Source organism: Rhinolophus sinicus, chromosome 2 (genome assembly GCF_057876585.1).
Source record: "Rhinolophus sinicus isolate RSI-liver-muscle chromosome 2, RSI-T2T, whole genome shotgun sequence".
In the NCBI taxonomy this organism is placed as follows: Eukaryota; Metazoa; Chordata; class Mammalia; order Chiroptera; family Rhinolophidae; genus Rhinolophus; species Rhinolophus sinicus.
This window is the reverse complement of record NC_142502.1, coordinates 103,644,356-104,111,669: the sequence shown is the minus strand read 5'-3', so window position 1 is coordinate 104,111,669 and position 467,314 is coordinate 103,644,356. Positions and strand designations below refer to the sequence as shown.

Below are 467,314 nucleotides of genomic sequence, written 5' to 3'. Positions count from 1 at the left end.
TGGACTCAGGAGTAGGAATGGGGACTGAGTCCTGAGGGTGCGGGGTGAGGGATGTGGTGGAGTTGGAAGGGCGTTATTCGGCCGGTTGTCGAACCGCTCTGTTTTTCGAGGTCCTCTGTGGCTGTGCCCCGTGTGTCGGGCCGGGTTGGCCGGCACGCCTGAGTGCCGGTGCGATCCTGTCCGCCCCAGCCTCCCCGACACCCCGCGCTCTTTGTCTCCCGGTGGAGGTGTGCGTGCAAACCTGCGTCGCAGGGCCCTCATCGCGTGCGAGCGCGGGGGCGCACCCTAAACCCCCACTCTTTCGGCGGCGAGAGAGGAGTAGCCGGAGCTCCGCGCTGTTTGGTCTGGAGCGGAGCGGGGCTTGCATTGATCCATTGATTGTGCGCGGTCTGCGCCTGACCTCCCTGCTCCCGGGGAAGCCGTCTCCATGGAGACCGAGCCCGCTCCCCCAGCGCCGGATTGTAAATTCCTGCAGGCAGCGGCCCGGCAGCCTGGGGAGGGGGCCGCCGCGCCCGGGCGCGCAGGGGGAGCGGCTGCTGCGCCGAGGCCCCATTTGAAAGAAAAAAAGGGCACGAAAAAGGAGGAGGGGGGGAGGAGGAAGAAAACGAAAAGGAGCAAGGAGAGGAGGAGAAAGAGGAGGAGGAGGAGGAGAAAGGCGAAGAAAAAGAGACGGAGCCTGAGAGACGGAGAAAGCGAGAGAGGAAGAAAGAGGCAGAAAGGGCGTGTTTCTGGCTCTGCGTTTCCCCTCCCCTTTCTCAGGTCCCTCGCCCGGGCTCTGCGCGCTCTTCGGCTGCAGCTCTCTCCGGGCGAAGCTGGGAATTGGGTGGGATTATACGGAGCAGCCCCGCCGTCGCCGCTAGCACAGCCCGGCTTGGAGAGGGCGGGGGTTCCCCTCCGTCAGCAGCGCCCGGCGCCCCCAGCCTCGTCGCGCTCTCCGCCTCGCTCTCCCCGGCGTGGGGCCGGGAGAAGCCGGTAGCATCGGGAGCCTCCCGCCCAGGGCGCCGTGGTCCGCGCCCCGCGCCCGCAGCCCCCAGCCCGGCCCCGGAGGGGCGTCCCCTCCCTTCCCCCCTTCGACGCGCGGGGGCCCGGCCAGTTTCCGCCCTCCGGGGGCTGCGAGACCGGCCCCGGCCGCGGGTAGCTCCAGCCATGGGCTCGGGGCGCGTGCCTGGGCTCTGCCTGCTCGTCCTGCTGGTCCACGCCCGTGCCGCCCAGCACAGCAAAGCCGCGCAAGGTAAGGAAAGAGGGACGCGCGGACGCGGGGCTGCCGGGGCTGCGGGGCCCGAGGGCGGGAGGGCGTTTTCCGAGGGGCTGGGCAGGTGCTGGGAAGCGTGCTGCTGTCACAACCGGGCACTGTGCACCCGCTCTCCTGGGCTGAGGACCTCACCGTTGGGCGCTGCGTCCCGGGGGAAAGGCTGGAGGAGCCAGGGGTGGCACAGATGAGTGAGAAGTTTGGGGGGCCCTGGACAGAAGTGACCAGCACCTCAGAATTCTGCCTACTTCACTGCCACCCCAGCATCTTCGAAAGACTTCTTGTCCTCCAAAAGTATGAGAGAGAAGCTTCTCTTCTCTCAAACATTGCCAGAAACATAAGTTGTGGCCTGGAGAGGCTGAGAATGAAAAGTTTAAAGTCACGCTATAGATTTCTTCCCCTCACCCCAAACCCTCATGCGAAGTTAGACAGAAATTTCCAAGTTGTTGTCTTATCAGTAGAAAAATGTTAAAGAAAAATAGGATCTTTTATGGAAAAACCGGCTCGCTTCTCATATCCTGGTTGTCGGCTGAAGAAGAGAAGAAAATTTCTGCGACTCTGGCTTCCTGCAAGAATGTTGCATTTCTGCCTCTTTGGGGGGAAATCTTTCCTCTTGCATGGCTTTCATTTCTTATCATAATATTTATTTATTAAGGCCTCGGGTTTCCAATTCCATTTAAATCCAGGTCAGAATTGCATTAAAATAACAAAGTAAAATTCCTGGCTGGGGAGCTCTGACAGATCCCTCTAGGAATTAAAGAGAGAGACAGGGAGGCCCTCCCGCCCCCATCCCTGACCCCGGCTCATTGCTTGGCTAGTCCCAAGGCTGTGCTGGCAGAAACCAGGCTGGTGGACTATAGTTCTCTTGGGGACAGTATCCCCTCCCCCTTGACCTCTTGCTGCACCCTTCCCCCATCGGGTCCTCACCCAGGAAGAGATTTATATGGACAAAAAGAAAATTTCTCCTGGCAAAGCTTTGCCCAGGAGGATATGATTCTCTCTATTACCCTAGGGGCTCCTGAAGCCAAGCTGGGGTGTGGAGGTGACTGGCCCAGAAGGGAAAGTTGAACTTGGGAGTTGGGAAAGCCTGAGTCTCTGACAGTCAGGTTGCTGTGTCCTGAGGCCGGAGCACTTGGCTCCTAAGCTGCTCTTTGTACTGGATGGGCTCCCACTCTGTTAAAAGGACGGTGCTATATCAATGCCATCCTCTTCTCCCAAAACACTGCCTCTTCAAATACCTGCTTCCTCCTCCCACCTGTCCTTTAACAGAACAAAACATTAGAGACCCTCAGCTGTCAAATACCAGACCTCACCCCCACCCCGTTCCAACCCCAAACTCCTTCCTCGCCAGTCCTGGTTCCAGACAGCCCACTACCACGGCCACCCCCAGCCTGGGAGCAGCCCCTCTCCCACTGTGGATTTGCTTGTGTTTTCATAAACAAAGCTGGCTTTTGTAGTGCATGCTGACTTACTCATAACATGGAATTAGCTAGGGAGTTTAGTCTGAAGGAAGGAACAGATTTCATGCAGGAATCTAGAGACAAGATAAGGACCTCTTTTAAGTTGGAGCCAGTGTCTGTAGTGGCCTAGTGAGACTGGGGAGCTGGGGGCAAATGAGGGAGCAAGCAGTATATTCCAGGGGGTTCCCGGGACAGATGGAGACTCTTAGAAAGGACAGGTACCATCAAACCAAGGCTTTCAAGCCTGGGAGATCAGCCCATCATTTAGGGACAGAAGGCCTCAGAATCCCTCCAAGGTACTCCAGGGCTCCCTCTTTCATCAGACACTGCTGGGTACTGTGGGAAAGGAAGCCAGAGTGAAGGCCCCTGCCCACAAGGAACTTACAGACTAATACGAGTAGTTTTGTTCACTGCTTAGCTCATATTCGGGCCACACTTCCTCTGACTGGGCTGCCATTAGCTTTGCATCTTCCTTCCTACTGATCTCTGAGTTCACCGGACATGGAATTGAAGCCTGTCATTTCAGCTACTTTTGACTCTGCTATTCAGGAAATTTATTAACCTGGTCTGCTAGAGATTGGCAAACAACAGTTTTACTGGGACGTCCCTGGATGCCGTCTGCAGGCCAGTGAACAGCAAGGACATGTACTGACCAGGCAGGGCAGCCTTACCCACAGACTCAGTGCTGTGGACCTCCTTCGCTCCCAAACATGCCTCCCAGGTATCCCCAGTACCATGAGGGGTGCCTGGAATGTCACATGCATTTAAACGAAGCTCTAGCAGTTCTTTACCCTTGGCAAGTATCTTGCACAGTTACTATATCTCTGAGGTATCTGGATCTCTGTCCCTTTTCTCCAGATGTTAGAGGCGGGGGACCAAGTTAGTGTGGAATGGGGAGGAGAGGAGGGACAAGGAAGGGAGCCCTGAGTGTGCAGGTGAGTGTGTGTGTGTGTGTGTGTGTGTGTGTGTGTGTGTGTTTCACTGGGATCACCACAGATGACACAGCTGGGTATCTGTGTCTATTGTGACTTAGTTGTTAAGCGTGAATATGGATGTTTTTCGTGTCTTTGAGAACTGTGTGTGGATGAGTGGGTGGGTAAGCGTGTGTGACTAGGAGTAAGCAAGCATGAGAGTACATGGTTTTGAGTGTTTTTTTAAGTGCCTGTCTGTGTATTTTAAAGTAGACAGACTGGATAACCAAGATAATAGTTAACTTAAAAGCATTAATTTGCTTTTTTTTTTTTTTGGGGGGGGGGGGGTGCAGCAGTGGTTAAAAAGGCCTAATCCTGGTGTAGAGCTCAGGTTACAGCTGAATGAAAAGGTCTCCTGGCCTCCGGGGAAAACTTGTCCCTAGGAGGGGCTCCGGGAGAGCCAGCCTAGCCGTTTAGTTTACCTGGTTGTTTTCTCTCCTCATTAGGGATAAACTTTTGATAAAGTCGTGTATTTAGAGTTTCCAAGTAACACCATCCCTGGGACTGAGAGCGTTCATCTGACTGCAAACAGTGTCTCTCTGTCTCCGTGCGTCTCTCCGGGTCTCTGTCTGGGTGTATGTGTGTCTCTCTCTTTCTTTCCCCCACCCCTCTTTTCCTCTTTAATGTGGCTGTTTCCTCTCCTCCCCGCTTCCCTGGGCTCCTGTGGCCAGCTCTTACAGTGAGGGGACTGTTCCTTTTAGCCCCTCCCTCCAAAATATGAAATGAAAACCATGACCGTGTCAGTGGGTGAGGGTGGCCCCTGGGCAGCTGGGTAGTGCCCGAGCCCCATTCAGGCCACACTGGGGAGAGACTCAGTCCCCACTCTTACAGCCTGATCTTCAGTCAGTTTCCTCTAGGCCCCCCCCCCCCCTTTTCCAGAGGGTAGAGAAGGGGGTGGACTACTCAGAAATTCCTCAGGAATCCCTTTGACCTCTCTTCTCTCAGTGACATGTCCCCTGGGGGAGGGAACCTGGGGGGCGGGGGGACTTTTCACTTCTTACCCCTCATCTTCTTGAGTCTCTACAGGGTGAAATGAGAGAGAAGGGACTAGAAGACACGAAAGCCAGAATTATTACAGGCAGAGAAAGAAGAAAGTTCTCAGCAACCCCCAAATGAGATTGTTTTCTGAAACCTTCAGGAATCTGAGAGCATGAGAACCGGTTTGAGATGTGAGCGGCTGGGACCTGTTGTAAAAGGAGCCGGCCCTGGATGTGAGTTTGGGAATGTGAGGTGTGCATTCACTGGGGTGTGTGAGCGTGCGTGTGCATGACTCAGGGTGTGTGTGTGTGTGTGTGTGTGTACGCACGCGCACAGGGCTCCTGTGAGAGGAAAAAGGAAGCGGGGCAATGTGCATTTTATTTTCATTGGAGAAGTAAAGACGTGGAATGGCTTGGTCCAGTGCCTTGTACTGATGTGGGGGAAGGGAATGGATGGCTTCAGACCCTCTTGAGAAGATGGAGGTGGAGGAGCTTGCTGCCTGAACTCACCTCAGCCCCTGATCCCTGAGTGTCAGGGCGTGGACCTCCTTTGATGTCCTGTACCCCTAGCGCATGACTGCTTATAAGAAAGAGTCCCTGTCAGGGCTGGCAACTGTGGAGCTGCTCTGAGGCTGGCAGTGCCGGCAAGAGGCCCCGACCTGGGGACAGCCTCTTCAGGCTCAGCTATAAGACAGGATCTGGAAACAGAGAGACTGCTCGTCTTTGGGGGGGGAAAGTGATACAACTGACAACCCAGGGATGTTTGAGGGGTAGAGGAGCTAGTCACCTGGGCTAGGAGGGGACCTGGACCCTCCACGTCTCCCCCAATGGTTCCTCTGTCACCAGACTGGCTGCTGTCCTCCTACGCCCACATATCACTAGCCCCAAATGACATGGGGTGGGGAGTATGGTGACAGTGGGTTTAGGTAAATGCAGACAGAGGCTAAGGATTGGCGCTTCTGAGGAAGTCATTGAAATTCTCTCCCTCTCTTGTAAATTGGACTAGAGTATCAGTAGGGTCTCTTTCAGCTCTGAGATTCTGCACATCTCCTGAAATCCTTCCTGCTGAAGGCAGAAGACACTATAGCAAGCCTCGGTCCTGGAGCGGCCTCCCCAGGCTCCTCGCCTGGATCCCAGGCCCTCTTTTCCCTGGGCCCTGCCCCACTGCTCCCTGCCCAAGTCTGTGTCGCTCAGCTGCTTCCCTTCTTCCCCCAGCCCAGTTTCCTGGGGCCCCCAAAACCTGACAGTTCTTGCTCTGTCCTTAAGTGGGGTATTTCCCCTTGGAAATAGCCTCTGCAGAACAAGTGTTTCTGTGTGTGTGAACGTGTGAGCTTCCAACAGCGTTGGGAAGTGGAGCTTAAGTGTTTGTGTTCTGGGCACTGAATGCTATCTGGGTGAGGCCCCAGGGCCTTGCTCCCACACTATGTATTCTCAGCTCAAAGACTAGCTCTCTGCTTTCTGCGCCAACCTAGACATCTCCCTTTACAGACCCAGGCGCTGTTTTCTAGTTGCCACTGGATGCTTCGATTTGGCCCCACAGGTGGATAATGGCTCTCACTCTTACCTATGGTTTCCCTGTGGCTGTACCCAGAGCCCCAGAGAGCTGGGGGTTGGATTTCAGAGCCCCAGGCCAGGGGCTGTCGAATCTGGTCACTGGTGACAAGCTGAGGAAAGACCTGGGCAGGAGCTGCTGGGCTGGAGGAAGATCCAGAATAAGGAACCAGGTCTTAGGAATCCCTGGGTGAGGGTGGAGTGTCAGGATCTGTGGGTCTGGGGGTGGGGTGGGAGAAGGGGGCGCTTAAAGGGTAGACCCTGGGAAGCAGGTTTACAGAGAGGACGTTTTTACAAGTTTCTAATTATATTTATTTGGAGTTTTCCTCTGGCGGTTTGAAGCTGTTAACAGCAGGAACCTGTATCCCTGGTGTTTGTTTTTGTTTCTAACCAGCTGCTTGGCCCAGCACAGTGAATCCAAGGGCTGGAGACACCTGCCCACTGCCGCACTGCCCACCCCTTCCTCCCTGCAGCGCTGCCTGTGCCCACCGAGCTGCACCACTCAGCCCTGCCCTCCTCCCTGCTGCCCCATGCCCAGGCCTCCTGCTGTTCGTTTCCCACCGTGCGGGCCATGGTTATGCAGGGCTGTTTGCTTCCTGCTGAGTCGGGTGGGAGGAGGCACCACACCCGTGCAGGCATGGGGTCCTCTGTCCAGTGTTTAAGACCCAGCATCTGTGGGAGGGGGCACTGGACTGGGAGCACCAGTCTTGACTGCATGGCTCTGCTCTTTCCCGACATGCACTCTGGGCTTGTTCCTCATCTGTACCATGAGAGGCAGGACCGGTTAAAAACCAAATGAACTCATATGTGAAAGAAGTTTGCACCCATAATGGAATCACACATCGTCATCTGCCATCATCGTTCTTTATGTTGTTATTCTTCCCATCAGTTTAGAGAGTAAGACTGATACTTAGGAAGCTGGAACCTGCCTCTGCCCACTGCCTGACTCCCTGCCCCTCCCTCCCAGTGCTCTGTTCTTTCCTCCCCGCCTCCTCTACCCCCTACCCTACCCATCCTCTAAAGGCCTCTGACTCAGGGTTGTTGGTTTAGTCCACACTGAGAGGGAGAAAGTTCTTACCTGTTTAAAGGTACATTCAAATGAGCAAAGAGCAGGATTAGGGAAAAGGCAGGACTTCAGAGAGAAACTCATCAGGGCCCCCTGACGGGTGATGGCTCTCAGGCTCTCAGGTTCAGCCCCACTCGCTTCCAGTCACCAAGCACCAGCTGCTTTTCCTGGCTCTTCAGTTGAACAGGCCAAGCTTGTGTAAGTGGGAAGGGTACTGTTTTCAAAAGAAGAAAGTGCTCTCCCTCCTCTCTTTGGGGTCATCTGTGTGGTTTCCTGGACTCTCTCCAGGCCTCCCTCACCCCTGTCTGGGCTTTGTCGAGGCTGAGGATGGGCCCAGCCTCCATCTGAGGTGACAGAGTCTCAGCCCAGTTCCAAACCCGACGACACATTGAGAAGCCAGAGCTGGGAAGCCGGGCTCCCCCTATTGCCCTTTGGTCTGCAGGGAGAGCAGGTGTGCGGGTTCACAGGCACACGCCGCCCAACTCTATTGCAGCCGCTGTACAGCTTTCAAGGACTCAGAAGCCATGGCCTTGGGGAGCGTACCGCTTTAGTAGGGAGATAATACACATGAACTACAAGTTAAGTGATGGCACAAGGTAGTGTAGAAGAGGCGTCACAAGATAGAGATTGGTCAGGCGCTCAGAGAGCCTGGCAGGAAGGGGTTAAGAGAAAGAATAGATCAGAGAAGGCTGGAACAGCCACCATACCTTCCCTTCCCCGCAGTGGCACCTGAACTGGGTCCTCAGTGATGGGTGAGATTTGGGCTGAAGGGGAGGAAAGTGGAGTGAGGTGGCACACGAGACATCCTGGGCTAACCTGGGGCCAGAAGGATGTCACAGCCGTGTGGGCACATGAGGACACCAGGCAGGCTGCTTTGGACCTTATCACTGGGCCCAGCAAATTTGCCCATAACTTCCCCAGCCCCTGTGAGTGGTTAGGTAAGGACTGTGGCAACGTAAAGGTGGGAGACTCTACCGAGGGGTTTCTGCTTATCCTGCTCGGCCTGCATTCCTGCTCATTTCCTTTTGTTGTTATTCCTGAGCTTGTCCTGGGCAAAATTTTGAAGTAGATGAAGTGTTTCCTCGGGGTCCCTGTGCTTCCCTTTTGGGGTCCACTTCCCCATCCTCAGAAGGGAACCTTAGGACTGCCTGTGTTATCAAAATCTGCCCTTTCTGGTGAGCCCTCTAACCCTCACACCCCACGCACGTCCTACCCCTCCTCCCTACATGTAGCTGAGTTTCTGGAGAGCTCCGCTAGGCACTGAAGCAGATCCACAGCACATGTAGGATGGCGCTGGGAAAAGCTGCTGCAGTGCCAGGCCTGTGCGTTCATGCCAGGAGAGGGTGAGGCAGGGAGGTCATGGCTCATCTGTAGTGTCTGCAGCCGCCAGTCTCCCCAGCCGCCAGTCTCCCCCAGTTCAGCTTTTGATCCAGCCCAGTGCCTGGGGTGGGGGTACGGGCATGAAAGGATAGCCTCCACAAAGAATTCTGGATGGCAGCCTTTCGGTTCCCAGCTGGCCTCTCACCCACTTCCCCTTCCTCCTTTGGGCAGTTCCCAGCGAGAGGTGAGGGAGGCAGTAGAGCAGGTATCTTCAGGGTTATGTCTCCCCCAGAGTCCCTGTTCATGCTTCCCCTGGTGCTGCATTTCCCCACACCAGGCCTAAAATGGGGCTCTGATAAGGGGAAGCAGGAGGAGACAGGGGTTCAGAAAGGATACTGGGGAGAGTGTTGGAGAGAAGGGCTAAAGATGGTGAACCTTTGTTGAGCATTTACTATCTGCCTGCATTGCCTTGCTAAGTACCTGATAAGTGGTAACTCATTTGATGCTCATGGCAGCCCCAGAGGAGGTGCTATTATTACGATTCCCATTTGCAGAGGAGGGAGCTGGAGAGCGCAGAGGCTGGCCCAGGACCACGCTGCCACGGGTGGAGATGGCATTTGAACTGACACAGTATCACTCCAGAACCCCTTTTCTCAAACACTCTGTCACGTTGTTGCCCTGCTCTCTTCCCAGCCTCAGTAAAGAGTCTATTCACATTTCCTGAATTGGGAAAAGGAAGACAGACAGGAGCCCAGCGTCCCCCTAGCGGTCCTCGTGCAGCCCGGGGAGGAGAGGGCACTTCTTCAAGGCCCCCAGGAAATGCCAGCGTGCAGCCAGTGCTGAGAACCCCTGGTCTAACCAACCCATGCCCAGCACCATCCACTGGTTTGTCAAGCCAGCTGCTAAACACCTGCACCCTGAGAGAACAGGCTGAGATGAGGCTGTGCCCATGGGTGTTGGTGGGATCCCTGTACGGACAAATTGTGGGTGGGCCGCTGTGCGGGGAAGGAGGTCTGAAAGAACGACTGACAAAAGGAGGAGATGCTGGATATAATTTGGGGCCCTATTTCAGAGCTCTGTTTTAGGCCTGTTCTGCTTTAAAAGGTTCCAGCCAAACAATCGAAGGGTCCCTTCCTCAGCAGTGACCAGCCCAGGGAGGAAGGTGGGACATGCCCCACGAGATGGCTTTAAAGCCTTGGCAGAGCAACTCAGCAGTAGCTGTACGTGAGCCGAGGCAAACTGAGTCCCCTGGGACCAGGCACTCCCCAAGAATAGGGCTGGCCAGGAAGAGCTTTGGGGAAGACAATTCTGAGCCAGATTTGGGAAGCTGGGCACAGAAGAGAAAAGAGGGCTGCATTTCAGATGTGGAGAATATGATGTGTGTGAATGTGTTGAAAGAGGTAGAATGGTCAGTTGTTGTGGAGGTTGTAGACATAATAGGAAGGAGAAAAAGTCTCCCAGAGCAGGAAGACTCTGCTGGAAAGGGGGAAGCATTGTGACCAGGGAGATGAGGGAGGGGGGTAGGATGGCAGGGAAAGCCCAGCTGCAGGAAACCTCCGAAGGCTCTGCCGGGGAACCTGGGCTGGCCGCAGTCAGCATCAGGGCCCCTCACGTACTGGTGAACATTGAATTGGGAGCAAAGGAAAGAGCCACGAGCCTAGACAACCTGCTGCAGACCCTCATGAAGCACCAGCTGATTCCGGGGCTGTACCTCTAGGATGGCCCTAGAGGGGGAGCTTCCAAATGAGTTCCACGTCGCCCTTCGGGCTGCGGGGGGAGGGATGGAGAGACACAGAAGAGGGTTCCAAGCAGGATGAACGGGGTGATTATTAGTCACTGGGATGGTCCGATGCCCCAGGCCTGCCCCTAAGGCTCCCGAGGGACAGGGTGACCATCCAGCCCTCCTCCTCCAGGGACCCAACAAGGACATATAAAACTAAGCCTAAAGCCATTCAAAGTTTGGAATTTGTTGTTACAAAATGTTTCTCCCCACCATGGAGAGTGTGTGTAAATGTGGGGACACAGAATAAGGACCAGCTCTAAGTGCCTTGTCTTTCTTTGCACATTTAACCACACTTGACATTTCCTCTTCTGTCTCACATTTATCCAACCTCCAAAACGTGACTTGAATCCCACGTCTCAGGAAGATGTTTTGGTCCTCCCAGGCCCAGGGCACCCCTTTTGCAGAACTGCTGGAGCAGTGCCGTCCAATCGGACTTCCCGTGATGTGGGAAACGTCCCCATCTGCTGTCCACCGTGGTAGGCGTTAGCCACATGTGGCTATTGAGAACTTGGCCTGTGGCTAGTACGACTGAGGAGCTGAATTTGAATTTAACAGCCACATGCGCCTAGAGGCTGCCGTCTTACACAGCACAGTGCCAAGCGTCCGCTGTCTGAATCAGTGATTTCATACTTACCATCTCAAGCTCCCATACATAGGGGATCTACCAGACACTTGGTTAGGTTATTTTACACAGATTGTCTCATCACCTGTTCACAGCCTCTCATGAGGAGGTATCATCGTCCCCATTTTAAGGAGAAAGAAGTGAAAGAATCAGAAAAACCTCCCTAGAGAGCCGTAGAGCTGGGCTTGAATCTGGGACTGGCTGGTTCCAGAGCGGAGGCTCTTTCTACGATAGTACATTTCTCAGTACCATGTTCTCTCTTCATCAGTTGGACAAACTGATTCGCCACGCAACCTCTCACTCTCTACAGAGGTCCCTCATGCCTCTCTTATGAACTAGTCTGACCTGCTCCCTCTTCTCCGTTCTCTCACTTTGGGATGACTTCCCGGGGGGGCCAGCAGGTAGACACCTTGACAGCAGGGCCTGAGTGAGCTGGAGAAGTGTGAATTCCGGCCATGGTGGACTGCTGGACGGCAGCACAGGAGGCCAGGAGAGCTGGAGAGGAGAGTGCAGCGCTGAGAAGAAGCCTGCAGGTTGCAGGCAGGATGTTTGGGGGCACGCTTCCAAATTTCATGTCTGTTCTTAGCCCTAGGACACCTCCTCAGTCCTGTCTCCCAAAGTACTTCTTGAAATATGAAAGCAGAGGACAGTTAACTGTTTCAAGCTGGGACGCATGTGTCTATACATTTGGAATGATTACTGGTCCACTCATTCATTCAGTAAAAAACATGAACTACCTAAGGATTTGGATTCAATAAGTCAGCAGTAAGGCCTGAGAATCTGCATTTTTTTAAAATTTATTGGGGTGACAATTGTTAGTAAAATTACATAGATTTCAGGTGTACAATTCTGTATTACATCATCTATAAATCCCATTGTGTGTTCATCACCCAGAGTCAGTTCTCCTTCCATCACCATATATTTGATCCCCCGTAGAGAATCTGTATTTTAACAAAAGCCAGGCAATTCCACGGTCCACAGATCGCACCTGGACGTTAGTCTTGGTTTCAAATCTCCTTTCTTTTACTTGCAGTTTGCTACTTGTACGCTATCTTGGGTTTGCCAGTTCACAGCTAGAATAGTGTCTTCTCCTGTGATCTTCCCTTTAGCAGAGATTGTCAATCTGGCTGCATACTAGATTCACCTGGGAGCTTTAGGAAACTACTGCTGGCCAGGCCCCAGCCGGACTAGCTGACCAGAGCCCCTGGGGTGGTGCTCGGGTGTCTCCTGGGGGAGTTGACTCATGTGCAGCCAGGGTCGGGGCCCCCTGACCTCATCTCTAATGTCTTCGTGACACAGCCACGTCCCGTTTCGTGTTACTTACTTGTGTCCCTTTTGGGTGGGCCGAGTCACCTCGGAGCCTCCCCGGCCTTTCACAAACACCTTACACATCATTTTCAACCAAATGAAACATTTCCCTCTATTTCAGTTCAGTTTTAGGGGCACCACAACCTTGCCCCAGAAGTGGGAGTCTTTTGCCCAAAGGCGATAAATGATTCTTGTTCCTCTGTCCGTTCTGAACTGTGCTCTGTTGGCTCGATCTTGGCTGGCCTCTTCCTTTGGCACAGCTGTGAGAGGCATCTCATGTCAGAGTGAGGACCCGGAGAGAGTGGAGCACCTGCCATTAGATGGAAGCGCTCAGGGTGTGGGCAGGATGGGCCTGCCTGAGTCAGCGGGAGAGCCAAGGGCTGCACTTAGCAGACTCGCGGCGGCTGGTACCAGCCCCTGCCAGTTCCTGGTCCCCGGTGCTGACAGTTGAGGGGCCGAGGGAAATTTTCCAGGATGGAACTTCTTTCCTGTAAAGATTTTGGCACCATGTGGGCAAGTAGAAGGAGGCCTGGTCTCAAGCAAAATCATGAAGCAGAGGAGGATTCCTCAGATGTCCCATCTCCCTTCCTTCCTCCTTTAATTACCAGTGGCTGCGCGGACCCTGCCTGTTTCCCAGGGGCCGCTGTCCCCGTGCTTTTTCTCCCCCTCCCTCTAAGTTTGGTCCTAAGAAAGGTCAACTAATTCACATTAAGTTGAATATTTCTAATCAAGTTAAGTGTGCTACCCAGTCTCAGGGTTTTTGTTTGTTTTTAAATCAAAGAGGAGTGTTTCAAATGATGGAATTTTAATTGTCATTGTGGATTAGTATTTTTGAGGGAAGTGGGGGTTCTTTCTGAATTCCTGAAATTACGGAGTTGGGCCCCTGCTCTACTTTAGAGGAGAGGGGATTTTGCTGTTGGGGAACTACCTTCAAGACACTGTTTGGGACGCGCCAACAGAGGGTCTCATGTACTCGCTCTGCCCCTGCCAGATGTGGATGAGTGTGTGGAGGGGACTGACCACTGCCACATTGATGCCATCTGCCAGAACACCCCACGGGCCTACAAGTGCATCTGCAAGTCCGGCTACACGGGGGATGGTAAACACTGCAAAGGTGAGGCGGGGACGCGCGTCTGGAGAAGAGGGGGCGCGGAGAGGAGAAAACGCGCCAGTGCCGCACGTGGCCACACTGCATTACACTAAGGCCTGCAGTCCCCACTGGCATGGGGAGGGAGGTTGGGGGGCACTCTTTCTTCCCAGAGAGGACGCCATTTTCTCATTTGCACGAAGGCACCATGTAGGCCAGCTGAGGGAGGCCCTGGTGGGAAGAGTTCACCACCAGACAAACCGGACTGGGTGGGCGGACGAAGGTCTGAGGTTCCCTGACATTGGAACCTCCATCAGTAGACCCTTACACCATGCCCACTAAGGATGATAACAGACAGTTTATCCCAGGGGAGATTTATACTGTAAACAAACACATCTTCCCCTCATAATTAAAGCAATGCAACAAATTAAAGCATCGTTGAGATGTTATTTTAAATTTACAACCTTCAGTGTTGATAAGATTTCAGTGGACAAGGTACACTCGTTAATTCCAGGTGAAATTATAAATTGGAAAGTGATTTTCCATTTATATACCTAGCAGGAATCCTAAAAGGCATATATATATATATATATATATATATCTCCTTTGACCCAGGAATTTTACTTTTAGGAACTTACTCAAAGGAAATTCAAAGAAACAAAGTAATATATGGGAGAAGTTCTCTGATGCATTATTTATGACAAGGAAATAAATGGCAGAAATCTAACAATAGAGAAAAGGATTAACAAATTATGATATAGCAACGCAGTGGGATATTCTGCAAGCACGTACAGTGGTAATTAGACGGGATGCAAACGTGAAAATGTTTATGCCATAAGTTTAGATGAAATGCAAAATGGTTTGTAGGGTATGGAAGTAACTACACACACACACACACACACACACACACACACACACACACACACGGTGGTGTATTTCTTAAAACCACCGCAAGGCTGCGCCCTGGGAGGACAGCGGGGATCCAGGTGGGTGCAGCTGCCTCAGCCCCTCTTCGCCCACAGATGTAGACGAGTGTGAACGAGAGGATAATGCAGGCTGTGTGCACGACTGTGTCAACATCCCTGGCAATTACCGATGTACCTGCTATGACGGATTCCACCTGGCACACGATGGACACAACTGTCTGGGTGAGTGAGGGAGAGGGGGTGTGGGTGGGGTGCTTTGTGGCGATGGAGGCGTTTTCAGCATTTCCCATTTCCCAGGCAAGGAGAGGAAAGTGACCAAAGAGCTGCATTCCCACAAAACAGAGAACAAGGTCAGCCTCCCCTTTAAGACTGGGCACTGAGGATGAGATAATCCTGCTGCTGGATGAAAAACATCAGCGGAGATGCTGCCAGAAAGTGCTTCCAGGGCAAGGGCCAGGAGATGACAGCAGTGGGTTTAGCCCGGGGGTGGTGCGTGGTGGCAAGGTGATTTGGCTGCAGACAGACTCTGGCTCTGCTGCTCACCAGCTGTGGGGCCTTGGGCAAATTCGCTATCTCTGGGAATCCCAGCTTTTTCATCTCTAAAGTGGGGATGGTAATATCCCACTCAAAGGGCTGCTGGGCAAATGCCCATGAGAACATGTACAAAGAGCCCTGTACCATCCCTAGCACATCGTAGGTGCTCAATAAACAGGAGGAATGTTATCCATGCCGCTGCTGCTGCCCTGTGCCCTGGGGGCCTTTGACCCTTAAAGGCTGGTTTTCTCCCAGCTCTTTCTGCAGTCTCCACGCTCACCCTCTCCTTACTTCTGAGACCTCAATCTGACCTGATCTCGTTTGACCTGGGAGCTGGATCAGAGAGAGGAGAACTGGATCAGAGAGGGAACTAAACTCAACTTTGGTTGAATGTACTGGGACCATGTTAGATTTTTCCCCCAAGTAGAAAAGGCCCATAGTAGAAAAGGATTTGTGATGTGTACCCAGGGGTCCTTCCCCAAATTCTTTCTCTCTGGTGCCAAAACAGACATAGGAGACTGGAAGAACAGAAGACCAGGAAAGGAAGAGAAGCAAGAGGAATGATGCCCAGAAAAGCAGTCTAGGCTGCTCTCCCACCCTCCACCTGACCAAACAGATCAATTATCTGAGGTCCAATTGGCCTAGGAGAGCCTTCTTACTACAGAGCTGCCTCTAAACGCCGTCACATTCCATCCTTGGGCCAGCCTATAGGTTTCCACTCCCGCCCCTGGCCTCTCAACCCCGATTCCTGCTGGGCCCTTACCCACAGCCCTGGCCACCTCTCTTACCACTGCAGCTACCAGGGAAGGACCTCACTTCTCATCTGCCCAGTCCCCTGTGAGGGCCTCTTTGGGAACTGCTTTGGAAAGAGAAGCTATGACTCTTGGACCAAGACAGTGAGCTGCCTACAGGACCTCAAACATCAGCCTTTGAGTTCTTTGGTTGTTTTTGACCTCTCTAGGCCCCCAATTCTCATCAAGTCTTGTTTCCTTGTAAAACCAGCCAGAAGGATAAGAGCATGAGTAGGTATGGAAGGTGTCCGGGGCAGCAAGGCCTATCTAACGGTTGGGGTTCAAAGTCTCAACTCTACTTTTGGCTTTTAGGGGAACTTGGAGTAAGTCATCCATGCCCCAGGCGGGCCTCAGTTTCCCCACTGAGAATTGGAAGAACTTTTTGCTACTAGAATAGCAAAGTCACAAGGTTGCAATAGAAGGGAACAAAGAAGGATAGAAGGTAGGATGGGGCGAGAGAGGGAAGACAGGGACGGGGAGAAGTGGGGAGTGTAGCAACAGAGAGGCAGGGACAGGAACGAGGCGAAGGCGGACCTCCTCAGCTTTCCTCACAGGTGCGTTTCTCGGGCAGGGGCCTGCTGGATCCGGGCCCCTTGGCCCTTGGCCAGAAGGGGAAAGGTCAGGGTTTCGGGACTCAGCAAAGCGGATGGGAAGAGAAGGGCAGATGGAGCCCTCAGGAACTAGCCGTTCCATTTGGTGACCACTCTCCCTCATGCCTCCCGAGGCGAGGAAACCTGAGAAGGGCTGCGGACGTGAGAGGGCAGTAGGTAGCACAGAGACAGTCAAGGCACTGACTGGGAGCTCCAGGAAGAGCTTGGCTCTGGGAGGGACCTGGGGGTGGTGATTAGGGTGTGACATGGCAGCCCCCCCATCCCTCCCTCCCAAGCTGCCAGACTTTGTTTTGTTAAACCAAAATAGGAGAGAGGCTAGGGAACACGGCAGCAAGCCCAGACATGGAGGGAGGGAAAGGAGGGCAGGGCCGTGGCCTGTCCACTGACATGGTCTCTGCCCCGCAAGGAGTTGAGGCTCGCTGCCTTTCTCCACCTGCCCCTCCGACCTCAACACCATGGCCACAGTGGTGCCTGCACACGGAGCCCTGGCTCAGGTTCCCTGATTCCCTGGCTGCTCATCACAACCGGCTGCCCCAGTTCCTCTCACCATGCAGTCTCCATCCTCATCTCCTTCTGTGTCCCCCTGGCTCTCTTCTTTGCTGATGCCCTCTGCCCTCAGACCCAATTTCAATAGGTTAGGGAAAGGGGGGACATGTCTTCACCTAAGGGAGCCATGTTAATGTCCTTCCCCACTGGTTAGCTCCCCAGCTCTGCCCTCCTAGGGCGGCCTCTTCAGACGCAGTGGAATATGAGGTGATCAGTGGGTGAGAACTGCCTGGTCTCAGGCTGGGCGTGGGGTTGGGGACGCGGGGGAGGTGTGTGTGCTGGATCCTTCAGACTGCCCCCAGCTCTCGGTGCTAGAGTCTCAGGACACTGCCTAGACCCTGGTCGGCATCCCACGGCCTCACCACCCACTGTCCTGCACAGATGTGGACGAGTGTGCCGAGGGCAATGGTGGCTGCCAGCAGAGCTGTGTCAACATGATGGGCAGCTATGAGTGCCACTGCCGGGAAGGCTTCTTCCTCAGCGACAATCAGCACACCTGCATCCAGCGGCCAGAAGGTCAGCCCATGCGCTCCTAGGCTTTTCTCCCCATCTGCTCCGGAGCTTTCCCTCAGTACCCCCCCAGGTCTCAGCCTCCGCTCTCAACTCCACCACCTCCTTCTTCTCTTGTCCCTCAACCCAGTCACATCCTAAGGGCTCCATGGACAGACGCTTTGTCTCAGAGCAAAGTCTGGGAGAATTCATTTGGGGTTGGAGTCAGTGTGGGATCAGGGCCACTACAGGGCGTCCTCTGTGTCCCGGTCATTCCTAATTGATTGTACCCTGCTGAGCTCTAAGCTGCTGTGATCTGGGAGGGCCCCCCCCGCCATGCCTTATCCTTGGATGGACTGGGAATCTCAGGCAGGAATAGTGGGGGGGGGGTTGTCTGTTTCTGTGGCTCCTCCCCCAGATGGTGACATTTCTGAGGGCAGGGACTATGTTTCATTCATCTTTGTATCTGCAGCACCTAATATACTGCCCTGCATGTAGTGGGAGCTTATTAAATATTTGTTAAATAAGATCATATGATAATTATGTGTACCAATTCCTCCCCACTCACATCACGTTATCTTCTTCCGGGTTTGACTGTAAACTCTTTGAAGAAAGAGATTGTGTCTTGTATTTTATCTTACGTATGGGTCCTTCCTCAGTCCAGCCAGTACCTACCTAGCACAGCGCTGGGCAATTATTAGACACTAGCTTTTGGTTGTTGGAAGGAGAGGGGACATGCAGGTATTTGGGGCTGAGTAGCTCTGAACTCTGCTCTTTAGCGCCCAGCTCTGTGGGCGGGACAGGGAGCCTGTGAGGGGAGAGTCAGTCTCCAGTCCGTATGGCAGCCTCAGTGGAGTTCTCCCAGTTTCCTAGGCCCTAGCTCTCCCTTCTAGTCCCTCCTCTAGGCGTCCAGAAGAACAGAGTTTCACCCCGCTCCTCTTCCCTTTTAGAAGGAATGAACTGCATGAACAAGAACCACGGCTGTGCTCACATTTGCCGGGAGACTCCCAAAGGCGGCATCGCCTGTGAATGCCGCCCTGGCTTCGAGCTCACCAAGAACCAGCGGGACTGTAAATGTGAGCTACCCGGGGTGGCTGTGGGGAGAAAGGGAGACACAGAGGAGGGGTGTGGGGCCTGGGAAGCAGGAGGTGGGAGAACAGGGGGCTGGGAACCGTGCTGCGGAGACTGTGGTACCCAGGCAGAAGCAAGCTGACAGGACTCCTCCCTCTTTGCACAGTGACGTGCAACTATGGTAACGGTGGCTGCCAGCACACGTGCGATGACACAGAGCAGGGTCCCCGGTGCGGCTGCCATGTCAAGTTTGTGCTCCACACGGACGGGAAGACGTGCATCGGTGGGTGAGGCCAGTGGAGAACTCAGTCCACCTCTGGGGGGGGGGGCCCTTGGGAACCAGGGGAGTGGGAGCACGTGGAGCCCAGGTGCTGGGCACAGGATGGCTAGTGAGCGAACTGAAGACCCACAATGCCAGGTCTAGTGAGGGGCAGCTCTGAGGCCTGAAGGGCTCACCAGACCCTCTTCTCCCGCCCCACCCATTGGTTCCACTGCCCCCTGCAGGCAGCCTCCCCACCCTCTTTATCCAGGATAAAGTGTTGCCAAAGTGAGAATAATTAGCAGAGGTGCTTGTTGACCAGGCTGTGGTTGACACGGGGGAGGAGAGCTGGGGCAATTCAGGAATAAGCCTGACCAGAGGCCCTGGTTGACTAGTGTGGTGAGATGGGAACTGTCACAGCCCCTGTCCGCACTCTGGAACTAAGGGTGGGACAGGGTGCTCGTTCCTGGAACAGCCAGCCCTGAACTGACAAATGGGGTTTCCTGACTCCAGGTATCTTTTTTCCTTTTTATCCTTTCTCTCCTCACTCTCCTATAAATCCCCCTTCCACTCCCTCACCCTAGCCCCCCCATTTCCTTCTCTCTCCTCTCCTCCTGATTTCCTAAGCCTTACCTCACATATCTTCAGGTACCATAGATGAGTTTAATTCCTAATTCCCTAAGTCTTTAGGTCTTTCATGAAGGCCCATTACTGTGTGCTCACAGAGTGCTGAGAAAGATGATGGGACAGGCGTCCCCTTGGAGGAGTGGGACATGAAAGGGAAGAGTTTGGGCAGGGGGGACACTGTGCCTTGAGCCAGGCAGGGGGCGAGCTTGTTCTGTGGGCACAGTATTTATGGATGGCCATTCATCTCGTGGGCTACTCCGTCATGCCGGGGAGAGGGAGGTCTGAATGCACGCCCTCTGTGTCTATCAGAGACATGACATTCAGCTTAAGAACCAGACTCTCCCCTGTCTCACTCCAGAGACCCCCCCCCCCCCCCCCCCCCCCGTGCAGACAGCAGTCTTGCCCCCAGACACAAGAACAGGGCAGCCGATGAGGCTGTTAAAGGTGTCCCTTGGGTACCTGTTCCAGAGACTTGCATACTCAGTTCTAAAGTTCTTTAATTAAAATCTCACCTGCTACATGTTTCCCTCTGAACTAACTCTTCAGAGATCTTGGAACATTTTTAGATCTTCCTGTTGCCTTCTCTAGGCTGGTTGTTCCAGCTCCTTTCATTTTCCCCTCATAAATCTAATTCTGCTTCCCAAACCTCCCACCATTCCCTGGATACACTCACACGTCCCCAGGGTCTCCCCAAAGACTGCATGCAGTCCCCGAGGAAAAGCCCGTGGATGTGGGGAGGGTCCCTCTCAGGTTTCTTTCTGTTCAGATGATCCTGGCCATGGCTGCTTTGGAAAATACCCCTATTCAGCTTGAGCTCTTCCCTAAAGCAAGACCCATTCTGCCTTCGAGGCCACTGCCAAGGGAGGTAGACGAGAGCAAAGAGGCTGTTGGAAGGTTCACAGCTGTATTCTTTCCGGGTTCCTCTCCCTCTTCTCCCATAGAACTGATTTTACCTTGCCCTGCATCTCATTTTCCTCCCCAGCCCTGGTAGGAGGAAACGCCATGGCTCGGGGCCATCAGGATATTCAGATTTAGCGGGGAGACGGAGTGCAATGTAGTTTAGCGGACAGGATGGGCACCCTTTGGGATTTGGCAGCTTCTAAGACTTGAGGTTGGATCACAGCTCTGCCTCTGGCATGCTGAGTGGTACTGGGCCTATGATTGCCCCTTTCTGAGACTCAGTTTCCCATCAGTCATTTGGTAGGACCCCAGCTTCTTTGAGGACACCAGGCAGGAGAAGGCTGGGGAGTGCAGTTTTGGAGTCTCAGGGCTCTTCCTGTGGGGCTAGTGGTTTGGGCCTGCAGGGTGGGGGAGGGCCGGGGGAAGGGCCGGGCACGGTGGGCCTCAGTGGCTCCTGCCCACATCTAAACAGCTTTTTTACAATGTCAAACAGGGGAAAGGCGGCTAGAGCAGCACATCCCCCCTCAGGCCGTTTCTAATGGTAAATATGTCTGCTCTCTCCACTTGCTCTCACTGGCTTGCTAGGGGAAGGGCTAACACATGGGGCCTCCCACTAACCGCATGCCCACTGGACCCTGACTGGGCTCTAGCCTGCCAGCAGGGCTCCCCTGGCAGCCTGGGTACTGGGCCCACTGAGTGTCTCCTGAGTCCCAAAGAGCGGGCCCAGGAACCTTCATGTTGATTTTGTCTCTGATCCTGTCATCTCCTCTGCTGCTCGCTCCTTCCACCGTCTCCCTCACCCACCCTCTAACACCTCACCCCTTCCCAACCATCTGCCTCCCTCCCTCTCTCTGCCTCTGCACAGCTCAAGACCCAGCCAGCTCCACCTTACCCATCGTGTCCACTGGGCCACCTGAGATAGTGGTGGGGTAGGGTTAGATGCCATCCCCTCGTTGGGCTTCTTACCCATATTAGCTCACATTCCCAGCGTCACTCACTCCTCTCTCCCACCATCATGGTGTAGAGCATGACATTTGAGTTCAGACAGAGCTGAGTTTGACTTCTGGCTCTGCCACGTTCTAACTGTATGACCTCAAGCAAGCTACTGTCCTCTCTGATCCTCAGTTTCCTCTTCTGTAAAATGGGCAGGACGATCCTCCCTTAGGGTTGCTGTGATTGAGATAGTGGGTACAGAGCATCTAGGAAGCTCCTGGCACAAAGTAAGCAGAGTAACTTATAGTTTTAATACTGTGACCTGAAGAAGAAAGTTGAGGCCATGCCATCCTGCTGCCCCAACTCTGCCCTGGAGAGCGTTGTGCTATATGGGCGGGCAGCTATGCCCAGCCTTCTGTCCAAGCTGGGATGGACACTGTGCCAGCTCTGCTGCCCCCATCCTGGATCCCTCAGAATCTACCTAAACTTGGCACAGGATCTCGGTTCCCTTCTCCCTGCTCCAGGGCTTGGCGGACCTCTTCTTATGCTAAGAACGGCTGGGCTGGAGCCTGAACTCAAAGTTCCCTCCCAGCCCAGATTCCTTCCCAGGTCTGAGGGAACCTCAGGAGACTGAGGTGGGAGTGGCACATAGGAGATCCCACGGTGGCTGCTCCCAAACCTGGGCATTTCAGGACCCGGATGTGAGCAGGGACCCAGAGGCAGAGCTGGCCTTTCTTCTGTTGCCCTTGCCTTGCTGGTCTCCTCAGTGACAAGCGTTGGGCTGGAGTTTTCGGAATCAGACATTCCAGATGATAGTACTGGCTGGTGCCTTTCTCAGTCCGTTGCCCTAACTGTTAGAACATCTCTCCTCTCTTCCCTAGTGGCGGCCTTGGGATTTTGTCTCTAGTGGGAGAACTCTAGATGCTTGGAGGATGTCCCTTGCCTCCTCCTCTTGAGCTGATGGTTTTTCCCTGGGTTCACCTGACACTCCTCAGCTGCAGTTTAAACATGGTTTTCTCCTGCTCTGAATTCAGAAAATAGGGAGTGACCCATCCACACCCTACTTCTCTGATCTCTAGGCAAAGGGAACATTTACCGGCAAAGGGAAGGAACATTACTGGTCAGGAGAGGGAGCAACAGAAGAGACTTAGTTCTGAGGTTCTGTTTCACCTACCTTCTTACACCCTTCCTTCTCTGATCCTTCTTCTTTTGCCCCCCGTCCTCCCCCCTCCCAGGACCAATCTCCCCGTTAGGAAAGTAAAGCAACAGAACAGCCAGCTTATTTATCTCCATCTGGTACTGAAAGGAAGGCTCAGGAGGAGCTGGAGGTGGCCTGGAAGGGGCCGGGAAATGACTGAGTATGTGCTGTGTCCTCTGAGGACGAGCAGTCCATCCTGGATCGGGGATCTTTCTTAAGACAGCTGGGCAGGGAGGAAGAGGAATTGATGGCCATCCCTCGCCGTCTTAGGAATCGCCACGCTCACTCCTCCCGAGATTGTCCCACCAGGATCCCCCCACCCACCAGAGATGGGGGGCTGGAAAGAGGCGGGAACTGCTGTCTGTCCCTCCTTGCTCCCTGGCAGCCGTGACTCCCATCCTCCCCGCGCCCTCCCCTCTCCACCGCCTCCACCCCCTCAGCACATTCCTGCCTGACAGCTCTGGCTTGTACCTGCCTCACTGCTGTCCACCTTGTTTCAATCAAGTAGGGGGCAGGGAAGTGGACTGCTTGGCTGCACTGTGAGGGGATGGGGGCTGGGAGCCCGGCCTGACGCTCCTTCTGAAGTGCCGGGAGGCAGCTGAGGCCTTCCCTCAGCCTCTGTGCTGTGCGCCCAGCTACCCTACAGGTCGGGACTCCTCCAGGCCCATAACCTGGTTACCGTCCCCCGCCTCCCTCCTACACAGAGACCTGTGCTGTCAACAACGGGGGCTGTGACAGCAAGTGCCACGACGCAGCCACGGGCGTCCACTGCAGCTGCCCCGTGGGCTTCATGCTGCAGCCAGACAGGAAGACCTGTAAAGGTAAGGGCGGGAGGGGAAGGGGTTGGCGGGGGAGACGGGGTACCTGGCCCGGGACCACACCTCCTCCACCCCCGGGAAGCTGTCCCGATTAGACAGAACTGAGGACAGAACTCGGGCTTGTCTTCTGTCCACCTTTCCCATCTCAGTTCAAGGGGCACAAAAGTCTGGCCAGTTCCTTAGAGTCCCCTGTCTTACACTGTCTTATTTTCCCTACTTTCATTCCTATCCCATACAGGTCCCTAACCCTCTTGGTTAATGAACATGCCATTTACATTTGTCTCTGGGTCTAGAAGGATATTTGAGCCCTGTGTGTACACAAGGTCACAAGTGTATTCCATAGCCTTCTTAACCCACATTCCCAAGACCTTCCCTTTGAAAAGACAGTACCAGTCAGAGAGGCAGAATAGGGTAGCAGTTGGGAGTGCTGATGCTGGAGCCTGGCTACCAGGGTTCAGATCCCAGCTCCACCTCTTACTAGCTCTGTGATTCTGGGCAAGTTACTTAGTATCTCTGTGCCTCAGTTTCACCACAGTAGTGGTGCTTGCCAAATGTGAGGATTAAATGAGTTATATATAAATTATAAAGTACTTAGAACAGTGCCTGACAAATGATAAACACTTGGTGTTAGCCATTAATATGGTATAATTTCCCACACAGTCCATTGTATTGCCCCTCTTTTAATTAGCCAGGTCTAGGGGGAAAGTGAGGGAGGGGAGGGAAAGGAGGGGAGGGCAAGGGAGGGTAACCAAACTGAAAATGATTCCCTGGTCATAAGGAGTAGGGACTGGAAGGTATGGGCTCATTCTTTGTGTCTTTTGGCCCAACAGCTGGCAGAGAGGACGGGGAGGGCTGGGGCAGCAGGTCAGACAGCAGAGTTGAGAGGTTCCCTGCTGGGAAGGGCTGTTGACAGGTATGCTAAGAGCGAAGTGGAAGGCTGCCCTCCCTGCCCCTCCCCCAAGTAGGGGTGCGTAGCCTGCGTCCTGTCTGCCACCAGCTTGGGGAACTTGACCTCAGGAAGGAAGCCGCTCACCCCCGCCCCCCCTTCCCTTCCTAGTGCTGAAAGCTGCCTCAGGCCTGAGTCTCTCCAGACCTCTCCCAGTCCAGCCCCCTGCCTGGCCCACACCCCTCCCCCATCAGCTACCCAGCCTCACTGGCTCTTCTGGAGGTCCTCCCTGCCTGGCCTATCTCCCAGCTTCTCCTCTCTGAAGGGCTGCTCCCTTGAATCTCCAGGTCTCTGTGCCACCTCCTCACCCGCCCTCCTGGGCTCCTGTGACAGGCAGGAATGGGGAGCAGGAAAGGGATAAACCCTCTCCACCAGCCTTTTGGGGGAAGGGCCAGCAGCAGCAGAGTAAAGGACAGGACTAGCCCTGTAGGTCAAATGCCCACTTACTTCCTGCTTTAGGCAACCCCCCCCCCCCGGGGGGGCCTGACTGGTTCCCACATGTCCCCTTCTGAGAAGACTGTCTGAGGAAAGGTGTTACTAATGGCACAGATCCCTGAAGAGGGAAGAAACAGAGCTGGGAGAGAGTCAGAAGGGACAGGCTCAGGGGTCTCCTTGATTTTCCGTCTGTGATGGAGTGAGTTTGTATCTTTCTTTGTCCTCAGCCTTCAGCCTTACCTTTGATTTCCTCTACTTTGTCCTGCTTCCTCAGACATAGACGAGTGCCGCTTGAACAACGGGGGCTGTGACCACATTTGCCGCAACACAGTGGGCAGCTTTGAGTGCAGCTGCAAGAAGGGCTATAAGCTGCTCATCAATGAGAGGAACTGCCAGGGTGAGCAGACGGGGGCGATGAGACAGCCGTGGAGAGGTCCTTGGGGCAGGAGAGCTTCACACAGGCCAGACTCTGAGAAACTCAAGACACTGGAAGTTTCCATAAGCAGCGTGGTCTGCAAATGAGCGAACGTCTGCCTTCTTGGTGGCCCTGCTCTGCACTGGGGCACATGGCGGCGTGGCAAGGAGGGCGGGATGGATTTCGCCCCGATGCGTATCCTTGGCAGGGTCTGCCTAACCACACATATGCGCAGTCGGCCTGATCCACAGGCATCAGATCTCCCAGTGCCTGACGCAAAGGACTCCGAGTGGAGGGGCACAGGGGTGGGTGGGCATTGCTGAATTGCTGATCCTAGGGCTGGGCCGTGAGTAGGGGCTTTCAGTTTAAGGGGGAGAGCCAAGGCCCCTCACTTGTGCCCTTCACCTGAGCAAGGGGGTCCCAGGGTCAAGTTCCCCAAGACAGATTCAGTGACTTAGCATTCTTGCTCTTCCAGATATAGACGAGTGTTCCTTTGATCGAACCTGTGATCACATATGTGTCAACACGCCGGGAAGCTTCCAGTGCCTCTGCCATCATGGCTATCTGCTCTATGGTGTCACCCACTGTGGGGGTAAGCCAGCAGATCTGCACCCTCAGCCACCCAGCCCCTCTCACCTCCTCACCCTTCGATTGAACCAACCCCTGCGTTGGCCTGTGGCTTTGGGCAGTCTTTAGATACACTTGCCACGTCTGCATCCATTGTGATGAAATGGGAGGAAGACAACTGGGAATCGGGTATCAGGGAACAACGCCCTGCCACCAAACTTTTATCTGCCACCACCATCACTGCCGCTTGACTCCCATCCTTAGCTCCCAAACTACAGCCCCGCTGGGAGGTAGGAGTGGCAGGCTTGAGAAGGCTCATCAGCTTGGCCCCTTCTCAGTCGTCCTTTTGACTGTGGCCAGAGATAAGGGAAGGTCTTCGGTTTGGGCTTTTCTCAGGCCGGTAGTCATCTTGGACCCAAGGGCTTCACTCACTGCCCACTCCCTGGCTCCTTCTGCTCCCCCACCATTGTTTGTCTGTGTCTCCCCGCTCCTTCCCCCAGACGTGGATGAGTGCAGCATCAATCGGGGAGGTTGCCGCTTCGGCTGCATCAACACACCTGGCAGCTACCAGTGTACCTGCCCAGCAGGCCAGGGCCGGCTCCACTGGAATGGCAAGGATTGCACAGGTGGGCAGCGCCCTCTGCTGGCCACCGCCGGCACTGGAGTTTTGGGGGGTCCTGGAAAGTAAGGAGTTCTATACTGACCAAGCGTTAGGTAATACAGGGGGAAGAATATAGCCATTTGAGTTAGAGACATGAAGTTTCCAGTAAATAATCTCTTCATACTTTCACTAGTCTCTGTGTACAATTACAATTCTTCATGTAGCTAATTCTCTTTGTCCCAATTACCCGACTGAGGGAGAGGGTGGGAGAGGAAGGCCCTCTCCTCCTCAGGCTTCTCTCCCCTTCTCAGAGCCGGCAAAGTGTCAGGGCGGTCCTGGTGCCTCGAAAGCCATGCTCAGCTGCAACCGGTCTGGCAAGAAGGACACCTGTGCCCTGACCTGCCCCTCCCGCGCCCGGTTTTTGCCCGGTACGTAGAAGAGGTTGCTGGAGGGCTGGTGGGGAGGAAAGGCTGGCTGTTGGGGCAGCTCCTCGGCTCCCCTCAGAGTCATGAACCGGTGGTGGGGGCTGTGGGGGGCAGGTCAGAGCTGTGACAGCCCCCTTGTCTCAGAGTCTGAAAACGGCTTCACGGTCAGCTGTGGCACCCCCAGCCCCAGAGCCACTCCAGCCCGAGCTGGCCACACCGGGAACAGCACAAACTCCAACCACTGCCATGGTGAGTGCCCGCCCGGAGGCCCGTTCCCACCTACTCTTTTGCTTATTGGCTCCTGTCTCTCTTCTTCCTTAACCCCCTGGCCTTACTCCTTTCTGGATCTCCTCCTTTTCTCTAGCGCTGCCGCCTTGCTCCCTCTGCCACTAACATCTGCTTCCCTTGACTTTCGTAATCCCTCTCCTCCAGCCAAGCGCTGGCTTATTGCCCAGCTTCTCAACACCCTCCACAGCAGCCCTCACCCCCAGGGGGCCCCCAGGCTGTGCTGAGCTTCTACCATCCCTCTAGAGGCTGCAGTGCTGTCCGTTAAACAGCGGGCCTCCTTCAAGATCAAGGACGCCAAGTGCCGTTTGCACCTGCGAAACAAAGGCAAAGTGGAGGAGGCCGGCAGAATGCTGGGGCCAGGTCTGGACTGGGGACCCCCCTCCATCGGGATGTCTGGCCATCTAACCTTTCCCACCTCTCAGCTCCTCTGCTTAGCGAGATCTCCAAAACCCCACTGGCACCCTGAACTCTGGGAAGAGCAGGGGCAAAAGCAGTGGCAGGCACAGAGCCCAAGAAGTCCTAGGGTACCCCCCACACCCACTCATTCATATCCTAGACTAAAAGAGAACTGAGATAGTTACAATCAGAGACCTGCTGAGGTCTGTCTGGGTTGGGGTGGAAAAGTGACAGCTAGGAGTAAGAACTTTCCCTGTCCCCAGGAGGTGTCCCTGGGGTTGACAAGGCCTCTCCCCCAGGTGGTGCCCCCTGCTCTGACTGCCAGGTGACCTTCATCCACCTCAAGTGTGACTCCTCTCGGAAGGGCAAGGGCCGGCGGGCCCGGACCCCTCCAGGCAAGGAGGTCACTCGGCTCACCCTGGAACTGGAGGCAGAGGTCAGAGCCGAAGAAACCACAGGTGGGACTAGGGGCGCTGTTGGAAGGAGGGTGGAAAGGGAAGGCACAGGTAGGGGAACCACAAGTCTCAACGGCAAGGGAAGGGGCGGAGTCTGTACTAAGGGCAGACCTGCCTAATGCCAAGCCCAGAGCCAGTCCCTCTTACCTCCTATCTTTGCTCACTTTCCCCCCTGCTCATAGTCACTTTTCCTTTCTCTTCCTTCCATGACTCATACCACCATCCACTACCAGCTGGCTGTGCGCTACCCTGCCTCCGACAGCGGATGGAACGGAGGCTGAAAGGATCCCTGAAGATGCTTAGAAAGTCCATTAACCAGGACCGCTTCCTCCTGCGCCTGGCAGGCCTTGATTATGAGCTGGCCCACAAGCCGGGCCCGGTAGCTGGGGAGCGAGCCGAGCTGGTGGAGGCCTGTAGACCTGGGCAGCAGCGCACTGGGGCCAAGTGTGGTAAGGCAGCTTGCTGGGACACAGGGGAGCACGGGAGAGGGAAGGCCCGCTTGGGCCTAGCTCAGAGCAGTATGCTTTGCGGCCTCAGTGGCATCTCTCAAATTGTGAGGCAGCCAAGACCCTCCTGCCCATCATCCGCCCCTCCCTGGTCCCAGACTAAAATCTAGAAGGACAACAGGTGGGGCCACCAATCGTCCTGAACATGGCGTTGGCCTCTGATTCTCCCAAGTAGGCTTCTGTCTGTTTCCAGATACAGAGATTCTCCATGAATCTGGGGGAGCGGGAAAGGGAGTCCCAGGCCTGGGTGGTGGGAAATAGGGGGGGTGGGTGGCTAGCGCGGCCGACTCTCCCTCAGTCAGCTGCCCGCAGGGAACGTATTACCACGGCCAGACGGAGCAGTGTGTGCCATGCCCAGCGGGCACCTTCCAGGAGAGAGAAGGGCAGCTCTCCTGCGACCTTTGCCCTGGGAGTGATGCACACGGGCCTCTTGGAGCCACCAACGTCACCACGTGTGCAGGTGCCAGGGGAACAAACAATGCAGAGTGGGGTAGGGTGGGCACTGGGATGCCCGTGGGCATGGGATTTCCCAAGGGCAGGCCCAGGCTCCAGGCCACTCTCCTAGTCAACGTCCTGTTTGTGTGCCTCTGTCCCTGAGACTGGGTGACCCCAAAGGGACAACCAGGACCACCCCCATCAGAGTTCGGCCCTTGGTTCATTGCAGGTCAGTGCTCGCCTGGCCAACACTCTGTAGATGGGTTCAAGCCCTGCCAGCCATGCCCACGTGGCACCTACCAACCTGAAGCGGGACGGACTCTGTGCTTCCCTTGTGGTGGGGGCCTTACCACCAAGCACGAGGGGGCCATCTCCTTCCAAGACTGTGACACCAAAGGTGAGTGGTCTACTCACCCCATCAGGTGACATTCCGACCCCAACTACATCCCAAAAAAACTCTCCAAACCCCCAGAGCAGACCCAAGTTTGTTGTCCTACCATCTTCCCCAAACCAGGAAAGGCCCAGCTGCCTGACCAACCACACCACCCTGCTCCCAGGACCCACGCTGACCCTCCATAAGCCACGGCCTGGGAACTGGGGAATAAAGAGCAGCCCCAATTACCTTCTGCTTCAGAGAGCTGGGGGAACATTCCCCTCAATACTACTACTGAGTTTTTGTACAGGTTTGCACTGTACTCAGTTCCTGAAAGAAAAGGACTGCCAACCACTCTGTCAAGTTTGTTTTTCCCTGGGCTTAAATTGTGGCCTGGCTAGGAAAGGCTGGCACCCTGGAAGGAACTTCCAGCCGCCGGAGTGTCCAGGGTGCATGTGTGCCGCCCACCCTGTGCCCAGAGCTCCCTGTGCCGCCATCTTAACTCCCGCCTCCCCTTGTCTGCAGTCCAGTGTTCCCCTGGGCACTACTACAACACCAGTACCCATCGCTGCATCCGCTGTGCCATGGGGTCCTATCAGCCCGACTTCCGCCAGAACTTCTGTACCCGCTGTCCAGGAAACACAAGCACTGACTTCGATGGCTCCACCAGTGTGGCCCAGTGCAAGAGTACGTGGCAGGCCAGGCTGGGGAAAAGGGGCTAGAGCCTGGGAGCAAGGGGCACAGGAAGAAGCGTGTGGGGGGGTTAAGCCATCAGGGAGCGGGCTGGGACGTGGATGGGCAGGGAAGTCCCACCCTCTGTCGCTCCCCAGCCCACTCAGTCTCAGGACCGGTTTCTGGGCTGGGCCCTGTAGCTCCCTCTCCCTGGAGACAGGGTAACGGGGAGGCAGAGACAGGTGAGTTGAGATGAAAAGGTACTAAAAGAGCAGGAAGGAAGGTGGACCCGGAACTTGGAGAAGAGATGACGGGCTAGGAAGGGGACTCCCTCCGTGAGTCTGATTTCCACTTCAAACTCTTCAGTTTGCCGCCCGTTTCCCCACTGACTTGCTTTCTCTTTCTTGCTTTGTCCATGGCGCTTGGCTGCAGATCGGCAGTGCGGTGGGGAGCTGGGTGAGTTCACGGGCTACATCGAGTCCCCCAACTACCCAGGCAACTACCCCGCCGGCGTGGAGTGCGTCTGGAACATCAACCCCCCCCCCAAGCGCAAGATCCTCATCGTGGTGCCCGAGATCTTCCTGCCGTCCGAGGACGAGTGTGGGGACGTCCTGGTCATGAGAAAGAACTGTGGGTGGCTGCAGGGCTGGGCCCGGGAAGGGCAGTCCAAGTGTGGCTGGGAGCGAGGGAGGGAGGGAGGGAGAGCGGGACGGGAAGAGGTGGGGCGTGAGGAGGGAGGCCTTGGGTGGGGGGTAGCCAGTGGGGGAAACGGCAGTGCCGGCCCGTGGACGTGGACAGCAGTTAGGAACGCCGGCTCGGGGACTAGAACTCCAGCCGCGCTGCAGGTGTCGCTTTCCGATTCTAGCATTATTGCCGCTCCATTCATGTCCATGTCAGATTTCTTACACTGCGGGTGCCTGGATGTCCGAGAGGAGTTGTGCACCGAGCGAGGGCAGGGGAAGACAGTGTTGTGTGGTGTGGGTGGGGGCGAGCCTCCTTCGGCGCCATCACCCCCACAGCCCTCATGCAGGAGGGCTTGGGTCACCTGCCCGCCTGTCCTGACCTGCTGCTTGCCTTCGCAGCCTCTCCATCCTCCATCACCACCTACGAGACCTGCCAGACCTACGAGCGCCCCATTGCCTTCACAGCCCGCTCCCGGAAGCTCTGGATCAACTTCAAGACGAGCGAGGCCAACAGCGCCCGTGGCTTCCAGATCCCCTATGTTACCTATGACGGTGAGCAGGGGCAGGAGAGCCGGGGAGGCGGGCGAGCAGGGGCTGGCTCACTCAGGGCCTTAGGAGGCCGGGAGAGGAGCAGAAGCGTCCCCACTCCAAGCCCTCCCCTTGCTTGACCTTGCAGAGGACTATGAGCAGCTGGTGGAAGACATTGTGCGAGATGGCCGACTCTATGCATCTGAAAACCACCAGGAGATTTTAAAGGCAAGTGAATATGCACAACGCCGGCCAACATTTAATGACTGGGTAACATCATGCATGCTACCTGCTTACATACACATTCTCATTGACACACACATAATAGCTCCGTGAAGTAGCTCCTTCATCATCCCCAGTATAAAGATGAGAAACCCGGGGCACAGAGGATTACAGAACCGCCTGGTGGTGAAGCTGGGGTTTGAGCCTAAGCCCATCTGACTGTAGTGTCACCCGCAGCTTAGGGGAAGAGAAAGGGAAGACGAGGAGATGAAATGTCCCCTACCTCTTCCATCAACCATACAGGGAAATGAGGTACATGGAAAGGTACTTTTGCGTAAGTCCCTTCCTTCCCTTACTCCTGCCTCAGCTCCCTCAGAAAAGCAGATGAACGTGGCGTTTCTCAGAGTTAATTCAGCACAGACTCTTTTAAAGGAAAAGAAATATTTTTAATATCGAAGACGAAGAGACACCTGGGTCTGTGGATCCCAGTTTGAGAAAATCTTACTGAAGAAGCTATAATCCTTGTCACCGTATTATCCTTCATAAATTATTGTTGCAAAAAAAGTTTTATCTCTATGAGTAATAATTTTTGTCCCGTCATCAAGCTAAGAGACATGATGACAAAAATCTAGAACTTGCAGGCTGCAAAGAATATACTGTATTTTGCCACGTATAATGTGCTCCTGTGTATAATGCACAGCCACGTTTTTGGCTCAAACTTTCAGGGGGGAAAAATCTTTCGTTTTAATTCAAATTTTCATTTGCTTACATTCAGGTACTTGTTTTTTGTATTATAAAGGAATTTTAGCATTTGTTTTTTAACATATTATGGTATAAGAAATTTTATGTAACAAATAATTACAAAACACAGGAACAGATATAAGGTACAAGAAATTCTATGTACCGGTAACACATTTAACGATATTTACGCATCATGAAGGCCAAGAACGCTTCGTTGTTCAACAAAACTGATTACCATATTCCAGGGCATTATTTTGTATACAGATGTTGTTACTGATTTCTAGAGCAACACTTTTAACTCATAAGCATAAATAAAACAATTATAAACATCTATATAGATACAGAATTAGTACTACCCATGTATAAAGAACGCGCATCCTTTTTCCCTCACAAATTTGGGCAAAAAAAGTGCACGTTATACACAGCAAAATATGGTAATTTCAGCAGTGCTTGTCACACATTTTTTAAAGCATCTGAACTCTTATTTCAAATATGCTGAAACTCCAATGCAAAGCTGTTTTGATCAAAGTGGGGATGAGAGGCTGGAAGACCCAGCTCTTACTTTAAAAATCTGCCGATGCAATGTGAAGAACACTGGCCTAGAAGCCAGACGGTCTGAACCCCAAAGCGCAGTGCCTGGTCTTTAGAACGCTCCCTACACATCATGCTGCTACGTCAGACAGGGTGGGCAGGAAAGGCCTCTGAGGAGAGGAGACCTGAATAAGGTAAAGGACGACCCATTAGACCATCAAGACAGGAGGAGCGTTCCCAGCTAAGGAGCACGGAGCTGTGGCGTGTTTACCTTGAGAAAGCCAGTGCGGCTCAGCAGGGTGAGGAAGAGGCGAGGGGGATGGAAGAGAGAGAGCAGGGCATTCCACCCATGGCCGTGCACGGCACTTGGCTTTACTGAGTGAAAAGAACCACAGAGGTGCTGTGAATGGCCAAAGGACATGATCTAATGAAAACCTGAAAAGGTCACTGGCTACTGTGGGAGAAGCGTGTATAGAAGTGCAGGGTAGGTAGGCAGAAGCATGGAGACCACTCAGGAGGCTGCTGCAATGGTCCCCGTGAGAGACGATGGTGGCCTGGGCAGGGCAGCAGCTGTGGAGACAGGGAGAGGTGGTCAGACCCTGGATATAGATTGAAGGTAGAATCACAGGATTTGCTGTGGTTGGAGCAGACGAGAGGGACCCAGGACGGTGCTGAGGACGGGCCCTGAGCCCTGGAAGGAGGGAGTGCCCCTGACCGAGCCGTAAGGTTCTAGAGGAGCAGGCGGTGGGGATGGGATCCAGGGCTCCCCTCTGGGTGTGCCTATTCCACACCACGAGGGGCTGCCGCTGACCGGAAGCCGGGCTCCTCTGCCAGCCCTGCCGCTGAGGCTGACACTGCCGCCCGCCACCCTGTAGGACAAGAAGCTCATCAAGGCCTTCTTTGAGGTGCTGGCCCACCCTCAGAACTACTTCAAGTACACAGAGAAGCACAAGGAGATGCTGCCCAAATCCTTCATCAAGCTGCTCCGCTCCAAAGTCTCCAGCTTCCTGAGGCCCTACAAATAGTGCCCGTAGGCCCAAGAGCCAGGTGTTGAAGACCCCAGACTCCTTAGCCCTCAGAGCCGGCGGCCCCCATCCGCGGATGAGGAACTCGCTCCTCTCTCTTTGGATAAAAAGAATATCACTATACAGACCAAGAACTCTCCCTTTCTTCCTCTCTCGCTTCCTTTCCTTGTCCCTCTCTGCCTCTCTCTGTCCCTCTCTTTCCCTCTCTCCTGTTTTCCCTTTTCCTACAAGCTCCCTGGAAAAGCCATTCAGTGCTGGCTCTATTCCCCCTGAGGGGTGAAGGAACAGCACCCCCTCCTCTGCTCCCCAGCCACACTGCCCATTTCACCAGCTCACATCCCTGACCCCATCAGCTTGGAAGGATGCCAGAGGCCCACCCAAAGAAGTGGGTCTAGTGGGGGGCGGGGAGGGGGAAGAGGGGCTTCTGCCATTCTAGGGTTGTGCCTTGCTAGTCAGGAGCCAGAATGTCCCTGGCTGTGCCCCCCAGGTGATTCTAACAGCCCTGGGTTCTGCCAAAGCAGCCTTTGACTTACAAGCTTAATGCCAGCACTGGTCGTCTGGGGCACATGGTCCGAGCCCTGGTCTGCCCCCACACACGGCTTCGTGGTCTCTGCAGTTCCTCTCCTTCTCCCCCCACAGTCTGCCTGGGGTTCAATCCCAGGGCTTACAAAAGGCCCACACCACTGGGCTCGTGGACACCGCTGAATGCGGAAGAGCAGCAGGCGTTACCATGTTGAATGCACTGCTGTCACTCCCGGAGAGAAAGACTAGAGCTCTGCAGGACAGAAACCAGGTTTTCAAGTGTCGCCAAGAGAAAGAAAAGGAAAAAAAAAAAGGAAGGAACACATATCATCTAAAAGACTAGACTACAGAACAATTGGAAGCCAGCCTCAAACACTAATCCCTTTTCACGCCTTCCCTGGCCCAGCCACACACCCACACACACCCCCAGTGCTCCCTGGGGGAGCCCTACTCCCCAAGCTAAGTGTTGTGCTTCAAGAAACATGGCTGCCCAGCGGAAGCCGGCCTGGGCCTTACCCCAGAGCTGTCTTTCCCTTGTAGCCACAGATGGCTTGTGGGCTCCACCAAAGAGGACCCTGCTCGGTACCAGCCCAAAGCCACCTACCTCTGGCCCCAGGCTGTGGGCAGCGAGAGGAATGTGTGTGCACTTGGCAAGCCTTCTGCCCACATCTAATAAGTGCAATCATTTTGAGTCTTTCTATGTTGTCTAGAGGGAGGGGTTTTTGTTTTCTGGTTTTGTTCTTTTTTGTTGTTGTTTGTTTGTTTCTTTCTCCTCTATTAGAACAACCCTATTTATAGCTGCCCAAAAGAGAAGAGTATATGTTTGGAGTGGAAGAAAAAAGGTCTTGAATCTCATGAACTTTGAGAGCTGGAGCATCTGATCTGTCTACTCCCCACCCAGTGGCCCTCAGACCTAGAGCCCTGGCTTGTGTCACCCAGGGCCGTGGCTCAGAGGCATGAGATGTATAGGATGTTGTGGCACAGGAAGGAGAGGCCTGTGTTTGCTATCCTGCTATCCCCTGCCTCTCCATGGATTCAGCATGGACCTCGTGATTGTAGAGGCCGATGGAACTGGTCAGTGATTCTCCACCCCACGAAGGGAAAACCTCCGTCTTTCCCCTGCTTTTCATCCTGTTTTCCCCTGGTGTGCAGATGGAAGAGGACCCGGACAAACCCCTTGGGGATGGGCTGACGCGGGTCCTAAGGGCAGAGACGAGGCTGGAGGAGCCAAGACTAGGACCGTTATCCAGGCGTGAAGTGTTCTGCCTGACCTTGGCCATTCTGCCTGCCCCTACCTGTTCACCATTCCCTCTGGGAGTTGACATCAAGCCTAGCGTCCCCAAGTACTGTTTTCCAAAAGGATGAAGAATCAAGTCCATGCCCAAGCCCAGGTCCTGCACACACTCCACCCTCATTCTGCTGCTGCCTGTAAAATGATTTTCCATTTGCTCCTTCTAGTTCCCCCAAAGCTGTAGTCCTATTCAATCAAAGGCTACCAATTAACTCGTAGTGTTTATTTCTAAGTGACTGTTCCGGGCTACTGCTCCCCCAGGAAACTCAACACTAGATAAAGGAGCCTGACCTCCCTCCTTTCCCGTTAGTGGCAGCCAGCAGTGAAAACAGCCTTGGGTAGTAGTAGATAGCCCATGTCACAGCTGGCTCCTGACATTCATGAGCCAACACTGTGGCCCTTACGGGCAGAGTGTCTGGCTGCCTTTGTCTCTCTGGGTCAAAGGGGGTGCTGCTATAAAGACCCAAAATGTCTCCTTCCGAGCAGGGAAATGGTCATTTAATGGAAGTATCCACACTTCCCAGGAAATTACCTGAAAACTGCTTTAATCGTCTTTGACCATCCCATTTGTCCACCAGAAACTAGGATAACTTTCTGATTCCTCTCTTCTTAACCATTTTGCATCTCTCCCAGAAAGCCAGTCCTTCCCGATTTATGCTTTCAGGGTCTGGCTTCTCCTTGCTCTCTCCCTCTCCTGTCACCCCATACGTACACACACACAAACACGTTTCCTCCATTCCTTTAGTCCATGGTTCCTGGGACCTGCAGTGACTTCCACAACATGGAAAGTACAGACCACTAGGCCGCTTCAGTGATGTCAGGCAGAGGGTGGTGAGCAGGTGGAGACCTGCTGACATCCACCAAAGCCAGTCAGGTTGTCCAAGTTGGGGGTTAAGAACCCAGGCAAAGCTGCTGCTGAAACGATGGAGGAAGCCGCCCTGGGGCATCAAACTAGGGATTAAATGGACTGCATGAGGAGTCAACACTCAGGGACTCTCTAGGCCTTTACAGGTCAGACGGAAAAATAGGATTTTACCAGTGTGGGGAAGTGGAAAGACAGTATAAATGGGACCCCTTCATGAAATCAGCCCAGAGGCCTCTCTGCAGGATGGGTGTTTACAGGGCCACGGGGCTGGACGGTTTCATTTATTTTAGTACAAAACCGGTCCTGATCTGAGTCTGGGAATGGGAAGCCATTTCTGCAAGAGCTCTGAGCGCCCAGTGATGTATATCAGAAAGGCACTTATACCCTCAGCAACACACAATCTCTTCTCCGCCTCCCGCTTTCTGTACGATAAGCCAGGCCCGTTCCCTAAACCTGAGGGAATCTGAGTCAGGAGAAAACTGACCAGAGCTGGGCTGCCCGGGGCCTACACATCCTCAGAGGCTGACAGTGAGCTGTGACCGCTCTGACTTCCTCAGGATTAGGTTACTTGGAGGTGATGGAGGCTCAGAGTTATTGCTGAAAGTTCAGTAATACAGTTCTGGTCTTTGGCCCTAAGGAAACTTTTTATACCCAAGAAGTGTTCTCCAGGTGCATGTTTGAGGTGACTCTGGAGTGCATTAGGAGGTCATATCTCAAAATGTCAGAAAACGTCGAGCATTCAGACTTTTGTATTTGCTGCTTAACCTCAAGTAAGAGGCTCAAACGAGGGGGAGGAAGACAGTATGATGACTGTAGGCAGAAAATAATGTTAACCTGCCTGGTTCTTTCTTAAGAACAGTAAGAAAAAAGTGAAGCAAACAACACAAGGACGTCTTTAAATCCGACCTGTCTCAATGGCGGCACACACCCTGTCCTTGGGCCATTGTTTGGACTAGGAACCCTTTAAGAAAATACATGATTGGAGGGAATCCCCAGTTCTGTTACCAGCTCATCTAGACAACACACAGACTAGCAGTATGGACAAGCTGAAAACTTTATTCTGTGTGAGTTGGACTGAAGTTTCAGAGAATAATCGTTATCATGTGGGAGGCCTTTTCTTTTCATGCAGAAGAAATCTCAAAATAATTGTATTTATATCTGCCTTCCACTGCTGCCAATATAGTAATCATCTCCTACACAATCAATAATAAACAGTAAATGATGCAGTTCATAGAATATTTTGCACTTGGGGGAAAAATGTATCTGAACTTGTAAAAAGAAATGTTTGGATTTTGTATTGTCTTTTTTATTATTATTATTAAAATACTAATGAAACTCCTCAGCGTCGATTGCTTAACCTAGAGCTGCAAAAGAGCTGTGAGGAGACAAAGTGTCTTCCGGCTTCCACATAGGACTTACCCAAATTTTCCATTTGTCCATCTTCTTCCTAATGGTTTTAGAATTTGAAAAGGCTTGTCTCTTTTGTCTACCGTGTTTCCCCCAAAATAAGACCTAGCCGGACCATCAGCTCTAATGCAGGCACTGACCAGGAGCAAAAGCTAATGTAAGACCCGGTATTATATTATATTATATATTATGTTATATTATATTATATTATATTATATTATACCCAGTCTTATAGTAAAATGAGACCAGGTCTTATATTAATTTTTGCTCCAAAAGACGCATTAGAGCTGATGGTCCGGCTAGGTCTTATTTTGGGGGAAACATGGTATTTTTAAAAGCAGTATCAAGAATGACCCCTGAGAGGGACCTAGGGAGTAAGGGCAATTTAGGATATTATTGCTCCTCACTACAGTACAGCTCGCATAATCTGGCCAGGCCACGAGTGGCTCAGACACCTCCCTAGTGAAGATGTCCCACCTCTAGCAAAGTACCAGCACCGAGACTCACCCAAGGTTGCTCTTTTTATGCAGGACATTCTTAGCCATCAAGCAGAATTCAGAAACACAGATCACTCAGCCACGACCACCATTAATACTACAGGGCACGGGAACACAATCTCCAATCTCCAGTAAATGAACAGCCCCAATTTCTAGGCTCTGAAATGATAGATACATCTTAATTGTTGCACTTATATAATTCCCTGACAAAATTGTGTTGGATTTAACATCTACACGATGTAGCCGTTTAAGAGGAACAAGGAAAAACTGACCTGATCAAAAATATGGGGGGTTGGCCTATCAGAATAAATTTCCAGATCCTCAAAGTCCACAAGAAATCTTCCCTAAAACTAATCTGTTTGAGAGCCAGCCGTCATATTCATGCACATCCTACCTTCTCTTTCACCAGAGGCCTTGCCCTACTTTACAAAAGAAAGGCATATCCATCCTCTATACTGTATCTTAATGCATGGCCAGGGTGTGAAAACCTGGGCAATAGGAGGAATTGTTTTTCCCTTCATATCAAAATATTCCCATTATAATCAATCCTCTTTTGTATTTCATCTTATAAAATGTTTCCTATTTTCCACCTCCTACTAGCAAAAATGAAATTGTTGTGAGCTGCTCAACCCACTATCTCCTAGTAAATATACCTTTATTTTTTATTAAATACATAAGAAAAAGTTCAATCATGAAGTCTAACAATTATCGGAGTTATTTCTGATTTTTATACATGACTGTTATTTAATTGCTCCCAAAAGCCAAACATCAGAGTTCCACACAAGCACATACCTACGTTTGCCAAGGGGTTGACATGCCTTCTATCCCACTTATCACTTAATAAATTAACTAATGAACATAGCTATACATTACATGGCATTATTCCAAAGAATATGAGAAACAGTACTATCTTGTTTTTATAATTTTTATAATATTAGATCTATATAATTTTAAACATGACTGATTTTTAGTAATTTATTTTATAAGCTACAGTTAATTTATTTCCCAGAGATTTTTTATCATATTCTTTAAAATGAATATTAACATACTTATTTGAATTGAAGAATAAAGTCAAACTTTTTCCTGGCAGAAAGTCTGATTTGGTTAATTACCATATAGGCTAGTGATTTGAAATGAAAACTGGCTTTGCTAATTCCACAAACGTCAGGTATTTTCCATATGGAAGTAAATATGCACTTCAATATTTTAACAAAAAGATCCTGAAAGCATATAATGATACGACAAAAGAATTTTATAAAAAAATAGTGTTGGCAAAGGAGTATGAAAATCAATATCTGATTAACAAGGTGCCTCTAAGTGAAAAGGTAGCAGATAATTAATCATTTTCATAAAACTATAACTGAGACTCCAATGAAGAGATAAATCCTTTTGCAAAGATTTCAGTGGTTCCCAGTTCTTTGCTTTTAAAAAAAGTAAAGAAGGACTCTATTTGATAGTACTTGACAATGGTATTTGGTAATAGGACTCTTTGTGATTGTTGGCATGTAATTTAAAAGTAGTTCAAAGACTCAAGGAATATCATTGTAACAAATCTCTTCCTTTCCCAATTAGTATGTGAACAAGGTTTCTCACCACTTATGTCTATAAAAATAAAAATCCGGTAGAGAACTGTATTGCACCTTATCTCCTTTTACCATTAGGTAATATTCATCCAGGAATACCTGAACTAATTGAGGAGAAACACCATATTTCTCATTAAGAGATACATAGTCAATAAAAATTGTACTTTTTAGGTTTCACGAATTACAAAAATATGTAATATATTTATGTTTAATAAATTGTATACTAGCAACTGTAATGACCATTCATTTCATAAGAAATTTTAACAAAGCCTATGGTCACAGGCAATAAATTTAAATTTACATTCATTTTTGTTGTAAAGTGTGACAGTGATCATTAAAAGACTTTAAAGCATACAAAAATACTAATTAGGATAAAGTACTATAGGGGAAGTGAATGGAATCTGGAGTTCAAGAAGGGAACCTTATAAAATTTCTGTTAAAGAAGAGCTTGTTTATACATTTTTACAGGAATAATGGTGGGCATCAAATATTTAGAATATATGGAGTCTACTGAATACATTTAAGAATGATGTAATGGTTTTAGTTTAAAATGGCAAAATTTACAATAAGTCAGAAATGATATCCTCTACCAAAATTTAAAGTTATGATGGAAAATTTAGATACCAACTTAAAAATGAACAAGGAAGTACATAGTTCTTTAGTAAAATTCTTTTATGGAGTCCATTAAAAAAAAATGTCTGGGGGCCGGCCCAGTGGCTCAGGCGGTTGGAGCTCCATGCTTCTAACTCCGAAGGCTGCCAGTTCTATTCCCACATGGGCCAGTGGGCTCTCAACCACAAGGTTGCCAGTTCAACTCCTCGAGTCCCGCAGGGGATGGTGCACAGCGCCCCCTGCAACTAAGATTGAACACGGCACCTTGAGCTGAGCTGCCGCTGAGCTCCTGGATGGCTCAGTTGGTTAGAGCGCGTCCTCTCAACCACAAGGTTGCCGGTTCTACTGCTGCAAGGGATGGTGGGCTGTGCCCCCTGCAACTAGCAACGGCAACTGGACCTGGAGCTGAGCTGCGCCCTCCACAACTAAGACTGAAAGGACAACAACTTGAAGCTGAATGGCACCCTCCACAACTAAGATTGAAGGACAACTTGGCTTGGAAAAAAGACCTGGAAGTACACACTGTTCCCCAATAAATTTCTGTTTCCCTTCCCCAATAAAATCTTTTTTTTAAAAAAAATGTCTGAAGACCACTAGCCTAAATGGTATATCACAGGGGTGGGGCTCAAAGCCAGAACAGAAGCTGCTGGACATGATTTTCAATCTCCACTCCAAAGTATTTTCCTCACCAGTTCTCCAGAGTACCTGAAATTACCCACCATCAGAATCTTACTACTTCAAATTCAGACACTGCTTTCCCAGAGTCTTCCCACAATTTTTGTTAATTGTGTAACAGAAGAGATGATTTGCCAATCAGATCAGGATCTGCAAGGAATGTGAGAAAGGACAGATGTATTTGTTATTATGGAAATAGGTGGTGGGGGGACAACTAGGATAATTCCCTTGCTCTATTTCTTTTCTTTTTCTTTTTTGTTTTTTGTTTTTAAGGAGGGCGCAGCTCACAGTGGCCCGAGTGGGGATCGAACCAGCAACACTTGGTGGTATTAGCACCATGCTCTAACCAACTGAGCTAACCGGCCACCCAACTCTTGCTCTATTTCTAACCAGGAGTTTATGCTACAGGACAAGATACTTATTCTCTCTGTGGGTCTTTGAAATATAACTTGTCAAATCTCCACCAAAAAGGAACAGAAAGAGTGCACCATAGTGGTCCGGCTTTTTATTTCTGTAACAGGAAATATATAAAGGATCAATTATTAACCATAAGAATGGACCATCCATTGTCACTCACTGCCCACCAAACTGAGAACCTGATGAGAACTCTGGCCCCAATCTCCCCTTTGGAAATGTTGTGCCAAAACAAAGATCAGGAAGAGGGAATGTCTAAAACTGAAGGGGGAAGAGGGAGTCTTTCTGGTTAATTCTTCAGACAGGGGAGGAGAGGAACAGGATGTCAGTGGCATGTTTAGCTACCATAGCTCCAAACCCAGTATTTTGTAAATGTTTCTAGTTTGGGGGAATACTTCCTTTCTAAATTTTTTTTTAAGTTAAATAGTTTTTTGGGAGGAGAGGCTAGGGATACAAAAATGAATCAAAGTCTAAATGGGTAAAGAGGGAAAAGTTTCTCATTTCATTCCTCCAGGCACCAATTCCTCTCCTAAGAGGCAACCTTTACCAGTTCCTTATCTAACACCTCTCCTTATTTACTTTTTAATTTTTTACCAAAAGCTCGCTCCCTTTTAACTTTTCCTTAGGTTTCTGAGAATACCCCAAGCTAGGCCCTCCCTAAAGGGATGGGGGAAATAGTAAAAGGGCTTGGTTTTGTTCTCCCCAAGCTATCCTACAAGGTGGGGTGTTGCTGGTTTTGAGGCTGGGGGTGGGGCTGACGGGAATGAGAGTGACAGAACCCAAGACCGTCGGGCGCCTTCCCCAAAGGGACAAGTCCCTCGCGGCTCCTCAATGTCGTCCTTTTCAATAAGGAGCTAATAATACCTGCAGTTGCTTCCTTCGGGGAATTGGCTCGAAGGTCGGAGGCTGTGCTGCGGACTGCGCACAGTAAAGCGCTTCGGGCTGGTAAGGCGCAGGAGGAAAGCTGGAGCGCTGAGCCGGGAGGAGAGGCTCCGGAATCCCCGCGCAAGCAGTGGGACACACGGCAACGACTGACTGCTCTCACAGCCCGCCCCGGATGGCCTCCCTGGCTCCTGAAGCCCGTAGCCCGTCGACGAGACGGCGCGGAGCCCTCGGGACCTCGGGCTCCTGCCGGCTCCCGCCTCAGGCCTCAGGCGGACAGTCCCTTGACAGGACAGGTGGCGTCTCCTCGTTGCTATAGCGACGACCCAGCCTGCGTGCCGGCCCAGGTCCTGCCCGGGGCGTGGTGACGTCATCACGCCCTCCCCGGGCGCGCGGCCTCGCGGGCCGTGCGTCACCCCGGCCAGGGGGCGGGGCTGCGAGGGGCACGGTGCAGAGTCCGGCATCCCGGGCTCCAGGAGCCCGGGAACCAGGATAGCTAGCACCGCGGCCGAGGCGACGGGGGTGCGGGGTGGAGCGTGCCCTTTATTTTCTATACGGGTTCCGGGGCCCGGTAGAGGCGCGCCGAGAGGAAAGGAAAGTTGCGGAGGCCCTGGAACCTGGATATCGCGCGAGGCAAGCTGCGCGCGGGCGGGCGGGCTATGGCGCAGGCGGGTTGCGGGGCCGGCGCTGGTGGCGGGGCCCGGTGCATGGCGGTCTGTCGGCGGAGTCGCCCTCGGGGGCTGTCAGGTTGGTGGCTGCGGGACGAGTGGGTCCCCCGTGCCCAGGTGGGAGGCCGGGCGGGCGCAGGACCCCGGGAAGGTCCCGAGCCCGGCGTGCCCAACCTCCTCCGATCCGAGCCCGGCTGCCGGGCGGCTCGACGGCGGCCTAACCTCCCCCCCCCACCCCGGTCCTGGCCCCCATCTCTCCCCTCCATTCCGCTCTGCGACTCCTCCCCCATGACTTCCAAGCCCAACCCCGTCTCCACTTCTGTGACCCCACACCACACCAGCTGACCCGAAGACCTCACCAGGTAACCCTCAATTCTTAGTCATTGACCCTGACAACCCAGGCATTTCCCCAGCACTGCCCAGGGACCCACCAATCTAGTGACTCCCTCGGTTCTAATTCAGTGACTCGTGACCCAAGATCCTCACACCCCTCTTTGGTGACCCGGCTGATCCGCTGACGCCTCCAGTTCTATCCTGCGTTCCCCCACAAACTTGGTTACTCCCCTCAAATCTTTTCTGGTAACTCCAAGTTTCCCACCCAGACATCTACATAACCTTCAATATCTGATAATCCCTCCTTTGCCCTGTAAGCTTATGATCCTTAGTCCACGTACCCTCTTCGTCCTAAAATCCCCCCCTCTGACATCCCACTGCACTACCAGTCCCCCAGTGTCAGTCAGCACATGACTTAAAAGTGCCCCAGCACCAAGCTGGGGCCCAGGAAGACACGGAGATGAAGTAAGAGTCGGAGGCATCAGAGAATTCTGGATTCTGTCTAGTCCCAGGTTCAAGTCCCCAGCTTTGCCATGGTTGTGCTTTGGGAACCTGGGAGAAATCCCTTGCCTCACTCTTGGTCCTCCGTTTCTCATCTGTATTGTGATAAGGTTGGTTTAAACAATCTCAGAGCTGACTTCCAGCTGTGAAAATATGCAGTTCTCAGACAAGATAATATTTATTTGCAGTTATTTTTGTGCCCCTCCCTAGAAGTTGACTCTTGTAACCTCAACCCAGCGTCCGTCCGCTTGCTTCATGAACCGTAGTCCCTCACTCCCATGACCCTCTGCACTCTTCCTAGTCCATACCCATTTGCCTTGAGCAGGCCCTGTCAGTTAACACGTTTGCCAAGCAGGATAGCAGAGTGCTTCAGCTCTGGGAGTTGATGTGATAAGAGATCTGAGTTCTAGTGTGACTCTGGCCCTTCAGCTGTGGCACCTCAGGCCTACCCTTTAGCCTGTCAGAACCCTCCATCTCCATCTCTGCTAAGGGAGGATAATAGTAGTGCCTGAGATAATGCATGCAAAGCACTTGGCACCTTGCCTAGCCCATGGGAGCCCTGAAGTATAAGCTGAGATGCTCCTGTGGGTCTTACTCTGTCTTGAGTGCTAGGAATTCAACAACTGAACACTGGGCCCATACCTTGCATTATCTTTCTACCACTCAGCTCTTCGAATTCCCATCCTCTTGTCTCTGTATTGTATGGTCTCCTCCCTTCTCTGCTTCTTTACCGATATCTTTCTCAATAATGATTGGGACATAACTGCCCACGACCTACTGTGGGCCAAGCTTTGCATTTATAAATTAACTTTACCTTTCCACCACCCCAAGAGGTGGTTATTATATCCACGACCATTTCCCATTTTTGTTTGTTTTGGTTTGATTTTAAATGAAGAACCTAAAACACAGATACGTAGCATAGCTGGGATTTGAACCCACAGTCTTCAAAACCCACTTGCCCCATTCCTTCTCTTGCCCCCAAACCTAACTAGTTTTCCAGGCAACTGTCAACCCCTGGTTTCTTATTTTCAAATAATTCCTAAGCCTAACATCAACTCAGTCAGTAACCCCCAAGGTTTCTACAACCCTTTGCCCCATGCCTTGGTGACTTCCTCAATCCATTGTTCTTTTGACCCCACGTGCCCGAACCCCTGCACCTTAATACCTCTCTCTCCTGATCCTTTGTCCTGATACCGTCTCATCTTGAGTCTCTGGAGCTCCCAGTGCCCAGATTGTCTCACTACCCTAAGGTATCTCCCACCTCACTGGCACTTTCCCCCTAATCCTCTCATCCTGTTAAGTTCCTTACCCCAGGAATTCATAAACTCTAAAACCCTCTAACTCAGTGGTTGTTCCTCATACGATCTCTTCCTATTTTTCAATCTCTTCTCAGTGTTCTATCTGCCTCCCTTGTACAATTCTCAGCCACACCTTGTAACCCAAACCCTTCCTCTAATTAGCCTATCATCTAGTGACCTCCTTCGCCCATCTTCAGTAAAATGAGCCCCTTCCATCCCAGCGTGAACCCATCCAGCATGACCTTTACACCTCGCTTTCTAAGATCCTCCTCTTTCTTCCCTCTCCAATATCGTGCCTCTCAGATCTCATGGCGTTTTCCTCCTTTTCATCAGTGACGTCCTTTTCGAACTAGAATCATCTTTCACCTTTTCCCTCTCCCTATATCCCTGTCTCTACTCACAATGCCTTCTTCCTTCCTCTTATTTTTCTCCCAGCCATCCTCACCTCACCAGTCTTGATAGCGTTGATTATAATGTAAACCTCCCTCCCATCCCTCCTCTGCCCTTCTTCCACTGTCAGGTACATCTGACTCCAGGGCCACCTTGCCCCTGTGAGTGACCCTGCCCCTCCTTCCGCTCTCCTTCCTCACACACGGTGCCGTCCAGTACAACCTCCTTGGTCTCTGACCCACAGAACTGCGTTCTTCTCTGGGAACTTCTGATGCTAGATCACCAAATTCACACTCCTTTAGGCAGCAAGGAGAGAGACCTTGGAAATTCCTCTGAATCAATCTGGCCTTGTCTCCTTGACCAACTCCCACGATCCTGTCCTGTTTATGAAACTGCCTGCTGTATATGCCCTCAGGGTAGAATGCTTAGAGTGTCAGCTTGTGCCTGCATTGAATTAGCCCCATTGTTTTCCAAGCCCTGGGAGGACTTTCCTATCCCCTCCCACCGGAAGACTGGATGGTGAGTAGCAAAATGTGACATTAAAGATCCACATCCAAAGGTCTGTTCTGTGGGTCACCAAATTCCCAGGTCTCCTATAAATGTACTGATTGACTCGACAGCAATAAATATACTAGAGGGCAAAACTAGAGATAAGGCAGGGGTCAATCCTGGGGTCTACAAATTCTGTGGGTTGATTTTTTTTTTTTTTTTTTTTTAAGAATTTTTGCCTTAGGCTTGTTTAATCTTTCTTAGGGCACAAAATATATTCTGCCTTGTATCTTGTATTCTTTATTTTTGTATTCTTTTCCCCCACTCCCACTGTAATTTCCTTGAATACAGAGACTGGGTTTTCTTTACCTTCTGCCATCTGAATCCTGTCCTTCGTATTTAGCAGGTAGTCAGTAAATACTTAGTGGATTGAATGCACTCGTTCAGAAATGTTGCATCAGTACAAACAAGTGAAAACAGCCCGCGTCTGCATTCATTTCGTAGCCACAACAGCCTCCTCCCCAAATCCCTCCGAACGTGACAGTGGGCAAGTCCCTTGATTTTAACAGTCTGGACTTTAGACACTTCTTTTTTTAGTCATTGCTCCAGTGGGGGAATGGTATACGTGCTTATTTTTACTGTATTTCTGGTTAAGACTAGAGAGATTGGTTGACATAGTTGCTAGTGTACTGTGGTTACAAGGCCAGAGTGTGTCATCTAGACCGGTTCTCAAGAAAACAGCTGGATGAAATATTTAGTGGGGGTTGCAGAGATAGAGAATAGAGGAAACCAAATTGGAGAAATGAAGTTGGGTAATAGGTTCATGGGGTTCCTTCTACTATTCTTTTTACTTTTATGTGTGCTTGAAATCCATAATGAAAGTTTATTTTACAAAAAGGACAGCTAGATGAACAAGTGCTAGTTTAGCACCGTTCCTCAGAAAACACCTCAAAGTTACTGAGTCAGTACTATGATCTAGGTTAGTATATTTAGCCCTATCCTGTCTTTGACCTCTTCTGTTTGTGAGGTATCAGGATGCTAGCCTGCAGAATTCTGTGCTTGGTGGCCTAGGAATTGGAATGCCCTGGCAACAGGCACCCATGGCTCTGGTCCTGCCCTGCTTCTGAGCCAAGGTGTGGTTTCTGGTGATAAATGGCTGGACCTGAGAGGAAGGGAGGCAGTGGGGGAGGTAAGAGAGAAACCAGAATTCAACTAGCGTCTCCTTCTGACCTAAAGCCTTTAGATTCCTGGGAGAGCTTAGAAGTATGGGTGTTCATTCCATCCATTCCACGAATGTCTGGTGAATATCTGCGAAAGGCCAGGTACTTTTCTAGTACCTGGGGGTAGAACAGTGAATAAAACAAAGTTCCAGGATTTGAGTGAGGAGGGAAAGGCATACAATAAGCTAATAAGCAAGAAAAGTATATATTAAGAAAATTAAGCAGAAAAGGGAAATAGTATCAGAAGTCAGGGTATTAAATTTTAAATTGGGTGGTCAAGGAAGTTCTCACTGAAAAGGTAACATCTGAGCAAAGACCTGAATAAAATTAAGGGGTGAGCTGAGCGAATACGTGGTGGAAGTGTGTTCCAGTCCGTGGGAACAGCAGGCGCACAGCTCCTGAGGCAGGAGCGCACCGCACGTATTTGAGAAACATGAGATGTCGACCAGTATGGCTGCAGTGGGGTGAGTGGGGAACAGCAAGAGATGTGGGAATGGGTTAGTGGCAGATTGTGTTGGGCCTTATAGGCCACTGGATTTACTGTGAATTGTGAGATGGGTGCCTTTGGAGGGTTCTAGGCAGAGAAGTGACATGAAGTGACATAAAGGATCATTCTGGCTGCTATGTTGAGAATGTAGGGGCCAAGAGTGGAAGAAGGGAAACTGGTTAGGAGGCTACTGCAATGGTCCAGGCAAAAAACGTTGGTGGCTTGTACCCCAAGTAAAGCAGTGGGAAAGTGAGAAGTGGTTGGATTCTGGATATATTTTGAAAGAAGACCCAACAGGATTTTCTGATGGATTGGATGTGGCATTTGAGAGACATAGACAAGTTGAGGATGGCTCCCTCATTTTTGGTCTGAACAACTCAAGGATGGAGTTCCCATTTACTAAAATCATGGAGCCTGGAGGAGGGGCGCGTTGTGAGAAGCGGCGATAGGGAATTCACTTTGGAATATGTCAAGTTTGAGATGTTTTTTAGTTATGGCGATATTGAGTAAGTAGCTGGATTTACAACTCCGTTAGACATGACTGAATTTCTGGTGTCCAGGGAACCTAAAGAACGCTGTTACTATTACTGGGCAAGAGACAAAGGAATATGGTGGGAAAAACGCTGGCGGCTCAGGTGTGAGGCCTAGCTCTTCCACCATGTAGCTGTGTGATGCTTTGAGACCCCTCTGTCAACTCTGCCTCTATATCTTTATCTGCGAAATGATTGCTTTGGACTAAAAATGAGCTGTCAGCCCCTCCCATTGTGACAGCTGATGAAAAGGTGCTTAGAGTAAAGAAGATAATACGTGTATATCTGTATATCTGAGAGCCTTTTGGAAACGGCTGAGCTCTACACAAGGTAGCAGCATTGGTGGTCAGATCCCTCCCTCCCTCCCTCCCTCCCTCCCTCCCTCCCTCCCTCCCTCCCTCTCTCTTTCTCGGTCGCTAAAATAATACTCAGTAAATGCCTGCCACGTGCTGGGCACTAGGCTAGACAGGATTCTGTGCATCCAGAAGACGTGTCCATGCCTTCGCGGACCCCTACAGACAAGCCACCTGGGGTAGGTCTGGTGTGACAGTAACCAGGGAAACCGCCTTCCTGCCCTGGGTCTAGGAGGAAACAGCGAACGTGCATGCGGGCGATGAGGCCAGGCGGGATTCCAAGTGAGGAAAAGGTGCTCACCTGGCTGGGGCTGGGGAAGAGCTGGGTGGGGGGCCACCTTCCCTCCTTCGTTCTTTCCTTCAGCATTTACCCCTCTGCTGGGAACTGATCTAAGGACTCATTGTTCTTAGTAAGCGAAAGGTTTCAAATCGAGTCTCAGGAGTTTCAGTAGGTTTAGTTCACAATAAATGGAGCTGGTTTAGGATTCAAATTTGAGCTAAAGAACTCAGCTAGCTATGTGACCTAATAGTGTTATTCATTTAGTATCTGTGGGCACATTCTTTGTTGGGCGGGCGCTGGTTAAGCTGAAATGCATGCTCTCCAGGAACTTAAATTATGAACAGTATGAACAGAAAATAGGAGTGTGTTATTTCCCCCCAAGAGTTAAGTTTAAGGTGAGCACTTAGCAGAGTCATCTTCTCACTGTATCTGGAAGCACCATCACCCTGCAGCGTTTACCCTTGTGTCATTTAGATGTCCGTGTTTATATTGTAAGGAGAGTAACTGAGATACAAATCCAAGTGCAGCTGAACCCATTAACCAGTCATTAACCAGTGGCCTTAAGCTCCTGACAAAACCTCAGATTCCTCTTGCCCTGGCTGCTGTCAATAAAGGTATTGAAATGGGACAGTGCACTCGAGGAGGGCCTCACAAACGCTGTGAGCTTTCGTTTTGCTGGTAGGAGTGCAGGCACCCCACTCTCAGCTCACAGTCAGACAGATCTGTGATGCTGGACGCGACATTCCAATCCTTACAGCATGGTAGACGGCACAGCTGGGAGTTAGGGTGCTTCTGCTGCTTCCGGGCTAACACCCCAAGCTTGCCCTCAGTGAAAGATTGTCTCCGAGAAGCCCAGAGATAACTTCTTAGCTAGCTGGTGTTTCTCACTGCAGAGCTCTTCGTTTGTTAACCCTGCTGCTTTAGGATGTTGATAAAGTATGAGAACCAAGCAGTGAAGATAAGAACCGAGGAACTGGGGGCTCCTTGAGATTATAGAACTTGCCTGAGGCTTAGGTGTGGGGCGCGTGGCAGTGGTACCTAAAACCAGAGCTGTCCTCTCTGTCTGGGGGCCTCCGAAGCTAGGAAGTAGTAGCCCGAGGCCCTAGAAACAGTGAAAGAAAAGGGCAGCCCCTGCTTAGCCGACACTGCAGCCGGACCCACCCCCCTGACCAGGCTGGGGACACACGAGTTACAGCCAGCATGTCGTCGGGTCCTGTGTAGATTTGCTGTTGCTTCATGCTCAGTTTGATCAGCTTTCCATATGATACTCCAGAATGGCATTCATGAATTGGAAAGCTAAGTTTTCCGATGTGGTTTTGCTGCAGACATCATGGAATCTGTTCCGTCAGCACTGGAGTAGCCATGTCTCACGGCCACAGCTTCGTAGATATTCCTGTAGCCAACGAATGGAGTGCAGAGCAGGCTTCTTTTATTCATTCATTTTTATTTATTTTACACAGGTAATACATTCACAAGGCCTACATTTTTTTAAGTATAAAGATACAAGTGAAAAGTCACCCTTCCATCTCTTTGCCCTAGTCATTCAGTAACCTTCCCCAGGCAGCGCTGGTTAGTAATTTCTTAATTGTCTTTACACAGATTTTTTTTTTTTAATGCCATGGCAGCATACAAAAGGCACTGTTTTATGCCTTGCCATTGTTATTTAATATATTTTGGAGAGTTTTCCACGTCAGTATGTAAGGAGCTTCCTTATTTATTTATGTCTACATAGTATGCAAGTTCTATATTGATAGACATTTATGCTAGTTCTAATTTTTTGCTATTATTACATACAGGGGTGCCATGAATAACCTTGGATATGTGCCATGTTTCACACATGTACGTCTACCTGTACACTAGACATGAAATTGCTGGGTCGGATGGTACGTACATTGGTAATTTTGATAGATTCTTTCAAAATTACTCCACATAGAACTTGTACCAGTGTATACTCCCGTGAACAGTGTGAAACTGTGCCTGTCTCCCCACAGCATCATGGACATTGCTTTGAGTTAAGAATATACAGATTACCTAGAGATCAAGGTAGAATACTGAATCATGGGGCGCCACATGACATTCTGTCCCACAGGACACACAATGCGGCACAGCCCAGTTTGAAGAATATTGCATTTAAAATATATCCAAAAGAGGTAGCTTGACCTCTGGTGATTATAAGAGAGGAAGATAAATCCTAGAGGAAGAAATTCCCTACCTCAGTACTTAAGAGTGGCGTGAATTAGAGGAGGAATAGATCTCTTTCTTTGTAGGACATAGGAGGATAGGAAAGCTGTGGGGAGAAGAAAGGAAAACCCTAGAGGGTGGGTGCTGGCCACCAGGCTTCGTGCCCACTGGAGAACTACCTCTCAGCTTAATGCTAATATCTCTTCATTTCAGCGACTTTATTTTTTAAAAGATTATATCTCTTCCTTTCAGCACAACTGTTCATTTCTTTTTGGCCTCTTCTGCCCTCGTCCCAATTGGTTAACCTTCCTCCAGTAACCCGGATGGTCTTCATTCATGGTTCTTGTCTAAAACATTTAAACAAGTATCCCTGTGCAAGTAGCTCTTGTTTTCTGTGCCTTCTTTTTGTGGGATGAATTATGAAGATGAGGTTCTTCGATCTTACGTCCTGAGCCTTTCCCAGTGGGGTAAGCACTGACTGACTGTTCTCTTGAGAGCCTGGAGCAGTCTCTCGTGCTGTCAGCCATGCACTCTCGGGCCTGCTTCCTGGCCTTGCCAACATCGATAGCTGAATTTTATTATTATTATTATTAATAGACTTTATATCTTAGAGCAGTTTTAGGTTTACAGAAAATTGGACAAAGTACAGAGTATTCCCATAGACTTCCCCCTACCCGCTGTTCCCAGTTTCCCCCTATTACAGGCACACCTCAGAGATATTTCAGGTTCGGTTCCAGACCACCGACCACCGCAATAAAGCAAATATCACAATAAAGTGAGTCACAAATGTTTTGGTTTCCCAGTGCACATGAAAGTTATGTTTACACTACACTAGTCTATTAAGTGGGCAATAGCATTATGTCTTAAAAAACAGTTCTATAACCTTTACTGCTGAAAAATGCTAACCATTATCTGAGCCTTCGCAAGTCGTCCTGTTTGCTGGGGAAGGTCTTGCCTCGATGTTGATGGCTGCTGACTGAGCAGGGTGGTGGGTGCTTGAAGGTGGGTGGGGTAACTGGCAACTTCTTAAAATAAGACAACAGGGAAGTTTGCAGCATCGATGGACTCCTCCTTTCATGAATAATTTGTAGCATGCGATGCTGTTTGATACTAGGTTGGTGCAAAAGTAATTGTGGTTTCTGCAATTTGTTTTTTCCCTTTCCACACCCCCTCCCCCCCACGACTCTGGTTCCAGCCGTTGTTTCTCAGTCTAGTTGTGTAGGACGCAGCTCCCTGGCCCATGCTGGTGTTAAGAGCCTTGTGCTCCCGGTCATCGGTCGGCCGCCCACGGCAGCTCCTGCTGCTGGCAGCTCACGCTGACCTCTGGCTTCTCACAGCAGCCCAGCTCCAGGGAGAGCTGTTGTTCACAATCTTAGCTGTAGAGGGCGCAGCTCACGGGCCCATGTGGGAATCCAGCCGGTGACCTTGTTAAGAGCTCGCGCTCTAACAAACTGAGCCATCTGGCCGCCCCCAGGCTCTACTTCTAATTATAGTTCTCTTCCCATTTCCACCACATCTTCAGTATATCCACCAAAGTCTTGAACCCCTCAAAGTCATCCATGATATTAGAATCAACTTCTTCCAAACTCATGTTAGTGTTCACTCAGTAAGTTGCCACAAACCTTCAATTTGTAAAAAAATGTAATATCTGCAAAGCACAATATTATAAAATGCGGTATACCTATGTTAACATTTTGCATTGGTGTGTATTTGCTACAATTGTGAACCAGTATTGATGCATTATTAACTAAACTCCGTAGTTTACATTACGGGTCACTGTGTTATACATTTGATAAGTGCGTTGTGTCAGGTATCCACTATCACCGTATCATACAGAATAGTTTCACTGCCCTAAAAATGCCCTGTGCTCCACCTATTCATCCCTCCTCCCCTCTCCCTGTACCCCTGGCAACCACTAATCTTTGTACTTTCTCTCTAGTTTTTTGCCTTTTCCAGAATGTCACATGGTTGAACTCATACTATACGTAGCCTTTTCAGATTGGCTTCTTAGCAAAATGCATCTAAGTTTCCTCCATGTCTTTTCATGACTTAATAGCTCATTTTTTTATTGCTGAATAATATTCCATTGTATAGATATACCAGAGTTTGTTTATTGAAGATCATCTTGGTTGCTTCCCATTTTGGGCAGTTATGAATTAAAGCTTCTGCAAACATAAGTTTTCAACTCGTTTGGGTAAATACGTAGGCATAGGATTTTTGGATCATTTAGTAACTAGAGTATGTTTAACTTTGTAAGAAACTGCCAAACTGTCTTCCAAAGTACCATTTTGCTGTATCGTTTTGCATTCCCAGCAGCAATGAATGAAAGTTCCTGTTCCTCCACATACTTGCCGGCATTTGGTGGTGTCAGTGTTTTTGAGTTTGGTTATTCTGATAGGTGTTTAGTTGTATCTCATTGTCTATTGGATGTTAATATTTTTACTTTGATTTTTGGTGATTTGATAAGTATAATATTATGATTATTCTTTCTTGTTCTTTAATTACTAATGATAATGAACCTTTTCTTATATTGTTTATTTACTGTTAGTGTTTTTTTTGCTTTTGAATTCATATTGTAGCCTTATTTGTCCAGTGGAAATTTGCTATTCTTAGAGGTTTGTATGTTTCTGCATGTATTTTTTCACCCAATTTTTTTAAATTGTGGCAAAATACACATAATATAAAATTTACCATCTTAACCATTTCTAAGTGTACAGTTCAGTTACATGTGTTTTTAATATAGCTTATTTTCTTTAATATTTTTCCCTAATGTTTTTTTCTAAAACCAACTCTTCTTTTGACTTTATTTATTTATTTATTTATTTATTTATTTATTTATTTTTTGCTTCAAAAGCCTCCTCTTCCTGGTTGAGATCTGGATGTTGATTCACTTTGATGACGTTAAATTAGCCCTTTTGTCCCAGGGTGATGTTTCTAAATGTGATGTCCAGTCCCTCCTGGTGCTGATGGAACTGTTCATTTTCTAATAGCCCTTCGTAAGCCAGTGGGACCCAAGCTGAAATCCAGAAACAGTTCAGCTGTAACTTCATCATATCAGTACTAATTTGCTTGTTGGTGTGAAGCAAATCCTTAGGATAACCCTCCCAAAATGTGTTTATTCTGGACTTTTTTTTCATGGACAAAAGGTGGGTTTGAAATTCAGCCATGATTGGGTGTTTACAAACTAAGGTGTTAAAATTCACTTAAACATATGGCTAAAAATTAGATTTTTAAGTTATTGTTTCAGTTTAAATGAATTCTTCTGCAGTAAAGGGGTCTGTATTTTCACTGCCCTTTTGAAATTGAAAATAATTCACGTTGCTTAATTGCTCCTTTTTCTGTGACTAATTTAAATCTAAAAAATTGTAGTAGCAAAATCAGAACCGTACAAAAAGTAATTTGCTTTTAACATCAGTGTGCCTTTTGGAAAGAGATGTTTAGCTGATGTTTTAAATGCGAGTATGTTAGTGCAAGTTTCTGCTATTAATTTCCTGTTTTCTCTTTAGTGTTTGGAAACCCACAGAATCAAGCCTGTTTCACTGTTTTTGTGTGTACATTGAAGTATTTTTCTGTAATAACAAATACTGAATCATTTTTACTACAGCTCTGCCAAATCTGGTTCTGATTTGCCACTTGACGCTCTTAGCTTTCATCCCTCCCATCCTGATGCCACTTTGTCCTCTGAGTAGTTTTCTGTATTTCCCAATGAGTGAAAATTAAGTCATATTTTCTTCCAAAGTTGAACATTCTTCTCTTTCCAAGCAAATGTTTTATTTTCTTTCTTCCTTCCTTCCTTCCTTCCTTCCTTCCTTCCTTCCTTCCTTCCTTCCTTCCTTTTTTTTTTCTTTCTTTCTTTTTCTTTTTTTTTCCCCCCGACTTCCAAATACAGCCTTCCAGGCTGGCTGAGACAGAGAACAGAAAGCCTTCTTCCAAATGTCCAGGGAGTTTGGTTGGCAGAAAATGATGGAATAGTGAACAGGTGCCTGTAGTCAAGGAGAACCCCAGCTTGGGTGTGGATCAGATTAGATCTGGACCGTGACAAAGTGGAGAAACACAACTACATGGCTACTCTTTCGTTTCCCGTCTTTCATGTTTCCCTGATTTTTCTGCTTTGAGGAGGCAGTTTAAGCACATTTTGTGTCACAGAGAGACCTAAATATCCAAAGCATCTAAAAAGTTTTTCTAAATGTTACCTCTCCCCAATAATTATAAGTTATGTTTTTACATTAGGAAACACAGTTGTGTATTATGAAGCCTTAGAGCTATTTCCAGCATCAGAGCTAACAATAGGTTAAGTTCATTTAAACGTGCAACAAACGGAAAGTGGACTAGTTGCTAGTTCTGGGAGAGTCAGGAGCGCTCCCTTTTCATCCCCCCCCTTTTGTCATGACTCTTATCCACCCACCCCCAGTCTGTCTCTCCCCTATACGCAGCTCAGGTCATTGGGGAGCTGCTAAACCTTATACCCTCCATGGAGAAAACAGAGCAGCTGCCCCTGCTCCCCCTCTGCCTTTCTCAGAGGGCCCCTGGAGTTAGGAATCTAAAATGTCAAGTGCAGGCAGGAACTGCTCAAACACAGCCATCCTGAGGCAGGGACAAGCCTCTCCCTGCCTCTGCCAGTTTCACTGTTGTTAGTTTAGTACTGGCTCAGGAAGATTCAGAGAAAACCATCGTTTGATGAAAGAAAGGGAGAAAAGTGGCAATCGGACACTTGTTCAGGCCTGGCAGCCACGAAGCACCACCCACAGTCAGGCTCTGTTGGAAGGCAGCTGAAGAGATCAGGAGAGGTTAGAGAGCGACAGTGGACTGTTTTAAAGGCTTATACTATGAGACTTAAGGAGGGAAATTGAATATTTGGCCTGGACATGAGACCGTGTAAAGGAGTAGAGATTTGTTTTCTTTGAGTCTAAGAAGCATTTTATTTTAGGAAATGTGGCTACCAGCTATTCCCTCTTTCCATTGTGGTCAGCTCAGAAAGGACTGGGTTTAAGTTGCAGTGGTTGAGATGAATGTTAAACAACCAATATTTGAGTGGTTTGAGTGCTGACATTGTGTCACAGTGGATTAGCAGAAGGAGGAAATACACTAGATATTGAGAGGTACAGGGCCAGCCCGCCTGGCTTTGAATCCTGGCTTCAATGCTTACTAGCTATGGGAACTTGGACAAACTACTCCACCTCTAAACCTCAGTCACCTCATCTGTAAAATGGGGATAATGTACCTACGTCCTCATAGGATTATTTTTAAGATTAAAAGAGTTAAGGTAGGTAAAGTGCTTTTAACAGTGGCTGGCACATATTAAGGGCTATAAATGTGATAAACATAATTAGCATGAGCAATGGAAAGGATTTTAGGGTCCTCTGAGCCAGTGTGTCAATTATAGGTTAGGTGGCTGTCACAGGATGTAGAATCAAGATTAGAAGCCACTTCTGCAGACGTCTAGTCCAGGACTGTTGCCACTACTCGTGGCTATGTTTTAGAAACATCCATTGCTTCAAAGGCATTTCCCTTCCATCACTCCTCCTCAGAGCCAGTGTTTCTAGAGTACTTCCCATATATATGCCAACAGCACTGTGCTAAATACTGACATACATGACTTCACTTAATCTTTACAGCAACCTGAGGAAGGTGTCACTGTTATCCCCATTTTTTAGAAGTGGCACCTGAGGCCCAGAGAGGTTCAGTTACTTGCCCAAGAGTACACAGCTTCAAAGAGGTAGAGGCTGGATTAGAACCCAGGATTGGGAGCCTGGATTGTGACTCCTGAGCCTATGTTCTTAACTACACGACGGATTTTCCTCAGAAAGTCCCAGTAGAGTACAGATGAATTAAATTAAACCAGCCATTGCTGCAGCTGCCATAGGGCTCAGACATAAAGATTTGAGGCCATTGTGTAATCCTTTTCAACCTACAGTTGGCTTTGTTTTCAGATCTAGGTCTCATGTGTTTCTTTATTTCTGACACAATGCTGTTACACAAAAACAGGTTACCAAAAGAATTTCTCTCTGTGATAAAAGAGATGAAAGTTGAGAGTCACAGAGCAGACTGAGAGACGCCGGGACCAGAGCTATTATGAGATTGGACCGTGTGGGCCTTATCAGGGCTCTGGGCCAGGTTCGGGTCACTGCCCCGGTCCTAGTAGACCAGAGAAGATGGGTCAGATGTCAGAATTCCTACCTAGACCTTGCTTTTAATCCCTGGAAGACTCTGATGACTGTCTTGGACTCCCCCCTCTTCAGAAAAATGCTCAAGCTCACACTCTTTTCAGGTGGCTGCAGGGTTCATAAACCCCCGGCGAAACACCTCTGTACTACTGTGTTTCCCCGAAAATAAGACCTAGCCGGAGCATCAGCTCTAATGCGTCTTTTGGAGCAAAAATTAATATAAGACCCAGTATTGTATTATATTATACCCAGTATTATACCCAGTCTTATATCAAAATAAGACCAGGTCTTATATTAATTTTTGCTCCAAAAGACGCATTAGAGCTGATGGTCTGGGTAGGTCTTATTTTCGGGGAAACAGGGTAGGCAGCATAGTAGAGCATACTCTGGAGCCAGATGGCCTGGGCTCAAATCCTCCTCTTCCGCTTATTAGCTGTACACACTTAATATGCAGCTAAGCAAGTTAATAATGTCTTGGGCTTCGATTTCCTCAACTGTGAAGTTAAGATAATAATAGTATTTAATTATAGGACCGTTGTGAGGATTAAATGAGTCACTATGTGTAAAATGCCTAGTACACAGCTCTGTAGCAGAGTTTACTCCTAGTGTTAGTGGTATCGCTGTCCCAGAGCTTAGTCTATTCAGTGAACATTTACGGACAGAATGAATGAATGATTCTAGTGGAGATGCCAAGTCTAGGGTAGAGCATCCCAGCCAGTGTGTCACACGTGGGCTAGAGTTACCATAAGCTACTGATCCGCTCAGCCCTTGGGGCTGCCAAAGCCCCAGATGGTGTTGCTTCTGGCATCAAGCGGTAACATCCACAGTGTGGCATACAGATACCCTTTTCTCTGGGTGCCGTGACATGAAAACAGTTTGGGCAGCACCGATCAAACAGATCAGCGGGCAGGTAGTGAGCATCACGTGGCCAGTCCAGAGTCCAAGTCCAGGAGAGTTATTTGGGTGGGTGGCAGAGAGAATCTTAACTGCTGAGCCTAGAGCAGAGGCTTCACAAGTGTAGGCTCCACGCCAGCCACGACAGACGCAGAGGAAGTCCTGCCAGCAGGACACTCCACTGTTTCCCTGCATGTACGTGGGAACCCTGCAAGGGTTTGTGGAGAGCCCCCAGTGAAACAAATCAGACTGCAGCCCAGTGCCCTTGTAGGCAACAGATGGTACAGAGGTGGTGGTAAGTTCTGAAGTAGGTGATCCAGGGGTGTGAGCGCTAGGAAGAGGGAGTGCCGGGGCGACGGACTTACGAGGGGCCCCAGCCTTGCCTGCAAGGTGGATTCTAAGGGCATAGGAAGCCACGGAAGAGTTTTAACCAAGAAAGTGGGAGATTCAGGTTCATACTTTTTTTTAAAGTCACAATATTGCAAAGTGAATAGGAAACAGGCGAGAGTGTATTTGAGGACAAAAGGTTAGGAGACTCTGACTCTTCAGTAGTCAAGAGGTGAGTGGTTGCTGATACTCACCTGAAATAGGTACCTAGACTTTTTTTGTTTTTTTTTTTAAGATTTTGTTGGGGAAGGGGAACAGGACTTTATTAGGGAACAGTGTGTACTTCCAGGATTTTTTCCAAGTCAAGTTGTTGTCCTTTCAGTCTTAGTTGTGGAGGGCGCAGCTCAGCTTCCGGTCCAGTTGCCTGTTGTTAGTTGCAGGGGGCACAGCCCACCATCCCTTGCAGGAGTTGAGGAATTGAACTGGCAGTCTTGTGGTTGAGAGGACGCGCTCCAACCAACTGAGCCATCCGGGAGGCAGCTCAGCTCAAGGTGCCGTGTTCAATCTTAGTTGCAGGGGGCGCTGCCCACCATCCCTTGCGGGACTCGAGGAGTCGAACAGGCAGCCTTGTGGTTGAGAGCCCACTGGCCCATGTGGGAATCGAACCGGCAGCCTTCAGCATTAGGATCACAGAGCTCCAACCTCCTGAGCCACCCGGCGGGCCCTAGACTTTTTTTTAATTGAGGTATAATTAACATACAGTGTTACATTACTTTCAGGTGTACAATAATGATTTGATACTCGTATATATTGCAAAATGATCACCATGATAAGTCTAGTTAACATCCGTCACCACACAGTTACAGAATCTTTTTTCTGGTGACGGGAACTTTTAAGATTTACTCTCAGTGACTTTCAGATATGAAATATAGTATTATTAACTTGTCACCATGCCGTACACGACATCCCCAAAGCGCTTATTTTATAACGGATGGTGCCTTGTGGCCCCCTTCACCCATTTTGCCCACACCCGGCCCCCATTCTCTAGCACTCGTCAGTCTGTTCTCTGTGTCTATGAGCTTGGCGTTTTGTTTTTGTTTTGTTTTCAGATTCCACATATAAATGAGATCATATGATATTTATCTTGCTCTGTCTTAATTCACTTAGAATAATGCCCTCAAGGTCCATCTATGTTGTCACAATGCCTTCAGGGCCATCCAGGTTGTCACAAGTGGCAAGATTTCATTCTTTACTGTGGCTGAATAATATTCCATTGTAATATATATAACATACTTTCTTTATTCTTCTGTTGATAGACACTTAAGTTGTTTCCATATCTTGGCTATTGTAAATAGTGCTGCAAGGAACGTGGGGATGCATATACCTTTTCAAGTTAGTGTTTTCATTTTTGGGGGGATAAAAACCCAGAAGTGGAATTGCTGGATCATACGGTAATTCTATTTTTAATTTTTGTGGAGCCTCCAAACTGTTTTCCATTGTGGCTGCACCGATTTACAATCCCACCAACAGTGCACAAGGGTTCCCTTTTCTCCACGTTGTTGCTAACAGTTGTTATTTCTTGTCTTTTTGATGATGGCCATCTAACAGATACGAGGTGGCATCTCATTGTGGTTTTGATTTGCATTTCCCTGATGACTCGTGATGTTGAGCATCTTTTCATGTTCCTGTTGGCCATCTGTATGTCCTCTTTGGAAAAATGTCTGTTCAGATCCTCTGTCCATTTTTAATCATACTGTTTGTTTCTTTGCTTGAGTTGTATGAGTTCTTTATATATTTTGGACATTACCCTTTATCAGACATATGATTTGCAGTTTTCTTCTCCCATTTGGTAGGTTGCCTTTTCATTTCATTGATAGATTCCTTTGCTGTCAGAAACTTTTTAGTATACTATAGACTCACTTGTTGGTTTTTGCTTTTTGTATCAAATTCAAATAATCATTGCCAAGACACGTCAAGGAGTTTACTGCCTGTGTTTTCTTCTAGGAGTTTAATGGTTTCAGGTCTCACAGTCAAGTTTTTAATCCATTTTGAGTTAATTTCTGTGTATGGTGTAAAATGGTGGTGTGCTTAGACTTGTGAGGGAAAAGGAAGAGTCAGGGATGACCCCACCGATGCTAGGTGGCTGGGGATGCCGTCCCTGGGACAGGGGATAGTGGAAGTGGAACAGTGGGGGTCAGGGGTTCTCAGTTCTGTTGGGGACTCGTTCCGTGTGTGATTCCTGTGGGGTGTTCACAGGAGGCTCAGCAAGGCCGTGGATGAATGGATCTAAGCAGGAGAGATGTCGGGATGCACAGAGAACCAGCATTGGCTGCCTGCCTTCAATGGGGCTCCCTTCTAAGGGGGGGCGAGTTTAACAGTGGGTTTTGATCAATAAAATCTTAATTTACAGCCAATTTGGCCTGGCAGGCTTCTCTTTTGTACCCAAATTTTAGAACTCTTAAATGTGTATATTTTGAACCCTCTTCATAAAAACCAACATAGTTCTCTACGTTGAAGAATTGTTATTTTTCTTCTTGTCTGCCCTCATTCACTGTTTCCCTGTGTGTCCTTAGAGCAGGAGGAAGCTGTGTGACTCATAATGTGAGACTCCATTTTTTCAGACTTGTGACCCAGAAGGAAATCTCAGCTGTGGCTCTCAGTGCTGGCCAGAAGCCAACTTCATGTCTGAAAGCACGAGCAGCAGTTTGTCATGGAGAGCTTGGGGCTACAGACGGTGACCCTCAGTGATGGGACGACGGCCTACGTCCAGCAAGCTGTCAAAGGTGAGTATTTGCGGGGACCTCAGAATCCTGCCTGTCCCCAGACTCTGGAGAAGAGAGTCCCCTTCCAAGAGTCTCACCCTGACCCTGCCCTCCCACCTGCTCGCCACAACTTGCTCTGCAAGAGAATCTCTCATTGATGAAAATGGGACTCTTTAAAATAAAATGACATCTGGGCAGGCTAGAAAATCAGATTAGCCCTGCTGTAGGAGTGAAGACCTCTGAAAGGCAGAATTCCTTAATGTAACGAGTGGTCTGTAACTATTTCTGGGATAGATGAACTCAGTGCTGGTTATGACTTCCTGCTTTTCAAATACTCCCTGTCCGGTTTCTCCGTACTTTCTGGAACAGTTCATCTTCATTCAAGCAAGTTTAAGCACTCAAACTACCTACTGAGCACCTGCCATGTACAAGATACTCTGCTTGGTTCAGAGAGGATCACCCAAGATTGTCCCTGAGTCCCACTAGTGTTACCAGAAATAAAAACACATGGCACACAATTCAATTGAAACTGCAAATAAACAATGAATAGTTTTATAGTATAACTGTCCCAAATACTGCGTGGGATAGACATATATAAACATGGGATGAAATGCTAAAAATACTAAAGCAATAACACCAAGTACTAAAAAAGAAATTCACTGTGCATCTGAAATTCAGATTTACCTGAAATTTGGATTCTCGAGGAACTTAAAATCAAGGGTGTGGCATTAGAACAGAGTGCTGGCTGCAGGGCAGGGCCAGGAGTCCAGGGACACTTTCCTTTACCAAGGCTGCTCCCCTCTCGCAGCGTTCTCAGGCTTGCCAGATGGCATGTGTGTCTTCCTGGGCAGCACTGGTCACACCCGCCCTCGTACCTGTTCTTTATTTTGCCGTTTCTGGACTCCGTGAGGGTTGTCATCGTCATGACTGCATTGTCATTGCAGCATGGCCCCCTCTCATTTCAACACATCGTCAAGATACATTTCAGTTCCCAAGTTTACTGATAGTTTGTTTGTTGATTTCATTTTAAATTGTCTGCTTCCTGATGGTGACAAAGAGGCCCCTTAATCGCATCAATAAGCTCTTTTCATTGGGGGCGGGGGTGCTTCTGAAAAGGTTTCTTGTCAGAAGTTTCTTGCTAAAATGTGTGCGTCTGGCTGACTTAGTTTCCTTGAGAATGAAACTTACAGAATACTTTTGAAGCCCGAAAACCCTCTGTTTGCAAACTTCCCGTCACATGTCTTCCTCCTCTGCTGCAATCTCAGTGGGATGGAAGGACGTAGGAACTATGTAGATAGGGCCATGTTACTCCATGGACCCAGTTATTTCCCATGCTGCAGTCTTCTGCTACAAATCAGTGGTTGAATGAATAAAAAAAAAGCAAGTGGCCACACCTGGCCTGAGAAAGCCACACTTTTTTTTTTTTTTTTTTTTTTTGAGATTTTTATTAGGGAAGGGTGAACAGTGTGTTTTTCTAGGACTTTATTGGGGGCCAGTGTGTGTTTCCCAGGACCCATCAGCTCCAAGTCAAGTCGTTGTCCTTCGATCTAGTTGTGGAGGGCGCAGCTCAGCTCCAAGTCCAGTTGCCGTTTTCAATCTAGTTGGGGGGTGCGGGGGTGCCATCCACCATCCCATGAGGGAATTGAACCGGCAACCTTGTTGAGAGTTTGCGCTCTAACCACCTGAGCCATCCGGCCGCCCCCACACTCTTTTCTTATATCTTTCCTTCTTCTATCTGGGTCTCTGCCTCTCTCACCTCCCCCTTTGTATCTTTCTCTCAGCACTCTTCCTGGCTCTGTTCTCTGCCTCTTCTACAGTGCTACAGTGTTCACTGACACACAAACACACACACACACCAGGTACCACACTGCTGAGGGTAGAGCCAGCCTTCACGATGCTGAACTGCACTGTCCCGAAAGGCATCTCTCTCTCTCTCTCTCTCTCTCTCTCTCTCTCTCTCTCTCTCTCTCTCTCTCTCTCTCTCTCGCTCCTCTGAAGCTCTTCACCAAGGCGCTTTCATCTGTCAGCAGGCAGCTTTGTCTGGGCCCCACTGAGCCAGCAGGAAGCCCTAAAATTTTATGAGAGTTATCTATAATAGGTAAGTATAAAACATGTCATTCAAACCTGACAATTTTCTTTTTTACAGATTTTTTATTGGGGAAGGGGAACAGGACTTTATTGGGGAACAGTGTGTACTTCCAGGACTTTTTTCCAAGTCAAGTTGTTGTCCTTTCAATCTTAGTTGTGGAGGGTGCCGTTCAGCTTCAAGTTGTTGTACTTTCAGTCTTAGTTGTGGAGGGCACAGCTCAGCTCCAGGTCCAGTTGCCGTTACCAGCTGCAGGGGGCGGAGCCCACCATCCCTTGCGGGACTCGAGGAATTGAACTGACAACCTAGGGGTTGAGAGCCCACTGGCCCATGTGGGAATCGAACCAGCAGCCTTCGGAGTTAGGAGCATGTAGCTCTAACCCCCTGAGCCACTGGGCCGGCCAGCCCCCAAACCTGACACTTTTGAGAGTGGAAGAGTGTGCTATAAATAAATGCCCTGGGACTGTTCAAACGAACAGGAGCGTATGGTCCCCTCTCTATAATGAGGCATAAGGGCCATGTCAGTGAGCGGGTCTCCCCCCTCACCATTGTGTCCCTGGTTGTTAGAGGAAATTCTAGGTTAAAATTTTTTCTTAACCGTATTACACATTTCAAAATATATTTTAAATTAAAATGTAAATTACATAGGTTAAATGTGTATTTGTGAAATACCGGGGTGCCAAAAAAATGTATACAAGTGGACACCTTGGTCAACGTTGCTCAAGCAGCAATTCACCATAATCAGAAGTGTCTGGACGCTGATGGTAACCACTTTGAGCACCTCTTGTAATTGCAGAAGTCAGTTGTGACTTATGTTCATCTTGTTATCAGAATATATTGAGTATTACAATTTTAATAGTTTTTTCCTTCCTTAAAATGTGTATACATTTTTTTGGCACTCTGTATATGTAGTGTGTTCAATAGAGATTTACTTCAAAATCAAGGATTGTATTGGAAATACAGAAGTTTAAATAAAAGTACATGATGGCTCTACATTTAAAAAAATTGTTTTTTCTCGAATACTTCCTGTCAACATTTTATTTTCTGCCTTGAATCAGTGTCCACTCTGCTAGCAGAAGTTCTGCCGATGCTTTCAGAAACCCCAAGTATGGGTGCCCCTGCCAGGACAGATAAAGTGTGAACATGCAGAGTAGCCTACAGCTCACTGGGTGGAGGGAAGAGAACGGGTCCCACTCCCCTCATTTCAACTGCTGTTTTCTCCCACTTCTTATCTCTGTCTCTACCTTACCTGCCTTCGGCTGGGTTGTAGAACTGTTAATTACTGACCCAAGAAGACTCCGTCAGCTTGGGGACAAGTTTGGGAATTCCTCTGAGGGAGAGACGTCAGCAGACCTGGGCCACAAGTAACTGCCAGGTGCTTTCCCCACAATGAGAGCCCAGGTTCCTAAACCTGAAAGTTGTAAGGAAAGAATGAATAAACTGCTTGTCGTCAACTTTTCTTCTTTTCTCACTTCCTTTCCCGTTCTCTCCTCTCAAACTCAGTGGACACAGGGAGGGGCCTATCTAATTCTAATTCTAAATTTAAGAGCCTTTTGCTCTTAGAAGGGCTTTCTAGTAAGGACCTAAGATGAAGGATAATCTCTTAGGAACTCTGGAGTCTTGTTAATTTTTATGGAGCTTATTTTGTTGCCTTAGGTGAGTCAATTTTTTTATTAGAAAACTGAAATGAAAATGTCAGTGATCGATGAAGGAAACATTACCCACCAGTGACAGTGGACCAAGACCATAGTAGTCACGTGCACATTGCTCCCTGTTGCTTTACTTTCTGTTTCTTCTAATACGCAGATGGGGCTTATTATGAGAAACGCTGATTTCCTGAGGGCTGACCACATACTGGGCATTGTTCTGAGTGTTTTATATTCATTAATTCATTTAACCCTTATAGCAACCCAATAAAGAAGATACAATTTGGGGGCAGCCGGATGGCTCAGTTGGTTAGAGTGTGAGCTCTCAACAACAAGGTTGCTGGTTCAATTCCTGCATGGGATGGTGGGCTGCGCCCCCTGCAACTAAAGATTGAAAACAGTGACTGGACTTGGAGCTGAGCTGCGCCCTCCACAACTAGATTGAAGGACGACTTGGAGCTGATGGGCCCTGGAGAGACACACTGTCCTCCAATATTCCCCAATAAAATTTATTTAAAAAAGAAGATGCGATTTTTAATCCTCATTTTAAGAAAAGGAAACTGAGGCACAGCTAATAAGAGGCAGAGCTGAAATACAAAGCCAGGTTGCCTGGACTGGTTCCAGAGTCCATTGTTTCTAACCACTAAGCTATACTGCCTTATCAGAGGGTCTAGGTCTTGGTTTCTGTCACAGTGGAAGACAAGGGAATGTATTTGATTTCGTTTCAGCCATATCTGAATTTTGACCCATTGAGGCCTTCCCTGGTTTCAAGGCGTCCTTTGTTCTCCCTTTAGTTCAGTCTCAGCAACTTACTGTTAGGCTGAAGGTCCCTGCTTTGCTGGACATGGGTAGAATAATAAATGAATTTCTCCTCCTGGGAGCTGTAGGGTTCCTCATGGCAGGAGGCCTTCACCCCCTGTATCTCTGAGGCCCAGGCCTAGCGGGGGCAGGGAGCGAGGGAAGATGGAGAATCTTGCCTGTGCTTAGGCACGCAGACATGAGCCCTGTGCCTCAGCAGGCCTCCACTTTTCTGGGCCTGGCCCACTTTTCCCCATTTCCACCTCCACAGGAGAGAAGCTGCTTGAAGGGCAAGTGATCCAGCTTGAGGACGGAACCACCGCATACATTCACCAAGTGACGGTGCAGAAAGGTGAGGACACCGGGACACCTCTGCTTCATGGGGAGAGGCCAGGCCATCCCCAGTGAGGGACCCCTCCCTGACACCAAGCTCCACACAAAGGCCGGTATTGCTCTCGTTACAGAACCTCTTTCCTTTGAGGATGGACAGCCTGTGCAGCTGGAGGACGGCAGCATGGCCTACATACACCACGCACCCAAAGGTGGGGTCAGTCATCGTGACTGGCGGGAAGGAAGGGGGACAGGCGGGCAGAGGTTGGGGCATGGTGTGGCCTACCCTGGGAGTTGGGGCATCGGCACAGGAGCTGTGGTCCCCAAGCTCTCCTGCGTTAGCAGTATGTGCCATCCCTGGTACGTACCACCGGAGCAGCTATTTCTACCCCAGGAGGCTGGGCCTTCGGGGTCAGTACCACGGGGCTTGATGGCGGGTTGGCTTCAGCACAACCAGAAAGTCTTAGGGCTTGAAATAGGCCCTGAGGATATCATCCAAGACCAGGAGTAGAAGCTTACTAGCATTTAAGAATAAAGCTCCCAAGGTACTGAAGAATAACAGTTTATTCCTTCTACAAGCAGTTTCTTAAGCAACTACATGTGTGTGCCAGGCATTGTGCTAGGCGTTGAGTACACAAGAGAGAACACAGTCAGACAGCCCCTGCTCTCCCAGAGTCTAGTGAAGGAAACAGAAGTGAAGCAGATCGTCACTGATGAGTTGATCGTCGCAAACGGGTCAGGCTCCAGGCTCAGGGAGGGCGTCTCAGGGAGCGACTGAACTGAGAGCTAAAGAATGCTGTGGACTCAGCTAGGGGAACAGGGAGGGCAGAAAAATGTCAGCACTCCAGACAGAAGGAACGGCATGTGTGGGCCCAGAGACGGGGGAAGAAAGAATGGCACGTCCCAGAAACTGCTAGGAGCTAGGTTGCTGGGGGCGAGGGCAGAACGGGGTAAGATGAAGCCTGATAGAAGCGGGGGGGGGCCAGAGCATTTGGGGCATGAGTGTCAGGAGAAGGGGTTTTTTTGGTCTTTATCCTGAGACCCGGCAACATGATCACATTTGTGTCCTCAAAGATCCCTCCAGATGCTGTGCTGCCTGGAGGGCACTAGAGGGGATAAGGCTCCACCATTTAGGAGGCCATCTAGGCCAAAATAATGCGGGGCCCCTTAGGTCCTCAGGGGGCTTGTGAGTTCCTAATCAGTGCCTCAAAGAAGGCCACCTCCTTAGGAGAGGCAGCCCCAGGGGGGCCAGCCAGGGTGATGACCAAGGTGAGGGGCCAGGAGAAACCTGACCCTGAAACCCTCCTTGGCATATGAACCTCTGGTTACCACCCCGCCAGGGCGCCCACCCTGCGTCTTGCCCTCGTGCAACTTTGGGCTCCCCATGTGTTCCCCGCAGAGGGCTATAACCCCAGCGCCCTGGAGGCCGTCCAGCTGGAAGACGGTTCCACTGCCTACATTCAGCACCCCGTGTCCGTGCCGTCGGACAGCACCATTCTGGCCGTGCACACAGAGGTGGGCTTGGAGGACCTGGCCGCAGAGGACGATGAGGGCTTCAGCGCAGACACCGTGGTGGCCCTGGAGCAGTATGCCAGCAAGGTGAGCTCGCAGAGCCTGGCACTGCCCGCCAGCTCTCTGGGCCCTGCCAAAACCGCCGTTTCTTTAAAGGACAAGACTGCCCCGCACTCAGGCATGGCCCGGGCTGCTCCCTCTGCCCCTGTACCGGGCTCCCCAGCTCATCTTTCACATGTCATCGTCCCAGGCATGCATCGCAGCCTAGCCGGGGCCCCCGACAGCTGCTTACACTCACCCTTGTTTATGCTGCCTGCAGAGGGAAGGCGGCTGTAAGAAACAGTGACGTCCGTGAGGTGGGAATTTGGGGATTTAGGCCTGGCTTCACTTTGGCTGTTGTAATTATCCTGTGTTCTGTCTGAGAAAGTCCTTGCCAGTGACTTTTATTAGTTTTCCAGTCCACTGAGGTCAGGTGCTCTTGTATTTATTTCTTCTCTGCGACTCATGTAGTCATTTGGGGAAATGACCTCAGTAGGCAGTGACGAGGGCGTATGCAGCAGAGCAGCTGGGATCCATGGAACACGGCCGCACAGTAGCTCAGCCGCAAGGGAAAAGGATCCCAGCTCTTGAAACGTCGGTCAGTCCAAGTTCTCTCTGCCAGAGCCATGGCCCTGCCCATAGGGGAGACAGGTCCAGAGACCTGTGAGCTTTCCAAACCGGTGTGCTCCTGCCGGGATGAACTGCAGAGCCTCAGGGAGGGTGTTCCTGGAGCACTAGTTTTACCCAAAGGTTGGGGGGAGTTGTTTTTATAACAAAATGAGTGTGGCTGCATCAGAGAGGAAAAGAGGAAATCATTATGTCTTTTCAAAATAAAACAGAACTTTACAGCAGGCTGCTTTGGGCAGTGCCCCCTCCCACCCCTGGGGCTTCTAGCCAAGTTTGAGACTTGATACACTTAGAAAGACAACTGGGCTTTACATCATGAGCCCTGAGGTCTGTGCTGGCTCTGCCTCTTCCCGGTCTGCCCTTGGGTAGTCTCTCCCCTCCCAGGACTCAGCACGTCCCTCTAACACAGTGACATGGGACTAGACGGTCTCACAGGTTACTTCCAGCCTGGAAGTTCCTTGATTCCCTCGATTACCGTCAAGAGCTAGTGAGACATGCGAATGGAAGCCGAACTCCTCAGTGGGTTAGTTCGTTGACCAGGCCTGGCCAGCGTGACCCTCCCCCACCAACCACCAGCTATTTAAACATCCATGAAACTTTGTCAGCTGCTTGACCCTTGACCTGGAACTGACTAGACAGACCTTGCCATGAATTTGGCCTCACGCCTTGGTCCCACCATGACTTCCAGAGTTCTGTTGCAGGAGCCCCCTGGAAGGCCAGAGTGTCCCAGAAACAGAGAAGGGACAGTCTGAGCAGGATCCTCCCCAGGAAAGCAGCAAAGCAGTAAGAGCTCCCTGAAGCCAGAGGCTGGTGTGTGTCCCAGGAGAGATGAGAGGGCAGGGCTCGCCCGTTTGCTGGGCGCTGTGGTTAGAGCTGAGACTGGCAGGGACCCACAGGCCCTCCCTTCGGCCCTTCTGCAGTTTGCTGTGCTCACCTCCCGCGGGTGAGCCTGCGTGAGCCCATCCCCACAGCAAGCCCGCTTATTAATGCCCCTCAGGGCACAGCTTTCCCATCAGAGGAGACAGCTGCCCAGAGCTGCAGCCCTAGGTGTGCGGTCACGAGTGCGGTTGCTGGCGCCAGTGTGGCCATGCAGACCACCCCCTCCCCACCTTACCCGCTGTCTAGGAGATGCCCTTTCTTCCATAGCTGTGACAGCCCCATGACATTTAGTCCTTCCTGTACCCATCAGCGATGGGTAATAAGTCCACATGCCAGCCCTGTTGCTTCTGCAGTGTGCCCCAGTGTCTGTTCCCTGTCTGTCTGGATCTGTCACTCCAGGTTGCCCTTCTCCCCCTGGCAGTTTAACCCTGCTTATTGGGTCTGGAGCTGCCAAAGGTGGACCCTATGTCCCACCTCTTTCCTCTCTTCATTGAGGAGAATACAGGTAGGGACCCCAAGATTTTTTCTTCAGGTTCTGCACGACAGCCAGGCATCTCAAAATGGCAAAGGGCAGCAGGTTGGGGACAGAGCATTCCGCTGTGGGTACAAGGGCTGCGGACGTCTCTACACCACTGCTCATCACTTAAAGGTAATTTGTCACAGATAGCTTTCAGCCTTTCCATCTTCCCCACCAGCCTATAATTCCACCCATCTGCTTTGACTGGGGGTCCCTGCCCTCACGTTGCTCATTGCCTACTGGAGGAAGAGATGAATGTGCAGGAATGTCAGCACAGGGCGCTGTGACACTCATGAAGAGGGCAGGAAGGAAGAGACCAGGGAAGGCTCCCTGGAGGAGGTGGCCTCTCAGCTGAAAAGGAGGCAAAATAAAGGAGGTGGCCAATACTGATACTCCGAGCCCTAAAGAGAATTGAAGAGCCAATTTGTATCCTTGTCCCTCTGAATTAGGCGGTTGCTTGTCTTCACAGGTGCACGAAAGAGCTCATACAGGTGACCGTCCATACCGGTGTGACTTCCCCAGCTGTGGAAAGGCGTTTGCCACAGGTAATCTGCCTGCATGGAGATTGAGGGCGGAACGCTTCCCGTTGAGGGCAAAGCATTCTAGATTAGCTTCAGCAGCTCCCGCTAGGGACTCTAACACCAGGCTGCCTTCCTGGAGAAACTACTGTCAGAGTGCTCTGACTCGTCTCCGGAGGAAGCCCTGTGACAGCAGCGAGTGGAGCGTGGTCCAGGCTGGCAGGAGGAGCCTGGGGGGCCGGCAGAGAGACCCTGCCTTTTGTGTCAGCTCTGACACCAGACGGCTGTGGGTGCTGTGTGGCCAGTGCACCTCTGGGCCTCACTCTCCCTCTGAATTGAGGCCCTTCAGCCATGGTTCTCTAGGTTCCATCTCACACTCACATTCTGGATGGGCAGCAGCTGACCCTAGTGGGGGAAGGAGGGCAGAGGGGGCTTTTCCAGCCCCCCTCACCTGCCCGGGCAGGGATGGGGTGGCAGCACACAGGCTCCTGGAGCTGCACAGAGCACACCGTGAGGTGGAGAGCCTCTGCAGTAGGAAGGGGAAATGGTAGAAGATGCGGCCCCACTGAGTGCTCTTCTCACCCACCCTCCCACATGCGGACAGGATATGGGCTAAAGAGTCATGTGCGCACCCACACTGGAGAGAAGCCGTACAAGTGCCCAGAGGAGCTGTGCAGCAAGGCCTTCAAGACCTCGGGAGACCTGCAGAAGCACGTCCGGACCCACACCGGTAGGCTGGGCCCTGCCTTCCTTGCCGCGTTCAGACTTGGATCTGGGGCCTGGTGCTATCCCTGCTTCTTGCTCCGGCATGCCTCCCCTGCTTAGCCACACCCCGCCCGTCCTCACACGCCCGTCTCCACAGGTGAACGCCCGTTCCGGTGCCCCTTTGAGGGCTGTGGCCGCTCCTTCACCACGTCTAATATCCGCAAGGTACATGTGCGCACCCACACGGGCGAGCGGCCCTACACCTGCCCCGAGCCCCACTGTGGCCGCGGCTTCACCAGCGCCACCAACTACAAGAATCACGTGCGCATCCACACAGGTGGGCCAGCTGGCATGCGAGGACCACCCCCCTGAGGCCCCAGCCCCCTCTACCATAGGCTTCCGACCTGAGACACGTCCTCGACTCCCAGCCCAGAGCCATTCTCTGCTGGTCATTCCAGGCTGGGCCAGGGGCGGGGCCAGGGGTCCTGTGGCTCCAGCCGTGTAGCCTCAGAACCACTGTTTCACTCCAATGCACAGTTCCTCCGTTTCCAGTTAGGTTCAGTCTGACAGATATTGCCAGCCTTCTCGGCTCCTTGCCACCTCTCTACACTTACTCTGAATTCTCCCTCTTCAGCTGAGCTCCCAGTGAAAGGCCAGGGTCAGGCATGACGAGGGAAAAAGCTGAGTGAAATGTCAGCTGCAGCTGCTCACCTCATCCACTGTCCATATGACCCCTGTGTAGCACCCCACCGCCCCCCGCCCTGCTTCCTAGTGTTACGTTCCCAGTCCAGCCTTCTGTGTCCTCTCAGCTATATGTGACCTCTCACTCTCCCATCGCACCTGACACGTCGTCATCCTTCTCTGTCTCCTGCCTCTTTTGTTCAAGACCCTCAACCTTACAAGCCCCAGTGCTCCCCACCGGTCCCTTCACTAGCCCAGCTTTGCCCCATCCCCCCGTTTGTTCTCCACCTGTTTCTGGGCTCAGTGTCCCCACACTCACATCCCCTCTGTGTTCCACTGGCCGTCTTTCCCAACTCTGTCCATTCAGAGTTCCAGGTCTCAGTCCATCTCCCTCCTCCTGTCCCTTTAGTTTCCCCCTTGCCAGCCCCAGTCCCCCCCTCACAGCCCAGTGTCCCCAGGGGAGAAGCCATACGTTTGCACGGTGCCAGGCTGTGGGAAGCGCTTCACCGAGTACTCGAGCCTGTACAAGCACCACGTGGTGCACACGCACTGCAAGCCCTACACCTGCAGCTCCTGCGGCAAGACCTACCGGCAGACGTCCACCCTGGCTATGCACAAGCGCAGCGCCCACGGCGAGCTGGAGGCCACCGAGGAGAGCGAGCAGGCCCTTTACGAGCAACAGCAGCTCGAGGGTGAGGGCTTGGGCAGGAGGTGAGAGTGGGGGCCAGCCAGCCTCCCCGTGGCCAGCCGGTGGCGGGTGTCAGCTGGGCTCTCCTCTCCAGCCGCCTCTGCAGCCAAGGACAGCCCGCCACCCAAACAGCCCCACATTGCATACCTTTCGGAGGTGAAAGAAGAGGGTGATGACATCCCAGCCCAAGTGGCCATGGTGACTGAGGAGGACGGGGCGCCCCAGGTGGCTCTGATCACTCAGGATGGTGCCCAGCAGGTACGGGTTCTGGCGGTAGGGCTGGGGTGGGCCACTCCAGCTGGTACTGTCTCCCACCCTCTCTGGGGGACCCAAAAGTTCTGACAGCCCCACCTCCGCCCAGGTTCTCTTTTTAGCCTTACGGATCTCAGAGAGCTAAGGCTGAGGGTACCAAATCTTGTGACACAGCCCTTCCTCCTCCTCTTGCTTCCAGCTCAGTCTTGGGGGCTTCTGGAGCAGTTAGTAGTTTCCCTATTTACTGGAGGGTGACAATTTTCTGATCATTGGAATGACTCCCTTGGATGTCCTCAAGAGAGACGTGCTGGTATAGGGGCCAGAGCATGGTGTGAGGTCTGGAGGCCTGGGCTTTCCAGCCAGCAGTATAACCTCACTGCTCACTTGTTAGCACCCTCACTGCCAGAGGCATCTATGCCGTTTGGAGTTGACATGAGGATGAAATCAGGTGGAGATCCTGAATTGCATGGAGCAGCCCTGAGGCAAAGCGGTGGTAAATAGGAGTGGTCAGGAGAATTCTAGCGTAGCCTCTGCAACCTAAGACCTATTTTACTTGCTTGTCCCTGGCCCCCTCCACCTGTGTGACATGAAGCTAATCTTCTAGCTTAGCAATAAGCTAACCTAGTCTGAAAGCAGATACACCCACCTCAGGGCTTTCAGACAACCTTCCACTGCACTCCCAGCTCATCCTCTTCCTTCCTGTCGGCAGGTCAGCCTGTCCCCGGAAGACCTGCAAGCCCTGGGCAGTGCCATTAGTATGGTGACTCAGCACGGCAGCACCACCCTCACCATCCCCAGTCATGACGATGACCTTGCCACATCTGGCACCCATACGGTCACCATGGTCAGCGCCGATGGCACCCAGACGCAGCCAGTATGACCAGGCCGTTTGCTTGGGGTTTCTTGTTCTCTTGTCCTTCCTTTCCGTGGGGGTGGACATTAAAGTGCAGGCTGAAATAGTCAGGCTTTCTTAAAAGGACCAAGATTGTCCTATAAAAAAGGGTCGTCCCCCAGCCCCTCTAGGCCCCTCTGTTGAAAGGCATTGCACTGGGGGTCAAGAGACAGTTTCTAAATCTCAGTCTACCCATATTTGTGTTGCTGCACAGGCAAGTCACTTTTCATGGACTTCAGTCCATTTTCAAGTGAGGAGATTAAATTATCTCTGGGGCCTTTTACAGCTCTGTCCTGAGTGAAAAATCCCTAAATTAAGTTGGCTGTAAGTTAGAGAAAGACACAACCTCACTAACCTCAGAGCCCCAAGCTACTTAATCTGACCCATAACGGTTTTATCCATTCCTTTCTGGGTTGTTTCCAGCCACCTTGCTTGGAGAGATTTTTATTTGGATTGGGGGAGGGAGAATAATGTACGTGAGCAGGAAAACCTCATTCGTGTACATTTCAGGTCACAATCATTACCTCTGGGGCTGTGGTGGCCGACAACGCGAGTGTAGCATCTGTTCACCATCAGCAGGTGGCGCTGTTGGCCACGGCCAACGGAACACACATCGCTGTGCAGGTGAGTAGGGACTGCACCGAGCCAGGGCCGGGGGCGGGAAAGGAACCAGCAAGGCAGGGAAATTAGACGGAAGAGAAGGGCACTTGGCTCAAAAAGAGCTCATTTAGGAGGACAAATCCCTTTCTCCCTAAATGCACATACCCGTCTCAGGCTCTTTCTTGACTGAGACAGAGTGGTAAAGCCCCTTCCAGCCTTCACAATGACTTCGATGGCAGTCTACCCGACTGGCCGAGCCCTTCATGTCTTCACACCTCCGTTTCTTCCTCGGAAAATAAGGAGGCTGAAGTAGATAACTACTAAGCTCCTCTCCAACAGGCATTCCCTTCTGTGAGCAAGCCCGACTCTCGGACCCTGGACCATTCTGTGGCTCCCTGGCCATACTTGGCCTGATTGGACTCAGGGACCTTCCTGTTGATTGGCGCCCTACTAACTACTCAGTGTGTGGCACTGGGTGGATGGAGGGGCTTCAGAAAAGCAGGCCACATACTACTTCCCCTAGAATCTAGGGGCGGTGTCTCATTCTCTCCTTTCTCCACCCGCTTCTCCACAGCTGGAGGAGCAGCAGACTTTAGAGGAGGCCATCAATGTGGCCACCGCTGCGATGCACTAAGGAGCCGTGACCTTGGAGACCACAGAGTCCGAGAGCCGCTGCTGAGCCCACGAGGGCCGGGTCCCATTCGTGTTGGAGGAGGTGCCGAGCCACATAGCCATCCTCATCCCCAAGGGCCCGGGCTGTGGCTGACATGGGAAGGTGGCCACATAGGTCTCCAGGGCGATAAGGTTGCAGGAAGACGGCCTAACGGAAGGATATCATGGCCCAGCCCAAGAGGAGGGCTGGATAGCTGGAGTCGGGAGCGTGTGGTCCTCAGGAGCTGAGGAGGACGAGCTTGATCTCCAGGCTGCACTGAGGTGTCTCCCCTCAGAATCAGCAGGGCACCCACGCCCTTCCCTCCAGGGAAGACCTTCCTGCCCTCAGTCCACTCCCCTTCTCAGGGGGCAATTGGGGCTGCTGTGGGGACTGGGCGTCACTCTGACTGGTCACTGCCCGCCAGGGGAGAGGGCACACAGGTCTTCAGCCCAGTAGGGGCAGAGCAGGCCCGGTTGTGCCCCTCCCAGCAATAACCACCTCCCCGAAGGCCAGCCGAGATGCCTGTCCACTTGGCAGCAGGGACTTCCTGCCACCGCAGCCAGAAGTGCTCAGGGGCCAGTGGCTGGAGGAAAGGTGCCCCGCCTCACCCCCCACCCCGAGCTGCCCCCCAGCCTCTCTGTGGCAGAGAGGCAGGGAGCAACCTTGTTTGTACATACTGGGGATTGAGTTTAATTTTTTTTAATTGCATTTTGATAATTTTTTTCCTGCTCTGGGCAGTGATGACAAACGGGTGAATGAGTATTTAATAAAAGTTCCAAGTTTCCATCTGGGTTCCTCCCTCTCTCCCTTCTTGGGCCCTGGTGCAGGACTGGTCAAATGAAGCTCTTAGCTCTGTATCCCTGGAACATACTCCACTAGCCTCAGTGCTGAACTGGTGACTGCCCTCCCAGGGGGACAGGTGGGAGGAAGCCCAGGTATAAGATAAGCCCTGAGGAGCTGCTAGTGGCTTCCCACCCACGGCTATACAGGGTGGCCAGACAGGACCGCTGTGGCCACTGCTTCCAGGCTCTGCTTGCATCTCAGGCCTTAGGATGGTGAGGCTGGAGGAACTCTGGTTCTTACTACCTTACCTTGTGTTACACAGAGCCTTTCGAGACCCCAGACATACATACATACAAGTACACACTCCAGACAGCTACTCCAAGTGGGCAAAGCCCCACGTTGGAGTGGGGCTGAGAGTGCCCCTACTGAGGGTCTCTGATGCCTCCCTTGCTCCGGTCTGTGGTACCCAGCTCTGGGGGGGCCCACCTGTGAGTCTGGGCCCATGCTATGGGATTCCAACGCCACAGTAGGACACCACTGAAAAGTGCATGGTAGGACCAGCCCAGCCCCAGAGGACAGGAAAGGATGCAGGGGGAGGGACTTGATGGAAAGAATCTTTGGGTTTGACCCCTCCTGCCTGGCAACAGTGCAGGGACTGGAGCTGCCTCTTCCTCTCTACCCAGTGGAGGGTGTGCCCTAATCCCCTTCTTGCCACCCGTGAATGGACCCCTCTGCCAGCCCACGCAGCCTCCGGGGATTCCTAGCGAGCTCCTGCTTCTTCTTGCCACCAGGTCCTTGGCAGCAGAGGGGCCTGGGGCATGCCCTGGGGAGGGGGTGTCTCAGTTGCCTACCGTAAACATCCATGACTCCTGTTCCTGGCAGGGGTGTATCCTAGCCCTGAAGGGGATTGGATCTAAAAAAAAAATGGAAGCACTGATGTAGGGGGCCCTGAATCCCAACCCTCCTGCTGCCGCACCATGAGGCTCACCCCTGCGTGCTTCGGAAACAGTCTTCAGGGCCATTGGGACCCAGAGTGAACAATGCTTGGGATGAGCATTGTAGAACCAAAGCCCAGAGGATGGGAGGCGGCAGATCACATGCCAAGTCCGACTGACCTGGAGAGGTGCCCTGGCCCAGTTCCTCCTGCAGCTCTGGTGTTGCCTTTGTTTCCTGCTGCTTGGGAGGAGCCCCCCCACCCACCACAACCATGTTAGATGGCGCTGAAAGAAATGCTTTGTCCAGTGCCTACTCTGCGCTTCACGTCCATTCTCAGTCTTTACAGCTCTGTGAGGTGGGTACTTTTCCTGCTTTACCGATGAGAAAACTGGTCAAGGAGGAGAAGTAACTTATCTAAGGCTCCCGCCTGGTGAGTGTGGAATTGAGAGAGGACACCCCCACCCACACACCCATCTGACTCCAAAGTCAGGATGGACTGGCTGGCCTTTTCGCACAGCATGCTGCCTCTGGCAGCCCAGGAGGCCAGGCTGAACACAACTGGGGCTCTAGCTCTCGGGCTTGGTCCCACCTGCCTCGCTGGCAGTGGGGCCGCTGAGCACTGCAAGCGCAACGGGCCGGTTTCTGCCAGCAAGCAGGCAGGTGGAGCTCTTGCTCCGCGTCCTGGCTCCTCTGCGGTCTGTGCAGCCGTTTGGTTTGCATTTCCTGAAACCGGATCTCTGTGTCAGAGCCGCCCCTGGGCCGGGCGGGCGCCTCAGCCATGGCCCTGCGCAAGGAGCTGCTTAAATCCATCTGGTACGCTTTCACCGCGCTGGACGTGGAGAAGAGCGGCAAGGTCTCCAAGTCCCAGCTCAAGGTGAGGGGCACCCGGGACCCAGGGGGGGCTGGCAGACACCTCATCAGTCCCTGCTGCCTGGGAGCCAGGCGTGAACACTGCTGCTCCTGGGGCACCCAGCCATCCAGAGGCCCAGGCCTAGGGTGGGGGCCGTACTGGGTAACGGGGCAACGTGGGCCGGTGGAGGCTGCTGCCCACTGTCCAGAGACCAGGGAGGCACACGCAGAGCCGTTGCCCTGAGCTCTGCCCCTCAGCTGTCGGCAGGGTGGCGGTGGCATCATGTGGTTCTGAGGGCGATGGGCCAGCACCATCCGTCTCCATGTGATGAGCACACAGCTCCCCAGAGTCAAGCTTGGGCAGGCACCCTGCTCCCTCCTGCCGCTTCCTCCTGACTTTGAAGACAGACAGTTACCTAGTACTTGTCAGTCACTTCCTCCCAGAGCTGACAGAGGCTTAACGAGCCTCTCTCGGCCCAAACCAGGCTGGCTTGGTCACCCTGCAGAGCAGCTCCTCTGAACACCGCCTCTCAGGTGGGACAGAGCGGGGAAGGGGCAAGGACGGAGACCCCATTAGACTGTTGCCAAGCTTCCCCTTCCCTTCCCCCCACATCAGGTCGGGAAATTGTTGCCTCTGGCCTTGAGACCTCAGAGAGGGAGGGAGTAGAATCAGCCCAGGGAGAGCCGCATCAATGATTGCCCTCAAGTTCATTGCTTGGCCATAGACAATTCCTGGCAGGCCAGAAATTTTCTCTCCTTCCTTTCTCCGGCCCTGGGTTAGTGCTGCCTTCTCCATCCCGATTAGTGGGGAAGAATCAAGGCCCTTGGCCATTGGAACCAGGGAACACTGGGAGACAGGGTAGGTCTCAGCTCTCTGGGACCTGCCGTAGGGGTTCATTCGTTTACTCCACAAATATTTATGGAACACCAGCTATGTACCTAGCATGAAGCTAAGGCCCTAGATTCCTGGTGTCTCCCCTGTGCATCCCCAAAGGAGGGGTTCAGTCTCAAGGACACCTCCATTCTTAATGACCAGAGTAGGAGGTGCTTGGAAACCTGAGAGACATGAATGGAACAGGATAGGTGTAATCCTCCACCCCCACTCCAACCCCATACTTTGCTGAACTTGGAGGCAATGAAATTGAATGTCCCAAACTGGTCCTATCCCATAATCGATCCCTTAGCCAGACTTGTGAGCTATGGTTCTTGACTACCCCAGGAAGGGGAGAATCCACTACCACCTTTGATCATCTGGGAGAATGTCCCACCAGGCAGAATCTTCCTTATATTCTTCTTAAATCCTCTTACTGCAGATCATGTCATCTAGTGGGGTCTTCAGTCATCCAAAATCCGTCGCTGCAGAAGCTCCGTGCTCTACATCCCCCTCCCACGCTGCTCCTTTCCTATCTTACAGGAACAATCCGAACCCCCATAGTTTGTTGTCTTCAAGGAACTAGTTTCTACCTCTTCATTACCTGTGGCTCCTGTGACCTCGCCAGGCTAGGTATGCCCCTCACATATGGAGGATACATCCTTCAGGGGGTTCCCCCTTTCCTGGTGCCATCAGCCAGTAAAGCTTTCTAGCCTGAGCCTCTGACTGGGCAGATGCCTGCTTCCCACCCCCACAGGATGAGTATTTGCAGGGAAAATTCCGTGGAGAGCTCGCATAGTTGAACTGTTTGCTGTCTGTAGCACATCACAGCTCAGATTGAGCCCACTGCCAGCAGTGTCTTTGGTCACACGGATCATTGATAGATTCCTCCCCACTCTCGACAGAACACTGGTTCACTGGGAATCTGAGGTAGCACTGAGAATGTCAGATGGGTCCTGGGTGGGGCAGAAATGGTGGGACCCATGTCATTGGAGGGAAGTGTACTGAAGGCAATTCAAGCCCAAGCCCATAAGTGGTAGACGCTGGAATGGGAGGAAGTAATGATAATGTGGGGGGTGGGGGTGCCGGAAAGGCAAAGGAGCAATAGAGAAGTGGTCAGAAGGCAGAGGAAGAGACAGATGAAAGCGATATACCAGCAGGGCCCACCTTCTCCCCCGAAAGGACTTGGGGAGAAGGGAAAAGATGGGGTGAGCCTGTCTTTGGCTGGGACCAGGCCGGAGACCTGTGCCAGCCGTGGCAAGCTATGTCTGTGACAGTCACCACGTATCCCCGGATGTGTCCATAGAAGGGCTGCCACTGGCTGTCCTGGGCGAAGCCACGATGAGGCCACAGGGAGGAGGAAGAACAGCCAGCCCTCTGAGTAGCAGCCCAAGGAGTCAGGATTGTTTTCTCTGGAGAAAAGAAGACTTGGGGGAGAGATCAGATGAGTTCTCCTTTGGACTCTTGTAGAAAGTACAATGGCCTTTGTCCAGTTGGGTTGAGAACACCAAAAATAGACCAGTAGCAATGAAATTTCTGCCCAGGATGTATTTAGGTTGAACACAAAATTTCTTAGGAGTTGAGGACTGAGTTTTTGCAGGGTCCCCAGAATCTCCTTCTCTGAAGAACTTGAGTGATTTGTCCTGACAGAGCTGCAGGAAAGGCAGCTTCGGGAATGCTGGGTTTCCTAATGGACACACCCTCTTCCCTCGGGGAACGGCTTGGGTTTTAGGTCTCGAGGGGGCTCAGCTGAGAATTTGGTCTCCTCTCTCCGCTACGGTGAGGCCTGGGGTGAGGGGCCATGACGGGATGTGGGCAGAGCAGTGGGTCTGGCTGCATGAGGATTTCAGGAGGCAGTAGGCCTCCTACTTCCCCCTGACTGACAGGAGCAGGGGAAGGCAGGGAGGGCAAACTGGGAGCGTCCCTTCTGGCTCTGTCAGGTCCCCCGGCTCCTGAGCCTCCAGTAGGCACTCGCAGTCCTAGGGCCCAGGGAGGGTGGCTTGCCCCCTGAGAAGCTCTGAGAGCTTCAGGCCCCACCTCCTCTGGAGAGGGACAACGAGGACCTTGCTGGTGGAGGGGAAGTTAAGAACAACTACAGCCCAAGAGCCTGCTGGCTGGAGTCACCAGCTTTGTCCGGGTCCCTACCTGCGGCTGGTCTCCTGGGGGCGGCGGGGGGGGGCGGGGGGGGCGGGTTGGGGCAGGATGTGCAGAGCGCTGGAGTCAAAGCCACAGAGGTTTAGGCCTCCTGCTCCCCAGCTGGGTGACCTTGGCAAGTCACCACCCATCTCTGCACTTCTAGTTTCTCCTCTATAAAGCCTGAGGGTGGAACTGGGGGTCACTAAGCTGTCCAGTTAACCTACAAACATAAACGTGAACGAAGTACATCAAGTAGGTGAAATTGAGCCTCGGTACAGGACCCCCTTTCCCTTTTCTGAGCCTGTCTCCTTTGATGGCCATACCCATCCCCTCCTGCCCCTTCTTGTTCTCAGCAGAGATCCCCACCTTTTAAACATGGTGTTCCTCCCTCGTGATAGTAGTTAAGCTGTAGTTACCTGCTGGTTGAGAAAAATACATTCAGTAACTCTTAAAAGGATCTGTATATTTTTAAAGACTCACTTGGCCCTTAGATACAGTTAAAGACTACACAGGCCACGTAGCAGAGAGAGAACGACGTTATTCATTCTCTCTGCAGTCACTGCCTGGTGCTTTTATGGATTCTCAGACCCTTGTATCTGCATCTTCTCCTTAAGGCTAAAAACTACAGAACGGTGGGCCTGGCACCAGCCCCTATCCCTGCACTTGAGCTTTTAGGGAAATCCAGGCCCGCAGATGAATACCACTCCCCCACATGCCTCCAGAGGAAACAGTGAATAAGTGGAGCCTCTTAAAGGTCAAAGGCTGCTAGCCCAGAGGTCAGGGGCTCCCCGGGTGCTTGGGGAGCCTGTGGGAGCTCTCGCTGAGGGAGGCCCAGTGGCAGCTTGTGAAAACTAGACACCTGGACCCCACCCCTGGAAACTCTGAGTCAGTGGAGCTGGGCGGGCCCCAGCATATTTCAGTTTCACCAGCTCCCCAGGTGATTCTGATGCTCAGCCAGAGCCAACGTAGCATAGAGCTTGGGAGTCTTGTGTGGCTAGACGTTTAGCCTCTCCGAGCCTTGATTTCTCCATCTGTTAACCGAGGATAATGAGAGTCCTTGCCTCGGGGCTGAGGATTGATTAGAATCAGCAGGTGAGCTCCTGCACACGGGCCTCCACCCCTACCATTTCCTTTCCAGTGGGACCCTCCTCTGGTCACACCCACTCCCCACCCGGCCCCCACCCAAACCCAAGCACCGGAAGCCTGGCTGGCTGAGGTCTGCTAAGCTTTCTGGGGAGAAACCCTGAGCCCTGAGTGTCTAGAGCCTTTAATTCCTCCTTGTCCTGACACCTGACGGCTCACCGGGGTCGGAGCCTCTACCCTGGGCGCCCCAGATTCCGTGGCAAAAGGTACAGGTGAGGAAGGTAGGTCTTAGAGGACAGTGTAGGCAAATGAACCAAGGAGAGAAATAGCTCAAATGACTGCTGTGTGGCAGGTTCTATCCCAGGGTAGGAAGCGGTTTGTACATTGTTTGGTTGAACCCCCTTTTTTAGAGAGATGAAAACAGGCCCTGTGAGGTTCATTGGCTCAGAGAGGTTCAATCCATGTCTGTCTGACTTTTGTATTTTTCCTGCTTCTGTCCATGAAGCATTTAAGTTCATTCAACAGATTTATTAAGTGTCTCTTCTCCAGGCCCAGGGGTACAGCAGGGAATAAGAGACAAAAATCCTCACCCCTGTGGGGCTGACATTGCAGTCAGAGAACACAAATGATCAATGAAATAAGTAAAAATATATCATGTGATGGAAGATGATACATGACATGGAGGAAAATAAAGCAGAAATGGGAGTTAGAGAGGATGGGGTTATAGAGGTACACGAGGTGAGCAGAGAAGCCCTCCCTGAAAAGGGCCTCTAAGTAAAGACTGGAAGGACGGGAGGGTGTGAGCCATGCCATAACCTGGGAGAAGAATGTTCCAGGCCGAAGGCATAGCAAGTGCAAAGGCCCTGAGGCTAGAGTGTGCCTGGCCTGTCTGAGGAATGTCAAGGGAGCCCGAGTGGCTGGAGAGAAGCGAGGGAGAGGGACGAGGTCAGAGAAGGTGCCGCAGGCCGCTCACATGGCCTGAGGCCTCGGATTTTACTCAGAGAACAGCGAGAAACCACTGGAGCACAGAAGTTAGACTTGACGAGTCAGTCAAAAGCTTTCAGCCTGTGGGGGACATTGTCCCGAGCCTGGAGTGAGAGTCCTTGTGGCGCTCAAGGAATGTAGCGCATGCAGCAGTGCTCACACAGACGGAACAGCCAAATAATTCTGACAGCAACTTAATAACAGCGTACATTAATAACAGAGGTTAATGACACCCTTTGTTTTTAATCTATAGTTTCACATTTTTTATCATAAAAACAATATATGCTCCTGGTTTTTTTAAAAAATAATCAGAGTGCAGAAGAATATAATTTTTAAAAAGATGAAATTTGTTATAAAAGTCAAATATGTTACTGGTTAATAAACTTCAAAGACAAGTGTAATGTTAAAGATGACAGTCCCTCCCCTCCCTAGGGAGGGGAGGTGAAGTGATAGCTGACAGTTTGCTGAGTCTCCTAGATCTTTTCTACATACAAATAAACGTATTAAGGTGAACAATGTGAAATTGCTGACGTTTGGTTGTTTTGATGTGCTGAAATAGCGGTTTGACATAGTTCCACCTTAATCTTTGCACACCTGTGTTTACATACATTTCACGCTACAGCTTGCTTTTTTCACCTGCCAGTAATATTATGCATATCTTTCCATATCTGTTTATAAAAATATAATCATAAAATAGCTCACAACTTTTGGTAAGCGATGCGCTGGGCAGCAGGGTCTATGCTAAGCTCTTCATTCTAAAAATCCCTGTGGAGCAGGCCCCCTTCTTGTCTTTACAAAGGAGACTAAAGTCTGGGAGCCTCAGGCTGTCTCCAACTCTTCATATTACAAACAATGCTTCAGTGAACATTCTTGGACATTTGCTCTGTTCCCGTGAGCATCTGTAGGTGTCTAGAAATGCTGGGCTCATGCCCAGTTTTAAGTTTGATAGATTCTTGCCATCCAGAGAGAGACTATCAATTCACACCTCACCAGTAAGGCATTTGAGTCCCCGTTGCTCCACAGCCTCCTCAGAGCTTCATATTACCAGTCTTTTGCATCTATGTTAATTTGTTAGGTAAAAAAAATCACATTTTCTATACAGGAAGGGAACTAACCTTTGCTCTGTGCAGACCTAAGTCTGGCACCACATGTGTCATCTCACTCCATCCTCACACCCCCTCTGTTATCCTCTGTTTTACTGACAACAAAACAGATTCAGAAGATGAAGTTTATCCAAGGCTTCACAACTGAAAAGTAAAGGTCCCTGCTCTTCCAGGTGCCCCCATCCACCCCCCCTGAAGTGTAGGCTTTTGGCTGGACTATGCAGGAAGCTTCCTCAAAGAGGTACTTTAAGAGGCTTGAAGGAAGATAAGGACTTGGGTAGTTTGAAAAGAGGCCAGAAGGCAACAGGTGCAAATATGTAAAACTCTTGGAACAACACCTGTCACTGCAGAAGTGGCTGTTTCTCTAGTGTTAGTCGCCCTGGATTATAAGTGCTAAGCACTGAGCCAGGGGATTGGGACCCTATGATCACAGATGTATTAGTCAATTCTCTTCTGGAGTAAGTGATAGAAACCAAACTCAAAATAACTTAAGGGAGATGTTTTTTATTGGCTCCCATAACCAAAACTCCAAGCATAGCATTGGCTTACGGGCATGGCTGGATCCATGTTTTCTGGATCTTCATCCCTTGACTCTGCTTTTTCCATTGATGGCTTTATTCTTTTTTTTTTAAAGATTTTATTGGGGAAGGGGAACAGGACTTTATTGGGGAACAGTGTGTACTTCCAGAACTTTTTTCCAAGTCAAGTTGTTGTCCTTTCAATCTTAGTTGTGGAGGGTGCCGTTCAGCTTCAAGTTGTTGTCCTTTCAGTCTTAGTTGTGGAGGGCGCAGCTCAGCTCCAGGTCCAGTTGCCATTGCTAGTTGCAGGGGGCACAGCCCACCATCCCTTATGGGAGTCGAACCGGCAACCTTGTGTTTGAGAGGACGCACTCCAACCAACTGAGCCATCCCGGAGCTCAGTGGCAGCTCAGCTCAAGGTGCCGTGTTCAATCTTAGTTGCAGGGGGCGCTGCCCACCATCCCTTGTGGGACTCGAGGAATTGAACTGGCAACCTTGTGGTTGAGAGCTCATGCTCCAGCCAACTGAGACATGTGGGAGGCAGCTCAGCTCAAGGTGCTGTGTTCAACCTTAGTTGCCGGGGGCGGAGCCCACCATCCCTTGCAGGATTCTAGTAGTTGAACCGGCAACCTTGTGGTTGAGAGCCCACTGGCTCATGTGGGAATCGAACCGGCAGCCTTCGGAGTTTGGAGCATGGTGCTCTAACCGCCTGAGCCACCGGGCCGGCCCCGATGGCTTTATTCTTAAGCAGGCACTTCCCACATAGGGACAAAGATGTCAGATGCATCTATCTTCTAACAACTTAATAATCCCATGGAAAGAGTATATATACCTCTTTTTCACTAGAGGAGGTAAAATTCCTAGGGCTGATTCTCATTGGCCCAGATTTGGTCATATGCCCACCCTTGAACCAATCACTGTGTTTCTGATGTGCCCACCCTTGCATACAGGTGGGGCAGGGCTGAAAATGGTCAATACCACAGATATTGAGAATGGAGGAGAGGTACTTCCTAAAGGAAAATCAAGTCTCCATCACCAAAATAAGGGAGGGGGGCAGAGTTCATCAGGAAGGAACTTCAGATGTCCTCTATAACAAGAGAAGGCAAAGGCAAAGATGGCATATGAGATGATTTGAAGAGTGTGCAAAAGAGGGTTGGGGTGGGGATCAGGGTTGGCTGCCCAGAGGCAAGTTAGGGAAAATAAAAACCCTGATGCTCTTGATGAACCCCCAACATCTCCCTTTGCCCAGTTGAACCCGAGGCTCAGGAGAACACTGGGGAGAAGTCTCAGTCCTTTCTCCCCCTCCTCTCACAAAAGAGAATGAAGAAATAAAGATCTGACGCACATGCCATCTCTGAGATGGTGCCAGCTCCTGCCTCGGACGAACTGGTTCCAAGGTTAACTGCTGGTGATGGAATCAGCCCTCATGTGCAGCATTTGCTGGCTGCCTTTGGTGAGCTGAAGAGGACATGGGCTCTGGGACATGAAGATGGACTGAGACCTTGTGTCCGGAGTTCAGAGTCTAGTTGGGAAAGAGGCTCAGGGTCAGTATTCTAATAGAGAGGCAGCTTTCAGCGCTGGCACACCTAGTCCCAACCTCAGCTATGCCATTTAGTCTTCACCTCTCTGAGTCTCAGTATCGTCCTCTGAGAAACAGGGATACTAATGTCTGTGTATCATGGTTGTGGGGATTAAACACGGGGTATAGAATGCACCTCAGACAGTGGCTGGCACACAGTAGTTGTGCAATAGCGACTAATCATTCATGCTTTCTGTGATGTGTGCTGTAACAGAATCACCCCAAGGCAATTTTATTTTTTTCCTGATTTCCTTGTTCAGACTTCGACCTCTTTGTTCTAATATTATGAGTTTGTTAACTAACTCGTGTTCCCCCCTCCACACCGTCATGGCCGCCTTTCCTTCTAAGCCTTGCCTTCCACATCCCATGAACCATTTTTCATGACCTTTCCTTGGAGCCCTCTCCAGCTCCCTCCCACCTTTAAAGGGCAGTGACTGGAACTGCACTCGGCCTTCCCAGAGCAGATACCCCTGGGTGGCGGGCACTCTGCAGCCTGAACACTGAGTCTTTGGTGGAAACAATGGTAAATGTGGGGCTTCCGCCCTGGGACGACAGGCCGTCTCCCTGTAGACAGCCCAGCATCGTAGCAAGTACTTGGGCTTTGGGACCTGTGGAGTTGTGTTTGAATCCCAGGCTCTTGCTCACTCTGGGTCCTTGGGCAAGTTCCTGATCCCTTAAGCCTCAATGTCCTTGTCTGCAGAAAGAGGACACCTAATGAAGTGTCTGAGAGCATGGCTGCCTGCGTTTGAATCCCAGTTCTGCCAGTTCTCTGACCTTGGAGAGTTACTTAATGTCTTAGGGCCTTGGGGATTTTTTTCATCTCTAAAATGGGGATATTATCAGTTGTTATGGGGGTTCAATGAATTATATATAAAGTGCTTAGCTCAGTTCTTGGTGCATAGCGAGTATGTAAGTTTCAGTTTTGGGGGCTTTTTTATTGAGGTATAATTGACATATAACACATTAGTTTCAGGTGTACAACGTCATGATTCACTATTTATATATACAGTAGACCCCTGAACAACATGGGCTTGAACTGTGCGGCTCCACTTACCCACCAATTTTTTTCAATAAATATACAGTCAGCCCTCCCTATCTGCAGGTTTTACATCCACAGATTCAACCAACCTCAGATCCAAACAGTATTTTCAAACCATGGCTGGGGATCCACAGATGTAGAGGGCTGACTGCATGCATTTTTCTACGCCACTTCATATAAGGGACTTGAACATCTGCAGATTTGGGTATCTGAGGGGGTCCCGGAACCAATCCCCCACAGATACTGAAGGACTACTAAGTTTTGGGGGAGTCAAACATTATACATGGGTTTTCGACTGCATGGGGGTCAGCGTCCCAAACCCCCTCATTGTTCAAGAGTCAACTAACTGTATTGCAAAATGATCACAGTAAGTCTAGTTAAAATCTGTCACCATACACAGGTACAAAAAAAATTTGTTTCTTATGATGAGAACTTTTAAGATCTGTTCTCTTAGCAACTTTCAAATATTCAATACAGTATTATTAACTACAGTCACCATGTTGTACATTATATCCCCATGACTTATTTTATAACTGGAGTGTGTACCTTTTGACTCCCTTCATCCATTTCCCCCTCCCCCACCCCTGCCTCTGGCAACCACCAATCTGTTCTCTGAATCTATGAGGGTTTTTCGGTTTGGTTTAGTCTTTTAACTTTTTTTTTTTTTTTTAAAGATTTTATTGGGGAAGGGGAACAGGACTTTATTGGGGAACAGTGTGTACTTCCAGGCCTTTTTTTTTTTTCCAAGTCAAGTTGTTGTCCTTTCAACCTTAGTGGTGGAGGGTGCCGTTCAGCTTCAAGTTGTCCTTTCAGTCTTAGTTGTGGAGGGTGCATCTCAGCTCCAGGTCCAGTTGCCGTTGCTAGTTGCAGGGGGCGCAGCCCACCATCCCTTGCGGGAGTCGAACCGGCAACCTTGTGGTTGAGAGGACGCGCTCCAACCAACTGAGCCATCCGGGAGCTCAGCGGCAGCTCAGCTCAAGGTGCCGTGTTCAATCTTAGTTGCAGGGGGCGGAGCCCACCATCCCTTGTGGGACTCGAGGAGTTGAACCAGCAACCTTGTGGTTGAGAGCCCACTGGGCCATGTGGGAATCGAACCGGCAGCCTTCGGAGTTAGGAGCATGTAGCTCTAACCGCCTGAGCCACCGGGCCAGCCCTAACTTTTTTTTTTTACTGGGGAACAGTGTGTTTCTCCAGGGCCCATCAGCTCCAAGTCGTTGTCCTTCAATCTAGTTGTGGAGGGCACAGCTCAACTCCAAGTCCAGTCGCTGTTTTCCATCTTTAGTTTCAGGGGGCGCAGCCCACCATCCCATGCGGGAATGGAACTAGCAACCTTGTTGAGAGCTCGCGCTCTAACCAACTGAGCCATCCGGACGCCCTGGTTTTGGTTTTTTAGATTCCACATACAAGCGAGATTATTTATCTTTGACTTATTTCACTTAGCGTAATGCCCTCAAGATCTATCCATGTTGCTGCAAATGGCATATCATTCTTTTTTATGGCTGAATAATATTCCACTGTGTGTATACATGTTTTCGTTCTAACTGAATGGAATAACGTGTGCAGAGGACTTAGCCAGCATGGGGCTGGAGACAGACAGGGACGTGGGGCAGTCTTTGGGCCCAGTTGCGGTTGGCGTGCGGGAAGGCTAACTGCCACTCTGTCTCAGGTGCTGTCCCATAACCTGTACACGGTCCTGCACATCCCCCATGACCCCGTGGCTCTGGAGGAACACTTCCGAGATGATGATGATGGCCCCGTGTCCAGCCAGGGATACATGCCCTACCTCAACAAGTACATCCTGGACAAGGTGGGGCAGCATGGGGAAGGCACCTCTAATCTCTCCCCACTTCCCAGCCCTGCCAGCACCCCAATACATGGCCTCTCCAACTCCTCCTCCCTAGAAATGCCCACATTTGTCCTCACTGTACATCCCTGCTCTTCCATCTCCATCCTTCACAGCCCAGATGCTTGCCCCTCGTGCCCCACTTAACTCTCCTTCCACCTCCCTCATCTGTGTCTTAGCCTCCACGCTTCTATCCCTGCCTAGCTCACCTCCAGCTTCCAGCTGTCACCTTTACAGAGGCTCTCCAGCTTCCCCCACGTGTTGTCCCCACTGCTCCTTCCAGCTATCACTGTCTTCTCAGGTTCTTCTTCCCTGTCCCACTCCCCCCTTCTTTCTTGACTGGGCTGAGGGACTAGAGTTTCTCTGTTGGCAGGGGACTTGGGCGGGTGTGGCTGTGTGTGCGGGGCAGGGGGCGGGGGGCAGGTTGCAGCTAGCTAGTTACCTAGTAATCAGCTCAGGGATGCCTCAAGTTAGAGCCCAGACTTGGCAGGATGGGGAACAGGGGAATAGACCCCAAGAAACCAGCTAGTGCCTAGTTTGGGGGTAGAACAGAGATGGGGCAGCCTTCTTGGCTGATGTGCTGGCCTGGTGGCAGGTGGAGGAGGGGGCTTTTGTTAAGGAGCACTTTGATGAGCTGTGCTGGACCCTGACGGCCAAGAAGAACTACCGGGTGGATAGCAACGGAAACAACATGCTCTCCAATCAGGATGCCTTCCGCCTCTGGTGCCTCTTCAACTTCCTGTCTGAGGACAAGTACCCTCTGATCATGGTTCCCGATGAGGTGAGGGTGATGGCAGCCCCAGGGACTGACTCACTTGGGACCAAATTGCCCTTGTACTTTCCCACATGCCCTTTCTTCTTTGTCTTCCCTGTCCACACCCAGCTGTTTCCAGATACCTAAATAGCCCATATCAGAGCAATTGTGCCTTCTCCCAGGAGAACCAAAACTACACTTCCTTCAGGGCTCTGCTGGCCCTCACAGTAGGAAAATTGTCTGCAATTTCTGTTTGCACAGAGGTGTAAATGCCTGGTACATTACTGAGCATTTAAAAACAAAACCTTTAAGATCAAATGGCAGAATTTTAGGCACTGTGACAATCTGAGAAGGGTGCTATGTGAAGGAAAGGGAGACCTTTCTGGGACGTCACTCCAGTTACTGTAGGTGGGCAACCAAGTCCAGGCCTGGTTCCAAATTGCCCGTTCCTGTCTTCTACAATATAGGGGAGAGCCAGGCAGACTCCGCTCAGGCCCCCCAAGTGGGCAGCCTGGGTAGAGAGGCCTGGAATCCCACCCCTCCCTCCTCAATCATTGGTGAAGCCCCGGACAGGGGCCCCCCTTTCCCAATCAACTGCACCGCCCCCCACTCTTCTCCACCTCTCTCCCCATCCCTTCAGCCGTCTCCTGACCCTTTAGCCTCTTTCTGTGAAGATGCCGGGGTAGTTTTAGGTCTTTAGAATAGGGTACGCGGGGGAGGGGTCCTCTGCGTTCACAAGAAGTACTGGCATGTCTAACCACTCCGATTTGAATCCTTGCTTCTGTTTGTGGGAAGGGCGAGGGGAGCCATCTGAGCCCTGAACTGTTGGACCCCACTCCCAGCTGAGACCCAGTAGCCCCCAGAGTGAAAGTCCTGGAGAGAGTTTCCCAAGAAGCTGCTGGGGCAAGAGAGGGACACATCCATCTCCACAGACACCTGGGTGGGCACCCTTGTCAGATCCCTGCCAGTCTGGGCAAGGTGGCCTCTCAGAAGGCCGCTTGCTGCTGTGATCAACATGCAGTGTGAACCAAATGCAGCAGGATGTACCCCAACCACTACTTCCTGTTCCTTTCTAACAAGTTTCCTGTCCCTGCCCTGCTTACCCCCACCCCCAATCCCCTTGCCCTCCCATAGGGGAGGACCCTCCAGGGTTGGGGCTGGAAAGAAGGACTCAAATGGGACTTAGGAGGGCTGAATCAAGTCCTGGTTGCCACCAACTTGCTGTGTGCTTTAGAGCAAGTTCCCCCTTTGAGCCTCAGTTGTTTTTTTCTCCCCCCTTCTTCCGCCTCCCCCCACCACCACCCCCACTCAGGTTCCAGCCATTGTTTCTCAGTCTAGTTGTGTAGGACACAGCTCCCTGGCCCATGCTGGTGTTATGAGCCTTGCGCTCCCCCCAGCTGAGGCAGTTGGTCTCCAGTCGTCGGTTGGCCGCTCACAACAGCTCACGGCAGCTCTCGCCGGCTGCCGGCCACTCACGCTGGCCACTGGTCATTCATGCTGGCCACTGGCCACTGATGGCAGTCCGCGGCAGCCCACAGCAGCAGGCGGCAGCCCACAGCAACCCGCAGCAGCCCGCAGCAGCATTCGGCAGTCCAGCTCCAGGGAGAGCTGTTGTTCACAATCTTAGCTGTAGAGGGCGCAGCTCACTGGTCCATGTGGGAATGGAACCCGCAACCTCAGCGTTAGGAGCAGGGCACTCCAAACGCCTGAGCCCCGGGGCCTCCCTGAGCCTCAGTTTTGCCATCTGCAAAGTGAGGGTATTAGATGAGAGGGCACTCGCACCCCCTGTGATATTTTCTATGATTTGCTGCCTCTGCCTGGCCCTCGGCCCTCAGCTCCCACCTTCACCCTGCCCTTAATTTAAGGCAGGAAGGAGTGGGACTCGAGGTTGGGAAAGGGGAGAGGATGCCTGAATTGGGGTTGGGGCTCCAGGATCCCCTCCTAAATCTCTACCCTGGCGTCCACCAGCATTTAGTCAGTCCTCTGCTCTGGCCCCCAACCCATCTCTAGTCCCCACTTCGCAGACTCTGGGAGCCCAGTAAGAGTGCCCCCTGGTGTTGGTGTCCGCAACACAGCCTGCTGTAGTCATCAGGCCTTCCATCTCCCCCTCCAGGTGGAGTACCTGCTGAAGAAGGTGCTCAGCAGCATGAGCCTGGAGGTGGGCTTGGGCGAGCTGGAGGAGCTGCTGGCCCAGGAGGCCCAGGCGGCCCAGACGAGCGGGGGACTCAGTGTTTGGCAGTTCCTGGAGCTCTTCAACTCTGGACGCTGTCTGCGTGGCGTGGGGCGGGACACCCTCAGCATGGCCATCCACGAGGTCTACCAGGAGCTCATCCAAGATGTCCTGAAGCAGGTCAGGCCAAGCTGGGAACTGGGGAGGACCTCAAGGAGGGGTGGGGGAGGGGCAGGGAAGCCTCTGACTTTGCTCTGGCTGGCAGGGCTACCTGTGGAAGCGAGGGCAACTGAGGAGGAACTGGGCAGAACGCTGGTTCCAGCTGCAGCCCAGCTGCCTCTGCTACTTTGGGAGTGAAGAGTGCAAGGAGAAGAGGGGTACTATCCCGCTGGATGCGCAATGCTGTGTGGAGGTGAGGGGGACAGGTGAAGGGGTGGAGCACGTCTCAGGGCTCAAAAGGTCTCCAGTGTGGTGTGAGGACAAAGGGGTCAGGGGGAGAGCGAATGGAGAAATGCCACAGAGACAAATTTCTGCTTAGATGAGTGTAACCCAAATATACCTCAAGGCCGTTTTTATCCATGTCGGGACTTTAAAAAAAACAAAACAGCAAATCAGATACTAAGGTCATTGGCAAGTAAGGTGGATTTTGCTAAAGATATCAGAGGAGATGGCCTATTTCTCATGCTACACAGCAAAACTTTCTCAATATTTTCTTTAAAGATCTTTCTCCGTTCCCCAAATTTCATTCCCTTTGGCAACTCTGTACCTGCCTATTCTTTCTCCACACCTCTCTCCTCACCTTCTTCCCTTCCCTTTTCCTTCCTTGGTTCTGTCCATTATTATTTTAGAGGCTTAAAACAGCAAATTTTAAAATTATAGTAAAAATATATGTCTAACATGAAATTTGCCGTTTTAACCATTTTAAGTGTACAATTCAGTAGCATAAAGAACAGTCACAATGTTGTGTAAACTCACCATTATCTATTTCCAAAACTTTTTCATCACCCCAAACAGAAACTATACACCCATTAAGCAACAACTCATCCCCTGCCCCTTTTATCTCCGTGCTTTTGGCTATTCTAGGTACCGCCTATAAGAGGAATCGTACAATATTTGTTCTTTTGGGTCTGGCTTTTTTCACTGAACATCATGTTTTCAAGGCCCACCCATGTTGTGGCATGAATCAGGACCTCATGTCTTTTTATGGCTGACTAATTGTCATTGTGTAGATATACACCACATTTTGTTTGTCCATTCATTCATTGATGGACATTGGGTTATTTCCATCTTTTTGCTATTGTGAATAATGCTGTTATGAATATCCATGTACGAATTTCTGGGTGGACATATGTTTTCATTTCTCTGGGTACCTATCTAGGAATAGAATTGCTGGACCATATGGTTACTCTGTTCAACTTTTTAAGGAACAGCCAAACTGTTTTCCGTGGTGGCTGCACCATCTTATGTTCTTACCAGCATGTCTGAGGGTTCCAATTTCTCCACATCCTCACCAACACTTGTCATTTTACACTTTAGAAAAATTACTACAGCCACCCCAGTTTCTGTCCATTTTTGTCAAATGTGGAAAGAGCACAGATCTAGGTAGAAATCCCAGCTCCACCACTAATAGGCAGTGCAAACTGGGCAAGTCCCTGGCCCTCTTAGAGCCTCAGTTTCTTTCTTTGTAAAGAGGTTTACAGGTAATACTGCCTGCCTGGCAAGGTTGCCTGGGAGGAGTGAATGAAATGATGCATATAGAACAGTAGTACAGACCCTAGAACACAAGAAACTCAACGTGGTAGTTAACTATTTTCCAGTAGAATGTAGCTTAGGGAAGGCAGGGATTTGGTCTGTTAGGCACACCTCAGTATCCCAAATGTCTAGAACAATGAATGGCACTCAGTGGACACTCCAAAATATCTGTGAAATGAATGAATGGAGAACGTTCTCAACAGGCATAGCCAGTGAAAATGAATGGTCTGGATAGTGAGGACCCTGTCACTGGAGGTGTTCAAGAATGATCTGCATAAATACTGAGTGGCAACTTAGATGCTAGGCCCGGTGGACAGATGCCAAGATGAAAATGGCCCCACCCCACCTTCAAAGAGCTAAGACTACAAGAACCGTGGCGACACAACTACCCCCATAACTAACCTCTATGCCGGGCCACGCAGGCTCCTGGCAGAATGGGAGGGGTGTCCAGGGAAGATGGTCAGCCAGGAGGGGTAGGGGCTAGAGCTGGAGCACCCCTGGGGCGGGCGGGACACGTGTGGCCCTGACTTTAGTGAAGCCAGCTTTGCCTGGGGCCACCTGCCCTCTCCAAGGTGCTGCCTGACCGAGAGGGGAAGCGCTGCATGTTCTGTGTGAAGACGGCCTCCCGTACCTACGAGATGAGCGCCTCAGACACGCGCCAGCGCCAGGAGTGGACCGCTGGTGAGTGCTCACTGGGTGGCCTGCTTCTGGCTGGGCCTCAGTCGCCTCATCTGTGAAAAGGGGGTGATGACACTTTGCCCAAGGGGACGCTGGAGACTGGCCTCGAGCGACTCCTAAGACCCCTTTCCTGCCCCAGGCTAGCCCCCTACTGACCCCCTCCCTCTCCCTCCGCAGCCATCCAGACGGCGATCCGGCTGCAGGCCGAGGGGAAGACGTCGCTGCACAAGGACCTGAAGCAGAAGCGGCGCGAGCAGCGGGAGCAGCGGGAGCGGCGCCGGACAGCCAAAGAGGAGGAGCTGCTGCGGCTGCAGCAGTTACAGGAGGAGAAGGAGCGGAAGCTGCAGGAGCTGGAGCTGCTGCAGGAGGCGCAGCGGCAGGCCGAGCGCCTGCTGCAGGAGGAGGAGGAGCGGCGCCGAAGCCAGCACCGAGAGCTGCAGCAAGCGCTGGAGGTCCAATTGCGCGAGGCGGAGCAGGTGGGGCCGGCCCCGGGAGCGCAGGCTAGGGCTGGGGGTGCGGCGAGGAGAGGCACCTGAGCTGAGGACCGAGGGGCGGGGCCTGGGGCGGAGCCTGTGCCGAGGGCGGAGCCGGTGGGCTGAAGGGTGTTGGTTTGAGACAGAGCCCTTGGGCTTGAAATATGGGTATGAGGCAGGGCCGGTGCCAGGGGCGAGGCCTGTAGGATAAATAAGGGTGCTGGGTGCAGGAACCTGACTGAGTTAGGGCGTGAGGGGAGAGTTGGTGTGGGGCGGGGCCTGAGCCAATGGATGGGTGGGGCTGGAGCTGAGTGCTAGGTGTACATTGGAGCGCGTTCCGAGACCTTGGCTGTGGGCGGGGCTTGTACTGAGGACCGGCTAAAGACCACGTGATTAGGGATGAGTTTGGATCAAGGATGGAATAGGTTGGACTAGACTTAAGTTCTGAGTTTACAATGAAACCAGTTTGGGGGATGCAGGATGGGAGGAAGGCAGGACGAATGTGGAGGAGGACTAGGTGTGTAGAAGCAATTAGATTTAGGACTTAAGAGATCTAGAAGTGGAGTCAGAGACTCTGGATTCTGGATTCGTTCCCAGCTCTGCCTCTTAAGAGCCCGTCACCTCGGGCAAGTTGCTTAGCCTCTCTCTGTGCCTCAATTACCTATCAGTGACATGTTGATGCTAATAGAACTTTGTAGAGGTATGATGAAGATCAAATGAGGAAACACTTAGTTGTTATAACAATTATAATTATGGTCATTCCCTTCCTAGCACTAGCCTTAATTATAACTCATATATAATAATTACTAAAACTGGTGCTAGGAAAGGGGTGACCTGAGCCCCTTTCTCCCATGTAGCATCTGTTCACTGATAATTATCTGTCCTAGTCAGGCTCTCAGAAAGGATCAGATCAGGAAACCCTGACATGAAGGAACTCCCCAGACTCTCACCTGGACATAGCTGGTTGGGCCAGCCTAGCAGAACCCTGGGGCAAGGACAGCATGCCTGCTGCCTCCCTCCCTTGTGCCCCCATTGACCTTGCTCTTCGTCCCTGCGCAGGCCCGGGCCTCCATGCAGGCTGAGATGGAACTGAAGAAAGAGGAGGCTGCTCGGCAGCGGCTGCGCATCCAGGAGCTAGAGGAGATGCAGCAGAGGCTTCAGGAGGCTCTGCAACTAGAGGTGAAAGCTCGGCAGGACGAGGAGGCCGTGCGCCTAGCCCAGACCAGGTAGGACTGAGGGACCCCTTCTGGTTTTCCTCCCTGACTCCCTCATCGTCCCACTTGCTGAGCACCTGCCAGGTGCCTTGGCTCTGGAGACAACACAGTGCACATCCGGCAGACTGCTGGAGGAGGAAGAGGAGAAGTTGAAGCAGCTACTGCAGCTGAAGGAGGAACAGGAACGCTACATCGAGCAGGCGCAGCAGGAGAAGCAGGAGCTGCAGCAGGAGATGGCGCTGCAGAGCCGCTCCCTGCAGCAGGCCCAGCAGCAGCTGGAGGAGGTGCGGCAGAACCGGCAGAGGGCCGATGAGGACGTGGAGGTGAGACCCGGGGTGGGACAGGATGGAGGCCGGCAGAGCGAGCATGGGAATACTCAGGTGCCAGGGCCTTTCCTCAAACCCTGGCTCTGTCTTGTCTGGCTGTGTGACCTCCAGCGAATTGCCTAACCTATCTGAGTTTCACTGGCCGAAGAAACATTAGCTGCTATTTTTATCATTATTATTAATCCGGGCAAAATTTTTCCTCCTACTCTTCCAAGCCTGTATTTTGCTATCCCTGTATTTTCCATCCACTCCTTGGAGCCCAAATCTCCATAGAAGCGGGTTTTGGGTTTGTTTTTTGTTTGTTTGTTTGTTTTTTGGCTTTTTGGTTGTTTTTTAATATTGCTTATTTTGTTTCGTTGGCTTACATGGTCATTGTAAAAAAATTCAAACACAGAAATATGTAGCAAAGAAAGGGGAAGTTCCTCTATAGTCCCCCCACCCCACTGCTAACAGCTGGGTGACATTGGAGCAGAGGTTTTTGCATTAGTTCCTGGAGAGGTGTGTGATACAATGGTTTAGAGGTCAACATGTGTCCCTGGGCAAGTCATTTAACCTCTTTGCACTTGTTATTAACTTCTCTTCTGAGGGTTAAATAAGACAATAAATATACTTAGCACATCTTAGCTGCTTAATAAATGGAAACTATAATTATGATGTTTTTAAATAATTTTTTTGTTTGTTTTTAAAGATTTTATTGGAGGACGGGGAACAGGACTTTATTGGGGAACAGTGTGTACTTCCAGGACTTTTTTCCAAGTCAAGTTGTTGTCCTTTCAGTCTTAGTTGTGAAGGGTGCAGCTCAGCTCCAGGTCCAGTTGTTGTTGCTAGTTGCAGGGGGCGCAGCCCACCATCCCTTGAGGGAGTCGAACTGGCAACCTTGTGGTTGAGAAGACGCGCTCCAACCAACTGAGCTATCTGGGAGCTCAGCGGCAGCTCAGCTCAAGGTGCCGTGTTCAATCTTAGTTGCAGGGGGCAGAGCCCACCATCCTTTGCAGGACTCGAGGAGTTGAACCGGTAACCTTGTGGTTGAGAGCCCACTGGCCCAGGTGGGAATCGAACCGGCAGCCTTTGGAGTTAGGAGCACAGAGCTCTAACTACCTGAGCCACCAGGCCGGCCCTATTATGATTATTTTTTACCCTTGGGGGAGTGCCTATGGGTCCCCTGAAATTGCACACCAACTCTGTGCATATACATAACTATTTGTGAACATACATGAGTTTTTCTGAAATGATCATAGCCTTTGTCAGATGCTAAGGGGTCTGTGAACCTGAAAAAGTAAAGACACCCTGTCTTGGAGAGTGTCTCTGACCCACTCCTACTGGCTCTGCCCTCCACAGGCTGCCCAGCGGAAGTTGCGCCAGGCCAGTACCAACGTGAAACACTGGAATGTCCAGATGAACCGGCTCATGCATCCAATTGAGCCTGGAGGTGAGAAGGGGTGACCCTGGAACTTTCCTGGAGTGAGGCGGGAGAAGGGAAGGCGAAAGGGATAGATCTGGGTCTCAAGAGCCAGCACAGGACTGAGAGTCAGGAGGGTCTCCTCTTTCCCAAGGGCGAGGTAAGACCCCCCGACCTTTCCCCTTTGCATGCACCTTTTCCCTAACTCATGCCTGCCTTTTCTCTGCCAGACAAGCGTCCCACCACCAGCAGCTCCTTCACAGGCTTCCAGCCCCCTCTACTTGCCCGCCGTGACTCCTCCCTAAAGCGCCTAACCCGTTGGGGATCCCAGGGCAACAGGACCCCCTCACCCAGCACCAGTGAGCAGGAGAAGTCCCTCAATGGTGGCGATGAGGCTCCCATTTCGGCTTCCACCCCTCCGGAAGATAAATTGGACCCAGAACCAGAAAATTAGCCTCTGCTAGCCTCTTTTCCCTGCATCTTCATCCCCATCAGGACCTGGCCACAGCTGGCCTGTGGGTGACACTGACCCCTGCAATAGAGGGAGCTGAGGTCCTGGTTGCAGGGGCCGAGCCCTCCAACCATGAAACAGTCCACAATGGAACCTAGTTTATTTTTTGCACCAGCCCCAGGCCACAGACTACTAGGCTGTCTGGGATGTTGATTCTTGAGAACTTGACCCTGTGCCTTAACCCCAAGGACCCTATACCCTGGGCTGGGAAAGAGTGAACAAGCAAGCCACGGGCCATCTGCCCCCAGACTGCCACCAAGTTGTGGAGGTACATCTCTAAATAAAAACTGCTCTTGGAGTGAATCATTGATCAGGTCTGCTGTCCGTCTCTCCTGCCATTTCTTCTCTTCCTTCCTCAAGTCCAGTTATCGGGCCTAGAAGGAATAAGGTGTATAGTGTAGTGGCTGGGAAAGTACACTCTGCCACTTACTAATTGGGTGACTTTGGTCAAGTTTCTGTACCTCTCTGAGCTTCAGTTCCCGTGTTAGTAAAATAGAGGTAATAATAGTACCTAACTTACTGGGTTGTTGTGAGGATTAAGTGCTTGGCACATAAGCAAGCACTGTTATTGTTATCACCCAAAAGTTTTTATTGAGCATCCATTCTATACCCTGCAATTTCCCAAATTATTTAATTCTCATGGCAGCCCTGAGAGGTAGGTATTATTATGCTCATTTTACATGTGGAGAAATTGAGGCTCAGGTAACTTGTCCAAAGGCTTCCAATCTTGCTTCTCTTCCCATATTATCTGATTCACTGACCTTGTTACCTAAGACGGAGATTTGGGAATCTGGGATGACTTGTTCCCTCCCTCTCATCCCCCTCATGCAAAACCCATCATCACATCCAGTAGAGTCTCTCTTTTTCACACTCTCGTATCTATCCCTCCTTCTCTATCCCCACGGTGAACTGCGGTGGCTAAGGCCTTTGTGTCTTCCACCTGCGTGCTTACCTTTGATTCCTTCTCCATCTTGCCCCATAGCTAATCATTCTCCAAGTCCAACTGATCGGATTTTTTTGGTCACTCTCAAACCTACCCCACTGGGTCCGTGTCTCATGGCCACTGTCTTACTATGGCTCCCGTCACCTCCCAACTGGATAAGAGCGTAACTGGGTCTGCTTGCTAACCCTTCTCCCCATGGCTGCCTGAATGGGCTTTCTGAAGTGCAGAGCTGTCCTTGACTCTCCCTCTTTCCAGTCTCTCCATGGTAACCTGGACAGTCAAGTTCACATTCCCATGTATTCCACAGGCATTCAAGGCCTGCGAAGATCTGGAAGACATCCCATGCCTTTGCTTTATAGCTCTACTAGCAGCTCCCTCCTTTTTCTTACCTCTGGGCCTGCTCATGGGCGTTCTTTCCACCTTCCTTCACCAGCTTGAGTTCCTTGAGGGCAGGGCTTGGATCTTAGTAAGCATGCAACAGATGTTTCTTGAATGAATTCGTGAATAAATACATTCTAAAATGAATGGCTGGGTGTCACACAGCTTAAAAGCAATAAAGTAAGATTCAAACTCAAGTGCATTCATTTATTCAACAAATTATTAAGCTCTTATGATATGCCAGGTATTGTGCTAGGTGCTGGCTATGTGGCACAGAACAAAACAGAGAGAGCCCCTGCCTTCCTAGAACTCATGTACTGCTATCTGATATGAAATTCATGTCTTTTGCAAGTACATCATACTCCACTGCAAGGAACTTCACTATAATCTATTTAAAGTGTCAGGGAACAAAGCTGCCAGTAAAACATGATGCATATTTCAGGAATGGGAAGTAGTGCTCAAACTCTTAAGTGTGGTAAGAATGCAGAAAAAAATAAAAAAAGTAAAGGAAGCATTAGCTAGGAGCTGGGATTCAAGATGGCCCTTAAAATTTTTAATAAATAAGAACGGAGAGTAGAAGACCATGGGAACAATACAAGTAGAAAGAAGCGTATCACATTTATGGGCACAAGAACTCTGGATTCTGGATATCGGATGGGAGCATCAATCATCCTCTCTTGCTGTGGGGTGTCTCTAGGGCACCCAGTTTTAAGAAAATCAGTTTGCAGAGCCTCAACTTCCAAGTGTTCGCTTTACCAACATTGCTTTCATCTTTCCCAGTTTCACCTTCCATACTTTCAGTAGCAAGGTTCACTATCTTTCAATAATGGACTACCCAAAAGGGTAAATTTCCTGGAACACTAAACAAAGCAACAATGTGAAATGCTAGTGTAGGACTGTGGGTGCTGAGAAAGTGAAAGGCTCAGAAACTGGACAACAAATTCTTTTTGTTTTCAAGTCAGGAGATTTCCCAGTCTTTGTTTTCAAAGGACATAACCACATTGTCAGCTGAAAAAAAATCATTAATGGTATTTTTTTCTTATAATAGATCTCTGTGGTTTTTTGGGCAAACAACTCAGAGTTAGATGCCATTGGTATATCAAAACCCTCAATTCCCACCTACTTATTATGTGAACAAGTTTTCTCAGCTTAAAAATGAAAAAAATAGGACTAGAATTGATGTTGAATGAAGTCTCATTCTAACAACAAGTAATATTCAACTATGAACATATGAACTACCTGGGGGGAAAAAGTAGCCCATGCATTTCATTTCCAATGTATTTTGTGTTTATGTTTGATATTTATAAAAATCATAATATTTATGATGTTTTGCTCAACTGGGTGTTACTAATATTTGTAACAGCCACTCAAACCAGAAGAAAATTTCTCACAGCTTTATAGTTGCATGAAATTTTTAAAAATTTAGTTTCAACTTATATACATATTTTGGATGCAGAGCTGTGTGATATGGTGATCAATAAAATACTTTTAAGCATAAAAACATGTGACATTAAGATTAGATTATTGAGAGGTAAGTGGAGTGGAAATAGCAAGTACAAGGAGAAAAAGAGACAATGTAAAATTTTTAATTGCAAAAGAAGGGCTTGTTCATGTATTAAAATGGATAACGGTGAACATCAAATCACTATGGGATTTGAGTATTATTCAATATATTTAAAAAGGTAATATGGCAGTTTTATATTAAAATGTCAATATTTATTAAATAGTAGAAGTTACATATATCCTCTGCAACTATTGTTTTAAACTTATGATAAAAAAATATTAGATGTCACTTTAAAAATGTGAAGGAGCTGCATAGTTCTTATAAATTCTTTTAGGAGTAGAGGGGCAAACAATTTTGAAGGTACTACCATGAAGGACCTGTAACTAGAAAGGTAGAATGAGGCCTGACTATAGACATTCTTGGAAGCTAGGTAGAGTTTAGACTGGAGGTGGCAAGCCAACCTCTAAGCCTCAGTTTCCTCACCTGTAAATGAGTCCATTCTAGGTTTTTGAATGTTCTATTGATGGGACACAGGGAGGCATAGCTGAAGTTTGAGACAGTGAAAGAAACATCACCCTGAGGCCTGAAAGCAATCCACATTGGGACTGGCAGGAAAAGCTGTCAGTTCATCTTGGGGGACATTCTTTGGGCGCAGGAGAAGATATTTCCCAGTCTTTTAATTCCAGGGTTAGCAAATTACTCCTGTCTTTTTCAACATCATGGGTAAAGCAGAGTGTATACAATCTCTGATGTCTTCAGAAATACCCGTAAACTGGGGGCCATGAAAAGTACAGCCATTGTGGTCTCAGGTCATCCCTCTGTGGCTTGTGTATCGTGTTTCCCTGAAAATAAGACCTAGCTGGACCATCAGCTCTAATGTGTCTTTTGGAGCAAAAATTAATATAAGACCCGGTCTTATTTTAATATAAGACCAGGTATAATATAATATAATATAATATAATATAATATAATATAATACTGGGTCTTATATTAATTTTTGCTCCAAAAGACGCATTAGAGCTGATGGTCCGGCTGGGTCTTATTTTCAGACGAACACAGATGAGTAGGAATGACTGGCTAGAGAGCAAGAGGCTTGTGGCAAACTGTTGCCAGGACATGCAAGGTGCCTCCTCCTCAAACGCAGTGTCTGCCCAGATGAAAGTTGCCTCTCTGGCCCCTGCTGTAGGTGAGAGGAGGAGGAGGAGGAATGCCAAGGAGGCCCCCACCTGCGCCAGCTGTGGCGCCTGAAATGGCTGTGGAGGAGGTCAGACTCTATTTCAAAACCGATCTGGCCTTCTTACTGCACATTTTAAATTATTGTTCAGTTATATTGTAATTGGGCATCAGAGCAGGTTTTTGTAGCTGAAATCTCGGGTGGGTCTGGAAAATGTTGCAGAGACTTGGTAGGGACCAACTTTTCCCACTCTGAGCTGTGCCTGTGGGCATATCTAGTCAAAATGAAGATTCAGGGAAGCTGTATTAGTCTGGGCTTGTGATTCAAAGAACAGAAACTGACAGATTTAAGTAAAAACGGAATTTATTAATAGAGTATAGAGAAGCTCCTTAAATAATTGGGAGGATGAAAGAGCCTGCTTGGAGGCTGTGTAGTGAGGAACAATATCCCAAATCATGGCACACAACAGTTCTTACAGATACTTTGTTTCCATGGCTAATATCATCAATGCTGGATGATGCTCTCACAACTGCTGCTTCTTACAACTGGAAGTCGGGTGGAGCTGCTGCTCTGCCACTTACCTGAATGGATTATGTGCGCTACCCAGTTCTTCATCTTCCCAGCTCCCAGTGCATCTGATTGGTGGAACCTTGGTTATGTGGCTAAGTCTTAGCTACAAAGGATGCTCGTAGCAAATGCCTGACATTTTTAGCTTCTACAGTGTAAGAAGAGTCTAAGGTGGGAGATTCCCCAAATATGGGAAATAGGTGGAAAACTAAGGAAAGCCTTGAAGAGGATGGATATACACAAAACGGCACATTCTGAGGCCAGCAATCTGGGTGGCAAAAGGCACCGTGATCATTTTATATGAAGAACAAGGGATGCTGTAGCTTGAAGAAGAAAAACTATAGAATGGTGTCAAACATCAGAAGGGCTTTTATATGAAAAACAATTTGACTTAGTTTATCTCCAAAGGCTAGAACTAAGACTACTGGGTAGGAACACCGCAGGATATATTATAAATTTTTGCTCAATATAAGGAAGATTTTTATTTTTGTTCTTAAAAAACAAGCCATGTTTCCATGATGAAGAAAAGCCATGCTCAGAATAAAAATATAGAAAGATAAAAACTCACAGAACCACAACCCAGGCACAATTGCTGATAACATTTTAGTGTTTACTTCCACCAGTTTTTTCAAGGCTAATTTTTTGTTTTCCAAACAGTATACATATCTACATATGCTATACATACTATGGGATTCTGCTTTTTCCACTGAATATCAGATCATAACAGTTTCCACTTTTTCACCAAATCTTTGTAGGCATCATTTTTAATAGCTGCCTAATATTCCATCAGGAGCATAGAGCATAACTTGCGTGAATATTTCTGCTGTTGGACAATTATGCTATCTCTAGTTTTTTGTTGCTGTTTTAAACAATGTTGCAACGAGCAATGGAATTATAGAGATAATTCCTAAATCATCTTTGTTTAGATAATCTAAACGTTAAATTTATATTTATTAAATAGAGTATATTAAATGTTACATGCTTTTAAATATAAAAATGAAATGAGGTGGAAATTGTAGTATCTTAATAGTGCTCCCGGAGTTTCTTTTAGGGAGAAAGCTGTCTTTATTAAGGAAATAAGCCTGTTAGGGATAGAAACTGAGATCTAAAGGGCTTGAGTGTTGACAGGAAACCTAGCAATGAAGAGATACAGCTAAGATGTCTCTTTCTGCCTGGGAAGACTGAGGGATTTGTTTTTTCTCCAGAGGGAAGGATAAAGGAGAGAATAGTGGAGCTGGGAGGAGAGGTCGTGATCTGGGAGAAAGCCAGGCTCTAAGGGGTAAAGGGCCAGTTAGAAAAACTCAATTCGGGATGTGAAAATGGCTTTAAAGAACGTCTGTTGTGTGGGTTTAAGCTGTCAGCAATGCATCATTTGACCCTGCCCCAGGGCCCAGAGCATCGTAATGACGTCTATGCCCCTGAATGCTTCATGTGGGAAGAGGTGTGGGCAGTCCTCAGGAAGGGTGGGGTTTCATCTCTAGATTTCTGAACTGTGGGACTACAACAGCCCTGCAGAAGCAGGAGTCTAGAAGCAGAGAGATTTAGGAGGATATGAATTCCCAGAAATTTGCAGAAATCTTAGGGAAGGCTTTGATCTCCACAATCCATCCTTACTTCAATCTCAAAGGGAAAAGAGTTTGACTTCTGAATTACAAAAGTAATGCATATTCATTTTAAAAAGTAGAAGAAAAAAAAAGCAGAAAGAAAAAAAAATCACTCATACCAACCAGATATCTGAGGGTGTGGCCTGAGGAGTGTATGCAAGAGGGAGGGGTAATCTTTGCTTTAAAGATGATGGAGAGAGGAAGTTACCCATTGGTCCTGTGAGTCAAGTTTTGTTCATCGCCAGATGACAAACTCTGCTTCTTCCACCAGACTGCCTCCCTGATATACCTTTTTATGGTATATCTGAAAGGATCTGTTGGGATAACAGGTCCTTTCCAGGTCGTGAAGACCTGGGTTAAGAAGGCAAGAACGGAATTTCCTACAACAGTAGGGAGGATGCTCCCCATTCAGGTGGGCAAGCGTATTAGATAAGTACATAGGAAAATAGGTAAGAAGTCCAGAACCATAAATTTCTAGTTGCAGAAGGCTCTCGAGGCAGGAAAGTTCTTTTATTAAAATTATAGGCAGCACAGTCTCCAGGCAGTGGAGTCTGGTCTGAAGACTCGGGTTCTATTGCTTCTTACAGCAAGGCACGCTCACTGGAGGATGAGGGGGCTGTACAAATGATTTCTAGTCCCTTCCAGCTTTAAATTCCCTTTTGTGATACGTGCCCGACCTGTTTTACTGGTGGCTCGCGCTCCCTTTCGGCTCCTCTCTCAGCTGTCGCGCCCAGATTCCGCACCAGAGGGCGCTGCAGGCAGGTCCCGGGCTGCTTGCAGTGGGCGGTGTGGCAGAATTAGAGGAGCCTCCAGGAGGCGCGGTGATTGGCTGCGGCAGAGGCGGAAGAAGGGGGCGTGGAGAGAGGAGGGGGGAAACCGAGCTGCGCGGTGACGTCACGCTGGTGGGGGCGGGGCCGGGCCGCGCAGCGTGTGACGCCGCGGCCGCCGCCGAGCCAGGGATTAATGGGAAAAGTTTTGGCAGGAGCCGGAGGATCCTGCGGAGCCTGCGGGACGGCGGCGGTGCCTCGGGAGGCTGCCGGGACAGGTCTGTTCGGGTCGGGGGAGGCGGGTAGCCAAGCGTCGGAGGGAAGCGGCGGGCCCGGGCTCAGGCGGCCAACGGAACCTGGGCGCAAGGCCCCGAGGGGAGTGGGGCGGGGGTGTCAGCAGGAGTCCGCGCGCTGAGCGGCTGCGCTTCCCGGCGCTCCGACCCGCGGGTCCGCGGTGGTCTGTTGCTCTCCTGGCGCTCTGCCCCGCTGCCCCGCTGCCCCCAGCCCTTTAGACCTGCATCGCTGTTTGAGCCCGAACCTCAGGCCTCCCCATCCGATTCTGTGACCCCACCTGGGCCTCGTGGCTCCGTCTCCTCCCACTTCTGTGTCCGGAGAGCCAGGTCGCAGGCTCGGGGTTCTCCCCCACTCCCCAACTTTGCCTCCGACCTCTGCCTTCATCTCTCCTCTGGTGTCCCCAAATCCATTGACCTCTACCCAGGGTCTCCTTGGGGATCTTCTCTGTTCACCTGGTAATCCTTGCCTCCTTCCTTCGTCATTCCATCCTTGCCCTCAGTTTTTGCTCTTTTCCCACCCTTGTCCCCTCCTGTCCCCGTTGCCTGGCCCCTCTCAGTATTAGGGCTCCCCATCATCTTCCTCGTGGTATTACTAAGCTTTTCTAGCCCCGTGCCTGCCGTCCCTGTTTACCTAAACCCGTCCTCTGCGGACTCCCACCAGAGGCCCCGATTTTTTACCCTTCTCTCTGATTTCCTTTTTATCACCTTCTGCCCTGCATTCCTGTCACCCACCTCCCCTTCTCTCTCAGTTCCTTGCCTCTGCTTCAGGGAGAAGCATTAGCTCCACACGCTACTGTGCTTTCCCTTGACCTGCAGTTGAAATACCTGTGGGGTGAGGGTGTCCAACCCCTGATTGAAGTAAGGAGCTGAGTGTCTGAGGTAAATAGGTATAGCTCTGTGGCAGAATTTACTAGCGAGTTGCATCAGGGATGATGTCCAATTTGTAGACCATTCTTCTAATCTCCGCTTTAATAATACTTTCCGTTTATGGGTCTGTTGACTTCCAGGAACCCTTGGGAAGAGACTGGCTGCTGAGTTGGGTGTGCGCCAGGCATAGCTGGAGGCCTCATGCAACTCTTTTCCCCTTCCAGGAAGCAGGGCTCTGTGTCTTTCCACTCTGGATGTATCGAACACATTTAAACCATGATGCCCTAGCCTGTCTCTGCCCTCACTCCCACTCTCTACCCTATGCCTAATCCCGAAGAACTAAGAGAAGTCTCCAGACGATATGCCCCAGAGAATGCCTGTGGTCCTCAACCTTTTTCCTCTGTACTGACTCTACTGACTCCAGAACACTTTTTTCCTGTTTGAGTTTTAAGTAGATTGCGGTCCCCATAGCCCTAGGGCTGGTGGGCATCTGTCCCTTTTATTATTGGTGGCTTGAACCAGCTGCTGATTTTCCCTGGTGCATCTTTAACCCCCTGAATGTGTCAGGGCCTCTGATGTTGCTCACTGGACCATTTTCCTTGGGAGCTTAATTTCCTGTGGATCCGAAAGGGAGGCTGACACTGACGTTCTGTTCCCTTTGGCCAGGCAACAACAACATGCTGTGTTAGGTTGGTACCTGCCTCGGCAGCCTGTGGGGCTGCATTAGTTAGGCTAAGTCAGGAACTTGAGTTGCTTCCCGTCACAGAGATCATTCTCTGGGGGCGAGAGAGCCCACCGCCTTCGTGGTGTATTTTGGTATTTAACCTTGTCAGGCAGAAACTTCTTTTCAGATGCCTTCAATTTGAGCTCCTTTATTTGGTGTTGTTCTCTTAGCGAGATCGTCAGGAAGTAGCATGTCCTCTGTTTCTGCTGAATCTGGTCTTGGAGGATTCAGAAAGCATGACCCACTCTCACCTTTAGAAATGAAGGCCTGTTGTTTCACCTGGCTTTGGGTTTCTAGGTCTTGTCTTTAGAGGTTCGTGCTCTCTCTGTCTTTGAGCCAGAATTGGACACAGAACTGGCATCTTTCGGGAGCATTGGTGGAGAGCCAACAGAACCAGCTAGACCAGGCTTTAAAGTTTTGGAATCCTCTTGTGCACTGAGCCTTTCTATGAAAGGAATAGGATCGCGGATGGCTGAGCCAGTCCCCCCTCCACTGACCCCTGAGTCCCCTCCTAAGCAGCCCTGGGAGGGGAATTTGGGCAGAATGGACCAAAAGGGGTCCCTTGTTCCTATAAAAAACATACCTCCCGGGTTAGAATGGGTCATTCTAATGAAGTTGAGGTTGTGTGTTTGGTGGTAATTTAGTCCATTCTTTGACCCACGGACTTTACCTGACTCTTGAGCAGTTTGCTGCTCCTCTGTCTTTCCTCACCTGTCCTCTCCACTGAGGCAGTAGGTGAGAAGGGCTTGAGAAGAGGTCAGGCCCAGTCCTCTTGGAATAGCTTGGGCACCAGCAGCCCTGGCCACACAGCTTGTTGCAGTTTGTCCACTGTCGTTTCCTGTGCGGGTAGTCACGATTGTCAATCACCAAGCTGTCCTTCAGTGATTTTTTACAGAGCCTGGGTCAGCCTGCCTCTCTTTTTCAAAGGTGTGAGCAGACAGGTCTCCAACATTTTCCTACAGATGGTGTAGGCCATCACTTCCTTAGTTTAATGAGCTAAGTTTACTAAACCTCTTGTCTGGCTGCCTTTCTCCCTGCTTCTTCTCCACCACAACTTTCTTCGTTCTTTGGTGTACGCCCCAGACCACTGAGGAAGAATTGCCCTCACTCGGCCTGCCAGCTCCATCTGTGGTCCCTCAGACGCCTTTCCCTAGGACCTGGTGAGAGGACAGCCAGTGTTGGGTGCTGGCCTGGCAGCTCGTAGGACCTGCTTTGGGTAGTAGGGCCTGCAGATGCTGGCATGTCCTGGGACTCTGCAGCTCCTCTCTCTCAGGAGGAGTTGGACCTGTTGTTTCTAAAGGCTTCAGCTGCCAGCTGGGAAGCTAAGTTGGCCCTCCTGGAAGTGCCAGGAGCTGCCCCACTGCCCAGCATTGTCTACGCTGGGAACACTCTTCCGCCGTACACAGCATCTCACAGGATTTTGTCTGTCTTGCCAGGCTCTTGTTTGTGTTGTGTCAGAAGTTCTGTGCATGATGCCTTTTCTGTGCCATGTTGTCCTCGATTGCCCAGTGGCTGCTTCTTGTAGATAGTTTGATGTCCCTGAGCGTTTCTCTGTACCTTTGGACCAAGTGTCAGAGCAGAGCTGGACACTAGCTTGAGTCTGGCAGGGAGGCAGTGGCCCCTCGCATCGGATTTCAGACATGTGGGTCATCTTGCTTGGTAGATGGTTCCTGGCCGTCATAACTCAGAGGCTGGTGACTGGGGTGTGACGCCCGTCCTGTCTCCGCGGGGCTTTGGTCAAGGAATCAAGCATGACTCAGGGCATCTCCATTTATGAGCTGCCACCCGTTGGAGCTGTTGGGCTCCAGCTCCTTCGTCACCTTGCCAGCGCCTTCTGCCCCACCCTGGTACAATCAGCAAAGCCAGTGTCTTCTTACTTGGAAATGAGCAGACTACTTCCAGGATTGGGAAATATTTGCTGACTCAGGCTGAGAATAACACCATCTTGGTATATGTATGTGAGGTACAGCGGAGGGACTGCCTCAGAGAGGAGCCCTGTCTGAGCCCCACTGTTTAACGATAACAATTTAGAGCTGCTTTCCTGACCCCTGGCACCTCTCAGCTAAAGCTATTGGTTTTCTTTCTATCCTGCAGTGTTGCGTGGTGTTTTGGGCATGTACGTGGTACTCACGCAGTGGCTTCTGCTCACCAACAGATGAGGACAGATGCACCGAAGAGGTAATCCCATTTTCCTTACCTAGTTGTTGTTAGAGAACCTCCCAGATTTAGGGTCCTGGCCGAGAATATGCAATAAGTTCCCCAGGGCTTCGCCCAGATCCCAGGAGCCTGTCACAGCACCTGGTGCTCTTCGCTGCACATAGCGGACACTTACTACATAATTATTGCATGTCTATGGCTTACGTAGTATATTTGGGGAGCCCTGAGGTTTTCACCTTTACATCCACTAAAACATAAACTCCACAGTGGCAGGGACTTATTTTGTTTCCTGTTGTGCCTCGGACAGACAGTTCCTGGTACAGAGAAGATGCTAAATGATTATTTGTGTTGAATGAATAAGTATACACTTTCTTCTCTGCCCACAGGGGTGCCGGGCGACAAAGATGGTGTCCACCCTTCTCTTTCATTTATGCAACAAACGTTTTTGAGTGCCTACTATGTGCCAGGCACAGTACTGGCACTTGGGAAATGATGATAGTAAAAAAACAGAATCAGTGCCTCTCTCATGGGTCTATAGTTTGCTGGCATATATAGGAGCTGGGAATAATCCACAGAATTGTTTCTTCCATGTCTGCTGGGGTGGTGGGTCCTCCACCAGAGTCTGCACAATGCTCTGGGCTTCCCACTGCTACTTCCCTGTTCTCAGGACGCCTGGCAGTTTTTATAAACTGTCAGAAGGGGAGCTGCAGGGAACTTGAAGTTCATTGTCTCAAGTATTCGGGAGACTGGGCTACGGTGGGGCCCGGCTGGGGGCCAGGGGAAACATGGGGCTCCTGTCTGATTTGTTTTAATCTCTGAAGTTCAGTGGTTCCAGTAGCTGTTTACAGGCTTCACTTCCCTTCCTCTGCCTTTAACACCCCGTGGGTTTTCCTGTTGCCACATAGGGTGCTGAGCCCCTGTGTCTGTCTGTGGGGATCGGGTTGTTTGTCGGTCTTGCAGGAAGGCCTCAGGCAGGGGCCCCTCCTGTTCGCAAACCCATCCCAAGGCCTTTTCTCTGAAGGAAACGTGAAGGAGGAAGAAGGGGGGTTGGGGAGGCTTCTGAGGTTCCCCGAGCGGGGATGAGGTAGAGGTTTCTCCTGAGCAGGGAGAGTTACTGAGTTGAGTTGATTTGCTACGCCATTTGTTTCAGCAGCAGCAGCCGTGGTGTGTCCCGGGGTCACGTGTCCAGTTCATCCCTGAGCTGGGCTCCCAGTCCTAGCTAGAAGTGTTCTTTCTTAGTTTCCCCAGGCAAAGGTCAGGCTATAGCTTTACCAGATTTTTCAGTGTTAATCTTAAGAAAACCATGGTATTGCCGTCTTCGTCTTTCCTATCTGAGGCACTTTTGTGGGCCAGGGGCTGTGACACATATTTCAGACATGGTCTTTGGCTGCCCTCACGCCCCAAGTGTGTGGAACCTAGTTGGGGAGAGAAGACATGTGCACAAAGATATTTTTAAAAATATTAGCAAGCTGGTAGCTACTGAGAACATGGTGCTGTACAGGATACTCTCTTAGGCAAGCAAGTCCTCACAGGATTGGCTTTGTCCCTGAAGAAGCTGCATTTCTGACTGGGCCTTGAAAGTTGGTTCATTTTGAAGTCAACTTTAGAATATTGTAAAACAGTGATTCTCAAACTTTTTGGCCTCAAAACCCCTTTACACTCTTAAAAAGAATTAACGACCCCAAGAACTTTTGTTTACCAAGTTAGAAATTAAAACAAGAATTTAAAAAAGTTACTAATTTATTAATTGTTTTAATATAATAATAATAAACCCATTACATTTATCATAAATTACATTTTTAATGAAAAGCAGCTATTTTTCAAAACAAAAATTTAATTTGTGAGGAGTGATATTGTTTTACATTTTTGCTAATCTCTTTTAATGTCTGGTTTAATAGAAGGTAGCTGGGTTCTCATAACTACTTTTTTGTTCAGTATCTTAAAATATGTTTTATTTGAAGGATATGAAGAAATTCTGGTTTCACACAGATATGTAGCTGAGAAAGAGAGGGGTATTTTAGTGTTTTGCAGTAATCGTGGCTATTCTTTGGTGCGATACCAAACCTTGGCAAGTGATAATTTAATCTTTAAGGTCAGTTGGAATGTGGAGTCTAAAGCCTTATCAACAAACTTTTCATGCTTTGTGACATTAAAATCCTTTTGTCAGGGGCCGGCTGGGTGGCTCAGGTGGTTGGAGCTCCGTCCTCCTAACGCTTAGGTTGGTGGTTCGATTCAAACATGGGCCAGTGAACTGCGCCCTTTACAGTTAAGATTGTGAACAACGGTTCTCCCTGGAGCTGGGCTGCCGCGGGCTGCCATGAGTGGCCGGTGGCCATTGTGGGCGGCTGGCATGAGCTGCTATGAGCAGCTGACTGAGGACCAGGGACCTACTGCTTCGGGGTGGCGGAGGGGGGGCGCAAGGCCAGCATGGGTTAGGGAGCTGTGTCCTACACAACTACACTGAGAAACAACGGTTTGAACCAGAGTGGGGGCAGGGAGGCAGAAAAGGAGGGGGGAATCCATTTGTCCGTCCTACACTTTGAATTGGTCATTGGTTCACTGAGGTATAGAGATCTTCTAAATGTTGACGTTTCATTTTACAACGTCAGTAAATCATATTCATTTATATCACCTCAGATCTCATCAAAAAAGTCTTCAAATATTGAGAAACTGTCAGGATCACGGTGATAGATACAAGTTTTCTGTAATTTCTCTTAAAAGCTTGAGTTTTTTTAAATTTATTTTTTTATTTCAGGTGTACAAAACAACATAGTGATTAGACATCTATATACCTCACAAAGTAATAACCCCAATAAGCCTATTACCCATCTGACACTGTACATAGTTATTACGATATTATTGACTACGTTGTACTGTGTATCTCTGTGACTATTTTTTTAAATTATAATTGATCAGGTGTACAGCATAGTGGTTAGACATTTATATAATTATGAAGTGATTTCCCCCCCTAAGCCTAGTACCCATCTGACACTATACAGAGTTTTTATAATATAATATTATTGACTGTATTCCCCATACTGGACTTTACATCCCATGACTTTTGTAACTACCAATTTGTACTTCTTAATCCCTTCACCTCTCTCACCCAGACCCCAACACCCCTCCCATCTAGTAACCATAGTTTGTTCTCTGTATGTATATATGGGTCTGTTTCTGTTTTGTTTGTTCATTTACTTTGTTCTTTAGATTCTACATGTAAGTGAGATCATGTGGTATTTGTCTTTCTCAGACTGACTTATTTCAGCATAATACCCTCTAGGTCCCTCTGTGTTACCACAAATGGTAAGATTTTATTCTTTTTTTATGACTGAGTAATATTTTATTGTATATATGTACCACAATTTCTTTATCCAGTTGTCTATTGATGGGCATTTTGGTTGTTTCCATATCTTGCCTATTGTAAATAGCGCTGCAGTGAATATAAGGGTGCATATATCTTTTTGAATTAGTGTTTTGGATTTCTCTGGAAAAAGCTTGATTTTTATCATTGGTAACATACTGCCAGGTTTTTTTTCTTGAAGTGACAGTCTCACTTCATTTTTAAGAAAAAGTTTATCAAATACCCAAGTCTAATTAATTATAATTTGTCTGTTCATCTTTTCTTTCAAGAAAAAATTGTTTTTCATGAAAAAAAATGGCTAGTTTAGCTTGCAACTCAAACAATTGCACAAATCTTTCTTCTTGAGACAATCCTGTAACTCTTATTTTGTTACACAGAATATGTAAAAAACGTGAAATTGGCACTTTCTTATCTTTAATGGTTCTGTGGGTTGACTGGGCTCAGCTGAGCAGTCCTCACTTGGGGGCTCTCATGTTGCTGTAGTCAAATGGAGGCTGGGGTGGGAGTCGTCCGAAGGCTCAGCTAGGCTGGACGTCCACACTGGCTCACTCACGTGGCTGGCCCTTATGCTGGCTGTTGACTATAGGGCCTGCATGTGGCCTCTCCATGTGCCTTGGGCTTCTCACAGCATGTCAGCTGGATTCTGAGCAGAAATATCTCAAGAATGAGTGTACTGAGAGATATAGGCATAAATGGCAAGGTTTCTCATGACCTAGGTTTAGAAGTCACACAGTGTCACTTCCTCTGTATTTTCTTGATCACGGGACCTGTTCAGATTCTGGGAGAGGACTACACAAAGGTGTGAATGCTAAGAGGCATGGTTCATTGGGAGGGAGAGAGGCCTCCTTGGAGACCACTGACTACTTCTCAGCATCCCTTATGTGAGGTAACTTGGCCTGCATGTGAATACTGTGTTTCCCCGAAAATAAGACCTAGCCAGACAATCAGCTCTAATGCGTCTTTTGGAGCAAAAATTAATATAAGACCTGGTCTTATATAAGACATGGTCATATAGTAAAATAAGACCCGGTATTATGTTGTAGTATATTATATTATATTATATTATATTATATTATATTATATTATATTATATTATATTATACCTGGTATTATATTATAGTAAAATAAGATAGGGTCTTATATTAATTTTTGCTCCAAAAGACGCTTTAGAGTTGATTATCTGGCTAGGTCTTATTTTTGGGGAAACACGGTACCTCTAGGAGAAAAGTTTGTCTTCTCATGATTTTTATTCCTGGAAACCATTGTTAGGAAATTTCTAGTGGGTTGATAGAGGCTATTGAATGCTAGGTGAAGGAATTTGCATTTTATGTTTGGGCAGTGGGTATCCACTGATGGTTTTGAAGCAAGGAGTGATTGTGTTAATATTGCAAAAGGCTGTATTGAATGGAGAAAGAATGGAGGTAGAGAGGTTAGGTAGTAATTTAAGTGTTAGGGATATTCTGCCTTATATTAAATCTGAATTTCTCTGGTTGCTGTTAAAATCGCTGATTTTGATCTATCTACTTAATCACAGATTAAGTACTGAGAGCATGAGTGGAGTAGCCCTGACCCCCATCCCCATTATTTAGGGATGCTGATACTCAGGAGAGATGAAAAGATTCACAAAAATTAAAAGGCAACTAAAGTTAGGTTTTATTGTCAAGGCACGTTAAAAAATTAATGTATGCAAAGACAGGTAATACAGAGCTTCGTGTAGCCACCACTAACAACATGTCATATATACTTCCGTTTCAGTGTCATAGACCATTAGGAAGTGAGGAGAAGAGTGAGAAGAAAGGGGTACACAGTAGAGAGTGGTGGGGAGAAAGAAAGAGGTGGGGGAGAAGGTGTGGAGAGGAAACAGCAGGAAGAATCTGAAGGAGGGTGAGGTTGGATGAACTGCTTGGGGCTGAGAGACACCTGCGCCTCCACCCCAGTGTTAGGTGCCGGGCTTTTTCTGTGCGTCTCCGGCCGCGCTTCTGCGTGCGCCGTAGCACCTCCTGGCCTTGTCGTGTCTCTGGAGCTCTTTCCATCCGAGAAGAGGCCATGGGAAGAGCCCCGGTGGGTTGGTACCGGGCACACCTGAGTGTGACTCCGAGCTCCAGTATGTGGGGTGATGACTTAATGATTAAAATGACCCTTAGTACGCGCTGATTTGTCTCCTTCCTGCTGAGCTAGGTTCTCAGGTGCTGGCCTCGGAGGCATGCCTTCCTGAACCAGTCCCTTGCCTAGTTACAGGCGGCGGCACCAGGAGCCCAGCCTCAGAACGGGAGCCTTCCTCCTCCATGAAACAGTGCTGGCCTCTGGGCGGCGCATGGCAGCACCTTTCTGCTTTCTTTTGAGCCCGAACTTCCAAGCCTGATTGCAGCCTACTCGCCATCTCTGCCGCTCTCCTGAGAACATTACCAAGTTCGCCACAGCTACTAGCGACACAGCTTTGAAAGCGTCCTCTCCTGATGAGGAGAGAAGGGAGAGGCTCCCGGGTGTCAGGGGGAGTCCGCCTCGTGCTGAAGTTCATTTCTATACTATTACACTAAGAGGTATTTTCAAATAGATTTTCACAGCTTTTGTTTGTAATCTGCTCTAATTCCTTGATCCTTATCTTATTACTGCTTTTGGCACTTCCCTCATCCAAGAGTTGTAACCTCAGAGGCACAGTTACTTGGCTCCCAGTCCGCGGGAAGTACAGGCTGACAGCAGCAGTAGCCAGGCACACAGTCTGCAGGCCCTCTCTCCTCACAAGCAGGCCCTCCTTGAATTTTCCAGATTTCCCTTTTCCTCAGTTTCCCTTATTGCCAAAAACATTTCATTGTTCATTGCTCTCACTTTCTTCGCCTCCATTTCCATTTCCTGTAACACAGGCTTTCTCAGCCCCAGCGCCGTAGACGTTTTGGGTTGGGTAATTCTTTGTTGTGTGGGCTTTCTGTGTATTATAGGATATTTAGCATCGCCCCTGCCTTCTACCTACTAGATGCCAGTAGCCCACCCCCCACACCCTACCCTTCCAGGTGTGAAAGCCAAGCATGTCTCCAGACACTGCCACAGGTCCCCTCGGGGGCAAAATCACTCCTGGTGGAGAACCACTGCTCTGTCATTTCCTGCACTAAATATTTCTGGCTAGCTGGGTCCACTGGTGAACATATCTGTAAAACCAACAAGATAAGCATATAGGTCTTACATTGGAAACTGACCCTACTCAGTCACCTCATGGGCGCTTGAGGGTTTGTGGGAAGGAGAGAAATGGTTCGCAATGAGCAGCAGGTTCCAACTGAGAAACCACGTGCTTGTACACGACAGGGGGACAGTGTCCGAGGTGGAAAGCCGTCTCCTGGAGTGCATGGGTCTCTCCACGTCTCTAGTGTCTGAATAGAAGCCAACTTCCTGTAGCTCCCAGAGGTGCTATGTAGAGCAGAGTTGGTAGCGTGGCCTGTGGCCTGTCACTAGCCTGTCAGTTCCTGGTGTCAGACATTGCCAGCTGATCAGGCCCTCTGATCACAGCAGCAGTCTTCCTCTCCAAACCCAGATGGGTTCTTAGAACCCTTCTCCGCAGGCAGTGCTCATGAGAGAAAGCTTACCTGCCATCCCTGATCTCCAGCTTGTTTGTCTGACCCAAACTGTATCTTTGCCGCTTCCCCTCCCATAAAAGCCACCAGGACAGTCCAGAGGTCCTGATGGGTTCCATTTGACCCTCAGCACACACATTCTAGGCTGAACTCCCGAGTGCTACATTGGGGGCTTCAAGTTGGAGAGGAGAGAACTACCCTTCTCTTCTAACGAGGCCCTCCAAGGGCCAACATGCTCAGTCCCATGAAATTAATTTCCCACCGCCTAGTTAATAGCAAGCAATTGCAGTACCAGAAAGACTCTGGCCTGTGGCGCTGCCAAGACGCCCAATCCGACTCTTCTTTCATGTGGAGCAGAGGTCTGAACTATGTTTCCTTAACACTCTCGGAGTCTGCCTAAGGTACCCAGGCTGTAACCCCTGGGATCTGTGGGTGCAACCTTCTGTGGCAAAGTGGGCTTTACAGATGCTGTGAAATTAAGGATTGTGAAGTGGGGAGATTATTATCCTGGATTATCTGAGTGGGCCTGAAGTGCATTCCCAAGTGTCCTTTTGGAAGGGAGGCAAAGGGAGATTTGGCACAGAAGGCAGAGTGACTTCTGCAGGAAGATGCTACACGGCCGGCTCTGAAGGTGGCAGAAGAGCCGAGGGGTGCGAGGAATGCAGCTCCAAAAGCTGGAAGAGGCAAGGAAACAAAGGCTCTCCTGGAGCCTCTGGAGGAAGTGCGGCCCTGTCCATGTCTGATTTTGGCCCAGTGAAACTAATTTTGAACTTTTTGACCTCCAGAACTGCAAGAGAATAAATACGTTTTGTTTTAAGCCACTGAGTTTGGGGTAATTTGTTACAGTGGCAACAGGAAGCTATTACAGCGCTCCTCCACGTCCACGTCCAGGCACAGTGGTGACTCGGCCGATCCTCTGTCTGATTCTGTGGCAGTCTTAGCGCATCCCTTTTATGACAGTTGGAGATCTAGGTTCAGCCTCTTTGCAGAACAATATTTGAGACAATATGCTCTCGGGAGAACCTTTAGGGACTTCGTAGGAGCAAAAGAGAAGGCCTCAGATCGTATCTGGTCCTTGCTTTGGGAACTCAGCCCACACCTTCAATTAGGTCAGTAATAAAGGGTTTCTTTCAGACTGTTGGGGATCCAGGATTGGTTTAAATCTGACTCTAATTCTGTCTCCCCCCCCCCCCCCCCTGCCAAGTCCTTCCATTCATTCAACAGGTATTTATTTGGTACCTACTATGTGCCAGGCACTGGGGATGAAGGAGTGAACAAAGCAGATTTTAAAAATCTGCTCTTATGGTGGTTGTGCTGGGGGTAGGGGAGTGAGCCAGAATTAAGTAAATAGCATTACACAGACAGTGATAAATGCTGTATCAAAAAATAAAGTAGAAAAGAGGTAGCGGGGATGGCAGGATGGCTCAGTTGGTTAGAGTGCGAGCTCTCAACAATAAGGTTGCTGGTTCAATTCCCCCTTCGGATGGTGGGCTGTGCCCCCTGCATCTAAGATTGAAAACAGCGACTGGACTTGGAGCTGAGCTGCGCCCTCCACAACTAGATTGAAGGACAACGACTTGGAGCTGATGGGCCCTGGAGAAGCACGCTGTTCCCCAATATTCCCCAATATATATATATTTTTTTAATAAAAAGAGGTAGTGGCAGTTTTAAAGACAAGGCTTGGGACAGCCTCACTGAGAGGGTAATATTTGAGCTGAAAGAGAAGACTGGGCCATGTGTGGGAAGAATCTTGCAGGCAGAGGAAAAGCTAATACAAAGGCCCCAAGGCAGAAACATGGCTGGTGTGTGTGAAGAGTAGTCAGCAGGCCAGTGTGGCTGGAGCAGGCGAGAAGAGAGCAGGAGATGAGGTCAGAGACATGATTGGAGACCAGCTCACCAGTGACCCTGAAATGCTACAAAATCTCTTACTTCCTGTGGCCCTTTGCCCCTCTTTCCTTCCTCCCTCCGCACGCTACCTCTTGGTCTTTATGCTTGTGTTCGATTCCTTTCTGTAGAATATTTATCACATATCTAGGGACTATCTAAGCTGGTAAACATAGTCCACAAAACAGCCTCCTATTTGTGACTAATAAAAGCAGGTCCCCTGTCAGTGGTGGTACCTAGAAATGCAGGTTGGTGGCTGTTCTCAGCAGGAAGTTCTGGGGTGCTTTCTGGGGGTCCTCACTCCGCCTCAGCCCTTCGAGGACCCTAAGCCTGCCGTCCTTTCCACTCCACCCATCCAGTTGTACCCCACGTGGGGCCCACAGTTGCCCACCTGACCTGAGGGCAGCCCCTCACATCTGGGTCCCTCCCTCCCAGGGGCAGCACCGCCGCCTGCCTTCTTCCCTCTTACTCAGCCTGGTGCCAGGGGGCTGCCAGAGAGAGAGAGAGAACGAAGCCTACGAGCTGCTGCCGTTACACAGTTTCGTGATCACCTGGGTCCTCACCCGCCACCCTCATGTCCCTGAGCCACCATTCCCCCATTCCCTGGAGTGGCCGTTCCAAACCGCAGAACTCTGCCTCTTATAAGTCCTCACAGTGTTGCTTGGATTTCTAAGAATCAGATGCCAAAAGGTCAAGTAAGCCCAGCTTGAAAAGTCACTCTCTCTGGATAGTGACCCTGTGACAGTTCTGGAGCTCAGGCAACTTTCTCAAATGACAGTCTGTCAGTCGTCCATGGTAAGCTGCGTTATCTGGGGCCAGTACAAATTGTCTCTGTGGATTAAATCCGCCAGGTGTGTGTCCCCAGTTTTATAGTCCTAGGTGACTCTGCCCAGAACCTACTTTTAATAATGGCACCAAATAGAGTGTCATTGAAAAACTGAAAAAATCTTTGGTAATAAACAAGTTGACCAATAGTAGTTTCTGTCTCCCAAGTGAAAATAACTGGTTATTCCCAAACTGCAGAATGCATGCAGTCAAAATTGTATCAGTCCAGCCCTGTAATAATGTATTCTGTTATAGTGTCTGACTCCTGTGACTTTCTTTGTGGCATCTTAATACCCCACTGTGTTTACATCTTCTTAAAACTTCTTTTCGTATCTCGGCAGTGTGTCACCTTTTAGAAAATGATTTAGTCTGTGTTCTAGCCTGTTCCCTGACCCAGTGGGCACCTCTGTGCCAGGCCAAGACCTGCCTCTGTCCCCTGCAAGCCTAGGGTAGACGTGTCTTCTCCCGCACTAGCAGGGCCACCTGACTTCATTCACTTTGTGCCCCCACCTGGGCACGTTGTAGGTGACCGAGGAGTACGTCTTAGGAACTGGTCCCAGCACTCGCACAGCTTCTGCCCACGTACAGCTTTCTCTCAGCAGACGGCAGCCTGAACCTTGCCCTCTTTTCTGCTTTGTACTTCTGTCGTGAGAAAGAACTGGTTCACCCATACAATGTTCTCTCTGAGTCAGAGGCCTTGCTGAGTCTCCAGGGAGCAGCCTGCAGTGCACTGTCACGTCCTCAGTCCTGATGAGTTTCGTGAGCCTGGATCACATAGCATCTCCCTAGAAATTGGCTCCTTCACAGGTAGGGGCCTTGTGCAGAGATGTCCACCAAGCCCTTGTTGGATGGGAGGGGGACCGATGGCCAGCCTAAGTGGCCTTCTTCCCACAGAGTGGCCCTGGCACTAGCCTACATCAGAGCCTGTCTGGGAAGTCATTTCATGGGGCAACAGTCAGACATCTATAGAGGAAACTTCCCCTGACATGTTCACTCTAGGAACCCTTTTGCACTCGTTACCCTCCCTTTGGTAGCTCAGGGGAGACAACTGAGATTTTTGGTTTGGGCAGAGTCTTTCCCAATTGCCTCCTTCTTCCCCTTTTCTCTGCGGCGGGTCTGGTAAGGCTGCTTTCTCACATCTCTGGTTTGGTACCTGCCATAGCACATTAGAGCATTGTTTTGCCTGCATCTTAATTAGACTCTGCTGCTGTTGGACTGTGAGTTTTTCAGGAGCTGGGCTCACCTGTATCTAATCCCCTTTCCATTCCCAGCAGAAACCAGTAGACATCCAGTAGCAGCACAGAATATGGCTCTCGTGTGTGGAATGCGTTGTGCTAATCATGTTACATGCGTCACCTTGTTTAACCCGCACAACCCCGAGAGGCAGGAGTCATTATACCTCTGTTACAGATGAGGTGCTGTGACTCAGACTGGTTAGGAAAGTTGCCTACAGCTGCACAGCTAATAAGTGGCAGAGCGGAGATTTGAACATGGATGATTAAAGCTGGCTCAGGGACGGCTGGCTGAATCCAATTCTTCCTGTCTGGGAAGTGCCTGCTTGACCGGCCAGACTGGAGTTGGCTTCAGGGAACGCTCCCTGCTTTGGAGCTCAGTGGAATCTCTCATTGCTCCCTGAGCAGAAGCAAGATGTTGGCCGGCTGGGGGCCCTGCGGGGTCCCGTTCCAGGTCGGGGGGCAGAGGAGCCCCTAACAATGGCTGTGCTCAGTGTCTCCTGGGTCGGCTCCAAGCCAGTGAGCAGCCTTCTAGAATCATCAGAAATAGCCAGCTAACTGGTGGGCCAGGCCGGTAGGGTGGGGGGGCTCATGGAAGAAAACCAATCTCTGTTCCTCGTGATTGATCAGCCCACTGTAGTCTGGTGCAGGGGAAGGTGGCCCAGATGTGCACGTATGGAGGGAAGGAAGACGAGAAGCTGCCGCTTTCAGGTTCTCCCGGGGCCAGGCGGCACCTGTGGGTGCGCTCACTGCCCTCACACGGCCTGCAGGGTGTTCCCTCCTGACGATGAGGAGGCCTGGGACCAGAGATTCAGCACTTGCTCAGGTTGCACAGCCGACTAGCAGAGCTGGGCTTTGAGCCCTTTGGAGCCCCTGTTCTTTTCAGTTCATACCTGCTGTTCTGCTCACGCATGTCACCATAGCCTGTACCTTCCAGTCAAGTGCAGGAGCATGCCGGTATGCACCCCCCCGCCCCCGCACCCCCCAGCTGAGCGGAGGCCGAAGGGAGTCCGGGCTCTCGGCACTTGTCCTGCTCAGCAGCACGGGCCCTGCCGGCCTCAGCAGGGCTTACGGGCTCAAACCAGTAGCTGCGTTTCGTGTTTTTCTTTTCTTGCACCTTCCATCCCTGCTTTCTTTTTAGAGAGCTGTATTTCTGCTCCCACTTCCTGGCTGGAGGCAGGCGCTGGGGTGCAGGGAAGGTGTTGGGAATCAGAAGAGGCAGGGAGAGGTGGCAGCTGAGTGGTGCCTTGACTCTGGGGACGGTGCCCTCCTCCCTGCCTGACGCCCGCTGTCGGCCCAGGGACCCTGGACAGGGACTGCACACTCCTCATTCCTTTGGCTTCTCGGAGGGAATGAGCTTTCTTTCCCCTGGAGCAGAGCCGGAAGTAGCAGCTGGCACGCTGTGTATTTCTAGTTCACTGCCTCTTTCTGAGGATGAGGGCTTTCTGGCTCTGCGAGTGGCCTTGGGCGAGTGTTTTGTCCCTCGATGGCGTCCTCATCTGTTCAGTAGGGGAGACCATTGTAGACCCTTCCCCTCAGAGGTGACTGGAGCCTCAAAAGAGCTCGTGCGCATAAGGGCTCTCACTGAGTATTGATTGTTTCATTAGCATATCTCTGACCCCTGGCACCCAGCACCCTAGGTGGGTGCTAGTAACTGTTGGCTGACTAAACAGAACTTCAAGACTGTTTGTCTTCCTCTCTGTACCTGAAACTTGGCTGCAGCGGCTGTTGACTCCAGTCGTTGATCGCCGGCGGACCCCCACAGGTAATGCCCAAGGCAGGCAGCTGCCTGCGGTGCACCCTGCCTGCCCTGCAGGGCCCTGGGAGAGGCAGCCAGGTGACGTGAGACTCCTCCATCCTGAGGATGTCAGGCCCTGCTTTTGCTTTTGCACCTTTCTGAGGCTTTTGGATGTGAGCTCTGGAGGAGTCGGGACCTGTGTCCCATGGGTGCAGACACTGCCAGACACTGGTTCTGGGTGGTGGCGCCTGAGGGTTTAAAGGAAGGGCTGGCCGCTGGCAAGCTGTTTATCTAGCTAGCGACAGTGAAAGACACCTTTGGAACTTTATATTTGGGGGGCTTAGAAATTAATCAGATGCTACCAATGGCCAGGGTTGTGGGAATTTAGAAAACTTTGTTTTCCTAGGATGTGGAGGTGGCGCTTGGGCACAAAAGTTTGAATTATATAAATAATGCTTATTGTTTGTAGACAATTAGAAAATACAGATAAGCACAGAAGAAAATAAAAGCCATATATGATCTGCCACCCGTAAGTGACTGTTGTAAATGTTGGTCTGTGTTCTTTCAGATTTTACCATGAGTGTATATATCTATTTTTTTCCTTTCAAAATGGGATGTTGTTTGACATTGTTTTGTGACTTGCCTTTCCCATTTTTCAGGGGGTTTCATTATGTCTCTTGTTTGCTCTTTGACCTTCCGAGCCCTTTCCTTTGTGAGTGAGCAAAGAAAGGCATTTTACCCAAAGGGAGGCGTTTGGGAAGAGCCGTCTGGCTGCTCACTGGTGTAATTGCTTAAAGGGCGGAGGGCGGAGAGGTGCTTGGAGTCTCTCTCACCTGTCCCATCCATGTTTCTCCCTGTCTCCCCCAACCCCTCAAATCCGCTCTCCCTACACACCCTGTGTCTTTTTTTTCCTTCTATACAAACCTGGAAAAGTATACCACTTCCAGTCTGAAGGTTTCTTTCCATGGCTTTGAAGGAGAGACCCCTCAGGAGCTCAGAAAAAAGGTGCACAGAGAAGAGATGGGAAGGGTGGTGCCCGAGCTGCGGGTGGGTTCTTGGAAAGAATGACAGAGAAGAGGGCCTGGGTCCCTGTCTTGAAGCAGTGAGAAGAAACAGGGGATAGGTTGGGGGGCAGGGCAGGTAGCAGGTGGTTGTGGGGACTTCTTGCCAAGATGGCAGACAAGCTGGCCAGGAAGAGGCCTGGAGAAGAAGGGACCCAGATATAGGGGAGAAGGAAATGTCTCAGTGGGTCACCTTCCTCCACCAGGCCCTGCTCTTACCGTCAGTCTCCACCTGCTCTGCTTTCCCCACCTGGCAGTGCCCAGGCCAGGTGGTTTGACAGGTCCAGTAGACCCAGCCATCATGCCCTACTGACAGCTGTGTGCCAACAGCTGCCCCATGGCACCTCCCTGGGCAGTAGGTGGGGATCTGAGCATAGCGGCCTAGCATGGGGAAGATGTTTCCAACATTCTCAGGTTCAAAGCTCGGATACCATTCTAGAGAAACAACTCAGAGCCAGGGAGAAAACTGAAGGTGGGCATCCTTGGAGGAACACGCTCAGCTGCCCCTTCACTTCTCACAGAATAAAAAGAGGTCTCTGGCCGCAGGTGAGGAGAAGGCCCATCTGAGCCCTGAGGGGAGTGAGGTGTGGCATCCATGGCTTTTCTTGGGGCCCCACAGGCTGGTGTTGCACCAGGGGGCCAGGAATTGACACTTACGAGTGATTTCCAAAGCCACGCGTGCCTGTGGACCTGACTGGATCCTACTTGTTTTCCTGTGGATCCCAGTGCTGGCCAGACCTGGCAGGTAACCTCAGGGCTGCAGGGCAGGGGCTTCCTGTGTGGAGAGGAGCCCACGCCACTCCTGTCCCTTCTGCACTCCTGAGCTATAATTAAGTTCCTACGTGCAACCATATCCCTCAGCTGACACACGCCTGTAACCGCAGCCCCGGTCATTGGGCAGCTCCTCGGGTGTGTTCGGAGCTGGCGTCTCAGCCTCCAGACAGTCTTGGGCAGGCCTGGTAGGTGGTGGGGACCTGCCAGAGAAGGGGTGGGTGCAGCGAGGTTGGGGCAGGCTTAGCTAGAAAGTGGGAAGTTGTGGGGGAGAGAAGGGCTGGTGAGCAGGCAGGAGTGCCAGGGACACGCACAGAGGGGGAGGGACAGGCAGGCGGCCCGCGGGGGTGGAGGGGTGTGGACAGGCTTCCCAGTCATGGAGCTACAACAAGGATGGGGTCGGTTCATTTTCTTTTAAAAAAAAAATATATTCTAGATATTTTTACAGCATTTTAAAATTGAGATAGACTTCACGTAACATAAAATTCACCACTTGAGTGATTTTTACTTTGTTGACTGTGTTGTACAACCATCACCACTGTCTAGTTCCAGAACGTTCCTATGACCCCCAGAACAAGCCCTGCACCTCTCAGCGGTTAGTCCCAACCCCCTCCCCTCATCCAGCGCCTGGCAGCCTACTGTCCCGCTGTGTGGATTCCCCTGTTGTGGACATTTCATATCAATGGAATCGTACAGTATTTGTCCTTCTGTGTCCGGCTTCTTTCACTTAGCATCAGGTTTTCAAGGTTCATCCATGTTGTAGGATGTAATGGTACTTCATTCCCTTTTGTGACTGCTGAATAATGTTCCGTTATATGCACAGACCACATTTTGTGTATTCATTCACCTGTTGCTTTCACCTTTTGGCTCTTGTGTATGTGCTGTTACAAACGTGGATGTACAGATACCTACTCATGGACCTGCTTTCACTTCTTTTTGGTATGTTCCCAGAAGTAGAACTGCTAGATCATATGATAATGCTATTTAAAAATTTTAAGGAACCACCATACTATTTTCCAGAGTGGCTGCACCATTTTACATTCCCATCAGCAGTGCCTGGGGGTTTCCGTGCCCTCACTCGTGATTGATAGTTTGAGTATTGAGTCCTTAGAACTTTGAGGTCACTGCTCCATGTTTCAATGTAAAAAAGTTAGTTGGATTTTAGTGTCTTTGTAAATAATCTGTTTTTTGCCCCTCTGAAAGATTACGAATTTTCTTTATTCTTGGAGTTCAGACATATCACAAGGATATGTAGGTATTTGTCTTCTTTCCTTAATTCCTACAGGGCCCTTAATTGCTGAGGACAGGTCTTTCGGGGTTTCCAGGAAGTTTTTGCCTGTTTGTTTTCCTTCAGTGTCTCTATCCTCTGCTTCTAGGACTCTTATTCGACAGACTCTGGACTTTTGGACTTCTTGGTTCATTGCTAGTGTGTAGAAACATGATCGATTTTTATACAGTATTGATCGTGTATCCATCAACCTTGCTGAACTTCTTCATTAGTTATAGTAGTCTTTTCAGTGGATTTCTTAGGATTTGCTATATGTAAGATCATGTCATCTGCTAATAGAGATAGTTTTACTTTCCCTTTGCAATCTTGCTAACCTTTATTTCTTTTTCTCACTGAATTGCCCTGGCTGGACTCTCCAGTACAGTATGGATAGAAGTGGTGAGAGTTCATCTTGTTCCTGACCTTGGGGGGAAAGCTTTCAGTCTTTGAGACACGTTCAGTTTTGAGTAGATGATTCTTGACATGCTACAAAATGCAGTAGGTATTCCCTCTTTTCCTCTCCCGTCTCTCAGCTGCCAGGCACCCCTTGTGGAGGCAGCCCTCCTGGCCACTTCCGTTTATGATCACTCCCCGCTATCTGTTATTACATTATTGTCTTCCTTTCCAGGTAGCTGTCCATCGGCTGTACTCACCGGTCTGCCCCTTGCTTCATCTGTTATTTCTCGTCCGTCTTTGCACACCAGTACACGTGGCGCTCCCTCATTCTTTTTCACTGCTCCTTCATCTGTTGTATGGGTGTGCCATTCCCCTATTTATTGACGGATGTGCAGGTAATTTCCAGTCTTTGATTGTAATGAACAACCTGGATGGGTGTCATTTTGCACAGAGATAAACAGAGTGGTAATGAGAAAGTGAGACGTTGCAGTGATGATGAGGGTGGTTGACCGAGCCTTAGGAAAGGCTCAGGTGAGCCCCGACATGTGAGGTGAGCCTTGCAGGGCAGAATGGCAGTGGCGGGGACGTTGTGGGAAGGGCAGTCGTGAGTAAAGGAGTAGCAGCTCAGATGAGACTGAGGAAATGAAGGTATTAGTTATCTATTGCTTCATGACAAATTACCCCAAACTTAGTGGCTTAAAACGACATTTATGATCGTGCCACTTCTGTGGGTTCAGGTAAACGGGCTTGAATACCAGGAGGCAGGTATTACTGCGAGCATTTTAGGGGCTGCCTCCAATAGCAAGTTGCAGGGAGGGTGGGCGTGGCCGGAGCAGGCAGGGTGACAGGAGGGTCCGTTATCGTAGATAATCGTACACACTTGGCTGTGCCGTTGGGATTGATCTGACATCAGCTCAGGTCAGGGAAGGCCTTTGCGCAGGAGAAGAAACGTGATAGCTGTCTTCTAGGGCAGTTATTCTGCTAGCCTTACACCAGAGGGGTCAAACTGGAGAGAGATGCCAGGTAGAGGCGTAGAGTAGGAGATGTCTGTATTTACCTAGGTGAAAAGTGTCCTGCCTGTAGCAACAGTTGCTACGCGTCAAACACCTCTGTACTATGTACTCTGGCTGCGTTTTTCTCTTATCTTTGAAATGACCACAACAATAAGGCATTACTGATTTACATTCAGTTTGCAGCTGAGGAAGCTAAGCCTCGGAGAGGTTAAGAAACTTGCATATGGCCCACAGCTACCCTGTTTCCCCGAAAATAAGACGTAGCCGGATAATCAACTCTAATGTGTCTTTTGGAGCAAAAATTAATATAAGACCCGGTATTATATTATATTATATTATATTATATTATATTATATTATATTATATTATATCATATTATAATACAATATAAGACCGAATCTTATAGTAAAATAAAACCGGGTCTTATATTAATTTTTGCTCCAAAAGATGCGTTAGAGCTGATTGTCCAGCAAGGTCTTAGTTTCGGGGTGACACGGTAGTAAGTGGAAGAGCAGCACTGAGATGTCCCTGGCCTTGAAGACTGCCTTTTGGTGGTGGTGGGAATGGGGGGGTACTGGGGAGGCGAGGTCTTGGCTCTTCCCTGGATGCTGAAGGAAGACGGAGAGGTGGCCTCTGAACCTGGGTGGCTGGGACGAAGATGACGCTGTACTAGGAAGAAGAGAGGCCGGTGGGGACACTGGTGTGGTGGGGACAAGTGACTCATCTGGAACACGGGGCGCTTGTTGGCAGGGTCCTTGCCAATTATAGGGAGCTTAAATAGTTCCTGTACTTTGTATATGAAGGTGCACCCTTGGCCAAAAAGAACTCTCAAAGTGGGAGCTTGTTGGGGAAAGGGTACTGTGTGGTGGTTGTTTGTTCAAACAAACACTGGGTTTACGTGTTCTCTCAGCAGCCTGTACACCACGTGGCTGGACCTCTGCCGCAACATACTGGGGAAAGAGTCACTGAGCCAGCCCAGATTCAAGGAGGGGAGCTAGACTTCACATCTTGATGGCAGGAGTAGCAAAGGGACTGTAGCCATACTTGATTCACAGACGCCAGTAAGTCATGGAGAGCGGGGATTCTGAGCCCAGATCTGTGAGATTCAGATCCAGGGTTCTTTCTGTCACACCACTCTGTGTCCCATTCTGCTTCGGATTCCTCAGGGGTTGCAAAGCTTGCTGCCTCATGTGTTGTTAGAGGGAACTGATTTTTATTTGGGCCTCCCAGTGAGGAAATGGCACTAGTCACTCCTTTTTCACAGGTTAGCATCCAGGACCTCTGGGCCTGTGAGAGCCTTTTAAACAGGCTTTGTCCTAGGGATTTGCTAGCTGCCCCTCAGGCTTCGGCACTGGTTGTCTAACACGCATGGAATTTCCCTGTGGAGTTTCCCTCTCTGCACTTAGCAGCTTTTTGGCCCATAGCGCCGGCCCTCCGCGGTCCTTACAGCGTTGCAGCCAGATGTGCAGGCTGGTGGGGTCTAGTCCAGTGATTCCCAGCCGTGGCTCAGCTGGCAGATTGGCCAGGGAGTTTTGGAAAAAGTGTAGATTCCTGGGCCTTGCCTTATGCCTCTTGAATTAGAATTTCCAGGAATGAAGTCCAGGAATTTTAAAGGTCCCCATTGACTTGAGGGGGGACCCTGGTTGGGAAACCACTGACTTCTCAGAGAGGTGCCTTTGAAGTCAGTGATTAGAGCTTTCATGGGGACTGAGAATGATTGTCCTGAGGGCCTCACACTTCACAGCCTGGAAGTGACTCCTGAGCGTGTCCAGGAGGTTTCTGACTGTATCTGTTCAAATCTTTGATTTTGTTTTTTGCATTCTTTGATGGTATCTGAGCTTTATGGTGACTACTGGTTTTCTTTTAAAGTGTTTGTAGAGGAGAGCAAGCCCTGCCACAGTCAGCAAATCCTTCTTAACCAGGACCTGCTTGGTCTGATTTATCTGGAATACAAAATTCCTTTGCTTAGCTGTCTGGTTATCTCGGGTACAAAGACTATGACAACCCTGGGTATATCCAAGTTAGCACAATTGGACCTTTTTCGTTCTGTGCCTTGGACCTACTTAAGGTCCACTTGTAGATTTTAAAACCCTGTCTGCTTTCTTTTGTCAGTTGTCTAAACATTAGTTTAGAATATTTGGAAAATGCAGATAAATACTATAAAGAAAATAAAAATCACCTAGAACCTTTCTCTCAGAGAATCACCACAGTTAATATTTTGATGGATGTTCTTTCATGTTCTCTCTCTCTCTCCCTCTCCTCTTTTTCTATTTCCACCCCCCACCACATACACACCCTCTTTTAAAAAACCATATTGAAATCATATTGTTAACTGTTATTTACCAGCTTTATTGAGACATAATTCATGTGCCATAAGTTTACCTGCTTAAAATGTACAATTTGGTGCACCCACTATGGAAAACAGTATGGAGTTCCCTCAGAAAATTAAGAATAGAGTTACCATATGACCCAGCAACCCCTCTTCTGGCTAGCTACCTGAAAAACTTGAAAATATTTGTTTGTAAAGATATATATATACCCCTATGTTCATTGTAGCATTATTCATGGTAGCAAAGACATGCAAATAACCTAAGTGTCCTTCCATGGATGTCTAAAGAAGTGGCACATATGTTTCATGGAATACTACTCAGCTATAAAAAAGATGAAATGTTGCCATTTGTGACAACATAGATGGATCTTGAGAGTATTTTGCTGAGTGAAATAAGTCAAACAGAAAAGGACAAGAACTGTATGATTTCACTCATATGTGGGATATAAAACAAAAAGGAATAAACAAAACAAACAAAAAACAAACTCATAGACAACAGATTGATAGTTACCAGAGGAGCATGGGGTGGGGGAAGGAGGACGAAGAAAGTTAAAGGGGGTCAAATACATGATGGAAGGAACTGGACTTCGGGAGATGAGCACGCAATTGACTATACTGATGTGGTGCACCTGAAATTCGTATAATGCTATGAACCTGTGTACCCCAATAAATAATAATTTTAAAAAATTTTTAAGAAATGAAATAGGATCAGTAAACTAAAAATGTACAATTTGATGATTTTTAGTATATTTGCAGAGTTGTGCAACCGTTACCATAATCTAATTTTAGACCCTTTTCACCATCAGAAGGAAACCTTGTGTCCTTAGCATTCACTCCTCATTGTTGCCCTTACTTTCTGTCTGTTTCCACAGATTTCGCCCATTCGGGACATTTCATATAAGTGGGCTCATGCAGTATATGGTCTTTTGTGATTGGCTTCTTTCACTGAACATAATCGTAATACTGTTTTGAAACTTGCTTTAAACATTTACATCAGTAGCAATTTGAATAGTTTTCAAGAATGTGTTTTTAACAGCAGAGCAGTATTCCGTCTTAGCGTGTCTGAGCATATTTAACCAGCCCTGCTCATGGATGTTTAGGTTATTGCTTATCTTTTACTATTTTAACTGATGCTTCCTGTACTCAGAAATCGTCTTGTTTGTTAATTTATTGGTTAACTGTCTGAATCCCTGACTAGAACAGAAACTCTTTGAGGGCAGCCGTGTTGTCTATCTTGCCAAGCTTGTCTCCCATTCCCTGGCAGAGACCTGCCCTTTGTAGGCCGTCCGTCTTAAGTGTGTGTGTGTGATTTTGAATGAATCCAAGTGTAAGAATATTTATAAAGTTTGCCAAATTGCCAAATTCCAGAGAGTTCCACTAACGTACCTTTCTCTGCAGTGTAGGAGAGTGCCTGACTCGCTGAACCTGAGTTACTTTTTAAGGTTTTTGTGATCTTTTAAAATATAACACTCTCTGACCCATGGCCCAGTTGATTTGGGAGTCAGTGGTCACATGCCCCTTTCCGTGGGCCACCAAAGTCCTGCCTGTTGGGTAAGATGGTGGTGTCTGGGCGCTCTGGCCGCCTGGGTCGTCACTGCGGCCCTGTGGTATGGCGTCGTTCCCTGGTGCCCTTACAGAGGCTGTGTGGCATTCTCGAGTCACTTCCCCTGTTGTGTGTGGACGTGCTGGGGAGTGAGTAAAGTCGGGTTGGTCAGGAGTACATAAGAAGGTGTTGGTTGCAGCTGATGATTGAAATGCCTTTTGAAGTCATCAGGAGAGATGTCACTCTGGGAGTTGTGCGCCTTCAGAAATAGAAATGAAGAAATGTTTCCAGGAAGTCTGATGCAATCAGCCCAGCCTGCCCCCACTGGAGGTGGTGGGCACCCACATGGCTGGTAAGTGCTGCCTGAGTCACCCACTGGCTGCAATCCCTGCTCCTCTCCACAGAGTTCCTGTCTGGGAGAGCCTGCTCCCCGCCCAGGCCCAGGAGCGTTGCCAGGGATTCGGGGCAGGTCTCCCCAGGTCATGGCAGCAGCCTCTTGCCTGTGCATTCACAGCACTTCTTTTCTTCAGAGATGAGTTGTGGCATCTGCCTGTTTTTTTAGATAAGTAGGTGGAGTATACACTTGGGATTTGAAGGAAGAGCTGGATGGCTAAGGCAGCGCTGTGTGGAGCAGAGAGCTCATGTTCCTGGTGTGGGGCTAGTTAAGGCCCAAGAAATTCACCTTCTCCAACAACAGCTGGCCGCTTATCCTTTTATTCAGCTCTCGTGGTTTTCGGATCACATTCCCCTTGGAGTGTGCCCCAAGCCTGCCCCCACCCACCCCCGTCCTTCTCGTAAGGTGCTGCCTCTTGTGACTGCAGGAATCACCAGTGTTACAGACGCCTTAACTTCTTTCCTATGCGTCTTGGAAGTCTCGTATGTTTGGTCTTCACATGATTGTTGATTGTCTTACTGTTGCTTCAGCCGTTGCACCTCGTACCTTATTAGACTGGAAATACACAGCCCTGCCCTCCAGGAGGCAAAGCATCTCTCTTCTCCCCTGGCTTCATTGCCCTTCCTCCCTGCGCTTCTGCTGCCCTCATTCCTCCTTCCTCGGCCTGAGTGTAAGCCTTCTGGGGGCTTCCGCCCTTCTTCTGCTTCTCACCCTCCGAAGGTGCTTAGCCCTTCCTGTGGCTATGACCTTCTCTTATAGATACAAATCCTGAGCTTCCTGCCCCAAATCCTTCTCTGCTGAGTGCCAGGCCCACATGCCCACCTGCTGGCGGAGTGCTCAGTTTTCGAGGCAGAAGTCCCCTTTGTCTCCCCTCTTCCCACGTCTCCATTTCTGTTCATAACACACATTCTCTCCGTTCCCAGGAGCCTTATGACAGCCTGAAGCCCTCTCTCTGCCATCCGCAGGCGTCCCTCCCATTCTCTTGGTGTTTGTCCCCAGTGTTCTGTAGTGGGTTGGATGTGCCCACATCCTCATCCCCAGAACCTGGGAATGTGAGTCCATGGAGAAAGAGTGCAGGAATCTTCCCTGAACCGCAGCTCTGGCCAAGGCTCTGCTCGTGGCCTCCTCTGTGGGCTTGTCAGTCCCTTGGCCTGGAATCAGGACAGGGTTTCCCGTTTCCAGTGATTACATGGTCATTACTTCCCAAGTCCAAAGGCAGGGCTCACCGCCTTCCTCCGCACTGCCCCCAACTCCCAGGTCAGGAGATGTGCGAGGCTGTGTGCACAGCAACTACAAGAGTAGTCCTTAGAGGTGGGTCTGGGCTTGCATCCTGCTTCTCTCACGCATTAGCCAAGGACCTTTGACAGATTATTAACCCCTCTGAGCTTCAGTGTCCTTTTCTGGAAAACGGGGCTAGTGGATTGTTGTAAGGATTCGATGGTGTAGTGTGTAGCAGGGGGCCGGAGAGGTGTACACAGCCGGTACACGGAGGATCCCACGGAGGCTTCGACAGGCCTGGGAGCACTGACTCATCCAGCCTGTCTCTTCCGTCGTCCTGCCACAGCTCTCCTCGTCTGCGCACGGAGCCTGCTGCTGGCCCCGGCGCCGTGATGATGGACTGCAGTTGGGTGGCGTAGGAGGGTAAACAGAACATGTACGTACAGGAGGTGGTGTGACAAAGCAGTTAAAAGAGTGTGGGCTCTGCAATTAGACTTGGGTTCAAAATCAGGTGCTGTGACCCTACCCCAGTGGCCTTGGGAAAGTTTTCTTTGCCTCTCTGAGCCTCAGTTTCCTCATGTGTAAAATGGAAACAACAGTGGTACAGACTTTGTAGGGCAATTGGGAGAATTAAATGAAAGAATGCTCATAAAACATTCAGCACACGCCTGACTCTTGGAAGCACTTAATAAATAATTATTAGAAATGACCAGCTTCCACTGTGGAGAATGAGGCCCCGAGCCAGTGGGCAGCACAACTGCGGGGGTGATGGTGCCCCCAGGATTACATAACAAGTGGACATGGAGAAAGAACCTTTCCAGTGTTGTCTCTTCCATGGACTCGTGGTTCTGCGAGTGAACTGCACGCGAACTGCGCAGACGAGCCAGCCGTTTTTCATACCCCAGAGCTCTTGGCATTTCTCTGGAGGGGCTTATCCTAGTCTTTCTGGCGTCGTGCTTTTCCTTTCCTCCGCCCACCGTGTGCGGAGAGCAGGCTGGGGCCCCAGGGAGTCACGTGACTACTGGTCTTGCACCTTGGGATTCAGCAGTGGGGGCGGGCGACCCGCTGGTAGCAAACTATAGGGAGCCTGTGGCTGATGACCCCCACTTCTGCCGAGTCTGTCTGTCCTGTGGCTGCACAGGTACGGGATTCCTCCTTCCAAAGAGCTGTTCTACTCTGAAGATGGGATGCGAAGTGGCCCTGAAGCCTGAGGTTCCCACTCGTAGATTCCTTCACGGCCTGTAGGAGCAGAGCTTGGATGAGCCAGGCGTCAGTGGAAAACGTGGGTTCACTACCCTGGTCACCATAAGTCCTGGGGCTGGGGCTGGGGCTGGGGCTGGGCTGCCGTTTGGATTTTTTTTTTTTTTTTTAGAAAGAAGCAAGAATTATGTACATTCTTCATACTGAGTGTTGTTAAAAATCTTCTCTGAAGTAACTCGCTGACCTTGTAACTGTATCTGTAACTGCTTATGGAACATCTTCCCCTGGGGGTCTCCCTGAAACTCAGCATACCCCGAAATGACCTCTGACATTTTTTTGCCAGGCCTGCTCTTCCCACGGTCCCCACCCCCTGGTCACCTGATGGTTGTCCTCCATTTTTCTCCTCTTAATCACTCATCAAGGCTTGTTGATTCTTCCTGCTTAGTATCTCCCCTGCTCTTTGCCTGAAAGTCTGATGATATCAGCGCTACCCCGCCGTGCAGTGATTTGCCTCATATTTTCAGTCTTCGTGTCTCATCACATTTTAGGAGATTCTTTCATGAATAGAACATGGCTGGATTTAAAATTTTAAGTCAAATCTGGAAATATCTGCTTTAAATGAGTTTAGTTTATTTACATTTTGGGGATTTGACTTAAATATATCATCATCTTGTGAGTAATTTCCATATGTCTTCCTTATCTGCCCCTTTTTCTCCTTTCTTGCTTTCTGTGAGATTGAGTTTTCTTTATTCCCTTTACTGGTTTGAAAATTATACATCTTATTTCTGTTCTTACTCCTACATTTTCCCTTCCCCCCCCCATCTTTTTACTTTGAAAAACACCATGAAAATAGTATAGTGAACACCTGTATTTTTACTTTAATTCAGTTAATACATTTTTCTTTCTTTTTATTTCTCCCCTACTTCCACCCCCCCCCGCCCCCCCCCCCCCCCGCATTCCAGTTCAAGCCGTTGTTTCTCAGTCTAGTTGTGTAGGACACGGCTCCTGGCCCACGCTGGTGTTATGAGCCTTGCGCTCCCCACAGCCGAGGCAGTCGGTCACCGGTTGTCGGTCGGCTGCTCACAGCAGCTCAGGGCAGCTCTCGCCGGCTGCCGGCCACTCATGGCAGCACACAGCAGCCCACGGCCGCTCCCGCCAACTCACGCCAACCTTCGGCTGCTCACTGCAGCCCAGCTCCAGAGAGAGCCATTGTTCACAGTCTTAGCTGTAGAGGGTGCAGCTCACTGGCCCATGTGGGAATCAAACCCGTGACCTAGGCGTTAGCAGCACCGCGCTCCAACCACCTGAGCCACCAGCCGGCCCAATACTCTGATTTTTTGTTTGTTTTTTTTCCTACCTCTATACACTTTTAGAAGCATCTGAAAGTACATGTGGATTTGTTTTTCGTTTTCTTGCTGAGGATTGGTATGCTAGTTCTATCTGAGTACTCACTTTTTTAGGAAAAAACTTTAATTTTGGAATAATTTTAGATTTAGAATTTCTGTATCTCTTCACCCAGCTTCCCCTGATGTTAACATCTTACATTTAATTCTTTTTTAAATTTCTGGGAAATTCTCGGTCGCTATCTCTTTGGTTCTCTCCCATTTTCCCTGTTCTGGCCTTCTGGAATTCCCTCAGACATATGGTGCCCATTCTACCATCCAAGTTTCCGTATCTGTTTTTCTGTGCTGCTTTCTCTCTTAAACATCTACATTTTCTCATTTGTAGTCTTTTTCAGATTGTTTTATTAGCCCTGATTCTTGTGCTGCTACTTAATCCCCTTGTGTCTGATGCTTGACCAGTCCTGATGGCTTCTGTCCTTGTGTGGTTTGTCCCTTTGGGCTCATCTTCAGGAGGGACTCCATTTCATGAGCAAGTGAAAGTATCAAACAAAGCAGTTTGTTTCTGCTGGGGCCTTGGGTGTTTCAATGGTCCTGGCTCAGTTTTTATGTTCATTTCTCAGCTTGGCAGCCCTTCACCACTCTGTCAGTGTAAAGCGAGATTCATACCCACGGTGGGCTAGCTGCACAGTTCACTTTCTTATGGGTGACCTTCCGTCCCTCCACACAGCCTTGGACAAATGGCGAGCTTCTTGTTGCTTTCCCATATTGGGTAGCCCTTTAAGGCTCTCAACTTGATATTGGGGCTCAAAGCCACAGCCAGGCATTAAAACCACTTCATATGTGGGTTCAGAAGTCCACCAGTCATTTTGGAGTGAGTTCCACTTACTGTTCATATTTCCATTTTTCTTGTCATTTTTGGCACATGGAATATTTCTCCTTTTAAGTTTGGTTGTATGTTGAAGGATATCACTTGTTTTATCTAGTGTTTCTGTGTGACTGTAGTGGGAAGGGGAAGTGCTTTCACACGAATGCAGTTCACTATATTGCTGACAGTTCAAGTCCAAATCCTTCGCATAGTGTATGAAGCCCTGCATAGTGCAGCCCCTGCCTTTCCTGCATAAACGTAAGTCTTAAATTTTACACTTTAGTACGTATTATAATGCTTAAAAGCTCAGGTTTTAGAGTCCAACTGTTTGGTCTGGAAGGTTCTACATCCTTTGTACATTTTGGACAGTTGCTTATCCTCTCTGTGCCTCCGTTTTGTCATCTGTAACATGGCAACATGTGGCATGTGGTGAGCATAACCCGTTAGCTCCCTCCTGGGTGCTGTTTCCAGCAGGTCACACTCGGGCTTCTGCACCTTAACACATGCGTTCCCCTCCCCCCGCCCCGCCCGGCCCTTCCCCCCCAAGTGCCTGTTTCCCCTTGACTCCCTTCTTTGATCCCTCTCAAGAACATGGCCTCTGCTTTTTCAGTGCTGGGTCTCTTTGTATAGTAATTACCACTCTGTGGGTTGCTGCTTGTTTACATGTCTCCTTTCCTTACTGGACTCTGAGCCCCTGGAGAACAGGGTCTTGCTTTTCTTGTTGTCGAAGCACCTGGCATTCTACCTCTCACTTGATGTTGACTGTTGAACTGAATTGCATTGAATTTCTCCGGTCGGGTAGAGGCAAGGGCTGGGAGTGGATGAGACAGATGCAGGGAGAGAGAGCAGGAAAGTTGGTTTTTCTGGCAAGTTGTGTGCCAAGCTGATGGAAGTGTGGCTGGAACACAAGGTAGCAATTCTCATCTAGCCCAGGATGCCAGAGACTTACAGCCAGCCACCCAGCAGCCAGAAAAAGCCGCTACATCCTGCAAACTAAAGTGGTTTCTGGCCTGAAGAATTCATGCCCCACATTCCATCCCCAAACTCAGCTTCTCTGAGTGCCAGGCAGAGGAATACAAACTAATCCCTAGGGGGCCCTAAGAACCTTTAATTTTAGAATCAGGCTGCACTTCTGGAAGGGGTAGTTGTTTTAGGAGTGGAAGAGTCTACATGCGGGGGGGGGGGGGGGGGCCTCCAAGGAAACCAGAGTGTGAAAGCTCAGTAGCCAGGTGCTTGGAGCTAAGTGTCGTCCACGACTGCCCATCGTTTCCAGCCCAGGTTAAGGTTTCTACCCCTCTGAGGTTTCAGCTGCTAAAAAGGGTGGACTGGATAGGTCCTGGGCAGAGCTAAACAGGGCCTGGGCCATCCCTGCTGCTCCTGTGGCATCTTGGGACTTGGTCACAGGAATATTCTCAGAAGAGAAGGGAACTTGGTCTTTGACGATCTGTACAGGGTGTCCTGCAGAGAGTTGTCTTGTGGGAGGGGCGAACAGTGACAGCACTGGCTCTCAGGCCCCTGGGCTGGGATTTCAGGAATCAGCTTCAACTCAGAGTTGGCACAGGGCTAGAGGCTGGCGGACAGTGTGGCCCAACGCATGTGCCATTAGTTCTTTCCTGATGACCCTCCGTCTATAGTCACAATTTTAGCACCTTTGTGTTCACTCCCGTGCTGGGTGCTGTTGCTAACGACGCCTCAATAATAATGCCGCAGCCCCTCTCCTCAGAGAGCAGAGCTTGCAGTGCAGTCGGAGAGAGTCCCGAGCACACCGAAAGCTGCAGCCAACCGGGCAAGACCGTGTGATGCTGCTGTGTGCAGAGCTGCCCCTTCCGCAGATGGTGCTTTTGCTCAAAAGGAAGGATTCTCTTTCTGAGGTTTGACCATTAGTGGATTTTTTTCTTGGCTGATTTGCTACCACTGTTACAGACTGGTCTGAGGTTACTAGGACCACCTTTTATGTTTCTGAGGAATGGCCCCAGATATGTCTTTATGAACTTCTCCTACTTTTCTGAATAATGACAGGTTAATTTTACAGTGTCCTTTGCCGATCTCCACGGTCTTCAGGTCTTTGAAGATCTAAGGTGTTTGAAGAGCCAAGCCCCAGGCACATAGGCAATCGGAGGCAGGTGGCAGCAGCGCACCCTGTCCCTGGACATGCCGTGGCAGTGCCAGGAGACGGCGCTCCAGGAATGGGGTCGTAGTGGGAGGGGCGTTCCTGACCAGGCAGGCACCGGGCATCAGCTACACTGTGCTGTCCCTGACAGCTTGTCTGGAAATGAAACCTTTAGAGCGGTGGGATCCTTCTCCAGGTCCCCTAAAATAGGTGTGAAGGTTTTATCTGCACTGATTAGTCAGGAGTCTCAGGACGCTAAAGTTAATCGTATATAAAAAAGTACAGCTTCTGCTTTCTATAAAATTCCTGTACCATTAAACATTGATGGTTACCAGCCATTGCTGCTTTTGAAGCATCAAAGTTTTTCCTGTGGACTCTTAGATAATTTCTTTGCCTTTTCTAGTCTGACTCCATTTCTCTAGGAGAGTGTATCTCAAAGTGATTGCTGAATCAGGATCCCTGGGACTGGGCCTTGGAATCTGTTACTGAAGATGGGGGAAATGGAGGAAGTTGAGATCTGAAGCAGTTATAGATGGATTTATGGACGGGACTCCCAAGTAGGTTACGTAGCCTATAGTCTCAGGCAGTGTGGAGGCTCCACTAGGTCATAAGGACCAAAGCTCCTTCCAGCTCTCCGCTCTGTCACGCTCAGGCTGTGTCTGTTCTCATTGTCCAACACGGCTGCCATGGACCCAGCTAGCACACCCATGCTCTAGGCCATAGGATAGAGAAAGAGAGAGGAGGATGAAGGCCCCCCCCCCCCCTTTTAAGGATACTTCAAGAAAGTCTCCTGTCTCTGCCGCTTTCTGTGAGGGAAAGTGATTTCTGCCTCAGAGACACAGTTACCTCATTTGTAAAATGGGCGTGATAATCCGTCAGGAGACTGAGCTTAGGGAGGACGCATGTAGGGTGCCTGGCACAATGCCCAGCCCACAGCGGGTGCTCTCTGAGTGCTCACTGCTGCTGCAGCCCACCTGCACCACCCCTTTCCCTCGTCTCCCATTCCCTCTCTCCCTGGTCCCTGCCCTGCCTCTCATCTTCTTCCCTTTTCCTTTGCCCTCGGTTCCTACCCTGCCACCCCCTGTTCTCTGCCCCTGATTTTCCTGCTCCACCTCCTGCCTTCATCCCTCATCTTCTTTATTTACCCTCTACTTCTCCACCTTGTGCTACTACCTCTTCCTTGTGTTGCTTCTGTCCCTCTGTCCTCCTCATGTCCCTAATTAATGACAAAGTATCATTATGTTACAAGGACCAGAGGTTGGAGGTGGTGACTGGACTTTGAATTGCCAGTCAGCAATGAGTAATGTCGTGAACCAATTAGGAATTACATTTGGCACTTAATAAGCCGAGACCAGAAATAGTGGTGGCTTTAAATCAATTGAAGTTTATTCTCTGTAGGTTTTTCAAAGAAATCTGGGGGATAGTCTGGCGTGGTTGCTCTGCCATCCTTAATTCATGGCTTCCATCCCCAGGGTCGTATCGGGGTCTAAGATGGCTGCTGGAGCGCCAGTAATCATGTCAGGGTTCTAGGAATACGGGGGAGAGACAGAAAGGACATATGCTAGCTGTTTGTCTCCCTCTGAAGGACCTTCCCTGGAAGTCCCACCCAATGGTTTCCACTTCCCTCATTAGCTTCCCACAGTTGCAAGAGAGGCTGAGAAGTCTTTTGGCTGGACACATTGCTACCTGAAATAAAATTGGGATTCTCTAACTAAGGGAGAGGGGAGAGTAGATGTTATTACATAAATAATCTGCAAGGTCTGCTACCATTCATTCAGCATTAATCTAGCACCAACTGTCTGCTAGTTATTAAGACCCAGTCAAGTCAAGGAGTGCCCGTTCCAGAAGGGAGACAGAGAATAGTGCACAAGCAGGGTACAGAGTGAGGGTGGCAGAGGAAGACACGTAGTGTGCAGGAAAGCACGAGGCAGGATGGCTCACACGCCTGCCAGAGGCGGTTCGAGCAGCTTCCAGAGTTTATCACTAGCATTTTCCTCTGCCGTTTAATTCCTCTGTGCCCTTTCCTCTGCTCTTTCCCTTTTATTGTCCTTGTCATTTTTTGTTTTTGTTTTTTTGGGTGGGGGTTGCCCCTCCGTTCTGATCCCAGCAATAGCCCTTAGAATCTGAGGAAGTGGGAACAGTTGGAAGCTTAGTGGGAGCCTCTGGGATGGGAGCCATGTGTTTAAAGAGCCAAGCCCCAGGCACATAGGCAATCGGAGGCAGGTGGCAGCAGCGCACCCTGTCCCTGGACATGCCGTGGCAGTGCCAGGAGACGGCGCTCCAGGAATGGGGTCGTAGCGGGAGGGGCGTTCCTGACCAGGCAGGCACCGGGCATCAGCTACACTGTGCTGTCCCTGACAGCTTGTCTGGAAATGAAACCTTTAGAGCGGTGGGATCCTTCTCCAGTTCCCCTAAAATAGGTGTGAAGGTTTTATCTGCACTGATTAGTCAGGAGTCTCAGGACTCTAAAAAAGTACAGCTTCTACTTTCTGTAAAATTCCTGTACCATTAAACATTGATATTCCTTCTTGGAACTCAAAGGGAATTTTAGGAATAATTTGTGTGACCCACAGTATCTTTGATTTCCGTCTTAGAAACAGCTATTGCCCTCTTCCACCCCTCGTGTAGTTCCTTTTGGGAAGTCGGGGAAGCAACAGGAAGCTTGCTGCAAAGATTTTTTTTTTCTTTTTTAATGCATGTCCCAGCCCTTACGGATTTAATCTTTCAGGGAAGAAGGAATGGTTAAAAGGTTGTTAGTGCTGACCCAGTGCACACACTCCTTTTGACCTTGGACTGTGACCCTGAGCAAATTACTTAATCCTCCTGTGCCCAGTTTTCTCATCTGTCAGGTTGTAATACTGGTTGTTACCGGGACAAAGAGGCACGTGGGACATATTTGGTCCATTCCGTTATTATCACTGCTCTTCCCCACTGTGGTTGGATCGATAGGTGGAGGCCAGCGTCTGGGAGGCCTTGGATGCCACATGAAGAAGTTGGATTTTATTCCTTGGGCACAGAGAGCTGCCGGACATTTGTGGGCAGGGGAGTGACAGATCATTTCTGGGCTTGGGAATGAATGTCACCAACAGGAGTAGGGAGGCTGGACTGGGGCAAGGAAGTATCCAGAGGCAGGTCCAGATGAGGGCTGCATGGGGCCTGAACCGTCAAAGTCAGGGAAAGGGGACAATGGATGGTGGAAAAGTCCCTAGTGCAGACAAGCTGATGGCGTTGGCATTTCAGCCTGTGCCTGGGGGATGGTGTCTCATTGACTGGTGCAGGGGGTGTTGAATGAGGAGCGGGTGCAGGGGGCCGACCGGACAGAGGCGTGTCCGTGTGCTTGTTTCTGGCCCAGAAGCCCCGCCATGTGCTGTGTGGAGCTTAGAGCTGGGCAGCTCGCAGCCCTGGAGGCCCAGCCCTTCAGCTTCTCCCCTGGGTTTGCATTTTGTCAGGGGTGGGAAAGCCAGGCCTCTCCCAGGACCAGATGAGTTAGCGCACCAGACAGGGTAGGCAGGGGGGACCTCCCGTGGCCCTGACCCCTCGCTCCGCTCCCACTGTACCCCGGGCTGTCAGCTCCCAGCCTTCCCGCTCCACACCACAGGTGGGCTCCACACCACAGGTGGACGTGCACTCACTGCTGCTCCTCCCCAGGCCCAGGGCTGGCCCGGCCCGGGTGATCTCACAAGCTGTTTCTACCTCTTCCTCTGTCTCGTGCTGAAATTCGCCTCTGGGCCTGTCCCCTCATCTGCTTGGCTTCTGGCGCCTGAGCCCCAGTGGAAACAGGCCACCTCCAGTTTACCCTCAGGATGAACTAAGGCAGTTGAGGGGGAGTGTGGTGGTGGTACAGCCCCTCATGTTAGCTTATTTTATGTGAAAATGTTTATGAATATAAAAATAACACAGAGACAGACGAGAGTTGCACAACACAAGGGGACTGACGATCGTCGGCTCTCCAGCCTCCCTGAAGTGACGGCGGTCAGTTTCCTGTGTAGTCTCCCCAGATTTGTCCCTGCACATCCTCGTGTATACGTGTTTTTCCTCTTCCCACTCCTGTTCTCTGTGGCAGTGGGGAACACACTGAATCGTTTTGACACCTAGCTCTTTTCACTTAAGTATATCGTGGGAAGTTTTCCACATCAGCACGGACAGATGTGCTGCATTCTTTTTTTTTTAAGGTACATATTCTTTTGTTTAGTATACTCAGTTAATTATATTTTAAGGCTACTGTTAAAATTTTTTTAAATTATATTATAGTTGACATACAGTGCACTCTTTTAAAAACTTTTTTTGTTGTTCATATGATATATGTATATCTGAACCAATAATTCTCTAGCCAACATTCATGTAACCATAACAATCATCCAAATGCCTTGAATTTGTCGACGGAACTTATAAAACATCTTCCAGCTGTTTTTGTGATCCTCATAGCCCTGTGAGGAAGATAGACCAGAAGACATTTTTTTGGAGCTCAGGGTAGTCTGTGAACCGTGAGAAGGGGAGAGAGGTTGGTGTTCGTTTAATAACGAGTAAAGCCAGGTTTGTCCTTTGAGAGACTCAGATTGTTTGGGGAAAAGGGTCTAGAGCTGCACACACACCTACTTAGAAAGGACGTGCGAGGCAGTGTGCAGAGTGAGCGTGCTGGGGGTGAGCCTCCTCAAAGGCGGTGGGACTTGGACCAAGTCTTTAAGACAGAGGGGCAGGAATGAGACGAGTGATAAAGACGGGGCATTTCGGGCAGGATGGCGTGGGCAGAGAGTGGGGCCCCTGGGTACTTTTCTTTCTACCACCAGCCTGGTATAATCATTCCGTCAGCAACGTTTAAATGCCTGCTCTGTGCCCAGCACTTTTGGGGTCCAGAGAGCAGCAGGGACAGCTCCGTGCCTGCCCTCGATGGGCTCTCAAACTCTAGCCAGGAGATGCTGGATGCACAATGGGCAAAACTAATTGATGGTGATTGAGTCAGAATAGTGGTCACCTCTTATTGGGGGCATGACTGGCAAGGGGCATGAAGAACCCTTTGGGGTGCTGGCAACGTTTGCTATCTAGAGGTGGGTGATGGTTTTGTGGTAGCATATAACGTAAGGCTTCATGGCGTTGCATGCTGCTTCAGTTAATGCAGACTGCACAGTCTGATCATGGGTATGTTGTACCCATTGGCAAGCAAGCAAGCAAATAAATAGCGCATCCCCAAATAAATAAGTACAATGCAACAGCAAGGAAATGTGAGAAGGCTGTGCTTGGGGAAATCCACGGACTTTGGGAGCACACTGCAGGAGACTTATCTGAGGAAGTGCTCTACAAGCTGAGATGTGAAGGATGAGGGAGTGTGCGGTTAAGAAGGGGATGAAGTGTCCCAGGTAGAAGGGACACACTGTGCCAAGGGCCAGAGGGAGAGAGCCTGGTGTGCTGGAATTTGAGGGTGAACGGAGTGTAGTTTTGAAGGTATGAGAGATGAGATTTCAGACCCTCAGCTTCTCTTGTTTCAGAAGTTCCCTAGTGGGTCTCGTTGCCTCTCCCTGACAGGCATTGGAAGCAAAGCACCGCTATGGTTCTGCCTCCCTCTTGCCTCAGAATTAAGTCCCCTCCCCGCCAGTAACTAGAAAGTCAAGGCCATGTCCGAGTCCCTTATCTGTCCTTCAGAGAACTGGATGCCCCAGCCAAAGGGACAGCTTGCCATCCCCGGATATGTTCTGTGTGCTCGGCCGCCTTGGCTCACCTTCGCCTTCTCTGGGCGTGCCTTTCCCAGCCTCCTGACCCAGCTGAAAGAAAGGCCATAACACCTATTCCAAAGTCATTCTAATTCTCCTGAGTTAGAAATAGTCCTTCCTCGGAAGTGTCCACGTCTGTGTGGCCTGCATCACACAGCTGTTTGTACACTCACCCTCTTCAAGGGCAGCCTCTGCCTTCCTCCGTTTTTGGCATCTTCCCCTGTAACAGTTAGGTCAGTGCTGTTGCAAATAGTTCCCAAATCAATCCCATAAGTGATTTTTTTTTTTAATTTAAAGAAAAAATATATGGGAGATCTGAAAAACAATTCCTAAAAGATTGACTTTTCCAGAAAACTGTAGCTACACAGTGCATTCCATCTATCGTGTTAAAATGTGCATTAGACACAAATACAAAAACCATGAAACAAGCCACCACTCTTCAACAATCTGCGTAGAGATAAAACGCTGAAGGAAACACGTGAATGACTTGGCTTGGAAAGGATCCTGGGCCCTCTACTTTAAGCATCATTAAAATAAAAAAAAGCACGAATGGCTGTGTGTTCAGTTATATACACTGAATTGAACCTTTGGCACTAGGAATCAGAGCATCTTGTCATAGCATGAACGCGTACTATAAAAGCGTGTAGTCAAAGCAATAGAGCCAGCAGCGTTCAAAAGCAGCTTTGTCAACGCTCTGCAGTATGCCTCTCCATCGTCCATCATTGAAAATACACTGGGAGCAACTTGGAAATGGAAAAAGGAGCTGTAACCCCTTTTATTTTCTCTGTTTAAAGTCAAACAAAACAAACATCAATTCTGTTATACACTAGCATTTTCAAAGGATGGCGTTTGTACAGGAGCAGGACCAAGAACAGCATGTTTACAGAGACCCAAGCACAAGAGTAAGCAAGCGCCTCACACAGCCTTCCGGTGGGGCTCAGGACAGGCCCCGTCGTCATCGCCGGCACTAGACACAGCCATGGAATTCTCTGCCAGGTGTTTTAGGGAACCGTGAGGATAATTCAGTAACAAAGTGAGGCCCTTCTCATCCAGGGGTGGGTAGGCCAACACCGCTCCCGTTCGTACAGATTGTCTCCGTAGATGTGCGCTCTGTACACAGGGGACGGTGCGTCAGGGTGACCGGGGGCGCAGCTCACTGTGGTCTCACGTGTGTGGGCAGCTGCGTGCCCCGCGTCACACCGCCCTGTTCCTTTCTCCCCGCCACAGCTGCATTAACAGCACACTCCTCGTGACCTGTGTTTCCTCGAGATGGCTTGTAATTTGCTCATCCTCCCGAGTGGAGCCCACATTCTTCTTGGCAGGAAGACGTAAGCACTGTTTCCGCCAGGTACTTAAACCCCAGTCATCAACAAGCCATGGTTATAGTTCTTCAGGAATCTTGAACATCAACTCTTGAACACTGATGAATGTTTCCCCGTTTTCAATAGGAGGAGCTACTCAGGCTCTTTTCTAGCAAGGAGGCTGTGGTGTCTCACTGGTACTGCCTCCGTCTCCGTATCTGGGTGTTCTCTGTTCCTTTTTGTTTTCACGTCAACATTTCTCTGTTACAGACCAGATGTCTTCTTTCCTGGGGCTGCCCCTCTCATCTTCCCCTCAGCATATTGGCTTCCCCCCCCCCCCCTTTTTCTTCCTCCTCTCCACTCCGGTTCCAGCCGTTGTTTCTCAGTCTAGTTGTAGGACACAGCTCCCTGGCTCATGCTGGTATTATGAGCCTTGCGCTCCCCCCTGCTGGGGCAGTCTGTCGCAGGTTGGCTGCTCACAGCAGCCCAGCTCCAGTGAGAACCGTTGTTCACAATCTTAGCTGTAGAGGGCGCAGCTCACGGGCCCATGTGGAAATGGAACCGGGGACCCCCAGGCTTAGGAGCACCTTGTTCCACCTGAGCCGCCTGACCGGCCCCATATTGGCTTTTTTTTTTTTTTTTTTTTTTTTTTAAGATTTTATTGGGGAAGGGGAACAGGACTTTATTGGGGAACAGTGTGTACTTCCACGCCTTTTTTTCCCAAGTCAAGTTGTTGTCCTTTCAATCTTAGTTGTGGAGGGTGCCGTTCAGCTTCAAGTTGTTGTCCTTTCAGACTTAGTTGTGGAGGGCGCAGCTCAGCTCCAGTTGCCGTTTTCTAGTTGCAGGGGGCGCAACCCACCATCCCTTGTGGGAGTCGAACTGGCAACCTTGTGGTTGAGAGCCCCCTGGCCCATGTGGGAATGGAACCGGCAGCCTTCGGAGTTAGGAGCACGGAGCTCCAACTGCCTGAGCCACCGGGCCGGCCCCCATATCGGCTTTTTGGTTGCTCTGATTGGCTTTTTGAAGTTCTCGCTGTTTCTGCAGATTGGTGTCCATGTATTTACTTGAGTACTCTGCTTTCTGGAACCCATTCATCCCAGTTTTTATTTCAACCCCTGTAATGTAGAGTATTTCACTTATTTGTCCTTTATGGCAACCTGTACACGCTTTATAAGGAAGAGGCCCATGAAAGCACAGCACTTGGGCACCCTCCTGGGATTTAGGTTTCGGGTCTTGCTTCAGCGCCACTTATAGGGGTTCGCCGCTGCCCCCTCCTTCTCCCACCACCTGGACTACCGTCTCCCACTCCCACCCCACCCAGCTCCATGTCAGATGCCATTGGCAGCACCAGCTCTAGATCCTGGGTGCCCATAAATGATTTTTTAATTGAATGGGGCTTTGACTGGAGGTGGGTGGAACGTTGCCATGGGTGTCATAACAAAGGCTGCCTGGAAAAGTGTCAGAACTGGAGCTTCCAAATTCCCGACAGTTACTAACTTTCAGGATTTGGGAAAATGGAATAGAATTTCCCGGGAATTCCCAAAATCGTAAGTTATTCTGTATCTTTCATTTATGAGTTTTTAAATAAGATTGAGAGACCATAATGAACTGCGAGTTATTTTTCTGTGATAAAAGTTTCAGAGGTTTTTCTGTAAAAGAAAAAAAAAGATAGAATAGTAAATGCATAGTTTATTATTATAATATTATTAATAGGAACAATATATTGTGGCAAGATTGCATAGTTTATTAACATGTAAAAATGATCTCCACCTGATACAGATATTTGATGGTAGAAAATGGTAAAGGAAGAGAACATTAACACAAAATGAATGCCAAATAAAATCATTTAATGTTTTAAGGATAATACCACAAATATTTAATATTTAGAAGTTATTCTTAAAGTGTCATTTAGAATCTTTATTTTAAAATTTCTAGACACTAAAATTCACCCTTTCTGGTGTGTAGTTCTGAGTTCTGGCAAATTCGTAGTCATTAACTACCGCCATCATTCAGACAGAAAACTGCCCTCATCCCCTAAAAATAATACCTGCTTATGCTACTCCTCTGTAGTCAGACCTCACCGTATCATTCACTCCTGACCTAGTCTCTGTTCCTATAGCTTTGCATTTTCCAGAATGCCATATAAATGGAATCATAAAGTGTGTATAGCCTTTTGAGTCTTTCATTTAGCATAATATATTGAAGTGTATCTGTTGTTGCTGCGTGTATCAGTAGTTTGTTCCTTTTTATTGTTGAATGGCATTCCATTTATTATTATTGTTTTTTAAGGAGGGCACAGCTCACAGTGGCCCATGTGGGGATCGAACTGGCAACCTTGGCGTTATTAGCACTGCGCTCTAACCGACTGAGCTAACCAGCCACCCCTGAATAGTATTCCATTGTAAGGATATACTACAATTTGTTTGTCCATTCTTCAGTTGAGGCACATTTAGGTTGTTTCTGGTTTGGGGCAATTTTGAATAAGCATTCATATGCTGGTTTGAACAAAGGTTTTCATTTCACTTAGGTAAATACCTAGGAATGGGATTGCTGGATGTATGACAAGATTATGTTTAATTGCCAAACTGTGTTCCAAAGTGGCTGTGCCATTTTGCATTCCTACCAGCAGTGTTTGAGAGTTCCAATTTCTCCATAAGGCTTGTTAGCACTGGTATTGTCAGTTTTTGTTTTGTTTTGTTTTGTTTTGGCCATTCTAATAGGTATGTAGTGGTATCTCATTGTGGTTTTAGTTTGCTTTTCCTTAATGACTAAGGATGTTGAGCATTTTTTTCATGTGCTTATTTGTCATCTGTATATCTTCTTTGGTGAAGTATCTGTTAAAATCTTTTGCCCATTTCTTAATTGTGATGTTTGTTTTCTTATTGCTGAAATAAGGGAGTTCTTTATACATTTTGGATACAAGTCCTTTGTCAAATATGTGATTTGCAAATATTTTCTCCTAGTAAGTGGCTTGTATTTTCATTCTTTTAACAATGTCTTTTGAAGAGCAAAAGTTCTTAATTTTGATGAAGTCCAGTTTATAAAAAATTTTTTTAATGACTCCTGCTTTTGATGTCACATCTAAGAACTTTTTGACTAATCCAAGGTCACAAAGATTTTTCCCCTGTTTTCTTGTAAAAGTTTATCTTTTTATTTTACATTTAGATTTATCCATTTTTAGTTAATTTTATAAAAGGTGTAAAGCATAGTTAAGTTTCTTTTTTAAAATTTTTGCAATTGAGTTGTTTCAGTTGCTTCATAACCATTTGTTCTCTTTATTGAACTGCCATTCACTTTTGTAAAAAATCAATTTGTCATATTTCTATGGGTCTAAAATGAAATTTTAAAATACAACACAAAGCATTAATTGCCCTTTCTGATGATCTTTGTTTCATGACATATATTCCAGATATAGAAAAAATTCTTTCTTTTTGATTGATGTTGGTTGAATAAAGTATGTGTCCAAAAGTATTTTCAAGTTGGACATAGAGATATGTTATTTCACATAAGCTTATTTCCTTTTTTAGTGGTGAAAACACTTCACTTGCCCCAGTTTTGGCTTTTGCTTTTACTAATCAATACTGTTTTTAATTCAGATTTTAGATCAGTTTCTGATTTTGTTTGCTAAAATTTCACAATTTTATTTATTTATTTATTTATTTATTTATTTATTTATTTATTTATTTACTGTATTTCTCCTGTAGCAAATAGTCAAATGCTAGACGCTGCCACAGCACATTATTGGCTATTTGAATAACCTAACACGTATATCTCCTAACAAAGTTAACAGTACCATATAGAATCACCTTTCAAAATTGCCAATTTAAGGACTTGTTTCCAAACATATTTCTTAGAATACCACTTGTAGGATTTTTTGTATACTACATATAAAAATGTATTAATACGTATTTGTAAGAATGACAGGGCTGTGAACATACGCTTACAACACGGTAACCGCTACAAGCAAGACTTGATTAAATTGTGGCCATTTCTCTCCTATGGATTTCGGTCCCGGTTCCCAAAAATGTCAGCCTTAACCTTCTACTCAGCATGTGAGTTTCTTGCTCTTGCTTTGACTTGAAGTCAGTGGATTACTTCAAACCAGTAGCATCTCCGGTTGGTTGTTGTACTTTAATTCTTACCATAGCATTATAATACTTTTTCCCAATTTCTCAGACTTTGGGATTTAGTAAAATAGATGAATTTCCCAAGAAATGTTGGGAAGGTAGTCTCGCAGGGAAATACTAGTGAAGAGATGTCACGAGGCAGGGCTCGACGAAAGCCAGTGCTGTAGGGTATCCCGTCAGGTAAGCTCCACAGGGCGGCAGCTGTGTTTCATCCATCACAGTGTCTCCGGGACCCAGCTTGGCCCCTGACCCATGGAGGGTGCTCCACGGACGTTGCTGGCTGAGCAAATGGCTTTCCGATCAATGGCTGTTTGGAAGCAAAGTATGAACAACTTTGGCTGACAGAGGTGGTTCAGGTTGTAGAGTTTTGTGGAAGATGAGCTTAGAAAACCTGTGAGATCCCTATTGTGCTAAGCCTTGAACGACAAGCAGAGAAGCTTGGATTTTCCTATTCACTACACTGGGGAGAGAATCAGACATGGTGCAACTGAGTTGGCTCACAGCCATGGGGTGAGCTGAGGGCACAACAGCTCTTTCTCTGTTTTTTTATACAATCAAAAGGTCAAAGCTACAGAAAAGTTGAAAGAATACTACAATGAACTTCTGTATTTCCTTCACTAAGATTCACCAGTTGCTAACAGTTTGTTACATTTGCTTGATGTTGTGTCATAGATTGTCCACATTCCAATTTGTTTGCTTCCTTGTGATTAGATTTGGGCTAACATTTTTGGTGGGGGCCCACGTAGGTGATGAGTGATTGTTTTTGCTTCACATCAGGAGGCATGATGGTGCCACGGGCCCGCTAGGTGATGCAACTTGAATCACCTGGTTAGGTCAGTGTCTGTGAAGCTGCTTTTGTTTTAAGGCAGAGAACTTTGGGTTTTTGTTGTTGTTTGTCTGTCTGTCTGTTTTCTAACAGAGAACTTTGGACGCAACCTTTCACTGACTTTTGGGAATAGCTGGTAGCCATTTTGGAAAAGAGACTGTTTCTCTGTCAGTTCTACCTGCTACTGAGAGACATCTTGATGTAGTCAAAAAAATCCAGGAAACGGGATTTGGGACCAAGCTCTACAACCGTCTGTCCCCATGCCTGTAGACAGGTTATGGCATCTCTCTGGGCTGAGCCATTGTACATATAAGGAAATAGACGCTGAGAGAGGTGAAGCAATTGGCCCAAGGCCACTCAGCTAGTCAGTAGCAAAGCTAGTATTCAAACCCAGTTCTGTTTGGGCCAAAGTCCCTTCCTTGCCCTTCTGCCAGCTGCCTCCTCTGAGGTGGCTGGTCATCGTGACGGTGCCACAAGGCACCAGGTCCTCGTCATCAGAACCCCTCAGAACACCAGCTTTTTAGGATGGGAGGTGAAGGGGAAGAGAAGGGACTGTCGCCCAGGTCCCTCTCCTACCTGTGGCAGGCTTTTCCCCAGGAAGGCCCGGTAGCTCAGGCAAGCTGGTAGGCGGGCTCTTGGGTACTGCTCAGCCACCTTTGGAATAAATGCTTTCGTGCAGGTGTTACAAAGGTGAGCTGCTGGTGCTGTTCCAGCGCCAGCCTGCCCTGTCAGGGAGGTGCAAGCCGCACGTACCTGGCCTGGGCCCGTGGCAGGGTCAGTGCTCAGAACCCCCAAATTGGGCCATGAGTCCCAAGGCCAGTCCAGGTGGATGGAGGGAGGCACTGCCTCGGCCTGCTGGGTTCCCGGGGGCAGGGAGGGAGACAGGAAGCTTTAATGGGGGAAAGGTGTACAGAGCCTTGCCAATCAGGTTGCTGTGGGTGGGGAGACACTGCCTGCGTGTTCTGGACGCCCCGGGATTTGGGTGGAGGTTCTCCAGGAGGCAGCCGGAAAGGAGGGCCGTGGCGGCGACGCTGAGTACTCCAGGACGGCTCCGGCGGCCCGTGCTCGGGCAGCCCAGCAGCCGGCGCGTTCCCAGTTAGCAGCTCTCCCAAGGCACATAGCACCCGAGCCCTTGGTGAGTAGTGTCATGTGTCCCTCCCGGGGCGATGTGAGGACGACAGCGGCTCCTGCTCAGTCAGGATATGGTTTGTCAAGGCCATGTTGTGCTGTTGCTGTAGAGCTGAGACTCCAGGAGTCAATCTTCCCAAGTTGCAGCTGCTTCTCCCTGTGTTATTTATCCTCGCAGGCCTCCAGGGAATGGGGCCAAATTCAGGGCCAGGGCCAAAGTGGCCTGGCAAGGAGCCAGCTATGCCGAGGGGACTTGTGGGGAGTCTTCTGCCCCTGGTTCGTGGCCTCCTCCCACGGTACGTCTTGGAGAGAATCCCCAGGGCACTGGCAGCCAGGCGGGCAGGGGCAGAGGGGGCCCTTGGAGAGAGAGGACCTCAGAGGGAAAGCAGTGTGACAGATTGCCCATCACCACTGGGTGTGACATGTGGGGAACAGTGGCAGGCTTTACTTGATTCTTTCGGGGGAGCCCCTTCTCCCTCCTTCCAGGTGGAACTGAAATCCATACTGGGAGCCTGACATGACCAGACATGTCAGGCCTTCTGCTTTCTGAGTGAATTCTCCAGTGTCATCACTAAGTCACGCAAAGCCCTGCATTTCCCCATCTCATCCTGTACACCGCTCCCGACAGGCTCTGAGGCCTGCGGAGTGAAAGTGTAGTTTTTTGACCAGCTTTCTCAATGAGAGCTCTTGCAGACTGTCACAGAGGCATAAAATCCAGAAATTTCTGTCAGTGATACGAGAATAGGAAGGTGAGGGCATGGGCCAATTTTCTGACTCTCCAAGTTGCTTTAATGTTTAAAAAATCTGTGCTGGGCTCCCTGAGATTTGAATACTCTTGTTTTATTTGTCCTTTCACTTCTTCACCTCTGGTTCTCCCTTCTCTCTTTGGGGGACTCCATACTTTTCAAATATTTGTTAACTAGGCCCTTATCTGGGACCTTAGAGAGCAACCAGATAGGGGTGCACTTGAAAAGGAAAGGCAGAACAGAAAGCGGGTACTGAAAATGTCTTTGAGATCCAATACCAGGTGAGCTTTCTGCTTCCTCCGGTGTTAATGTTCGCCCTTAGTTCCTGAGCTGGTTTCACTCAAGTGAGAGCCAGAGCTTCTGTGAGGGAGAAACCAAGTGTGTGGAGGAGACTCCTGGCCCTTCTACTCGGCTTCATCACAAAAGACTGCTACAAACTACAGACCTGTCACAGCTGTTCCTCTCCCCACTGTCACACTGCTCCTTCCCACCCTCCCATCCAGGCTGTTTTCCCTTCACAATTGTTCATGTTGTGGAGCAAGTGTGTGCTACCTTGTGTTGCCTTAAACCAGTGGACGTGAGGCAGTTGTGCGGTCCGACCACTTGCTCTGTATCCCAGCCGTCCTGCCAGGCGTCACCTGTGTCACCCTGGCTCCTGAAGGTCCGCAGAGAATTCCATGACATGGATGTACCAGCATGTTGCATCTTGAGATGGACTTCTTCAGCTTTTTCTGCCTCCTCTTGCTGCTTCGTAAATAATGTCTCATGTCTGTATCATGTTTTTAAAACTTTTTTTTCTTACTGAACACAGCACAGGTTCATTATAGAAAATTTTGAAAAATCAGATAAGCATTAAGAAATTAAAATTACCCCTAAGAGATATCCATCATTAACATTTTGGGGTATAAGTTGTGTACTACAGAGGCTTTTCACATTTAGTTTCTCGTCTGAGCTTCGCTGCCTCCATTAGGGAAGGCACGTGGATATTAGTCCCATCTTAGAGATGGGGAAACTGAGCCACAGAGAGGTTAGAAGGTTGCCCAGAGCTGCACAGCCTCGGAGTGACAGAGCTGGGAGCATACTTGTCATAGAGTCCCGCAGTGATGCTCTGTCCCCTGTACCCCCTGGCTTCTCACCCCCACATAGCCGGGAGGGATGCCCGCATCTGGGTTTCAGCAGGGCCTGGGCAGTCGCCGGAATCTGTTGGATTGCCGTATCCAAGGCTTAGCAAACAGATGGCTCTCAAAGGGAAGCGTCTCATGACACTTTGGCCTCTTCCTGACTTAGGAGAGAAGATAGAAGACACGCTTCTCAGATTTAAAGTGTTGCCGTTCCAACACTTCCATTTCATGTTGGTTATTGGGGATTTTCGGAGCCACTCATTGAGAGGGAGTGATAAACCGAGGAAGAGGAGGGGTCCGGAAGCTGAGAGCTTGCACCTGGAGATGATGGCTTTGTCCCCAAAGATAGTGCAGGCTGAGATGGTGATGAGGGGTCAGGCAGGACAGGACTAGGAATGGAGGGGAGTTGGAGGAAGGGTCCACTGGCCAGGATCCAGGAGACTGGTTAGCATTAGAGGGGTTCAGGAACAGAAGCGGGAGGCAGAGAAGTGGTTGAGAACCTCTGCCCTGAAGGCAGCCGGCTCCTGGCTCTGCATCCTGGCTCAGGTGGCCATGGAAATGACTTCACTGTTCCCTGCTCTGCTTTTCCCCTCTGTAAGTGGAGATGATAATAGTACCTGCTTCACAGTCCTCACGGGGATGCCTAAGGGAGGCACACACGTAAGGCGCTTGCAGTAATGCCCGGCACACACAGCGCTCTGGACTGCTGGATTCAAGCCGAATTTGAGGAGGAGGTTGTCTGCGTGGGTTTGCTGTGACCTGCTTCCCCAGCCTTTTCTGGTCCCTGCCACCCCGGTCTGCTTGTGTCTCTCTCCACTCCCCTCTCCCGGGCCTAGGGTCTGCATTTCCCTGCCTAGAACACCATACTCCTCAGTCTGTATAAAAACAGTAATCTGCCCGCTCCTTGATTTTGTTTTCTTCTCTCAACTCTGTTCGCTCTAATGAGCAGATTTCACGTTTCAGATCATTTCTGAGTGAGCCAGCCCTCCTCAGCCTTGACCCTTCCCTGAGGCCTCCAGCAGAGGCCCTTTCCTCCTCGGGAGCCCGCTGCCCTCCTCCTCCCCCCTGGTCGTTGTAGGTGCCAGTCTTATCTTCCTCCCTGACTGGAGTGTAAACACTTTAGAGGCCCCTGAGATTTGTCACTGCCTCGTCACCCCTGACCTGAGAAGAGCTGAGGTTTATGAGTGACCTAGGCTTCCTTCCATTGAGTACCACTCTTGGGGTCCGCTCAGTGAGAGGATTCTAGAGTGAAAGGGGGATAGATACACCCCACACTCTCTCCCCTTGGGGAAAATGAAGCCAAGACAAATGTGCCACCTCCCCAAGGTCACCTGCAGATTAGCAGAACCGGCCGGACCACAGCCAACGCCTTCTGGACGCGGTGCCCCCTGCACTGCGTTTCTGCCAATTCACAGGAATCCTGACGAGCTCCTCTTTTGACTGCAGTGGTCTGGAGAGCAGACTCGGATGCCCCTGGGAAACTGAAGCCCGGGGACAAATGACCTCTATGCGGCTGCTTCAGGCTGGGCCATGAATGGAAGTCTTTTTTCCAATTATAAAAAGTTATTCATTTAATCAGCAAATCTTTATTGAGCAATTACTGTTTGCCAGGCACTCCTCTCAGATTTGAGGATCAGTATGAATCTAACATAAATCTCTGTCTTGTGAGGTTTATATTCTTTTGGAGAGACACAAGAAGTGAACAAACGAGTTTAAAAATACGTGTTGTGTGTGTGTAGACTCATACACGTGTACTCGTGCACACATACGTACACACATACTACTCCAGATAATGCTAAGAGCTGTGGAGAAACCTGGAGCAGAGCAGGGAAATGGAAGGAGCCCACGGTGGGCCGGGTGATTTTAAATCCTGTGGGCAGGATGACTCCCGTTTAAGCAAAGCCCTGAGGAGGCGAGGCAGGAACCAGCAAATAGGTACGTGGGGAAGGACAGTTTCAGCTGGAGGGCAGAGCTACAGAGGCCCTGAGGCAAGTATGAGTGTGCACAGCAGCAAGGAGGCCTTGCGCCTGGCTCACAGCGTACCGGGAAGGGAGCCGGAGGCAGGGGCAGTTCAGGGAGGCCTCCAGGCCGTGGAGAGATGCCAGGAAGCTCCCGGAGGGAACTGATCACAGTGGGGACAGAATGTGACTGAAGTAGGTCCCTCTGACTGATGGGTGCAGAGTGGTGGGATGAAGCCCCAAGCACCGAAGCCAGTTAGGAGGCTGCTGCAACAACCCAGGCAGGAGAGGACGCTGGCTTGGACCGGGGTCATAGCAGTGGAAGTGGAGAGAAGGGATTCCATTCTGGATATTTGTTAAGGGCAGAGCCAACAGGATTTGCTGATGCTAACGTGGCCCGACCAACTAGAAAGTTGGAGTTGCCGTTTCCTGAGATGGGAAAGACGTTGTGGGGGGAGGTCGAGGGCTCTGTGCTCGCTGTGTTGGCTCGTGATGCCATTGGGCACCCATGTGACATCAGAGAAGCTGGGACGGAGACATAAATAAGGGAGGCCTCAGCATAGCGAGGTGTGGAAAGCCAGGGGCCGGCAGGTCACGCAGGGGGTGGTCTAGAGTGAAAGGGACCCTAAGAAGCTGGCAAGAAAATTGCTCCCTGGCACCACCAAAAGCGATGAGTAAGGAGCAGCCAGTGAGGTCTGTGGGGAACCTGGGAGCCAAATCAGGGAGAGGTGTAAAGGAGGAAGGATCCAGCAATGCACACATCTCTGGTAGGTCAAGTGAGGCGAAGATAATACATGTTTCTAGTACAGAAATTTTAAGAAGTGCAGTGACAGAAAAACAATAAGTCACCGACTGCCCTATTCACACATGGAAACTTCCATTCTTTCTCTGGTCATTTTTATGGGCATCATGCTGTACAGTTTGTATTCTGCTATTTTTCACTTAACAAGTTACTAAATATTCAATGATAACATGGGTGTAATCGCTAGATACTCCATTTTCTGGGGGTGCCCTAATTTAACCATTCCTCTATTATTGGGCACCGCGTCATTTCTGTTATTTTTCATTATTATAAATAATTTCATTACTATAAAAATTGATCTCATTATTATAAATAACACAGCTTTGAACAGCCCGGTACGTTTTCCTATGAGGTTGGAATTACAAGGTCAAAGGACATGGACGCTTTGAAGTGAAGCTTGTACTTGGGAGCCAGCTTCTCCTGGGCAGGACTGACTGACCTGGCTTAGTTGTGGGGTTCTTCTGTGCCTCCTCTGCCCTTGGGGAGGTTCAGAGGTCACTCAGCCCTGCTGCTCCCCTTTTCTCTCTTCCTCCCCTCCAACTGCGAGTCCGATTTCTCCTGGGCTGCTCAGAGTTTCAGTCCCTCTCACTAGGCCTGGCCTCCCCTTCCGTGCTCTGCCCATTTCCTTGCCACCAGCCTCTGTCCCCTCACCAGCTTGTTCTTTTGGTCGGCAGGAGTTAGCGCTTCCCTCAGAGGGCCAGTGCAGGAATCCATTGTAAGTGCTCAACACGTGTCAGTCCTGTCTGCCCTCCTCTCGCTGGTCAGTTAAATGAGATTATTACATGAGGCACTTTGTGAACTTCAAAGGGCTGGCCGATGTCCAGTCTTAGTTGTTTAAAAAGAAAAGGGTGTGAGTAGTGACGTATCTAGTCCATGCCCTGTAACCGCAGAGCTCCTAGAGCAGGGCCGCTGAGCCACAGGCTGGGCTGCTGGTCACGAGAGCTGAGGTCAGGAGGCTGAGGGGCTTGGGTGGAGGGGTCAGGCCCAGGAATGTGGCTATTTGAGTCAGTCGGCCTCTGACCAACCTGTGCCCGGTGCCACTTCTGCTCCCAGATATGTGTGTGTGTCATAGCGGGGAATCACTAACACCAGACGAGTGCTGGGAGGCGGGGGCCAGGGGAGGTCAGAGCAGGAAGGGGCCGTGGACACCTTCTAACCCTGCCCTGACGTTTTACTCGGTGAGGGCACCAGGCGGGCGCAGGAGAAGCACCAACTCCATGTAAGGCCCTCGTGCCTGGATCTTCCCAGGGATGGGGCCGGCATCTACTTCCCAGACCCAGCCTCCAAGGCTGCCGGAGGTGACCTCCCTCCCCCGATGCTGGAACCCTGGCTCTGAGTCCTGCTGAAATCATCCCCAGTCGGTCGGTCCTCCGCAGCGGCCAGGGGAGTTCTTTCTCAGACGCGTCTCTGAGTCTGCGCATTGTCTTCATAACCCTCCCGTGCTCTCTGCTGCTTTTCGGATAAACACCCATGTCCCTCACTTCGTCTGTGAGGCCCTGAGTGATCGCCAGCCTTAGCTAGACCGGCCTCCCTGCCCTCCTGGCACGCCAGCCACACAGCCCTTCTTTCCCCCTCCCCTCAGAAGGGCCGAGCCATCCTCCTCTGTGGGGCCTTTTCACGGCTCTGTTCCCCCATTGCCCTGTCACCCTGCCAGCCTGCCTGTCAATCAGAGGCCACCTCCTCAGGAACACCTCCCCTGGCCCCCCCATGCTCTGCTTGCATGCTGAGTGTCCCCCCTGTGCCCGGCCCTTGTCCTCCAGGCCCTGCTCATCCTTCATAGTTGTGTGTGAGCGTTGGTTTCCTGACTAAGGTAGCCTGGCGCGGGACGGGAGGTGCTTAGCAAACAGTGGCTGAGTGAATGAAAGCAGCTGGCAGCAGCTGGCAGGGACTAGGAGGAGAGTGAAGGGGCACTGATGGCATCAGCTACCGTAGCACCTGAGGTCTTGGGCTGAGAAGGCTTCCAGAAGGGTCCTGTGGTGCGGTGCTCTGACTCCTGGCACAACTACCCTTCCTCAGAATCCTCCTCTGAGCAGTGAGGGTGCCTCAGTTCCCCGAAGCTTCCAGAAGGAGGGATCTAGGTCTCTTCTGGAACCTGGGCAGGCCTTTCTTCTACCCCCTCAGTATCTCTCAGCACATTATTCTGTTTCCTTTGTTCAGAGTGTGTGAAACGTTTCCCCCAATAATGAAAGTCTCTCGTGCTCCTTATAAAGAATTTGGAGAACACAGAAAAATGCACTTAAGAAAATAAGAATCACCTGTAACTCCACCCCTCAAAAATAAAGAACCATTAACATTTTGGGCCTTGTCTTTCCACTTAGGGTCTGATGCATTATGCACATGTTTTAACACTGTTGAGATTCTGTTGCTGATGAAAACTGGATTTTTAGTATCTCCTCAGTCTTTAGTGGCCACAGCCAGGGCAGCTGGGACCAGGACAGTCGCTGGCTGGTGTCATCCCCCTCCCTTGCTGCAGGCAGGGGGCACACTCAGGACCCCCTGCTGATCCCGGTGAGAGCCCTTTCCCACCCAGACCTCTTCTCCAGGCACATTCTCAGTAGCTTCTGGAGGCCAGCTTTTCCTTTTATGTTAGCTTCGCTCTACTCCACGGGGCTTAGCGGCTGACGCTTGGTGGAACTGGAAGCAGGTAGGATGTGAGGGCAGGCGTGGCTTCCTGGATGTCTTTTCTCTGGTTCCAGCTCTCTCTGAACAAAACCAGCCCCTAGGCTACTCCTGGGGGTGGCTTCAGGTGACCTCCTGGGGTGAATTCATTCCAGCAAGAAGGCCACACAGGCCCCTCTTGTGTCCTGAGGGGGGTGGGGTGACCTGGACTGGCAAATGGGGAGCAGAGAGCACCCTGGAGTTGCTGGTCTGGAAAAGCAGGGCACTGGGTCAGTGTACGCAGGTTAATGATTGATTGGAGAGCTTGGGAGAGAATCAACCAGATCCGTTCTCCCATGGCCTCCCTCGTTGTGGATCCTGAAAGCACTTGCCAGAGATGTGGGGCAACCTCTGCCCTTTATCTGGAGTCTGCTGACCCTCACCCGCTGCGGTGGGTGAAAAGGAGGAAATGGCAGCAACTGGGTGAGCTGTGAGCAGGGGAGAAAAGCAGAAGTGGGGGAGGGTGTCTCGGCCTATCTCTGAACAGAGAACGGGAGCTGGAGTAGGGAGCGCCCTGTCACTTCTCTGTTCCCTCAGTTAATTGGAAGGCTAGGAGTTGGGAAATGCTGTTTGTTTAGGTACCTGGCGTTTCAGTAGGCAGCACATTTCTAGACCTGGAATCGCACTTTCTGCGTATAATCCCCTAAGGTGATCCCACAGTGACGATAATAGCACAGCGATAGCCCCTCTTTGCTGGACACATCTTGTATACCACGGGCTCCATTAAGCAGCCACTCAGGTTAAATGGTAGGATCTTAATTTCAGGGCTAAGAAAGTCTGAGGGGGAGGGGCAGAGGCAGGGGTTGAACCCAGGCCTGACACAGAAGTCGATGGAATAACTTCTATGGACTATTGTATCTCAAGGGTAGTAATAGATGAGATTGACACAGAGGCAAACGCTGTGCCTGATAGCGGTGTGACAGCGGTTAATGTTTTCAGTCTGTTTTCTCATTCAATAAGTGTATGTTGAGCACCCACTAAATGCCAGGTGCTGGGGACCTACCTCAGCACGATCGAGGGCATTGTCTGGGAGACATAACGCGGTGAGGCCAGACGAGTTAACCGGTGAACAGACTGGCAGTCATCACAGGTCTGGAGGGCCTGGGGCAGGGCTGCGGCAGGAAGGACAGAATGGGGCTGGTCCAGGAGAGCTTCCTGAAGGAGGTGCGGCTGGCTCTTGAGGGAGAGTTGGCCTTCGCGAGGAGAGGGGGCAGCATTCCAGGCCGAGGCAGTGTGAGCCTCCGTGTCCAGGGAGTGATGCTGAAACATGCGTCCAGTGGGGTGGGGCTGGAGAAGGCGCCAGGGACCCCAGCCCATGGCTGTCCTTAGTGCGTAACAGTTGTCTTCTGGCAGGGAGTATCTAGAAGGGCTTTGGCCAGAAACAGTTAGGAACTGGCAGCTAGTCAGGATTTAGGGGTGGTGGCTCCAGACTGAGGCGGAGGGCAGCTCCCAGACCTCTGGGCCCCGGCTGGGCGGGGACGTAGCAGCTCCTGGTCCCGGCCACCCCAGCACAGCCGGGGAAGGAATCAGACAGCGGGGTGATGAGGGCTCGAGCCAGCCTGCTTGCACTCCAGTCCTGCTCCTTCAGTGCATGTGTAACCTGGAGCCAGTTACTTCCCGCTCTGTGCCACGGTTTGCTCATTGGTTAAATGGGGATGAGAATGGCACCTGACCCTTAGGGTTGTTGTGAGGGTGAGATGTGTCGGTATACATAGCGGCTGGTGTGTGATCACCTTTGGAGAGTGGGAATGTCATGATGGAGGTGGTGGAAGCCCTGGAGCTGTGACCCAGCTTGGGCTCTGGCCCAGGGAGAGTCCTCTCAGGCTGCACCCCAAGGCCTGGGCCCCAGCACAGAGACTGACCCCGCTGAGCATGAAGCCTGTGGGTGGGCCTCAGAGACCTCCGTTTTCTGAGGATGATTAGACCGGGGGGCCTGGTTGCTCCGGCCCCAGATCAGGCCTCTGCAGAGCCCTGGGTCGTATGACTTAAACTCTTCAAATATACGGTGATGGAAAGAGAACTGACTCTGGGTGGTGAACACGCAATGTGATACATAGATGATGTATTAGGTTGGTGTAAAAGTAATTGCAATTTAAAAGGTTAAAAATAATTGCAAAACCTGCAATTACTTTTGCACCAACCTAATAGTACAGAATTGTACACCTGAAATCTATGTAACTTTACTAACAATTGTCACCCCAATAAACTTTAACTGAAAACAAACAAACAAAAAAACTCACTCGCCCTGCCCATGAAATTTACCTGCCCGATGGGAAGTGAATGGAGTTGTGCCCCTCCCCCCACCTTAGCTCCAAAAGGGCCTGAATGTCTTCTTGGGCGAGGGAGTGGGTATTAGAATTGGCCTGCTGGGGCCGCGTGTGCTCTGCAGGTGTGTGTGTGCCTGTATGTTGCACAGCAGAATCGGAGCAGTCCAGGCATTTGTTTTGTAAGAAATTCTTTTGCTAGAGACGCCCCTTTCTGTCCGAGAACAGCAGAACAGGCTTCCCTCATTCTGGCTGCAGGGCCCCTGCCCTGTCTGAGGACAGCACCAGCCTCTTCAGTGGGGTGCAGATGTGACACGGTCAGAGCGTTTCTGGGCGTAGGGACAGTAGTGAAACCAGGATTTCTTGGCCATTCACAGCCACGTAAAAGTTAAACCTAGTTCCAGAGGGTGTATTTTTTTAGTGCCAGACCTAAAAAAAGGAGAACAGGGTTCATTGCAGGGATAGTGGTGGGTGGGGTGGCAGCTACCTGTGAAAACTGAGCCTGTGAACCTGGGCCCAGTGAGGTGGGGGGAGGGTGGGGAGGGGTCAGAATAGCTCCTGGCTGGACAAGCTGAGAACAGTGGTCGGGGTGGGGCAGCCTTGGCGCTGGGTAGATGGCAGACCTCAGCTGTAGATGGAACAGTCAGGGCTGTGTGAAACGGGGTGGCTTCTGGCACAGTACAGTGGTTACATCTAAACATAGAATGGCCCAAGGGATGTGTGTGGGTTTTAGAACAACCAGGCTGTCGCTCCCCTCCCCCTTCAGCTGGTGTCCTTAAGAGGTCACAGCCAGAAGAGACACCTGCAGGCTGGGGAGAAACCCCCACCTGGAATCCAGGGGCCCTGGCCCCACATCCAAAACTCATACCAGAGCCCAGAACCACATCTGACCCCAAGAGGCCACCATGTGCACCCCTAGAAACTGAGAACAGTAACCCTGGTCGTGGTGAAATAATCGACCAGCTGGCATGTGGAAGAGGAATCTGAGGCTCAGGGGTGTCAGGGCTCATCGAGGCCAGGCCTGGCTCGGGCTCCCCTCTGCCTGAACCCATGGTCTCCTGCTTCCTCCTCCGGCGTGTTAGAGAGACGCCCTGGGAGGCTCCGCTGGCCGGGCTTTCTGGCACCTTCCTCATCTGCCCGAGGGTGCTCGCACGGGCACGGCCTGCCGCGCGGAGGCTTGTGAGGATTGAGCGGAGCCTGATGTTGGTGCCTGATGCGGAGTGGGGCTCAGTCAGTCTCGCCCCCACCCCCACCCCCCAGGAATCAGTCCTGACAGCGAACGCTGCCTCATCTCCCCACGGTCACTGAGAGGGTTATGAGGGACTGTGAGAAAAGATTTTGTCAAGTATCTATACAAGGCAACTTTGTAACTGTGTCTCCTCTATTTCCACCCGCTAAGGGGGAACCCCTAACTCTTCATGTCCCCGTCTCCCTGGCTCTCATCACCACAGCCTGGTGTGCATTTCCCTGTGTCCACTGACACCCAAGCTACATGGATCCAAAAGCAGTTTGTGCTAATCAGTCTCATCCCACTCACCCCTGTGGTGCGTGCCACCACTGTGCTCATGGCTCTTAGAAGTCACGTTGCCTGACCGTTTTGTCACCATGCTGCTCTCCTTGATGCTGCCCCTCAGAAACCTCCTGCAGCCCCTCAGCCACAGGCCTGGCGAGGGTCTCTCTCCCCTCACCTGCCCCTGCCTCCTCCACCTCCAAACGTTTCAGTCCTGTGGAGCATGAAGCATCAGTGTCTCTGGTCCTTGTTATTTGGACATTAGCTAATTTTTTTAGAGTTTAATACGTACCAAACAGTCACAAACTGCCTTTGGTGATGGCCCAGGTCCTTTTCCAGTGCTGTCACCCACCCCCTCCCTACCAGCTGTCCCACTGTCCTCTGTAGCCAAGTGTCCTTATATCTTGCTGTTTCAGTTGAGACTGTGTTCAGCTGCATGCAGCTGAAATCTGTCAAACAGTGCCTTGTAAACAGGCGTTTAATTCTTTTCACCTGACGAGTAGTCTGGAGGCCGGCATTGCAGGGCTGGTTCAGCAGCTGTGCAGGCCACGGTGACCGGGCTCCCTCTGACGCCACCCAGCTTCCCCTACCGTTAGCGTCTTACGTAAACATCACAGACTCATGAAATCAAGGAATGAACGCTGGTACGATCCCATTAGCAGCTCAACTAAGAAGAATGTATTTGGAATTTCCCTGTGTTTCCACTGCTGTTCTCTTTCTGTTCCATCCTACGCTGCATTTAGTTGTTAATGTCTCCGTAGTCTCCCATCTGTGAGACTTTTCTCAGTCAGAAAGCTGGAGTTCTGCATGACTTCTCCTGACTTTTCCATCCTACAGTAGTAATTTGGAAATTATACATTCTATTCATGGAGTCTTAGTGGTTACCTTTGAAATTTTGCCATGTATAGTTGACTTCCATTACCAGTTCATAAGTATCATCATTGTTCTTTGTGGCTGCTTAGTATTCCATGTTTCCATATCATAATTTATTTAGTAAGTCCCCTGTTGATGGGCATTTAGCTTATTCCCCACCTCTTACTAGTCAAATAATACTGTAATGAATAACCTTGTACAAGTACGTTATGCCATTTTGCTTAGTGGAAATACAGCTTAGGCTACAACTTAGAAGTGGTGTTTCTGGGTCAGGAAGACTGCACCTGTCATTTAGATAGATGTAGTAGCCAAATTAGCCTGTTTAGAGGTTGTTCCAACTGATATTTCCACCAGGGACGTGTGAGATTGTTACCCCCCCGCACAATTAGCAACGCGTTAGCATTTGTTTTCACCTGCTAATAAAAAGGGTATTTCAAGTGTTGTTTTAATTTGCATTTCTCTTTTTATGAAAGTGTTGAGCATCTTTTCATATGTTCAAGAGCCAAATGTGTACCTTTCTTGATTATGTTTTTCATATCCTCAGCCCATTTTATTATTGGATTGCTGGTCTTTTACTTACTAATTTGTATGAACTATTTTAAGGAAATTAGCTCTTTGTTTGATGAGAATTGCAAATATTTTTTCCCAATTATCTGTTTATTTTCTCATTTTTTTTAACATGTAGAAAGTTAACATTTCTTTTTCTTTCTTTCAATTTTATTTATTTTTATTTAGTTATTTTTTTTTTAATTTTTTTTTAAGGAGGGCGCAGCTCACAGCAGCCCATGTGGGGATCGAACCGGCAACCTTGGTGTTATTAGCGCCATGCTAATTGAGCTAACTGGCCACCCCAGTTTATGTTTCTTATAATCAAATTTATTAATCTTTACCCATAATCTTTTTTTTTTAAGATTTTATTGGGGAAGGGGAACAGGATTTTATTGGGGAACAATGTGTACTTCCAGAAAAGTCAAGTTGTCCTTTGAATCTTAGTTGTGGAGGGCACAGCTCAGCTCCTGTTCCAGTTGCCATTGTTAGTTGCAGGGGGCGCAGCCCACCATCCCTTGCGGGAGTCGAGGAGGCGAACCAGCTACCTTGTGGTTGGGAGCCCGCGCTCCAACCAACTGAGCCATCTGGCCACGCGGGAGCTCAGCGGCAGCTCATTGACCTCATTCTAGTTGCGGAGGGCGCAGCTCGCTGGCCCGTGTGGGAATCGAACCGGCAGCCTATTGCCCAGAGCTCATGCTCTAACCAACTGAGCCACCTGTGCACCCCACCCATAATGTTTTAACCCATGAAGTTTTATGGGTTTAGTGTTATTCTTAGTTTCTCCCCCACCTCAGGACTATTTGAATAGTTCATGTATTTTTCGTTTGTTTGTTTTAACTTTAAAATGTTTGATTTGAGGGGACCTTGCTTGGTATAAGATGTAAAGTAGGGATCCAGCTTAATTTCTCCAGATGGCTACTCCTCTCTTTTATTGAAGGATCTACCTTTTCCCTTTGATTTGAAGTGCTGTCTTTATAACGTATTCAAGTTCTATGTGTGTTTGCATCTACTTGTGGACTTTTGTATTCTCTTTCATTGTCTATTCATGTGCCAGTACCCCACACTGTTTTAATTATTGTAGCTTTCCTATAATTCTTTTTATTCCTTTCCAGCTCATTCCCTATCGTGTCTGCCAAAGTGCCTCCACCCAGATTCTTTGCTTTTTTTCAAGTTTCGTCTTTCACTCTTAGTAGACAGCCGTCCCTCCTACTTAATTAAGTATGAAGAGTGAGGCCATTCCATATGAACTTTAAACACACACACACACACACATACACACGCGCGCACACACACACACACACACACACACACGATGTGATACTTTGTATTTTCCTCATCCTGCACCCTCAAATTATCCCCCTGCCCTGGCTCCCCCCTTGTCTTCCCATGAAGGTCGTTCTCTTCAGACGTCTCCTCTAGCCACAGTCTATTTGAGTTTCCTCTATTTCAAAAAACCTCTTCCTGCCTTTACTACTTTCTCAGTCTAGCATCCTCTTAATACATTTCTTTCCCTGACATATTCACCAAAAAATTGTCCCACTCACTGTCCCAACTTCTTCTCTACCACTAATTAATTCTTCAGAACCCAGGTTTCCATCCCAACCATTTGGCTGAAACTTGTTTCGCAAGGTCACTGATGACCTCATAGTCACTGAATCCAGTGGTATCAGTTTATCCCCCTGAAAACTCTGCAGCAAGTGTGCGGCTTGACCCCTTCCCCCTGAAAGGCAGACCTTCCCTGGGCGCTGAGATGCCAGGCTGTCCCAAGTCTCTCTGCCACTGGCCACTGCCTGCTGTCTGCTCTGGTGCCTTCCTCTGTCCTTTCTCGATTTGCCGCTCTCTTCTTTAGTGACCTGAATCCTTCCTGTGGCTGTCACATCAACAAGGACGCCCCCAAACCTGCAGATTCCCAACCTCCCAGCTCTTAGACTCCAGGGCTGAATGCCAAACTACCTTCTGCAGACCAAGAGGTTATGGTGTCTGTCCAAATGGGCAGATGAGGGCCTGATGGAAAGGAATGATTACAACCACCAGGGGAATTAAAAATAAAAATCCTGATGTGCAAACTGCTTCCCAAACCAATCCAATGAGAATCTCTGGGCATGGGCCCAGACATCTGTAGTTTTGAAAATTCCCCAGTGATTCTAGTATAGCCAAGTGTGCAAGCCTAGAGCAAGGTGAGGGAAGACTCCGATGACCCCTGCCTTCTGGCTCTGGTTAGTGGGCAGATGGGCGTGTGGGTCAGTAAGTTGGGGATTACAGAGGAAGGGCGGGCTGGGGGGAAGGTGGGGGGTTCTGGAGTGGGGCTTCCAACATAAGGGGTCCCACAGATGCTAGAATCTCCCTAAAGCAGGTATTTTCTGCTCCTCCTTCCAGGCCTGCACTGGCATGGGGCAGAAGTCAGGCTCATGCCCAGTGCCCGGGCAGTTGAAGCTCACGTGCCTGGATACAACCCACCTTCCTGGCCATCTGTCCAAACCCCCTCTCCTTCAGCACCCCACTCCCCAGCCAGTGGACTCCTCAGCATTCCCCACTGTGCTGCCTGAGTCTCTTCTCATGCTGTGTCCCCACGAGGCGTTCCATGCCATCTCCCTACTGTTCCCTGCCAGGAAGGCTGTCCCACAGCACCTCGTGATCTTACCACCTCTGACTGTGGCATTTGTGGACAGGATCTTAGTTGCTGAGGGTTGCAACTGTCTCCTCCTGGGGGACGTACACGTGGCGGTCCCCACCTAGTAACACAGCTTTGGGAAGCTTACAGGACAGAGTGCATCTCCCCTTGTCTGATGGCTCTGCCACTGAGAGTCTAGTTGCAGATCTGTCAACTGGGAGCCTCGCTAACAGGGGCTGGTGTCTTCTATCCACATCCAAACACAGGAAGGCTATGACCCACTCCCTTCAGGAAATTGACTTAGGAGAGCAGCGATTCTTGGGCCTGAGTGCTGGTGGGACAAGATGGGGTTAGAAGCGTGGCGCATATGAGGATCTCCCGGATGACTGGGGCGCGTGAGAAAGCCCCTCAGGTCACTCTCGTGTGTCTCCTGTAGACAGGATCTCAAAACACAGGATGCAGCAGAGGCAGGGAAAGGTGGTACAGTGGTACGTCACCCTCTCCGGTTAATGGAGACTATGCTGAACCCCACAAACTTGCCACAGGAGCCTAGTGGGCAAAGGGCAGGAGGGGAAGTGACTTGTGATGCAGGGAGTGGAGGCCGGGGGAAGAGGCGCTCATGCTCTGAAGGAGCAGGGGGTCCCCCGACTTAGCCCCCAAATGGTAGCCCTCAGGCATGGCCACTCCCATCACCCTCTCGTCCTCTTCACTGCCTCCCCCGACCTCTTCCTGTCGTCCCCTTCGCCCAGGCTGACAGGAACTGCCCTGTAGAGGTCCATCTGCGTTCAGACCCAGATGATGCCAGAGCTATGACCGGGCCTGCAGGTGTGGCGCCGAGGGGAACTCAGCCATGGAGCAGCCACCGGAGGAAGCCCCTGAGGTCCGGGAAGAGGAGGAGAAAGAGGAAGTGGCAGAGACACAAGGAGCCCCAGAGCTCAACGGAGGACCAGAGGACCCGCTTCCTTCCAGCAGCTATACAGGTGAGGAGGGGGCAGAGGGGACGCAGCCAGGTGACGGGAACCTGGGCCTCTGCGAACAGCGTCACGGGAGTGCAGAGTGACTGAGGACGAGCCAGACAGCCGAGGTTCACACCCCCGCTCTGCTGCTTGTCCGCAGCAGGGACCTGGGCAAGTTGTACCACTTCTTCCTGTAAGACAGACAGGGATTGTGGGGACATAGACATGGGCTTTTGTGAGAAGTACCCGAGTTAGCATTTGCTGTGCATGTCATCATCATCAATCCACCCCTGCTACCACGAGGGATCTAGGACCAATCTGCTTTAACAGCACACGAGAGAGGTCCACTGTACTGTGATTGTTCCATCAGTCAAAACACACTACTCGATTGACCAGCTGCTAATCATACACACCATCGAGCTGCACTGTCATTGGGCCTAAAGTGCTAAGCAGTTGGTATGACTGTAATTAATATTCCTTCTGTGCAGCCAGACAGTTTTTTACCTTCTTGTCTCACTCGTTGGTTCCCCTTTATTTATCCACTGTCAGCAGCCATGTAGACGTTTTTCTCTGGCGCCCTGTGCTCTTCTGTCACTGTCTTCATCATCATCATGATTTACGTCCACCTTCAAGGGCACCCAGAATGCACTTTTCTCAGCCCCTGCGTCTCTCTCCCTGCTGCTGACGCCGCCCTTCCCCTGCTCCCTCCCTGAGTGCCATCACCTGAGTGCCATCACATCCCACTGACCTTTGTTCCCTTCCCTCAAGGGAAACTCTGCATCAGGAGAGAATGTACTGCCAGGAGGGCATATCCTGATCTGGCTGCTGGTTTCAGCCCGAGGAGATCCTGGTCACAGGGGTGATTCAGGGCAGAGGAGCAGGCCCGCTCCACAAACATGGGCTCTGGACCCTTGTTTCTGCATGGGGGGAGGTGGATGGTGTCAGAGTTAACGCAGGGCGGGGGCTGTTGACGCAGGACAGGCTCCTGCCTGGGCCTGCACCTAAAACAGGCCCGAATCCTCGAGCCACACGGCTTTGAACCTGCAAAGCAAGTCCCAGGATTTTGCAGAGTTTCTTCCTCTTCAGGGCACATGGTAGGGTAGGGTGAGGGGTAGGCCATCTTATCCCACCCAGACACCCAGGAGTGACCAAAGCAGGCTTGGTGTGATTTCAGGGCCCATGCCCCTGGTGGTTGGCTCGTGGCTGGGAAGGCTTTGGAGACCCAGCCTTTTTTAGAAGAGAGGAATGGCTAACTAGGAGTGGTCAGTCCCTCAGCGCTAATGACACGTACTATTCTGAACTTGAGACAAGTGAGGAGGGTTAGGAAGCAGAGGGAAGACGCTGGGGGCTAAGAATGAACAAGGGATGTCACTGTGCACACCGAGAGAGAGTAAAGGAAATGGAGGGCCACGGGTTTGGTGGCCTCACTGCTGCCCTGGCCCACCTGGTCCCCACACCAGGGCCCAGGCACATAGACGTTGCCTGCAGACTAATGTCTTCCTGGGGTTTCCTACGTGCCCTTGTGAGGACCACATTCCCGAGTGAGCCTGCTGTTCACACACAGACCAGTGTGTGCCTGGTACACAGGCAGGGCGAGGCGGCATGTGATGGCATCTCAGGGAGTGTTATCGGTGGGATTTAGGGTGTGCGGGGAGATGTCTGGGGAAGAATTTGCCCATCCACCCTTGCCCATACACTGTGCCATGTTCGGTGTGTTTAATAGAGTCTGTTTATCAATAAATTCATCAAGTGGAGGTAGAAAGGCTTTCTTGTTCAGTATTTCAATCATACACAGGAAGACTTTCTATAAACACGCAGTTTACCGTAGGACAAATCCAAATGGCTAAAACACGAAACACTTTTAAGTCTACTCACCAATCAAAGAAGGTGTCTTCAGATGCGGTGCTGTGTAAGCTATGGGATTGGCCGCGACGACCTGCTGGCCTGAGGTTGAGGACGTAGCTGCCCCGCCCCCGAGGGTGGAAAGGCAGCATGGCCAGCGCGGTTAGGGGGCATGCTTTGTCCCTGCAGCTCTCCTCCTAGGCATGGACCCCATGCGCGGAGATTTCTACACTTGTTTGCGGTAGCACTGTTCATAAAAGCAAAACATTGGAAGGCGCCCATCTGTGGGAACTGGTTGTGTACAATGTGGTAGAGCCACAGCGTAGAATGCTCTAGGCATCAAAATGGATACGGTAGGTCTGTATATCCTGGCAGGGAAGTAAGTTCCTGACACATTGGGAATCTCATTGTTTAAAAATCCTCATGTATCATAGAAGGTACTAGAAGAATATACACAAAGGACTAACGGGGCTAGCTCAGAGGGGTAGGACCACGGGTGGAGAGGACTTGTCATAAGGTGCTACATGCCCGTATGTATTTCCCAACAAGCCCGAAGTACTCTCATACTGTAAAAAGCAATTATGTTGCTTTTCTTTAAAAGGTTAAAAATAAAGGCCACAGGTGGGGGGGCCCTGGAGACAGAGCATCATCCTGTTTGTGTTGGGGTCACGTAAACCAGGGCAGGAGTCCCAGGCCAGCCACTGGGAGCTGTGCCCTCACTGGTGCCACACCCTCTTCACCTGGAAAGGCTGCATCCTGTCCACCTCAGGGGCCAGCCAGGTAAGGAATAAATGGTGCTGACACACCACAGATCTCACACCTGCTGGTTCCCTGCCCTGTCCCAGGAGCCTATGACTTTGACCTCCAGAGTCCCCTCAGGGATCCATGAGGATGGGCGCGAGCCTGAAACAGCAGGAAGGCTGCGGCTTGCTTCCCCTCTGACCGTCCTGACCGTGCCTCTCTGTACCAAGCTCAATACCTCCCAAGCCCCTCCTCTCACCCACAGGGAGGCAGGCAGGACAGCCCCCATCGGCAGCACTCAGCACATGCCCAGGGCCCCCAGCTGGGGCGGAGCAGGGGTAGCTGCAAGCGGTGCTCACACCCACTGCTGCCCTCTTCCCGTCCTGCTTCAGTGAGGAACATCCTGTCACACTGAGAAAGTGGTCGGCGGTCTTACTGTGGGGCTGAGGAAGGTGGAGTGTCCTTCCTCTTGGCCTTGGCGCCTCCTCTCACTCAGCAGATGCTTGGTGGCTGTCCAGACAGCCGTTCAGCAGAGGACAAGGCTGTTGCCTGCCCTGCGGAGCCCACAGTCCAGGCAGAAGGGACAACAGGAGGAAGGAGGCTGCTTGGTAACCCAGCCCCCGAGCCCTGCAGAATTGGCCCTGACTTCAGAAGCTGTCTGCCTGTGGGGCTCTGCCAGCAACATAAACCGGGCTGGCCTCTGCTGGCCGCCTCCCAGCTATGCTGACAGCATAGCTCTAGCGATGGAGACTAGATATGCCGGAGCGCTCGCCACCGCAGGGACGGCCTGAATAAGGGCTATCGTGTGTTTGCTGAACTTGTAATCAAAGATGGTGCAACTGATACTTCGCGCTGGGTGATGGGCCTACTGTTTATACGGAGTCCAAACATTTGACTGGTGACCCAGTGTCATCCTCGGCGGTGACGTGTCTCCTTGTTTATCACAATCACAGAGTATTGATCAGTAGTAACGAACACCTGTTTATACATATGGGCAGTTGTAGAGGGCAGTGAGTAAGAGCTCAGCCCCGGGGTGGATGGTTCCAGGTTATAAATCTCACTCTGCCGTTGATCTAGTCAGGATTCTCTAGAGAAACAGAACCGGGGTGGGTGGGTGGGTGGGTGTGTGTGTGTGTGTGTGTCTGTGTGTCTGTGTGTGTGTGTGTGTGTGTGTGTGTGTGTGTAGGAGGGAGGGAGGGAGGTTTGTTTTAAGGAATTGGCTCAGGCATTTGTGAGGGACAGCAAGTCGAAACTGCAGGCCAGGCCAGCACGCTGGAGACGGAGGGAAATTGACATTGTAGCTCAAGTCCAAATGCAATGTGGAGACAGAATTCCTTCTTCCTTCGGGAGGCCTGCTCACATTATGGAGAGTGATGATTTAAATGTTAATGATACCTAAAAAATAACTTCACAGCAACGTCTGGACTGATGTTGGACCACAAACTGGGTACTATGGGTACCATGGCCTGGCTAAGTTGGCACATAAAATTAACCATCAGAGCCACTGTCAGCATGTTTCTTAACCTTCTGAGCCTAACGTGGGGGTAAGAAGTCCTGCTAGAAGGCTTCTTTTGAGGTTCATAAGATTAATGATGTAAAGTGTCCAGCAGGCATGCTCAGAGAAAGAGGTGTGATTGGTGCAAACACACAGCCTTTGCAGGGAAGTGAAGTGTAGGTTCAAGTTCCAGCTCCACTACAGATAAGGCAGGGGACCTTGGGCAGATCCCTTAACCTCACCGAGCCTCAGTTTCCTCTCTTTAAATGGCAGTTACGAAATGATACTAACAGGCGTAAAGATACTAACATACTTGGCGTTTAGTGGGGGCCTGATAAACACTGGTTCCATCCCTTTCCCTCCAGGGGGTGGTAAAGGTAGGAGATAACTTGGGAGGTCAGGCAGAGTGCGGCTAGAGTGGAAGTTCAGAGGCAGGGCATAGGGCCCAGACATGGCCATCGGGTGAGCAAGTGCATTTCCTGAGGGCAGAGGCGGGGCTGGCCTTGGCCAGGGAGAGCGGCTGGGCTGGGCAGGCAGACGGCCTTCCCATGGCAAGCCCAGGGTCTCTTCTACCCGGCGCGCCTGAGGGGCACCAAGGCGGGACTCCTGGTGTGGGGGAGAGCCTCTCGGAACCCCAGTCTCCCACTGGGCCATGGGGCAGTGCTGGGACCGAACTTCAGAACCTGGTACCTAGAACGGGGTAATCATTACTTTCAAGTAGGATATGGCGGTGATTTGAGGATAAACTCTTAAGCCAGGTGGTCAACCAGGAAGAAACAGAACCTTTCTCTTTGGAAAACCCACCCCAAATTACCACCACTTCAGTGTCCCCGATATAAATGCACCCCACAACAAAAGCAATCCCTGTAGGATGCATGCACTCTGCCCATCCCAGCCCCTTATCTTCCTGGCCTTTCTCTGTCTTGTGTATCAGTTGTGTTCTCTTATTCCCCTCAAAAGCAGGGTGTGCCCTTGTCCTATTCCCCTGAAACTGCCAGGCCTCCCTGGTTGCTCTCCAGCTCAGAAGCCTGTGCCTCTTCGCCAACCGGGACAGGCCCTCTCCCAGGGCCCCTCAGTGTCCTGGGCCTGTTTCTCCCCAATCCAGTTTGTAGCCCTTGCTGACGGGGACCCGTCTGGGACTCCTGCCCAGGGTGTCCTCACAATCCACAGCTCTGGCGGGCTTGGGCATCCTGGCTTCTTCCCGTTGCCAGTGGTTCTGACTCCCCGAGTCCAGGCGACACGAGAGGAAGCTAAGTCTTGTTCCAGGTGCTCGCTTTCCTGGCCTCCTAAGCAGAGACACCCCCCACCCACCCACCTTGGGTTTCTATGAAGCTGTGGGGGTAGAGGGACAAAAAACCAGAAGAAGGAAGAGAGAGGCATGGTCCCTGCCTGTGGGGCACACAGCTTGGAAACTGTAGGATGACGACTTTCTCGTGAGGTCACCCTAACTGAGGCTGGTATTTACACAGCACTTGCAAGTTCCCAGAGCTTTCTCTGTATCAACTCCCGTCGGCCTCACCGTGAGACTCTGAGATAGATACTGTTGTCATCTCCCATTTACAGAGGTGGAAACAGGCCCAGAGGGCAGAGGTGGGCTTTGAGCCCAGGACACCGATTTGAACTTAGACTGCATGGCTCCTGAGACGTGTTCTTACCCCTAAGCCTGCTGTTTCTGAGCACCCGGGGGCTGGCCGGGAGGTCATCCAGAGCTCAGCCTCGAGCCCAGGGAGGGGAGCAGTCACCTTCCCTGACCACCTCACACCCGCTGACGGCGCCTTCGCAGTCCCTCCCGCTCTGCCTGCCTCTTGACTAGCGCTGCCACTCGCTGCATTGTGTTCTGGTTTTCTTACCTTTTTCTTGCCTCAGCAAGTTGAGGGTAAGTGCTCATCAAATGTCTGTTGAATGAGAAGAGAGGGTGGCATTGCCACGGGCAGCGCCAACAGCAACCAGATAACAAGACACCTGCCGAGCCTCCAGGGCCATGAGGGAGAGTGAGGCAGCACCGCCAGGAGGTGGGCACTCTGAGGTGCCTGGCCCTGTGGACGGGACTCAGCAGTGGGGGGATCCAAAGGGAATGTGACTCGAGGAGCTCTGAGTCCAGTCTGGAGGCAGACATGTGAGCCTCAGCATCAGCACCGCGCACAAGAGTGCTACCAAGTGTACAGTGCTCACAGACACACAGAGACGAGGGGAAGAGCCGGAATATGCCCCCCACAGCACCTGCACAGGTGTCCCCAGAGGTTCACATGTCACCTCCTCTCCCAGCAGCGGGGAATGGGAGTTCGCTGCCTGTTCTATCCAGCGCCTCCAGGCCTGTGCGTGCTCCCCAGCCCTCCAGCCGGTCACACCCCAGCAGCTTGAGGACCCTTATCCCACAGCCACTGAGCCCTGGCCTGTGGCCCTGACATTGTAGGGGGAGCCCCCAGCACTGAGTAAACAGACTGGCAGGTGGTGACAGCGGCTACTTAGAAGACCAAAGCCGCTCCGCCCTCCCTCCCAGGCTGCAGTCTCCCCGCAGCACCTTGCCCGGGAAGTGGAAGGAGCCCACTCTCCCCTTCTGGGCTGAGGGGGCAGCTACACCCCTTGGAATGACTGCAGGTTGGGAGCTAAGGTTCTGGGACAGGATGGGCCATTTAAGGGACCAGGGTCTTGTGTCCCCCTTGCCCTCATCAGCCAGGGGAGGGGGACAGGCTGCTGGGCGCCCTTCCTATTTCCAGGATGAGGGCTGGGTGAGGTCACTCCTGAGAGCCAAGGGGGAAATGGAGTGGGAGGAAGGAGTGAGAGAAGTGCAGTGCACTTTGGGAGGGTCCTCCATGGTGGGGAAAACTAGGTCTCGTGCTGAGTGGAAATGTGAATTCTGGACTTACTGCCATGGCTTGGGTCTCCCTAAGGCGCCGCCGCTCTATGTCACCGATTCTCTGGTTTGGGTCTTGGTCCCTGGTCCCCGAGGAGATTGCTCGGTCATCAGGGAAGAGAGCAGAGAAGAGCAGGTTGGCAGGCCAGCAGGCAGACGCAGGACAGACGACGCGTGGGTCACGCCGCACTGGGCAGGGGCTCAAGAGACTGGGGCTCAGTGTGGGTCCCCTTTCCAAGGGAAGGGCTCATTTCTGAGTGTCAAGGGAGAGATTAAGAGACTCAGCAGTCCTTGCATCTGACAGCATGTGTGCCCTGAAGTTGTTGCCATGGTAACTGCTCTCCTTGCTGACACTCAACACCTGGTTCAGACATCGACGTTGAACAGAAAAACACTTGTGGAAATCCACTGTGCTGCCCAGTCCATGTAACTGATACCCACGCTATTGCAACTCGAGCAAGGAGTCTCATGGGAATTAGTTTGAGCTTCTTGAGAGACCTTTTACAGGACCTCTGGGGTCCGGGCAAGAATGAGATTTCTCAGGTGGCGGGGTGCTCTGCAGACGTCTGCACTTCTAGTCTTCACAAAACATTTCATACCACCCCACGTGGGCCGCTTCCTAAAGACAGCCTACAAGATGCCGTCTGCTTCCTTTCCCTTGCTCTCCTCCTCCCAAAACAACCATCCCCCCATACCCTCTCCTCCCCAGTGGGGAGTTCAGCCCAGGAAGGCTCTGACTTACTCCAGGTAGGAATAGCTGCCATCTCCAGAATACTTGCTGTGTGTCAGGCCTGGAGGAAGTGCTTTGGAAACGTCACCACCCTCCCAGAAGCTGTCATTAACCCCATGTTCCAGGTGAAGAAACTGACTCTCAGGAAGGTTGACCCCCATGGCCAGCCAGGCCGTAAGTGGCTGCGGCAAGGGCTGTGTGAGTGAGACACGTGGGCTCTTCCTGCCACCTGCACTGCCTGGGCTCCGGGCACCTCCCTTGGCGCCCAGCTCAGCGGAGTGTAAGCTCCCTGTGTTGTGTGTCTGCAGACCTCTCCCGGAGCTCCTCGCCACCCTCACTGCTGGACCAGCTGCAGATGGGCTGTGACGGGACCTCGTGCGGCAGCCTCAACATGGAGTGTCGTGTGTGTGGGGACAAGGCATCAGGCTTCCACTACGGGGTTCATGCTTGCGAGGGGTGCAAGGTATGGGCAGGGGGGTGGCTGGCTGGCTGGCCGGCAGGGCTGTGGTCACATGGTGAGTTACCCTGCCAGAAAGGCTTTCCCTGCTGGGCGGTGTGGCCCTGACAGTCCCCACTGCGGAATTCCCTGGGTGGCAGCCAGGCCCTTGGGCCCATTCCAGGCCTCAGCTTTGGGTCCTGCTGGAAAGGAGGGGTTCCCTTGTCAGGCCTGCCCTGCTGGGCAACTGCGCGGTTGACCCAGCCACTCACCTGGGCTCCCTGGGCTGCTTGCGCCCCCTGGGGACCTGGCTGGAGAACACAGGCTGGACCCGATGGGGGCTTGGGCTGAGCCATCTCCCTGAGGTCAGGGGTTCCTGCGCCTCAAAGCCTGAAGGGGGCTCTGAGCAAAAAGGAAACGTTACGTTTCGTTTCCAGTGGTGCTTTTGGGTTCTCCCTCCTAACTGCACACCCATCAAATTTTCACATATTTTATTAAACTATCTAGAAAATAGGCAGGACCAGATACATTTATGAATAAATCAAGTTAGCCACAGTACAATTTTATGTTACCAAACAAAAAGAAGCATTTAAAATAAATATGGTATATTATTTTAATTAGTTCAAAAGTTACCTTCTCCCTCTCCCAGAAAACTTCCCACCATTACTTCAGATTTCTGGAGGTTTCACATCTTCCTGCATAATTGGGCCCCTGGTACAAGCCAGCTGAGAATCTTGGGCAGCAAGATTCTCAGCCTGTCTCCCTTCCTGTGGCATTTCCTCACCTGTGCACTGCCCCTCAGGGCTTCTTCCGTCGAACGATCCGCATGAAGCTGGAATACGAGAAGTGTGAGCGGAGCTGCAAGATCCAGAAGAAGAACCGCAACAAGTGCCAGTACTGCCGCTTCCAGAAATGCCTGGCTCTGGGCATGTCGCATAACGGTGAGCGCCGGCCTGGGCCAGGCACCGGGGCTGCTGGCGCCACACAGCTGGGAACCAGGCTTCAGGGAGCCCGGAAAGGGGGTGCCCTTGGAGCAGGGCCTGGCACACAGTAAGCACTGCTGTGTCAGCTGTGGACCTCACTGGTCTGGACCCTGAGTCTTGGAGCCAGTACAAGGCTGACCAGTGTCCACTCTGGATCCCAGGCCGGGAGCAGTCACCACCTTTCTGTACCTGAGGGTCACCCTCTCTGCCCCAGAAGGAAAGTGGGAGTGGACCCCAGCCTGTTTTGGATGACCTGACCAAGCATGAAAAGCCACTGCCAAGGCCTGAGAGGCCCTCAGTCCTTGTTGGTTATTGAATGGGGGTGGGAGCCAGTATGTGAGCACGTGTGTCAGCTGCCAGGACGGGGCGGGAGTCCTGGAGGCCAGTCACGCCTGGGAGACAGCCTGCCCTGCTCTGTGCGCCAAGCCTCGTGCACAGCCTTCAGACCCCATAGAAAGGCTTTGCAAAGCCCACTGCCCCCTTAATCCCTGTGGGTCAGACCTCCAGAGGACAGGGAGAGCCTCTTGTTTAAATGTCTTCACCCATGGATACCCTAACAGTCTTATATCTTCAGGGGGGCAGGACCTGAGCCCGCCGTCTGCAGCTTTTTTTAGGTGATGGGATCCCGCCCATCACTCTGTATCTGCCGGGCCCCATTATCTGGCCAAGGTGAGGGGGTTTCCTAGATCTCAGGACTGACTGCTCGATTTTTCTCTAAGAGAAGCCAGATTCGTGTCCTGTTCCATTACTAACGACACAGTTTTTGCGTGCTCAATATGTGAGGACTCATTTAATTGTTGTGACAGTCCAGGGAGCTGCATCAGCCCCGTTTTCTGATGAGACAGGAAGGTGGAGTAGCCTGCCTGAAGTCCCACGCCTGGCCAGCTGCTTAGCTGGGACTCAGGCCTTTGGCACCAGAGGCTGTCTTCCTGCCCCCGCACTGCACCACGTCTGGGCCAGAGCGGCTCAGCCACCCTGAGTGAGGGCCTTTGTGTGCTGGGCATGGAACAGGGCAAGCCCTGCCCGCCTGGACTTTACTTTCTGGAGGATTTCCCCAGTGTTCCAACTTGCTGCCTCTAGGGCTGAAGGCCCTGGTCTCAAAATGTGTGTGTCCGTCTCTGGCCCTTGTGCCTGTAGAGGGACGAGGAGGTTACAGGTGCTGGCTGCTGCCTGGGCTCCTTGGTAACCCTCCCCCATTCCATGCAGCCATCCGCTTTGGCCGGATGCCAGAGGCCGAGAAGAGGAAGCTGGTGGCTGGGCTGACGGCGAGTGAGGGCAGTCAGCACAACCCACAGGTGGCTGACCTAAAGGCCTTCTCCAAGCACATCTACAGTGCCTACCTGAAAAACTTCAACATGACCAAAAAGAAGGCCCGTGGCATCCTCACTGGCAAGACCAGCCACACGGCGGTGAGTGTCACTGCTCGGCTCGGCAGCACCTCTGGCTCTGGGCCTCGCTGCCCCCTGCCTGCCTCCTGGGAGCACCAGGCCTCCCCTAACGTCGTGGTACAGGCAGGGGGTATGGGGAGCACACGGGCGGGGGGCCCTGAGGCCCGGCCTCTAACGGGGCCTGGTTTTCAGCCCTTTGTGATCCACGACATCGAGACACTGTGGCAGGCAGAGAAGGGCCTGGTGTGGAAGCAGCTGGTGAATGGCCTGCCCCCCTACAAGGAGATCAGCGTGCACGTCTTCTACCGCTGCCAGTGCACCACGGTGGAGACCGTGCGTGAGCTCACTGAGTTCGCCAAGAGCATCCCCAGCTTCGGCAACCTCTTCCTCAACGACCAGGTGACGCTTCTCAAGTATGGCGTGCATGAGGCCATCTTCGCCATGCTGGCCTCCATCGTCAACAAGGACGGGCTGCTGGTGGCCAACGGTACTGGCTTTGTCACCCGTGAGTTCCTGCGCAGCCTCCGTAAGCCCTTCAGTGACATCATTGAGCCCAAGTTTGAGTTTGCTGTGAAGTTCAATGCCCTGGAACTTGATGACAGTGACCTGGCTCTGTTCATCGCGGCCATCATCCTCTGCGGAGGTAAGTGAGGGTGGGCAGGCCGCCCCCACACAGCCAGCCCGCTGAGGGCTGGGCCCTCCCTACAGAGCTCCACGCCTGAGCTCAGATGGCGTGGGGAAGACAGCGTTCACGGCACCAACATAGGTGGAGAGGAGATGGAAAAAAGCCTGAAAGGACATACACCAACATGTTGATGGGGGCTATTTCTGGCGGCGGTGGAGACATTTTCTGTGCTTCACGTATATTTTTCAAGTCCAACACAGTCACTAATAATGAGCGTGCTAACAGTGGCGGAGAGCTCGCTTCCTGCCGGGCACGTTCCAGTTCCTCTTCCTAGATTATAACTCATCACATGATCCTTACAGCAACCATGTGCGACAGGCACTTCTGTTATCCCCAGTCTGCAGCTCAGGAAACAAGCCCAGGGAGGCCGAGTGACCTGCCCGTGGCCTCACCCCTAGGCTGGTGGAGCCGAGGCGAGAAAGCAGGCAGTGGGTCGTCTCTTACCCATGGTGCTTTACTGCCTAGTCGGGAAACACCGGGGGCGCGCGGCGGCGGGAACGCTCAGGAGGACAGTCATTGACAGGACAGGGCTTGGGTCTGTCACAGCAAGGACGCCTGCTGTCCCCTGGGCCCAGTCCCCCATGCAGGGTGGGGGTGGGGAGCTCCTCTGCCTTTGGGAGCCCCGTGCATGCCCGCTGCCTCCCACACCTCTGCCCTGTGTCCCCACAGACCGGCCCGGCCTCATGAACGTGTCCCAGGTGGAGGCCATCCAGGACACCATCCTGCGTGCCCTCGAGTTCCACCTGCAGGCCAACCACCCCGACGCCCAGTACCTCTTCCCCAAGCTGCTGCAGAAGATGGCCGACCTGCGGCAGCTGGTCACCGAGCACGCCCAGATGATGCAGCGCATCAAGAAGACGGAGACGGAGACCTCGCTGCACCCGCTGCTCCAGGAGATCTACAAGGACATGTACTAATGCGCCCGCCAGCGCCTCCCAGCAGGCCTCGGAGCCCAGACCAGGGGGCAGGTGGCGCTGGCAGAGGCGCCGCCCTGAGAACTCGGCCTGGCGCCAGAGCAGTGGGAGCTCACACTTGTGGGCGGACACATGGCCTCTCGCCTCAGTGTTCCCTCCCTCCCGCTCCCTTCTTTCGTCTCCCTCCTTTTCGGTTCCTCTTCCCTAATTTCTTTGTTCTTTCTCTTCCTTTCTATAGGTTTCCCTCTCCCTCCTTTGCCCTCTTTTTCTCTCCCCATCCCCATGTCTGTCCCCTCCTCTTTCTGTGAGATAGTTTGTGTTATTTCACCACCAGCATAGAACAGGACCTCTGCTTTTGCCCCCGTCCTCCGGAGCAGAAGGGAGTGGGGCCTGCCCTCTGCACCCAGTCACCTGCAGGGCTCGGGACCTCATTCTGCTTCTGTCTTCACAGCAAGGGACTTGAGCCATCCAAAGAAACACTAAGCTCTCTGGGCCCAGCTTCCTGGGGAAGCCGAGCGTGCCCTGGGCTGACTGGCTGCAGCAGTGGCCCCTAGTCACTGGGTGCCTGCCGTGAAGGCCAGGATGCCCCCCTAAGACTGTCACCACCCTCCCGAGGCTGAGGCTGGGACCCCCTGACCCAGCCGACCCCACTCCGGCAGCACACCCCAGCCTCACTGACACCCAACATCCTTTTTGTTCTTTTCACGGGTCTTCCAGGCCAGTGTTGCTAATGGCCCCCTGTGCTGGCCACTGGGGGGACCTCCCCACAGCCTGGAAGGAGTGGGGGTTCCTCCAGGTGGGGGCCCCCACACTCCCATTGAAGAGAAGCAAGCCTCAAGGGTGGCCAAGGTTGGTGGAGAAAGCAGCAAGCAGTGCAGTTAATAATGACCCCTGGCCTCGGGGTCACCCTCCATCGGCACCCCACACTCCCCCACGTCTGCAGCAGCCCCTGAGTCCTGCCCGTGTTTTGTCAGCACCACAGCTCTCACCTCTCCCAGGACCGGGACCTTGCCTCACGCACAGCAACGTTCCTTTCTGCAGCCAGGAGACACTGGCTCTGGCTCCTGGAGCTCACTGAAGCTCATGCCACCAGCCCCACTCACTCCCTGGAGCTGCCACTCCAGCACACACCAGGCACTGAATTCACTTTATCTGCAGGTTCCACACCCCTCCCCCTGCCCCGGGCAGATGGGTGCCCAGAGGAGCCTGCAGGTGTGGGGCAGAGCTGTGCCTGTCCCCAGGACTGGGCTGGATTCCTGGTCAGCAGGGCTGTCCTGCTGAGTCAACCCAGCACCTGTTCCCAAGGGGCGGTGCCAGGGATAAGCTGATCTGTTTATTGTGACATCCGTCTGCCCCAGTAGCTCTGCCACCTTCCCCTTCCCTTGTGTTCTGCCCGGCCGGTCACCTGGAACTCGCTGCACAGCCTCTGCTGACGGACCTTACTGGGCCAGTCCCACTCTGCCCCGGCCCCTTCTCTCCCCCGCCCCAGGAGCATGCAGTGCCCTCCTCCAGGGAGAGGAGGGGCTGAAGCACAGTGTGGAGTGTGTGTCTGAGCAGGGGGGCAGAGAGCACCCCAGGCTGCTCTCCCAGGGAGGAAACTGGCTGGAGCGGGGAGGGGCTGGCAAGGGTTTCTGAGAAAGGTGAAGACCCGAGTTAGAGCCTGGGATTCCTGGGTCCTGTCTGGTCCCCCTTGGCCAGGGGTCCTTCTGTCTGACCGCAGCAGCTCTGGAAAGAAATGCCCTAGCCAGGACAAGCCCAGTGTCTGCCCCTGCCAGTGCTGTGGCCTTCCATGCCCCAGGACCACTCTACTGGCAAAGTTCATCCCTCTCCCCTCCCACCCTTGGCTGACCAGGGATTTGGGTTAGGGCTACTCCCTTTGGGTCAGTACTGTGAAGAGATGCTGTGCCTGACCTCCCCCTCCCCCACCACTCCCATCCCCCACCCAGCCCAGGTGCTGAGAATACAGCTCTTCTCAGTGTCTGAACAATCTCCAAAATTGAAATGTATATTTTTGCTAGGAGCCCCAGCTTCCTGTGTTTTTAATATAAATAGTGTATACAGACTGACGGAACTTTAAATAAATGGGAATTAAGTATTTAAGAGTTGATTTAGGCTGACTGAGTTCTTCGCATGATTTTCCTGGGAGCTGGTTGGACTCCCCTCTTCTCCATATCCAGTGCACAGAGGGGAACCTTAGTTGGGCAAGTGGGCTTTGGGGTGCTGCCTGTTGTGGCCTGTGGGAGCCCCCTCTTTCCCCCTCGCCTGCCCTGCGCACCACTCCAGTCAGCAAGGGTTGGGGAGGACGGAGAAGATGCCACCCCTTCCCTGCAGGGAGAATTTGTGAGGGGGAGATGTATGGGGCCGTGGCACAAAGCAGGGGTGGCGGGTGCGAGGGGGTCTGCAGGGGCTCCTGGAGAACACAACTCTCCGTGGGCCTTGAGGGGTACGTGGGACTCGACGGGGTACCATTCACTGTCGGTTGTTGCCACCCCCACAGCAACTGGGGCTTTCCTCCCCTTAGCCAACACCCCAGTTTTCTCCTTTACTCCCAGGGCTGCCATCTCCACAGCGGCTGCAGGGAGCCCAGCCGTCAGCAGCCAGTGGGCTCTGCTGCAGCAGGAGGCACGTTCCACGTTCAGGGCACATTTGAGTGCTTGTCTAGCCAGAAAACAACCATCGTAAATTTTCACAATGGAGAGTTCACTCCAGGGAATTGTTACAAACGTACTGAGAGGAGAAGGAACAAAAGGGGGGATATTGAGGTCATCCAGACATCAGTAACTGGGGGAAGCCACTCACCCCCAGGACTGAATGGAAAATGGTATCATCTAGAGGCTGCCATGGCTAAAATACCCGCCAGCAGTGCAGAAGCCCTGGAGGCCAAAGCCACCTGCTGGGGGGACTAGAACCGGAGTCCATGCACGCTGTGTGTGTATCTGGGGCTGCCAGGGCCCCCTCAGCCCCCACCGTCACTCTTGCTGCCCCTGGGACCTCCCCACTTGAGCAAGAAGCCTGGATGGTGGTGACACTCAGCTGCCCCTGCCAAGGGTGCCGCCCGAGTTTGGGGGTGGAGGGGCAGTTGCTCCCTTCTTCCTGATTCCCATCTGTTGCCTGTACCTCCCATTGAAAAAACAGCTGTAAGGGAGTCTAGGAAATGTCGTTTCCTGCCGTGTAGAGGAGCGCGTGGGAGAGCTACGAACCAGATACCAAGCACCAAGTATACACATAGCCCGAGGGGAACGACCCCCGAGACTCGCAGCTACGGTGGTGGTCAAGTCTGACACTTGCCTCCCTGGTTTCTCTGGCTGGCGGCTGGCCAGAGCCCCCTGAACTCTCAACTCCCATATGGTTCATCTCAGCCAGGAAAGTGCCAGTCCGAGGGTGATAGGAGGAAAAGAGGTGTGATGCTTAGAACGGGCATCTCTGAAATGGACAGCCTTGCTCATGATGGAATCTTCTAGTTGACGTGGTTTATTTTGCTCACCTCCCTATTCTTTCCCACCTCCATCATGTGGGAGAAAACTCAGATGACAGGCTCAGTGGTTAATGGCCAGTCCACCTCTCAGCGCTATAGAGGTGAGAACACAGGAGACCACATAACTAGACATAACTCAGCAAAAGGTGAAGCTGGACTCAGTACCCGCTTCCTATTGTTACCTGGCTTCTGGGGCTGCAAAGGGATAACACTGTGTCAGTCTGGCACCCTATTATTACTGCCAAGGAATATTATTTCTTAAGCACCTATTTTGTGCCGGGCATTGTACATATATCACCTCTAATTCTCACCACAACCCTGTCAGGCAAATAGCACCTGCTGTTTTACAGGTGAGGAAGCACAGTGAGAGAGGAGGGGTATGGGTCACTCAGCGAGGAAGAGGCAAAGCCAGTACCGCGTTGATCCAGGGCCTTAGGATCTCCGCTTTGTACCCAGGAGCAAAACCTAGTTGGTCACCTGGTCTCTTTTTAATGATGTGCTCACAACAAATGAATCAAGTATTTAAAAAAGAAGAAAGCAACCTTAAGAGGATGAGAAGATACTATCTTTGCAATAATTCTATAAAATTCTTCTGAAATAAAAAATTAACAAAAGAGGAAGGGAGGAACGGAGAGAAGAAAGGAGGGAGGCAGAGAGGGGGCTCCTTGGGGAGCCTGGAAAAACAGATGCAAAGCCGTTCTGGAGGATGGATACAGGCAGTAACAAACTCCCACAAAATTAAAAATGTGAAGAAATAAGCCTGTATAAAACAGACAACAACCAGTGAAATTAGAGCCCTGGGGCTTCAAAAACTGTAACTATTGATTATAGTATAGGAGATGGTCCATATTATTTAAAAATACAAAGAAAAAATCAAAACCATGAGAAAGGAACAATTTGCTTTTTAAGGGGGAAAAAAAGAAATATTTTTAAAGAAATACTTGGAACTTCCAGAAAAAAAAAAAAAAGAAAACTCAAGAAGTTAAAAAACAGATTAGAAGCAGCCAAAGAGATCATTTTACACATCAAGAAAGACCTGTAGAAATTACCCAGAAAATAGCACAGGAAAACCAAGATAGAAAATGTGGAGTGGAAGAATAGCAACACAAATTTTCATCCAGTGCAGAAGGGAGCAGAAGTTGGTACAAACAACTTGAAAAACAATTTAGCAAAATCTAGCAAGTTAAAATATGCGTGTGGATGCCGCCGGGCATTCCCAGGTTCCAGCCCTTAGGAGCCAGGCACTAATTTCCATGGCTGCTGAGCACACAGCTGAGTTTCTGTCAGGAAATTGCCCTTACTGAAGGGAGCTGCCTCGTCCAGAATAAGCTCACTCCCTCCTCAACATGCAGGTATGAGGCCCAGCCTCCTCGCCCCAGTTTGGGACGACTTGAAGGATAATCCCAGCTCCAAACCTGAGGCATCTGTTGTAATCACACTAGTTCGTCTTGTCTCACTACCCAATCCTGCCTCCTTCAATTCCTTACAGGTGTTCTTCCAAACAGCGCTCCCCAGTGGGCGTCCTGCAAGTAAACGTCCAAATCTATTTCCTGGAGAAACCAACCCAAGACATAACTTAGAGGGAAATGCACCAAATTACACCTCTTGAATATATGTTCATCACAGCAATACAAAAACTTGGAAACAATCAAAATGTTCATCAACAGGAAAATGGATAAACAATATAGTTATACAATGTGAAAAAAAAGAGAGAGAGAACTAGAATAAACACGGGGGGGGACATTTTATATAATCTTGAAGTGGACAGATCTTTCAAAAGTCTATTTTATACACAAAAGTTTCTAAGTTTTATGCAGTATACATGAAATGTAGAGTCTATAAAATGAAAAATTTACCATAGACACATTTTTAATATTTCTTCTGGGGGAAAAATAAGAAAAACATTTTAAACCAACCATGTAAAAAAATTGTCACATAAGCAAAGAGTTAACTTCCTTAATATATAAAGAGCACTTACAAATCAATGAGCAAAAGATTAACAACCCAATAGAAAAATAGGCAAAGGATATGAACAGAAAAAGAAATGCTTAAACATATGAAAAGATGCCCGACTTCAGTCATAGTAAGAGACATATATATTAAAACTACAATGAGATACAGTTTTTTTCACTTACCAATTTAACAAATGCTAAAAAGTTTGATGACATTGTGCTGGCATGGCACTCTCATATTGTGGGTGGGAGTATAAACGGGCACAGCCTCCATAGAAAGCAAATTGTCAGCACCTATAAAAAATTTTCTTAAGTTTTGATGCAGCAAAAGTAAAAGAAGTAACTTGATGTCTAAGACTATTGATTTCCCAGTCCAGTGTCTCAATTTGCTGATAGACATAGGAAGTTGTTTAAATTCAATTTTAAAAACTCTCCTTTAATTTTTAAGTAAATTCCTCTTATTTTCTCTTTAACTTTCCCAAATTACCTCCCTCACGGAGCAGTGCAGTCTAGTGGAGAGAGCGCTGGATTTGGAGGAGTAAGATGGGAACTGAGGGTCTTAGAAATAGTCGGAGCTGGAAGGGCTCTTAGAGCTCACGACCTGCCTTCCCCTACCTCCTCATCCTCAGAGGGCCCAGCCCTTTGTTTTCCCCACTGTAAGCTCCAAATCCATCAGGCATTCCTTCATACAGCCCAGGAGAGGCTCTGGCTGACTTGCTACCATCCAATTTGGAACATCCTCATTGAAGAGAGCCTCAGGTAAGCCCTGTCCTGGCCAGCTCTTGTGGTGGCCATTGCTGAGTCATTGACACTATTCTAATTTCTTGTGATGAGGATAGCTAGCTGGCTTCAAGGACACACAGATGACAGATCTGGCCACAGTGACTTTTTATAGAAGGAAGGAACATCTTGGGCCTGGAGGCAGGTCCCCAGAGCCCCTTGGGTCTGTCCAGTTACATGGCCAGTCTGGAACAGGCCTCCCTGTAACCCTCACCTGGCTCACACCATCTCCTGGAGACTCCAAAGGCTCCCGGCCCACCCTCGGACCACTCCACCAACCTCAGCTCCACATGTGGGGTTCAGACAGCCCTGAGGTGGGGGGATGCTCCCCTCTGGCCTCCTCAGGTACAAATTCCCCTCAAACACCAGCCTTAGGACTCCCACCCTCCCTGGTCCCTTGGTCCTGGGTTCCAGGTCCTCAGGGGCCCCTCCCAAGTTGCCCTCCTTCCTGAGCCCTTAAAGTCTTGAAACCAACCCCCAGCTTCCTCCAGGAACCACCGAAGGATCCCTAAAGGCCTTCAAGCCCACCCCACCCACATCCCTGGCCGCCAGCCTCCCAGCCATCCCCTCCACCCTTCACTGGCCCTGCCTACAGGCCTGGGGGCATGGGAAGGGGTGGGCCTGGCCACAAAGCCCCTCCTCCCCTTGGCCCTGCCCAGAGAGCGAGGGATAAAGGAGCACCAGAGCCGCCTGCCCCGATTCTCACTAGGGCTGCAGCTGGGATGGACCCTGCAGGGCTGGATGGCGGTGGCCACCGTGGCGGGGAGAGCAGCCCCCACTCCGAGCAGCCATTCAGGTAGGGATCCGGGTCTCAAGAAACACAAAGAAGGTGGGAGAAAATTCTTTGGGGTTTGGCCTGGCCATTGAAAGCCCAGTCTTTAAGAATTGGGGGTGCATTTCGGGAAGGAGGGACTTCCTTGCCCCTCTACCCCAACATTGGAAGGGTCTAGAGATCGTCTCCCAGCCAGTCATCGTCCAGAGGAGGCTGAGACCAGATAGGGTAAAAGGCTCAGCAGGCTATCAGCTGGGCAGGCCTGGCTCAGGGTTTGACCCTTTAGGACAGGGTCCCACCTGTTTTCTTTCTCTTCCACCCAAGAAAGCTTTCTCTGCCGGTGGCCTCTGGTTTCCTGGCCACCTCTGTAGCCCCAGCGCTTAGCAGGGTGCCAGATGTTCGTAAATATTTGAATGAAACCCATCAGGTTGAACATTACAGAGTCATTCTTTTGGGGGCGCTAACTCACTGGGCTGTCATCAGATTTATTTTTTTTATTTTTATTTTTTACAAGCCCTAGGTGGTCAACCTTGTGGTTGACAGCCCACTGGCCCATGTGGGAATCGAACCGGCAGCCTTCGGAGTTAGGAGCACGGAGCTCTAACCACCTGAGCCACCGGGCCGGCCCCTGTCATCAGATTTTTATACCTTAGCACACGTTCCTTTTGCCGACAGCTAGAAGAGATCAGTTCTCCAGAGAGAACTGAAGTTTAGGTGAAGGAGGGACAATTATAGGGTCAAGGTCTCAGTGCCAGTGGTTTTCCCACTTCCCTTCAGTGGAAGAAAGGCAGCCAGGTAGCTAGAGGGAGACAAAGAAGGCCTCCCCAGGCCCGAACCTGTGACCTCTAGCTGCTCTCTCGCCACCCCTTGGCCTCAGAATTTAGCTTGAGAAATTCCCCAAATCCAGCAGCCCTCACCTCTGACAAGTCGATCTTAGTCAACTAGAGAGTTATTGGGCTTAAATGAGGACACCTGCGTTATAGTCCTTGCCCTCATTCCGAGTCCCAGCCTGTTTACCTCTCTGCGCCTGAGATTGTGAAAACGAAACATGACTCCTGACTTTTAAGGTTTGTTTTGAGGATTAAATGAACTAATTTGACATTTCCCCAAACAAAATGTCTTTTATTGGTATGTTAAGGGTGTGTGGGTAGAGGGCCTAAACAAACAACACAAAAACAAGTCTAAGCAATGCTGTTAAATCGAACAGGTTTCTTTGCAGAACTTATCAGAGCCTTTAATATGTTTATGTACAATAAGGAATATGTAAGAAACTGTAGGGTTTCTCAAATCGATTTGATCACAAAACCCCTATCCCCTTTTCTTGTGGTTCATCTAAGGGGTGAGCCCCACTCTGGACTTGCTGGGAGAGCTCCCTGACTGGAGGAGCTAATGGGATGGCCTCTCTGGGCAGTCCGGGGGTCGGCCTCATCGGTGGTCTTTGGGGAAAAGTCAAGCTTTCCCAGCGCATCTTCCCTCCCTGAGGCTTCCCATTGGTGGACTGGGGCAGGAGGCCTGTAGGGTGACTGGCTTCTCCCCTGGGAGATGAGGGTCTCCTCTCAGGTTCACTCACCCCTTCCACAGTGACTTATTTCTACCTAACCCCACATCCCACCCTCCACCCTCCCTACTGGCTCTCACTCGCTGGTCCCTACGCCAGCCCAGCCTCTTCCTGTCTACCCCACACACATTGTAATTGGGATCAGAAACATACCAGTCCAGGCATCTTCTATCAACCTCCTAAAAGAAATGTGAAAAACCACATATCTCCACTCTAAGATATCGAATGTTTTTCATCATAATGTAAATCGAGGCAAAGATTATAATTTCTAACATATTATAAATTCTCCCATTTTAAAATGACTATATTACTCTTTTTTAATTCCAAAACATTTTTTTAAATGTTTTCAAAGCAATGTTATATCACTAAATCAAACGCTTTTCACCATTTCTGAATCTTTCTTCTCCAAGGCTGGTGCTTCAGGCAAGATTTTGAGGGATGTGTTCAAAGCACTCCGCCCACAATAGGCTCGCCCTGGGTCTTCTCACAGGGGGATCTCAGTTTCCCCAAGCCAGGCAGTGAGAAAAACTGCAAGGCACCAAGGGGGGAGGCAGCCTGTAGCTCTGTGTAGAATCTCCATCCAAGGTACTTCACGTTGCTGGGTTGTGTCCTGCCCATGATCTGGCTGTGTGGGCAGCTGGCCGGAAATGGCAGCCAGCTGCCGTTGATCCCGGTGGGTTTGAATAAGCATTAGGTCGTTGCAAAAGTAATTGCGGTTTTTGCAATTATTTTTAACCTTTTAAACCGCAATTACTTTTGCACCTAATACATTATTCTTGTCATGTATCCAGTGGCATCTGTATACCAGAGAGATTGAACATATAATGTCATCCATTAAAATATATATAAACAGGCTCTCACACTTTTGCATAATTCCTTTTTCTCCTTGAATGCCTACTCTAGTCTACTTCCCACAGAATTTCATCCTGATATAAATATTTTTATTCTCGGAAGTCTCTTACTAATCAGCCTATTATTATATGTTCCTGTAACAAATATATTTGTGAGACAGAAATTTTAATTTTTTTCTAGATTTAAGTATTAGGAATGCTCAGTTGATCAAAACAACTTAAATACAGAGGATGCCAAAAAGATGTCTACACATTTTAAGACAGGAAAACTGTATTAAAATTATAATACTCCATATATACCAATAACAAAAGATGAATACAAGTCACGTTTGACTTCTGCAATTACAAGAGGTGCTCAAAGTGGTTACCATCAGCGTCCAGACACTTCTCATTATGGCAAACTACTGCTTGAGCAACATTGACCAAAGTGTCCACTTGTATACATTTTTTTGGCGCCCCCAAAAATGTGTAAATATTACACATTTTAGCTGTTAATTACTAAATAATAAAAAAATTTTCTTTATGAAATTTTCTCCTGATATAGAAGGGACTGTTGCTTTCATTTTCCCCTCGAAAACCTCATGTATCCATGGATAAATATCACTTATTGCTAGAATAAGACAGGGTTCAACATCAATTTCAATTTTTAATTATTATAAATTGAAGCACTGAGAAATCTTGTTCACAGAAATAAGTGGATGGAAATGAAAGGTGATTTGTTATAGTAGGGGTACTCAGTTCTTTGGATTTCCTTTGAATTAAATGCCCGTAATTACTTAGTGGTCTGTCATCAAAAATTATTATTTTCAAATATATAGTGATAGAAAGAGAACTGACTCTGGGTGGTGAACATACAATGGGATATATAGATTACAGAATTGTACACCTGAAATCTATGTAACTTTACCAATTTTCACCCCGATAAACTCTAATTTAAAAAAAAATTACTATTTAAAGGTGTCACTTTACATCCCTGGCCTTCACAACAGCTTCCATAAAAATAACACCAATTATTCTGATAAATATATTATTACATGATAATGTCACAATGATCATTGTAATAATGATTATTATTACCAGCACTTGTAAGGCCTTCCCTAACCACCTGTCTAGAGCAGGTGCCCAGCCTGCCAGCCATTTATTGCTGCTTGAGCCCTTTCCATGGCCTGCATTTGTCTTGGGTCTTTGTGCCTTTGCTGCGGGGCCGGGACAGGGGAGGCAAGTCAGGTAAGCTGTTGCGGGGTTGACACCTATTTTTATTTAAAAGTTTGATCTTTTGTTCCTTGTGGATTTTTTTTTCTTGCATCAATTTTGAACTTTTAAAAAATTGCTCTGAAATATAATTTCTATCACTGAGATTTTTGGTGTCCCCCGAAGTGTTGTGTCCGAGGTGAGTGCCTCACTGGCCTTCTCCAGCTCCGCCCCTGGTTCTTGGTTCTCTGCTGTCACCTCGGTGGGGGCTCCCTGGGCAGCTTCCCCGTCCAAGGGCTGCACATGTTGCTGTAAAGAAGGCACCATGTGACCACGAGCCAGGCATGTTCACCGGGTGCCTGTCACCTGTCCTTCCCTCTCTCTGCCTGTTTCTCTGCCAGAGCCTCTCTCTGGGACGCTCTCTGGGGAATGGTGCAGACCACTCTAGAGCAGACGCTTGGCCTGGCCATCTGTGTTCTCTTGGGACTAGCCTCTGGCCTCTGTCCCCGTCCCTGCTGTCCTGGTCACTGCACCTGGGGGCTCATTCCCCCTTCAGGCAAGGAAGCATCTGACAAGCGCAGAGGTGTCTCTACCTTGTACCTGTCCCAGAGCCCTGGCTCAGGCCTGGACGTGTAGTAAATTCTCATTAAACATTTGCCTGACTCAGCCTCCTCCCACCCTTCCCTTTTCTACCTCACACCCTGACCCTCAAAAGCCCCTGTAAGAGTGATGATGATGGTGACAACAGCAGAGTGATGATAAAAGCTGCTTGTCATACACTGTCTCCTTGAAGTTTGTCGTCACCCCCTGAAGTAAGTACTAATACGGTCTTCATTTTACACATGAAGGAACTGAGGCATGGAAAGGTGAAATGCCTTGTGCCAGCTCACACAACCAAGACGTACCAGGAAGAGCTGGCTGTGTGATTTGTGGGACCCAGCACAAAAGGAAAATCAGGGACCCTTGTTCAAAAATATAATTATCTCAAGATGGCAACAGCAGAGCATTAAAGCAACTGACTGCCCAGGCTCTTGCCCAGGAAGCCCGCTCTGGTACCAGACTGTGAACCCAGAATTCTGCCTCTAAGCCCCATACAAGGCTGCCTTTGGAGGAAGGAATAGTAACCACTGTGATGTACTGAGCACCTGTCTGTGCAAAGTCTTCAAACACCCTTGAAACACCCCTGAGGCATTATTTACTCTCATGTGTAAGGCTGAGGAAATGAAGCGTTAGAGAAGCTGAGTTACCGCCCAGGGTTACCCAGAGGGGTCAGGATTTGAACACAGGACCAACTCGAGAGGCTGTGTTCTCATATCACACAGCCCCTCTTGATAATGGGGCTTGGCATGACTTAGACGATCTTTTAGGAACCTTGCCCGAGGGGCCTATCCCTGGGGGTCAAGCTGCCGCTTTGCTCAAGACTGGAGAGTGTCCCAGGTTTGCAGATACTTCCAGCGAGGCTTCTGCTTCCACGGAGATCGATGCAGGTAAGCAGGTCTTCTCCTCGACCGGTTGTAGGGAGGGGGCACAAGAGGAATCGTCCCTTCATGAACCATGCATCTTGCAGAGCCTCTTCTCCCCTCAGCTCCCCGTTCCAGGTAGACCTAGCACCGAACCCTAGAGAGGCTGTACTTGTCTCCTCACCTTTCTCTTTCCCGCTACAGCTATCAGCACCCACAGCCCCCAGGACACCTGGAGTGGGGCCGCCGCCATTCAGAGCCACTTGTCAGCCTGCCAGGACCCCTGCTGGGGCTGACCCGAAGGGACTCCGAGCCCACCTACCTGCCCTCTGTGGCTGTGGGTTGGGGCTGGGACGGAGCTGGCTGGGGCACGGAGCCTGGCCTGGAGGAGTTAGCCATCAAGAAGGAGGAGCTTGGTGGCAGTTCCTGGAAGTCCCTGTTGTCATCATGTGAGTCACCGTGGGCACTGCAGGTGGGCACAAGTGGGATCTGAGACAGGGTTCCTGCTCTGCCTCTGAGCAAGGTTCATATTTCCCTCTGCCCCTCTCCCTCCTCAGGATTCCTGGCCAGAGGGAAATTTTCCTCCCACTCTGCTGCTCTCTGTGCTCTAGAAGCAGAATACCCAGGTGCTTGTGGAGTCAAACCAGTTTCACATGTAGCTGTGTGATCTGGGACAAGTCACTTAACCTCTCTGGGCCTCAGTTGTCTCATCTACAAAAGGACACTGTTAATACTACCTACCTCACAGGGTCATGTGAGGGGATGTGCTTAGCATAGTACCTGGCACAGAGTAGACACTAAATATTTAGTGTTTTAAATTATTGCTCTAATTCAGCGCTAACAGAAATATGTCACATATGTAACTTTTTGTAACACTTTTATTGAGATATAATTCACAACCCAAAAAATTCACCAATTTAAAGTATGCAATTCAATGTAATACAGTATATTCAAAGTAATACAAACATTATCACTGTCTAATTTTAGAAGATTTTCATCACCCCCAAAAGAAACCCATTAGCAATCGTTCTCCATCCACCCTGTCCCCCCAGCCACTGGCAACCACTAATCTACTTTCCATCTCTATGGATTCGCCTGTTCTGAATATTTCATATAAATGAAATCATACAATAGGTGGGCTTTGTGTCTGGCTCCTTGCACCTAGCATAATATTTTCTAGGTTCACTCATCTTGTAGCCTGTATCAGTATTTTATACCTTGATTGCTTTTGTTTCATTCGTTCATCAGTTGATGGACATTTGGGTTGTTTTTGCTTTTGGGCTATTATTAATAACATTGCTATGAACATTCAGGTGCAAGTTTTTATGTAGACTTAAGTTTTTCTTTCTCTTGGGTAGACACCTAGGAGTGGAATTGCTGGGGCATATGGTAACTCTATGCTTAATATTTTGAGGACCTGCCAAACTGTTTTCCAAAGTGGTCACACCGTTTTACAATTCACACATGTAATTTAAAATTTTCTAGTAGCCACAATAAAAGAAAGCAACAGGTTAAATAAATTTTAATGACATGTTTTATTTAACCTAATATAGCAAAAGTTATATATCAAATATTATCAATACTATTATTTCAACATGTAATCAGTAAAAAAATCATTAATGAAATATTTCAGTCTTTTTTGGTATTAAGCTTCAAAATCTTGTGTACACATCATGCTTACAGCACATCTGAGTTTGCACTAGCTTCATGTCAGGTGCTCAATAACCACATGTGGCGAGTGGCTGCCATACTGGACAGCACAGTTCTAAACAGCTGCATTAGAGACTGAGAATTCTGACTGGACTCTGAGCTGCTTGGGGGCAGGACCTCGTGCGCCCACAGAGCCTTGCTTGCAGCAGTCGCTCAGGAGATGCAGCATGAACGAGTAAATGAATGAATAGATCCAGTTTTCCCCGACAGCCACTCAAGGAGATCACAGCTGCTTCCCGGAGTCTCAGCCTAAGTCAGACCCTGTCCAGGAGCTTGTGGTCCCACTTCAGAGCATGGACCTTCAGGTACAGCAGGTAATGGGGGAGGGGGAGTGGCAGAGGATGGCAGGCTGGACCTCTGGGATGCCCAGACCTGCTGGAGGGGGGCCCTGTGGTCCCTGGAGCTGTGTTTGGGGTGGCAGTGTGCATGCATGTGGAGATGTCCTCTGACTCTGCCTGTGGCTGCAGAGGGAGCAGGACAGTCGGGACATTGTGTGTGGCATCTGCATGGAGAAGGTGTGGGACAAGCCAGAGGCCCAGCGGACCTTCGGCATCCTGCCCAACTGCACTCACGCCCACTGCCTGGGCTGCCTGCGCACCTGGCGGAAGGGCCGACAGGACTTCCCGCGGGATGTCATCAAGTCAGTGTCATGGAGAGGCCCACAGGGAGGGAGGAAACGCCCCAGAGGGGTGCGGGCTCGGCCGGCCTGTGGGCTTGTGACTGTTCTCCTCTCACCTCTCAGGGCCTGTCCCCAGTGCCGAGTCCATTCCAGCTACATCATCCCCCACAAATTCTGGGTGAGCAAGGGGCCTGAGAAGGAGCAACTCATCAGGAACTTCAAGGCCCGGACCAGGTGAGCCTATAGGGGGAACGAAACGGGGGTTCGGGAAGAGGGGAAGACAGCCCCTGATCTATTCGAGCTCACTCATGGTTTCCCACCTGGGATCCCTCATATCCTGGAAATTCAGAGTGGTGTAGATGGCAGGTGAGGGTGTGAGCTATTTCCATTATTTCAGAAAGCCCAGTAAATAATGGTGCGTGATTAAGACAGCAGCAGAAGAGCAAGGCCAAGTTTCTCCTCTGACCTGGCTCAGGATCCATGCAGGCCAACTCTGGTTCTTTCAGCATGATGAGAAGACCTGCCCGGCTTTTATTTCCGATTCTTTTTTTAAGCAGGAAAGTAAATTGATATGAATACATGTTGTTTGTTTAGATGATCTTTGAAAACATGAGGTCTCTGGGAAGGAGACTAAATGACAGCCCTTGGAGAGAGGGAAAATTTGGATAGGTTTCAATCTCTTGGGGAGGGTATTCAAAATCTGAAATTAGCTACAATTGCAGGTTCTTAATTCCATCTTCCCAAAGGGTTAATTACACTTGTAATATGCAAAGTATATTTGGATAAAGTACGGCATAAAGAAGGTCTTGCCTCTACCTGTGAGATATTCAACCTTATTGGGAAGACATTTGGATTTTGCCTGAGAAATGTAATATCTGCATCAACAGTTACTGAGAAAAAAACTTGGGTGAGTCCCCCAGAGGCGCAGTATATGAGCTGGTGTTCAAGAGGAGTAGGGGCTCCTCAGGAGAAAAACGAGAGCACTCCAGGCAGAGATAGGTCTACGTGGGAGCAATACTTGCAGCTGGGGTACTGGTTGGGGGTCCTCAGAAGTCATCTAGGCAGGAGGGGAGAACCCAGGCCTGAGTATAATAGGAGACAACATAAATGGAATGGTTCTCACGTGTGACAGACTTTGCACATCACACATTCCAGGAAGTCGGGACTCTTACTATCCTCACACTGCAGAAGAAGAAACTGAGGCATGGTCTATGTGACTTACGTGAGGAAGCGGGGTTTGAACCTGGCATTCCGACTCACAGCACGTCCTAGAAGGAATGGTGGGGAGGGTACTGACTTGAGAGGGAGGAGGGCCAGACCTGGGTGGCCAACGGACCATGAATTTGAAAGGAAAATTGAAAATGACTAGGTTTCCAGCACAGGTGGCCACAAGACTGCTACTGTCACCAGAGCTGGGTGAGGGAAGCTGTTGGGGGTTTGGGCAGGTTGAATGTGGGGTCTTTGTAGGCTGTCTGGATGGAGCAGTCCTGACACTGGGTTTGGCCAAATGGTAGGAGCTAGAAGAAGAAGGGATGGCCATCCAGAGGGATTCCCAGGCTTCCCACGTGGGTGGTCAGTGGAGTCCTGCATTCACACTGGGACCGCAGGAAGTGGGAAAGACTCAAGTGTGTCAGAGCCGGCAGAGTGATAACACAGGAAAAAGGCCACAAACATGCATTCTAGCCTTCTCTCCCTCTCATCTGTCTTTCTCAGCAAGAAGAAAGCTGGTCCTCCTTGAGTAGCTCACAAGTGGTCTACAAACCCCTCTTGTATCTGACCTTTCACCGTGAATTTGAAATCTCAGAAGTGGGAAACGTCTTAATGTCATTAACTAGCAATTATCAAATCATGTGACCACCCCTCAGTACAGGACATAGTTCTAACTTGGTTAGAGACACATTTTAGGCTTATGTGCTATCACCCCTCCTTTGGTGGTATTTTTGAAACTTAGTTCTGCGGGCCCAAATCGAGATTGTGGGAATTAGAGAAAGGCATCCCTTGACACTTTACTGCCATCTGCTGGAAAATAGTGGGGCCTGCATAAATGTGGTGCCTTCGTGCTGAGTGCTTTCTACCCAACCTGGTGTGTCAGCCTTGAATGGTCCTTGCTCCTGGAACAGGGCTTGAAGGAGCTGATGTTCTCTCCTCCTGCCCTTTCATAGCCAGATCCAATGCCGGTTTTTCATGCGAGGCAATGGCCGCTGCCCCTTCAAGTCTGACTGCATTTACCTGCACCAGCTCCCGGATAAGGCCCCGACCTCTGACCGGCCTTGCCCTGAGAGTACGCAGCTGGCCTCTGGGAGTGAAGTGGTAACAGCGGGGAGATGGGGCAGGGGAGGCTGCTGATTATGGTTTATAACAAATGTCTGTGATAAATGTAAAATATGTTGCCTGTGACGTTAATGGCACCTTCTTGACTGTTGCACCTTTGTGTAATGTACAACCTTCCCGACCTTATGTGTCAGCCTTGATTCCCTTGTTCCTGGGACAAGTAGGGTTGAAGCGGATAGCTTTTCACTTACTTCTTTTTTCTACTCTCAGGTGCTGGGCCCAAGAGCGTTGCCAGGGGGCGCGGAGCCGGAGGACGAAGTGTTCACAGATTGCGTCCTGGCCATGGCCTGGGATTTAGAACTCCTGCGTGATCCCAACAGTTCTTACCACGGCCTCTTGTAATCAGGGTCAACATGTGGGGGATGGGGGGCTGAGGGGCAGGGTTTACTAGGTGGTGGGTCTTTTCCCTTTTGGGGCTTGGTGGGGAGTGAAAGTAGCTAGTCCTCCCCCCTCATGAACATGGGGATGGGTGGAGGGCTCTGGGGAAAGCGGAAGTGTTCTCACCCTCTTGCTAGGGGCTTGGATTTTAACTTTGCTCTTTTGTAGAAGGATTCTAATAAAATGCACCTAAGCTATCACTGCTGGTGTGTGAAGAGTGTTGCTCATCGCACAGGTGCCCCACCCCTACCCCAGCCAAAGGTGGATTCTGCATTCCATCTGTTGCAGTATCACTCATCACTTAGCCTCTGGAAAACTTCACTTAACGCTCATAAGCAAATGAGTGGACAGGAAAATAACATCTTAGTATTATGAAAATGGTAACGATGCCACAGATCCCATAAGAGAAAAGTACATCGAGGATCTCCCAGGGTTCTTGAACCATGCTTAGAATTTTTCCCTTCCCATTGGCTAGAATGCAGACCTTGGAGGGCATGAACTATGGCCACCACAGAGTACAGCTGGTCGTTGAGGATGGACAGGGCATTGAAGGCTATTTAGCATTCTTGGCTCTGCCCACTACTTGTCAGGGCCTGCCTCCGCAACAGCTGGTGATTTGAAGACCAAAAACATCTCCTATAAAGTTAAAATTGCTAACCTGCGATAGAGATGTCTGGAAGAAATTCCTCCTTGCTATTGTGGCCTTTGTGAAGCAGGCACTCTCTAAGAAATACTCCTTAGTATTTTCCAACAGCTCCCTTGAAATTATTAGAAAAAAAAATAAAAATTTTGGCTCCAGTGGAGATCAGATCCAGCTCAAAATGTTCCTATGGTTTCCCATACTATTCAGAATGAAAGGCCAGGCCCTCTCTCTGACCTCAAGGCCTCATAAGATCTGGTTACTCCTCTGATCTCATCTCCTATTTCTCCTCAGCAAGTACACTCTGCTCCAGCCACATATCTGCCCCAGGGCCTTTGCATTTGCTGTTCCCTCTGCCTGAAATGTTCTCTACCTGACCACCTATCAAAAATTACCCCTCCCTTCTCTACTATATTCTTGAAAGTGCTATCACAATCAGACTTTCTATTGTTCACTTATTTTAGTTGTCTGTCTCTCCTCACTTGAGTGTTCGCAACAGTGAGGACAGGGTCTTTGTTTTGTTCCTTGTATCCCCAGCCCTAGGTGCTCAGGAAAGATTTATTGAATGAACAGATGTGTATGTGGCAGCAGATGCTGGGAGGATGGGAATTACAAGCTAACACCCAAAGTAGGGTTTATGGGACGCTGTGGAGCTCTTCTCCCCACTCCCTTTAGTCCCATCGTTTGCAGTGATCCTCTAGGACCCAGTTCCAACTATGCGTGGAGGCTTCCCCACACCAACAAGCAATTCTCAGATGACAGCAAAGTGTCGGAGAAGTCAACTCAATTCTGACACTATCTACCCAGAGATAGAATCAGATTCCACAGGTAAAAAAGGGCTCAGTCCCACAAGATCACCCTCAACTTTAGAGGCCAGGCTCGCAAGCTCATTGCTTCTAACCCTGGTTTCACATCAAAGGGCCCCACAATCCCTTCCTTGGTTTTGATTAGTTTGCTAGAACAGCTCACAGAACTCAAGAAAACCCGTATAAGCGTACTCACTAGATTACCAATCTATTCCCAAGGGTATTAAAGAATATAAATCAACAGGTGAAGAGATACTTGGAACAAGTTCTTGAATGAAGGAGCTTCTGTCTTTGTGGAGTTTGGGGTCCATCAAGGTAGACGGAAGTGTTCTGCTTCCCCAACGTGGAAGCTCTCTGAAAAAGGCAAAGGAATCTTTTTTGGGATTTTTATAGAGGTTTCATTAGGTAATCATGATTGACTAAGTCATTGGCCATTGGTGATTGATTCAACCTCAACTCCCCCCTCTTCACTCCTGGGGAATCAGGTGGGACTGAAATGTTGTCTAACCACACGATTGGCTCCTATTGGCAACCAGACCCTTGGGTGGGGTCCAAAAGTCACCTCATTAACATAACAAGAGACACCATTGTTGCTCTTGCTGGGGAAAGGGGTTTGGGAGCCATAAGCCAGGAACTGTGGATGAAGACCAAATACATCTGACAAATGTATTCCAGTCACCTGAATGAATACAAACATATATTTCTTATAAATCACAATATTGCACCTCACCTCCCTTGGCTGGAAGCCTGTCTCCTTCAGCAGATTTCCTTCAACTGAAGCGCTGGAAGGTGGAGCCACTCCGGCCCCTTAAAAACAACCAGAGCAAGGCTGCGTCTTGGTCTTTGGGAAGAAGTTCAAAGAAGGTATTTAACCATATAGATGGCATTAGGTTTTACTGCGACTCCATTCTCAAGGATATTTGTACATCAAATATTTCTGGGGAGGACTGCAACCCTTATGATGGCGGTTGATGGCCTGTGAAAGAGGTGATGTTACGGTGGGGTGGTAAATTGTGATCAAATCCTATAGCAAAGGCCATGATCTACAAGCAACATGGGCGTCAGATAAAATTCAATGATGCTTAGATCCCATCTATTGTGCACCCCCAGTCCTACTTCAGAGAGCAGTGGAGGAAGGTTAGGGGCAGCAGCTGAGGACCCGCCCCACCGCCAAGCCCCGCCTCTCTCCCCCCTCGTATGACCCCGCCCACAAACCGACCCCGCTGGTTGTGGCCCCGCCCCTTCTAGGGTACCCGCCTAGCCTTTTCTCGGTCCTCTCCGGCTGGGACCATCTCTGGCCCCGCCCCTTCCGGCCTGCCCTCGCGCCCCTCCTCACGTCCGGCGCGTGACCGCTCGCGCGTTTCTCGCGGGCTGCGGATGTCTCGGCGCATCTCGAGCGCTGAGGCGGGAACGTGGCGGCCGCCGGAGGGTGCCCGCCGCCGCGTCTGGGCTAGTCCTGGAGTCCTCCCTTTCCCCAGGCCTTGGCGCTGTGGCTCAAAACCAGAGCGGGAGCGCCACGCGGGCCCTGGGCATGGCAGCCGCAGAGGCTGCGCCCTCTCAGGCTGAGAGCGCGGACCCCGCGCCCTGGGCGCAGCTGGAGGCCCCCGCCCGCCTCCTGCTGCAGGCGCTGCAGGCGGGGCCGGACGGGGCGCGGCGCGGCCTAGGGGTGCTGCGGGCGCTGAGCAGCCGCGGCGGGGAGCCCTTCTGCTGGGACCGCGTCCTCGAGGCTCTGTGCCGGGAGGAGCCCGTCGTGGAGGGCCCGGACTGTCGGCTGCAGCTGTAAGTCCTCTGCCCGGCGGCTGGCGGAGCCTGGGGCGCCGCATGTCATCCACCGTCGTGTGAGGCAGGGGCTGGCGCTACCCCCGTTTCCTAGAGAAGACCGAGACACGGAGAGGACCCCACAGCCAGGGGTCCCTGGCGCGCACCCTGTGCGGAGAGGCATCCAGCAGACCTTCATTGAGGACCTACTGTGTGCCGGCCAGTGCCGTGCACCGAGACCTAAGGCGCGCCTTCTTTTCGGTGTGAATGAATAACAGTGGACTCAAAGCTATTTTGAGCGCATATTCCATCTCTTAAAAAAACCGAACTTGTATCTCCAGTATAGACATACTTACGTATAAAGTATACACGCATGTTAAAATACGTACATTATAAAGTATACGGAAATTGACATTTAAAATGGGATAAATGACAAGCATCTGGTTGTGGTGGCTTTATATTAATTTTCAAAGCATAATTCACATTTTAGGGCAAGATCACGCCTTAAGTGGTGTTCTTGATCATTTCTAGTCTTTATGGTGACTGAACTTTTGCCTCTTTGTGTAGCTGACAATTCCTGCTGGGAGCACACGTGTCGGCTCTGCCATTTTATTATTTGGTGGGGCTTCTGTTACTGGTATTCAGTTTCTTTTAAGGCGTCCTTATAAGTCGTGTCCATTTTGTGAGGGTTCCGTTTTGTTAAAAAAGATAATACTGTATAAAGGCACTTAACTATCATAGTTATTTAAAATTGTACACAAAGTAAAAACAGTGAGCGAGGTGCGGCCTTCAGTCTCTAGGGGTCAGAAGAGAGGGCCTTTCATTCTTAGATACCCCTCCTGCCTCAGAATTAGGCTGGAGACCGGAATATGGAGGGCCAATCCATATTTAAAAATTGTCATACTTTCTTGTGTTTTAGATAAATACAAATAGAAGTTTGGGAAGACTTTTCTTTTTTATGTAAAATGAGCGTGGATCTATTACAGAGTAGGTTTCAGTGTGAGTTTTTGAGCTGAAATAGATGTCAAACGGTAGGTCCCAGTGTAGACTAGATGCTCAATGAACACTTGTTGAATGACTCTTGTGCTGTCCCTGTCCATCCACATTGACCCGCAGGCACTGCCTCCTAGCCCTCCATCTGTCCATTGCCATGTAGCTTTTAGCTCTACCCAGCCTGCCCTGTGTTGCTTTCGTCTAGACTCTCTTAACTGCTTGCCCTCCCTCTGCCACCCAGGAAACCATTGCTGCTGCGGTTGCCCCGGTTATGCCAGAGGAACCTGATGTCCCTGTTGATGGCGGTTAGGCCGTCACTGCCTGAAAGCAGGCTCCTTCCTGTGCTGCAGATTGCACAGCAGGACCCAAGCCCTGACGCTGATGCCTGGCTCCAAGCCCTGGGGGAGTTGCTGCGAAGGGATGTGGGCACCGGGGTCTCCATCGAGGGAGCGTCCCCACTGTCTGAACGGTGCCAGAGGCAGCTCCGAGACCTGTGTAGGCAGCTGCGCCCGGGGGGCAGGAAGGTGAAGTTGCCCCAGTCTGCAGACCCCAAAGAGGAACAAGAGGAGGACAAGGACCCCCAGCGGCCTGGGAAACGGAGAAAAGAGCCAGAGGAAGAGCCTGCCGGTCCTGAGGGGGAGAGGGCCCCCAAAAGGGTCCGGTGTTTGAGGAGAGAAGAAGAGGAAGGTCCTGAGGAGAGCGCTGGACATGAACCTTTGGAATCCCTGGCAGATGGAAGAGGCGCATCGCCCATGAAGAACCAGCCTGTCGTGACGGCTGAGCCCAGGAAGGCCAGTGAGAGCCTGGAGGACGCTAAGCGCTCAGCTGAGAGTTTGGAGTTGCCCAAAGCTCTCCAGGTACTGGGGTGAGGAGGCTGAGTTTAGAGGGATCCTTCAGGAGGGGGGGCTTATCCAGGGCGGAAGCCGGTGGGGACGCTCTGTCCCAATTGGGATGACTAGTCCATGGAGCAAGGGGAAGGAAGGTGGGGTTGAGGTAAGGGAGTTCCTAGACGTAGGAAACACTTGGCCTAATCATCTATAACATGAGGTTAAAGGGTGCCAGGCAGGAGGACAGGCTTCAGAGCCACCTCTGCCACCCCTCCTGTGGGGGTGGGGGGAATCGTGCCAGCATCCAGCCTGCCCTCCCAGCGCAAGGCCTGGGTCTACCCCCATTAGGGTGATGCAGACAGAAGACAGAGCTAGTCTAGACAGCTGGATTTGCACGGCCCTTGGCTACCGTGAGTTCTTAAGCACTTTTCAAGGTGTAGGCTTCATGGTCTTGGCTCTCTTGAATCATCTCTGCCCACAGGCTCCCACTGACCTGGGGCCTTCTCAGGACAGGGAGCCAGGCCTGGGCTGGGGGCCGTGCTGTGCGGGGAGGGGCTGGGCTGTGACTGGGCTCTCGTCTGCAGGACCAGGTTCCCAGGCTGCAGCAGCTGCTCAAGACCTGCGGGGAGGTGACTGGCGCTACTCTGCTCACCATAGCCTTTCTTCCACCTTCTGCCTGGACCTCAGCTATGCCCAGGGAAGCCCCAGTGCAGTGAGGCACAGGCTGTTTGGGGGTGGGAGGGTGGGGTGAAGGTCTAAAGATAGTCACTGCAGGGCTTTCCTTCGCCCAAGTACAGATAACGTCGTCTAACCCCAGACAAGTTCCTGTCCTCTGATAGTGTCTTCCGGGGTCCTCTGCCACCCACTGTAGTGGAAGGGGTGGCCTCAGTGACTTGTCACTAAGCACTCTGCCAGCCCTAACTTGGGATTTGCCTTCCCAGAGGTTGGAGGGGTTGGAAGACGCCGCCCCAGCTGAGCTGCAGCTTCTCCATGAATGCAGCCCCAGCCAGGTGAGTCTAGAAAGACTGCCCGGCCCTGAGGCCTTTTTCCATTTAACTTTGTTTCTCTGCCCATGTGGAAATTTGGGGAGGGGATTCTGTTGGGTATTTTGGTTTCTGGCAGGGGTCACCCTGAGTGGTTTCTTTTAGCCCTTAGCTCCTCCCAGGAGGGTAGCTCTCCCAGCCTTACCTTACCCTGGAGTGTTCTTGCCCGACGCCTTCTGCTGCCCAGTTGGCTTGAGACAGCTTAGCAGAGACAGACTGAGTGTCCCTGTGTCCTCCCCCTTATTCGGCAGGTGGACCTTCTGTGTGCCCAGCTGCAGCTGCCCCAGCTCTCGGACGCAGGTCTCCTGCAGGTCTGCACCTGGCTGCTGTCCCTTTCACCAGATCTTAGCCTCAGCAATGCTACTGTGCTGGCCACAAGCCTCTTTCTTGGACGAGTAGGTGCATTGGGATACCATCAGACTGCCAGGCACAATGGGGGAGGGGGTAGTGTGAGCCCTGAGAGGGTGGTGCTGGGAGAGGGGGTTCCCAGCCTTGCAGGCAGCTGGCCTGTCCAGGCAGCCTGGGGCAAGGGAAGAGCATGGACCCCTAGGCCTTCTACCCACATGGCATCTAATTCCTCCTTCTTGGGCCTCAGACCATTCCAGAAGCTGAAGGGATTTGGGATCAGGGGAAGGGAATTATGTGTCTTTTCCAGTGGTGGGTCCATGGGAGTCCTAGATAAAAGACCTTTTTTTTCCGCTCTGTAACATGTATCACCATCTGAAAAACATGTCTGATAAACATTTATTGACAGGAAGAAGAAATGCCTTAAATAGTATTTTCCTTCCCATTGGCTGTAGATTCTCTCCCTGACTTCCTCCGCCTCCCGCCTGCTCAGGATTGCCCTGACTTCCTTCTGTGCCAAGTATACCTACCCCGTCTGCAGAGCCCTCCTTGGCCCCGTGCTCCGGGCCCCAGAAATCGGTAATTCTGGAACCAGCCTTCAGCCAGGGTGGCCCTGGCAGGAGTTGGGTATCCAACGAGTAAAGCCTTTTGCTTCCCTGACGATGCCCCTAGAACGAGCTGAGCTTTTGCTCCCTGCTAGTCCTGTCCTCTCCTGCCATTTTCCCAGGCTTCTCTCCTCGCTGTCCCCCACCCAGGTCCAGCTCAAACAGAGTTACTGTGTTGCCTTATGAAGGACGAGGCCCTGGAGCCAGACATGCGGCTTGCAATGCTGGGGTGAGTGTGCAGGCCTCCCTGCTGGCCCCACTCCCACTTTCTCCCTCTGGCCAAGCCCGCTCCTGGCATTCTGGAGTTGGAGGCGGCTGGGCACCAGGCCCTGTGCCCGAAAGACAAGGTGCCCCTCTCACTGTTGCCTGAACCTGGCTTGTGCCTTCCCACCTGGGCCCGTGCACGTTCCATCCCATGCACCTTCTCAAGCCCGGGACTTCAGTTTTCCGTGCCACATGCCTTGGTAAATGCAGAGAAGAGGTTGGAAGGTCCCGGCTCTGAGTAGTTCAGTGTGGTTGAAACATGGCACAGCAGTTAAGAGCACTGGCTCTGGAGTCAGACAGACAAATTCAAACAGGTTATTCCATCTCTCTGAGCCTGTGCTTCCTCATATGAAAAATGGGGATAATATTCACTCTGTAGGATTTTTCTAGTTATTAAATGTGATAATCCATATAAAGACATCAGCACAATATTTGGTACCTAGTAAGTGCTCAAAAATTATTAAATTGGTGTTAAACATGGCTATTAAAATTAGGAAGTCAAGATACACATAGAAATAATGAGTAGGTAAGACCCCACTGGACACCAACATGAACTACAAAATGCTCAGTTTAAATATGAGAAGGAGCTAGTTTCAAAAATATCAGCCTCCACTTACCGAGCCCTCTGTGCTTTAGATTCATTATCTCTCTTAGTCTTCATGCAGTCCTGTGAGGTAGGTGCTGCTGCAGCCTTAAAAAGCTCAGAGAGGTTAAGGGACCTGGCCAAAGATCACACAGCCAGCGAGTGATAAAGCTTGGGCTCAAACCCAAGTCTGTGCATCCAAGAAGCCACACTGTCCATGCGACCTGCTGCCTGTTCAGCCAGGCGGAGGACTGCACAGCAGGACAGGAAGTGCAGCTGGGGTGGACCTCACCGTGGAGTGGGCTCCACAGGTCGTGTGTGTCATCTCATCCATCGTCATCCTCTTCCCTTACCTTTTGTACTCGGGATACAACTTTCAACTTTCAACTCCTGGTTGTTTTTCAGGAGTCCTTTGTATATCTCACTGCCAAATCTGTCATTGTCAGCTCCCAGGGGGCTTGGGTTGTGGCCTTCTCAGCACTGAGTGTAGCTCTGCAGCAGTGGCTACTGGGCAGCCACCAGCGGCAGGGGGGCTCTGACTTCTTCCTCTGTTGGGATCTTGCTCTGCCTTGGGGTAGGACCAGTAGAAACCCAGGCTCGGGTGGGAGGCCAGGCTTGACTCACTGGGGCCTGTGATTACAGACAGATCTTGGAGCTGCCCTGGAAGGAGGAGGTGTTCTTGGTGTTGCAGTCGCTCCTGGAGCGGCAGGTGAGTAGGCACTTTGGGGAGGTGTGGACAGAGTGCTGCGGCGGTTCAGTCCCGTCGGTGAGGGAGAGGCATGCAGGACAGCTGCCTACAGCAGGGTGCCCTGCGACAGGGAGTGTCCCGGGGCCCGAAAGATGGGTAGCAGAGAGCTGACTGCATGGTAAATCCCACCTCCGTCTCTTACTGGCTGTGTGGCCTGGGGAGCAACGTGGTGATGTATGTGTCTAAATTAATGTTTTCGTGGGTAATAAATTCATGTGTTCACAATTTTGGAAGCTCAAAAGGATTTAGTGAAAAATATTGCCCCAGCCATCCAGATTCCTGTCCCCGGGGCTCATCAGTGTTACTAGGTTCAGGGGAATCCTCCCAGAGAAGCTTTATATCTACGAGGACACATGTTTAAATGTACTTTTCCTTTGCTTTTTACATAGATGGTAACACCAAGCTCAGTATTCTGTATTTTGCTTTTTTCACTTAACAGTATATTAGCAATTTTTCCATGTCAATTCCTAAAATTCTGCCTCTTTTGTTTACAACTTAGATCTTGACATAACTTCCTTATGCCTCAGTTTCCTTGTCTACAAAAGGGGAGTGATGATAGCAACGTACTTCATAAGACTGGGGTGAGGTTTAAATGGGATGATTGGTCTGAAGTGCTCCGAATGGTGCTTGATGCATAATAGTTTATTAAATTATGAAGAGCCATTGTTATTGTGCTAGCAGGATCCCTTGGGACCTCTCAGTCCTGTGTATCTTCAACCTCTAAACCAGACTAGGGATCCTTGGACTCCCTTGGTCCTAATCTGAGCCTTTGTAACAGTAACCACCATTTTCTGAGAACTATGTGCCAGGCTTTCTGTGCATTATCTCATTTAATCCTTGTCACAGTCTTCAGAGTTAGATGTTATGAGCCCCATTTTACAGATGTGGAAACTGAGGCTTAGTTTGGGTAAGTGTGATCTGCCCAGGGTCACCTTCTTAGGAAGTGGTGGAGTTGGGAATTGAATGCAGGCTCCTTTCTTGTGCTCCTGTCCCATCTCCCAATGTGTGCAGGTGGAGATGACCCCCGAGAAGTTCAGTGTGTTGATGGACAAGCTCTGTAAAGAGGGGCTGGCAGCCACCACGTCCATGGCTTATGCCAAGCTCATGCTGACAGTGATGACCAAGTATCAGGCCAACGTGAGTGTTGTTAGGGCTACAAGGGCTGGTCCTGCTGCTCTGAATCTGCCATGAAGTTTGCCGGCGAGAAAACCCTAAATATTAGCCAGGGAAACCACCAGTTTAAGCCCAGGCCTAGGAAGTGAGACTGCTTAGGAGTTCATTCCTCCAGCCAACACTTCTGTGGGCCAGGTGCTACATGGGGCCTTGGGGAATCAACAGTGACCATAACTAGTCCCTGTCCTTGACTTGACCCTCTCCCCTAACGCTGGGCTAGCAAGAGCAGAGAGATGATAAACAGATCATTGTAATATCTGGTAGGAGCCAGGGCTTTTGGTGGCAGAGGAAGAGGGGGCAACTAAACCTTGTTCGTGGTTGGGAATTGGGACAGGCTTCCTGGCTCTTAAAGGGTGAGTGGTAATTACGGGCGGGGATGGAGGAAAGGGCATTCCAGGCAAAGGACTGTAAGTAATGACTGTCCGAGGGGATCTACAGGTAGTTCATTGTAGCTGGGGCCTAAAAATAGAGTAGTGGTGATAGGGAATGAGGTTAGAGAGCTAAAATACCAGGAGCTAAAACTTGCATAGCCCCTGCTACATCTCAGGCACTGTTCTAAGCCCTTTACATACATACTTACTAGTTTATTCCACACGTTAGCCCTAGGAGAAGACACTATTATTAGCTCCATTTTTATAGATGAGGAAATTGAGATTCAGAGAGGTTAAAGTAACTTGCCCAAGGACATATTTCCAGGCTATGGTAGCATCTTATGGAGAGCCCTGTAGGTTATGGTGAGGAGCTTGGATTTCATCTTGAAGGCCAGATGTTCTTGGCTGTTGGCTCTTTATCCTTTTCTTGGGAGTCAGAGGCCCATTTGATGATCTGATGAAAGCTGTAGCTCCTATTAGAAAATTGAATATATAAGCACATATGAGGAGGCTCCTGGATCCTCTGGAGACCCTCTGTAGATCCTGGAAGGAGGGCCTCCAATATGAGACCCCAGGAGTTATCCCAGGGCCCTCAGCTGAGTGTCTTGGTCAGCTTTGCATTTTATAAAGAAGGCTCTGGCCGCTGTAAGGAGTAGGGGTTGGGGAGTGAAGATACAAGGCGGAGACCCGTCAGGAGTTTGCAACAACGGTCAGCGCAGAAAAAGTGTGACCCAGAAGGAAGGTGGCAGCCACAGTGGAGTGTCTCTGAACCTCAGTTTCTTCATCTGTAAATGGGAGGGTTGTGAGGATTATATGAACTGATGCATATAAAGTTCTGCCACATAGTAAGCACCTCAGTAATTGTCAACTGTTACTAATGTGGCTGACTTAATGAGTTGTGCAGTTAGTATTTGACCCCAGGTCTGCCTGAATCCAAAGTCCTCGCTTCACCACAGTGAAATACTGAAGTTCCATCACTCAGGGCGTCATCTCGTCCTTGTGCCCTGGATTCCTCTCTCCTTCGTGAACAGAGCCCAGGGGCAGAGGGGTGAGGGGAGGGATGAGCTGCTGCAGTCCTGACACAATTCTTCCTTCTCCCCAGATCACTGAGACCCAGAGGCTGAGCATGGCCACCCCCCTGGCACTCAACACCACTTTCCTGAGGAAGTCTCTGCAGGCCACCCTGAAACATCTGGCCCCCTGACCTTCCACCAAGGGACCCACCCTCCTCGCGCTCCCTCGCCAGCTTCCTGAACAACACTTCTGCCCTCAGCACCTCACCCTGACCCCTTGCCTGGGGGCAGACGTTAGCCTGGCCATCCCACGGATCAACTGCCTCCCTGTTCAGGCGGCAGAGAAGCCATCTTGGCCTCCCAGCCAGCAGGGAGTCCTGGGCTAAGGGGCCTGGAGCAGCTGGATTTCCAAGGGCTGCTGACACTGCTCACTCCTTGTCACTTCTACCTCAGCTGTGGGCACAGAAACTTTCCCTTAGGCCTCTGCAGGGTCACAGCCGACCCAGAGTAGACAAATGACATTGCAGGAGCTCTGGGGGCCCTGTGTGCTCAGCACAAATCTCTTGTGCTCGAATGTATGTTACGATCTGTGTTGTTTCTGACTTGAATAATAATTTATCAGTTGTATCTAATAAAAAGCAGGAAGTTCAGTAATGTCTTACTGGAAGTTGTGCCTGCTTTCCTGTTCACTCTGGGTATTTGTTCAAAACCAACTCTACCCCACTCCATCCTGCTCAGTGAGAAGGGGCATCTTTTCCCTGTGAAATGTTCTGTGAGGGGAAGGTGGTAGGGTTCTGAAGTAGATTCATTCATGTTATGGGCCAGATAATGTGATACCACCCGTGCCAGCCTAGTTGAATAGGTGAGGTGGGCAGCGGCCCACTGGAGGCGTGACTTGAAGGCGGGAATGACGCATTCTGGAGTTGGGGAAGGCTTTTGGGCAGAAGACATGGGAGTATGTAGGAAGGGGAGAGCTGCTGGGGTTACTGTGGACAGAGAAGAGGAGGCAGCCTGTTAGCAGAAAGGGTGTGCAACACTGTGGGCACGTCTGTTTTACATCTTTCATTCCCATAGCACCTAGCTAGGCGCCTAGTTCGTATCGAATACTTAACAGGTATATGTTATTGAATCAACTACCAGGTGAAAGTTCATCACAGTCCCTTCCCAGCTCTTCCCCATCGCAGGCTTTGAGGGGCCAGGAACAGAACTTGATTGATCTTGATATTTCCCTTCTCATAACTTCCTCGGAAGCCGTGAGCCCCCATTAGAACAAGACGAGGAGGGAGAGAGGTCGGGAGTAAAGCCTGCGTTTGAGAACTGAGGCAGGTGGGAGGAAGGCAGGAAGAAGTGCGCAGAAGAGGTCTGAGGGACAAACGCAGGAACTGCACGCGCTCAGCGGCCATCACTGCGGAGCCCAGTATGTGTGGCTTCTGAAGCTCAAGCCCTGGACTTAGCATCTTCCCTAAGGTCCTGGCAGCAGCCGGCGCAAAAGGGGATATTTTCACTGTGCCGTCTTGAACTGCAGCATCTCAGGGCGTCCTGGCGCTGGTCGAGCGGTGCCACGCCGGCAACGCCCTCCAGCGGTCACAGACGGCGGCGCTCCCCGGGATTGAGCGACCGACCGCGCTCAGGAGGGAAACCACAGGAACAAGGCATCTCTCGCGAGAACAAGCTCCCTATTTGGACGCATGCGCGAGTCGCGCTAGTCTCTTTTCCGGTGCTTGCGGCGTGAGGCAACATGAGGTGCGTGGTATTTAGGTTTCTATCTGTGCTCATCCGCAGCTCCGGGCGCCCGGGTGGGGAGGGAGACCCTGTGGACGGAATCGGGGGTCCTTGCCCTTGCTTCCCTGTTGGTCATTTCTTGCGGGCCGTCGGCCTGCGGGCCCCGCGTTCGAGTTCACGAGCCACGCCAGGCCGCCAGGAGAGTCCCTCTTCCCCGGGGCCTGCGTCTGGTTCTCTGACCCAACTTTCCTGACTTGGCGTCCGAATCCTCGTCTCAGCCTGAGGCTTCTGACGGTTTGGGTGCCCGGCCCCTGAGCGCTCGTGTTGCATCTTTCTCACAGCAGCAAAGTCTCCCGCGACACCCTGTACGAAGCGGTGCGGGAAGTCCTGCACGGAAACCAGCGCAAGCGCCGCAAGTAAGAACGGGCCTCGGCGGGAGGACGGGCGCAGGCCATTGGGGAGCCGCGGGCGGCCGGTTAACTCGTTGCTTTCTCTAAGGTTTTTGGAGACGGTGGAGCTGCAGATCAGTTTGAAGAACTATGACCCTCAGAAGGACAAGCGCTTCTCGGGCACCGTCAGGTTGGCACCGTTCTGACCCCACCCAGCTCTCAGTGCCCCCCGTGCCCAGCTCCGCCCTTGAGGCTCCAGTTGAGCCCGAGGTGGGCAGGCATGTGCAGCACTGACGTGCTCGGGTAGTTCAGACCCCCTGCACTGGGCAGGCGCGGCTGGACGGACCCCCACCCTGGGTCTTAAAACAAGAGGGGAGGCGTGGGGAGGCCTTGGCCGAGCCCGCCGGCTAGTTTGAGAAGCCAGACTAGCTGTTGGTGAATGTGGACACTCTGGGTAAGGCTCTGACTGCAGCGGACCCAGACCCGTTCACCTGCCCTTCAGATCCAGGGTTGGCATGACCTGTTCTGTCCCCAAAACGCAGGCTTAAATCCACTCCCCGCCCCAAGTTCTCCGTCTGTGTTCTGGGAGACCAGCAGCACTGTGACGAGGCCAAGGCTGTGGATATCCCCCACATGGACATTGAAGCGCTGAAGAAACTCAACAAGAATAAGAAACTGGTCAAGAAGCTGGGTGAGTGGCTGGTGTGGGGGTGGGGTGGGGTGGGGTGGGGGCGGACAGTTTTCATGAGAGGTATTTCTGCTATTGGGATTTTAAAATGATGAGGTACAATCATGACCAAAAGGATCTACTGTGATTGGTTAATTTGAATGCTATTTTTAGTCTTATTAAGGTTCTTTTTATATTTGCTTTGAGGCTTTTATAAGGGAAGGAGACTAGATAGTAGTTGTTTATAAATAGGTGAGATGCATTAAGTTGACAAGTCAGTTGGTGTGTTGTGAATTTGATTTCACTCCAATTTAACTTTTTAAATTTACATGGCCTAAGCATTTTACAGATAGGAAACAGATGCAACAGTTGTCATGTAGCTAGAGGGTAGGAAGGCAGAATTTGAACCCAGGCATTCTTAACCGAGGCGTGCATTTTCCATTGCAACATGGATTGTGGTCAGCCTAAGCTTCTAATACCAGGCTTCATGTGAATGTTGCACCAGTTAAAGTCCAGAGGAGGGAGCTGATCAAACTGGAACGCAGTGTTAAAAAGACTTGGTACCTCGAGAGGTAGAGTGCTGGTTAGAGGTTACTTCTGTGGTTGGTTCACAGAGCCCTGTTTGCAAGTCTGCCTTTCAGAGACCTAAGCACCCACACCCAATGGCTTACTTTCTTTACCAGCCAAGAAGTATGATGCCTTTTTGGCTTCAGAATCTCTGATCAAGCAGATCCCACGAATCCTGGGTCCAGGCCTGAACAAGGCTGGCAAGTTCCCTTCCTTGCTGACCCACAATGAAAACATGGTGGCCAAAGTCGATGAAGTGAAATCCACCATCAAGTTCCAGATGAAGAAGGTAAGGTCTGGTTGGTTGTACGGGTTAAGTCATGGTAATGGTGGCAGGGCCCTGAAGTTTACCCACTTTCTCTAAATGGGAGCCCTGGTTTGCATTTCTATGGGTACCGAACCGGCCTGGGGCCAAAGCACTGCTCATTAGGTCACAGAGGGAGGGATGGGCCATCTGCCTTGCAGGTGAGCCCACTCTTTCCATGTTCTATTCCATCCAGCCACCAACCTGATAATGGCCTTCCTTTCCCCACAGGTGCTTTGTCTGGCAGTGGCCGTTGGCCACGTGAAAATGACAGATGATGAGCTTGTGTACAACATTCACTTAGCTGTCAATTTCCTGGTGTCATTGCTCAAAAAGAACTGGCAGAACGTGCGGGCTTTATATATCAAGAGCACCATGGGAAAGCCCCAGCGCCTGTACTAAGGCAGAGCTTAATAAACCGTCGTGCTACCGTTACCTGTCTGCCTGTGACTGGGGAGGGAGGTGCTTTGTGAGCTGACATTGTATGCCTCAGCATAGTGACAGGTAGTGATGTTATTCGTACTGCAAACCAGGAGAGGCATTCTTACAGCCTTTGAAACCGAGCAGTCTTACTGCAATCTTGTGAGTATTTAGAAGGTGATGGAAGGGCCGCTAACCAGGACTGAGGCTTTTCGAATAACCACGGGAGGGGCAGATACGGGCGAGGATTCCCACTACTTAGTAGTGAAGAGTTAGCTGCACACGAAGAACATTGACTCGGCCCTTGGTAGCATGCTTAATGGAGCCATAACGTCACTTCCCTGTACGTTGGGCGTTCTTGATGTGGGTGGGCTATGTTTTTTCCCATCTAAATCATGCATTTGGGTTCTTGGTCTGTAGGGATCACAGAGTTATTGCAAATGGAGTTTGGGTACTTAGGTGCTTCTGATGGGAGTGGTCCACAAACCTTGAGAAATTGGTCCAGTATTTGCTTGCCTGACCCCAAATTGAATATGTTCAGGGTAGTATTTACTGGGTAATACGTTCAGAAAAATACAAGTAGGTCTGTGCAGTGTTGTAATGTAGAGGAACAAATGGGTGGAATCAGGCTGGAAATGTCCAGGTCCTTTGTACTCTCCCCCTTCCCCTCCCAGCAGGCTGTTGCGGACCTGAGGATTTCCCTGTTGTAGTTTTTGCCTCCAGTGCTACGCACTACAAAGGTGGCTTTTGGTAAAGGGGGACATAACCTGTGATTTAACCTTTGTCTGGCATCTGCTTCCTTTAACTTGGGTAAGTAAAGGAAACAGTTCATCCCTCTGGTTTTTTAAAGAGCTGAAAGGCTAATCCAAAGCATAAATAAAAATGCTCTACCTTCTCAACACAAGCATTATCTGTCCTTGAACTGTGAGGAGTACAATGTTCTCACCAAAGACCATTTTAGCTCTTTTTAAAGATTTTATTGGGGAACTGTGTACTTCCAGGTGTTTTTCCAGGTCAAGTTGTCCTTTCAATCTTAGTTGTGCAGGGTGCAGCTCAGCTCCAGGTCCAGTTGCTGTTAGTTATAGGGGGTGCAGCCCACCATCCCTTGCGGGACTCGAGGAGTCGAACTGGCAACCTTGTGGTTGAGACCCCACTGCCCCATGTGGGAATCAACTGGCAGCCTTTGGAGTTAGGAGCACGGAGCTCCAACTGCCTGAGCCACCGGGCCGACCCCATTTTAGCTCTTAACTGCAGGTAAAATACACAAGTCTGACGAGCAGTGAATTTTGGTCTCAAGGTAGGTCTAGCTCCTTCCTCTGATCCGTTACATTAGAAAGGTGTAATAAAATAGGCTTGTTGCACAATGCTCCCTTATCTAAGGGGAAAAAGCAGGCTATAAAATCAGGACCCAATTTTATTGAAATGTTTATGCATAGTAAAAATGATTAGAAGCTTACATAAAATTGATCACGCTTAACTTGGAGTTAAATGATTTTAATTTGGGATTTTAAGTTCTATAATGTTTCTAATAAAAAAGGCAATGTTTAAAATAGGGCAGGAAAATTTTATGGTGATTTGATGAGGAATGATTTACAAGTGTGAATATTTTATTACGCTTTGTCTCTACCACAAAGCTGCTTACAAGGTACTTAGTACAGTTAAGAAAACGGAAGGCATGAGAGCCACAAGACGAAGGCGTTCAACACTGAAGTCCCAGCTGCCCCTGTGGTGGCCACTTCCAAGGTCCTTGATGGACACGGGTGCAAACCACCTCAGCCTAGTCAAAAACATTTGTGTTTGCACCAGCTGTGTGCTGTCAGGAGCAGTTAGTGCAGCCAAGGGTTTTGGAGGAGTTTCTCATGATTTCAGATGCATACTCTGTCATTTGTTGGGTGCAAAACCAGCCATGGGATTGCGTATAGGCTGAGGGTCTCCCCACTGCCTGAGTTTGATCTCAGCTCTGCCACTCCGGAGCCATGTGAACCTGTTGAGTGAGTCTAACTTCTCTAAAACTTTTCTATCTGAAAGTGTAGACGATGGTGGTACCTACCTAAATGACAGCAGTACCAACTTAAAAGTGTTAGACTTGGTACTCAAAAAACAGCAGTGATCAAATGGTAATTCCATATAGCAGCATACACTTACGTACTGGACCGTGTACACAAATAGGTTTTGGGCAGATTGAGTGGAGGCAATCCTGAAGACACCTCATCAAGGGTGCTGATGAAGAGAACAGGGTACCCTCAAAATCACACCTGTCTGAAATGAGCCAAGGAGTAAAATCCTTAAAACAGCTTTGGAAACTAAGGCAAAGTAAATGGGTATGTTTTAGAAATAATTGGGAACTTGAATCTTCCTACATTATTGATTTGAATCACCTGAATTTAAGTCAAACCTATTCCCCTTTATAAATCTATTGAGCCTTACGTACTTAGGAGTCCAAAAACCAACTCCATTAACTACTGACACCACTTTCTGCTGGGCTCGGGGGACTCTTTATCGAGGACCACAGTACCTCAGAAAAGGAAAGTAGGCAGCAGAACGAGAAAGCAAGAGAACACATGTGGGGACAGACTGGTGCTATTGTAACAGTGTTGAGCTATTTGAATTAAATCCCAGCCTCAAGGGTGATCAGTCCAGAGCTTAGTGTGCACGTGAGAACTCAGGGTTCAGATATCTGGGGAGCCCCAGTTCTCTAGCAGTTGTGCTGTAGGGAAATAAAGAGCCCCCCTGAACCCCCAGGACAGTGTTCTGCCTTGACCATGGAATTGACAAAAAGATGGCACGCCTTTTCCCCAGGGAATATGAGAGCAGAGAAACAGGCAGGAAAGACAACTGCAGGCCCCCTTGAGCTCCAGCTTTCTTGGCCCTTCCGTAGGGCTTCCCACAGAACTCTGAGCAGGGGAGAGCCACTTCCAGGACAGCACTGGGCTTTGGGTTGCCAAGACCCACCTTATCCTGGTTCCTTTCCTACTTTGGAACCTCAAAACTGGTCATCACTCACTTCTGGATCTGTTACATTTGTGGTTGAGGGCAAGGGGAGAGTGAAAGCAAGGAGGCCGGCCATATGTCACTCAAATTTTCTGTGCGAGACCTACATTGTTCTAGAAGAAATTACCTGACGGTTGATTACTCCAGGAGAGCAGCGAAGGCCACAGCCCACGTGAAGATGCTTCAAGCACCTAATAGATGTGATCACCTATTAGTGCAGAGATTGGATTTTGCATCCAGCCCTAGGTCTGGCACACGGTGGGTCCTTTAGGAACAAATTTCTGCCTCCAGGGCCCCCTTCCACCTGCTTGGGGCTCCAGGCACCCTACTCATCCTACAAGTGACAGTCTGGGTTCCCTCCAGTGCAGTGGACCAAGACAAAGGCCACCCAATTATTTTATCAGGTGCATGGACTTGGAGTCAGGCAGATCAGGTTCAAATCCTGGTGTTGCCACTGATTGGCTGAGTGAGGAGAGCATTTAACCTCAGTCTGTTTCCCCATCTGTTAAGTTGGAGGTTGGACCAGAGTGATCTAGAAGAGATTTCTAGAGTGGGGTTGCCAGATGCAGCAAATGAAAATAGAGGATGTCCAGTTATCTGTACTTCAGATAAACAATGCATGTCCACTGAGGGTACCATCTCCCCACCCCCCACCCTGAGGTCCCTGCTGTGAGCTCAAGATGGCTCAGAGGGCAGAGCAGGGATTTCCCAGGCAGACAGGAGCAGACTATCCGGCTTCCCCTGCTAGCAGCCTTCCACTTGAGAGAATACTCATCCTCCTTGAGGCTCTTATGAGTATATGAGGACAGGATGGTGAGAACAGTAGTCGCCACTGTGAGGACAGGATTTAGCAGGGGGCCCATCAGTAGTATGACCTTGGGCAAGTCACTTCCCTTAGACAAGGCAACAGAAAGCGCAGGGCGGCACTGCACAGTTCCGTGTTCAGCTCATGGCAGGACGGGCTTGGGGAAAGGTTGGAGTTGGAAAGCTTTCATGGGACCCTTGAATCATAGCTGTTTGGACTTCGGGCTCCCCAGCAAATACAAGGGGGTGGGGTGACACACCAGGACCTAACCTAAGGGGAGCATCCACCTGAAGCTGTTTCAACCCAGAGGTCTGGCACACAACTGGTCACACAACTAACCCACAAACAAATAACTTTAATTTTTTTTTTTTTTTTTTGAGCAGGAACTGGGCCTTGAGAGCGCCTGCCCCAGCCCCGCGCCACATTTATGATATAACCCATCACAGCTGGATTTAAAAAATACACAAAAAATATATAATATACATTATAAAACCTAGGTTGGGTTTGAAGGTGGCCTGAGCGATATGCAAACTGTGAGGACCTTCAGGAAGCTCAGGGGTGGGGCGGGGCAGGGTTAGGAAGGGAAGTGGCACAGTACTTCATATGAAACATAAATACCCAGGGCAGCTGGTGGACAGGCCGAGCCAGCGGAAGGGCCTGGGTGTTGGGAAAGGGCAGCAGGGGAAGGGTTAACCTTCAGTTCCAGAACTAGGTCTGGGGAGCTGCTGCTCCAGGCAGGGAGACTGAGGTGGGGAAGAACACCAAACCCAAGTCTTGGGCAAGAGAAAATATCGAAGCCTTTTGCTGCCCCTGTTCCTAGGCCACTGGTCTGCCCAGAGGCCAGGACTCCACCTTCCTCCCTGACCCTTTAGCCTATTTCTGAGCCTGGGGTTGCCCCCAGGGGCCTTCCTCCATCCGGAGGCTGCTGGGGGGTTGGCAAAGGATCTGGGCCAGGGCAGCGTGGGGGAGGTGGGCACAGGAGGCCCCTGCTGGATTGCAGGCTGATAGAGGGCGCCCAACAGGTGCTGAGTACCTTATGCTCCCTTTCCTGCCTGGTCAGAAGTAGCTGCTCCCGAGTCTGAGGACCCGCGCCCCTCAGCGTAGAACCTCTCCCGCCCCCTGGGGCCGGTCCTGCTGCAGGGAGGTAGTGTAAACCTGGGCTCTGGGGGCAGACGGCCTTGGGTGAGAACTCCCACGCTGCCCATCACCCTCATAGGTTCCTCAGCACCTCATCTGGACACAGACCCATGCTTGCCTTGCAGGGTCTGAGGATGGCATGAGGCATGCAGGGCGCCTGGCATACAGCAAGTGCAAAGAAAGTGTGGGCCCCTCTCTCTTCTCAACCCAACCACAACTTGACATTCTCCTTCCTGGGCTCTGCATTTGGCCTCCCCTCCATTCGACATTTACCCACCGTCACACTCCCCTGAGAGGCCAGTGGCCACACACACCCAAAGGTATCCTATTCCTTCGAGGCTGGGCAGAACCAGGTGATGGTGGCTCGGAGTCCCAGCCAGGCTGCCCCATGGCTGAGCCTCCCCCCTCCTCTCCCACAATTAAAGCGCAGAACAGTGACAGGGAGTGTGTGTGCTGGGGTAGGTGGGGAGACCTCCTGGGTCCTGGGCCTGAGGCCTGGCAGGCAGATGAATCCTCAATCCTGGAGCCCCGGGGTGCCAGGCAGGTGTGTGGAGAAGATGCTCATCCTGGATCCTGGTCGTAGGGGCAGAGGGCACGCTAGTCTTTGACAAGCTTGTAGACGTGGTGCTGGGCCCCGTGCTCACTGGTGGAGACTTCAAAGACGAAAGCAATGACGAGCAGGGTCTCCTGGGAGTCCCGGCTCGTGACCACCTGGCGGCAGGGCAGGAGATTCAGGTCAGGTGGCACAGGGCCGAGGCTGTGGGGGCTAGGCAGACCCTGCTTCTCTCCACGGCTGAGTCTCTTCCTCTGACTGATGGGTCCAGCCACTCCCACTTTTGAGGCCCCTGTGCCTGGCACCCTCCCGGGACGGGACCCCCCACAAGCCCTGCTCCCCCCACAACCTGCAGGATGGTGAAGTTCTCCAGGACACTGTTCATCATGTACTTCTCAGGCAGGTGTTTCAGCTTGTGGATGAAGTTGATCATGTACTCACACATGGGCGAGCGGTGGATGCGGTACACGAAGCGCCCATTCTCCAGCCTGGCGTACTCGGTCTGCGGGAGCGGCAGACAAGGCATCACTCTGCCCGCCTGTCCCTGGCCCCCCACCTCTACCCGTGGGCCCCCACTCACCTCCACCTTCTCCACCACCTGCTTGCCAAAGGAGCACACCTTGGTGGAGACACTGATAGTCATGCTATCGGCTGAGCTGTACTGGGAGCTGACGCCATAGAAGGCTCCCGGGCCCTCCTGGATGGTGCTGTTGAGGTCGGCCTGGAGGAGGGGGCGGGGGTGGCATTAGGTGCTGGAGGGGCCACAGGGAGGCTTCCCGCCATACCACGTCAGCATCCTGCCCCAGGACCCATCTCTAGCACTCTGCCTACAGGCCACGGGGAAAGCGGTGGTCAGCAGGGTGGGGCGGGGACCACATGTGGGCGAAGGGTGCTCGGGAGCAGCTCACCCAGAACTTGACCAGGAAGAAGGCATTAGGGGGCCCCTTCTCATAGAGCTCCTTCAGTCCGCCCTTTTTCTCAGGAAACTTGTCATAGATCTGACGCACGTCGACTGCCTCCAGGGGTGGGTCGGAGAAGGCGGGGTTCGTCTGGCCGATGTGCACAAACAGGTGTTTGCTGTACTGTGGGGAGGGCCCAGTACCGGGTCAGGAGAGCACTCACGTGCGCGGGCCCAGGAGGGCTGCACGGGGACAGAACTGCTGCCCCATGGCTTCCCAACCCCATAACCCTGAACTGTGGCCCTGCACCACCACGCCGGGGTCTCCCCACAACTGCACCAACCGTCGCCCCCACCCCAAACACATTACCGTGTCAGGGTCTCGCTGCACCTCCACGAAGGCGGAATACTCGAGGAGCCGCAGCCGCGAGGAGGCGATGGTGCGGTCCTGCCACACGGGCACGGAGGCAGCTGCTGGAGGGGGCGGGGCCAGGGGCTCATAACCTGGAGGACAAGACTGGGGGTCATCTGCGGGGCACGTGGTTACGTACAGTACAGAATGGCCCCGGCCTACACAGAGCCTTTGTGCAAATTAGGAAACGGCGCGCCTTTTGGGTAGGAACACAGGCCGGATTTTGACTCCCCTGTCCTTGTATGGTGCACAACCACGTGTGGTGACCCTAGTAGTAAAAATCAGTGGATTTTTCCTGTCACTGTAAATTGTGTTCAAACAGAAAAATACAGAAAGTCAAAAGGGAAAAATAAAAATTACCCAGAATCCCAACACCTCGAGCAAATCAAACTCATGATATTTGTGTATTTCCTTATGAGGAATTTTATACACATACAGTGTATAATTGTATTACTTTTGGTGGTGTGTACTTACAGCAGAGTTCTGGAAGTAACATCATAAAAGGTAAGGGGGCTATTCCTGGTCTGTCCCAATCCCCTATAGATGCCACCCACTTCTCCCAGTGCGCACGAGCGTGCACACACACACACACACACACACACACACATACACACACACAGTTGGGCCCCAGTTCTTCAGAGCAGAGGTACAGGTGCCAAGTTTGGGACAGTTGGTGGTGGCAGCCTCATGGGGAACTTACTGCTGAGCGTCGGTGGCAGGGGCGGCTGGATGGGGTAGGCTGGCTGTGCGAAGGGCTTGATGCTGCAGACAGGAACACAGCCTGGTTAAAGGGTCACCCCTTTCTCCACATTCCCCCCTGGCCCAGTCAATCAGGGTCTCATCTGGGATCCCCATAGGGAGTCACCCAGGCTTTCTGGGGAGGCCCAGAAATGCAAGCTAACAAGCTAACTCACAAGCTTTTGTTTTCTCCACATGTTAACTTTTGTGAAATCCTGCTGCATCTCACAATTGATGTGCACATTTAATGTAGCATTTCAACCCCACCCTGAAGAGCTGTTCATCAAACTGAAGGTGTGTCTCAGGATGAAAGTCATCTTAGAATTGAAGGAATCAAGTACACTCGACTACCTAATTCGTTGACTGAGATGGATTCGGAGATTAACTGAGTGAAAAATAATTGAAGGACAGCTGACAAGTGGATGAGTGGGTTGATGAATGAACAAACACATGAATGAATAGACAGACGCATTAGCCCTTTCACTGGAGCTCTCCATCTCTCTGTTTCTGAATTAAAACTTTGCTCAGCTATTGTTGGAACCCAGATGGGAGGAAAAGTTTAGTGCAGCTGCCAAGGGTGTGGGAAGGATACACCACAATACTCACTCCTGAGAGGGTCCAGGCTGCTGTCCCAGGAGAGGGGGGCTGCTCCAGAACTGCAGAGATAGGACAAAGCCCAGGGGCCCCTCAGTATCCATGCCCCTCACCACAGCCCGGCCCTGAAGGCACTCCCTCACCCCAGCTCCACCTCCCAGGACCCCTATACCCGTGAGGAGGTGGAGAAGACGGCCTGGGGCAGAGGGGAGGGTGGGCTGAACTTGTTCTGTAGAACACTGGCGGAGACAATCTGGGCGGAGGACATGGACGCCATGCTCTGGAGGGCTTTGTCCTTGGAGACCTGGTCCTGGAGAGGGGACGGGTCACGTGAGGCCTGGGCCAGGCCAGAGACAGGACAAGGGCTTGCCTCAGGCCCCCCTCCCAGGTTCTCAGGGCTGTGGGGAGTACAAGTCTGGATTACAGCCCCAGCTCTGCTGTGTGGGCTAAGGAGTCTTGGCCCCTCTCTGGGCCTGTCTCCTAAGTGTACATCACCGCTCTGACTGCAATCCACAGTAAGAAACAATTTTTATTCCATAACTCAGTATGTACCAAAATATTTCACCTTATTTTTTTTATTGTGTGTGTGTGTCATGTACTGTCATATTTTCTATTCTATTTTATCAGTGGTTCCCCAAATTTGGTTCGTGGACCTAGAGCACCACGTCACCTGGAAGCTCGTTAGAAATGCAATTTCTCAGGCCCCAGCTCAGTCCTACTGCATCAGGAACTCTGAGTGTGAGGCCCAAAACTCTGCCTTCAGAAGCCCTCCAGGTGACTCTGATGCAAGCTAACGTTTGAGAACCATTACACTTCATTTTTAAAAATCCTGTTTGCAAACCTATTACACTGATTTACAACCCATAATATGAAAATCTTAGATGAGGTGTTCTGTCCCTAACTCCCGCCAGCGGAGGGGTGGTGCTACTTACCAGGTTCATGGCCTGCGAAGGAGAGGGAGAATGGATTAGAGGAGGGACACATGAAGGCTCCATGGGGTGGGGGGACGTGTCTTTTCACCTCCCTCCACTCCGTGCCCACCTGGCTCTCAGCTTCCAAGGAACCCAGGGAAGCTCAGAGGCAGCTGTGGACCTTCCCCCTGCCCCACTGCCACCCAGAGGGAGTGCTTGCCAGCTGGGGGTGCCCCAGATAGGGTAGGGTGACAGAGGACAGGCTGGAGACCTAGATGGTGGACCAAGCTGATGCCCCTTGGGTCTGTCCATGTCCTCTGGAGCTGTGCTACAGGCATGGAGCACTGGGGTGTGAGGCTCAGTCTGTTGGGTATCTATGGGCAGCGAGAAGAAGATGCAGCCTACAGGGGCCCTGACAAGGGCCCAGGCCATGAACCCCAGGCTCCGAGATGCTCAGTCACAGAGCAGCCAGGATTGAGTGTCCAATGCAAGGAACGGCCATGCCCCCCACCACAGCTCTGGCAGCCAATACCCTCCAGTGTCTCCTCCCTGCCCACCTGAAGTCCCCAGGCAATAAGCAAGGAGCAATTAGGAGGAAGGAGAAAAAGGAAAACGGAGAAGAAGAGAGGTGGGCCTTAGTGGCCCCTAGATGGTCTTCCTCGCCCTCACTGTAGGGCTCGCTGTCCCCTTGGGCTCCTGCTCAGTCTGTAGGGGCTGTGGCCCTGTGTAGCCTGAAGCAGACTTCGGGCTTCTCGCTGCTGTTTGTGTTTCTGAGACCCCTCCACCTCCAATAGTTCCTCAGCCTCCTCCCTGCCCCAAGCTGGGGTCAGAGAGCAGCAACAAGCCTGGGCCGGCCAGGCCAAGCGGCAAAGGACCCCATACCTTCAGCTTGGACTGAATCTCCCGAGATTTCCGCCTGGCTAGAACCTGCAAGTGGCTAGAGACCTGTAGAGAGAGAGAGAAAGAGAGAGAGAGAGAAAGAAAAAGAGCAGAAAGAGTGGAAGAGGCAAGAACAGAGCTTTAACCAGAAAAGAGGCACAGTGGGGCCAGAGAGCTGGCCAAGGCAGAGGCCTGAGCCGTGCAGATAGTGGTGGAGGCGCCGTGGAAAGGGGCCGAGGAGGGGCTGGAGGCCCCAGTTAGGCGCCCAACGTACCTTGATGCCAACCTGGTACTCCCGCACCTTCTTCCGAGCTAGAACCTGTATGTGGCTGGACACCTAGGGGCCGCCCCGCGCCCAGCCAGAGAGGAAAACACAGACAGTGAGGAGGCACAGCACGGGGTGGTCACAGGTAAGGAGCATCCCAGCCCTCATCTCTGGGAACAAATAAAAGTGGGGGGAACTGTGGGGCCCCTGTGGGCAGACACACCTCAGTCCTGCCAATTCTGCTCTCTTCTTGACCGTCTTGATCGAGAGCCTACAGGGGCTTCTGAGACCACCATGTACAGTTATACAGGTTGTTCACTGCACAAGAGCTCCCGGTCCAGTAAGGGCTAAAATCCAGTCCAAGCTCTGCTGGCCAAGCTATGTGCCCTGGTATAGGGATGCATCTAACCCAGAGGAAGAACATCCTTTTATTTTTCCCCAAAAGGGGTGACTTTTTGTCACTGGTATCCTCAGAGGAGAACACTGTTTTCTAATTGGCACCACAGAGGCTAACAATGGCCATAATGTTGCTTCTGGCCATCAGACTGTGTATTAGGCCATGTCCTCTACCAAAGATCTCCCCTTGTACCATTGCCTAAGTCTTCCTATCAACCCCAACAACTTGCCGGCCTATAGAACCAGGCCTGGTCCTACTCCTGCTTTGCTCATGCAGCTTCTTCCCCCAACATGCCTTCCTTTTCCTTGCAACAAACGGCAGTGTACATACACAGTAGATGCTCTTAATTCCATATCTTCTCTGGCACCTGCTCCCCGCAGCCTCCCTCGCCTGGCAAACCTGAGCTAATCACAGCCTAGATGTGTGTGCCATGGGCTTGCACAATAGACCCTTGACCCTGAGCCTCAGAGAACGTACAGGTCACTGTTTTCCCCAGGAAACACAAGGGAACACATGGCTCCTCTCGGCTGCTTCACACTTTCATTATCAGCCATTGCTCTTGGCTTGCTTTGCTAGTTGTTTTTTATCCCCACAAAGAAAGTTTCCTCTTCTACACATAGTAACTGAAAGTTACTACATATGTGACGCTGGGCGGCCCCCACACTACTTGGTTAGGACCCAGGTACTCCTCATACTGCACAGGAATCAGACACACATCCAGCAAGATTATTCATCACTTCGTGTCATGACAGTTAACTGGTGTTTACTGAGCACACCTACTATCGTTCTCAGCACTTTACCCAGACCCATTCGTCTGACATTTACAGCAACACTAAGAAGTCAATACTTCTATGATTTCCAATTTACAGATGATGAAACCAAAGCACAGAGAGGTTGAGCGGCCTACCAAGGTCACACAGCTGGAGACTAGAGCTGGGAATTGAACCCAGGTGGCCTGACTCCAGGGCCTATTTGCTCTGGTACCCATTTATGGTACCAGGATTCTTTCAGACATTTAACACAGATGACCACCTCCAATGGTCAGCTCTGTGATAGGTGAGGGTCACATAGGACTTAATCCTAATGTCATAGGTAGCTGTTTTTTTTCCAACATGGAGGTATTGTACTTGCTACTAATTGCTGTCTATAGCTGTAAAAAAAAAAAAAAAAAAAAAAGCCTAAAACTGCATTTTTAAAACCAAAAATAAAATAAAAATAACCTTGCCTATCAGTTGGTTGTTCTTTGCGACACAGAAAGACATGTCTTGTCCTGACAACTAAAGGGTGAGCCCCCTTTTAAGGAGATAGTAGACATCAGAGTTCTACCGTGTTTCCCCGAAAATAAGACCGGGTGTTATATTAAGGTTTGCTCCAAAAGACGCATTAGGGCTTATGTTCAGGGGATGTCATCCTGAAAAATCATGCTAGGGCTTATTTTCCGGTTAGGTCTTATTTTTGGGGAAACACGGTAAGAAAAAAGAGTTAGAGGACTGCTACCCTTGCAAAATGACAAAGGCCAGCGGTTTTGAAAATTCTAGGCTTGCCGACAGCTGGTTTTATTGATAATTATTTTATAATTTTATTTTACAATTAAAATCAAACCTCATTGGCCGGCCAGCCTTCCGTGCTACGTGGCCTGGAGCAGGTACAATGCTGGGCCTCAGGTCAAAGTGATGGAGCGCAAAGATCCCTCCGCCCTTCCCACTCTGACAAAGCTCCTATAAACACATCTTCTGGGTGAAGCAGGGCATGCCGAGACAGTGCCTTCTCCTGCGCCAGGGATGGCTTTCTGTTTACAATGACCATGATGAACACAGCAACAGCAGCAGCCAATTCTTGCACAGCGCTTATTCTGCTGGAAGTGTTTTCACGTATTAGCTAATTTAATGGATGAAGGGCGAGGGCTGGGAGGCAAAGCACGCCCTCGCCGCAGGACCGGAGCAGGTATTTGAACCCAGGGGTCTGGTCTGTGCTCCTCCTGTAGTCCCAGGCTCCAGGAAACAGGGCCGTGGACTGTCAGGTTCCCTACTGCAGCCCTAGTGCCTAGAACATAGCAGTAGCTCAACAATTTGCTAAGCGAATCATGAATCATGCTGGGCAACGTGAGCTGGCCGGGGACAGTGGTTAGTAAATGCCTGAATAAAAGAGGGAGCGTTTCGGATCCCACCATGAGTGGGTGGACTCAAAATCTTCCTTTGAGACAGTGGGGTAGGACAGGTCAGGCTTGTCATATGCATACATGGGGTCCTGGGGAGGTGGATGCAAGGTCCAAACCCCCTCCAGATGCCAGGGAGAGTAAGAGGGCTGAGCGTCAGAGGTGGCCTCTATTCCTCCAGGTGCCTGCCTCTCTCCCAGGCACCCTAGGTGCAAATGACTCCCTTCAGGTTTCCTGTCACCACGCTGCTACCCTCCCTGGGCTGCAAGCCGCCCAGTCATCTCTCAAATCATTTGTTTCCATCCCCACCACCACCATCTTCACCACTGCCACTAACCTGGCCACCATTGCTGTTGACCTAGGTCCCTGCCTCTGCCTGGCCCTAATCCATTGCCCGACTGCTCCAGGGCCAACATTCTACTCCCAGCTCTATTCCCTTTCATGGCCCCCAGCTGCCCCGGGAAACCTGTCCCTCAGGCTTCCAGCCAAGTCTCTCACCACCAGCCTTCAGCTCTTCTGACCCCTCCATCTACCACCCCACCCCACTCCACCCCACACTGCTGACTGAAGGCTCTTTCCTGCCTAGTGGGTTGAATCCTGTATCCACCATCCACCAGCCGATCGACCTTGAGGAAGTTACGTAACTTCCCCGTGCCTCGGTTTCCTCATCTGTAAAATGGAGATAATTATTATACCTACCTTGTAAGGTTGCTGTGGGGGTCAAATGAATTAATATGAAGTTAGCTCTGTATGGGTTCACAATTAGTGTTTGTATATCCAACCTTCTTAGCTTGGAAGAATCCTCTCCCTTTTTTTCTGCCTGGCTAAATCCTATTTCTTTTTAAAAATGCATCTTGAGTGTCGCCTCCTCTAGGAAGCCTTCCTAGCTCTCCTTCCCTTCACCTGCCTGGTCCAGGTTAGATGCTTGTCTGCCAGCACCCGGCATACACCCCAATCTCAGCCATGCCACCCTGCTCTGCACTCGTCCCTCCAACTGTCTGTCTCCGTGAGTGGTCAGTGGGCCTCCCAGGGCAGTGACCACGCAGCTGCCCCAGCTGCCCCATGGGGCTTATCTGTGGTCACTGAACCAAAGGCCTTGGGTGGTGTGGTGGGTGGTCAGAGAAGACAGTGGGAAGAGTGATGGAGCAGCTTGAGGGGGTGTAAAGTCTTAGTCGAGGGCAGGAGAGTAGGATGGGTGAAGGGGCAGCTCCGAGGAGGTGGGCAGGGCAGTGGGAATAGCTTCGGATGAAAGGGGCTGAAAGGAGGCAGCTGAGAGTGTGTGAGTGTGTGAGCGTGTGTGTGTGCGCACACGCGCAGAGGGGCCACAACATAAATAGTCTGTTTACCTGTTTTCTTGTTCGAGTCTTCCCCGTTCTCAACTTAATATAGCGTGCGATCAACTCATTCCGACCTAGATTGGGGTAAGAGAAAAAAAATGAGTGGGTGAAAGGGGGAGCCAGTGGCTGGAGACCGCCCACACCATGGCCCTCCCCGAAACACTGCTCCTGTTCCCTCCTCGCCCTCAAGGGCACAAGCAGGGCAGGCCAGGGTGGTAGGGAAATCCCAGGCGCTCCCCTGACAGCCTCCAGGACCTGGGGGGCTGCTCGTTGGGGGAGGGGGTGAGTTGGGGCTGCAGAGTAGGAGGGAGGTGGAACAATGTCAGGCAGCCAGACAGGTTTCCCTGCAGACAGACAGGGACAGGTGTGGCCCAAGGGCGGCAGGACAGCTGGGCCCCTCATTCCCAGCCCCCAGCACTGCTTCCTTCCTCCAGGGCTTGTCACCAGCTTCAGATGTCCGAGTGTATGTACTCGTGTGCAAGTGAGGCCTGACCCAGGCGGCAGACATCTCGGTTAACGCCGCCATGAGTGTCCGAGAGGTTCTGGCCTGGGTTCCTATCCTAGCTGTCCTTGCCATGAGGGGAGACCCAGGACAAGTCCCTTCCCTTCTCGGGTGAAACAGGCGGGAAGACCAGATGGTCTCCAACACACCTCCCACACTCATAGCCTGTGTCAAGTCGTGTAACTGAGCCTGTCACCCCCATGTCACCGGTTATCAGTGTCTCTCCGCCCTATGAGAGACAGCCCAACTGCCTGTCAGCCGTTGGGTGGAGGGCTCTGCTCAGCACCATGGACCCTCTGAGGGCCCAGCAGCTGGCCAGCGTCCCGGGGGCTTGCCCCTGAGGGGTGCTTGGGACACGTGGCTAAGTATTCGTGAGCATCCTCAGGCTGTACACCTCTTACCCCCCAATCCAGGCCCCATGCCCCCTAACCTCACAGCCTCCCCAGATCCCCACATTCTCCAAATTCCTCTCCAATGACAGCAGCAGCCCCACTGCTCCTCCCTTCCTGCCTGCCCGCTCCACCCCACTCCCCCCGCCCTGTCTAAAAATACCCTTTGGGGCTGCCCCAGCCATCTGGGAGGTAGCAGTGGGGGCAGACGGCCCCTGCCCTCTGGAAGGTACCCTGGAATACCTACCTGCCCCATGAGTGGGGCCCTGGTGCTAGGCGTAGGTGTGGCAAGTGGGTGGGGGCGGGGGACATGGGGCAGCCCTTACCACTTGGCCCAGAGAAGACAGTGGGAAGAGTGATGGAGCAGCTTGAGGGGGTGTAAAGTCTTAGTCGAGGGCAGGAGAGTAGGCTGGGTGAAGGGGCAGCTCCGAGGAGGTGGGCAGGGCAGCTGTCTTCTTCCTGCACCCGCCATGGTACTGGGTGCTGGGAGAGGACAAGCTGAGAGCTGCCTCACTCAACCATTGGGAGGGTTGGAGGGAGTTGGCAAAGAGCCAGGCCCAGAAGGGTTGAGTTATCCCAAAAATGTAGCTCTGGGAGAGCCCTCTCAGGGCTGGACAAGAGGCGGACACTTCCTTCTGGAGGCAAGAGGTGGGCAAGGTGGCAAAGAGAGGGGCCAGCACAGCAGGAGAGACTTGGGAGGGAGCCTGAGGAGTGAAGGAGTCTCCCCAGCCCTCTTCCTAACGCGGGCCCTGTCACACTGACTCCCCCCAACCTCGCAGCCCTCCCCTCCCCCACGCACAGGAGGCAACTCACCAGTGAGAAACCCTGCTCTGTGCAGACACCCGCCCCAGGCCTCACCCCTCAGGCTCCCCTACATCCTCCCAGGAAAGGGACCTTCTCCCAGGCCTAGCCCAGAGCACACTGGACTGACCCAGTTTCCTGGGCCCACTGAGTCACTGCAAAACCTCCAGGCCAGCAGCAGGGAGGAGAGAAGCAGATGGGGTGTCGAGGTATGGGCCGAGCTCTCTCCAGTGGAGGGGGCAAGCCTGGCTTGTTTATGAGGAGGATCCAGACACACAGGCTTGCACGCCCAGACTCGCCCATGGCGGGCTGGCAGCCTGGAGACTTGGCCAAACCGGTTGGGTGAGGGGCAGAGAGCAGGGGGAGGGGCCAGGGAGTGCCGGGCTGCCTCCCCAGTCCTGTCCATGGTCCCTGGGCCTCCCTCCACGCACCGTACATCTTGCCCTCGTCCGACAGGATGATCTTGCGCCGGCCGCAGGGTGGGTAGATGGCCAGGGCCTCCTGGAAGCTCTGCTCGATGTCCGGGCTCCACACGCCCTCCGCGTCATTGTCCAGCCCCTTGTCCAGGCCCTCGGGCCCATCCTCCCGGGCCTCCCCGGGGCTGCTGCTGGCGTTCCAGCTGTTGGACGCTATTGTGCTGGTTACTCTGGGCTCCGGGCCTGAGCCCACCGGGCAGCCTGAGCCTGGGGGGAGACACAGGGGGTGAAGGCCAGGGTCCTCACCTGGCAACCTCCCACCCTAGGGGCAGGTGCTCTGAGTGGGGTGGAGGTCACCAGAGGTTATGCTTATTCAGTGCTGTGTGACCTTGGATGGGGTCTCCGTGAGGTTGTGAGGGTTAAAATTAAATGAGATCATGATAAAGTGCCAACCACACGGCCTGGCTCATAACCCTCATGACAATCCTGGTGGTGATCAATAACAACAATAATAATGCCTTATAGCTACCCAGCATTTTTGTGGGGGAAAGCACTTTTGTATTCATTCAATCCTCAGGTCTAAGGTAGGGAAGGCAAGGAGTGACGCTCATTATACAGACAAGGAAAAGCGAGGCTCACAAGGTCACACAGCTGTCAAAGGCATCATGATGAGCAAGGAGAGGAGGGACACGAGGGGCAGGGCCCAGCGTATTTGCAGCTCTCAGAGGGGCTCCTTGGCTCTCACTCTGCCAGCTCCTCCTCCTCCCTGTCAATGGGATCCAAACCAGGGACCGCCCCCCACCCCTTATTCTCCCCCCAGCAACCCTGCTGAGGACCTGCTGTGGGATGAGGAGGGTCCCAGACCCAGGAAAAGTGGGGTTTTGCCTTCCCCAAAAGAACACTCTCAAGAACCCTGCCAAGGAACCTAAACATAGGGCAGGAAGTGCCCCAGGAATTGCAAGCAAGACGCTGGCTGGCAAGGGAGCAGCTGAGAGGGTGCCTGGCCAGCAGCCTTGCTCAACCCCACCCGCTCCTCCGTCCCACTTCCTGTTCCCGCACCTCCTGGCCCTACAGCAGCCCATAAACCACCCACACACCCGCCCCTGCCCTGGCCCACATCACGGATGGGCCAGGGCTCTGTAAACTCTGCTTCCCTGCACAAGCCAGGCTGGGTTATTAATTTAGACCACTCCCAGTCAGTCCCCCCAACACACACAGCCCCAAGGCTCCCCCACCTTTAGCCTCAGAATCTGCACATCCAATGTATACCAAGGTCCTGGGAGCCTCAGAGCCCAAGATGGCTAGATCCTGAGACTTCTCTCAGGGCTGCAGGCAAAGTGGGAGCAGGGTAGAAAGGTGGGGGATCCCCTCAGAAGCCATGGAATTCTTTCCCCTCAGACATAAATTCTATGTCCTGACAAATGCGGGGATTCTCCCTGTGGGACTACCTGCTTGCTTAGGGAGGCCTGAAGCAGGTTGCTAGTGGCATGGGATGGCGAGGGCCTGGGGGGCCTGAATGTCAGATGGATATAAAGTTTAGACTTAATATTACTACTAATGACAGCACCTGCCATATGACAGGCACTGTGCTGGAATTTTACACACATTGATTCATTTAATCCTCACAATAACCTATGGGGTAGATACTATTATTATTCCCATTTCACAGATGAGAAAACCAAGAAACAGAGAGGTTAAGGCAACTTGCTCAAGAACCCACAGCTAGGAAGTGCTAGAGCCAGCTTCTGACCCCAGGCAATCTGGCTTCAATCTCTTAACCAAGGGGATGGGACTAAGAAGCTCCATCACCCGTTGCAAGAAAGGTGGCCCGGCTGTCATGGCAACTATCCCGAGTTGGCCCAGTGGGGTCCAGACCAGGGCGTCCCTTCAGTCCAAGTGGCTGGAGCAACTTCAAGGACCCCAACACTGCAGTACCCCTTTTGGTGAGGCCTCCACGACCACCAGGAATAGCTCTCCCACACCAGGGGGCATCCAGGGAGAGAGGAAACCATGCTTCTGACCAGTAAGGGGGCCACTCTCCTCTACTCCCGCCTGCCTCTCACTTCAGGGGGCTGTATCCCCATCTCCATCCTCCTCTCAATTCTGAGGCCAAGTTCTTGGAATAAAAATGTGAGGGAGCAGGGACTCTGGAGGACCCAGCAGCTCCTACGCTGAGGAAGCTGGGATGCAGGGCTACCTCCCACCAGATCTGACACTGCCACAAGCTACCAGAGGGGAGGCAGAAGAGGGGCTACAGTGAGCTCAGACCCCTCCCAACTGAATCCTCAATCCATTTCCCCCCAAATCTTTTCCTGCGGCCTCCCTCAGAGCAGCGGAGGCCCACTGCATGGGGGACCCTGGCAGCCCAACTTTTGAAAGCAACTTTCCTGCCTCCCCCAAGTCTCTGCCCGCCTCCCCTCATCCAGGCGGTGGCCCCCCTTCTCGGGGTGATGTCAGCCCCGCCCCGCCCCCCGCAGGAGCACTGTGGCCAAATATGGCGAACACAGCAGTGCTTGGGAGCTGGGACAGACTGGGGGGGCGGGGCAGCCCCTGGCTGGGACGCCTGGCAGCTGGTGAGGGGGAGGGGAGCCCAGGGGGCAGCTACAAGGACAGTCAAGGAGAGAAGTGGGACCACCGTCCCTTCCGCTGCCTCGTGGGCACATACCAGATTCACTTTCTAGGAACATTCGTGTGGGCAGAGGCACCAACACAGGGGTGTACAGGTGACCCCCACCCCACACAGCCATGCCTAAGAACATATGTGCAGGTATGCTGTGTGGGTGCCCGGGGAACACCCACATGAGAATGTCTGTACCCCCAGCTGAGGCACACCCATGGGCAATGGTGGGCAGGCAGCTGCCCCAGGCTGGGGACCGAACTGTGGTCTATCCTGCTGCACACTCAGGGGAGGGGTCTGGACTGGCTGCTGTAGGCTTCTCAGAGCTGTGGGATGAAGACAGAGGCCAGTGCGTGCCCACTCTCCTCTCCTACACCCCCAAAACACTGGGACCCAGCCTGGGGTGAGGCTACGGGCTCCTTAGACAGCTGCAGGGCTGAATCGAGGCAAATGTGGGACTCAGCCATGGTGGAGGGGGAGGACTCGAGAGGAGGTGAGAAGGCAGGCCTCCTGGGACGGCAGCCCCAGTCCCAGGGAGGGTCTCATCTCCCAGTACAGAGAGGGGGTGGGAGGGGTGGCAGGTCCCGCCTGGCTCCTTGTTGATTTGCCTGCCCAGGTCTAGAACCCCTGGACAGAGAGAGAGAGAGAGAGAGAGAGAGAGAGAGAGAGAGAGAGAGAGACACACACACACACACACACACACACACACACACACACACACACACACACACGTGCGCTCCCCCGCCCACCTCCCCCCCACACCCGCAGAAGCACAAATGGCAGAAAGACCCAGAGACAAGGGCAGACTTAGAAAGAAGCGAAGTTATTGCTGGGGGCTGGGGGCTGCGGCTAGCCACAACAGGGCCATGTCCAGGATGCCCCCACTCCTGTCCCATCTGCTCCCCCCACCTCTTTACAGATAACCTCCCATCTCCCTCTGAAGAGGCCCCGTTATTAAAACAGGCTGTGGTCTCACCTGTCTTTACCCTCAGTTTGACCTGCCACACTCGCTTCCCCTCTCCCAGGGGCCCCAGCCTTCAGGGGTCAGGAGGTGCCTCTGGGTGGTGGCCGGGATGGGAGCTAGAGGGCTGGGTGAGCAGGCTTTGGGGCCCTGGGGGAGATAAGGGTCACCTTGCTGCCCACTCCCCACCCTGGGGCCAGGCCTGCTGGAATAACTGGCTGGACAGCTCCAGGGATAGAAGCCAGAGCTGGGGCTTCTGCAGAGACCTTAGGCCCCCACCCCCCTAGGCCCCGCGGCCTCCAGACCACCCTGCCTTTCAAGTTTGGGGGCAGGCCTGAAGACTGGACTCCCCCAGAGCCTCTGCCCTGGTGGGGAATGCAGGCAAGGCATGTCTAGGCAGGTGCCCCCCCTTACCCCTCCCCTGCAGCAGCCCCACTGGGAGGACAAATTGAGGCTGGTGATTCTACTGGGTCTAGTGGCCAGCAGCTGTCCACTCTTGAGGGACCCTAGCCCCCAAAGGGCTCTCACTTTAAGTAATCACTCAAAGTGTGAAGAGAGGAATGAAATCAGCACTTCCATTCCAAATCCCTCCCCTGAACCTGGGCTGCGCTGACCAGCCAGGGGGCTGAGGATGGGAGGGCAGCTGATGAGGGTGAAGGGAGCCTCCCATCCCCTCTGCCTTTCCCCCCTTCTTCCCCACCCGCCCCCACAGCGGGACCAGCTGTTCTCCAGCTGCCAGAAGCTCCCACCCTAGAAGTAGCCCTGCTCTGGTTGGGACCAGAGAGAGCGGCAGGATGGGGATGGTGTCTGCTCCCCCACCCCAGCCCAAGGACCTCTGAGGGACCCTGCCAAGTGGCCACACCCTGCTAGGCTGGGGAGGCAGTACCCTCCTTCCTGGAGCAGGGTCGGGATCTTTACAGGAGAAAGCAATTTGCAGATCCCACTAGGAGGGAGGTGGGGGGCCTCCTCCCCTCTCCCCCCCGCTCATTAATGTGCTTCCAATTTGGGAATCAAGACTCTGTGCACGCCCCCTCCCAATACTCAGGGCACAGGCTTCTCAGGGAGCAGAGGGGCGGGGTAGCACCCAGGCTTCCCTCTCCAAAGCTCATGCTCACTGTCAGCGACCCCCTGGCTTCCACCAGCAGAGGTTTGACTCCCACCCTCAAATCTCTTGCAGAGAGAAGGGACCCAGTTCCCAGACTCGTTTCACCCCCACCCTGAGAGCCTGTCCTGTCTCCTCATCTTGTCCCACTCCAGTGAAGGCCAGGTATCCAAGCTGGGGGGAGACAGAGATGCAGCTAACAGGTAACTTGGGAACGTGGGTGACAGTTCTCAATGAACACAGCAGTGCCCCTACCCTAGCCTGCCTGAACCCAAGCCCTGGTACTCTCGTCACCTCTGAGCTGCTACCAGATACCCCCTCAGTCACCCACATTCTGAGAGTCCCAACGCCACTGTGTCTATAAACACATGCCTTTCTCTGCGCCCCTCTTCTTCCACACTGGCCTGCACTCACTGTCACCTGCCTCTCTCTCCTTTGTTTCCTTTTTAAAAAAATTTTATTGTGAGAAAATATACACACCATAACATTTCCTATGTTAACCATGTTTAAGCGCACAGTTCAGTGGCATTAAGTACATTCCTTGTTGTTTTTAACAGTTATCTTTTTCATGGTCCTCCACATGGACGCCACATGCATGGGGTCACAGGCCCCTAAATTAGTCACACACATTGTCCCATGCCACGTCTGGCACAGCCTGAAGGACGTCGCCCACACTGTCCTACAGTCCCAAACAATCTCACACAGTGACCACCCACGGAGGCAGGCTCAGTCACACCCGTCTCTCGCATGCAGCACACACGCAGTTTCTTGTGCTCAGTTTCACATACACACCTTACTTCACACTCAGCTTATCACGAGAGCTTCCTCAGCACACTTATGCTGTGTTGGATATAGCCCACCATGTCACAATGGTTTCTCCCTTACACACACACACACACACACACACACACACGCATTGGTTTTTCTCACACACAGTGTCATCAGTCACACACACAGACCATCAGTTTCGATCAACCTGAGACCACCTCATATGCTATTCACACACACATATAGCATCATAAGTAGTCACGCCACAGCGTCCTGTCACACAAAATGTCACTCATCCCAGTTCTGACACACACAGCATCATACAATTGCAGCATCCCTCACACACAGCATCCAAATCCCACCCAGTCTCAGACACAGGCTCACGATGATGGAGCCGCTTTTTTCATAAACATAACCTGTACGATGGCTGCTTGCACGTCACACACTAAGCACATCATGCACACAGTTTTTCTCACGTATGTGAAGTATCAGTGACACACAGTTTCTCTCACACACATGAATGTTATGATCACAATGTCACACAGTTTCTCTCGTGTATCTGTCCAGCCTCACATGCAGTCACACAACTGGTTGTACCTGGTTGTCTCTCACACACACATCCACCCACACAGTCTCACCCACACAGTTTCTTTCTCACACACATCCAGCGTCATACACAGTTGCACTCTCATTTCCCTCTATCACTTCCTGTCCTTTCAGGCCTGGCAGGGAGAACAGGAAACAATCAGCACTCTAGGAAACCTCAAGGGCTGAGGCTTTGGGATCCACAGTGATAGGATTCTGTGGCCCCTGCCTACAGTCCCCTGTGGGACGCTGAGAAGACAGGGGGAGCCCTCTCCCATCCGGTGTCTTCCCAGGGGGAGCAGCACCTCTCCTGCAGACTCCCTAGGCTGGCACAACACCAAGAGGGAGGGAAGGGCAAGGAAAGGCCATAAGGACAGCCAAGTGTGATCTGCTGACCTCTGCTCCTGTTTTGACCAGAGAAGCTCCTGCCATGGCCCCAGGGCTGCCCCAGAGATCTATGGAGACCTGGGTCCTCAAGGCCACCCCTGGAGCCCCACAGCTTCTGCAGCTCCCATGTAGGAAGAAGAGACTGACCTCTGAGCCACCTCCACACAAATCTGCAGCATTTAGAACCACCATGGCTCCCTGGCCCCCTGGGGTCCGGCACCACCAGCTCCCTACCCCACTCTCTTCACTGTGAGCAGGACCCTCTGCTGCTCTCTCCTTCCTGAGCGAAGAGGTGGGCAAGACTGAGCCTCTGTATCCTTCCAACTTGACAATGAACTCCTAGCAGGGTCTGGGAGGCAGGTAGAGGGGACCGCCATCCAAGTGGCCTCCAAACACCATTCATCCCATCCAGCCTTGTCAGACCCTACAACCACTTCAGAGGGCAAGTTTCCCCAACTCCACCTGGCCTTCCTGTCCCTCAACACATGCTGCCTGCAACCTTTTCAGCCACGCTTACCTGGTTTAGCTACTCCTCAGTCCCCTCCTGGTTTGCCCTCACCTTCTGCCTTAGACTCCTGGATCACCCACTCACCTCTCCAAACCCCACCAGGTTCAGGTTCCGTAATGGGAAGGCTAACTGACTAGCAGACAGAGACTCTGGGAGGAGCTCCGAGAAAAGGGACCTGAGAAGTCACTTATTCCCAGCAGGGAAACTGAGACCCACAGAGGCCCACCAAGATAACACAGCTGGTTAAAGGCATGGCTGGGACCAGATCTCTAATTTTTTGACCTCTTCTGTTGATGTTTCCTTCTGGTTTTGATATTTCCTCTACTGGCAGCATGTACCAGGGTCTGCAAACCTGAGGGTGAAGGCGGGAGCAGGGCCCAGGACACATACACACAGGTCTGTCCTGCCAATCAGTGACCACCCTACTCAGTCATTCCCCAGCCCAAATGCACCAATTAACATTAATTACTGTTCCTTCCCTAGGGGACTGGGGAAAGGCCCAAGAGGTTGAGAGTCCCATTGGCTCCCAGCCTCTCGCTGAGGAGGGGGCATCCAGGACGCATGAAGTCACCCTCACCAGATATCCTATTTAATAGAAGATACATCTGTCCATCTGCTGCCCACAGGGTGAGCAGGGATCCAAAAGACTATAGAAACATGTCCTGGGGTGGCACCCTTAGAGGAGCTACAAAGTCTGGAAGGGAGGAGGACATAATTCCCCCCAATCTCCAACTTCTGGGGACTTTGGATTTCCCTCCAGGCTGCCCCCAGCATTCCGGTCAAGGAGGTGTCTACACTGGGGTGGAACTTGTACACAAAACCAGGCCACAGGAGATGGGACACATACAGTAGCCCCTCAGGGCTGTGTCCAGCCCCCACCCCCATCCCCTGATCTCCTGGGCTACAAGTCCAGGCCTGACCTGGTTTTGCCTCTACCTGGAGAGAGGGAAGACACAGGGGGAGGTGCCCCCTGAGAAGCTCTCCCCCCAGGGCCTCACTCCCCCTTGTCCAGAAAGAATCAGCCCTAATCAGGGCCCCTCTCCCAGAAAGGTGACAGAGTGGGGTCTCAATGACAGAGGCTGGCTAGGCTGGAAACCAGATGCAAGACAGGCACTCCCACCTTCCCTCCCCAGGCTGGGTAAAGGGCATGACAGACAATGGTGGTGGTGATGATGGTAGTGGTGGTGGTGGGGACAGGCCGCCTTCAAACCTTCTAAAGTCTAAACAAGGGCTCTGAGGATGTGTGGCGAAGAGAAGGCCCCAAATCCAGCCCCCTTTGGAGCTGGGCTCACAGCGCTCATGGCTGGAACTCCGAACCTCCACCCCGACACAGGCGGCAGAATTGGAGGGAACTTAAGCCCCCTGCCTCTCAGGGGGCACACGCCCAGAGGGCGCAGCTTTGCTCCCAGACAGCCTCTACAATCCAGCGCAGCCGCGGGCACAGAGCGCAGGAGCCGGCCTGGGCGCCGGGAGGCCCGGCCCAAGGCCTGCGTGGAGCTGGGGCCCGGCGGGCTCCGGGAGAGCGCGAGCCGGAGTCCAAAGGGCGGCGGGGCCCGGGACCAGGAGCCCTGGGTACGAGTTTCCCGGTGGCAGGCCCCTTAAAACCCTGCGGCCCCCAGACCACTGCTTTGACACCCCAAACGCGGACGCTAGGACTGGCGATGGCACCGGGGACAGTCTCCTGGCTCCCCTACCTCCCCCGAACAACTAGTCCCGGTCGCGGGGGGGTGGGGGGGGTGGGCGGGGCTTCCCGTAGAGCTTTACCCCCCTTCCCTCTAAACTTCCCGGCACCCAAATCCGGGGCCACGGCACAGGCTGGACAATAGCTCGGGGACCCTGCCCCCCTCGAGTGCCCCCCCTACCCATAACCAACCAACCAAACCACCTCTCCTAGCCGGGCCTCCTCCCGGCGTCCTCCCGGCTTACCTGGTCCGAGCTCGCGGGGGCGCTCCGGCCGGGCCGCTCTGCCGGGCCCGAGGGAGCTGAGAGGGGGGCCGGGGAAGGGGGGTCGTGGGGAGGGGGCTGGCCGGAATGTGCGGAATGAGCAGGGCAGGAGCGGGAGGCGCCGGGCGCGGAGGAGGGAGTGAGCGGGACGGAAAGTTTGTGTTGAGGAGCCCGGCGGGGGGTGGGGGCTGCGGGAAAGGACGGGGCGGGGCGCGCAGGGGGGCGGGCACCGGCCGGGAGGGGCGGGGCTGCACGGAGCCGCCCCCACCCGGCGAGCAAGCTGCTCACCCGGTGGCTTCCCGACCCGCGGCCGCTCCCGGCCTTCCTGCGCCCGGGCGTCCCGCTCCTCGCCCGCGGGGGCGACAATCCCAGCCTGTCTCTGCACCCCGGGCCTTAGCCCACCTCCCCAGTACCCAGCCGGAATTTGGGGCTCCGGCCTGGGCGGGGCCGAGGGCGGAGCTCCCGCCTCCGAGACAGGTCTCCCGTCGAGGTCGGGGCCCGGGTGACGCGTCACAAGAAGCCCGGCGGAGTCGGAGCGCACGGGCCTCGGGACTCCCTACCCCACAACCCCAGTCCCGAGCCGCGGTGGTGGAGTGCCTGCTCCCGCCCAACAGCCCGCACCCCCTCCCCTCCCGGGACCCAGACCCGGCCCCGCCCTGGCGGCTGCGCCCGCCCTGCCTGGACCCGGTTTGTCTGGTTCTCCCCGAGAGGCTTGTTTCTCGAATTTCTCCCTTTTCCCCTCTTCCCGGACCTCCGGGGCCCTCCCAATCGGCCCGGCTCCCCGGGGGGGGCATCTTGACAAGGCAAGCCCGCCGAGTTTCGGTAGGACCGGCGATGGGTGCGGGGGAAGGGACGCGGGAGCGCCCCGGGCCTGGGTGGGAGAGGGAAAGGGAGGCCTCCAGCCCGCCCTCCGGACCCCTCCCGCCTCATCGTCCTCCGCACGCGCTGAAAAACCATTGCTCCGCTTGGCTTGGGACACGGCTTTATTGGGGATGTGGGTACCCGGCCCTCGTCCCCCGTCACCTAGCCCCTCCTCGGAGCCAGCCCCAGCTCCTCCGAGCCCTAACACGGTCCCGGAGGGGGTTAAAACAACACTGACTACTGCTCCTGGACAGGAAGTGACAGGGGCGTGTGTGTGTGTGTGTGTGTGTGTGTGTGTGTGTGTGTGTGTGGAAGCGGCTAGCTCCGCGACCAGATGTGCGGCTCCAACTCCAGATGTTCTTCATCTCCGTCGGACCCTCAGTCTGAGCTCCTCCCCTGTCTCGGCCTGTGCCAGGCTGGGGAGTGGATTGAGGTCACCTGGAGACAGAGAGGGATCACTCTCCGACAAGGGAGGAGTCTTCCGTGGGGGCTTTGGTGAAGGGACCCTGCAAGCCTCCCTAAATCCGTTCCCCAACCCTGGCGGGCTCTGGGAGTGCTGGGGGCTGCTGGGGTCACTCGCAGGCCAGCTTCCCATCGAAACTGGAGAGGGCGATGGCAAAGGCCTGCAGGGCACACAGCGGGTACCGATAGTCTAGAGTGAAGGCGTCCTCCGCCACGCGGCCGAACTGCAGCACGATATAGTCGGCTGTGGACAAAGACAAGGGTGGGGGCGGCTCGAGATCTGGGTGCCCGTCTTGGCAATCAATGGCCTCAACTTTGGGGGAAGTCCAACGTCCACTCCCTTGCATTGGGGCCCCAATACCGAGCCACCTTCTCAGTTATTCACCCTCCACCCATCCATACCCTTCATATCTCTCCCAACCTGCCCCACCTGCAGCTTTACCATCCATCCGACTGGAAGCCCCTGAGGACAGGGACCCTGCCTTATCTTCTGCTGCCCAGGGCTATGCATGCAACTGCTACTTAAATATAGGAACCTGTCAAACTTCCCCAAGCCTAGATTCCTCCCTTTCCAACGTCTCTGTTGTCTTCTGACCCCATTCCTTCATCTTTCCATCCCCCTCCCCAACCCACTCCAAGTCTCATTGTAGACCATCAGGCCCAATCCCTTGACTAGCCCCCTGGTTCCCTTCCTCATCCAGTGCTCATTCAGCCCCTATCCCAACACCTCCCCCAACATCCATAGGGACAGGAAGTTGCTAAAAAATACCCCCAACCTCAGCAGACCAGGCTCTACCAGATGTGATCTAGAGAGCAGTTATCCAAGGTCTGGGGATGGGTGACACTAAGGGGTACATCCCTAGGATGGAGTGGGAGATCAAGAACTTGCTCAGTGTTAGCTGACCTTGGGAACCTGGAGTCCCTTGGGAGATATCTTTCCATGCCCAGGCTTCCTTACCCTAGTGCAGACCTCTCCCCCAGGCTTGTAACAGGGACATTTTTAGTTAATTATGTTCTTGGTACAGGTTGTTTCCCTAACTCCCTAAGGGCAGGCCTTTGACCTCACTTGAGAGAAAGCAATAGAGTAAGCACTCAGAAATGCTTGATTAATATTCCCTACTCTTAAAAGGTAGCCATCTTGAAGGGGTCAGGAGCTGAGGCACTGGAGCCAGACTACCTGGGTTCTAATTCCGGCTCTACCTCTTACTTGCTGTATGACCTTGGGCAAGTCACTTGACCTCTCTGTGCCAAATAGGGACAACAACAGTATCTTCTTCACAGGGTTGTTGAAATGACTTAATGATTCGATATCTGTAAAGTCTGAGAACAGTGCCTGGCACATAGAAAGTACTGTGTAAGTTTTTGTGAAGTACATTTTGAGGGCTAGTGTAAGTGCCAGGAGGAGCTGAGAGACTCTGGGTAAGGGACTGCCTTGAGGCTCAGCACCCTCTTTGACCACAGAGGGGCCAGGCTGTCAGTGGTTTTCGAACTCCAGTAGCTTAACTCTCCCTTCAACACACTCTTACCCAGAATATCCCAGTATCTACCACAGGGCTCTGGTCGATGCTAGAATGAGGGCCTGGAATAATGAGCCCCAAGACACCTGCTTGGAATATCTGAGGCTCCTGAGAGCGCAGTGTCAACATCCCCAGAGGAAGGAGTAACTTTCTTAGATATTCTGGCTTCAGGGATAAAGGACAGGTCCAGGCCAGTGTGCATGTGTGTCAGAGCGGGAGAAAGATGGTGGGGAAAGGCCTGAGGTCGGGGTCCTGGAGGTGGTGGGAACAGCCTGGTCTGGGCCCTTAGATACTCACGGTCATCGGCGTGGACTATCTGGAAGTTCTTGACTGAGGCCTGGGTGACTCGGCCTTGGAAGTTGAGGGTATAGGAGCCACTGTCTTCGTTCCACACAGGGGGCTTGTTGTGCAGCTCAATGAGGCTCTCCAGCGTCTTGTTCTGCCAGCGCACCAGCAGCCCATCGCTGGCCTGGGGTGCCGGGGGGAGTATCAGGGAGAGGACAGTTAGGGGTGGCTGACATATCTCAGACTGTCAGTCTGGGGAAGGGGCTGTGGGACCTTTGTGTGCCCTTGAGCAGCCTGAATGTCAGCGTCCATTGAGGGTGTGCTTGAGCGCATGCTTGGTCTCTGTGGTGTCCTCATGGATGGGGTGTGCACTGTGAGAATGGGGCTTCACTGTGGGATGCCAAAGTGGGGGGTTGGAAAACGGAAAGTAGCCTCCGACACACAGTGAGTGCTCTGTGCCACTGGTACCCACGGGGTCTTTGGAATGGTTACATGTTGGCATCTGATTACAAGGATGAACCAGACATTCTAGGACCTACAAGGAGCTCACAGTTGAACTTGGAGAGATGACTAGGCAAATAGTGGTTAAAATAAAACGTCCTGAAAGAGAGTTTCTGGAAGAAGCGGTGTCTGTATGAGGATGCTCTTGAGATATTTCTTTCCTGAGTTTCCTTGCCACCTGTTCACATTCATGGCTGAGAGTGAGTCCACTCAAGGTCATGTCCTCCAAGAAGCCTTCCTGACCCCAGGTCTGATTTACATATGTTAGCTCCGAGCTTCCATAACACCTTGCTCTTACCATTTCTACCACTGCATTGTAATAGAATTGAATACTCTAAGGGCAGGCACCATATTTTAGTAACATCTCTGTGCCTCAGTTTCCCTCATAACAGGGTGTTGTGAGGATTACATAAGTTAATAGCGCATGAAGTGTTATTTAGATCAGTTCCTGGCACAGAGTAAATGCTCAATAAATATCAGATATTGTTTTGATGGTACCTGTTGTGTTGATTTTGGATCTCCAGTGCCTGGTTTAACAAATGATTGTAAAATGAATGAACTGAGATGATGAAGAGAGACCCAAAGCTGCACTGGTAGTTCTTACCGAGCCCAAACACACAGGAGGCCCTGCTACTGGAGGATATGTGTGTTTATTCCAAGCATGGAAGGAGTAAGTGTGGGATCCACAGGCTCCTTAAGACCGGAGTCTCCCATGGCTGATGCCCCACGGGCGGGCTGGGCCTCTGATTATGGTGTGACTTTCCAGCAGGCAAGGATGTGTGATCAGCGGATAGGGTGTTAGTTTTCATTGTAAAAGAGTAAAGTGACATCACTGTGAGTATGGGACATGCCAGGCTGCCCGTCTCTGAAGTGCTGGGCTCAACCGACCCACAGTGCTAAGGAGCAGGACGCAAGACTGACTCTGAAGGAAGACTGACTCTGCGGGACAGCTCTCCATCTTGCCCTACACTACACACGTACAACAATAACAAAAACAACCTTTGCTTTTTAAATATAAGTCAAATCATGTCACTCATTTGCTAAGAACCCTCCTCTGGCTTCCTGTTCCTCTCAGAGTAAAAACCAGTTATACAGGTCCTATCTGCCCCTCACGCTCCCCCTTCTCATCTCATCTCCCTGCAGCCACGCTGGCTACCTGCTGTTCCGCAAACCCACGAAGCACCCTCCTGCCTCAGGCAGGGCCTTTGCATCGGCTCTTCCCTCTGCCTGGATGATCTTTCCCAAGATATCTGCAGGCTTGCTCCCTCACCTCTTTCAAGACTTTGCTCAAGTTCCACCTTCTCAATGAGGCTAACTCTGAACACTGTATTTAATATTGAAATCTACACATACACACACACACACCCCTTTCTTCCCCATTCAACTTTTTCTTTTGTTTCATAGCACTTACCATCTTCTAACATGCTGCATAATTTACTTATTTCTCACAAGTACTCTCTACTGTCTTTCTCCCCTAGAATGCCAGTTCATGAGGGCAGATCTTTGTTTTGCCCGCTGATGTCTTCCAGGTGCCTAGAATAATACTTGGCATTCAATACATGTGTGTTGAATGGATGGATATATCAAGGGATAATTTGATGTAAAATTTAAAAAAAAAAGAACCCATTGTGCTTGTTTCAGTGAATTCAATTATAAAAACTCCTAATTCATTACAAAGTTGCCAGAATTAATTTACACTGGAGGGTGGAGTGTGCGCTGGAGGTTGGGGTAGGGTAAACTGAGCCTCCCTCCCCCAGCTCCCCCGCAGTGGGTCACGTAGGGAGCAGGACCCTCAGGGGGAGGGGTCAGGGAGGTGCAGGGCTCACATTTCGGGGCCGGATGGGGACCCTGTCGTTGTCCGCATTCATGCCGGGAATGATGACTGTCAAGCGCCGGGGACCTCGGAAGCCCAGCACGTTGGTTTCCTGGGAGACAGATGCGCATTAGACCGGCCTCTGAAAGGGGCGGGGCCTGCCACCGGGAACAGGTGGAGTCTCACATAGATCACAGCTGCCAGCTCCTGCCGGAGGCTCCCCACATCAGCGCTGCCTCCTCCACGGTGCGGGTTCTGCCCATTGTCAAAGACGGTAAAGCGGTTTCCTAGGAGGTTGGACCTGCAAGGAGGGTACAGCTGGGGGTGGGGCTGAGGGGATTCCATGTCCCTACTCCGAGACCCTTACTCCCAGCCAAGCAGTTTTGAGAGCTCTTTGATCAAGCATGTCTTAGGACAGAGAATTCATGTCCCCTGCCCCAGGCTTTCCCCCAGAAGGCCTTTTAAAAAGATGGATCTAGGAGACAGAGCTGCGATCAAATCTCAGCTCCACCTCTTACTATGTGACCTTAGAGAAGTTACCTAACCGGTCTGAGCCTTAACACCCCCATCTGCAAAATGGGCATAAGAGCAGTGTTTACCTAATTTGGTTGATAACAGGATTAAATGTGTTAATATTGGAAGTTACTTAGAACTATGCCTGACACATAGATAGACCTTATTTGTATGTGTTTGTTAAATACATACATAAAAGAAATAAGGCTTGACTCTGGGGTCTACTCCCCACCTCTCAGATTTGTGGTGAGGATTATATGAGATATACGGGAAAACATAGCACAGGGTAGGTGCAAAATATTTGTTCATTCATTCACTTACTAATTATTTATTGAGTAGCCAATATGTATGTACCAGGTGCTAGGAATTCAACCATGAACAAGACAGGAGTGGCCCTTGTGGAGTTTATGCTCTACTGCAAGTGAGGTCCCTGGACTAGCAGTGTGGCATCACCGGGGTGGTTGTTAGAAGTGTAGAATCTACCCCCACTCCCCACCCCAGAGCCACCGAACCATTTTAATAAGATCCTTAAGTGATCTGTACAAAGCATGAGAGGCCCTGGGCCAGTGTCCAGTGTGGCGGGCACGCTGCAGGCACAGGGGGACAGAGAAGAACGGCCATGGCCCTCTTGCTGCCCCGAGCCTCCCAGCCGCACCTCAGCTTCCCGATGAAATTCTCCCCTCCTCGGGACAGATTGGTAGGGTCACTGGAGATGAGGTAATTGGCTGTCTTGCTCCGTTTCCGTTTCCTGCCAGCCAAGAGGAACACCTGGGGAGAGGTGGAGACAGGTGAGAGGATGGGAAGAGAATCGGGCTGGCACCAGGAGGTGGGTGAGGGGACCGGGAAGCCGGTTTGCCTTGCAGCTCCGCCCCACGTCTTGGCCCTAGACCTTCCCTCAGCCTGGGTCCTGGAGCGTCCACCCTCCTTCCTCCTCCCTCTCCCTCCATCTCTCCCCACCCACCTTTTTCTCCGTGTCCAAGTGCAGGAAGTAGGAGGGATACAGGCCCCGATCCATACCCTTCTTGTCCCGGGTTAACCGGCAGCGCACTGTCCGGCCCTGGGGGGCAGGCCGAAGCACGAACTCCCGAGGTTCGTCCACTTCCACGGGTGGGGACAGGGCCCGTTCCTCCTTCTGGGTGGGGCAGAGGGTGCATCAGCCCCAGAGCACTAGCTCCCCTGCCCTTAGCAGGTCCCCAGTGCTGGGACATAGGCAGGGCAGGCAGGACAACTCACCGCTTTCTGGGTGGGGAGAAAACAGAGGCCAGCTGGGGTGTGGCGGGTCCCTCACACTTCCCCAACAGCTCAGCAGGCTGTTAGGAAGCCCTGGGGAGCCCTGCCCTTAATTATTATTTCATTTAGCTTGTAGTTAAGAGCTCAGGCTCTCGAGCCAGACACCTGGGTTCAAATCCTGGTTCTACCTGTGTCTGTCTGTCACATTTGTGCCCTGACTCAGTTTTTCCATCTGAGAAGTAGATAGGCTGAGGGCTGGATCCCTAGAACAGACCTTACTTAATTTATATGTACATTTAACAAACACTCATATAAAGTCTACTAATGTGCTAGGTAGAGTTCTAAGTACTTTCCGATGACTAACTCATTTAATCCTCTTATCAATATCCACTGAGGTAACTGTCTCCTTTTTCAGATGAAGAAGCTGAGGCTCAGAGAGGTTAAGGAACTTGCCCAAGTCCACACAGTTAGTAAGAGGTGGAACTGGGATTTAATGCTGCCCAGTCTTCTGTTAGATCCAGAGCCTTTAGAAAGACCTTCCTTCATGTGGGTACACTCTCAGGGGTGAACTGAAGTGAGGCTGAAGGTATTGATTGCTGTGTTCTGAGCACATAGCATCGTGGAAGTGTTAGCTTCCACTATGATCATGAGCATATATGTATAGTATATACGCAATGTAGTAGCCAACCACCAAGATGGCCCCCAATGGTCCCTGCCTCCTGGTATGGACACCCATATGTAGTCCCCTCCCACACTGAATCAGGGTTGGTCTTTGTGACCAATAGAATATGGCAGAAGTGATGGGGGTGGTTACTTCAAAGGCGAAGTCCTAAAAGGTACTGTGGCTTCTCCTTGGTCTCTTTCTTGGGCTTGAGAGGGAAGTTGGCTGCCATGTCATACGAACACTCAAGCAGCCCTATGGAGAGGCCTACAGCCAGCAACGATAACAGAGAACCATTTGAGAAGTGGATCTTCCATGTCTAGTCAAGTTTTCAGAATAACTACAGACCCAGATGACATCTTGACTGCAATATCACGTGAAACCCTGAGCCAGAACTACCCTGCTAAGCCACTCCTAGATTTCTGACTCATAAACTAAGAAAACAAATGTTTATTATTATTATTATTATGTTGGAGAGCTTCTCTGTTGGTGAACACATGGAGATTCTGGAAGAATGGCATCTGGCTGCTCCTGAGTTATATCCTTTTTGTATTATATTATTAACATTTATTGGGGTGACAATCGTTAGTAAAATTACATAGGTTTCAAGTGTACAATTCTGTAATACATCATTATATATCACATTGTGTGTTCACCAAAATGTTTATTGTTTTAAGACACTAAATTTTGGGGTGGTTTGTTATACGATAACACATAGGTAATATAATGAGTGAATAAATAAGCTAATTTTGCTCATGGAAAAACTAATAATTTGGTTGCATCAGGTCCTAGGGTGGCCTGGCCTGTTGACCCACACTGTCCCTTCTGCTGTCACAAACTGGGTGTTCTTTGCCCTCATGTTCTATCCCTCACAAGAGGGGGAGCCAAGATTCTAATCCCAATTGTCCCAACAGAGGAGAGAAGAGACCGCCAGCCTGGGTGTGTGCACTGGAGGATTAAATGCTCCCAGTGAGCCCCTGGGATGCCCTGACGTGCTGTGGTTGGCCATTGTGGCTGAGGCCGGTCGGTACTGTGTGTGAGATGAGGCTGGGGTCAGGGAGTGAGCCCTTAGCCTGCAGGCAAGTGAGCATCTCCTCCACTCTAGGCTGCTCCAGAAAAGCTTGTGCAACACAAGACTATGTTTGGAATGTGATCTGGAGCAAGCCAGTGCTTATTCAAACTTTTCTACAGCTGGGAATGTGAAGGGTCTACTGTATTGAAGACTGTACTGCAGTTACAGTCCTCCTGGGAGATAATAAACTGGCCTTTCAATTTATACGTCAGTATCTGGCGACCTTGGCTAATGGGAATCAGCCTCCCAAGACCTCACCACTCCTGAACAAGCTAACAAACCCACATAGCGAAGACCAGGCCCTGCCCTCATGGTGATCTCTCCACTTGTGGAAACCAGTTTCTCAAAGACTTGCATCACTTTCTCTCTCCAATTAAATCTCTCTTTCCTGCTTGAGTTTGTGTGTGTTGGTGCCTAAGTTTGTAAGAGCAATATTCAAAATATTTAATAACTTGCTTTGCCCCTGGAGACTGTCCAGACAGAATGGACACTGATAGGCCTGGAGGAGGGTCCTGGAGGCCCCTGGTAGCCAGTGTTAACCCTTTAGTTGCTGGGTGGGGGGGGTGTAGCAGAAAACACTTGGGGAGCTCAGAGCAGCAGGATGGAAATATTTTAACAACTCGTACAGCTGGCTATCTGTCAGTTGGTGTGCCCAAGTGTGTGTACACATGTGCCTGTCAGCCTGTGTGCTCCACCTCCCTGGAACAGAAAATGTGTGTCTCTTCATGTGGGGGCATCTCTGGCTGTGTCTGATGGTTAGGCTGCAGGGGGGAGGGCTTCAAGACCAGATGACGGAAGGCCCCTTTGTGGCCAGCCCAATCTAGTGACCCATAACTGCCTCTTCTGTTCTCACAGGTCTGGTGCCCTTTGCCCTCATATCCTGTCACTACAGGGGGAGAGAAGATTCTAACCCCACGTGACTCCATGGCCCCAGCACATAAGGTCCCACACTCTAGTCCCCTCAGCCCAGACCGCTGCCACTGCCCCCCAAAGGGACCTCAGCCTCCCTCCCCTCTGAGACCCAACCTTTTTGCCTTTTCCTTTTGCTTTGCCCTTCTGATTGCTGTTCTTGGTCACCACAGCAGCCACTTCTTCCTCCTCCTCCTCTTCCTTCTTCCTCTCCTCTTCTGAGCCTTTGGGAGTGCCTGGGGAACGGAGCAGATACAAGCCCGCTAACCCCTTACCCTAGTGGAGTACTTCATGGTTTGTAAAGTGCTTCTAACACCCATGTCTCACGTGAACCCTTCCCACAACCACAAGAGAGTAACCCCATATTACCATTATCAGAGCCTCAGAAAGGCTAAGACACCTGCCTGAGGCCACACAGCTATTAAAATGGTGGTCAAGATGCCCCTGAGTCCTCTGACTCTAGAACCCCCGCTCCTTAGGGTACTGCACTGTGCCTCAGCTCTCCACTCCCAGGACTGCCTCTCAATGTCATGGCATGAGAGGCCACTGCCACGCACCTTTCTTCTTTGGAGCTTTATCAGCTGGGCCATCTTTCCTAACCAGAAACATGGCTGCTGGGATCTTCTTCTGCCCTCTGGCCGGGCTCACTGAGGGGTCCTCGCCAGCTTCCCCAGACCCTGTGTGTGTGATGCGAAGAGGTCACAACCCCACCACACTCAGAATACCCTGTTCCTCCAGAGACCAGTCTCACCTTTCTTCTTTGTCTTTCTCATCTTGGTCCCTTCCCCAGCTGGCACTTCCTTCTTCTTAATGCGCTGAGGTTTCAGCGGGGGGACAGGGCTTCCCAGGTTCCCTGGAAATGGAGGGTGGGGGTCAGACAAAGAAAAGCCTGTTGGGGCTGAAGGCCACCTTCCAACCCACTCATCATTCCTTCAGCCCCCAGGGAGGCAGAAGGCCTGACCAGGGCCCAGAGTCTGCCCTCTGCTCGGCTCTTTTCTAACCCTGAGTACAGAAAGGGCTAGATAAACAGCGGGAGTGTAATAAGCAGTTCCTGAATGAATGAATGAATGAATGAATGAATGAATGAACTGAGCCTGTGAATCCCAGCTTCCAGCTCCCAACTCCTGCAGAAAACCTCCCCTGGCCAGTGTTACAGACATGCAGTCTTGCTCCTGCAGACGCCCCAGGTACTAGCTGCCTGTCCACATTTACACCTGACTGTGGCAACTGTAGGGAGAAGTGCCCAGGCCAGAGAGTCACTACGGCATATATTCATTGATTGATTGATTTTTACTGTAATCACTTTGATACTTTTATAAAAAGTATAACAATAATTCATAATCAAGTTAAAAAACAACAACAACAACCACTAAACAGAAATCACAAAGAAAACCCAAATTCTCTGCCTTCCCTGGCTCACAGAGCAGGGGCAGGGGGGATGGTGTGATGGGGGGAACACATATTAATCTATGTCCTTAAGGACCATCGTGGGAAGAAACCACCAGAGGAAGAAACTCTCAGGTCCAGGCACTGGGTAACTTGGATGTCCCCACTCCTGTGTATCAGTGAGACCCCGAGTCCCTCAAGGGCAGGGCTGCTTTCCCCTGTCTGTGTGCTCTCTCTGTACGCTTAACACCCACCTTTGGGACCCTGAGCCTTGGCTCTCCTCTCCTTGATGTCTGCAGAGGGCTCCTGATTAGGGGGCTTTTGGGGAGGCAAAGGGATTTTCTCTTCCTTTTCTTCCACCTCCTCTTCTTCTTCCTCTTCGTGATCCTCCTCTTCCTCGTCCTCCTCCTCTGTAAGTAGAAACTCCTTAGGGGGGCTGAGGTGGGTCCCATTCTTTGGGGGAGCCCAGCCCCTCCACATTGCTGGGAAGAGGTGAGTGAGTGCCAAGGGTAGGAGGCTTCCTTTCTGAAACAGGAACAGGAGGTGGAAAGGAGTTCCAGCAACCTCTCTCAGAGAAATGGGGTGACCCCAAAGTCTTTCGTAGGTCTACACGGGCGAGTACGCTGGAGTTGGGAGAAAGCTGGGGGGTTGGCAATCGTGTTCTGGGAAAATGTTCTTCTCACCAGGCCCTTCCTCTCTCCGGGAACCTTACCTCCTCCCACATTCTCCTGCGTGTCTCCCAGTTTTCCCTTCTCTGCTGCTCTCATTGCACCTGTTCTGTTTCTCGCTGTCCTTGTTTGTCTGTTTCTGACCTTGACCCAGTCCCATCTGGGTTACCTCTGCCCCCTAGCTGCAGTTTAAGGCAAAACTCTCAACCTCTCTGTGCCTCAGTTTCTCCACCCAGAAAATGGGGGAAAGAACAAGAGAATAAAGGTCTTTTTGGCTCAAAGACAAAGTCAGAGACGTGGAGGCTGTTTTTTCCAGTTTTCTGCCACTGTGTCTGCTATTCCGGTCCAGCCCCTTCCCTCCTCTCCAACCCACCCGGCACCCGCCCTTCCCTCTGTCCCGCTCACCGTCCTCCGCTCCTGGGGCCCTGGCTACCAGAAAAGTTTCCCGGGGGTAGCGCTTCTTGGCTTCCGGATCCCTGAGGAACTTGGTGTAGACGGTCCGCGGCGCCCCGGCTCGGGCCGGCTCCGGGGCGGGGTCCTCCCGCGGCCTCCCCCTCCGCCGGACTGAGCGCAGAGGCGCCGGTCACGCAGCGCCCGGGCCCCTCCTCCCACGGCCCTCCAAGCCTCGGACGCGACCCCTCCGACTCCTCACTCTGGGGGCTCCCCTGGGCTCTGTTTCCACCTTCGACACCCCTACCCCGGCTTTCGTTCATCCCTCCACACCCCGCACCGCACCTCTGCCCCTGCCGCGCTCCCCCCTTCCGTCCCCCTCATCCTGCTCCCCAAGGAGGGCTCCAGAAATCAGCATCACCCTCGCCCGCCCTCGGTTCCTCCCTCCCTCGTCCCTCACCCTGGGGGGCGCCCCCGGCCTCGGCCCCCCGCGAGCCTCCAGGTCTCCGGGGCTTGGATCCCGCAGGGCAGGGGGACTCAGGGGCTTCCGTCCTTTTCTTCTTCAACTTCTGTCCCCTGGCGGATTGCTGCAGAGTTGGGGGGTCAAGAGGAAGAAGAAGGAAAGGGGACCTCGGATGGCTACCTGTCACCGTCTAATCCCTTGAGCCGCCAGAAATAACCGCGGATTATCCGGAGGAGAACTGCAGCCTCCTTCGTGGGATGAGGAAGGGTGATTCCCTCCCATGCATCATGGCCACCTCCAATGTCCCCAAACCCAGATTCCTCCCCTGGACACCCCCTGCCCCCAAACACCCGTTTACTCCAAAAAACAAAAAAACAAAAAAAACTCCAGGGAAGCGTCCCCCAGACGTTGCTGAGGAGAGCCTCCCCTCCCAAATCTCCTCCCTTGCGTGGGTTTACAGTGGGGGATCTTTCTGCCTCGTTTCCGAGCAAGGGTGACATACCTGCTTTGGGCGCCGCTGGACCTCTGGGCTCCTGCCTTCCTCCTCATGCCCGCTGAGGGTAGCAAAGGAATCAATCCGTCTCCCACCCGTTTTCCTGCCCCTCCCACCCCCTCCATCTGGGTTCCCCAGGGTTCAGGGAGTCGGGGGCGGGGGCGGGGGGGGGGGGACTTCCCGACCTGTCCGAGGCCCACACTTCCCGGAGGATGTCGTCCTGCAGCGGCATGGTGCATTCGCCCGTCACACCCCTTCTGTGGCCAACCTGCAGCTCTCGGAGGCTTGCTGCTTGCCCCAGCTAATCCGGGCTCAACTCCCCCCGCCCCCACCGGCTGGCTCAAGAACGTGGGGGCCTGGCCGCGCTGTGAGGGTGCTCAGGCCTGCGACCTCCGCCCCCACTTGGCCCAGTCTAGGAGGAAAGAGGCTGAATCCCCAAGTTCTCAGGCCCCCAGCAGCCTGAAGGACAGCGTCACTATACCAGTCCCCCTCCCCCCCACCACCAGGCTTGGAATTAGAGGTACCCATTTGTAACTGTCAGTGGTCAAAGGGGGGGTGTGGGAAGAAAATATTAGATCTGATCTAATATTTTTCATTAAAAAACACTTATTTTTTATTAAAAAGAACTAGAATTTACTAATATTTAATATATATGGATTGACAGAAGAATGCGTATATATTTTATAAAGAAAGGTGCTTATATTGTAGGTGTACACTAAAATACTTTTTACTTATAGGGGACATGGCTTTTTAAACTTTAGAGACCAGGGATATAGTGTTGGTGTGATTACTATCATGGGGGAGGTTTGGAACTGCCTAGAGGCTTCCTGAAGCCTGATCTAAAACTTGAAAGATGAGTAGGAATTCCACAGGCAACGAAAAAAGGGCTCTCTGGAAAGGGGACAGAGAGATAAAAACCTGGAGGTTGGAAATAGCCAGATATGTTCAAAGGTCTGTCATCTCACCCCTGAGCCCAAGCCCTGCACTCTGCTACTTAAGAGCTGAACATTCCTGGATGACTTAGCCTCTCTGGGCCTCCATGTGTCCATCTATAAAATGGTTTTGATAACAGTACCGATTGGAAGGCGTACTGTGCAGATTGCATGAGATGACAGACGGAAAACTGCATACAGTGAGCGCTCCATAATTGGCAATTACGTGCCCCTTTTCAGAGCACTTCCACTTAATTTCTGTCTCCCCAGCATTTACAACACAGCTTGATTCATGACTGGGGTTCCTGTTTTGACTGAGTAAATTAATGAGCACATTCTTCACTTCATTTGATTCTCACAAGAGTCCAGTGGGATAGGTAAGGTACAGATTATCTCCATTTTATAGGTGGAGAAACTGAGGCTCAGTGAAGTGAACTGACTTGCTCAGTGTCAGCCAGATCATAAAGTTCCTGAGCCAGGGCTTGAATCCAGGCCTGTCTGCTGTCAGAGCTTTTGCCCCTAACCTTTGCTTATTTCGTGCGTTGCAAGGTAGAGATGGGGATTGAATGAAAGGGTCAGTCTTTTTGTCTTTCTTCACTTCCTTGGTCCACTTGACCCAGATTTGTCATAATTAATCTTTCCAAATGCTACTTCTTTAGTTGACACCTTTGCTCAGAAACATTCACTGGCTCCCTACTGCCTAAGGTTCAGGTTTCAATGTGCTGGGTTGGCTTTCAAGGCTCTCCCTGATCTGGCCCCAAGCTGCCATTCTAACTACAGGGATGTCTCAAACCCTGCTCTTCAGCCATATAGGTTTATGTACTGCTTTTATGCTTTTTGTCCTCTATGACTTTGCTCAAGCTGTTCCCTCTTGGAATGCCCTCATGATTTGACAAAACCTGGCCAACTCTAAGTAGCTCTCAAGTTCCTGCCTCCAAGATTCCTCAGTCCTCAGTTGCCTCTGAATGTATAATAATAATAATAATAACAACAACAACAACATTTATTGACCTCCTACTGTGTGTCGGGCCGCTTGCTCCCATTCCCTCTCCACCCTCACAATAATATTTATGAGGCAGACATGAACACATTGTTATTAAAGGTGAGGAAACTCAAGGCTGAAAGTTGCTCAACAAATATTTCCTGGGCAATGACTACGTGCCAAGCACTGATCATTCAGTGATAGACAAAAGGATATAGTTCCTGACCTCATGGAGTTTACATTCTTGTGAGAAAGATAGTAAAGACATAAATACACAATTAGTTATAATAATCTCATTATTATTAATTGTAATAAATGCCAAGAAGGAAAAGAACTGGATTCCATGAGAATAGCAGGTGGGATCCGGTCTGGACTTACAGACAGAAAAGGCTGTCTGAGAGGAGCATTTTTATTTTTATTTATTTATCTTTTTTATAGAATTGGAATTGGTTCCTTTATGGAAAAACTGAAAATACAATAAAAATGAAAATTAAACCAGTTTTTAAAAATTGAGCCCCTGGAGTTTCTACCTCCTGCCTCTGGACCTCCAGGGGGAAGAGGCCCTGACCCAGGGCAGCAAAAGGATGAGGGCTTTCTGCTCCTCCTCTTCCCCTATTCTATTCCCATCTTTATCTCCATAGTGGGGGCTCCCGGGAGAAAACAACCTGGGTAGGAGAGCAGGGACCTAAGGCCCCGTGGCCCGGGGAGGGAGGCTTGTATGCCCCCAGCCCCAAAGCTCCCGGCCTGTGGTGTGGGCATGGCAGGGCCCCTCCTGGCCAGACCCAGTTGGGGTTGGGGCTATTAGCTCCAGATCTTGAGGAAGGAGTCCCAGGAGCCTGTGGAAAAATATGGAACGCTTCACGAATTTGCGTGTCATCCTTGCATAGGGGTCATGCTAATCTTCTTTGTATGATTCCAATTTTAGTATATGTGTGGCTGAAGCAAGCATGAGGGGGGAATTTTTAAATTGAGACCTGAAAGATTTCAAAAAGGGAGAAAGAATTCCACACATAAGGCACAGCTTATGCAAAATGTTTCCAGGCAGCAAAGAACTTGGCACAATGGAGCAGTACCAGCCCCTGGACCAGGACGAGAGTTGCCCTGCCTAAGACCCTCACTTCAGAGGGGTCCTGAGGATCTGAAACTCCAAACAAACACATAAGCGAGAACCACAGGGCACCTGGGCCTCAGCGCTGCCCCCGCAGACTGTTACCTCAGAGGTGGCATTCTAACACTGCTCAGGCCCCAGGGAACACTTCTGCACATCTCCTGCACACTGTTCTCCAAACCAGAGGCGTCTGCCCTGGACCGCCAGACATGTACGGGCTGAGCTGCGGCCAACATCAGACGTGGACACGGCTTTGGAGTGTGGGGAGGATTTGAACAGCAAAAACTCTTAAGTAAGAGGAAAGACAAATTCATTTCTCAGATCTTTCCTCTCAGGTTGCATGGGTGTTGATAGACACTTGCGTGACATTCTTGCTTCCTCTCATGTTTGGAAGGTTTTCGTGAATTAGCACAGTATTCATAACAGTTGCACTTGGCCGCTGAGGAACACTTTACCATATTCAACAATTCATATGACTGTTAAATTTGTACACATGTAAGTTAGGACATAACATGTGAACCATGGTAGCAGGTCTTCGTATTGACAACTAGTAAGACATTGGATGTTATTTTGGGAATAGTTCTAAAAATATTTACTAAGATGGGATCAAAATTTCCCAAACCATTTAAATTTGGTTAATTTTTCTGATATTCATTAATTATAAACTACATTTGTCTTTGAATTTTAATACATAATTTCGAATATAGAGGGTGCCAAAAACATGTATACACATTTTAAGAAAGGAAAAAACTGTTAAAATTGTAATACTCAACATATACCGATAACAAAAAAATAAATACAAGTCATATGTATACATTTTTTTAGCACCCCTGGTATATGAGAAGAAAAGTCACTTTTGAAAACGTGAAAAATAATTTTTTAAAAAACAATAATTTTAATTAAAAAAATCTTTCAACATTTATTTAGTTACTTATGAGGAGAATGTATCCAAATTTTGTACACTTTGAATGCAAATTACATTTGTAAACAATTCTTTGAGTATTAGTATGAATTCATATCATGACAGAACTGAAAGTAGCTAAGTGGAACTCAGAAAAGAATGCAAAGAAACTTTCTGGGTTTGGGTGGGGCTAGAATGGTGAGTATGTGGGGGGAACTTAGAGACAGTATAAATGATCAGATTTGGGTCAGGGATGGATTTAAGATGGAGCATCAAGATTTGGGGTAAAATGAGGGTCAGTTTAGGGTAAGATTCAGAGCAGGAACACAGATAACCTCTAGCACTTTCTGATATGACACCAGTACACCAGGACTTTCTACAGAGAAAACCAGGCTTGAGGCTCTATAATTGTTTGGCTCTAAAAATGACGTATCTCAGCGTAATCAACTGACATTAGTCACCACATTCAATTCCATATGAATTTTAGCTGTTTTCTAAAATGAAATCCACTTTCAGAAGACAAAGATTTGCTATCACCAAGGACGATGATGCTGATAAATAATGACTCCTCCCATATACCAGGCACTGTGCCCAATGCTTTCAATTCATCCTCACAGTACCCTTGCTTGTCAGCAGCTCAGAGAAGTTAAGTAACTTGCCCAAGGTCACACAGCTAGTGCGGGGTGGAGCTATACCATTGACCAAAAACCTACTATGTGCTTGATATTTACTTGTGTTAGCTCGAGTCCCTATGGAATCTTTGAAAGGCAGGTGGGCACATTACTTCACCTCTCTATGCCCCCATTTTCTAGCCAGTAAAATGGTGACAATAATTGTACCTGACTCTGAGGAAGCTGTTGTGAGAATTAAATGGCTTGATACATGTACAGTGCTTAGCACGGTGCCTGGCACAGAACAAGTGTCCTATCAATGTTAGCTGCATGTCCCTTTACCTTCATTTCACAGGTAAGGAAACTGAGGCCCGAGTCCCTAAGCAATTGAAATCCAGGTCTCCTGGGCTCAGCCTCTCTGGTGCAAAGGTGAAAAGAAAGGACTTTCTCCAAAGTCTGAAGCAGTGATTAAAAGCTGAAGATTCTGCCCAGAGACAGAGCCAGTGTCTTGCTTCACCACGCCCCAGCTGAGCGGCCTTGGGCAGGCTTTCCCCCTTGCTCAGAGCCTCTTGCCCTGAACTCCAATTTATTGATCTGGCAAAATAATAAATTTGCATCGCAAAACGATCCATTTATGTGTGCTTATCAGGAAGCTGGGAACTCTGCAACCTGAAGATGTGTGTTCAGGCTCTTGCAAAATAGAAATAGGCCTGAGCTCAGAAACGGCTGGTTTCTGTTGCTTTATTTTGTCAAGGTTGTTCGGGGCTTCTTTCATCTATCAAAGTTCTGTTACTGTCCCGTAGACCCCAGCAGACTATTCGAAAAGGAAGTAGGTTTGGGCATAACATGTTCTCTCAATGAACTTGACTTGCGATGCCAGTGTCCTGGTCTCATCTTTGCTTCCCGGAAAAGGAAAAAGAAGCTCAGAAAGGTTAAGTCACTGTCCAGGATCTCACAGATGGGCAGTGAATGAGCAGGATTCAGGCCAGCCGTCTGAGCCCAGAGCCTGGGAGCAGCACCACGTGGCCCAAGGAGGTGACTTCTCAATGGCTTGTTAAATGAAGCGTTGGTGGCTGCTGGGTGCTGGCTTCAGGACCTGCAAGTGGGATTTGAACCCAGTTTTAACCCTCTTAGAGCTCATAGCCTGGGAGATGAGGGTTGGCTGGTAGGAGCATAGAGAATGAAACACGGGGACTTGTCTCCTCTAGAAAGTAGAATGTGACAATTGATGCTATTGGGGGACTTCATGGCTTTTCACAGAACCAGTGTGAATCTGAGCTAGAAGGCTCCCTATAGGTGCTGTAGTGTGGCCTCCAGCTACCCTGGTATACACAGTCCCGGCCTCCGCTTACACACCTCCAGGCACAGGCCGCTCACTGCCTCCTGAAGCCATGATGCTGCAGACACAGGAGGCCAGATACGTTCTGCCCAGACCACGGGCAGGAGACCCTTCAGAGAAAGGGATTGATTGACACAAAAGATGGATGAGGGCTGGAGCCAGAGGAATGGATGACAGGGCTGTTGTCGCATAGAATGAGGGCTCATTTGATAATTATTCATCAAGCCCTACTGTGTGCCAGGCACTGTTCTAGGCACTCAATGTATAGCAGTGAACAAAATGGACTAAAAACCATACCCTTGTAATGCTGACATTCTAAACTATCGGGCATGATGTTAAAAGGTGATACGTACTGTGCAGAAAATAAAAGCAGGATAAGAGGAAAAAGAGTGACAGTATGAGGGGAGAAAGGGTTGCAAGTTAAAATACAGTGATCAGGGAAGGTCTCACTGAGAAGGTGACATTTGAGTAAAGATCTGAGGAGATGAAGGGTGAGCCACATCAACATCTGGGAGAAGAGCTTTCATGCAGATGGAACAGCAAGTGCAAAGGCCCTGAGGTAGGATTGTGCTCAGCCACGTTTGAGGAATAGTAAGGCTAGAACAGAGTGAGTGAGGGGGAGACAAGGTCAGAGAGGTACTAGAGGTGTGATGGGGGCTGGGAAGCAAGGGGTTAAGGTAATGCTGGGTTCTACTTGGTGAGAACTGGGGGACGCTGAAGGGTCTTGAGCAAGTTTTAACAAGACCACTGGCTTTTGTGTGGAGAGCAGATTTAGGAGGGCAAGGAGGCCAGTGAGGGGGCTGTTGCAGTCCTCCAGGCAGTGGCTGGGTGAGAAGGTGGTGGACACGACAGGCCACCCTGGCACATTGGGTATGGAGCATGAGGGGTCAAGGTGACACCCAGGCGTTGGCTGGAGCAGCTGGAGGGACAGAGATTCCATAGCTGGGATGAGAAGGACTGCGGAGTCAGGTGTGCAGGAAGGTCAGGAGTCTAGTGTTGGACGTTTATTTAAAGTGCCAGTTGGGCACCCATGTGTGATGTCACATGGGCAGCTGGACGTAAATTTGGGCTAGAGGTATAAAGTTAGGAGTCATCAGCTTATATATAGTAGTTAAAGTCAAACACCTGGCTGAGATGGCCGTGGGAGCAATTGAAGTTGGGCCCCCTCTGCCCTCCCCGCAGGGCTGAAGGGGGTGGGGCTCAATATGAGGAGGTCCCAGGAGATGAGGAGGGACCAGCAAAGGAGCCTGAGAAGAAAGAGCCAGGGAGGGGAAGCCCGGAGTGTGGGAGGAGGGAGTGAGCAAGGACCGGCCTCAGGCACTGCTGAGAGGGTGGCAGTGTAATTGGTTGTCCAAGCCCAGACAGCTGTGAGAACAACAGTCATAATCACACCAGAGCAACAGACATGAACCAGGGCTGTCCCAGGGCAGCAGTATGTACGGACGCCTGATAGGATGGGCCAAGACAGGTAAACAGGAAACGGGTCACTGGCTTTCATACCCTGGAGGTTGCTCGTGGCATATGAGTAGACAAGGGCGGTTTTGGAGGAGTGGGGTGGTGACAGTGAAAGCCTGGGTTTAAGAGAGAACAGGTGGAGAGGAACTGAAGAGGACCCGCTGGAACAGAGACATGGGGAGGTGGCTAGAAGGGGAAGTAGATTCAAGAGGGATGCTTTTGTTTTTCAGTTGGCAGAAATAACATATTTGTACGCTAAAGGGACAGGGAAAAGGTGGCAGATCATTCAGTAGATGTAGTTTCTGGTGAGGCTGAAAGGTGGTGGGCATTGGGGAGTGAGAGGGAGTGAGCCTGGTTAGAGAGTGGGAGGGATGAAATGGAAATTCTGGGTGAGGGGGTCAGTAATGACAAAGAGATGATAAAATCTAGTAGCACAAGGAAGGTGGAGGACAAGGTCATAGGGGGAAGGAGGCGCAGGAGCAGAGAGGCTGGGCATTAGAAGGGAGTGTGGAAATCGCTGAGAATTAGCACAGGGACACCCTGAGGAGCAGTGAGCAGGAGCCAGTCTTCAAAGAACGGCTTAGCCTGATGATGCGATTCAGCACTAAGGTCCTTCTTAGGGGTAGGGAGGGAAGGGGAAGGGTCTGGAAGCATCAGCTTTTCCTCCAGTATGTCTCCTCTTCCTCATTTATAAAACCCCTCATTTGTAGCTTAGCATATGGACACCAAGAAAAACACATTTACCAGCTTTCTTACAGCCATGTGGTCATGTGGCCAAATTCTGACTATTGGGATGTAAGTGGAAGCGTGTGTGCCACTTCTGGGAAGGGTCGTTTACAGGAGGGGTGCACCCTGCTTGGTTACTTTTTCCTTCCTGCTGGCTGGCAAGAGGACCTAATGGCTGGAGCTCCAGCAGCCGCCTTGGACCATGAGGTAACCTTGGGAATGTGAGCTGTGTCTGTGGAGCAACCAGCTAGGAGCCTTGATTTGAGACAAAGAAACAAAGAGAGAAAAGACAACAAACCCATCTTGTTCAAGTCACTGTGACATGGAGATTTTTCTGTCACATGTCGTCAAACCTAATGCTAATGGCTACAACTGGAGAGTTATGTTTGGGTCACACTGCAGATGGCCTTCAATGCTCATGGGCATTGGTGGGTGCTAAGAAGCCTTTGAAAGTTGCTGAACAGGATGCGAGCTGATGGGAACTGTACATTCAGAAAGGCTGTGGAGAATAAATTAAAAACAGGAAGGAGAGAGTTGAGATGAGTACGGGCAGTTCAGAGGTAAATGCTGAAGACTTGGATCAATGATGGCATTGGAAAGACTACCGTGTTTCCCTGAAAATAAGACCTAGCCGGACCATCAGCTCTAATGACCTTCAGCTCTTTTGGAGCAAAAATTAATATAAGACCCAGTCTTATTTTACTATAAGACTGGGTATAATATAATATAATATAATATTACTGGGTATAATATAATATAATATAATACCAGGTCTTATATTAATTTTTGCTCCAAAAGCCGCATTAGAGCTGATGGTCCACTAGGTCTTATTTTTGGGGAAACATGGTGGGTCTGGAAGTCAGGTTTTAGGAAGTTTGTGAGGTTGGTATTAGGTTTAACAAGCAATTCAGGACCTGATTATGGATAGAGTTGGGTTGCGGAGAGGTTTGGGGCTGAAGTTTATGCCAGAGTTGAATTTCCAGTCAGAAATAGGAATAGTGCAATAGCAGGCATCTGGCAGACTCAGGAGGGGACATTTAAGGGCTCTGGGATATGCTTTATACTAGGATTAGTGTTTGATGCAGCAGCTTTTAGAAATGTGTGGGCTGTTTTGAGTTGTCACAATGACTGGAGCGTTGCTCATGACGTTTAGAGGGAGGAGCTAGATGTCCTGTAAGGCAGGGAAACTGGAGGGTGGTCCTGCCTCAAATGCCATGTGTCCCTAGGAAACACTGAGGAAAAGCAGGGTGGGGGAGAAGGGAGTAGTGGGCAGTACTAAGTTTGAATTCCCGCTCTGTGGCTCTCTTCCCTGGGTATACATAAGCCCTCACCTTCCCCATCTATAAAATGGGATGATGATAGAGACCTTGCAGGACTGTGAGAAGATTGGTAACAAAGTTTGCTGATGGTCCAGCACAGGGCTGGCCTAAGGGGCTGCAACTGGGAGCGGCGGATATCCTTAGAGCTCTGGGCCACGCTAAAGGCAAACCTGGCTAAAACTGAAGTACAGTCTGGGTGTGGGTTCGTTTGGGGCCATGGTGCCCAACCATGGCTGTGCATTAAAATCACTCAGGGGGCTTTTTAAAAATGCTGATGCTTTTCTTCCCAGAAACTCCGAGTTAATTAATATACAGTGGGGTTTAGGGGGTAGGAGTTTTAATGGCTCCTGGGGTGATCAGAGCCTTCGGTGGGGCCTGAAAATCTCACTCTTTCCATCGTTCTTGGTAAAACAGTGGTTCTCAAAGTGGGGTCCCCAGACCAGCAACATCAGTAACACCTGGGAACGTGTTAGCAGTGCAACTTCCCAGACTTCACCACTGACCATCGGGAGCTCCGGGGTGGGCCCAGCAATCAGCATTCCAGCACACCTTTGGGGATTCTGATGCCCACTCAAGTATGAGAGACCCACGCAGCACTGTCTCGAGGAGGCCCTCAAGAAAAGATTGGTACTGCTTCACCCGTGGGTAGTTCCCACACTTCTCTGAATAATGAGGCCATCTCACAGTTGCCGTGGATGGCCGTGGATGGCAAGCTCCATGAGGCCGGGGACTATGTCCATCCTGTTCACAGCCATCTCTCCAGGGCTTGGCCAGGGCCTGTGCTGAATAACTGAATGAGGAGAGAGAGACACACAGAGAGACAGAGAGAACTGCTGTGAACTGGGAGTGGAGACCCTGCCTTTCCCTTATTCTATCTTGGTCCCACAAAATGTGAGGCTAGCGTTTCTAGTGTCTAAAGATATGGATTTCTGGCACAAATGGGCCCTTCAACGCCTGCCTCTCCACCTGGCGCTCAAGAGAAGCAATATGGACTGTTCCACCCATGGTGGAGCACGGCCCCTGCTACTCAATCAGAGTCTGTGTGTGTCCAGTGTGGAGCAGGAATGCAGCGGGGGTATACATCTTGACAGACAATTTATGAGGTTCTTTCTTATTTTTACTTTTTGTTTTCAAACAATTTCAAATTTATGCATAAGTTGCAAGAACAGTAAACACACTCTGGAATACCCTTGGCCCAAGACCCTCTTCACGTTCGCTAATAATGGCTCTCTAATCCTCTTTAATCTATGAGGGATTGTCAAGGGCAGTTTTCCTATGTGCGATTTTCACTTATGGGCGATTAATGTGACTTGAGAGTTGTTTTCAGAACCCAACCTCCACATAAAAAGCCACTCACTGGACGTCATCTCAGCTAAATCCCCCACGGCCCTGGAGGTGAGCAGGGATTCTGAATCTGACCTAAAGCCAGGCAGGACTCTGCTGATGGCAGGTAACCCAAGTCCACTGTAAACTAGCTTAAGCTCAGAAGGGAACTGATTCGCCCTTTAACTGGACCCGCTAGGAGCATTCTCACCTCAGGCACAGCTGTACCCAGGGCTTTTAAAGGTGTCCTCAAGTCTCTGTCTCACCCTCTCTGCTTTCCTCTGCGTTGGTGGGAAAAGTGGCCTCTGATGGTTCCCTGATCACCTCAGTTCCCCCAAGGGGGTCCTGACTGCCGCCTCCACTGGAGTCACTGGAGTCCTGGATTAGTCTGTTTAGGCCAAGAGAATGGGGGTACTCTGGCCAGCTCTCTGTGCTGGCCTCTGGGCAGGCCTCTGTGATTGACAGCCCCGCCCATTGGGAGAATGGCAGTTCTAAAAAGGGAAAGAGCGATTCTGCTACTCCTAATTAATTGGAGAGTAGTCCACGTGGGGAGCTATTGTCAGTCAGCAATAATAATACTAGCAGTAATTATAACATTTATTGAGACATTGCTGGGTTCCAGGTATCATACTAAGTGCCTTATCTGAATTAGTTCCTTTAATACCACCGTTTTATGCGATGGAAGCTAGCCTCATACATGCTTTACATACAGGCAACTTCATAGAGAGGTGCAGTCACTTGCCCAAGGCCACACAGCCAGTACTCAGCAGAACTGGGGGTCCCACATCTGAGGGCCTCGCTCCAGGGCACACCCTCTACCATCCCAGGCGCAGTAGGGCCAGGTCTCTTGCTCCAGGCTGGAGGCTGTCCCACTGGCACTCTGGAGCTCCAGTGCACCCATGAGCCCCGGGGAGCAAATATCTCAGTGCAGATTGCTATCGGAAGTTTGCCATTAGCCCCTGAGCGGAGAGCAGAGCCCCAAGGTACAGAAAACAGAATAGGTGAGTTTAGAACAACCCACTAGAATACTTACCTGAGCTTTACAAAAAAAAGCCCCAGTGCTCAAGCTGCACTCCAGACCAACTAACCCAGGCATTAGTCTTTAAGTCTCCCCAGGTGAATTCAGTATCCAGCCAAGGTGAGGAACCACTAGTTTAGAGGCCTTGTGGCTTAGTAGAAATAGCTGAGAGTTAAGATCCACCTGGGTTTGAGATGCAGCTCTATCATTGCAAGCTGTGTGTCTTTGTGCCAGTCACTTAACTTCTCTGAGCCTCAATTGCGTCATCTGTGGAAAAGGCCTAAGTCCCCTCTACCTTATGCAGCAGTTGTGAGGGCGTAATGAGACGATGCCTGTAAGGCCCCTAGCATAGAACTGGCACTTAACTCCATCATTATTAGTAGGGAGGGGGCAGTGCAGACCAGGCCCGGGTCGCAGGCAGGATCAGGCCTGCTCAGGACCACCCAGGGAGGCAGAGCATTGCCAACCACTCACTATGACTGGGATGAGACTGTGGAATGGGCTTTCCGGGCTGCTGGGACCCTCAGATACCCGCCCTCCGACCTGGGGCTTCCGCCTACACCGAGGGCCTTGAGGCTTCTGAATGCGGTGAACTTGGGACCGGGCGGTGTCGGGGCCTGGGGGGTGGGAGTTGGGGCAGAGTGGGTTGGGGGAAGGGGGAAATGGCAGTGTGAGTGCACTGACTTAGCCTCACCACCAGGTGGCGATAGGAACCCACCTACTCGGGGAGGGCCCCGGCCAGGCTGAAGGATGGCGGGGAATAACAAAGATATTAGAGGACTTTTTTCTTTTCCTTTTCCCTTTCCCTTTCCCTTTCCTTTCCTTCTTTTCTCAGTGCTAGGTAGTATATGCTAAAGCCTTATTTTCTTTCATTAACAGTCCTGTGATAAGCACCATTATCCTCCTTCAGGGAGCGAAGAAATTCAAGCGGTGTTGGTAACTGGCAACTAGAAACAGAACCCAGTCAGTGTGACTCCAGATTAATCTCTTAACCACAGAGGTCATAGAAGGTCAGAGCCGCAAGGGCCGTTGGAAATCCTCCTGTCCTGTGATTCCTAAACCTGTTTGATGATAAAAATCACCTGAGGCTCTTTAAAAAAATATTCCAAATTCCTGGGCCCTAGGCCAGGCACTGAGTTAGAATCTTCCAGTAAAAGGGGCCTGGGAACACGTGTGGTTAACAAGAGTCCCTGTCTGGAAACATGGATCTGCTCTCAGAGAGGAAAAGTGACCTGTCCCAGGTCACACAGCTAATCCTCTCCAAATTCCTAATACTCTCTAATCCAGAAGCCAGACCACCAAAAGATGACACAGTCCATTTGATCCAGCAATTCCACTTCTGAGTATAAACCCGAAACAATTAAAAGCAGGATCTTGAAGAGATATTTGCACACCCATGTTTGTAGCAGCATTATTCACAATAGCGAAAAGGTGCAAGCAACCCAAGTGTCCATTCAGGGATACATGGAACAAAATGTGGTGTACACGTACAATGGAATATTATTGTCTTAAAAAGGAAGGGACTTTGACAAATGCTACAACATGGATGAAACTTGAGGACATTATGCTAAGTGAAATCAGCTCATCACAAAAAGACAAATACTGTATGATTCCATTTATATGAGGGTACTAGAGAGGTCAAATTCACAGATACAAAAATAAAAGGGGTTGCCAGGGGCTGAGGGGAGGGGAAATGCGGACTTACTGTTCAATTGGTACAGAGTTTCAGTTATGCCAGATGAAGAGTTCTGGAGACGGATGGTGGTGATGATTGCACAACCATGTGAATGTACTTAATACCACTTAACTGTATACTTAAAATGGTTAAGATGGTTAATTTTATGTTATGTGTATTTTACCACACACAAAAAATTGGAGTGGGGAAGATGAGATAATCTGTGCCCAGCTATGGAGGGTTATAGTGGTGAAGAGTGAGAATGTATGATTTTCTTCATCTTTTGAATGATTTGGGGAATAAATTGTATATGGAATTTGATGATTATTGTCAAATCACCTCTCTGCTTGAAAAGGATTGTACTAATCATGTGTGGATATACTTTTTCCCCAATAACTTCACCAAATTTAGGTTTTATTATTTCACTTTTTTTTCTATTTAACCGGTGAGTGATGGTACTTCATTATTACGTAAATTTTGATTAAAATTTATTAGATCTAACGTGGAAAGTCCAGAATTTACCAATTTCATTGACAGCCTTAGAATAATTTTCCCCAATATGTTAATTCCCAATTTATGACATTAAATAAAACAAATCCATGTTTATTGTTAAAGTAAATAAATAAAACTACTATGCCTGTTATTGACAGGAGAAAGTGGCTTCTGCTTGAGTTTCTGCCTTGATTGTTCCTACTTATTCAGCATGACATGAATTCTAGGTTCTCAAATGGAAGCTGTCAAGGTAGAGGGATGGAGGTGGGGACCACATGTGTAAAAATTCCTGTTCATTTTGCTGCACCCCCCACTGGCCCTCCCAGTGGCTGTATGTAATTCCTAGGTCACTCTCTCTGTGATAGGACAAACATCGTCAGTGAGGGGCTGGGCACAGACTTCCCCCCCACCCCTTGGTCCACCAAAGGGTCCTGTAATTGTCAGTACAATTTCTCCTCCATCTCTCTTCCCTTCCTAAAAGACCGATGCTTTCACGTGGGAAAGTGGCTAAGTTGAGCTAGGTATGGAGGAGAAGCGTTTGCTTTTGTTTGGTGGGAGATGGAGATTGAAATGAGCAGCACCGAGGAGCTTCAGGGTGTGAGGAGAGAGAGAGGAAACGGGGTTTTAATTCGTGTGGCTGTGAACTATGTATATGAATCCCTTCAAAGTCCTATGAGCAGTGTGATTAAAGAACAAAATTGCTGGTTAATTGCTTTAGGCTACTGGGTTGTAGTTCTTGTGTCAGATACCATTCTGAGACCAAATCACATATGACTGAGCTTTATTAGGGTTCCTCCCTTATTAATGAATCTGGGCACAGACTGCAGCGTCCAACACCCCGGTGTCTTGGCTCTTTGTCAGCCCTGCCACCCACCGCCACAGCCGCACCCTGGACCCTGTCATCACCCGAAACTGCTCCACCTCTGAAATTACACCTCACACGTCCCACTCTCTGTTGACAGTCTCCTCCCCCCACCCCTTACCCACTTGCCTCCACCACACCTCTCCTTTGACCCCATTGCGAACTTCTAGCCCATGGATCCCAATTCTTCTGCCCAAGCACCCTTTCCCTTTTCTCTTGCTAATGACACCTACTTTTTCCTTCAAGGAAAATTTATTTTTTCTCCCATATGGATAATATAATTCAGCTGCGGCTGGCTCTACCCTCTCCCACGCCTGGGGTAGGAGTAACTAGGCAATTGTATGTCAGAACTCCCTGGCCACAGCCGTGGTCAGGGATGGTCAGTCCAAGGAGAGCCCATCTAGGACTATTGCTGAGACTCCAGAGAAGGGGACATGCTCTTTCTGCCCAGGTTGTTCAGGTGGAAGGACATAGCCTGGCCTTGCTGGGGGCCACCCTGGGTTTGAAAGCCTACGGGATATTGAGAAAAGCTGTGCAAGGAGGGGAGCGTCCTAATAGTCTTGTTGGAGTGTCTGGAACCAGCCATTTCTGAAACGACCCTGGATTTTTCAGATATGTGAATCGCTCTCTGGGATCTGTGAGATAGGGTTGGATTCTATTACCCGAAACAGACCTGACTCAATCAGGGGCCCCTAAATGTGGTGCTGATCAGAACTGCGTAGGGAGATTTTCCTTAAAGCCTTTTTGTGAAAGGTAACACAGACACAGAAAACCGCACGCAACATAAATGTACAAGGTAGTGCACCATTATAAAGCCACTTCCCATGTTATCTCGCCAAGGTCAAGAAATGGAAGACTGTCAGCCCTTCCTCTCTGTCACAGGGGTGAGTGCCCTGACTTCTGTGGCAGTCAGGTCCTTTGTGCCTCGATCCTTGTCAGCCTGAGTGTGCTTCCCTAAACACTGCTCGTTTTGCCTGGTTTAGAATGTTGTGTAAATGGGATTATTTATTAATCTTTTTTATTGGTTTTTCAAGGAATATTTAATAAGGTAGATAACATGCTTTTCTAACATGTATTTTTATCACTGAAACTAAAACAAAACATCCTGTTCTTTGGGTGAAAATGGCCTGCTTTATGTGTGTACACTGAGTGCAATTAAAAAAAATACGGTAGTTATAACTTCAGACTTTGGAATTTGAATCGGTGCCAGTGTTCTCTCCTTTTTTTTTTTTTCATATGGGAAAAGAAAACTCCTTGGAAAATCACTTGAAACTTGGACAAAACTTCCATAGCTGTATTTGTAGGGTCACTCTATAGAGTCTTCATGATTCAGATGCTACAAGGGAAGCTTGAGTTCAGCCTTTTAGAGAAGACATTCCAGCTCGCATGATCTCACTGACCAGGAGAATGTTGGTGGCGATCACAGCGCGGGACTGAAGAAGCTGTTTCTTTACACAATAGGTGTTTCGTACCTGCTTTTACTGCTGCTATTGGCTCGCCTGGGTTCAAGTCCACACCCACAAGTTGACCTGAATTTGAATGTTCTGCTTGAACTTTAGTGTTTCCTGAAGGTCAAAGCCAGAATTCAGAGCGAGAACCTTGGGAACAATGAGCGATGCATCAGCAAATGCTTGATCTCCAAGTTGGGTCCTGCCCTTTGCACTGAGCTTGTATTTAATCAGGGCTTCTGCCATCGCCAGTTTTACCGCATCAGCACCTGGAACTACACAGCCGCCATCAACAGCCATTTTTAACAGCCCTCAAGCCATCACTTGTTGCATCTTGGATTTGAGTGAGGGTGTGTTATTTGGTCCTTTGACCGATATGACAGAATGAGGGTTGTTCCATTTCTCAGTAAAGATGAACGTCTCTTCTCCCAGTGTATACTCATAGATGAGTCCTGCATGTCCCAAACAATCAGGATTTAGGTCATCGAAAGAATTTAGAACTACCCCCCTACAAGCAAGAGTCAGCCTTTCCTTATTTCTCGTTTTAGTTCTGCGCAGAGCTGTTATGCCTTCTTTTGCAAGAGCATCTAAGGAAAATGGGTCAATTCCCTTTTGATTAAAAACAACAAATCCTTTGAGTCACCACAGACTTTCTTTTTCAGTTCTATTATCTTTTTAACTCCATCTTCAATGAATTTTCTTTCACCGCTTACTAGTTTCTCCCTCTCTTCAGCACTCTTGTAAAAAAAACAACCCAGAATTCACTTGTGTTTTTCATATTCCAGTGACACACTACATGTGAGGATGTATGCATCTTCTATTCTTTTTTTCATATTACGATGCTGTGCCCCGTGGTCCAAAACAAGGTCTCTGATTAAGCTCAGATCTGTTTCAGATTTGTGTTTCATCTCCATGATCTCAACCATGAAGAGGTCAATAGGTTCATCTTGTTTTTTTAACAGCCAAAATAGCGTCAGTGACAACCTCTGTTAAGACCTGAACAAGTTCAGCATGAACTTTAGTAGAGTTGCTCTGACCCTGTCTGTGAGTGTTTCCCTGCCCAACTCTTAGCTTACTTTGACTTGTTTCAAAAACTAAAGTGCCTTTTCCATTGTAGCTTCAGATCCTTCTGTTTCTATTCTGAGATGAAGCCCTTCAGAAATGTAGAGATCCACCTGTTTCAGCTGTTCTCCAATGATTAGGACATTGGAAGTGTTACCGATGATGTCATCCTGGGTGGTCGCTACTTTGGCTATGAAGGAGGTTGTTGGGTGTAGAATTTGCATTTCATGAAGCAGTATATTGTCATCTGTAGTAAGCTCGATGTCTCCAGCACCAGAAACAAGCATCTTCATGATGCCCTTAAGCCCCAGGTTGGTCCTGAGCGCGTCCTGCAGCCGCCCTGGGCCATGCTGATGTTGACCGCCAATGCTGCCCAGACTCAGCCACCTCTGCCTTGGGATTCAGGGTCTTCACGGCTGTCATAGCTGACCCAGCAGAAGAAAAGTATTTATTCATCTTAATGAAACCGAATTTGTCAGATACTTTTCATTTAAGGTTGGTGCTTTTGTGTCATGAAAGGAAATCTGTTACCACCCTGAGGTTTTCATCCTAAATCTTTTCTTTCACTTTCTATTATCTTTTATAATCTTTTTTGTTCTGCCCTCCATATGATGACAACCCACCTGGGGTTTATTTGTTTATGGTGTGAGGTAAGGGTCAAGTTTTTGTTTTTTTTCCCCTTACTTGATTTGTTTACTGAAAAGGCTCATCTTTCCCTGTGCTCTTTAGTGCCACACAAATCACAACCCAAGTGTCCAGTTTCTAGTCTTTTCCTCAGCCTGTCTCTCCTTGCATAAATGTCACTCCTAATCACTGTACTTTTATAAAAAGTTTTAATATCCAGTAGAGCAATATTCCCATATTATACTTTTTAGGAAGCTATTTTTGGTGTTCATTTCCATATGTATTTTAGAATCAAGCTGTCACATTCTCCAGACAAAACAAACAAACAAACAAACAAACACCCTAAGAGGATTTTGATTTGATTGCGTTGAATCTATACATCAATAAATTGTTCAACATTGAGTCTTCTAATCCTTTTATTATTTTTTTTTTTGAAAAGATGCACATGTTAAGAGGAGATATAGAATGGGGGGACCTAAAGTCATTATTTTTTTCCAGCTTTATTGAGATATAATTGACATATAACACTGTGTAAATTTAAGATGTACAACTGTTGATTTGATACACTTATGTATTACAAAATGATGACCACCACAGCATTAGTACCTCCATCTTGTCATATAATTACCATTTCTTTTGTAGTAAGAACATTTAACATCTACTGTCTTAGCAACTTTCAAGTATCTAATATAGTATTACAAGCTATAATCATCACACTGTACATTAGATCCTCAGAATTTGTTAATCCTGTAACTGGAAGCTTATCTTCCAATCTTTGAACATGGTATATATATATATATATATATATATATATATATATATATATATAGTGTGTGTGTGTGTGTGTATCATGTGTATACTCACACACATACATTTATTCAGTTAAACATTTTTTTCTCTATGCTTTTTGCACATCTTTTGTTAGATTTATTTCTAGATAATCGCTGTATATTTTAATGCTATCAAGGGCTTATTTAAAGTCCAGATTCTTTGGCTCAACCTTTGGAAAGTCTGAGTGAGTAGTTCTGGGGTGGGCCCAGATGGGAATTTTGAGAAAGCTGCCCGAGCGAGTCTGATGTGCAGCCAGGCCTGGGAACATGGGCCTCTCTGGGGCTCCACTTGTTATCTCTTTTCAAGCCCATTCAGCCCCCTCCCGCCCCCACTGGCCCAGTCCCGTAAGCCTATGAACAGGCTCAGCTCTCTATCTTAGAGTAAACCCCCTATTCCTCTCTAGGTCCCGCCATCTTTTTCTTCTCCCATTTATAGCCACTTTCAGAAGGGGTTGTCTACACCCCTGATCTCAACATTTTACGCTTGCGTACTTCTTTCAATAAATTTGGAAAACCATGTAGCGCCTCACACATTTTTAAGTGAATATCTAATTCAAGCCATTCTTTCCTACCCTGCACTCTTTTGGTCTACCAGGCAGGCTCTCCTCTGGGTTCCCTCATGTTCCTTCAGCCTCTGCAAGATGACCGCTGATGCCTGTATGCTGCTCCAGCTGCTCCACTCAAGGTCTTTGGACTTCAGTGCCACTAAACTGTGGAGACAGTTCCAGTCTTTGTCCTACCTGCCTTCTCTGCAGCATTTGAGGCTCTTGTCAATCCCTCTGTTTACTGACTCTCTCCCCAGGTGCCCATGACATCACACTTTCCTGGCACCCGACCTCTCTAACAAGCTACTAACTGACTATGATGAGTGATTGACAGGAACAGGCTCACAGGCTCGGAGAGGAGATGGCGGGTACCTGGGATGGAGGGTGCCGGAGGGGTTTCCTTGACTCCACTTCCTTCCTCTCCCACAGTGCCAATCCCATACCGAGTTCTGCTGATCATACTCCCCCCTCACACAACTATTTTTTCCCGTGATGAAAAAAATGTTGATCACTGTAAAAATTTAAGCATACCGAAAAGAAAAAGAAAGAAAATTAAAATTGCCTGAAATGCCCCTACCCTGAGAACATCCACCATCATAATGTTGGCACTTGTTCCTTCATTTGCCTCTCTGCATTTATACACACGTGTTAGTTTACAAAAAGTTAGTAAAAATGGTTATTATTGTAGACGCCTTTTTTCCTTTTAAAATTTTTACTTATTTATTCATTTTGACTTTTCTTCCTCAGAAAACCAATGTTAACCGTCTGATGTGGGGCCTTCCAGATTTCCTACTTGTTAAGAGAATCACACATAAAACCACTGGAACACGTATAGGATTATTTTTGTTACTGTTTTTATATAAAAATGTGACCGTGTTATATATCACATGTCTTCTTTTTGCTTATTTAACTTAACCCTTCATATCAAGTAGTACAGCTCTAATGCACCTTTTTTAATGGCTGTGCAGCATGGATGCACCACCACTTAGTCATTAATTGAGCCATTAAGGAGCATTCCTTGTTTATCAGTTTGGTCTAGTTTTGTTTTCACATTAATGTGTGAAATGCTACACATTGACTAATGCTACAATAAATATTCTTGTACATATCCATCCTTATGTGCTGTTGCTTTTATTTTTAAGGGGGTTGATTTCTGGGTGTGACTTGCTGGGTTAAAGGGTGTATATATTTCAATTTTAATATTTATTTACAGATTGTTTTCCAGAAAATCTGTCATGAAACACATTTTCACCAGTAATGAATGAGAATAGAACAATTTCCCCCATATCCCTACAAATAGTAGGTATCATTTGTGTGTGTGTGTTTTTTTGTTGTTGATCTGTGAGTATTAAGTGATAGCACACTATTACTTTAATTTACATTTCCCTGACAACTAGTAAGACTAAATATCTTTTCATATGCTTATCAGACATTTGGATTTGCTCTTCTGTGAACTCTTTCTATTCTTTTCCTTTTTTCCAATGAATTATTTGTCTTATCAGTTTGTAGGGGCTCTTTGTATAATATCGATATTAACTTGTCTCTCACATGGATTTTAAATGGTTTCTTATTCTATTAATTCCCTTTTGACTTTGGTGAAGGTATCTTTTGCCATAAACAATTTATAATTTTCATGTAACTAAATGTACTACCTTTCTCTTATAGCTTCTGGCTTTCTGGTACGGTTTAAAAGGTCTTTCAGAATATATGCTTTATATATTCTGAGTATTGTTTACATTTATCTGTTTAAACCATCTGAAATTTATTTTTATTTGGCTATGTCAAGAGGTAGGACCTCATTTTCTTTGTGGTGAGAGAGCCACATCACTTATTAATAAAATAGTTGAGTCTACATCACTTATTAATAAAATACCATGTTTTTCTCATCCAATTGAAATTCCACCATGGTTATATATTAAGTCCAATCTAGATTGGGATTTGTTCTAGTGCTCTCTTCTGTTTCACTGACTTTTAAAAATCATTTTCTTGGCCATGCTTGGAAAGGTGTTGGCAGGAGTCGGAGTTCTGGAAAAGTCCATCGTCCTCACGTCCTTGGTCAGGGTGGGTGGCCTAGGTTGCTGCTTACACCTGGCAAGACACCCCCCTTCCTGCACGTACAGGATTGTTTCTGTGCTGTATGTCTATATACACTTCTCTGCACCCTGCTGTTTTCTCCCTGACAGCCTTGCCAGCCACTCAGCCCAACCACTGCTCTGCGACAGACACCAGGACTAATCTCATTACACACTTTATCCCTGTTTACCGGTCAGCCTTCTCCCGGAATCTAATCCCCATCTGGCCCTTCTTTCCTTCGCTCAACCGCTCATCCGGTTTCCCACCCTCTAACCACTGAAACGCCCCCTTGAACTCAGGCATGGGCAGCGCCCTAGGATTTGTTTTCTATGAACAGTTCCTTCACCATCAGCTCTTCTGGAAAACTGCCTCTTTGAGGACACTGCTTCCTCTCCTCCTAGCTCCAATGGGGGTTGTAGTCTCTCCCTCGCTCCTTCTGCCACTGGGCTAAGAAGTGGGGTTGGTGACTTCCTTGCTCCATTTCCAGAACATGACTCTTCCTTCTTCTCCCCAAACTCCCGGCTTTAAATCTCATGCTGTTTAATGGTACTATTGTTGCAGATGTCTACTGACCCCTGGTCACTCCTTCTCATTCCTTGAAGAGTTTAGCCCCTGACTCACTGCCTTCCTCTCTAACACCACTCCAGCCATAATTCTTGACATGTTTAGTGTCTACATAGATATTCCTTCCCTCCCGTCCTGTTGGAGGGAGGGGAACCCACACCAGCTCTGGTCTCTCAGTCCCCTGACTTTTTTCAACTTGTGACCTTGCCCTCCAACCCAGCCTCGGCACGCTTTCCATGCTTTGCCGTTACCAACGACAGGCCTCTCACCTTGGGAACTTGAGCTGTAGGCACCCTCTCTCTACTTGTCTCCCCACTGTTTCTTTACCTTCATTGCTTTGGGCACCCCCTTCTCCCCTTTTGTAGTTGTGCTTTTAGCTGTCTCCTGGCTTCCTCAGAGATGGCCTTTCTCTTATATGAGTAGTAGTACTGGATTCATCGATATGAAATCACTTACCAGAGACCCTGGATGGGATGTGTGCCCCAGTTATCTACTGCTGTGTAACTGGCATAAAACAACATCTGTTTCATGATTCTGTGGGTCGGAGATTTGGCTCAGCTCAACTGGGTGATTCTTGTGCTGGTTTCCCCTGGGGTCATTCATGTGGTGGCAGTCACCTGGCGGCTCGGCCGGGGCTGGATGAATGACCTAAGAGAGCTGGCTTGTTGGTACTGGCCGTCAGTTGAGACTGTCTCTCCACATGGCCTCTGCCCTCCAGGAGGTCAGCCCAAGCTTCTTACCCTGACAGTCCCTGGGCAACAAGAGAGGGAGAGTGGAAGCTGCAAGGCTTCTGGGGACCTGGCCTCAGAACACCCACAAAATCAGGTCTAACATATTCTGTTGGTCACAGCATGCCAGAAGGCTAACTGGGATTAAGGGAGTGGAGAAATCGACCTCACTTCTTGCTGGGAGTTGCAGTAAAGTCACATTGCTAAGGGGTGTACATAAAGAGAGGGGAGAGATTTGTGGCTATTTTATTTTGCAAACTACAACAGGATGTTAGCTTGTGCATCTGGGAGAGGAAGTAGCAGTTTGCTTGGTTGATTGACTAAAACTTGGACTAACTGATGGCCTCCATTTAGTTAATTTGAGATGCTAGCCCTTCCCTGGAATTATGTAGAAGAAGGAATCCAAAAGCATAGGAAGGGAGAAATGTGAAGTGGATTTGTCACACGGGACCTGCACATCCCCTCGTCACTGCATCCCCTAAGAAGTCCCAGAGGACATACCCAACACAAGGGCATTAGAAATACGGCAGCGAGGGGAGTACCAGTGTTCTATGTTGGCTGTTCCCACAGGGGAGGAGCAGTGGGGTGAGACCCATCCCTGAGTAGGCTCCCATATTCCCACAGGAAAGCTGGAGTCCTGGAACAGCCGAGGCCAAGTGTCAGCACTTTGTCACCAGAGACATGACGGGCATCAGTGAATGGTGATCAGAATGTTTTGACCTGCACAGGTTTTGAGAGTGGCAAATTGATTATGGTGTCCCTAGGAATAAAATAGATGGGCAGCCTATCAAAATATTTCCTGATCTATAAAGTGGAAACACGATAGGTCTGGTGGCCAGAAACCTGAATTCGTCCCCACAATAATAGTGACAGTCTCCCACCCAGTTGCTGGACCTATGGCAGTTTGTAGCTCAGAGGCCAGGGTCCCCTTGAGATAGGATCTTGCAAAATCCCATAAGCATGCAACATAAATCTTCTCCCATGCTTTCCTTAAAGGGCCCTGCCTCCATTTACTAGGGTAACTCAGGAAAGGGACATTCTCAGAACTTTTGGAGATTACCAGATAGTGGCTTGATTCGTTATTAATTCTTGGGAATCAAAAAAGCCAGTAGGGGCTTATGGTGGTCAGGTGATAAATGGGATTTTGGCTAAAGTCTAAATCACAGTGAGCCATCCTGTAGTTATTTCCCGTGTTCCTGAATGAATACTTGGCCAGTAGCAGAACCCTCACACTGGGTCTGGGAACCACTGAATACAGGTTATTAAGGTGTGAAGGACCGCAAAGAGGGATCCCAGGGATCCCCCTCTTATCCGATGGTAACGGAACGTGATGCTGCCGGCACGGGGAAACTGCAGGGATAGTCCCCCCAAGACACCCCTTTGTCTCACCTCTTTGACTTCTGCAAGTGGCAGATGGCTTTTGAGAATTTCTGTAATTCACTGTAACCATAATCTGCTCCAGACGAGATATCTTTATTGCAGCAAATCAGCATAGCCTTTGGTCCCTCTGGTATATTGACCCGGCAAGTGATTTTTTTCTGTGGGACAACTTGCAAGTATTAGCAAGAGCAGTTTAATATAACCTAGTATGCCCAACAGTATACCCTTGCGTCTTGCCTCAAGGCTACGTCTCCTGTTCTCTCTTAAGCTAGTCTGCAGAGATTGTCATCATTCTACTGTCTCAGGACGTCACTTTGCTGATGATGTTCTAATGGGACCTAATGAGCAGGTCGCAGCCAGGACTTCAGGTTCCTAACTAAGGCCCAAGCAGGCCTGAGGGTGGCAGACAGTTCATAAAAATGTAGGGACTTGCCATCTCAACAAAATTTCTGGGATCCAGTGGTTTGGATGGAGCAAATTGAATTATTTCCTTAAAGTGTGAATGTTGTGCCTTGTACTAAAAATGCTTTGTAGGTCTTTTTGAATTTCGGGGGGTGTAATGGTTTGAATTGTGTTTCCCAAAAAGATGTGTTGATATTCTAACCCCCAATGCCTTAGAAAGTGACCTCATGTAGAAATCAGTCTGTGCAGATTGATCCAGTTCAAACGAGGTGAGTAGGGTGGGCCCTAATCTAATATGACTGGTGTTCCTATAGGAAGAGGAAAATCTCACATAAGGACACAGCCGCACAAGGCTGTGGCACAGGCAGAGATCAGAGCGATGTGTCTACAAGCCAAGGAATACCACAGACTGCTGAGAACCCCAGAAGCCAGGAGAGAGGCATGGGACAGATTCTCCCCCCAGGCCCTTGGAGAGACCATGGCCCTGCGACACTTTGATTTCGGACTTCCAGCCTCTAGAACTGTGAGAAAATACATGTCTGTTGTTGGAAGCCTCCTGTGTTTCTTGGTAGTCTGTTCCAGCAGCCCTGGGGACTGAATGCAGGAGGCACGAGCATCACACGTGAGTGTGCAGCCCTGGTCCATTTACTGAGTTTTGAGCAGGGTCCGTAGAGGGGCTGCTATGCAAATGGCCCCACCGCTTGGGCCTTCTGATCCAACGGGTTCAATAAGAGTCCACGTATCTAGGGCAAATAAGAGCCATTGGGGAGCCCTGACAAAGAGTCACAGCACACAGATAAGCTTTTGGAGCCATCCCACATCCTCTTCTGCAGAAAACCACTCCCTTTTGATTTAGCCCCAGGCGTGCTCCTAGGCCCTGGCAGAGACTGAATGTTTGGCCACGGGACATCCAGTGACCATGTGATCTGAGGGGCCCATTAGGTACTGGGTATTATCTGACCCACCAAATCATAAGGTAAACAATGTCCTGAAATATGGGGGTTCATCTTACAGGAAGAACTGCTTTGGAGAAGGACCCACACTACACAGATCTGGGTAAGTAGGTCCTCTCACAATTACATCTAATGGTCTATTCATAGCATTTTTGCTTCCTGTTCCTGCAAGTCTGAGCTCTGCTGGTTTGAAGGTCATGATTCCCAATGGAGGAATGCTGCCACCATGGGACACAGCATTGATTTTATTGATCTGGAAGCTGAGACTGCCACCTGAACGTTTGGGGCCCCTCATGTCACTGGACCAACAGGCAAAGGAAGGGATTACTCTACTTGCCGAAATGATCAAAACTGATAATCCAGGAGAAATAGGGTTACTGTTACACAATGAAGTCAGAACTATATCTAGAATCTGGGATGTCCTCTGGGGTGCCTCTTAGTACTTTTACATTCCAAAGTAAAAGCGAATGGGAAGCAATACCAACCAACAAAAGGCAGGACCACTGAGAATTCATATCCTTCAGGAATTAAACAAAGGGTTATCCCTATCAAATAAAGAATTCGACCAGCTGAGGTGCTAGCTGAAAGCAAAGGGAACATGGGATGGGGAATGGAAGAAAGAAGTTATAAACAGTTATTGACATCAACTACCGTCTTCTAGTGAGTTACAAAAACAAGAATGTACTAGCTAGGTACATTTTCTTTCTTGCTTGTTGTGTACACACACACACACACACACACACACACACACACACACACACAATTAGTTTCCTAGTAACAAAGCCAAAGGATGGGTGGCTTAAAAAGCAACAGAATTTATTCTCTCACAGTTCAGGAGATGAAAATCTGAAATCAATGTGTGGGGAGGATCATGCTCTCTCCAAAGGCTCTAGGGAAAAGTCCTTTCCTGCTTCTGCTTCTTTCAGCTCCTGGTGGTTCCCAGCCGTCCTTGGTGTCCCTTGGCTTGTAGACGCGTTGCTCTAATCTTGCTTCTGTCTGAACACGGCGTTCTCTGTGTGTCGTGTATTCACATGATAGTTTTTTTCTTCTTATATGAACATCAGTCATATTAGTTTAGGGCACATCATAATGACCTCATCTTAATTTGATTACAATTACAAAGACCCTATTTCTAAATGAGGTCACATTCTAAGGTATTTGGGATTGGGACATAAACCTATTTTTTTTGGAGGCACAACTCTACCCATAACAAACACACACACGCGCGCACACACACACACACACACACGCAAGAGATACACAGTTGGCCCTTCTTATCCCCAGGTTCTGCATTCATGGACTCAACCAACCACTGATTGAAAATACGAGGTTGGACAATTAAGTTCGTGAACGTCCCACGGTACACTTACATCATGTACTGCGTAATACGGTTTTAGTCAACAATGGACCGCATATATGATGGTGGTCCCGTAAGATTATACTGGAGCTGAAAAATTCCTATCATCTACTGACAGTGGCAGCCGTGGTAAAGTTGCAGAGCAAGACATTATACAAATACATTGTTACAATTGCCTACACTATTCAGTACAGCAACATGCTGTACAGGTTTGTAACCTAGGAGCTGTAGGGGAACAGAATTTGTCACCCCAAACTCTTTTTCTTTGGTATAGGATTATTTCAGGCTGGTTAATTTTAAGAAACCGCAGACATGGCAGAAGCTCTGAAAACCAAGTAGAAGTTGCCCTGTGTAAAAAACACTTACATTTGTAAGAGAGGTCTCCATTTGTATGGGCGGGCATCTCCCTGGCTGTGCCAGGAATAGGGAGATGACCTCATCTCTAGAAACTCTTATCAATGCAGAAGACAACAACTTAAATTTGCATAAATAACAACCTTGCCCTTGTTTACTGTGCTTTTCTTGGTCTTCTCCCATAACTGATTCCCCTGAGCCCCAATATCTTTTGTTTCTTAGCTGAAGATGGTATTTAAGGTGGTGCTTTCAGCCATTTGGGTGAGAAACGGTTTTCTTAGGTGTATCCCATGTATACAGGAGGCATACATGTTATTAAACATTTTCTTGTTTTCCTCTTGTTAATCTGGCTTTTATTACAAGGATGTCTGAGCCAAGAACCCAGAAAGGTAGAGAAAATTATTTTTCCTCCCCTGCAAAGCGTTAGACTATATCATATGTAGCCTAGGGATGTAGTAGGCTATGACATCTAGGTTTTTGTAAGTACACTGAGGATGAAAGGGGCACTGTAATAAGTTTATCCAAGAGTAATAAGGTCATAGGGTGACCTTATCATAAATTCCTAAGTTGGCAGGTCAGTGTGGGTAGTCACATCGCAGGCATGTACCTCCTTTAGTAAAAGGTTTACCGGCTCCTTAAGCAAGCCGTGTCCACTTTTTTGTGCGTCTATGTTAACACACCTTTGAAATAACCACCCAAGAAAGTGCATAATCTTGTTAACTACCCTGTAATCCCATCCCTGCCTTGCCTTCTCCCACCTTCATGTCATCTTCCTTATGTTCCCTCATTCATTTCAAATGCATAAAAGAAACTGCAAAACTCATTCTCCAGAGCAGTTGAGCTCTTGCTTCCTGGCAACTGTCATCAGTTTTGGCTCAAATAAACTCATAAGAATTCGCTGCAGGTTTGGATGTTCTTATGTGAACATTTACTGTTCCCTCCTTAATTCCAAAAGTACAAAAAAACTCTGCAAACTGCCTGGGAATCATTTTTCTCAGTCTGTTGAGATCTTGCTTCCGGGTGCATCCTCTTTTTGGCTCCACTAAACTCTAATAAATGCTTATAAAAATTTTCCACAGGTTTGGATGTTCTTAGGTGACGACACTCTATGATGTTTGCACAATGACGAAATCTCCTAACAACTCATTTCTCAGAAGGTAAACCTGTGGTTAAGGGGCCCATGACTGTGTTTGAAAAAAGTTACACTGTTGCTGACCTAACTGTGTAGTTAGGCCTACAATGGTTGTGTCTGCACTGAATATGTACAGACTTTTTTTGTCATTCTAAACAATACAGTATAACAACTATTTCCATAGCATTTACATTGTGCTAGGTAATCTAGAAATGATTTAAAGTATATGGGAGGATGTGCGTATGCTATATGCAAATATACCATTTTATATAAAGGACTTGAGCATATCAGAGGGGTCCTGGAACCAATCCCTCACGGATACTGAGGGACAACTGTATTTCTCTCTCTTCAATTGCCCTTGATTTTATATAAGGATTATTATTGGTGGTTAACATTACAATTTAGTCTCTAGATACAGAATATTCATCTAGAGCTGTGATTGAATCTAGAAGTAATTAACGCCATTTAGAGATGGCTGTAGGGACTTCGTGTATCCCCTTTTGGGGAAAGGATGAGAGTGTCTTCATTGGTTTGAAGGATAGTTGCATCTATCTTGTCAGAAGCATAATATTTTGTTGTTATGCATAAGTTCAAATATAGGTAGAGGGGTGGATTGTGTCAACTGTTATTGGCTCTTACTCTACCCTTCTGTATTTTCAGCTCTTACTCTACCCTTCTGTATTTTCAGCTCTTACTCTACCCTTCTGTATTTTCAGCTCTTACTCTACCCTTCTGTATTTTCAGCTCTTACTCTACTCTTCTGTATTCTGTTCTGACATGTTGGAGCTGGAAGTGGTGCGTTCCTCCCGTCGTTTGGCGTCCTCTGAGCTTCTGCCAGCAGGGGTCGCTAGAGGGAGATGGCGGCCCAGAGCTGAAACTTTTTTTTTTTTTTTTAACGTGGGCGCAGTTCACAGTGGCCCATGCCGGGATCAAACTGGCAACGTTGGTGTTATTAGCACCACGCTCTAACCAACTGAGCCAACCAGCCGCCCCCAGAGCTGAAACTTGTCCTGTGCACTTGCTGGGCCTTATCAGCGTTGCATCAGCAATGGACACATCACCCAGGCTGCAACAGCTGGCTTCAGCCTCCAGCTTGTTTGGGGAATCCCAGCTCCAGGGTCTCCACAGCACCTTGAGATACTCCCACCAGTGACACAGCATCTCCCCTCCATGGAGATCTGAACCCCAGTTTTGGGGGCCCCTCTTCTGAGCTGGTGAGGTAGTAGCAGCAGCTGAATACCACCCTTCCTCAGGTCCAAAACTCACCTCCTAGAGGCCCCCCTTCCTGGCACTAGTTGCTTCCTGAGGAGCACATATCTCCGTGTGACCTCAGTGTCCCATTTTTGCTTTTTGTCTTCCAGCCCCTGTTTAACCAATGTCCTATTTTTACATTCTCGCTATTAAAATAAATAGTGTGGTATCAATTTTCTTGATTAGACCCTGACTGACACAGATAATTTCTAGACTGGGGTGGGTGGGTAAATATCAACTTTACTGTATTACAATCAGAAATCAAGGACCTTGTTTTACAAATGTTTGTATACCCACAAGACTGAATGAGGACCCATACAAATATTCAGTAAATGGTTGAGTACCAAATATTGAATAAATCAATGTGTTCTATAACATATCCATGTTCTAATCTATGGAACCTGTGAATATTTCCATATATATATATATATATATATATATATATATATAATATATATAAAGTCTTTGCAGATGTGATTAAGTTCAGGATTTTGAACAGAGGAGATTATCCAAGATTATCGGTGGGCTCTAAATGCAAGCATATGTATCCTTATAAGAGGGATGCAAAGGAAGATTCGATAGAGACAAAAAAGGTGATGTGAAGATGGAGTGAAGGGAGAGTTTAAGATGCTGGCCTGTTAGATTGGAGTGATACAGCTATAAGCCAAGGATTGAGGGCAGCCACTGGAAGCTGGAAGAGGCATGGAACAGATTCTCCTCTATCGCCCCAGAACTGTAAAGGAGCAAGTTTCTGTTGTTTTAAGCCATCAAGTTTATTGCGATTTGTTATAGCAGCCACAGGAAATGAATTCTTGAATACTGGATTGGATCAAATTGTTCTTGGGAGTATAAAGTACAAAGAGCCATAGCAAGGCTTTTAAAAGCAAGAAGGAAGAGGGCAAAACACAGAACCACACAATGACATGGGAGATGACTTTCCCGAGGAAAATTGTTCTGGTGTCACCTCCCAGTGGCTTAACCAGACAGGTCAGTGTCCTGTCTGATTAGGTTCCGTTGGCGCCCCTCATTTTCAACCCTCTGATTTATTTCGTATTATAACCCACCTACTACCTAAAAGAATTTGAGGGGGTTTACAGTAAATGACAGCTCTAAGTAAATGTAAAATGCTGTAGGGGTTCAGAATGAGTCGCCCTAAGATGTGCACATGTGGTATGCAGATTATTTTGAGCTAAAGGTAATTGAGACCTTGTGGGCTCAAGAGAAACTTCTGTTCCTCCTCTTAATTACCTAGAAAAATTTAAAGTAGGCGCCTTACCCATTAAAAGAGGTATTACCAGAGACAATCTTTGCTTGACCTATGGCAGGCAAACATCTAATTACTGAGCATCTGCTCTTCTTCTGGATACACGAATGACCCTCTTCCCTTCTAAAGCCTCAGGTGCCTTCCTCATTCCTTAGCTCGGGACGTCACATACATCTCATTTTAACCTTTCTGTCTATGAATTTCTCATGTATGTCGGGTTCCCGTGCACACGAGATTAGATTTTCTCCTGTTAACCTGACTCATGTTGATCTGATTATTCAATCAGCCAAAAGAACTAGCGTACGGAAGGGGGAAAATTTCCCCCTCCCCCCACAATGAGAAGGAAGAAACTAAAGTCACATTATAGTAGTCATCATTCATTCATTCATTCATTCATTCATTCATTCATTCATTCATTCATTCATTCAATCTTATTTTAAATATTCTGCACACCAAATTAACATACCCAGCACTATACAGTGGTACTTTGGGTTTCGAACGTCTCCATTGATGAACATTTTGGTTTATGAACGCCGTAAACCCGGAAGTAAATGCTTCATTTTTTTAACATGACTCAGAAGTTGAACATGTCACACGGCTTCTGCCCAGTGCAAGATCTGAGGCCTAGCTGTAGGCTGTTTTTGAACGTTTCAGAACTCGTGGATTACGTTCGAAAACCGAGGTGCCACTGTACTTGCTTTGATAAAGATGACTGATCCTCACAATGCAAGGTCAAGATATACAAAAATTATGAAACTAGAATGGACATAAGCAGCGTGGTGTTTGGGCTCAGCATGGCTGAGTTCTGGGTTCTGGGCCAAACACCAGGCTGCCTAAAGTCTAGTCCCCACTCTGCCGCTTGTTTTGCCACCGAGCCTCAGTTTTCTCCAATAGCCTTCCTTGGTACCTGAATAACTGCATGGAAGAAGGCTGTTCACCTGCTCACTACTGTTACATAACACACAAAGAAATTTCTATTGTCTATGAGCTTTGTTTTTGTAGATAGACTTTTATTGGAATATAGGCACCACCCTTTTTATATAAACACCACCTGTTTATGCATTGTCTATAGCTGCTTTCATGCTATAATGACAGTGTTGAGTATACGGGGGTATTTGCAACAGAGACCCTATGGCCTGCACAGCCTAAGATATTTACTATCTGGCCCATTACAGAAAAAGTTTGCTGACCTCTAGCTTAGAGAACTTCTCTGAAGTAGGATTTTATGATCCTGTCTTTCCAGAATTGGTTTTATAGTCACTAGTATTTGAAGCATTGCTGTCTTTAGTTTTACTTACATTAATTTCTGTCGTAGGCTGGCAGCGTGCTTCTTCTCTCCAGCAAAATCTCTTCTGGCAGCAACAGAAGAGCACGTATTCTCATTGACTTTCTGATCATGAAGAGTGATTTAGGTTTTGTTAGACTGATGTCTGTCTTTCCTTCCTACAATCGCCTTCTTGTTCTTGAATTCTCTGCTTAGGAGGTTTTGCTTCCCCTGAAGCTGAGATCTGCCTTCCTTCCATTCACTCTCTGGAATCATCTGCAGAGCTCCCTTCTCCGCTGACGTGGCAGCTCAGGTTTGCTTTCTGCCACAAGGTTCTGCATTTGATTTTCATCATCACTGTGCAGAATGGAGCTCTTGTCTTATAAGCTCTTGATGAGTTTATACCTCATCACTCAGTTTAGATTAGAAATGGTCTCTTTTACAAGTACAGCCTTTTTTTAAAAAAAATCAAGTACAATTTACACACAATAAAATGCTCTGAAATTAAGTGCTCTGTTTGATGAATTTTGACAGTTTTTTACACCTGTGTAACCACCACTCAAAACAAGGTAGAGAACATTCTATGTGTAGCTCTTTCCAGTCAATTCCCACCTCTACAGCCCAGAGGAAACTGCTGTTCTGATTTCTGTCACCACAGATGAATTTTGCCTGTTCTTGAACTTCACACAATTAGACTTATATAGAATGCACTCTTTTATGTCTGACTTTTTTGAGATTTATCCTTAGTGCCTGTATCAGATCATTCCGTGTATGGATACCACAGTTTGGTTATCCATTCTGCTGTTGACAGACATTTGAGTTTTTCCAGTTCAAATACAATATTTTTTTAAACCAGAGTTTTGTTCATGGCCTTCTCCAACTTTAAAAAGTGGTGTCATCTGGTCATTGTCAGCTGCATAATGCAATTTTTCAAAACTTGAATTTCTTTCATTTTTTTTGGAAGTGAGAGCTTCTGGTTGTCAATCCTGGCTGCCCATCAGAATCACCTGGGGAGCTTTGAAAAATCCCAACCATCAGGCCACACCTGAGACCAATTAAATGAGGCTCTCTGGAAGTGGGGCCCAGCCTCCGTGGTTTTAAAGCTTCCCAGGGGATTGCAGTGTGTGGCCCAGTCAGTCGGGAGAGCTCTTGTAGGGTTTTCTGAAGCTGTTGGAAGATTTGGAATGCTGCTTGCTCATTTTTTGCTTCCTGTGGTAACTGCTCCGTGCTCTTCTTAAGTCTTCTTAAGTCTTTTCTTGAATTTGATTTCACTCAGATTTCACCTTCTCTCTCCTTGGTTTTGTTCATTAAGGGCTTTTCTTTTCCTTCCTAAAGTTTTACTAAATTCCTTGTTACAAGCTTTCCACATCTCCTTTACATTCTTTCCTCCTTCAGTTCCTCCAAATAACAGGAAGACTTCCCCCTTGCATTTGATCCAGGTCCTCAAGCTTTCTAGAAGATTGCATTTGAAAGCCCGGACACCTCTTCAGGTATGTTCTGCTTTTGTTCATTGGTTTCTTCAAAATCTATCATAGTGTTCACACATTGACATCTTTTAAATAACTTGTTTTACCACTAAAAAAGATTTCTGCAGAGCCTGTTGTTCAGTCACTTGATATCTTCTTTTTTTTTCCAAGATTTTTTTATTGGGTACGGGGAACAGAACTTTATTGGGTAAGGGGAACAGAACTTTATTGGGTAACAGTGTGTGGGGGCGGAGCCCCAGAGAGTAGTTTCCAGGCTCTCGGCCTCACATAGACAGGTGCTGGCTCAGGTAGTAAATGGCCAACTGTGATTGCATGGCCATCAGCTGTGGCTAGTTGGCCGGCAGCTGTAACCAGTGAGCCATTGGCCACTAATATAACTGCTGTGGCTATGAGGAGGAGAGAGGAGAAGAGAAGGAAGAATGGGGCTAGCAAGAAGATGGCGGCTGGGCTGGCAAGTGTGGATGGTGGTTTGCGGACAGTGTGGATCCAGCCTCCAGTGAGAGTATAGTGCCGCCAGAGAGAATAAAGTGGTATGACTCCCCTACCTATGGCTCCATGGGTGTTCCTTTTTGGCCTCACCATATCCTGCATTCTTGTGTGGGGAGCGGGAGCTGAGACCCCGCAGGCCTTCCTGCATGACAAATGGCGCAGCGAGCAGGGTCCCCCGCACGACACATGGCGTAGTCGGCAGGATATGGTGCCAGCCAAAGCTCTCCAAAGGACAGTGGAGCAGTTTGTGTGTATGAACACTCAGTCTCAGGAAGACCAGGAGGAGCAGCTGCCGGAGAGCTGGACCCCCGTGGAGGGGTGGGAGGACGTGGACGGTTCTCCCACCAGCACAGGAAAAGCCATGCAGCTGCTGCAGAGATGGAGCCCCGTGGAGGGGTGGAAAGATGTGGACGGTTCCCCAACCAGCACAGGCCGGAGAAAGCAAAGGTCGTTGCAGCCCTGTGGGCCGGGGAAGTTCCTGCTCAGGCAGCCCGGATGCAGGACTTACAGTCCCAGGAGGTAACGCTTGCTGAGTCCTCCGTGGGAGATGAGGGTGAGGTCAAGGTCGTCCCTCACCCCCAGGACAGTCCTGGCGAATGACTATGGACTATGGGGAATTGCCTTCCATCCCTAATTTAATGGACCGCTTGACTGTTTGTTTGGGAACTGTTGTTAGTGGAACTGGGGGATATTTGCTTTTGTCTTGACTGGCCGCCATTGAGAATATGTAAGCACCTTGATTGTGAGTCGCTGTTGTTCCAGCAGGGTACCCTGAGAGGCACAGAGAGAGTGGCAGTGCGCTGAGAGGTCTGGCTGAGCCCTGAAGATACCCTGGCTGTGCCCAGGAAGTCGGGCTGTTCCCAGAGAGAGTGGCAGTGCCCTGAGAGCCCTGGCTGAGTCCAGGAAGTCTGGCTGTGCCCAGGAGTACTGGTGGTGCCCTGAGAAACCCTGGCTGTGTCCGGGAAGACAGGTGGTACCCTAAGAAGTCCAGGAAGTCTGGCAGTGCCCAGGAGTACTGGTGGTGCCCTGAGAAACCCTGGCTGTGTCCGGGAAGACAGGTGGTACCCTAAGAAGTCCAGGAAGTCTGGCTGTGCCCAGGAGTACTGGTGGTGCCCTGAGAAACCCTGGCTGTGTCCGGGAAGACAGGTGGTACCCTAAGAAGTCCAGGAAGTCTGGTAGTGCCCAGGAGTACTGGTGGTGCCCTGAGAAACCCTGGCTGTGTCCGGGAAGACAGGTGGTACCCTAAGAAGTCCAGGAAGTCTAGCTGTGCCCAGGAGTACTGGTGGTGCCCTGAGAAATCCTAGCTGTGCCCGGGGAAACTGGTGGTACCCTAAGAAGTCCAGGAAGTCTGGCTGTGCCCAGGAGTACTGGTGGTGCCCTGAGAAACCCTGGCTGTGTCCGGGAAGACAGGTGGTACCCTAAGAAGTCCAGGAAGTCTGGCCGTGCCCAGAAGCACTGGTGGTGCCCTGAGAAACCCTGGCTGTGCCCAGAGAGCCTGGCTGTGTCCAGGATATTGCATTCACCCCCAGGCTCCTCGCACAGGTCCCCTCGCGGAAGACGCTTGTCGCGTAGATTGTGAGGCGAGAGCCTGTAGGGGTGGAGTGTGGGGGCGGAGCCCCAGAGAGTAGTTTCCAGGCTCTCGGCCTCACATAGACAGGTGCTGGCTCAGGTAGTAAATGGCCAACTGTGATTGCATGGCCATCAGCTGTGGCTAGTTGGCCGGCAGCTGTAACCAGTGAGCCATTGGCCACTAATATAACTGCTGTGGCTACGAGGAGGAGAGAGGAGAAGAGAAGGAAGAATGGGGCTAGCAAGAAGATGGCGGCTGGGCTGGCAAGTGTGGATGGTGGTTTGCGGACAGTGTGGATCCAGCCTCCAGTGAGAGTATAGTGCCGCCAGAGAGAATAAAGTGGTATGACTCCCCTACCTATGGCTCCATGGGTGTTCCTTTTTGGCCTCACCATATCCTGCATTCTTGTGTGGGGAGCGGGAGCTGAGACCCCGCAGGCCTTCCTGCATGACAAATGGCGCAGCGAGCAGGGTCCCCCGCATGACACAGTGTGTACTTACAGGACTTTTTTTCCAAGTCAAGTTGTTGTCCTTTTAATCTTAGTTGTGGAGGGTGCTGTTCAACTTCAAGTTGTTGTCCTTTCAGTCTTAGTTGTGGAGGGCGCAGCTCAGCTCCAGGTCCAGTTGCCGTTGTTAATTGCAGGGGGCGCAGCCCACCATCCCTTGCGGGAGTCGAACCGGCAATCTTGTGGTTGAGAGGACGCGCTCCAACCAACAGAGCCATCCGGCAGCTCAGCGGCAGCTCAGCTCAAGGTGCTGTGTTCAATCTTAGTTGCAGGGGCAGAGCCCACCATCCCTTGTGGGACTCGAGTTGTTGAACCAGCAACCTTGTGGTTGAGAGCCCACTGGCCTATGTGGGAATTGAACCGTCAGCCTTCGGAGTTAGGAACACAGAGCTCCAACCACCTGAGCCACCTGGCCGGCCCTCTTCTTTTCTTTATGGAAAAGAAAGTTCCCGGGAAGGAAATGCAAATGCACTAATTCCCAGTAAGGCCTAACTACATGCTAGTAGGTGCCCTGTGAAAAGCAGGGGTTCTGGATCGCAAACAACTGCACTCTCCTGGGCTGTCAGGCTGACGAGGTCTCCTGTGTTGTTTCTTTGCCAAATTCTGAAGCATTCTTGTCCTTCTGCTTACAGGTAATCAAACTATAGGCCTCTTCTAACAGGTGGAGTCTCTTCAGGCTCATCTATTCAAGGTCCTGTTCTGCCTCCTGACAGTGTCTTGCCATTTCTGTGCTCGGCCATGATCCTCACATCCTCACTGACCATTGTCTTCAGTTCCAGTGTTTTCTGCATTTCATTGCTTACTCCTGCATGGATCTCAGGGGTGGTCAGCGGGACACCTTTCTTTACTGCAGGTATGTCGTGCAGGGCGTCATGTGGCATCTCTAGTCCCGCTCCCCACATAAGAACGCAGGACATGGTGAGGCCAAAAAGGAACACCCACGGAGCCATAGATAGGGGAATCATACCACTATAGTCCCACTGGCGGCTGGGTTGGAGACACAGGAAGCAGGAGCCACACTGTCCGCAACCCGCCATCCTCTTCTCTCTGCCAACCAACCTCACTTGCTAGCTGCAATCTGCCGTGCTAATTGCAATCCGCGCTTGCTAGGTCAGCCACCACCTTCTTGCTAGCCCCCATTTTCTGCTAGCGTAGCCATGGCAGTTACATTAGTAGCCAATGGCTCACTGGTTACAGCTGATGGCCAACTAGCCACAGCTGATGGCCATCCAATCACAGTTGATGGCCATTTACTACCTGAGCCAGCACTTTTCCACATGAGGCTGAGAGCCTGGAAACTGCACTCCTGGCTCTGTCCTCACAAGGTATGTCTGTTTCTGTCTGTACTTGACCCAGAGGTTATTGCCTCCAAGTATGACTACTCTCTCACCTCACCGTCTCCATCTGGGCTGTGGATTTGGAACAGGGGAGTTGTAGGGTCAGGAGGCTTGAGGATGGGGGAGGTCCCAGTGCTGGGCTGGGCTGGGCACTGGGCATGTCGGCCCTCGGTGCTGACAACAGGGGTCCATGGTCTGTACAGATTTGTTGTTGTAATTTTACCTTGTGATGGGCTGTCTAGCTCGAATATATAATATAGATTGTTTTCCCTGTTTAATGACCTCTTCTACCTGTGACTTCTTTCTATATCATTGCAAAGTTGAAAAAGTTAAAAGATATAGAGAATTTAAAAACAATAAAACAATAAAAACAATAAAAGATATAAAACAATATCTTTTAATTGTAATATCTTTTAAACAATCTCTTTTATTGTTTAAAAACAATAAAAGATATAGAGAATTTAAAAACAATGTCGGCTTTTTATTGTAAAACCTTGCACTGGCAATCCTAAACAACGATAGGGATTAAATGCTCCTTCCCCCTCCCCCTCCAAATCTCGTTACAATTGCTTTGGTCATTGTTGAATTTCAATTAGAGAAACAACTCTGTATGCTTTACACTAGCTATTTTTATTATTTATCCTTTATAGTCTGCATGGGAGCCAATTTGGAAAACTCCCAATTTGCATAGTAGGAAGCTTCCCCCGACCCATCACACACATAAACTCAGCTACACGGTACATATGCAAAACGGGTCCCTAAAGGTTTGGAATCCCTCAAGCTCACTTCAGGTGCATTTTGTGTCTCCTGCTCCAGCTTTACTACCTATTCCTGCATTTAATTGGTGAATATGAAATTAACAATGATGGCAAGTGGTTGTAAAAATGATGAAACAGAACTGGAATCATTTCAATTCTGTCATTCTGTATGATCACTTAAAGATTTTTTTTTTTTTTTGTAAATTTAAAACAGCAAAATCGAGTGTAAACAGCAAGGTGCAATTTTTTTTTGGGGGGGCAGCACAAATTTTAATTCATACATAAACGATTTTCTTCGATTGAATATTTTTAAAATTTGAAGTTCTTCTTAAGTGTTAATTGTTTTAAAACTGAAGATGAATCTCAAAAATGCTTATTACCGATTAGAACACAATTATTGACAATAATTTTGTCTATAGAGAAGGGGTGTTAAAATGATCCTTCTGGGGTATCAAATAGACAAGTAGGTCATTGAGCACAAATGCAGGAGTCCTCAGTTGGGTCCTCCTAGGAGATCTGCTACACCAGAACTTCTGTTTTGCCTTTCCCTCTTGGATGGCTGAATTTTCCTTTGAGTATTTTTCTCAGAAGGGTCTTAAGAGAACAAAATCACTTGAGTTTTGCATGTTCAAAAAAATGTTTGGGCGGGGTGTAAATATCTTTGGGTACGTCTGCTTCTTGCAGGATTTTGGGGCCTTGCTGGCTCTGCTGTCCTCCAGCTTTGAATACAGGTGTAGGGATGTGTCGGCCCAGCCACATTCTTCTCATTGGTGACTTCATCTGTTCGCCTGTTGGTTCAAAGGATTCTTTCCTTATCTTTGAAGTTCAGTAACTTTACTAGCATTTGGAAGTGTGGGACGTTTATACCCACTTTTACTGGGACATGGCCATTCAGAATGTCTAATCATGTATTCCCTTATTGCCGGTAGCAATTTCAGGGTTCTGTCTTTAAATACATTCTTTGGATTTGCGGACGCCAATCATGTATATATTGACTCTCCTGCCCATTTGTCACGTATGTCATTTCTTTGTAAGCCATTTTATTTTGCTCACATTTCACATCCGGTCCTCCAAACTCCCTTCTGTGTTTTTGCAGCCTCTGTTTGTTCCCTGTGATTCTTTCAATTTCACCTTCGTTTCTGTGCTGCTTTAATTTCTTTTTTCTTTCCCTTGTTTCCTGGGTTTTGCCAGCTCACGCCTTGCTCCTTTTGTTGCCTTGCCATTCTCACACGTCCTTTTAGTCCTGTCCTTGTGCTTTGGTTTTACGGAAGAGCTTTTTGTTTTTCTTTTTAAGATGAAATATCTGATAGAATTTTTCACCTGCCCATTGGTAATGATTTTCTAGTAAGTGTTCTTCAGTTTTCTTGTTTATCTTGCTTCTTTCCTCCTTTTTACTTCTAGTATCTTTGCGTACGTCTTCCATCAGTTCCTCTTTGATTTTTCATCTTTGACAGAGGTGAGCTTTTCAAGTCAAGTAAGAGCTGGGGCCTTTTTCCAGAACAGCAAGAATTTTCCTAATTGACTGGGGTTGTTATAGCCTTTGCTTTCCCCCAGCCAGTAGAAGCAGCCACAGCGATATTCACAATGCAAAGCCATGGATATTGGCAAAAACAGCAGAGTATGCATCTGTGGGAACAGAGCCCCAGAGAGCAGTTTCCAGGCTCTCGGCCTCACGTGGAAGGGTGCTGGCTCAGTTATTAGATGGCCATCTGCTGTGGCTGGTGGCCATCAGCTATTTCCAGTTAGCCATTAGCCACTAATATAACTGCCATGGCTACACTAGGGGGTTGGTTGGTTGGCAGAGAAGCAGATGGCGGATTGCAGCTAGCAAGTGGGGTTAGCAAGCGTGGATGGCGGGTTGGGGATCGTGTGGATCCTACTTCCTGTGTCTCGCCTGGCCTCCAGCGAGACTGGGTTGCAGGCAAATGTTTGCTTTTGTGTCTCGACCAGCCGCCATCGGGAATATAGTGGTCTGACTCCCCTATATGTGGCTCCGTTGTTGTTCCTTCGTGGCCTCACCGTATTCTGTGTTCTCGTGCGGGGAGTGGGAGATGAGTCCCTGCACGACAGCATCTCCAAAAATTCTCTGCTCCGTAAAAGCAATGAGAAAACTGGCAAAATGGTCAAAATTAACTTTTCCAAACTCTAGAAATTAACCAAAGGCTTGCAGCAATTCAGGAAGTGTTTATGTGAGAAAAATGGCTGAATCTCAGTAAGAACAGTGAGATTTTTGGTGTTTTTGTTAGTTTGGTTTTATTGTTGTAAAATACACATAGCCTAAAATGTACCATCTTAACCATTTTTAAGTGTAGTTCAGTGGTATTAAATACATTCACACTGTTGTACAGCCATCAATAACATTTATCCCCATAGCTCTTTTCAACTTGTAGAACTGAAACACTCTATACCTATTAAACAACGACTCCGCAATCTTCTCCCCTCAGCCCCTGGCAACCATCATTACAATTTCTGTCATTATGATTTTGACTACTTGAGATAACTCATATAAATGGAATCATCCAGTATTTGTCTTTTTGTGACTGGTTTATTTTACTTAGCATACTTTCCTCAAGGTTCATCCATGTTGTAGCATATTGCAGAATTTACTTCATTTTTAAGGTTGAATAATATTCCATTGTATGTATATACCACATTTTGCTTATCCCTTCATCAGTCAATGGACTCTTAGTTGCTTCCATGTTTTAGTTATTGTAAATAATGTTGCTATGAACATAAGTGTACAAATATCTTGTTGAGATCCTGTTTCCAATTCTTTGGGGCATATACCTAGAAGTGGGATTGGTGGATGATATGGTAGTTCTATTTTTAATTTCTTGAGGAACCAACGTACTGTTTTCCACAGTAGCTGTACCATTTTACATTCCCACCAACAGGGCACAAGGGTTCAGTTTATCTACATCTTTGCCAACACTTCTTTTAAATTTTTTTTTTTTTTGGTCGTAGTCATCATAATGGGTGCGAGGTAGTGTCTCATTGTGGTTTTGATTTGCATTTTCCTAATGACTAGTGATATTGGGCATTTTTTATGTGCTTACTTGCTTTTTGTTTACCTTCTTTGGGGAAATGTCTATTCAAGTTCTTTGCCCATTTTTGAATCTGGTTATTTTGTTGTTGTTGTTGTTGAGTTTTAGAAATTCTCTATAAATTCTGGATATTAAAATCCCTTATCAGATATGTGATGTGCAAATATTTTCTCCCATTCTGTGAATAGTGTCTTTTGATGTACAAAATTTTAAATTTTCCATGAAGTCTAATTTGTCTGTTTTTCCTTTGTTACCTGTCCCTTTAGTGTCATATCCAAGAAATCAATGCCAAATCCAATGTTGTGAAGGTTTTGTTCTACGTTTTCTTCTAAGAGTTTTATTATTTCAGTCTTTACACTTAAGTCCTTGATCCACTTCTAGTTAATTTTTGTATATAGAGTTAGGTAAGTGTCTAATTCATTCTTCTGCACGTGGATATCCAGTTTCTGCAGCATCATTTGTTGAAAAGACTGTCCTTTGCCCATTATATGGTGTTGGCATGCTTTGTCAAAAATCATTTAACCATTAATTCACGACAATTAGTGAACTTGTTGCAATGATGCTGCTAACCTTTTTTGATATCAGGGATTATTTATTATGAATTTGTATCAACTGGACAAACAGTTAACCAAGTTTACTATTTGGAAGTGCTGAAAAGGTTGTGTGAAAAAGTTAAATGACCTGAACTTTTCACCAAGAATTCCCTTCCTTCCCTCCTTCCCTCCCTCCCTCCCTCCCTCCCTCCCTCCCTCCCTCCCTCCCTCCCTCCCTCCTTTCTTTCTCCTTCCTTCCTTCCTTCCTTCCTTCCTTCCTTCCTTCCTTCCTTCCTTCCTTCCTTCCTTCCTTCCTTCCTTTCTACCATACTTCAATTTATTGGCATTGTCTAGCTATGAACAAGACAGGTATTTCTTTTTCCTTATGAAGTGAGATCGTTTTCACTCTGCCATAACATGTGCCCACACATCTTCACCTTGAAATTGTAGCATTTGCTGCTTTAGTCAGGGTAGACTGTTCCTTTTTCACTTTTACAATTTTCATGCTGCTGCCAGAAGTCTTCTTGGCATTTGCTTTGAATTCTGCTTTTAGTGCATCTCTCACTGCTTTTACATAGATCTGTGAGTATCGGATGTAGCTGAATCCAGCCTCTCATTGGTACACCATCATGATGCCACGAGAATAGGCTCATCGGGCCAAATCATGAGGATGCAATGTAATTTTCTTGTCTTGTGGTGTCTTTTTCTAGCTTTGATATCAGAGTCATACTGACCTCAGAGAATGAGGAAGTGTTCCCTTTTCAAATTTTTTGGGAAGGTTTGAGAAGGATTGGTATTAGATGCTGTTTAAATGTTTGTAGAAATTACCGGTGAAGACTTCAGGTTCAGGACTTTTCTTTCTCAGGAGTCTTGTGTGTTTTTTTTAATTGAGATATAATTAACATATAACATTGTATTTGCTTTAGGTGTACAACATAATGACTTGATATACGTATATATTTTAAAGTCATTACCATAGTAAGTTTACTTGACATCCATCACCACACATAGCTACAAAGTTTTTTCTTGTAATGAGAAGCTTTGAGATTTATACTTAGTGGCTTTCAAATATATAGTACTGTTAACTATAGTCAGTATACTATACATTAATGTCCCGGACTTATTTGTCTTATAACTGGAAGTTTGTATATATTGACCACCTTCACCCATCCCCATCCTCCCACCTTTGGCAGCCACCAATCTGTTCTCTATCTATGAAGGTTTTTTTGTTTGTTTGTTTGATTCTACAATAAAGTATTTGTCTTTTTTTGTCTGACTTATTCCACTTAGTATAATGTCCTCAAGCTCCATCCATGTTGTTATAAATGGCTAGATTTTATTCTTTTTATGGCTGAATAATATTCCATTGTGTGTGTATGTATATATCTCTATAATCCATATATATACACACAACACATTAAAATTTTTTTGTGGTAATTTTTAAATTATAGTTGACGTGCAATATGATATTAGTTTCAGGTGTACACATAATGATTAGACATTTATATAACTTATGAAGTGATCATTCTAAGTCTAGTACCCATCTGACACCATGCATAGCTATTACAATATTATCGACTGTATTCCCTATTCTGTACTTTTTACCACATTTTCTTTATACAGTCATCTGTCAGTGGACACTTAAGTTGCTTCTCCATCTTGGTTATTGTAAATAGAGTAGCCCCCCCTTATCTGCGAAGGATACGTTTGAAGACCCCCAGTGGATGCCTGAAACTGGATAGTGCTTAGCCCTATATACACTATCTTTTTTCTTATACCTACATACCTATGGTAAAGTTTAATCTACGGTTGTGCTTTGAGGCCATTATTAAGTAAAATAAGGATTGCTTTCCCACAAGCACTGCAATACCACAACAGTGGATCTGATAACCCAGATGCTACTAAGTGACTAACATGTATGTAGTGTACACAGCGGGGACACATTGGACAAAGGGATAATTGATGTCCCAGGCAGGACAGAGTGGGATGGCACAAGATTTCATCATGCTACTCAGAATGGTGTGCAATTTAAAACTTATGAATTGTTTATTTCTGGAATTTTGTATTTACTATGTTTGGACCCAGTTGACTGTGGATAACTGAAACTACGGAAAGTGAAACCGCAGATAAGGGTGGAATACTGTAATGCTGCGAAGAACACGGGGTGCAGATATCTATTTGAGGTAAGTGATTTCATCTCCTTTGGGTACATACCCAGAAGTGGAATTGCCGGATCATATTTTAGTTCTATTTTTAATTTTTTGAGAACCACCATACTATGTTTCTGTAGTGTCTGCACTAATTTACAGTCCCACCAACAGTGTACAGGGTTCCCTTTTCTCCATATCTTGCTAAAATTTATTATCTCTTGTCTTTTTTATAATAACCATTCTAACGGGTATGAGGTGGTATCTCATTGTGGTTTTGACTTGCATTTCCCCAATTATTAGTGATACTGCGCAACTTTTCATGTACCTGTTGCACATCTGTATGTTGTCTTCAGAAAAAATGTCTATCCAGCTCTCTTCCCATTTTAAATCAGATTTTTTTTGTAATGAGTGTATCTGAGTTTTTATATATCTTGGATATTAACTCCTTATCAGATATATGATTTGCAAATATTTTCTCCAGTTCAGGAGGTTGACTTTGAATTTTGTTGGTTTCTTTTCCTGTGCAGAGCTTTTTGGTTTGATGTACTTCCACTTGTTTTTCTTTTATTGCCTTTGCTTTTGGTTTCAAATCCAAAAAAAACTACTGCCAAGACAAATGTGAAGGAGGTTTCCCTCAAATTTTTCTTCTAGGAGTTTTATGGTTTCATGTCTTATGTTCAAGACTTTGCTCCCATTTTGTGTATGATTTTGTTAGTTGATTTTTGTGTATGTTGTCAGGTAGTGGTTGAGTTTCATTCTTTTGAATGTGGCTGTGAAGTTTTCCCAACACCGTTTATTGAAGAGACTGTTTTCTCCATTGTATATTCTGGCACCTTTGTCATAAATTAATTGACCACGTATGCATGGATTTATATCTGGGCTCTCTATTCTGTTCCATTGATTTGTGTGTCTATATTTTTGCCAATATCATACTTTTTTGGTATAGCTTTGTAATAAAGTTTGAAATAATGGAGCATGATGGCTCCAGCTTTGCTATTTTTCTCCAGATTGCTTTGGGGTCTTATGTGGGTCGATACAAATTTTAGGATTGTTTGTCCTATCTCTATGAATAATGCCATTTGACTTTAGTAAGGCTTGCATTGATTTTGTAGATTGCTTTGAGTAGTATGGACATTTAAAAAATATTAATTCTTTGATCCTGTGAACGTGGAATATCTTTTTATTTGTGTCTTCTTCAATTTTGTTCATCAACACCTTATAGTTTTCAGTGTACAAGTATTTCACCTCCTTGGTTAAATTCTGTTCCTTGGTATTTTATTCTTTTTGATGCAATTATAAATGGGATTGTTTTCTTAATTTCTCTTTCTGATAGCTTGTTATTAGTGTATAGAGATGCAACAGATTTTTGTATATTGATTTTGTATTCTGTAGCTTTACTGAAATTGTTTATTAGTTCTAAAGACTTTGATGGTGTCTTTAGGGTTTTCTAAATAGAAGATTATGTTGTCTGCAAAGTAGCATTTTCACTTCTTCCTTTCCAATTTGGATGCCTTTTATTTTCTTGAGTAATTACCCTGTCTAGGACTTCTAATATTATGTTGAATCAAAGTGGCGAGAGTGGGACTCCTGTCTTGTTCCTGTTCTTAGAGGAAAAACTTTTCAGCTTTTACCATTAAGTATGATATTAGTTGTGGGCTTATCATATGTGGCCTTAATATGTTGAGGTATGTTCCCTCTATACACAATTTGTTGAGTTTTTGTCATAAATGGATGGTTAATTTTGTCAAATATGTTTTCTGCATCTATTAAGATAATCATATGATTTTTATCCTTCACTTTCTTTTTTATTTATTTATTTATTTTTTAGATTTTATTGGGGAAAGGGAACAGGACTTTATTGGGGAACAGTGTGTAATTCAAGGACTTTTTTTTTCCAAGTCAAGTTGTTGTCCTTTCAATCTTAGTTGTGGAGGGTGCCTTAGTTTTGGAGGATGCCGTTCAGCTTCAAGTTGTTGTCCTTTCAGTCTTAGTTGTGGAGGGTGCAGCTCAGTTCCAGGTCCAGTTGCCGTTGCTAGTTGTAGGGGGTGCAGCCCACCATCCCTTGTGGGAGTCAAACCGGCAACCTTGTGGTTGAGAGGACATGTTCCAATCAACTGAACCATCTGGGAGCTCAGTGGCAGCTCAGCTCAGGATGCCATGTTCAATCTTTAGTTGCAGGGGGCGCTGCCCACCATCCCTTGCAGGACTCGAGGAATCAAACTGGCAACCTTGTGATTGAGAGCCCACTGGCCCAAGTGGGAATTGAACCTGCAGCCTTTGGAGTTAGGAGCACGGAGCTCCAACCACCTGAGCGACCGGGCCGGCCCCAGTCCTTCACTTTCTTTAAATGATATATCACATTGATTCATTTGTGGATGTTGAACTATCCTTGCACTCCTTGAATAATTCCCACTTGACAATGGTGTATGATCCTTTTAATGTATGGTTGAATTCAGTTTGCTAGTATTTTATGGAGGATTTTTGCATCTATGTTCATCACGTGTATAGGCCTGCCTGTATTTTTGTTTTGTTTTGGTATACTTGTCTGGTTTTGGTATCAGGGTAATGTTAGCCTCATAAAATGAGTTTGGGAGTGTTCCCTCTTTTATTTTTTGGAATAATTAGGTCATAATTATTCTTTGAATGTTTGATACAATTCACCAGTGAAGACTAGTCCTAAACTTTTGTTTGCTGGGAGATTTTTTATTACTGGATTCAATCTCCTTACTACGAAGAGGTCCATTCAGATTTTCTATTTCTTCCTGATTCAGTCTTGGTAGGTTTTATGTTTGTAGGAATTGTCCATTTCTTCTAGGTTGCCAATTTGTTGGCATATAATTTTTCAAAGTAGTCCCTTATGATCCTTTGTATTTCTGTGGTATCAACTGTAATGTCTCAACTTTCGTTTCTAATTTTATATGTTTGAGTCCTCTCTCGCTCTTTTTTATCTTGATGAGTCTAGATAAAAGTTTACCTATTTTGTTCATCTTTTTTGAAGAACTATCTTTTAGTTTTATTGATATTTTCCATTGCCTTTTTTAGTCTCTATTTCCTTTAATTCTGCTCTGATCTTTGTTATTTCTTTTCTTCTACTAACTTTGGGCTTTCTATGTTCTTTTTAAATTACTTGAGGTGTAAAGTTAGGGTTTTATTTGAGATTTACTTGTTTATTTTTAAATATTTTTTAAAAATTAGTTTCAGGTGTACAAAACAACATAGTGATTAGATATTTATACCCCTCACAAAGTGATAACCCCCCTCCAGTCTACTTCCCCTCTGACATGATACGAGGTCAGACAATTAAGTTCACGAACTCATCCTAGAAAAAGTGCTACATACCTCATGGCTGAACATCACTACGGTCACCTTCGAAGTACTCCCCTTGGGAAGCTATGCACCAATGTCAGCGCCTAATCCACCCTTCAAAGCAATTTTGGAACTCTTTTTCTGGAATGGCCATCAGAGCTGTTGTCATATTAACCTTGATGTCCTGACTGTTATCAGAATGTCTTCCTTTCAATATTTCCTTAATCTTCCGGTAAACAAAGAAGTCATTGGGGGAGATCAGGTGAGTAGGGAGGGTGTTCCAATACAGTTATTTGTTTACTGGCTAAAAACTCCCTCACAGACAGTGCCGTGTGAGCTGGTGCATTGTCGTGATGCAAGAGCCATGAATTGTTGGTGAAAAATTCAGATAGTCTAATTTTTTCATGCAGCCTTTTCAGCACTTCCAAATAATAAACTTGGTTAACTGTTTGTCCAGTTGGTGCAAATTCATAATGAATAATACCTCTGATATCAAAAAAGGTTAGCAACATCGTTGCAATAAGTTCGCAAACTTAATTGTCTGACTTCGTATATAGCTGTTACTATACCATTGACTGTATTCCCTATGCTGTACTTTACATCCTGTGAATATGAATATATATACACATGACTTGTATTCATCTTGTGTTGTTGGTATTATAATTTAATACAGTGTTTTCCTTTCTTAAAGTGTGTATACATTTTTTGGCACCCCTGGTACTTAGAGTTGACATTCAATATTATTCTACTTCAGATTCTGGTGTACAGCGCAGTGGTCAGGCATCTACACAATCTATGAAATGATCCCCCTGATAAGTACAGTATCCACCTGGCACCCTACATAATCTGTACAACATTATTAATTGTATTCCCCATATTGTATTTCACATCCCCATGATTATTTTGTGACTACCAATTTGTACTTTCTAATCCCTTCACCTTCTTCCCCATATCCCAACCCATCTCCCATCTAGCAGCCATCAGTTTTTTCTCTGTATCTCTGTCTATTTCTGTTTTGTTTGCTCTTATTCTGTTCTTTAGATTCCACATATAAGTGAGACCATATGGTATTTGTCTTTCTCAGTCTTGCTTACTTCACTTAGCATAATATTCTCTAGGTCTATTCATGTTGTTGCAAATGGTAAGATTTCATTCTTTTTTATGCAGAGTAATACTCCATTGTATAAATGTGCCACAATATTTTAATCTAATTGTTTATTGATAGGCATTTTGGTTGTGTCTATATCTTGGCTATTGTTTTTTTTTGTTTGTTTGTTTTTGACAGGAAGTAGTTTTTATTGGTGGGTGTAAAGAGGAGGCACTGCCAAGACTCAGGAGTGTAGGGGCCGCCATTTGTCCAGGGGGCCATGATTAGGGATGTATTTGACCCCACAGGCATCTGGGATGAGCCGCTTTTCAGCCATCATGTCTTCAAACTCGTCCGCATTAAACTTAGTAAAGCCCCACTTCTTGGAGATGTGGACCTTCTGGCGGCCAGGAAACTTGAACTTGGCCCTGCGTAGAGCCTCAATCACATGCTCCTTGTTCTGCAGCTGGTGCGGATGGACATGATGACTGGGCCATCATGGACCCTGGCCACTGTGCCCTGGGGCTTTCCAAAGGCACCCCGCATACCTGTCTGGAGTCTGTCAGCCCCAACACAGGACGACATCTTGTTGATGCGGATGACGTGGAAGGGGTGGAGCCGAACTCGGATGTGAAAGCCATCTTTGCCACAGCTTTTCACCGTGTACTTGTTGGCACAAATACGGGCAGCCTCCAGAGCTTCGGAAGAGAGCTGTTCATATTCATCTGACACCCTGTGGCCACAGAGTGGGAACTCATCCCCTTTTGCCTTCTTCCGCCCCAGGTCAAAGATGCGGATCTTGGCATCAGGGACACCTTGACAGAAAGCAGACTTTGGATACGGCTTGTTCTTACAATAACGGTAACATCGGGCAGGGCGGTGGCCCATGGCGACACCAAGATCTTCAGTGGCCCACCGAAAGGGAAAGAGCTATCTTGGCTATTGTAAACAGCACTGCCATAAGCATAGGGGTGCATATATATTTTTTGAATTAGTGTTTTGGGTTTCATGGATAAATATCCAGGAGTGGGATTGATGGGTCATAAGGTAGTTTTATTTTTAATTTTTTGAGGAATCTCCATACTGTTTTCCATAGTGGCTGCACCAATTTGCAATCCTAGCAACAGTGCACAAGTATTCCCTTTTCTCCACATCCATGCCAACACTTGTTGTTTGTTGATTTATTGATGATAGCCATTCTGACAAGAGTGAGTTAGTATCTCATTGTGGTTTTTATTTGCATTTTTCTAATGATTGGTGACACTGAGCATTTTTTTATGTCTATTGGCCATCTGCATGTCCTCTTTAGAAAAATGTTTCATCATGTCCTCTGCCCATTTTTTAATTGTTTTTTTCTTTTTTCTTTTTGGTGTTGAGTTGTATGAGTTTTTTTTAAAATAAATTTTGGGTATTAACCCCTTATCAGATGTATAACTGGCAAATATCTTCTCCCATTCAGGTTATGTCTATATCTTGGTTGTCTTTTTGTTTTGTTGATAGTTTCCTTTGCTGTGAAAAAAATTTTTGGTTTGATGTAGTCCCATTTGTTTATTTTTTCTTTTGCTTCCCTTGCCCAATGGGATATATCAGTAAAAATATCACTAAGGGTAATGTTTGAAAGTTTACTTCCTATATTGTCTTCTAGGAGTTTTATGATTTCGGGTCTTACATTTAAGTCTTTAATCCATTTTGAGTTTATTCTTGTATATGGTGTAAGAAGGTGGCCTGGTTTTATTTTTTTAATGTATCCGCCCAATTTTCCCAGCACCATTTATTAAATAGACTGTCTTTACCCCAATATAAATTCTTGATTCCTTTGTCATAGATTAAATGACCATATAGGCATGGATTTATTTCCGGGCTGTCTATTCTGTTCCATTGATCCATGTGTCTGTTTTTATGCCAGTACCATGCTGTTTTGATTATTATAGCCTTGTAGTGTAATTTGATACCAGGTAACATGATACCTCCTGCTTTGTTCTTATTTCTCAGGATTGCCGTGGCTATTTGGGTTCTTTTATGGTTCCAAATAAATTTTAGAATTATTTGTTCTAGTTTTGTGAAAAATATCAGTGATATTTTGATAGGGATTGTGTTGAATCTATAGATTGCTTTGGGTGGGAAGGACATTTTAACTATATTAATGCTTTCTATTCATGAGTATGGTATATGTTTCCATTTATTTGTATCTTCTTTAATTTCTCTCTTCAATGTTTTATAATTTTTTGAGTACAGATCTTTTACTTCTTTGGTTAAACTTATTCTTAAGTTTTTTTTAATGCAATTGTAAATGAGATTGTTTCCTTAATTTCTCTTTCTGATACTTCATTATTGGTGTATAAAAATGCATCAAATTTCTGAAAGTTAATTTTGTATCCTGCTACTTTACTAAATTCAATTATCAGTTCTAATAGTTTTTTGTGTGGAATCTTTGGTGTTCTCTTTATATAGTATCATGTCATCTGCAAATAGTGACAATTTTACTTCTTTCCAATTTGGGTGCCTTTTATTTATTTCTTTTTTTTTTTTTTTGTCTGATTGCTGCGGCTAGAACTTTCAGTACTATGTTGAATAAAAGTGGGTCTCTTTGTTGTTTTCCTTATCTTAACATTTTTGCTACAATGTTCGTCTATAGTCGAATGATATTTCCATTCCACTGACTGTGGCATTCAACTTTACCCCATGAGCTCAGAAGGGAAGTTTAGGAAAGCAGATGTACGTTTTGCTGTATTTTTGTGTTTTTCAAGCGTGAATAACAGTAGGAAATTTTTATACTTTAAAGTAATCATTTATTTTAATAAAATGTAGCACCTTAATTGTATTTACTTAAAATATAAACACTGTAATTTTTCCTGTGGATTTTTGACACATTTTGGAGAACAAACTTGAAATCAGTTAACACAGTAAATAAGTTAAGGGGAATGTTTATAGCTTTTCCCCACTGAGTATGGTGTTAGCTGTGGGTTATTCATAGATGGCCTTTATTATGTTGAGGTATGTTACCTCTATTCCCACTTTGCCGAGAGATTTTATCATAAACGGCTGCTAGATTTTGTCAAATGCTTTTTCTGCATCTATTGATATAACCATCGGATTTTTATTTTTCATTTTGTTTATGTGATGTATTACATTAGTTGATTTTAGGATATTGAACCAATTTTGCATACTAGGAATGAATCCCACTTGATCATTGTGTATGATCTTTTTAATGTATTGCTGAATTCGGTTTGCTAGTATTTTGTTAAGAATTTTTGCATCTATGTTCATTAGGGATATTGGCCTATAGTTTTCTTTTTTTGTAATGTCTTTATCTGATTTTGGGATCACGGTAATGGTGGCCTCATAAAAGGAGCTTGGGAGCCTTCCCTCCTCCTGGATTTTTTGGAAGAGTTTGAGGAAAATAGGTGTTAATTCTTTTTTGAATGGTTGGTAAAATTCATCTGTGAAGCCATCTGGTCCAAAACTTTCGTTTGTTGGGAGCTTGTTGATTACTGACTCAATTTTGTTGGTAGTAATCAGTCTGTTCAGATTTTCTGTTTCTTCTGGATTCAGCCTTGGGAGACTGTATGTTTCTAGGAATTTGTCCATTTCTTCCCAGTTGTCTAATTTGTTGGCATATAGTTGCTTATAGTATTTTCTTAAAATCTTTTGCATTTCTCTGGTGTCTGTGATCATTTCTCCTTTTTCATTTCTGATTTCATTTGGGTCCTTTCTCTTTTTTTCTTGATGAGTCTGGTTAAAGGTTTGTCAACTTTGTTTATCTTTTCAAAAAACCAGCTCTTGGTTTTATTGATCTTTGGTAACTTTTTCTTTTTTTGGTCTCTGTATCTTTTATTTCTGCTCTGATCTTTATTTTTTCATTCCTTGTAATCACTTTGGGCTTATTTTGCTTTTCTTTTTTCCAGTTCCCTTAGGTGTAAAAATAAACTGTTGATTTGAGATTTTTCTTGTTTTTTTTAGTTAGTCCTGCATTGTTATAAATTTCCCTCTTAGGACTGCTTTCGCTGTGTCCCATAGATTTTGGGTTATTGTGTTTTCATTTTCATTTGTTTTAGGTAACTTTTGATTTCTTCCTTGATCTCATTGTTGACCCATTCATTATTTAGTAGCATGTTATTCAGTCTCCATGAGTTTGTGTTTTTCAGTTTTTTTCTTGTAATTGATTTCTAGTTTCAGACCATTGTGGTCAGAGAAAACACTTGACATGATTTCAATCTTCTTAAATTTATTGAGAATTGTTTTGTGACCTAACATGGTCTATCTTGGAAAATGTTCAATGTGCACTTGAAAAGAATGTATATTCTGCTGTTTTGGGGTGAAATGCTCTAAAAATATCAATTAAATTTATCTGGTCTAATGTGTCATTTAAGGCTGCTGTTTCCATGTGATTTTCTTTCTGGAGGATTTGTCAATTGGTGTCAATGGGGTGTTAAAGTCCCCTGCTATGATGGTGTTACTGTTGATTTCTTCCTTTATGTCGTTCAATATTTGTTTTATATATTTGGTGTTCCTATGTTGGGTGCATAGATATTTACTAGGGTTATGTCTTGTTGGATTGATCCCTTTTTTATTATATAATGATAATGTCCTTCTTTGTCTTTTATTATAGTCTTCATTTTAAAGTCTATTTTGTCCAATGTAAGTATTGCTACCCCAGCTTTTTTCTTCTTTCCGTTTGCATGAAATATCTTTTTCCATCCCTTTATTTTCAGTCTATGTGTGTCTTTTGATCTGAGGTGCGTCTCTTGTAGACAGCATGTACATGGGTCTTGTTTTCTTATTCAGTCAGCCACCCTATGTCTTTTGATTGGAGCATTTAATCCATTTACATTTAAAGTGATTATTGACAGATACATAGTTATTGCCATTTTATTATTTGTATTCTTGGTCTTTGTTACTTAGTTTATTTTCTCCTTTCTTTTGCTTAAAGAAGTCCTTTTAACATTTCCTGCAATGCTGGCTTGGTGGTAATAAATTCCTTTCTTTTTTTTTTTGTGTTGGGGAATATTGGGGCATGCTGGGCTGGATGACCTGGTGTTGAGAGTGCCCTCAGCGATGCTGCACTTGCTGGGTGGGGTGGAGATCAAAGGAGTCATGAGATGTGACCGGTGGTTTTTACAATATTAATGCAGATTCATTCTTATGCCAGTGCCCAGCCTGTGACCACCTAGCCCACTGCAGCCCGCCACCACCTCAGGCTCACAAATTCCCGAGAGCTGCTCCCAAGTGGCTGTGGTACAGTTTTTGGGTCATTATCCACCACCCAAATCTCCAAGGGCCACTGCAGATTGCTGCTGTAAAAACCTCCACTGCAGCTTATGGGGGTGGGGCTGGCCAACCAGCTGCCCAGAGTGCCCCTGGCAATGCAGCTCTAGGTGGATGGGGCAGGGTGCCAGGGAGCTAAGGGGTGTGGTCAGTGATTTCTACAAATTCGGAGCAGTCTCAGCTTCTGCACTGGTGCTGGGCCCAGGGCGACCCCACAAAAATGCCCCAAGAACAGTACAGCCAGCCACCACCCATCTCAAGCCCCCCAAACTACTGCCTGTCTATGCTGCAGCACAGGTCTTGGCTTAACACCCTCCAGCAAATGCTTCTGAGCTGCCAGAGGCCCTCTGCTTTCAATAATCCCCAGCCTGTGGGGCGGGGTCTGCAGCCCAGCAGTCAAAAGTTTCCAGGGCAATGTAGCACCAGTTGTACTGAGGGCAGGGACCCACGGCATTACCAAGGCAGTGCATATGTGCGGATTCCACCAGACCAGTGCAATCCCAGACTTGGCCCTTTGGGGGAGGGCTTAATCCTGAAAAGATGGTGTCCCCTGTAAGCCACACGTGTGCAGGCTTCACACAGGGTCAACATGGCTCCCGTCTCTCCAGTTCCTGCACCAAAGACACTCAGTTCAGTCCTTTCCCGCATGTCCCTGGGCCTTCCGAGATGCCACCCCCTCTGCCAGAGACCAGGTGAGTGCTCGCAAGAGAGCAAGTCCATGTGCCAGCTCTACAAGAGGGCATCTGGGTTTACAGCTGCCTTCCATCCCACTGGGAAGGGCAGACAACGTCCTTGCTGATTTTCACTGCCAGATGCCATAGAAACTCCTCTCCCCAGCTCAGGGCTCCTGGGCTGGGTAGCCTGGTATGGGGCTGGGGACCCCCTCACTCCTCAGGGGCACCTCTGACAACGAGGTGACCCTCCCAGTGTTCACCCTCTCTCTGGGTTTGGGTCAACCTTTTTCACACCTCCACCCCTCCTACCAGTCTCGATGTGGCCTCTTCTTTATGTCCTTAGTTATAGAGGTTCTGTTCAGCTAGTCTTCAGATGATTCTTAAGGTTGATTGTCCTATAATTTATTTGCAGTTTTTGTGTGAGCCTGGGATGCAGCAGGCACGGCATTTACCTAATCCGCCATCTTGAATCTCCCAATAATTGAGATTCACTTGTTTCTTGATGTAGACATTTATCACTATGAACTGCTTATCACTCACTCTTAGAACTGCTTTTGCTGCATCCCATAAGTTTTGGTATGTTGTATTTCCATTGGTCTTAAGGTATTTTTTTTATTTATCTTTTGATTCTTTGACCCATTGGTTCCTCAGTGGCATGCTTTTTAATCTCCACAGATTTGTTAATTTTTCAGTTTTTTTCTTATAATTGATTTCTAGTTTCATATCATTATGGTCAGAAAAGATGCTTGATATAATTTCAGTCTTCTTAAATTTTTTAAGACATGTTTTTGGCCTGACATGATCTATCCTATAGAATGTTCCACGTACACTGAAGAAGAATGTGTTGTTTTTCTGTATATATCTCTTAATGTGGAATTTTCTGTGTATATCTCTTAAGTCTCTTAGGTCTAATGTGTTGTTTAAAGCCAGTTTCCTTACTGATTTTCTGTCTGGATGATCTATCCATCAGTGAAAGTAGGGCATTAAAGTCCTCTACTGTTATTATATTGCTGTCTATTTCTCCTGTTAGGTCTGTTTACTATTTGCTTTACATATTTAGGTACTCCTATTTACAAATTCCTTTGTTGAATTAACCCCTTTATCATTCTGTAATGCCCTTCCTTCTTTGTCTCTTATTATGGTCTTTGTTTTAAAGTCTATTTTGTTTGATAGAAGTATAGCTACTCCAGCTTTCTTTTGGTTTTCATTTGCATAACTGTTCACTTTCAATTTGTGTGTGTTCTTACATCTGAAGTGAGTCTCTTTTGGGAAGCATATAAATGGATCTTTTTTTTTTCAGTCACTCTGTTAGAGTGATCTTTTTTTTTTTTTTTTTTTTTTTTTAAAGATTTTATTGGGGAAGGGGAACAGGACTCCATTGGGGAACAGTGTGTACTTCTGGGACCCCTTCCAAGTCAAGTTGCTGTCCTTTCAATCTCAGTTGTCCAGGGTGCAGCCCAACTCCAGGTCCAATTGCCATTGTTAGTTGCAGGGGGCACAGCCCACCATTCCTTGCGGGAGACAAGAAATTGAACTGGCAACCCTATGGTTGAGAGCCCACTGGCCCATGTGAGAATCCAACCAGCAGCCTTCGGCATTAAGGAGCACGGAGCTCCAACCACCTGAGCCACTGGGCCAGCCCCGTTAGAGTGATCTTTTGATTGGAGAATGTAGTCCATTTACATTTAAAGTGATTATTAATAAATAGATACTTATTGCCAGTTTGTTGTTTACTGGCTTATTTGTAGTTCCTCTCTTTTTCTCTTGCTCTCTTCCTTTATGCTTTGATGACTTTCTTTAGTGGTATGCTTAGATTCCTTTCTCTTTATCTTGTGTGTATCCAGTATGGTGTTTGCTTTGTGGTTACCATGATGCTAGAAAATTATAAGTCTATTTTTAAGTTGATAACAACTTAAGTTTGAATGCATTCTACATAACACTCTACATTTTTACTCTCCCTATATTTTATATTTTTGATGTCACATTTTACATTTTTTAATCTGGTGTATCCCTTAACTAATGTAGTTAGTTATTTTTGCTACTTTTCTTTTAACCATCATACTAACTTCTATATATTTACCTTTATCAGTAGGATTACTACTTTAATATGTCTTTAATATGTTTTCTTGTTACTATTTAGTGCCCACTTTTCAGCTTACAAAAGTCCCTTTCACATTTCTTCTAAGCTCAGTTTAGTGGTGATGAACTCCTTTAGCTTTTTCTTATCTGGAAAACTCCACTCTTTCGATTCTGAATGATCACTGTGCCAAGTGAAGTACTCTTGGTTGAAAGTTTTTTCTTCCAGCACTTTGAATATATTGTGTCAGTCCCTTCTGGCCTGCAGTTTCTACTGAAAAATGTGCTGATAGTCTTAAGGGGGTTCCCTTGTACATAACAAGTTGTCTCGTGGTGTTTTAAAATTGTCTTGTTTTTAGCTTTTGACACTAATTATGATATATCTTAGTTTGCATTTCTTTGCATTTATCTTATTTGGTACTTTATGGACTTCCTGGATCTAGAGGTCTGTGTCTTTTCCCAGGTTAGGGAAGTTTTCAGCCATTATTTCTTCAAATAAGTTTTTTATTCCTTTCTCTCTCTTTACTCCTTTTGGGACCCCTATAATGCAAAATGTTGGTCTGCTTGATATTGTCTCATAAGTTTATTAAGCTATCTATACTTTTTCTCATTCTTTTGATTTTTCCTGCTCTGACTGAGTGATTGCCACTGCCCTGTCCTTTTGCTTAATTTAGCTGCTGCTGAACCCTTCTAGGGTATTTTTCAGTTCTGTTACCGTACTCTTCATCTCTGTGACTTCTATTTGGTATTTATTTTATTTTCTATCTCTTTATTGAAGTTCTCACTCTGTTCATCCATTCTTCTCCTGAGTTCAGTGAACACTTTTATGACCATTGTTTTCAATTCTTTATCAGGTAAATTACTTGTACCCATTGATTAAAATTTATTTTCTGAGGTTTTATCTTTTTCTTTCATTTGGACATATTCCTCTGTCTCTTTATTTTGCTTGACTCTCTGTGTTGGTTTCTATACATTAAGTGAAACAACCATCTCTCCCAGTCTTTCTTTTTTTTTTTTCTTTCAAGGGTCAAACACAATTTATTTATGTATGTATTTATTTATTTATTTCCACCCATCCCACATTCTCCTCTCTTTTGGCAACCATTAGTTTGTTCTCTATATCTATGGGTCTGTTTCTGTTTTGCTTATTCACTTGTTTTGTTTTGTTTTTTTAGATTCCACATATAAGTGAAATTATTCACTATTTGTCTTTCTGTCTGACTTATTTCACCTACCATAATGACCTCTAGATCCATTCATGTTTTCACAAATGGCAAGATTTCATTCATTTTATTGCTGACTAATATTCTATTGTGTGTGTGTGTACACACACCTTTATTCATCTATTGGTGGACACCTAGGTTGCTGCCATATCTTGGCTACTATAAATAATACTGCAATGAACATAGGAATACATATATATTTTCAAATTAATGCTTTTTAATTCTTTGGATAAATATGCAGAAGTAGAAATGCTGGGTCATATGGTAGCTCTATTTTTAATTTTTTGAGGAAATTTCATACTATTTTTCATAATGGCTGCATCAATTTACAATCCCACAAAGATTGCACAAGTATTCCCTTTTCTCCACATCCTAGGCAGCACTTATTTGCACTTGTGATTTTTAAAACATAATTTTATTTATTTTTTAAAATTAAATTTCTTGGGGGTAATAACTTTATAATACGACATCTGTGTGCTCTATTGTGTGCTCACCACTTGAAGTCTAGTCTCCTTTTGTCACCTTGTATTTGACCACCGTTACCCTCTTTGTCCTCCTCCCACCCTCCTTCCCCTCTGGTGACCACCATTCTGTTGTCCATATCTATGAGTTTGTTTTTATGTTTGTTTGTTTTGTTTGCTCATTTGTTGTTTTTGTTTATATCCCACATATAATTGATATCACATGGTTTTTGTCCTTTTCCATCTGACTTATTTCCCTTAGGATAACACTCTCAAGATCCTCTCATGTTGTCACAAATAGCTGAGTAGTATTCCATTGTATATACGTACCACATTTTCCTTATCCAATCATCCCCCAGAGGACACTTGTTTCCATGTCTTGGCTATTGTGAATAATGCTGCAATGAACATAGGGTTACAAAGATCGTTATAAGTAAGTGTTTTCAATTTTTGGGGGTAGATATTCTGAAGAAGGATTGCGGGGTCATATGGTAGCTCTTTTCTTATTTATTTATTTATTTATTTATTTATTTATTTATTTATTTATTTTGAGGAAGCTCCCTACTGTTTTCCATAGTGGCTGTACCAATTTACATTCCCACCAGTAATGTGCAAGGGTTCCCTTTCCTCCACATCCTCTCCAACACATTATTTATTGTCTTTTTGTAATAGCCATTATAATAGGTGAGAGGTGGTATCTCATTATGGGTTTGATTTGCGTTTCCCTTATAACTAGTGATGTTGAGCATCTTTTTATATATCTGTTGGTCTTCTGTATGTCTTTCTTGGAAAATTGTCTATTCAGGTTGCCCATTTTTAAATTAAATTTTTGAGTTGTATGAGTTCTTTAAATATTAACCCCTTATTGGAGGTATCATTTGCAAACATTTTCTCTCATTTTGTTGGTTGCCTTTTTGTTTTGTTGGTGGTTTCTTTTACTATGCAGAAGCTTTTTAGTTTTAGGTAATCCCATTCATTTAATTTTTCTTTTACTTCCCCTGCCTTTGGGTTCAAGTTCACAAAAACCCCTCTGAGTCCAAGGTCCAAAAGTTTAATGCATAGGTTTTCTTCCATGTACTTTATTGTTTCAGGTCTTACATTCAACTCCTTAATCCATTTTGAATTAATTTTTGTGTATGGTGTGAGATAGCAGTCTAGTTTCATTATTTTGCATGTAGCTTTCCAGTATTCCCAACATCATGTTTTGAAGAGACTTTCTCTATTGTATGTTTTTGTCTCTTTTGTCAAAAACTAGTTACCCATATATGTCTGGGTTTATTTCTTGGCTCTCAATTCTGTTCCATTGGTCTGTATGTCTGATTTTCTGCCAATACCATACTGTTTTGATTATTGTAGCTTTGTAGTATAGTTTGAAGTCAGGGAGTGTAATACCTTTAATTTTGTTATTTTTTCTCAGGATTGCTTTAGTTATAATGGGTTTTAGTGGTCCCATACAAATTTGAAGATTTTTTTGTTCAATTTCTGTGGAAAATGTCAATGGGATTTTGATGGGGATTGTGTAAAATCTGTACATTACTTTAGGTAATATTTTCATTTAAACAAGATTAATTTTTCCAATCCATGAACATGGAATATCTTTTCATATCTTTTTGTCTTCTTCAATTTCTTTCAATAATGTCTGTAGTTTTTAGTGAACAGGTCCTTCACCTCCTTTGTTAAGTTTATTCCTAGGTATTTCACCCTTTTTGCTGCAATTGTAAATGGAATTGTTTTCTTTGTTTTTCTTTCTGATATTTTGTTGTTAGTATATAGGAACAATGGATTTTTGTATATTGATTTTTGTATCCTGCAACTATTTTGTATTTGTTCATTGTTTCAAATCGTCTTTTGGTGGAGTCTTAGGGTTTTCTGTATACAGAATCACGTCATCTGCAAATAGTGACAATTTCTTCTTCGTTCACAATTTTGATGCCCTTTTCTTTTTTGACTAATTGCTCTAGATAGGACTTTCAGTCATATATTGAATAACAGTGGCTACGGTGAGCATCTTTATCTTTTTCCTGATCTTAGAGGAAAAGCTTTCAGATTTTCACCATTGAGTATGATGTTAGCTGAGGTTTTGTCATATATGGCCTTTATTATGCTGAAGTACTTTCCTTCTATATTCATGGACTGTTTTAATCATACATGGATGTTGTATTTTATCAAATGCTTTTTTGTACATCTATTGATATGATCATATGGTTTTTATTTTTTATTTTGTTAATGTGGTGTCTCACATTAATTGATTTGTGGATATGGAACCATCCTTGCATCCTGGAATGAACCCCACACACCCAATCATGATGTATGATCCTTTTAATGTATTGTATTTGATGTGCTAATATCGTTTTAGGATTTTTGCATTTGCGTTTATCAGAGATATTGGCCTGCAATTTTCTTTTTTTGTGTTGATCTTGCCTGGTTTTAGTATCAGGGTAATGTTGGCCTTGTAAAATAAGTTAGGAAGTATTTCTTTTTTTTTTTTTTCTTAAAGATTTTATTGGGGAAGCGGAACAGGACTTTATTGGGGAACAGTGTGTACTTCCAGGATTTTTTCCAAGTCAAGTTGTTGTCCTTTCAGTCGTAGTTGTGGAGGGCGCAGCTCACCTCTAGTACAGTTGCTGTTGTTGGTTGAAAGGGGCGGAGCCCATCGTCCATTGCGGGAGATGAGGAATCAAACCGGCATCCCTTTCCTTGAGAACCCCCTGGCCTATGTGGGAATCGAACAGGCAGCCTTCAGCATTAGGAGCATGGAGCTGCAACCGCCTGAGCCACCGGGCCGGCCCAAGTATTTCCTCTTCTTCAATTTTTTTGGAAGAGGTTACAAAGATTGATATGAAATCTTTGAGTGCTTGGTAGAATTCACCAGTGAAGCCATCTGGTCCTGGACTTTTGTTTTTTGGGGAGGATTTTTATTGCTGTTTCAATTTCCTTAGTAGTGTTCAGCCTATTTAGGTTTTCCAATTTTTCATGGTTCAGTCTAGGAAGGTTATATATTTCTAAGAATTTGTCCATTTCTTCCAGGTTTTTTAATTTGATGGCATATAGCCTTTCATAGTATTCTTGTATTTCTGTGGTGTCTGTGGTAACTTCTCTTTTATTTCTGATTTCATTTACTTGAGTCTTTTCTCTTTTTTCCTTAGTGAGTCTAGTCAAAGGTTTGTCAATTTTGTCTTATTGAAGATCCAGTTCTTTGTTTTACTATTTTTTCTGTTGTCTTTTTTTCTCTACTTCATTTATTTCCACTCTAATTTTTATTTCCTTCTTTCTATTGACTTTGGGCTTCATTTGGTTTTCTTTTTCTAGTTCTTTAAGGTGTAATGTTAGAATGTTTATTTGAGATTTTTCCTGTTTCTTGGGGTAGGCCTGTAATGTTTTAAACTTCCCTCTTAGTACCGCTGTTGCTACATCCCCCAATTTTTGGTATGTCATTTTCATTTTCATTTGTCTCTGTGTTTTTTTAATCTCTTCTTTCATTTCTTTTTTGACCCAATAATTATTCAGTAACATGTTGTTTAATTGCACTCATTTGTGGTTTTTCCAGCTTTGTTCTTGTAGTCAATTTTCAATTTCATACTGTTGGTCAGAAAATGCATTTGGTATGATTTCAATGTTCTTAAATTTATTGAGACTAATTTTGTGCCTCAACATACAGTCTATCCTTGGGCCATGTGTACTTGAAAAAAAAAAAAAGTGTATTCTGTTGCTTTGGGATGAAAGTTTTAAAAATAGGGATTAAGTCCATTTGTTCTAATGTGTTATTTATGCCAATATTCCCTTGTTGACTTTATGTTTGAATCTATCCATTGCTGTCAATGAAGTATTCAGGACCCTGATTATAATTGTATTTTTGTCAGTTTTTCCCTTTAGGTCTGTTAGTAATTGCTTTATATTTTTTGGTGCTCTCTTGTTGGGTACATGTAGTGTTAAGTGTTACGTCTTCTGGATGAATTATCCCCTTTATCATTATAAATTGTCCAACTTTGTCTCTTGTTACCTTTTTTAATCTTGAAACCTATTTTGTCTGATATAAAACCCAATTTTCTCCTGATGCTATTTGCTTAGAGTGTAATGTTCCACTACTTCACGTTGAGCCTATGTTTGTCTTTGGAGCTAAGATGAGTCTCCTGCAGGCAACATATAGTTGGGTCTTGCTTTTTAATCCATCCTGCTACTTGGTGCCTTTTGATTAGTGGGGCCAGTCAATTTCTATTTCAGGTGATTATTGATATATGAGGACGTATTACAGCCATTTTATCTTGTTTTATGGTTGCTCTGTATCTCCACTATTTCTTTTCCCTTGTGATATCCCTCTGCTATTTTAGTTTGGTGGTTTTCTATGATTTTTTCCCTCCATTTCTTTTTTTCAAATGTTTTGTGTTTCAGCTCTGGATTTGTGTTTTGTGGCATTAAGTTTGTTTAAAATGTCTCATGCTTGCAGTAGTCCTTTTTCTTCTGATTGCTTCTTATCTTATCTTCATTCACCTGTACCTAGTCAGTCCTTTTCCTCTTCCACTTTTATGATTTTCTTGTCACAAATTATCCCTTTTTATGTTGTGTATTAATTACCAAATTTCTATAGTCATCCTTACTTTTAATGCCCTTTAAACTTTAATGCCCTCCCCCTTTAATCTTTATGTTAATATGAAGTGTTTAATAACTTATTCTGAAGTAGATTTGCAGCTTCCTCTGTCTGTCTGTCTATTAGTTATCTTACTTAAATTTTTGTCTGTTTTTTTTCTTTTGATCTTTTTGTTTCCAGTAGAAAGAGCTCCTTTCAACATTTCTTGTAATGCAAATCTTGTGGTGGCAAATTCTCTCAGCTTTGGTTTGTCTCGCAAAGTCTTTATTTATCCTTCATGTCTAAAGGGTAACTTTGCTGGATATATTATCCTTGGCGGATAGTTCCTTTCTGTTAATATTTTGAATATGTCTTTCCACTTTCTCCTGTCTTATAATGTTTCTACTGAGAAATCTGGTGATAATCTAACAGGGTTTCCTTTGTTACTGTCTCTTTTTTCATGGCTGTCTTGAGAATTCTTTCTTTGTCATTAATTTTTGACAGTTTGAATAAAGTATGTCTTGGAGAAGTTCTTTTTACATTGATATAATTAGGTGTTCTGTTAGCTTTTTCTATTCTAATGTCCATCTCTTTCCATAGGCTTGGGAATTTGTCATTAATTATTATTTAGAAGAGTTGGCTCTTTTTTTTTTTTCCTCCTCTCCTCTCCTTTTGGTATACCTATGGTCCTCAGGTTGCTCTTTCTTATGTAGTCAGATAGTTCTTGTAGAGTTCTTTTACTTTTTAAACTCTTAGTTCTCTTTTCTTCCTCATGGGTCATTTCTAGGTTTCTATCTTTGAGTTCGCTAATTCTCTCTTCCATCTGGTCTGCTCTATTTCTAGTGCTGTCTAATGCATCCCTCATCTCATTTATTGAGTTTTTCAGCTTCTGAATTTCTGTTTGGTTCTTTTCTATAGTTTCAGTCTCTTTAATAAAGTGCTCCTTTTGTTCATTAATTTTATTGTTGAGTTCACTGAACTGTCTTTATGAATTTTCTTGTATATCATCAAGTTTCTTCATAACTGCAATTTTGAATTCTCTGTCATTTACATTACATTTTTTCACGACTTTATGTTTGGTTTCTGGAGACTTTTTATTTTCTTTTTGTGCTCCCAAGTTACCGTGATTGTTCATGATATTGATGGATTGTTTCTCTGTCTGCACATATGAAGCAGTGATCTCTTTTCTTATGTAGATACTGTTTTTGTTCTCGACTATTCAGCAGGTTGATACATAGAGTACTTTCTTTTGTTTTCCAGTAGATGGTGCTATAGTGCAAGTTTTTGTTTTCTGTACTATTTGTGCCTCTGGGGCCAGCGGTAGAGTGGTGTTGCTTCAGTTAAGGAATGTGCCATGTACTCACTTGGTTATGGGGCACCACCACTGTGGTGGGGGAATGTGGCAGGTGGTGGAGAACTAGCTCTGCAACTAGAGCGACTTCTTTTTCCTGTTGTGTTTTTGGCTTTATGAGGCTCTGCTAGGACATGTGGAGGAGAGGAGGCATGTTCTTAGTAATTGTGACTCCCACCTCCTGCCAGGCATGGCTATCAGCTCCACTGTTTTGTTTTGTATGACTTGGAAATTTAAGGGGAGAAACAATGGAGTCTATTCACTGCTATGATTGCTGATGCCACCTCTATTTGTTGGTTTTTTGGATGATAGCCATTCTGACAGGTGTGAGGTGATACCTCACTGTGCTTTTGATTTGCATTTCCCTAGGAGTTAGTGATGTTGATCTCTTCTTTTCATATGTCCATTGGCCACCAGCATATCCTCTTTGGAGAAATGTCTATTCAGGGCTTCTGCCCATTTGTAAATTGGATTGTTTGCCTTTTTGGTGTTAAGTTGTATGAGTTCCTTATATATGTTGAATATTAACCCCTTATCAGGTGTATCACTTGTGACTATCTTCCATTTAGTAGGTTGCTTAGTTTTTCATTCTGTTAATCATTTCCTTCACTGTGCAAAAATGTTTTAGCTTGACGTAGCCCCATTTGTTTACTTTTTTCTTTTGTTGTTCTTGCCTAAAGAGACATATCCAAAAAAAAGTTACTAACAGCGGTGTCAAACAGTTTACTGCCTATGTTTTCTTCTAGGAGTTTTATTGTTTTAGATTTTACATTTAAGTCCTTAATCCATTTGACTTTATTTTGTATATGTGTAAGAAAGTGGTCCAGTTTTATTTTTTTGCATGTAGCTGTCCAGTTTTCCCGGCACCACATATTGAATAGACTGTCTTTACCCCATTGTATGTGCTTGCCTCCTTTGCTGTAGATTAATTATATAAGTAAGAATTTATTTCTGGGCTTTCATTCTATTTCATTGATCTATATATCTGTTTTTATGCCAGTACCCTACTGTTTTGATTATTGTAGTTTTGTAGTATAGTTCGAAGTCAGGGAACATGATAACTTCCACTTTACTTATTTATTTATTTATTTATTTATTTATTTATTTATTTATTTATTTTATCACTGTTTCTTTGGTTATGTGTGGTCTTTTGTGGTTCAATATAAATTTTAGGATTAGTTGTCCTAGTTCTGAGAAAAATGCCATTGGTGTTTTAATAGGGATTGCATTGAATTTGTATATTGCTTTAGGTAATGAGGACATTTTAACAATAGCAAACCTTCCAATCCATGAGCATGGTACATCCTTCCGTTTATTTGTATCCTCTTAAATTTCTTTCTACGATGTCTTACAATTTTCAGAGTACAGGTCTTTCACTTTTTTGGTTAAATTTATTCTTAGGTATTTTACACTTTTTGATACAATTGTAAATGGGATTGTTTTCTTAATTTCTTCTTCTGATTGTTCATTATTGGTGTATAGAAACACAAGATTTCTTTATGTTTATTTTGCATCCTCCTAGTTTATTGAATTAATTTATTAGTTCTAATAGTTTTTGGAGGAGGCTTTAGGGTTTTCTATGTATAGTATCATGTCATCTGCAAATAGTGCAAATTTTACTTTTTTATTTGGATGCCTTTTATTTCTTTCTCTTGTGTGATTGCTGCATCTAGGACTTCCAATACTATGTTGAATAGAAGTGGTGATATGGACATCCTTGTCTTGTTTCTGATCTTAGGGGAAAAGCTTTCAGCTTTTCATCATTGAGTAGGATATTGGCTGTAGGTTAGTCATACATAGCCTTTATTATGTTGAAGTATGTTCCTTCTATACCCACTTCGTTGAGAGTTTTTATCATAAAAGGATGTTGAATTTTGTCAAATGCTTTTCCTGTATCTATTGAGATGATCATATGGTTTTTATCTTTCATTTTGTTAATGCGATGTATCATGCTTACTGATTTACAGAAGTTGAACCATCCTTGTGTCCCTGGAATAAATCTCACTTGGTCTTAGTGTATAATCCTTTTATGTGTTGTTGAATCTGGTTTCTTAATTATTTTGCTGAGAATTTTTGCATCTATGTTCATCAAGGATATTGTCCTGTAATTTTATTTTGTTTAATTTTTAATTTTTTTTTGTGTGTGTGTGATGTCTTTGTCTGGTTTTTGTATCAGGGTAATACTGGCTTCATAGAAGGAGTTGGGAAGCATTTCTTCATCTTTGATTTTTTGAAACAGTTTAAGAAGGATAGGTATTAATTCTTCTTTAAATGTTTGGTAGAATTTACCTGTGAAGCTGCCTAGGCCTGGATTTTTATTTGTTGGGAGTTTTTGTTTACTGCTTTCAAATTCATGGCTAGTAATGAGTCTGTTTAGATTTTCTGTTTCTTCCTGGTTCAATCTTGGATGTTTATGTGTTTCTAGAAATGTATCCATTTCTTCTACATTGTCAAATTTGTTGGCATATAGTTGTTCATAGTGTTCTTTTATGATTCTTTGTATTTCTGTGATGTCAGTGGTTACTTCTCTGTCATTTATGATTTTATTTATTTATGCTCTCTCTTTTTTTCTTGATTAATTTAGCTAACACTTTGTCACTTTTGTTTCTTTTCAAAGAACCAGTTTAGTTTTATTGACGTTTTCTATTTTTTTAAATTCTGTTTATTGCCACTTGATCTTAATTATTTCCTTCCTTCTGTTTACTTTGGATTTTGTTTGTTCTTCTTTTGCTAGTTCCTTTAAGTGTAAAATTAGATTGTTTATATCAGATTTTTATTGTTTCTTGAAGTAGGCCTCTATAGCTATGAACTTCCCTCTTAAAACTGCTTTTGAAGCATCTCATAAATTTTGAAAAATTGTGTTTGTTTTTTTTTGTTTTTTTTTATTGGGGGAACAATGGTCAAATTGTTGTCCTTTCAATCTTAGTTGTAGGGGGTTCTGTTCAGCTTCAAGTTGTTGTCCTTTCAGTCTTAGTTGTGGAGGGCGCAGCTCAGCTCCAGGTCCAGTTGCCGTTGCTAGTTGCAGGGGGCACAGCCCACCATCCCTTGCGGGAGTCGAACCGGCAACCGTGTGGTTGAGAGGACGCGCTCCAACCAACTGAGCCATCCGGGAGCTCAGCGGCAGCTCAGCTCAAGGTGCCGTGTTCAATTTTAGTTGCAGGGGGCGCTGCCCACCATCCCTTGCGGGACTCGAGGAATTGAACTGGCAACCTGGTTGAGAGCCCACTGGCCCATGTGGGAATCGAACTGGCAGCCTTCGGAGTTAGGAGCACGGAGCTCTAACCGCCTGAGCCACCGGGCCGGCCCCGTGTTTTTATTTTCATTTGTCTCAAGGTAATTTTTTGATTTCCTCTTTGAACCATTGGTTATTTAGTAGCATGTTGTTTAGTCTCCGTATATCTGTGTTTTTTCTGTTTTTTTCCTGTATTTGATTTTCAGTTTCATTCCATTGTGGTTGAAAAAGATGCTTGACATGGTTTCAATTTTCTTTAACTTATTGAAACTTGTTTTTTTGGCTTAATATGTAATTTATCCTGGGAAATGTTGCACGTGCACTTGAAAAATAGTTTATTATGCAGTTTTTGGGTGAAATGTTCTGTAAATATGTATTAAGTTGATATGACCTAATATGACATTTAAGGCCATCATTTCCTTATTAACTTTCTATCTAGATAATCTACCCATTGATGTGAATGGGGTACTAAAAGCCCCTATTACTGTTGTTTTACTGTGATTTTCTTCCTTTATGTCCATTAATAGTTGCTTTATATACTTATGCGCTCCTATGTTGGTTGTGTCAGTATTTATGATTGTTATATTCTCTTCTTGGATTGACCCCTGTATAATTATGTAATGTACTTATTTGTCTTTTTTTTTTTACGTTCTTTGTTTTAAAGTCTATTTTGTCTAATATGAGTATTGCTACTCCAGCTTTCTTTTTGTTTCTATTTGCATGGAATATCTTTTTCCTTCCCTGCAGGTTCAGTCTGTATGTGTCTTTTGATTTGAAGTGAATCTCTTGTAAGCAGCATATAGATGGATCATGTTTTTTAATCCATTCAGACACCGGTGTCTTTTTATTGGAGTGTTTAATACATTTACATTTAAAGTAATTATTATTATTTTTTTTCATTTTTTTTTTTTTTAATATTTTATTGGGGAAGGGGAACAGGACTTTTTATTGGGGAACAGTGTGCACTTTCAGGACTTTTTCCAAGTCAAGTTGTCCTTTCAATCTTAGTTGTGGAGGGTTCTGTTCAGCTTCAAGTTGTTGTCCTTTCAGTCTTAGTTGTGGAGGGCTCAGCTCAGCTCCAAGTCCAGTTGCCATTGCTAGTTGCAGGGGGCGCAGCCCACCATCCCTTGCGGGAGTCGAACTGGCAACCTTGTGGTTGAGAGGATGTGCTCCAACCAACTGAGCCATTCGGGAGCTCAGCAGCAGCTCAGCTCAAGGTGCCGTGTTCAATTTTAGTTGCAAGGGGCGCTGCCCACCATCCCTTGCGGGACTCGAGGAATTGAACTGGCAACCTTGTGGTTGAGAGCCCACTGGCCCATGTGGGAATCGAACCGGCAGCCTTTGGAGTTAGGAGCATGGAGCTCTAACAGCCTGAGCCACCGGGCCGGCCCCTAAAGTAATTATTGATAAATATGTACTTATTGCCATTTTGTTCATTGTTTTTGGTTGTTTTTATCTGTTCCTTTCTTCTCTTGATCTCTTCCCTGTGGTTTGCTGATTTTCTTTGTGTTCCTTTATTCTTTATGTATCTTGTAGGTTTTTGGTTACCACGAGGTTTGTGTATATCATTCTGTATATATAGCAGTCTATTTTTTATCTGATAGATATTAAAGTTTGAATATAGTCTGAAAGGACCTACAGTTTTACCTCCCTTCTATGCTTTATGTTTTCGATGTCATATTTTAGACATTTTGTTTTGCACATCTCCTAACTACTTATTGTCATTTCAGTTGAGTTTGGTACTTTTGTCTTTTGACCTTTGTGGTAGCTTTTTAAGTGTCTGATTTGCTATACTTATTAGTGAGATATTTTCCTTTCTCATATTTCTTATGGTTATGGCCTTTTCTTTTCTGCTTAAAGAGAGCCCTTTAACATTTTTGTGAAACTGGTTTAATGATGATGAAATCTTTCAGTTTTTGCTTATCCAGGATGCTCTTTATCTCTCCTTCAGTTCTGAATGATAACCTTGCTGGTAAATCATTTTAGGCTGTAGGTTTCTTTCTTTGAACACTTTAAAGATGCCCTGCCACTCCCTCTGGCCTGTGGTTGCTGCTGATAAATTAACTGATAGCCCTATGGGGTTTCCTTTGAATGTATCTAGTTTTCTATTCTTGCTGCCTTCAAAATTGTCTCTTTTCCTTTACATTTTGCCGTTTTAATTACAATATGACTTTGTGTTTTTAATTACAATATCTTTTGTGTTCATCTTGTTTGGAACTCTCTGTGCTTCCTGGATCTAGATATCTTTCTTTCCAGATTAGGAACATTTTCAGCAATGATTTCTTCAAATAAAGTTTCCTTTCTCTCTTTTTCTCCATCTGGAATCTCTATAATGTGAATGTTTTCTCACTTGATGTTTTTCCAGAGGTCCCTTAAACTATCCTCATTTTAAAATTCTTTTTCCTTTTGCTGTTCTGATTGGTTGATTTCCACTAGTCTGTCTTTCCGGTTGCTGACCCATTCTTCTGTATTAACTAATCTGTTCTTGAGTCTTTCTAATGTATTTTTAATTTCAGTTATTTTGTTTTTCAGGTCTGCTTTGTTCTTTGTTATACTTTCTAACTCTTTATTGAAGTTCTCCCCAAGTCCCTCTATTCCACTCTCAAGTTTGGTGAGCATCTTTATGACCATTCCTTTGAATTCTTTTTCAGGCAAATTACTTATCTCCATTTCTTTAGGGTTTTATTCTGGGATTTTTCTTTTTCTTTTTCTTCACTCAGAACATTTTTAATAATGCACATTTTAAAAAAGTATTCTTCTTACAAATTGTTCTGCAATCCAAATATACAATAGCTTTGAAAACAACACTTAGAAAACAAAAGCCAATGTAAAAAGACAGATTAAAACAACTAGGACAGTACAGGTTTTATATGGCTCTGATTTTAGTTTTCTTACTGCATTGTCAATATCAGAAATCTGTTCCTTCAGCTGGCTCCATTGCTCAGAATTTGAAGAAATAACCTGTTCTTCCTCGTTTCACTTCACCTTCTGGATCCATCCAATATTCTCTAATATTAATTAGGACTTTCCCTTTAAAGTCTTGAATGCTGACGTACCTCATTTTCCCAATCTGAAACATGTTATCATCTCTGCTTAAAAGATGAAAGGCCTCTTGAAGTTTCTCCAATCTTTTGCTTCTTTACAGGTCTTTCTGGAGTAACTTGCTTTTCCCTCTTTAACTGTTTGTCAACCTCATTGTTAGGATCGCTGCCAGAAGAACTTGAAGAAACAAGTTTCTTTGATTTAGGCCTTGCTCCACTCTTGCAGTCTAATAGCTCTGTGTTCACAAACTTGCAACTCCTGGGGATTTTTCTTGTTCCTTCATTTGAGAGATATTCTGTCTTTTCATTTTTTTTATTTTTTATTTTTTTTTACTTTCTATGTTTGTTTATATGAATTAGACAGTATGGCTATCTCTCCCAGTCTTCAAAAGTAGTTGGTTTAGTAGCAACCTTTATGTAGGCTGTGAGTGCTGGGTGGTTTCAGCAGGCCAGTTGGAGCTTAGTGGAAGCCTGTGGTGTCTGGCGGCCTGGCCCACAGAACTGGAGTGGTTCTGGGCAGATAGGCCAGGTGCTTAGAGGCTTGCCCTGTTGATCCTGTTTGTTCCCTTTGTTCAGCGCCAAAATGGGTACAGGTGATATCTCTGGAAACGTGGTATGGCAACTTCGCTGGCAGGCCAGAGTGTCTGGATAGAGCTATTGAGGTGGAGGGGTACATAGCAGTGGCGCGCCTCTGACCCTGGAAAATTGCCACAGTTCCTGGAGAGCTCCCATGACCGCAGCTTTCTCTCTATGGTCTCTCTCCATTGTTTGTTGTACAAAAAGTAGTCTTGTGTAGAAGCAACCTCTATGTAAGCTGCATGTGTCGGGTAGTTTTGGCAGGCTGGTTGGAGCCAGACAGGTGCTTATGGCACCGAGGGTGCTGGCTGGCTGGGCTGGAGCAGCGTGGGCAGGGAGGCCAGGTACACGTGGTGACGCACTGTTGATCCTTCTTGCTTCCTTTGTTCAGACCTGGAATGCGTTCCAGGCAGTGAGGCTGCAAAGCGCCGTGCTCGCCTGTGAGTAGGCAAAGGCTCCCGTACAGAGCTCCTCCCCACCCTCCCAAGGTGGTGTGGGGTGTACACAATGGCATTCCCTAGCACCCTGATCTTAGAGAGTCCCCACACCACCAGGAGAGCGCCTGTGGTTTTCCAGCCTTCTGTACTCGCTCTTTCTCTCATTTGTTGTTCAGAAGCTGTTCATTCATTTCTCCATTGTCTCTCAGGAGTAACTGCTCTTTATATAGATGTATATCCAGTGTGCTCTTGGGAGGGAGGGAGTTCAGTGCTTTCCCACACCGCCACTATCTTGGACCTCCCCGACCTCTCCTAGTCTTAAAGGAGTGGCCTTGTGTGGGACAGGAACCTTATCATTCAACCCTGCCCTAGCTCTCCATTGTCTCTCAAACCTTTGTGAGCTTCCAAGCAACCTATTTTATTTTTAATAGTTGCTAGTATTTGAGGGTGTGCCAAGATTTGTCAGTGTCCCAAATGGAATGATCTCAGTCAGAACCTAGATTCAGGCTGACTGGATGCCAGACCCTTAGGTAGCAGCTTCTAGTGTGTGTGTGTGTGTGTGTGTATATACACACACATATATGTATATACATACATATACATATATACATACACACATACATATAGGTACATATATATACACACACACACACATATATATATATATATGTGTGTGTGTGTGTGTGTGTGTGTGTATATATATATATATATATGTGTGTGTGTGTGTATATATATAGACAGTCTGTGGGACCACACGTGTAAGCCCTGTTAGCCACTAGAGCCAGGAAATCCATAGGTGTCCCCTGGGAAGCAGTTGCAAAAATTGGGACTCCAGGTAAGTGTATAGGCTCCTTTCTGGGAGATACCACTGTGCAAAGATGGCATCCCCTGGCCTAGATTCTCAGAGCAGTTCTCTAGGCCCTGAAATGTGTGCAAAACATGAAGCCTGCCCCTATGGCCAAAGCTCTAGGACAAGCTAATAGGCCTGTTTCACAGAAAGGCTGGGGAGGTGTTTCAGTCTGCTGTTGTGGCCTACCAAGAACTATCTCCACACTTGTTACGATCCCGTGGGACCCCAAAACACAAGAGCCCCAACTTCCAGAGCCAGGTGATTAAGGGGCATCCCCTGTACAGGAGCTGAAAAATCCAGGGCACCAGATATAAAACTAGGGCACTGTCATGTTTAAAAGTTTCCCTTTGGGGGACACTAGCCCTCTGAGATGTGGCAGAGGGAGAGTGTGAGGATGGCGTCTGCCAGCTGGAGCAAGGCAGAGGGGAAGCATAAAGATGGCGTTGCCAGCCTCCATCCCTAGACAGCACCCCAGCACCCCCCTAGATATGTACCAAACCAGATGCCTGCCCCTCAGGCTGATATCCCAAGACCAGCAAACGAGCCTCTTTCACATAAAGTCTTGGCACCTCTCAATTAGCTGCCTTTTCTCAGGACCCTGGGGTGGGTGAATCTGAGTGCATGAGCCCTTTAGGAGCAGTTTCTTAGTTCACTACAGCCTTGCGGGTCTCATGGACACGAGCCTTGTTGATTTTCAAAGTTAAGATGTTTTGGGGGCTCATCTCTCAAGTGCAGGTTTTAAAAGTTGGGGTGGTACCTGATATGCATTTCAAACCCTTTACTCCTCAGGGAGAAGCTCCAGGTTTTGAGTTCCTGTCCAATTGTGGGTTGCTGCGCCCTGGGTGGGGTTTATGATAAGAGTGTCTCAGCTTCTCCTACATGCCTTGATGTGGTCTCTCTCACTTGCCCATTGTATAAGAGTTGCTTAGCCAATTTTTTGTCAGAGAAAATTATTCCATATATAGCCATAGATTTGGTGTGTCCATGGGAGGAGGCGAGTTCAGGATCTTCCTGTGTTGCCGTAGTGAATTGTACTCCTAGGACTTCCTGTATATAACATCATGTCATCTGTAAATAGTGAGTTTTACTTCTTTTCTGATTTGGTTGCCTTTTATTTCTTTTTCTTGCTTAATTGCTCTGGCAAGGACTTCCAGTTCTATGTTGAATAACAGTGTTGAGAGTGGATATCCTTGTCTTGTTCCTGATCTAGAGGAAGAGCTTTTAGTTTTCACCACTGAGTACGGAGGTCAGACAATTAAGTTCATGAACTCATCCTAGAAAAAGTCTACACACCTCATTGCTAAATATCATAACAGTCACCTTTGAAGTACTCCCCTTGGGAAACTATGCACCAATGCCAGCGTCTAGTCCACCCTTCAATTCTAGAACTCTTTTTCTGGAATGGCCATCAGAGCTGTCATCATATTACCCTTGATGTCCTGAATGTGATCAAAATGTCTTCCTTTCAGTATTTCCTTTATCTTCGGGTAAAGAAAGAAGTCACTGGGGGCCAGATCAGGTGAACAGGGAGGGTGTTTCAATACAGTTATTTGTTTACTGGCTAAAAACTCCCTCACAGACAGTGCTGTGTGAGCTGGTGCATTGTCATGATGCAAGAGTCATGAATTGTTGGCGAAAAGTTCAGGTCTTCTAACTTTTTCATGTAACCTTTTCAGCATTTCCAAATAGTAAACTTGGTTAATTGTTTGTCCAGTTGGTACAAATTCGTAATGAATAATCCCTCTGATATCAAAAAAAGATTAGCAATAGTGTTGCAACAAGTTTGCAAACTTAATTGTCAGACCTCGTAGTTCCTAAGTCATAAAATTAGGTTGTTGATTTGAGATCTTTTTAAAAATTTATTTATTTATTAATTTTTAAAAAAATTGGGAAATATTGGGGAACAGTTTGTTTTTCCAGGGCCCATCAGCTCCAAGTCATTGTCCTTCAATCTAGTTGTGGAGGATGTAACTCAGTCCCAAGTCCAGTCACTGTTTTTAATCTTAGTTGCACAGGGCTCAGGCCACCATCCCATGTGGGTATTGAACCAGCAACCTTGTTATTAAGAGCTCATGCTCTAACCACCTGAGCCATCTGGCCACCAAAATCTTTTTTTTTTTTTTTTTTTTTTTTTAATGTAAAGCATTTATAGCTATAAATTTTTCCTTTAGCACTGCTTTCACCATGTACAAGGTCTGACAATTAAGTTTGCGAACTTGCCACCGTGTGCTTACATTAGCAGCACTGTACAAACAGCTCGGTAAGGTTTCATAACCTTGATATATCAGTGTCTCACAGCTGTGTTCATGTTGACGTGTGGCGGTGTCTTGCTGAGTGGAGTTCATTATTGTTTTTGAGTGGTTTTGTGTGCCATCACGAGAATGTCTGAGCTTGAATTAGAGCAACGAACAAACATTCAATTTCTTGTTAAACTTGGCAAGGGTAGAAGTGAAATCAGGGAGATGTTATTCCAAGTTCATGGGGATAATGCCATGAAGAAAATGGCAGTATACAAATGGATTAAACATTTTTCTGAGGGGAGAGAACGCATCACTGATGAAGAGAGGTCAGGGCGGCCAGTAACAAGCAGAACTGATGAAAACATTGCAAAAATTCATTGAATTGTGCATCAAAATTGTCGACTGACTGTTAGAAGCAGAGCAAACCAAGTAAACATCAACAGAGAAACAGGAAAATCTTAACTGAAAATCTTGGCATGAGACAGGTGCGTGCAAAAATGGTCCCGAAGGAGCTCTTGTACCACGACTATGCACCAGCTCCCATGGCACTGTTTGTGAGGGAGTTTTTAGCCAGTAAACAAATCACTGTATTGGAACACCCTCCCTACTCACCTTATCTGACCCCCAATGACTTCTTTCTTTACCTGAAGGTAAAGGAAATATTGAATGGAAGACATTTTGATGACATTCAGGACATCAAGGGTAATACGACAACAACTCTGATGGTCATTCCAGAAAAAGAGTTCCAAAATTGCTTTGAAGGGTGTACTAGGCACTGGCCTTGGTGCATAGCTTCCCATGGGGAGTACTTTGAAGGTGACCATAGTGATATTCCACAAAGAGGTATGTAGCATTTTTTTCTAGGATGAGTTCATGAAACTAATTGTCAGACCTTGTACCATAAATTTTGGTATATTGTGATTTCATTTTCATTCCTCTCTAAGTATTTTCTAGTTTTCCTTGTGGTTTTTTTTCTTTGATCCCTGGGTTGTTTAATAGTTTGTTGTTTAATTTCCTCAAATATTATGAATTTTTCAGTTTTCTCTATGTTACTGATTTCCAACTTCATCCTGTTGTGGTTTTAGAAAATACTTTGTATGATATCTAGCTTTTAAAATCTATTGAGACTTAATTTGTGACCTAACATTTGGTCTATCTTGAAAAAGGTCTCATGTGCACTTGAGGAGAATGTTTATGCTGTTGTTGAGTAGAGTGTTCTGTATATGTTTGTTAGATTTAATCAGTTGATTATTCTAAGTCTCCTATTTCTTTAATTATCTTCTGTTCATTCTTATGAGTTGAGTAATGAAGTCTCCAACTATTACTGTAGATGTGTCCATTTCTCCTTTCAATTCTGTCTGGCTTTGTTTCATATATTTTATTTCATTAGGTACATAAATGTTTATATCTCCTAACTATATTGAGCCTTTTATTATTGTATAATGTCCTCCTTTGTCTCTTGTAAACTTTTTTTGATTTAGTGTCTATATTGTCTAATATTAGGGTAGCTACTCCTGCTTTCTTTTGGTTACTATTTGCATGGAATATATTTTTCCATTCTTTCACTTTCAACCTGTTTATATCTTTTGATTTTAATTGAGTTTCTTGTAGATAGTATATAGTAGATCTGTGTATTTATCTATTTGTTAATCTCTTTCTTTTGATTGGAAATTTTAATCTATTTACATTTAAAGCAATTATGGATGAGGAGGGACATACTTCTATAATTGTTTTCTGTATGCCCTATGACATTTTTTTGGTCCCTTATTTCCTTCATTCCTGTATACGTTTGTGTTTAGTTGATTGTTTTTGTAGTGAAATGTTTAAATTCCTTCTTACTATCATTTGGTATGTATTTTACAACTATTTTTTTTGGTTACCATGGCAATTACATATACTATCCTAAAGTTATAACATTTTAATTTGCATTTATAACAACCCAACTTCAACAACATACAAAAACTATTTGCAGCTGTGTCCCCACCCCCTTTTCGTTGTTGATGTCACAAAATTTCTTTATATATTGGGCCGGCTTGATGACTCAGGTGGTTAGAGCTCCATGGTCTTAACTCCAAAGGCTGCTGGTTCGATTCCCACATGGGCCAGTGGGCTCTCAACCACAAGGTTGCCAGTTCAATTCCTCGAGTCCCACAAGGGATGGTAGGCTCTGCCCCCTGCCACTAAGATTGAACACGGCAACTTGAGCTGAGCTGCTGCTGAGCTCCCGGATGGCTCAGTTGGTTGGAGCACGTCCTCTCAACCACAAGGTTGCTGGTTCAACTCCCGCAAGGGATGGTGGGCTGCGCCCCCTGCAATTAGCAATGGCAACTGGATCTGGAGCTGAACTGTGCACTCCACAACTAAGACTGAAAGGACAACAACTTGACTTGGAAAAAAGTCCTGGAAGTACACACTGTTCCCCAATAAAGTCCTGTTCCCCTTCCCCAATAAAATCTTTAAAAAATATATTTCTTTATATATTGTATGACCCAAAATACAAACTGACAATTCTTTAAAATACATTACTCTCACAAATGATGTAGAAAATAAGATTTGGAGTCACAAACAAAGGTTACAATCATACTAACTTTTACATTAGTAATTATTTTTCTCTTTAAACGTATTATTTTCTTAAATCATGTAAAAAACAAAAAGTACAATTAGCAACCATTTTTACAATAATACTGACTTTTATGATTGCCCATAAAGTCACATTTATTGAGATCTTTATATCTCTACATGGCTTTGAGGTACACTCTTGTGTCCTGTTATTTCACCCGATAGGACTTCTTTCAGCACTTCTTGCAGGGCAGGTCTAGTGGTCCCAACTCCTTCAACTTTTGTTTACCTGGGAATGTCTTGACTTCTCCCTCACTTTTGGAGGATAATTTGGCTAGATACAGGATTCTAGGTTGACAGTTTTTCCCATTTGACACAAAGTATATTGGCCCACTTTCCCCTACCCTCACAACTTCTGATGAGAAATCTGCTCTCTGCTCATAATCCTCTTGAGGATCTCATGTATGATTCGCTTCTCTCTTGCTGCTTTCAAGATTTTCTCTTTGTCTTTGGCTTGAAAATATGATTATAATGTGTCTTGGGGTGGATGTCTCTGAGTTCATCTAACTTGGACTTCTTCGATGTTTATATTCATGTTGTCCATCAAACTTGTAAAGTTTTCAGCTATTATTTCTTCAAATATTATCTCTCTTCCTGTGTCTCTCTTCTTTTTCTGGACTCTCACGATGTATATGTTGGGTCACTTAATGGTGCCCCAAAGATCCCGTAGGCTCTCTTCACTTTTCTTTAATCTTTTTTCTTTCTGTTTCTCAGCCTCAACAATTTTCATTGTCTTATCTTGAAGTTTGCTGATTCTTCCTTCTCCCTACTTATGTCTGCCTTTGAATCCATCTAGTGAATTTTAAAATTTCAGTTATTGTTCCTTTTAGCTCTAGAATTTCTTTTTGGTGTTTTTTTAGTTTAAATTTTTTAAAAAAAAATCTCTTTATGGATATTTCCAGTTTGTTCACAGGTAATTGTCTTGACTTTATCCACAGGTTTCTTTTGTTCTTTGAGTAACTTTAAGACAGTTGTTTTAAAACTTTGAGATATATGCCACTAGATTTTTTACAGGGAAAGATATTGTTTAATTATTTCCCCCCCTTTGAATGGACCCTACTTGCCTGTTTCTACATGCCTGTGAGATTTTGTTGGACACTGGCCATTTGAGTCAAATACTGTGGTATTAACTTTGGGAATCTTTATGTCCCCCATCAAGAAGGTTTGATGTTTTTTTGTATTTGTTGTAGCCTGTTTGTGTGCTGTGGACCAGCCTGGGGTGTAAAGTTCATGTCTTTCACGTGTTTTCTGAGTCTTTCCCTGGGCATGTGCAGTAGCTTTCTAAACTTTCTGATGTATGCATTTGTTTTTGAATGTGCTAGTCTTTACTATCTGGATCTCAAAAGGAGAAAAAGTGAAAAAAGAAGGGGTGAAGTGTACTGGCCCTCTTGGCGTCACTTGATCTAGAGGTGGAGGTTGTGCAATTGGGGGTTGTGCAATAAAAAAGGCTGCCTGCCTCTTTGTTTGCATCTCTGTGATCAGAAGAAGCAATCAGCAATCACAATGCAGATACTTAATATTTGGAGGATAGAGTCCTTTTTGCCCACTGTAGCTCCCACAGGCTATATGTAGCTACTCCAGGAAAACTTGCTTCCTCCACATGGTTGGGGTGGGAGATGGGTAGCTGCTACTGTGATAAGAGCTGAAATTGAAATTAACTGTAGCTTACCATTCATGGCTTCCCCTGGAAGTTTCTAGCCTTCAACAGATTCCAGAGTTCAAAAATAGTTACATCAGATAAATTTTAGCAGTGCAATTTTTGTGTATATAGTGAGATCTATTACTGGTGCATCCTACCCTGCCATATTCCCATAACCTTCTGAAATTTTCAGTGTTTTAACTTACCCCTAGTGCCATCCCATGCTCTTTCACTCTACAGTAGCTCTGAAAACCAACTGCACTCACAGTGAAAGACAGCAGCATGATGACCACTGAAGGGAGAAGAATGGGGCTGGAGTTTCTTTACAGCCTCATTCTCACAGGATTATCATTATTTGACCTGTGTAGTAGCTCCCTGGAAGACCCTACTTGTAAGAATATCTGTATTTCACCCATTTCAGAGTTCACATAAAGCCTTTTCCTGGTGCAGGTGGGGATGGGGATGTTTCATGAAAACCAATTAAAGGCAATTTTTTAACTTTGTGGCTTCCTGAGGCAGTGGATAGCAGTTGGAACACATGATAGACTATGTATAAATCTTAAAAGGAAAAGATGGCAGATGAGGTGTCCTTATGTGTCTTGAAAAGCTCTGACATATTTCTGGTAATCTAGAAGGCCACATGCATGTGCAGGGTGGTGAGCATGCCCAGAGCTATATGCATGCTAAGGAAAGACATGAGAAGTTCCTAAATTCTTACCTCTAACTGACCTTGAGGCCCCATGCAAGGAGGGATCAACAGCTAAGGCAGAGTCGTCAGCTGCCAGGCTGATTGTTGAAGGCATATGTCCCAACACGAACCCAGAGCCCCTTGGGTTATATATAACTCTTGTTCACATATATCTTGGCAAAGACCATGAGAGGCTTATTGATTCCAAGAGATTAAGAAAATTTCTGTGAGGGCGGCCAGTTAGCTCAGTTGGTTAGAGCGTGGTGCTGGTAGCACCAGGGTTGCTGGTTCGATCCTCACATGGGCGACTGTGAGCTGTGCCCTCCTTAAAAAAAAAAAGGGAAAAAAAAAGAAAGTTCTGTGAACTCATTAGCTGACCGCTAGGCTAATCAAGAAGAAACTTCAATGGCCACACACAACAAGAATATAGACTTCACATAATTAGTTCAGAATTGCCACTAAACAAACAACAGCAACAACAGCAAACAGCAATTGTAACAAACTACAGGGAGGGGGATAACCTGATTTCCAGAGTTGTCACATTTAAGGAAAAAAATTAAAAATCTGCATATAAGTGGACCTACACATCTCAAACCCATGTTGTTCAGGGGACAACTGTATATACAGACATCAAATTATCATGTTGTACACCTGAAACTAATATAATGTTATATGTTAATTATACCTCAATTTTAAAAACATGAACTTAAAAAAACTGGAAAAAAAAAAGGACCAAGTGAAAGCCTGAGAACAATGTCTCACTAAATAGAGAATATAAACAAAGATACAAATTATAATAGAGAGCCAAATAGAAATTCTGGAGTTGACAAGTATAATTGAAATGAAAAAGTCACTAGAAGGGCTCAAGAACATATTTGAGTAGGCAAAAGAAAGAATCAGCAAACTTGAAGATAGTTCAATTGAGATTTTCCAGTGTGAGGAACAGAAAGAGGAATGAACAAAGCCTGAGAGATTTGTAGCACATCATTAAGAATACCAGCATATTACATAGAATCAGAGTCACAGAAGGAGAGAGGAGAGAGAGGGACACAAAGAATATTTGAAGAAATAATGAGCAAAAACTCCCCAAATTTGACGAATAACATTAATCTTTTATTGAAGCTGGATAAACTCAAAGATATTCACGCCTAGATACATCATAATGAAACTGTTGAAACTCAAAGCCAAAGAGAGAATTTTGAAATTAGCAGGAGAGAAGCGACTCATCATATGCGGGGATCCTCAATGAGATTGACAGATAATTTCTCGTTAGAAACTATGGAGGACTGAAGGCAGAGGGATGACATATTCAAAATGCTGAAAAAAAAAATCCCTGACAACTGAAAATTTTATGTTTAACAAAACTATCCTTCAAAAATAAAGAAGAAATGAAGAGATTCCCAGATAAACCAAAACAGAGAATTTATCACTAGCAGACCTGTCTTACAAGATTTACTAAAAATGGTTCTTTAGCTGAAATAAAAGGACACTAAATAGTAACTCAAAATCTGCATGAAGAAATAAATAAAACTGGTAAAATTAGATAGGTAAACATAAAAGACAGCAATATATATTCTTGTTCATAGCTCTTTTTTTCTTTATAGGTTTTAAAATTAACTTCATAAAGCATTAATTATATATTTGTGTTGATGGGCACACAGTGTATAATGATGTAATTTGTATGGCAAAACAGCACAATGGAAGGGGGAGGGAATAGAGCTATATAGGATCAAATTTTGTATACTATTGAAATTAAGTTGGTATTAATCTGAACTATATTAGTTATATATAAGTGAAGATGTTAATTGTAATCCTCATGACAACCACTAAATAACTAATTTATATATATATATATATATATATATATATATATATATATATGAATTAAAATGTTATAGTAGAAAATACCTATTTAATACAAAATAGATAGTAATGGAGAAAGAGAGAAACAAAAAAGTCAGGCAGAAAACAGGATTTCCAGTAAAGATGGTGGAGTAGTTAAATGATGTGGTTGCCTCCTCTCATGACCACATCAAAATTACAACTAAACTACAGAACAACCATCATTGAACATTACCTGAAGTCTAGTTGAGCAGAAGTCCTGCAACTAAGGACATACAGAGAAGCCAGGTAGGAGGGGCAGAGACATGGAACGGACTAGTTGCACACCCTTGTGTGGTGGTTAAAAATTAGGAGGGATGTCTTGGTTGTGGAAGTTCCCCCTGAGAAGTGAGGGGTTCCAGCCCCACACCAGGCTCCCCAGCCCAGGGTTCCACTGCTGGGAAGAGAAGTCACCACAACTTCTGGCTGAGATGATGGCTGAGTGAGATGGAGGGCGGCTGGAATCCCAGGTGCTCCACTTAAAGGGCCTGTGCACAGACTTACTTGCTGATGGACTCACTCACTCTGAGCACCAGCGTTGGAGCAGCTGCATGAAGTATGCCAGGGACATATGGGGACAAACTGAGTTGTCTGGCTGTAGGGTGAGCTTTCTCCCAGACAGAATTGCTGGCAGAAACTGTTGTTTCTTTGTTAAGCCCTCCCTGCTTCCCAGTGCGCAGACAGATGCATCCTCCATATCTGAGTCTCCATTAACATGGTTAACACTTCACCTTGCCTTGGTGATTCCTTGAGATGCTGCCCCACCCAACTTGTGGGCACTACCAAGCTACTTCCAGTGGCTTTTCCATACAAACGACCTGTCCTGGCTCATGCTGCGGATTTTCCTAAAAATCTCTCAAAGATTCACAAACCTCAAACAAGCAGCATCTGGCCTCAGTATGCCCTATACCTCTTGCTAAGTCACCCCAAGCCCAGCACTACAGGCAGCCAGCCTCAGTTCGAAGGCTTTGCCTCTCCCAGGCACCTCCAAGCCCAGTGCAGGTGGCAGACATCTTTTCAGCTCATTCCAGGTGGCTGTGGGCAGGGCACAGGCTGCAACTGAACTTGGCCTGCAGTGAGGCCCCTCCCAGGAAGCCCTGGGGCTGGCATGCCTGGTGGCCAGCTTTGGACCAAGATGGAGAATCATCTGGCTGTCTCTGAGGATGACATATCCAAAAGATGGACTGAGCGGGCATCAGAGCCCTGTTAAAGCAAATCCTGCTCCATAGGGTCAACTCCTCCACTGCAGTCATGGCCAGTCCTCACAACCAATCAGCCTGAGGGTCAATCCCTCTCATTGATGAGCAAACAGCGACTAAGGCTCAACTACAACATGAGGACACACACAACCCACACAAGGGACAAACCTGGAGCACCCAGCTCAGGTAATCAGGGAGACTGCGCCACTGAACCAATGGGCCCCATAACACACTATTACATAAGGACACTCTACCAAGATCAGGAGACATGGCATCTCTACCTAATATATAGAAACAAACACAGGGGGCACCACAATGGGGAGACAAAGAAGCACCCCAAATGAAAGAACAGAACAAAGCTCCAGGAAAAGAACTAAACAAAATGGAGACAAGCAGTCTACGAGATGCAGAGTTCAAAACACTGATTATAAGGATGCTCAGTGATCTAACGGAGAACTTCGAGAAAGAGATAGGAAACATAAAAATGGAGATAGAAAACATAAAAAAGAACCAGTCAGAAATGAATAATACAATAACTGAAATAAGGGATACATTAGAGGGAATCAACAGTAGATTAGATGAAGCAGAGAATTGAATCAGTGATTTAGAAGATATGGTATCAGAAAACATCAGAACAGCAAAGAGATAAAAGAATCCAAAAAAGTGACGATAGTTTATGGGGCCTCTGGGACAATATCAAGTGTACCAACATTCGCATCATAGGGGTACCAGAAGGAGAAGAGAGAGAGCAAGGAATCGAAAACCTATTTGAAGAAATAATGTCAGAAAACTTCCCTAATCTGGCAAAGGAAATAGACATACAAGCCAAGGAAGCCCAGAGAGTCCCAAACAAGATGAACCCAAACAAAACACCAAGACACATCATAATTAAATGCCAAAGGTTAAAGACAAACAGAAAAACCTTAAAAGCAGCAAGAGAAAGGCAGAGCATCCATAAGACTGTCAGCTGATTTTTCAACAGAAACTTTGCAGGCCAGAGGGGCTTGGCACGAAATATTCAAATTGGTGAACGGCAAAGACCTACAACCAAGACTACTCTACCCAGCAAAGCTATCGTTTATCATCAAGGACAGAGAAAGAGCTTCCCAGACAAGAAAAAGCTAAAGGAGTTCATCACAACCAATTCAGTATAATAAATTTTAGAAGGACTTTTTTAAGAAAAAGAAGAAGAGGAAAGATAAAAATATGGGTAATAAAATGGCAATAACTACATATCTATCAACAATTACTTTCAATGTAAATGGATGAAATGCTCCAATCAAAAGACACAGGGTGGCTGAATGGATAAGAAAAGAAAACCCTTACATATGCTGCCTACAAGAGACTCACTTCAGATTGAAAGATACACACAGATTGAAAGTAAGGGATGGAAAAAGATATTTCATGAAAATGGAAATGAAAAAAAGCTCAGGTAGTAATACTTACACCAGACAAAATAGACTTTAAAACAAAGGCTAGAAAGAGACAACGAAGGACCTAGTAGTCCCAATTCATGGTATTTATCTGAAAAAAACCCAAAACACTATTTCAAAGGAACATGTACATCTATATGTTCATTGCAGAATTATTTACAACAGCCAAGATATGGAGGCAGCCTGGGTGTCCCTCAAAGGATAAAGAAGAGGTGGTACATACATAGAATGGAATATTACTCAGACATTTAAAAAAAAATGGAACCTTCCCACTTCCTCAACTTTGTCCTCCTGCAGGAGGGTGATGTCTACTCTGCAGACCAAAGGACCTCTGTTTGGTTTCATTGTGCTGCTCCAGATTCTCCAAAGGCCTGGAGCCATTTACCCAACAGACAAGCTGGTAACATTCAGCAGCTTGGCCCCTTTTCCCTCTATTTTATGCTTGTTGTTGTGTTGTTGACCTCCTGGTGGCTTGTAATCCCGAACAAAATATAATAACAAATTATGTATAAGTTGGAACAAAAAAGAGTCAAATCTTGCCATCTGGAAGAACATGGATGGACCCTAGGGTGGAGTGGAGTAAGTCAGAAAAAGACAAATGCCTTATGATTTCACTTATATGGAATATAAAGAACAAAATAAATGAACAAACAAAACAGAAAGAAACTCATAGATACAGGGATGGTTGCCAAATGGGAGGGGTTTAGGGGATGGGTGAAGCAGGGAAGGGATTAAGTGGAACAAATTGGTTGTTACAAAATAGTCATGGGGATGTAAAATATAGCATAAAGAATGTAGTCAACAATGTTGTAATAAATATGTGTGGTGTCAGATGGGTACTATATTTATTGTAGTGATCACTTTGTAAGTTATTTAAATGTTTAATTACTATGTTGTACACCTGAAACTAATATATATGGTATGTCAACTGTAATTGAAAAATAAAAAATTATTAAAAAAATAAAACATACAGGAAACAAATAGCAAAATATAAAGCTCACCTTATTAGTAATTACATTAAATGTAAATGGATTAAACAATCCAATTAAAAGACAGAGATTGGCAGAATGAATTAAAAGACATGTTCTAACTGTATGTTATCTCCAAGAGATACACCTTTAAATTCAGAAACAAATAAGTTGAAAACAAAAGCATGGAGAAAAAGATATAGCATGCAAACCACAACCAAAAGAGCACTGGAGTACTATACTAGCATTAGCCAAAATAGACTTTAAGACAAAAATTATTACTTGAGACACAGTTACTTTATAATGATAAAATGGGTTAATCCATCAAGAAAACATAATAATTATATATGTTCTAGAGCCTCAAAACACGTAAAGAAAAACTGATAGAATTGAAAGAAGTAGATGATGTAACAATAATAGTTGGAGACTTTAGTGCCCCACTCTAAATAATGGATAGAACAACTAGACAGAAGAGCAACAAGGAAATAGAAGACTTGAGCAAAAATGTAAAACTATTTGATCTAAAAGACCTCTATCAAACAAACCATCCAACAATAGCAGAATACACATTATTCTCAAATGTACATGGAACATTCTCCAGGACTGATCATATGGTAGGTCATAAAACGAGCTTCACTGAATTTGAAGGTGAAATCATACAAAGTGTGTTCTGACCACAGTGAATGAAATTAGAAATTAATAACAGAAGGAAATTTGGAAAACACACAAATAGGTGGAAATTAAACAAAATAACCAATGGGTCAAAGAAGAAATCACCACGAAAATTAGAAAATACTTTGAGATGAATGAAAACAAAAATACAACATACCAAAGCATATGAAATGCAGTGAACACAATGTTGAGAGGGAAATTTATAACTGTAAACACCTATATTAAAAGAAGAGTGGTGGCCAGTTAGCCCAGTTGGTTAGAGCGTGGTGCTGATAACACCAAGGTTGCTGGTTTGATCCCCACATGGGCCACTGTGAGCTGCACCCTCCTTAAAGGAGAAGGAGGAGGAGGAGGAGAAGGAGGAGGGGGAGGGGGAGGGGGAGGGGGAGGGGGAGGGGAAGGGGGAGGGGAAGGGGAAGGGGAAGGGGAAGGAGAAGGGGAAGGAGAAGGGGAAGGAGAAGGAGAAGGAAGATTTCAAATCCAGAACTTAACGTTCCACCTTAGCAAACTAGTAAAAGAAGATCAAACTCATCCAAAACAAGCAGGAAGAATGAAATAATAAACAGAGTGGAAATAAATAAAATAGAGAATCGAAGAACAATAGAGAAAAATCAGTGAAACCAAAAGTTTTATATATATAGTTGCATTGTAAAGCACCCAAAAACATTGACTTAAAACAGCAGAAACTATTTATTTACTCAAATGTCTGTATTTTTAGGTAGGACTCAACTATATTTCACATGGTCATGTCTGGGTTTGTAATCACCCAGAAGCTCAACTCGGGCCGTCACTTTCAAGATGCTCTGCTCACATGGCTGGTGGTTGGTGTGACTGTAGTTCTCTTGAATATGGGCCTTTTCTCGTGGCAACTTGGGCTTCCTTACAGCATGGCCACTGGGCTCCAAGAAGGAGTGTTTCGAGCAGTGAAAGTGAAAGTGGCAGACCTCTTAAAGACCAGCCATGAAAGTCTCACAGCATCATCACTACTGATACAGTCTATTGATCAAAACATGTCAGAGAGCCTGCCGATTCAAAGGAGGGGAAGTAGACTCCACCCTGTGGGAGGGGTGGCAAAGAAATTGTAGCCATCTTTAACCCACCTCTGGTGGCTTGCCTCAAACAGCCCTTCTCCTGTAGGACCAAAGCAGATCCAGGATGTTCCTGCTACTAGCCCGTGATCTGTTCTACTTGCTGCAAACAAGAGATTTTGTTTTTATACAGGAGGGTGTGCTCCTCACTCTCCAGACATGTATTTTGCTGCTTCTCATGTGTGTGCGTGTGTGTGAGAGAGAGAGAGAGAGAGAGAGAGAGAGAGAGAGAGAGAGAGAGAGAGAGAGAAACAAGAGGCTGCCTAGGACAGTGGGATGAAGAGCTCAGACTCTGGAGCCAGATGCTTAGGTTTGAATCCCACCTCTGCCACCTCCTAACTGGCTGACCTGGGCAGTCACTTAATCTTTCTGAGCCTCGGCTTCACTGTAAATGCGATGTAAGTATTTGCTACTGCTGTTGTGTTGTTGTTACTATTATCTGAGCCACTGGGCACCCTCTGCTGTCACCCTTTAACTCTTGATTGCTGCTGCTTTTGGCAGTCCCACCTCGGCTGTATGTAGCTCAGGATTTCAGGGGGCTCCTAGGTTCATTGGAAGTGGACTTCATCTTTCTGTCCCTCATTTCCCACGTTGCTCCTCGGTAATTTTTGCGAGGAGGGAAGAAAGTGCTCATTTTATTATTTATGTTATTGTAATAAGAGTGCCGTTTATCGTCCTGGTACAGGGAGGGCACCTTTCACATGGGAGGTTTAGCTCCTGTGTTCAGAGAGGCAAGGGAGGGTCAGAGTGTCCTCCTTGCACCAGCTGTCTCTCAAGTACCTTTATTTAATTCAAAATACTGAAAATGCCAAAGTGGCATCTTTTTGAGTGACATATTCTGCTCCCCTTCAATGACATATATTCATTTGAATCTAAAAACAATGTCAATTGAAAAAAACGAGTTGCAAAAGTATCATTTTCAACCAGGTTCTTAACCATAAGCAACAGAAAATCCTTCTGACTTAAACCGAAAAGGATTCATTGGGAGGATATTGGCTAAGTTACAGGGGAGCCGAAGAACCAAGACCCAGGACTAAACCTGTAGCTGTGGTGGAGCCCAGCCCTTCGGCTGAGCCTACGTCACGTGCCTGTCCCCAGATGCCAGGCGGGCTGGGAGGATGGGCAACTGGCCTTTTAGTTTTTATGCTAGAGGGGACTCTTCTTCCTCCTGGAAAGGGGCCTCAGACACTGAGCAGCCAAAAGAATGACAAATGGCCACATAGCGTCGTTTAAACAAAACTTACAAACATCCAAAGCAACAGGCTAGATTGTCTGCAGATAAACACAGTTAAGAGAAGTACAAAATCATTCATGGGAATGATATGCACTAACTCCAGGATAATAGGTACTTCTGAGGGGGGGGGGGGGAACGACGTAGGACTTCAGTTGGACTTGGAACATTTTTATTTTGTAAAATGAGACCTCTAAAACAAAGATGGCAAAAATGTTAACATCTGTTTATGCTTGGTGGTGGGTACAGGGATATCATTATTTTCTACCCTTGTCTGTATGTTGCAAATAATTCCTAATTACAAAAATCACTTCAATAAATCAAAAGTATGTGTCAGGCAACTCAGGTCTCTGCAGATGTCTCCTTATATAATTGTTGAAATGCAAATTGATTCTGCACCCACAAGAGGAAGTGGAAAGCTGTGCTTGCAATCACCCACATATCTTGTGTTTTCCAACACTTGTGAGCAGTCTACGTCTCCATCAGCTGAAAGTTGGCAGGGGTACTCGGCTGAGATTGTGAGACTGAGTAATGCTTGGCCTGGTAGTATTTACTGGGAAGGAGTGATTCATCTCATTATCAAAATTCTGAGTCCTTTAAAATGCCTCCCAAGAAGTTATCTGGTTTGGAAGATCAGAGACAAAAACTGGAGAGAAAACAAGAATCTCAGAAAATTTGGAAAGATTGTAGATTAAAAAATCCCTTTTGTTCAGGCATTGACTCTGTAGCCAGTAGAAGTGAATTAGTGAATGTTTCTGTATATAACTTTTTAAAATTGCAATACATATAACATGGTATAAGTTTAAAGTGTACAATGTATTGATTTGATGCACTTATGCACTGCAATCTGATTACCACCATAGCGTTAGATAATTCTCTCATGTCACATAATGACCATTTCTTTTGTGTGGTGAGGACATTCAAGATCTGGTCTGTTAGTAACTCTGACAGTGTTGACTACAATCACTGCATTCGATCTCCAGGACTGTTTTATCTTCTAGTTGCAAGTCTTCACTCTTTAACAACATCTCCCTAATTCCCCGGGCCCTCAGCCCCTGGTAACCACCATTCTAATCTCTGTTTCTGTGAATTTGGTTCTTTTAGATTCCAGATATGAATGATATCACACGATATTTCTCTGACTCAGTCTGTGTGTGTGTGTGTGTTGCATCTTCTTTACTCATTCCTCCATTGATGGATACTTAGGTTGTTTCCAGGTCTTGGCTATTGTGAATAATGCTGCATTCGTACATAATTGTTAATAACAGGAAATTCATTTTTCTCTGTCCCTGCCTCCAGCCCCCCTTGCAAATAAATGGTTAGCAAATATTTAAAGACTATGGGTTTGAAAATGGCACCAAATTGTTAGCCTGCCAGGGTTATTACCTGTTTGAGTTTTGTCCTAAGCATAGTTTCTGGACTATAACATGAGCTTAATAGATATTAGCTATTATTATTCGACAGCAAAAATCAAATAACCTACATAAAAAGACAATGGACAAAAGACTTGAGCGCACATTTTTCCAGAGATGATACACAAAAGGCCAACAAGCACATGAGAAGAGGCTCAGCATCACTAATCACTAGGGAAATGCAAGTCAAAACCACACTGACATACCACCGCACACCCATTAGGGTGGCTACTAATAAAATAAAATTAAAAACACCCAGAAAATAAGTGTTGGCAAGTTGTGGAGAAATTGGAACCCTTGTGCACTGTTGGTAGGAATGTAAAATAGAACAACCTCTGTGGAAAACAGCATGGAGGTTCCTCAAAAAATTAAAGATAGGGCGGTACTTCATGTCTCTGAAGCGCAGTGCCCTTACCTCGAGCAGCGCTGATCTCGCAGGGCTTGTGTGAGGATAAAATGAGAAATAGACACCACAGGGCAAGGGACGCTGGCAGCCCCGCCTTGAAGAGTCCTGAATCTGGAATTTGGAGGAAAACTTGTTGTAGCAGCCTGTTGTTACATCCTTACCTAGCATCCCAGCTCCCTTCTCTTGGGAACAGCCTGGCTTTTCCTGGGGGAAGCCCCCTTTCCATCTTTTGATCCAAGTGATTGGGGTGAGCTTAATCCATCCGTAACTATATGGGTGGCCACAGGCCACGGCTGGTCAATCAGAGCCATATCTCCCTGGTCTCATTGACTGGTTCAGGGATGGTCACCTGACCCAAGACAGACCAATGAGGTTCAGGCCTGAGACTTTTGCTAGTATTACTGGGAAAGAGTCTCTCTTTTCCCAAAGGACTTGCTAGGCTGGGAGTTTGGGGCACACTGCCAACCTAATCTTGGGCAAAAACCTAGCAATAGAAGAGTCTAGGGCAGGTGTAGATGGACTCCGTCCAAAGGACAACTCACCTCTCCTAAGCAGAGGCAAAAATTGAAATTCATAAAATAATTAAAGGAAAAAAATTAAAAATAGAAACTACCATCTGATCCAGCAATCCCACTTCTGGGTATATATCCAAAAGAACTAAAGCAGATCTCAAAGAGATATTTGCACACCCGTGTTCATAGCAGCATTATTTACAATAGCCCGAAGGTGAAAGCAATCCAAGTGTCCAAAGGAGGGAAATTCTGACACATGCTACAACAGGGAATAACATTGAGAGCATTTTGCTAGGTGAAATAAGCTGGACGATTCCACTTAGATGAGGTATCTGAAGCAGTCAAATTTATAGAAACAGAAAGTGGAATGGTGGTTGCCAGGGGCTGAGAAAGGGGGAGAACCGGAAGTTCTTAGTTAATGCGCATAGAGTTTCAGTTTTGCAAGATGAAAAACTTGGAGATTTGTTGCACAACAATGTGAATATACTTAACAATACTGAACTGTACACTTGGAAATGGTTACTATGGTAAATTTCCATGTATTTTTTTGTTTTACCACAATTAAAAATGTAAAAGTTAAATAAATAGTAGTTTATTAGTTAATATTTACTAGTTAAATATTATTTCACAGGTGAGGAAACTGAGTTTCAAGAGGGAGGAAGTGAGTTGACCAAAATCACTTCCTGTCAGCGCAGAACTGGACCTAATCCCATGCTCTTTCCACTTGGTCTTTGGGTTCCTCAGACTGATGAAGTCTTGGCTGATAAAGTATTTGTCTTTTTGTGATTGGCTTATTTCACTTAACACAATGTCCTCAAGGTCCATCCATGTAACATTGCAGAATTTCCTTCCTTTTTAAGGCTGAATAATATTCCATCGTGTGGATAGACCACATGTTGCTTATCCTTTCATCAGTTGATGGACACTTGGATTGCTTCCCCCTGTTAGCTATTGTGAACACGGATGTACAAATATCTCTTCAAATCCTGCTTTCAAGTCATTTGGGTAGATACTCAGAAGCAGAATTGCTGGATCATATGGTAATTCTACTTTTAATTTTTTGAGGAAATGCCACAACATTTTCTTCAGAAGCTGTACCATTTACATTCCCACCAACAGTGCACAGGGGTCCAGTTTCTCCATATTCTTGCCAACACTTGTGGTGTTTTTTTTTATTAATAGCCATCCTAATGGGTGTGAGGTGATGTCTCATTGTAGTTTTGATTTACATTTCCCTAATGATTAGTGATGCTGAGCATCTTTTCATGTGTTTCTTAGACATTATGTATCATCTCTGGACAAATGTTTGTTCAAGTTCTTTGCCCATTTTTGAATCAGTTGTTTGCTGTTGAGTTTTAGGAGTGCTTTATATATTCTGAATATTAAGCTCTCCTCAGATATATGATTTACAAATATTGTTTCCCATCCTGTGGGTTGTCTTTTTACTCTGTGGATAATGTCTTTTTTTCTTATTTTCCTATGTTATTGAAATGTGTAATACTGTGTAAGTTTAAGGTGTACAGCATGACTTGGGTTTCACATACTGTGAAACGATCACCACAGTAAGTTTACTTAACATCCATCATATCATATAGATACAAAAAAAATTTTAAAAAAGTTTGTTTCATTGTGATGAGAACTCTTAGGATCTACTCTTTTAACAACTTCCAAATATATTATACAGCAGTGTTAACTGTAATTACCATGTTGTATATTATATCCCCAGTACTGTTTATCTTATAATTGGAAGTTTGTACTTTTTGACCACTTTCATCAAATTCCCCCAACCCCACTTCTGGTAACAAATCTGATCTCTTTTTCTATGAGGTTCCGCCCACCCCCCCAAAGATTCCATATATAAGTGATCATACAGTATTTGTCTTCCTCTGTCTGACTTATTTCACTTAGCATAATGCCCTCAAGGTACATCCAGGTTATCACAAATGGTAGGATTTCCTTCTTTTTTTTATGGCTGAATTATATATATATGTATGTATGTGTATATATGCCACTACTTCTTCCTCCATCTGTCCGTCCATTCGTCCACCGACCCATCCACCGATGGACACTTAGATTGTTTCCATGTCTTGGCTATTGTAAATAATACTGCTATATATAAACATGGGGATGCAGATGTCTCTTTGACATAGTATTTGCATTTCCTTTGGATATATTCCCAGAAGTGGTATTGCTGCATCATATGATAGTTCTATTTTTAACTTTTAGGCAACTTCTGTATTTTTTCCGTAGTGGCTGCACCAGTTTACAGTCCTACCAACAGTGTACAGGGTTCCCTTTTCTCAATGTCATCACCAACAGTCATTATCTCTTGTCTTTTTGATAATAGCCATTCAAACAGGTGTGAGGTGATATTTCGTTGTGGTTTTAATTTGCATTTCCCTGATGATTAATGATGTTGAGCACCTTTTCATGTTGGCCATCTGGATGTCTTCTTTGGACAAATATCTATTCGGATCATCTGTCCATTTTTAAATCAGGTTGTTTGGGGTTCTTTTTTTTGCTATTGAATTGTATGAGTTATGTATTGTTTATATTAATCCTTATTCACTATGTGATTCGCAAATATTTCCCCCCATTCCATAGGTTGTCTTTTCATTTTGTTGATCATTTCTTTTGCTGTGCAAAAGCATTTTAATTTAATGTAGTCCTGAAGGCAGTGTGGAGGTTCCTCAAAAAATTATGAATAGAATTACCATATGACCCAGCAATCCCTCTCCTGGGTGTCTACCCAAAAAATCTGAAAACATTTATACATAAAGACACGTGTGCTCCAATGTTCATTGCAGCTTTGTTTACGGTGGCCAAGCATGGAAACAACCAAAATGTCCTTCGATAGGTGAATGGATAAAGAAGTTGTGGTATATATACACAATGGAATACTATTCGGTGGTAAGAAAAGATGATATAGGAACATTTGTGACAACAAGGATGGATCTTGAGAGTGTAACGCTGAGCGAAATAAGTCAGACAGAAAAAGCAGCGAACCATGTGATTTCACTGATATGTGATATATAAACAAACAAATGAGAAACAAGACAAAAGAACAAGACAAACAAATGAGAAACAGCAACTCATAGACACAGACAATAGTTTAGTGGTTACCAGAGGGTAAGGGGGGTGGGGGGTGGGAGATGACGGTAAGGGGGATCAAATATATGGTGATGGAAGGAGAACTGACTCTGGGTGGTGAACACACAATGGGATTTATAGATGATGTAATACAGAATTGTACACCTGAAATCTATGTAATTTTACTAACAATTGTCACCCCAATAAGTTTAAAAAAAAATTAATGTAGTCCTGCTTGTTTATTTTTGATTTTGTTGTTTGTGGTTTAGATGTCAAATCCCAAAAAATCATCGCCAAGACCCATGTCAATGAGCTTTTTCCTATGTTTTCTTCTATGAGTCCTATGGTTTCTGTTCTTACATTTAAATCTTTAATCCATTTTGAATTAGTTTTTGTGAGTGGTGTGAGATAGGGGTCTAATGTCATTCTCTTACATATGAATATCTAATTTTCCCAGCACCATTTATTGAAGAGACTGTTTCTTCTCCATTGAATATTCTTGGTTCCCTTGTCAAGTATTAGTTTGCTGTATATACCTGGCTTTATTTCTAGGCTCTCAATTCTGTTCCATTGGTACATGTATCTATTTTTATACCAGTACCACACTGTTGTTTGATTTGTGTATGTTGAACCATCCTTGCATCCCTGGATTAAATCTCATTTGATCGTGCTGAATGATACTTTTAATGTGCTGTTGAATTTGGCTTTCTAGCTTTTTATTGAGAATTTTTGGATCTACATTCATCTAGGGCCTGTAGTTTTCTTGTAGTGTCCTTGTCTGGCTTTGGTATCAGGGTAATGCTGGCCTCATAAAGTTTGGCAGTGTTCCCTCCTCTTAGTTTTTTTGGAAGAGTTTGAGAAGGATGGGCATTAATTCTTCTTAAATGCTTGTTAAAATTTACCAGTGAAGTCATTTGTTCCTGGGCTTTTCTTCATTAGATTTTCTCAATTATTATTTCTGATTCAATCTCCTTACTATTAATTGGTCTGTTCAAATTTTCTATTTCTTCCTGATTCAGTCTTGGTAGGTTGTATGTTTTAGGAATCTTTCCATTTCTTCTAGGTTATCCAATTTTTTGGCGTGCAATTGTGTATAGTGGTTTCTTATGATTCTTTGTATTTCTGTAGAATTGGTAGTAATGTCCCTACTTGTACTTCTGATTTTAGTAATGTCAATCTTCTCTTTTATTGTTGTTTTGTTTTCAAGTCTATGTAGCTAAAATTATGTCAATTTTGTTTATCTTTTCAAAGAACCAACTTTTGGTTTCATTGATTTTATGTATTGTTCTTCTATTTCTATTTCATTTATCTGTATTCTCATCTTTATTATTTCCTTCTTTTCTGCTACCAGGGTTTATTTTGTTCTTTTTCTCATTCATTAAATTATAAAGTTAGGGTGTTGATTTGAGATCTTTTTTGTTTTTTAATATATTCATTTATAGCTATATATTTCCCATTTAGTACCACTTTTACAGCATCTCATAAGTTTTGGTATGTTATTTTCATTTTCATTTATCTTTAAGTATTTCTAGTTTCCCTTATGATTTCTTCTTTGATCCATGGGTTGCTTGCTTAAATTTCACAATTTTTTAATTTTCCAGTTTTATGTTATTGATTTCTAATTCATCTTGTTTTGGTCAAAGAAGATACTCTGACACTTACCTTTTTAAAATCTATTGAGACTTAATTTTTGGCCTAATTTATGGTCTATCTTGGAAAATGTCCCATGTGCACTCAAGAAGAATGTATATCATGCTGTTTTCGGGTGGTGTTCTGTAAATATCTGTTAGATCAAATGGTTTATTGTGTTGTTTAAGTCCTGTTTCCTTATTTATCTTTTGTCTGGTTGTTCTATCCATTCTTGTGAGTGGGGTATCAAATTCTCCAACTGTTATTGTAAAATTGTCTATTTCTCCTTTCAATTCTGTCCATTTTTGCTTCATATATTTTGATGGTCTGTCCTTAGGTGCCTAAGTGTTATAATTGTTATGTCTTCTTGCTGCATTGAAACTTTTATTAATATATAATGTCCTTCTTTTTCTTGCAGCCTGTTTTGATTTAACGTCTATTTTGTCTGATACCACATTTCCCTGAAAAAAAGACCAGGTCTTATATTAATTTTTGCCCCAAAAGACTTATTAGGGCTTATTTTCAGGGGATATCTTATTTTTTCATGTACAACAATCTACATTTATTCATTTATTCATGTACAAAGATCTACATTTATTCAAGTACAGTCATGTCATCTTCTGGAATATCATCATAAATCTCCAAACCCCGAATTCCGCCTTGAATTTCTTGTGACTCCATTTCCTGTAGAACCATTGGCCTCAATCTCTCATGCCCAGCAATAGAGCTCTCCTTAAACGAGCACTTCTTGTCCATGCAGCCTGCTCGTAGTGCATTGGCAACACAGCTGTCAGTGATTTTATCCCATGAATTCTTCACCCAAGTCACGACCTCTTGCAGGCTAGGCTTCACAAAGTTTCCACCCTGATTTCTCTCCATTCTATTTTCAATGTAGTCATTGATTTCCATGAGCAAGTGGTCATTGAATGGCTTGTTTATTGCAGTATCAAGAGTCTGGAGATAGGCAGTCATTCCTGTGGGAATCATTATTTCATCTATTCTTCTCTCTGCAAGGAAGTTCTTCATGTCTTTAGCACGGTAAGTGCTGGCTGAAACCCAGACTAGCAGACCTCTTTGGCCACCTTGCAAAACAAGTGGCAGCATTAAATCAACCCACTTCCTTATAACTGCTGTGTGCACCACAGGCTTTTTCAGTTTCAAGAACCTAAATGCCGGAAAGACGTTCAACCTTATCTTTCTTGCCCTTAGTGATGATTAGCGGTGGGGCTTTCTTTCCATCCAGACAAATTGCCAAAATACAGGTAACACGTGCCCTTTCGTAACCAGTGGAGGGAATGCAGATTGACGAGGCACCCCTCTGATCAATTGTCGTTTGAGATCTTTGGCCCATAAACACTGCAGTTTCGTCCACAGCAGTCATGTTGGAAAGCTGATACTTAGAAAAGTTGATGCCATCAACAAAGGACTTAAATGCAAGTACACATTTAATAACTTCAGTATCTTCCAGCTTGAACAGTGTTGTTGATCTTAGAGACAGTTCATATTGCTGAAGGAAGCCATCCAGCCAGTGTTGTGATGCTTTGAATTCTTCTGGAGATATTTCTAACTGTGCTGCCATTGCAAGGGCAAAGGCTTGACTATCAGCTCTGCACACAAGCAAAGCCTTTGCTCTCCTGTCAGCAATCCATTCACAGATGATGTCTTCCAGCTCAGGAAATAATGGTTGCCGGTCTGATCCACACTTGTGCTTCTTAGTATTTCCCTCGTTCACCTGTTGACTGAGGTTATCGTGCTCTGCTCGCCATTTTCGGACCATTCAAAGATCCAACTTCTTCTCTGCAGAAAGCCGTAAGATTTTTGCCCCAGGGGTCCTCCACAATTCCTTTCTTGTATTCGATGGAATAGCTCTTTCTTTTTGCACTCCACTTGTCTGGGGGTTTAAATCTACCATTAAGTCAAATGTTATTTGAAGATATATGAGACAGGAGTGGCAACAAAAATGATGACAGTTAAGAATGATGGTCCACACAAAAGCGATGGAATATTGCAGGCACCAAAATTCAGAAAACGTTTCTTTATTTCACATGAATGCATTAAGTACTTCCTTTACAACGCACGACGTATTGAACTATGAAAATTCATATTAGACACAACCACGTACATTCGTTATCAAGTGCTCACGTTATTGGTGCGTTGAGTCTGTACTTGGATTGGTCATTCAGCAATAAGTCTGTAGTTCATCTGTTTACATAGACGTTTACCTCTCGTCCAAAGGCGCCCACTTGGGTATTTACAAATACTTAATTATAATTTATTTTATCACTTATTTTAAGTATTAATGTCAATATTATTTATATTTAATTATATATTGTTATAATTCAATACGTCCATTGTTTGTTGGAACCGACGTACTAAATACGTCCATCTGGCTGACGATCTTAACTGGGGCTTATTTTTGGGGTATTCTTATATTATGAGAATCCTGAAAACTCATGCTAGGGCTTATTTTCCAGTTAGGTCTTATTTTCAGGGAAATACGGTATTAGGATAGCCACTCCTGTTTTCTTATGATTACTAATTACATGTAATTTATTTTTCCATCTTTTCACTTTCAACTTGTGTCTTTGGATCTCAAGTGAGTCTCTTGTAGGCAGCATATAATTGATTTGTTGTCATTCATTCTGCGGGTCTCCATCTTTTGATTAGAGAGTTTAATCCATTTACATTTAAAGTAATTTCTGACAAGGAAGACTTACTTCTGTCATTGTGTTGTTGGTTTTCTATATGCCCTATAAGCATCCAGTTTTTGTCCCTCATTTCCTGCATTCATTTCTTCTTTTGTGTTTAGTTGACTTTTTATAGTGAAATGTTTAAATTTCTTATTTCCTTTTGTGTATATTCTATAGCTATTTTCTTTTCGGTTTCCCTGGGGATTACATTTAACACAAAGTTATAATATTCTAAGTTGAATTTATACTAGCTTAACTTCAATAACATACCAAAAACTGCTCCTTTACAGCTCTCTGTCCACACCCTTTTGGTTTTTGATGTCATAAAATCACTTTATACATTGTGTGCCCAAATATATAATCATTCTTATAAGTGTATTAGTCTCCCAAAGTGTGTAGAAAACAAGACTTGGGAGTTACAAACCAAAGTTACAGTAACAAAAACTTTTACATTAATAAATGTTTTTTCTTTCAATCATGTAGGAAACAAAAAGTATTGTTACAAACAATTGTTATAATAATACTATCTTTTATTACTACCCATTTATTTACCTTTAGTGAGATATTTATTTCTCCATATGGCTTCAAGGTACTGTCTAGTGTCTTTTCATTTCACCTGGCAAGACTCCCTTGAGTATTTCTTGCAGGGCAGGTCTTAATGGTTAGGAACTTCCTCAGCTTTTGTTTATCTGGGAATATATGAATTTCTCCCTCACTTTTGAAAGAGTTTTGCTGAATAGAGGACTCTTTTTTTTTTTCCTCAAAGTTTGAAAACTTTGACTTTATTGGCCCATTGTCTTCAGGCCTTCAAATTTTCTGATGAGAAATCACCTCTCTCTTGCTGTTTTCAAGATTCCCTCTTTGTCTTTTGAAAATATGATTACAATGTGTCTAGGTATGGGTCTCTTTTAAGTTCATCTTACTTGGAATTTGTTGAGCTTCTTGGATGTTTATGTTCATGTGTTTGATCAAATTTAGGAAGTTTTCAGCCATTATTTCTTCTAATATTCTTTTTCTCTCTGGCTTCTCCTCCTGGGACTTCCATGATGTGTATGTTGGCCCACTTGATGGTGACCCACAGATTCCTTAGGCTCTGTTCGCTTTTCTTCAATCTTTTTTTCTTTCTCTTCCTCAGCCTTGATAATTTCCATTGTCCTTTCTTAAAGTTCACTGATTCTTCCTTCTGCCCACTCATATCAGCTCTTGAACCCATCTAGTGAAATTTTCATTTCAGTTACTGTGCTTTTCAGCTCCAGGATTTCTTTTTAGGTTTCCTCTCTATCAATATTTCTGTTTTGTTCACACATAGTTTTCTTGATTCCTCCTTATCTTCCTTTAGTTCTTTGAGCATCCTGAAGATGATTGTTTTAAAGTCTTTATTTAATACATTTGCCATTAATTTTCTCATGACAGATTCTGTTGATTTTTTCCCTTTGAATGGGCCATGCTTTCCTGTTTCTTTGTATGCCTTGTGATTTTTTTATTGTTGAAAACTGGCCATTTGAATCTAATAATGTATTAACTCTAGAAATTATTTTCTCCCCTTTCCAAGGGTTTGGTGGTTTTTGTTACTGTTTTTGTTTTTGATTTTTTGATTGTTGTAGGCTGTCTCTGTGCTGAGGATTAGTCTGAAGTGTAAATTTAATGTTTTTTCAGGTCTTTTGTGAGCCTTTCCTTGGCAAGTGTCACTTTCTAATTTTCTCTGTATATGCACTTGTTTTTTAATGTCCTAGCCTTTAATGTCTAGCCTCTGAAAGGGGAAAATGCGAAAAATTAAGAGGGGGCAAAAAGGTTGCTGGTCCTTTAAATCCCCCCTGGAAGTCACTTCAGCCAGAGGGGGAGGGATTTGCAACAATGGGAAGAGGTGAGACAATGGCTGCCCACCTCTTTGTCTGCACATCAGTGATCAGAAGCAGCAATCAGTGCACTGACCCCAATGTTCAGGGACAGTCTTTTTTCCCCCCATCCCAGCTACTCTGTGCTCCATGTGCTCCAGAAAACTTGAGCTGCTGCCTTATGGCTGGAGATCATGGGAGGGTAACTGCTATTGTGCTAAGAGCTGAAATTGACTTCAATTTACTATCCCCACCTACCCTGGAAGTTGCCAGGCCTCAACAGACTCCAGAGTTCCAAAATCTTTACATCAGACAGATTCTGCCAGTGCAATTGTTGTCTAGGTGGGGAGACAGATTCCTGGTGCTTCCTACTCTGTCATCTTCCCAGAATCTTCCTCCACTTCACATTTGATCTGTTAAGGCTTATGAACTCTGAGTTATCAGTGTGACTGGGAATAGATTTAAGATCAATGTGGCCTGAAGACCATAGACCCATTTTGCAGTTATGCCTTGCTGAAGTCTGCCGCTGGCTCACCACCTCAAGGTATTCAAGGCTAAAATGAGGTTGTAGGAATTGCCAGAAAACCATGTGGTTCTGGCTTCCATATCTCAAGACAAGGAACATGAATAAAGGACCACTGAGATAGAGATGCAAGGCTGCCATATGAGAAAGGACAGGAAATCAATTTATTGAGCATCTATTATGTACTAGATTGGGATGGTGCACTAGGTGCTGAGATGGTGATGAGTAAAAGGAATGAATGAGTTCCTGGACCCCTCAGTGGGGGTCATATGCGTACTATGTTTAGGCTGGTGTCATCTTTAGGAAGACTTTGGTATCTGTAGAGGGTGAGAGTATACATGTCGGTTTAAGTTTTTGACTGAAAAGACCAGTTCTCAATGTGGAAACACGGTTGTGAGCAGACATCAAATCACTGGTAGAGTAATTAGAATTAGTCACTGATTCCCCAAATACTAATCATTAGCTACTGTTCTTCACAGCTTATCTCCTTGGTCAGAAATTTTTAAGGAGATAACTTTAAAGCCAAATCGTAATACTTACAGCAAGAAGGTATTTTATGAAAATACCTTCTTGATCCTGGTCAGAAATATTTAATACCTCAAGAAAGGCTTAGACACTTGGTGTGTTTGTAACGTGTCAACTAAGCCAAGTTTGAAATAAGTGCCCAAGAATTCCTTCCTTGCATAGTTTCAGTTTGGTAAGAACCACATGATCTTGTGTAAGATTTGGAAAGTGGAAACAATGCAGCAGCCACATTCTTTTTATATTAGGCAGGTGAGTGGAAAGAGGGCTTCAGTGCCTGGCACATAGTAAGCACTCAATAAATAGTAGCATGACCAGCTTTCGCCTGTGGCTACAGGACAGCTTTTCCTACGCACTGATCTGAGCAGCTCACATCCTACCCTTGTTGATGCCTAAAGATTTTACTACTCGCCCTTGTTTATGTTAAAAAGGTAGGGTCCCTTCAAGTATGGATATTTAAGTGTCTGTACAAAATGAGCAGAGTTCAGAAGAAAACCTTTTGCCTTTTCTTGCTCCAACCAGGATCTAGAGAACAGGATCTGAAAAAAACAAGAACCCAAACACCGAGATTCCTTAACTCAACCTGGAACATGCTTTAAAAAGCGAAACATGTCTGTCCTTTACATACTGGTAAATTTCCCACGTTATTTTTACTCCAAAGTAGGATATAAGACCTATGTATGAGTCTATGACATTTCAGTTCTACCAAATGTTTAAGGATTTTAAAAGTAACTACTAACATCTTATTCCATATGCCAGGAGAATCATGCTTCAGACTAGAAAAAGACCTATTCTGGAATTGTGTAAGGGCATCAGGCGACCTGGATGACCATGGGCCGGCCACTTCACCATTCTGGGTCTTCCTCATTCTTGATTTTCTCAGGTCCTCGGAGAATCCCTGCATTATGGACTATACTCCAGTTGTCCCATCTATAGTAGTGGTTAGCTCCAACAGGATGCTGCCAGTCTTCTTGGGAGTTACATTCAATGATGTCTCCTTTTTGCCATGTATTAAGGTCATGCATAGATTATTTGCAATTATAGGTTGAGATAAATTATGCAAAATATAGCATCAAAATTATTTTGCCTTCTCTATATCCTTTCCCTACCACCCTAAGACATGTCAGACACAGGAGAGAAAAACCTGAAAGCAAGCACCGTGGGTCCCCCTAAGCATTTTCAAGCCATTAGGGAATGTCCTTTTATGTACAGTTTTGTCAGTCAATGCTATTCAAACACATAAGCTGCCAGTGATAAAAATAATATACGCTAGTTTTTGGATTTTGACTCAATTCATTCAGTGCGTTTGTCACCAATGTTAGTGTTGCTAGAAAAGCCAACGTACGGAAAAGCTCTTCACTGATACTTTTCACACTTTGCAGATGCAGGCTGCCTCGAATTACCCAGATCACAAATTTACAGCCAGGAAACTTTCCCTGGCTCACCTCAAGATCCCTAATCATGATTTGCTTGGGAAAAATGTGCAAATAAAGGGGATTATCTCATTACCAAATAATTTCAGCAAAGGGTGAGGAGATGAAGCAAGGAATTCAGAGGGAATAAAAGTTGGCTGGAGCCTGCATCTACCTGCCTGAAGGTCTCTGTGATACTGCCGGGGAAAGGTGTGCCGCTGCCCCGCCCCCTGCCACCTTTCTTCTGCAGCGTGAATCAGGACTCACCATCCACGACACCATCTCCGTGAGCCTTCAGAAGATGTAACCATGACTTTCTGATGAAATATGCCACTTAAGAAAGGCATGTTAATACAGCATCACCTGGCATAGGCCTACTTATTATTTTATGTATTTCTTTAAGGGCACAATTAAATCTCTTCACTTCCCAAATTAAACCTACCTTACAGTCACTTAAAATGGTGGAATACCCACTGGTTAATTAAAAAAAACCAAAATCCTCTTGTTTTTCTGATTATTTGTTTCATTTGAACAAAGATGCATCATTCCATTGCCTGTGGCCCAATGTTGATTTCAAGTTGTGCATTAGAGCAAGGAGCTGGTCGATACTGTCCTTGCCAGTTTTTTCATTTTTTTTTCAGTTACAGTTGATATTCAATATTATTAGTTTCAGGTGTACAGCATAGTGGTTAAACATTTATATAATTTATGCAGTGATCCCCGGATTAGTCTAGTGCCCACCTGGTGTTATACAGTTCTTATAACATTACTGACTATATTTCCTATGCTGTACTTTACACGCTGTGACTCTTTCGTAACTACCAATTTGTACTTCTTAATCCCTTCCCCATTTTCTCCAGGCCCCCAACCTCCCTCCCCTCTGGCAACCATCAGTTTGTTCTCTGTATCTGAGTCTGTTTCTGTTTTTGTTCTTTAGGTTCCACATATAAGTGAAATCATATGGTATTTGTCTTTCTCTGACTTATTTCACTTAGCATAATACCCTCTAGGTCCATCCGTGTTGTCACAAATGGGAAGATTTCATTTTTTATTTTTATGGCTGAGTTACATTCTATCGCATATGTACCGCATCTTCTTTATTTAGTCGTCTACTGATGGACACTGGGTTGCTTCCGTATCTTGGCTACTGTGAATGGTGCTGCAGGGAACATAGGGGTACATATATCTTTTCAAATTAGCGTTTTCAATTTCTTTGTTTAAATACTTAGAATAGAATTGCTGGGTCATAGGTAGTTCTATTTTTAATTTTTTGAGGAACCTCGTTTTCCATAGTGGCTGTACTCATTTACAGTCCCACCAACAGTGCAGGAGGGTTCTGTTTTCCCCACATCTTCTCCAAAACAGGTGTGAGGTTATGTCTCATTGTGGTTTTTATTTGCATGTCTGATAATTAGTGATGTTGAGCATATTTTCATGTCTATTGGCCATCTGTTTGTCCTCTTTGGAGAAATGTCTGTTCATGTCCTCTGCCCATTTTTTTTTGTTTGTTGTTGTTGAGTTGTATGAGTTCTTTATAAATTTTGGATATTAACCCCTTATCAGACATTATCATTGGCAAATATCTTCTCCCATTCATTGCTTTTTGTTTTGTTGGTGGTGACCTTTGCTGTGCATAAACTTTTTAGTGATGTAGTCCCATTTTTTCTTTTGTTTCCCTTGCCTGATGAGATCAGTAAAAATATTAAGTGCAATGTCAGAGTTTACTACCCGTTTTCTTCTTAGGAGTTTTATGGTTTTGAAGGTCTTACATTTAAGTCTTTAATCAATTTTGAGTTTATTCTTGTATATGGTGTAAGAAGGTGGCGTGGTTTCATTTTTTTTTTTTTTTTTGCATGTGTCTATCCAGTTTTCCCAACACCATTTACTGAATATACTGTCTTTACCGCATATTCTTGTCTCCTTTGTTATAGATTAAATAACCCTATAGGCATGGACTTATTTCTGGCCTCTCTATTCTGTTCCATTGATCTGTTTGTTTTCATGCTAATACCATGCTGTTTTGATGACTGTAGGCTTGTAGTATAGTTTGATACCTCTAACTTTGTTCTCAAGTTTGCTGTCGCTATTCAGTGTCTTTTGTGGTTCTATATAAATTCTATTTGTTCTAGTTCTGTGAAAAATGCCATTGGTATTTTGATAGAAATTGCACTGAATCAACAGATTGCTTTGTGTAGTAGGGACATTTTAATGATGTTAATTCTCCTACCCATGAGCATGGTATGTTTCCATTTATTTGTTACCTTCTTCGATTTCTTTCTTCAGTGTCTTATAGTTTTCCAAGTACAGGTCTTTCACCTCCTTGATTAAGTTTACTCCTAGGTTGGTTTGTTTCGTTTTTTTTTCTTTTTGATGCAATTGTAAATGGGATTGTTTTCTTAATTTCTTTTTGATAATTCATTATTGGTGTATAAAAATGCAACCAATTTCTGAACATAAATTTTGTGTCTTGCTACTTGACTTCATTCATCAGTTCTAATAGTATTTTGGTGGAATCTTTAGGGTTCTTTCTCTATATTATCATGTCATCTGCAAATAATGACAGTTTTTACTTCTTCCTTTCCTATTTAGATTACTTTTATTTTTCTTGTCTGATTGCTGTGGCTATGTCCTTGCCAATTTTCTCATGTCTCATTTCAACTTGGGCTCCACTATAGTTTTCTAACCAAAACAACCTTTTTTGAAGACTAAGCAAAACCAAGAACAATGGGAAATCACGTTTTTGAATTTATTTAAGGAACACCAAAAAAGTGCATCTGAATGATTAAAAAAAAAAAAAACCGCAAAAAAAAAACCACAATTTGTTTTTAATTCATCATATGCTGCCTCACCAGTCCATATGCAGTCTAAAAGACGCTGATTTCTAGACACATTGTTTAATATTACTGAATTTGATACAAGAATATGTGAAGTTTCTTTTTTCCGTGTGGTGATGGGCACCTCATAACAGTTTGCTCAGAACCACTCACACACCGTTTTCCCTCTCTCTCCTCCACACACTTTTGCCTCCAGGACACGTAACACACACTTGGGAGGTAGGTCACTAAGATCATCTATTTTGGGAATAGTTTTTTTGTTTGTTACCTGCAAAAGGCTAACTGGACTTTTAAGGACCAAATCTCACTATTGGGCTCACTGGAGTCATGCTCTCATCAACAGAGCTACAAATACTAACAGTTAGGAAAAGCAAAAGTTGATTTTGCATATTCGCTTATTTCCTAGGTGAGATTGGGGCTTTTTAAAGAAATACCTCGTGGGGGAAAAAAGCATAAATGAGAAATTATAATCATTAATGGAGAAACTCACAATTTAATTCCATCTGTTCCATGGAGAAAACTGGCATAAAAGGAAACGACTATTTTTAGGCTTTAACATGGGTACTAAGCTAAGAATAAAAGTGTTTTGTTAAAACCACCATAAAAATTGAAGCTAATCTAAAACATAATTGCCAGTGTTCTTTAGGGTTTTAAACAAAAGTGAGATGTTCCAGGTTGAGGTGAATGTTTCTTTGGGGTGCCAAATGCATTCCCAAGAGTGTTTCTTAGGCTGCGGAAATAGAAAGCCATGCTCGATCTCGTTTACCCGTAAGGACTAAAATTCCACTACATGTACATATTTAAGACTTGCCCTAATTCAATGCCCAAGTACTCGCGATTTCAGGCTAGATGTACCTGCACGGGAGGCTGCTTTCAGTTCTTTTTCACAACTCACACCAGGACGAAGCTATCAGCACAGGAAAGGAAAACTACTATGAGTCAAAACTGCAAGGAAAACCCTCGGTTTAGAAGAGCAATTACTGTGTTTCAACCCCACAGATTTTGTTTTAAAAAATCCAGCCAGTTAATAGTAAAAAGATTTTTTTTCATGAGCGAGGAGTGTAAATAAAGTTCCATAAACCAGTATACAAATGTTTATGAGCCAGTAATTTTAAAAAGACAACAAAAAAAGCTGCAGGGATCCTAAATAGATATGTAAATAAACCCCCTCCAGGTCAGAGATATCATAAGAACAAGTCTTACATTCTTAATAGCAAGGGTTAGAATAGAAATACAAAACTGAACAATTGCAATGCCAGCAGGCAGTGCTGTACTCAACATTATTTCCTCAAAGGAAGAGAGGAAGGGAAAAAAGCACAATCCTGGTTGCTCTTTTCACATTTCAGCATCTCACAATTTCATCCAAAACAGGGACAGACAGCTAATCCAGAACACCCTCTGCTCACTGTCATTGCGGAAGTGTTGTAGGAATGACAGAATTTCTTATTAGGGACAGACTGGGTGTGGCAGAAACCCACTCTCACTCAGGAGGGACTTTGGCAAAGTCAGCAAGCAAGCCGCCTCTGACGTTCTGGCTTTCAAGTCTGAGACACTGCTGCGGAGCTGGGGGTACCAGACCCCCGCTGTGGGGACTCCTGGTTAAAACTAGGACAAGTTGCATTCATAGCACGTCAGTTATTTAAAAAACAAAATCTCCTCCTCCTTTCCCCCATCCAGCTGTAGGAAAGGAGAAATTCATTAAGCATTTATTTTGAGGTTTCTGAAGTGCTACTAAAATTCAATCAAATATAAAATCTAACAGACAGCCCCAAATTGTCAGGATTATCTCAAGGGCCCCTGAATTGGATATTGCAAGTTGACATGAACTGAAATGAGCTGGACTTAAGCTGTTGGTTTCATCTGGCCACACCAACGGTCACTTCTGTTCCACGTGGAGTGGTCGCACACCACCCCTCCATGACAGTACTGGGCAGCAGCAGAGTGTGGTTTTTGGGGAAGCTACTGGTTTTGCCATTTGCTTCCATAATCACATAGACTATAACAAACTTGACATTAAACACTGTTTAGTCCTGAGTTGGGTGAAGCCCACGGAGGAGGGGCCGAGTTCATTAGGACTCTTCCCTCCTTTGCGTGGTGTCATACATGGCCTTCAGCTTTCTCTCCTTCTGTTGCTCGACTTCCTGTTTCTTTCTTATTGGTGACCCCTCCTAAAGTCTTCTTGCCCAGTGCTTTACTGGCCTCTTCCTGAGGAAGGAATAAGTGAAATGTTCAATTAGTTCCTGGCTCCTCCAGACTGTCGGTCAGGTCTAACACGAGAGAGAGGTGGTACAATGACTTTATTCTGGGTGCCTGACTGGGTAAGTCAGAGCTGGGGCGGGAGCTTCTCCTTGCCTTCGCTTAAAACGACCAGCCTGCCAAGGTTTAATAACCAAATCCACAGACGAGAGGGCTGGGGAGTGGGGGACGATGTGCTCAGGAGCAGAGTACAGCTGTGCTGTGGGGGGGCTGACCTCTCCTATCACACTGCAGCTGGCTCCTGAACCTCAAAGGAAAGGGCAAGATGGTGGGGCTTCCCCACCACAGCCCCTTTCCTCAGTACAGAAGTACTGTCTGGAAGAAACCTGATGTGTCTGGTTTTTTAATAAGAAGAGCTTCAGCATCTATCTAGGGAATTAATTTTTCTCATCTCTTGCACGGACCTGTCAGCAGCCCTATTCTACCTCTGGATGCAAACCTGCCTCAGATCAGATTGGAAGCTGTTTTCTCTGCTCTTGTGCCTCTCGGCTTGTCTACCTGTCCTGTGTCCCGTGCTTGCCCTTCTTAGAACAAAAATCCAGGGGTAAGGTCACTTCTTGATCTACCTGAAGGCAGTGAGTCCCACACACACCTTTGCATCCTGCTCTGCAAACTTCTTGAACATGTTGGCGTATATTCTGCGGTCCCGCTCGTTGTGCTCCTTCGCCTTTTTCTGGCACATGGAGATCTGCAGTCTTGCAGCCTTATTCTGGGGATTTACTTCCAACACTTTCTCAAAGTCGCCCTTGGCTGACTCAAACTCGTTCATGAGCAGCTGGGCTTCGCCCCTCCTGTACAAGCCCTTCTCGTTGGTACTGTCAAGTCCAAGAGCCTAGAACAGAGGGTATGTATTTTAGAAAGAATGAACGTAATTTGTGGGAATTTTAAAGAAACTCAGTATTTACATAACTTACCAAAGCTCTCTGGCCAAGGGAATTAAAGAAAGTGTATTGAAAAGATAGGTTCAAGGTTATAATATACTACTGATCAAAATACAACTAGCTACCCCAGTTAATTTCTGTATTTAATGCAATTTCTATAAAGATCCCAAAGGGATTTGGGAGGAGTCTCTTGAGAAGTCCATTTTGATGGAAGGAACAAACACCCAAGAATGGCTGAGAAAATTTTAGAAACCAAAAATGAAGAGAGGGTACTTGACCTATCAGAGAAAAAGATATACTATTAAACTACTGAAATTAAAACAGTTTGGTTACTAGTCCATGGGCAAACTGGTCAGTGGAACAGAACAAAGCATTCTGAAACAGATTCATATGTATGTATGTAAAAACAGAGTTAATTCTTACCTCATATCATAAACACAAAAAGAAATTCTAAACCAAGTATATTTACGTGCAAAAAAAACCCCATAAAGGCTTATTTTTTTTATTACTATATAAAAAGTAAACCTAGTTGGAGTTGGGTTGGCAAGTACCCAGTGGGATTATTTTCATAATCTGATGGTACAGAAGACTTATTCTAACTAGAAAGGAAAAGACAAAAGACAAAAATGTGACTACTTAAATACTGAAACTTTCTCTACAGGAAAAGATACCGTGGACAAAGTGACGGGTAAACGACAAACAAATAAGGAAAACAGGTTCTCTATTGTCAAAGAGTTAATAGTGATAATGTACAGGCTGTTTCAATCAATTGAAAACAGATAAATAATGCAGTAGAAGGATGTGAACAGGCAATTTACAGAAGAAATACAAATGGCTAATAAGTAACGAAAACATTAGTAACCAAGAAATAAAAATAAAAATAAAAATAAAATTTTTTTTTGCCAATAATATTGAGAAAAAAACACTGAAAATATTTAAAGACAATATATAATGTATTAAAATTTAAAATGTTAATGTATTAAAATAATCGTCTGTTGACCCAGTATTTCCAGTTCTAGGAATTTATCCTATAGAAATAATCCTACAATTATGCTCAGAGACACTATGTAATTGGTAATATCAAAAACCTAGAAATATACTAAAGGGGATTGATTAAATAAACGATGATAGGTATATACAATGGATACTAAACAGATTTTTAAAACAATGAAGAATTATATAAGGCGCAGAAAGATGTCTTTGTTTTATAAAACTATGTATCTAAATCTAAACATTTTCATTTTTAAAAATTTACACATCTATGTAACTCAATGTGTGGAAAAAAACAGAAGGAATGTGTGTGAGATGAATGACTATGATCCTGGGAGAGAGTCAATGGGAATTTTATGAATGGACTTTTACTTTCTTGATTGTTTCTATAATGTTTTAATTTTTAATAACTTTATACTACTTCTATAATAAAAAATAAAGAAGCCAAAGTTTGTAATTACAAAAAAATGTACTAAACTAACATGTTTTTCTTAGGTAAAAATTTAGTATAACAAGATAAGGAACACATTGATCCACAAAATTCAATCTTAAAATTCAAAATAAATCTTAGAAAGAATGTAGGAAATAGTTGTTTGTTTTTCTTATCCCTTTCTGTTTATCTTTAAGATACATCCAATAATTAGCTTTTACCCACAGTACCCACAGTATAATATACACTGTTCACAATACTATGTCAGACCAAATGCCTGACATAGTATCAGCATCAGTTTGTGTACAAAAACATCAGAATCACACATCTGATAAACACTGTCACGGAGCACCCGGGTACGAAAAGACCAATAACAGCTTTAACAATACAGATGTAAAATAGAAGAGGGCTGCTGATGCTTTGTTGGTCTTCCAATTACTTATGTGTATTTTTAGTCAGTGAATAATTATGATCGTAAGAAAAAGTGACTCGTATGTAACCTCTATATGAGCAGTTACAGTCAGTTATAGTAAAGTCCTGAAAGGCTTAAGTTATTAAATCTTATTAAATTGAACCTGAGTTGTATGTTTACTCTGATATGAAATGCTATAAATTTAAGGGAGGTAATGGATGAAAATTGTTTAATTTTATCAAAACTTTTATTCATAATATATTTGGATAAATAATCCAGGTATCAGAATAGTCTGTAATCAAAATCTTTCTGAATTTCCCAATTCATACTGAGAAACAAATAATCCGCCCCCAAAATAAATAAAGACAAATGAACAACCCTCCGAACCCTGGCTGAGGAAGCAAAGGAAGACCAAGTATAAGGGGGGGAGGGATGAGGAGTAAGTGGAGTCCCACCCCCACCCCCACGCCCACGCATGCGCAGACACCCCACCTTGTCGCAGCACTCCACCGCCTTGCCGTATTCTCTGAGTTTCAGGTAGCACATGGCCAGGTTCAGGAACGCAGCGAGCAGGAACGATTCCGAGGCTTTGGATTCCTTTTCTGATAAGCCGTATTCCATCTCCAACCAGGATACTATCTTCCCGTACTGAATCACCGCCTGCAGGTACTTGCCTCCCTAGGAGAGAAAGCCCTTCATCACTTGTGGCACTGGCTCTGGAGGGATACAAAGCCTAAGCTCAGGCCTCCCTGAGAAAAACAAACCCTCAAAACGGAACATCCTCCTCCTGTCAACCCTGAATGCCACAATTTCTTTCTGTTCTTAGGAAGTGGCATCCAGGCACCTTTTCCATTCTTGCTGAAGTCCCAGGGACCCCTGGGCGGGTCAGGACAGTGCCTTGTGTGCTGCCCTGTGTTCTCCAGCACTTGCCACCCATACCTCTCAGAAGGGCAGTTCTTCCAGCAGGAGTGCATTTTTGGGGTTACATTATTTGGTGCTAATATCTGCAGACTTTCCAAAGGTTGGTGAGTAGTTTCAGACTACGTCCCACGTGTGTATGAGGGGAAGTGACTCTTCCCTTTTCTCCTGACGACCAGCACCGCACAGCAGACACGTTCTGGCAAGTGCAGTCCCAAACACAGCAAATCGTAGTTACCTAAACCAGGGCTTGGCAAACTTTCCGGAAAGGGGCAGATAATAAGTATTTAAGGCTTTGCAAGCCAAACAAGCTCTGCTACAAGTCATTGGTGGTGCAGAAGCAGCTACAAACACTCTATAAATAAATGGAGGTGGCTGTGTCCCAATAGGACCCTACTTACAAAAACATGCTGTCAACAATGGGAATATACATAGTCGACAAGCAGCATCCAACATAACTAACTATAAAACATAAATCAGGGCCGGCCTGGTGGCTCAGGTGGTTGGAGCGCCGTGCTCCTAACGTCAAGGTCGCCGGTTCGATCCCCACCAGGGCCAGTGGGCTGTGACCTCTACAGCTAGGATTGTGAGCAACGGCTCTCCCTGGAGTTGGGCTGCCGTGAGCCGCCGTGAGCAGATGGAGGTTGGTGTGAGCCACTGTGGGCTACCGTGTGCTGCCGTGGGCTACCGTGTGCAGCCATGAGCAGCCAGTAGCCAGCGAGAGGTGCCGTGAGCTGCTGTGAGCAGCCAGCCAACGACCAGCTACCGACTGCCTCAGCCGGGGGGAGCGCAAAGCTCATAATACCAGCATGAGACAGGGAGCTGTGTCCTACACAACTAGACTGAGAAACAACGGCTGGAACCAGAGTGGGGGGGAGGTGGAAAAAGGGGAAAAACAAAACAACGAAATATAAATCACATAGGTGTAAGTTAACATGAGATAAATCTTTCTCTTAATCATAATTTTGCTCTTACCTGACTAGAATTCTAACATATCGTGAATAACAATTGTGTAATTAATTTACATGAATTATATACATGCTCTATACAACAAGCTATGGGACTGAGACCATGTTTTTACTGCCATTTTAGGATGAATGAAAGAAGGATAGCTGGTAAATACACAAATAAAATGGGGTAGAAGTGAGGGATCTCTTCTGCAGGAGATGACTACGAGCTTGAAAACATGACGCATCCTAGCAGATGGCAGCACTGGGACCCTTTAGGACATTAAATCCAATGTCTCACCAATGAACAGTGTTACGATCATGTCACCAGGATTTACCGCAGTCAGAGCAGTGCCTACATCTCGCCTCCCCACACACACTCCAAACCTCACCCAATAACTGCGTGAGAAGCATCATAGAGCAGGCGTGTGCGGCTGTCCTATTCTGAAGGACTTACGGGGTTGGCATGAGAAATGAGCTCACTTGTGAAAGGAAGCCCTGATACCGGTTTTGGTGATGAGGATGGGGTAGATCAGTTCCAAGCGGGGGGCTGGGGTCTGAATGAGGGCAAAGCTACACCCCCCCTTGAACATCCCTCTTCACAAGTGACTTGTTTAGGAAAGGGGAGACACAGAGCTCCTTGGTTCTGCTCTAAGATGGCAGTACAAAAGGATTCTGAGGTGTCATGAAGAAGGGTACCAAAATCAAAGTCTGTTCTTCTCTCTGCCTCAGGAATTTGTGATACAGGTTATCTGTACGAACATGAAACCAGGCTCTTTCATGATAAATGCTGAAATTCTTAGGGAAATACTGTACTTGCTAGGGACTGAACTGTGTTGTTCCCCACCCCGGATTCCTATGTTGGAACCCTACCCCCAAGGTGAGGTGCTTGGTGACGGGGCCTTTGGAAGGTGACTGGGTTTGGGTGGGGCCCTCATGATGGAATTAGTTCCCTTGTAAGAGACACCGAGAACTTATTTCCTCTCTCTCCCTTCTGCAAACACCTAAGGAAAGTCCTGTGAGGACACAGCAAGAAGGTAGCCATCGGAGAGCCACGGAGAGGGCTCTCGAAGACAGTGTCCCTGCCGGCACCTTGACCTTGGACTTCTAATCTCCAGAACTGTGAGAACTCAATTCCTGCTGTTTAAGTCACCCCGTTTATGGTATTTTATTTGGCAGCCCAAGGTAACTAAGACAATACTGACATTTGGTCATAGCCATAGGCCCACTACTTCCTTTTTGGGCACTACAAAAATAAATAAATAAATAAAATAAGTCCTCACCAGTTTCTGTCTCACTTGTCTCTTGCTGGATTTCGAGCTCTTTGAGGACAGAAAGCACGTACTACGCCTTTTAGGAAGATCCAGGGTTTAGCACAAAGAGACCTTCAATGAAGGTTTGCTGAGTAAACATTAAAGTCAAAGCACAATAAATATGGGCTCAAAACTTTTTCTATCATTGGGGGTAAAAATGGAGGTGAGGTAGAAATGAAAGGTGTCATTTCATTTAGATTAAGTAAGAAGGAAAGGCATTTTTCCTGTTATGCCTGGTTTCTTCCTCCTTTTTCCTCCTCCTCCTCCTCCATCTTTAATGTTCCTATTACCTTTCCCACTCTCGCCTAATATGTTGTTACAGGGAAAAGAAAGAGCAGGGGGACAAAGACCCAGATCGTTATCACTTCAGTAGGTTCTGAATAATCAGAATGGTACAAGACTATGGTTTCTAAAAAAAAAAAAAAGTAACAGACTTCAAAGTCCTTTTACATTTATACAGCATTTTTTATTTCTTGAAAGCTCTCATATATATTGTCATGCAGGGTGTCATGAGGGGTCTCCCCACACAAGAACGCAGGATATGGTGAGGCCAAAAAGGAACACCCATGGAGCCATAGATAGGGAAGTCATATCACTATATTCTCACTGGTGGCTGAGCTGGAGACACAGGAAGCAGGAGCCACACTATCTGCAACCTGCCGTCCACTTCTCTCTGCCAACCAACCTCACTTGCTAGCTGCAATCCGCTCTTGCTAGCTCAGCCACCATCTTCTTGCTAGCCCCCATTTGCTGCTAGCGTAGCCACAGCAGTTATATTAGTGGCCAATGGCTCACTGGTTACAGCTGACGGCCAACTAGCCACAGCTGATTGCCATCCAATCACAGTTGATGGCCATTTATTACCCGAGTAAGCACCTTTCCACGTGAGGCCGAGAGCCTGGAAACTGCATTCCTGGCTCTGTCCCCACAATATCATACATAATTTCATTTCAATCTCAACTTCCAATGAGCAAAGGTATTCTGTGGTATTTCTGCTTTTGCTGTGCTACACAGGAGTTCTCAACTGGGGGTGATTTTGTGCCTCTGCCCACCCCTGGGACATTTGGCTATTTTGAAAGATGTTTTTTAGTTGTCACAACTGAAGAGGGTATATGTGCTACTTGCATCTAATGGGTGGAGGCAAGGAATGCTGCTAAACATCCTACAATGCACATAAAAGCCTCACACCAAAACGTATTATACAGCCCCAAATGTCAACGGTGCTGTGGTTGAGAAATCCTGTACTAAAAGAAGAAAAAAAAAGGCAGGGTTGACTCTTCTTATGAGTTTTCCTTTTTTTTAAGCTAAATCCTAATCATAAATGACTTGTTTCCAATCCCAGCACTGGTTTCTTGGTTCAGCAAGGGTGGTCAAAACAGCAAAGCCTGGTTTGTCTGAGAAGGGTTCGGTGGTTGAAACGGGTCCTAGCTCGCTTTGGAAATGCCTTTTCCCAAAAGAGCACAAGGGGGCGCAAGAACCCCGCAGTGTCGAGTCGTAGAAAGCAAACACCGACTAGGTGTGACGGGAACGCTCCGTCCTGCCCAACGCTGCCAGCCAGGTGGGGAGAGAAAAATCAAGCCTGTTTCACTGGCTTGCACGAAGTCTGCCGTAAGATCATGTTACCTATGCTTAATAACTAGCTTGAGAGCCAAATGAAGAGTCCTCTCCTATCCTTCTTCAGTGCTCAGAGGTCGATACTAGGAGCTGACAATCTAAGCAGCAAAATCATTCCCATTTAAAAGCTGAGCACAATTCAACTCTACCAAGGGGGGAGATTTACCCACGTAAGTGTAAACCAAACCAACAGGTCAATAAAAATGGGGTTCCAACGTATACCTGGCATGGAATGCAGGTTTTTATTGCTCCATCTCCTGCTCTCACCCACACATCTGGACTCTGCATGGGTACCTACCATGTGCCAAGTCAAACGCCCTGGAGAGACCAGGCCCAGGAGGCGGTGTGGCAATGAACCTGCCCTGAAATTTTAAAAGGGAATGTGTACAGGAAACTATCTACTGACCATTTTTTTATCCTTACAGCTAAAAACTAGGACACTGCTGGATCTTTTACCTATGAATATGAAGGTACTCCAGGGAAGGTTTCAGTAGTACAAATGTTCAGAGACATTGTGGGAGAAAAGTCTTAGGTCAGTGGTTTTGAACCTTTTGTTAATTTTGCCCCAATAGACTAACGTTTTGAAAGATTTTGTCTATCAAATTACATGTTTAAAATAATATGTTCCATATGTGTGACTGCCGATCCAGATTTTATTCAAAGTAAGTAATTTTAAGACGGTTCATGATATTAAGGAATACACAAATCACTACTGCAGGTGTGATGCTAAGAAGCAATAAAGTAATTGTACAGATACTGGTACGTAAGCACTGCTTTCTGCTACTGATCACAAAGCACGCGTACACACACATGCACACATTCAGGACACAGCTATAAGACATGTGGCTTTGCAACATTTCATTACCAATAATGTTCCTCAAAGTTCTGAGTCATCAGCAACCAATTAGAGCTTCTGCAGTGTAGAGCTGTTCTACTACCCTGAGTTGATATTACTTTAGGTAAGTGCCAAAAGCGTTAACCCCACCCCCTGCCCCCTACAAACTGTTAACATTCTATTTCAAAGTTTTGGGAAATATGAAAAATACATTTAAGACTTTTATGAACCCCAGGTATATAGGAAACACCAATCCATGGATTTTACAGAAAATTTTATTTTCATACCAGTGTACTGCGTATTTCGGTCTACAAATAATCTATTTGGAATCTTACTTGAATAGTTTTGAAGTCTCCAATAAACCCAAATTGAATTAAAAAAAAAAAATCAAACTTGCTCTTGAGAGTTTAGAAACTCACAGGATTTTAAGGCTGGAAAAAACTTGGGGATCATCTAATCTAACTCCCTCACATTTCTTCTTCACATGAAAAAATAACCGCTTTGGACCTTACATGACTTTAAATCATTTGGAGCCATAAAATCCAATTTTCCCAGTTCCCAATTCAGAACTCATTCCACCAATGCTTATCCCCAATGCTTATCGGTGATCCATACATTATTTTGGTATATATAATAAATAGTTAGAAATAAATATAAATATTTATTACCTAAGCCAATGGACTTCAAATTTGTTTAACCGTAACCCACAGTCAAAAATGTTTTAGGGCCGGCCCGGTGGCTCAGGCGGTTAGAGCTCCATGCTCCTAACTCCGAAGGCTGCCAGTTCGATTCCCACATGGGCCAGTGGGCTCTCAACCACAAGGCTGCCAGTTCAATTCCTCGAGTCCCGCAAGGGATGGTGGGCTCTGCCCCCTGCAACTAAGATTGAACACGGCACCTTGAGCTGAGCTGCCGCTGAGCTCCCGAATGGCTCAGTTGGTTGGAGCGCATCCTCTCAACCACAAAGGTTGCCAGTTCGATTCCTAGACTCCCGCAAGGGATGGTGGGCAGTTCCCCCTGCAACTAAAATTGAACACGGCGCCTTGAGCTGAGCTGCGCCCTCCACAACTAAGACTGAAAGGACAACAACTTGAAGCTGAACGGCACCCTCCACTACTAAGATTGAAAAGACAACAACTTGACTTGGGGGAAAAAAAAAAAGTCCTGGAAGTACACACTGTTCCCCAATAAAAGTCCTGTTCCCCTTCCCCAATAAAATCCTTTAAAAAAAAATGTTTTAAATTATGACTGAGTACCCACTCACACACAAGTGAACAAAAAATTTATGAAACAAAATTTATCCTTACTAAATAATGCAATATACACATCCACTAAATTGATTTCATGACCCAATGATGGATCTTCTCTCCAAGTTTGAAAAACAATAACCATACACACTGTGCCCTCTGTTAATTTTGTGTTGATTAAACAGTCTTACATAATTCTCTTGTTGTTTCATATCGGTGAACATAGCCTCCCCTCCCTCCAGACAAGGTTGTCAAAACAATAGCTTATCTTATAGCAGAAGCTCCATAAAGACCTGTTGAAAACATCGTCTAAATTTTGTCCATGGATTGCAGCGGCAAGGGAAAAAAAAGAAAGAAACCTGGACAAAACTCCATTCTTTCTCTCTCTTCCTTGGTAAGCCTTTGTGCTTGACAGGGAGAAGGTACATATTTGGGGTGGGGAAGCAACGGGGAGAGCATTCTGATTCGAATTGAATAAAGGGCTGTTTATTTCTTCTTCTCTCTAGGGGTTTAAGACCTAAGTGAGGAAATAACACATTCCTAGATGTTACAAGAAAGGGTTTTCGAGAAGCAATCAATGACAAGCTTCATTCGGGAATTTCTGAAGAGTCCTCACAGAAGCAAGTGTGGTGGGATCATCGTGGCCCTTAGAAGAAATTAACACTCACCTCCTGTCAGTTGTTTTTGAAATGTGTGCAGATTCTCTTTCCTTTTGTCATGTGCCTCAGTGACTTCACCAAGACAATGGAAAGGAAATCAATGTGAAACTTACCCCCTATGAAGTCTATTATTTGCTAACAAATATTCTATTTATTCTTTGTTTCATTCCACAAACACTTACTGAGTGCTAACCATGTACCAAAGCAAGATGCTTTGGGCCTTGAGTGACAGTAGTAGCTGGGCAAGCCAGACCTGGTTTGCCATAAGGGGAGGTTACAATCTAGAGAAGACTGTAAAAGAGGCATACGTATTCTTTTGTCACGTTAATTCATTATGTCTCACCATTTCTTATACTGAAAATGACAGACTTGTAAAAATTCAGGCTTACTTTTACCCAGAAGGGTATTGGTAAAACTCAGAGTAGGGACTATCAGCACAATTATCTGACATGTGAGTAAATTCCTTGAGATGGAAAGGACTGCACAAGGACTCACATACCTTGAAGTACACAGTTCCCTTCTCTTTGACAATGGCAGCCTGCTCCAGTTTTTCTTTGGTGTCCATCTCCCAGGATTCTTTGGCCTGTTGTATAAATTTGTGACAATGGTTAGATGAACAGAGAAGGAAAAAGCATCTGCTGACGCCCAGAAGAACAACAAGTAGCTACTTCTAGAGGAAACCCACACCTCGAAATACACTGGATTTAAAATTGTGTGTCGCTGCCAATTCGCTGCCAGGCACTTCCCAATGACCAAGCTGCAGCGTGACCGATGTTGCTCAAGAGGGAGGAACAGGCAAAAATCTACTGAGGAACATGAACTGCTGAACACTGTTGAAGAGCATATCTTCAGAATTATAAGGGGAGGCCACACAATGAATGCGAGTCCCTTATTTCCTTCCTGCAAACTCCACCACTGAACTAGTATAACTTCAGCAAGCTGTTTCTCCAAGCCTCAGTTTTTCAACTCTAAAATGGGAACACTATTAGAGTCAAGTCACAGTTGTATACTCACAAGAATTTTTAAAATTCCAAGTCATGTAGTTTTCTTCCACTCTGAAACAACCAGATACACTAAAGCCTCCAATCTGTATCAACCTGCAGATGTATACTTGGGGAATTTCAAGTAAAACATAATTGGGAGAATAAAGCTGATGCAAAAACATCATTTCAGAACCATAAATAAATGATTTTATGATCCTCTGCTAATCTGGATTATGTGTATTATTATTCTCCCCCATTAAAGGTACAAATCCAGAGACAACTGAAGTTTCATTATGAACAGCTGGATTTAGAACAATCATGAAGAGTCAATACAGGGAAAATGACAATGGCTATGTCAGAGCTATTTACTGCGTAGGAATTATGAAGCTTAAGTGGTAACTGTAAAATTCTCTCTATTCAAAAGTGGTGTATTCCTGGTGGCACAGCACACCACCCCCAAAGTGAATAATGAGAGGTACCAGTCTTTCTGGCAACCCCATGTTGCTTCCTAACAATTTAGCTGTTATTTAAAAATCTAGTAACAAAGGCCCTTTGCATATTTTTATAGTAGGTTCAGTCTTTATAGAGTATAAAAATGTTCTTAATACGACAAGGCAGAGAATGAAATCATGTTGCCTCCAAATCACACACCTTCACGTGGTTTCAAATAAGGCAAGCTGCGCCCCATGGAATGTACTCCTGGGGTGACGACAGCACAGGCTCACTGTGGCATACCAGGGAGAACGCGCCTAAATTAAGCCACGTCCACTGGGCCTCGACAGGAAGAAGCTGCGTGTGACTTTACTGAAACTGGAGTAGGAAAGTCAAAGGTCTAAATAACCATGTGCTAAAGATTATCCTCTCTCTCGAACAATAAAAACCACCTGGTGCCATGAAGACAGCTTTGGAGAATCAGCGCTGAATTAGCAGGCCGTCAGAAGAAATTACCTGACAACGGGCGGTGGTCATGACAAGCGTATATGTTCATTTTGGGGAACATGAAGTGTGCAGGGTCTGACCAGGAACACCACTACTGGGGGACAATCCTACAGCAGTCTTTCCCCGACTGTCTTAGCTCCAAGTTACAGGCCTACAGGACAATGATTTCCTTTCAGAGTCTAATGAAATATAAGCAATCACGATTCCAGTCCAAGGCCTAATGCACAGAACATGGAGGTAACAGTGCAGGAATAAAAAAAGGAATACAAAATGCAGTTCTTGAGGATTCTGGGGAAGGGGGGCTCTAGCGGTGCCGAGAGGACTTAGCTGACACGAGAGAAGACCTTGCGCAGGCATATGCTTTGTGTCTGCCCACTGAGGCTGCTGCGGGGAGCCTCCAGAGGCAGGCCTGAGGTGGAAAATACTCAGAGAGGTACGTCGTTTCTGGAACTCAAGGCAATTGATGAACTCTCTTTTTTTTCTATTTGGAAAGGCATGAAAAGAAAAGGCCTGGGGTTAGCAGGTTTGTCTCTTGTGTTCCTTGTTACAGAGCCTGGTGGCCCTTGAAGCTTTGCAGTTTGGATAATAACTTGGAGCTCCATGAAGGCCTCTTCACCACTCCTGAGAATGGTACAATCCGTTCAGCACTGGAAAACCGTCCCACTCCCCCAAGGAGCTGCTTGGCAGAATGTGAACCTTTTTGTCTTCAACCCAGAAAAAAAAGTACAAAAAGAACAAGTCTAGGAACAAATAAGGGAACAAGTCTTGGATTCTACCCAAAAAATTAAAAAAAAAAAAAAAAAAAAAAAAAAAAAAAAAGGCTGACACATAGGAACACTGAGCTCCTTAGTTGTGTATAGTTGTATAGCAGCTCTGCTGTACCAGTTGTCCCATGTTCTATCTAGCTGCAGTGTCAGAGACAAAAGACAAACTTGATCATGAAAAGAACATACAAATAAATACCGTCTACCTACACCACCTAATAATATGTTTTATAATTTACAGGAAGTGGATGGAGAGGAAATCGACCATGATTTCAGAGGAGTTCGTATTTTCTCACCTTTTCGAAGCTCTTAAGTGTAACTTCATATATAAGCTCAGCATTAGGTTCAATGCCAAATTTAGGCTTCCCTGCCTCTCCAAAACCATATCTGAAATGGAGAGTAAAGACATGAAACTTTAAAAGAATGGGTGTATTTCCAGGCACTTCCTTTGGTACTTTGCAGCATCACATTAGACAGCTATCATTTGCAAGACTACACACGTCAGAGACCCTGAAGATAAACCAGATATTAATCAGAAGATATATACCAAGTATCGCTGCTGTGGTTTTCTATGAAACCAGGCTAGGTTTAGTTTTCTTTTCTCCTTCACATTCACATGTAATGCAACACCTGTGCTCCTTGGGGCAGCTTGCTTACTGTGATTTTAAATGTCACTGCCTTTTTCTCTGCTTGATTTTATATCTAGTTCTTCTTACAAAATAGCCATTATTTGGCTATGAGAACTCCTCCCCGAAGCTTTATCAATAGGAGGGCAGAGGAGTTGGGCACTGCAGTCGCGACAGAGCTGTTCGTTAGAGGGATGTTTTAATAAGCTTTCAGCTTTAAATAGTACCACTCCTAACAGTACCACTTCCAGTCAGATGGATAAAGGGAAAGCTCACACATAGGGAAAAAAATACATTGTCACAGTATTTCTCTAAGACTTTATAAAAGTACACTAAAAAGTACAAATGATATAACATACACACATAATCAAAAAGAACAGCGCTAGCAAGCTCTAACAGCTCACCGAGAGAAACACCCTCATAGTTCTGTGGCTGTCCAACTGTAAAATGCTCTACCTTCTAGCCAAAACGGACTGAATAAAAGCATGAGGATATAGAAATTTGTTTTTTCGGATCCCTTCAGATCTTTAACAAATCCAAGGCATTCAAGAAGTCCACGTCTACCAGCATGGAAGGGGAACAGAATGGAAGTTCTGGCAGAGGTCTGTCTAGTTCAATGGTTTTCCAGCATTTAGGACAATGCCCAGCATATTAGGAAAATGTTCACTGGGATAGATTCTGTTCTCATCTGTTTCAAGCCAAACTACTCTTTAATAAATGGAAGGAGACTGCAAAAACATTGAGTAAACCCAAATTTTCAGGAGATGAAAGATGCCAAACCAGGTCAATGCTAATACCTTGAATTTTCTCAGGGGCAAAAGGACCAGAGTGGGAGCATTTATATGCTGCTGCTTGCATCACTTTCTTTACCCCTTGCCTGAATATTTCAGGAAGAAAATGCTTACTCACCTCCACTGTTACACAAGAAAATGGAAGCTGGAGCCAGAGTGAGGCAAAGAGATACAATGAGAACTGGTAGGAATGGGGTGTGGTGGTTTTAATAGCAGGGCAAAGGGTATCTTCAGCAAAGGAACAAGAGAGGACATAATTACCAGTGGCCAATTTTAGGAAGTGGTGACGAGTTTTCTACTTTGAGCTCTTAGACCTATACATCACTTATTTTGTTTCTGCCATCTGGTAAATAAAGAACATTCCTTAACTGCTGGGAACTAGGTAGGAAGGTGAGGCCTTGCTGGGCACGTGTTTACTGGCAGCACGTTATGTTTGGAGCCCTGTGCTAAACAGGCGCGACTCCAGCAGATGGTCTGGCACTTGCCTTACACCAGTGGCTCTCAACAGGGGTGATTTTAATCCCCCCACCCCCAGAGACATTTGGCAATGTCTGGAGATGGGTTTGTCACAGCTATGTGGCTGCCACAGGCATCTGGTGGGAATAGGCCAGGGACACTGCTGAGTATCCTACAATGCCCACAACCAAGAAATGTCTGGCCCGAGGTGTCACCAGTGCTGAGAAAAGCTGCCTCGGTGGAACTCACAAACACGGGTCCCAAGGCTGGGGGTGCGACGTGGGGGGTTGGGTCAAGGGAGGCACCAAATTGTCCTGGTTATTATCAACGGGATTAAAGGAGACTGAAGAAGGATATTATTTCTACAATCTCTCCTGGGTTCACACGAAGAGATTCTGTGGAGATGTATGTGGAACACATCATCCTGGGAGAGGAAAGGTCACACCAAACTGTTTTGGGAGCACCTAACCTGACTTCCACATGATACAGAAAGTTGTCTGACTTACGTTCTATCAGTCTGGGCAAGGAAGGACCCAGGGCACACAGATTCATCTGACCGAAAGATAGAATGCCACCGCTGAATTCCAGGACTTAACCCAAAGAGAAGCTAGGCTACAGTAACAGGAGGAACCCAGTGCTCATGCTCCTGAATTAACAGTTGTCTGCAGAGAGTAGAGATACACATAATGACTATTACTAGACCAGCAAGCCTTTATGTGCATACAAGAAGCATGGGTACCCTAAGTTCTTACCAACTGTTCCCTTTTTATAGATGAAGAAACTGAGGCTCAGAGAGAAGTGCTTCCTGAGAGTCACACAAAGAGGCAGTGTAGAGCCAGGATTTAAATCCAGACTCTGTGTCCCAGAAGATGGTTTCGTTTTTGACCCACACTGCCTACTAATTAGCTTGGCAGCCTATGTTTTGGTTTGGGGTTGATGCAGAACAGAAACATAAGGAAAGGGAGGAAAAAGAAAAAGTCAAAACTAGCCACACTTTACCTAAAACGAAAAAGAGTCATCAGTCATAGTATTTAAAACAATATATAAGATACTGTCCTGATAAGAAGAAAGAAAATGGGTTCTTTGGAAGTGTTTTATGAATTTCTTATTATGAAAACATCCTGCCAAGGAGTCTATCAGAATCAAAAAGAAGGTATGACCTGGACATCTTTTGGAGAAGGAAATACAGGTGACACTAGGAGTCGCACAGAGCATATTTACAACAGCACTCAGGTACAATGCTGCACAGGAAGCAGGAGTCTGGGGAAGACAAGGAATCCCTTGCAGGCACTCACACGTGCCTGGTGTTGGCGTGTTCTACATACATGGGGGATACATACATGCGCCGTACATGTGTGGGTAGTCTCCTACCGCACAGTATGTACCTTCCATAACGCCTCAACATACTAACTAACATCTGAAGAAAAAATAATATGTTCCTTTCTAACTATGCTAAATTATTTCCATAAAACATATGAAAAAACTTTTATATCTACAAATTTATGAACACTTATTGACGACTTTTATGACTGAAAAAATCTACCATGTTTACACAGGGTTTCCTCTTCCTTGTGGTCTGAGGGTCAAATGGAAGAGCACGAGAGGCCTCGCAACATGCATTATCTCACTGAGTTCTCCACAACTTTATGAGGTAGGTACTATTATCCCCATTTTACAGAAGGGGAAACTGAGGTTTAGGAGAGTTAAGTGACTTGCACAAGTCCACACAGCTAGTAAGTTGCATCATTAGCATAGCAGGGTTTAAGCACTAATGATACAACAACTTAAACTTGCAAGGAACTACGTGCATTAATAAATATAAGGATAATTTCTGTTTCTCTCTGCCATTAAACTTGAGAATCTGGCCCTACAAGTGCCTTGTAAGCTAGGTTGAAATGCAACAAATTCATTCATATACTATTATATGATCAGTGTATACAGAACTTATCTTCAAGGAACTTAAATCTGAAAACATACATTGGACATAAATACCACTCTCCATATGAAGCTAGAACTATAATTTTAGGATGCTAGATTAAAAATCATTAGCTATTTTTGGATAATATCTATTATCCAAAGCAGACAGCCTTCTCTGTGCATTGCTTGATTAAAAAAAATTCCTTATAGAGAGAAACAGGTTCACCTAAGCGTGAACTACAAATACAGAGGAAATGTAAATGAAACACTGACGTGGGAAAATATTAGTGGAAAAGGAATATGACAGAGAAAAGGAAGGTATTAAATAAAAGGAGCCGCTAGTGAAGGCTCTGAAGGGCTCAAAGTATAGGGCATTTTGGAAGATTTTCAAGTGGGTGGGGGCATATTTAAGACATCACTTGAGAAATATGATTATGGCCCAAGTGTTAGGGCAGAGGTAAATACGCCACTGATTACTACGGAGGCTACACAAAGGCAAGCAATTGTACAAAAGGCTCCATATTACCTACTGGTAAGCGTAGTTCATGAAAATCCTACTGACTGAACTCCAAAGAGGCAGAGAGGGAGCAGACACAAAGAGAAGCAGATGCACTTACATGCAAACAGAATCAAACACCCTGGTTTCTCTCAATGGTCCATTTCTCAAGATAGAAGGATTGGATTCATGGTATAATTTTAGATCTAAAAATAATACCAAATGTGTTTTCACAAGAGAGACTGTTAGTGTCTGATAGTTCTGAGCGTGCAAGTGCTAATGGGTATCCTTATGGTGGGAAAAATTTAGGCAAAAATGAGTCATCTCCGCTGCCTGTAGATCCAGGAAGAACACTTTTTTTTCCCAGGGACTCTATAAGAACAGGTGGCACAAATTCAAATGGTAATAAATCATCCAAATACTGCTGCTACTTCTAACTCCCACAGGTTTTACTGCCTCCTGCCTAATTTAGAGAAGAGGAAAGGGGTGGTAAGAGAATCACAGGAGAAGTGCCAATAGCTTCCTGTCTTGGCAACGTAGCAAGCAAAACAAATAAACAAAAGAGCAAAACTTGCCTGTCAATCCCATCCTTAACACACATCAATCAAGTGAACAGGTTCACACGCGTTGGTGATATAAGGCCCATTAATTTACTCCGTGACTAACATAGTTTGATTGTTTCCACTATTAGCACTGACTTCACTGAAAATACCAAAATGTTGATTGAAAAAGCAAGCATATCCCGGTTTTTCAGACAACTTCACTGTGTACTGAACTGGTATGCAGCTTACCGTGGGTCAAGACGTAAAATACACTGCTCTTCCCGCTGCATTTTCTCCAGGGCTTTGTCAATTCCGATTGGGATGTCGTGATCTTCTCCTTCACCAACGATGAAGACCACATCTCTGCAATCAAACATCCTTTCACCGCAGCGGCCTTCTAGGTGGACTAAGGGAGAGGACACAGGTCAGTCACCAAAGGTGCTGATTAGGACTGGCTCACTGGGGGGCGGCTAAGTGATGCCTCCCCTTTCCCATTTCATCTACAGACACACATGGTATGTCCTGCTGAAGTTTAGTCCGCCCAGTCTGAAAATTTAAGAGCAATCATATTTCTTTCTGTTTTAAGTTTAAACTTATAACCACTGATAACTGTATCAATAAGATATTGGCTAATAAGACAAAGTGGAAAAATAGGTTTGATTTAAACCTACTGTATGACAGAGGTTTCCTCACCTATAACATGGGTTCGAGAAATACTAGATTATTTAATAATTATCAAAATGTCACAAATTTAATATCACATATAAAAATATAAGTTTAATATCAAATATAAGCTTAAACATTTATAACTGCATCTTGGCTTCAGATGCTTGGGTGAAAAACAACTGAATGACCATTTCCCCAATGATATACAAAGGTTAACTGAATACAGACACTCGTCTTTTTCTTTAAGAGTCTTAATCTCATTCACAAATACATCTGAATAAAAAAGGAAAACCCAAAAGCAACATCCAACGTACCGTGTTTCCCCGAAAATAAGACCTAGCCAGACAATCAGCTCTAATGTGTGTTTTGGAGCAAAAATTAATATAAGACCCGGTCTTATTTTACTATAAGACCGGGTTTTTATAACATAACATAACATAACATAACATAACATAACATAACATAACATAACATAACATAACATAACATAACATAACATAACACAACACAACACAACACAACACCGGTCTTATATTAATTTTTGCTCCAAAAGACGCATTAGAGCTGATTGTCCGGCTAGGTCTTATTTTTGGAGAAACACGGTAGCTATGTCCCTTAGTGGAGTAATAAATGTCAAGTGTGGAGGCATCAATAGTCTACTATAACCTCACAAATCAAATTACTTAAGTACCTCCTCAGAAATGTTAGGTGAAGGGGTCAGTTTCTTGGGGTCTAATTCCCCACTCCACTCAAACTGACTCATCTTATTCCGGGGGCAATTTCATATTAGATAAGGGGCTTTTATGTTGTTTCAAGACAAAACAGGAAAAACGCATAGAGATTTATATTTTTTCTTAATCGGTTAGATTTTTTTTTCCAGGATAAACAAATAATTCTCTGAAACTTTCAACTATTTTTAATAGTGAGGATTATTCATTCCTTACCATGTAGATCTTTGACTCAAAAAGAAATATGGGTGGCTTGTATGACAGCACAATAGCAATGTAATAATTTCTCTCATAAGAAAATTCCTTATTCCTACTTCTGTAATACAATGGCCTAGATCAAATGTAATGATTTCCTAAAATGCTCTTCTAAGACGGTTTGCTCTATTTTAGATCAATAAGTTGCTTTAGAGAGCGTAAAAATCACTCGTTCTGTTACATTTGTTCCATGAGACAATGACTATTTTCTAAATACATATTCAGTTCTAACTTACTCTACTCTTGACCTACTTGATCTCAGGGTTCCTATGAAGCTCTGAAATTCTATGATTCTATGACCCAGTAATATAATTCTCAATATAGGCCCAAACCAGCTTCAAGGCTAATTCCTATAGTTAATCATTTGATCAGGTTACCTTTCACCACGGCCTGAGAAACGAGAGAAGCCTTGATGAGTAAACAGCAGTTATGTAGACACGAGGGGCCACAGTGTCTCATGAACATTTACACTTTTCTAATTTACTAGGATTCGTACTATCCTGATTTGTTCGCATTGCAGACATAGGATGGAGTGTAAGAAGCTTGGGCCAAACGAGAAAAGGCCTGCCTCGAGTCAGACCCTCCAAACAAGGGCAAGAACCGGACTGGCTCTTAGGGTGGAGCTGGCATATAGGAATTTTGCTCTTTGCCCCATACTCATAAATGCTGATGATTCTATTACACTCACTTCTGGAGTGCTCTAGATAAAATAAAAATCAACTTGCAGCACATTGAAAGTTCTTTTGAACTGGAAAATATTTTCAAAATAAATTCAACTTTATTATTCTCAAATATATACATACGTGAGAGGCTCAGCAGGGAGTCTGGAGCTTAAAGTATTTTTACCAGAGTAAAAGCTGATGTTTCTAAAGGGTTGAGAGTTCTGAAAAGTCTGGATTCTTAAATATTTTTCAATCTGCCCAAGAAATTTAATTTAGACTAATGTGATCACAGTTTTCATGAAGAGAGATTTGCTGAGTGAGCAAAGTGAGTTTCAGCCCGTCTACTGTGGAATTCCTCAAGTACTGAAATTTACTATCCTAGTAACTCACAACTTAGTTGACAAATCTTTTTGTCTGAAGTTTATTGTTAGAAGTATCTTCCTCCCTAAAGGAGAGTACATTTAGTGGGGGAGGAAACTATCAGTACATTCACTGTGGTTTTTGGTTGATCAAGTTTAAATGTGTTTTCAAAACAGGAAATCCAGAGACTGCAAAGGATTCCTGCCTGTGTCAGTTTCCTAGCCTGGTTTTCGGCATGCTGCATATACTTGATATCACAATTATATAAATAATTTCAGAAATTCTCTACATGTGATAACCCATCATATTAGAAAGAAAATAATTGGCTACTAATAAGCATGTTAGGAAGGTAAAGCAAACAAGTAAAAAAAGAAATGTTCAAGTCAAATGACAAGGAAGACATAATTAAGAAAGGAAAAAAAACCCATTCATTGCGGCTGGTCTCTTTAAGAGACAATAAATGATAGAACCAATGTTTGTGGCCCCCTAATAGGAAGGTAAAAATTTGTAATAACTCTTATAAATACTTACTACCTTATATATGGACTAATAACCTTTTTTTCCCGGTAAACCTAACTCTTCTAAGTTGGACCTGAACAAACACTACCTACAATACCTAAGATCTTAAACTGATAAACTGATACGTGCACACGCACATGCGCACACGTGTACACGCGTACACACACACACACACACTCACACACCAGTTTATATGTTAATATAAAACCACCACCTTTTAATACTATCTGGAATGTCAGCACAAGAGGAGGTATCATAGCCTCAGGGAATATATAGCCCATTGATTCTTCACATCTACCTGTAGCAAACTCTATAGCCAATTAACTGGCTTCTAAACTTGGAACACTGGTGTGACAAGTTCTACAGGGCTGTTGACAAGAACTCAAACACCTTGGAGCCCCAGAAACGTGTGCCAACCTCCACAGTAGGAATCCCCTTTCATGGTGACAGAGGCAGCCATGCTTAGTGCCTATAAAGTCAGTTTTTATTATTTTAATTGTCTCATCAATTGCTACCAAAGAAAACCGTGGCAGCTCTGGCTGTGGAAGACCTGTGGTTGCTTCTGACCTTGCATCTCTTAATGCAAATACTCACTTAATAAATATTTAATAATAACCATCATGACTCACTGGGAGCTCGGCCTCTAGGGCTCAGGAGATCTGTTGCTAATTCCAACCAGCATGATTTACGGGAAGTAGATGATCTATGACGTGCCCGAAGAGAATAAAAGTACATACAGGATGCTTCTACTTAGGGCTTTTTGGGTAGAGAAAGAAATACACAAGTTAAAAAGGGACAACATTTTCCCTTAAAGTCTATGTAACTTAAAGTGGGGGGGAGGTCCTTCAAACCCCGCGAAGTCAAACCAAACCAAATTACTCGAGCTTAGCTGCGCAACCGGAGTGTAACCACATCAAGTGAGCCTGGTCTGCGGCAAAACATCACTTAAACTGGAGCTCTGACTTATTGTTCTCTTACTGCCCTAGAGCAATTTTGTTTTGAAGAGCACAGAACACCCTGTTCTGAATGTGGCTGGCACATGAACTCAATGTGCTGACAGCAATTTGTACTCCGATTAAAACGGGTGGGGGGAGGAAAGAGTGTACTGCAGTAACAAAAACTGGAATGCAAGAACCCCAAAACTGTATAATTTGTATTTTAGGAAGCAAAACTGAGACAGAGGCTCCATAACCTTAAAAAAAAGTGCTGTAAATGCTCCAGCCTAAAGACGTAGCTCTGGTAAGTGTCTGTTTTTCCCTTTTCTAATTATAGTAGTTGGTGTCTGATAGCTTTGCACTCATTCCCAAAACAATTACTGGGTCATGGGGATCTGAATGGGAATGCTGTAATAGCATTACTACTAGACAAGACCGGTCATTTGGCCAGAGAAAACCAGGTTGACAGGTTACTCCCACTCGCCAAGGGTTTTCTCTGCTGCCTAATTCGTGCCAAATGAATTTCTCCCTGCCTGTGTCTCCTGCCTAATAGAGAGCATTCAAGAGACAGTGGGATCTTAATCACCCCCTGAAAAGGCAAATGAGGAAGCAGAGATGGATTTCTAAAATCAGGAGAGCATGTTAATCACTGATTAGAAGAGAAACGGTTCCCATCAGGCATGGTGGTCAAACTGGGGGCAAACTCCCTCCCTCCCTCCTTTGCAGCATTTCGTACTATTCGAGATTACCAAATACCACTGTAAGATTGCTTATGGGACTGAGGGACACATGCTAACTAAGAGCAGGCATGGAAACTGGCTACTTGAATAGAATAACATTTATGCAGATGACATATATCTTAGTCTAAACAGGAAGCATTAACACAGCAATAAATTCCAGGCTAACACAAATCCTCACCACTTTTCTTTTTACACGGGTATAGATAGCACTGTAGTCAGATGTGGATTCCAGTCTCAGTCTGCCACTTAACAATTGTGGCTTTGGGCAAGATCATTTACATTATCTAATTCAGTTTCTTCATCTATAGAACAGGGGAAAGAATATTAGCTAACTCAGAATTGTTGAGAAGATTAAATTAGGTCCTGATTAAAGCTTCTAGCCCAGTCAGTACCTGGCATTTGCCAATTCATATGTCGGGATGGCTACTATGTTTTCACACTGTGTTACATGTGGATACACAGAGATGAACTCAATAAATGTTAGCTATGATTATTTTCCTGCAATTAGTGGTAAATTATACCAGATAAAACATGTTTCAGAATTTGGTATAAGAAACCACTTAATGGCTCCACAGAGACAACTGTAAAAGTATGAATAAAACTCAAAAACAGGCAAAAGCGATGTCTTTTGCTTCTTTTGTACCTCACTGTGCCCAACACACAGTTCAGGGCCAGAAAGTAAACATTTATTTAATGATTAATGTGAAAACAGGGCATTAAGGTAAATGGTAGTAATTTTCACTCATTATGGGAATTTTCCTTTTTGATAATAGTCAGTACTCCTATTTTTAATAAATTCCAAGAGCTATTTAAATTCTTTACTGATATGGAGCTTTTGTTTCTTAATACTATTCTAAAATAAATGATCCATTAGCTGGATTTTTAAAAAATAACAAATAAGACTATTTTCTACTAAGATTTTACTCTACCATAAGACTTACAGATACCTTTTTAGAAGGAGGTATATAAATCCAAAATATTTGAAAGAATAAACACTGTCCGTTTTAGACCAAGTGCCACACTACATTATTTTGTGAAAACATATAATAAAACAACTTCAAGAATTTGCTCTCTTACTGGACAAAATTTGCCAGGACATTCATAAACACTTCAAAAACATGTGAAAAACAAAACTAAAAAAAAACCCTCATAGCTCTATCAGATATCAACATGGGCATATATGAAATCTTTCCATTTGCAATTTTTGGTACCATTGTTTGTTGTTGGTGGTGTTTTATTTATGAGGAGCACACAGCTAGGTTTTGCTGTTGTTTTAACTTTGCAAGAATTTTTGCCTTTAATAGGTGACTTTATTCCATCCATATTTTTTGTTATCACTGATATGATCTGTTTTCTTCCTATCATCTTATTTTAGGTTTTCTATATAATATTTTCTTATTTTTCCTTTATTACTTTTACTGTATTGACCAAATTTTCCTTGTTCCTCTACCTCCCCACTGGGGGGGTTTGGAAGTTCTACATGCTATTTTTACTAGTACCTAATATTACATGTTAAACAAATCATTTCAAGGTATATATATATATATATATATATATATATATATATATATATATATCTTTATTAATGTTAACAATCAGCATAATCTCCCCTGGAATAAGAAAATCATTTTAGGCAATTTTGCCTCCCCTCTCCATTTCCCATCTGTACTGCATTGTGTTAAAACGACCCAGAATCTAGCTCCAGACTGTTAAACTATTATTATTTTTAACATTAAAGTGTTACCACTTCAAGGCTCTTTCAAGATAAATGTATCCAACTTCACTGTCATATTTTGGGAATTACTTTTTTGCTAACTAATGTTTCTTATGCCTGAGTCTTCACTTCTTGGCTTTATTTTTTATGATGCTTTAGTATATCCTATAGTGTTATTTTCAAAAAGGGCATGGGTCTGCACATTCCAAAAAGTTAATTTTCTTCTCATACTTCAATGATTTCACCAAATATAGAATTCTAGGTTCAAAATACTCCTACTTAGACACAGCGTTCAAAGCCTTGTCTTGCAATATTCAGTGCCATGCACAAGGAGTCTGATATTCTAATTCTCATTCCTTTGCATTTAGCTTGCTCCTCCTGGAAGGGTTCCAAATTTTCTTTTAAGCTATGTAATTAAGAAATGTCACCAGGATATATCTAGGTGGAAAAGCCCTCCTTAGTCCTGTATGCCACCATCAACTGGCCCTTTCAACCTTAAGATTCTTCTGTCTTCTCTAGGAAATCTTCTGTTACATGTTTGATGAGATGCACACTGCCTAGTCTTGATTTAGCATCTCCGTCTTCTAATTTTTCTTTCACCTCTCACCTCTGTTTTTTTGCTCTGTGTTCTGAGATATCCTTGACTACCCTTCCTATCACCAATTCAGAATTCTGGGACTGTCCGTTTTGCTTTTCAACCCTTCCTCTGAGTTCCAATTTTGATAGTCATATTCTTAATTTCCAGAAACCTTCTTATCCTCCCTTTCCTGTTTTAGAGAAGCTGGCTGTTTGATTTATGAATTTAATATCTTGCTAAACATCTCTGAAGATAATTAGTATTTTAAAAGTTCTCTATTTCTTGTTAGTCTCCCTTGGTGCTTCTTTTTCATGGTATTTGCGGATGATTCTTTGTTGTTTGGTCATATTTATAAAGGAAGGATTAAGCAAGATTAAATGCCTGTCGTTCCCTCGCACAGTATTTCTAAGCAGTTGCGTACACGGTAGGCCTTTTCCCAGAAGGGGTGGCTAACTGTAGAGATGTCTGGGTGAGGACCCCACAGATATTTACCGAGCATTTACTGTGTGCTGAGCACGATATGCACAGGAAAGTTGGGGGCATCTTTCCTTTCCCACTGGTGATGCTTGCAAAAGTTTCCCTTCAGGAGCAAAACACTGGCACATTTACTATTGTGCAGAGCTGCTATGCTAGTTCACTTCCTCCCCCTTCACATCTGTTTTAAAAGTTCAGACACTTTATGTTCTCATTCTCTAGTCCAAGTCCTAACATATGGAGTCTTCTGAGGCAGATCCTTATTTTATTTCAGAAATCTGGCCTTACTGGCGTTATTAGCCTGGGAGCAAAAGTCACAGCCAGGCCCTGGAGTCGTAATTCTCAATCCCTGGTTGCAAATTAGAATCAACTGGGGGAGTTTTAAAAAAATACTTGCGCCTGAGGAGTTCTATCCTTTGCGGTTTGAGATTCTTATTTAACTGGCCTGGGCTAAGGCCTGGGCAGCAGGGTTTTAAAAGCTCCCCAGGTAATTCTAAATTCAGCCAAAGTTGAGAACTACTACACCGGAGGTTTACTGGCCCCGCTGTGCCACATCGTCTTCTTACCACCCTGGTGATTGCCCCACAGCCTGCTTTGGCTCCCTTGCACCAGCCCACTGTGAGCTTGGAGTCCTGCCCGGGCTTGTGGGGAAGAACGGTATGTACTTCTGCAGAGGTCTTCTCTACACCTGTTTTGGGTTGGGGTTTCTGAGTCTAGTTTCCATCCGTCCAATTTCATCTACTTTACATATTCTAGAAATTCTTCATAATTTCAGATCCATTTCTTGTATTCTCCTAGTTTTCCAGCACTAATACGGATTTTTCCTTCTTTTCTGAGATCATTCTCCACCCCCAGCTCCCATCTCTCACTTTAGTCAGAGTTGGAGAGGGAAAGGAGGTGAGAGGGAAGAGTACTCCAACAATTTGAATCCTGCAGATCACTCTGCTGAAATTTTCACATCTGAAAATGCTGCCCATTGTTTGCATTCTTGGCATGCAAAAGCAGCTGAAAGCACACTGTGTGGCGAGAAGCTAGAGCCACATTCAGCCAGCACTTTGATGTGCGCACTCTAAACACTTAAGGGAACAAATCAGAAGACGTGAGAGATGCGGAGTTGGGGTTAAGAGGAGCTGGAGGCTATTTAGAGCCTTTTGTCAGTCAGATTGGATTTTCAAAGAAGGCAAAGCTTAAAAAGTAACAACGTAGCCACTACTGGCAATTAAACTAAAGTAGATGACTAAAGTCTCAGTCATCATAATAATGTCAATTAGACTACCTTAGAACACAATGACTTCTTTTAAATGGAAAAAGGACATTGAATAAAAATTACAAGATGACATACGAAAAATTACACTGGAATGGAATCTAAAAATTGATTTCAAGCATTAGGATTCTGACAGAGACAGTAAAAATCAAAATTTCTTTGAGAAAGAATAAATCCTGTCAAACAAATTTAAGTTTTCTCTTCCACATAGAAACAAAGAAGTTATTAAAAGAAAGCAAAAGATCACTACTTAGTAAAAGCCATTTGATTCGGTCTGTAACTTTACTTTTCAAAAAACAAGCACAAATCCTGAAGAAATATGATTTAAGTAAGATAACTATTAAGAAGATCCATAATTAATTTGAAGACTGGGATTAAGTACAAAGACAAATTAATCATGGATTCTAGGTTACTCCTGGTAAAACCAAAAAGATGTGCTGATGGATTGGATGTAGGATATAAGAGAAAGAGGAGTCAAGGATTTCCTTCCTTAAATCTATTTAAAGAAAGCAAAACAAATGAAATAAACATAACATAGAGGGTGGGAAAAAGAAATTAAATGTTCACCATGTACTAGGCACCATTCTTCATTTAACTGTCACAACAGCCTGTGGGGGAAACAATTATTATTCCCATTTCACAGATAAAAAAACTAGATGCTCAAGTGGTTAAGTAATTTGCATAATCATAAAAATACCAAGGTTCCAAATATGTTCCGACTCCGTTGCTCCCAAAGCCGGAGTGGCCCCTTCCCTGACTACTCACTGTATCTTTATGCAGAAGCGACAGAAACGCTAACTCTTGTGCATCTATAACCACATATTAGAATGAATGATCATTGTCTATTGTTCTCTTTCACTGTAGAATTGCATTTAAGTTCTAGTATTTCTACCTGGTTTTGAATCTAAGTGTATAGATGATGCTCCAAAAAAAGGGCGAGCTGGTAAAGTCTGAGAAGACTTCAAAAAGAACAATGTGATCCCGGTTTCTGACAGAGACCACTTATAAGTCAACCTTCTGTCCCCCTCCCACTCACAGCTAACTTATTTCAAAAAGGAAAAACAGGACACCTTAACCTTGATAAATGAAAATACAAGAAATTTTTATAAAATTGATTTGTTTCAGAAAACCAAAAAGGGCTTTTGGGAGAAAATTAACCATTTACTCTAAAATTTCCCAGGAAAGTATAATCTAACAAGATGAAAGACAAAAGATTAGTCATTGCTCTTTCGTAATATATTTAAAAACAGAAAATAAAATTATATAAAGGATTATTCAAATACATTAAAAAAAATTCCATTCATAGTACGTTATCCTTCATGCAAAACGGAAGGGGATATAAGAAAAAAATACATGTCTCTGCTCATTTCTGCAAAAGAAATACAAGAAATCAGAAACTAATGAGATGAGTTAGCTACAGGAGTAAACAATGGGTTAGTGGAACAGGTTAGTAGGGTTGAAGGGGATAAAACTTCTGAGTATACATTTTCATTTATAGTTGGCCCTCCTGTGTCGGTGGGTTCCACATCTGCAGATTCAACCAATTGTAAATTGAAAGTATGGGTGGGGAGTTACATTGTTGCTGACTCATACCGTGTAGTTAGGCCTATGATGATTTCGGCAGTACTGAACATGTACAAACTTTGTTTTTGTCATTATTCCCTAAACAATACAGTATAACTACTATTTACATTGTCTTAGGTATTATAAGTAATCTAGAGATGATTTAAAGTATATGGGAGGATGTGAGTAGGTTGTATGCAAACACACCATTTTATATAAGGCACTTGAGCATTAGCAGATTTTAGTTATCCGTGGGGTAAGGGGGGTTGGGAGAGTTGGGTGTGTCCTGGAACCAGTCCCCCTTAGATACGGAGGGATGACTGTAGTTTAGAATCTCATGGTAATGTTTCATATATCGAAAAAACAAATGAATAATTAAAATCAACCAGAGTGTGGAGAGAACCCCAAATGGAATGCAAACATAACCAATGAACCTAACTGTATTATAAATGTGTAACATCACCATACTGAAGGGAATGAGGAAGAAAACAACTAACCTAAGTTGGAAAACAGTGTTTTCAAAGTATGCTATAAGGCTAATGACAAAAGGAACTATACACAAATATTTGCTACTTTGGAAATTTGTTTTTCACAGGGGTGTGCGTTGGCAATTCTGAAACTACTTTCTATATATACTATAATTTATGAATGATGAGAGCCAAGTTTCTCACTGTTGGAAAAAGCAGTTTCAAATAAGCACAGGGAGAAGAAGGCTAGAACAAAGCTATGGTGCTGGATTGGAATGGAAAGTGTAAACATGTAGTCATAGTTTTTAAAATATACCAGGTGCCAAAAAAATGTGTAACGTGACTTGTATTCATCTTTTGTTATCGGTATATATTGAGTATTACAATTTTAACACAGTTTTTACCTTTCTTATAATGTGTATACATTTTTTTGGCATCCTCTATAATATACAGACTAATATACAAATACATATAGATGTGTGTATATGCAAACTGAGGTTGACATATTTCCTACCTCTCTCTGCTAAGAGATTCTAGAAGCAATAACATTCGGAGCCATGAGTATACTTAGCATTTTTCTTTTTTTTATTAGGGAAGGGGGAACAGTGTCTTTTTCCCAGGACCCATCAGCTCCAAGTGAAGTTGCTACCCTTCAATTTTAGTTGTGCAGGGCATAGCTCAGCTCCAAGTCCTGTTGCCATTTTCAGTCTAGTTGCAGGGGGCGCAGCCCACCATCCCATGCGGGAGTTGAACCGGCAACCTTGTTGCTAAGAGCATGTGCTCTAACCAACTGAGCCATCCAGCCACCTCCAGATCTTACTTTCTAAATACCATTCATTCTCCAATAAGAGGAATCAGAGCTCTTTGGAAAATGGTTTGATTTTAGGCCTGGGGCAGGGAAATTACAAAGTGAGCCTAAAGCACCTGTAGTAGCAAAAATAAGGAAGTGCTTACTTAAAATACAATGAAGGTATGTTGAAAGGACACAAGAGCCAAGGTGAAGAGCTTCCAATGGCCAACTCTGGGACAATTTGAGCAATAATATACGAATAGTAATATATAATAACCTACAGAATAAATATCCATGGGTCCATGCTGATATAAATAAACAACTGAATAAATAAACGGGAGAATAGGCAGCTCTTTTTTACAGTAGAATTCCAATTAAATGTAGAAGGAACAGTGGAAAAAAAAAATCACCATTAGGTAACTATCACAGTAATAAGTGTTGTATGCAAAAATCATTCATGGATGCTAAAATCAATGTGTGAAGGTGTGATGTAAAAGAAGATACTTGCATAGTTTCCTAGTATTTCCCTCCCAATGAGATACTTGGTAATTACAAAGGGAAACATAGTAACCTTACAGTGGAGAAACATGGCAGACCCCATCTTAACCAAATAACCCAAGTTAACATCACCCATAATTGGCTGACACCAACATCGTGTGCCTCCTGATAATGATGAATTGAGAAGGGCACAACATCACTGCTATGGTATTTTCTGAAAACGTGTAACCTCAGTCTAATCATGGGAAAACATCATACCAAACCAAATTGAGGGATATGCTACAAAATAACTGGCCAGTTGTCTTCAGAAGTGTTAAAGTCATGAAAACACAGAAAGACTGATGAACTGTAATAGACTGGATGTGACTAAGGAGACAGGACAAGTAAACACAATGTTGGATCCTGAATTTGATTGTGGATCAGAAAAAGGACATGAGTGTGGCAGTTGGTAAAATTCAAATAAGATCTGTAGAAAAGTTAATAGTATTGTATCGTTGTTGATTTACTAATTTTGATAAATGTACTGTGGTTAGGTAAGATGTTAACATTAGGGGAAGTTGGGTGAAGCATGTAAGGGAATTCTCTGTACTAGTTTCGCAACTTTTCTGTAAGTCAAAAATTATTTCAAAACAAAATGTTAAAAAAAAAAAAAAAAAAAGTCCCATTGAAAAGATTACCAAAGCATGATTTAATTTAGCCTGCTCCAAAGTTAACTCTATGGTGGTAGTTTTGTGGTATTTTCTGTAATCGGGAAAAGGTTTTTCCCTTTAGTTTTTAGTTAACAAAAAACCTCCAGTTTTAAAGTATGTATCATAAATTGTTGAAACATGGGGAGTCACTGTATCATAGGAAAAAAACCTCTATTTTTGTATATGTTTGAAGTTTTTCATAATTAAAGTTTTAAACACATGTGATAGACAATTTTTTTAAGTGGGTGTTAATATACTGAAGATAATTTTCTATCGTTCCTATAACACTCAAACATTTAGAATTCTATCATGGAATGTTTAGGGCTAGCAGGACCTTAGAACTCAAGAAGTCTACCCTGCCTGCATGACTGTATAGGAAGGAAGTTACACGTAGAGGGGTGAAGTCTAGTTAGAGCCAGCTGAAGCCAGAATCCTACCTCCTGACTCCTGGTCTAGGTATTTCTTCAACAATTATATATCTGAGCTCTTCTTTATTTATTCTAAACCTTATCATAAATGATAACTATCTAAACACTTCAACTGCAATATTACAGTAATACAATTTATAACTGCTTCCAATTAAAAAAAAAACACACAAATTTGCCAGACTCATAGAAATGAAATATGGATTCAAAGTAGTATATACAACATTAAAGATAAGAAAATCAACTATTCTAGTTTACTATTTTGAATGAACTCATTATTTTAAAATAGGCCTTTTATAATAGTGCATGTTGCCATCCTTATTTAATGATTTTATTTTTTATTTTTTTGGATGAGAGTATTCCTCTATTTTCTCACAACTATTTTTTTAAATACTTCAGCTCAGTAAGCTCAGCATCTTTCCATGCAGAAAGCGTTTACTGAACACCAACTGTGTGTAAGGCACTGTAGGTGATGCTGGAAACAAAGATGAAGAAGAGTCTAGTGCTGAAGCACATACTGTATACAGGGAAATGGGCTGATTACAATATTAACTGACAGTGGTGAGCACACTGTGCTGGGGAGGAAGGAGGACCAGTCATCCCCGTCCTCAGCAGTCTCCTTACTCCCAACTTAGCAGATGAAAACATGGAATAGCCTCAGGTCATTCAATAAAGGGCAAAGCAGACCGAGGACACAGGTCTCCTGACACAGAATAGAATGAACACTACCATCCAATTTTGATCTAATTAAAATGATGATTTGTTTTCTTATCTTGATGACAGCCAGTGAGATGGATTTGAGAGCCCTGAAGGGTATTACCAATCTACTGCTGTTTAATAATTCTGTAGTGTTGGGCAATTTATATACCTTCTCTAAACTTACTTTTCTCACCTGGGGAAAAGTAAATCTTACCTCATAAGGTTATTGTGAGAAATGAATAAATGTACAGAGGATGCCAAAAAAATGTATACACATTTTAAGAAAGGAAAAAACTGTATTAAAATTATAGTACAATGAATAACGCTAGCGTTCATTTGATTAATGCCATCTTTTGAGCAAACGTCATATTACACATTGCTACGTAATTCAACTTCAAAAAGTAATACATAGATAACATCTCTTAAAATGTATATACATTTTTTTGGCACCTCCTGGTAGGGCAACTAATACAGTTCTTAGCACACCAAGGAGTCCATAGAATAAGAATTCCTCGATGGATGGGACAACATTTCTTTCATTTTTTTGAGTTTGCAGAAGCTGGTACAGTAGCTGGCACATACGTATCAAATGAGTATTTACTAAATGAAGTCATTGTTAAATAAATGTCAAATTTAAAACTATTCTTGAGATATATTCAATGTACTTATTTCTATAAACAGATTTTAATAAAGAAATCTCCATTTCATCCACATTAGTGGAACCCAATCTTTAAGGACTAGTTCCCTCTCACAGCAATACCTACCTTCTACTGTCGCTCCTTCATTTGGGTTTGAATAGCCTTCTCCTTTCTGTTTGATTCTTCGGATAATGCCTCCATCTTCAAATAAATCCTCTCCTTTGAAATCAAGGAGCTCAATCTAGAAAGGAAAATGGGATTTGGCTGAGAAAAGACCAAACAAAACCAATTTCACTTACTTAAAGGCAAGGACAATCAACTGTCCTTTCATTTTACAAAGTAAAACTCTGTTTTATATTTAGCTGTGCTTCTTAGTTATTGGAAGAGTAGGGAAAAAAGAACACTGCACTTTTCAATACCTGGAAAGAACCTTCACATGATGACAATGTCTGGGACGACATCCTGTGGGGCTGCAGCGCACAGACAGACAGGAAATACTAGGAAAACTGCCCGGTGGGCAGACAGCCAGCCAGCGCTACAACGTGCAGGCCCCCAACCATTCTGTCTGACTTGGGAGGCCACCACTTTGCCACCCCAGATTCATGAAATTCCATTCTTAAAATGTAAGAATAAATTCTATGAAGCAGGCCTACAACCAACTACGGGTGTGTTTTAGCTAGTTATGCTGTTTTAGGCATTTCCCCCCTTAATTTTAAAATCAGGTTTGGCCGAATATGGTAATTCAACACAGGATGAATAACAAATGATCATTACCTACTGCTTCTAATGATGAAGTGACATTTATAAACCTTTATACTATGAAAATACTTTACAACTTGGTGTAGGTATTATTTCAACATTTATTTCCCACATTTCCATCCTGTCTTCTGGTCAATTTTAATGTCATACTCACACCACTGACCAGAACCTTTATTCCTGAGCCTGGTGTCTTTTGTTTATTTGGATATGACCTTTCTGTGCCAGAGACACGTTTCTAAGAAAGCACTGGCACACACCCCTTGGGTTTTTGGGAAACAATTCAAGAAGCCAAGCTCCAAAATAAATAAATTGGATCTGATTCTCAATAGCAAGCTTAGCTCCTTGTTCCACTGCCTGCTGCTTCAGAGCCAGCACTATAGCAGAGCAGATGCTAACAAGGCCACATCACACACATACTTGCCTCAAAAAAGAGAGTTGCATTTGAGGGAATTTTGGGGATACTGCCAGTCGCACCATACGCATACTCTGGTCTGCACAGTAAATGGCACATCTCTCCTTTCTTCATAGTAGCCACTCCAATGTCCCATGCCTTGATAACTTGGCCTAAGAGAAAGGAAAAGTTGAGACGCTAAAACTGCAATTATGTTATATATGAAGTCTTGGTTTGCTGATGTGGGACTTAGCACAAGCGACTCCATTTTGGACTTAATCTCTTTTTTAACAAAAGCTACAGGCCATACTTAAAAAGATAAAACAAAAGTTCAGACAAATTTCCAATTCTTTATACTACGTACTCAGCTAGGAAGTAAGGGGTACAAAAGAACTCAGTGAAAGCTACACATTGAAAAATAAATTGTGGTATTTTTTTTGAGGGCTATCAGAGAAGATTCCCTGCTGAGGAAGACGAAAAGTAGTATTAATTTCTCAACTGCTCAAAGATTAAATCTTTGAAAAGTGGCAGTAACATGATCTTTGGAATGTGGCTGTGTTGCAGTTGTTGATTAATTTATCATTTTAACCATAATAATAAGTAAATATTTTCTAGGCAGAGATGAAACAAAAATAGTATAGAAAACGGAATTTGTCCTAAGGAGGCTTATTATTAGGACAGACAAAAGCAAACAAGAAACAACCAGAAAAGTATAAACTGCATAAAAGAGCACACGAAACAGAGTTTTTTCCTCAAAATTTAGCATGAGAAAAAGACTTTTAAAAAAGCAAAATGGAATGTGTTCTTTTGTCAAATCAGAATTTTTTTCCCCCTACTTCCAGGAAACTAAAAGTCAGTTTTACTGTTCAACTACAGAACAATATTAGCCTATATATTTATATTTTAAAATAAGCAGTCTCAAATCCTTTGGGAAACAATAGGAAATACAGGTAATTTAAAGGGATAAAATACAAAATTAAGGTGTTATGTTAATCAAAAACTTATGTATTCAAAGTGGGATCAGGTAAGCAATGAACCCAGAGGAAGAGAATTCTGAGAGAGCTGTTACCTGGAACTGAACTGGTGGTAGGATATTAGAATGATGGGAACCCTACACCAAGGTATGTAAGTAGGAACGATAAAGAATAAAGCATTTGAGACTCGACTTCAGCTTAGTCTTCAGTATTATAAATTTTCAAAATATTAGATACACTTATTTTAGTTAAAAATGTATGTAATAAACACCTAATATTAAAACACACAAGAGAGAAAGATATAAAGGGAAAGATGAAAGGTCATCCACTTCCTCCTTGTAAGAAGCCACTGTTATGCTTCTTTTGTATCCTTCCAGTGTGCTGCTGGTTTTTAAAACATGTAAAACACAAATGACAGCATACTATACGAGTGCGTTCCGTTCTGAGCTGCTTTTGTATTTAATATATAACAGATGCTCCTCGACTTACGATGGGGTTACGTCCCGATAAACTCATTGTAAGTTGAAAATATAAGTTGAAAATGCATTTAATACACCTAACCTACTGACTGGCATAGCTTCGCCTCCCCAGTTTCAACTGAATGTGTATTGCTTTGGTACATCATGAAAAAATTATAAGTCAAACCATGGTAAGTTGAGGACCATCTGTATCTTGACCATCTCCATCAGTAGAAAGGAGAATATTGTATCATTATTTTTTATTTTTTTGAGACTATGCATTTTAGAGGTTAAAAGTGCAGCCCCAGACTGTCTGGATTCGAATACCAGATCTGCTCCTTACTAGCTGTGTGACCTTGTGATGTAACTTAACTTCTGTGCCTCAGTTTCCTCATCTGCAAAATCATAGATACTAGTACCTGTCATAATAACAGCACCTGCCATACAGTTCTTATAAAAACTATTAAATAGAATATGTCAAATGCGTGGCATAGTGCCCGGCATATAATATGTATTCAATAAAGGACAGCCATTATCATCACTGTAAATAAATCTACCTCATTCTCAATGACTGTACACTATTCCAATCACTTTCCTATTGGGAAACATTATCAACAGTGCTCTAATAAGGATATTTGTCCATATATGTTTGCCTACTTCGTGCAACTTTATTTGGAACAAAGTTGATGTGCACTTTCAATCTGACAGATACTGCTCACTGTCCTTACCAAATGACTACATCAATTCATATGCCCACACATGGTTCTACTGTGAAAACAGCCCAGAATCATCAGAAGAATCAGAAAGTCTGCTGCTGAAAGGCTGCTTTCCTGTTACTGATGCTCTTCAAGGCCTGCTATGTTTTTGTGTGGGCCACTGAGAAGAATTTTTTTTAAACTGTCAACTCTGGTATTTTAAGACAAATACCTTATACATCATGACTTCAGTAAATCTTTATACTGTGGAGGTTCTACTGTACATTTGTTCAAGACATTTAGGCCAATTACTGAGGAGTAAAGGTCTGTCTCGGTATTAAGTATACAAAGGTGGCCATTCCCTTCTTCCTTCCAAGGAACATGCAATGTAGAATGGCCAGTGGAGAAGAAAGATACACATGCTGTTTCTTCTTCTTTTTTTTTTTAAACACAGTGTGGTAAACACACTAAAACAATGTATAAACAAGGGGCATTTGCCTTGGAATGAGAGTTGGCACAACCAGCAAAAACTTAATTCAGAGGGTATGTATGCTAGGCCTTAGAAGCTGGAAACATCAGCCTGTCAATTAAATCCTTAGGAGCCCCAAGCTAAATAAATCATGCCTATGCCTTTGCTTTTTTTCTCATTTGGGAACATTAAAGCTTCTCTTACCTAATGAAACACACTGAGCAAAGAGCCAGAAAGATACAGACACAGGTATGTTTCTAAAATTGCCAATACTGGGATTAAAAAAACAAACAAAAAAACCCCACACACACTCATTATAGAACACTTGGAAAGTATAGAAAAGCATAGAGAATACAATTTAAAAAACTTTTGAAATCCCAGCTTCTAGGGTAAACTGTGAATTTCTTGGTTCATTTTCTTCAAATTACAGATGTACACTTTGTTTGCATAGTAAATTTTTACATATACATTCGTAAAATTCTGATCCTACCGTGTTTCCCCGAAAATAAGACCTAGCCGGACCATCAACTCTAATGCGTCTTTTGGAGCAAAAATTAATATTATAGTAAAATAAGACCGGTCTTATATTAATTTTTGCTCCAAAAGACGCATTAGAGCTGATGGCCCATCTAGGTTTTATTTTCGGGGAAACACAGTAGTTTATTTGGTTTTGTAGCCTGCTCTTTATATTTCACATTATATGAGTATTTTTCTTGTTAAAAAGATACCTGAAAATATGACTTTAATAACTACCAGGGTGCCAAAAAAATGTATACACATGACTTGTATTCATCTTTTGTTATTGGTATATATTATTACTATTTTAATACAGTTTTTCCTTTCTTAAAATGTGTATACATTTTTTTGCACCCTCTGTATATACTATTCCACCTTTTGGATATACCATAATTTCGTTACTCCCATTAATGAACATAGAGGTTGTTTGTATTTTTTTTTTACTATTATAAAAGTTTCAGTGAACAATTTTGCATCTAAATTTTTACATGACATTTTTGGCATAGTAAAAGCCTCCTACCTGACACAGTCAGGACTATGGTTAGTTAATTTAAAATGTAGCTTTAAGTAAAGTGTCATAAAAAAGAACATATGCATACCCGAAACACTTTTTAACTTAAAACATATGAAAGTACATTAATTCACTAACCTTGCGTTAGAAGCCCAAGGCCTTGTCTCTGAATGTGGCTCCAATGACAGGAGTTCCACGTCATCTTTACTATATAAACCACACTTAACGATACTTCATTTGCAATTTACAATGTGGGTTTCTTTAAAGTGGAGTAAGAGCCAGAAGACACTTATAAAGCGATCAGTATACAGAATCCTTCTGGTAGAAATGTGTTCTGATGGCCTCTGTATCGCCTTGTACCCACCCCTAATTCAGCAGCCATTTAAAAATGCTTTTAGCGATTCACCTTAATAAATCTTCCCAAAAATGTTCAACTTAGTTTTCATAGAAATAATGCCTCTCTTTTTGTACTAATTTCAATGTTTTATATATGATCGCTAATGAAATTATATAAGAAGTACTATGGATATAAACAGGTTTCAAGTGATTCTCAGCAACAGTCCGAGGAAGCAAAAGCAGCCCCCAAAGTCTGGAAACTGCTTGACATAGCAGCACTTAGGGTATCTGAAGCTGGCCTGGGGCACACAGCTGGGCCATGCTATTCTCCTGTTGGACATAATCTCACAAAACATCAACATCAGACAAGGTCACTCTGAGACCATGAAAAGTGGGACAAAACAAGAAACACTTCAAAATTTTGTCTAAACATGGACAAAAAAAACAAGGTCACGGTGCAACCTACAGAATACCAAACATCCCCCTCTCCTGGCGAATATGAGTGACTGCTATTAATACTTCTCTAGCAGGTAAAGCTTTAGTCTCATTCCATGTCAGCTCTCTTAGATAAGATTTAAGATATCCAAAGAATCACCCACATTCTAATAATATGTAATCCAGAGCAAAGCCCCTCTTCCTTAACCATCCCCCAAATCACCTAATATAAGCCCAAATCCGGTGAGTCCTTAAGAACACTCTTGCGGAGACCCCCCCCACCCACCCACCTTGCACATTCTCCCTCCCTACAGACAATGAGTAATAAACCCAACTTGCTCAATTACAGCTGTGTTCCTAGTGGTCTACGGCTAGAGGCCCACTCAACTGGCTGAAGCAGAGTGTTCCCACAGAACAGGGAATCAGCTGTATCACTGAGTTTATTCACAATAAATGAAGAGCATCAGTTAATCTGGAGTAAGTTAAGCAAGCTTCTACCACTTTCTTTAGGTCAATTTCTAGAAGTAGAATTACTAGGTCAAAGCATAAACATTTTTAAGACTCCTGATCTTTAGGATCTTAACTATAGGTATAATACACCAAGGATTTATTCTTACACTTGATCTGGACTTCAATTTTACTAGCTCAAACACAATTTACTTTATCAATTTCAGGAGTCCTATTCCATTTGTAACAAAATCTGAAATAAGTTTTAATGCTTTTTATATATATTAACTGTATGCAACTCAGAAAGTTTAAAAGTATAAAAAGCTCAGTATAAAAGCAATGTACTATACTTTTTTCTTTCTGCAGAGTATTACATAGTTTTTTCTCATTTAGAAAAATCATATAGTACATTTTGAAACATAAAATTTTAGAGGTTCAGTGTTTAGAGGTTCTAACAAGTGTACCGCTCTGGCGGGTGATGTTCAAAAGGGGGGACTATGGGGCCAGCCATTGGCTCAGGCGGTTGGAGCGCTGTGCTCCTAACGCCAAGGTCGCCAGTTCGATTCCCACATGGGCCAGTGAGCTGCGCCCTCTACAGCTAAGATTGTGAACAACGGCTCTCCCTGGAGCTGGGCTGCCCTGAGTAGCCGGAGGTCAGCGTGAGCAGCAGGAGGTCAGCGTGAGCTGCTGCAGGCTGCTGCAGACTGCCACGGGCTGCTGGGGTCTAACATGTGCCACCATGAGTGGCTGGTGGCCAGCGTGAGTGGCCAGCAGCCGGCGAGAGCTGCCGTGAGCTGCTGTGAGCGGCTGATCGACGACAGGCGACCGACTGCCTCAGCCTGGCGGAGCGCAAGGCTCATAATACCAGCATGGGCCAGAGCGCTGTGTCCTACACAACTAGACTGAGAAACAACTGGCTTGAACCAGAGTGGTGGTTGTGGTAGTGGGGGGAGGCGGAAGAAGGGGGAGAAAAATAAATAAACAAAAGGGGGGACTATGATCCTGTACCTTCCACTCAATTTTCCTGTGATCCTGAACTGCTCTAAAAATAGTCTATTAAAAAATCATACAACACATTTTTAAAATATACCATTTTAATTTAATCACTGAATACTTTCAGTTATAATAAAGACTACAGTGACTTTAGAACAGGAGTGTCCAAACTGCGGCCCGCAGGCCAACTGCGGCCCATGATCCATTGTTAATTGTCCCGCAGCAAATTCCAAATATATATTTAGTTTACTTAAATAAACCAGGTGAGGCAATATATACTTCACCTCGAGTGAGTGGCCCGGCTGTTTGTGTATTTTACCGTATATGGCCCTTGGTGAAAAACATTGAAAAAAGTTTGGACACCCATGCTTTAGAACATTCTTTTTCTTTGTTTTAAAATTTTAAAAATTGTGATAAAATACATATAACATAGAATTCACCATCTCAACCAGTTTTAAGTGTACAGCTTAAATATTGTTAAATACCGGGGGTGCCAAAAGAATGTATACAAGTGGACACTTTGGTCAACGTTGCTCAAGCAGTAGTTCACCTTAATCAGAAGTGTCTGGACACTGATGGCAACCACTTTGAGCACCTCTTGTGATTGCAGAAGTCAAACGTGACTTGTATTTATCTTTTGTTATTGGTATATACTGAGTATTGCAATTTTAATAGTTTTTTCCTTTCTTAAAATGTGTATACATTTTTTTGGCACCCTCTATATATTCACACCGTTATGCAACCAATCTTCAGAACTTTTTCATGTTGCAACACTAAAACTACCCATTAAACAACAACTCCCCATTTCCTCCTGCCCCAAGCCCTTGGTAAGAATTTCATTCTATTTTCTGTTTCTATGAATCTGTCTACTCTAGATTCTTCTAGATGTAAGAGGAATCATACAGTATTTGTCTTTTAGTGACTGGCTTATTTCACTTAGTGTAATGTCCTCCAGGTTTATCAGTGTTGCACATGTCAGAATTTCTCTCTTTATAAAGGCTGAATAATATTCCATCATTTGTATATATGATATTTTGTTTATCCATCTACCTGTAGATAAACACTTGGGTTGCTTCCTCCTTTTGACTATAATGAATAATGCTGCTATAAACAATGGTGTACAAATACGTCTTTGAGACTCTTTCAGTTATTTTGGATATGTACCCAGAAGTAGAACTGCTAGATCATAGGGTAATTCTATTTTTAATTTTTTGAGGAACTGCCATACTGTTTTCCATAGTGCCTGTAGCATTTTACATTCCCACTAACAATGCACAAGGATTTCAGTTTCTCCACAACCTTATCAACATTTGTTTTGGCTTTTGATAGTAGTCATCCTGATCAATCAGTGTGAGGTGATATGTCATTGTGGTTTTGATTTGCATTTCCCTAATAATTGGTGATATTGAGACTCTTTTCATATGCTTGTTGGCCATTTATGTATCTTCTTTGGAGAAATGTCTAAGTCCATTGACCATTTTATAATCAGGTTGTTAGCTGTTGAATTATTCGAGTTCTTTATGTATTCTGGATCTATGATTTGCAAATATTTTCTCCCATTCCATAGGTTGCCTTTTTCCTATTATATCCTTTGCTACACAGGAGTTTTTGTAAACTTTGATATAATCCAATTTACGTATTTTCTATTTTTGTTGCCTGTGCTTTTGGTGTCATATCCAAAAAATCATTGCCAAATCCAATGTCATGAAGCTTTTCTTCTAAAAAAATATAGTTTTAGGTTTTATGTTTAGGTCTTTGACCAACTTTGAGTTAATTTTTGTATATGGTGTAAAGTAAGGGTCCAATTTCATTTTTTTTTGGTGAATATCTAGTTTGGGAAAACATCATTTGTTGAAAAGACTGTCCTTTCCCCACTGAATGTTCTTAGAACCCTTGATAAAAATTACTGACTATGTTAACTTTTAATGTATGTTTTCATCTGAAATATGAGCATACTAAAATAGGATGAAAGATGTACAGTGCATTATACAGACAAAATACTTTTTCATATGGGAGTAGAACAAGAAAGATAAAATAAATATTTTAATTGTAAAAAGTTTTCCTTTCAAAATATAAAAATTGATAAATACTTAAGTGTAAAGTTAATCACTAGTAAGTATCAGATAATTAAAAATACATCTGATTCACTTCTGCTGTACTTTCATTGAAGGATTTCCAGGACTTAGTACCCATTTCTGTCTGATCAGCAAGATTTTGCAAGTATGTTTTTGCAGATAAGCTGTTATAATTCAGTTTTAAATACTGCAGTCACCAGGTAAAAACTGGTAGCAAGAAATATGAAATTTACATAATATGGTTGAACTTCAAAAAAATATGAATTATCAATATTGGTACAAGAGTAAATAAACTTAAATACACCAGTAACCATAGAATAAATTAGAAAGTCAAAGTCTATCTCCTATTAAAAACAGTGTCCAAATAGTTCAACAGGCCAATTCTACAAAACTCTCAAGTAACAGGTACTATAAATATAAACAGGTATCTCCTAGACCAGAGGTCAGGAAGCTACAACATATGCTGGCCTGTCACCTGCTTTTGTAAATAAAGTTTTATTGGAACACACACAAAATACTTCAGTCACAATAGAATCTCCAAATTAGTGTGACTTTACATTGAGCTATTTCTATTTAATCCCTTGGGAGAATCGGTACAACATAAGGGATCAAGAGAGTTCAATGTATAATATGCATGCTACAGTCCATTTATATTATTTTTCTTCATTTTGATGAAGTAGCCACTGCTATAGCATAATGCTTCTTTTATATAGGTAACTCAACACGTTATAAGAGTTTTACCAAAGGCATACTGCTCTATTATCATATTTCTAATTGTCATCTTAAGGGGGCCGCTAAAGTTGCTGTCATTGTGCTGGTTTTAGTCTTTCGCAGTTCTTGTTCCTGTACTCGTTACAGAAAGTAAGAGTGGAATCAGAGACTCAGGGTTAATCTTAAAGCTCTCCTACAGAAGCCTTCTTTTTATAGGAGCAGGGAAGGGCAGGTTAGGTGGCTCATTCACGTTAACATATCAGAGTAAAGAGCCAAGAGAGGAACCCTGGCTGCCTAACACCCAGCTGGATGCTCTCCCCGTGTGACCATGCTCTCTAGATAGGTGTGTCCCTGGTACCATGTTAACTGAAAGTTACCTCTTTTCTCTCTACTCAAAATTGGAGGAAACAAGAAAAGACTCATTCACCATAGAGTGTTTTACTGAGAAAAGCTGGGTAGAGAAGGTGGCAGTATAAATTCTCAGCAATTCTTAAGTCTACTTGCAAAGATAACTGCTGAGAGAAGCCTTGTTATCTTAAATCTATCAACTTCTTCAAGACAGAAAATCAAATGGTAGAGTAAGAGCTTTGGGCAGTGGGAACAAAAAGGTCTGACAATACCATTTACTCTGAATCTAAACTAAATAACGATGTCACAGACATGCTGGTGGCCCTTCAGGTTCACATCCCTAAATCAACAAAAATGAAAACAATTCGAATTTAACCGTCATCATTATCTGCTACATCAAGAGAAAGAATCCGTTATTTGATTTTGATTGCTATCTTATTGGAACACAAGATTAATTTCACGTGAGCCATTAGCTCACTAGGGGCCCAAAGGAGAAGGGCGCACTGCCATAGCCAGCACTACAGCCTGGAGAGAGAACAGCTGGACAGGAGCGCAAGTCACCACGACACAAAGTGCCTGAGTACCAGAGCAGACAGGGTGGCAGAGAGGCAGAGAGTGTAGTCCCTCACTTGCTGTTTGCTTTCCCAGATCACTGCTTAGTTAACAATTCAACTAGCTGTAGAGTCAGAAAAAGAAAGAAACTGTAGTAAGTAGTAAGCACTGAGCCCTGGCGGCGGACAGGACAACTATCCTTTTCCTCCTACACTTACTCTGGGAACGCACCACAAGTCTGTCATACCTGTGGCAAATCAGAATAAAAAGACATTGCAATTCAGCCACGAATTTCCAAAAAGCCACATGGCCCTTCAAGTTCAATTTGATGTATGGGCTATTATTCTTCTCAGAAGATTAAAAAAATTAGAATATTAACTAAAGATATTTAAAAGCATTTGAAAAGAAATTAGCAAAACTCACATTTAAGACTTGAACACAGTGGCTCTTAACCTTTTTTCCTCGGGACCCCTTTACATCTTAAAAATTGAGGACTCCAAATTTTTGCTTATATGATACATATCTATTGATAGTTACCACATTACAAATAACAAGTTACATACCAATTTATTTAAAAATAAAAATAACCTCATTGTGTTAATATAATTTATTTTTGTGAAAAATAACTACATTTTCCAAAAACAAAAAAGAATTAGTGAGGAGAGTGGCACTGTTTTGTAATTTTACAAATGTAAAATGTGTCTGACTTAATAAAAGACAACTAGATTCCCATACCTACTTTTGCATTCATCTGTTGCAATTCTGGTTGAAGCACATGGAAAAAAACCCAAACCCACAAAGATGGATAGTTGAAAAAGGTAGGCATACTCTAAGCCTTTGCAGATAATTATGAATATAACCATCTGATACTACATCAAAACTGGACAAGTGGTAGTTTCATAAAGGTTAGTTGCAATGTAGAACCTGAAAGCATATCAGTGAACCTTTCATTTTATACTACATTAATAATCCATTGGTCTTTTACTCGTGCATAACTTTATAGTATCTTGCAGTGGTCATCGGGAAAATACTGCTTCAGTGAGTTACACAGATCTTCCAGATGTTAAGAGATTTCATTGTACAATATTTTTAAAGTCACATACATTATTAATACCCATTGATGTCATCAGGAGTCTTTTAAGTTTTGGGAAGCTGTCAAGCTCAAAGTATCAGACACAAACTTTCCAAAACTGTAATTTTCACTTGAAAACTCAACGGTATCAAATATTGTCAGTTGCTTTCCTTGAAGTGACAGGCTCACTTCATTCATTTTCAAGAAAATATCTGCCAAATACTGAATAATCAAATCTGAATAATCATACTTTTTGCACTCTCATAAAAATGGTGTTTCATGAAAAAAAAAAGCAGCTAGTTCAGCTCTCAACTAAAACAAGTGCACAAGTGGGTTACCTTGAGATAACCACCCTACTGCGTTATGTGTGTTTCCCTTTCTGTCACAAAATACCAAAACAAGGTGAAAATCAAGGATTAGGATTTAATGAAATTAATATTTTTTACACTATATCAAGGACACTCTTACTTGAAACTGGCTTCCCTTCCTTATTTAAACAGTAAATGAGGGCAATAAAGAACACATCACTATCTATAGTTTGGCGCCACTGCCCAGATTTGTGCGAAAACATAAAACACCAAGGGTTTGACCACTGCAGGTTTTGTACCATCAGTGCAAACATCAGCACAATAAAAACATAAATGACATTTAGCATCATCATGAAAATAATTTTGACATAGTGGACCCCCTAAAAGGATCTCAAGGATCACCAGGAATCCATGGACCATGATTTGAGAACTACTGCTCTAACATCTCTTTACTTTTCGCAAGCAGTGGATCCACTAGCTCCTATATAAGTAGCAATAAATCTAAGTAAAACACAACTCAAAAAATACCCTCAGGGGCCAGCCCGGTGGCTCAGGTGGTTGGAGCACCATGCTCCTAACACCGCTGAGATCGCCGGTTTGATTCCCACATGGGCCAATGAGCTGCGCCCTCTACAGCTAAGATTATGAACAACAGCTCTCCCTGGAGCTGGGCTGCTATGAGCAGCTGGAGGTTGTCGTGGGCTGCTGTGAGCTGCTGTGAGCAGCCAACCGACGACAGGCGACCAACTACCTCAGCCAGTGAAAGTGCAAGGCTCATAATATGAGCATGGGCCGGGGAGCTGTGTCCTACACAAGTAGACTAAGAAATAACGGCTGGAACTGGAGTGGGGGAGGGGGATAGGCAGAAGAAAGAGGGGGAAAAAATACCCTCTTACCTTTGCCAAGACTAAAGACAAATGGTTCTTTTCGATCATGACTGGAATCAAACTTCTTCCCATTTGACAATTTTCCGTTGTAATGGACATAAACTTTGTCTCCGATCATTGGTGATTCCTCACTATTCCCCGCTCTTTTGACGATCTAGAAAAGACAAATATCAAGAAAAAAGAGGTGGAACTTTTAACTTCTAATCAGAGAATGAAAAGATCACACAGTCCATTTCATATCACTCAGGCAGATTTGCAGATAATTATCTGTCTTTTCTAAAGGCTCCCCTCCCAGTTCTCTCAATAACCCTCACTGTTAGAAATTGTCCTGGTCTACTCTAAATCTTTAATGCTACAAAATAATGAACCAATAGATCCTGCCTCATTGGTTTAATGTCCTCCTTGCTTTGACACTAAAATTTCTCAAGACACAGACCTAATTCATATACAAACTGAATTAGACTGAAAAGATTAGTACTGACTTTCAAAACCATTCAAAAAGAAGTCTAAAGCAAAGTTTCAAAGGTGAGGTTTTATTTACTTCCCTCCTTGCATTAGCTTTTGACTAGACTCCACAAGTTTGATTTAATTTCTAAAAGTGCAATTTCCTGGTATAACAGATTACACTTCCTATTATTTGAAGAATAGTCAATATATAAAAAAACAGAATCACTGCACAGTTTGATATGATACTTAATAATTTGTTTTCTAATAAAGGAAATGACAAAAAAAAAAAAAACACAAAAAACAAACAAACAACCCTCTAAGCTGAAAAATATTTAGCTATTGTAAAATCCAGTATATTTATTTTGTTCTTGGCAGAGAAAGCCACTAATGTAGTTGGTCAGTTCTGGGAAAAGAAAATCAAATCCTGGCATATGGTGGTGTAATTTATTCTGTCAATCACCTATGCCAAATTACTCATTTTTATTAGATAACAGAGGGTGGTAGCTAATGTTCAATGAACATCTTTTGGGGGGAAGCGTCTGAATTTTTATCTAAATAATTCAATTATTTGTTGCTAAATTCTTCTTTGAGATGTGTCCCACTTGCCCCACCTTTATATCACCACATAAACACTATGAACTTCAAATCTACAACTTTCTTAGTTCAAAAGCCCAGTCTCTAAAGGAAAATAATCATTACTGCTACTTCATCAAAAAACTATTAGAGCTAATTGGTGAATTTAGTAAAGTTGCAGAATACAAAACCAACTGCTTTTCTATACACTAACAATGAAACATCTGAAAAAGACATAAACAATTCCGGAAATGCAAATCAAAACCACAATGAGATCACCTCACACCTGTTAGAATGGCTATTATCAAAAAGATGTGATAAGAAGTGCTGGCCAAGTACGTGGAGAAAAGGGAACCCTGGTGCACTGTTGGTGGCAATGTAAATTGGTGCAGCCACTACGAAAAACAAAATGGAGGTTCCTCAAAAAATTAAAAATAGAACACACAATCTAGTAATTCTACATCTGGATATAAATCCAGGGGAAACAGTATCACTATCTTGGAGAGATATGTGCACTCCCATGTTCATTGTAGCATTGTTCACAGCTGCTAAGCCTTGGAAGCCACCTAAGTGTCCACTGATGGCTGCATGGATAAAGATGTCACACACACACACACACACACACACACACACACACAGAGGAATATTGTTCAGCCATGAGAAAGAAGGAAATTGTGCCATTTGTGACTATATGGATGTACCTTCAGGGCATTATGCTAAATGAAATAAGCCAGACAGAGAAAGAAAAATACTGTATATCACTTATACATGGAATCTAAAAAAGCTGAACTCACAGAAACAAAGAGTAGAACAGTAGCTGCCACGGGCTAAAGGAGGAAACGGGGAGATGTCAGTCAAAGAGTATAAATTTTAGATATAGGATGAACAGATTCTGGGGGTCTAGTGCACAGCCTGGTGACCATAATTAACAACACTCTATTGTATACTTGACAGCTGCTAAGAGACTTGATCTTAAATGTTCTCACCACAAAAAAGAAATGGTAAATATGTGAGGTGATGGAGGTGTTAACTAACCCTGTAGTAATCATTTCGAAACGTAACTGTATCAAGTCATCATAATGTTACATAATGTTACAGGTTAATTGTATCAACAAAGCTGGGAAAATAATTCTAATTTAAAAATTAAATTAAAAGCTACTTTAAAAAAAAGATAACCACCTTTCAAGGACTTCAAACAGAAAAAAGGTTTCAAAAAGAAATTCATCTAAAAGAAACCACACGATGTTCTAAGCGTTCATGTTCCCGTACATCTGAAACAAATATAAAATACTACTGAATGTCAACTGTAACTGGAAAAAAAAAAAATAATTAAAAAATAAAAATAGATAAAAATGCTCATGTTCATGAACTGCAGGCAGTATCTGGGGGCCCGAGCCTCACCAGGAGGGAATCTGCCCCTCCGGGACAGAAGTCACTGGGCACGAGGCACGGGCGGCTACCAGGGGGGCAGACGCTGCCCACACCAGCAAGGATACTGTGCTGTCACTTCCGGTTTCTCCAGCAGGTTAAACTTGTGCCCACAGCTGCAGATGCCTTAGGGACACAATCTAATCTCAACTCATTTGAAAAATGTAAGCTCCACAATGTAATTTTATCTTGCTGGGCTAGTTATTGACTTCAGACCTACCTTGGTCTTTTAAAAATATATATATGTGATCGTTATAAGAGAGGTTACCTAGGCGAGACACTGTGCTAAATAAATGTTCTGTGTAATCCCGGTAACTCTGTGAGGTAGGTAGTAGTATTAGTCCAGTTTTACAAATGAGGAAACTTCCTCACAGGTGGGTTAACTAAATTGCCCTAGGTCACACAGTCGGTAGACCTGTTTAATCTTAACCGAAAGCCCCACTGAGAAACTTGAGGCTCCAGAGAGTGATAAGTGATCTGATGTAAAGGGCTTGCAATCCCAGAAAGTTTCTTACAAGCCGAAAAACCTTCTTAGTTTATGCCCCAGGACAACCAGCGCCTGAGGCAAGTCCATGACTATGCTCTCCATAAGGGTGCTCTGAAAAGATGAAAGAGAAGGGAGACGCTGAGGACGTGCTGCGATTTCCACTATCTCGAACAGCATTCCAGAGTTTGGGATGAGGAATTCATACAGCTAAAGGCTGACAAGCCCTCTGAAAGAAGACAGCATGATATAAACCAATACCATAAAACCCTTATTCTGTAGTTACAAGTCTCCACAATTTGGCTTGGAACCCAGCAAGCTAATATAAAACATGTATATTCAGAAGAGATTCGGGCACAGAAAAAAGGCTTTCACATAAGCAACATTAGACAAAACAAACTGAAAAATTCTCATTTGCTACTGAGACACAAGGAAATATTAGAACTCAGCTTAGTGGTAATAATATTTAGAAAGTATAAGATAATCTCAGCAAAAAAAATTTAATTCTACAAAACTTGTACGTATAACAACAGTGTAGGAGAAATAACTTAATATGACCAAAGCCATTTAACCCCTCTCAGTTTCAGTTTATTCGTTTATATAGAATACAAATATACATTTTCCATATATAAATAGAAGAATCAAGAGGTGCTCCGATGGTCTCACAAGACCATTGTGAGATACAGAAAAAACACAAGTAAAAATGATTAACTAAAGAGTGAAAAAAACATAATGTGTTTTAAAAGGACAAAAGCTAATTCAAAAGCGATATATTCTCTGATGAAACTGCAAAAAAAATCTTCACTGTACATGTACAGTATTTGTACATAAAAACAAATCCTTTTGAACTTTGCAAGTTAGCTTTTCTTTTTCCTTAAAAAACAAAACAAAACACAGTCTTTTGAATTGTCTTTGGCTAGCTTTAACATACTTAAATATTCTATTAAAATAAAAACCCATTTATACACTCTGAGAATAGGGAGGCTAGCCTTTTGGATCAGACATAACTGGGACCTGACCCCCAGATCTGGGCAAGTTAATTTACCTAGCTAGCTGGGCCTCCGTTCACCATCTATATCTGGGATTAAAAATAAACCTCAAGATAGGAGATGAAATGAGAATTTAGCTGTGGCGTCTGGTACTTAGTAAATCCTAACAAACGTTGTCCACGTCCAGCCCCCAACCTCAAAAAAAAGATTTTTACAATCTTTCCAGATCGCAAGTGTCTCTCCTTGTCATTCACCCTTACGGCCTCACCTTTAATACTCCCCTATCCTTTTTGATGGTAATATCCTCTCCCTGTGCAGCGACAGCTGCTGCCGGGCTTTCTCCATTGTTCTTGGCACCTTCATCAGTAGTCATTGTCTTTTATAAGTAGATAACCTATGGAGAAGACACAACATTTTAGAGAAAATATCACTTCTTTATGCATCTTAAAATGCTCCTAGGAACTGAGCTTCACCTTCTTAAGATTTATTTAGGGGCAATAAGGTTAAACTTTGAAAATGGAAACAAAAACATTTGCTATGAGCGTGTGTTGATGTCATGAGGCATGTAAATAAAACATCCAACTCTTCAATTTCCCATCCAGCTCTGGTCCCAAATTAGACGGCAGTATAAGTCAGGTTTGGTGGTGATTATATTCCTTAACATAATTACACATCAGAAGTAGTCCTTCAGAACTTTGAAAATGTCCTTTTCGTACAGCCATATTCTTGACAGAAAATCAAGAACTTATCAGGTGATCGGATAAAAGAACATATCACTGTGGTAAACAGAACAGGCTTTGGAATCTGACAGACCCCTGTGCCAGCTGTAGCAATATCTGTTTGACATGTGCAAACTTACTGAATCTCACTGAGCCTCAGTTTCACATCTGTAAAATGGACATAGTACATTGTTCATAGTTATTGAGAGGCATTAATAAGATAACATGTTAAGAGATTAGCACAGAATCACATTTTAAAAGGTAAGCATTTATTACGATTATTATTAGGTCTTCTATAGGGCCACATTTTCCATTTCCTGCTCAAAAATATCTACAGAACGAAGATCTCCCCTAGCTTGAGAATCAAGGCCCTTCACAATCTGATCCTAACCTATCTTCCAGGTCTAGCTTCCACTTTCTTTTACTGTTTTTGTTTTTTTTTAATTTTCATTGGGGAACATTGTGTTTCTCCAGGGCCCATCAGCCCCAAGTCGTTGTCCTTCAATCTAGTTGTGGAGGACACAGCTCACTGGCCCATGTGGGAATCGAACTGGCAACCCTGTTGTTCAGAGCTCATGCTCTAACCAACTGAGCCATCCGGCCGCCCCCTTTTTACTGTTTTTCATGCAGCTCATGTTCTAGCCAAATCAGACCCATTCCTCTTCCATAACAAGCCCTGTGCTTTCCCACCTCCATGCTTTTGGTCATTCTTTTTCTTCCCCAAACATTCTCCCCCCTCCAATGTGACCTCTAGCATACCAACCTTGACCTTATACTTGGAGGTTGTCTGCCCTTTTCTGTACTTCCCTAGCGTTTCCCTTGATTTTTTCGTCTGTAATATATTCATAAGAAAACAGACTTATTGGATTTAAAAGATCCTTGAGAAGCAAGGACCACGCTTGGTTCATGTTTATAGTTCCTAGAACGCCTCTTTCAGGTTGGTAAGACGGAAAGGACAGGAATTTGGAGCTCCTTACAGCTATTGTAACTTCTTACAAACCTTTTTCCTCAACCTGTGTAATTAGAATAACAATAATATCTGCTTTCACAGTGTGATCCTATATATTAAATGGTGTAACGTATATTTCAGAAGTATACTATGCCAGTGTTAGCTGTATTATCAGTCACCCGAATGACTAATGTTACCAAAGGCTAATCAATAGATGAGACAAACACAGGTCGCTGGCCACTGCCATGATGCTCTCCTCCTTAAGCAGGAAAGGCAAGAAAGACACTCCTACAGCGGTTCCACGGTGGCTGCTAACGGACGTAAGGCTCCCTAACGTCTCCTGCTGGGCCTTCTCCTCTACACAGTAAAAAAAGCTACTTTACACCTGTGAAAAATGACGTATTGATACAACTGACAACGAGACAACTGAAACATATATTGTAGTGTTTGAACTCATTTCCAATTGACCTCAATTTACTTCAGTTATCAAGAAAGACGCAAGTCAAATTTTGCTGTGCCCAAAAAAATCTTCAAAGAGAACACCAAAATCCAGGGGCTAAGCCCCTTTGCTTTATTTCCTAGTACAGTTTATGCCAAACACAGAAAGCCAAATGCTGGGCTCAGGATAAGGCAAAGTCCAGAACAAAGTGTTCTCAAACAAACAACATCCAAAATTATGTATTTAGTTGTATGTAATCCTGGGCTAGACAATTAGGAAAATTAGATGAACAGGGTTGATTCCCAGCTTCTAGAAACCTACCATTTATAACAGACTTCTCCGATGCATAGAAACTTGTAGAAGGCACCTCAAAAACGGGAGTATGGGAAGAGAGCTTTTAAATATTTTGGAGGTCATGGACTGTATCCTTGGAAAAACACACACATACACACACACACACACACACACACACACACACAAATGTCCTCAGGGCTTCACAGATACACTGACATCCATCGATAGACCCCTGGGGAAACCCTGAATTAAATCAATAAACAAATTAAATCCACCAGGTGAAATGTTATTAGGGAATAGGACAGCCACATGGTCTCAAAGCATGAACCTACAGATTACTCCTTACTAAAAAAGGAAAAAGGGCTTTCCAATGAAGTGATTTGACAGATAACCCCTCAACACAAGTGATCTGAATTATGACCAAACTCTACATCACCAATAATATAAACTGATATTGCCTCCTGATGTGATACATCTTGTTTCCCCCAAAATAAGACCTAGCTGGACAATCAGCTCTAATGCGTCTTTTGGAGCAAAAATTAATATAAGACCCGGCCAGGTCTTATATAGTATAGTATAGTATAATATACTATAATATAATACCAGGTCTTACATTAATTTTTGCTCCAAAAGATGCATTAGAGCTGATTGTCTGGCTAGGTCTTATTTTCGGGAAACACAGTAATAAAAAGCATACATGGGGGTGGCCAGAGGGCTCACTTGGTTAGAGTGCAAGCTCTGAACAACAGGGTTGCCGGTTCAATTGCCACATGGGATGGTGGGCTGGGCCCCCTCCAACTAAGACTGAAAACAGCAACTGGACTTGGAGCTGAGCTGTACCCTCCACAACTAGACTGAAGGACAACGACTTGGGGCTGACGGGCCCTGGAGAAGCACACTGTTCCCCAATATTCCTCAATAAAATTTATTTATATATATATTTTAAAAAAGCATACATGTATGTGGTAGTCCTACCAAAAATGTTTAACCTGAAACTAATCAAGAATAAAACACAAAATTAGGTTGTGGAACATTCTATAAGACTACTTACTGGCTTAGACTCCTCATAATGTTTGTGTTATAAAAGACCAAAAAACGAAAAGAAAGGAAAAGAAAAGAAAAGACAGAGGGGTCTGTTCTAGTTTAAAGGAGACTAAAGAGACACAACAACCAAATGCAATGTGTGGTCCTTGGCTGGTTACCGGATTAGGGGAACAAAAAGTTATAAAAGTACATTTTTGAGAGAATTAAAAAAATTTGGAAAAACAGACTGTACATTTGATTATTATTACTGTATAATGTTAGTATTCTGGAGTGTGACATACTATTGTGGTTTTACGTAGAATGCTATCCTCATTCTTAGGAGACATATGCTGAAGTATCTAGAGGTGAGATGTTAGGATGTCTGCCACTTACTTTCCAATCATTTGGGCGAGCATGTGCAACCACAAATATCACAAAAAACTAAAAACAAAGCATTGAGAAAACACGACTACAACACATCCAAAGGCAATGCCTTTCTTTTGAATGCTCATCATTTGGGAGTCAGCTAAATTTTTTAACGAAAATATTGTCAATCAACAAAACATTTTGTTTTTTGGTTCTAACCCTGACCTTTGGAAACAATGGCTTTCTAAAATTCAAATAAATCAGAAACTTGTATAAGTTGACTTGCTACCTTTATAATTCCCATTTGATAATGGAATTTACTCTTCATTTTTGGTTCTAATACTTCAAGGGATGCAAGTAATCTTTGTAACTCAAAGAATGGTTCTGAGTAGTATAGAGTCCATATGAAAAGGGGCATGAATAATTAAGAAGCAAAGATAAAAACAAGAACACAAAATTTTGAACTTTTAAAGGTAGATAAGGGGGCAGCCAGTTGGCTCAGTTGGTTAGAGCACGGTGCTCTCAATAACAAGGTTGCCGGTTCGATCCCCACGTGGGCCACTGTGAGCTGCACCCTCCACAACTAGATTGAAACAACTGTGTGACTTGGAGCTGATGGGTCCTGGAAAAACACACTTAAATAAATAAAAGTTAAAAAAAAAAAAAAAAGGCAACTAAATCTGGAAAAATAAAAAAATAAACTGAACTTTACAGTATTTCTCCTTAATTCCAATTATGGCATGCGGTGGTATGGATTTTTGTAAACAAACAAATAAAAAAAACCTTTTTCTTTTATCTTGTGTTATATAAAAGGCAGTAAGAACAGACAACTCCTAAAAGCCTGTAAGACACATTGAGAAAGTTCTTTTCATAAAAGAGCTTTTTCTTCTTTCCTATACCCTAGATTTATTCTGGATTTAAAATCAGTATGTAGCTATGAATATTAAGCTACGATAAAACTCACTGTTCTGAATTGTCTAAAGGAGTGAAATTGCTACCCACCACATCAGAGAGGGAACACACAGTTCCTTCCGTTAGGGACGTGCCAGGTAAGTACACACTCTCCCAAGTGCTACTCAGCAAACACCTGAGAGGCAACAGGAACATGAGAATACGCTTAAAATTTCATCAACAGTGTACTGAAAACTCCAGTTTACATAACTAAATTGTCATATCCCCCCAAATGAGAAGTCATTTTAAAGCTTTGTCCACTAATTCCCCATGTATATTACTTACTGTGTTGCTCTTTTTGTTAAAATATAGATACTTTGCACCAGGCTATCCCACTATCTAATAGGATGCTTTTCAGAGAGAAGACAAAAAAGAATATAGGAACTGGCTACTTTGTTAGAAGCACAGGAAATTACAGCACCATTCTTTCTTTCTAAGTACCACAGATATCTGGGCCATAATGCTTTCAGCGTCCCAAAACTAAAACACAAAAGAAAAAACACACAAGGAAGGAGGTATACCGAGGGCTTGTACTTGAATGCAATATAAGTGCATCTTTGAAAATATCCATGTAAGGATGAACTGGAAAGCCCTCATTTACTTTCAACCGCAGGCCTCTCTTAAACAATCAAGACCAGTAACGCAGGAATGTCAGGAAAGTTATCTATTTGTAGACAAGACATACATACAAAAAAGAGATAAATATGCACACAGAGGAAATAAGACCTAATATAAACACAGACAGTACAGCTATATGAAATACACTATATTTATTTACCTACTTTCCTTCAGTTAATTTCCTTCCTCCACACGGGGGTGGGGAATGGGGAGATGACAGACAATACTCCTATACATGCTCATACACTCATTTGTTCTCCTCTTAAAAAGAAAGCTGCAAGAAGATATATAAATGGCCAGTGAGCACGTGAAAAGATGCTCAACATCATTAGTCATAAGGGAAACGAGAATCAAAATCACAATGAGACACCACACCCATTCGCATGGCTATTATCAAAAAAGGAAAAATGAGAAGTGTTGGTGAGGGTGTAGAGAAATTGGAACCCTCATGCACTGCTGATGACAACGTCAATGGCACAGATTCCGTGGAACAATTTGGTGGTTCCTGAAAATGTCAAACATAGAATTACCACATAATCCACCGATTCCACGCCTAGGTATACACCCAAAAGAAGTGAGAGCAGACTCAAACACACACTGTACTCCAGTGTTCATAGCAGCATTACACACAACAGCCAAAAGGTGTAAACAATCCAAGTGCCCGTAAACCGAATATGGTGTTGTGTATGTATGAATTATGTATTATTATTAAAATGAGTATTATTCAGCCGTAAAAAAGAATGAAATTCTAACACACGCAACAACGTGGGTGAACCTTGAAACCGTGGTGCTCAGTGAAATAAGCCAGACACTAAAGGACAAACACTGTATGATTCCACTTATATAAAGGACCTAGAATAGGCAACTTCAGAGACAGAAAGCAGAACAGAGATTGCCAAGGGCTGCGGGGAGGGAAGAGAGAGAGTAGCAACTTGTTTAATAGGTACATTGTTTTTGTTTGGGAAGATGTAAAAGTTCTGAAAAAGAATAGTGGTGACAACTGCACAGCAGTAAGAATGTACTTAATGCCACTGATTTGTTCATTTAGAAATGGATAAAATGATAAACTTTGTTATATATGTTTTATCACAAAACAAAAAGCAGTCACTCAACCTGAGCAGCCAGACGTTAACTGAACAGACTGGTCAGCCAGACTTCACTTCTCTCTTTCATCCTCCCACCTTGCCCTTAGCGGAGGGCGCCTTTCACGTGCCCAGTGTGCTGCCCAAGCTCTGGGTCGAGCCTCTAGCAGCGACTGCGGCATCAGCTTTTTAGGGACCAAAGCCTCGAAGATGTCCAGTCACGGAAACAGGAAAGAGAATCCTAAATGGAACTACCACTTTATAGCTACAATTTCCTCCTTTATTGCATCTCTTTGGTAAACGCACTTTTCCTCTCAGTATATGAGTTCCCGAGTCCTTCTTGGGTATTTTCTTGACTTTAAGGGTTGCCTCTTACCTCTCACCAGCTAGCTGTGGCCGGCTCCACACCGACTCAGGACACCTACTGGCTCAAAGGTGTACCTGACATATATGGCTGTTAGAGTTGTGGCGGACTGCTAACAATTCTCAGTATCCTCTTCTCCAGTTCTTCCTTAAAAATAAAATCTCTACTTTTTAATTGGACATGAAGCTTCCCAGAATAAAGTCCCAATTTCCTTTCTTGCAGCTAAGTGTGGTCATGTGACTAATTCTGGCCAATGGAATGTAAGGAAAACATATCCACAAAGGATCGAATAGCCAGCTCAGGTCAGAAGAAAACTGTAAGAAGGGGACATCTGAGTTGAAAAGCTGAAAGGAACCATTCACTTATTCATATAACAAATATCTACTGAGCACCTACAATGTGCCAGGAACGGTTCTGGGCAATGGAGATACTGCAGTAAACAACAGAGAACAATTTCTATCTCCATGGAACTTACATTCTGATAAGAGTAAAGACAGCAGGAGTCTCTACTACTTGTTCACGGTTTTCATAGAAAAATTAAATTTCTACCTGGGCCACAGTGATAGATTATCAACTTGGGTTGATTCATGAGGGCCAAGCAGTTTGATTCTAAGTCTGTTGATGATTTGTAAGAATGGGCCAACAAGGTAACATATGACAAAGGCCTGTAATACAACACTAGATAGGCGGACAGCGTGTCCCATTCATTTTGGTATCCCACCACCTAGTACTGTGGGTGAACAGCATAAAAGAGGCACTCGATAAACACTGAAATGCACTGTGGTTTTCAAAAGCAGTCAACAGAAAGGTCATAAAATATCAGCCACTATAAGTAATCAGTGCTGAAGCTCCCTATTACCAGTTGACTATATTCCTTCTCTAAATTAACTCTGAAAAATCTAATCTGGAGAATTACACAGAACCTGAGTGTTCAACTATAAAAGCAAAAATAACATTCTGTTCTAATCAGAGGGGTGGTAATTAAGAAAACCCTAGCATAATATGTCTTTGAAGTGCACTGCAAGTATATGTCTGTGCATACATACGAGTACACATAGATTTATCTTATGAATTCTATCAGTTTGGCTTAAACACGGGCAGTCAAGAACAGAGGACCACACCTAGCTGCCAATCTCTGAGTACAGTAGTCCCCCCTTACCTGTGGTTTTGCTTTCCATGGTCAACTATGGTCTGAAAACAGTAAATGGAAAATTTCAGAAACAATTCAAAGGTTTTTAATTTTGTGCTGCTCTGAGTAGGTAATGAAATCTCGCGGCACTTGCTGCATCCCGCCTGGGACGTGAATCATCCCTTTGCCCAGCTTACCCACGTACATGCTACCCACCTATCCATCACTACTACAGTATCTTGGTTATCAGGTCGACTACCTCAGTATCGCAGCCCCAAAGCACAAGAGCAGTGACGCTGGTAATTTGGATCCGCCAGAGAGAAACCTTGAAGGGCTTCTTTTAAGTAAAAAGGTGAGCTCACTACCATAAGCTATTTTGAGAGAGACCACATTCACATCACTTTTATTACAGTATATTGTTATAATGGTTCTATTTTATTATTTTTGTTAATCTCTTACTGTGCCTAATTTATAAATTAATATTTATCACAGGTAGGTATGTATAGGAAAAAACATAGTATATGTAGGCTTAGTGTTATCTGTGGTTTCAGACATTACACATTAACTAGCAACTGGAGGAAGAGATGGTTCAGAGAGCTGGAATGCAGAAGGAAGAAACCTGACATAAAGGTTCTATGTAACATTGCATCCTCTTAAAGTATTGTCTCATCAAAGCACTATAATATAAATTAAGCAGATTTAAATCATGGCTTCACAGGGTCCATTATATGTCCAGGAGAAAAAGTGTTCAAGAACAGCCTTTGGGGTCTGCGAACAAACCCTTATGTAGAAGGAACAAAACCTTGGCCACTCCAATTCCTACCAGAAAAGTAGAAAAGGAAGGAAGGAGGATGGGGATGAGGAGAGAGATGGAAGACTGCTGCTCTGGAGTCTGATGACCAGAGGTCTCTGGCTGGCACAGGGTTTTGAGAACAAGTGGATGTTCCGTTACAGGAAGAGACTCAGTGTTTGGGGAGAAGTCTAGAGAAAAATGGAAATTATAAGGCTGCAACATACCAGGCAGGAATAAATAAAGAAAATTCAGGTTTGATGTGTTCCTACCATCTCCTAAACCCCTCCATTTTCAGTTGGTATCTTCCGGTGTGCAAACCTAGTTACTGACCAGAGAAGTCTGTTAGCATGACTTATTCCACCTCCTCCATGTCAGGCTCCTCGGGCCTTCCAAGGTGACAAGTTAATCTCATAAATTAATCATGTTGACTAAGAAAAAGATTCATCTATCTTCCTAAGTAAACACCCTCTTATAGTGACTCAGATATTTCACAATTTCAGAACAAATTCCTAATTAAAGGGTATATGGGGTAGAGCACTGAACCATGCCTGAATTTAAACTCTGATCTGTTGGTAACTATAGCTGCGGAATCTCTGACCCTCACTGTTTTTCTCTCCATCTATAAATTTCAGGGGGTTAGAACAGAATGATATCTAAGGTTTATTCCTACTCTAATGTTTTATATTTAGAATTACTTTTTAATGAATAAATACATGTTTTACTTTATGGAAAAATGAGGTTTGATATGTGTAAGGGAAAACAACTCTCAAGGATGGAAAAAGTTATTTTGGTATTACAGAGTTCACTTTCCATTGCAACCCTCTGGCAAAACATTGTTAATTCTGAGCTTTACCTTCTTACACACTGTATTGGTTGGTTTCCTATAGCTGCCATAACAAATGACCACAAACTTACTGGCCTAAGTAATGCACATTTATTATCTCACAGTTCTGGAGGCCAGAAGCTGGAACTGGGTCTCACTGGGCTGAGATCAAAGTGTTAACAGGGCTGCATTCCTTCTGGAGGCTCTAGGAAGAGAATCATTTCGTTGCATTTTCCAGATTCTAGAGGCCACCCAAATTCCTCAGCTCCTGACCCCAGTCCTCCATTTTCAAAGCCAGGAGTGCTGCATCTCTCTGATCACTCTTCTCCCTCGCATCTCCCTCTCACCACAGCTGGGAATGTTTCTCTGCTTCCCTAAGTTTCTTAAGAATCCATGTGATTATGTTAGGTCCATTTGAATAACTCAGGATAATGTCCTCATCTCAAAGTCTCTGGCCTTAATCACACCTACAAAGTCCCCTCTACTCTGTAAGGTAACATATTAACCAATTCCAGTGATTTGGATGTGGACATCTTTGAGGAGCCATTATTCTACCTACCACACATACCTAGTCGTCCAATCAAGCTCATAAGCATTTCTCCCAAGCTTAGAATTCTGTTGACTTCCTCCATTTTATACTTAGGGCTCTACAACATTCTTTCCTTTCTCTCCTTTATTTATCAACCAGTTGGAGAACAATGTTCCACAATTAAATGTAACATTTGATATCTATCATTCTGAAAATTCCTTCAGAATTTCAGAAAGCCCAAATTGGAACATTCATTTAGTCTCTCAATTTTGTAGTTAAGTTAAAAATTTTAAGTAAACTTGATCTACACACTGCATGTTTTCCCACCTCATCAAACTTAATCACTGAAAACAATTTCTAAAAATTATTCTGGGTCCTTTACATGATTTTTGAACTTTGAGCAGCATGTTATAAATGCTGAAGAACACATGAGTGTATACATATTTTACATATTTAGTAACATATATTTAACATACAATAAACTGCACATATTTAAAGTATACAATTTGTTAAGTTTTGACATACGTATGTGTGTGTGTGTGTGTGTATATATATATATATATATATATATATATATATATATATATATATATATATATCTCCATAAAGCCATCACTACAATCAAGATAAAGAATGTTTGTCACTCACAAGTTTCCTTGTGTCCCTTTAGAATTCATCCCTTACCAGCTCATTATGTCTCCAGGCAATCGATGACCTGCTTTCTGAATAGTTGTATTTTATAGAATTTCTTATAAATGGAATTATGTCTTCTTTCCCTGGCTTCTTTCTCTTATTGTTATTATATTGAGAATCAAACACATTGTTCTGTGTATCAATAGTTCATTCCTTTTTATTGCTGAGTTCTATTCCCTTGTATGGAAACAGAGCATTGTTTATTTACCTACTGATGCCTTTGTTTTTTAATTTTTGCCTATTACAAATAAAGCTGCTGTGAGTATTCGGATACAAATCTTTATGGTCATATACATTCATTTCTCTTGGATAAATGCTTAGGAGTGGAATGGCTAAGTCACAGGGTAGGTCTACATTCTGGATCTTTAAGACAGTGCCAAACTGTTTTCCAAAGTGGCTGCACCATTTTTGCATTCCTGCCAGAATTATATGAGCGTAGTGGCTCCACATCCTCACCAACACTTGGTACTGTAAGCCTTTTTAACGAAAGACATTTTAACGTATTCAGTGGTATCTTGCGGTTTTAATTTGCATTTCCCCAATGACTAATGATGTTGACCATCTTTTCATGTACTTATTTGCCATCCATGTAGCTTCGTTGGTGAAGGGTCTCGTTCAAATATTTGTCCATTTTTTACCAGGTTGTTTTCTTGAGTTTTCACAGTTCCTTATATATTCTGAATACAAGCCTTTAATGAAATGTGAATTTTGAGAATATTTTCTCCCAGTCTGTGGCTTGCCCTTTTAGTCTCTTAAAGGTGACTTTCAAAAAGATGTTCTTAATATTGATATAGTCCAATTTATCTTTTTTCTTCTGTAAATTATGCTTTTGGTCTTATGCTCTCAAAATTTTTACCAAACCCAAAGTCACAAATATTTTCTTCTAAAAATTTTATAGATTTGGGCTTTAGATTTTTGTCTATGATCAATTTTGACTTAACTTTTACATACATGTATGATGCAAGGTATGGATTCAGTTTTTTGTATATGAATATCAAATTGTTCTACCACCATTTGTTTAAAGACTATCTTTTTTCCACATGACTGCCTTGGCACCATACTCAAAAATTGACCATAATTTTTTCTGGACTCTTCTTTTCCATGGATGTATCTATTTATCTTCATACCAACACCATTGTTTTGATTACTTAGCTATAATAACTTTTAGAAATCAGATAGTGTTAAGTCATCAAAGTTCTTCATCAAAATTGTTTTGGCTATTCTAGGTCCTTTGCATTTCCATAAAGATTTTAAAACCAGTTTGTGACTTTCTACAAATTGACAGCTGGGATTTTGACTGGGATTGCACTGAATCTGTATCTGTAGAGAAAACTGACAATATTGAGTCCTCCTCCAATCCTTGAACACAATATTCATTTATTTAGGTTTTCTTTAATTTCTCTCAATATTTTATAGCTTCTAGTGTAGAGGTCTTACATATCTTTTATGAAATTTACCCTTAGGTATTAAGTATTTTACTGTAAGTGGTATTCTTTTAAAATTTCAACTTCTGACTAGTATATAGAAACATAATTGACTTTTCTATATTGATCTTGCATCCTGCAATTTTGCTAAGCGTACTTAATTGTTCTAGTAGCTTTTTTTTTTAGAAATTACAGGCAATCATGTCATCTGCGAATAACGTTTTACTTCTTCCCTGGCAATTTGGATGTCTTTTCTTTCTTTTTCCTATCTGACTGCACTGGGTAGAAATTCCAGCTCAATGATAAATAAAAGTGGTGATGGTGGACATCTTGCCTTGTTCCTGATCTTAGAGAAAGGATTCCGTTTTTCAGCATTAAGTATGATTTCAGATGAGATGGGTATGTGCAGGGTGGTATGGCTGTAGACATGATTTCAGATATTGATTTTACAAAGATGCTCTGTCAGATCGAAAAAGTTCCCTTCTATTCCCAGTTTGTTGTTTTTAATCAGCAATGCATTTTGGATTTTGTTGAATGCTTTTTCTGCATCTACTGAGTTGGTCATATGGTTTCCCTTTTGCACTCTGTTAACATGGTAAATTATGCTGATTTTCAAATATTGAACGAATTTTGCATTCCTGGGACAAATTCCATTTGTTCATTGTATTTTATCCTTTTTAGAATGTTGTTGGAATCAATTTGGTTCCAAAATTTTGTTAAGAATTTTGCAACTACGTTCATGAGGGATATTTGGCTGTAATATTTTTTTTGCAATGTAATTTGTCTGGTTTCAGTATCAAAATAATACCAGTGTCATGAAATGAGTTAAGAAGTATTCCCTCCTCATCAATTTTATGGAGTAATTTGTATGAAATTGGTATTATGACTTTCTAAAATGTTTGGTACAATTCATCAGGGAAATCATTTGGACCCAGAGTTTTCTTTGGGGGAATTCAATTTCTTTAATAGATATAGGCTTACTCAGGTTATTAGTTTCTTTTTAAGTGAGCTTTGTTATTTTGCATCTTTCAAGGAATTTTCCCATTTCATCTAAGTGTTTAATGTACTGGCATAAAGTAAGTCATATAATTCTCTTATTTCCCATTTTAATAACTATTGGATCTGCAACTTTACCAACTCTTGCATTCCTGATATTGGCAACTTGTGTCTCCTCTTTTTCTCCTGATCCACCAGGCTAATATCAATTTTATTGGTCTTCTCAAAGAGCCAGCTTTTGATTTCATTGACTTTCTCTATTATTTCCCTGTTTTCTATTTTAGCGGTTTTTGGCTTTTACCTTTAACTCATTTCTTCTGCTTACTTTGTTTCTTCTTTTTCAGTTCCTTAAGGTAGAAGCTGAGAACACTGGTTTGCAACTTTACTCCTTCTCTAATACAGGCATTTAGTGTTATGAATTTTCCGCTGAGCACTTGCATTAGCTGTATCCCACAAACTTCATGTTGTGTTTTCATTTTCAATCAGTACAAAATATGTTCTAAATTCATCTTTGACTTTTTTTTCTTTGACCCATGAGTTTCTTTAAAGTGTGTTAGTTTCTAACTATTTAGGGGATTTCCAGATATCTTTGTTATTGATTTTTTATTTAGCTCCCTTTTGGTCAAATGACATACTTTTTATAAGTGATTTTAAATTTATTGACATTATTTTCTGGACCAAAATGTGATCCATAACAGTAAATGTTCTGTGTGCAATTAAATAGAATGTACATTCTATTGTAATGGGTAGAATGTCATATAAATGCCAATTAGGTCAATTTGTTGATGGTGTTGTTAGATCTTCTAAATTATTACTGACTGTTTTTGTCAACTTGTTCTATAAATTATTGAGAGAGATCCAACTATAATTGTGGATCTGCTTCTCCTTTCAGTTCTATCAGTTTCTGATTCATGCATTTTGAAGCTCCATTAGGTGCATAAATATTTAGAACTATTAATTCCACTTGATGAATTGACTACTTTATCATTATGAAATGACTCTTTATTCCTGATAATAATCTTTGTTCTAAAATCTACTTTGTCTAAAATTAATATAGTTATTCCAACTTTCTTTATTAGTATTAGCATGGAATATTCTTTTCCAACCTTTCACTTTTAGCCTATTTGTATCTCAATATGTAAACTAGGTTTCTTGTAGGCAGCATACAGTTGAGTCTTGCTTTTATAGCCGATCTACTAAGCTCTGCCTTTTAACTGGGTTTAGATTTTTATATAGTTGATTTGTTTATTGCTATAATCTGGTATACATCTAATATCTTGCTATTTGTTTTGTTTGTCACATCTGTTCTTTGTTCCCTTTTCCTTTTTTTTCTTAGATCTCAGAGTTTACAAGTTTTATCAAATTTGGAAATTTTTAGCCATTTTAAAAAACATCCTTGGCACTCCCCTCCTCTTCTCAAGACTACAATTACATATATATCAGGCTACCTGAAAATGCCTCACAGCTCATTGATCCTCTATTCATTTTTTCCTAATTTTTATTTCTCCTCTGAGTTTTATTTTGGATAGTTTGTATTGCTATGGCTTCAAGTTTACTGATCTTTTCTCCTGCACTGTCTAATTTGCTGTAAATCCCATATAGTATATTTTTCATCTCCCACACTGTAGTTTTCATCTCTAGATGTCCAATTTGGGTCTTTAAATATATTTCGTATTTATTTAACATTCTCAGTCTTTCCTCTACTTTGGTGAAAATATGGAATATAGTAATAAACTGTTTTAATATCTTTGTCTATCATTTCTGGGTCTGTTTTAATTTATTTATTTTCTTCCTCACGTGTTGTATTTTGCCTGTTTCATTCCAAGCCTGATATTTTGACTGGAGGCCAAATGTGAATTTTACCTTGATGAGATATTTTCATATAAACATAAATATTGAGCTTTGTTCTGGGATGCAGTTATTTGGAAAGAGTTTGATCCTTTTGAGGCCTGTTTTTAAGCTTTGTGAGAAAGGATCAGAGCAGTCTTTTGTTTAGAGCTTCATTTGCCCCACTGCTGAGGCAATCATACCCTTCTACTCAACCCAATATCCTGTGACTTATGAGGTTTTCTCTCTTTGGCTAGTGGGAACACAAACTATTCTCAACCCTGAGAAAGAATGGGGCTGGGGGGAGTCCCTCTAACCCTTTTGGGTGGTTCTTTCTCAGCTTTGGGTGGTTTCCACACACCTGTGCACTTAGCAGTACTCATCTGAAGACTTAAGGGGACCCCCTGCAGCCCTCTGGAGTCTCGCCTTGTGCAGCTCTCTCGTCTCCAAACTCCAGTAGCCACCTGGGCCTCCGCAACCCACGGAGACTGCTAGGCTCTGCCTGTTCCCCTTCCTCACCCTGCAGCCTGGAAACTCTCCAGGTAAGGTTCATCTGTTTCTGCTTTCTTGGGGATCAGTGTCCTGTGCTGCCTGTTGTTCAGTGTTTGAAACTTCATATATTTTTTCTGGGGTTTTTGTTTGTTATATGATTACAGCCAAGAGAGTAAATTGAATCTGTTATTCCATCTTGGGTGGAAGCACAAGTCCATGAGTACATTTTTAAGTCAGAATAAGAGAGACACACAGTAAAAAAGACACAACTATTATGAATGGAGTTCCAAGTGGGGAAAAGTATCTGACAAAACAAACACTGTTTAGAAAAAATTTTGACAGTCTGAAATTTGAAGGGTATAGTTTTTCCATGACACTACAAAAGTCAAAGCCTGTAATTAATAATAATAAATCTCTCTCTTTAAATGGCAGGTACTTTATTTTAAAACAGCAGTCAAAACAATGGTTTTGTGCATACATGGAAATATGGATAATTGCAGTATCTGTTTTTCTTTAACCTATGTAAGAAATTATTTTAAACCTTACAAAAAATTGTGATTTTACATTTCTAAAGGCCATTAATAATCATTTTCTTTTTAAATCTATGTTTAAAGCTCTTTTCCCTCTTCTTTTAATTAATTCAACTGAAAAATACACAGTGGACATCATCTTAATAGTTCTAAGTCATAACGCTACGAAAGTTGGCTTCTGGGTGACACAGTTTTGTATTGTTTTTAATTTTTTTATTACTTTCAGTTGTACAAAACAACATAATGATTAGACATTTGCACCCCTGACAAGTGTCACCCCCCCAAGTCTACTACCCCTCTGTCATTGTCCATCGCTGTCACAGTACCATTCACTATATGCCCTATGCTGTACTTTACATCTCATGACTATCTATAATTATAGTTGGCATTCGATATTATTTTAGATTAGCTTCAGGTGTACAGCGCAGTGGTTAGGCATTTATATAATCTATGAAGCAATCCCCCGTTAAGTCTAGTACCCACCTGACACCCTACATAGTCTTTACAACATTATTGATTATATTCCCCATATTGTATTTCACATCCCCGTGACTATTTTGTGACCACCAATTTGTGATCCCTTCACCTTTCTCACCCATCCTCCAAACCCCTCCCATCTAGCAACCATCAGTTTGTTCTCCGTTTCTATGAGTCTATTTCTGTTTTGTTAGCTCATTTATTCTGTTCTTTAGATTCCACATATAAGTGAGATCGTCTGGTATTTGTCTTTCTCCGTCTGACTTATTCACTTAGCATTATTATCTTCTAGCTCCATCCACGTTGTTGCCAATGGTAAGATTTCATTCTTTTTTATGGCAGAGTAATATACTCCATTGTATAAATGTACAATTTCTTTATCCAGTTGTCTACAGATGGGCATTTTGGTTGTTTACACTGGTATTGATAGTCTTTAGCAGGTCTATAAAACTTGCTTTTGTTTCGGAACAAATCTCAAATGGACACCTATAATATGCAAAACCTACAAAGCATTTCAAAATACTGAGATTTTAACACTGCTTCAACTAGAAAGAATACGTACTCTATAGTGACACTTACAAACAAATATGGATAGCAGTTTGTCACCGAGCCACACGGCTTGCTTCTCACGGTATGCCTATTTAAAGTTGTAACTAAACTAGCCCTAGCAACACCTGCAGATCTCTGAACTTAAAGAACATAGGATTTCATAAGAAAACAGCATATACAGATGCAAAAAATTGATAGAAATACAACAGGGGCAGAGAAGACCGTAAAGACTGCTTGGATGACTTCCTTTTCTTCCTCTGAAAATCACTTTCCATCAAAGTGGCTCCTGTGGCTCAGAATGCACTGTCTGGCGCCTTGCCCTCATGCTGCTCCACCACCATTCATTCCATTTATCAACGGCAACTGTACAAACTAGCCAGATTCCCAAAATTTCATCTAAAAATGAAAATTTCACTTAGGAAATTTCTGAGGAAAGTCCTAAGCTCGGGTGTGAGGGAGGGCTTTCAATGGAGAATGAGAAGGCCGGGAAGAAACTGAGGGAAACTCATTGAAGAGAAAGAATTCAGGGAGCTGAGCGTTAAATCTGAGCCTGGCTCATTCTAATCGTAACCTTACACCCCAGCTCCTCACCTTCATGTACTCTTCCTGGAAAGTCAAGGAAGTCTGGTTTCTATCTACAGAGCAAAAGGCTGCCTCTTGAGTTAAAAAATTATTCTACTGACTGCAGCCACTGTCCCTGCCGCTGCCGCCACCGCCACCACTCAGCGGAGGCAACAAAACGCTCAGATCCTCTTACTCCGTCACCTCCAAGCACAATCTCCAGGATTCCCCAAAACCTGGTCTCTACCTTGGCTCAGTGAGGACCTGAAGCTGGAGGGCAATCACAACAGGAAACTCCAAGGAGGCTGAAAACCCCTCAAGACCCTGTTTCAGGAACTCAAACCAGTGTAGCCCAGATGAATACACCAAGCACCCACGATTCATGTCAACGAATTACACAGCAGTGGTGATCCAGAGCGAGACCCCAAGACCCCCCTGGCTATTAGATGAGCTGCGCCACCTTCTCACTCCCCCCCAAGGTCTCCACTGCAAAAGCCACCCCCTCCTGGTGCACTCTAGAAGGAGACTAGCCAGGAATAAAATGTGATTTCTTCCCGGGGGAAAAAAATATTAATCGATTAGCCAAAACTTAGTTAAAATTTTAAAATTATAAATGCAATTATATTACAGAAATTTGGGGAAAGAAAGGAAAAAATAATTCACTATAATCCAAATATTACTAGTTAGGGGTACTTTTTTTAAAAAATAGATTTTATTTTTTAGAGCAGTTTTAGGTTCACAGCAAAATTGAGGAAAATAATTAAAAGAGCCTTGAAAAGAATAAAGTTGGGAAGGTGCACCCTTGAGAGTTCCAAAACTTATGAGAAAGCTAGAGTAATCAAGTCACATGGTACTTGGATAAGGACACATAGATCAACGGAATTGAGAGCTGAGAAATAAACTCTTACACTTAAGGCCAACTGATATTTGAAAAGGATGCTAAGACAATTCAATGGAGGAACGGATAGTCTTTTTCAACAAATGGTGCTGGGAAAACTGGATCTCTGGATGCAAGAGATTACAAAGTTGGACACCTTTCTTCATACCATATATAAAAAGTAACTCAAGGGCCAGTCGGTGGCTCAGGCAGTTGGAGCTCCATGCTCCTAACACCAAAGGCTGCCGGTTCGATTCCCACATGGGCCAGTGGGCTCTCAACCAGAAAGTTGATGGTTCAACTCCTCGACTCCCACAAGGGATGGTGGGCAGCGCCCCCTGCAACTAAGATTGAACACAGCACCTTGAGCTGAGCTGCCTCCTGGATGGCTCAGTTGGTTGGAGTGCGTCCTCTCAACCACTAGGTTGCCGGTTCGACTCCTGCAAGCGCCCCCTGCAACTAGCAACGGCAACTGGGCCTGGAGCTGAGCTGCGCCCTCCACAACTAAGATTGAAATTACAACAACTTGACGTGGAAAAAGTCCTGGAAATACACACTGCTCCCCAATGAAGTCCTGTCTCCCTTCCCCAATAAAATCTTTAAAAAAAAAAAAAGTAACTCCAATGGTTTCTTATGTGAAACTGAAAGCACAAGCAACAAAGAAAACAGATAAATTAGACTTCAAGAAAATGAAAAACTTTTGTGCTTCAAAGGACACCATCAATGAGAAAGTGAAAAGACAACACCTAGGATGGAACAAAATTTTACAAATCGTATATCTGATAAGAGGATTACATCTAGAACATACGAAGAATGCCTACGACTGAACAATAAAAAGATAATCCAGTTAAAAAATGACGTTTCTCCAAAGAAGATACACAAACGGCTAATAAGCACATGAAAAGATGCTCAACATCATTGGTCATTAGAGAAACGCAAATCCAAGGCAAAGTGAGATACTACTCCAAACCCTCCAGGATGGCTAGTAGGAAGAAGACAGGTAACAAATACGTACTGACAAAGACGTGGAGAAAGGGGAACCCTCACACATTACTAGTGGGGATATAAAATGGTGCAGCTGCTTTGGAAAACAGTCTGGCAGTTCCTCTAAAAGTTACAGCAGTTATTTGATCAACAATTCCCAGAAAATGAAAACAGACATCCACACAAAAACTTGTACATGAGTGTTCATAACAGTATTATTCATAATAGCCAAAGAGTAGAAACAGCCAAATGTCCATTCACTAATGAGGTAAACCAAATGTAGTAAATCCATACCATGGAATATTATTCAGCAGTGAAAAGCAATGAAACGCTGATAACATGCTACAACATGGATGAACCTTGAAAAAATTATGCTGAACGAAAGCCAGTCTTAAAATGCCATTTATTGTATGATTCTACTATATGAAATGTCCAGAATAGGCAAATCCATAGACAGAAAGTAGACTGGTGGTTGCCTAGGGTAAAGGGGGAAGTAGGGAGTGACTGGTAATCGGTATAAGATTTGTTTTTTGTGGTGATAAAATGTTCTGAAGTGGAATAATGGTAATAGTTGTACAACTCTGTGAATATACTGGAAACCTTTAAAGAGGTGACTATTAAGCCATGTGAATTTTATCTCAATAAAGCTGTTATAAAAATTATTCTATTCAATGGATGGACCACAACTCATGATATACATCACTTCCAATGTATCTATTCTACATAACACTGCTGTGAATATTTTTGTGCCCAGGCTTTTAACACATAATTAAGAGTGTGGATTCTTCAAAAAGTCTGCTTCAGTGGGAATCTTGGCTTGACAACACAGCAGCTGCACAATCTTGGGCAAGTCATTTAGCTTCTTTGTGCCTCAATTTCCCCGTCTCTGACATGAGGTTAACAGTATCCATTCCTCTTGGGGTTCTGTGAACTAAATTAAGTAATGCACATAAAGGGTTTGTCACATAGTAAACTTTCAGTATAGTAGTAGTGGTAGCTGTTATAATTGTCATTCTAATTTGATGATTTTCAGAAGTGGTGTCACTGAGTCAAAAACCATGAACATTTATGTGCCTGAATCCATTTTGCCAAACTACATTTCAAAGGGGGTGCACTAAGTTGTGGTGCCACTAGTAAACACGGGGAGAACGGGGGTAACCATGCCACCATCAACATTATGCTTTAGTACATTTATTTTGTTAATTCAACAGGTGTCCCACTTTGTACATTTTTGCTGCTTTTGGCCCTCTGCAGCTTAAAACCCAATAGTTTTCCAATTATTCTATAAATCCCATACACCACGAATACCTACTGAATGTGAAATCTGCTCAAGATCCTACACTAGGGGCTACAATGGAAGCTGAAATGAGTAAGGCCAACGATTTTGCATGAAGTAGGTAAAGAAACATTTTAATTCAAGATAACTATGATTAAGGATAAAAGAGCTACAAAGTATTTATAAGGGTAAGGAAAAGATGGCAGTTTGAGCTGGTTCTTGAAGAATGGGCGTAGTTTCACCTGGCAAGGGTATGGTAAGAGTAAAATCAAAGCTGGTTAAAAGAACACGCACATTCCAAGACTACGAGGCTGGAGTAGGAAGTGGCTAGGGGAGGGAATGGTGGGAGAACAAGGCACAGGACGCTCCAAAGAGCACAAAGAGGACCCTTGAAAACAGAGCCAGTGACTGTGTGAGCTGAGGGGGAGGGTTTCTTTAGAAGGCAAACAGCATGCAGAACGACACGAAGACACGAACGAACCATCAGGACCCATCCAGGGAACGGCATGTCATCCTATTTGGCTAAAGTGGGAAGGACACAGGCGATGCTAAAACAACAGGCAGAAGACTGGCTGTGAAGGACCTTGTGAGCCAAAATAAAGCATCTGAACTGTATTCCAAAGGAACTAGAGAATTGAAGCATTTTAAAGAAAAGAAGTGACAATCGGACTGACTTAAAAAAAAATTACTCCGGCAACACTCTAACGGCTTCCCGTCTCATACAGTATAAAATCCAACGTCCTTCTTATGTTTAAACCCTATAGCCAATCTGGCTATGTCTGAAATTATAACATTTCCTATTGCTCCTCTCACTCACCCTGCTGTTGCTACACAGGCCTTCTTGCTGCACCCTGCGAAATGCCCCTCCTCGGGACTTTTGCTCTTACCATTCCCTCCTGCCTGGAACTCTTCCCTCAAATGGCCAGTCTGCTCCCTCACTTCCTTTAGGTCTCTGTTCAAATACTTTCCTATCAGAGAGGGCTTCCCTATCACCCACTATAAAAGAGCAAGAAATGACAGCAATCAGCCCTACCATGTTTCCCCTCCACTTAGCACCTAGCACATATTTATTTGCTTGCCTATTGCCTCTCTCTCCTTACCTACTAGAATGTAAGTTCCACAACGGATCCTCTCGATAATCATGATACAGGAACCATTACTGCCATTTCCCGATGGTAAAATTAAGGGACATAATACTGTAGTGAACCATGGAACCAGGTGGAATGACTCCTAACCATTTCCCATACTGACTCTCTCTAGTAGTGTCACAGGTCCCTGACTTTGATTCTAGATCACTTCCTGTGAACAGGCTCCATCTTGACAAGTACCAAGACAGTAAAAATTCTAAACTTATATTATGTCCTCCTAAGGAGATATGGATTATTATAATTTGTTATTGGTCAAGTTTCAAAAGCCAGGAAACATCTTTTAAATGATCAATTAAAATATACAAAGTATCTGGACTTTTATCTATCCAACAATAAGCTGTATTTTTTCTTGTTTAAGACCTATAGATATTAAAACAAGATGAAAAGTTTTATCAAAGTAGAAGAAACATAGTATATGACACCAAAACTGTTTTTCCAAGACTTTTTTTCAAATAAATATTCAACTTCAGGAATAAAATTAACTCCATCTTTAAAATAACCCGTCAAAATTTTCTGAGGTATCACTACCAAAGGAAGAAAGAACATGTTTTCCAGGCAGACACCATGCTATGAAGTAGATACGTAAACAGTATGATACGTAGAGTAAAAGGATGAAAGTGAAGTCTCAGTAACGTTTTCTCCTGACTCTTTCCCTACTCCTGTTACTAAGTTCATCTCTCCCTGATTATGCTTTCATCCCCGCCCCCATTACTGAGCACCCGTTTCAAAGGGTAGTTCTCAATCAACAGCGTTTCCCTATTAGTCACTTCATATCAGAACTTGTCCACTTTTTTTTCCCAACTTTTATTTATTTTAAGTGTGTTTTTCCAAAACACATCAGCTCCAAGTCAAGCAGCTGTTTCAATCTAGTTGTGGAGGGCGCAGCTCACAGTGGCCCGTGTGGGGATCGAACCGGCCACCTTGTTGTTAAGAGCACCGCGCTCTCACCAACTGAGCTAACCGGCCACCCAGAGAACTCATCTACTCTTAATTTCAATTACTACATACCTCTGTTAGGATAAATCTGTTATAATTTCTGCCTCTTCCCTTCTCCAGTTTTCGCTCTCTAATTGCCTGACTATAGATACTTCAGGATGCTTTAATATCCCTACATTTTTAAAGAAAATAAACTTTTTCAAACTTGGCCCCTTCTCTATTTACTTCATTATCTATATTATCTGGCTATTCTCCTAGGTTTACATTATTTAATTTTTCTAAATATAATTTTAATATAGTCTTTGTCTATTTAATTAACAGGACCTGACAACTGTTCATCGTGTTTCTTACAATCCTACTTTTCAGTCCCACAACTATCACCATAGCCTGGATTTTCTTCATTTCCTTCCTGAATTACCACAGTTCTCCAGCTGACCTGCCTATGTCCAGCCTACTCCCTCACTTCATTCATTTTATACATACTATCAATAAAACCTCTCTCATACAGTATACTCCCCAATTCGAGGACTTTAAATAGTTCCCCAGCACAACAAATCCAAACTTCTCAAACCAACAGTCAGGGCCTTCTCCCCCTTCAGACTGTCACTGGTAAACGTTTATGTTAAACATTCCCAGGAGACTAAATCCTAGAGAACCAAACACCTTGATCTTCCGTATCTGAATCAGTGCAATGCACACTATAGATCTACAGGCAATACCGTCTACCATCTTCTGCTTGATTTCAACTAACTTCATCAGGCCATGGGAATGTATTACTTCATCGACCATCTTCTGAACATCTTCAATTACCATGAAGATTCATTTTCAAAAGTTGAACCCTTCTAATCTACCAAATGAAAGTGTGTACAATTTTCAGAAAATAACACCCCATATCCTTAGTGAACATTAGAGAGTACAAAGTGGTAAAATAGTTTGAAGGGTGAATTCGCTAATATCTATAAAAAGTTTAAGGACAAATATCCTTTAGCCCAGCAATATCACTTCCAAGAAATTACCTGTAGATACTCTCACAGAAGTAAGCAAAATTATATGCAGAAGAATATTAAACACAACATTGTTGTAATAGTTTAAAAATGGGACACAACGGAAATTTCCTTACTGGACTATTATTACATGTCTCCACAATGGAATATTATGCAACAATTAAAAATAAAGAAACAGCTGTATGAACTGATATGGAAAAATGTTTAAGAATGGCAAAAGGGGGCAAAGCAAGTTTTAGAACAGAATGTACATTATTCTATTTGTATAACGAAAATGAACATACATTTGTAAATGTGAGAAAATATCTAGGAAAAAAAATGTGCCAAACCTTCAAAGTAGCTAATTCTGGAGAATGGGATTCAGGGGAAGAAATAGGGATTTTCATTTTTTGTTTTTTTGTGTGTATGTGTGTACATATCTTTTTAATTAAAAACATAATAATCAGTTTAGTAAATTTTCACTAAAAAAGAAAGAAATGGCTGAGCACAGCAAAGGCTCTTCACTTTAGAAGAATATAATTGATCTTGATTATCCGCAGTGCAGGAAATATGAGCTACTCCAAATGCTTAATGAGAAACTCCTCTATTCATTCAACAACTATTTATGGAACACTTACTATGTACCAGCATCGTGCCTGCTGCTACTGAACACGAAGGGCCTCCCTCGTCCTGCTTCTGAAGGGCTTACAAAAAGGATTTTGGTCTTCATTTTCCTGCTTCCCCTGTAAGAACCACTCCGACTTCCAGGTCTGTGTTCTCATTACGCCTATTATGCCTATCATCTCTCTCAGAAAACAGATCCAAATTAAAAGAATAATTATATCAAACAAAAACAAAGTCTTTAAAAATTAACTCCTATTTCCTTCACAATGAATTTCAAAAGTTATTAGAAGCACAATTTGCAGAAAGAACAGCTGAAAAAGCACCCTTTCAAATAACCAAATAAGAAGTAACCTAGATGTTAAATGAAGTTTAAGGGAAATTAAGAACATTCAGAAAGGGAAACAAGTGTTAAAAGAAATTTTTATTTTCTTCACTGATTATATTGTTATTAAATTTTTGTAAAATGAACATGTAATACATAGTAAGAAGAAAAGTAACATGTAATACATTGTAAGTAGAAATTGTTCTCCAAAGAACTGCCTAGTGCCACAGCAAATCAGCTGCTGCGCAAAGTTCAACTCCTTATTCCACTTCCAGGCCCTTGAGGGTCTGACCTTGAGGAGACTCCTCGTTTTATCAGCGCAGAGACCATTCCCCCTCCTGCTGGAAACAGCCTTCTGGGACTTGCCACTGGGGAACCACTCTCCTCACCTCTTGGGGTGGACCCAATCCCCAATCTTTGCCAGTCAGTGCTTTCCATCTCCTTGGCCACCACAATAGTTCAGAGGTGAACACATGACCCTATCAGATCCAAACCAAAATCAATCCTGAAAAGAGGCTAATTTTAATGAGGCTATTAAAATGATTCCAATTACTGACATAAAATGCAGCTGAAATTGCTAAAAACTTGTAATAAATAGAATTTTCATTTATTGTAGCAGTAAAATAGTCTTAAGTCACCTCTTTTATTGAAACATACACCAATGGAACAGCAACAAAAACACATTATCAGTAAATTCCCATTTTAAAGAAGCTATTAAAACTTCATGCTTGTCTCAAAGAATAAGAATGCTGAATCCATATAAATCACACCCTGTTAATAAAGCTAAGTACAGGAACAGTAAGAAAACACAGGTGCAGGCATATATGTTAATCACATCGCTGACAGAAAAATTTTTAATAACTTCAAAAATAAAGATTCCTATGGGTAGTATTTTCTGAGGCACCTAAAATGCCACAATACCAAAGTTTTATCTCAATAAAAAATAATTAATAAAAAAAAATGCCACAATACCTAAAAATACCACTTGATACATTTAACTTTTTAAATAGTTTTGATAGATTAATCATTTCAACATGAAGAAAGCTATAGAGTATATTAAAAAATTACCAGGAAACAAAATTCAATGCAATATGAGAAAATAAAACTTAGTCATGAGAACTTCCTAACAGTAAAATGGGCTATCTTATAAAAGAGGGAACTCCCCTTCCCTGGAACTAAACTAAAACCCAAACTGTAATTCTCTGAAAATTAGACATCATTGAAGAATTCGACTGATGTGCCAGCTGTTTTATTTCTTGAAAGCATATAGCTGAACACATATAATAATCTGTTGCATTTTTTTCCTAGCATTGCACAATTTTCCTGGCCTACAATGCACATACTGTATCTATTATCATATTTAAACATCTGACAGCATTGTTATAAGAACCCATAATACTCATCGCTAACTAAATGCATATATAATTTTTTCAGTCTTCAAACGGATATGGATTTCAGTAGTTAAGTATCATATATATTTTTTCCACAAAGCCTAAATACAATACATTTCCTGAACTTTTAGCTTTCAGTTTCCTGTTCGTCAATGGCTACAACTCTAGAGGCAATTCATAAACACAGCCCAGCCATGGTATTTCCACTTTTGACAACAGTGGACATGAACTTTATATGACCAAATATAACTACAGTCCATATAAATGGTACATGGCAACTAACACAACAATAGCAGGAATGTAATAATTTACAAAAATGGAAATATAAACTATATTCCTTATGTAAGAATTCATATAACAAACCCCTTTTATAACTGAGAATCCAGAAAACGTTTCTCTCTCCTGAACAACTGATAAGTTTTCTTTATCAGACAAAAACGATGAAACCCATCCTGTTTCCTTTTTTCTCTTGCTTGCCAGGAAGCTCAGAGCTAAATTTAATGTTCAAATACAGAAACTATCTTGCCTCAGATTACTGATGTAAAGATTTCTTTGCACTCCCTCATCCTGCTCATTATTTCTCAAGTGATTTGTGCTTGTTCTTTTGTTTTTAAAGGTCCTTGCCTTTTTTGGTTTAATTATAAAGTATTAAACCCTTTCAATGAACAGGTTAACATAAATTATAAAGAAATTTAACAATTTAAAAGATTATATCTTCACATCACTGAATGATCTGTCAACTCCATCTGTTAAACAAAATCTGTTAACCTACATTTATATAAAAGGTAGGTTCTAAACTGTATCTCTATTTTCCTCTTTTAAAGTTAATAATTTCATATAGTTTATGATTTAGGAAAGCCACTGGCAAGTTTCTAAAATACAAGAATGATAAAAAGACACAGGATAAAAATAAATTATGAAATTCGGGACACAAGATTAGGAGGACTTATAATTTTAAATGTTTTTAATTTACTAACAAAATTGCTCTAGCTAAGCGACGTAACTCATAAGATATTAACTCATAAAGTGTATTAAAAATCTTGTATACTGTTATCAGCATTCTTAGATGCAAAATAGACAATAGGCATAAAAATATTTAACTAGTTTAGAAACTTTTTAAAAAGAGGGAAACTTAGTCACACTTCTTTAGAAATTATAGACAGACACACATGAAAATGTTCATATGTGATACCAAAAAGTTTGTTAAATGGAAATAAAGAGATACTAATAAAATGAGCAATATGAAGATGAAAAGAAACTACAACCCAAATCGAAAAATCTAGACAAAAACTAAACAAAAATATATCATGAATTTAACCAAAGAAAATCTAGAACATCATCATATTAAAAATCGAAAAAAGAAACCAACATTTTATAACAAGGACTACAGTCTATAAGAATGCATAACATAATACCAAAGCTCTCTACTTCTAGGAGCCACAAATAAAAAACAGAAAAAAAATCATCATAAATGGAACAAGATAGCCAAATTTATGTAATGAAAGTGACAAAAAACAATTTCCCCTTTCTCTCTCAATATATGAGAATTGCAGGGCTTACACCTGAAGAAGTTGAATTACAAAAATCTTAATATTCTAAGAATGAAGTCAACAGCAAAATTTATTATTATATAAATTTAGAAGGCTAGCAACCACTCATAAATACACAGTTTAACAGATTTCTTTCAAACAACAATAAAACAATTCCACATAAGAAACCATTTAAATAGAAACAGAAAATCCTATAGATATTATATGAAGAAAGGGGCTAAGAAACATCTACACACACACACACACACACACTCACACACAAATTCAGGCCTCAAAAAAAAAATCAAAAATCTATTTTTGAAGTGTTTCTCTTCCCTCCTAATAGTATAAATAGTGGATAAAATCTTTTATAAAGAGTAATCATTCAAATACAAAACAAGTTGCAGATCATAAGAGAGAAAAAAAAAAAATCCCCTTCTCCCTTCAGAAAAATGAAGACAGGAAAAAAGAAACCAAACTATGGGAAATATAAATAAGTGATCTGCTACAAAGCATTGAGGACATGGATTTTTTTCTTTTTGTATAGACATTTGTGGATTATACAATTCAACTTCACAGAGCTTTAAAATCATAAAAATTAGTATTTCAGTAAAAATGAATCTAGTCCAAAAGTCTTTTTTTTTTTTTTTTTGAAGGATTATGGCCAGATGAACAGAGGTCTGGAGTATTTTTATGTAACACATGCCACTTTTTCTTTCTTTAATCACGGGAAAGAATATAGAACATGAACACCAGTTGCAAAACGATTTCATGGTAAAATTATGCTTAATGTGACTAAAAAACACTTGTACACCATGCAAATTCTCAAAATGTAGGGAGGGCATCTTGCCAAAATTAAAACAATACATTTCAAAGGAAGAAAAGTGTTGCGATAATGATTTGGTAATTAGGAACTGACATTATTTATATCTGAGAAAAAATTACCTGCTCTATAAAAAGGGAGGGGAGTATTTATTGAGCAAATAGAGTAACAAGATCCTAAGCTTTATAGATATTCTGTCACAATGCATGTAGGTAGGAAAACAATGTAGAAGGAAACAACGTTTAAGTAAGTTTCTCACCGTTATGTGTGCCATATATTTAAACGGAAGAGGCTGAAATAATGCAAACCTACACTACTGAAATAGTACAAGCATAGAGTCAAGAGCTATGAGGTGAAAGGACAGTAGTGCCCATTTTTTAATGCTAATCCTGCTGTCATATCACTCTGTAAAAGAACCTGTGTGCCACTGTGGTAGAAACTAAAAGTCCACTTTATTTGAGAATGCTATTTATGTTTATAACACTATTACATTTATAATTTACAACTCTAAAAATCAAAGAAAGAAACCCTTTCTTCTTAAAGCAAATTTTGGAATCTTCGTTTTAAATGTTACTTTAAGAAGAGTAATGCTTGTCCAAGAAATGTAATCATAGGCTTCTCATTAAGAAGGGTGAATTATTCTCTCATTATTCCTGGTAATAAATTTATTTTTTATCTTGGAGTTTAATAGTAGTAGCAGAAAAATTGTTGGTAGTATCACTGTAATTCCCACCCAGATGGCTGAAAATCACACTAGGATGACAGTGAAAAACAGCCCTCTTTTAGCTCCAAAAGACAGGCCTGCTCATTAATTAGCTGTGCACCTCGAGCATGTATGTGACTTTACTTTCGCGGGACCTCAATGTCCTCATCTGTAAAACAAGATGGCTGGACTAGAGGATATTTCCCTCCCTTTTCCTCTCCCAGGCCCTTTCCACATTATGGCTTTGGTGATTTAGGATCTAGACTGGGATTTTCAAAGACAGAGAAAAAAACAGTAGCAGAAACCCACTAAACTGTAGAAAAGAAATGGACAAATTAAAGAGGCATAATGGTTCAGGAAAGAAATCATGAGTTTCATTGTCAAAATTAGTTTGAATAGAAGTTTCAGTTATACTGAAGTCAGGAAAGATAGTGAAAAATGCTAGAGATACAGACCTAGAAATGTTATCTATAACACACAAGAATGCTTCACAAATAACCCAAGAAATCCTCCCAAATTTCCTCAGTACATATGGAAAAGATGTTATACCCCATCGTTTAATCATTCTTAATTCTACCCTGACATAATCACTCACTGTTTTCCAACAGGTTATTCCCTTCGGCAATTTGGTTTCATCATGTCAAACAATCCCAGGATTATCTCCCCTTCATTATCACTCAATATTTTCTCTGAAATCCATTTTCCTTTTCTCAATTTGTAATAATAATATATTCATGCTCTCATCATGTTTGAGGCACATTCTAAGTTTCTGACATGTATTAACTCATTTAATTCTCTCAACAATCCTAGGAGGGCATTTAAGAAAACAGTTTAAGACACACAGTAGCAGAGCTAGGATTCCAATACAGGCAGTCTGGCTCCAAGGAGCCTGTCTTCTTAACTAGCTAACTAGTCCTTCAAAGCTCAGGTCAAGTTCATCACCTTCCTGAAGTTCTCTGCTTAGCAATTATTCCTGCCTCTTCAGTCCTTAAGGTGACCACTCATTTGCCACTTACCATGGGACCTACGTAGTTATTTCTTTTGTGCATATGTTCTGTCTTTTCTAAGAACAGGATCTTGTCTTATTCTGTAATAACACTGTTAGAACGTAACAGAACTTAGTATCTGGAACACAAAAATGCTTATTAATAAACCTATAATAGCATTTAATACTTATTGAAAACATAGACCAGGCTCTGGGCTAAGTGCCTTATATGTATTATCTCATTCAGTCCTCACATATGAATACTGCCCCTCCCCAGTATTATAGATGAGGAAACTGAGGCTTAGAAAAGCCAAATAGCTCGTCCAATGTTACAAAGTGGTAGTGACAGCCTTAAAGTCTTACTTAGGAGTCTATACCATCCTCATAATCTCCAGCCTACCACGAAACACCATGATGAATCAGTTCCAAGTTGTACTGACTCTTTAGCACTATGCTAAATAAACACTAAGCATTCAGAATTAGAGGTACAGCTGTTGCCCTCAAGAAACTCAGTCCATTAAGACTTCAGGACCAAACATTGATACTACTGGGAGAGTCACCATCATCAAAACTTAAAATATTTAGGCGGCTGGTTGGCTCCGTGGTTAGGGCGCAGTGCTCGTAACACCCAGGTCGTCGGTTCGATTCCCACATGAGCCAGTGAGCTGCGCCCTCCACAACTACCGTGTTTCCCCAAAAATAAGACCTAGCCAGGCAATCAGCTCTAATGCACCTTTTGGAGCAAAAATTGATATAAGACCTGGTCTTACTTCACTATAATGTAAGACCGAATCTTATATAATGTAAGACTGGATCTTATATTAATTTTTGCTACAAAAGACGCATTAGAGATGATTGTCTGGTTAGGTCTTATTTTCGGGGAAACAGAGTAGATTGAAAACAACAACTTGACTTGGAGCTGAACTGCACCCTCCACAACTAGATTGAAAATGACTCCACAACTAGATCAAAAATGACAACTTGACTTGGAGCTGATAGGTCCTGGAAAAACACTTTTCCCCAATATTCCCCAATAAAAATTAAAAAAAAAAAAAAAAAAAAAAAAAAAAAAAAAATATATATATATATATATATATATATATATATATATATATATATAAACTTATATCTTAAGTAAAACATCCTTGGAAACTCTCTTCCACACCATTCTCCCCTCTCTTCTGCTCCCCCACCCACTTTACCCTAGGATTCATCTTTCTGTATCACAGAGTAGAAGGGTCCCATTAATCCTAGCAACTATTAGGATGTCTAAATTTTATTTAGTAATAGATCAGACTCTAGGGTCCATGTGATGAATTCCATGCCCACAATGAAATACGGGCCATGAAGGGTAGCTAAAAAAAAAAAAAAAGCAATGGCAAGGAGAAACAACAAAAAGAGGGATATGAAATTCACACTGTAAAGACAATAAAAAAATAAAAAGTAAAAGGAAGGAAAATGGACACAAATAGAAGGTGAAAGTAAGAGTCCAGAATAAATTCAGTGGAAACACAGATAAATGAAAACACTAAAATCTAATCCATTTTATGAATGCTGACTTCTTCAATTCTTTTCCTAACCTCCAGTGGAAACCAAATACGTATATATAACAGCCACTTAAAAAACATTAACTAGGAACAGTATATATAGTATATAAATTAGAGGAGTAGCTGCAAAGAGACCTTAAAACACTATCTAATCCAACCCATTCATTTTACAGTTAAAAGAAGGCTCAGAAGGGCTAAATAACTTGCCCAAGATCAGATAGTTACTTAGTAGCAACACGTGAATCACATCCTGTTAGATTCCTAATGTCAATTCCCACCACACTAGGCTTCCTAGAAATGGTATATTTTACTCCTCCATTTTTTGCTCTTAATAACCATTAAATTAATTTCTGCATAAGCATCTCATAATCCCCATGTTATTCCTAGTTCCCATAGGAGAAAATAATCAGATATTCTGGATTATCTAAGACAATATAAAACAATTAACTTATTCCTGAAGTCAGTAATCTTAAATTAGGCCTTGGTTCCTACCACCAGGAAATGCAAACATTTCCCAGAAGTGCAGAAAGATGAAAGATCTCCATAAGCTGACCAAAAGCAAGCCAAGGTCATAACTATAATACAATCCCTCTGGAAAGCAATCAGGCCCCAAAACCCTGGAGGCTAAAGGACTGCTAGTGGGAAGTACAATGGATGTCACTTATTTTCCCTTTGTATTTTATATCCTCCCAACTAACCTCAGGCTCCTGTCTTTCTGACACATGTCAATTCCAGGAGCCTGTAAAGAAAACGGAAAGTAATGAAAGAGAGTATCGTGTCACTTTCACAAGCTGGCTTTTTGATGGAAGCCATCTTGGCCAGGAAATACGGGACAAAGGACAGAAGAAGAGTTCTGAGGTAAACCCACAGAGCTAAACTATTAGCCAGGAAAACACTAGGAAGTCCTGAAAATGTTATAATATACTCAGTATTTCCCCCACTGCAAAGCACTTCAGATATTCTGGGCTGGAAGGAACTCATCCTGGGCCATTTCTGTCGCCTAAGAAAGTCTGCTGCTTACATTCCTTGATAAACTGTGGGCCCAGCCAGCCACCATTCACCAGGTTATTTGAGCTGAGTGATTTGGAAATCACCTACAGTTGTACCCCTTTATCCACGGTTTCGCTTTCTGCGGTTTCAGTTACCCCCCAGTAAATGGAAAGTTCCATCAGCAAACAATTCATAAGTTTTAAGTTACGTGCCATTCTGAGTAGCATGATGAAATCTCACACCACGTGCTCCATCCCTCCCAGGACGTGAACCATCCCTTTGTCCAGCTTGTCCACGCTGTACATGCTACTCACATATTAGTCACTTAGCAGCTGTCGAGCTATGGCAGTACCTGTGTTCTTTTACTTAAGAATGGCCCCAAAGCACGAGAGCAGCGGTGCTGGCAGTTCAGGGATGCCAAAGGGAAGGTGGCGATCGCATCCGTTAAGTGAGAAGGTGAGTACAGTACAATAAGGTATTCTGAGACCACATTCGTATAACTTTTATTAGTTATTGTTGTAATTGTTCTATTTCATTATTAGTTGTGAATCTCTTACTGTGCTTACTTTATAAATTAAACTTTATCGTAAGTATGTATGTATAGGAAAAAACACAGTCTATATTACCCATGGTTTCAGGCCTCCAATACTATTCCATACGTCATGGAACGTATCCTGTGCGGAAAAGGGGATATTGCTATGTATTATCTTGGTTTGAATACACTGTGTATCTATACCTTAAACATGACTGAAGACTTCTCTGGAAGGGAAGAAAACGCCCTATTTTACTTTAGAAACATAGCTTAATTTTGATATGTATGAAGTTCATTATAAATTAGGGATAACTTCCTGCTTTAACATGTTAACCAAATTAGGACAAATCTATAAATGAAAAGAACAAAAGGATACAATGAGACATTTTCAAGTCAGAACCAAAGTGATTTAGTGACTCATTGAGTTTAAGAAATAAAGCAAGAGTAAAAACAACCAGTAAGAACAATGGAGTCATTAACAGCTAAAGAGGAAACATCAGGAAGAGAAGCTGGCTTTTGTTGTTGTTGTTGTTGTTGTTGTTGTTTTAACTGGGGGATGGGAAAGAGGTGCTGGGTGTGCAGCTGCTATAGAAATGGTATTTAAGCACATTTAGTTTCAAGAGCTAGGTGACAATTTGGGCCTCATTTTGAAAGGCCTCAAATTTAGACAAAAGATACACATCTGGGACCTAAAAGCTCAGTAAAAACTGAGTTTTTAGAGAAAGAGAAGGTAACAAAAAAACTTTCCAAATGAATAGTACTTTCTTCTAGACAGAATATTTGGACTAATTTATTCTAAATGAAAAGCTGAAAAATTCATCTTTTCCAGGCTATGAATTAACAGAAAGAAACTAAGGATAAAAATTATTTCATAATTACGATTTGTCCAAAGTCAAATCTCTGAGCTAACATACACTGCTTTTTAAGTTTCTCTATTTATAACAAAACTTTTGAAAAAATTGAGAGAAAATCTGGTGCACCAATAGTACTACTATTGTACAATATTCGTCAGAATTTAATAGTTTTTAAAGCACATTAATCAAAATTTTGATAATTAATAAATCTGGAGAACAGGTACATGGAGGTTCATTATACTATTCTTTCCAGTTCTGTGCAGTTTAAAACTTCTATAATAAAGTCTAAGAAAAGGCTACCTACAGATATTTTAAAAATTCTATCTGCAGTTAAGGCTTCACAACTCAAAACAAAATTCTCGCAGATAAAAACTTTTCAAATACTTTATTAACTCTCGATAAGCCACTGAAATGTAGTGTGTACGAAAGGGAGAAAAAAAAGCCCCGTCATTTCAGAGGAACATGAGTATGTTTGTTAACTGGAAAAAGTCCTTTTATCCACATTGGTTGATGCTGGACATTTGTCATTTTTCTCTTCAATGAACTTATATATTTGTATTGAGGAAAAACATATAGGTCATATGGTTTGTGTTAGTAAAAGCAAAATAGATGTTTAGCCCCAGTATCAATGATTAATTTGTTGAACCTGCTGGCTAATCCTATTACTTCTAACATCTTCCACTCTAGTAAATAACCAAATAAACAACTTTCTTATATAGATGCAAAAAAATTTTTTTTTAATGAACCAATATCCATAAATTGTATTTAACCCTAAATTGCAACGAACACAATTAACATTTTATAAAATAATAGAGGGAAAGGTTGAATGTTTTTTAAAATGATACTCCAAGCTATGCCTTAAGTAGATGTAATTTAAATCAAATCACTCTACTGAGACCATGGAAGCACTAAAACTAATAGAGAGCAGCAAATTCACCACTTGGATTTACTGCATAACAACGATCAAGAATAATTTACATGGTTTACAAGCTAAACCAATCCTTCCTCCCTATGACAAACAGCACTATCCAAAAATGACATTTGCTTGCCTCCTGTCTGGTAAAGACTTTGACAAAAAGACTGTACATGTCTGTGCAAAACTTAGCACACTGTAGGTGCACAACTCTTTTAACAGGAATAATCACCACCTTCAATTCCCAGAAAGCTATTGCTAGCTGTCAGTCTTATTCCCTAGGAGACATGCACAGGATAACAAAGCAAGGTTTCCTTGCTGGCAGTCCTGCCTTGAATAATTTTAGTATCCTGTTTCTTCTAACAGAAATATGTCATCATGAAACTTCAGAAAGCAGCAGCAAAAATACATATATGTAGAGACAAAAGATTGTCAGTGAGTCTCTTTTTCTACATCACTAATTCTGAACAGAGGTTATTTCACGTTTTGCAGATAATAAGATCATTCTCCTATCTTCAAAAAATTTTTGTAGCTTTCTTCCCTTCTAAAGTAAAAATTACATACCATAAGATCCACAGATCTTAAGTACTCAGTTCAATAAGTTTGAACAAATGTGTATACAAACAACTGGTGAACCTGGACATTCCTTGTACTAATCTTGCAACTTTTCCGTAAGTTAAAAACTGTATGAAAATAAAAAGTTACCAAAAGTGTGCACTTGATTTATCATCACCCAAATCAAGCTATAGAATATTTCCACCTCCCTAAAAAGTTCCCTTTTGCCCCTCTCCTGTCAACCACAGCCCTTACCCAGAAACCACTGACCTGATTTCTATCACCGTACCTAAGTCTTGTATTTTTTTTATAAATGGCATCATTTGGTACATACTTGCGTCTGGCTTCTCTTAATCTGAGTAACATTTCTGAGATTCATATATGTTGTTGTGTGAATCAGTAGTTGATTCCCAGTATGAAAAAAAAGCTGCTACGAACATTTTGTATCAGTTTTTTTGTGAACATGTCCTTTATTCCTCTTGGTGCAGTAAGATTTAAAAAAGGGGGGGGTGGTGATTCATATATACATAAACCTGGGAAGTCATATAGTATAGATAAATAAATGGATTTATATATGCACTACACATATAGCAAACATACATATAGTTACATATATAAAGTGCAAAAATATAGGTAATTTTCATATATATGTGTGTGTATGTATATATATATATATATATATATATATATATATATACATACACATACACACACATATATATGTAGTTGACCCTTGAACAACACAGGTTTGAAGTATGTGGGTCCACTTATACGTGGATTTGTTTCAATACAGTAAATCTATTTTCTCTTCCTTATGATTCTCTTAATAATTTTTCCTCTACTTTACTATAAGAATACAGTATATAATATGTATATATACAACACAGAAAATATGTTTCAATCAATTGTGTATGTTATTGATAAGGCTTCTGGTCAACTATTAGTATAGTCAGCTCCCCCCATATCTGTGGATTCCCAACCACAACTGTTTTGGATCTGTGGTTGGTAGATGCAAAACCCACAGATAGTTAAGTTTTGGGGGAATCAAAAGTTATACAAGGATTTTCAACTGCGTAGGAGTCAGCAGCACTAACCCCATGTTGTTCAAGGGTCAACTGTACACACGTGCACATATATACATACACAAATGAATAGATTCTGAAAAGTCCACTTAGGACCAAGGATATATTAAAAAAAACTTATAAAGTTCACAGTGAAAATAAATTTAAGATGGAAAAGATGACCATCTCAATTTTTCTTAATAAGTACTATGTTTTAAACCAAGAATAATTCAAAAGAGAAACAAATTTCTCTTCATGTAAGTTATCCTGTTCTGTTTCAACGAAATACCTTCTGCTCATAACAAATCCCCTTCACAAACCAATATTTCAAAACATTATGTGTTATCATCTACCATGTAATTTTTAAGCTGGGGCAAAATCTGAAATGTGTTAAGATTACAAGATTTTATTTCATTGTCTCGCTTTTTTTAAAAAGTTAAACATGGAAGTAATTCCACTGGTTAATATTTAACATGGATAAAGACCATTCCATCCTCATTCAGAATATCTTCCCATAAAGACTCTATCTCTAGGATGTTTTCTCCATTCTAAAAATTTACTGCAGCATTAACTCTATGATAGAGATTGTGGGGACAGAGCCCCAGAGAGCAGTTTCCAGGCTCTCAGCCTCAAGTGGAAAGGTGGTGGCTCAGTTATTAGATGACCATCAGCAGTAATCAGATGGCCATCCGCTGTGGCTAGTTGGCCATCAGCTGTTACCGGTTAGCCATTAGCCACTAATATAACTGCCGTGGCTACGCTGGCAAGGGGGTTGGTCGGTTGGAAGAGAAGTGGACGGCAGATTGCTGTTAGCAAGCGCGGACTGCCGATGGTGTGGATCGTGTGGATCCTACTTCGTGTGTCTCGCCCAGCCACCAACTAGACGGGTGCAGGAAGACCCCTTGTTGGGGTACTGGCGGATGTTTGCTTTTGTGTCTCGACCAGCCGCCATCGAGAATGTAGTGGTATGACTCCCCTATGTGTGTCTCCGTTGCTGTTCCTTTTTGGCCTCACCATGTCCTGCATTCACCTGCCGGGAGTAGGAGCTGAGTACCACCATTACACATGGCACAGCGAGCAGGGTGTGGTGCCGGCCAGAATTTTCAAAGGGGTAATGGAGCAGTTTATACGTCTGAAAGCTCAGTTTTGCGAGCAGGGTATGGTGCCGGCCAGAACTCTCCGAAGGACGGTGGAGCAGTTGAAAGCTCAGTTTCGGAAAGCCCGTGAGGAACGGCGCCGGGAGCAGGAAATGCAATCTGCTTGGGAGAAACATGACCCCTCAGTGAACGGTGGTCCTCTCAAGCGACTGGATGGCACGCCGCCCTGTTGGCCATAGCAGGCATTGCCTGCTTTTTGGTGGTCTGCTGCTGCTGCCAGTGGGCTCCTACAGTTGTGGACAACTTATACCAGGGCCACCACCCACTCGGACACCGCACACGACGAGCAGTCCAGGTAGGAATGGTGCCTGACTCTGGGCAGGAGGACGTGTGGCCCCCACACAGTGTGTGGTGCCCGGTAGCCACTGTTCTCAGGAGTTGGACCCCCGTGGAGGGGTGGGAGGACATGGATGGTTCTCTAACCAGCATAGAAAAAGCCGTGCAGCTGGCAGAGAGCTGGACCCCCATGGAGGGGTGGGAAAACATGGACGGTTCTCCAACTAGCACAGGCCGGAGAAAGCGAAGGTTGTTGTGACCGTGGGGGCTGGGAGGTGCTTGCTGAGGTGGTCCAGGTGAGGGACTTGTAGTCCCAGGAGAAAACGCTTGCTGAGTCCTTGGTGGAGGCTGCAGGTGAGGTCGAGGTCATCCCTCACCCCCAGGATGGGGAGGACTTGGAGCCCTCGCCCTGTGGAGAGGGTACACATTGTGAGGCCAACGCATGGCCCTGGCGAATGACTGTGGACTATGGGGAATGGCCTTCCATCCCTGATTTAATGGACCGCTTGACTGTTTGCTTGGGAACATACCACCCTGTAGTGAAACTGGTGGATGTTTGCTTCCTGTGTCTCGCCCGGCCGCCAGCAAGACTGTGGTACAGGAAGACCCCTTGTTGGGGTACAGGTGGATGTTTGCTTCCTGTGTCTTGAATGGCCACTGTCGAGAATATGTAAGCACCTTGGCTGTGCGCCACTATTGTTCCAGCACGGTACCCTGAGAAACCCTGGCTGTGCCCAGAAAGTAGGTGGACATCGAGGGACACCCGCTGGGACATTACTTGAACTGGACTTAAAACTTTTTCTTGTGAGTTGGGTTCCTGACACAGGGCCCCTCACGGAAGGCGCCTGTCGCGTAGATTGTGAGGCGAGACTCTGTAGGGGTGGAGTGTGGGGACAGCCAGGAGTGCAGTTTCCAGGCTCTCGGCCTCACGTGGAAAGGTGGTGGCTCAGTTATTAGATGGCCATCAGCTGTAATCAGATGGCCATCTGCTGTGGCTGGTTCACCATCCGCTGTTACCGGTTAGCCATTAGCCACTAATATAACTGCCGTGGCTACACTGGCAAGAGGGTTGGTTGGTTGGCAGAAAAGTGGATGGTGGATTGTGGTTAGCAAGTGCGGATTATGGCTAGCAAGTGCGGTTAGCAAGCGCAGATTGCCGATGGTGCGGATCGTGTGGATCCTACTTCCCATGTCTCACCTGGCCGCCAGTGAAATGGGGGTGCAGGAAGACCCCTTGTTAGGGTACTGGCGGATGTTTGCTTTTGTGTCTCAACCAGCTGCCATCGAGAATATAGTGTTCTGACTCCCCTATGTGTGGCTCTGTTGTCGTTCCTTTTTTGGCCTCACCATAGCCTGCGTTCTTCTGTGGGGAGCTGGAGCTGAGTCCCTGCATTACAGAGACATTTTGACTTTCAAATTCCACTGTGTAATTTTCAGCTGTCGGTAGAGGAGGTTCTTTAACTTCCAGAGGTAGGAACATTAATAAACATGCACAAAAATTTTATTTTTGAAGAGATCAAAATGAAATTCCCAATCCTGCTTCTGATAATCAGATGGTCATTTAAGGTATAGGAGTAGTTCATCATTTAACATCATCTATAAATTGCAAAGATGGAGGCAGAATATTACAAATGGTTCTAGAACTTAATAAATGCTTGCTTTAGGAAAGATTTGCAAACACAAAAAGGAAAAAAAAACAACCCTCTTCTAGTCTTTGATCTTTCTTCATCTTTTATTTCTTCTTCCAAAAAATCGGTAATTTCAAAAACATACAAATTAAATGTACATTTTTAATCTTAAAAAAAAACACTCTTAGGATTTGAAAGTTCCCTAACTTTTACAGATGTGTTTACTTAAAAACCCATTCTTACACTCTGAAAATACATCATTTTCACCTTTCTAATAAATGTACCTTTTTATAAAACAGCCTTAAGCATTACAAAAATGACAGCAGCTCCAAACAGTGACAATCCCCAACTTAGTTTCAATAATCTTTTGTCTGGTTGTTTTAGAGAACTAAAAGAAATTTCTTATTTGTAAAGTGTTTTTCTTCCACACCAAGGGTAGACAACAAGTATACCCAATGTGTAGATCCCATATCCCCTCTGGTGATCCTTCACTCTCATTAACTAGGTGTTTCCGAAAAGACTAGAAAGTAAATACTAAATTAAGCATAAAATGAACTTTCCTCGTTTAAGGACTATAGTCTTACAGGTTTAAGTTTCAGCTGAGTGCAGGTCAATTCTCATTATGACAAATTATGAGGTGCAAATTATTTTGAGTACTTGAATTTGTTTCAAATAGTGCTAAAATATCCTTAGTAACCTGTTAGCTACACAGATTACACTTAAGTGGCTATTGTTTTTAAATCAATAGTTACGTGATTTACATACCAATGTCCACCTAATCTCTGATGTGTAGATTTAATTTTCTTTACACTTTGGGAAATTAATGTCAGAAGTTAAAAATACACCGTAGAAAAATTCAGAAATGTAAAATAACGAAAAAATAAAATCTAATTAAGGATCAGCTTGCTTAGAAAGTCCAAATGGTTTGGGAATTATAAAATACACATTTTAACTGTTCAGCATTAAATAATTACAGAATTTCATGTGCTAAAATATGTATAATACAGATTCTTTTTTACGAATTGTGAAAATTATATTCAAGGCCTATAATAAATATTCCTAATGTCAGGTATAACATGCATATTACTGTTAAATAAAGCAGTATTAATGTCTAACAGTTCATGTGACTTAGCCTTAAATTTAATTGTTTTAAATATCTGGTTTTTTGTGTGTGTGTGGCTTTATTCATTCAAAAATATCTGCCCACCCCCAAATTCAACAGCAGCCACACCTGAGGGTAAATGACCTAAAAATACTCCCAATGTTAATCGTGTAGATATGAGAATTCAACTTATGCTTAATTTTGAAACTGAAATGTGGTTGATAATTTTATGATATGGTCTACCACAAGTTAAAATGGACCAAAAAACGGCAATTAAAATATCTAAAAACTGAATCTGAAAACAGGCTTTTAATTATAAAAGGCACTTTTATAAAGTTGCTAAAATATGCTTTTGTGTAAAAAAAACTGAAATATAACTTTAATTTATGATGTGGATATAGTTAAGCATCACCATCGGAAAAAGATTATAAAATTTCTAATTACAAATAATAAACTATATTCCTATACACTTTAAAGAGCAATTATATAAATCATCCATAACCAGACTAGTGAGAGCTCTAGTCTTGTAAGATTCCTTACAACTATTTATATAGAATAAAACCCACCCTACACGAAGACGAGCCGCCATTCAACCAATCTACCAGAAGGGTCAAAAAGCCAACTCAGCTTTTAATAATAACTTCTACAGCGATAGAAAGAGGATGTTCTTTCATCTCTAGACTGATTCCTTCTAAGCTAAGAAAACTTTAGGAAACTAAAAATAACCCAAGATACCTATTCTTTTCCAATCCAAGAAAAAAACAGAAAAATTAAGATTAATTGCCTAATCCATTATTTTTTAAATTTTTTATGTTGAACTGGTTAAAATTATGTTTTAAAAAATACATTCAAGAGGTAGTGCAAAAAGAGGGAAAAGGGGGTCAAATATATGGTAATGGAAGGAAAACTGAGTCTGGTGATGAACACACAATGCAATATATACCGTTTCCCCAAACATAAGACCTAGCCGGACAATCAGCTCTAATGCGTCTTTTGGAGCAAAAATTAATATAAGACCCTGTATTATATAAGACCCGGTATTGTATTGTATTATATTATATTATACCCAGTCTTATAGTAAAGTAAGACTGGGTCTTATATTAATTTTTGCTCCAAAAGACGCATTAGAGCTGATTGTTCGGCTAGATGTTATGTTCCGGGAAACAAGGTAGATGAAGTCCTATAGATATGTACACTTGAAACCTATATAATTTTACTAACCAATTTCACCCCAACAAATTTAATAAAAATTAAAAAATAAATAAAAAGACATCCACCGCAAACTCCCAAAAACTAAAAAACTAAAAAATTAAAAAAAAATTAAAGATTCAGAAACATACTTGTTTTATTAAGATGAAAGACATAACATATAAGCTTGTTATTTTAGAGAAATAAAACATTTTATAAAGACCATCTTTATTTTTTTTGTTTAATCCCAGAGTCACAATAAGCCTCTTGGTTAGAGTTCAGCTTTAAATATTGCTACTAATTAGCTAGGTAAATAAGTAAAATCATTCAATGAAACACTAGTAAGGTAGCATAATTAATCAAAATTGTAACTTTGTTCTTAAGATGTTAAACTTAATCTATTATGTATAAATCATACCCAAGACAAATATAAAAGAAGTCACATTAGAAAAAAATCGAATAAAATCGTGTTTCTCACAAATGAATGTTAACAACCCTACTTTAAAATATATATTTTATATTTTAAAAAATAATTATATTTTAAAATATATTTCTCTATAGATGCCCTAAATTGGTCAGGACCATAATTGCAGATTGTTAAATGGAAGTCAGTTAGGAAAGAGACAAAGAGAAAATAAGTGAAAGTATGACAAGTAAAAATTTCCCACAAAAATAATGTTTTAAGACTATCCTTGAATTTTGATTCAAACAGCAAGAGAAAAATCTACATAATTTTCTAAAGTAAAAACCCTTGGGTGGAGGGGCCGCACGGAACTCCATCGACTATTAAAAATAACCAAAATGTTGCCTTAACTTTTTTTCCCTTGTCCACAATCTAACAAAATGGGAAGGCAATGAAAATAAACACTCCTATCTACCCTCAGAGAGGCAAAGAAAGCTCCCATTCAATGCTAAGCCTTATTCCACTGGAAAACATACTCCTGAAAAGTAAATCCAAAACCACGAGCTCAAACTGCTTCATGCAGAATTTACTGAATGGCGGCCAAACGTCGTACACGCTGTCCTGAGCCACACTGAAGGATATCTCGAGTTCTGCGTTCTCCATTTACAACTTGTATCTTACTATGCTTTTCCCACCACTGCAGAAACCGATTTTTAAAAATGAGAGTAAAATGTTCCTTCTGGCTCGTCAATCGAAAGAGGTCAATCTACACTGACCGTCCCCCCCCCCACGCCGCCACAGACATACACACACATACACATACACACACACCAATTTTTCTTTTATATTCAGCACTGAGTTTGACTCCTACAGTCAGCAGTACACCTTCTTAGACATTAATTGGGGGGAAAGCGTTATAACGTCCCAGGAGCGAAATGAATGAATAAGGAACCCTCAAACTTTTAACTGGCTTTCAGCCGGCACTAATCACCTGTTAGAATGGGCGCTGCGCTGGCACCCTCCAAGAGCGCCTGAGAGCGGGGATGCTGTCCCGTCACTTGTCCCAGGGCGGCAGGTGAAGGCGGTGAACGCGCATCCGCACCCACCGCCCGGGGAGCGAAAACCTAAGCAAGGAGCGCAGCAGCCGGACACTCCGTTATCCTCACCCTCCGCGGCCCCGCCAGGTGAGCGAGGCTCCATTGCGCCCTCGGCGTCCCGGCGCATGGCTCACCCCTGCTCGACTTCTCCCGCCGCCCAGGCCGGGAAACGCGAAGTTTCTCTCCCGCCCGTGGCGGGGCTGCTCACGCGCCGCCAGCTCTGGGCGGCTGCGGTCACCGGCACCGGGCCTCGGGTGATTCTGAGACCGCTGATGGGAGCCGAAGCCGGGACCTGTCAACCCCGGCGGGAAACAAAAGCCGGGTGAGGACGAGCAGGCGCGACCAGCCTCGCCTCCGCGAGGGGGAGCGCGGAGGGGAGGGGAGCGGCTCCCGTTGCCGCCCGGCTCCGCGCCTCCCGGAGGGAGCAACAGCCCCATCGCCCAGCGTGGCGCAAGGGGCCCCGCAGTGGGGCTGGGGGCCTTCGGCGCGCTGGCTTCAAGGCTTCTCGGGCCCCGCTCGCCCAGACAAGCCGCTCCCGGGCTGGGGAGCCGCGTGAGGGGGCGGGGAGGTGGAACGGCGGCGGCCGGACCGCGAAGGAGGGGATTCGGCTCCCCGGGCACCGCAGCTGCCCGCCCCATCCCTGCGGCCATGGCGCCGATACCTGTCGCAGCAGCTGCTCGTCGGTTCCGTCTCTCTCTGCCTCACCCGCACCACCGCTCTCCCCTCAGCCCGCCCAGCAGGCCGCCCGCGCACCGGACGCCGCAGCCCGAGACTGGCAGCGCCCGCGAGCCGGCCGAATCCCCGGGGCAGCGCCCGGCACCGTCCCGCCCCTGCCTGCCGCAGGACCCGCCTTCCATTGGGCCCTGGAGCTGTCAATCCGCCCCCAAAAGGCGCGCGGGCTGTCGCTCTGCTTGTTCGGATTGGTGGCCGCGCGCCGTCCATGCAAATAAGGCCCCGCCCACGTCCATTTGCACCTCCGCCTTAGTGTAACCTCCGCCTCTTCACGCCAGCCCACGTGTCTGGCCCTAGCCCTTTGTGGGGGTAGGAGGGAAGGGCTGGAGGAAACTGACCTACGCCCACCCCCAACACACATACACCATCCCCTACCTCCAGAGAAAGTAATGCTTGAACAAACTAGTTGACTTCGCATCCAAATAGTCTCTCTGAAATCTCTGCTATCCTATCTGTCCAACCGGCCTGCCGGGAAGATGGAGAGGAACAGGCCAGGCTGTTGTGGCAGACCAGCAGACTGGGTTAGCCCCAGGAAACAACCCCAGGAAGTCAGTGTTGCCCAGTTGGGACTGGGAAAATCCCATTTCCAGAATCAATTTAGACATAGCACTTCTCTCTGGACACTCAGTGACTGTGAAGACTATGCTTTCCCTTGGCTTTCTACTTTTCAAACAGATCCCAGGCGATTGAAACAGTAAAGGACCTTAAGAAATGTTTGTGCTTTCTATCACCACCCGGCTCCCAAAAGGTAGGCCTGCTGAGCAAACTCAACTTCAGGAGGGTCCCAGGCTCCTCCAAGTAGATGGCCACCTCTGAGTTGCTCCCACAGAGATTCCTGGGCCTTGCGGAATAACTAGATCAACCCCCTCGTTTTCTGAGGAAACAGAAACTTTGAGCCCCATAGCAATGGGACTTCCTATGGTAGTTACCTATGGAAACCTAAGATCTCATAGCCAGATTAAAAGCCGTGTTTCTTGGTTCCATATCTGCTCTCTGCTCTGTATCACATTGGTCATTTAGACCTGCCTTCAAGGCGTGGTGCCTGTAGGAAAGACAATTAGAGTTAACACCGAAACCTCAAGGGCAAGGGCCCTGTCTCAGTGCCCAGAAGTTTCCCTTTTTACCAGATGCCTGGGAAAGTCACTAAAACAATTTATTCATACATCATTTCAGCAAGACAATGGTGATTAAAACCACTCTGCATGCTATCATCAATAAATTAAGCATTTACTGTGCTTACCAACAGCAGGTTTTAAGCACTGTGCTATGTGCAGGCCATGCATAGGTGAGCGAACATTGTCCCAGCCCTTGAGGGATTAAGCCTACGAGACAGGGACATCCGCAGTACATGTCAGTGCTCCTCATGTTACAGGGATTGTGACAGATACCCGCATAGGGCACAGTGGAAGGCTCCAAGGAGGGAGGAATCAGCTCTTCCTGGGAGAGGCAGGGAAGGCCTCCTTGAAGAGGTGACACTAGATCTGTGTCTTCAAAGATGGAGTCTTGAAAGATTGTGTTTACCAGATGGAGGGATGTGGACGAAGGAAAGGGACTCCCAGTGGGGTTGGGGTGGATGAGAGGAGGTGAACATGAACAGAAAGAATACAGACCTGGAAAAGCCTAGTAACTGAGGGAACAGCAAAGAGCACTGTGGGCAAAACTGCAGGACTGTGTGGCCATGTCATCTGCTCTGGGACCAGGCTCTTCTAGGAAGAAGACAGAAAGGCCCTGGAGGCTGCCAGGCTGTGTTGTAACACACCGCAGCAAACAGCAGGCCCTGTACATACAGCTGCAGGCTTTTTTTTTTTTTTCCTAGGCCAGAGTCTGTGGGGAACAGTCAGTTCCACAGTTGCAATGGCAGCCTGGCTGGCCCCACCCACTCTCAGACAACCACTCCGGTCACTGCACTTGCCCTCCTCAGCATTTGGAAACATGTGTGCTTACGATTTCCCTAAATGTTGCTCTTGCTTTTCAGAATTCAAAGATAATGTGGGCTATGGCTGCAGACACCTGGGTGTGGGCTGACCAGCCCTTTGCTAAGGCACAGAGCAGTTCTTTGCAGGGTTTGTCACCAAGGCTGGCATTGTGGGCCCGTGACCTGGGCTTTGCTTAATGCTCTGCTGTCACCATCTTGAATTTCTTAATCATTTTTCAACAAGGGGCCCTACATTTTCCTTTTGTGCTGGGACCTGCAAATTATGTAGCCGGTCCTACCTGTCATTGCTAATGTCCCTGACAATGCTTGCGATACTGCTTAAACCACAGCTCACTTTTAAAGCACTTGGCATTCACTAGGTTTGTTCATATATACTGTATCACTTGATACTCGCAGTGGCAATGTAGGGTAGGCCAGTAGTACCAGTCCCATTTATTAGTTGAGAAAACTGAAGTTTGACAACCTTCTCCAGGTGGCACAGCTAGGAAGTAGCATAGCTTGTACTTGAACTCAGCTCACCCGAACCCTATTCCATTGGCTGCGGAGCTACCTCCATGTTGGTTTCAGAATCCTTTCAAAGGCAGATCTGTACATGAAAGAGATACTGTTTTAAGAGTCAGAACTCATGATAGAGTGGATATATCTGTCATTTCACAGCTCCCTGTCACCTTTTGAATAGTTTTTCATCAATTTGAAAAAATTCTCAGCTATTATATTCGCATGTTCAAATACTGTTTCTGTACCTTTTCCTCTTTTGAAACACGTTAGACCTTCTCACTATTGAAACACATGTTAGACCTTCTCACTACATCCCTTTCTTCTGTATTTTCTATGTTTTATCCTCCCATGCTTTGTTCTAAAAGTTTCTACTCACTATTTTTCAGTTCGCTAATTCTCTCTTCAGCCTTTAAAAAAAATTCTCCTATTAAACCTATCCATTAAGGTTTCAAATTTGATTATTCTATTTTTTTTTAGTTCTAGAATTTCTATTTTGTTCTTTTTCAGATCTGCTATATCTCTTGTTATATCTCTTAGTGCCCTGCTTTAGTGTTCAAGCTTGGCTTTTCTCTCCTTAAGCATAGTGAGAATAGTTGTTTTATGGTCTGTGCCTGTTAATTCCAATCTGGAGTTCCTGTGGGTAAGCGTACATTGTCAGTTTTTACTACTGGTTCTTCCTCATGTTGTTGTAGCTCATCATGTACCTGGTTATGTTTTGGAGCTTGTATTTAAAAAATCATTTGCAGCAACGATGATAATATCTTCCTCTGGAAAGGATTTCCATTTATTTCTGCAGGCATCTGGGGACACCAGTAAGTTAGGATCATCTTAACCCAATTTCAGGACTTCTGATTTCTGAGTCTCCCAGATGACTTGAAGCTGGACTCTAGTTTGTGGGAGCGTTTGTTTATTTATGGATCCCACTTATTCAGTGCTGCAGTTCTTTGAGGTCCCAGTCAAAGATGGGGAATTATTTTAGTTGTATATTGTTCCATATCAAACTACCTCAAAATTTAGCAGTTTAAAACATATGTCAGCAGACTTTGTCTTAAAGGGCCAGATGGTAAATATTCTAGGCTTATAGGCCATATGGTCTCTGTCACAACTATTCAACTCTCTCATTATAATACAAAGCAGCCATAGACAATACATAAATGGATAGCATGGCTGTGTTCCAATAAAACTTTATTTACAAAAACAGGCAGCCATCCTCAACCTGATAAAGGGCATCTACAAAAACCCAAAACAAATATCATTCTTAATGGTGAAATACTGGATCCTTTCCTCAGGAAATAAGGAACAAGACAAGGATGTCCACTGTTGCCACTTCTTAATATTGTACTGGTGGTTCTAGCCAGGGCAATTAGGAAGAAATAGAAATTGAAAAGAAAGAAGTGAAACCATTTCTATTCACAGATAACATGATCTTGTATGTAGAAAATCCTAAGGAACACATGCACTAGAAAACAATTAGAACTAATGAACAAATTCAGCAAGGTTGCAGGATACAAGAGCAATAACAAAAATCAACGGTATTCCTGTACAAGTTCGATGAACAATCCAAAAATGAAATTAAGAAAAAAGTTCATTTATAATAGCATCAAAAATAATAAAATACTTAGGAATAAATTTAATTATACTCTGAAAACTACTAAACATTATTGAAATTTTAAAAGACCTAAATAATTGGAAAAACATCCCAGGTTCATGCATCAAAAGACTTAATATTGTTAAGATGGCAATACTCTCCAAATTGATCTACAGATTCAATGCAATTCCATCAGAGTCCCAGCTGACTTCTTTATAAAAATCAACAAGCTGATTCTAAAATTCATATGGAATGTCAAGGGACCCAGAATAGCCAAAACAATATTTAAGAAAAGAAGGAGGAGGATTCGCATTTCCTGATTTCAAAACTTACTCCAAGAAATCAACACTTGGTACTAGCACAAGGATAGACATATAGATTAAAGAAATAGAATTGAGAATCCAGGAATAAACCTACATATCTTTGGTGAACTGATTTTTGACAAGGGTACTAAGTGTTGGTGAGTAATGTAGGAAAATTGGAACCCTTGTGCACTGCTGGTGGGAATGTAAAATAGTACAGCCTCTGTGGAAAATGGCACTTCCCAAAACGTTAAACGCAGAATTACCATATGGTCCAGCAATTCCACTCCTAGGCATATACCCAAAAGAATTGAAAACAGGGGTTTAAACAGATACCTGTACACCAATGTATATATCATTATTTATAATAGCTAAAAGATGAAAATAATCCAAATGTCTATCAACTGATGAATGGATAAACAAAATGTGGTATATCCATATAATGGAACATTATTTGGCTGTAAAAAAGAATGAAGTACAGATATGCTAGTACAACACGAATGAACCTTGAAAACATTATGCTTAGTAAAAAAAAAGCCAGTCACAAAGGATCACTGTGGTGATGGTTGTACATTTCTGTGAATATACTATAAACCACAGAGTTGGGTATTTTAAATGGGTTAATTGTATATGTGAATGAGTTATATCTCAATAAAGCTGTTAAAAAATCATGCAGCCATCCATGGGCCCTAGTTTGCTTTTCTTCTAGCTTAAAAACAATAACTATTGTATTTATTTGCTAATGAGTCTGCAATTTGGACAGGATTTAGCAGACACAGGTAGTCTCTACTCTATGTGGCATCAGTTGGGGCACGTTGGCCAGGCCTGAATGATCTACTTCCAAGATGGCCTTACATGGAAGGCAAATGGGACCTCAGCTGGGATGTTGGCCAGGGTCCTCAATTCCTTTCCACATCGTCTCTCCATGAGGCTTGGTTGGGTTTCTCACAGTGTGACGGTTTCAGGATAGTTGAACATCTAAACATGGTGGTTGGCTTCCTTCAAAGGGCAAATGTGGAAGCTTCCAGGCCTTCTTAAGGTCTAGGCCTGGAACTGACAGCATTATTTCCACCACGTTCTGTCAGTTACAGCAGGTCACAGGCCAGTCCAGATTCAAGGGGAGGGAACTAATAATGGTGTGAATACTCAAATATGTGGTTCACTGGGGACCACTGAAGTGACAATTTATCACAGTATACTCTCCGACCCCTTATGGTTCACTTCCCCCCCCACATGCAAAAGACAGTTACCACTCTTAAGGTCCCCAAAGTCTCACCCCATTACTGTACCAGGATTGAGCTTGAAGTCTATCATTTCATCATATAAGTCAGATCCAGGTATGGATGAAGTTTCTCAAGTGGTGCTCCCCTGGCTCTGACTACCTTGGAACTAAAGAGACAAATTATCTGCTCCCTACAGGAAATGGTAAGGCAGAGAGAGGAAAATGTTAATAGATATTCCTATTCAAAAAGGAGGAAATGGCAGGCACATAGCAGCCACAGGTCCATAGCAATTCTGAAATCCAGCTGGGCACATGTCACCAATTCCTTGGTTAGGTCCCCGTTCTTAGGGTAATTGAACTTCTTACATGGCAATTGGCTTCCCCCAGAGACAAAATATGAAAGCTGCCTTCTTAAGGCTTGAACCAGACCTGGCACGACATCACTTCCATCACATTCTATTGGGTAAAATGGATCACAGAGCCCGCCCAGAGTCAAGAGGAATACACAGAGCATAAATATCCATAGCCATGGTTCATTGGGGGTCATCAAAGTATAGGCTACCACAGGGGTGGTTTATCAGAATCTCCGCACTCAGTAGCCCCTGAACTCCAATTTTGTACCCCTAGTCCTAAGAAGCTTTCTAAAGCATAGCTTGGCCCCTCCAATGACTCAGATTGGCAAATGCTCTTGGGCAAAAGCAGTCCCAGGTGCTGGACTCACTTCACTGGTAGGGTTGCCAGATTTAACAAATAAAAATACAGGACATCCAGTTAAATTTGAATTTCAAATAAACAACCAATTATTTTTAGTATCAGTATGTCCCAAGTATTGCATGGGCATACTTACACTAAAAAATAATTGGTTGTTTATCTGAAATTCAAATTTAACTGGGACATGTACTAAAAAATTATTTGTTGCTTACCCAAAAATTAGATTTAACTGGGAGTCCTGTATTTTATCTGGCAACTCTAATCTCTCTGGACTCCTATCTTTTCATGTAACTTCTTCCAGTAATTCCTCACTATCTTATTAGATTTTTGATGCTTTTTAAGGCTTAAAAATATTGGACTAGACTATGTAGTTGGTTTTGATAGGAAGATTGGTCCAAATGCTAAATGGCCTTTATATTTGGGGAAATTCCCTAAAATGAGTTTTGCCCCTCAACCTGGAAGTCAGAACTCAAATTCCCAGCCTCCCTTGCAGCTAGAACGTAGACATGTGACCTAGCTTTACCAATCACACACCCAAGGGGGACTTCAATTTGGAAGTGCAGGACATGAGGCTTGGTGAGGGGCTCCCACTTTTCATTGGACAAGTGGCTATAAACAATTGCATTTTTCAAAATGAAGCAAATCTATGTATACTGTAGCAGAGATGGTTGGTCATCCCCCAATATTCATCCTCTGATTTTTGAGCTCGGTGTATGTTTACCTGGAATGAAGAATATGTTTCCCAGCCTCCTTTGCAGCTAGGTATGTCCCTATATTCTGGCCAATGGGAGCTGAGCAGAAATGCCATAGGAATTGTCCTTAATGGGAGAAAGGATGTCCCTCTGTTTCCTTTCCTTTTTCAGCTGGCTAGACACAGATGTAGTGGCTGGAGCTCAGATAGCCATATTGGACCATGAGGTAGAATCCCCATGTTGAGCATGGCATAGTAAAAGACAGAAGGAATCTGGGTCCCTGATAATTGAAGAGCCCTAGTATTGCCTGGCTACTTACCTCTGGACTTCATTAATGAGAGAAAAATCAATGTCTGATTTTGCAAGGCACTGATATTTTGAATTTTCCATTCCTCACAGCTGAACCTAATATTAACTGATACACATAATGATGTGAAATGATTTCTAAGATAAATTGTTAAACAAAGAAAAATAAGGTACGGAGCAATGTAGACAGTATGGTACTATTTTGGGGGGAAATGCAGATAGATATATCTATGTTTGTATATAAGCAGCTTTTTCTGGAAGGATATACTGTTTGAATTTTTTTCAATGTGCAAATATTATTTATTTAAATGCTAACTTTAAAAAATAATCAAATATTTTAAGTTAGTCAATAATTAAAAATGATTTACACTTTTAAACCACAATAATTGGTGGAACTACGGTTGATTTTCCTCCTGTTTCTACGTTTCTATATTTTTAGGTTTCTATGCATATTTACATGCAAAATCAAATTGCCCCAGACAATAAAAATAATTTATGCTTTAAATATTTCTGTTTGTTGCTATGCATACACTTTAATTCCCAGGACCTCAAAGATATTGAGCGTACGTTCTGGACTGCAAATCTATTCACCAATATACACAGGGTGCCAAAAAAATGTATACACATTTTCAGAAAGGAAAAAACTGTGTTAAAATTGTAATAATATATACCGATAACAAAAGAGGAATACAAGTCACATTTGACTTCTGCAATTACAAGAGGTGCTCAAAGTGGTTACCATCAGCGTAACTTTAATACAGTTTTTTCCTTTCTAAAAATGTGTATGCATTTTTTGATACCCTCTGTATATTGAGCACCTATTATCTATCAGGCATTGTTCTAGGTAAAAACAGACAAGATGTCTTTGTTCATGAGGCTAATGTTCTCATGGGGCAGGCAGTCAAAAAATGGACAAACAAAAAAAGATTCCTTCAGGGAGGGCCCACCACTACAAAGTAAAAAGCAGGGTAATGTGATAAAAAGTGTTGAGGACACCAATGGAGAGGGTGGTGAGGAAAGACCTCTGAGGAGGTTAACACTTGGGCTGAAGCCTGAATGATGAGAAGTGGCCAGTTACGGAAATTGCGAGATGATGAGAATTCCAAGGAAGGAGCCTAGAGCATGGGGAAACAGAGAGCAGGTCGGAGCAGATGGGGAGAAGTGTGGGGGCGGGAACAGTGCTTCCAGAAGAGGCTGGAGGGGTGGGCACATGCGTGCTTCACTGAGAGACCACTCGTGCCTAACCAGATTGCAAAAATTAAAAAGACCAACAATACCAAGAACTGGCAAAGATGTGGAACAGACAAAACTCTCAGACTTTGCTGGTGGCAGCGTACAGCCACTTTGCAATAGTTTGGCAGTTTCTTTGGAAGTTAAACACATACTTACCATATAACTCAGCAATTCTGCTCCCAAGAGAAATAAAAAACATGTGGATACAAAAAGAGTTATCTAAGAATGTTCATAGCAACTTTTTCATAATAGCCTCAAACTACAAATGACAACACTCTCCATCAACAGGAGTGGATAAACAAATTGTGGCATAGCCAGACAATGGAATACAATACAGCAATAAAAAGGAACAAACAAATACATGCAAAAACATGAACAAATCTCAAAAACATGACGTTGGGGCCGCCGGTTAGCTCAGTTGGTTAGAGCACAGTGCTCTTAACAACAAGGTTGCCTGTTCGATCCCCACATGGGCCACTGTGGGCTGCACCATCCACAACTAGATTGAGACAACTGCTTGACTTGGAGCTGATGGGTCCTGGGAAGACACGCTTAAATAAATAAAATTAAAAAAAAAAAAAAAAGGGGGAGGCCAGCCCGGTGGCTCAGTCTGTTAGAGTTCAATGCTCCTAACTCTGAAGGCTGCCAGTTCAATTCCCACAAGGGATGGTGGGCAGTGCCCCCTGCAACTAGTAACAGCAACTGGACCTGGAGCTGAGCTGCGCCCTCCACAACTAAGACTGAAAGGACAACAACTTGAAGCTGAACAGCACCCTCCACAACTAAGATTGACAGGACAACTTGACTTGGAAAAAAGTCCTGGAAGTACACACTGTTCCCCAATAAAGTCCTGCAAAAAAAAAACACCGAAACAAAACATGACATTGAGCAAAAGAAACCAGATGCAAAATGTATATCCTGTGTGATTCCATGTATCTGAAATTCTAGGAAATGCCAATTGAATTCAAAGTGACAGAAAGCAGATTAGGGATTACTCAGGCCAGGTAGAGATTGATTGAAACAAGTGGAGGAAATGATGTATACTGTGACAGAGCTTACACAGGCAAACGCATTTGTCAAAACTCATCAAATTGTTCACTGAAGTGGCTGCATTGTATTATATGTGAATTACACCTCAGTCAAGTTGGTCTAACACACACACATAATGTATGTGCTTATTAACTAGTCTGGTACATTATCTGTCTGCTTCTATCTATATTTTCAAAGAAGCAGCTTGTAAATAATTGTTGCTTACCTGCTCACTTGTTTGTTACCCTGTACTCCTAACCCCAAAGTAAATTAAACCTGTCACCCAGAATTTCTAAGTTTTGAGGCTGGCTCCATCACCTCAGCCCTCACCAAAGCTCCATCTTTAGCTCCATTTTACAGAGAGCAGAGATTCAGCATGGTTAAGTCAGCAGGAGTGCTTTCCCTGGAGGTATCCTTGGTGGACTTAGGGAAGCGCCTCAAAGCCCCCGATGAGTTGCTTTCCTCTGCTGACTAATGCTTGAAATTCACGAGTCCGGGTGTCATCCTTTCAGTATTAGGCTTTAGGAGCCCAGGAAGGGAGATGACACCAATTTTGCTGATGTGGCGAAATGAAAAGTAACCCCATTCCATTCCACAAACAGGTCCTGAGGAGACTGGGGACACAGAGATGAGTGACACCCAGGCCGTGCTATTGAAGCCTTCACAGTCTCAGCTAGTGGTCCTGGCTCAGTGAGCCTAAGACTCAGCCTGGAACTTGTTCGATACACAGATGCCTGAGCTCCCGGGAGATCCTTATTTGGGTGGGACGTTATTAACAAACTTCCAGGTGTCCTGTGTAGATCACATTTGAGAAACAGTGGTTGGGATAGAAGGAGTACTGAAACCATTTAGAATAAGTAATGGCTGAAATTGTTCCAAATTTGATTAATGACACCCAAACAGAATAAACACAAGGGAAATCTCACCATGGTATGTCATAGTCAAATTCTTAAAAAAAAAAAAAAAAAGTGATTATCAAGATAAATTCTGGTTTAGGAGATCTAAGAGAAAGCTTTAACAGGATGGGGGGCATTAGAAGAGAGCCCCAGAGGTGGATAAGAACGGCAAGATAGGAGGGAAGGTGAACTTGATAGTTCAAAGTGAATCCTCAGGCCCTCATGGTTTGCTAAGGAGCAGCCAGTTGGGCCTGGCACGGGAAAGGGCCCCGGCTCTGTTTTGTAAGCTAATCCCCTCTCCACCTGCCCCTTCCCTTAGAGGAGCCAGATTTATATCCCACCCCAGCCTCGTTCTCAGAGACCTTTGGGCTCTCTCTGCATAACTGGACGGTGCTGTCACCCTGTTGTGTGAACAACAGGTACAGTATTTCCCGGGCCTAGCTAGTACACGCAGGGCTGTGAGCTGGCTGCCCCCCAAGTTGCCGAGAGGCACCAGCACCTGCTCTCTGGGGACTTAACTCTGATGTCTGGAACCTGGCTGACCCTCGAACTGAAGTTGGCCGTGTGCACGCCCAGAAAGCATTTACTCAGGTTTCAGTGCAGCTTTGCTTTCCTGTGCTGGCCCTACGGGCACAAAGCAAAAACTAATCTTATCCCAAGAAACTGGTGTATCAGCCTACATAAGTGAGCGGAGGCAAATAGAAGGGGTGACTGACTCGGGACATTTGGTGGTGGAGGAGCATATAGTTCCCATCCACAGGAACCACACCTGTACGGAGAACTCTAGAACTCAAGAGAGGCAGCAGCAAAGGCCACATCTGTGGCCTAGAAGAGGGATAACCCAGTGAAATTTTGCATCATTTTGAAGGTCCTTCGTTACAGTGACAATATTAGCTAATGTCCACAGGGCACTTATGGGAAGCTGGACCATGTTCTAGATGCTTTAAATGCCTTAACTAATTTAATCTTCAACAACCACCTCAGGAAATTGTGCCAATGCCCTGCCAACCCAGCAAGCAGCCGAGCCGTGGCTTCCCCTGTGAGCCACACCACCTTTCAGAAGTGAGCATAGGAAGACCGAAGCTGTGGGCTGCTTGGGTGGCGAGCCAGCTGTGTCAGACGAGAGGATCAGCAAACCCTCTTGCCCTGGGGATTCTCTGTTGAGCTTTCCCCCAGTCTTCAAGGATCAATTTGCATATAGGATAGCAGAAAATGAAAAGAATCAGCCACTTGTCCAAAAATGTACAGGTACCTAGGGTGACAGTGAAGGCGATTTCACCCTTCTCCCTGGTCTCTCCACCCATCTCACCCTCTCTTTGTTTCCTGCATTCTTGCCCTGCCCTTTCTACCACCAAACCTGGGGGGCCAAACATTCTCTGGACTTCCCTGCCCTCCTCCCTTCTCTCCAATCATCAAAATCTTTTAAGACTCAGCCCAAATCTCACCTCTTCCAGAAAGCCCACAGACATCCCTGGTTGGAACGATTCTGTCCCTGGCTTGTGCCCTGAGATGGGCTGTTCTTTCAGCCCCAGCCACCACTCACCTTGCGTTAGGTCCCTTCTCAGTGGCTCTGTCTCCCTGCTGGCATAACCATCAGGATAGCTCAGTATGTGGCTGACACCAGTCCGTGTCATGGGCAGCACGTCATAAGAGGATCCTGAGAGCATTTCTAGTCATTGACTTGAAAAACTTAGGCGTGGCGAGCCATATAAATGCCATGTTAAAAAAACAAGAAACCCAGATGAAACACGATATATGGGATTTTACTCTCAAAATCTGTTTTCTTTAAAATTTTCTATGTTCTATGAAAGTAAACTATTAGATTGGTGCAAAAATCATTGCGGTTTTTGCAGTTATTTTTAACCTTTTAAACCGCAACAACTTTTGCGCCAAACTAATAGCTTTAGCATGGCAGACCTCTTACCTAAATGAAGATGAGACCTACTTCTTCATTCTATTAAATTTTAGTGAGTTCATTCCATTAAATTAATTCATTCATCAGACATTCACTGACTCTGAATGCTCAAAAGCTATGTAAGGTGGCAAATACTTGTAACAGTGAATAAGGCAGTGTCATGCAGGGGTTAACAGCACAGAACCTTCAGCTGAACTGGCTGTGTGTAAATCCCACTCCACCTTTTACTACGCATGTCGCCTTAGGTAAGTAAGTCAGCTGAACTCTCTGTGTCAATTTTCCCGTCTATAAAATAGAAATGATAAATGGTAGCACCTACCAAGGTTGTTATGAGGATTAAAGGAGATACACACACCCACACTCAGAATACATACTGGGGAGGCCAAAATAATGTAGACAAGTGGACACTTTGGTCAACATTGCACAAGTAGTAGTTTTCCGTCATCAGAAGTGTCTGGACGCTGATGGTAACCACTTTGAGCACCACTTGTAATTGCAGACGTCAAACGTGACTTGTGTTCATCTTTTGTTATCGGTATATACTGAGCATTACAATTTTAACAGTTTTCCTTTCTTATGTGCAAGTCAAAATGTAGACTTTTAAATCATTATTGTCAGCATTATCACAAAATGTGTTTAATAGAGACCAAGAAGGACCTCCTCGGCCTGGAAAGATGAGGAGGTCCTTCCCAGGTCAAGGAGTGGGTGGACATTCCAGGCAACAGGAACAGCACATACGGATGCTCAGAGGTAGACACCAGCATAGCCAGTTGGGGGAACCCGCAGGCTGGGACATCACGTGTAGTTGGGGGCAGACTGAGAGGTGCAGGGGCTATGCATGCTGTGCATGGAAGGACGACTGTGCCCTGTCAGGCACTGGAGCCTTCCTCCTGATGGTAATGGAGCAGGAAAGGGTTCTAAGTTCCACATCAGCTGTGTCTTCGAGGCAGATGGTTCTGGCAGCAGTGTGGAGGATGGTTTAAGCCTAGAGGTGGGACCCCCATTTAGAAGCCCTGGGAGGGAGATGGTGAGAGATGTCAAGGCATTGAGCCCTGAAAGGAGAGAATGGCTCGGAGAGATGGGATGAGAATAACCCGTGGGATGGGGGACTGTTTGGATGGGGTAGGAGAGGGCAGATCTGAGGTGGTCCCCAAGTTTTTGCCCTGGGCTACAATGTGACGTTAGTAACCAATATAGGAAATACAGCAGGAGGACCAGACAGGTGGTGGTGTTTGTGCTGCTCTGGGGAGGGGTGGACAGAGGTGATGGCTTCTCTCTCTCGCTCTCTCTCAGGAGACAGCTACTGTGTCTTACTCATTTCTGTATCCGCCCCCTTACCCTCCCTGCCCACCCCAGCACCACGCCAGGCACAGGCTCTGTGCTCAGTGACTGCCTGAAGTGGGTTTAATGGAGTCCAAGCTTGCTCTCTGCCCAACCCTGTAGATCTGGTAATTGTGTCACAGACACAGCCACTCCTCCTCATCCGTCTTCTCTAGGGGGCCAGTCTGTTGGAGACCCTGTTGTCAGCCCAGATCCACATCAACCTTGGGACTAGATCCCCTTCAAAGCCTTCCTGGAACGTCCCTCCCCACAGGAAGGGAACATGGGCCTGTGGCCTCTGCACCAAGGGGAAGAATAGATGGAACGGAGTGAAGAGTGTGAGTGTGAAAGCAAAGAGAAGAGCAGCCTCACATTTACTGGTCCCACAAAACAGTGGCTCCTTGGAGACATTTGTTCACAGAAGTAATTGAATCCTTACCCCCCACACCCCATTCCTATCAGGCCCCCAAACAAGGTGCTGCCTGGAATAAACTCATAGTTCTTGGAGCTTTCTCTGCTTCCCATAGGGCCATCAGTAAGGGACATTAATACAAAAGACCCGGTTTGATGTAAATGTAGAGGCAGCCAGACCCCAACAACGGAGCACTCTCCTCCTTCCACATTCCCCTGCAGCATCCGTGGCTCAGCAAGCATGAGGTCAGCTCACCTGAGGGCTGGCGGTGGAGAGCAGGCCACATCGTGGGAGGGTGTGCATACGCGTACCCACGTGTGAATCCACGTGTGCCTATGTGCCCGTGTGAATGTGCGCGCCCAAGGTGCATATGGGCACGACTGCACACCCATTGTGTGTCTGTGTGTGCCCAAGTGTGCATGCACCATGAATGTGTATGTGTGCACAATGCTTGCCTGGGGGGAGGGCAGGGGAGCAGAGGGAGAGTGGGGTACATTTTTGCAAAGTTGCTAGTCTGTTTGTGGGCAGATGGATAGGAGGGGGTTTGGGTGTGGTCGTGTTTGCTGTGAAGTAGGTTTTCTGGCCAGTGTTTGTGAATGAGGATGGGACAGGTGAGGTGGGGCTGCCATCATTTCAGCTGAGGCCCCGCCTGTTCTCATCCTTCCTGGAGTCACCTCCCAGGGTCACCACCTTTGCCAAAAGTGCCCCAGTTTGAAACTCTGGGTTGGACCAGCCTGCCCAGCAGGAAAGCACCATCTCTAAGAGGCCCTAAGGAGGCTCAGTCTCTGAAAGCTGAAAGGGGCACGTAGATGTGGGAGCAAGAATTCACTTCAACTCCTCCAACGGTGGACAATCAGACACCTTCCCCGCAGGAGGCCCTGCCCTAGGATGGGAGGGTCACAACAAGAGGTAGGCTCTGTCTGTTCTGGTAAGTGGAGCCCTAGATGCCACCACTCAGTCGATCCCCAAAGACTGCGGGGGGGGGGGGGGGGGGGGGGGGGGGGAGGGACCTCTGGGGGCAGCATTTGAATGAGGTCCTAATTGATTGGGAGAATGTCAGAGGAAGGAAGTGCAAGGTAAAGGGGTACTCCAGATGGCAGAAACTGAGCAAAGGCACCGAAGCAGGAAAATGAGGCAGGAAAATGCGGGGGACACCAGAGAAAGTTAGAGCTGAAGGAATCTTAAAGCTCCCCCAGAGGTGGCCTTCCTCATATGCACGGGAGAAAACCAAGGCCCAGAGAGGGAAGTGCTCCTGAGCCCTAGAAGCAGAAATGAGGCCTCCCAACTTCCAGGTCAGTGCACTCTCTGCCAGGCCAGAAAGCTGTGAGGGAGTAGGCCACGGAGTCGGTCGGGCTGTTCATTTTGCTTCCTTTGCTTTCTTATCTCCAGCTTGGGAGATGGCTGAGTCAAGGGTCCCTGTTCTTTGCCTCCCTCTGCCAGCAGCTAGCTGTGTGATACTGAACAAGTCACTGCACCTCTCTGAGCCCCTCATCGCCAATGTGAAGGGGGTATGAGGCCTTGCCTCACCTGGGAATGCTTCCTTTGACTCCCTAGAGAGCTAACAGTTGTCTTAGTCCTCCTCGCATATCCGGCACCTAGCAGAAGCTGCAGAACAATGTAGGTGCTGAAATAAGTGTACTTAAATGAAGGAAAGGAATGATGAGCTCCAGACTCGTCTACCACCCTGCTTTGAAAGCCTGGGCTTTCCCCTCCCTAGGCAGGATAAGAGGTGAAGGGGGCCCAGAATCATGAAGACCTTGAAAGGAAAGAGGGAAGAGAAATAATCGTGCAGAGGCCTGCCGTCCCCTGTCTCTGAGCGGATGCCCTTGGGAGGGCCCTTCCCTGCAGCCTTAGCCTTGCTGAAAACTACTGTGGTGAAGGAAGGGGCTGGAGGAGGGGACGGACCTCCAGCAGAACATGGAGGCGGCTGGACCCAGGAGGAGCCCTGGCAGGCTTCCCCCTCACTCCTGCTCTCCACACTCACTGAATCTCAGTTCCAAGAACTATCCCAAGCTCTCCTGTCCCAATCCTGAGGGGTCGGCTGTGCTCTGGAACCTCCTGTTTCCCAAGCCAATGATTCCTTAGTTTTTTCGAATTCCAATAACCCTCCCTTTTTTGAGGCCCCCTTTCCACATGAAAAATGTTATCGCCTACTTCTCTCTTCCATGATAGCAGCTGTATTTTTTTTAACTTTGTAAAACACACACACACACAAACACACACGAATCTAATCTATGATGATAGAAATCAGTCACCTCTGGGGTGGGGACTAACTGGGAGGGGACACGAGGGAACTCAGCGGTGTTGAAAATGTTCAAAATCTTGATCTAGGAGATGGTTACGCGGATATATATACATGTGTAAAAATTCATTGAGCTGTACACTTAGGACTTGTGCATTTTACTGTATGTGGACTATTCCTCAATGAAGTACCTCTAACATCTGAAAGACACACATCCAGAGAAATGCACAGAACAGACCTGCTCAGCCTGTGTAAACACACCCAGAGTGCCTGGTGCCGCCCAAGTCCACCGAGCTGGCTGTAACCAAGCAGAACCCCTTAGACCCCCACACCCACAGACCAGGCATCTCTACCTCAGACACCATGCACCTCTTGCTCCGCAGATTTATGGGGACACAGAACCAGGGATGGGGTGAAGCCCATTGAACCTAGAATTTCCCATCAGTGCTTGACTGCGGCTCCTGTTCTGGTGAGTTGAAGGAACAGAAAACACACCCGTTTCCCCTTTCTGGGAGGGGGGTTTCCGTACTGGCCTCTCCGGGCTGAGTCTTGGCTGGGGGGTGGGGGGTGATGTCCCCAGTGAAAGTCCAGGAGAAATGTGCCTTCCCTGCATCCCTGCTAAAAATAACCCAGGCAGAGCTGCTGCCACTGAGCAGCAGGAAGGACAGAACGGTGTTTTGCTTTAAACCTAGAAGCAGCTCGGCAGTTGGGGGGCGAGGGAGGGGTGGGAGAGGGAGGCTAGGGATCTGAGAACCCTGGCAGGACTCTCCACACCCCCACACCCCAGCTGCGGCTGGTCCTCTCAGGGGTGCCTGGGAGGGGTGTGCGAGTGTGTATAGTAACAGGGCCTCGGCAGGAAGCCTGGGAAGGCTGGGGATGGGTGGGGAGGGGTCTCCGTCCTGCTGACTGGAGTGTACAGGCTGGAAGGGCAGGAGTCACGTACTCCACCGGGTCCCCACCTCCTCTGAGAAGAGCTCTGTCCCAGCAGCCCAGGCCGGGCTCCCTCTGCGGGTCCCTGCCCTCCTGCAGTTTGGCCGCCTGCCCTTGGGGGCTGCCGGCACACACAGGGCTGAGGATTGTCACTTCACAATCCCTGGTTCTGTCTGTCTGCTCTGCGCAAAGAGATGGGGAACGGTCCAGGGGTGAGGACTTTCCCTGGAAATAGGAAGTACAAGATGTTTCAGTGTAGGATCCCAGCTCGAGGAATGAGCGGTTGAGTGACGCGGAAGAGGCCCTCCTAGCTGCCCTCTCCTGGTCCCTCTCCTCCCACAGCTTCCCTGCCTGTCCATGCATCAGAGGCCTCACATGAGGGCAGGACCATTCAGCAGTTCCCTCAGCTTTCCAGGATAACACCAAAGAACTACCAAGAATTGAATGTGTGCCAGGTTCCAGGTACTCCACTGACCCTTACATGGATGATCTCATTTAGTCCTTTCAGCAAGCCTATGGTATTGGAATTTTACTCTTCCAATTGACAAATGACAAAACTGAGGCTTAGGGTGATGAAGTGCTCATCCTAGGATGCCACTGGTAATCAGAGACAGGGCTGGAGGTCAAGATGTGGGACACAGAGAATGTCCAGGATGACTATCCAGGGAACAATGAGACAAAAATTTGGAAATTGGACCTTCCTGAATAATTTGGGGTACATTGATACTTGATACTTCGGTAGAAAAAAGAGCAGTGGCTTTAGAGGGAAAATTTGTACTACCAGCTATGATTTTGGCCAAGGAACTTAACCATTCTGAGCCTCAGTTTCCATCTCTACAAAATGGGTACAATAATCCTTGCATAGACTTGCTGGGGAGTAATCAATTTGAACTCAGCCTTTTTTCTAAACCTAGAAAACACCAAGCTCCTTCCTGCCTCAGGGCCTTTTCATGTGCTGTTTCCTATGCCTGTAAGCCCAAGTCCCCAGGTGTTCACATACTGGTTTGTTCTTGTCATCTAGGTTTTAGTTCAAACATAACTTTCCTTAGAGGAGCCTCCCCTGACTACCCAGCCTACTCCATTATTCTCAATTGCATCACTTTCATATTCTTTGCACTCAGCATAATCTGAAATTACCATGCTAATTTATTTGTTTTGTTTCTTTGTTCATAGCCTATCCTCCCTCCCCAACTGCCAAGGATATAAGTAAGTTTCTTGAGAGTCGGGACCTCTGGGGGGTTCAATGACCCATTCCCAATGCTCAGAGCAGCACCTGGCAAACATCAGAGCTTGCTAAACATTTATGAATGAATGAATGAATGAATGAATGAATGAATGAATGAATGAATGAATGAATGATTGTGCCTCGGAAACAGCATTATATTTAAGTGCCTGAGTCTCCCCCAGGCCTCGCTGAACCAAAGAGCAGTAAATATGGGTTAATGGGAGCTAGAGACAGAGCTTTGGGCCTGGCTTAGGCCCAGTCCTGAAACTCCCAGGCTGCAGGGAGCCAT

The 467,314-nt window shown here is 45.9% G+C and overlaps 10 protein-coding genes, 3 long non-coding RNA genes, 1 other non-coding gene and 5 pseudogenes across 31 annotated transcripts; 8 read left to right on the top strand and 11 right to left on the bottom strand.

Moving 5' to 3' along the window:
- Nucleotides 1-634: 634 nt before the first annotated feature.
- Nucleotides 635-37,266, top strand: SCUBE3 (signal peptide, CUB domain and EGF like domain containing 3). 3 transcript variants are annotated; one of them, XM_019738754.3, is made up of 23 exons: nucleotides 635-1,231; nucleotides 13,299-13,421; nucleotides 14,417-14,542; nucleotides 17,184-17,318; nucleotides 18,242-18,367; nucleotides 18,529-18,645; nucleotides 20,642-20,689; nucleotides 22,984-23,100; nucleotides 24,753-24,875; nucleotides 25,369-25,485; nucleotides 25,961-26,086; nucleotides 26,373-26,489; nucleotides 26,631-26,735; nucleotides 27,018-27,134; nucleotides 27,470-27,628; nucleotides 27,859-28,074; nucleotides 28,430-28,591; nucleotides 28,796-28,963; nucleotides 29,465-29,626; nucleotides 30,044-30,241; nucleotides 30,694-30,846; nucleotides 30,971-31,050; nucleotides 33,192-37,266. In XM_019738754.3, exons 1-23 carry the CDS (start codon nucleotides 1,147-1,149, stop codon nucleotides 33,339-33,341), a joined length of 3,030 nt encoding a protein of 1,009 aa, XP_019594313.2. In that variant the 5' UTR covers nucleotides 635-1,146; the 3' UTR covers nucleotides 33,342-37,266. The 3 variants fall into 3 exon arrangements, with proteins under 3 accessions (XP_019594313.2, XP_019594314.2, XP_019594315.2); XM_019738755.3 differs by lacking the exon at nucleotides 20,642-20,689; XM_019738756.3 differs by lacking the exon at nucleotides 28,430-28,591.
- Nucleotides 31,058-42,455, bottom strand: LOC141571631 (uncharacterized). Its single transcript, XR_012496548.2, has 3 exons — nucleotides 42,072-42,455; nucleotides 40,838-40,943; nucleotides 31,058-32,886 (listed from the first exon to the last, which is right to left on the bottom strand). It is a non-coding gene; the product is annotated as an uncharacterized LOC141571631 (long non-coding RNA).
- A 62-nt stretch (nucleotides 42,456-42,517) lies between these two features.
- Nucleotides 42,518-75,172, top strand: ZNF76 (zinc finger protein 76). Of its 4 annotated transcripts, XM_019738759.3 has the most exons (15): nucleotides 42,626-42,836; nucleotides 50,435-50,521; nucleotides 60,826-60,987; nucleotides 65,768-65,848; nucleotides 65,961-66,038; nucleotides 67,226-67,425; nucleotides 69,416-69,532; nucleotides 69,870-69,945; nucleotides 70,523-70,648; nucleotides 70,781-70,960; nucleotides 71,763-71,996; nucleotides 72,087-72,250; nucleotides 72,954-73,118; nucleotides 73,647-73,760; nucleotides 74,311-75,172. In XM_019738759.3, exons 3-15 carry the CDS (start codon nucleotides 60,915-60,917, stop codon nucleotides 74,368-74,370), a joined length of 1,668 nt encoding a protein of 555 aa, XP_019594318.1. In that variant the 5' UTR covers nucleotides 42,626-42,836; nucleotides 50,435-50,521; nucleotides 60,826-60,914; the 3' UTR covers nucleotides 74,371-75,172. The 4 variants fall into 4 exon arrangements, 3 of the variants coding, with proteins under 3 accessions (XP_019594319.1, XP_019594317.1, XP_019594318.1); XM_019738760.3 differs by lacking the exon at nucleotides 50,435-50,521 and having other exon boundaries at nucleotides 42,518-42,722; XM_019738758.3 differs by lacking the exon at nucleotides 50,435-50,521 and having other exon boundaries at nucleotides 42,519-42,836.
- Nucleotides 66,373-68,104, bottom strand: LOC141571632 (uncharacterized). Its single transcript, XR_012496551.2, has 2 exons — nucleotides 67,637-68,104; nucleotides 66,373-66,634 (listed from the first exon to the last, which is right to left on the bottom strand). It is a non-coding gene; the product is annotated as an uncharacterized LOC141571632 (long non-coding RNA).
- Nucleotides 75,173-76,420: 1,248 nt separating the features above from the next.
- Nucleotides 76,421-97,692, top strand: DEF6 (DEF6 guanine nucleotide exchange factor). 3 transcript variants are annotated; one of them, XM_019738825.3, is made up of 11 exons: nucleotides 76,425-76,981; nucleotides 87,936-88,076; nucleotides 88,708-88,893; nucleotides 90,980-91,216; nucleotides 91,302-91,448; nucleotides 93,361-93,469; nucleotides 93,644-93,942; nucleotides 94,999-95,165; nucleotides 95,278-95,476; nucleotides 96,818-96,908; nucleotides 97,109-97,692. In XM_019738825.3, exons 1-11 carry the CDS (start codon nucleotides 76,886-76,888, stop codon nucleotides 97,330-97,332), a joined length of 1,896 nt encoding a protein of 631 aa, XP_019594384.2. In that variant the 5' UTR covers nucleotides 76,425-76,885; the 3' UTR covers nucleotides 97,333-97,692. The 3 variants fall into 3 exon arrangements, with proteins under 3 accessions (XP_074188941.2, XP_019594384.2, XP_088651938.1); XM_088795812.1 differs by lacking the exon at nucleotides 76,425-76,981 and adding an exon at nucleotides 78,235-78,460; XM_074332840.2 differs by lacking the exons at nucleotides 87,936-88,076; nucleotides 88,708-88,893 and having other exon boundaries at nucleotides 76,421-76,981.
- Nucleotides 97,693-104,464: 6,772 nt separating this feature from the next.
- PPARD (peroxisome proliferator activated receptor delta) lies at nucleotides 104,465-179,788 on the top strand. Its single transcript, XM_019738811.3, has 8 exons — nucleotides 104,465-104,604; nucleotides 108,305-108,388; nucleotides 165,409-165,639; nucleotides 173,586-173,740; nucleotides 174,516-174,654; nucleotides 175,903-176,105; nucleotides 176,277-176,727; nucleotides 177,439-179,788. Exons 3-8 carry the CDS (start codon nucleotides 165,510-165,512, stop codon nucleotides 177,684-177,686), a joined length of 1,326 nt encoding a protein of 441 aa, XP_019594370.1. The 5' UTR covers nucleotides 104,465-104,604; nucleotides 108,305-108,388; nucleotides 165,409-165,509; the 3' UTR covers nucleotides 177,687-179,788.
- LOC109450903 (mortality factor 4-like protein 1 pseudogene) lies at nucleotides 142,678-143,792 on the bottom strand (annotated as a pseudogene).
- Nucleotides 179,789-184,612: 4,824 nt separating the features above from the next.
- On the top strand, nucleotides 184,613-195,502 carry LOC148758864 (uncharacterized). The gene is made up of 6 exons (XM_088796335.1): nucleotides 184,613-184,686; nucleotides 189,927-190,171; nucleotides 191,643-191,746; nucleotides 191,900-192,285; nucleotides 194,214-194,358; nucleotides 194,593-195,502. The coding sequence occupies exons 1-6, from the start codon at nucleotides 184,613-184,615 to the stop codon at nucleotides 194,722-194,724; spliced, it is 1,086 nt and encodes a 361-aa protein (XP_088652461.1). The 3' UTR covers nucleotides 194,725-195,502.
- A 2,010-nt stretch (nucleotides 195,503-197,512) lies between these two features.
- Nucleotides 197,513-206,579, top strand: FANCE (FA complementation group E). Of its 6 annotated transcripts, none has more exons than XM_019738849.3 (10): nucleotides 197,517-198,225; nucleotides 199,199-199,814; nucleotides 200,369-200,413; nucleotides 200,726-200,794; nucleotides 201,079-201,222; nucleotides 201,628-201,751; nucleotides 201,928-202,006; nucleotides 203,267-203,333; nucleotides 204,384-204,509; nucleotides 206,019-206,579. In XM_019738849.3, exons 2-10 carry the CDS (start codon nucleotides 199,245-199,247, stop codon nucleotides 206,118-206,120), a joined length of 1,326 nt encoding a protein of 441 aa, XP_019594408.3. In that variant the 5' UTR covers nucleotides 197,517-198,225; nucleotides 199,199-199,244; the 3' UTR covers nucleotides 206,121-206,579. The 6 variants fall into 6 exon arrangements, with proteins under 6 accessions (XP_074188945.2, XP_088651937.1, XP_074188943.2 ...); XM_019738848.3 differs by having other exon boundaries at nucleotides 197,526-197,985; XM_074332844.2 differs by lacking the exon at nucleotides 204,384-204,509 and having other exon boundaries at nucleotides 197,513-197,985; nucleotides 203,271-203,333.
- Nucleotides 206,580-207,592: 1,013 nt separating this feature from the next.
- RPL10A (ribosomal protein L10a) lies at nucleotides 207,593-210,013 on the top strand. Of its 2 annotated transcripts, none has more exons than XM_019738859.3 (6): nucleotides 207,593-207,672; nucleotides 207,993-208,067; nucleotides 208,150-208,230; nucleotides 208,583-208,731; nucleotides 209,391-209,563; nucleotides 209,810-210,013. In XM_019738859.3, the coding sequence occupies exons 1-6, from the start codon at nucleotides 207,668-207,670 to the stop codon at nucleotides 209,978-209,980; spliced, it is 654 nt and encodes a 217-aa protein (XP_019594418.1). In that variant the 5' UTR covers nucleotides 207,593-207,667; the 3' UTR covers nucleotides 209,981-210,013. The 2 variants fall into 2 exon arrangements, with proteins under 2 accessions (XP_019594418.1, XP_019594419.1); XM_019738860.3 differs by having other exon boundaries at nucleotides 207,614-207,672; nucleotides 207,996-208,067.
- A 4,116-nt stretch (nucleotides 210,014-214,129) lies between these two features.
- TEAD3 (TEA domain transcription factor 3) lies at nucleotides 214,130-235,232 on the bottom strand. The gene is made up of 13 exons (XM_074333928.2): nucleotides 235,033-235,232; nucleotides 226,194-226,445; nucleotides 224,080-224,144; nucleotides 220,191-220,253; nucleotides 219,059-219,070; nucleotides 218,299-218,436; nucleotides 218,139-218,188; nucleotides 217,495-217,556; nucleotides 216,753-216,886; nucleotides 216,393-216,566; nucleotides 216,065-216,205; nucleotides 215,834-215,986; nucleotides 214,130-215,642 (listed from the first exon to the last, which is right to left on the bottom strand). Exons 2-13 carry the CDS (start codon nucleotides 226,198-226,200, stop codon nucleotides 215,529-215,531), a joined length of 1,113 nt encoding a protein of 370 aa, XP_074190029.2. The 5' UTR covers nucleotides 226,201-226,445; nucleotides 235,033-235,232; the 3' UTR covers nucleotides 214,130-215,528.
- Nucleotides 235,233-236,015: 783 nt separating this feature from the next.
- TULP1 (TUB like protein 1) lies at nucleotides 236,016-248,654 on the bottom strand. Of its 2 annotated transcripts, XM_019738641.3 has the most exons (14): nucleotides 248,460-248,654; nucleotides 248,284-248,335; nucleotides 247,779-247,905; nucleotides 247,334-247,492; nucleotides 246,515-246,670; nucleotides 245,626-245,727; nucleotides 245,432-245,551; nucleotides 244,992-245,110; nucleotides 241,964-242,134; nucleotides 241,658-241,770; nucleotides 240,676-240,790; nucleotides 240,503-240,601; nucleotides 238,188-238,359; nucleotides 236,016-236,617 (listed from the first exon to the last, which is right to left on the bottom strand). In XM_019738641.3, the coding sequence occupies exons 1-14, from the start codon at nucleotides 248,504-248,506 to the stop codon at nucleotides 236,484-236,486; spliced, it is 1,686 nt and encodes a 561-aa protein (XP_019594200.3). In that variant the 5' UTR covers nucleotides 248,507-248,654; the 3' UTR covers nucleotides 236,016-236,483. The 2 variants fall into 2 exon arrangements, with proteins under 2 accessions (XP_019594200.3, XP_074188947.2); XM_074332846.2 differs by lacking the exons at nucleotides 247,334-247,492; nucleotides 247,779-247,905; nucleotides 248,284-248,335; nucleotides 248,460-248,654 and adding an exon at nucleotides 246,973-247,201.
- Nucleotides 248,655-251,030: 2,376 nt separating this feature from the next.
- LOC141571928 (U6 spliceosomal RNA) lies at nucleotides 251,031-251,135 on the bottom strand. The gene has a single exon (XR_012496971.1). It is a non-coding gene; the product is annotated as a U6 spliceosomal RNA (small nuclear RNA).
- A 13,093-nt stretch (nucleotides 251,136-264,228) lies between these two features.
- Nucleotides 264,229-266,638, bottom strand: LOC109450943 (T-complex protein 1 subunit zeta pseudogene; annotated as a pseudogene).
- A 23,766-nt stretch (nucleotides 266,639-290,404) lies between these two features.
- Nucleotides 290,405-290,623, bottom strand: LOC109450948 (ATP synthase F(1) complex subunit epsilon, mitochondrial pseudogene; annotated as a pseudogene).
- Nucleotides 290,624-296,723: 6,100 nt separating this feature from the next.
- LOC109450937 (large ribosomal subunit protein uL16-like) lies at nucleotides 296,724-297,433 on the bottom strand (annotated as a pseudogene).
- Nucleotides 297,434-318,168: 20,735 nt separating this feature from the next.
- On the bottom strand, nucleotides 318,169-327,565 carry LOC109450901 (activated RNA polymerase II transcriptional coactivator p15 pseudogene; annotated as a pseudogene).
- A 25,120-nt stretch (nucleotides 327,566-352,685) lies between these two features.
- On the bottom strand, nucleotides 352,686-448,610 carry FKBP5 (FKBP prolyl isomerase 5). 4 transcript variants are annotated; one of them, XM_088795808.1, is made up of 13 exons: nucleotides 448,498-448,610; nucleotides 447,906-448,128; nucleotides 409,117-409,201; nucleotides 404,593-404,718; nucleotides 400,413-400,557; nucleotides 388,647-388,789; nucleotides 387,593-387,707; nucleotides 373,053-373,209; nucleotides 368,272-368,362; nucleotides 365,789-365,872; nucleotides 358,249-358,434; nucleotides 355,636-355,875; nucleotides 352,686-354,992 (listed from the first exon to the last, which is right to left on the bottom strand). In XM_088795808.1, the coding sequence occupies exons 4-13, from the start codon at nucleotides 404,695-404,697 to the stop codon at nucleotides 354,885-354,887; spliced, it is 1,374 nt and encodes a 457-aa protein (XP_088651934.1). In that variant the 5' UTR covers nucleotides 404,698-404,718; nucleotides 409,117-409,201; nucleotides 447,906-448,128; nucleotides 448,498-448,610; the 3' UTR covers nucleotides 352,686-354,884. The 4 variants fall into 4 exon arrangements, with proteins under 4 accessions (XP_088651934.1, XP_088651935.1, XP_019594282.1 ...); XM_088795809.1 differs by lacking the exon at nucleotides 409,117-409,201; XM_019738723.3 differs by lacking the exon at nucleotides 447,906-448,128.
- LOC141571635 (uncharacterized) lies at nucleotides 377,107-439,621 on the top strand. Its single transcript, XR_012496557.2, has 3 exons — nucleotides 377,107-377,232; nucleotides 419,684-419,885; nucleotides 436,816-439,621. It is a non-coding gene; the product is annotated as an uncharacterized LOC141571635 (long non-coding RNA).
- Nucleotides 448,611-467,314: the final 18,704 nt, after the last annotated feature.

Coding starts and splice junctions, on each gene's coding strand:
- DEF6 (XM_019738825.3), top strand. CDS start 76,886: ATGGCCCTGCGCAAGGAGCTGCTTAAATCCATCTGGTACGCTTTCACC. Junction 88,894..90,979: donor TGATCATGGTTCCCGATGAG/GTGAGGGTGATG, acceptor CTCCCCCTCCAG/GTGGAGTACCTGCTGAAGAA. Junction 93,470..93,643: donor GCGCCAGGAGTGGACCGCTG/GTGAGTGCTCAC, acceptor CTCCCTCCGCAG/CCATCCAGACGGCGATCCGG.
- ZNF76 (XM_019738760.3), top strand. CDS start 60,915: ATGGAGAGCTTGGGGCTACAGACGGTGACCCTCAGTGATGGGACGACG. Junction 60,988..65,767: donor CGTCCAGCAAGCTGTCAAAG/GTGAGTATTTGC, acceptor CCACCTCCACAG/GAGAGAAGCTGCTTGAAGGG. Junction 69,946..70,522: donor TGGAAAGGCGTTTGCCACAG/GTAATCTGCCTG, acceptor ACATGCGGACAG/GATATGGGCTAAAGAGTCAT.
- SCUBE3 (XM_019738754.3), top strand. CDS start 1,147: ATGGGCTCGGGGCGCGTGCCTGGGCTCTGCCTGCTCGTCCTGCTGGTC. Junction 13,422..14,416: donor GGATGGTAAACACTGCAAAG/GTGAGGCGGGGA, acceptor CTTCGCCCACAG/ATGTAGACGAGTGTGAACGA. Junction 28,964..29,464: donor CCAAGACTGTGACACCAAAG/GTGAGTGGTCTA, acceptor CCTTGTCTGCAG/TCCAGTGTTCCCCTGGGCAC.
- LOC148758864 (XM_088796335.1), top strand. CDS start 184,613: ATGGACCCTGCAGGGCTGGATGGCGGTGGCCACCGTGGCGGGGAGAGC. Junction 184,687..189,926: donor CACTCCGAGCAGCCATTCAG/GTAGGGATCCGG, acceptor TTCCCGCTACAG/CTATCAGCACCCACAGCCCC. Junction 191,747..191,899: donor TGGACCTTCAGGTACAGCAG/GTAATGGGGGAG, acceptor CTGTGGCTGCAG/AGGGAGCAGGACAGTCGGGA.
- TEAD3 (XM_074333928.2), bottom strand. Junction 216,206..216,392: donor TCTTCCTGGTCAAGTTCTGG/GTGAGCTGCTCC, acceptor CCCCTCCTCCAG/GCCGACCTCAACAGCACCAT. Junction 215,643..215,833: donor AGAACTTCACCATCCTGCAG/GTTGTGGGGGGA, acceptor CCCTGCCGCCAG/GTGGTCACGAGCCGGGACTC.
- TULP1 (XM_019738641.3), bottom strand. CDS start 248,506: ATGCCGCTGCAGGACGACATCCTCCGGGAAGTGTGGGCCTCGGACAG. Junction 248,336..248,459: donor GAAGTGTGGGCCTCGGACAG/GTCGGGAAGTCC, acceptor TGCTACCCTCAG/CGGGCATGAGGAGGAAGGCA. Junction 242,135..244,991: donor CAAAAGGAAAAGGCAAAAAG/GTTGGGTCTCAG, acceptor TGCCCCACCCAG/AAGGAGGAACGGGCCCTGTC.
- FKBP5 (XM_088795808.1), bottom strand. CDS start 404,697: ATGACTACTGATGAAGGTGCCAAGAACAATGGAGAAAGCCCGGCAGCA. Junction 400,558..404,592: donor AGGATAGGGGAGTATTAAAG/GTGAGGCCGTAA, acceptor TGTCTTTTCTAG/ATCGTCAAAAGAGCGGGGAA. Junction 355,876..358,248: donor CGGTGGAGTGCTGCGACAAG/GTGGGGTGTCTG, acceptor CCTCTGTTCTAG/GCTCTTGGACTTGACAGTAC.
- RPL10A (XM_019738859.3), top strand. Junction 208,068..208,149: donor AACCAGCGCAAGCGCCGCAA/GTAAGAACGGGC, acceptor GCTTTCTCTAAG/GTTTTTGGAGACGGTGGAGC. Junction 208,231..208,582: donor CGCTTCTCGGGCACCGTCAG/GTTGGCACCGTT, acceptor CCCAAAACGCAG/GCTTAAATCCACTCCCCGCC.
- FANCE (XM_019738848.3), top strand. CDS start 197,738: ATGGCAGCCGCAGAGGCTGCGCCCTCTCAGGCTGAGAGCGCGGACCCC. Junction 199,815..200,368: donor AGTTGCCCAAAGCTCTCCAG/GTACTGGGGTGA, acceptor TCTCGTCTGCAG/GACCAGGTTCCCAGGCTGCA. Junction 200,795..201,078: donor ATGAATGCAGCCCCAGCCAG/GTGAGTCTAGAA, acceptor CTTATTCGGCAG/GTGGACCTTCTGTGTGCCCA.
- PPARD (XM_019738811.3), top strand. CDS start 165,510: ATGGAGCAGCCACCGGAGGAAGCCCCTGAGGTCCGGGAAGAGGAGGAG. Junction 173,741..174,515: donor ATGCTTGCGAGGGGTGCAAG/GTATGGGCAGGG, acceptor ACTGCCCCTCAG/GGCTTCTTCCGTCGAACGAT. Junction 176,728..177,438: donor GGCCATCATCCTCTGCGGAG/GTAAGTGAGGGT, acceptor GTGTCCCCACAG/ACCGGCCCGGCCTCATGAAC.